The sequence below is a fragment of the Triturus cristatus genome, chromosome 2_1 (assembly GCF_964204655.1).
Source record: "Triturus cristatus chromosome 2_1, aTriCri1.1, whole genome shotgun sequence".
NCBI classification, from domain to species: Eukaryota; Metazoa; Chordata; class Amphibia; order Caudata; family Salamandridae; genus Triturus; species Triturus cristatus.
Window position 1 is genome coordinate 192578858 of NC_140581.1, and position 576716 is coordinate 193155573.

General features: G+C 44.9%; 1 protein-coding gene across 2 annotated transcripts; it reads left to right on the forward strand.

Moving 5' to 3' along the window:
* Positions 1–52721: 52721 nt before the first annotated feature.
* Positions 52722–476061, forward strand: MAPK4 (mitogen-activated protein kinase 4). Of its 2 annotated transcripts, XM_085629761.1 has the most exons (7): positions 52722–52886; positions 106088–106255; positions 161140–163145; positions 336599–336743; positions 404084–404245; positions 439367–439568; positions 468891–476061. In XM_085629761.1, the coding sequence occupies exons 3-7, from the start codon at positions 162513–162515 to the stop codon at positions 469573–469575; spliced, it is 1827 nt and encodes a 608-aa protein (XP_085485887.1). In that variant the 5' UTR covers positions 52722–52886; positions 106088–106255; positions 161140–162512; the 3' UTR covers positions 469576–476061. The 2 variants fall into 2 exon arrangements, with proteins under 2 accessions (XP_085485887.1, XP_085485879.1); XM_085629753.1 differs by lacking the exon at positions 106088–106255.
* The last annotated feature ends 100655 nt before the right edge of the window (positions 476062–576716 follow it).

A 576716-nucleotide genomic window follows, 5' to 3' on the forward strand; every position in this document is an offset into this window, starting at 1 on the left:
CCCCCAGTCACAAGGATCTGGGTTAAATCCATCATTCTTTTGCTCACCACACCACCCCAGTTTGGACCCAGCCATATGCAAATCAGATGGATCCTGTTCCTTGAGGGATCAGTCCTGTCCGAAATGCCAAGCAAGGTCCTCCCTGGTTCAGAAACAAGCATCTTGGGACCGGTTTCAGGGCATCACCCTTCATCAGCCAGGCTAGCTTGAATCCAGTAGTGTAGTGAACAGGACTCACGTCTGGGCATACCCTTCACACTTAGGGCGACATATGCAAAAGAAACAATTGATGAACGGAATGCTGGACAATGCAAACATTCACTCCCAGTCACAAGTATCTGGGTTAAATCCATCATTCTTTTGCTCATCACACCACCCCGTTTTGGACCCAGCCATATGCAAATCAGCCTTGATCCTGTTCCTTGTGGGAACAGTCCAGGCCGAACTGCCAAGACAGGTCCTCCCTGGACCGGAAACAAGCATCCTGGGACCGGTTTCAGGGCATCACCCTTCATCAGCCAGGCTAGCTTGAATCCAGTGGTGTAGTGAGCACGGGACCCACGTCTGGGCATACCCTTCCCACTTAGTGCGACATATGCAAAAGAAACAATTGATGGACGGAATGCTAGACAATGCAAACATTCACCCCCAGTCACAAGGATCTGGGTTAAATCCATCATTCATTTGTTCACCACACCACCACGTTTTGGACCCAGCCATATGCAAATCAGTCTTGACCCTGTTCCTTGTGGGAACAGTCCAGCCCGAACTGCCAAGCCAGGTCCTCCCTGGACCGGAAACAAGCATCCTGGGACCGGTTTCAGGGCATCACCCTTCATCAGCCAAGCTAGCTTGAATCCATTGGTGTAGCACGGATACCGCATGGGTCCATGGATTTAGGCCCGGATCTCTGTACTGGGGTGAATGTATGACATTGTTCTGCATTCGGTCTATCAATTTTTCTTTTTGCATTAGTCACCCCGAGTGTGACGTGTATTCCCCGACGTGGGTCCCGTGCTCTCCATGCCACTGGAGTCAAGCTATCCTGGCTGATGAGGGGTGAACACCCGAAACCGGTCCTAGGATGCTTGTTTCCAGTCCATGGAGGACCTGGCCTGGCAGTTCGGGCTGGACTGTTCCCATTGGGTGCAGGATCAAGAATGATTTGCATTTGGCTGGATCCAAACTGGAATGGCATGGTGAGCAAAAAAACAATGGATTTAGGCCCAGATCTCTGTACTGGGGTGAATGTACGACATTGTTCTGCATTCTTCCCATCAATTGTTCTTTTTGCATTAGTCATCCCGAGTGGGACTGGTATGCCCAGACGTGGGTGCCGTGCTCGGCATGCCACTGGAGTCAAGCTATCCTGGCTGATGAGGGGTGAAACCCCGAAACCGGTCCTAGGATGCTTGTTTCCAGTCCAGGGAGGACCTGGCCTGGCAGTTCAGGCTGGACTGTTCCCATTGGGTGCAGGGTCAAGACTGATTTGCATATGGCTGGATCCAAACTGGAATGGCATGGTGAGCAAAAAAACGATGGATTTAGGCCTAGATCTCTGTACTGGGGTGAATGTATGACATTGTTCTACATTCTCCCCATCAATTGTTCTTTTTACATTAGTCATCCCTAGTGGTACGGGTATACCCAGACGTGGGTCCCGTGCTCTCCATGCCACTGGAGTCAAGCTATCCTGGCTGATGAGGGATGAAACCCCAAAGCCGGTCCTAGGATGCTTGTTTCCAGTCCAGGGAGGACCTAGCCTGGCAGTTCGGGCTGGACTGTTCCCATTGGGTGCAGGGTCAAGACTGATTTGCATATGGCTGGGTCCAAACTGGAAGGGCATGGTGAGCAAAACAACGATGGATTTAGGCCCAGATCTCTGTACTGGGGTGAATGTATGGCATTGTTCTGCATTCTGTCCATCAATTGTTCTTTTTGCATTAGTCATCCCGGGTGGGACGGGTATGCCCAGTCGTGGGTCCCGTGCTCTCCAGTCAAGCTATCATGACTGATGAAGGGTGAAACCCCGAAACCGGTCCTAGGATGCTTGTTTGCAGTCAAGGGAGGACCTGGCCTGGCAGTTCAGGCTGGACTGTTCCCATAGGGCTGAGGGTCAAGACTGATTTGCATATGGCAGGGTCCAAACTGGAATGCATGGTGAGCAAAAAAACGATGGATTTAGGCCCAGATCTCTGTACTGGGGTGAATGTATGACATTGTTCTGCATTCTGATTTTCAATTTTTCTTTTTACTTTTAGAAAGATGGAATTTTCTTTTCCTAACCATTTGGTGCCTGCAGCCTCATCCTGGGTTACCTCACTTAGTTGTAGATAGCAGTTGTCCTTTGTATATTCCTCCTATACAGTATCACAACCGAGGTTCTGGGTTTTGGCAGGGAGGGCCATCTCTAACTTGAAAGGGGGACAGAGCTGTCACCTACCACACTTGCTCTTCAAAGGCACTTGCCCATCTCACATGCAAAAACTTCACATCACACTAGCCTATTGTGCCCCAGCCAGACTGGGACCAGGGCAGGGAGGCAGGAAATCCCAGACAAAACTGTAGAGGGGAATTCCAGAAGCTTCCCCCACTTCAAATCTGGCACCAAGTATAAATATTGGACACTGTAACTTAACTCTTCACTGCACTTCTGGACCTGTGAATACTGCAGAAGAAGGATGCCCTGCTGCTAGAGTCCTGCCCTTTGCCCTCCTTGCTGAAAAGAAAAACTTTACCAGCAACCTTCATCCCAGGCTGAAGTGACTTCAAGGTCAGTTGACTGACCTTGTGTTTTGAGCTATGGGGATACAACAAGCTCCAGAGGATTCCCTGCAACTGTCCAGCTGACTTGCTGCACTGGACCTGCCTGAGCCCTGCTGGCCTCTGCTGGAGTGAGTTCCTGATCCCCAAGAGGTGCCCCTTAGGTCTTGGATCCTTGGTGAGGCATATGTCGACCTCCTCCTTGAAGAAAAGGAGAAAACCTGACGTTCTGGGCTGTTCACAAACAGACCTGTCTACACCAAGATCTTGCTGTCTGTGCAGCCTGGCAAAACAAAGCTCTAGTGACCCTAACTAATCATGCTTTAGCGATCGCCAACGACGACCAGCAAAGCAAGAGTAGCACTACAGCTTCGTTAGCCCGCGGTGACCGCCAATGCGAATCTCCAGCAAGGACCAACAACAATGCCTGACAGGATCTTTTGCACCACAGCGACAACGGTCCACGACGCCTGGCCTGCTCTACTCATTACAGCGACAACGATCCACGACGATCTCCCTAGTCCTCGCTCTCCCTTCCATCATGAATGAAACTCTTTGTGCTGCTCTTTAGAAGGTAACTTTTTCACTAGGACTAACCTGGTCCCTGTATCAGGCCCATGCTCCATTACAGTTGGCCTGAGCTCTTGACTTTCATGGGTCTTTTGCGACCAGATAACCGTGAGTGGTGTTTTGTGCTTTTAGGTGCAGTAATTACATTAAATCCTTAAAAATGCAAATCTCCGGTTCTACTAGTTGGATTTTTGTTGTTTTTGTCTCGCATAATGTATTAAATTGTACTCTATTTCTCTAAATTGGTGTGGGATTTTTCTTGTGTTTTCACTTTATTACTGATTGTGTGGTGCATAAATACATTACACATTGACTCTAAGTTATTTTGTGCCAAGCTACCAGAGTGTTAAGTACAGAATAATTTAGCGCCTTTTCTTGGTTCATCCACATAAGAGAGACGGCTGTTGCGTGATTAGGGTTTCACTCCCTCAACAAACAACCCAATTTCTCACATTGGTGTTCAGTGGTGGGATTCAGTACTTGTGTTAGTGCAGCGCGATAAAGTCATTTTGTGTGACACTAAGATCCCATGTAAATTATTTGATACCATGGGAAACCTCTTTTTAAATACTCATTCATTTGTTCTTTTTTGCTTTTTTCAAAAATACTCTCATTCTGCCTGACTGTCTCCACCTGTGACCTTACCTGTAAGAGTATAATTTGAGCTCATCAAACTAGCGGGCTACACTGTGGCTGAGCTCAAGGAGCTCTGCAAGGGAAGGGGGCTTCCTGCAAAGCAGAGTACGGGGAAGCTGGAGCTCCAGAAGCCTCTGAGTGCGCGGGCAAAGGCTCATCAGTTGCTAGCCACAACAGAAAACTAGGATGTGGAGGAGAGTATGGAGGAACAATAGTAGGACCTGGGCACAGGCCCTGAGCTGCAGAACCTAGATGAGGAGAACAACTCGTCTCCAGGTATGAAGATCCCTGTCAGGACAGATAGCATTGTGCCCTCCCAAGGCCTGTCCCCTGAGGAGCTGGAGAACTGGGGGCTGAGAGGAAATGTCAGATGCCTAAACTTAAAATGGAGGAAAAGAAATGGGCCAAGGAGGCAGAGGAGAGAAAGATGGCTGATGAAAGGAGCCTTGGAAAACTAAATATCATGGCTCGGCTTGCAGAGTCCACCAACAATAGTGGCAGCGATACTGCAGTGTCTAATGGAGACAAAAGTGTCCACATCCCCAAACACCTGGTGCCTAGGTATGTGATGGGAGATGATATTGACAAGTGGTTTTCAGCCTATGAGGTAGCCCTAAGGATGCACAGAGTCTCAGAGGAATACTATGGGGCGCGTCTCTGGAAACACATGCCTACAGTGGGAAGGGGCACCCTGCTCACACTAGAGCTAGGAGACCAGATGAGGTATGCCACCATGAAAGTCATTCTTGTCACCAAACTTGGGCTCACCCCAGAAAAGTACCTCATGAGACTTAGGGACAGCAGGAAACTGCCAAATAGTCTTAGGTGGAATTTCTTGATTACTCCAGCAAGGCACTGTGTGGTTGGGTGAGGGGCAGCAAAGTTGATGATTTTACTGGGTTGTTAATCTGATATTGAGCAAGCACATGCTCAATATCTGTTTTACAGTGCTGCACCAACACCTGGTTGACTGTTCGCTCACTGATCCCAGTGAGCTTGCTAAGGGGGCAGACCTCTGAAGTGTCTAAGAGTGTACCTGGGAGTGGGCTTGATAGCTAGTCTCAGGGTACCACCCCTGGACTGGTGGGAAAGAGAATAGAAGTAGGGTGACTAACACCTGAGGCTGTTGCTCCCCACTCAGAGAAACCTTAAAGGTTAGAAAACCCTAGTAGGTCCGGGGCCTGGCTCTCGACTCTGACATCTGTCAGTGGCCTCTGCTGGTTACTGTCCTTATGGGCAGAGCTTTCCTTGGGTTACTGTAGAGAAGTCTGATCCAAGGCGTGGCATAGACCCCATCCCTTTGTTGGTCATGGCGGTGCTGTCTGCCTAGTGGGATGCATCTGTGAGTTGATAAAGGCTAGGAGCTGAACAGATGGGGTTTACAGATGAGGAGACGGGCTCCACATGGGTCAGTCCAGTGGTTCAGGAGAGTGTTGACAAGGAATCCAACTTAGTTCAGAAGTGTGTAGAACTGACAAGTGTCTCTACAGTAGAGGGTCTGAACCTCCATTTTAAATAGATATAGGTTGCACCCAAGAGAGGCCCAATACAGCCCATGGGTAGGATGCCTTGTATTTAAAAAGTTGGACATATACTTTTACGTTTTACATGTCCTGGTGGTGAAAAGTGCCTACAATAATTTTTCACTGCTGGGAGGCCTACCTCTCCCATTGGATAACTTTGGGTTAGCTTATTACATTTAATAAGTGGTAACTTTTAATTGGGAGAAAGTAGGAAAGCCATGTTTGGTGTCTCAGGAATTGTAATTTGAAACTCTCTTTAATCCTCTTATTTTAGAAAGTTGAGATTTTCTTGTACCAACCATTTGGTGCCTACAGCCTGTTCCCGGATCACCTGACTAGGTATAGTTAGCAGTTGGCCTTTGTGTATTTCTCTTAGACAGTATTACAAAGGAGGGTCTGGGTGTAAGCAGGATGGGCCATCTCTGACTTGATGGTGGGTGGAGCTGTCCCCTATCACACTTACACTTCAAAGGCACTGGCTGAGCTCACACACAAAGGACTTCACGCTAGCCTGTTGTGCCCCAGACAAACAGGGACCTGCGCAGGGAAGGAGGAAATTCCATAAACCTCTGAAGGAGGAAACTCCAGAAGCTTCTCCCACTTCACAGCTGGTACCAGGTATGTGTTTTGGACCCTCATACCCAACTCTTACACTTTTGGACCTGTGGTTACTACAGTAGATGGACACCCAGCTGCCCTGCTGCTGAGGCCTGCCCTACTTATTAAGAAGGAACACTGGGGCTGCACCGTTCATCACAGGCTGAAGTGACTTCAAGGTGAATCTGACTGACCTCCTGTTCTGAGCAACAGGGACATAACAAGCGCCATAGGACTCACTGCAACTGACCAGCTGACCAACTGACCTGCTGCACTGAACCTTTCTGAGCCCTGCCGGCCTCTGCTAGAGTGATTTCCTGATCCCCGAAAGGTTCCCCTTTGGTACTGGACCCTTGGTGCGGCATCAGTTGAACTCCTCCTTGAAGGAAAGGAGGAAACTTGACATTCTGAGCTGTTTAAGGCCACAAATTGGGCTGTCCACGCCAAGATCTTGCCGCCTGTGCCGACCGTCGATGCAAAGTTCCGGTGAACCAGACTCTTCGTGCTACAATGACTGGCAACGCAAGATAGCACTTCACGTTACAGCATCGACTGCCCGCGGTTACCGCCCACGTGAATCTCCAGCAATGACCGTCCACGATTCATGACAGGATCTTTGTGCCACAGCGATGACTTTCCACAGCGTCCGACCTGCTCTTTATGTTACTACCTTGTGCAATGACTATCTGCAATGCTGTCCCTGCTCCTTGCAGTTCCCTCCACCGCGAACAGAAGCCTTTGCGCTGCACTTTTGAAAAGTAACTTTTTCAGCAGTTCTTACCTGGTCCCTGTACCCAGCCTACACTCCATCGCGGCCAGCCTGAACTTGTGACTTTCATCTGGTCTCACCCAACCAGATAACTTCGAGTGGCGCTTTGTGCCTTTAGACGCTATACAAGCTATAAATCTTTAAAAATTGCATCTCTTCAGTACTATTGATTGGATTTTTGTCGCTTTGGTGTTAAATAATTTTTTACATTTTAATCTTTCTAAATTGGTACGGGATTTTTCTTGTGTTGTGTTTTCACTGTATTATTGTTTGTGTGCTGCATAAATACATTGCACATTGCCTCTAAGTTAAGCCTGACTGCTTCTGCTTGACCAAGCTGCTAGAGGGTTAAGCACAGGTTAATTAAGTGACTTTTTGTGGTTTACCCTGACAAGTATTGTAGCTTTTGCTAGAGTAGAGTTTCACCCATCACAACCAACAACCGAATTTTGCACAACTAGGAAACACACACAGCTCAACCAGTATGCTTCAATCTTGATCAGCGCTACCTCCAGCTATTTCAGGACTGGACCTACACACAAATCTGCCTGTTGTCCTTCTTTCTTAACCAGTAGTATCCCCTGGCATGCCTGACCTGAGACCCAGACACCAGGGCTCTTCAAATGCACACATATTCTATTTTGCAATACATCAGCTGTTGTAATATTTGTATATTCTTGCATTTTCCTTGGTGCACCTAACACCTAACATTCAGCATCCCTTCCTATATAAGTAGCCTAATAATAGTGCAGAGATCCACATAGCTCTGTGACTGTATTACAATACAACCCTCACCTGCCACACCCCTGCTTTTCAAGCACTGACAGCAAACAGCTTTAAAAAATGATGTGTTAGGGTGGAGGGCATCTTTGGGGTGATTTCTTCCAGTGTGTGCCTTATCTATTTTACTGGATTTAGAACTCAGCACACTTTCCACCTGCTAAACAGGAGTAAAGTGCCAGTGATTCCACTTTAAACATGATTAAATTGACTTACTCCTGAATGAAATGTTTAACTTGCCAGCCGTCCATGGTAAGTGGTGTAGAAAATACACCCAGGGCCTGGAAGTTACATGCCCCTGTGGACTGCAGCACACCCACAGAGTTGACCTGTAAAACACAGCTTTATGTCTACCATGAGCAGCCTGACTGCAGCAGCCTAAAAACCTGCAGTCAAACCTGTCAAAATAACCCTTTTTCATAGGCAGGAGACCCTGCTTTTAACTATTAATAAATGACCCCTACATACATTTTGTTACCCACCATGTAGGAAACTTAATATTTAAAAATGGAACATGTGCAAATTAAGTTTGCCATGTTCCTCTACTAGCCCCTAAAAGCTATTTTCACTGGCCGCCGGACTGTAGTAGGATAAGGGAAAATGCCACATTACAGATTATTAATTTTAATCTGTAACTTTTGACAGAAAACAGCTAGAGTAGTCATTCCCAGTCTATTTTTCATATTTATTAAAAATCCAATGTACTGGTGAAGACTAATTTTGTATTAAATGTGTGGGAAAAGTATGTTTTGAAAAGTTATACTCTTTCTGCTGAGCCCCAGTTAAGCCAGTTAGCATTAGCCTGGGATAGCTGGCCTGTGAAGTGATTCCTTAACAATGAGGTGTGAAACCTGCTGCCACAGCAGAGACAATGGCCAGGGCCTTTTTGCTCTAAATAGCCTGAGTGAGGAAAAGGTTTGTTCTTCCACTTGCAGGATGGACAGTTGAAGGAACGTCATTAACTTGAAAGGGACCTCAGGATGTAGGTATCCAACATAGTGGTCATTTACAGACTACTGTCTTGGCCCACTGTTTTAGATTATGCTTGCTGATGCTTTTTAATGCCATGTACAAGTTAGCATTCACTACGCAATTTTCCTTTAGACGCAATTTTCCTGCTGTTCGAAACTAATCCTGCTGGATTTCCAGAAATGCTCCTTGCTAAATTTTGTTTCTGCAACAAAGAACTGTTAGTGCCAGTGCATAACTTTCTCACTCGGTATAGGCCCTCTCCCACCTGTATGGCAGTTTAATCGCAGCACAGGGTGAAACGGCTTGAAAGTGTTCTGAGTTGTGTAAGATATGAGAGTAGAAGTTTTTTTTGTCTTTACACTGTTCATCCACATGTTTGGAAAATTCCACTGTGGGCGTGTTATTAGTTGACCATGCGATGCATATAATGTATCTTTAAGCTTACAGTTTTTCAGTTCCCTCTGTAACACTCGCTTGAGACTGTGCAGAAGGGGCCACGCTCTGAGCGTGTACAATAAATGATTATTGGTGTATATTCTCCACTGTTTTCTCTGACTCTTCATTTGGTATAGAAGGCTGAGAGATGGTCAGTGGTGACCTGGGTGGCCCCAGTTGGGTCACTTTCTTCAATTGGCGCCCAGACAGGGACTCCTTCGGGGCGTGACCTGTCCATTTTCCACTGACAGAAGGGAGGACAAGGACATCACCAGGTCGGACTGACGGCTCAGGGATCCCTGCACAAAGAGATACATTTCTCGCAGCTGCTGACTCTGTCCCCCCGGAGGTGCCTCGCCCAGCGGTCTTACCGACTGGAGTCCTGAACAGCGAACATCTGATCTGACTGTTTGGTCCGAAGAGTCGGCAGCGGAGAATAGGTTTATTGGTATGCCTGATACCAGGTGAGTCTCTTTCAGTTTACGTGGTACCACTGTAAATGGGTTTTGTTTCAGCATTAGGACAGTTTTGGTGAAAAGTGTTTGCAAATACTTTGCCAGGTAAATTAAGAATTTTGTTTCTCTTTTCTTTTTAATGCGTGGTTTCAGTAAGATTCAGAGTTTGTGCTGTAATTGTTGTTCTAAAGATGCAGGGTTGGAAGAATCCCAGCATGCACCTCCTGAGGGCAGTCCTAATGTTGATGTGTATGTGAAACATGGCCTTGGCCTATTATGTTTAGTACGTTATGGCAAAAATATACGAGGGACAACGCAGAGTTACAGTGGCCTTTGACAAGGCTCTTTTGACGAACAGAAGATAGGGTTTCTTCAGGAACAGTTGTTTAAAAGACGTAGTAGACAGTTTATGTTTGACTCGCTTCATACTTGGCAGAAGGAGGCCAAGCAGAGGCGATTAAAAATGGAGAAAGATACCAGAAAAAGAAATATGCAGACCATTACACAAAAGGATGTAGCTTATGATAAAGACAAGCAGGAGACAGGAATAGAACGCGAAGACAGAAGATTTGGGTTGCATATTGATAAGTCCTATATGGCACAGGAAGATGGTGATACTTTTATGGAGCCCTTATTGGATACCCGACCCCTGACACATATGCCCCAGAACGGATATATCCTGTTGTTCCCCTTCAGCAACAACAACCCGCACCCGGTGCATCAGTTTCTGAAGCCGCTACTCCTACCGCCCCAGTTAATGCTCCTCCCCTTCCATCCCAACATATGGCTGCAGAAATTCCCGTTACTCCCGTTACAGTCACTCATCCTTCATTAACACTAGATACTGACACACCAGTGTGCGGTCCGTAAGACAGAGATTTAACTGGATTCAGGGAATGGTTGGGTCCTTTAATGCGATATGGTTTGGGGGATGAAGAGAAAAGAGTAATAGCGGAACAGGCAATACGGTGTGCTCGCAACACAATTTATAGTCTTGAGGACATATGGCAATTAATGCAAGACTTCGACTCTTTTATACAGTAAAATACCCTTAAAAATATGTCCGCCACACTAATTAACCTTTGGCGCACGCACATTGAAACGGGAGAATTTGATATTAATGAAGGTGCTTATATAATTACCATGGAGCTGACCCAAGTGTTCAGGAATATTTCCACTCTAGATATACATAGAGGCAGACTACATGATAAGAGTCCCACTCACATAACTCAGTTCCCAATGTAAGAAGTTCACCACATTTACCGCCCGGAAATCCCTGCAGTGATGGATCAAAATGGGGTAAATACCAGACCGGCTGTGGCTGCCCGCTTTCAGGAACAATGTGTTTACACCATATGGAAAAGAAGTGATGTTCTGGCCCTGAAGGCTACCTTGCCCGATCCTAGGAAAAATCCTGCCTCTTCTAGTGTGATTACTCTTGCAGATATTGAAATGTTTTTTGGTCTACTAGTCCCAGTTGATATTTGGCAACAGGTACATACCCAAGACCATATTTCTGAGTTGGGTGGAACGTGGGACGCGATTAGCAGTTGGGACCGAGATAGGAAGCAAGGAGACAAACAAGGTGCTGAGTTACATGCCTTGCCCGGTCGCATAATCACACACATGCAAACACTCATCCCTCCTAAGAAAGTTAGTTGGGACAGACTGACTGCCTGAAGAAAGTGTTTCTGATTTCTTCACCAGGTTTGAAGAGACATTTTTGGATTATAGTGGGCAAGATATGTCTACAGAAGGGGGAGTTTGTTTATTTGTGAATCGGTTTGTCATTAATCTCCTTCGCGAAGTAATGTCTAGACTTCAAGCATCTGAAAGTACCTGGTACCTGTCTTCCCCCTCTGTGATTTTGAATATGGCCCAATATTATGAGCATAGGGACAATGAAGAAAAAGACAAAACAGATAAAAAGGAAATAAGGATCTGTAAACAAAGGTATTATTGCAGCAGGCATATTGAGGTAACACTAGAGGACGGGGACCCCAACGACAACCTCCACGCACTAGACAGCCGCCCATGACACCTTTGGCACAAAATCAGTGTGCTTACTGCAAGGAAGAAGGTCACTGGCGCAGCCAGTGGCCTGTACTTTCGCAAAATGTTTCGTCCACTAGAGGAAGGGATATTGGAAACAGGGGTCGTGGGACCAATAGACAACAACAAACTACTGCCTCTGTAGGCTGGTCCGACAATTATTTTGACGACAAAAGGGAACAACAGTAATACAATGACAATTATGACGTTGATGATGTGACAGGGATGTCTTTCAGCTAGGACAACCAAGAACAGGGTAAGGGACCAGTTCACATACCTGTAGATCAGCGTGGTCTGCAAGGATCTACTAAATAATTTTTGGTTGACACAGGTGCCACAAAGAGCTCTGTTTCTTACACATGGTCCCTGGGGCGGCTTGTCTGGCCATAATGATGTTTTGCTGGGTTTTTCAGGAGTACTCTGTTGTAAGCCCCATCGCACGCCCTCTTGCCCTGCTGTTGGCCCTTTTACTGTGGATTCCCCATTCTTTTTAACATCTAATTGTGGTGGAAATTTGATGGGCTTGGACTTATTAAAGAAGTTGCACGCTACTATATATTGTTCACCAGATGGTGTTTATATTACCATGGGGCCTGACGTGGGTACTCGACAATGTCTATCTAAAGATGTTTCCCTTCCACCTGAATTTAATCAAGTACCACCCACATTATGGGCCACTGATGACACTGATGTAGGCTTATTGCACATACCAATATAAATCCAAGAAATTGGTTACTGTTCCTATGGGGACACGATTAATGTACAGGGAGAAAGGATAAAGTGGAGAAAAGGAGAGTCTAGGTTCTGTACACACAAATAGAGACAATTACAGATTTTGTCTCTTGTTGCCCTCACACATCCCAAGGGATGTTATGCTTCATCATTGGGCATTGCTCCTCGTAGGGCCAGTGCTGCAATGCCCTACAGGTCCCCTGAAGGGTCTCTTTGGCGGAAATCTTTTTATTGCACTGTATGATGAGTGAGGGTGTGAGATTCTTTCAAAGAGGGGTTGTGAAAGGTGGGTGGGTGAGTGAGTATTTAAAACTGGCTAGTGGATACCTTAAAGATTTTTTAATGTGTTGGCGCCCCTGTCAGATTAAAAAACCTGTGGGTTATTGTTACTAATGCGATAATGATGTCGCCTAGTAAGTGTACGGTCAACATGTTTTGCGCCCCACAATGGTCAAAACGATCCTTGGCGCTTCATCAGAACCAAAAAGTTAACATTTTGTTGTGAAATTCAAACAAATTATAATAAATAACCCCTGTATTTGAGGTTGTAGAGTGGTCCTCCTTGTGTTGTGTATAGGGTGGCGCCAGCTCATTGTAACCACTCATGTTATGACCTATTGGTAACGTTCAATAGGCTCCATAGGCTATTGCATAGCCGCCTGCACCGTAACGGGTGTTTGTGCCTGGTGCGCTAGTCTGCAACACCTACCCTCGCATGCATGCCTGAATTATTGCACATCCCCCCAGTTTCTATCCTAGTGAAGGACAATGCCATACTACCATGCATTCCCCAGTATAAAACACCAAAGACAGGAGAACAAGCTCTCCTTGATATTGTTCAGGACCTCATACATAAGGGAGTTGTCGAGGAGACCACTGGTAACATATGCAATAGTCCTATTCTTCCGGTCCTAAAAAGGGCGCCTCAAGACTCTGCCAACAGTCCTGGGAATGTATATCGTTTTGTGTTTGAATTGCACGAGGTCAATAAAATAGTGGTCCCGCAATTTCCAGTGGTTCCTGATATCACCACACTTTTAACAATGATTCTATCTACCGCTAAGTTTTTCTCTGTCATTGATTTGAAAAACGCATTCTTTAGCAGTCCCATACACCAGGTAGACAGCAGGTACTTTTTGGGATTTTCAGTGGCTGGCAAAAGTTTCCGATTCTGCAGAGCTCCTCAAGGCTATACTGAAAGTCCTAGCATTTGTAGTCAGGCATTGAAAGGTCAGTTGGATTCACTCTCACTTTCTCCAGGCAATGCATTGGTATAGTATGTCGATGATTTGTTAATTGCTTCTCATACTGAACAAGGGTGCAAAGATAGTACGGTGAAATTATTGTTACACTTGGCACACCATGGTCACAAGGTATCTCTTTCGAAGGTTCAGTATTGTCGACAGGAGGTCAGCTATTTAGGTCACCTTCTGCCGAAGGAGGGTAGAAGGTTAACACCAGAACGCATCAGTACCATTAATAAAATGCCCTGTCTGCAAACTCAAAAAGATGTGCGTGCTTTTATAGGCATCACGTCCTACTGTCGACAGTGGATCCCTAATTATTCTTTACTAATCAAACTTCTGCTTGCATTAATAACGAAAGGCGTCCATGAGCCTTTACCTTTCCCGCCTGATTGTCAGCATTCTTTTGAAGAATTAAAAACTGCACTTTGCTCCGCTCCAGTACTAGGCTCGCCTGACTACAACAAGCCTTTCGTGTTATACATCCACGAGATGGCTGGTTGTGCTCTCTCAGTCTTGATAAAAAAATTTGGTTAAAGACAGAGACCTTGTGCTTATTTCTCTGCTTTGCTTGATCCTGTCGCAAGGGCCCTCCCGAGTTGTCTGTGAGTGGTCACGGCTCTGGCCACTTCCATCAGACAATCGGCTCGATACTGACCTCACAGTTATGGTGCGCCATGCTGTGGACACACTTATGAACAAAACAAGAACACAGCACCTCACCAGTGTACGTCTTACCGGCTATGAATTGACATTGTTTGCCAAACATATTACGATCAAAAGATGTGCTACTCTGAATCCAGCCACGTTACTACCCCTCCCTTCCAAGAAGGCTGCAGTTGACAAACGTGATTGTATTTTCCGAACAGAGGAAAGAGATGAAGGGACGGGTAGACTTTACTGATGTTCCCTTATCTGATCCCCAAGGAGAACTATATATCGATGTCTCTTGTTTTACATTTTCAGATGGCACCCATCACTGCAGTTCACGCTATCACTACATTGCGTACAGTCGAGAGACATCACAAGTTCCCTATCAATCTGTCCAGGCAGCAGAACTTGTTGCCATTATACGAGCTTGTGAATTGAGTGAAGGATTAGTTGTCAATATTTACACAGATAGCCAGTACGCATTTGGGGTTGCACACAATTTTGGGGGGGGAGAGAGGGTTCCTTACTTCGCATGGTACTGAGATACAACATGGACTATTGATATTACGATTACTATCTGCACTAGCACTTCCTAGGAAGATGGCTATTGTGAAGTGTAGTGCCCACAAGAAAGTGACAGATGACATAGACAGAGGGAATGTGTTCGCTGATCAGACAGCCAAAGAGACAGTTCAGAGTAGGATGAAAAGAATGTTTGATCCAGGCCCAGTTAGATGGGTTCCCAAGAACACTATGGTTGAAAACACAGTTGAGAGTGTGAAAGACATACAAAGCGAGGCCATGATAGAAGAATTAGCTGTGTGGCAAGAGAGTACAGCAAGTTTAGATGAAGAAGGGTGTTGGATTGATTTGTCAGGAAAACAGAAATGGATGCTACCTGATGCATATGTACTCCCTGTGGTTACTATGGCTCATGGCCCAGCTCATTTCAGTGCAAAAGATATTTGTAAACTATTGGCCCCAGTTTGGTGTAATGACAATATTTCCAAAATAGCTGCACACTTAGTGAAAAATTATATGATTTGTTTGATGCACAATCCTGGGATAGGTAACCCTACACCATTCTGTAACTTTGCACCATCTACATTCTCCTTTGAAGTCCTTCAAATGGATTTCATTGAGTTAGAACATTGTAATAATCTCAAGTATGTTCTAGTGGTCATATGTGCATTCAGTAAATGGCTGGAGGCTTACCCTACTAAAGACAATACGGCTATCGTAACAGCAAAGGTACTTATTAAAGAGTTTTTTCCTCGATTTGGAATGCCCAGAGTTATCTGGAGTGACAATGGCTCTTGTTTTAATGAGAAAGTGATAAAGCTAAAATGTGAAGGCTTGCACATTAACCAAAAATTCCATGCTGCCGATCACCTGCAGTCAGCGGGCCTCATTGAGAAGTATAATGGGACACTGAAACTGAAATTGGCAAAAATTCAAGAGACGACAGGGTTGCAATGGAGAGGTGCTCTTCCTTTGGCCCTATAGTCCACTAGAACTACTGCACATTCTAGAGTAGGCTTTTCTCCCTACGAGATAATTTTCGGCCACCCAGCAAATGTCTAGGGGGTCCCTAGGCCGGGAACATTCTCTGATGTTGCATATCCTGTATTGCTTGATTACCTTGGGCAATTGATTGGACGTTTGTGTTCTATTCACCAACAGGTGCAAGACTCCTTACCTCCTAAGCCTGAGGGCCCGGCCACAGTATCCAGCCTGGATATTTTGTACTTATTCTGAATTCTGAAGAAAAATTTGGAGCCCAGATGGAAAGGTCCTGAGCAAATCCTTCTGGCTACACAGACAGCCGTAAAGGTTGCTGGTCAAAAGAATTGAGGCCACATGACCCACTGCAAACAATTACCTTTGCTGTTGCCTTACGACCAGTGGGTCAAGGAGGGAATAGGAGATGTTGAATGTGAGCAGGTGTCCAGATTTGTGCCTTTCAGTGATGCAAAGTTGGTTTGGACCCAAACAGACAAGGAGAACGACGATGTTTTGAACAAGGCTGTCCCACCAGAAATACGAGCTATCCCGGAACATCTGTTCAGTGATCATACAGTGCCTGGAGCTACCAGGTACAACTTACGTCCTCGGCTGAGGACCACCGAGCCAAAGCAAAAGAAAGACTAGGGATGGACTGCACAAGGTATAAAAATGCTGAGTAGCAGTACCAACGAGGGAGTGGATAAATGAAAGTGTTGCCTCTGTTTTACTCTTGTTTGAACATTAGTTAGGAAAGTATACTTTGAAAAGTATACCACCTTTATCGATGTGCAATAGATTAGGAAAGATTTTAGGATGGAGCAAGCTCACCCGCCGGTGCTCAAGAGCGCCAACCTATGGACGATAGGAGCCTATACCAGTAAGGCTCTGATGGACACTGGGAGATCTTATATTTCTTATCATTTTTGTGCTTTTTTCTTTGTTCCGTTATGCATCCTTTAGGTAGGCAAATTAATGAGGAGGAGCAGCCAATTGCCCCTAGACAACGCAGTGTGATTTGGTCTATGCAAAGTAAGATTGTGCGTGTCACTGTTCTGGTAACTGGGGTAATACTAGTATGTGGGGTATCATGTTTCCTAGAAGATACACATAGTGCACGTACACTTAGCGTAAATGAACACCTCCCCATGAGACGCAACAGGAGGGCTGCCACGAATAATGTGTTTTTGAATACTCATAAGAGATTCTTTGGGAAGGGGACCGCTTGCTATCTTATCCGGTCTGTTACTAGCCTTTGGACTGCGTACCCATTGTCCCTTGTTAATTACACGAACAATCAGCCACCACAGTTTGTGGAGGTAAAAGGAACATACAGATTTGGTTACCCTTTCTATATCACCAAAAGCCAAAGAGTGAGAGTTACCCTGGCTGTAATAAAACACATTTTGTGATAATTTTTATATGGAAGAACAGAATATTACTCTTGTGGGTTGGCATTATGAAGGATTAACAGTACCTCGAGAAGCTGGTTATTATGCTGCCTGTTGTCCCACAGTAAATGTTACAGACGCATTTTTGTACATTAATTGTTCGGGGACAATATTGTTTAAAAAGACCATTTCCTTAGTAAATAAATCAGATCCAAATTCTTCTGGGATGAATACCTGATATGCTGCAGTGAATTATAAGGGGCCAATATATTCCCACCCAGGGTTTTTCTTTCTGTCCAAGGGGACTTATTCAAATGTCTACAATGGTATAGGCCTGGGTGGTGAACTTCGCTCCGTTCGCGGAGTTTGTGGAGTTTTCTGTACTCCGCACTCCGCGGAGATCGCGGAGTGCAGAAAACTACGCTTTGCGATGGGCAGCAGTGTTTTTTCCCCACTCGTGAACGCGAATGGTAAGTTCGCAATCGCGAACGGTAAGTTCGCGAGCGTGAGCTGCCGCTCGGGTAGAATTTCTATCCAAGCTGCAGGAATACCAGCACAAACTGCAGTTCGCACTGCACTCCGCCACTCACACAACTTCACAGAGTTTTTTTGTAACTTTGCGGAGTTCCGCGTAGCAAAACTCCGCGAACTGCGCCCCGGCCTACAATGGTACTGATGATTTGGCTCTCGGAATGGTACTGCCTTTAGGTGTACCATGTAAAAATGTCTGACCTAAATCAAGATTGGTAAAAACGACTCTGACAAAACAATTTTGTGAAGGGGTAACAGACTTGGAAGTGAATAGCTATAGCAACGGTATAACATTTGGATATATCCTCTCCTCCATATTTACCTTAGGTGGCACTGCTATGGCTAGGGGTGAGAAAGCTAGAGAGTATTTTGGATGTAAACTGCAGATTCTATCCAACACTACGGTGGCAGCCTTGATAGATATTACTACTCAGTTAGAAAGCATGCTGGTGTATTCGGAACAGACTTGATGTGCAGTGGATTTTATGTTGGCCAAGAGCGGTGGTGTTTGCGCGATAATTGGCGGCCAGTGTGTTCTGGGTATAGAGAACTTGGAAAAGAACATAACACAGCACATTAAATAAATCATTGATAATATCAAAGGCATGGAAAGTGGAAACTGGAGTTGGCCTTTCTTAGGTAATTGGGGTTGGATCCTATAGGACATAGTTTATTTCCTAGCAGTATTAATAATCTGTTGTGTTCTCATAAGATATCTGCCCCTGTTACGAATGCCGCCATGATGTTACAGAATGATATTGATGATCTTATGAATATAGATGAGGGGATATTCGAAGAGACATCCCACCTCGCTGTCCCACTATCAGATGACAATGATAAATAGTGCCCATAGCTCCACCTTGATCACATGTCTACTTATGATGCTGTATCAAATAATGATGATGTCATAGTTAACCTCTAAATATGGGCCTGTCTTATCTATTTTCCCAATAGAAAATGTTTTTAGCTCATGTTAAAAGGAGGGTTTGTTAGATTATGGTCGCTGATGCTTTTTAATGCCAAGTATAAGTTAGCATTCGCTACGCCATTTGCCTTTAGATGCCATTTTCCTGCTGTTCGAAACTAATCCTGCTGGATTCCGAGAAAATGCTCCTTGCTAAGTTTTGTTTCTGCAACAAAGAACTGTTAGTGCCAGTGCATAACTTTCTCACTCGCTAAAGGCCCTCTCTCACCTGTCTGGCAGTTTATTCGCAGCACAAGGTGGAACGGCCTTGAAAATGTTCTGAATTGTGTAAGATACGAGAGTAGCAGTTTTTTTTATCTTTACACTGTTCATCCACATCTGTTTGTAAAATTCCACTGTGGGCATGTTATTAGTTAACCTTGCAATGCATATAATGTATCTTTATGCTTACAGTTTCTCAGTTCCCTCTGTTACACTCTCTCAAGGCTGTGCAGACGGGGTCCCGCTCTGAGCATGTACAATAAATGAATATTGGTGTATATTCTCCACTGTTTTCTCTGGCTCCTCATGTGGCATAGAAAGCTGAGAGGTGGTCAGTGGTGACCCGGGTGGCCTAGTCGGGTCACTTCCTTCAACTGGACCTCCTTTTCAGAGTTTTAGTTGTAGCGATCCTGTCCGAAGACGGGTACTCCTCAGGATTCGCGCGATGCACTAAGGGGTCCACCCCTTGATCTCCCCAACTCCTACAATAACTGCACGGAGTATTGGAACGATCAAGTGAGGGAAGGAAAGGATGGGGACAGCCAGGATTAGAATCTGAAATACAAATAACACAACATGAATTACACAAATGCATGCAACACTACTCTCATAATGTCTCACTAGTATGACCAATTACCTTGGGTGAATTCCCACAAGCATACTCTGTCTTCCTTCAGACAACACAGTATTACCTTATACCGGAACTAGGAAAGACGAAATAAGTACGTCACCATTAGACCACCAGATGCACCTTTAACACAACCAAACCACCTCCACTGATGCCCCTACACACCTGCACAGAGGAATTATATGCGTAGACATAAACCAATAAGTAAGACACGCTTGGTAATCACAGAGCTCCTTTCCTTGAAAACAAAAATGTCCCGTAAGTTCTCAGCCCTACCTATAAGAGTTTCCTCTGTGGGGTTTAAGGTCACTGCTGGAATACTCAGGGAAACAATACCAGGTCCGTGAGCTGCCATGTGAAAGTCTATTGTCATAAGGAATCCTTTTTTTCCTTGGAACGCCCATTAGCCTGTGGGTTCAAATAAGAAATAAAAAGAAAAGCAGGAAATTCTTCTTGATACGTGAGTGTTTTTTAAATGCCATGGAAAGATAAACTTTATAACAAAGTATAAGGTTTCCAACGAGTTTACTAGCGACTAGATTCCAATGAACCTCTCTTCCAGGCAACAGGGAATGGTTGCAAGGCGGAGGTGAAGTAACGGCTCCTGGTCCGAGTGCGTTAACCTTGCGTTCAGAAAACAATCAGTGCGGCTCCTACCTGAGAGCTCTTCAGCAGGATGAGTGATGAACACTCCTTACTTGGACGGGGGGTTCCGGGACCAGGAGCGCCCTATGGGAGAAAGAAGGCAACGGCAGAAGGTGGAGGCTGGATTGGGATCTCCGCCTCTCTTCTCCGCTGCGGTGCTAGGAAAGGCCGGAAAGTGCGGAATACGGTTCCGAAGGAATCCTCAAGCACGAACCGCGGTCCACAGCCTTGGACGCCTCCACACACCCAGGGCCTCCGAGTTAGAGGCACAGGTGACGATGGACAGACAGGATTGAATCCGGAAATACGCATGACTCGACGTGCGAGTTGCTTCCCCTTATAGATGCGGCTCTACCTTCACTCCCTGGGCATTCTGGGAGTTGTAGGCCATGCAGGTGCAGCGTTTGTCGATCATCACAGTAGATCCTCCCGCCCAGCGCCTCCTAGACCCAGGCTTGTCGGGGTGTCGACGGTGGAAGGAGCGAACCGCCGCTGGGGCATGTATGTTCACGCTTGGCTCCCAGGAATCGTCTTCCGGTGTGTAGCCTCTCCATGATACGAGATACCAGAGCTTCCCTCTCCTGTATCGGGAGTCCCTGATGCTCTTGACCTTGTACTCCAGTCCAACTTCCGTAGCCACCGGAGGGGGCGCTCGTCGCTTAGCTCCTACCGCAGGCTTCAGGAAACTGCAGTGAAACACTGGATGTATCCGCAGAGAGCACGGCAAGTATAATTTGTAGGTAACTGGATTGATCTGCTTCACCACCGGGTAAGGGCCTATGAACCGAGGATAAAACACACTGGGATCCACAGAGAGCACAGCAAGCGTAATTTGTAGGCCACTGGATTGATCTGCTTCACCACCGGGTAAGGGCCTATGAACCGAGGATGAAACACACTGCGCAGTTTGAACCTGATGTTCTTAGCGGATAACCACACCAAGTCTCCCACTGCGTACTGTGGACCCTCGATACGATGACGATCTTCCCATCCTTTGTACACCTGCTTGGCCCTCAACAGCTGGCTCCTCACTTTCTGATGTCCCTCCCTCAGCTTCTTGATACAAATACGTACAGATGGCTGGTTTGCGAGGTCATCAGGCAGATCGATGGGCAAGACCCGGGCGTTGAAACCATAGTTCGCGACGAACGGAGAAACCCCTGTTGAGCTGTGAGGAGCATTGTTATAAGCCAACTCGGCCATCCATAGCAGGGTAACCCATGAGTCTTGAGTCTCTGCGGCGTAACATCTCAAGTATTTTTTCAATGTCTGGTTCAACCTCTCCGTTTGTCCATCCGTTTGGAGATGGAAGCTGGTGGAGACCGCTGACTTCACGTCCTCCAGAAACTTGCTATAAACTGAGGGCCCCTATCTGACACTATGACTTTGGGAGTGCCATGGAGCCTAACAATGTTCTGTAGTATCAATTGAGCGGTTTGGCTGGCTGTGGGCAAGTTCTTGCACGGAAAGAAGTGCCCCATTTTGGTAAGGCTATCCACCACCAAGAGAATGGCGGAAAATCCCTGATCCATTGGAAGCCCTGTGACAAAGTCCAAACTGATGTTTTGCCATGGCGAACGTGGTGTGGGCATGGGAATGACCTTTCCCCTCTTCTTTGAAGTGTCCGATTTACCTCTAGCACAGTTGTCACATCTAGAGACCCAGTCCTTTACGTCTTGAACCAATGTATCCCACCAGAAATACCTTTGCACCAAGAGCGTTGTTTATCTCATGCCAGGATGTCCCGCCAAAGGGGAGTCGTGACATCATGCAAAAGCATTTTTTCTTAAAGCCATCATGGGGAGAAACAGTAGATGGAGCTGAAAAGATAATCCCTGTCGAATGTACCTATCTGAATTGGTTTCAGCCCACTTGCTCCACGCTTCTGGGCTCCTGTTTCGTCGTAAGTCGTTCAAGTAGTTTTCAGCTTTGAGTGCACATATCACCTTGGAAGGGTTTTTAATGGCTTCTTCCGGGACCTCTGTTTTGTCGTTCTGCGTCCCCAGCGGGGCCAGGGAATCCGCTTTACGGTTGTCGGCTCCCGGCCGGAAGGTGATGATGAAATCATATTCCTCAAAGAAAAGCATCCACCTCATCTGTCTCGGAGAGAGGTGTCTAGCAGTTTTTAGGTATTGTAGATTCCGATGATCGGAGTATACTGTAATCGGGTACCGTGCTCCCAACAAGTATGGACGCCATTCCTGAAAGGCCTTCTTGATTGACAAGAGTTCCTTCTCAGCGATATTATAGTTCTTTTCGGCCGGGATGAGCTTTTTAGAGAGGTAGGCCACTGGATGTAACAGCCCGGTGTGTTTGTCCCTTTGTGACAGGATAGAACCTATCACCTCATCCGACGCATCCGCCTCCACTACGAAAGGGGTGTCCAATTGTGGATCTCGAAGCACTGGCGCCGAGGTGAAGACTTTTTTCAGGTATACAAATGCTGTCTCTGCTTCCTGGGTTCATCCAAAAGGCACTCCCTTCCTGAGAAGCCTGGTTATTGGTAGTGCTTTTTGTGATAATCCCTGTATGAATCTCCTGTAATAGTTGGCAAAGCTTAGGAAGCATTGCACTTCCCTAATGTTGTGTGGAACAGGCCAGTCCTGTACTGCCTGGATCTTTCGCTTAGCCATACCCAGACCTTCGGGACGGAGCATCACCCCCAAGAACTCCACCTCATGCACACCAAACTCGCACTTGCTCAGTTTGCAATACAAATGGTGCTTCCTTAACGTTCTTATGACCTGTCTAACATGTTTTGTGTGGTCGCTCTCTGACAATTAATATATCAAGATATCATCTATGTAAACTATGACTGAGCGGTCTACATAATCTTTCAGTACGTCATTCAGGAAGTATTGGAATGCTGCAGGGGCATTACATAGCCCGAACGGCATCACAGTATACTCATAAAGGCCATAGCGCGTTTTGAAGGCTGTCTTCCACTCATCCCCTTCTCGTACGCGTATCAGGTGATATGCCCCCCTAACATCTAGTCTTGTTTATATTCGCGCACCTGATCCAACAAGACGGGTATAAGGGGTAAAGGATATCGGTTGTGAACAGTGCTTTTTGTTAAGCATTCTATAATCACAACAAGCCCTCAATTCCCCATTGGCCTTGGCTATAAAAAAAGAGGGGATGCTGCTGGAAAACGGGAAGGCCTGATAAACCCGATGTCTAGGAAATGGTGCAAGTACTCCCTCAAATGTTTGGTCTCTGGCTCAGAGAGTGCGTAGAACTTACAATCGGGTATGGTTGCCCCATCCACCAAATCAATTTGGCAGTCGTATGGCCTGTGTGGTGGGAGCTTCTCCGCCTGGGATTTACTATAAACATCTGCATACTGAGCGTATTCTCTTGGCAAAACCACCTCCTTTTCGGCTGCGGTAGCCAGCAAAAACGGGTTGGCCAGTATTGCAGCACAGGATTCCGGCCCTGGAAACAAGTGTTCTTGACAAACCTTGGACAGGAACTGTACCGTCTTATCTCTCCAATTGATGGTAGGGTTATGAAGACTGAACCAAGGCATCCCTAAAATCACCTCATACTGAGGAGCTTTGATTATATTCAAAGCCAAGGTTTCCACATGATGCCTCCCTCCGGTCCTAACAGATAGCCGTACCTTCTCTGTCTGTTCTATGAGCAGTCCTGATGTAAGGGGTTTGCCATCTACCGCTAACACTTCCTCCGGGAGGTCTCGTGGTACCCTACTTATGGCTAACTGTTGCACTAAACCACTATCCATGAAGTTTCCCGTGGTCCCAGAGTCTAGCATGGCCATCACCTGAAACAAATGTTGACCAAATTCCAAACACATCGAAAGCACTATGTGGGATTCAGTGTCTTTCAATTGGGCGGTGGCCAATGAAGGGATCCTCCATTCCTTGTTCCCTGCCAACTCTGGCGTGACAGACGACACGCCACAGGGATCAGAGCTCATGGTGGAGGCTAGGGACTTTCTATTCCTGTATGTACCTCCTATTCTTTTGGGTCTTGCGGGGCATTCTCGGACGTTATGCCCTTTTTTCTCACAGTACATGCAAAGCCCTTGGGAGCGTCTGCTCTCTCTCAAGGCGTGATAGTGGTGCTTGAATCGCCCCCACCTCTAGGGGTTCAGAGATGGCTTCATTACCAGCCACTTCCTTCCTAAGATTTTTGTCAGGTCGGTAGCCTGACTTTTCCCCTCTAAACTTCTCTCCGCCTCTGTCAGCTATGCGTCCGTCTAGCCTCAACGCAAGGCTAATAAGATCCATACAAGAGCGGGGTTGGGGGTCTATTCTGGCTATGACGTCTTTTAGCTCATCGCATAGGCCTTGGTAAAAACGAGACATTCTCTTTTCTTCTGGCCAAGCTGCCTCAGCCACTAATCTGTTGAGGGAAGTTAAATAGGTAACTAGTTCATTCCTTCCTTGTCTTAACTCCAGAGGTTCCTTATCTGCACTGAAAGTCGTGGTTCTTCTGTCAAAAACCCCTTCCAAAGCTGCCCTGAATTCGTCCCAGTCTGACAAGATAGGGTCGTTGTTCCGCACCAGAGGCACCGCCCAATTGGCCGCATCCCCTACCAGATAGGAAATCGCAAAGGCCACCCGTGAATGGTTGCTCGGGAATGAAGACGGTTTGCAAGAAAAATGCATCAAGATTTGCGTCAAGAACACCTGGATCTTCTGTGGGTCCCCTGCATACCTCTTTGGGTTAGCTAATGGAATAGGAGGCGGTACTGTGACGTGTATAGGAGGATTACCGTGACTTATATTGAAGGGGTTTCTAGTTAACCTTTCTACTCTTTCCCATAATGATGCTGACTCTACTCTGGAGGCCGCCAGTTCCTGCTAAACTGCGACTAGTGCCTGAAGAACCTCTTCCATGGTGGACCCCCACTGCAGCCCACGAACTGGGAGGAGTAGTTTATTCGTGGGTGTGTAATTCTGTAACGATCCTGTCCGAAGACGGGTACTCCTTAGGATTCCCGCGATGCACTGAGGGGTCCACCCCTTGATCTCCCCAACTCCTACAATAACTGCACGGAGTATTGGAACGATCAAGTGAGGGAAGGAAAGGATGGGGACAGCCTGGAGTAGAATCTGAAATACAAATAACACAACATGAATTACACAAATGCATGCAACACTACTCTCATAATGTCTCACTAGTATGACCAATTACCTTGGGTGAATTCCCACAAGCAGACTCTGTCTTCCTTCAGACAACACGGTATTACCTCATACCGGAAATAGGAAAGAAGAAATAAGCACGTCGCCATTAGACCACCAGATGCATCTGTAACATAACCAAGCCACCTCCATTGATGCCCCTACACACCTGCACTGAGGAATTATATGCGTAGACATAAACCAATAAGTAAGACACGCTTGGTAATCACAGAACTCCTTTCCTTGAAAACAAAAATGTCCCGTAAGTTCTCAGCCCGGCCTATAAGAGTTTCCTCTTTGAGATTTAAGGTCACTGCTAGAATACTCCGGGAAACAATTCCGGGTCCGTGAGCTGCCCTGTGAAAGTCCAATGTCATAAGGAATCCTTTTTTTCCTTGGAACACCCACTATCCTGTGGGTTCAAATAAGAAATAAAAAGAAAAGCAGGAAATTCTCCCTGATACATGAGTGTTTTTTAAATGTCACGGAAAGATAAACTTTATAACAAAGTATAAGGTTCCCAACAAGTTTACTAGTGACTCTAGATTCCAATGAACCTCTCTTCCAGGCAACAGGGAATTGCTGCAAGGCGGAGGTGAGTTAACGGATCCTGGTCCGATCGCGTTAACCTTGCGTTCAGAAAACAATCAGTGCCTACCTGAGAGCTCTTCAGCAGGATGAGTGATGAACACTCCTTACTTGGACGGGGGTTCCGGGACCAGGAGCGCCCAATGGGAGAAAGAAGGCAACGGCAGAAGGTGGAGGCTGGATTGGGATCTCCGCCTCTCTTCTCCGCTGCGGTGCTTGGAAAAGCCGGAAAGTGCGGAATACGGTTCCAAAGGAATCCTCAAGCACGAACCGCGGTCCACAGCCTTGGACGCCTCCACACACCCAGGGCCTCCGAGGTAGAGGCACAGGTGACGATGGACAGACAGGATCGAATCCGGAATTACGTACGACCCAACGTGCGAGTTGCTTCCCCTTATAGACGCGGCTCCGCCTTCACTCCATGGACATTCTGGGAGCTGTAGGCCATGCAGGCGCAACGTTTGTCGATCCTCACATTAGTTGCAAGAAGAAATCCCTAACCAGACGGAGACTTTCTTCTCCATTTTGCAGTCTACTTTCAAAAGTAAAATTCTTGACTGGGCTGTCCCACTTGGTGTATCTGACCTCGAGATCCATCGCGGTCGGCCTCAAAGTGCATCTAGGTCCTGAACTACTGTGACCAAAGAGTATCATTGGCGCTTACTGCTTTTTGTGCTATTTTCACTTAAAACTTTAAAAACTAATCTCTCCCTTTCTCCTTATTGAATTTTTGCTATTTTGATGTCCTTCTGTGTTTTAAAATCAACTCTATTTTTCCAATTCTGTTTGGGATTTATATTGTTTGATTTTGTTTTCTGTTTGAACCTGCATAAATAATGTATTCATTGTCCTAAATCTGTCTGCTCTGTGCCCTAGCTACCATTGGGTTGAGCTCAGATTAATTCAGCGACTTCTGGAGTTCATCCTGACAAATTTGTGTTTTAAATCCTTGAGGTGGGCGGCCACACACCCCAAAAATGAATCCACTTTCTTACAGCGCCATGTTGCAATGAGTAGCAACCCCTGATATTCAGAGCAACGGGATCCTGACCTTCAAGGGACTCCGATATTCTAAAACTGGGACCAAAACCTGGAAATTCCAACGCACCTCAATTTGGAATAGATTTTCTTACGTTATATTATAATCCTAGAAAGTAATTATAACAAGTAACATTGTGAACTAAAAACAACTTGCCCACATGTCCCATGTTCATAATATCTATACTTCTTCCCACCAGCTCTTGCCTTTTTCTCATGCTATATTACAGCTGCTGCTTCAGTAATGTGTGCAGCAAGGAGTGGCATGTCCTTACTTTTTAATCCAGTGGAAAAAGTGTCCTACTGAAAATAAAAATAAAAGCAAAAGAGAGGGCTCTCAAATTGACTTCAATGGCATGAGCAACCTGCTCTACTCTTCCCTATTAAACTCCTATTACCGTTTGTCCTGAGTGGTGCCCCTGGGGAGAATACTGCTTTGGGTAACTTCAAGTTGTCTGGTGTTTCCAGATTTGTAATGGCCACATCTGAAAACAGCAAACCCAGTCTTACAGGATACGGACCTGAAGTCGGCAAAACCATGGATGCAGAGAGGCAGAGCATGTGGTAAATATTAATGTTAAACTCTTCAGAGTTAAGAAAAAACTTGGGCTATAGGACTGGGTAATGCCGGGTCAAGCAAGCTATTTTCCTTTCCAAGGAGCATTACTCATGATTCCAGTAAACTCACTGGGAGATCTGTTAATTCCAGACCCAGGATCTCCTTGTGGGATTAATAACTTGGAATGTGAGTCTTAAAGCTTAAACAACAAGAGATGGCAGAGTAGGCAAAAGTTGGCAATTCATTGCTGAGACAAGATGGAGTTCAGTAGGAAGAAAAATTAGGGCTGAGAGGAGGCATTGAAGTTAGTGAAGAATTTTTGAGTAGAGAGCTGGTAAGGAAGAGAACACCTATGATCTGACTGAAAGTTAATGAGAAGAGTGTCAGATAAATGATAGTTCAGGGGTACAGCGACAGTTGCACCAATAGTCGCTGTACCCCTGAAAGATGAAACAATGCAACATCGAAGAATATCTCTAGGTACAAGTGGGGTCTCTGTGACCCCCACTGCACTATATAAGGATATAGTATTGGCAGAACTGGTGGTCTGTCAATTGGAGCATCAAGAGTTAAACATTACAACTATGGTATGTGTGAGCACAGTGACAGCTCTGCAACATCATACACTATGTCAAGGATAAAAGTGAGTAACTGTGTAAGTGGGGTGTTCCCACGGCACCACCTAAGAATATCCAAAAGGCAGAGTTTATGGTCCATGTGAGCAGGGGCTCCATCAAGCTCTTTGCCAAGGATTAACATGGTAATCTCTGAGCACAGTGTCAGCACTGCAGCCTCAACCAATATGTCAAGGGCAGATGGGATATTTATGTGAGCTCTACTTCATCAAAAATGATGTCACGGACAGACGTGAAAGCCATTGTGAGGAATATATTCTCGTACACACCCCCTAAGAATATCGGAAGAACTTCTGTGAGTGAGCAGCTCCATCAATCGATTTAGTAAGGGTTAAAATGATGATCTATGTGAGTATAGTGTCAGCACTGCAGCATCAAATACTATACAGGGACAAAAGTGATGACCTGTGTGAGAACGATCTCCTAGGGATATAGAAAGGGCAAAACTGATGGTCTATGTCAACAAGGGGTTCCATAATTTGCTGTACCAAGGGTAAATGATGATCTATCGGAGGATGTTGTGAGCTGTACACCATCAAACAGTATTGTGGAAATGTGCCTTTTTAGGGGCACAGCGGTGCAGGGGTCACCCTTATCTTTGCCCACGGGTCCTTAGACCAACAAAGAAGAGATTGGCACTGAAGCTGAAATTCAAAATAACAAGTTTATTCACTCATGAGTGAGACCACGTCCATACAACACCCTCAAGTGTTCTAGGAGGTAGTGGCTTGAATACACAGACCATGGTGCTTTTATACAGAGTTTTCTACACTGGTAAGCATGTAGTTACAAATAGAAGGTACAGGCCTACACAGTAATAACTACTGACAAACATGGGCAAATGGAAAATCCCTTAGTCAGCAAAGTGGGAGGGGGAGCAGGAGTGCTTATGGCAGTACTAAGAGATTGACAGTTGAGTCTGAGACCAGCTAAAAGAGATTATCTGCGATTTCCACGGATTGCCCTTTTAGCATATGCTGAAGACATCTTCCTATACTTTTGAGGGAGTACGGAAAACATCATGCACATCTATCTGCATTAATTCAGTAATTTCTTGGTCCATTGCCAAGCGAGCATTTACATTTGTGACATTTCGTTTAGTCGGTATACATGAGGTACAAGTAGAAATACATAGGGAACAGAGGCAGCAAATGAAGAGAATAGCAAGAAATATACATAGGGCTGACAATAATTTCCAGCCCCATACACTAAACATAGTCCATAGCCATCCAGTCAAAGTCCATGTTCCTGAATCCTGATGGATTTCAGTGGCTATCTTGTGCAGTTTAGAAATTGCTTCAAGAACTGAAGTGGTGTGATCAGAGATGTAGACACAGCAGCTGCTCCCAATAATGCAGCATGCTCCACCACGATCAGCCTGGATGACGTCAAGGACCATCCTATTTTGAAGCGCCACAATTCTCGCAATTTGTAGTTCTTCCGTGATGTTTCCAAGTGCCATGGCTGTCTGATTGGTTACAGCCTCTACAACACGTGTCAAACGCCTTATCTTTCTGCTGTTTAAGGTCGCACAAACAGAGAAGAATAGTCCCAAATTAAAGTCAACGTACTGCTGTGGTGCAGTATCAGTTTGATCCACCTCATCATGATTTATTGTCCTCTTAGATTGACTCTTGGAGATGTCATTATACAGTTTATAGTCTTTGTGGTAGGATGTTGGTGCCAAGAACACAGGTGGTAGCAAAAAGGACACATAGCAGCTTCCAGACCACCCAATAGGTAGGTGGTAATAACCCTTACTTCCACAAATGAAATAGGTGTTATGTGAGGACAAAAAACTACTATTGTTTATTCCAGTGATGTTCAGCACTGTAGTACAGTCACTTTTTCCCACAGAGATACTGCCAATACTGCTCACACAAAGGTCTGCTCGAGCTCTAGTAACAGTTATAACAGGAGGCCCATTACACTTGACAGTTCAATTGTTAGGGAAAACATAGTGCATGGAGGAATTTCCTCAACGATACTCCTCCATTTCCCATACAGTTCCTTTAGCTTGTGGATCTCCTTCCTCATCAGGGTAACAGACTCTATTTAACTGACGGTTAAGTCTTCCTACATCAAAGTTGATAATATTACCAATATGAGAAGCCCACAATAGTGCAAACCAGGCTCTGCAGGAGCCATTGTGTGAAAACGGCAAAGGAATCAAAGGCCTTCCTCCCTTTTTCTGATGAGCTGGCATCATTCCACACACCCAACAGTTGTTAATGTTCGTAGCATTATTTGTGTGATGCAACATTTGTATGAAAGGGTTATTGAGATATGACATTCGGTGCTTCTTTTCATAATAGGGAAGAGTAAAATATCGGTGCTCAATGGGGACAGGAGTAGTAGCAGTCAGTAGTTGTCGAGCAGGGGCTACTCCCTCTACAACCCATGTTATTGTAGTGAACAGAACAATAATTGAAGTGAGTCTAATAATGAACATATTCGGTCACAAACTTTTGCAGCAGTTGATTTCCTCTCCACAGGCATGTTCATCTTGCCGTTGAACAATGAAACAGATGGTGCCCTAAGGTCCTGGGCAGACGTTGGTTTCTTCGCTGAGGTTGAGACGAGTAGCCACAAAAAGAGTATCCCCCTTTGTAACTCAGTCTTTCACTACCCAGGACAGTGCCTCAAACAGTATTTTTCAGCAACGAAGTGTCTCTCTTCCGGGGTCGCAACTGATATCGAGATGTACCAGGGATCGCGTGGTCTGGGAAGACTTCCTCAGGTCGTTCAGGTGATGTGGCTTGTCCTTTCTCTGTGTCCAGGATGTCGCGATGATCTGCCAACACAGCTGGGCTCACTAGGTCCTGCAACACTTTTCAACAGTGTGTCACGTGGACCCAGTTCTTCCAATTGGTCACTTGAACCGCAGTCCTGGTAGCCAAGAGCACCTGTTCAGGGCCTTGTCATCTGGGTGCTAGGGAGCTGGCTCTCTGGAAGGACTTTGTTAGCACCCGATCTCCAGGGTGCAAGCAGTAGCCCTCACCTTGCGACCTGTCTGGAAGAGTCTCTCGAACCTGTTGATAAATAGAAGACAAACTGTTAGTCAACTGAGACAAATAGTCGTTCATCAATACATAGGGTACATCATGTATAGGGCGTGGCTTAGGAATCCCCCAAATATTTATTGGCCTTCCAAAAACCACCTCATACGGTGTGAGGCCAGATCATGTATGTGGTACCGATCTAATGGATAGCAATGCTAGCGGCACTGCATCAGGCCACTTCAAAGATGTGGAAGCCTGTATTTTGGCCAATTTTAGTTTTAGGGTAGAATTGTAACGTTCCACTAGCCCTGCTGATTGTGGGTGAAAAGCATCATGAAACATCTGCTTGATTCCCAACCCTTTCATGAGGTAATCAACAACTTGCCCAATGAAATGGGGTCCGTTGTCACTCTACAAAATTCGACAAATGTCGAATCTGGGGAAAAACTCCTTTAGGAGCACCTTTGCTGTAGTAAGAGCTATATTATCTTTTGTAGCGTATGCCTCCACCCATTTACTGAAGGCACAAACCACTACCAGAACATACTTCAGATTATTACAGTGTTAAAGCTGGATATAATCCATTTGCAGGACTTCAAAAGGTGCAGTAGGTATGGCAAATCCTCCTGCTGGAGTTCATGTTCCCTTTCCAGGATTATATTGGAGACAAATCAGACAAGACTGGACTATCTTTTTAGCTGTGTCGGCAATATCTGGATGATCCCAAACTTGCATAAGTTGCTTTGGCATTGAGGACGCTCCAACATGTGCCGGCCCATGTGCCATGTGAATCATAGGATGTAAATAGGCTGTGGGTAACTTCCATTTTGTCATTTCTTTATTCCTCCAACAGCCCTCATCATCCAGTGTTCTCTCCTTAGACCATTGGTCTAATTCCTCAACAGAAGCAGATCGTTGCATGTCCAGCATCTCTTGTCTGACATCATGACAACGTTCAGCCTGTGACTTAACTACATACATAGATGTAGTACTTCGTTGCATTTCAGTCTCACGAGCTGTGTAGTCTGTAAAGGTATTTCCTTTTCCTATTTTATCAGTCACCTTCTTGTGTGCACTGCACTTAACAATTGCCACTTTCTTAGGATATGTCAAGGCAGTAAGAAGATTGTGTACTAATTCCCCATGCAATATTTGCATCCCATGTGAAGTAAGAAAGCCTCTTTCCTTCCAGAGTTGCCCAAAATCATGAGCAACTCCAAAAGCATATCGGCTATCGGTGTAGATGTTAACAAGTAGATCTGCACTAAGCTCACATGCTCTTGTCAATGCTATCAGCTCAGCTGCTTGAGTCGACTTCTATGGGATGCGAGCTGTCTCAACTAATGTCTGAAGTGTTGCAATTGCATAAGCAGCAGATATCGTGCCATCAGGCAACTTCAAGCAGGACCCATCAACCCACAGTTCCCCATCAAGACTAGAAAGGGGCGTTTCTTGTAGGTCAACATGACCCTCTGTTTGTTCTTCAGTAAGGGATATACAATCATGTAACTCCTGTGACTGAGACTGCGTGGCTGCAAATTGCAATAATGTAGCAGGATTCAGAGTCAAACATCTTTTCAGTGTGATATGAGGAGCCAAAAGTGTCAATTCATAGCCTGTCAAGGGGGCACTAGTCAAGTGTTGTGTTTACGTTTGATTTAGCAGAGCATCAACTGAGTGGGGTACTAGCACAAGCAATCTATGTGACAAAATTATTCCCTCACTGACGTATGGACACAGCCGTTGCCGCCACCGCTCGAAAATACCCTGGCAGTGTATCGGCCACTGGATCAAGAACAGGTGAGAAATATGCACAAGGATGCTGCTTATCACCGTGTGTCTGTACTAAAACTGAGAGAGCGCAACCGTCCCTCTCGTGTACATAGAGTGTAAAGTCCTTAGTGTAGTCTGGAGTTCCTAATACTGGTGCAGAACAAAGAGCTTGACGTAACTGTTGAAAAGCATTCTGGCATTCAGTAGTCCATGTGAGGAGCATTGGAGTATCTTTAGTCAAAAGGGCCAACAAGGGTTTTACAATGTGAGAAAAGCTAGGGATCCACTGCTTACAGAAAGAAGTAAGGCCAATCAGTGCACAAACATCCTTCTGAGTACGGGGCAGAGGCATGTCTAAAATAGCTTGAATGCGATCTGGTGTAAGTGCACATCCTTCCTTAGACAGGAGGTGACCTAAATAGGTAACCTGCTGTCTATAATATTGCAATTTCTTCCAAGAGACTTTTTGATGATGAGAAGCAAGGAATGAGAGCAATGACAGTGTACCTTCTTCACACTGTTCAGAGGTATCGGCAGCCAACAAGATGTCATTGACATATTGAATAAGAGCCACCCCTTTCGGTACAGGAAAGGAATCAACCTGTCTTTTCAATGCCTGGCTATAAATGCTAGGACTCTCTGTATACCCTTGTGGAGCACTACAGAATCTGAAGGATCGATTATTCAAGGTAAAGCCGAACAAATAGTGGCTGTCAGGATGAATAGGTATTGAGAAAAACGCATTTTTCAAATCAATTACACTAAATGTAGTTGCAGTAGGATTAACCATAGTAAGAAGTGTCGTGATGTCAGAAACTACCGGGTATTGGGGCACTACAATTTTATTGACTTCTCGTAAGTCAATGATGAATCTATAAATTTTAGTGTCAGTGTCTTTTTTCAAAATAGGAAGAATAGGGATATTAAAAATGTTATAAGGGACTTCTTCCACAACCCCCACTCTGATCAAATCCTGAACAATATGTATTAATGCTTCTTCGCCTTCCCGAGATATTTTATATTGGGGCAGTCGAGGCAACGAAGCACCCTCCTTCACTTGCATATGAACTGGTGGGATAACCATTTGTACTACATCAGTATCTGATGTAGCCCACAAAGCGCTAGGTAACGATGCCAGAGCAACATCCTCTTTAATGAGACAAGACCTCTCAACCATTGGATAGTTATCATTTAAAATAACATGCACACCTTCTGGGAACAACGTATTATAGCATGGAAATGTTTAAGCATATCGATACCACAATGTTATCCGGCGTGTTAGGGGAAAGCAAAAATGGACATGCTGCAGTGAATTTATTAAGACTAAATGCAAGTGGCTGTGACAGTGGGCTAAGTGTAGGTGTCCCATCGAATCCTATCGATGTTATCATTGCGCCAGACAGGGAAGCCCTAGGAACCAATTTTTTAGACGGAGCACTACGAGTAGCTCCTGTATCACTCAGAAACTGAAAAGTAGAGCCCAAAACATTTGCATCAACATAGGGACCCTTCTGATCTACTGGTACCTCAACCGGTTCCTTACCCCATCCTAGGCATTCCTATGTATAATCAGAATCCTTAGGACCATCAGCCGAATAATCAGACATTTGGTATTGGTTTCGCCTAACAAAGGTATTAAAAGAATTTGGGTTGTTTTCAAGTGCCTCAAATCTGGTACGATTATCCATGCCTCCCCTATTTCCCATGTTCGCTGGGCAGCCTTTCATGCTTCTTCTACCTTGTTGATACTGCTGACCTCGCAAAAGGGGGCACTCAGAGCGCCAATGTCCAATCTCTTTACAATAAGCACACTGATCGGAAGACAAAGTTGCTCGAGCGAAAGGGGGTACACCAGGGCGATACATCATACGTCCACCTCTTCCATTACCTCTAAATGGTGGATAAAAGACTTGAGACAACATAACTTTCGTTATTAAATCCTTAACCTTTTTATCTTCCAATTCCTGACGCTCATAATACTGGGCCATAGTCAAAAGGGAGACTGGGTAAGACGTAGTCCATGAACTCTCGCTGGCCTTTAGGCGACTAGCTATTTCTGGCAACATGTTAGCGACAAATTTGTTGACAAACAGATGCTTACCCGTGTCATCTGTCAATGACTGCCCACTAAATTCATGGAATGTCTCTTTAAGTCGTGTAAAGAAATCAGAAACTGACTCATACGCTTTCTGTTTACAAGCCGCTAACGTAGTCCAATCTCTTTTCTTGGGGGGTATAAGAGTTTTTAACTTAGTTGCAATAGCTTTGGGAAGATCTAATATCACCTGTATTGGTTTCTGCGCAGGCTCTCTCGCAGCATCTATTTCCTCTAAATGCACCCAAGTATCACCATAAGCTGCAATATCGTCTACCTTCCGAATTGTTCTCCACATATCAGGGGGCAAAATAAGTCCAAAAAACATATCGATATCTGGCAAAGTCATAGTACAGGAGCTAATAGCTCCTTCCACTTCTTCATAAAATGCGGCCAGATTTTTCCGTGGGTTGGGTAAAGCAGCTTTAAGAGCCATAACATCTGCTCTACTCCAAGGGGTATAAATCCAGTTATAAATAAAATATCCCTTTGCATCATCTGAAGTTTTATCGTCTTCTGTGCCCGCACCCTTCGGAGGAACATATAGAGGCGCAGCTTTGCGCATTGGTTTCACAGTAACTACAGTATCACTAGTGTCTTTATCTGTGCCTGCAGCTCCTTCTTGTCGCGCCGGGTGCTGTACTGTTGGTTCAGTTGTAGCTTTACCAGTTGCTTTTTTCTCCTCTCGCAGACGGAATGCGTCAGTTCGCAATTTAACCACTCACTTAATTAGATCAGGCACCTGTGAAGGAAGAAAGGTGCCATCACTTAATTGTTTATAATCAGAATTTATATCAGAGGGCTCTAGATCATCAGAATGTTTTCTAAAACTGAGTATTACTTCCCAAGTAAACGTCTCTACAAAATATAACTGCTCTAATTCTTTCCACTGCTGAACCATTGCTACGAGTTCTGGAGCAGAGGCACTTCCACAAGCTGTTTTACGAGCAGCGGATCGAAGAGTGGCCTTGCCTTCAGGAGTCAAAGTAGAGCGAGTCTTCCGCCCATCTTGCTTATCTTCTTCTTTTTCATCTGAAGACAAATGCTCCTCATCAGAACCCTCATTTTCAGGGGCACTAGGGAATCTATACGGGGTGGAGGTCTATCTTACAAGATGGAATCATCCTGAGGTTTATTAAGTATGGGATAAATGGAGCACCTAATAGGGTACTGGCCAGTTACCTCTAAACAACGCTCCCTTTCCTCTTTTTCTTGTATTTCCTTATTTTCCAATTCCAACACTTTTTTATATATAGTGTTTTGCTGTTCTTTTTCTGCTATAGCTTCTTCTTTCCTCACTCTCTCATGCACTTCTTTCTCCAACATTCGTACACAATCAAACATATCTTGTCGACTCTTTCTTTTAAACAGAAACTGCTCTACATACTGAATCTTTTTAAAGTCAAATGACCCATTAACAGGTCATCGTAAATCAGTATCCTTTTTCGTATATTTGTTCCACAGTGTGCTATACATTTTGGAAGAAATACCGTATTTAATATACATGTATCGATTAGGTGTCCCCTCTAGGGGAGCCGGCTGACTTCTTTCTAAATCCATTATGGTATCTCCAAGACAGCAACACCACCTACGAAGTGTGCTAAGAGCAGGCATGCTACCAAATTATAGTAAAATGTTACTATTCAAAAAATTTCTAAAGTAGAGAAAAATCTCCACATTACCTGCCTTTATTTATTGCAATAAATAAACAAACAAACAAAACCAAAATCTTGGCCAACCAAATCCAAAATCAAGAGTGCCGCTTCAGCGACCTTACCAAACAACAGTCTCAAACCTCCAACTGCCAATCTCTTGGTCACTGCGAAACTTGCGCCAAAGGAAATCTCAGTCGGTACCGGCCACCACCTGGAGGGTCAAATCGGGAAAACCGGATGTAGGAGAGTAGGGTCTGCTATCCTATGGTCATCCCAAATTTTTGCTTTTTGCTTCACTGGTTTTTGACATATTGAGGCTGTGGGCCTGCCAATCAGACCCCCAGCCTGCTGTTCTCTCTACTAAATTAAAACTATGCACCCTAGGTGCATAACCAATTGGAAGTGGATCACCCTGTCAGCCCCTGTACCAGTGTACACTAGGTACCCAGGGCATTGGTGTACCCAAGGCCTGCCAGGGGCTGAAGCATGTATTATGCCACCCCAGGCTTGGCCTAACAATTTGACACAACTGGCTGATCACTCAGCTGGGGTAAGTTGGTGTAACCACCTCTTACTTAGGTGTAGTATACCTATACCTAACCTTAAATGGGACACATGATAACCTATAAGTCACTCCTATGGCAGGCCTTAACAATCCTGAAGGCAGAGTGCTTGGTTCCATGTGAGATGGTGCTCTGGCATGAGCTGAGCCTGTCTGCAGTGGTCGGAACAACTTCCTTCTACTGTTTCCAGATATCGTCATACCATATACTCTTAAGTGCATTATGAACCTCGCGGTTAAATGCTATCTTTGGTTTGGCTTTATCAAAACATGTCGAGTAAGGTGTCATACGAATTGGAATACTAACCCCTCGCTAATTCTGGCGACGGGGTTAGCATTCCACCCTTCTAGAGGGACACGACATGTACAGTACCTGAAACCCGGGTAAAATCAGACATAGCCTCAGCTCCACAAGATGGATGCTGCCACCACAGACACAAGTCTGCCCTCCTGCTGCTGGGAGTCCTTCCAGCTTGGGAGGTGTGGACAAAGGGTTTCCTGCCAGGGGAGGTGCGTGCACCACCCCAGACAGGATTTTGTGTATTGGTCAGGTAGGGCTGAATAGAAACCAGACATGCCTGTGGCTCACAAGGAGCCTCGGTGCATATGCCAGTTCAAACCGGTCCTGGGGCACACCAGTCCCGGGCCTGGGGCGAGCTGGACAAAGGATTGGGGGTGTAACCACCCCCCTTCCTGGTCCCACCCTTAGGGAGGGACCTAGCAGGTAGTCCGGCCCCTAGAATCCGCTTAAAGGTAGGAGCTGTGTCCTAAGACTTCAGACATCCTGGAATCAACTTGAAACTAAGAAGAAGACGGGAACTTCGACATTCTGCTGCACAGAAGACTGAAGGAAATCTCCCCTGTGGTCAGGGAGTGACCACCTTGCTAACGCAAGCACCATCCAGCGAATCAACGTCTGCTTTGCCGCCGCCTCCCGCCGGAGCCCGAGCCCAGAGACTGACAAGACCTGGACCTCCAGACCTCTCACCGCCCGATCCACAGTCCCTGAAAAGAGGAGACCCGTGGAGGCACCGAGACACGTGGAGCCAGCCATCTTGAAACGACCATGACAAGCTGACAAGTGCAACAACCGAGGCTCCCTCCAAGTTGTGCTTTGAGATCTGAGAAGCCCAACCCTCGAGCAGCATCTGCACCAAAGGTGAGCCCTCCAGCATCTCCACGATCTGCGTGGGGCCCTTCTGCATTTTGCCACTCGACGCGCCTTACCGGTTGCTGGCCCGCTGGCTAGTAGCCATCTTGGCGACGAACTTTACGAAATACACCACTGGTCTGGTTGCTCCAGACTGGCCCTTGCTCCCCTCCAAAGGAGCAGTCCTTCTGACCTTGCTGGTCAGAACCATCAGCTTATTTCATCTCCTGCAACAATTGCTTTTGCCAAGGCTTGTTTGCTTCGATCAAGTCGCCGACACCGCCGACAGCGAGAGCCTGCGTGGGACAGCTCGTGAACCGACTCCTGGACGTCGTCAACTTCCAGGGACCACGTGGCTGCAGAGACAAGCTACACCTTTCTTCCTGTTTGCACCCGACATTGCCTGGTACCCACCTGGTGCCACGCTGGTCACTGGCTAGTGACTGTGAACACTGTCCCCTCTGCTTACAGGTCTTCAACATCTCCGATCCACTCTTGGATCCACTGCATCTCTCCCGGACCGACCGCCTGCAGCATCTTTGTCTTCAGGCTCCACGGAACAGATAGAAGAAACCCGACGCACTTCGAGGCCTATGCACCCGCTTCCTGTGGGTGAGGTAAAGCTGGCACTCCTGTGCCCAAGTGTAGTATTACATCTCTAGTGCCTGTGTTCCAAATCTTGAGTTCCTAGTCCATCCGGAAGATCCTCTTTGCAGTAACTTTGTACTTTTTACGCACCCATTGAAACCTATGGGAGCACGCGTGTGACTATTTGCTCTGCACACGCCACCCGTGGACCTCCTGGTCACTAACTGAAGTTAGCTCCTTGTAGGCCCAGCGATTCTAGAGGCCCTAGGCCTTTTCCCTTTTCTGTTCGTGGTACTTATACCACTATTTTAGTGTATGGTTTGAGCGGCCACCAGGGCCTATCCATATAAAGTGCAACTTCTGTGTATTCTACTGTAATCTTGTTTGACGATTTGTGCTCCTGTGCTCATAAAGAGACTAGGGGTTACTTTGAGAAATAAATACATATATATTTTGAATATATATCTGTGTGCTGTCCTTTCATTGGTATAAAAGGGGGTTGCATTTGGTAAAACAGCTGGCTTAACACGCTTCACGAGTTTAGCCTCAAAGACTGCTTAGCCTACGCTACCACTAGGGCAGCTAGTCCAAAAAGGTTGACTTACAACCACACCATAAGGGTTGCTTGGCATGGTACAAGGTGGTCACTTTAACTAGTGAACATCATATACCAGGCCAACTTCTCACATTGGTGAGCAGCGGTTGGATTTGAGCTTGCTGTGTTTTACCATTGTAATCTCTTGGTTACCAATTGAAAGATCACATAGGTACCTGTAGGTACATATAAAACAAGATTAGATATACATAAGTTCTACTGAACTTAGTTGTTGTAGAGCAAAGGGAGTAGCACACCCTGACTACAACTACTAGATAGGTTTAGTAGGTAAACCCAAGTGTAGGTAGATTGCAACACATCCACCCACACTTAAGAGCAATGGCTGGGGCAGAGGGGTCCACTGTACCCATCTCTGTTGAGAGTGACCCCCAGAGGGCACCATCCATCTTTGCTACCCTTAACCAGAATGAGCTCAGGCATTTGGCAACTCTTAGAGGCCTTAAACAGCCCAAGAACCCTACCTCTGCTGAGCTCAGAGAACTCTTGCAAAATGATGAAAATCAAAGAGAACTCGAGAAAGCTTCCCAGTTAGCCCCCTTAGGGACAGGAACAGGAGGCCCCCCTTCTGAAGATGCCACTGAGGTACCCCTTTCCAATAGCCATCCCTTAGATGAGCACCATACTACAGAGGAGGAAAGTGAGGGGGATACAGATGTGAGTGGGGATGAAGGGAGAACTAGCCCAGTGCCAAGTGTTATACTTGGCCCAGCTAAACTAAGGCTATTGGGGCCTGACAGTGGGTTTACCCCATTGGATCTCCCCAGTGGACTTAACACAGGGCTTGGGAGGCAAAGGAATCGCTCAGGTGAATCCAATGCTTCCCATGGCTCTAGAGGCTCTCAAGGTCACTCCAGGAGAAGGATGACCACCCCTCAGAGGAGGGAACATGAGGCCAGAATGCAGGAAGCCCAGCTAAGGATCAGGAAGCAGGAGCTAGAAGTAGCCCTGATGGAAGAAAAACTGAGTAAGGCTAGGCAACCTAGAGAGAGTGGGTCTATACCCACTGGTGGCAGCATTGTCCCTAAGGACAAAGATAGGGTCTTTGACAATAGGAACCTGTCCAAGGTTGTGCCCCCCTACAAAAGTGGGGATGACATCCACAAGTGGATAACTGCTCTTGAGAGAGCCTGCAAAGTACAGCAGGTTCCTGAGGACCAGTGGGCAGCAATCTTATGGCTCTCCTTTGAAGGTAGAGGCAGAGATAGACTCCTCACTGTTAGAGAGGAGGATGTCAGAAACTACAGAGTCCTGAAGAGTGTTCTGGTTGATGGGTTAGGCTTAACCACTGAACAGTACAGGTTAATGTTCAGAGACACCCAAAAGACACAGACTCAGGACTGGTCTGAATACATTGAATGTGCCACTAAGGCTTTGGAGGGTTGGTTGCTGGGAAGTAAGGTATCTGATTTTACAGGATTGTATAATTTGATGATGAGAGAACAGATTTTAAATAACTGTCAAAACCAGCAACTGCATCAACACTTGGTTGACTCTGATCTGACCTCTCCCCAAGAATTGGGAAAGAAGGCAGACAAATGGGTCAGAACCAGGGTTAAGCAAAAGAACCAGAACCAGGGCCAAGGGGGTGATCAGAAGAAAACAGACCAAAAGGGTGGAGATCAGAAACCTAAAGACCAGAAGTCTTCAACAGGGCCCCAAACTACTGCTAAGGAGGGTGGGTCCCAACAGTCCAAAAAGAAGAAAGAAGGTCAGAAGAAACCCTGGTGCAATCATTGCAAAAATACAACTCACTGGACTAGTGATTGCAAAAAGGGTGGAGCCCCCAACACTGTTGCCCCTAAGGCACCTGCTCCCAGTACTACTGTTAGCAGTGTTGGTCCCCAGACAAAGGGTGTAGTGGGAATCACTATGGGAACTGAAGGAGATTCTGACTTAGACAGAACCCTGACACAGGCAGTCTTGATCTGTGATGGGGACATTGATGTGTCCCTGACTGTGAGCCCCAGTAACCTGGGCAAGTACAGACAGACTCCTTTATTTAACGAAAAAGTGGCTCAAGCCTACAGGGACACATGTGCCAGTGTCACTATGGTGACACCAGGCTTTGTGGACCCTGGACAGTACATACCAGGTGAGAACTACCTGGTGACCAATGCCAGCAATGCCACTACTTCACATAGTGTGGCAGTTGTTAACTTCTCATGGGGAGGGGTAACTGGCCTCAAAAGGGTTGTGGTTAGTGCAGACCTCCCAGTAGAATGTTTGTTGGGCAATGACCTAGAGAGTTCTCTATGGTCAGAAGTGGAGAACAGGACTCATGCAGAGATGTTAGGTATATCATCACATGTCCTTGCTGTGACCAGGTCACAGGCCAAAAAGTGCCTCACTGAACCACAGGTCTTGGATCCTGGAACAATGGACCAAGCACCTACCAAGAAGAAGAACAGGAGGGTCAAGGCTGTGCCTTCCCCCCTGCCTCGGAGTGATGATCAGCCTTCCCAGGAAGCTGATCTAGAGGACCCTGAAGGAACTGTCCCTGAAGAGCTTGAACCTGATCAGGTTGAGTTTCTGGGGACAGGGGGACCTTCAAGGGCTGACTTGAGGCAGGCTCAGTTATCCTGTCCCTCTCTTGAACCCCTCAGACAGCTGGCTGCTGCTGAGGCTGCTGGGAATGCTCAAGGTACCCATAAAGTGTATTGGGATGAAGGGCTCCTTTATTCAGAGGCTAGAGACCCCAAGCCTGGTGCCACCAGGAGGTTGGTTATACCTCTGCAATTTAGGGGCTTCCTTCTTACCTTGGCCCATGATATTCCTTTAGCAGGACACTTAGGCCAGAATAAGATTTGGGACAGGCTTGTCCCTCACTTTCACTGGCCTCACATGAATGAAGATACAACGGAGTTTTGTTGCTCCTGTGTGACCTGCCAAGCCAGTGGCAAATCAGGTGGCACAACAAAGGCCCCCCTAATACCACTACCTGTGGTGGGGGTCCCCTTTGAAAGAGTGGGAATAGATATAGTGGGTCCCATGGATCCTCCCACTGCATCTGGGCACAGATTTATACTGGTGGTAGTGGATCATGCCACCAGGTATCCAGAGGCAATTCCCCTTAGGACCACTACAGCACCTGTTGTGGCCAGGGCCCTGCTGGGAGTATTCTCCAGAGTGGGGTTTCCTAAGGAGGTAGTATCTGACAGGGGTACCAACTTTATGTCAGGATACTTGACAGCTATGTGGAAGGAATGTGGTGTCAACTACAAGTTCACCACCCCTTATCACCCACAATGCAATGGGCTTGTTGAGAGATTCAACAAGACCCTAAAGGGTATGATCAAAGGATTACCTGAAAAGCTCAGGCGAAGATGGGACATCCTTCTACCCTGCCTTCTGTTTGCTTACAGAGAGGTCCCACAAAAGGGGGTTGGCTACAGCCCCTTTGAATTGTTATTTGGGCACCCTGTAAGAGGCCCACTGTGTTTGGTGAAGGAAGGATGGGAGTTACCTCTCAAAAAGCCTAAGAAAGACATAGTGGACTATGTACTTGGTCTCCGCTCCAGGATGGCTGAGTATATGGAGAAGGCATCCAAAAACCTTGAGGGAAGCCAGGCCTTACAGAAAGCTTGGCATGACCAAAAGGCTGTCTTGGTTGAGTATCAGCCAGGACAGAAGGTATGGGTGTTGGAGCCAGTGGCCCCAGCAGCACTCCAAGACAAATGGTCTGGACCCCATACAATCCTGGAAAAGAAGGGAGAGGTCACCTACTTGGTGGACCTAGGAACTCCCAGGAGTCCCCACAGGGAACTACATGTTAACAGGCTTAAAGCATATGTTGACAGGGCAGACATGGGCTTGCTCATGGCTACAGATGAGGAACAGGAGGAAGAGAGTGACCCTCTCCCAGACCTGTTGTCTCAGAACCCTGAAGATGGCTCAGTTGAAGGAGTGACCCTTGGAGGTAACCTCACTGCCCATCAGCAGACTGAATGTAGACAGGTTCTACAATCATTTTCACATATGTTTTCCTTGATACCTAGTCAAACTGACTGGTGTACCCATGTGGTGGACACTGGTGACAGTCTGCCTGTAAAGAACAAGCTTTACAGACAACCTGACCACGTCAGGGACTGTATAAAGGCTGAGGTACATAAAATGCTGGAATTAGGTGTCATTGAACCCTCAGAGAGCCCCTGGGCTAGCCCAGTGGTTCTGGTCCCCAAACCTCACACCAAAGATGGCAAGAGAGAGATGAGGTTCTGTGTGGACTACAGGGGTCTCAATGCTGTCACCAGGACAGATGCACACCCTATTCCAAGGGCAGATGAGCTCATAGACAAACTAGCTTCTGCAAAGTTTTTGAGCACATTTGACTTAACAGCTGGCTATTGGCAAATCAGATTAGCTGAGGAGTCTAAGGCCAAAACAGCATTCTCAACCCCAGGTGGGCACTACCAATTTGTGGTGATGCCCTTTGGTCTGAAGAATGCACCTGCCACCTTCCAAAGGCTGGTGAACCAAGTCCTTACTGGGTTGGATGACTTTTGCGCAGCATATCTTGATGACATTGCTGTCTTTAGTCCCACCTGGGAGGATCACCTGATCCACCTGAAGAAGGCTCTTGAGGCTCTGCAAAGGGCAGGCCTCACTATCAAGGCCACTAAGTGCCAGATAGGGCAGAGTAAGGTTGTGTATTTGGGCCACCTTGTAGGTGGAGGCCAAGTTCAACCACTGGAGAGCAAGATACAATCCATCAAGGACTGGTCTCCTCCAACCACCCAGACTCAAGTTCGAGCTTTCTTGGGCTTGACTGGGTACTACAGGAAGTTTGTTAAGAACTATGGGTCCATTGTGACTCCTCTTAATGATATGACATCCAAGAAGATGCCCAAAAAGGTTCAGTGGACAGTAAGCTGTCAAAAGGCATTTGATGACCTGAAGGAGGCCATGTGCTCTGCACCTATCCTGAAAAGTCCTGACTACTCCAAAGAGTTTATTGTCCAAACAGATGCTTCTGAGTTGGGTGTGGGAGCTGTGCTGTCACAACTTAATGTAGATGGTCAAGACCAACCCATTGCTTTTATTAGCAGAAGGTTGACCCCCAGAGAGAAGAATTGGTCAGCTATTGAGAGGGAGGCCTTTGCTGTGGTGTGGGCCCTGAAGAAGCTGAGGCCATACTTGTTTGGCACTCACTTCAAGATTCAGACCGACCATAAGCCCCTCTTGTGGCTAAATCAGATGAAGGGTGAAAACCCCAAACTGCTTAGGTGGTCCATTTCCCTACAGGGGATGGACTTTACAGTGGAGCACCGGCCAGGTACTGACCATGGGAATGCAGATGGTCTCTCCAGGTACTTCCACTTAGGACATGAAGACGAGACTGGTCAAGGCTAGTTTAATGTCCCAGCGTTTGGGGGGGGGGGGGTTGTGTAGGAGAGTAGGGTCTGCTATCCTATGGTCACCCCAAATTTTTGCTTTTTGCTTCACTGGTTTTTAACATATTGAGGCTGTGGGCCTGCCAATCAGACCCCCATCCTGCTGTTCTCTCTACTAAATTAAAACTATGCACCCTAGGTGCATAACCAATTGGAAGTGGATCACCCTGTCAGCCCCTGTACCAGTGTACACTAGGTACCCAGGGCATTGGTGTACCCAAGGCCTGCCAGGGGCTGAAGCATGTATTATGCCACCCCAGGCTTGGCCTAACAATTTGACACAACTGGCTGATCACTCAGCTGGGGTAAGTTGGTGTAACCACCTCTTACTTAGGTGTAGTATACCTATACCTAACCTTAAATGGGACACATGATAACCTATAAGTCACTCCTATGGCAGGCCTTAACAATCCTGAAGGCAGAGTGCTTGGTTCCATGTGAGATGGTGCTCTGGCATGAGCTGAGCCTGTCTGCAGTGGTCGGAACAACTTCCTTCTACTGTTTCCAGATATCGTCATACCATATACTCTTAAGTGCATTATGAACCTCGCGGTTAAATGCTATCTTTGGTTTGGCTTTATCAAAACATGTCGAGTAAGGTGTCATACGAATTGGAATACTAACCCCTCGCCAATTCTGGCGACGGGGTTAGCATTCCACCCTTCTAGAGGGACACGACATGTACAGTACCTGAAACCCGGGTAAAATCAGACATAGCCTCAGCTCCACAAGATGGATGCTGCCACCACAGACACAAGTCTGCCCTCCTGCTGCTGGGAGTCCTTCCAGCTTGGGAGGTGTGGACAAAGGGTTTCCTGCCAGGGGAGGTGCGTGCACCACCCCAGACAGGATTTTGTGTATTGGTCAGGTAGGGCTGAATAGAAACCAGACATGCCTGTGGCTCACAAGGAGCCTCGGTGCATATGCCAGTTCAAACCGGTCCTGGGGCACACCAGTCCCGGGCCTGGGGCGAGCTGGACAAAGGATTGGGGGTGTAACCACCCCCCTTCCTGGTCCCACCCTTAGGGAGGGACCTAGCAGGTAGTCCGGCCCCTAGAATCCGCTTAAAGGTAGGAGCTGTGTCCTAAGACTTCAGACATCCTGGAATCAACTTGAAACTAAGAAGAAGACGGGAACTTCGACATTCTGCTGCACAGAAGACTGAAGGAAATCTCCCCTGTGGTCAGGGAGTGACCACCTTGCTAACGCAAGCACCATCCAGCGAATCAACGTCTGCTTTGCCGCCGCCTCCCGCCGGAGCCCGAGCCCAGAGACTGACAAGACCTGGACCTCCAGACCTCTCACTGCCCGATCCACAGTCCCTGAAAAGAAGAGACCCGTGGAGGCACCGAGACACGTGGAGCCAGCCATCTTGAAACGACCACGACAAGCTGACAAGTGCAACAACCGAGGCTTCCTCCAAGTTGTGCTTTGGGATCTGAGAAGCCCAACCCTCGAGCAGCATCTGCATCAAAGGTGAGCCCTCCAGCATCTCCACGATCTGCGTGGGGCCCTTCTGCATTTTGCCACTCGACGCGCCTAACCGGTTGCTGGCCCGCTGGCTAGTAGCCATCTTGGCGACGAACTTTACGAAATACACCACTGGTCTGGTTGCTCCAGACTGGCCCTTGCTCCCCTCCAAAGGAGCAGTCCTTCTGACCTTGCTGGTCAGAACCATCAGCTTATTTCATCTCCTGCAACAATTGCTTTTGCCAAGGCTTGTTTGCTTCGATCAAGTCGCCGACACCGCCGACAGCGAGAGCCTGCGTGGGACAGCTCGTGAACCGACTCCTGGACATCGTCAACTTCCAGGGACCACGTGGCTGCAGAGACAAACTACACCTTTCTTCCTGTTTGCACCCGACATTGCCTGGTACCCACCTGGTGCCACGCTGGTCACTGGCTAGTGACTGTGAACACTGTCCCCTCTGCTTACAGGTCTTCAACATCTCCGATCCACTCTTGGATCCACTGCATCTCTCCCGGACCGACCGCCTGCAGCATCTTTGTCTTCAGGCTCCACGGAACAGATAGAAGAAACCCGACGCACTTCGAGGCCTATGCACCCGCTTCCTGTGGGTGAGGTAAAGCTGGCACTCCTGTGCCCAAGTGTAGTATTACATCTCTAGTGCCTGTGTTCCAAATCTTGAGTTCCTAGTCCATCCGGAAGATCCTCTTTGCAGTAACTTTGTACTTTTTACGCACCCATTGAAACCTATGGGAGCACGCGTGTGACTATTTGCTCTGCACACGCCACCCGTGGACCTCCTGGTCACTAACTGAAGTTAGCTCCTTGTAGGCCCAGCGATTCTAGAGGCCCTAGGCCTTTTCCCTTTTCTGTTCGTGGTACTTATACCACTATTTTAGTATATGGTTTGAGCGGCCACCAGGGCCTATCCATATAAAGTGCAACTTCTGTGTATTCTACTGTAATCTTGTTTGACGATTTGTGCTCCTGTGCTCATAAAGAGACTAGGGGTTACTTTGAGAAATAAATACATATATATTTTGAATATATATCTGTGTGGTGTCCTTTCATTGGTATAAAAGGGGGTTGCATTTGGTAAAACAGCTGGCTTAACACGCTTCACGAGTTTAGCCTCAAAGACTGCTTAGCCTACGCTACCACTAGGGCAGCTAGTCCAAAAAGGTTGACTTACAACCACACCATAAGGGTTGCTTGGCATGGTACAAGGTGGTCACTTTAACTAGTGAACATCATATACCAGGCCAACTTCTCACACCGGAAATGCACTTCAGTCTGCAAAGACAAGGGTCTCCTCGTGCAGGACGTCTCCTCAGCAAAATTCCAATCCTCCGTCAAGACCACTCCTTCGGGCGGCCGCGTCTCCGATGAGCCCCACGAGTCGGGCGCCAAAACTGTGGAAATGTGCCTTTTTAGGGGCACACCGGTGCAGGGGTCACCCTTATCTTTGTCCACGGGTCATTAGACCAACAAAAAAGAGATTGACACTGAAGCTGAAATTCAAAATAACAAGTTTATTCACTCATGCATGAGACCACGTCCATACAACACCCTCTAGTGTTCCAGAAAGTAGTGGCTTGAATACACACACCATGGTGCGTTTATACAGAGTTTTCTGCACTGTAAACATGTAGTTACAAATAGAAGGTACAGGCCTACGCAGGAATAACTACCAACAAACATGGGCAAATGGGAAATCCCTTAGTCACCAAAGTGGGAGAGCGTACAGGAGTGCTTATGGCAGCACTAAGAGATTGACAGTTGAGTCTGAGACCAGGTGTTCTGGCAGCTGCAAACTCTTTAGCATGCATATTGCTTTTAGCTGAGTCAGGAAGTTAACTAAAATAGAGGCAGCACTGCACCATCAACACTTTATCAAGGACGGACGTGATGGCTTGTGTGAGCAAGGTGTCCCCACTGCACCATCAGAGGGTATTGATAGGGCAGAGCTAATGGTTTATGGGAGAGGATCCATCAATTCATTATTTAACTATTTTTATTTTATTTATTTTATATAGCGTGAATTTGACTCAAAGGTATCAGGTATCAGAGCGCTTTACATAGCACGAGTTGCGTTACATGAGGACACATTCATTTTTTTTTTTGTTAGGCACGGAGAGATTAAGTGATTTGCCCAGAATCACAGGATGTTCAGCGTCAGTGCCGAGACTCGAACCCAGTTCCCCAGATTCGAGGTCAACTGCCCTAGCCGTTAGGCCAACTCCTCTCCCCTATGGTTAACATGATAATGTATGAACACAGTGTTGGTACTGAACCATCATATACTATGACAATGACAGACATGATGGCCTGTGTGAGCAGGGTGCCATCAATGCACCACCTAAGGACACTGGTAGGGCAGAGCTGTGGGTAGGGTTTCCATCAATTGATGCATTAATGGTTAATCTAATGGGCTATGTTAGCATGATGTGAGCTTTACAAAATTAAACACAATGCCAAGGATAGACGTAATGGTTAGAGAGAGTCCAGTGACAGCACAGCATCATCAAGCACATAATTGGTTCTAGTGCTGCACCATCAAGGTTGAAAAGATTATATGATATCCGAAAGAGTAGAGGGGCATTTCAGAGCAGAAATCCCAAAAACTGGTAATTACATCACAGAAAGGACTGGGTTTAAGGAAGTTTAAAGTAGTAGACCACGACATTTTTACGTCTGGCCTTAGCCAAGACCATCTGATTTTAAAAATAAAATGTTATGAATACTGTACTTTTTTAAAGGGGCTATCAGCCACCTTTCTTCATCCATTGGTCTGCTGGAGTGTCATTCACATTTTGTTTCCGCCCACTACAGCATCCACCTCTTTTTATACATTGGTCTGTTGTGTCATTCACATTTAATTTTCGGCCACTACTGCATAGAGCATGGGGCTATGGGTCAGTCTACTTCAGCCACTGGACTGGCTAACTTCACTTTGAGTGGCTGCATTTAGTCCTTTCACAAGGAGCACATCCACACACAAGATAGTTCCCTTCAGTGCCAGTGTTTTTTTAACTTTATTATTACATTAGTGTTGCCTTTGTTTGTAGAGCCTGGTGTGATAGCAGGACACTTTCCAACAGATGTGAGCACAGGGCACATTTCAGCTTTATCACTGCCTGTCTCCTGTCAATGCGGGTATAGATTCCTTTTGGAGTAGCCTTTGTTCATCTCACTGACGATTTTTCACACCATATGAGCAAATCACATGAACTCTGAATATAAGCTCATGAGGTTGCTCTATCTTTACACCCTTATCTGTCCTTCTTCCTTAAGTTCTTCTTTCTTCCCTTCTTTTCATTCGTTCTTCCATTTTTTCTTTATTTCTTTGTTTCTTTGTCTATTCTTTTATTCTTCCCTCTCTAATGTTCCTTCATTCATACCTCTTTCCTTCTTTCATCTTTATTTTCTTCCTTCATTTCTTTCCTTTTTCGTTCTTTCTTCCATTCCTCTTTCCTTCTTTCATTATTTCTTACCTTATTTCATTCTTTCATTCTCTCATTCCTTCTTCCCTTTTTGTTTTTGCCTTCCTCTTTCTTTCTTGTCTTCATCTTTCTTGCTTTCCTTCATCTTTTTTCTTTGTTGCCTTCCTCCATCTTTCTTGCCTTTAGCTCCCATTCTTTCTTGCTTGCTTTCCTTTTTAGGTCTCGCCTGACCCAGCGCATGCAGGGCTCCAAAAAGTGCTACCATGGCCAGCCTAGAGCTACAGTGCATGTGCGCTTGATTGCGATTACTTTCACTTTCCGCTTTGATGTTTGATCGCGATCACTATCGCGGCCGCTTTAATGTTCTCTGTAAGCCAATGCTGCACTCACGGCTTCAGCTATGTTGATGCCCTTTGATCTCATGCTAAAAACATGCCTCAGTTGCTACGGGAAGCGATGCTTGGCTTCAGGCTCTCTGAGTGCAGCAAACACTGGGCCCGGCCGCACAGGCTGCTTGTGCACAAGTCTTCGTTTTCTTTTCACCCCTGCCCTTCTTGTCTGTGTAACCATGAGTGACTGCATCATAACTTGAGCCCACGCAGTAATAAAGAGGTTATTACTGGAATCCAATGCTCAATATTAAAGGATTTCCTGTGTGTCCCCTCTTCTGTTTCAAAATGCACAATTAGTGAAATGTAGGGAAATGTTGCTCTTTCCTCCTTGTAGTACGACTGACAGTGCATGCCTTGAAAAACCTGCAAAACATAAGTAAATAATCACAGGTGTCGTTATTAACTAATAGTGCTCGTTTGAGGTTTCGTTTACAGTGATTGGAAAATCATAAAATTACCGAAATTATTATTTTGCTTGGTTCCCTCTGTTTGCCTGTACCGATGTTCACACACGCAGGGAAGCGTTTTTGTGAGCCAGGGGGTTGTTTTTGAGTTTTGTTCAAAACTGAGGCATGTCCATAAATGTCACATAAATTATATTTACTGTAAAATACTTGCTGAGTTTATTTAAATAATCTTTGCTGCTGACGCTTCTCATGGCACCGCATGTTCTTATGTATCCAAGTGCATTTTGTCTTCACCTCACAAGATGCTTGTTAACTGCCTAGCATGTCAGAACACCACCCAAAATAGTTTTTTTTGTAAATGTGCTAAGAAAAATATTCACATCTACAATGCCAGTAGTTCTAACTCTCATTTTCTAGATGATCACTCCACTGCAAACAAAATAACATAAGTAAACAAGCATTGACATAGCCAATAGGTCTCGCCTTTGGGACCTTTTAAGTGTTTAGCCATGCAACAATTGATGTTGTTGCACCAAGGATATTGTTCTGCATAACTAAATACTTATAAGGTCCCAAAAGCGAGACCTAGTGGCTATGCCAATGCTTGTTCTTTCTTGTTGTCTTTTTTTCTTTCTTTCTTTCTTCTTTCTTAAAGGCAAGAGATAGACAGCCAATGCCGGATCGATTGACTTTTTTAAGTCTGTGTTAGCCAAGACCTTTTGATTTCACTAAAATGATATCAATAAAGCTTGTACTTCGTTAGGACTTTTGGAAATGTGGGCAAACCCGGAGGAAACCTGCCCTGCGATATCAAGGAAGGAAATCCTTTCTTTGGTGTCCCTGGAAAACTCTTCTTCGTACCAGAGTTCTTCAATTATGGGTAGGCTGACCTCGGAATTCCTCATGGTTAAACAAGCCTCCAAACTTGAGGAATTCATGGACCAGATAGAACCTCCACTTGCCCGTAAACTGTACATTCAGCTAAGGTATGGTACTTTACCAGTTAGGTCTTTCACTTTTAATTTGGAAAGTTGTCCTGCTTGTAACTATAAATCATAGTCTGTTTCACATGCGCTGTTTTTTTGCCCCGCTTACTATTTAATTAGGAAAAGTTGGCTGATCCCTATCTGTAGGAATTTGGGTTTTCGTCACTATAAGCAGGCCTACAGGATTCTAGTTTATGATACCGATCCAAAAATTGTCTTTGCTGTATCCCGCTATCTCTACAGCATGTGGCGAAGGAGACACACGTTCTTAACCTAATTATTTTCATATTGATGGCTTCAAGTTTAATCTCTTTTTAAAAAAATATAGTTTTTTAACTTTGAAATGCTATTTATTGTCTTATTGTGTATAGGTAATTGAGGATGTATGTTTGTATGCTTTTATGGTCTTTTGACCGAAATAAAGTTATCAAATGAAAATGAAAATGATATGTATAATATAATTACTTTTAGGGGTTTTCAGCCAGGATTCACCCTTTAGACACTGGTTGTGTGCTTAACATTTTTCTTCCACCCACTTCAGCATGCATCATGGAACAATGCGGCAGCCTTCTTCAGCCACTGGCAGACTTCACTATGAGTTAGGGCCTGCTGCCATTTCACAAAGAGCACGTCCACACACACGTAATACCCTCAGTGCCAGCGAGTACTTTGGCAGTGTATGCTTTTTTGAGCCCAAAACAAAATGTTTGCCTTTGGTCAATACTTGTTTTAGATTGATTAGGGCCTGGCAGCTTCTGAACAATTAAGTTTTGCAAAAACCTTGCCAAAACAAAACAAGAATCTCCAACGCCAGACCTATTGACATTGCCAGTGCTTGTTCGGTGTGCTACCGCTCATGCTACGTGCCTCCAAACATGTATACCCTACATGCTGAGATGTATCTTTTTAGTTTCTTAGTACTATTTTCTCTATAGTAGTCTTTTCAGCAGCATGATAACAAATATGGTCCTGCTAAGGCTACGATAGAAAAGTTGCCGGCAACAGCAGCAGCTGCTGGGAGCCCAGCAGTCAGCTGCTCACGGCTGCAGGTGGCCGCTCAGCTGTGACTGACAGCTCAGTGGCCGTGACGCCAGCTGGTGGGCGGGGCCTGCAGGCCGTGCTTCTGATGAGGAGGAGGCAGCAGCCGCGCTACAGACATTGTTACCAGATGCATCACAACACAGGGTAGGCAGCCCTGGTATCCAATGCCAAAGAGGCAGCAGGAGGCGAGCCAGCCTCCGAAGCACACACCTTGGAAACAAACCCGGCAGGAGGCAGGGGCGGCCGCGGCTTCCCCTGAGACTGGCGCGGCGGCCCCCTCAGGTGAGTGCTTCTTCATAAGTGATGCTCTGACCCGCAGTTACCTGGCATGGTTAGGGCAGCTGGCTGGAACAGGACGTGCAAGCGTATCCTCGCAGCGCCCACAGAGACGTAGAACCGCATCCTGGTAACAAACCGCTCATTGCCAGCCCATGACACGGGCAGTGTCGGGCACAGCAGCACCCCGACCCCCCTGGCATAAACCACTCACGGAGGCGACCGGCATACTCCGTGCTGGGCTCAGTACGACAAGATACCCCTTTATTTATGCACGCGCCCCTGCTTCCGTTAGACACGTCAGATCTTGCACGATAAACCTGCAGTAGGGTCCCCCCACCTGGAACAAATTCTGCTTCACGCTCTGGCCTTTTTCGTTGACTGGCATTTAATTCATCTGCTCAATTTTTTTACTTTTGTTATTTTTTGACATAACGCAATTTGCAGATTGTAAATGTGCTTTCATTGTAAAACCATCAAAAACGTATAACCTGCATAATGGGGGAGGGGCTTACTGGACGACAACCTAGGTTCCAAATGAGTTAATTTCAATCTCTCATAATTTTTCACTTATTTGACATACACGCTGTTTCCTTGTGTAGTGCCGTGCTCCTTACAAGAACACAATGCCAAACATATTGTGTTTTTTTCCCCCTACTAAGTACATATTTGTTTTGTTGTCAAGATCTTTTCAGGGCATCGTGCACCTAGCCTCCTGTTTCTGGTACATAAACAAACAGACAACTGACAATACAATATGTTAGGAGTGTCATGGAAAACGGGGGGCTCTGGGCGCCTGTTCTCGGGTACGTGTACCTGAAAGCGCGCTCCTGCAAATACTGATTGCTGTGGAGATGGTGCATTGCACATCAAATTTCCTAGAACCCCTTTCCTAGAATCCCCTTACCTCATCCTCACGCAACGCATCATAACCAGGAGGCGTATCATGAACAGCTGGCGGGCTCAGAGAAGAGCTGAGTGCCTGTTTTTATGCGCCTCCACAATCATAAGTGCATTAATCTAAATGTATAGTTTCACGATTCTCGGACAGCACAGCAGCAGCTCGGAAAGAGGCGAACCCGGCGCCTTGTTTCCGAGCTGCTGCTCTGTCTGTCGCCTCTGTTGGGGCCAGCGCAGCTATTTATGATACGGCTCCAGAATTAAACTTCGTCCTAAACATAATACAACCAAGGGCGCATTGAAATGAAGCGCTGCATTGTCCAAGAGATACAAATCTGAAAAGATGAAAATGGTTATTTCGATGGTCACAATGGTGAGCGCCTATTGTTAAATAATACATTTAGAAACAGAGTTGCGGTGTTATAGAAAAGGCATGGTACTTTTTTTGTACAAAGGCATCAAGACTTCCTTCCACTATTTATTTAAAGAGTATTTCTTTTTACTGTTTGCGGTCCTAATCACTCAGTTCTCCCCTAGTTTCTGCTGCTTGGCTAGCTTTAGGTAATCACGTTTTATTATGAGATTATAGAATTTAGTCCTCTCACAGTGAAGGCTGCTTGAGTGAAGTTCGTAGTGTTTGCTTGAGTGAAGTTCCGTAGTGTTATATACATACATATGTGGGTGACTATATAGCAATATAGATATATTACACAGTGGTAGTCGCCACTGGGTAGTTGTAGTTAGGATCGTGTTTTCATAGGAAATGCACTGTTTGTGTTGCTAATAACCTTAGCCCCATTTAACAAAGCTCCACAAAACTTTCCTGGTGCCATCACCCAAACTTTTTGGCCAGGCTGAAACTCAACCAGAGTGGTATTCTGGTCATACCATCATTTCATCTCCTCCTTGCTGGCTTCCAGGTTCGCCTGAGCGAGTTTCCTGAAGCGTTGAGTCTGGTTCCTGAATGCCAGCATGTAGCTGAACACATCTTGGGGGGGCGGGGGTCTTACCAGGAGATTTCTCCCAGCCTTCCTCCCCCAGACTTGGAGGTCCTCTCACTGGGTGCCCAAACTGTAATTCAAAGGGACTGAACCCTGAGGATTTCTGTGGTACCTTCCTGTAGGCAAACAACACTCCAAAACCAGACAGTCAATCCACAAACAGGCAGAGGCACCGATAATGGTTAAACAAGAAAATACCTACTTTTTATAAGTTGTATTTTCAGACACACAATTTAAAAACCATCTTTACTAAAAATGTGTGTTATTAAATTCAGAGTTCGGAGAGCCTAAACCTTATTTCTCTATCTTGTCCCAATGGGAAGTTATACTTGTAAGATGTTACAAGTATCTCCCATGTTATCCTGTGGGGCAGATAGCCTTTCGAATAGAGAAATATGAAATGCACTGTATTTCACTATCAGGACATGTCACACACACCAGTACATGTCCTACCCCTGCCCATGGGGGTACCTTGGGCCTACCATAGGGATGCCTTACATGTGAGAAAAGGGAAGGTTAGGGCCTGGCAAGTGTGTGCACTTGCCAGGTCGACATGGCAGTTTAAAACTGCGCTCAGACACTGCAGTTGCAACTCTGAGATACCTTTTCGGGGCAACTCATTTGGGTGACACAATCAGTGCTGCAGGCCCACTAGTAGCATTTTATTTACAGGCCCTGGCACACTCAGTGCACTTTACAGGGGACTTACCAGTACATCAAATATACCAATCAGGGAGAACCAATTGTAACAACAATTTACACAGGGAGCACTTGCACTTCAACACTGATCAGCAGTGGCAAAGTGACCAAAGCATCCGAGCCAGCAAAAACGAAATCCAGCACAGCATCAAAAATACATGAGGGAGTGGCAAAAAGTCAGTGGAAACTACGCCAAAGATGCCATGTCTAACACTTACCATCACAAGATATTTGTCCTTGATAATCTTGATACAATATTTGGTCTAAACACCCCCCCCCCCCTGTGATACAAGACACAACCTCCAGCAGTAAAATCAAGTTAGTAGAAAAAAAATGAAAAGCAAAATTCTAGGATAAAGATAGCACCAGCCTTAGCTACATCACCTGTCATGGTTATGACCCTACCCTACCACACCACACCATACCATACAATGCTTTCCTGTAGATGGGAAACATTAGTAACATTGTTAGTGGCAGTACAAAATAATGTTTAAGTAATTCTAATCTAAATAAAGTATCTAAAAAATGAGCAGTAACTGGCACTGCAAACTGAAGACAACAACTATTGTGAATGTTGTGTAAAACAGACTCCTTTGGGCCGCTCTAATGTAGAAGTGAATAAAAGACTGGTTTGGACTAAGCTATTTAATTAAAGGCAGTTATACAGCACAAGCCAATCACTGCAAAGTCCTTTATTATTAATCCAGAATTCCTCAAGTGAAGTTTTAGTGGAGCAGCATAGTGTACTTCTTTAGCAGCACTTTCTGCCAGGATCCTGCATTTATTGCTACCTGCAACCACTGCTGAACTAATCCCAGCCTCCTCTAGTGTGACCAAGGGTTGTGAATGTGATGCCGTAAACACTACTGTTTACCTGTGGATTATTAGTGTTTATTTGTACGTACAGTTTTTTTATTCTCTTAACTATGAAACACGATCAAAAATATACAAGTATCCTAGCAAAAGCTTCCAAATAAAATCCCAAATGCTTTACATTTAGCTGGATCACTTTATTTAAGGCTATCTATCTATCTAACACACCCAGCAGCACGTGCTACTCTTGGCTTGCACTTTGATACTTGTGGACTGCTCATTGGATCTAGGATTATGAAGTTACAGCAGGAGCAAAACTCTGACCCCTCATAAATTTACATCATTTTGACTATGTGGCCTTTCCCAGCTCCTAGAGGCTGTTGAGGGACTAAGTATGGAAAAAGGGGTCATTACACTGATGATGGTTTGGGTCATAAAGCTGTTGAGTCTGGCACTATTTCCTTCCCACCCCCTCTTGTGGGAAGAGGGGTTTCCTTACGAGTTGGGCGATTTGAGATCCTAGCGTCCTTGGTCTTGATGCTCAGAGCATTAGAAAGATTTATTGTTTGTGGAATCTCCAGTGCATGGGCCACCAGAAGCATGCATTAGAGGGAGCGCTCTACCTGTCAATATGGTATCCAACACCTGCGGAGAGAAGTGAGGACACACATGTAGACGTACACTTGCTCTCAGGGATGGAATGGGAGCCAAAAGCAGCCTTGGCAAACAAATTCAAACCAGCCCTGCTCCCTCCCCACTCGCTCTTTTATCTCTCTCTCGTCTATCTCTTTTTCTGCTGGTTCTCTTCCTTGAAACCCACGGGCCAGCTGTAATTACCTGGGGAAGCTGGAGACATTGACAGAGGAGCCAGCAGCTGCCCCCTCCCACCAAAATCTTCAGGAAGATGCCTGTTGGAAAAAAGTGGGCACATGGGGCCCTCTCAGTCTTCAATTTATGGCACTTGCAATACCCAAGAACTACAGTTTAATCACTGTGTCTCTAAATGACTGTGCAATTACTGTGTTAGCTTTGATGAATATTAGTTTGCAGAACTATGCTTTTTCACAAATTTTCACCCAAGAAAACAGGTTAAAATACAGAACATTTGGACTCCTGAACAGATAGAGTTTGGATGGAACTCATTCATGTCTCCACCGACGCCATTCACCATTTCCCTTTCTCTAGCCTGCTCTGAGATGCACACACTTTCGTTCCATACCAATTTTAGGGATTGGTAATCCTTTAGTAAAAAGCTGAGGGGTTCTTGCTTTTGCACTAAAACGAGGATCAGAGACCTTAAATATTAGTTGATACGTGACCGTAGCTGTGAGTAATTACCCAAATACTGGTAAATGGGGGAACATGTTTATGTCTTTTACCCTAAGCTCACTTCATTTTTAAAGTGTCTCCACCTTGCCATGCACACTGCATCACTGGAACCAAGCTTTACCAATCTGATGAGCCATACGTAGGGCGAAACCGGTCCGGGGTTGCTTTCAAGTTTAAAGGGGACCTGCCTTGGCAGTTTGGGCTTGACTGTTCCTATTGGAGCAGGGTCAAGACTAATTTGCATATAACTGGGTCAAAACTGAGGTGGCATGGTGTGCAGAATAATGATGGATTGGAATGCGATTCAAGCGATTGCCAGTGGCTGAGATTATTTCAAGCATTCCATTCATCGCTGTTTAGTATACCTACTGTGTCGCCTAAGTGGGATGGGTGTGCCCAGACATGGGTCCCATGCACACTGTGTCACTGGAATCAATCTGTACCCAGCTGATGAGCCAATAACTAGAGCGAAACTGATCCTGGGTTGCTTGTGTTTCAGTTCAGGGAGGACCTGGCTTGGCACTTTGGGGTGGACTGTGCCTATTGGAGCAGGGTCAAGACTGATCTGCATATAGCTGGGTTAAAACTGAGGTGGCATGGTGTGCAGAATAACAATGGGTTTGGCTGTGGTCCAAGCAATTGACAGTCACTGAGATTAATGCAAGCATCAATTAATCAGGGTTTTGTAAATCGCGCTACTCACCCGTTAGGGTCTCAAGGAACTGGGGGGTGGGTGTGAGTAACTTCGTTGGGGTCATTCGAAGTGCCGGGTCTTGATGTCCTTCCTGAATTGGTGCAGTGTTGGGTTTTGCCAGAGGTGAAGGGCATGATCGTTCCAGGTCTTGGCTGGAAGGTAGGAGGAGGACCTTCCACGTGCTCTGGTCCAGTATAAGCGGGGATGGTGGCTAGGGAGAGGTCGGCTGAGCGGAGGTTTCTCTTGGGGGCATGGAAGTAGATACGGACCTTGAGGTACTGGGGTCCGGTGTTGTGGAGGGCCTTGTAGGCATGCATGAGCAGCTTGAAAGTTATTCTTCTTTTGACCGTTTTCCTGGAGTCGGGGGGGGAGGATCCACTTGAATGTCTTGGGTAGTATGTGGAAGGTGTTGAAGCATGCGAAGGAGACGGCGTTCATTTGGCGATTCATGGTGAGTGATGAGTCTATTATGATGCCGAGGTTACGTGAATGGTCCGTTGGGGTGGGTGGGTTTCCGAGGGTGGGGGGCCACCAGGTGTCATACCATGAAGAAGGGGTGGAGCAGAGGATGAGGTCTTCTGTTATCTCCGAGTTGAGTTTCAGGCAGTTGTTACTCACCAAGGTTGCGACATTCGTCATCGGTTCTTGGAAGTTGTGCCTGGTGATGTCAGGGTTTCTTGGTGAGGGAGATGAGTTGGGTGTCATGGGTGTAGGAGACGATGTTGAGCCCATGGTTTTTGACGATGTTTGTGAGGGGGGCCATGTAGATGTTGAATAGGGTAGGGCTGAGGGAGGATCCTTGGGGTACTCCGCATCTGATCTCTGTCGGTTCCAAGAGGAAGGTCGGGAGTCTTATTCTCTGTGTTCTGCCTGTGAGGAATGATCGTAACCAGTCTAGGGCCTTTCCTTGGATGCCAGTGTCGTGGAGTCTGGTGGCTAGTGTGTGGTGGGAGACGGTGTCGAAGGCTGCTGATAGGTCAAGGAAGAGGAGGGCTGCTGTTTGGGCTTGGTCGAGGAGGATGCGGATGTCGTCTGTGGCGGCAAGGAGGGCGGTCTTGGTGCGGTGGTTGCTGCAGAATTCAAATTGAGAGGTGTCTAGGATGTTGTTGGTTTCGATGAAGTGTGCCAGCTGGGTGTTGCTGGCCTGTTCGATGACCTTGGCTGCAAAAGGGAGCAGTGTGATGGGCCTGACGTTTTTGAGGTCGTTCGGGTCTGCGGAGGGCTTCTTTAGGAGGGGGTTGACTTCGGCGCGCTTCCAGTTGTCTGTGAATGTGGCTCTCTGTTGGGAGCAGTTGATGGTTCTACGTAGCTAAGGTGCGATGGCTGTGGCGACCATGTGGCAGATGTGCGGCGGGCAGGGTTCAGAAGATGCTCTGGAATGAATGCTCTTTATGGTCTATAGGGTGTCTTCTGTCGAGAGTAGGGTCCAGGTAAGAAGGGTCTGTTTGGTAGCGTTGCTGGGATTGGGGGTTTGGGTGGTGCAGAGGTCTTGGTCGTCAAAGTTGTCATAGAGCGTCTTGATCTTGAGGTGAAAGAAGGAGCTGAGTCTGTCGCAGAGGTCTTGGGAGTGAGGGACATCAGTTGTTTCACTGTTGGGTTTGGCAAATTCCTGTATGATGGCTAAGAGTTCCTTGGTGTTATGGGCGTTGGAGAGGATTCTGTCTTGGAGGAAGTTTTTCTTTTTGGATGTGATGAGTTGGTGGTGTGCCGTGGTGTCAGTTTTGTATGCTGAACATGCTTTTGGACTTATAGTGTTTTTCCATGTCTTTTTCATTCGTCTGCAGGGGCGCTTGGATTCTTGGAGTGCTGTTGTGAACCAGTTAGCATTCTTGTTGTGTCGTCTCGTGGTGTTCTGGAGGGAAGCCACTGTGTTGGTGCAGTTGGCGATCCATTGGTGGAGGTTGCTTGACGTGGTGTTGGCGTGTGTCAAAGTTGGGAGTGAAGTGCAGATGAGGGCAAAGGTGAGGTGTTCTTTGAAGAATTTGTGCCAGATTTTTTCGTGGAAGGCAGTGTGCGTGCATGTGTGCGTTGGGTTTAGTAAAGGAGAACTGGATGCAGTGGTGGTCAGTCCAAAGCTGTTCCATGGTGTGGCTGATGAAGATGTTGTTTACTCCTGTGAAGATGGAGTCGAGTGGGTGTCCCAATGTGTGAGTGGGGGCTGAGACAAGATGCTTCTGCCCTATGTTGGTGAGGTGCTCTAGGAGTGTGGTGGTGTTGGGGTCGCTGTGGTTGTCCAGGTGGAAGGTCAGGTCTCCGAGTAGTATGTAGTCTGTGGAGGCGAGGGCGTGGGGTGCAATGAGGTCGGCGATGATGTTGGTGAACAAGGTGTGGGAGCCAGGTGGTTTGTAGGGGAGTGTTCCACGGAGCATCATGCTGGGGTTGGTCTGGATCTGGAAGTGGATGTGTTCCATGGGGGGAGAGGTGTCGTACGAGTGGGTGGTTGTCAATGGGAGGGAGCTTTTGTGGATGATGGCGAGGCCTCCTCCTGGGTGGTTGGGACGGTCTTTTCTCAGGATCTTGTATTCTTCGGGGATATTGGATGTGATGTCGGGTGCGGAGTTGGCGTTGGTCCAGTTCTCTGTGAGGAAGGCGACGTCGGGGGTGCGAGTGTTGAGGAAGTCCCAGATTTCTCTCACGTGTCTGTTCAGGAAGTGTATGTTGAGGAGGATGCAGCTCAGTGGTTTGTGTGTGCTGGCATCTGGTGGGTTGGGGCTGCTGCTGGGATCTGGAGGTGGGTAAAGATGCAACAGCAATGTTAACAGGAGATCGGGCCTTGGGTGATGCTCGGCGTCGGGAGCTGGCAGTCATTGTTGTGTCTGGGGTTGAGTGCGTGGAGAGTGCTGGGGTCGTAGCAGCGGAAAGAGGCAAAAAAGAGGAAAAGGCAAAAAGATCACAGAACAGAGCGGAAAAGCAGAAGAGCAGGGTGCTCTTTCACTATCCCACCAGGGATGAGGCACAGGCAGGAGCTTGCGGGTGGAGGTGAACCTCAAACACCTACCTTGAAGGAGCTTTAATGGTGGAGCTGCATGGGGCCCAAACACCGACCAAGAAGGCCAGAGGTCTTGCTCTTCTTGCTGCGCAGTGGCCGCGATTAAGTAGGGGGTCAGGGGAGGGTGGTCAGCTGGGAGGCAGGAGGGAGATCGACACACTGGGGGGAAGGTGCCACGGGGAGGCAGCAGTGCGGAGCGTGGGGAGAGGAAGCGGGGAGGGCAAGAGGGAAAAGAGGCAATAAGAGAAAAGTCAAAGAGAAAGAGGCAAAAAGAGAAAAGGCAAAGAGAAAGAAGCAAAAAGAGAAAAGGCAAAGAGAAAGAGGCAAAAAGAGAAAAGGCAACGAGAAAGAGGCAAAGAAAAATGCAAGGAGAAAAAGACAATGAGAAGGAGGCAAAAAAGAGAAAAAGGCAAAAAGGACACAGAACAGAGCAGAATAGCAGAAGAGCAGGGTGCTCTTTGACTAGACCACCAGGGATGAGGCGCAGGCAGGAGCCTGCCGGTGGAGCTGCATGAGGGGAGAGCAGTGACACGGACCAAGAAGGTCAGAGGTCTTACTCCATCCATTCCATCCTTTGCTGTTTTGTGTACTTATTGTGCGCCCTAAGTAGGGCTGATATGCCCAAAAGTGGGTCCCGTGCACACTGTCACTGGTACCAAGCTGTACCCGGCTGATGAGCCCATAACTAGGATGAAAACGGTCCTGGGTTGCTTGTGTTCCAGTTCAGGGAGGACCTGGCTCGGTAGTTCGGGATGGACTGTTCTTACTGGAGCAGGGTTCAAACTGAGGTGGCATGGTGTGCAGAATAACAATGGATTGGGATGTGGCCCGAGCGATTCACAGTGGCTGAGATTAATTCAAGCATTCCATCCATCTATGTTGTGTATACTTATTGTGTTGCCCTAAGTAGGACAGGTATGTGAAACCGATCCTCGGTTGCTTGTTTTCATGTTCAGGGAGGACCTGGCTTGGCAGTTCAAGATGGACTGTTCCTATTAGAGCAGGGTCAAGACTGATTTGCATATAGCTGGGTCCAAACTGAGGTGGCATGGTGTGCAGAATACCAATGGGTTGTAATGTGGCCCAAGCGATTTACAGTGGCTAATATTAATTCAAGTATTCTATCCATCGCTGTTTTGTATACTTATTGCGTTGTCCTAATTAGGACGGGCATGCCCAAATGTGGGCCCGTGCAAACTGCGTCACTGGAACCAAGCTGTACCCAGATGATGAACCCATAACTAAGGCGATATTGGTCGTGGGCTGCTTGCGTTGCAAAATAGCGCAGGCCAGGCTTGGCAGTTTCGGCTGGACTGTTCCTATTGGAGCAAGGTCAAGAATGATTTGCATATAGCCAGATCCAAACTAAGGTGTCATGGTGTGCAGAATAACAATGGATTAGGATACAGCCCGATTCATTGCCAGTGGCAGAGATTATTTAAAGCATTCCATCATCACTGTTTTGTATACTTATTGTGTTGCCCTAAGTGGGACGTTGGTCCCGTGCACACTGTGTCACTGGAACCAAGCTGTACCCAATTGATGAGCCCATAACTATGGTGAAACTGGCCCTGGTTTGCTTGTGTTCCAAGTCAGAGAGGCCCTGGGTTGGCAGTTGTTGCTGAACTGCTCTTTTTGGAGCAGGATCAAGACGGATTTGCACATGTCCGGGTCCAAACTGAGGTGGCATTGTGTGAAGAATAATGATGGGCTGGGGTACGGCCCGAGCAATTGCCAGTGGCTGAGATGAATTCATTATTTCAAGCATTCTATCCATGGCTGTTTCATATACTTATTGTGTTCACTTTCTTATAGGATGCAAAAAAGGGAACGAGCAAGGTCACTCTTTAACTTTCCTTATGATAATATTCCCACATAATGTCTGCACATTTATGTTGGATCGTGCTATTTCATCTGGTTTTTAAAAATGTAAGCTTATTTAAAATCTGTCTCTAGCAAAAATTTACATTTATTTAAAATCTGCCACAGCTCTCTCTGGTGGGCGAGTTTAGTTAATCTGTTGTAAATTTACATTTTGGTGGTCAGCTCTGAAAGCTTTTCACTGAGGTTGCGAGAGGATGAAGTACTGTGTCTTCTCTATGCATGACGTTAAAGGCCATTACATCTTGGTGTCATTATACAATTAGAGGTGGGAGAAGACAGAGCAGGTAAAATGAATAAGTGAAAAGTTCTTTGCCCCAATGGGTCAGTCTTTTGATATTGATCCAAGGTAATCTGTGGATCCAAAGTCAAGACAGGTAGAGGTGTCTTTTTGGACTATTTTTATTTTGCTCCTAGATTTACTGATAAGCCAGAGTAAAAAACAAAGTTAGGACAGCCAACACGTGTTTCAACCCCTGTGGTGTGCAGGGCTGGTGCTTTTTCAAGGCGTAGAAGTATGATTCCGATCAGTATTGACTCGTGAGGGAGCAATGTTAGAGTCTTACAAGTTAAGCTTGTGCATGCCCTAAGAAGAAATGGGTGGGTGCGGAAATACTGAAGGGCTTTAATCTCTATAATCTAGTTATGCGAGATCTTCTTCGTGGTCACTGCTGTCCATCATGCAGTTAGCATAGAGGCTCCAATTTGTCAATAAATCTCCCGTAACCAGACTTTGCCAGTGGAAGCTTCCCAGTGCCTAATTTGTAAAAAAAAAACACAAAAAAAACATTAATTGCCAGGCACTAGGAATTTCTCACAAGAGCACTACAGCTTGCACCACCCATTGCCACTGCCTGTGGTTCCAAATGCCAGTACTAGTGCTATCCACTAACACTCACACTCCTACAAATGTGGCATTTTGGACTATCCAAGGTTTCCCAAAGCAGTAAAAATGGCCTGAATATGCTGGTATTACTTTTTTATGTATTTAAATATTAAGTACTCCGTTGATGTGCTCATTAAAAAAGTATTCAGACAAAATAGGAAATAATCAAAGAGCCAGTATTACGAAATATATGTTGGTGCTGAGCACTGGAAAACACCAGCACACATTAAGCACTGAGTCTGCTTCACCTGCTGTTAGTCCTGCTGCCATAGGTTCTATTTTGTCCACTCCTTTGTCCCTAAATAAGTAGCTGTTCTCAGGGAATATTAGCAGAATTAGGACATTCAGAACTTAATGCCACTAAGGGTATTCTATTCACTGTATCTTCACCTTCACCCATGTCACTTGTTTCAATCGGAGTTCAGAGAGAGTCTCAGCACCTAGATGGGAGTCTGATAATCACAGAGACAGCGAAACTGTGGTTTACTATGTCTTAGCCAGGCCCATCCTTCCATTTCCCACAGACTCTGGGAGAGGGGAGGGTCTACAACTTAGCTATTTCACCAAAAAGCATTGTCATCAATGTAGGTGCGGATCTTAAAAAAATTCTTCTTCTGTCCAGCTGCACTTCCTATGACAGACATTTTTCTGAGGACAATGGAGGTATTTCCTTCTGTGGGAAACCGAGTTGCATATCACACTAGATGAGAAAACCTTGCTCCTCAAATGGGGAAGGCCTTCTTCACGGACTTCTGGCATGACTGCATGCCTTGTCACAATCCGGGCTACCAAAACTCACACTAACCTCCCAGCTGTCTCTCAGTGGACTCCTTTTAAACCAGCCTGGACATTCCATGGTATACCGCAGGAGCTGTGACAGTGGCCCATGTGGCCACACTCACACTGCAGACACCTTCTCTCCGATGCAACAGACATAGTAAATGGACCTAGATCTGCCCAACCCATATATTAAAACAATTGACACCCAACTGGTGGTTAGACACACAACCTCCACTATCCCCCCAAAAATGAGTCAGTAGTCTTGTCTCATGTTGTGCTGGAGATGACTGGTGTTGAGCAGTAAGGTGTGGTGAAAGGGAAGATTTTGGATTCTAGCTTGTTGAACAGGGGCTGGGCTGGAGTATTGTTGATCAGACCCATATTTTTTTGGAGGCCCGGACAGATGCAATTTGCAGCCAGGCCACTCCTTCCCAAAAGTAAATGAGCTTCGGTACACCTGCTATGTTTTTTAATTTATCTCTCAATGATGGGTACAATAAATTATATATAAACAAAATAGCTGTTGCATCATTATGCTTGTGCGTAGACGTAGTCATGCATGAGTGCGCATGCATCGTGATGTTTTTGTACATATGTCGCCCTGAGTGGGAAGGGTATGCCCAGACGTGGGTCCCGTGCTCACTACACCACTGGATTCAAGCTAGCCTGGCTGATGAAGGGTGATGCCCAGAAACCGGTCCCGGGATGCTTGTTTCAGGTCCAAGGAGGACCTGGCTTGGCATTTCGGGCTGGACTGTTCCCACAAGGAACAGGGTCAAGACTGATTTGCATATGGCTGGGTCCAAACTGGGGTGGTGTGGTGAGCAAAAGAACGATGGATTTAACCCAGATCCTTGTAACTGGGGGTGAATGTTTGCATTGTCCAGCATTCCGTCTATCCGTTGTTTCTTTTGCACATGTTGGGACGACCGTAGCGTCATGGCACATACATTCCCATGTGTGATTATGTATGAGTGCATAGCTTCATTGCACTTTAAAAAAAATATATTTTTGCCTGTTCTGTTCAGCATTGGCAATATGGCCATAACCATTTTTTGCTAATGCTGAAAATCCTTGACAAATAGCATTGCCAAAAGGTAGACAGGGTGAGACGTACTGGCATTGCCAATGCTTGTTTCAGTTCATTTTTCTAATTTATTCCATACGCTAAGATCACATCCCCACTTACAACCTTCCGATGTTCATTATCACTAGTGTGACCTCAGACGCGGACCTTAATTTTCATGCGTCAGAGGGGGAACCCCAGTGAGACTATGGGAGGGGACTCATTTATGGTCTCCCCTATTTCATGGTAAACCATTATATTCCTATGAAGCACTATTTTATTTATTTATTAACAAGTTTTATGAAAAAGTACTGCATGTCTACGTTCACACCCTTTGTAACCCTTGTTTTTATTAAAAACACTGCATCAAAGGATATCAGTTAGATTTGTCATGCTCATACATTTACATCTCAACAACCATTTTTGAGCCAATGCATAGATTATATGACATTACTTTACTTCACCATCACTGAGTGTGAGATGTATTACTGTTTGCAGCAGTGCGTTTTGGGTTAGAATAATGATCACAATCATAAACAGTGAAGCGATCACACACTTTGGAGTGCTTCAGAGAGGGCTGAAACAGTACAACAGTCTGACATGGCGTGAGATTAGTCAATTGGATGGGTACGGGTGACTGATCTCTTCAGGTGGGTCCTGAATCTGGGAGATTGTTCTACATCAGAAGTTATTTGAAAAGATGAGTCAAAGTATTTTACCGTGTACAGAATTTGATCAAGCAAGGAGAATGCATTTCAACAAACATTCTAAGGATGGCAACGTTTAAAGCTTTGAGGTGCTTTTATCCTCTTAACCCCTTCCATGCTGCGCAGATTCCGCCGCTGTGCTGACGGAATCTTGCGCGGGCGTGGTCATGACGGAACGGTTCCGTCATGAGCACAGCTCAACCGTGGCTCATGACGGAACCGTTCCGTCATGAGCACCGAAGGGGTTAAACAAGTTGACAATATTGTTTACGTGCTGTGCTGCACTTTTAGCGCCTATGAGAGCTATTGGCTTTGTCAATGTTATGTAGCCATGTTGTACAGCAGCGCATCTGCCGGTCCACATGGCTAAAAGTAAGTTAAACTAGAAGCGCAAAAACGCAGTCATCGCTGCCCACATCCTACCATTTTCTTTTTAGGTCTTGGCTAGCGAAGGCTGCGCTTGCGCAGTCTCGCTTGGCGAGATTTAACGTTTTCTAGTATGGGGCTTGAACCCGCTCCTCTTCTCCATTGGCTGGGTTCCTAAACGGAGGCCAGCCATTGGAGGAGAGGGGCGTCTGTCCATTTAAGCCCCGTCTTTTTCGGATTCGGGGGCGTGTTTTTTAGTTTCTCTCTCTCTTCTGGAATGTAAACATTCCAGCCAATGGGAAGAGGAGAGAAAGAAAAACACGCCCCCGAATCCGAAAATGACGCTGCGTTTCTCCGAGGCATTTCTGCTTTACCTCGGAGAAAGATGGCGATGTAATCTGATTACTAAAACCCTTTGTGTTTTTCTAATTTGGGAGCCCCCAAAGTTGACTTCCCAGGGGGCGTGGCCAGGCCACCGACCACGATGGCCGCGCGGCACTGAAGCTCCGCCAAACGGGCCCAGAATAATCGGAATATCCCCCAAACACATTGCATCTGATGGCTGACCCAACGGGGAGTACGGCGATGCCTGGCGAGGTCCAGTGGAAGGAGCTGCACATCGCAATCCGACCCCGATTGGATAAAGGAGGCATCTGCCTGCGCCACGACCAGAGGAGCCCACCGGACCGCTCCTAGCAGCGGAGAACGTGACTCACTGCCTGGTTTCAACATCTCGTGCGGTGAGTGCATCGGGTGCGTATTCTTTGCGGCGCGTTCCCTCAGCCCCGTTCCCACCTATCCAGCAAGGCGTAGCCTCGGCCAGCACCGCCAGAGCTGCATCACCAGAGCTTGCTTCCATCTGCGGCCCCGCGGGGACAGGGCCCGTGGGTGAGCCGGGGGTGGGGGGGGGGCGGTCGATCGTGCTGGTGGGAGAGGTGAGATTCTCGCGCAGAATGGACCGTGCCTGATTGCCCCCGCCAACGCTGGCCTCCTCCTATCTTGCTATAGACACTACGACCCTTTATATGCCAGCATAGATCGGCGCTCATTTTCCTAGCGCTACCGGAGGACTGTCCCAGAGTAAGCCCCACTGCACACAGCACCAACTGGCAGGGTGCACACAGCGGCGCATTCGCTCTGAAACTGTTGGAGTACCCTATCCTTCTCCGCCTGTACTAATCTTGGAGCGATCTCCAACCTAGGCAGTTGCAGATCAGCTGCTGTAGAAAAACCTGTAGAGCCGGCTTCTTTACTCCTTCAGTTATGCCAAGAATGTCTCACTGATTCTTCTTTTCCAGCCCTACCTCTTTACTCGGGGGGGTGGGGGAGGGGAGTGCGAGGTGATGAGCCACAAGCCGTCCAGAGAATGGAGGCTGGGAGCCGCGGGTCAGATTACGCACATTGCAAGGGTCCAATTTCAAAGCGTTCTGGACAATTTTGCAGCGACATTTGCGCCTCTGACCAGGGCTAAAGCGACGTATTCCACGTCTCTGTAAATGCAACTTTCGGGTCAAAACCCAAACCGGTAAAAGAAATTACGGCGTCAGTGGCAAAACCTCCGCTAAGAGCCCCAGTGCATTCCTGACCTGGAGATGGGTGCACACTGGGAGGCAGGTTCCTTCTACCAGGGCAAACCCTAACTTTGTCTTTCATCCAAGTAATTCTCACTGAGTACTTGTTAAGAATGATTTCAGCTCCAAAGGTGGACAGCGCTATCACTGGCTTTCTGTGCAACTAGTCTAGTTAACTGGACTTAGTGGGCAGAAATCAATCAGTTACAGAGAGCTCTGTGGTGCTGTCACACCGTGTGTTTTCTTTGCATTATGGGAATTGTAGTTTTGATTTCCTTCTGCAGCGCTTGAAGTGCCAGAAAGAAATAAAGGACTGAATGAGATACTCCCACCAACACGAGAGAACTGGAGATCTAAGCCTGTATAAACAAGCATTTGCAATGCAATCAGTCTCGCATTTCAGCTACTTTGAGCTATGGCTCCTTCGGTGCTCCTGTGTCCGGCTGCTGCTCTGGTCTCCTCCCCCTGTTCTCTCTGGCTTGCGCTGTTCGCTCTCCTCCCCCTGGCGCTCGCTCCCTCTCCTCGGGCTAAAGATGGTGGTGTTCATGGCGGGCCGAAGCTACCCCATGACGTGACACGCAGCTCTGACGGATGGGCCTGCTCCGGGAGAATCTGCGGCCTGCCGCTTGGGTGATTTGTCCCCTTGCCCTCTCTCACCTCAGCGCTGCTGCATACTCTCGGCCCCTCCCTTCTCCTGGGCTCTCCCCCCCCCCCACCCTACTCTCCTGTCCGGGTTAAGTGAGACCCTCGGGGTCCCGGCGTCAATTTATTTTGGAGGATGCCCAGGTGAGTCAGCAACTAAATTCCTGATCTTTAGCAGCAACAATTTAGTTTGTGTTGAGAGCTCCGTAACGGAGCCAATAATAATTATTTAAATAATGCTGTATTAGAAATCGTAGCCGTCTTTCATTGAAGTGTGTGTGTGGGTGGCTCTGTGTGTGTGTGGGTGGCTCTGTGTGTGGGTGGGTGGCTCTGTGTGTGTGTGTGGGAGGCTCTGTGTGTGTGTGGGAGGCTCTGTGTGTGTGTGGGAGGCGCTGTGTGTGTGTGGGAGGCTCTGTGTGTGTGTGGGAGGCTCTGTGTGTGTGGGAGGCTCTGTGTGTGTGTGGGAGGCTATATTTGTGTGTGGGAGGCTCTATGTGTGTGTGGCTCTGTGGGTGGCTTTTTTTGTAGGTGGCTCTATGCGTGGTGGCTCTGTCTGTGTATGGGTAACTCTGTGTGTGTAGGTGGCTGTGTGGGTGGCTCTATTTGTGTGTGGGTTGCTCTATGTGAGTGGCTCTGTGTGGGTGGCTCTGTGTGTGTGGGTGGCTTTGTGTGGGTGGCTCTGTGTGTGGGTGCAAATGCAATAGGTCTCGCATTTGAGAGTGATTAAGCTATTGACATTGTAAATAACAATGCCGTTGCTTTACATTTTTTAAAAACATAAACAAAAATAATGTCATGAGCAATGCCAATGCTCTAACTTTAAGAATGCCGAGACCATTGCATTGTAAATGCTTGTTTTAAATTGCTGCCCTGAAGCAACACGGGGAGAGGGGTCGAGGCAAGGACGTGGGTATGTGGTTGGGGGGAGAAATAATTAAAGCCATCATCCTGCCAGAGCTGGCCATGTCATAGTGCTTTTTTTATTGTATTAAAGCAACATGGAGCGAGAGAGGGAGGTAACATGGAAGGAGGTGAGGCGGCATCACTAGGTGGAGAGGGAGGTTACACAGAGGGCTGGAGGCAAAAATTGGAGAGTACACAGAAAATGGAGGGTGGTTGAGGGGCTGGGAGCATGCAGAGGGACAATGGAGGGTCAGCGGGTCAGAGGGACTGGTGGGCGAGGCACATGGAGTGGGGAGAAGTATTCGAGGGAAACAGCTTTAAAACTCACACTCATAGAGTGCTTAAACAAAAATTAAAAAGTAGCACCTGAAAAGTGGAAGGACACAAGAAATACATCCATGCTCAAGGAGAGAGCTAAACACAGGAAGAGGAAAGGAGCAAACAGAAGCTGGCCAATAAGAAGTAAGCAAATGAGAGTGACAATTAAACCCACCTATGGTAGGCAATAGGTAGCCTCTAAGTCCAGTGTAAGGTAACAAAAGGTCTTGCAGCACATGCGCTGTTTTAGGCGAGATCTAAAAATACATCATATTCTATTAGTAGGGAATAGTTCATGGAACTTCTTCGAGACTGTGGCAAACTTGTATGGACAGTGTATTTTAGCAATTTATTTTCTTTTTATTTTCCTTCGTACCGAGTTTACAATTTTCCGTATATGCATGGCGAGTGCTCAGGTTTGTTAAACCAATATATGCTTTCGATATGAATGTAAACTTTAGTAAACTACATTAACAGAATCGTCTCATATCGCTTCGGATTGCACATCAGGAACTTTCAGCCCCAGGGACGCACGGGCGCAGAATTCTGGTACAGGGCTCAGGCAGCCCAAAAACCCACATCCCAGGGCAATATGTCTTGCCTCATCCGTGCTTTTCGGAGGTCTTTCCACGTGCTGGATGTGCTGATGCTGACGTTCTACTCTGCACGCTATGTTGGCTTCTTCCCAACAGCATTAACGCTGTATCTACGTCACCTGCATTTAGAGCGCATTCTGAGGGAGCCTGGCTCGCGCCGAGCACAGCATGTCTTTTGAGGGCTGCTAATCTCGTCTGGGCTGGTGATGTAATGAATGTCCCGGTGACTTTTGCATGTTAATCTCCGATAAACCCTGTCACGCCGACACGCGGGGACCCCACGTGGACACACTTCCGCTCTCTCTCTTTGTCTGGTAAGCCAGGAAGGGCACAGACTCGATGAACGTGTCATCCATCCATCAGTAGGCCGCCACTGAGCATGACATCTACTTAGTGTTTGATAATGCACGGGCTCTGCCTGCTTTAAACAATCGAATGCAGACCAGACACAGCAGCACGTTTGGTTGTGCAAGCAGCCATGTTCTGAGAAGTGAAGAATGTGTAGCTTGGCTGTAACAGAAGCAGGCATTTAAATATGGCGGCCACACCCGGATCTTCTTGCAGCTGCCCATCATTGGAGGCGATGGGTTTCCCCCTCAATTTTGAATCTAAAATGTCACCCTATAATAATTGATCAATGTTGATAATCTGTCACCACCCACTCTGTGAGCAAGGGATGGTGTCCCCTCCCGTAAGCGCCAACAGGTCGACACAATTTATTTATTTATTTATAAAGGTTTACATAGCGAAAACAAGATCCCGAAGGATATCAGAGCGCTTTACAAAAGGATGGAAGTAAGGACATAAATGCAATAACGACATCGAGTAAGAATAAGAAAACAGGAATAATCGCATAATTACAAGACAAATGAGTCAAGGAGAGTAATACAATAAACAGGTATATAGCGGGTTACGAAGGGGGCACACTATGCGGTAAAGAAGAGCAGCATCACAATGATGGTGCAATGCTTGTACGATCAATGGCTTCGACGAAGTGTGCCTAGTGTGCAAGTCGACGCATCAGCCCTTATGGCTTTGGAATGCGCCAAGTCTATTGGATACCGGGACCAGGATATCATGTCTCCGTGGGGTTGTTATTCATGGTGGTCTCCCTAGGCACCAGTAAAGACCCAACACATGAAAGAGTAAGAAACGTCTTTAGTAAGGATCCTGGTCAGCGTCCACCTGTCAGACAGGGAAGGGCCACCACCAGCTGTCAGAGTCCAAGCACTCATCACTGAGAACCATTCCTAGGGCCCGAGGCCTGTCACACACAGCAACTTCCAAGCGTGAGGAGTGTGGCGTGCATTACAATTTTTTTTATCTTTAAAACAGTAACAATTCTTGAGAAAGAACTAGGCAAAGGAGAACATTTAAGACTGAAACTACAAAGGAGAGCAAGAGGGGAAGGGGCTTATTCTAGGGACTTGATGTAAAGTACCTTATTTTTCTGGTGTATATGGGATAGGCAAATACTGTGTGTGGGAGGAGATGTGCCTCATTTGTTAACGAACGCGACGAGGAGACCAGGACTCAGAGTAATGAAGATTACCAACAATTAACTACCATGTACCCTTAATAGGACCTGTGTGGGATGACTTCCGTATGTCTCTGCAACGACAGTGAGAGTGCACTCCTGCGGCAGTGGCCCTCCCAGCCTTCCCTTGTAGGGGAGCATGGGAACTCCCAAAAGAAGACTCTCAGTGATCTCTGGAGCCCTCTGTGCCCCTTTCCAAAGGGCATCATAAGAGTAGCCCACTATGCGGTGCGTGTCAATCACAAGCCTCTTTGCCTGTTCGCTGGCACCTGTGACATTATAATCACCTGGCCATGTGCGCATGAGGATGAGAAAGCAACTGCTTTGGACTGCGCAGCCAAATGCTTATTAAGGAAGGAGCACTGCAAAAGCCCCTTCTGCAACACCAAAGGCCTCTGTCAGTGTAAATCCATGCTTGAGCTCATGAGTGCCTTTTCCAATAAGGCATAGGTGCTTTCCCCTTTACAGGTGGTAGTGAGATGCTAGTTTAATGGTGCATTTGCAGCAAAGCAAGACTTCAAACTCTCAGAGTGCACCTAATGTTGCTTTAATAAAAGCCTAGGACTGGAAAGAAAAGTGGTGCTTTTCTGACAATGAGAAGTCTTGCAACCAAGCACTGGGTTTCTGATTGTTAAATATTCTCTCTTCTCTTTAGACTTCTTTCTAGAATTATCTGTAGGTTTTTGTTTAATGTTATAGTTGTCAATGCACGTCCCTCATCATTTATTTATCCTGTGTAGTACCATGTCATGTAACCATATGAAATATTTACAGCATCTGTGCTACAATTATACTGAATGAATGAAGTTATACATTCATAATAAATACATACATGAATAAATACATACAGCGATAGATTGACTTGCATTTCTCATGAATAGTTTTATTTATATGACTCTGCTCATTGATCTGCTGACTTTCACAGTGACTAATAAATATGCAAATAGTCTCCAATGAAATTCGTTCACCGCTGAGAAGCCAAGAGCTACAAAAGGAATGGTATGACTAGAAGCGCCTTGAGACACTCAAGGGTGAGTAGTTGCGCTTTATACGACTCTGATTGATTAATTGAGGTGATGCTGCTTGAGAAGTATGCAGTAGAAGAATTCCTGATAATGAAATATGTATATCCTAGAGCTCTAAAGGCAAATGGACTGGACCTTTCACTGCTCCGAAGATCAGTGAAATCAGATTCTTAGTGGGCCTGGATACTGGCTGTGAACCCTGCAGGTTTGCGGCAGCCGGAGTAGCCAACAGACATGTGACTGTGTGGAGTATGATAATGTTATTGCCACTGGATATTTATCCATGGGTGTATAGTGGTACCTAGGTTGCCTTGTTGATTTGTCTCGGATAAGAATTCAGATTACACCGTGGTACTGCCCTGAAGAAAATCCCTTAACCAAAGCAGGGATTAGAAACGCCTCGACCCCTTCTTTAGTCCATGAGCGATACTAATTAAATTGGTATAGGTTTTGTTGAGGGAACCTGAACATTAATCCCCACAGGCCCTAAATACTTTGTCCCCATGGAGAGCATCTCTCAAAAAGAATTACAGTGATAGGGTTTGATGAGAGTGCTCGACAGTTCATTCTATGTATAAATTGTATACTGGTGTAATTCTACACAAGCTTTGATTGTTATGACATTGAAATAATTTTTGTATTGTCCAATGTTTATAATTTCCTTTTTTTTTTTGTATATATATTTTTTTTGCAAAGGAGACAATCACAAAGAATACAAACAGCAGATACCTTATTGTCTGCTTTTTCATATACATTTCGTTTTCGCGGGGGAAAATAATACAAAAGACAAAAAATTAATAAGACAAATTAGTAATAATAAGTAATAGGCAGTGAAAACAAGTAAAATAATATTTGATAAATTAATCCTGATTCATACCATGCCAAATAGCATTATATTTCTGTAGCGCCTTAAGACCTCTAACTTTGGCCAAAGCTTTTTCTCGTTCAAAGATTTCAATAAAGATGCTCCACCACTCCATTGCAGTGCATGGCTTTGGAGAGATCCATGCACGGGCGATAGCCAATCTAGCCGTGACTATCACAATAGCTATTAGTGCCCCCTTTACTCGATTAAGATTATCACTGTAACCCCTCATTATCTATCTGATGGCGAGGGCCACATCCAATCCGAGCCGCTTTCTTAAGACAGACATGATGTCCTGCTAGAAGGCCACTAACATATGGCACATAGCAAACATATGGACAATATTAACACCATATTCCCCACATTTAGGACAATTCGTCCTATTACTTAAATACTGAGTCGTTGTTTGTCCCCATCTAGCAACCTTATCAGATGTATAATACAGCATGCATATAGTTTTAAATTGTTGGAGTCTTAGATTGATTGACCATACTGCGTCTTTGATTTTAAAGAGTGCAGTCTCTAAAGTTGTAACAGATATTTCCTCAGCAAGAGTTACACTCCATTTCCCAGCTCAAAGAGCAAGAGGATCCGATTTTCCTGGTTAAATAGTCAGTACGCAGAGCAGATTAGTTTTCCCTGAAAAGGTTCATGGAAAAAAAGCCATTAATTGATGGGGTTCCAACATCTTGAGCCCTTGTGATCTTACAAAATAATCCCTAAATTGAAAATACTTATAGTAGTGTTGGCGTGGTATAAAAAAATAATCTTTCAGATCTTGGAAAGTCCGAAAGCCATCACCATCATAGAGATCAGCTAGTTTCTCTACCCCAAGACTGTTTAGCTATACTATCCTGGAATATATCCAGAAGTAATGGGTTAGCCCACAGCGGAAATTTAGTAAAATAAGTCGGTAGAGAATAGGTAATGACTGTTTCTCGCCAAACATTAGCTAGGCCCCTCCGTGTTTTGAAGCGTACCCTCTTAAAGTAGTTAGGATCATGTATTCGATAAATTAACCCCACAGCTGTCCTGGTTTAACAGAAGTTTGTGGCTAGATTCTTGATCCTTATTAGAAAGGAGGCTACGAAATATACTCACAAGAGAAGCCAAATAGTACAATATAAATTGGGTAGTGCGAGAACACCTTGGTTAAATGGATATTTTAAGAACTTGATAGCCCGAAGTGCACGCCTGTATCCCCAGATGAAGCTACCCGTCTAGTTTCTTAAAAAACAGATTGGCAGTTTCAAAGGAATAGACCTAAATAAATAAAGAAACTTAGGAAGAATTGTCATTTTAACGATGTTGCATCGTCCAATAACACTGATAGGGAGCTTATGCCAGTTCTTGAGTTTCTTGGCAGTCTCAGTCAACAATACTTCGTAATTTAATTTAATGATATTTTGAATCTGAGGGGTCATACAGACGCCAAGATATGTGGCTTCTGGGCAGCTTCCCATTATATGAATATCTGGTTTGTAATTCATTAAGATCTGAGATTTGTTGATATTCAACTTTTAACCAGAAAAAATACCAAATCTATCAGCCTCTTGAGTAATTAGTTCGAGAGACCGGGCTGGGTCCGTCGAAAAAATTGCGATATCATCCGCATAGGTGTTCAGTTTTAGTTTGTTGAGTTCATGGGATAATGGCTAAATGCATTGATTCAAAAAGAGTATTCGAATAAAAGGTTCTAAGTATAAAGCAAACAGCAGGGGAGACAGAGAGCACCCCTGTCGTGTACCCCTGTTAATCCGAAAAGCCCTAGACTGTAAACCCGCATTGCTCAGTATATCCTGAGGTAATAGATAAAGCGCCTTTTAGTCTCAGACATGATGAAGTTATCTAAAAGTTTCTCTAAAATTGGTAAATCATGGCGAAATGATTAAGCCTAGGTCCATGGATTTTAAATATTGGTCCTCAGTCTGCTAAAGTAATAAAACAGCGTCACAAAAACAGCGGCTAGGTTCTTCTTTTCAGTTATAAACACTTTTAGAAAGTTGGCATTTTCTTGTCCTGACCATTTGGTGCCTGTAGCCTGAATACTGGGTCACATGACCAGGTGTCACTGGCAGTTGGTCTTTCTGTATTGCTCTCAGACAGTGGGACAAAGGAGGAATAGGTGTTGTAGGATGGGCCATCTTTCACTCGATAGGGGGAGGAGGTTTCGTTTACCACTCTTGCACCTCACAAACTCTGCCTCATCACACTCACAAAGGGTTTCACACTAGTCTTTTGTGCCTCCAGACAAACTAGGGCCCGGACAGGGAGGAAGGAACTTCCAAACACCTTTGGGGTTGGAAACCTCTAGACTCTTCACCTTCTTCAAAGCTCATACCAAGTTTAAATGGTGGACCCTCAGACGCAACTTTCCATTTTACTCCTGGACCTATGGATACTACTGAAGAAGGACGCCCTGCTGCTCTGCTGCTTGTAGCCTGCCCTGTTTGCTGAGAAGGATGCCTGGACCTGGACCTTTCATGCCAGGCTGAAGTGACTCCCATGGTCAGCTGACTGACCTCCTGTTCTGAGACACAGGGACATAACAAGATCAAGAGGCCTCCCTGCATCTGCTCAACTGACCGGCTGCCTGGACCTACACATGGAACTGCCTGAGCCCTGCTGGCCTCTGCTGGAATGAGCTTCTCATCTCCAAGAGGTGCCCCTCTGGTCCTGGAACTTTGGTGTGGCATCATGGAAACTCCTCCTCAAAGAAAAGAAGAAATTAAGCAGTTTTTTTTTTTGAAAACATATTTTATTTGTCAAATGCATATATAGCGGAGCTCTGTAACCCAGAGGCTTCCGTAGCATCAATATACGGTATCATGACTTCGACATTTTTCTCATTGAATAAAAGAAAAGGAATAATGTAAGGACGTGCATATGAAATAAAACAGAAATAAACAAGAAACATATAACACTCCCCACCCCCCCTCCCCATCGCACTGTCAACCAAGCAAAAGCAACATGTATAATCGAAGCAGCAGTCCTACACTCACTATGATAAATGTCTGAGAAGACACTATACCACCCGGTATATGTATGGTACGGACCCCCCCCCCCAGTGAGGGGGAGGAGGGTACTACAACCCATGTGATTCCTGCGCTGGAACGGGCTCCAATTCCAATCCCCGATAATCTGCCCAGCGCTTCCAGATCTTGTAATGTTTACGCGGGCACCCCCTCGCTATAAAAACGGGGGCCTCTAGGCCCATGCAAAAATCCAGTCCTGCCTTCCATACCAAGACGGAGGGTGCAGCTGTCGCCTTCCAGGCTCTAACAATGTCGCGCTTGGCAAGGATAAAGCCCAGGAGCATAAGGTGACGTTTGTAGACGTTGCCGCCTATATCATCCATGACATGCAGGAGCACTAATTTAGGGGAATGAGGGAGATCCCAACCCAGAACCTCTGATAGGCATGTCAGTACACCCCGTCAAAACTTAGCTAGCGCAGAACAACCCCATACGGTATGCAGCAGAGTACCCTCCTCATGCAGGCAGCAAAGACATTCTGGGGAACCCAGCAAGCCAGCCCTGTACAGCCTGACTCTAGTAAAATAGACCCCATGGAGGTATTTAAACTGGATGAGCCAAAGGCTCATAGCTATAGCCGCCCCGCGAGGGGAGGCAAGGGCCTCCGTCCAGTCCTCCTCTTCCTCCTCGAGTGAGCCCACATCATCCTCCCATGCACCACGGAGACGCTGCAGGGATGGGGAATAGTGCCTAACCAGGGATTGGTAAATTTTAGATATTTTATGGTCTTGCAGGACCCCCATGAAAACTTTCTCCTCCACTGGGCTGAAGTCAGCCAACTCCTCCAGGCCCACCAAACTAGGGGAGAGAGCATGCCGAAGTTGCAAATATTTAAAAAATTGTTTACGCGGCATTTGAAAGTCCTTCTGCAAGCCCTGGAACGATTTCAAGACAGACCCCCGCATAACATCCCCTACAGTAGAGATCCCAATCGCATCCCAATCCAGGAATCGAGGCAAGGCCGCCAACTACGGCAGACGTCCATTTTGCCATAGCGGCGTCTCCCTGTAGTGTAGTTCCTATATCCCTGATAGGCTCTGCGCCTTGGAATAATATACACTATAGTTTTGACATAGGACTGAGGTCATTTTATCTCTATCGAGTACATTAAACTTAATTACTTGTGTGTGCCAGCTAACTCAGAGGTCACTAGAAACTTCTCGAATATACAAGAAGGGATTAGTTCCTGACAACCGCATAAACATGACAACTTTGTTTCCCTTAGAGTCGGAACAATCTCAGAACCGTGGAAACAATAGATAACAGTTTCACTCAGTCAATTGTGCATGCTTCGTTTCTACAGAGTTGCACAGAAATAGAGAGACGGGCGTTTCAATAAAAAGGCGTTCATTGAACAGTCTTATTTCTCATGCAAGAGATATGAACTGCTACAATCGTGAGATAGGATGCGACGTTCGATACGTACAGGGTTAGCAGTAAGACTGCAATAATACTGCAATAGAATGGTTTGTAGCTATGACATATATTCATAAAATACATACATAAATAACACAGGCTAAAATGTGAATACTCATCTGATGCTTCTAAATAGTTCTACCCCAGTGTACCTAACCTAAGTGTAGTATGAGGTAAGAAGTAGGTGCTGTTTTCTAAAGTATAGCTAGCTATAGTTTTAGTTTTGCCAAGAGTTGCCAAAAGTTTCTCTAAGTTCTAGTCTGCTCCATACCTTAGAATGTGTGAGGTTGGAATCTCTTTCCGGGTCTCGATATCTAACACCCCGCAAGGGGAGTCAGAAACACTGGAGCTGGATTCTCTACGAGGAGGAAGACAGCGTCTGGTCAGTGCATCAGGTGGGAACTCGATCTCCTTCCGAACTTGCCGTAGCGAACCACAAGTAGGCAGTCGAACTGGACCGTACCGGAACCGTGGTTTTCCAGGGCAAGTGCAGGTATATTTATACCTTGAAGGTGTTTAGGAATGCCTGTATTGACGTAAAAGTCGGGCATTGGAACGTCATGAATGAACCCCTAAGGAATAGATGTTCATGCATAATAAATGAGTTCTTGGAAAAATCAATATCCAAGCAAGGGAAATTCCTTAAGGCTTAAGAGTCTGGTTTTCCAAGAACTCATTGTGATGTGGATTGACTGTTGTGGGAGACCATGCCTGTATTTGGTTAGCATGGACAATGCGTAAATCAGGGCTGGATTTTCTATACCTGAATAAGGGCAATATGAATTGTACCTTCTATAAAGGGCATAAATATACGGAATCTAAATCTACACACAACATCCCGAGTCAGGCGGTTCCACCAACCCATCCTCCACAACGCCTGCCGCCATACCTGAAACACCAGCTGTGTCACACTTGGCAAAGAACGCCGCATGGGCGCAGAATATAGGAGCGTGTGTAGCGAGTGATCGCCCATCAATTGTCGCTCCACTACATACGCCGCATCCGCCCTATCCCCATACCACCATTCATTAAGGACCAACAAGTGTGAGGCCATATAGTACGAAAGAATGTCAGAAGTCGCAAGCCCCCCACAATATGTGGATTGGAAGCAAGTACGGAGAGCCACCCTGGCAACTCCCCTGCCCCATAAAAACTGGCCAAAGGCCGCATTGACCTGGCAGAACCATCACGAAGATATATGATATGGATGATTTTGTAGCTGGTATGACAGACGAGGAAGAGAGACCATTTTGAAGATGGGCGAGCAACCATGTATAGATATGGGCATGTGGACTAGATTTTAATATCTTCGCGCACCTTGTTCCGCACTGGCACTAGGTTTCTATCCCGGCTGTTGACCGCGAGTCCGAGAGGAACACAACCAAATATTTCAGCACCACCTGTACCGCGGAGGCCCAGGCACCAGGATCGTCCCCACCGCCCAAGACCCACAAAGTAGACTTCCACTCGTTCATATAGAGGCCAGTAGTCTCTCCGAACACTTGCATGATGCGCAGCAGCCGCGGGCCAGTCCTGTCCAGCTGAGTAAGAAAGAACAGCACATCGTCCACATATAAAGCTATGCGATCCGACAGTCCATCAGCCCATTCAAGACTGGCCACTTGCGCATCGATACGCACCCATGCGGCCAGAAGCTCCATCGCCAAGGCGAACAAATATGGTGATAGGGGGCTCCCCTGCCTGGTGCCTCGACCAATAGGGAAGACCGACGAGACAGAACCCGCCACGCGCACAGACGGCGTTATGTCCGTGTAGAGTAGAGTCAGATAAGACAGGAAGCGAGGTCCTAAATTCAATCTGCGCAGAAGTGCGAATAAATACTCCCAGCTCAATTAATCAAAGGCACGATCCATGTCTGCGAGCAATAAAGCCGCAAATACCCCCAAACTCCCGGCTGCCGCAATTGCTGTGTGTGCTCTGCGAATATTATGACGGGTCGCCCGCTGGGGCATAAACCTGGCTTGGTCCGGATGAACTATAGACGAGTTATGGGGACGGAGACAGTTAGCCAGTGCCTTGTCTAGAACCTTGGCCTCGACGTTGAGAAGGGAGATGGGACGGTAAGATGCATGGTGCTCGGGAGGCCTACCTGGTTAATGAAAGACCACCACCTCGGCGTGCTGCCAGTCCTTGGGCAGACGACCAAGCTCCCTGGCCTCTTCCACCACGTTGCGATAATGAGGACCAAGCTGCAGGAAGTACCGTTTAAAAAACTCATTTGGGAAGCCATTAGGACGCGGCGCCTTACCAGGCCACAACTCCTGGAGGGCAGAACCCAGTTCATCCTCCGAGAATGGATGGTCCAGTTCCGCACTAACCTCGTCAGTCAGAGCTCTAAGTGGAAGATCATCCAAAAACCGGCCAATAACCTCTGCTGGCAGACTTTCCCTAGGAGCATAGAGGTCTGCATAGTATGCCGCAAAACTTTCTGCGATGGCTGATGGGTCCGATATCGGTATCCTATCGGATCCTACAATACCCGGGAGGACCAGGGAGCCCGTCGCCCCTTGGCACAATCTATGTAAGAGTTTGCTCGACTTGTGCCCCCATTGGTATATCCTGCTTCGGGTTGCCAACCATGCCTGGCGGGCTTCATCTAGCAAGAGGGACGAGTAGTCTTGTTACGCTAGGGACAGTTGGCGGCGGACCAGCCGCCCCCCTTTGTCTCTACTGCGCGCTTCCAGATACAAAAGTTTAGCTTCCACCTGAAGAAGAGATTCCCTACGGACCCTACGCGCCGCCGCGCAGAAGGAGATGTCCACCCCGCGAAGGGTGGGCTTCATCGCCTCCCACAGAGACTCCACCGCAGGCACCGACCCAACATTGTGCAATAAATACCGATCGATGGCTTCCCCATATGTGCCCTATACTCCTCGTTTTGGAGATTCCATGTGGAGAGGCGCCACCAGAAAGGCCCACGTACCAGTCCAGCATGCAGAGTAATGGCCACTGGTGAATGATCAGAAAGCCCCCAAGAATATCTGCCTCCGCCACCCTGCCAGCCCCAGGACACAAAGATATAATCAATATGAGAGAAGGAGTTGTGGACTGCCGAGAGATAGGTGAACCTCTGCGTCCTGCCATGCAGCCTACGCCATAGGTCGTCCCAATCCTGGCCCACCACTAGGGAACAAAGCTTGGTGGGGTGGTGAACCACCGGGGCCCTGTCGGGCCTCCACCAATCAAGGACAACATCCAACACATCATTCCAATCCCCACCAACCACTGCCAGGCCCTCTGGAATATCCGTCCACACGGTCACCAGTTTCTCTACAAATCCCCAGGACAGCGGCGGTGGAGCATAAACGCTACCCAGTATCATGGACTCACCCCTAAACGTGCCCTGAAGAAAAAGATATCGCCCCACGTCCTAATGTGGATATAAGGGACTTGTCTGTGGATCAATACTGCAACTCCCCGGGATCCCCGCACAAAGCCTGCATGAAACACTTGTACATATCCGAAGCGCTGAAAACACAGGGCTTTTGTCCCCATAAGGTGCGTCTCTTGCAGCATTAAGATCTCGGCGCCGGCGCGCTTAGCCTGCTTAAGGATTGCTCCGCGCTTAATCTTATCCAGCGCGACTCTGACATTCCAGCTCAGTATGCGCAGGGACCCCAAGGAGTCTAATGGTCTACTCATAATGGAGGCCATGCACAGACATCATGAACATGGAGAACCCCGGTGGCCCAAGACATGTAGCATAGCCAGGCCCCGACATGCAATTGAACAGTGCAATTAAAAAACAACAACAACAACAATTCCCCTGAACAGCCCAACCAACTCCCCGCCCCACCATATACCTAAAAAACAGTGAAGTATCTGTCGTGGCAGGCATAGCAGGCAGACCCCAACAGGAGGTACCACCCCTCACCCGCCAATGGATCCCCAAACTACAGCCCATCGTCTTCTGGCCCCTATCCCAGTCTGGAAATATCCAACAGAAATACTGGCCCTCCTCGGACTCCTCCAGCCAATTCTAACCTCTCTGAGAATCTTAGATACAAAATCACAGAAATTAATCAGTCAGCTGTTGCAGCTTGACCCGAAGCAGATCCCACACGTGACGGGACATCGCTGGATTTGTACCGCCTTCTGGACCTGGAGCGTCTAGAACCCTTCCCCTTAACACCAGGCAAGTTTCGGAGCACTCCACTTGAGGACGAGTCTGAGTCTCTCCCAGGCGGTGAGTTGAAGAAATGTGTACGAGAATGATAGATGACCCGCAGCCGGGCCGGATAAAGCAATGCATATGGGAGCTTAAGTTCTCGCAGGCGGGCCTTACCTGCGAGGAATGATTGTTGTTGGACCAGTTTAGTATAGTCAGGGAATATCAGGATACAGGCATTATTATACAGCAATGGTTCTTTAGCCCTGGCCTGCTTCAGGATCACATCCCGACCGTGATAGTTAAGTAGTCTTGCAATCACTGACCTCGGACGAGCCCCCGGAATGGGCTTCTGCATCAGGGCCCTGTGGGCACGCTCAAACACAAAGCATTTAGACAAGGAGTCTGGGGGTAGCCAGCTCTCCAGCCACTGGGCAATAAACCTCTCCATGTCTCCAGACTCACACCCCTCTGGAAAACCAACAAAGCGGAGATTGTTGCGTCTCGCCCGGCCCTCTGCATCCTCCACCCTCGATGCCAAACCCCGCTGGGTACTCTCCAGAGATGCCACTCGTTGTTGCAGGGTCGTCACCACATCCTCCACCCCCGTGATCCGTGTCTCAGTCTCGGTGATACGTGCCACCGCATTCCGCAGATCCTGGCACAACAACATGACGTCGAACCCACCGCCCCAATTTTGGCATTAAGGGCGTCCCTGGATTGTGTAATTGCCACCAGGAGGGCAGCATTGTCTGGAACATCTCCCTGGGCCCCACCTGTTGCCACCGCGGGTCCCTCAGGGCCAGCAAATTTGTCCAGTGTACTTTGCTTGGAGGACAACCCACCGGTTTTGACCCGTGTCATGGTGGGTCGGGTATACATTCGTGACCCCCCTTCCAGATAATCAGGCGCTAGCAAAGTTCACCCCCGGACGGCAGGGCAGTGTATGTGACACAGGGGCGGCACTGCTGTCAAGCAGCGACCCACGCAGCCGATCCAGCTGCCGATGCAGATGCCGAGGAGCACTCGCTAATCTTCTTGAATCCCGGGGCGCCAAACGGCTCCGCTCCGCCCCACCCGACAGTGATCCCCAGGCAGGCGAATCTCAGTGCCCAGCAGTGCACCAGAGGGCGAGGGGTGGGGGTCCACTGGGACGTCAAAAGGAACAGCACGAGCCAAACACAGTAGGCCCTCAACGCCTGGGTCACAGATGGGAGGTGCACGACACGCCTCACCAGCCCCTCCAAGTCCACCAAGAAGCCCTACAATTCCACAAGGATGTGCCCCAGGGCCACCTAGGGGAACCTAGAACACTTAACGGGCTATGGTCTCCAGTTCGCACCCCCACGCGGTCCAATAGCACTGCCGAACCCCCACACAGACCTGGGGAAGAAGGAGGGGTGGGGGAGGTGGTAGACGCCCTGAGAGAAGCGCCCCAGCCGGACCCAGGTCCACAAGGAGAAAGCAGCCTGCCGACACAAGGCTTCCACACCACATCCCAGGGCCCAACGGGGGACACGACCACTCACCACGCATCTCACGAGTCCTTCCCGCGGCCCGATCTGGCCGCCGAACGAGGGGGAGCGGTCCCTGAGGAAGCTGGGAATCACCAGGAGTTCACGATGGATGGGCGAGATCCCGCCTGTGCCCACTGAAGGGCGGGCCAACCGCCACGGCCCCAAAATCCACCGAAATGCATCGGGGGGGGGGGCACACACAAGGCTGCGGTCCCCAGGCGCCAGCAGGCCCAGACAGCAAACCAGGCAAGGCCTCAGACAGGGCAGGCGCCCGAGAGAACAGCACCGCCAGCCCTTGCCGGATTCAGACGGTCTCAGGCTGGACACAAGTACCAGCAGGCCAGCCACAGGATCACCAGAGCGCTGGGAGCTCCACAGCCAGCCGTCTCAAAATGGCAGCAGCCATCGCAAGCGCCTCCCCAGTCGTATACACTCTACCCCTGTGGTCCGATAGACCGCCTGTCAATGGGGGGGCTTTTCCGCTCCACGGGGGACACCCGCACATGATCAGGGACGTGCCCCAGAGGGAGAAAGGTATCCCGCACTGCACCACCGGGGGGATTGAGCCAGCCTCAAGAGTTCCGCCACCTTCAGGATCTGCCGGCACGGCCGCACACGAGGCCGCGGTCTCAGCTCCACCCTCAGGCGTCAGGGTCGATCGCTGCCACACCGCCGCCACAGGATGCAGCTCAGGCCTGCAAGCACCGCCAGCAAGCATCGCCTTGTCTCCCAACCACCGGGCACATCAGGCAGGGGGTATCGTGGCCAGAGGAGCAAGATCAATGCAGGATAAATGAAGGGCTGGACGGAGCCGACTTAAAACACGTCCGCCATGCTGGCTTGCTACACCACGCCCCCGAAATTCAGCAGTTCTGGACTCTTCTCGACTGTGAACAGGACAGTTTGCACAAAGTTCCTGTCACCCTCACTGGCAACGCTAGACCTGCACTTCGCGCTACAGCCTCAACAGCACATGGTGACCGCCAAAACGAAACTCCAGAAAAAAACGTCTATGATGCCCGACAGGATCTTCTCACTACAACATCAACCATCCACGATGCATGGCCTGCACTTCGCCCTACAGCGACAATCATCTGTCACACACTCCCTGCTCCTCGCCGCCTCCTCCACCATGACCTGGACTTTTTGTGCTAGACTTTCAAAGGTAACTCTTGCAGTGGGATTAACATGGTCCCTGTATTCGGACAGCGCTCTATTGCGTTCGGCCTGAGCCCGTGATTTTTACCTGGCCTTCACGACCAGCTAACCGCAAGTGGTGCTTTGTGTTTTTAGGCACTATACTTATCATAAATCTGTATTATTGCCTTTAAGTTAAACCTTACTGCTTTTTTGCCAAGCTACCAGAGAGTTAAACACAAGTGAATTAAGGGTTTGCTTGTGTGTCACCCTGACAAGAATCATGTTTGCTACTTGACTAGAGTTTAAACCCCCCCAACTAGTAACCCAATTTCCTAAACAAACTAAGTGTGTGCATTGACTTGCAGAGCTGAATTAAAGTAATCTTAGGGATGTCATAGCAGGCGAAACACAACCAATTAAAACTACAAGCCCTGCTTCCACACTTTGTTTTATATTTGAAGCTACCTCTCAGGCAACCAGCCCATGTTACGGTGTGAATTCTTCCTTTTCTGCAAACACAATTACATCACTGTGAGGGGGCCGCCTCCATAGCCTCCCTGCCCCTCCTTTTTTCGCTATGGGTCACAGACGATTAACCAACAGTTTGCGAAGGCAGGGAGAGAAAGGGTTAATCTCTTTCACTGCCTCTTGCGTACAGGGAGGGATTCCCCAGAACGGAAACGGGAACCAATGGAAGGAAGGCGAAGCGGAGTTAACGCCATGTAGGGAGAACACGGAAGTTCCAGCCCGTCGTCACAGACCGTAGGAGCAAAGAGAGGAGTTCACAAGAGCGGAAGCCAGTAACGTGTGGAAGGAGTGCACCGAGGAAGAAGAACACGCGGAGAGGTGATTGCAAACGTCGACCCCACCGTCGTCCACGACACCAAAGAAGGAGCGGAAACCTGGTAGGAGGAGTGGTGGACGACCCCGGAGGATACCTACGAGCCGCCGCAACTCAGGAGAGTTGTGGCTGTTGCGGTACGTGAAGCGGGAGGGGAGAGTGAGTAAAGGGAGGGCATTGGGGAATGCACCGCGTCATAGGGCACTGTGGATGTTCTTGCACTCGTGTGTGTTTTCTGCACTGAATAGCCCCACACCCTACACACAAGCCCCTATTTTTTTTAGCACTCCTTACCTCTACTCGTGACCAGCGCTATCCTTTATACAAAGCAAAAACCAAAGGAAATGATGGGCGGAGTGTTGAATATTGCAAGCACTCACCCCCAGTCAACTGATCTGGGTTTAATCCATCACCGTTCTTTAGCCCACTCTGCCACCCCAGTTCAAACATGGCCATGTGCAAATCAGTCTGACCCTGTGCCTCATGGGAACAGTCCAGTCCGAACTGCCAAGCCATGTCTTCCCTGGACCGGAAACAAGCTTCCTAGGACCGGTTTCTGGCATTTCAGCCGTCTTCAGCCAGGCTTGCTTGAATCCAGTGGCAAAGTGAGCAAGGGACTCACGTCTGAGCATACCCTGCCAACTTATGGCGAACAAAGCAAAAACCAAAGGAAATGATGGACAGAGTGTTGAACATTGCAAGCACTCACCCCCAGTCAACTGATCTGGGTTTAATCCATCACCGTTCTTTAGCCCACTCTGCCACCCCAGTTCAGACATGGCCATATGCAAATCAGTCTGACCCTGTGCCTCATGGGAACAGTCCAGTCCGAACTGCCAAGCCATGTCTTTCCTGGACCGGAAACAAGCTTCCTAGGACCGGTTTCTGGCATTTCAGCCGTCTTCAGCCAGGCTTGCTTGAATCCAGTGGCAAAGTGAGCAAGGGACTCATGTCTGAGCATACCCTGCCAACTTATGGCGAACAAAGCAAAACCCAAAGGAAATGATGGACGGAGTGTTGAACATTGCAAGCACTCACCCCCAGTCAACTGATCTGGGTTTAATCCATCACCGTTCTTTAGCCCACTCTGCCACCCCAGTTCAGACATGGCCATATGCAAATCAGTCTGACCCTGTGCCTCATGGTAACAGTCCAGTCCGAACTGCCAAGCCATGTCTTCCCTGGACCGGAAACAAGCTTCCTAGGACCGGTTTCTGGCATTTCAGCCGTCTTCAGCCAGGCTTGCTTGAATCCAGTGGCAAAGTGAGCAAGGGACTCACGTCTGAGCATACCCTGCCAACTTATGGCGAACAAAGCAAAAACCAAAGGAAATGATGGACGGAGTGTTGAACATTGCAAGCACTCACCCCCAGTCAACTGATCTGGGTTTAATCCATCACCGTTCTTTAGCCCACTCTGCCACCCCAGTTCAGACATGGCCATATGCAAATCAGTCTGACCCTGTGCCTCATGGGAACAGTCCAGTCCGAACTGCCAAGCCATGTCTTCCCTGGACCGGAAACAAGCTTCCTAGGACCGGTTTCTGGCATTTCAGCCGTCTTCAGCCAGGCTTGCTTGAATCCAGTGGCAAAGTGAGCAAGGGACTCACGTCTGAGCATACCCTGCCAACTTATGGCGAACAAAGCAAAAACCAAAGGAAATGATGGACGGAGTGTTGAACATTGCAAGCACTCACCCCCAGTCAACTGATCTGGGTTTAATCCATCACCGTTCTTTAGCCCACTCTGCCACCCTAGTTCAGACATGGCCATATGCAAATCAGTCTGACCCTGTGCCTCATGGTAACAGTCCAGTCCGAACTGCCAAGCCATGTCTTCCCTGGACCGGAAACAAGCTTCCTAGGACCGGTTTCTGGCATTTCAGCCGTCTTCAGCCAGGCTTGCTTGAATCCAGTGGCAAAGTGAGCAAGGGACTCACGTCTGAGCATACCCTGCCAACTTATGGCGAACAAAGCAAAAACCAAAGGAAATGATGGACGGAGTGTTGAACATTGCAAGCACTCACCCCCAGTCAACTGATCTGGGTTTAATCCATCACCGTTCTTTAGCCCACTCTGCCACCCCAGTTCAGACATGGCCATATGCAAATCAGTCTGACCCTGTGCCTCATGGGAACAGTCCAGTCCGAACTGCCAAGCCATGTCTTCCCTGGACCGGAAACAAGCTTCCTAGGACCGGTTTCTGGCATTTCAGCCGTCTTCAGCCAGGCTTGCTTGAATACAGTGGCAAAGTGAGCAAGGGACTCACGTCTGAGCATACCCTGCCAACTTATGGCGAACAAAGCAAAAACCAAAGGAAATGATGGACGGAGTGTTGAACATTGCAAGCACTCACCCCCAGTCAACTGATCTGGGTTTAATCCATCACCGTTCTTTAGCCCACTCTGCCACCCCAGTTCAGACATTGCCATATGCAAATCAGTCTGACCCTGTGCCTCATGGGAATAGTCCAGTCTGAAATGCCAAGCCATGTCTTCCCTGGACCAGAAACAAGCTTCCTAGGACCGGTTTCTGGCATTTCAGCCGTCTTCAGCCAGGCTTGCTTGAATCCAGTGGCAAAGTGAGCACGGGACTCACGTCTGAGCATACCCTGCCAACTTATGGCGAACAAAGCAAAAACCAAAGGAAATGATGGACAGAGTATTGAACATTGCAAGCACTCACCCCCAGTCAACTGATCTGGGTTTAATCCATCACCGTTCTTTAGCCCACTCTGCCACCCCAGTTCAGACATGGCCATGTGCAAATCAGTCTGACCCTGTGCCTCATGGGAACAGTCCAGTCCGAACTGCAAAGCCATGTCTACCCTGGACCGGAAACAAGCTTCCTAGGACCGGTTTCTGGCATTTCAGCCGTCTTCAGCCAGGCTTGCTTGAATCCAGTGGCAAAGTGAGCAAGGGACTCATGTCTGAGCATACCCTGCCAACTTATGGCGAACAAAGCAAAAACCAAAGGAAATGATGGACGGAGTGTTGAACATTGCAAGCACTCACCCCCAGTCAACTGATCTGGGTTTAATCCATCACCGTTCTTTAGCCCCCTCTGCCACCCCAGTTCAGACATGGCCATATGCAAATCAGTCTGACCCTGTGCCTCATGGGAACAGTCCAGTCCGAACTGCCAAGCCATATCTTCCCTGGACCGGAAACAAGCTTCCTAGGACCGGTTTCTGGCATTTCAGCCGTCTTCAGCCAGGCTTGCTTGAATCCAGTGGCAAAGTGAGCAAGGGACTCATGTCTGAGCATACCCTGCCAACTTATGGCGAACAAAGCAAAAACCAAAGGAAATGATGGACGGAGTGTTGAACATTGCAAGCACTCACCCCCAGTCAACTGATCTGGGTTTAATCCATCACCGTTCTTTAGCCCACTCTGCCACCCCAGTTCAGACATGGCCATATGCAAATCAGTCTGACCCTGTGCCTCATGGTAACAGTCCAGTCCGAACTGCCAAGCCATGTCTTCCCTGGACCGGAAACAAGCTTCCTAGGACCGGTTTCTGGCATTTCAGCCGTCTTCAGCCAGGCTTGCTTGAATCCAGTGGCAAAGTGAGCAAGGGACTCACGTCTGAGCATACCCTGCCAACTTATGGCGAACAAAGCAAAAACCAAAGGAAATGATGGACGGAGTGTTGAACATTGCAAGCACTCACCCCCAGTCAACTGATCTGGGTTTAATCCATCACCGTTCTTTAGCCCACTCTGCCACCCCAGTTCAGACATGGCCATATGCAAATCAGTCTGACCCTGTGCCTCATGGGAACAGTCCAGTCCGAACTGCCAAGCCATGTCTTCCCTGGACCGGAAACAAGCTTCCTAGGACCGGTTTCTGGCATTTCAGCCGTCTTCAGCCAGGCTTGCTTGAATCCAGTGGCAAAGTGAGCAAGGGACTCACGTCTGAGCATACCCTGCCAACTTATGGCGAACAAAGCAAAAACCAAAGGAAATGATGGACGGAGTGTTGAACATTGCAAGCACTCACCCCCAGTCAACTGATCTGGGTTTAATCCATCACCGTTCTTTAGCCCACTCTGCCACCCCAGTTCAGACATGGCCATATGCAAATCAGTCTGACCCTGTGCCTCATGGTAACAGTCCAGTCCGAACTGCCAAGCCATGTCTTCCCTGGACCGGAAACAAGCTTCCTAGGACCGGTTTCTGGCATTTCAGCCGTCTTCAGCCAGGCTTGCTTGAATCCAGTGGCAAAGTGAGCAAGGGACTCACGTCTGAGCATACCCTGCCAACTTATGGCGAACAAAGCAAAAACCAAAGGAAATGATGGACGGAGTGTTGAACATTGCAAGCACTCACCCCCAGTCAACTGATCTGGGTTTAATCCATCACCGTTCTTTAGCCCACTCTGCCACCCCAGTTCAGACATGGCCATATGCAAATCAGTCTGACCCTGTGCCTCATGGGAACAGTCCAGTCCGAACTGCCAAGCCATGTCTTCCCTGGACCGGAAACAAGCTTCCTAGGACCGGTTTCTGGCATTTCAGCCGTCTTCAGCCAGGCTTGCTTGAATCCAGTGGCAAAGTGAGCAAGGGACTCACGTCTGAGCATACCCTGCCAACTTATGGCGAACAAAGCAAAAACCAAAGGAAATGATGGACGGAGTGTTGAACATTGCAAGCACTCACCCCCAGTCAACTGATCTGGGTTTAATCCATCACCGTTCTTTAGCCCACTCTGCCACCCCAGTTCAGACATTGCCATATGCAAATCAGTCTGACCCTGTGCCTCATGGGAATAGTCCAGTCTGAAATGCCAAGCCATGTCTTCCCTGGACCAGAAACAAGCTTCCTAGGACCGGTTTCTGGCATTTCAGCCGTCTTCAGCCAGGCTTGCTTGAATCCAGTGGCAAAGTGAGCACGGGACTCACGTCTGAGCATACCCTGCCAACTTATGGCGAACAAAGCAAAAACCAAAGGAAATGATGGACAGAGTATTGAACATTGCAAGCACTCACCCCCAGTCAACTGATCTGGGTTTAATCCATCACCGTTCTTTAGCCCACTCTGCCACCCCAGTTCAGACATGGCCATGTGCAAATCAGTCTGACCCTGTGCCTCATGGGAACAGTCCAGTCCGAACTGCAAAGCCATGTCTACCCTGGACCGGAAACAAGCTTCCTAGGACCGGTTTCTGGCATTTCAGCCGTCTTCAGCCAGGCTTGCTTGAATCCAGTGGCAAAGTGAGCAAGGGACTGATGTCTGAGCATACCCTGCCAACTTATGGCGAACAAAGCAAAAACCAAAGGAAATGATGGACGGAGTGTTGAACATTGCAAGCACTCACCCCCAGTCAACTGATCTGGGTTTAATCCATCACCGTTCTTTAGCCCCCTCTGCCACCCCAGTTCAGACATGGCCATATGCAAATCAGTCTGACCCTGTGCCTCATGGGAACAGTCCAGTCCGAACTGCCAAGCCATATCTTCCCTGGACCGGAAACAAGCTTCCTAGGACCGGTTTCTGGCATTTCAGCCGTCTTCAGCCAGGCTTGCTTGAATCCAGTGGCAAAGTGAGCAAGGGACTCATGTCTGAGCATACCCTGCCAACTTATGGCGAACAAAGCAAAAACCAAAGGAAATGATGGACGGAGTGTTGAACATTGCAAGCACTCACCCCCAGTCAACTGATCTGGGTTTAATCCATCACCGTTCTTTAGCCCCCTCTGCCACCCCAGTTCAGACATGGCCATATGCAAATCAGTCTGACCCTGTGCCTCATGGGAACAGTCCAGTCCGAACTGCGAAGCCATGTCTTCCCTGGACCAGAAACAAGCTTCCTACAGTCAGCACCCTGAAGCAAAGGCGACTGTGAGGAAGCAAAGTTTTTCACACCGCCCGTGGCTTTACACTGTTTTTCTTTTCCTTGGCGTGTTTCCAATATTGCGAGGCAGCCACATATACAAGCCTGTCTCTCGCCCTGTGCTACGGGGGTGCCCCGCTCTAAACGGTGGAGGATTCTGTCCTTGTACGCTTGTGACAACAGACCATCTTACCGCCCTTTCTCTACTTCTTTCTTGAGCCTCCTGTGGTGCCCTACTGAACTAAGAACCCCGAGCTGCGTAGAAGGAAGACCCCGACCACAACACCAGAGAGACAGAAAACTACCAATATATCTTGTTGAGCCGACACACAGATGGACTTTTTGGCTAGCTTAAATAAAACCCTGTTGAAATTGATCCCCGGATTCGTCCTCCTTGTTTTTCCTTCCGCCTGACCCTCTCACAATCACTTACTCGTTATCAAAAAATTCTGATTTATTAATTAAATTCTATTTCATTGTGTATCGCAAGCTTTCCAACCATTTCATTTTCAGAAAAAAATCTATGGTCAGGCTTGTTCACATACTGTATCTTTTCATGCACATTGCATAACATCTAACTAGAAAGCATGCTACTTTGGCTTATGCCCTTCAGATGCATCACATGTGAAACTATGGTAAAAGTCGAGTTAGCATTTTATGGGTCACCACCTAATTAAAGCCACTTCCTCAGAATGTTTTCCTAAAATCTGAATTTATGTAGAATTTTTTCAATATTAAAATGTGTGCCGCTGTATTTTGTGTATATGTCGGAAACCCCAAAGATGAAATTATTGGAACATCAAGGTTCACCCCTGAGATCGCTGCTCAAAACTATCACCACTGCACCTGTGAAGAATGTCAATATCTGACCACAAAGTAAAATGAATTTAGATACATATCACACTGTCAACGTAGTGCCAATGCCTTAAATATATTTTCACTGATCTGTATTTCTCCTCCCCTAATTTGCTGGGCTTTCTACATTGCCATTCTCCTTCATAGGACAGTTGTCTTGCCTTTCTCATATCCTATTGGGCATTTAGAAAGTAAAGAAAACTTTAGCAAAATGCTTCTTTATTTCAATATCTTTAAATACATGTAAATGCCACGCTTCCTTTCGAAGTTCTACCTGCTCACTCTTCCTTAAATTCCAAAATGCCTTGTTTTGCCCTATTAAGATTGACTATCAAATTATAGATACTCCTCTTAATTTCCATCATTGAATGGACCTTGCAGAGGCATACCTACTTTGGTGGATCTCTGGAATGGTGACAACCGGAAAACTTTTTCCAAACTGTGGGGCACATCAAGATACGGGTGAGACTGCCACCGACAGGTCAGTGGTGGCGGTCCCACTGACAGACAGCCCTTCGGCGCGACCGCTGCATTAGGATACAGCCAGTCAGACCCTTGTCTATAGGGGGATGGACCGCCGCCTCCACCAGCATCTACTGATCCCGACGGGGCGGTGGTTGGAATAGTGTTCCTGAATGGAGGCGGTATTTGCTCAGCCACCACCGTTAGGATCACGATGTCCATTTCATACAGCATTTTCATGGCGGTCCCACCTCCATGAAAAGGCTGTTGGAGAGGGATTTTGGGGCCCAATACAGGGCTCCATCCCATGTAGGCCACTGCTAAGTGGTAAGGGGGGCACATCTGGTGCCCCCAAACATGCAGCTTGTGCTGCAAACCTTTTCCGAGCCTTAGCATGAACCACAGTAGAAAAAGGTCGTTTCTTACCCCCTACACGGTGGTCTGATCAAAATATGGCAGGTGGGACCACCAACTCCTTGTCGGCTGCTCTAAATCCCGCTTTGATGGGGGTCAGATGCTTGTCCGACTGCCAGCGTAATGAGCCCCTGTGTTTTGAATATCAGATCACACATTTACAGCACTGGTGATCTAGACAGTAAATGCATTGTATCAAGAGTAGACTTGAAACCCATCTGCTTCGGCAGGATTCATTGTCCATTTACATGTGCATCATGAATCGTAGAACTTACAAGTGGGTAGTGACAGGCACCTACAACATCCTTTTACCCTGCCTTCCTATTGGTCAGAAATATGAAAACATTTCTACATTATGGATAGCTACACTCTTCAACCCTCAGTGAGGCTCTTACTGATATAGACGGACACTCTACAGTGACACCAATGCTTAGTCATTTCATGAGCAATTGCGAAAGTCTGTATTTTTGAGATGTTGGCGATCCAGGATGGCCACCTCGATTGCTGAATGGTTCCCCGAATTATACCACTTAGCCTCATTTGAATGTATTAAATAGAAAACTGGACTGTTCATCAGTATCAGGCCAGGTGTGGGGACCGCTACTAGTTCAGCATATATTTTAATATCCAAATCCAGAGAGTATTTGTGGTGATGGTCCTGCTGGGGTAGTTACTGTATTACTATATGTCTGCTATCTTTGACTGCCCGCCTGGTTCCAGCGCTGATATTTCTACCATGGCGCGCCTACACTCCATGAACTCACCCTCATTTGTTCTGCGCCCTTGGGCTGCAGAATTGTGTTTCTATTGAGAAACTTAAACTCCAAGTCCTTCTTTGCTTTACTGTTTGCCATCCTTGTTAATTTGTGATTATTTCGACTTTCCTGTTCAGATACTAGCCAGTGTCATTGATCTTTTAGGTGTCTGGAATGTGTGTACATCTGGACAGTTGTTTTCCGGTTTATTGATATGTGTAAGATGCATTATGATATGCATATTGCATACTTATGGTGTGAAAATATTCAACTTCACTTCATTTTGTAATGATTTATTACAGTTGAGTTGCAACATCACAGTGTCTGCTGCTGAGTGGGAAAGGCAGGTCAATGAGCACAATTCTATGCACCGTCTAAACAAGATGGAAACTTAGGGCCAGATGTATGACCATTCCAAATTGCGACTCACAAATACATGGCTAGAGACTTGCTATTAGGAAGGGAACGCCCCTTCCTATTAGCGAGTCCCAAAACAATATTTTGCGAAATGCAAAATAGTGTTTGTACATGGCCATGTAGGTTTTTGCATGTGCAAACAGGTCGCAAACCCGTTTGTGAGCGCAAAAACTGGTCGTACATCTGGCCCTTAGACTGCCAGCTCACTTTTCTCTGAAGTATTTCCGCCCACGTTTCAACGACAAAGGGGCATTTATAGTCCACCATTTATTCGTTGTACAGCTGCATGTGCAAGTTACCACACATTCTTGCCCAGAGTTCTGACCTACGTGGAATTTCTTCGAGTGTGTTTTTGCAACAAATTTAATGCACCATTAGAACATGTTTAGTTTCAAAATACAATAAAATATCCCAACTATGGGGTTATGTGACTTTATGAAAAGAACCTGGCATTTATCCTCATTCCAGTTTATGTTGATTGAAAGTAATTCTGTACGTGGGTAACTCTTTCCCGAATGTAGGTACATAGATGTCCAGATTGTAGCACAACAGACGCATACTCGTTTGCAGGATCAACAGCTTTTATGGAAGGAAGTGTACTAAAAGACAGGAAGGGAAATTAGTAGCTAGACTTTGATAATTTTCTAAGACTCAGTTTATTAACTCTGACAGTTTTAATAGTACGTCAATAAAAAAAATCAGCAGAGAAAAGTCCAGACATCACTTTACAGTTAATACGGCTGCAAAAAATAATAAACAATGAAGAAAACAAAGTACATTTAGAAAATTCTCCCTTGCACTTGGTAGAGCAGCAGAAAAAGATGATGTGTGAAAAGGATATATTGAATTACATCATGGTCTGGGATTTAATTATATGACCTCTAGAAGAACACAATTATTTTTTAGGTCGAGCCTGGGCAGCGCATGCGCTGCTCTGCGAGGCATGCTGTTCTCAGGTAGGGACTTGAAGCTCCGCCCACTCCCCACCCGTATTTTTCATTGGCTTGTATCATTGCTCACTGTAAACTATGGCTATTCATTGGTCAATAGGCTTAGTAGTCTCTTGTTTGTACCTCCTTGTCTCATTTAGTAACCTGACATGGCAACACCCCGTGTTCCGTGTGTTGTTACTCTTACAGCCTCCTAGCACTATTTTCTCAAATAGCTTTGTCCTACCTGCTGTTGCAGGCAGGACATGCTCTCTCCTAACGCTTTAAAAAAAAGGTTTTATAGCACAAACTCATTTGTAATGCAATAGGTCTCACATTTGCTAGAGTTTAAGCTATTGGCATTGCAAATGACAATGCCTTTTATTTATCTGTTTTAAAAACAAAACATTAATAAACGGCATTGTCATTTACAATGCCAATAGCTCAAACTCTAGTAAATGCACGACCCATTGCATTGCAAATGCTTACCTAATTTTTCTAATGTCTAACAATCTATACTAGATTTTCTGCAAAGATTGAACATTTTAACACAAGAAATCAATCTCCTATCCGGAAGGGCTTTTATTTCTTTGTAAATCGTTTCTCTCAGCCATTTTATCAATGACCATCACCCGAAACCCTCACCTGACAACAGGGCTCGTGCTGCCTCAGTCAGCTGACCTGTGCTCAGACTGCACTGTGCAGCACAGCGGCCGAGCCCCGGGAGGCCTGGTTGTGGTTAGAAGAACCCTGCTGTGTTTCAAAACCACTCTTGTAATTACTGCTGCAGTGATTTCTGTTCACGGCGGAAATATCTAATTCCGAAGCCAGAGACGCTGTGGTTGAGACATCCCTCCTGCTCCTGGCTGTCAGTGGGTGGGGGGCTGCTGCTCAGTTTTGCAGGTTTCTGTCTGTTTTTCAAGCTGGCACAGTCTAATAAACATTGCATTTTCTAGACGTGTCTACGACATAAGTTTGTAAATCCGGGGTTCCACCTATGTTACCTAGCTTCTTATAAAATGTTGCAGACTAATCAATGCTCATATTGCGTTAATATGCTGTTACATGGTCCAGGACTTCTTCGGGGCAGGCATGTGAGAAGGGTGACCAACTGGCATGGGTGCAAATTCAGGATGGTGAGTGTAAAAGTTCAGGACAAAGAGTCAAAATTCAGGACAAAACTTCGGGACAAAAGGTAAGTTTTACAGACACATCAGAGGAGGTAGTGCAATAGTATATAAGTAAGCCCATCCATATCCAAACATATTCAACCATTTGCAAACCTATCCATCATGTATCCTTCCATCCACCCTTTCACTCATCCATCCATCCATTATCAATCCATCCACCTTTTCAGCCTATCCATCCGTACACTCATCCATCCACTCTTTCACCCATCCAGCCATTTACTCTTTCACCCATCCAGCCATCCTTTTACTTACTGATCCATCCACCCAGTTACTCATCCTTCCACCCATTCACCCTTTCAGTCATCCATCAATCCACCCTCCCTTTCTCTCTCCATCAGCCCTTAGACTTAACCATCCTTCCATCCATCCATCCATCCATCCACTCATCCACTCATGAATCAATCCATTGACCCTATCACTCATCCATTCTTTCACTCATCCATACAGCCTTTATCTCATCCATCCACCCTTTCACTCCTTCACTCGTCTATCCATCCTTTTGTCCATCTACCCTCCCTTTCACTCTCTCATCCATCCTTACATCCTCCCTTTCACTAATCCGTCCACCCATTCACTCTTTCATTGATCAGTTCATCAATCAATCCAACATTTCACTCATCCATCCACCCATTCACTTGCCCATCATCCACCATTACACTCATCCATCCATCCTTTCACTCATCCATCCACCCCTTTACCCATCCAGCTACCCTTCCACCCAAACATCCATCTATTTACCTTTTCTCTCATCTATCCTTCCAATCACTCATCCATCCATCCATCCATCCATCCTTTCTCTCATTATTCATCCATCCACCCTTTCATTTATCCATATACCCTTTCACTAATCTATTCAGCCATCCCTTTACTTACTCACTCGCCCACCTTTTCATATTCATTATGAGCTGAGCCTTTGTCTGCAGAGTTGCAGACAGAAGAGGCCCATCAAGAAATTCACACTTGCTGTAGCTCCTAAAGGGGTGGGGTCGGGGTAGAGTTCACTATGCCCCTGCACATAGGCAATCTGAAAAAGTGGAAGTCATGAGTTATGCTTGATGCACAGTGCCAGGACGAGAGGTGACTGTGACATGGTGTTGTTTCTAGAGCTTTAAGTGGTATGAAAAAAATGGTGAGTCTCTCCAAAGGGGGTGTTCGATGTAATTAAGGGCGTGACTTAAAACACCTAAGCTAAAAATCTGTGCTTAGTATAGTGTACTGCCCGACTGGTATTTTGCCTCTTCTGTCATTGTATCCAGATATATCACACATCAAGTAATATTACATCTACAACAAGCCAGAACTATTGGCTTTGTCAATGGTTGTTAGTTGCCTAAAATAAAAAAGCAGCAACCATGGCTTCGTTGAATATAATATCGAAAATGCATCAGTTCTAAAATGATTAGACTGTGATAGAACTCTAACCCCTTCTTTTTAACTTCTTTCACCGCCTTCTTTTGATGAACTGGATTGTTCTGCCCTAGACCGAGGCAGGAGGAGGCCCTCCACATGCTTTAATAACCCAGACTGGCCCATTGTCATTCTGTATGTGGCAATCAGCCCCATACAGAATGACAATGGGCAGGGTGGGGCTGCTGTTGTGCTCTGAGGATGAGTGCATGGTGGCCCCATCAGGGAGTTGAGGCTTCATGCAGTGGAACAGTGCTGTTCCCTGCAATGCCCAAAATTACCGACAAAAGGCGTCCGTAAAAGGGATCATCACGGACAATTGACGTGAGATCCAAATTACGAACGGTCCATGATATTTGCAGATGGTTGGCCACCCTACATGTGAGATGCTTTTATGAGGGTGGGAGTCCAAACCATTTGCAGGACCTCTGTTTAGTTGCTGAACCAAAGAGCAGCTCATAAGTAAGAAGACATGAACGCTGGGGAAAGAGCAAACATAGTATTTGGCGCCACCTAGTGGTGTTGTTGCCTTTGAGCCATCAATAAGGAACCAGTCAGGTTATCTGTATTATTATTTAAAAATGGGTTGTACCAGGAGAGCAGGGCTTCAGAATGCGGGAGGCTTGAGGTGAAGAGCCATTGGGACCCTTGTGACAGTCACCCCTGTGGCACTCTCAGTGTGCATTGTTGTGGCTCGGTGCAGGCGGGGATGTTTATTTATGTTTTGTTTTTAAAACAGATAAATAAAAGGCATTGTCATTTACAATGCCAATAGCTTAAACTCTCGCAAATGTGAGACCTATTGCATTGCAAATGCATGCTATAAATTCTTTTAAAAGCGTTAGGAGAGAGCAGCAGCAGGCAGGACAAAGCTATTTGAGATAATAGTGCTTGGAGGCTGTAACTAAAGCCTACCAAGCAACAACACATGTAACAGGGGTGTCGCAATGGGAGGTTACAAAATGAGACAAGGTGGCACTAAGGAGGGACTACTAAGCCTTTTAACCAATGAACAGCCACAGTTTACCGTGGACAATGACACAAGCCAATGAAAGATGTGGGTGGAGAAGGGCTGAGCTTCAAGTACCTACCTCAATACAGCAAGCCTCACAGAGCAGCACATGCGCTGCTCGGGCTCGACCTAAAAGCCAGTCCTGTCCCTAATGCAAATGACAACTTGTTCCTGCACTGAGGACAGGGCACCATTGAAAAAGGAACTGGTGGTTTGGAACCCCTGACCTGGGGGTGATATGATTTCAGAGGAGCCTGTTGGGAGAATGGTGAATGACTGCAACCACTTTTGAGGGGGGCCAGGGGTTCCTTCAGACCCCTGTGCCCCTCTCGCAAGTAATGTTTAAGGCTCCATAACATCCATTCACAACACTCACTTCCAAATATTCATGCACGCACGCACCAAACATTAAAAATGATGCACCTCCTGTATGCCACGTGTGACCCAGATAATGATGTACAGGTTTAAGGAAAACTGCAGGATTGGTAGTTTTACCAAGTGCACTCATGCATTCATGGTCTAAAAAGCATCCTTTGACAATGGAGTGCAATAGTACTTTTATGTGTCCTCTTGTGGGCACCAGCTTGTGAGCCCTGACTCAGAGGTTGCTAGGAAGCACCAGGCCGAGAAAGTCAATATGGTTTTCTGTGGATCCCACCTTTTGCCTCTTTCCTAACCTGTTAGCAGCAAATATAGATATATGTTGGGACCAGGGCTGGGAATTTTCACCTGTGTCCCTCTGCTGCTCTCTCAGAAGCCTCCTATTTGTTACTGATGTGCTTGGCAATTGGGAAAGTACAGGGACCTTACATCTTTTTTCTACTTCAAATGGAGAGAAAGGGAAAAGTCTGCACATTGGTACAAGATACAGTGGCAGCCTGTTTTTTTTAGGAAGGAGGTGGGTGGGGGGCCATATGCACGCATACACAATCACTCACACTCATGCATGTGTACACGCACACACACACATCCATTCACAACACTCACTTCCAAATATTCATGTACACACGCACGCACGCACACACCAAACATTACAAATAAAATCATACTTATGTGCGCAGCTCTGCCTCCTAGATCCCAGACAAGTTGGGACTGCTGCCTTCCCTCATTGGTTGACCTTGGTTCAGCCAATGAGGGGAGGCAGCGGTCCCTCACTCATCACAGAGTGGGATGGGGTCAGTGAGCAGTGGAGGCTGGTGAAGTTTGAGAGTTTTGGGGCTGGGCTTGGCTCAGGGTGGGGGGAGGAGGACTCACGTTAGGGGTCTTGGCCTTTTTTGGGAAGCTAGTCGCCATTTCCTGTGCAAAGGTTATTTAACAAAAACAAGATAAAATGATGCAGCCTGTTAGAGCGTGCTGACACTATATTCTCGCCACATATACAACATGCACTGAAAACAAATTAGCAACATCGACATATATTCACACTATACTGTACAGACAATGTACACATAAACTGGGCAAACACAATGTGCATGCAGAGTGTGCCCCACAGACTGTACAAACCCTATACATTATACAGGCACAGCATCAAAATAACTGTACATTATTGATATGCACACATACTGTACTCATGCACAGGTCACGCACAAATATACGTACTCTGCATGTTTGTGTGTGTGATGTGCACAGACTAAATAAACCAATATTATTCTGAGCACAAATAGCATTATCAAAATATATACTCTAAAAAACCCTCTACATGCTAATACTGATCACAATATGCTGAACAAGTAGGGCAAGTAAACACACAGTAGGCTCCAAATCTGCAGGATACACACGGAGTGCAGTAAGACAATAGTGTACAGTGAAAGCATGCATGCCAACTGTTCAGCACTTAGAAAATGCAGCAAGCAGCCCTAAATAAAAACCAGCCCATTTTATTTGAATACGCAAGCAGAACTTACATCCACAGACTGGTGTGCGGCTCTGCCAACGCAGAAAGCGCACACGGCATAAAAAAAGGCGGTGGCAGGAGACTGCGGTACCCCAAGCTGCTCTCAGAGAAGACAAAAGTAAACTATTGTAAAAGTCAATAAAGAACATCAACTACTCAAATCAAAAGTCTTTATAGAAGCCTCATGATTATCCAACCATCCCCAGCTGGGAGAAAACAATGAAGTTTGTATTTCAATCGGATTTTAGTGCAAAGTCGAAGTCCGAGAGATTGAAAACACAATGGGAGAAACACTATTGCTCAAACGCAAACTAAAATCCCAAACTTTGCCTCGCCCAGGTACATGCCATCCACTGCACATATTCCTCAGACTCTGGAGGGCACAGCTTTTAGGCCATGAACGCAGATTGGCTGCAGTCTACAAGAAAATAGGTAAGAGACATTAACATCTGTCCACTTAAAATAGCGGCTGTTTTAAAAAACATTTCCAGTTTTTATACTATGTACAGAAATACCCAGAATATTAATGAAATGAAGGCCAGGACTGGCAAGTATACGTCAATAGGATGCATGAAGGTGTGACTTGAGTACTGGCCCACCGTGGGTACCTCAGGAATTCAGTACTACCTCTGCTGTGCTGTTTTTTTGCACGTGTGTTAAAACAGTGGCATTATTGCAGCAGCCCAACTGAGAGGCTAAAACTATTATTGAATCCCCGTTTTGTGCAGTGCGAGACCCTGGATCTGACTCCTCTGTCCCAGCAAAAGGGATTTCGTTGTCTAAGAAAGGAAAGGAAAGGTCCCCACATGTCTTTGGGCTGGGACTGCAGGGGCATTTGCTCCCAATAGTATGTCAATTGTCCCTGACAATAGGTGACATCACACAGCCACGCCTTGAGCGAAGCTCCCGGGTGACGCCCCCAGTGTATGCCACCCTCCTTTTGCTAGTAATAAGAGCATAGCAGTGAGGCGTCGGGACGAACCAGGAGTGTCTGCCACATACCCCAGGAGTCCCACCAGGGAGAGAGGAGCGGCACACGGCCAGTTATGGTGTGTGTATACCAAGGTAAAATGCTACTTTCGGACATAGCCATGCCAGGTGTAGATAAGTGGCCTGCTGGAAACCACAGCCCAGGCAATGGGGGTGGGGGACTAACCCCATCTTGAAAAGCTGAATGGAGTATGGTATAAACGGTGTAAAAACTTAGTGTATAAGCCTCAGCTTATAGTTTAGGCCGGGTGGGGGAGAGATGTTCAAGCTGGCCACAGCAAAAACCCCATTGTTAATCTGACAAGGAAATGCCCAGATCTGCGTCCCAAGCCTTGCACGCGGTTGGAGTAGTAATTGGACAGGCGAGTGATTAGTTTGCGTGGTGATGGGGAGGCGTGAATGAGCTCTAAAGCAGGGAGGGGGGGGGGGGAGGGAGATGGAAAGGTTTTGTGAAGAGCGCGGCAGGCAGCTCAAAGTTGATAGTAAAAAAGAGTGTCTAGAAAGGTTGGGGCTAGGTTGGATTATTTTGCTTACATATCGTGTCTTGATGCATAGCCGCTATAGGTACCCGCAGGTTAAAGCTTGAGCACGGTCTCCATGTGGAAAATGTGTACAATATGCGTGCCGCCCATTCTAACTCTTTGCTGATGAGAGAGTGCCCCAGTGCAACACATTATTCTGCTTTTTGGAGCATCACAAATAGTTATCCAAGTGATTCAAAGTCATTTATTCATGTCATCAGGCTCATTGACCTAATTTTTGTAGAGTTCAACATAGGAAACTTGTCTAGTGTCTCTGCAAACCCCACATTGATAGTCCAACACACATAGCCGCTGTCTTTAAAAACCCTCCAAACAGCATAAAGGGGGTCATAATTATCCAAGCAACGAAAGTGGCATCCGTTTTAACAGGCCTCTAATAATAGCAACGAACCAAAAGGCCCAGGGCGAGCTGGCATTTTTGTTACCTCACCTGGTGACATGGAGGGAAGCTTCAAGGCAGGCGATGCTGACTCCTTCACATAAACACACAAACCTCCAGTGCGCAACACCTTATGCTTCATTCCACCGTCCCCACGAATCTGCTCGCTGGCAGTAAATCTGAAGGCACACCGGAGCTCAGATGATGTCCAACTGCAGCGCGGAAATCAAACGCCTCGAGTCTGCGCAGTGTGTCTTCAAAGGTCCTGATGACAAACTCCGCAGACTCGATTTCTTGGCTTCCAGTCTGCAGCCTCTATCACATCCTTTACCAACGCGTCTGATTGGCGTGGACGCCTAGCGCCACATGGCTTGAGGCTTAAACGCCCAGGGCTAACTTTACCCCCACGTCATTAGGGATGCAGTGTCTTTGCCGAGCTGATGACCTCACAGGTGTTAAGGCTGTGAGATGGTCAGCCCGCAAATACTCTAGACTTTGGGTCTAGAGTATTTATAGTATATTTAGGGCAAGCGTCACATCACTGTGTTCACAGCAACAGCGAGCACGGGGAGTGGGAGTGTACAGCAGCTCACAGCATGATCATTCACTGCGTGTACAAGTTTAAAAAAGAAAAAAAGCAGTTTTAGAATTGCTTCAAAACTTTCGTTTTGATTATTAATGTAGAGGGTGAAGAGCCCCAACACCCACAAACAGAAACCGCCTCTGTCTGTGAGACTGCTAACCCGACCCCACTCTGTGACAAGGTGTCAATAATTGGCCCTCGGCCCTGGACTCTTCGGGGCTTAGAACTGAAGTGCCTAGGTCCGAGGCAATCAGGGATGCCCCCCTCATCACGAGGGGGAGGGTTTTCAGGTGCTTTGCCAAGCTGAAGATGTCACGATCACAGGAGATTTGACTTCTCAAGCTCGACAAAGGCGCATGCACAATTAGTGCGTGTCTAGCTCCTGGCTGCCTGACCTGAAAATAAATAGTGCCTGTCAGGCTGACCTTTGCTCACCCTGACAGACATTATTTATAGTAGCCAAAAGGTGAGGGGGTGTAGCCCCTCAGCCCATTAGGACAGACTGCGGCTGACAAGATAGAAGACAGTCAACCTCACTGACACAGTATCATCGACTCCTGCCTCTGGTCAAGGCTTGAGGCCTTTCAAGATACATCAAGGCACACTGCTTGTCTCCACTGTTTACTGATGGTAGAATGAGCCAGTGATGGTGCGAGGAGTAGCGAGGCCGCTATGCTTAGTTAATTATCTACATACCATGAAACCTCGGTTGACCTGGGATAGCCATCCTCTAGGGCCGGTGAGTAGAGCCGCTTGCTTGGGTACGGAGTGCGGATGGAAGGGGGCCGATTCCATCGCCCCTAGTACACCGCATGTTCATGGGTCACCCAGTGCTAAATCATTCATAGATGACCTGATTTTGCGCATTATTCACTTCATGAAGGTGCTCAGTGAGCTAGTGTCTGAACAAAGAAACAACGAAAGCAGAAAGAAAGAAAGAGAAACCACAGGGAGAAACACACTACTTCAAGTTTAAATGCTGGATGGAAGAAGGTCTCCACGTGATGCAGGATATTCTATAGTTAAGCCTGATTCGAGGAGTACAGATGTTTTGCAGGGCACATCCTTGAGATTGCTGGAACCATTTATACATTGAAAGGTCATTCTCTGTAGGATTTCGGCAACCAATTCTTTAGTAAATCTTAAGCAGTGCCTCGGGTGCTGGATGTCTGAGATACAGCACATGTTGATAAAATCTGTCCTCTGAAAACTGATGCATGCAGATCCCAAGTGCTGCACCTGATCCATCACTCCCTCTATAAATAAGTTGAACGTGTGACTGCAAGGATCTCCAACGAGATCTGACACAGGAGAAGGCTCTGCTTCCCATACAAACCTACTACCCCCTTTGCCCGTTAAAGCCCTGGAGATATACATCAGCCCCAAGATAACCTGCCACAGAAGTAGCCAAATCGACTCCCTGAATAGGCCGAAGCTGCCAGATTGTACGGGTGCCGCGGTGTTTAGGAATAAGTCAAAGGACTGCCACCACCAAAAATGAGGAAGTTGAAGCTTAGTAATGGGCATTTGAAAGAGCTCTTGTTACTTCTAACATCTCGTAAAGAAACATAGGATTTAAAATAGGCAGCGCAATAGGGGAAACTTGTGTCTGTTGTTGGCTCACAATTAACTATTGCCTTGTAAGCTAAAAGCCAACAAGCATTTGTAATGCAATAGATCTTCCATTTTCAAGAGTTAGAGCTATTGGCGTTGTAAATGACAATTACTTTTACCTATCCATAAAATGTCAGGTTTGGTTTGATTATGTGTTTTTAAAAATAACATATGTAAACTTGAGCGTATTATGTGAAATAAAAAGTTAATGCTAAATGAAGAAGGAGGCGTAAGGTATTTAACCATTAAGCACATCTAAGATAACGAAAACAATTTGATTTATTGCAGAGAACAGCTGGGGACCTATGCGCAGGAGCTTCCTGTGGCCTCGCAGCCCAAAGATTTCTGGGCCCCACTCACTATGTATTTACTGAGCCATCCTGACTTGTAGTGACCCTTTTTCGTACTATTATGGTCCATGCCAGGGATGGCTGGAATTGGGACTCCCTTTAAGAGGTACCACTCGTGTTGCTAAGATGCTTAGGATTCAACAACTGAATAAAGTAATATCATCTAAAGTGCCGGGTGGGGTGAGGGAGAGGGTTTTTTTCTATGTGGGCTTGTTCTTTGTTCTGTATTGTTTGTAGGATGAAACGATCGGAAACAAAAAATTGCTTGTAACATTACATGCTATGATGGTATTGCCTTGTTCTGGGGCTTCGTGTACTATTGCTGCAAGCTACTCAATAAACAAATAAAAAAATTAAATAGATAAGGAAAACAGACCAAAGGGAATATACTAGAAAATTTAGCAGATGATCCGTGCCAGTTACCTTGCTGTTGTCAACCTATCTTCTTGCTATAAGATAGCGTTTGTGACCGGGTGGCACTGCTGCTCCTGGTTTTCTGCTGCTGAGTAGTGCGGGCGGGGACGCAGCAGTGCTGGAAGGTATAGAGTGCGGAGGTTGCTAAATGGATTAGAGAGCAGCCGAAAGATGCGCCTCAGTGGAAACCTCAAATAACACGTTCGCCAGATAAAATAGAGGTTTTGAGCAGCATATTGCTCAATAACATATTGCAATTAAATAGGTATTCAAGTAAATGCCATTAGTACTACTCTCTCCAAATCAAAGGGCAGAGGGAGCACCTGTTCAAGAGGACCGGCTTCCCATGCTGTCAACTAAGAAGGCCTGTTGCACTGTAAAAGTTATCAAGCGCAGCCAGTACTATGAAAGTGAAAGCTCGAATGGCGTGCTGTTAAAAGGTAATAAATCAATGTTTGTAAAGTTGTTTTTGGTGAGAAAAAAACAAAAGCAGGGCCACCATTTTACATATTAAGCATGGTGTGCAAAAAAGCAAGGCGTGGGCGCTACTATGAAAGTGAAAGCGCGGCATTACATGCTGTCATGATGATAAATTTGATTTGGACGAGCCGCGCATAAGCAAACAAAAGCATGGCCACAATGTTAAAGATGAAGCACTGTGTGTAGTGCTGCAAAAAGAAAATATAAAACGTTTTAATCCGGGCACTGTTACTAAACAGTGTACTAAGAGGGAAGTCACAATGCAGTTAGACACGAGGGCAGGTTGCTGAAGCAGGAGAGCATGTCATGCCTCCTATGGCAACTACGAACAAAGCATAAATTAACTAAATAGTGCTCATTAACAGTTAATGAAACATATAGAGTAAGAACACATGTAAGAGGGGCTGTACTTATGGGAGGTTACAAGTGAAGAGAAGGATGCATTAAAGAGGGACAAGGCGGGACTAGAAAACAAATAAACCAATGAAATCAACAGAATTCTAAAAGTCACTAAAAGGAACCGATAAAATGCATGGGTGGAACATGTGCAGAGCTTAATGCCCATATCCTGAATACAGAGTGTCTCGAAGAGAACAGCGCAAGCGCTGTCTAGACGAGACCTAAGAAAGTCTTTCTGTGGCACAGAGGGTCTTTGAAGCCACTTATTTCATAACTCAATGGAAGTGCCAGGCCTTGAGCTTAAGAGGTTTTACTGTAATGTAAAACCAGGGAGATCATGGTGATAATCGTGATGACGCGTACAACGACAAAATCATGATTTTGACTAAATGTAGCCTGCCTCACAACCACCAGCTACCAATGATGCACTATATTGCCGGAGCTCTTCTTGTTTTTGGGAATGTGAATGGTGCATATCTATGGAATGGGATAGTCTCGGAGCTCTAATGTTAAAGCCAGTAATGATGTTTGTAGCTCACCCAGTGTTAAGATGGCATTGTATATAAACAGTGGTTTTAATGGGAAAGTGTACAGTGCAGATTGGCACAACTTGATGAACAGTATTATGCAGAATGAATTCTTACTTAAATATCCTTTGTTATATGAGGATTGCTCAATGGTGGTACTATATTGCACAATCATTTGTAGACACGCAAATATTTGTTTTTCCTTTAATGACTAGGGGTGATCATTAGATGTTTATCTGGTGGTTCACTAGGACATATGAATATTGCATGTGCCAGGTTGGGTACCACTAATGTATTGGTTTAATTGGAATGATCTGATCTTCTATTGAAGAGGATGGATGATACCTCTACCATGATCCTGAAGGTTGTTATTCCTGGCACCTGGGTTGGAAGATTCCATTCAACGAGGACATTTTAGATGTGTTTTCTTTGCCAGCTACCTCTGAAGTCGATTTGCAATATGCATCTGTTATTAAGCACCATGATGACCAAGTGAATGTGCACTTCATCAATACATATGTTCGACAGTGTTGTGTTATTTTATGTCATGGTTAGCGAGTGGAACATAAAGCAGCTATGCCATTAGGGGTGTTCAGCTTCAGGTTTCAATCCATGCGAAGAACTTTAGGATTTGTGTTGCTCTCACTAACTTTCCCAGAAGACTAGGCCATACATTTGGGGTTTTAATGTTGCGTGATGGGATGTACTTAATGAGGACAGGGAGCTCATAGGAAGATGGTGAGAGATTTCACCGTTTATTAGAGAGAGGTGTGGTGCAGCAGCCAGAGCAACTGACTCCATACGCAGAGCTCACGGTTCGATACCGGAGCTGGTGCAACCCTGCTCAGCATCATGTGACTCTGAGCAATAGCCCACTTAGGCTCCCCGACAGCCCTGAGTGCCTTGAAACCCTAAGGGGTGATATGTTCGCGCTTTGCAAATAGGAATTTTTATAATTATTTTCTGCTTGTATCCCACCCTTCAGTGTGAAGATAAGTGTGTATGGTGTAAGGCCCGGCTTTAGACCCAAAAAGATGTTGGCTACCCTACCCCACAAAGCATGCATTAATGACCATTATGATATGGCTGATCCTTGATGGACATGTGCAGTAACCGAGAAGAAGTAATTGGACTGTCCCTTCCTCTCACCTGTGTAGGACTAGAGGTGATGCCCGGCTGGCATGTGACGAATGCTGTCAAGGGTATAAAAGCAATGATTACTGTTTATAGGGTTCACCCTGTACTCGACGCATGGACTAGGTCGCTTCCTCAGCGCGACATTCTCTTCTATACATTTTCCACCATTTTTCATACAGAACCCATCTTGTCTCTGCAGGGTAGGAAGCCCATCTGCCTACTACTCTTCATCCGGGTGGGACAGGCCTTTTATTCCACCAGTCATTCCCCTGGTGGGTTAGAGCCCTGGAGGGCCGGTTCTAAGCGCCCTGGTCGCTCCTGGTGCCTCTGTCAGTTCCCCAGCTCACAGAGGTTAATTGCAGCAGACACTGGCTGGGGGGGAAGAGGCTTCACGAAAGCGAGAAAGGAAGAGAAGGGGCAGGGAGAAAGAAAACAATCATAGAGGCGAGAGAGGGAATGGATGAATGGATGAATAAATGGATGGATGAGAAGAGAAAATGTGCGCAAGGAGATGAAGAGAGCTAGGCGGGTTTGAATATTTTTACCAGGGTTGCTTTTGGTTCGCCAATAATAACCCTGCTCTCCACCCCCACGTCACTTCTGCTGATATTTGGGGAGAGCCTGAATTCGAGGATGACGCTGCACGACTGTGAGGCTGCAAGGCCTGTGGGACTGCGTACTCTCCAATCATTCATCTTATTTCAAAATATTACCTTAATACCGCCCCAGAAAGCTGCAGAGTTCATTTGCAGAATGTTGAAATTTGGCTGGCACCATCCGCCAGCATATTTGTAAATTAAGAAATTGGAGTCAAGCGCATGCAAAAGTAAACAAACACACGTTCAAGGCGCGAATTTTATCTGGTAGAGGGTCCTGATAGTGGCCCTGGGGAGGTAGCCATATTTCAAGGTGCAGGGTTGAATTTATGGAAGAAAATTAAACCCGGGCATGTATGTCCTATTACTTACCGGTAATCTTCATTACTCCGGGTCCCGTAGTCCTCGACACCGTCAGTGACAAATGAGATTTACTATCTCAATGACAGACAAAAGAACGAAGGAATGCTGGACCTACCCCTCCCCCTCCCACTGGGAGTACTTAAGGAGTACTGTCCCAGCATTCCACCTGAAATACCAAGCCCCAATGAAGGCCGGCAGACAGGGAGGGAGGGAGGGAAGTCATGACGGTGTCGAGGACTACGGGACCCGGAGTAATGAAGATTACCGGTAAGTAATAGGACATTACCCCCAGGTCCCTCCGTCCTCGACACCGTCAGTGACAAATGAGAAATACCAAAGCAAACACCGGCATTCATACCAGAAACACAACAAACCACCAGGATAGCAAACAAACCCAGAGATTTATTGGAAATAAACAGAAAAAAACATTTAGGAGCGAACAGAGCTCAACACCCCCAATGCAAAACCTCCATCATCCCCCAAAAGATTGAGGAGCCGATAATGCCTGATGAAAGTATTAGAAGAGGCCCACGTTGCAGCCCTGCAAATCTCAGAGAGAGGAACACCCCGAACCTCCGCCCAAGAAGCAGCCACCCCTCTCGTAGAACGACCCTGAACCCCCAAAGGAGGAGGAGAACCAGACAGAGAGTAGGCCAAGGAAATGGCTTGCTTCAGCCAACGGCCAATGGACACAGAAGAAGCCTTACACCCAAGGGAAGCCGCACCAAAGGAGACAAAAAGGGAGTCCGATTTGCGAAAAACCGCAGTACGGTCAAGATAAATGCGCAAAGCCCTGCACACATCCAACAAAGACCACTGAGGACCACCAGGAGATTCCAAGACAGAGCCCAGGGAGGGCAACACCAACTCCTGGCTCCTGTGAAATTGCGAAGAAACCTTCGGCACAAAGGAAGAATCCAGGCGGAGCACCACCCCACCCTCCGTGAAGGACAGAAAAGGAGCACGCGCCATCAAGGCCCCCAACTCCCCAAGACGACGAGCAGAGGTGACAGCCACCAGGAAAACCACCTTGAGGGTGAGAAACTTCAAATCCACCGCATCCAAAGGCTCAAAAGGAGGACCAATCAAAATCCGAAGGACCAAAGGCAAGTCCCACAGGGGAAAGGAAGGGCGAGGCACAGGCCGAGAAACAGTAAAACTGCGCAGAAGACGAGAGACCAAGTCATCAACATCAGAAAGATTTCCCCACGGGGAACGAAAAGCCCGAACAGCGGCCCACTGGGCACGCAGCGTAGAAACAGCCAAACCTTTCTCGAAACCCTCCCACAAAAACTGAAGGACAACCTGCAAGGAACAGAACAAAGGTGAGACGCCCAACGCAGAACACCAACGATCAAAATTACCCCAATGTCGATCATAAGCCTTAAGGGTAGAAGGCCGCCGGGAACGCTGAAGAGCCACCGCTAAATGTTCCGGGAAACCGCGCCGTCTCCAACCCTGCCTCTCAACCTCCACACCGACAACCGCAACCGGAGAAGAGACAGGCATGGGGAAGACCGCAGAGGAGACGGAGACAGGGGAAGAAACCAAGGCCCCTGCACCGCCAAAAGACGCACCGTCGGAAACCAAGACCTCCGAGGCCAAAACGGCAGGACCGCCACCACCTCCCGATCCTCCTGACACAAACGGGCCAGAAACCTCGGAACCAGAGCCAGGGGGGGAAAGGCATAGAGGAGACGCGACGGCCACGGCAGAGACAGCGCGTCCACCCCCCAGCAACCCTCCTGCAGAAACCGGGAGCAAAACCGAGGGAGCTGAGCATTGTGCCGGGAGGCAAAGAGGCCCAGAAAGGGACGCTCAAACCTCCCGCACACAAGCCGAAACGCAACCGGGGTGAGAGACAACTCCAGAGAATCCGGAAAGCACCGACTCAGGGCATCCGCCACAAAGTTGTCCACTCCCCGAAGATGAACCGCCGTCAGAGACAGCAGATGGCCCTCCGCCCAACAAAACAGGGGTACCACTATCGCATTTAAAGATGCCGAACGAATCCCCCCTTGATGATTCAGATAAGCCACCGTCACCATATTGTCGGACCGCACCAACACATTTCGACCGAGCAACAGTCCCCGAAACCCCATCACAGCCCGGGACACCGCCATGAGCTCTCTCCAATTGGAAGATCTGCGACTCTCCATGGCGGACCAACGACCCTGAAGGGAGCGAGACCCCAAGGTCGCACCCCAACCCAAGGTGCTGGCATCCGATGTCAAGACCAGAGAAGGAGAAGACTGCAGGGGCAGACCCAAAGACAGATGATCCCTCACAGACCACCAAAGAAGAACCGGGAGGACCACCGGAGACACAGGAACAAGAACCTCCAAATCGCGGGACAGGGGATCCCAGAGAGACAGGAGGTACACCCAAAGGGGGCGTAGATGAAAACGCGCCCATGCCACCGTAAAAACAGTCGCCGCCATCAGACCCATAAGACGCAACCAAAGGCGCACCGGAAAGGCACCCCCCACCCAGAAACGATGAGCAAGAGACACCAATGTCACCACCCGAGGCTCGGGGAGGAACACTCGGTTCAGATCCGAACGGAAGCGGGCCCCGATGAAAACCAAGTCCTGAGATGGCGTCAGCTGACACTTGGGCAAGTTGATCAGGAAACCATGGGCCCGCAACGCCGAGCACACCACCTCCCTGGCTTCCAACAACAGGACCCGAGACGGAGCATGGATCAACCAGTCGTCTAAGTAGGGGTAAACCATCACCCCTCGGAGATGAAGCCACGCGACCAAAGGCGCCACCACCTTCGTAAACACCCGTGGCGCCGACAGAAGACCGAAAGGCAACACCATAAACTGGTAATGACGCTCCTGAACACAAAATCGCAGAAACCTGCGGGACTGAGGATGGACCGGAACATGGTAATACGCATCCTGAAGATCGAGGGTACACATGAAGTGACCCGGCAGTACCAAAGGAATCACCCTTTGTAAAGTCTCCATGCGGAAAGGAATCCTGGCCACCCATTTGTTTATTACCCGCAGATCCAAAATCAAGCGGAACCCCCCCGTGTTTTTGGGGACCAGAAAGATCAGGGAATAAAAACCCAACCCCTTCTCCTCCGGAGGAACCTCCTGAATGGCACCCTTTCGAAGAAGGTCCAGAATCCCGCGAGAAAGATGAGACCTCTTCACACGACTCGAAGGCCAAGGAGTCGGCCGAACACCTGAGTCCGGAGGAGGAGCCGTAAACTCCAGAACATAACCCTGGCGAATGATTTCCAACACCCAGACGTCGGAACAAGACTGAACCCAGGCATCCAGGAAGAAGCGCAGCCGCCCTCCAACCAACAACCCGGGAACCACCGCCAAAGAGTCAGGAACGCGGTTTGGCAGGAGGAGGGGTTTTAGCCTTACGGTCCCGACCACGGCCCGAAGCAAACCTACCCTGGCCCCTCACAAACTGTCTACGAGAAGCAGGGCGAAAGAAAGATTTGGATTTAGAAGGGACAGGAGCAGCAGTAGAGACTTTAAAAGAAGAAGAATGCTTCTTCTCCTTAAACAACTTGTGTAATGTAGCCTCCAACTCCCCCCCAAACAACATCGTACCCTGAAAGGGCAACCGCAAAGCGCAAGCTTTCTGCGCAGAGTCAGTTTTCCAGTCCTTAAGGACAAGACTGCGACGTGCAGCCACACAAGCCCCTCCGGACAGAGCAGAAGCACGCACAACGTCAAAGGAGACATCAGACAGCAGCTCCACCTGACGCTCAATCTGCTCAAGTAAACCAGAACAGTCCGTGGCATTATCCATAGACTGATAGAGGGACTTCAGGTCAGACAACAGGGACTGCGACACATAAGTCCCGTAGATGCCCGCCCTCAAGGCCAGGTGGGAACCAGAATACACCTTACGGAGCGCCACATCCGCCTTCTTGTCAACCGGATCTTTCAGCACAGCGTCCCCAGCAAGGGAAGTACGCCCCACCAAACTCGCCACAAAAGAATCAATAGGAATAGAATTAGGCAGTTCAGTAGCCATATCCTGCAGAGGATAGAGTTTCGCCATGAATCACGGAATCAGGATGCGATCAGGATCAGCCCACTCGCGTTTCAAAACATCTTTGATGAAGGGATGGACAGGCACATCGACAGTGGCAGCACTCTGAAACTGTCGCAACAAAGGGCCCCTAGAGGTACTAGGTGCGTCCCCGTCAGGGAACCCCATGTTCTCTTTAACATGCTGCAAAATACTGGTCATAGCATCCTTGTCCACATATTTGCCCTTCAACTCTTCGTCCCCCAACCACGCAGACTCATCGCCACTGGAGTCCGAAGAAACAGGAGCAGGACACCTGCGACGGGATCCAGCATCACCCATCTCCGTCAAGGTTTCCCTGATCAAGCGCTTAATATGCGCATCAGCACCAGCATCACGGCGCCTGGACCTGGCAGGGGAGGGAGACCTGGAAGCACTAGAAGAAGAGGAAGACCTCTCCCTGTGATGACGCTTTCTGGAATGTTTCCCCATCGCCAACAACACACCAACCACCGTCAAAAGACAAGGAAATAACAACCGCTATGCGGTACTCACCCCCTCTGCTCGTTTTAACGAGCCTCCCCCAGCCGGGAACCTCGAGGTGCCTGACTTCCATCCTCAAAACCATAAACCGGAAGTCAGGCAAGACGAAAAACCGGAAGAGGAAGGAGCCACAACCAATCGGAGCAGCTCGGCCGCGCCCCCTAGCAAGCCCGGCAGGCCAGGAGGGGCGGCCATCGGGCAAGGATAAATCCAACGTGGTATTACACCGCCGCGTGGACCAGAGACATGAAGAAGCCCGCGCCACTCCCCCCAAGCCCGGCAGGGGGGGAGAGGTCATCCACGGAGGACCGCCGGTAGCTAAGAAACCCAGCAGCCCCCAAGTAAGTCCAGAAGAAGGCAGGAGCGTCCAGCACCTGCCGCGTCCACAGTGTCAGTAAGACAGAAAAAAGAACAGGTGGAATGCTGGGACAGTACTCCTTAAGTACTCCCAGTGGGAGGGGGAGGGGTAGGTCCAGCATTACTTTGTTCTTTTGTCTGTCATTGAGATAGTAAATCTCATTTGTCACTGACGGTGTCGAGGACGGAGGGACCTGGGGGTAATGGGCTCTTATGCAACATAGGAGGTATCTGCTTTCCATTTTCCCTCAAGGCTTTCTACAATTGATAACATTGCCTGGAATATTCTGTAAAACGATAAATCGCAGTCACGTCTCGCTTGTATGTAACCTGTGAAAGGATGCAACGTGTGACAACGCGAGAATGATGTCTGCACCAGAGAAATCGAGTAAATTAGGCAGGGACCTCATGCTCTAGTCTAGTGTCTCCTTGACATATGACTCTCGTTTAGGCTGCTTGATTCTATATAACTTCTGTCAGGCAGGTCCTACCCCAGGACAGCATTGGTTCTTCGCAGATGCCATGTTTCTTCGAATGGCGCGCGCCTCGAGCGATTTAATTTGCCCTTGAGCGCTTCACTTTGCTAATATGCTATTTTTACTTGCTCCATTCGTCACCGCATTACAGGTATTTTCCTTTCCCCTGCCTATCCCAAGAAGCCGGATTTACCGCTCTTTCTTGGAAACCATTTCCAATTACACTTAGTCAGATAGGACATTTTGAGAAGGCAGAGACGTGCTCTGTGGGTCTGTCGATACTGTTTCCCAGTGCGCGTGCAGTCACCGACCAATCCCCTCGAAGAACCTGCAGCAAACAACAACGCGATGCCTGTGTTGTCGTGCAAGGAAATGACCACATGCAAAGAAACCGAAGGCACTGCTGGGTTGGAGCAGGGCTAAAAAATAATCCCATCTATGTTTGGTTTTTGTCAGGGCCGGACTGGGAACCAAAACCGGCCCTGGCAAAGTGCTCGGCCGCCCCCTCGAGGCTTGGGGGTGCCGCCGAGCACTTTGCCAGGGCCGGTTTTCGGCCGATTTTGTTACAGAGCCGATTTTGCAGCTATGCTGCAAAAACGGCCCTGTAACAAAAACGGCCCCCAGGGTCCCAAAACTGGCCCCCACCCGTGCGGCGCACCGGGGGATTGCCCGCTACGGCCAGTCCGGCCCTGGCTTTTGTGCTCTAACAGTCGACTTACAACTTCTCCCTTCTTGAGGCACTGGAGGAAAGGTGGCAAGTCAGAGAACAACACTCTGCACATATGCAAAGCAGAAACAATCCTAGGTTTTCAGGCAAACTTAAAACAACCTTAAATTACAATTTCGGAGGGCCATAAGGAAATAAAGAACAGACTACTGCACCTCAGATAAGGGAGGCGAGCCACTCTCATATTCTGTTCTATAAAGCGAAAATTAAAGCAGAGAAAATGTCTTTCCTCTCTGAAAAGATTCATAATTCTACCAATATTTCGAAATAACTCTTCTTATGGCTGTACCCTTAAATCCTTTCAGCAATTACAAACCGAGTTTCATTCCCATCAATCACAGTTCCACAGGTATCTACAATTACGACATGCTTTAAACCCTCACATTTGCCAATTGGAAGCTTTACCTGAGTTCCACCCCCTCGAAGGCCGTTTATTAATGTCGGATATGGGGGCGCACAAGATTAAACAAGTTTATCAGATCTTGATCACCCACATAGGCAACACACTACACAAGACCAGAGCAGCTTGGGAGGTCGATGTGCCGACCATGACAGATGACGATTGGACTGAGGCCCTAGCTAGTCCCCGGCACGCGGCGGTCTCCTCGCGATACCGCCTCATACAATTTAAGTATCTTCATCTTGCATATTACACTCGATCCCAGTTGTGGAGGATGGGAGTCATCGAGTGCGTCCGTTGCATGGATGCCGAGGGCACCTTTCTACACACAGTGTGGAGTTGTGAAGCGATACAACCATTCTGGCAGAAAGTTACATCCTGCCTAGGTTGAGTCCTGGCTTGGACCATTCCACACGATCCCAGACTGCTGCTGCTCCACAGTACGGAAGAGATTGGAGAAAACCGCTATAGACAACACCTCCTGTTCCTGGGCCTAACTTTGGCCAAAAGGGACATAGCTCAGAAATGGAAGGCAACTTCTCCGCCGAGTTTAGGGTCATGGAAAAAAGCAATGGATAGGTGCATGGGCGCCGAAATTGTAGTCTTCCAAGCACGGGGCTGCCCACAGAAGCACAAAAAGATCTGGTCCAGCTGGCGACATATCGAGGCATCGATCTATCTCCCTCCCCCCCCACCGCATTCAGACTCTCTATAATTCTCCTAGGAACATGTGCGACACACCTCAGTACGTCATGGACAAGTAACTTTGATCCCTAAAATCGCACTTCTAAACACTTGCAGTTGCAAGCATTTAGTGGGGTTCGGTGTGGTTTATTAGTTGACAGGCCTGATGTTCCACAGGTTAAATTGTTATGGAACTCTAAAACTTGGTACTCCATGTCTTATTCGTTATATGTAATGTACTTGCCAGGCATTGCCCATTTGATACCTTTAAAAAGCGAATAAAATGTGTTGTGAAAAAAAAAATAACTTCTGTTTTGCCTTTGAACTTTAACTTCCGCCTGTCATAAAATACAAAATACCACCATCACAAGCCCTCTGTGACAATATTGAACTGTTTCCTCAGAGAACATTTCTACTCTCTGGGATTCTATCACTAAGCATCAAATGTATTTGCTTACTTCACCATTGAATCTATTTTGCAGACAGGGAGCCATCCAGACTCCAACACGCAAAGTACATAGGAGGAACTTCATAGCTTACAACTAACAGCTGCTCTTTGGGTTCCTCAAATGATCCTCTTCCAGCACAGTATCTAAAGCTTCCTCTTTTAGCTGCAGAGAACTTCCTCCTGACTGTCTTTAACAGGTCCTTAAAGCAGGGCATTTTTCCAGACCTCTGGAAGGCAGCCTGGTGAGACTCAGCGGAGTAGCCCGCCCTAGGAGTCAACGACATGAACAATCTTAGAGCCGTCTCATTGCTCCCTTACATGGACAAACTTCTGTAAAAAGTTTCAGGACTTGGCAGCATATAACGAACTGTTGGACTAGCAATAAGCAAGGTTTTGACCAGTGCTATCAGCCCCTGATGATTTTTGCCAACTCATTGATCAAGAAGAGGCATCCATGATAGTCCTCCTAGACTTATCGGACACATCTGATGCCATTGACCACAACACCATGCTTAAGACCCTGGAAGCAGTGGGTATCATCTGTACACTCCTGAAGCAAATAACATCTTTCATTTCTGGGAGATAATTAGTGGCCATTCTACCCCAGTACTCTTCGAAGGCATACAACAGTGACTGCAGGTTCCTGTGAGTGTCAATCCTTTTGTCTTTTCTGTTTAACATACATGTAGCTATGTAAATAATTAGGGGACCCCCTCTAAAATGTATTCTTTTTGAGGTCAGGGAGAAGAGGGGAAAACAACAAACCAATATAAACAAGCTCCCTCGTGACCTATATTTTCTTTCCTAAGATTCAAACATGAATTCTAACATGGGCTGTTCATAAAACAAACCTAAATAAGATTCATTAACATGTACACCTTGCTATTATTTTAACTTTGTTTTATTTTCCTGCTTTTCATCAAAATTCTTGTTTTCTCATCACTTTTTATTTAAACAGTTGAACATATCAAAGGTACATATTTACTATATACTCAAATATCTATACAATACAAAATTATTTCTTCATGTGACAGCATATTCAAGCCCAGATAGAGAACCAACACAAGCATACCAATCAAAACTCATACATTCAAGTCTTTTCTACTACATACATAACCCATTCACAACCACATATATCTGTACAAGCTGAGACATAATGTTGGTTTCAGTCTCTGTGACCGTTTTCAGGACAACTGCATATAGCAGGATTTCAATGGCCTTGGTCAACTCGTTTCGGTGGCATACGAAGAAGATAAACGCCACTTTCATCAGGACCCGCCAGATAACAAGCCAGTGTTCTCTACACCCTGGGATTCCTAATTTTTTATATATATATATATATATATATATATATATATATATATATATATATATATATATATATATATATATATATATATATATATATATATATATATATATATATATAAATACAGTCAATTCGCAGCCCATGATTTAAAAATACAATGACATCGATTGCACCAACTTATCTAACTGTGAAGTGTCACTACCATGGGATTAAATCCAACAGTGCCACATTGTCCCAAAAATAGTGCCTTCACCGAAAAATGTGTGCTAACCTTTGTGAAATCTCCGTGATTATTTCACCCCAACTTATTAAGGGCAAAATAAAAAACAGAGAGGCATACCCTTCATGTTACTACCAAAAATAGTTTTTGCACCTTCACCATATTATATACAATGTAAAAACACGTATTCCTCCATATTTACACAAGAATACACATCAGAATGTGTTACTCATTACTCTTAGGTTTGCGTCCACAAATTAGACCAGGGCTGTCCTTACAATTATAACCCCTATATAGGTATATGATATACCCCCGATAACTTATAGGAGAACACCCGCTTCCTCTCAAGGAGAAAGTAAAGCCATAGTTTATCATCAATTACGGTTATCCCTTCTCTCATATCTTTAATGGGCCCCTACTTGAATCAAGCATCTTACCCCAAAAATTCAATGCTGTGTATCAAGATGAATGTCGATACCAGTCTGTTGTCAATAAAATACTCCTACATAGGAAATATAAAAGAGTGTTTTTTTACCCAACAAAGTGACGTCAGAGAAAAATATAATCGTCAACTACCCTTGTTCAATATCGCACCAAACGTCCAGACACAGTACATTTGAAGTTTACTTTCAACTTGTCATGATGTCATTTTCTTCTCGTCAATTTAAAAAAGCCATCATGGCTCCATCTCAAAGTCGAGTAATCAAGCACGTTTCATCTAGCGTGTCCAAACAGAAACTGTAAGAAAGAGAAGGCATTCTGACAAACGGGACACTACAGTTCTGCCCACATACAAACATTATTCTCTGTAGTCGTTTTAATTAGGCAGGACGTCTATACATTAATCTGTCCCTTACTACAATTTCATACATTCCACTTTCCTCACTGTATCCGATATTGGCTTAAAGCTCGGCCGCAATTTGCGCAGAGTACCGGACATATTAAGCAAAGTCCCTTCTAACTGGCATCCAGAGCTGCTCATAATGTAACGCCTCCGGGTCGACACGGTAAAAAGCTTTGCTGCCGACAAATAGTTAGCTGCTCGTAATATAACGCCCCCCGGGTTGACACGATAAAAAAGATTTATTGCCAACAAATAGTTAGCTCAACTCCTCCAATGACGCACACGTCCCCACGAATAACTTCAGAGTGAAAGCGGTCTCCTCCACATACGAGCGGCAAATGACATCCCTTAAAGCTCGGTAATTTATACTCAAGGCTCCTGCTGTAAAGAGCACGCAAAGTTTCAATCTCGCTCACCTGGTGGGTCATTAACACTAACGGCGGACTATCCCACCGCAAAAGAGAGACACCATCTGAGGAAAGGTAGTAACTTTAGGAAAGATTTATCAAATCTCAGTGACGCTCACTGGTTAGGTCATAGACAGTGATGACAGACTAACCTACCGCAAAAGAAATCGCCATCTTGGATAATTGAAAATCTTGATCCACATATAAGTGACTCCAAGATATTGTGGTATTTATATCCAAAAAGCAGATATACGTTCCGGATACTGTATCCACAGGTAAAACTCGACCATAAATCTTTAAACATGCACTAAATATTCAAGTTGTTATCCCTTTAGAAAATTCAGCCATCTATTTAATCACTTCCTGGTTTTGTGGCTTATAAGTACACATACAAGTCTACACTAGGGATGCTATATATACAAGCAAATATGTAATCTGTCTTAAAACCTTCAATATATAGGCCTGTTAAGGACCGTTCCAGACTTAGTTAATTTAATGATTAGACAGCCGTCTATAGTTCACAGTCAAAAATACCATACTACAGTATAAAATTTTTATCCTACAATTCAGAAAGACTCAATCCCGTTTGGTGAGTTAGTCTGTCGTCACTCTCTATGACCTAACCAGTGAGCGTCACTGAGATTTGATAATTCTTTCCTAAAGTTACTACCTGTCCTAAGATGGCGTCTCTCTTTTGCGGTGGGATAGTCCGCCGTTAGTGTTAATGACCCATCAGGTGAGCGAGATTGAGACTTTGCGCGCTCTTTACAGCAGGAGCCTTGAGTATAAATTACCAAGCTTTAAAGGATGTCATTTGCCGCACGTATGTGGAGGAGACCGCTTTCACACTAAAGTTATTCATGGGGACGTGTGCGTCATTGGAGGAGTTGAGCTAACTATTTGTCAGCAATAAATCTTTTTTATCGTGTCGACCCGGGGGCGTTATATTACGAGCAGCTAACTATTTGTTGGCAAAAAGCTTTTTACTGTGTCGACCCGGAGCCGTTACATTATGAGCAGCTCTGGATGCCAGTTAGAAGGGACTTTGCTTAATATGTCTGGTACTCTGCGCAAATTGCGGCCGAGCTGTAAGCCAATATCGGATACAGTGAGGAAAGTGGGATGTATGAAATTGTAGTAAGGGACAGATTAATGTATAGACGTCCTGCCTAATTAAAACGACTATAGAGAATAATGTTTGTATGTGGGCAGAACTTAGTAGTGTCAGAAGGTCTTCTCCTCTTTCTTACAGTTTCTGTTTAAAACACACTAGATGAAACGTGCTTGATTACTCTACTTTGAGATGGAGCCATGATGGCTTTTTTAAATTGACGAGAAGAAAATGACATCATGACAAGTTGAAAGTAAACTTTAAAGGTACTGTGTCTGGACGTTTGGTGCTATATTGAACGAGGGTAGTTGACGGATATATTTTTCTCTGACGTCACTTTGTTGGGTAAAAACCCCCTCTTTTATATTTCCTATGTAGGAGCATTTTATTGACAACAGACTGGTATCGGCATTCATCTTGATACACAGCATTGAATTTTTTGGGTAAGATGCTTGATTCAAGTAGGGTCCCAGTAAAGATATACGAGAGAAGGGATAACCGTAATTGATGATAAACTATGGCTTTACTTTCTCCTTGACAGGAAGCGGGTGTCCTCCTATATGTTATCGGGGGTATATCATATACCTCAGGGTGGATAATTGTTAATAGTAAGTACCTATATAGGGGTTATAATTGTAAGGACAACTCTGGTCTAATTTGTGGACGCAAACCTAAGAGTAATGAGTAACACATTCTGATGTGTATTCTTGTGTAAATATGGAGGAATACGTGTTTTTACATTGGGTATAATATGGTGGAGGTGCAAAAACTATTCTTGGTAGTAACATGAAGGGTATGCCTCTCTGTTTTCTATTTTGCCCTTAATAAGTTGGGGTGAAATAATCATGGAGATTTCACAAAGGTTAGCACACATTTTTCGGTGAAGGCACTATTGTTGCGACAATTTGGCACTGTATTTAATCACATGGTAGTGACACTTCACAGTCAGATAAGTTGGTCCAATCGATGTCATTGTATTGTTAAATCATTGGCTGCGAATTGACTGTATTTATATATATATATATATATATATTCACTGAAAAAACCATAGGTTTCACACACGTTATAGTTAGGAATTAGCATTTAAAAAACCTTAGAAATTCAGTGAAAAAACCATAGGTTTCACACATGTTATAGTTAGCTGGACATTTTACTCGTAAAAAACCAATGAAATTGCCCCGTTATAGTTAGTTCAGCTAACTATAACTCGCGCGCCCGCAATGCACTGCTGATGACGTCACATATTACATCACTCATGACATGGTCAGTGACATCACTCATGACATCACTGATGACATCTCAAATGACATCACTGATGACATCATCCAGTGAATGTGTGTTTTTCAGAAAAATAAATATGTTTTATATATGTGTATCTCAAGGTCGATGGAAGAATAAATGGGTATATAAGTGTCTAAATGGATGATTTGTTTTTGAAAAATTGATTGTGTTACTGACTGATTAAGTGTATCTCTCACTTTGTGTATAAGTGGCTGCATGGGTTGGTGAGTAGCTACATGGGTGTCTATATAGGTTATTAGTTGTTTTTTTGAGTATCAGTCTGAGTGTCTGTATGGTACGGTGGGGGGTATTACGTAGTGCATAGATGCATGAATGAGTGACTCACTGTTTGTATGTGTTGAAGACAGCATGTGTGCAGGACTGTATGGGTGGATGAGTGTGTGTATGGGTGTGTTAGTGAGTGAATGACTGTCTCAATAGTGTCTTCAGGAGTAACTACATATGTTTTTAACTAGTATATGTGACTATTGGTGTATATATGTGAGTATATGTGAGAGGGAGAGATTGAAAGAGTTCCTGTATGAATAAGTATGTGTTTCTATAAGTGATTGTTTAAAAGACTAAGTATGTGTAAGTTTCCGTAGAAGTAAGTATGGTGGTGTGTGTATTACTGTATATGCAAGTAAATGTATGTTTTATTCTTTATTAGCATGAGTGACTATGTGTGTGAGTAACTCTATGGATGAGTGGCATTGTGTAACAGGATGTATAGATGTATGAGTACATATGATGAGTGAGTACATGTATGAGTGACTGTATAGGACTGTTGGTGAATGAGTGGATGTGTATGTGGATCTTAGAATTACTGAAGAGGTTGTTGTAACTGGTATTGGTATGTCCATTGTTTTGAAATTTTTAGTCTCTATTTTTGAATGTGTGTATCAAAGCTTATATTAAGGTGAGAGGAGGTCTGCCACTCTATCACAAGGATGATGTCATCAGTGATGTCATCAGTGATGTCATTTGAGATGTCATCAGTGATGTCATGAGTGATGTCACTGACCATGTCATGAGTGATGTAATATGTGACGTCATCAGCAGTGCATTGCGGGCGCGCGAGTTATAGTTAGCTGAACTAACTATAACGGGGCAATTTCATTGGTTTTTTACGAGTAAAATGTCCAGCTAACTATAACATGTGTGAAACCTATGGTTTTTTCACTGAATTTCTAAGGTTTTTTAAATGCTAATTCCTAACTATAACGTGTGTGAAACCTATGGTTTTTTCAGTGAATTTCTAAGGTTTTTTAAATGCTAATTCCTAACTATAACGTGTGTGAAACCCATGGTTTTTTCAGTGAATTTGCAAGGTTTTTTAAATGCTAATTCCTAAATATAACGTGTGTGAAACCCATGGTTTTTTCAGTGAATTTGCAAGGTTTTTTATATGCTATTTTTTTTTTTATTCTTCATTTTTTTCAAACATATTTTTAATTTAATTTTCTTATCTTTTATAAAGACTATGCTTAAATTTTTAAAATCCTTAAATATTTTTTTTATATATATTTTTTAAAATAAACATGTAAAATTTATTTCCAGTTTTTTTTTTTTTTTTATTATTTTTTTTTATAGTACGCGTACCGTAAGCTCACGGTAAGCGTACGGTTTACGCAACGCCCGTAATCTATCTACGCTGCTTGCGTATAGTTACGTACTTTGCGTAGCCGCGCGTACTGCGCGTGGGACGCGTGCGCGCTTACGCAACACGCGCACGTTACGCGGAAGTGCCGGGAAATGACTGTTATGCGCATGCGCGCAAGCGCGTGTCTTTTTTACGCGCACGCGTACTTTTTGCCGTAAGCGTACCGTAAGCGTACCGTAAGCGTACGGTAGGTCATGTGATCTTGAAACACAACTTTTGATTGGTTGAAACTACTTTCAGTTCTAGAACTCTCCTACACCACACCCATTCCCCTCATTTCTGCTTGTGATCCCTTGGGAGAAGGAGCTGGTTTGTCTTTGGGATACGATGGCAGAACAGCAGAGCTCTTCTGAGAGTGAGGCTAGCACCAGCAGCACTGTCTTGAGGCAGAGAGCGAGGAAAGTAAAGCCTTCTTACGTTTGGGAGTATTTTACTTTTCCAGAAGGCCAGCAAAAGGTGAATGCACCCTTAGTTACTTGCAAGCTGTGTAAGCGTGTACTTTCTAGAGGTAATCCTAACAGGAAGTATTCCTTTGGGAATCACACCATGAAGAGACACCTCCAGGAAGTACACAGAAGGACACATGGTCATCTTTTTGGAGGTAACTCTTCAGAAAGACGAGCCAGTACATCCACAGCAGCTCAGCCTGGACCATCATCTGCAGGGCAGACTCCTTCTTCTGCAGGTCAGGTGAGCCCTTCATCTGTGGGGGGAGAATCTCCTTTTGCTGGCCCTCTGGAAATTAACCCTCGGTTTGCGAGGGTTGAAGTACGGTGCGCCACTTGTCACGATCTAATTACTTATAGGGAGACCAGTGTTTCCCTGGTGAACAGTAAAATAGATCAGCACACTTGTCGTACCGTCTAATATTCCCAATCTTTCTTTCCTCTGTCCCTGCATGAACACAACGGTTCTTTTAAGAGCCAACCTTATCTTTCATCTTTTTTTTTCTTTTTTTTTAAAAACTTTTTTTTTTTTTTTTTACCGTACGCGTACGGTAAGCGTACCTTTTTTTTATTTTTAAAAAAAAAACACTAAAAATCATTTATCTCATTACAAAGTCCTTGAGAGACTACAATTTTTATTTTTAACTTACCATACTCACTCAAAAAAATATTTATTCATTTGTTTTTTTTAAAAATAGTTTTTAAAATGGTTGTAGTTTCCGAAAATTTTCTATATCGATCTGAAAATAAAGAAAAAAGTATTAATATTTTTTATCCATTTTATAATACAATACACATATTTACATTTTTTAAAAAATATTTTTGCCTTATTTTTGCTGTTTTCAGAATATATTGCATTTCACTATTAATTGTGAAAGCAATTGCATTCATCATTTTACAGCGGGCAAAAAAAATTAACAATCACAAAGATTGTAATAAAAAAGCCCAGAATCTCTTTTTACTTAAACTTAACATTAAAAATATCATCTAATACCAATAGTTATTTCTTTAAAATACCGTCTGATATGTTTGTTTCAGAAGTATAATCACAATATTATATCTCAAATAACTCCACAATACATCTGATTCCATTTCCTTTAGGGCAAATAGTATATTTTTTTTTTTCCTGGAATAAATTTCCAAGGGAAAACCATTAAAATTCTAAAGTTTAATCTGTCCAGATCTCACCAATTCTCTGTAACATTTTGGTTCACGAAAATTTTTTGAATAATTTATTTAGTCCACAATAGAATTGCTTACTTTTCCACATGGCCAAATAGTAATTTTTTAAATCATTTTTGAAAAAATTTCCAATGGCAGTCCAATAGCATTCCATAAATTAAAATGTGCAGAAGTTACCGATTATCTCTAAATTATTGGTTTTTGAAAATTGCATTAAAATTTAAAAAAGTCCACATTACAATTGGTTATCTTTCCTTTAGGCCAAATGATAATTTTAAAAATCTTTTTTCTACAAAATTGCAATGGTAATCCAGTAAAATGGTAAAATTATTTTGTCCAGATCTTGCCAAATCTCTCTAAAATTTAGGTTTCAGGAAGATTAGATAGGAATTTGCTAAATCAAAAGGCAAACGTTGTTTGAAAATCAATTTGGAATCATTACACAGTGTCCAGCCTTTTTCACATTTTAGATAAACTGTGTAATGTCCAGAAGTAACAGTAGGTCCATCATGGAAAATTATTGCAACAGTTACAAAAGTTTTTCCTGAAATTGATAATTGCTGTCCTGTAAACTTCTTTATTAAAGTATCCAATTTTGATCCATCAGCTCTACATCGTTGCATCATTAAAATTACATACTGTCCGTATTCCCTTAAAATTAATGTTGAAAACATGTCAGAATTACACTCACCACATTTCATGCTATGATTAGCATCTTTAACTAATTTTGCAAAAGTGACTGTTTTACTCTCTGGCAATGTCAAATAAATAAACCTTTCATTATCAACAATAGAGCCACATATATTATAACAATTATCACAACTATGTTCCCATTTATAAGAGAGACCAAAAAAAATGTCAATGGGAACTCCTTCTTCTTCCACTACCTGAAGAAAATACATCAAAAATTTGTGTGCATCTTGCTGTTCATTTTGAGAAAACTGTGTTCGTCCTGAACATACATCTAAAAGTTTTCTAATTTCAGTAGCACTTTCTATTTGAGTTTTATCTTTACTCAGCTTTTGAAAAAGGAGACTGAGCTCTGAACAGAATCTTTTTCCCTGATTTACTATTATCTGCTCTTGCAAACTTTCCAGATAAAATGCAACATTCAGCACTACATTAGCGTAGCAGTTGACACCAGAGCTATTTTCAAAATGACATCCTACAACCTGTTCTTCATTTTCCTTATTCTTTTTGCTTGCAATTACATCACTCCTCTTTTTTTTCCTCTTCTCTACATCTTCATTACAGATATTCTCATTTCTCCTTTTACGAGAAACTACACGTTTCTCCAACACAGGATACTGACCTAAATGAGGAGCATAGCTTCTTCTTAATCTATTATACTCCTTTACACAGTTTGTATCAGCACTAACTTTTGAGTCATCAAAGTCTATCATGAATAAACCTGATAATGTTTTGACTCGTGACAAAGCTACATATGCCATACCTTCTTTGAACACAGTTGAACCAATGTTCACAAATGCACAATCTACAGTCAATCCTTGAGACTTGTGGATAGTTACAGCATATGCTAGTGAAAACGGAAACTGCTTCCTACGTACATATAAGTCTTTCACAAGCATGAAACGAACTGAACAACGACAAATGTCTTTAACTTCCTCTATCTGATCAAATTTTATCTGTAAACATTCAATTCCTTCTTTTTTCTGATAATTAATAAAACCCACAACTCTTCCCATCGCTCCATTCACTAAGCCTTTCTCAACATCCAAATTTCTCCTTAAAAACACTCTACAGTTCATGCAAACATAAAGATTTTTTTCTAATCCTGCTGTTTTGGAGATGTTCTTCTCTAGTGAGTCCAATTTATTTTTCAGTTTGCCTGTTACTGTGACTGTAATTCTTCCATCCTCAATTTTGTCCACTGCTTCCAATTTCCTGATGTCTTCCTTTTCCAATTTCAAAAGCTCCTCATTAAATATTGAGCATTCACGTAGAGTTGGCATTAAGCAGATGACACTTTTGTTTTCTGCAATATTCTTGTATATTTTCTCTGCAACTATTTCTTCCTTTGGAAATAAATTATGTAGCAGCCGACTCTGTAATGCTTTTTTCCCAACATCTGTGAGTAGTCCAATCCTGATATCTTTCAGAATACTTCCATATTCTTCATCGTTTGCTTGCCTCATATTAGTTGTAAGTTCCTTGTACTCAAAGAAGGACCAAATATTTGTATTTCCAATGCTTCCCAATGACTTCTTCGTGTCTTCATGTGTCACAGTATTAAACACTGGTTGTCCTTTAACTGGAGTAAGTTGCAAAAGATCCCCAAAAACTATGACGTGTTTTCCACCAAATAACACGTCATAGTCTGTCTTCAAAATTTGCTGCATTCTTAAATGCACAAAGGCAAGCATTAAGTTTGATACCATGCTCACCTCATCAATAATGAGAACTTGCATCTTCTTCAATACTCGTGAAACTTCCAAGGATGCTTCTCCAGTTAGCTTGTTGAATTGTATTTTGTTCTCATGCTCCACTGGTAACATTAGCAAACGATGTAAGGTGATTCCTTTTATGTTATATGCTGCTAACCCAGTTGGAGCAGTAACCACACAAGACAAAGTAGAATCCGTTTTTTGCTTTAGGTAGCTTCTGATGACTTTAATTAGGAAACTTTTTCCAGTGCCAGCTTGTCCGCTTACATACATCCTGATTGGATGAAATGATGTGCATGAGCACTCTTTTTTGATATGTAGAAATCCGTGATCAATTTTGTTTCTGATCTCTTCATAAATTTGTTGCTGCTCTTGATTCAGTTGTCTTTCCAAATTTTCTAAGTCTATAAATTCTTCTTGAGCTAGATTCATAGCCGTTTCCACTTCATTCATGGCTATTGATGCTTCATTTTCAACGATTGGTTGTCCTAGGGGATCTTGACTGTGTGTTCCTGAACTTTGGCTGTCCTGAGAACTGTCTCTAGCTATTTCTGCTGCAATTGTAGTTTCCTGTTCAATTTCTTCATTTAACATTTGCAGATAAGTTGAGAATGTACTGCATTGTATGCTGTCTTTGCAAGCATTAAAAGAATCTTCATAGCTCTGGAATTCTCCCAGTAGTTCATCCTCTGTACGCCATGGTTTAAACAACTGTAAAAGAGCCAAGTAGTAAAATTCTTTCTTGTCGGTAGTGTCGCAACTCAGCTTCCGGTGATTTATCAAACTTCCTTTGGTTTGCTTCACCAAACATCCTTCTTCACCAACAACTTTATATTTTCCACTGTTGATGTCTTCTGCAGCTTTCCGTGAATAAATGTAGTTCTGCAGCACTTCATAGAGACACATGTTCTCCAGATGATGACTTCTCTTGGGATAATATGTGTCCAACATGTTTGTTTTCAATATGTCTGTACTTTCTGGGTCATTCTCGGCCAAATATTCAATTTCTCCAACAGATTTCAGTACCCGATTTCTCATTGCTGCAAGGCCTAAACTTGCCCAAATTATTCTTCTTGACTTCGAGTAGAGACTTGCAGAAGATAACCTATCTGAACATTCGTAGGATCCAATTTCTCGATGCGATAACATCTTCAAACTAAAACTGTACAGCTTCTTACTGACAGTCTTCTCGTGAGAAATCTCTTCCCACATTTCCTTCAATTCTGTTTTTTCTGATTTCGTAATGTAAGACGTTACATATCGAGCAACAGCAATGGAATTGTCAGCAACATACTGTATATCCATGTTAGCGTTCCACATGGATAAAATGACTGGGTTGTAGTCATTTATATTTTTTGATTCTTCTTTTCTTTTAAGGTTGTAGGTATTCTTAGGTGATTTTCTTGTGATAGTATGTCTCACAGCTGACATAAAACTGTTGACTCTTCCATTTGTAAGAACAGGTCTAGGAAATCCAAATCGACATTTAGTGTAGTATTTTTCTTTGCTCTTGTATTTCCGTCGACAGTATTTTCCACACCGATGACTTTGGAAACGTAGAACTTGCTCCTTTAACTTGTTCTCTTCTGTGTTTTTAGGTATAGCACATGTTGCATATTCTTCAATGTAAGATAACACTGCTTCATCAGTATCTGTTCCAAACTTTGGGGCATCCTTGATCCACAGCAGCATATGAATATGAGGAGCACCTCTTGCCTGGTACTCTTTTCTCCAAAAGAAATCCACTACTTCTCCAAGGGGTGGATTTTTTTTATTGCAGATGAAGGACATCATAGCCTCAAATCTATGATTGAAATATCTGCAAACATTAACCGGATCCAATGAGCACAGTTCTCCTGCTGTCTTGTATTCGATGTTTTCAATGTTTGAATTGGCCTCTCGTAGAAAATCCAGTAAATCATCCCAAGCGTACTCGGCGCAGCTTAGGGTAAGGAACCATGTTGGTGTTCCTAAGTTGCGTAACATGCATTTTAGTTCACCATGGCGTCGGTACCAATATTCATTTGTCCCACGCTGACAAGCCATCAGATTGATCAGTTGTGTTTCCAAATGATCATCTCGGTGCTGCACTTTCTCCATAAAATCCTTAGCAGACACATTTTGTAAATGTACTCCACTTTTTAAAATGTGATTTACTGCATAAGACAGTGCAGACAAGTCGCTTTCAAATAAAAGATGGAACAAATAAGGGATACTTTGTCGAAATCTGGGATCTTCAGCATATAGTCTTGTAGTCCGATACTCAGAAGCTGGAATCTGTTCCGGACGTTCATCGTATCGTCCTCCTTTTCCTTTAGGAAACAGCTGGGGAAAACATCGAGCTTCCAAGCTCTCCTCCCATACACTCACAGGATTTCCTTTTGCTTTCTTCATCTGAAAGAGATCAATATTGTCTCCCATAACTTCTTTCGAATGGAGAGGATGTATGCTAAAATGTTCATAAATTTCTTCTTCCTTTGACTTGTCCACTTTTTCAATTTGTCCAGTTGGTGTTTCTGTGTCTCCTTGTAAATCTTCTTCTTCTTCTTCTTCTTCTATATAAATTGATTCATACCATTTGTTATTTTTTTTCAAATACAAATTTGCTCTTTGTACTTTCCGCACATCTACCAGCTCCTGCCAAATCTTCTTATTCTTTGTAGGGACACCATTAACCAGAATAATTAATGGTTCAGTTTCCAAAGTATCTGCATCAATAGTTTCCATATTTTTTTTCAAATCCAAGGGCAAATACACCACTCTACCTTTTAAACCTTTCAGTAAATCTGAAGGAGGTAATTTACCAGTTTTGGGCTCCATACGTACTATGGTCTGGAACGGATGAACACATTGAATGAGTATAGACTCATATGTATTTAATTCAGAAAGTTCAGCAGGAATAGCATCCAATTCTAAATTATTATGTACAGCTCTGGTCGGCATTCTATTTTCCTCCAACTTGTTGTAGCAGTATTTGCAAATACGCTGATCTTCACCCAATTCAAAACAATTTTCAAGAAATATATATGTGGCAAAATCCATCCACTTATAATTATCTTCATTTTCACTCTTTCTGTAGAGATCAACATTCCTAGTTTGTTTTCTATAATGAGTTCTGCGGCAACAAATACAAGTAACATTTGGTCTTTCATTAGAGACTATTGCAAATTTTGTTATGTGATCATTAAATGTGTTACTTACAGAGGGTTCTACATTCTCTTCCACTTCTGCCTCATTTATTGTGTCCTTCTCTGCACTGTTTTGTTCAGGACCAAAGTAACAAAACTGAATTTCATCAACAACCTTCTCTACATCTGATACCGTTCCTCGGAACAGAGCCCTATTCAATTCATTTAACTTTATTGCTGGACTTTTGGCAAAATACAACCGTCTCACAAACTTTCTTATTTCAGTATGATGAACAGCCAGCATCCTAAAATGATGGAAAACACTATTGCACACTTTTCTAGATAGACAAGCAAGAGAATGACCCTGCAAACCAGTATTCTCTCTCACTCTGCATGGATCCAGACTTTGAAGCACCTTAATCTTTTGTTTTACACTTTTTTTACTATATTCTCTTAGAAACTCTCGAAATCTGTCAATAGATTCCTGACGCACAGTGCAAATACTACTACAATTCCAAGTGTACACTGGGGCTTTAGGACGTCTCCCCATTGCCTCGTCTGCCATCACTTGTACCTCATCTCTTGGAACCATTATCTCCTTCTCCATTATGCAACCGTTTTTTACTTCGTATGAACGACCTCTGGTGTCAACTGCATGCAGCAAACTATTGCTTTGAAAATAGCTTTCTTCATTAAAAAAAGGTTCACTACTTGAACTATGCATCCACTTTCCTAAAAACACTTTACAAAAGTTTGTTCTGTTTACTACTCTTTTGCTTTTGCTTTGTGATTTCAGTACATTAACCATTTTATCTAATGTACGCATCCTATTCAAAATTAATATGAATAGTTTCCTTTTTAATTCTAATGCTTTTGCTGCAATGGCTTCAATTTCTTTTTTTCTCTTATAATATTTAGCCTTCTGCTTATATTTCTTTATATCCTTTATCAAATTGGACATAACTCTTCTCTGAAACATTTTTCTACGTATCTCTTTAAATGCTGTTTTTCTGTTTATGTTAAACTTTTCAATTGCAGAAGGTATATTTGCATTAACTAAATCCTCAATTTTTTGCTGTTCTGTAGGTTTTGTTACATTTTTCCGAGAACAGACATTTTGTACATTTTTGTTTGTTTTCAATATTTTGTTTAGGAATTGTCTTTTTTGCTTACCAGAAGATTTTTTCTTTTTCCCAACATCAGCATCTTCTACTAACTTTGGTCCTCCAGTTGTCCTCAAATATAGTTTTTTTTTTAGAGTTTTTTGAACTCGAGATTTTGTAGGCATCTTAAATTTTGTTCACTGTTCTTCAGCAATACCTGAAAAAAACTAAAAAAAAAATCCTTTATTGTATTTAAATATATTACTACATTTCTTTTCACAATAGTCACAAAACGAAATTTCTTTGCCATTTTCAATGCACACAAACTGCTCTTTTTTTAAAATTTATTTAAATGCACATGTCCAAGCTTTTTTTTTTTTTCAGATCACCACCGTGTGTATTCTCTGTGACTGCCTACACTCCAGCAGGGGCCACCAGCCTTAGTGATGCTGAATGTATTTGCATTACAGACTTAAACCTGAAAACCCCACTCGCTTCTAATTACTGTGCATGACTATACATGGCAAGCACATGGGTGTGTGCTAAGCCTCTGCTTCTTCCCCCAAAAATTCGCTCCTCTTTTCCATCTACTGCAACTGTGAAATCACCAGAGCAAGACGCAATAAATTTCTGCCTATAATTCTTCTATGCACACAGAGTCATGTTTTCACATTAGTGCCAAAACGAAATTTCTTTGCCAATTTGAAAGCACACTTACTGCTCTTTTTTTTTCGGGCCAAGTGAAAATCTCTTTTTACACTTTGAAATCACTTTTACAGACTGACACATTCTGAAACCTTTTTTTTAAATTTATTTAAATGCACATGTCCAAGCTGTTTTTTTTTCAGACCACCACCGTGTGTATTCTCTGTGACTGCCTACACTCCAGCAGGAGCAACCAGCCTTAGTGATGCTGAATGTATTTGCATTACAGACTTAAACCTGAAAACCCCACTCGCTTCTAATTACTGTGCATGACTATACATGGCAAGCACATGGGTGTGTGCTAAGCCTCTGCTTCTTCCCCCAAAAATTCGCTCCTCTTTTCCATCTACTGCAACTGTGAAATCACCAGAGCAAGACGCAATACATTTCTGCCTATAATTCTTCTATGCACACAGAGTCATGTTTTCACATAAGTGCCAAAACGAAATTTCTATGCCAATTTGAAAGCACACTTACTGCTCTTTTTTTTTTGGGCCAAGTGAAAATCTCTTTTTACACTTTGAAATCACTTTTACAGACTGACACATTCTGAAACCTTTTTTTTTAAATTTATTTAAATGCACATGTCCAAGCTGTTTTTTTTTCAGACCACCACCGTGTGTATTCTCTGTGACTGCCTACACTCCAGCAGGGGCAACCAGCCTTAGTGATGCTGAATGTATTTGCATTACAGACTTAAACCTGAAAACCCCACTCGCTTCTAATTACTGTGCATGACTATACATGGCAAGCACATGGGTGTGTGCTAAGCCTCTGCTTCTTCCCCCAAAAATTCGCTCCTCTTTTCCATCTACTGCAACTGTGAAATCACCAGAGCAAGACGCAATACATTTCTGCCTATAATTCTTCTATGCACACAGAGTCATGTTTTCACATAAGTGCCAAAACGAAATTTCTTTGCCAATTTGAAAGCACACTTACTGCTCCTTTTTTTTTCGGGCCAAGTGAAAATCTCTTTTTACACTTTGAAATCACTTTTACAGACTGACACATTCTGAAACCTTTTTTTTTAAATTTATTTAAATGCACATGTCGAAGCTGTTTTTTTTTCAGACCACCACCGTGTGTATTCTCTGTGACTGCCTACACTCCAGCAGGGGCAACCAGCCTTAGTGATGCTGAATGTATTTGCATTACAGACTTAAACCTGAAAACCCCACTCGCTTCTAATTACTGTGCATGACTATACATGGCAAGCACATGGGTGTGTGCTAAGCCTCTGCTTCTTCCCCCAAAAATTCGCTCCTCTTTTCCATCTACTGCAACTGTGAAATCACCAGAGCAAGACGCAATACATTTCTGCCTATAATTCTTCTATGCACACAGAGTCATGTTTTCACATTAGTGCCAAAACGAAATTTCTTTGCCAAATTGAAAGCACACTTACTGCTCTTTTTTTTTTGGGCCAAGTAAAAATCTCTTTTTACACTTTGAAATCACTTTTACAGACTGACACATTCTGAAACCTTTTTTTTTAAATTTATTTAAATGCACATGTCCAAGCTGTTTTTTTTTCAGACCACCACCGTGTGTATTCTCTGTGACTGCCTACACTCCAGCAGGAGCAACCAGCCTTAGTGATGCTGAATGTATTTGCATTACAGACTTAAACCTGAAAACCCCACTCGCTTCTAATTACTGTGCATGACTATACATGGCAAGCACATGGGTGTGTGCTAAGCCTCTGCTTCTTCCCCCAAAAATTCGCTCCTCTTTTCCATCTACTGCAACTGTGAAATCACCAGAGCAAGACGCAATACATTTCTGCCTATAATTCTTCTATGGACACAGAGTCATGTTTTCACATTAGTGCCAAAACGAAATTTCTTTGCCAAATTGAAAGCACACTTACTGCTCCTTTTTTTTTCGGGCCAAGTGAAAATCTCTTTTTACACTTTGAAATCACTTTTACAGACTGACACATTCTGAAACCTTTTTTTTAAATTTATTTAAATGCACATGTCCAAGCTGTTTTTTTTTCAGACCACCACCGTGTGTATTCTCTGTGACTGCCTACACTCCAGCAGGGGCAACCAGCCTTAGTGATGCTGAATGTATTTGCATTACAGACTTAAACCTGAAAACCCCACTCGCTTCTAATTACTGTGCATGACTATACATGGCAAGCACATGGGTGTGTGCTAAGCCTCTGCTTCTTCCCCCAAAAATTCGCTCCTCTTTTCCATCTACTGCAACTGTGAAATCACCAGAGCAAGACGCAATAAATTTCTGCCTATAATTCTTCTATGCACACAGAGTCATGTTTTCACATAAGTGCCAAAACGAAATTTCTTTGCCAATTTGAAAGCACACTTACTGCTCCTTTTTTTTTCGGGCCAAGTGAAAATCTCTTTTTACACTTTGAAATCACTTTTACAGACTGACACATTCTGAAACCTTTTTTTTAAATTTATTTAAATGCACATGTCCAAGCTGTTTTTTTTTCAGACCACCACCGTGTGTATTCTCTGTGACTGCCTACACTCCAGCAGGGGCAACCAGCCTTAGTGATGCTGAATGTATTTGCATTACAGACTTAAACCTGAAAACCCCACCCGCTTCTAATTACTGTGCATGACTATACATGGCAAGCACATGGGTGTGTGCTAAGCCTCTGCTTCTTCCCCCAAAAATTCGCTCCTCTTTTCCATCTACTGCAACTGTGAAATCACCAGAGCAAGACGCAATAAATTTCTGCCTATAATTCTTCTATGCACACAGAGTCATGTTTTCACATAAGTGCCAAAACGAAATTTCTTTGCCAATTTGAAAGCACACTTACTGCTCCTTTTTTTTTCGGGCCAAGTGAAAATCTCTTTTTACACTTTGAAATCACTTTTACAGACTGACACATTCTGAAACCTTTTTTTTAAATTTATTTAAATGCACATGTCCAAGCTGTTTTTTTTTCAGACCACCACCGTGTGTATTCTCTGTGACTGCCTACACTCCAGCAGGGGCAACCAGCCTTAGTGATGCTGAATGTATTTGCATTACAGACTTAAACCTGAAAACCCCACCCGCTTCTAATTACTGTGCATGACTATACATGGCAAGCACATGGGTGTGTGCTAAGCCTCTGCTTCTTCCCCCAAAAATTCGCTCCTCTTTTCCATCTACTGCAACTGTGAAATCACCAGAGCAAGACGCAATACATTTCTGCCTATAATTCTTCTATGCACACAGAGTCATGTTTTCACATAAGTGCCAAAACGAAATTTCTTTGCCAATTTGAAAGCACACTTACTGCTCTTTTTTTTTCGGGCCAAGTGAAAATCTCTTTTACAGACTGACACATTATGAATCCACCATGTGTAACTACAACAAAAACAATTCCCATTTCTATTATTCATTTCTTAAGTTACCACATACATCCCCTCTCAAACTGTAAACTCACCTTTAAATTTAGTTAGTTGTGAAAGAAATGTGTCACTCAAACAGCAGATTATCAGAGCCAGGATCTCTGTTCTGTACACCTCTCTCCTCTCAGCAGAACCAGATAATGGCAAACTTTCCCTCTATTTTTCCACACATATACATGTAAGTTTCAAATCTCAGTGCTTCCCCCTTTTTTTCAAATGTAATGACACATTTCTATTGGTTGAAAACCAACCCTTTTCCAAAAGTACCCTGCCCCCAACTTGACTTCTGCCTAGTACCCTTCCCCCAACTTGACTTCTGCCTGCTACCATAGCAACAGCTCATGGAACACTGCTGTGTGCAGTTAGGTCAGAAGTTCGACACACAATGTTTCAATTCCACAGAGCAAGAGTGCTTGACTTTTCAAACCTAACTGCAAATCCATAGTACTGTTCTTTGGTTACACATTTTTTTGTACCAATACAAAACATGCTTCTATTAATTTTCACATACAGCCTATTTTTTATTCTAGAATGGTATGAAACAGCCAATCAGTTCTTTTTGTTTTGTAAAAAATATGTATGCCTCCATTTCCAAACTGTCTTTATTTTCATATTGCCATTCTACTGAAAGACACCTCCTGAGTGCATCCAGTTCTCCTTTGAAGATGTTCACAGTGTGGATTGTAGGGCACAGCTATGTCTTCTGGAGTGAAAAGTTTGCAGAGAAAACAGATATGGTGAGAGACCTTGCTTTGCCAAATGTAGACATTAAATGGATTGGTCAGAGAGGGTTAAAGTGGCACCAATTGATGCCATTGGTGAAATCCTTCATGCAAATCCAACACCCTGACCTCATAATAGTGCACTGTGGTGGCAATGACCTAGGCACTTTGACTGGGGTAGGTCTGGAAATGCTTATGAAGGACACCTTTGCACAACTGTTTACACTTTTCCCTAAAACTGCCTTTGTGTTTTCCAACATATGCCAAAGGCAAAAATGGAACTGGTCCAATCATTTCTGTCCACAGATTGACAAAGCAAGAAAGCACGTCAACAAATCTGTTTCTGCTTTCCTCCGTGACTATGGTATGGGTGCCATTTACCACAACAACTTGCGTTACGACATGCAAGACATTTATAGAGGAGATGGTGTGCACTTCAATGATGAAGGGAACAGAGTCTTCCTCTTGAACCTTAGACTCTGCATCGGTACTTACTTGTAAGTACCACTAAAAAAATGACTCCATAAACACAACAGCTCTTTTTAGAGCTCCCTAATTTCTAAACTCTTAAATCTGATTTTCATTTATTTATTTTTATTTTTTTTACCGTACGCTTACCGTGAGCTTACCGTACGCGTACCCCGTGATTTTTTTTAAAATCAATAAATGTTTTTTTTGTACTTTTCTGTCCTTCTTTGACCCCCTTACAATTGTTAGGGGGTCTGTAACTCTCCTCATTGCCCCCTTACTTTGTTTTCACTCTTTTTTTTCAGAGTGAAATACACAAAATGGCGGCCGCCGCTTCCTGGTTTCGGCCGATTCGAATGTTTACTAAGATCTAAGAGCCAATCAGAATCGCGCTCGCGCACGCCACCGTACGCTTACCGTAAGCGTACGGTAAGCGTACCGTAAGCGGGCTCAGCTATATATATTGATTTAAAGGCTATTTTCTCAGAATCTACTGAACAGATTTACACCAAACCTACAAAAGGCACTTCCTTGACCTGAGGACTACCTCTCTGCCAAATTTCTAGTAATTCTGTTCAGCCGCTCGGGCTGTAGCCCTGTCTAAAGGTCCTATGGAAAAATGCATGGGAAAAACGCGTTTTGGGACCCCCCTTTTATCTCAGCCCCCGCTTGACGGATCCCCCCGAGACTTTCAGGGTAGGAGCGGAGCGTAGCGCCCCACCTATTTTGAGAAATTCGCGAGGATTCGTCGACCGGCGCCAAAGTTATTCAAAATAGAATGTTGAGGTTTTCCTATGGAAACGTGGTCCTAACTATAACTACCTACTGGCGACCGCCAGTAGGTAATGTATATGTATATGTATATATATATATATATATATATATATATATATATATAATTTTTTTAGTAATCCCAGGGTGTAGAGAACACTGGCTTGTTATCTGGTGGGTCCTGATGAAGGTAGCGTTTATCTTCTTTGTATGCCACCGAAACGCGTTGACCAAGGCCATTTAAATCCTGCTATATGCAGTTGTCCTGAAAACGGTCACAGAGACTGAAACCAACATTCTGTCTCAGCTTGTACAGATATATGTGGTTGTGAATGGGTTATGTATGTAGTATATAAGACTTGAATGTATGAGTTTTGATTGGTATGCTTGTGTTGGTTCTCTATGTGGAGTTGAATATGCTGTCACATGAAAAAATAATTTTGTATTGTATAGATATTTGAGTATATTGTAAATATGTACCTTTGATATGTTCAAATGTTTAAAAAAAATGATGACAAAACAAGAATTTTGATGAAAAGCAGGAAAATAAAACAAAGTTAAACTAATAGCAAGGTTACATGGTAATGAATCTTATTTAGGTTTGTTTTATGAACAGCCCATGTTAGAATTCATGTTTGAATCTTAAGAAAGAAAATATAGGTCACGAGGGAGCTTGTTTATATTAACATACATGTAGTCCCTTGACCAATTGCTTCAGCAAAGAGGGGTACACTTTTACATGTATGCTGATGATACTCAGCTTTTCTTTAACCTATTCAGTAAGAGTTTTCCTCACCATAGACAAAGAATGAATGGGCAAAAACTTCCTCAAGATGAACCTGATCAGACCCGACATGGTAATTACCTTCATTGGTCGCAGAATGTGACACAAGCTTATGAGCAGCAACCAAGATCCCTCGACAGTGGTGCAGAATTTAGGAGTTCTGTTGGACAGCACCCTTTCCACAGTTGTCCAACCCATGAAAGTGGTCAGAACCAGTTTCATTCATTCATTTCACTTCTATAAAAGTTTTTCCCCTGCCTTGATCCCTCTTTGCACACGTCATGGTGAATACTATCATCTAATCACGTCTTTGCTATGCAAATTCAATCTTCCTTGAATTTCCAGGCAAGAACCTACGATGACTGCAAGATGCTTGGAAAGCTGCGGCTTGGGTGCATCCAGAAACTGCCAGAAGACCGCATATGTTGCCAGGATCTCTACACTGTCTACCCACTTGATTTTGGGTAGCCTATGAGGCCCTAACACTTGTCAATAAATCTCTACACCTGAGATCATCCACCTTTCTGGCTAGTATGTTTTTCTTCTATGAACTGTCACGCTTCCGCAGATCAACAAGGCAATGCTGGATTGATACCACTACAGTCAGAAAAGTCACTGTATATTTTTAGGGTCGAGGCTGCGAGAGCATGCGCTAGCGCATGCATCTCGCTTGCAAAACACTGTTGTTGACAATAAGGGCTTGGAGCCCACCCAGTTTTTACCATTTGTTGGCTTGCCTGGCACACTTCTTTACAGCCTCGTTATTCGTCAAGGCAGGCCTAACATCATTTCTGATGGCCGTCCACGGTTCCTGACGTGATTGAGGTACTATTTTGTTCTGTTAAACTTTTAGTGCCCTTCAAACAGAAGGCGTGTGACTGGCAAAAATGTGCCCAGCAGAACAAACCAAAATTACAAAGATTTATTTTCTATAGTTAACTTTCTTTTATTTTGCCAAGTCTTCTTTTCTCACTTTGCACTCATGTTTTCTTTTGTTTTTGCCTGGGTGTGCTGTCCTCAAATAAAGAAGATTATTTTATTGCAAAGTGACATTGTTTATTTCTTATGTGTAATTTCTGAAGCAATGCTTTAACACATAATCATTCAGTGCGCCCCAATCCACGCCAATCCACCCCACCCCACCTCACCCCACACCAATCCGCCCCACTCAATCCAATCCGCTCCAAACCAATCCAACCCATCCCACTCCAGTCCACTTAGTCCAATCCAATCTACTCCAATCCACCACACTCCAATCCTCTCAGCCCACCCCACCCCAATCTGCCCCAATCCAATCCAAAACAATCTGCTCCACTCCAAAACAATCTGCCCCACTCCAATCCAAAACAACCTGCCCCACTCCAATCTAAAACAATACGCCCCACTTCAGTCTGCCTCACTCCAACCTGCCACACTCCAATCCAAAACCGTCTGCCCGACTCCAATATCCCTCACCCCACTCCCTCCCCAATCCACTCTAATTCAATCCACCCTACCCCAATCCAATCTAAAAACATCTGCCCCACTACAAACTGCCCCACACCATTCTGCCTCAATCCAATCCAAACCAATATGCCCCACTCATTCCAAAACAATCTGCCCCACTCCAATAGAAAACAAACTGCCCCACCTCAATCCAAAACAACCTGCTCCATTCCAATCTGCCCCACTCAATCCAAAACAATATGCCCCAGTCCAATCTGCCTCACTCCAATAAAAAACAATCTGTCCCACTCCAGTCTGCCTCACTCTAATCCACACTACTCCAATCTGGCCCACTCCAATCCAAAACAGTCTGCCAATTTCAATCCACCCCAATCCAATCCCCAAAAATATGCCCCACTCTAATCCATCCAAATCCAATCTGCCCCACTTCAATCCAAAACAATACGCCTCCCCACTCCAATCTGCCCCATTCTAATCTGCCCCACTTCAATTCACCCCACTCCAGTTCAATCCACTTCACCCAATTCAATCCAACCCCCCCCATTCCCTCCCCAATCCAATCCAAAACAATCTGCTCCATTCAATCCAAAACAATCTGCCCCACTTCAGTCCAAAACAACCTGCCCCACTTCTATCCAAAACAATTTGCCCCACTTCAATACAAAAAAACCTCCCCCCACTCCAATTTGTCGCAATCCAATTCAAATCAATCTGTCCCACTCCAGTCCAAAACAATGAGCTCCACTCCAATTACCCCCACTCAAATCCAAAACAATCTGTCCCACTCCAAAGTGCAGTATTCTAATCAGCCCCACTCCAATCCAAAACAATCTGCTCCACTCAATCCAAAACAATCTGCCCCACCCCACTCCAATCCAATCTACCTCGCATCAATCCAATTTACCCCACCCCAATCCAATACACCCACTCCAAACCAGCCAAATCCAATCTACCCCACTCCAATACACCCCTCACCACCCCACTCCAATTCACCCATCCCCAATCCAATCCACCTCAGTCCAATCTACCCCATCCCAATCCAGTCCACCCCACTCCAATCCACCTCAATCCAATCCACCCCCCTACTCAATCCAATCCACCTCACTCCTTTCCAATCCACCCCACTGCAATCCCATCCACCCCACACCAATCTAATTTGCCACACTCTAGTACACCCCTCTCCAGTCCACCCCTTTCCAGTCCAATCCACCCCATTCCAATACATCCCACTCCAATTCACCCCACACCAGTCCACCCCACCCCAATCCAATCCACCCCACCCCACCCCATTTCAACCCATCCCACTCCAATCTGATCCACTCCATCTAATTCACCCCACTACAATCCACCCTCACCATTGCAGTCCAAATCCACCACTCCACTCCAATCCACTCCACTCTACCCCAATCCAATCCAATTCACCCAACTCCAGTTCAGTCCATCCGGCAACATCCAATTTATCCAGCCCACCACAAGGGAAGAGGTGTGGCGCAGCAGCCAGGACAGCTGACTCCAGAGCCCGGGGGCTCAATGTTCGATCTCTGGCGCCGGCGGCAGATCAGCCCAGCACCATGTGATTCTGTGCAATAGCTCGCTTAATCTTCATTACATTTTTACATTACACTCCAAACCACCCCACTCCAATCCAAGCCACCCCACTCCAATCCAATTCACCTCACACCAATCCACACCCCTCTAGTCCAGTCCATTCCACCCCCACCATTTCACTCTAATTCACCCCTCTCCAAATCACCGACTCTAATCCAATCCACCCCACCCCAATCCAATCTACCCACCCCCAAACCGTTCTAATCCACCTTACTCCAATCTACTCCAATGAAATCAACCTCACCCAATGTCAATCCAACCTACCCCACCCAATCAACCCCATCCAGTTCACCCACTCTAATCCACCCCACTTCACTCAATCCAACCCACTCTACCCCAGTTCAATCCACCACGATCTACTTCAATCCACCCCACTACCTCAATCGACTTCAACCCACTCTACCCTTTTCCACCCAACTCTATTCCACTCTACAACACTACACTCTGTGACACTGCACTCCATGACGCTCTCTGCCACTGAACCACTGAACACTACTCCCCTCTACTCAACTCTGACACTCTATTCCTCATACTCTACTCCAACAAATCCAGTCTACGACACTCCACTCCCCCACTTCACTCTAGTACACTCCACACCACTAACCTTTAGCCATGCTGAACAGCAGCCACACTGGTGGACAACATGGCAAAAACACATTGCCAAAGCCAAGAGCTCTTGTACAGGCAAGACCTATTGGCTTTGCCAATGCTTGTTTTTATAGCAGAAGAAAAACTGCAGAACTCTCTCCCTTAAATGCCAGTAGAATACCTGGCTTTTTAACAGCTAAGCATCTATTGGTCTTTTAAGGTTGCGCCTGCCTAAGTTGCCGTGAAGCATGGGTTTGTATTATGCCTGCAGATTCCTCTTTGCGCACCTCAGTTCAAAGTAGGTGCATCAAAAAAGCTCTGAGCCTGCTGTTACGTCATGTCGTATCCAGACCTGCTTGTTTCACTATTTATGAACACTTCTGATCCAGGGTGAAACCATAACCTTCCCAACACAATGGACCATAAAAGAACATCCCTGGGCCTTGGAAGGGCACAGGCGAGGACCACGCAGCAGCTCAATGCTGACGGCAGTGGCTTGGCGTCCACGGAGATGCATCACAGCTGATCCTAATGGGATAGCTTCTGGTGTGTAATGCCCTTGGTGGTGAATAATGGGGAATACATGAACAGAGTTTTGGCACCTGTTTTGCCTGTGCTAATAGGAGTTGCACATTGTTTTGCACGAGCAATTAACACCAGCTATCAATCACCCTGTCGTAAAAATAGAGCAAATGACATCTGCAGGGGCTTCTCTTTCTTATTAAGTTATTACAGAGTCCTTACAAACAGCAACTTTAAATCATAATCACATAAGCATAGCATACATATATACTCGCATCTCATCATACAAGTAAATCAATTTTTATGAACAATTCCAATACTAAGGGGAGTATGAAGGAAAAAGAGACAGGGAGATCAAATGAAAAACAACCAGGCCAAAATATGTCATTTAAGCTTTCTAGATAGAGAAGTACATTTTTGCATCCCGAATCCTACATCAATGGAACAGATTCTCCGTGGAAGCTATCTGAACGACGCGTTGAATCCAACATATATCTATTCTATTTTTTTGCGTTTCCAATGGCATAACATTGTTCTTCTATCAATCATTCGGGCTTTTGTCCTCCAGTTCTTTCCAGCTTGCACTGGGAGCAAATGCTGAAACTGGTGCAAATGATATCTGCATTCCTGTTAGCACTTACCGGGCATCTGTGACCCTATGAATGTCTTTTAATTGCACCTCACAGGGGCACAGCAATTTATGGCACGTGGTAAACATTTCAAGGACACCATATAAAACACTGATTGCATGAAACTTTCAAGAAAAATATTTTATAGAGAGTAGGGTGAACAGTGAGGGGAACAGCATTGAAGTTCATGTCATATAAACCTGTGTCATGATGACTATTTAGGAAAGTAAACTTTTTCATTTAATAAGACAGGAAGCGCTAGACCCCAAAAGGGATCATCTTTAAGTAAACACAGGCTGTGCTTATGTAGGCGCAGTAATGCTTATTCAGATGTGTTACATACAAAAAGCATAACACTTTGCTGTTCTACAATGTACCATGCAATGCATGTAACGCAGGAGTAGTGTCTGTGTATTTCTTAGTCTTTTAATAAATTAAGGGCAGATAAATTGCTCGTTGGCATTCAGACATAGGAAGAAAGAGGTTATTAATCTCTGGGCAGACCCTAAAAGCTGGTCTAGTCTGCTAGGGGCAGCGGTGGAAGTTGGGGAGCAGTGCTTCTTAACCTCAGGTCCACAACGCCTACTACGAGGGGGCGGAGAGGGCGGTGTGAGCAACGACTGCTTACACAATTAAATAATCATTGATTCATAAAGTATAAATACATGAAAAGCAAAATGTAAAATTAAATATATTAAAACGCTCCGTAAGTAAATGTGAAGGATTTTGAAATTGATGGCTACAAATTTAATGTGTATCCTTAGCATGATTTGCGGGAGCAGTGGAAGCATGAACAACTGCTGGCCTCAGTTGAAGGACTGGTATGCATGGCCAAGAAGAGAGCATGCATAATGCTCAAAACATACAGTGATGTGCAATAGCCTTTTATATCACTTTATCTTTCAGAAATAAAAACACATTTTAAAAACCTAAAACTAAAATTCCAATACATCTATTTTTTTTTTTGCTCATGATTTCAAAAAAATATTTCACAATTGATATTTGTACTTGTTTTTATATGTGTGTGTATTGTTTTGAGATTCAAATAGTAGACATTGCTTAGATGGGGTCTACTGCTTCAAGTAGTGATTGAGCAGGGGTCCCCAGAAGTCTAATGGTTAAGAACCGCTGTTCTAGAGTATTGATCCTTCAGTGTGAAACAATCTCACCCTAAAATACATTTGTTGTCTCCTGGGAAGGAGGCTGAATTTGCTTTGGGATACCACCCTTATCTGCTCAATTGGGAAGTTAGCAAAGGGTTTGCTAGAAAATCAGATGATCGGCCAACAAGGGTTGTATCGACAGAGGAGCAGAGGATTCTTGATTCAAGCCGCTTGGCATTATTTGGGAGTTAGTGTGATTAAAGCCTTTAGAGTACAGTACTATTTTAAGACTGCTGCAGCCAGATTTGCACACTAACACCTTATCTAACACACATGGTTTGACAGTTCACCTCAGTATGTACTGTAAACTTTAAATACCATTCTTAGAAAGAATGCTGAAATATTTTGCTTAGGGAAAAGGAGGCTAATCCACTTTGTATAAACAGTTTCAACAAGTTTAATATGGTAAGATAGATGGTTCTGACTTAAATATTAAGAAATTCTCTACACAAATCAAAATTTTCAATCAGGTGATAGAGCTAGCCCGGCTTCAAGATGGCTGCATTCTTCTGAACTCTGGCATCTGGCTTCTCCACTGCAGCCTCAATGCCTAAGCCGAGGCTCGGTGATGCTGCTGGTGGGACCGTTCATTACTGCAGGGACCCGTAGTTAGAACCTGACCGCAGCTGGTTCTTTTTGCCTTCTGCATACAACACAACTTCCTATGAAACACAGCTGTTGTGATGGTAGTAGGGAACTATTGAGCCAACACAAGCATTCAGGGCTCTGTAGTGCTGCAAACTGAGAACAGATATATCACTAGTTGTTAGAGATGGGGGTCTCTAGTTGGCAGAGTTGGGTACCTCTGACCAAATAGGGACCCTTGATTCTAGTCAGGAAAAGGAGGATACACACTTTAGATAACCCCTTTTCACCCCCTGGGTGGCAGACAGACTTATCCCAAAGGCAATGTGTGAAGTATTTGTACTGAAAACACACAGTAATACAGTAATAGCACCACAATTGGACACCACACCAGTTTAGAAAAATAAAGTATCTTTATCTAAACACAACAAGAGCAAAACGCCAAAAATCCAACTTACATGTAATATGAATATGACTTTAAAAAAGTTTCAAACAACTTGGCCCATAGAAAACTATGGATGTGTGATTTTTCTCAAAGTACCCGTAGTTCAAAATTCACAAGGCCAAACAGCTGCAGAGATGGGAAGCATCAAAAAACAAAGAGATGCGTCAGTTCCTGAGACAATGGGGAGGCGATGCAACAGTTCTGCTGCACACAGGAGAAGTGATGCGTCGAATCCGGTCTGTAGGGGGAAGTGATGCGTTGATTTCGAGATGGTTATGGTCCGCGGGTGGTGCGTCGGGAAAACTTGCCATACAGGAATGATGCGTGGAAATCCGGGACGCGTTGGCGATCAATGCGGCAGCATCAAGTGGCGCTGCGCCGGTTTCTTCAGCCGCGATCCCTCGATACATCGGTTCTTGCTGCGGCAACAGGCGCTGTGATGGTTTCGGCAGTGCTGCGGCGATGCTTGGAGATTTTTCTCGCACAGCGGTGCTGCATCGAGAAACCAGCCGCAAGAAGAGCGATGCGTCGATTTTCTTGTACTTGCGTTGCTTTTCCAGCTCCAACAGCAAGCATAACCTCCAGAGGCCCAACACAGTCACAGGCACCTCTTGGCAGGTCAGAACTCCCAGCAGGGAAGTTCAGGGGAGCTAGGGGTGAAGTCTTTGTGTCCCTGAGACTTCAGAACAGGAGGCAAGCTCTACTCAAGCCCTTGAAGATCTTCCTCAAGCAGGGAGACACAGCACACAGCAATGTCCTTCTCTTTTCTTTTGAAGAAACAGCTACTGCAGGCCAACCCCAGACAGAACACAGCAAAGGGGCAGTACTCCTCCTCCAGTTTCTCCAGCTCTATTCCTTGGCAAAGGTTCCTCTTGATTCCAGAAGTAGTCTAAAGTTCAGGGGTTTTAGCTCTAATACTTATACCCCAAGATGTATTTGTTCTCTTTGTGTAAGGGTCTCTGAGCCCAGTCCAAACCAGTTCTGTCCTCACTGGTGCAGCATGACCGCAGGGGGTGGAGACAGCATTGTGCAAGGGACACTCAACACTATTCAGGTGCAAGGAAATCTCCTCCTACTACTCTAAATTCATCCAGGGTCTATTCAGCCCAGCTCTGAGTCATCCAGGAAGGGCCAGACACACCTCACCCCCCCCCATTGGCTGTCTACAGTGAATGCACATTCCCAGCCCCTGTCACTCCGAAACCAGACAGTCAATACACAAACAGGCAGAGGTACACAGAATGGTGAAACAAGAAAATGCCTTCTTTCTAAAAGTGGCATTTTCTAACACACAATTTAAAAACCATATTTACTAAAAGTTGTGTTATTAAATTCTGAGGTGAGAGAGCCTAAACTTTATTTCTCCATCTTGTCCAAATGGGAAGTTATATTTATAAGATGTTATAAATAAACTCCCATTCTATCCTATGGGGCAAGATAGTCTTTCAATAGTGAGCAATGAAATTGGCAGTATTTCGCTATCAGGACATGTCACACACACCAGTACATGTCCTATCTTTCACATACACTTCACCCTGTCCAGAAGAGAACCTTGGGCCTACCATGGGGGTGCCTACATGTAGAAAAAAGGGAAGGTTAGGCCCTGGCAAGTGGGTGAACTTTCCAAGTCGACATAGCAGTTAACAACTGCGCACAGACACTGCAGTGGCAGGCCTGAGTTACCTTTTCAGAGCTACTCATGTGGGTGGCACAATCAGTGCTGCAGGCCCACTAGTAAAAGACACACAATTGATGGACGGAATGCAGAACAAATCGAAACATTTACCCCAGTCAAGAGATCTGGGTTAAATCCATCATTCTTTTGCTCACCATGCCACCCCAGTTTAGACCTGGCCATATGCAAATCAGTCTTGACCCTGTGCCTCATGGGAACAGTCCAGCCCGAACTGCCAAGCCAGGTCCTCCCTGGACCGGAAACAAGCATCCTAGGACCAGTTTTGGGGTTTCACCCCTCTTCAGCCAGGATAGCTTGATTCCAGTGGCACAGTGAGCCCAGCCCCCACATCCGGGCATACCTGGCGCACTTAGGGCGAGAAAGCAATAGACACACAATTGATGGGCAGAGTGCAGAACAAATCAAAACATTCACCCCAAGTCAAGAGATCTGGGTTAAATCCATCATTCTTTTGCTCACCATGCCACCCCAGTTTAGACCTGGCCATATGCAAATCAGTCTTGACCCTGTGCCTCATGGGAACAGTCCAGCCTGAACTGCCAAGCCAGGTCCTCCCTGCACCGGAAACAAGCATCCTAGGACCGGTTTCGGGGTTTCACCCCTCTTCAGCCAGGATAGCTTGATTCCAGTGGCACAGTGAGCCCAGGACCCACGTCTGGGCATACCTGGCGCACTTAGGGCGAGAAAGCAAAAGACACACAATTGATGGACGGAATGCAGAACAAATCAAAACATTCACCCCCAGTCAAGAGATCTGGGTTAAATCCATCATTCTGTTGCTCATCATGCCACCCCAGTTTAGGTATGCCCAGACGTGGGTCCCGTGCTCTCCATGCCACTGGAACAAGCTATCCTGGCTGAAGAGGGGTGAAACCCCGAAACCGGTCCTAGGATGCTTGTTTCCAATCCAGGGAGGACCTGGCTTGGCAGTTCGGGCTGGACTGTTCCCATGAGGCACAGGGTCAAGACTGATTTGCATATGGCTGGGTTCAAACTGGAACGGCATGGTGAGCAAAAAAACGATGGATTTAGGCCCAGATCTCTGTACTGGGGTGAATGTATGACATTGTTCTGCATTCTGTCCATCAACTGTTGTTTTTGCAGGCCCACTAGTAGCATTTGATTTACAGGCCCTGGCACACTTCAGTGCACTTTACTAGGGGCATACCAGTAAATCAAATATGGCAATCATTGAGAATCAATTGTAACAACAATTTACACAGGGAGCACTTGCACTTTGACACTGATCAGCAGTGGCAACGTGCCCAAAGCATCTAAGCCAGCAAAAACAAAATCCAGCACAGCATCAAAAATACAAGTGGTAGAGGCAAGACGTCAGGGGAAACCATGCCAAAGATGCCAAGTCTAACACTAGTGATCACAGCTTAACCAGGACTGTGACGGTGCTCGGGGGCTCTTAGGATGTCGATGGTGACAAGCCGAAGGCAGAGAAGAGATAAGGACGATAGTGGTAAGTGTGTTCTTTTTTTCCAGGGATGCACTGAGACAAAGGTGAATAATGCAAAGGAAAAACTAAAAAAAGGGTAGGGCAATCTCTTTTCCATAGCTCGAAATCTCTTTAGTTTGGACAACCTTCAAGAACCTTAGGGTGTTGAGATTTCAGAGAAGTGTTCTCTTTTCACCAGGAAAATATGTTTATAAAAACTCTCAAGTCTTTTTACTCCAGTAATAGCACCATGATGCATAGACTTGCATTGTCTAAAACAGCCAGTTGGGTGCCGTAGTCTCCTCTACTCCACTCCTCCGTGAGAGTATTCGTAGCTTCACACAGCTATAAATCTCTCTTTTGAATAGATTTGTCTAGTGCTTAATTTGTAAAAAAAAAAATACGTTCCTCTCGTCAGGAGGTCACTGCAGCTTGCACTACACATTACCCAGCCATGCTGCCAATGATAGTAAAAACACAAATATTAACCATCACACAACTACAAATGTGAGGATGCTGACTATTTAAAGCTCCCAAGCTATAAGAATGACTTGGTAAGAGTCATTTTCAATGTATATTGAATTACGAATTAACTGTTTTTGTGGTCATCTCTAAATTAGCCAGACAGCGCCACCTTGTGGCAGACTGTCACAAGCATTGGTGCTGACAATTAAGTGCCAGTGCCGAGCACCGGAAACCACTGGCTCAAATTAAGCACTATATTGGTCAAGTAAATGAATATGATGTAATGTAAATATGATGGCACTGCTGTATTTTTTTTGTATGCCATCTCATTTGTAGACTATGCCATTCAAACTGAACATGCTGTCAGAACTATGGCTATAGCTTCAGTGGTAGTACACTTAGTTTAATTCAGGCCATGCTTCTAATCATGATTGACTGCAGTGTACATACCAATAACTTACCTGATCAACGTTTACTAATGAGGGATGCCTGTAAATGAACTGGAGAAGAAACTGACAACATAACTCTTCTTTCTGAAACATAAAACATAAATTAATTTATTCCGTTTTTCAAAATAGTTGTAAAGCTGTGTTTCACATAACTTGTTACACCATTTTTAATGACAAAGCCCAGTACACCACAAGACACCAGAGTTTCAAATAAGGTGTGGCTCTATGCGGAACTACAGCCTTTAAAACACAGCAATTAAATAACCACTAACTGTGCAAATGCTTGTACTTTAAAAGAGAAAAAAATAGTTTGGTACAAAAGTAGGTCCTGTTTAATATACAGCCAGCACACCTTTTCCTGATCCACATACCACAGTTCCAAACGTAAAATAACGTGTTGGGTTAAGTCACTCACTGCAAAATCATGCCTGCAATATGCTGGTCACAAGTCTGAATTCTGGTAGTAGAGAGTAAACCTTTCACAAATCACCACTGAAATGAAAAAACCTCTAAAATAAGTAATATCGACATCAATCACAGAATTTCATTTAGTTTGTTGAGCGTGCTACCTAAATGTTCAATGATATTTAAAAATGTGTGTAGTGGAAGCTCACATCTCAGAAGTGACTGCGCTGTATAAGGTTAAGGCGCCAGTTTTAGCATCCTTGTCTCATCAGGAGCATAGGGCATGTTAAACTTTGTGAATCATACTATGACTAAGCATATCTTACTCCTGGAAATTCATGAGTAACCCCTAAGTCTGTCGTAAGACGCAGCTACTTACAGAAAATGCTTTCTGAAGCTTTCTTTGGCATTTTGACCTGCAGCAGTTCTTAAAGCATGCACCAAGTGTTTGCAAATTCTACTACACACATCTTACTCCTTTTAAAACTATCTCAGAGGGTAGTGATGGTTAGCGCCTTTGTACCTTTTCGCCTAGACTTGCAATCTTGTGCACTTAAGAAATTAGTACCATTGAGATGGGTAACAATAAACATTAATGATTCAGCGCCAAGATACCCATCTAGGTGAACGTGCGCTTTACAGATACACATGTTATGTTGAGCCTCCTTTCTAGGGACCGTATTCAGGAAGACATTTTGGAGTACTTATTGTAGTACTCCTGCAGAACTCCTTTACGTACTCTTATACACGTCAAAACATGTACAATGGGATGGGGTAGGGAGTAAGTATATACAATTAATAGAAATAGAAACGACTGTGTCCTCTCCGCACTTTTACTACTAGGGAGTTGGATGTTTCAGGACTGATTCGCAAAGCACTGCACATGTATGCAAAAGACTTACACCTGTCGGACAGTTCCTCACCTCGTCCATGCCTTTGTGAATTGTCCCTATAGTCTTAAGCAGACAACAGCATATCAAAAATGCTGCCGTCACTCATTAGGTCTCCCCTGACCCAGCGCATGCGCTGGTCTGGCGAGACTTATTGAGAGGGCTCCAAAAAGTGCTACCAGGCCAGCCTAGAGCTACAGCGCATGTGCGCGGGTGCGCGCGCCGCACTTTACCGCGATTACTTTCACTTTCGCAGCCGCAGGGCCGCTTTGATGTTTGATCGTGATCGCGATCGCTATCGCTATCACTTTCATCGTGGTAAAGCGCAGCGCGCGCACCCGCGCACATGCACTGTAGCTCTAGGCTGGCCTGGTAGCACTTTTTGGAGCCCTCTCAATAAGTCTCGCCAGACCAGCGCATGCGCTGGGTCAGGCGAGACCTAAAAACAAGCATTGGAATAGCCAATAGGTCTCGCCTTTGGGACCTTATAAGTGTTTAGCCATGCAACAGTTGCATAACTAAATACTTATAAGGTCCCAAAAGCGAGACCTATTGGCTATGCCAATGCTTGTTAGTATGAGGGAGTGAGTCTGAGTCGGCCTCTACCAAATCTGTAAATAGATGAAGTGGCTTATTGTTGGCAAACGGATCCTGGTTGAAGCAGCTTCACACACCAGAGTTTTACCATAATATGTCTACCTTTCCCAGTGCACAGGATTTGCTGTCTGCCAGGCTCACTCTATGATCGAATTATTCAATGCTGTTTTCTGTCTCTATATTTAGGCTCACTAGATGGGGAGGAAGATAATTGTGGTCCAGGGTTCCACACTGGACTCAAATACATATGACTCTGTTGGCATAGGGTTTGATGGCGGTAGACAGGATAGAGTAGAGTTACAGCATGTAAAACAAAAAAAGAATTCCTTTTATAGAATTCTGGCCGTTCGGAATGTAGTAATGGCGTCAAAAGTAATGACATTTATCGCTTTTTGGAAATAGAGGCTTTACTATGAACCTTGATACTGCAGAACCAAGGTTCATTCTATAGCATTAGCATAAGGTGCTATAGGTTTTTTTTTTTTAATGTGTAGGGTACAAAAGGGTCATTTTTATAATGTAAAATTGGCTTTAGATGTCATTACTTCTTCCCAACAGCCGAAACTGGCGGTCTGTCCAATTTGTATATATGAGCTCAGTGTATATGGCTGATTTTTTGATGGAGGTGAGCAATGCTGTACATTAATCTGCAGTTTACGATACATTAGCCCTGATAGATCCCTTCAAATAGACAAAGATGATTTTGGCAAAGGAAACTTTCTAATGGGCAAAAAGGAAGCTTTTCACTCAATCAAACAAGTTGACAAGAAGCGATTCTGCCTGTGTGCCCTAAAGAGTGGGAGAATCCACAGACATTAAAGGAACAGAGATACAGCGCCTCCAAAGGACACAGAACGCGGCTGTTCAGCTACTTTTCGGTCTACCCAGGACCTGTCCCACCTCGGAGTTCATCGGCAGACTCTATTGGCTCCCAATGGAGAAACGAATCCATTTTAAAAGTCTGTGTATCTCCCATTGAATTTTGAATGCCCAATCCCCTGATATCCTAGCGGATCCCCTCATACCCTACACCTCCACTCGCTTTCTGCGTTCGTTAAATCAGCACCTGGCGTTCGTCCCGCGGGTTCGGAGAGCAAGGGAGGTAAGACGCTCCTTCCGAGCCCTTGCCTCCAAACTCTGGAACTCCCTCCTGGGGAGCATCAGATTCATTCAAAACCATGTTGCATTCCGTAAGGCCATAAAAACCTATCTTTTCCTAAAATGATTTCCTGCTGCGCCTGTTTGATCCTGTCTGTCTGAGACTAGAGCTGAGACGCCCCTTGGCTGTGGCACCCATGCGCTCTATAAATATTATAACATAACATAACATTTGATAGATCATAAAACTGGCGTGTTGATCACTTATTTACCTAACAGTTGGAGGTGCAGTCACCTAATATAGTATTTTTCAAGTTGTGGCATAATATCTTTCGCACTTGAAAGACAAATCTCATTTACGGCTCTTTCGTAAACTTCCTACAGGTGGTTATTCAACAAATGTTAATGACACTGATCCTACTCAGCCGCCTTACTGGTTCTTTGTGTTGGTGCCAAGAAACCTCCATCCATATAGAAATGAAAGTGCAACTGTCCAAAAATGTATACAATGCTTCATGCACACATTTGGTTTGTTGAAAGTGCTTCTAATTTTCAAGGTTACAAAGAGGTCTGTCAGGTAACACAATTCTTAGCCAAGAATTGTGAGAGCATGTTGAACAATCAACACCAGCAAAGAAGGGTCACAAATGATCCCTTATATTTAATAGTTCTAATTTTAGGCAGATATGGGAACTGAAGCACAAGGATGTCAGGTTATTAATACATAGCACATTTTACCCACACACTTATCACCAGGTAAAATTAGGTAGCATTTATTGAAGAAAAATCCCTATCACGCCCCTTTTAGCATCTCAGAATGTGAGAAACTTGTATTGTTTCTGACCCGAATAGTTAGGTCTACGGGTATCCACACACCGATTTCAACTTGATTTAAAGTGCATCTTTTGAAAGAGTACTGGAGTACTTTTAAAAAATGCACTTGGAGGCAATGTGCTGTTTGTTTTTCCTGAGTTTCCTCTGTTGCAGTGTTGGACATTCCTAGCAGGTGTGGTACATGCTGCTTACATAGTTTTTGTCCAATGAATATGTGGGTAAATTAATATAAGTAGCTATAAGATCTCTCAGTGGCAGATCTCATTTAACTGAGCATTGTAAAATACAAGTATTTTTTTTTATTAAACTTGAAATCTAGAGATTACTTGTGTGAGATTACATTTTTACCAGAGGGAACTAATTCTGGCATTTCAAGTAGTGTAGGCCACGCGTTGCTGTGTTTGACTCCAGATTTAGGTGTGGTTTGCTCATGAAAGAACATGACTTCTTCCTTAAAGGCCAGGATAAATGTATGACGTTATTCCGCAGCCTTTTATCCTGCAGGGAATCACAACGCGGTCATTACAACTACCGTGTTGTGATTCCGCATACCATTAATCCACAAGTCGGGACAACGAGGAGGGGCGCTGGATGTTGGAATAATAAAATTTACCATTCCAACTCCAGTCTGTGCGGACACTAGGGAAGGTGTTGGATTTTAAATCCAACACCTCCCCCGCTCCGCAAGTCGTTGTTCCGACTTGCGGAGTAATGGTATGCGGAATCACAACGCGGTCGTTGTAACGACCGCGTTGTGTTTTCCTGCGTTTAAAAAGTTTCGGGGTAAACGTTGTTTACCGACCAGGATGGCCCAGTGCTTTGTTAAATGGCCACGAGGGGCATTTTCTGTCTGCACAAGAATAATGGTAGCCATGGTAACTCCTACCCAGGATGAGGGCCTCAGCTTTGTCCTGACTAATAAACTGCCCACCCTTTTAAGCAGTGGAGCCGGGAGAACCAGGATAACCAGAGCTCTTGCTTCTAAGCACATAACTCTGCTATTTTCCAATTAAAGTAACCACTTTCCGATTTGTGGCCTTCTTGAAGCAAACTCTCTGAGATTTCTTGAAAGGTTCTAACTTCTAGCTGTGATTGCCCACATTCACCCAGAGCTGGGATTTCCTTGGGCACTAGAGTTCAAAGAAAGTCCCAAGAGCCAGAGGACTAAGTCCTTTTTCTGAGATTTTGTTTTTCCCCGTAGATGGACTTTAGCTCTATCCAGGGGGTTTCTATGCACCAGGACAGTTCTCTGGTATCCTTGGGTGATTTGGCTATTTTATTTGCAACAACAGCAGCATGGCAATCCAACAAAGCGTCAACAGTGCCTCCGTGCTCAGCCATAGCCAGGAAGAGGTTGGCAGTCTGCAGCTCAACACTATGGGTACACATGCATCACAGGGTGCATGGAGGTCCAGGTCTTAAGGATCTTTTGTGAGACACATGGAATCTTCAGCTTACATTGCCATAGCTAAGCAGTTGGGTCAGTGCCCACGGGTCATCAGCCAATCAGGTTGAGGTAGAGTTTGCCTCTTCAGGGAGGCCTCTAGGACAGCACTCTCCCTAGCATCCTTAATGCAGCATCACTAGGGAGAAGAAGATGGCCATGAGCTTATTGTCTTTGTGCAGCACTCATCCTCCATCTTGAAAGCTTCATTCATACCTTATAGTAAAAATTCAGTTATGGGTAACCGTTACAGTAGGTGCAGCAGTAATGTTTGTGAACCCTTACTTCAACTAATTCAATGGAATATTTGCAAAGTGATGACTTCATATAATGTCCACAAACATTAAATTTAGTAAATAAACGTAAACACAAAGGAGCCGCAATCTGTTAGGTTTATACGGGGATGTCAGTAGGCTCTCCCCTTGGCTGCATTCACTCAGACCAAAACCTTCAGTCAAAAGATTCAGCTGTGATGAGCCAGGGTTCAAGCAGAAGGCCGCATGAGGGCTTCCAACCTAGAAAAAGATTAGGGGCAAACCGAACTCAGAAAAACTTTTTGGGAGTTTATGGGATGGATGTGAACTAGATTAAATCAGTTGGGGACAGGAGGGATGACAAGTTATTATGTTATCTTTTGGAATATTTCATATAGTGCTAAGCACGCCAATTTGCAGTACCTTCAGAGCGCTTCATGGCTGTTGGTGATAGCCGATAGACCTCACGTTAAGGATCCATTCACTTCTCACAACAAACATTTTTATCATGGGTGGTTCCCTATAGGAGCGGAAAGATGTCTGACTCTCCCATCAGTAGTGACGTCAGTGTGTTAATTTAGAGGAGCATCACGGTCAATGTGTAGTTAAAAGGGGGAGCAAGCCGCTGCTGGGGGCGACCAGTTGCTTATTTCATCGGTAACCTTTACATACATGAACATGATCTGCTCAGAATCTGCTCATAGCCAAAGCCGATCGCACCTCTGCGTTTCTGCTATGCTTTGGTTGTATTTCAACACAAAATAAAACCTAAATTCTATTCCAATGTTGAACACATCATCTTTATATATGAACAAATTATATACACTCAAACGGTCGGATGTCGGATAACAAATACAAGGAGAAAAACCCTGGACGTGTCTCAAAAGGGGTTGCACGCCCAGAGATAATACTGCTGCTCCTCTGAAAGCAGAGATGATCCGCGCTTCGCAATTGTCTTTTCTGACATCTTCAATTATTGAAACTGCATCCTGTGTTCTGGAGATGCTGAGATGGAAAATCTTAAGTCACTGTATCTCCTTCCGCATAAATGTTGTAGCAGAGTCTCTGTATATGCCACCCAGTGTGGGTCCTGTCAGTGGACTGCCTTGTGCAGCTAAAGGTATTTTGAATGAATGGTACAGGTAGGGTGAAAGAGCACACATATTACCATATTTCTTTTACCTGTGGAGTAGACATGCACAGATGTATGTCTGAGCAATCCTGTGCATGCGTTCTGTGTCTTGGATGTTTCTTATGTCTTAAGTCTCTGTTTGTAGAAGTGGTTGTGGGCAAACGATGTTGCAATTTTGTAGCACTATTGACGTCTGTGTAAAAGTGTCAATGTGTGTATGTTTTCTACTGATATCAGGAAACCTTTCTGAAAAGCTGAAGTGGATCTTGAAACAAGATTCAACTGGCCAGCTTGCCAACGGGGCAGCAATTGGCAAGATTCAACTGGCCAGCTCGCCAACGGGGCAGCAATTGGCAAGATTCAACCGGCCAGCTCGCCAACAGGGCAGCAATTGGCAAGATTCAACCGGCCAGCTCGCCAACGGGGCAGCAATTGGCAAGATTCAACCGGCCAATCTCCAAGTGCAGCAGCAGTTGGCACTAAAATAATTTTCTCATGACCATTATGGATGAATGGACCTCAGACGGCAATCTAGTTCCATACATGTCCAAAGCCCCACACATCTCCCTCCCATAACAACACATACTAACCAATAGGCTTAGTACATTCGAAAAAGGACTTTAGTGTTTGCAGACCATCTGATTTACTGTATCAGAGGGTTTGCGAATGCTAAACCCTTAGAACATGAGGCCCAGTGTCCACAGTGACCTGGGGGCAGGTCATCGCCGTAGTCATTGGATAGATTCCTAGGTCTGTAAACCACCATTTTGTGAGAATAATTGTCTCAAGGGAACTTTTGACTTAATGGACGGGGAGAAGTCCGAATAGGCGAGTGAATGAATACAAGAACATTTCGAAACTTTTCACCTTAAAGTAGCTTACCAATAAGGCAAACAATGGATGCCTAACTGGTATTAGATAATGGAGAAACTCTCCCAATGACAGCCATCCCTCATATTGCAGCTCCAAGCGGACGAGATAAAGAAGCTATAAGAACCCACCACCTTCGATCGGAATTGTAGCCCAATGATATAGTTACCAGTGGCGTAGTGAATGCCTCACATAGCACAAACAGCGGGGTGGCGTTCTTTATGGGCCTCTTATGTCTGCAACTTGACGGATAAAAGCTCATATTTAACAATAAAGAAAGATGGTCTGGTAGAAAAAGGAAATACATTGGAAGGATTGTGGAAGGGTGGATGGGTAAAAGAATGTGTAGGTGAAAGGATGGGTGAAAGAATGCATGGGTGGGTGAAAGGATGCGTGGGTGGGTGAAAGGATGCATGGGTGGGTGAAAGGATCCATGGGGGTGAAAGGATGTGTGGGTGAAAGAATGCATGGGTGGAAGAATGCGTGGGTGGGTGAAAGGATGAGTGGGTGGGTGAAAGGATGCATGGCAGGGTGAAAGGATGTGTGGGTGAAAGGATGGGGAAAAGGGGGAATTAGTGAAAGGTTGAGTGATGGATGAATGGATGGGCGGGATGTAAACGACTGAATTATGGATGAAGGAATGAATAGATGGCAGATTGTAAAGGTGAAATTGTGGATATTAGCAGGTGGCTGGAAGGGTGAAATGATGAATGGATAGATGGTTGGACAAAATACACAAGGGAGCTTTTGTGGAGAGGGTCGGGCGGACGTGCTTCGCTTGCTTGGGCCATCAGATATGTGGGTCAATGTGGGGGTGCTTTAATTTTCTGCCTGCTTCCTTGATAAGTTACAATCCTACATCAATAGTCGGAGCCAGAATAAAGTATCCCCACATGAGCCAATGGATGCAACTATGTAATATCAATTAAAAACCTTACCCTCATTGGAAACTGTGTTTCTTTGCCCATAGATGTGCACCCTCCAAGACCCTGCGTATGAATCCCGAGGAAGCACCCTTATTGTCCAAGCACTGAATATACTCTGATAGAAAGTGCATGAACGACAAATATAAATGCACATGATGGCTCTCTACTAACCTCTCAGTACACCCATCAGAAACTATGTTTATTGATCTATTAATGTACACCCTGCGTGGCCCTGCATGTGAATCCTTCTTACATGTACAGTTCAGTATGCGCCCTGCTGGAATAAGTATGCACACAAGTCTGCATGTTCGCACTTTACTAAAATCTCAGTAACTATCAGTTCTCATGATATTCATCTGATTACAACAACAGAGCCCTCTCTGCTTAGACCAGGTGTGCTAATGTTGCTCTACAGCAGAACGGCCTCTAACACACAGAGCAACAGGTGTATCTGTTTGACACCATACCCAAACTAGACTGTGAGCTTCTTTGCAACCACTACATGACAGTTCTACTAACAATACACAGTATCTCATTAACAACCATATGCATATACTATCAGTCTATTGGCAATCAGCACTAACATATATAATATGCATTTAGCGCCAGGACGACTAAAATCTAGATCACATGAGCTAACTAAACCATTTATAATGGACTTCACAGAGTAGCGTACCACCCACCCGCAAAGCGTTTCAACACGTCTTCAGGGGTAGTAAGCACTATACAGATCACAGTGCAAAACAGAAAGTATCTAGAAAGGGTCGTGGTGTGAGTTCCTTAACTGCTCGGTCCCATGGGCAGTCTGTAGCATATGCCACCCTCCAGAAGGCTATCTTTTCTTTAGTGTAATGCCACTGTGGATAACCATGTACATACCATGGCACCTGCTGTTCTTTCTCTTACCCCATGGCTGATGCAAATATCTTGTTTCACACTGGCTGCCACTGACTCCGAGGCTGCTCCTCCTACCAGAAGAGAGGAACATATGCACTTGGGGCAGGGGCAATACATGTCCAAGATGCCCTGAAGAAGCTGGCACTCCCCCTTCACCTGTGTCCTACCCTCTTCCACCTCTGGCCATCTTGGTCTGCATTTTCGTCAATAGAAAACACATTGCAAGATTGCTGGCCAGCTGTCTGTGCGCGCGCATCTTAACGCATGTAATTGCATACAAATAGCAATGGCAAAAAAAAGTATTAAGAAGTCCCATTGCATTTGCCAGTGCTTAATTGCGTGTGGATTTAAAATTCAAATGTACAACTCAAAAAATATATACAAACATAAAGGAATGAGTGCAATGTTTACACCTTCAGCTGTTGTTGTAAGATTGAAGCCAGCCACTGTCTGAGCAGGCATAATAAACTGTGAAATGCCCCAATAGCACACATACAATATAGTATTGGAAAAGAGTTTATACAGAAAAGAACCCTGAAAATTGGTAATGCTACAGAAACCAGAGGGAGCCATTGTGGCAGCGGTAACCTTCACTGCTGTGCCCAGGGCAGAGAAATATTGAGCAAGCTCGCCCCACAGATTTGTACCCTCAAAATGCCAACATGCAAATGAGGTTTATGTCTTTCCCGGTGGCCTCTTTTTTAAGGGAGTTAATCATTTTATTTCCTAAATGGTCCAGTACACGAACATTGAAATATCTACCGGGACAGTCACCTTTCGCTTGCAGGTGCATCAGGTAATAGCAGTCTGTCAATAAGCATTCATATAAAATGTTGCAAGATGCCATGCCGACAGTGATATAAGACAGCCCCGTAAACCTTTAATGTGTGGAAAATTATACTAAACTGACGTATCTTCCTATAAAAGGAGGAATGTTCTAGAACAGCGCTCGCATTTATATAACCAGCCTCGCGCGCGCTGCGCTGCTGGCACAGAACGGTCGCTCCCAGGCCTCCGCGAGCCCCACTCGGCTTAACCTTGAGGAATTTGCATAGCGCGCGCGCGTGTAATAATCTTATCAGCTCACTCAATCTTTCTTTCATTTCTAGGAAAGCCGGAGGGCCGAAGGGATCACCCCCGCCTTCCGTGAACAATGCGGGGAATTCGTCGAGCCATAGCAATCTCCAGCGGCTGCAGAGATCAAGGGGCAACCGGCTGGCTGCAGGAATGCCAGTGGAAAAGGACTGAGCTAGGAAATGTGCCCAGCTGAGCACCGGGGGCTGGAGGCAGGTGGAAAAGTACTGTACTGCCCCCCCAACCCCCTTTCTTTAGTATGGTCACCCGCAGAAGGCAGGGCACAGAGAAGGAGTCTTGAGTCCAACCAGGAAGGAACATGAGGTCTTCCTAAGCCTGGTCGTCGAGGTGTTGCTGCTCGACACCCTCTGACGTTGAGTGCGAGATCTTGGACCCGACCAAGGATGAAGGCGAAGCTGTTGTAAAAGCAGACATCTGGATTTTGTGCAACAGGGGGCTCTCAGGTTGGGTGCAAAGTCTTCATGTTGAAGAAGGTGGAAGGTAAGACCTCCTTATAAGTGATCGCTGAAGTGTCATTGCGTGGCCAACTCTCAACGTTGAGTGCACGTTCTTGAAGTGCAAACAAGGAGGAATGTGACACCTCTGTCGCTGCAAGGAGCACTCTAAGAGTAGGTGCCAGTTCTTGAAATCCATGCTGTTGTGTAGTTGCAACAGTGATTTTGGGATTTCTGCTGCCCTATATGCAGATTTAACGTTGATGGGGTCTCAGTTTGCTCTGATATTGAGAGACCCATGGGCACTGCATCCAGCGATATGAAACTACGCCACAATATTCCATGAGCAAGAGGAAAGTTGGTGTGAGCACGATGGCATCATTGAAGTGAAGAAAAGCGGCACACGGACAGGTGCAGAGACTTTGGGAAGGTTGCACAGTGTTACCATCATATTGTATTCTCAGGAACGTGTGCCAGCATCGACCACACCTCCTCCAGCATTGTTGAGACATTAAACATTGAAATCTATGAGGATTACTCAGGCATCAGCAGTGCCCAAGGACACTCGTGGGATGGTCACAGAGCCGTCAGCGGCCATTGACTCGCTCCTGCTTCCTATAAATGCATGTCATGGTGTATGCAACACACCTTAGAAAGGAATGTAGAGGAAAGGTGGAGGGTGGCCGTACAGCAAAGCCTGCACTCACTGGAAAGCAGCCTGTAAGACAACAGTGTCATGAAAGCTTTCATGGAAGCTCCATTCCCAAGAATTTACTTTTAGTGAGTACCTGCTCTAGGTGCTACGGTGTGTTGAGGGGAGTGCCAGATTTTATCTTCTTTTTATACACTCTTTTTATTAAATAGGGTGATGTTTCTATGTAATTACTGGAAATATTCACATTTCCCAAATTTCTTACTGAAAAGAGGATTTTTTTAATGCAGAATTACATTTCATGAAAACTGTATACATATTCTCTATTTCCTTGAGTTTTTGTCTGCAGTTTTTTTTTCTCTTTGGCGCACAAGTAGCTGCACTGACAATGGCAGGGAACTGTGACTGCCTTGCCAGCATGTATGGCTATGACCTAGGATGTAGGTTCATTGACTTGAAGCCTCTGGGCTTTGGTGCCAATGGGCTGGTCCTCTCTGCCATTGACAGCCTCACCTGCCGGAAAGTGGCTATCAAGAAGCTCGCCATCAATGACGCGCGCAGTATGAAGCATGGCCTGCGCGAGATCAAGATCATCCGCCGGTTGAACCACGACAACATTGTGAAACTGCATGAGGTGCTGGGCCAGAAAGGGACCGAGATCCAGGGCGACTTCTTCAAGATGAACGTGTTCTACATAGTGCAGGAATTCATGGAAACCGACCTAGCGCGTCTGCTAGAACAGGGAGCGCTCACTGAGGAACACGCCAAGCTCTTTATGTATCAGTTGCTTCGAGGGCTGAAGTACATTCACTCTGCCAACGTGCTCCACCGAGACCTGAAGCCTGCCAACATCTTCATAAGCACAGAGGACCTTGTGCTGAAGATCGGCGACTTTGGACTGGCGCGCATAGTGGATCAACACTATTCCCATAAGGTATGTGAGTATGCATGAGCACTTTAATGGCTAATGGCATTGATGTTACTGTTTTTCCTGTTTCCCTGGCATTGTTGAGTTTGTGCCTCAGTTTATATCACTCAGCTCGCTTTGGTCCAACTGGACACCATGCTCTCATTTATGCCAACATCATATGGCTTTTTTTATGACCACTTAAACAATTCCAAGCAATCTTTTCCAAATTCGTGGTTTTACGTTTGAACTCCAAAGCATTGTGCTGGACACAAACTGATGCACTGATCCACTTCCCTTTTATGCACAACCTTTTGTAACTTTCCTTCAAAATCACACCTGATTGAAGTCGGCTTTCCAAACCATTTTTAATAAATGGTATTTCATTCCACGCAGAGCAGGTTGAATGAACAGTAGGGCGATATGTTTTTACTGTAGCAGGAACATCTCAAGCATAAAGTGCTGCACATAGAAAAGTGTGTCAGGATGAGACTGGATTCCGGAGTCAAGCTTGTGATTGGGCGAGTAGACCGCTCCATTAGATTTGCAGTACTGGCTGGCTGCTTGCTGTTGGCTAGGACATGCATTGGGAAGTAAGGCAGGGTACATCTGAGGAGAGCAAGAAGCAGAAGGTCTGTATCCCTGCAACGTTTGTGAATGAGAAGTGTGTTTACCTACCCTCTAGGCGGTCTGATGCATTCTATAATTCAGTCTGATCCCAGGCGCGGAGAATGCTCTCACAGTGTACTGATGTCCTAAAAGTACCGCCAGAGCTTTTAAGTTCAAAGATTGTATCTTTTTTTATGTTTGTCATATCAAAGCGTCCTTGTGTCTGAAAAAACACATTAGTAACAAAAAAGCGGAGGTACTCAAAGTAATATTATGTGCTGAAGAGTTTATTACCTTCCAGACAGTCCTTTAAGGACACAATACGTTTTCTATTCTGTTCTCTGTTTCTGTTCTGTCTTCATCTCAGTACCTGCTGTGTGTGCCTCGCAGCTGCAAATAGAGGTCTGTTTTCTGTTGCATTGAGCAGAGATTATTGCTTCCTTGCCAGGGGGCGTATGTGCTTAGATGAAAATATGGAGGTGATAAACACACGGCAGCTTTCACCCGACAGAAGTGTGTACGGCAGAGGTGATCTAATATGCAAACTCCAGTAACCAGTCAGAGCCTTCACGAATACCAGAATAAAAAAGTGAAATAGTTCGAGAATTCAAGAATCCAGATATTAAAAAAAAAAGTATGGTAACGCCCAAATGTTGGCTGTCTTGCTAAACAATGTGGTCTACATATCATAACATATAGTGATGCTTTTTTTGTTCGTTTCCTTTAGTATCCCATGCTGAAAAGTTTCATATATATATATATTCACTGAAAAAACCATAGGTTTCACACATGTTATAGTTAGCTGGACATTTCTCTCATAAAAAACCATTGAAATTCCCCCGTTATAGTTAGTTCAGGTAACTATAACTCGTGCGACCGCAATCCACTGCTGATGACGTCACATATTACATCACTGTATTCACTAAGATACTGTTAATAAGTCAGTTATACAATTAATTTTACAAAAAAAAAATCCATTTAGACACTTATTTACCCGTTTATTCTTCCATTAACCTTTAGATATACATATATAAAAAATATTCATTTTACAGAAAGACACACATTCACTGGATGATGTCATCAGTGATGTAATACGTGACGTCATCAGCAGTGGATTGCGGTCGCGCGAGTTATAGTTACCTGAACTAAGTATAACGGGGGAATTTCAATGGTTTTTTACGAGTGAAATGTCCAGCTAACTACAACATGTGTGAAACCTATGGTTTTTTCAGTGAATTTGCAAGGTTTTTCAAATGCTAATTCCTAACTATAACGTGTGTGAAACCTATGGTTTTTTAAGTGAATTTGCAAGGTTTTTTAAATGCTAATTTCTAACTATAACGTGTGTGAAACCTATGTTTTTTTTTGTGAATTTGTAAGGTTTTTTAAATGCTAATTAATGTATGTATTATTATATTTTTTATATATTTATTTTACGATAAACTACCTATGTATATAGTTATAGATTGACTGTATCCTGTAATATGGAATGGCTCAGCTTTTGTTTTTTGAATTTGGATAAAGTTGAACAGCATAGTTAATATCCTCTATAAACTTATAAACAGTTTAAAATGTTTTTTTTTTTTTAAGGGTTTTTCACCGTGCGCGCACCCCGCGATTTTTTAAAAAAAAATAAAACTTTTTTTCACCCTTCAGGTTCCTTCAGGGACCCCCTGACAAAGGCTAGGGGGTCAGGAACTCTCTACCCTGCCCCCTTTTCACGTTCTCCACCTTTCTTTTTCACTGCCACACACAAAATGGCGTCCGACACTTCCTGATTTCGACCGATTCGAATGTTGACTGACATCTAACCACCAATCAGAATTACGCTCGCGCACGGCACCGTGTGCGCACGGTGCGCGCATATAGATATTTATGTACTTTTAACTGCAATTTTCTCAGGAACTACTGAACGGATTGACACCATATATGCAAAAGGCACATGCCTGACCTGAGGACTACCTCTTTGCCAAATTTCAAGTAATTCTGTTCAGCCGTTCGGGCTGTACCTTCGACTAAAGATCCTATGGGAAAATGCATGGGGAAAACGTGTTTTCGGACCCCCCTTTTTTCTCAGCCCCCGCTTGACGAATCACCCCGAGACTTTTAGGGTGGGAGCTGAGCGGAGCGCCCCATTAGTTTTGAAAATTTCGCGAGGATTCGTCAACCGACGCCAAAGTTATTCAAAATAGAATTTTCAGATTTCCTATGGGAACTCGGTCCTAACTATAACTATCTACTGGCGACCGCCAATAGATATATAAATATATATATTCACTGAAAAAACCATAGGTTTCACACATGTTATAGTTAGCGGAAATTTTACTGATAAAAAACCAATGAAATTCCCCCGTTATAGTTAGTGCAGGCAACTATAACTCACGCGACCGCAATCCTCTGCTGATGCTAATACTGTATTTAGACACTTATTTGCCCATGTCTTCTTTCATACATTTTAGCTATACATATATTACAAATATTTTTTTTTCATAAAGACACATATGTCATCAGCAGAAGATTGCGGTCGCGTGAGTTATAGTTGCCTGCACTAACTATAACGGGGGAATTTCATTGGTTTTTTATCAGTAAAATTTCCGCTAACTATAACATGTGTGAAACCTATGGTTTTTTCAGTGAATTTGCAAGGTTTTTTAAATGCTAATTCCTAACTATAACGTGTGTGAAACCTATGGTTTTTTCAGTGAATTTGTACGGTTTTTTAAATGCTAAGTTACTTTACGCCATTCGTGGCGTGCACGCCCACTTAACGCAGTTCGTTCCGTGCGCGCACGGTGCGCTTCGCGCACCGTGCGCGCACAGTGAGCACGCGGTACGCTTCGGGCACCGCGCGCCCACTTTACGCAGTTAGTGCCGTACACGCAAGGTGGGCACGCGGTGCGCGTAGCGCACCGTGCGCACATGGAGGACATATTATGCGCTTCCTTGTGATAGGTAATCTGTTAAATTTAATTTGTAAGTGATGACAATAATACGCCATGCACAGAGAGTGTTTTTTGTTTTTTTTTATTAAAAATTTTAGCGTAAGCGCACCGTACGCGTACGGTAAGCGTAATCGGCGAAATTTTCAAAAAATAAAAATTTACCGTTTTTGGCCTTAGGGGATCTTTGAGGACTCAACTAACATGGCTATGTGCATGGGCGCTGTCTAAACAGCCCCTTTATATGTTTTTTGCCTTTGTTTACAGCCCCCCCCTCAGAGTGCGAGAGAGAAAATGGTGGCCGCCGCTTCCTGGTTTCGACCGATTCGAATGTAACAGCCAATCAGAATCGCGCTCGCGCACGCCACCGTACGCGTACGGTAAGCTTACGGTAAGCGTACCGTAAGCTGGCTCAGATATATATATATTGATTTAAAGGCTATTTTCTCAGAATCTACTGAACAGATTTACACCAAACCTACAAAAGGCACTTCCTTGACCTGAGGACTACCTCTCTGCCAAATTTCTAGTAATTCTGTTCAGCCGCTCGGGCTGTAGCCCTGTCTAAAGGTCCTATGGAAAAATGCATGGGAAAAACGCGTTTTGGGACCCCCCTTTTATCTCAGCCCCCGCTTGACGAATCCCCCCGAGACTTTCAGGGTAGGAGCGGAGCGTAGCGCCCCACCTATTTTGAGAAATTCGCGAGGATTCGTCGACCGGCGCCAAAGTTATTCAAAATAGAATGTTGCGGATTTCCTATGGAAACAGGGTCCTAACTATAACTACCTACTGGCGACCGCCAGTAGGTAATATATATATATATATATATATATATATATATATATATATACCTCAAAGGTTGCCTTTTCCGTAAGGAGCACTCGCTGGCCGATTCTGCTGTTAGGACACAAGCGCCGCTGCACGAGACAACATACTCGCCCTCACGTTGCCGACGCGTTTCGGGCTGACCGCCCTTCTTCTTAGGCATTGAACACAAAAATGGCTTGCAAAACCACCAGTAGATTCCCTGATTTTATTGGATCATATCAATTTCGACAATTCAACTCAGGTGAGTAAGTTTGTGTAGCCTTCTGGGACTGGTAGTTCATTCATTATAATGCCCCAGTGGGTTGCTGCCAAAAAAGTCAATTTTAAAAAAGTTCCGCTTTTGAGGTGAGTCAAATGTCTCGTTCTGTCGCTTGCCTTTCATCGGCTTTGAAGTTTGAATTTAGTGTCCCGGCCTGGGCCACGAGTGAGCACCACTACAATATCCTTGTGGGTCGGCGTCTTGTTCACTGGAGCAGCAATGCCTGAGCAGGTCGGAGCTGATGAAAGGCAAGCGGCAGAACGAGACATAATAATATGACATCATCCAGTGAATGTGTGTTTTTCTGAAAATTAAATATGTTTTATATATGTATATCTCAAGGTCGATGGAAGAATAAATGGGTATATAAGTGTCTAAATGGATGATTTGTTTTTGAAAAATTGATTGTGTAACTGACTGATTAAGTGTATCATAGTGAATACATGGCTTAGTGAGTAATGTTTAAATATGTAAATATCTGTAGCAGTCTCTCACTTTGTGTATAAGTGGCTGCATGGGTTGGTGAGTAGCTACATGGGTGTCTATATAGGTTATTAGTTGGTTTTTTGAGTATCAGTCTGAGTGTCTGCATGGTTCGGTGGGGGGTATTACGTAGTGCATAGTTGCATGAATGAGTGACTCACTGTTTGTATGTGTTGAAGACAGCATGTGTGCAGGACTGTATGGGTGGATGAGTGTGTGTATTGGTGTGTTAGTGAGTGAATGACTGTCTCAATAGTGTCTTTATGAGTAACTACATATGTTTTAAACTAGTATATGTGACTATTGGTGTATATAAGTGAGTATATGTGAGAGTGAGAGATTGAAAGAGTTCCTGTATGAATAAGTATGTGTTTCTATAAGTGATTGTTTAAAAGACTAAGTATGTGTAAGTTTCCGTAGAAGTAAGTGTGGTGGTGTGTGTATAACTGTATATGCAAGTAAATGTATGTTTGATTCTTTATTAGCATGAGTGACTATGTGTGTGAGTAACTCTATGGATGAGTGGCATTGTGTAACAGGATGTATAGGTGTATGAGTACATATGATGAGTGAGGCACATGTATGAGTGACTGTATAGGACTGTTGGTGAATGAGTGGATGTGGATGTGGATCTTAGAATTACTGAAGAGGTTGTTGTAACTGGTATTGGTATGTCCATTGTTTTGAAAATTGTAGTCTCTATTTTTGAATGTGTGTATCAAAGGTTATATTAGGGTGAGAGGAGGCCTGCCACTCTATCACAAGGATGATGTCATCAGTGATGTCATCAGTGATGTCATTTGAGATGTCATCAGTGATGTCATGAGTGATGTCACTGACCATGTCATGAGTGATGTAATATGTGACGTCATCAGCAGTGCATTGCGGGCGCGCGAGTTATAGTTAACTGAACTAACTATAACGGGGGAATTTCAATGGTTTTGTACAAGTGAAAAGTCCAGCTAACTATAACACCCCTGAAACCTATGGTTTTTTCAGTGAATTTCTGAGGTTTTTTAAATGCTAATTCCTAACTATAACGTGCCTGAAACCTATGGTTTTTTCTGTGAATTTCAAAGGTTTTTTAAATGCTAATTTCTAACTATGCCTACAGAGATAGGACATGTGAAGAAAGAAGAAAAAATGCACAGAAAGAAAAAAAAAGAAGTGCAGAAAGAAGCAACAGAAGTCCTCAAAGGCGAAGAAAAGTGCAGGAAGAAGGATAACGTGCAGAAAGAACAAAAAGAAGAGCAGAAAGAAGCCTTGTTGCAAAATCATCCTGTACCCTCAACTTTTTCAGACGGATACTGGTGGTAACTGAGTATGACTAACCAGTCCTAGAGCCAGTGCTATGTTAAAAGACACTTAGAATACACCTACATACACTAGGGAACATTATGCGTTGGGGTCCCCCTGTGATTAGCATGACCTCCTCTGTAAGCCCCTAGTATACAATAGGGCAGGGGGATTAAAACAACCTCTTAAAACAGGCCACAGGGCGTTTTTGCACACGTTAACTCAGGCCCCGTCCCCTCCCTTCACCACTGTGTAAACGCGCCCTGTGTCCGTTTTTAGTTGGGAGATTAAGTTCATTTGAATCCTGAGGGTCCCTAGGGTCCAACTAGCCCACTAGGTACCTCCAGTAAGTGCCACAGAGCTGCGTTGCAGAGAGGTGTAAAAAGTGGCACGGCCTGGACCACCTCTCTGCAATGCAGCTCAGTGGCGCTTACTGGAAGCACTTGGTGGGCTAGTTAGCCCCCAGGGGCCCTCAGTATTGAAGGGAAATTATATCCCCAATTTAAAACGTGCCATAGTGCGTGTTTGCACAGGCCCCGTCCCCTCCCTTCACCACTGTGTAAACGCGCCCTGTGGCTGTTCTAAGTTGAGAGATTAAGTCCCCTTGAATCCTAAGGGTCCCTAGGGTCAAACTAGACCACTAGGTACCTCCAGTAAGCGCCACAGAGCTGCGTTGCAGAGAGGTGTAAAAAGGGGCTTGGCCTCAGAACACCTGTCTGCAGCGCAGCTCCCTGGCGCATACTGGAGATGCCTGTTGGGCTAGTTGGCCCTCAGGGACCCTCAGTATTGAAGAGGAATTAATTCCCCAACTTACAACTCGCCAGGGGGCGCGTTTGCAGAGTGCTGCAAGGAGGGGGCGTCGCCTCCGGCACGATGCCAGTCTTTTATTTATTTTAATTTTTTAAGAAGGGGGGCTGTGTGGTTCCCCTTCTTATTCTAATTTATTGGCCCTGATGACCCCATCCCCCAGTGCCTGTCTCCTAATTATATTTTTTTTACCCCAATCCCCAGGGCCGGCCACTGTTTTTTATTATTTAAAAAAAAAATATATTTATAGACACACCTAGGACATGCTGGACAAACCGTACGTACCTATCACCATGACTATTTGCGTGATATTCATTAAAAGGCGACTATGCATACAATGAATCCACGTGGAATGTATTTACACCACTAGTGAAGCTCTGACATGTCTGATGCCCTACCGTGCCTAATCCCGGTAGACACCCTTGTCGTTTATTTATACAAACATGGGTAGCTATTGATGGGCACATTTAATACACATGCACACCAAGCCATTCAAAGGGGATTCGACAAAAATTCGACCAAAACTATGCAAGAAACCCCCCTCACGATTAATAAAACACACATCCACTGCCGGATGTGTAATACTTTTTATTTTACTCTCTGGAAAGGGGACGAACATCACTTGAGAGTCACAGCGCGCTCCTGGCAGAGCCCAATGCTGTGTTACACCCACCATTGCCTGCTGAGTGCCACACACCTCTGTGTTGTATTCCACTAGCTAGTGCATATGCTATGACACTCTCTAGCCCATGTGCACTGTAACACCACCCCGTGAATATGTCATGCCACACTTGTCTTCGCACGGGTTATATTGCCCCATCTAACGTGCCTTCCTCGATGCCTATGTTATAACGCACAGTGCTATGCCATACATATTACAATCTGGGATCCATATCTTTGTCACAGTGCATATGCAACGTTACACTTCCCAGCACATATTTTATATTACAACTTTAGAGACTAGTTAGGTTACACAACACTGCCCGGTGCATATTACACTCCAAGGCGCATATCGCATAGCACGCGCTAGTGCCTGTGCTATGTCGCGCTCTCCAATGAATCTGTCATTGCGCACAATGTATTGCATATTATATTTCACGCCCGGTTCATCTTATATCACACTTTTTGGTGCATAGTTTATACCTTACACTATATCTAGTTTTCATTTTCAATCGTGCTCTCAGGACTATGTTCTATATAACACTGTATTCACCTACCCTTTTCACGGGCATTACATTTTGCGATAGGGGGTGGAGGGTCAGGGGGTGTTTCTGCGAAGTGAGCCCGGAGTCACAGTCACAAACTTCCTCTTCTTCCTGAATAAAAGTGAGATTATGCTGCATACTTGTTCATATTTTAAGTAGTTCGCACAGACACACGTTTTAAAAACAATAAAGTTCCTAATACCCGCCTTCTTTGAACAGTTAGCTTGCTGCCCCATCCCCCTACTCCCTATCCTCTGTTTTGTGAATCCATGGACTAGCCTCCTCCCTCCTGCCATGCATGGTCTGATGTGCTGCCACTGCCCTCAATTTAGTATGATGTACCAGTCCACTCCTCCTGCCCTCCATTGCCCAATTCTATGGCCCATCATTGACCTCCTGCTTAAACTCTGTGCTTAGCTTGCTGCAGCTATTCTCCTTCCCCCTGCCCTCCGATGTCATTGTGCATGCCCCTGCTCCATCCTTTTTGCCCACCATGTTCCATGGACCTGCCACTCCTATCTACTCTGAGTGTTCTGTTGAGCTGCCACTCCCCTCCCACCTGCCTAGCATTGTCAGATGACTGTAACCTGTCCCTGCCACCTCCACCCTGCCTGTCCACATGCCATGCCCCTATCCTCTTCCTCCTGTCCACATGGTCCATTGTACTGCCACACCCTTCTGCCCTCCCTGGTCTGTTGTGCTGCAACTGCTCCTCCTGCCTGCCCCGTGCGGTCTGTTGTGAGGCCCCTCCCCCTGAACTTTCTTGTCTGTGCACAGGTCCTGACGCTCCCTTCTATCCTCCATCGTCCTTTGTGCATGCCCCTGCATCCTCCTTCTTGCCCATCATAGCCATTGTGCTGCCACTAACCCTCCCACTTGCCATGCATGGTCTTCTGTGCTGCCATGGCCCCTCCCACCTTCCCTGTGTGGTCAGTTAGCTGCCCCTGACCCCTCCCACCTTCCCTCCATGGTCTGTGTGTATGCCATCACAGTCTCACTGTTGCTCTTCATGGTGTGTCTTGCTTCTAGTGCCCATCCTGCCTGACCTCCATGGCTATCTTGCTGCTCCTGCCGTGCCCCCTTGCCCCCAGCCCTCTGTTTACATGTGCAGACCCCTACTCCCTCCCTCCTGGCTTGTCTGTTCCATTGTAATGCCCCTGATCCGTCCCTCCTGCCCTATATGATCTGTTATGCTGCAGCTTTCTCTCCTGTCTGTCCATTATGGTCAGCTAGCTACCATTGCCTCTTGCCCCTCTGTTCTCTGTTGTCCATGTGCATGGTCCTGTCCCCTCCCTCTTGCTTTCTATGGATTGTTGTGCTGCACTCCCGTCCCGCATGCCCTGTGTGGTGTATTGTGCTGCTGCAAACCCTGATGCCTGCCCTGCAGGGTCAGTTTGGTGCACGTCTCCATGTCCCTTCTGTCCTCTGTTATCCAAGTCCATGTCCCTACCCCATTTCCTTCCATGATCCAATGTACCATACTTGCGAACATTTTGAACTTGGTAAGAGGGAGATTTTGAAAAAAAACTGGGGTATTGATTTTCCCCTTTGAGTTACATTGAGAAAGAGGAGATTGTAGACAGGAGACAGATCAAATAAAGCCCATTTGAGCTTAAAAACATTGGACGTTTCCTGGCTGAATCGGGTCTGTTGGCATGTATGGTTGTACTACCATTGCCTCTTCCTTCTGCCCACAATGGTCTATTACATTGCCACAGCATCTCTTGCAAGTCCTGTATTGTTGGTTTGTTGCCCCTGCCCCCCTTTCCACTGCCCTCCATAGTCTGTTGTGCTGCCACGGCCCTTCCTGCCTGCACAGTGTGGTTAAATTGTTGCCTTTGCACCCTCCTACCTGCCTTCAATTTTCAGAGTCCGTGCCCCTGGCCTCTGCCTCTCAACAGTATCCTAATGAACAACTAGATTGCTAACATTCTATATTTATTACAAAAGTGTGGAACGCCTGACGTCATCTTGATGTAATCAAAACTGTAATACCTAGAGCATTTCCTTTAGAAATTACATATATGAGAGGGTCTTATTGGCATCAAAAGTATGGTTAGTGCTCTAAAAGACTAAAATAAGGACATATTTTCTGAGTTTTCAAATAGCGACAAAGCACTTTTAAGTTATTTGTTATCTTTATGTTTTTTTATCCAGTTGACCACTTGATTAAATGTTGCACTTAGGGGAGAGGATGTGGTGTTACTTCCAGAACTGCAGACTTTGCAACTGGGGACCAGGTTGGAGTTTCTGCTTCAGCTCGACATTCTGTGATTCTGGTCAAATCACTTAGTCTCCCCATGTCTACAACCAAAATGAATTTGTTCTTGTGTGATGTAACCAATGCTCATGTAAAGCACTCCAATACCTGACAAGTCTGCACTATATAACACTGCAAAAACACAAAATAATAAGTGTTTTGCACACTTCTGTCATTGGGCTATATTTGGGCTACATCTGGGTGATTTTGGGCTACATTTGGGCTCTTTTGTCTCCGATGGCCATTTTGGTAGATTTATTTGTTGTGAAGTTTCCTAATTTCCTCATGTACTGCAGTCTCCTCAGTAGGAAATGCTTTCAGTTTTTTACTTTGATTCCATCATGAAGGTATTCAGATATGTCACACATTTGCCATAAATTCTGAATGTTAGCACTCTATTTGCTCATTAGATCACTGTAGTAAAACTACTGTTCACCATGAAAGTCTGCTCCTGGTATTAAAAGTGCATGTTTCAGTCTGCATGTCAGAATTTTTTAATGAAATAGAAGAGGATTTGAGAAGTCACTCAAAATGTGCCCTCATTTTCTTTCTTCAGCATTAATCATAATTTCTATGGCAAAATGAACCCCCTCATTGTGTTCCTTTTTAAATTAAATGTTTTAAGTGTTACCAGTTTATTCCAATCAAGATGGCTTCAGGTTTGCCATACTTTTGTCATAATGAAGACAGTAAGCGCTCTAGTTGTTTTTAAGAGTACTCTGGGACATTCTGTCATTGGGCTATACTTGGGCTACATCTGGGTGATATTTGGGCTACATTTGGGCTCTTTTGTCTCTGGTGGCCATCTTGGGAGACTTATTTGTTATGAAGTTTCCTAATTTCCTCATTTACTGCAGTCTCCTCAGTAGGAAATACTTTCAGTTTTTTACTTTGATTCCATCAAGAAGGCATTCAGATGTGTCACACATTTGCCATAAATTCAGAATGTTAACACTCTTTTTGCTCATTAGATCACTGTAGTAAAGCTACTGCTCACCAGGGAAAACTGCTGCTGGTATTGAAAGTGCATGTTTCAGTCTGCATGTCAGAATTGTTTAATGAAATAGAAGAGGATTTGAGAAGTCACTCAAAATGTGCCCTAATTTTTCTTTCTGCAGCACTAATCATACCTTTTATGGAAAAATGAACCCCCTCATTTTGTTCCTTTTTAAATTAAATGTTTTAAGAGTTACCACTTTAATCCAAGCAAGATGGCTTCAGGTGTGCCATACGTTTATCATAAGTAGGACTGTTAGTGCTCTAGTTGTTCTTTGGGACACTCTGGGAAGCTGCAGTAGAACACAAAGGAATCAACTGACAGTCTCTGCCCTTGTTGGATGTACATGTTTTACTGAGAATCTCAGACTTCATTCTCACATGACTGAGAAAGATAATGTGAATTTACAGAAAATATGCTCTCAGTTTAGCTTATAGATCACCTTCCAAACCTCTGTGGGAAAAGCATGAGAAAATATTTTTCTCTCAATCATGATATCCCAGCTGACGGCTTTTTCACATGGTGAAATCACCTTAGAACATACCACAATTCCTAAAATGAGTATGGTACCATCAACAAATGATTTATAATGTAACTAAAGTCTTGAAACCTTCTATTAACTGCAATGCTTTTTAATGAGGTGCTATCATGTATCTTGGTCCCAAGATGGCTGCCAACACTTCTTGGATTAAGTGCTGACAGCCAATCAGATCTCAGGATGAGATGTGTGGTTAGGCTCCGCCCACATATATATATGATTTTACTTTTGATTTTCTCAGGAACTACTAAACAGATTGACACCAGACCTGCAAAAGGCACTTCCCTGACCTGAGGACTACCTCTCTGCCAAATTTCAAGTAATTCTGTTCAGCCGTTCGGGCTGTACCTTGGACTAAAGGTCCCTATGGAAAAATGCATGGGGAAAACGTGTTTTGGGACCCCCCTTTTTTCTCGGCCCCCGCTTGACGAATCACCCCGAGACTTTCAGGGTAGGAGCGGAGCGGAGCGGAGCGCCCCACCTATTTTGAAAATTTTGCGAGGATTCGTCAACCGGCGCCAAAGTTATTCCAAATAGAATGTTGCGGATTTCCTATGGAAACACGGTCCTAACTATAACTATCTACTGGCGACCACCAGTAGATAATATATAATATATAATATATAATATATATATATATATATATATATATATATATATATATATATATATATATATTACCTACTGGCGGTCGCCAGTAGGTAGTTATAGTTAGGACCACGTTTCCATAGGAAAACCTCAACATTCTATTTTGAATAACTTTGGCGCCGGTCGACGAATCCTCGCGAATTTCTCAAAATAGGTGGGGCGCTACGCTCCGCTCCTACCCTGAAAGTCTCGGGGGGATCCGTCAAGCGGGGGCTGAGATAAAAGGGGGGTCCCAAAACGCGTTTTTCCCATGCATTTTTCCATAGGACCTTTAGAACGAGCTACAGCCCGAACGGCTGAACAGAATTACTCAAAATTTGGCAGAGAGGTAGTCCCTAGGTCAAGGAAGTGCCTTTTGTAGGTTTGGTGTAAATCTGTTCAGTAGATTTTGAGAAAATAGCCTTTAAATCAATATATATATCTGAGCCCGCTTACGGTACGCTTACCGTACGCTTACGGTAAGCGTACGGTGGCGTGCGCGAGCGCGATTCTGATTGGCTCTTAGATCTTAGTAAACATTCGAATCGGTCGAAACCAGGAAGCGGCGGCCGCCATTTTGTGTATTTCACTCTGAAAAAAAAGAGTGAAAACAAGGAAAGGGGGCAATGAGGAGAGTTACAGACCCCCTAACATTTGTAAGGGGGTCAAAGAAGGACAGAAAAGTACAAAGAAAACATTTATTGATTTTAAAAAAAATCACGGGGTACGCGTACGGTAAGCTTACGGTAAGCGTACAGTAGAAAAAAAAAAAAAAAAAATGAAAATCAGATTTAAGTGTTTAGATATTAGGGGGCTCTAAAAAGAGCCGTTGTGTTTATGAAATGATTTTTTAGTGGTACCTACAAGTAAGTACCGATGCAGAGTCTAAGGTTCAAGAGGAAGACTCTGTTCCCTTCATCATTGAAGTGCACACCATCTCCTCTATAAATGTCTTGCATGTCATAACGCAAGTTGTTGTGGTAAATGGCACCCATACCATAGTCACGGAGGAAAGCAGAAACAGATTTGTTGACGTGCTTTCTTGCTTTGTCATCGCACCGCGTGCCCACCGTGCGTGCACGGCACTAACTGCGTAAAGTGGGCGCGCGGTGCGCGAAGCGCACCGCGCGCGCACGGAACGAACTGCGTTAAGTGGGCGCGCACGCCACGAATGGCGTAAAGTAACTTAGCATTTTAAAAACCGTACAAATTCACTGAAAAAACCATAGGTTTCACACACGTTATAGTTAGGAATTAGCATTTAAAAAACCTTGCAAATTCACTGAAAAAACCATAGGTTTCACACATGTTATAGTTAGCGGAAATTTTACTGATAAAAAACCAATGAAATTCCCCCGTTATAGTTAGTGCAGGCAACTATAACTCACGCGACCGCAATCTTCTGCTGATGACATATGTGTCTTTATGAAAAAAAAATATTTGTAATATATGTATAGCTAAAAATGTATGGAAGAAGACATGGGCAAATAAGTGTCTAAATACAGTATTAGCATCAGCAGAGGATTGCGGTCGCGTGAGTTATAGTTGCCTGCACTAACTATAACGGGGGAATTTCATTGGTTTTTTATCAGTAAAATTTCCGCTAACTATAACATGTGTGAAACCTATGGTTTTTTCAGTGAATATATATATATATATGTATGTTTCCAAGAGTTTTCCCAGCTTTAAGGACGCACTCCACAGCAGGTAGGTTTCACACCCTTTATTTGCAAATGAAAGTGAAGTTGCATTCCGACCTTTTAAATCCTCCTGCCTGACGCGTTTCAAAGCTCTTCTGCTTCTTTATCAAAGGCATCCGTGATTACACAACAATGTTCCTTGAACACAGTATTCTGCGTGCTCTTTCATTTATAGGCTTCCGGTGTGCCTTCCTTAATGTGTTGGGTTTGCTGTTGCACGCTGGTACTTGTGGTCATATTTTAACAATTAATCATACCTTCCAGTAGGTTCTGTGTATTTCACGTTACTTCAAAGGACAAATTAAGCCCTCCAGTGGGCCTCGGAATAAAATTTCACCTTCCCAAATCATTGCGCTGCTGAGTCTGCATCGGAAAGGAAGATTCCCCTCCTGCAGCCCCTCGTAAGTTCCATGGGCGGTGCAGTCCTCCACGGCAGGAAGGGCCGTGTATCTTTGTTTCCAAGAGTTTTCCCAGCTTTAAGGACGCACTCCACAGCAGGTAGGTTTCACACCCTTTATTTGCAAATCATTTATAGGCTTCCAATGATTTGGGAAGGTGAAATTTTATTCCGAGGCCCACTGGAGGGCTTAATTTGTCCTTTGAAGTAACGTGAAATACACAGAACCTACTGGAAGGTATGATTAATTGTTAAAATATGACCACAATTACCAGCGTGCAACAGCAAACCCAACCCATTAAGGAAGGCACACCGGAAGCCTATAAATGAAAGAGCACGCAGAATACTGTGTTCAAGGAACATTGTTGTGTAATCACGGATGCCTTTGATAAAGAAGCAGAAGAGCTTTGAAACGCGTCAGGCAGGAGGATTTAAAAGGTCGGAATGCAACTTCACTTTCATTTGCAAATAAAGGGTGTGAAACCTACCTGCTGTGGAGTGCGTCCTTAAAGCTGGGAAAACTCTTGGAAACATATATATATATATATATATATATATATATATATATATATATATATATATATATATATATATATTCACTGAAAAAACCATAGGTTTCACACATGTTATAGTTAGCTGGACATTTTACTCATAAAAAACCAATGAAATTCCCCCGTTATAGTTAGTGCAGGCAACTATAACTCACGCAACCGCAATCCTCTGCTGATGCTAATACTGTATTTAGACACTTATTTGCCCATGTCTTCTTCCATTAAATTTTAGCTATACATATATTACAAATATTTTTTTTTCATAAAGACACATATGTCATCAGCTGAGGATTGCGGTCGCGTGAGTTATAGTTGCCTGCACTAACTATAACGGGGGAATTTCATTGGTTTTTTATGAGTAAAATGTCCAGCTAACTATAACATGTGTGAAACCTATGGTTTTTTCAGTGAATTTGCAAGGTTTTTTAAATGCTAATTCCTAACTATAACGTGTGTGAAACCTATGGTTTTTTCAGTGAATTTGTACGGTTTTTTAAATGCTAAGTTACTTTACGCCGTTCGTGGCGTGCGCGCCCACTTAACGCAGTTCGTTCCGGGCGCGCACGGTGCGCTTCGCGCACCGTGCGCGCACAGTGAGCACGCGGTGCGCTTCGCGCACCGCGCGCCCACTTTACGCAGTTAGTGCCGCGTGCCCACGTTACGCTGGATGGGCCATGTACGCACGATGTGCTTCGCGCACCGTCCGCACACGGAGGACATATTATGCGCTTCGTTGTGAAAGGTAATCTATTAAATGTTCCATTAACTGATAAGCCATGCACAAATGGTTCCCTGCGGGCACCTTTTGCACACGGGGGTGGGAAAGTGTGGGTAATTTTTTTTTTATCCGTGCACGCACAGTGAGCACGCGGTGCGCTTCGCGCACCGCGCGCCCACTTTACGCAGTTAATGCCGTGCACGCACGGTGGGCACGCGGTGCGCTACGCGCACCGCGTGCCTGCGTTACGCTGGATGGGCCATGTACACACGATGCGCTTCGCGCACCGTCCGCACACGGAGGACATATTATGCACTTCGTTGTGAAAGGTAATCTATTAAATGTTCCATTAACTGATATAGTTGGGAAAGTGTGGATAATTTTTTTTTTTATAATTATTTTTTACCGTACGCGTACGGTAAGCGTAATCGGCGTTTTTTCGCAAAAAAAAAAAAATTGAATTTTTTGCCTTGGGGGTTCTTTTGGGACACCTGAATCAATGCTAGGTGGTTGGGAGCTGTCTAACCTGCCCCTTTACATGTTTTCAACCTTTGTTTTTCCTCCCTCCCTCAGAGTGCGAGAGAGAAAATGGCGGCCGCCGCTTCCTGGTTTCGACCGATTCGAATGTTTACTAAGATCTAACAGCCAATCAGAATCGCGCTCGCGCACGGCACCGTACGCGTACGGTAAGCTTACCGTAAGCGCACGGTAAGCGCACCGTAAGCTGCCACAGATATATATATTGATTTAAATGCTATTTTCTCAGGAACTACTGAACAGATTTACACCAGACCTACAAAAGGCACTTCCTTGACCTGTAGACTACCTCTCTGCCAAATTTCAAGTAACTCTGTTCAGCCGTTCGGGCTGTAGCTGTGTCTAAAGGTCCTATGGAAAAATGCATGGGAAAAACGCGTTTTGGGACCCCCCTTTTTTCTCAGCCCCCGCTTGACGAATCCCCCCGAGACTTTCAGGGTAGGAGCGTAGCGTAGCGCCCCATTAGTTCTGAAAATTTCGTGAGGATTCGTCGACCGGCGCCAAAGTTATTCCAAATAGAATGTTGCGGTTTTCCTATGGAAACAGGGTCCTAACTATGACTACCTACTGGCGACCGCCAGTAGGTAATATACATATATATATATATATATATATATATATATATATATATATATATATATATATATATATATATATATATATATATATATATATATATATATATATATATATATATATATATTCACTGAAAAAACCATAGGTTTCACACATGTTATAGTTAGTGGAAATTTTACTGATAAAAAACCAATGAAATTGCCCCGTTATAGTTAGCGCAGGCAACTATAACTCACGCGACCGCAATCCTCTGCTGATGCTAATACTGTATTTAGACACTTATTTACCCATGTCTTCTTCCATACATTTTTAGCTATACATATATTACAAATATTTTTTTTTCATAAAGACACATATGTCATCAGCAGAGGATTGCGGTCGCGTGAGTTATAGTTGCCTGCGCTAACTATAACGGGGCAATTTCATTGGTTTTTTATCAGTAAAATTTCCACTAACTATAACATGTGTGAAACCTATGGTTTTTTCAGTGAATTTGCAAGGTTTTTTAAATGCTAATTCCTAACTATAACGTGTGTGAAACCTATGGTTTTTTCAGTGAATTAGTACGGTTTTTTAAATGCTAAGTTTTTTTCCCTTATAATAAGCCCTGTACATTTGGTGGCCTACGGCCACCAAAAGCACAGGGGGTGGGGTAAGTGTGGATAGTGTTTTTTTCCATTGTAATAAGCCCAGCACATTTGGTGGCCTTCGGCCACCAAAAGCACAGGGGGTGGGGTAAGTGTGTATAGTGTTTTTTTTATTTTTATTTTTTTACCGTACGCTTACCGTAAGCGTACGGTAAGCGTACCCCGCGAAATTGCCGAAAAAAAAATAAAACCGTTTTTGCACTTGGGGGATGTTTGGGGACTCCCTCCACATGACTATGTGGGAGGGAGTTGTCAAAACAGCCCCTTTACATGTTTTTGGGCTTCCGATTTTAAAAATCTCTCTCAGTGCGAGAGACAAAATGGCGGCCGCCGCTTCCTGGTTTCGGCCGATTCGAATGTTTACTAAGATCTAAGAGCCAATCAGAATCGCGCTCGCGCACGCCACCGTACGCTTACCGTAAGCGTACGGTAAGCGTACCGTAAGCTGGCTCAGATATATATATTGATTTAAAGGCTATTTTCTCAGAATCTACTGAACAGATTTACACCAAACCTACAAAAGGCACTTCCTTGACCTAGGGACTACCTCTCTGCCAAATTTTGAGTAATTCTGTTCAGCCATTCGGGCTGTAGCTCGTTCTAAAGGTCCTATGGAAAAATGCATGGGAAAAACGCGTTTTGGGACCCCCCTTTTATCTCAGCCCCCGCTTGACGAATCCCCCCGAGACTTTCAGGGTAGGAGCGGAGCGTAGCGCCCCACCTATTTTGAGAAATTCGCGAGGATTCGTCGACCGGCGCCAAAGTTATTCAAAATAGAATGTTGAGGTTTTCCTATGGAAACGTGGTCCTAACTATAACTACCTACTGGCTATCGCCAGTAGGTAATATATATATATATATATATATATATTTTTTTTTTTTTCTTTTTCCATAGCCTGCAGCAGGCATGGCAAGAGAGCTTGCAAAGCTGGAACATAAAATACAATAACTAGTTGTGGCAGGACCTTATTGGTATTTGTGCACTCTTTCCTACCCCTTTGCAAAGCCCAAAGCATTTTCTAGCAAATATGTTGTGCTTCATACACCTGTCATCATGGGTATGAAGTGCTTTCATTTGCCTTGTGTTGGTGGGGCCCTTTGGAAAGCACGATTGAAAAGGTTTCGGCTGTAGATTGCTTACATATTGGGTGGTGTGCGTGAGGTTTGAAAAAATCATATAAGCAAGGTGCAGCCGCCATTTCTGCGCATAAACATGAGGTCATGCATAAAGTGTGCAAATAGACGCAGTCATAAAGGCAGGCGCTTACCTTCTTATCATGAGTAGAAACCACCATTGATGTGCAACAGAGGGGTTCACCGGGGTATAGACAATAAGGAGTCCACCACCCAGGACTGGTAGATTTCCAACCCTCTGGAGGCCAAGTTATGCACTGAGGAGAACCAAATGGAGTCTTTCTAGGGGTGCTGGACCTGTTCCTACTACAGGCACTGTTAAACCTCCATGCACTATTGTAAAGATTGTACCCAGGAGCAGTAGAGCCCCCTATCCACGAGAAGCATTGGAAACCCACCCAGGGGGTTCTATATAAACTCCGCCAAGAAGCGACAGAGTTTCAGCTCGCTGGTAAGCCACTAAGGGAGGGCAACCCATTTAGGCACAGGTAAGCCACCACAGGAGTACGGTATGGAGTCTGCCTTGGAGCGGAAGATGCCAATTCCACTTGGGGGTGCTAATAAGCCGCAAAGGGAGTACTAAATGGGGCCCATCCCGGAGCGACAGAGGCCAGACCCATTGGAGCACTGGTAAACCACCAAGGAAGTACTATACAAACGTCACTCAAGAGTGACAATGGCCCACCCTACTAGAGGCACTGGTAAGTCACCAGAGGAGTACTATACAAAGCTCACCCAGAAATGACTGTGGCCCACCCCAAAAGCGGCACGGGTAAGCCACCAAGGAGTACTGTAAGAAATGTGGTTATTAGTTGAGAGGTGTGGGGGACCCACTCAAATAATAGTAAGGATTATACAGTAGCTCGAAGGAAACTTATACATTTTCTAAATACTACAACAAAATACCTGTTGTTGCTTGATACAGCGAAAATCAACATTCTTTTAAGGTTTCAGCCATCACAATGGTATTTATTGATCTTCGTTGGAAGTAACTAAAAATAATGAAACCGTCAGCTGTGCACCCCAAGTGATTTACCATAACCAAATAAGAAACTTGATTCAGTGAACAAGGTCCATGGTATATTGGTTTACCAAATGACCATGTAATACATTCTTTATGGGTAATACAATGGCACTATTGTGAAATCGCGTAGTGCTGTAGGTCATCAATGGTTTATTTGTGAAAATATTGACTGCATTTCTACCCTTTGAGAAAATAGAGGGTCTCTTCAGGACAGGGAATAACCTGGGGAAACTTGCCCCTAAGGATACTGGGAGTAAAAACTGAAGAGAGCAAACTCCCTTTCTGAAAGTGAAAATTGACACTGTATGCGCTCACCAACAATATTCAAATGTACTTACGGGACAATGGGCATAATTGATATAGAATACACACTGCTGTGACTATTAACAAGTGACTCTGCAATGGGAGCGCAAATAAAAATGATGTGGCCCGATAGAATGTCAATGTCCTCCAGGGAGTTGCTGAGTGTGTTTCGGAAAGGGACTTTGCTCCCTTCGGTTTTTGGTCCCTGCATCCTCCTAAAGGACAAGTTTCCCCAGCTTATTCTCTGCCCTGAAGAGGTCTGCGTTGCTCGGTGTTGGATCTGGTGAGGGTTTCAGCTGCACTACGAGGCTCTGCGGGTCTTTACATTCGAGTCAGATCTGGAGGACCTTCAGTTAAGAGTGGCGTGGCTCTGCAAGGCTTTGCGCCTCTTCACGTTGACTCCGGTGAAGCGTTCTGTCAGGATCTAAGTGGCACTGCTCTGCAGGACTTTGCATCACTTTGAGATAGATCCGATGGAGTTTTCAAAGAATACACAGCACACCACAGGAGAGCCATCACAGTCATGTGACCCTTTACACAGGCAGAAAGGAACATTTGGTTAAGGCAGAACAATTCAAATTTTCTAAAAGTAAACACAAGAAGATGATGGACATAGCGCTGAAACTTTTCAGACACTCACCCCCAGCCACAGATCTGGGTTGAATTCATCATCATTCTTAAGCTCACTTCGCCACCTCAGTTCAGACCCAGCTAAATGCCAACTCAGTCTTGACCCTGTGCCTCATGGGAACAGTCCAGCCCGAACTGTCAAGCCAGGTCTTCCCTGAACCGGAAATAAGCATCCTGGGACCGGTTTCTGGGTAACATCCTTCATCAGCCAGGCTAGCTTGAATCCAGTGGCAAAGTGAGCAAGCAAGGGAGCCACGTCTGGCCATACCCTGCCAACTTAGAGTGAACAAAGCAAACACAAGGAGAATGTATGACATTGTTCTAAATTCTGTCCATCAATTGTTCTTTTTGCATTTGTCACCCTGAGTGGGACGGGTATGCCCAGACGTAGGTCCCATGCTCTCCATGCCACTGGAGTCAAGCTATCCTGGCTGACGAGGGGTGAAACCCCAAAACCAGTTCTAGGATGCTTGTTTCCAGTCCAGGGAGGACCTGGCCTGGCAGTTTGGGCGGGAATGTTCCCATTGGGCACAGGGTCAAGACTGATTTGATTATGGCTTGGTCCAAACTGGAATGGCATGGTGAGCAAAAAAAACGATGGATTTAATCCCAGATCGCTGTATTGGGGTGAATGTATGACATTGTTCTGCATTCTGTCCATCAATTGTTCTTTTTGTATTTGTCACCCCGAGTGGGACGGGTGTGCTCAGACGTGGGTCCAGTGCTCTCCATGCCACTGGAGTCAAGCTATCCTGGCTGATGAGGGGTGAAACCCCGAAACCGGTTAGTCCAGGGAGGACCTGGCCTGGCAGTTTGTGCTGGACTGTTCCCATTGGGCACAGGGTCAAGACTGATTTGCATGTGGCTTGGTCCAAACTGGAATGGCATGGTGAGCAAAAAAACAATGGATTTATGCCCAGATCGCTGTACTGGGGTGAATGTATGATATTGTTCTGCATTCTGTCCATCAATTGTTCTTTTTCAATTTTCTAAAAGTGTCATTTTCGGACTAGTGATTTAAAATGAAACCTTACCATCAAAGATGATTTTAAATACAATTCAAATGAGATGAAGACGTATTTCTCTTTCTGCTCCAATACTGAAGTTGTCACTTATTACGTGTAATAAGGTAAGCCAGTGTTAGACTATGGGAGAGCTAGCCTTGCTACAGTGGGACCTTTGTGAGTAGGCATTTGGGAGTTTTTCACTGCCAAGACATGTGAAACGCAAGCCTATATGTCCTACCTTTTAAAATACCATACACTCTGCCCTATAAGCCTTCAGGGCCAACCTTAGGGGTGACTTTTAAGTCTTAAAAAGGAACGTATAGACTTTATGGGTCATTTTACCTGGTCGAAATGGCATTTTAAAATTGCACCACAGGCTGCAGTGGCAGGACTGAGGCATTTTTTACAGTACTACTTCAGTGGGTTGGACAATGAGTGTTGCAGCCCACTAGTAGCATTGAATTTACAGGCCCTGGGTGCATGTAGTACCATTTACTAGGAACTCATAAGTACATCAAATGCACCAATCTGGTGTATACCAGTTTTAACTTGCTTAAGAGAGAGAGCCCAAGCACTTTACCACTGATTAGCCGCAGTAAAGTGCGCAGAATCCTAAAAGTCAATGAAAACAGGTTCAGCACAGGAAGGTACAATTCTGGTGTGACCATGCAGAAAGGGCCAGGTCCAGTAAGTAGTATATAGGGTCCACCCAGGAGTGACAGTGGCCCAGCCCACTGGATGCACAGAAAATCCAGCAAAGAAGTGCATATGGAGTCTACCTAGTGCAACAGAGGTCCAATCCACCTGAGGCACTAGTAGGCCACTAAAGGGGAACTATATGGAGCCTGCCCAAGAGTGACAGTGGCCCGGCCCACTGGTGTCACTGGTAAGCTACCAAAGGAGTGCTCACACAGGAGCTACAGAAACTCAACCCATTGTAGGCACTGGTAATCCAACAATGGAGTACTTTATGGCGTGTACTGAGGAATGACTGGTTGAACATACTGGAAGCATTGTTAAGCCACTAGGGAGTACTATATCGCGGGACCCAGGAGCAGCAGAGGCTTTAATGCCCTGGGTGCCCATATATGATTACTATACTCAGGTCTAGAGTTTATGTGCCAACATTAAAAATGCAACCCCATATATTAAAAGACACTGCTCTCTATGGAATCCTTCAGCTGTGGATTTCATGCACTCAATAGGACTGGATGTTGCCAGTGAACTGTCTTTAAACAACATAAATTGGTGGTCCTGTGGGTTGAATGTTGATTACATTTCTAAAGAGAATAAGAAGGATGGGAGGTTCGGGGAGGATGATAAAGGGGGATAATAGAAGAGGTGTTTGCCCATTCCCAGCTTGCATAAACAGGGGAAAACACCACCGAAAGACTCCCTTGACCCCTTTGCCATATACCTGGAACCTTGGCAGTATGTCTGGGAGGAGACATACTTCTTCAGAAGGTGGGTAGAATTGTCTGAAAGGATGGGTGGAGTAGTGACATGATGCTGGCAACACATGGGAAGGCCCAATCTCTGCACATGCTACACTAGTTGAATCCTGCAACGAAGGCACTCTCACTGTATGTGTAATCTGGATCCCAATTTGTGGTGAACAGGTCTCTGGCCTTGGTGGAGGATTCTGCTGCTTAGGGATGTCTTCTGTCCTGCACATCCGGCATTGTAGATGGCAGGCAGAAGAGGTGGATAGTGGGTTGGCAGGGCTAAGAAGGGAAGTAAGGTTCTCGTGCCGATGCTAGCTACAAATAGAAAAGCCCAAGCCCTGAATCTGTGGTGGGAGGCAGAAAGGTCTAACTGGGGATAGAAACAGGGAAGCAAACACATGAACACAGGTAAAAACTGAAAATGAAAACAAGGAGCAAAATACTGCGTAAACGGGCCTAAAAAGCACTGATTCCTCTGAATTGTGCTACCCTATGAGTGACAATAGCCCAGCCCGTTGAAGGCACTGGCTAGACACCTAACCAGTGCTTTGAGGAGTATCAAGGAGTGAATAAGTCTAAGCCACTGGAGGTACTGGTAAGTCACCAAGGAAGTATATAAAGTCCACACAAAAGTGACAGAGACCCAAGCCACTGGAAGCAGGGGTAACTCACCAAGGGGGCATCATACATAGTCTACCTAGGCAAGGCCCAGCCCTCTAGAGACACTGGTAAGGGGAGATAGAGGAAGTGAAGAGTAGATAATTGGTGTTTACCATGATATGTCCCTTTGCGGTACGTTCCAAGCAAGTATCAAGCCCGCACTTACTGTACCTCAGTGACATGCAAGATCATGGCAGGGGGCCTCTTGGGCTCTGTTGCTGATTGTCTAAATCAATCCTGGGGCTGTGATGTGATTACATTCATAGTTCTGTATCTGTAAAAGTCGAGCATTAGGAACAGCTAAAGAGTGTGAATTAATTTCTTTCTCTCATTGGTGCCTGGACTTGCCTTGCATTCCCATCCGAGGCTGAATGATTTTGAGTTCATGGACAATATTTATTTATTTATTTACTTATTAAAGTTATTTTTTTTGTAATGCTGATCTAGACACATGGGCAGTGGTGCGCTTCACCAGTGCTCTGGAGAGGTCTGTGCCTTCACATAATAGATGGAAATTTGAGCCTGTATATTAAATCTGTAGACAAGTTAATGATGCCCTGAGAATGTGTTCTTGTTTACCATAAATATGAGCTCAAAGAATGTCAAAAATGAGGTTAGAAATTATTTTACAGATCATCTTCTTGGCATCAGATGACAAGCTTTGCAAGCCACTTTTAGGGCCAGATGAATCACAGGGTATTACCCGTTTTGTTTCTATGAGACAATGTTTTAGTAACAATTGGGCTTAGTTCTTACCACAGGATCCTTTTTCTGAAACCCAGCTAATGCTAACAGACACATAATGTGCTGTTTTGCACTACAGTGGGTATTCTTTTGCTGGAGTCTGATCAATTTCTGCATTAACATTTAGACTTGTTTAAAAAAAAAGGGGGGTATGAACTCAAAGTCTTTTTCTATGACTAGAAGCGCTTGTTAGTTAATGTGACTTCTGAGGCTTCAGACTGATATAATATGGTGTATACACACTTCAGGGAGAATGGGGGGACAAGGAGCGGATGAGTAGGAAAGGGAAAAGGTCCTGTACCGATGCTCCTAAAGTTAAACCACATGCAAAATAAGGTAACAGTTCCTGAAGAAATATATAGGCCAGTATGGTCTACTATGCGTAAGGAAGGGGAAAGGAGGGGATGACAAAGGGTCTCAGACCAGGTTCGAAAATGATAGTGTGATGGAGACTAGAGACTCCTGGATGGTACTAGAAGTGCCCTCACACACCCTTGCGGGTGCAAAGCATCATCATCGGGCTGTGCTCCTCGTGGGGGTGGCGCTGCAGTCCCTCACGGGCCCTAGAAGGGCTCTCTATCGGAGATCTTTTGGTGGAGTCGCCGTAGTTGTGCGTGTGGGTGTGTGGGGAGGGGGGTGGTGGTGAGGCTAAAAAGACCTAATGGTGCCCTAACTGTTTATTGGTGGGCCCAGGAGGTCTGCTAAAAATAACGGGGGGTAATGTTATATAAACATTCTGGGTGGGGGACAAAAGCTGTAAATACGTCCCGCTGCTCTCGACCCGTAAGAGTGAGGGTTTAGAGTGAGAGAGAGGGAGTGTAAGTGATGGTCAACATGTTTCGCGCTGTTGCCGGTCCCTAATGGATCCTAGCGCTTCGTCAGGACCAAGGTGGTGATTGAAAAGAAAAGAAAGGGGTGGGATTCAGAAACAAGGGGGAGAGTATACTGTAATCCCAGAAACACAACAAAGTTGTGAGAGGGACACGGATTATTCGTGTCCTTGACGTCGAACCTGTGATAGAGAGGGAGAGAATAAAACATATAAAAATATATTGTGGGGCTTCCTACGAGAAAGGGCTCGAAAAAACATGCACCAGAGAGAAGAGTATTCCAGCCATAGTCGTGCTAGGAACAGGTGCTCGTGCCCTGTGTAACGTCTACGGAAGCATCAAGCACTGGGGATTAAAACAAGACAAACACAAACAGCAAGTGAGGTTATTCAGATTGCCCTTGTTAAGTCCCTTCTAAGATGACCAGGCTAGATGTGATGGTGGGGTTTAAGAGACTCAGTGACAGCGCTATATGTAGGGACAGGAGTTGACTCACATCAGTGGGCGATTGGCTGACTCGTCTCCAGGTAAAGTTGGAGGTGGTCAGAGAGTTTAAATGGCTCCCTAGTAGTATTTAAATAAAAATAGCCCAGACGTGATAAGGTGATTCGATATGAGTGTGGCATGGACGTGGAAGGATCGTACCATAGCTTGCAAGTGCTGTGTACGTGATAGTACAGGTGACGAGTGTAGACGTAACAAGGATAAATACATGCTTATAGACAGTGGTTGAACAAATAGTCCTACCCGCTAGAAGTCCGGGTCCACGCGGTGCCGGGTCTTGACAAGCTGGGGCGGGGGCTTCAGCTGTAAAGGTAATGGGTTAAGGATAGAAACCATGCAGCGTAAGTATGGAGGGGGTTGTTGTTGTGCCATGGCTCTCACACGGGGCTAAGAAGTGTAGTCACGCCGTCTATCGCAACCAGCACAGAGATTGTATAGAGGTCGCTGAGGACCGTAGGACGTACTTACATCTGCCCCGGTACGTTGCCACGACAACCTAAGGTGCCTCCAGAGTCGCCGGTGCTGCTAATCCGCGGCGCAGCGTCTTAAATGTGCGCTCAAATGGTCAGATTGGTAGGGTGGAAACTAAGAAGAGACTCAGCTACGTCTCGAATGGTGGCAGCCATCTTGGAACGGCAAAAAGTCCGAACACGTTCCTTTAGTTTACATGTAGGGGCTGATATCGTAAGTGGTGGGGTAAGACAGAGTGTGGGTATAAATATCCCGCATAGCCATATGCAGAGATATGGGAATGCGTATGACTATGTATCCAGTATTGTTATATGTTGGATGCATTTACGTCTACAGGAGAGTAGCGGCGGCCATCTTGGAACGGTAAAGTGTCCGAACCTATGTCTATTGCTGTGTGGCCGGTGCTAGTATCATAGGTGGTGGAGTAAGGGGAAAGTGTACATATAGGTGTCCCATATAACCATATGTAATAGCTGTAGACTGCATATGGTTCGATGATCCAGAATCGTTATGTTAGGGCCATAGGAGTGTGTGTCACAAGTGTCAGAATGTCACAACACATAGAGGGCCAGTGTTATGCTCGTAAATGGGAAAAGTCTACAAGTTCCCCAAGGAGGCTGGTGCTAGGAGGTTGGTTGGCAAAAGTATATGTTGGGAGTTCAGTATACCACGGGGGGATATAGGGTGCCACCATCTAAGGATGCTCATTCATGATGGTATGGCAGATGGAAGGTGTACTACATTTTCTAAAAGGTAAAGAATTAGGCGTGGAGTGTGGTCCACGGAATGTCGTCATTGAGGCCAGACACATTGGACTTGAGTCTAAAGACCCATCGCTGTTCGGTTTTGAAGAGGGTCCCAGTTGACCAGGAAGGGTTGTGATCAATGACAACCCAACGTAAGCTCTCAGGGGGCTCTGAGGAGGCTACAAATTAAAACAGCCCTACATGGTACAATTATGACCGAGTACCTTAGAGCCAATATTGCTCCCAATGGTTTACTTGTCACGCTCTCGCCACGTATATTCCTTGAGGACATCATTTTTCGACGGGAATGGTCCCGCATTGCATGGAAGTGCACGAGGGATTGGCTGGTGTTAATCATCAACACAGCCAAAAGACTATCGGACGAACTCCTAATACAAATTACAATGTCCGAGAATAGACTTAAGACAGGCATCTCCATTACTACCTTCAAGTCACGCCTGTCTGAGATCAATCAGGAGATGAACGATCATAAGGAATACCTGACTAAACAAAAGATTCACCAACTCCAGAAGGATGTGAAAAGATTTGATAAAGAGAAAATCTTTCCATACACGAAAGAAGACTATGTTAGTCAAACTCCTGAGACTTCGGATGATGCTAGCAGCAACCACTCGTCAGGCTCCAATAATAGCAACTCTAGCTATGATAATAGACAACCAAGGTACCGAGGAGGATACAGACAACCACCACCACCTCCTCCCTTGTTTCAAGGCTTCCCGGGCCTCCCGTACCAACCACCTATGTATCAAGGACCATGGATGGGCCCCCAACCTCTCTGGAACTACCCACCTGGACCCCACCAGCCCATACCTCAGTACAACCAATTTCCGAACCCCCCTTTTCTAAACAGAGGGAGGGGCAGAGGAAGAGGCAGGAGAAGAACAGGAGGAAAAAATGTCCAGTGGCAAGACCAGGACAGGATGACTCTCAGGAGCAAGTCAACGAAACCCTAGTAGTGAATCTATCATCTAGATCACTCACCCCGGACGAACAACAACTCCTGGAGAAAGGCCTTGGTTTTGTTCCAACTCCCAGAGAGGATGATTTTAGACTCCATCAGGAACTTCACCTCTTCTTTAGGAAAATTCGCCTCAAGGCATTTTTTGATGGTAAACCTGCTCCCCCCACAGTAGGGACTGGTTTGAAGAATAAATCCAGGTTCACCCCTACATCAGCCATGACAGCTAACGAAGTCCTCACTTTCGAACAGGCAGTCCTTAAAGAAGTCACCGAGACCAGAGTCACTGGCCATCACTATGACAACCTATCCAAGGCAGAACGAAGTATCCTGTCAAGTCTTGCGGATGACCAGACGATCATCCTCAAACCGGCTGATAAGGGCGGCGCGATTGTCATCCTTGACAAAGGGATTTATGAAGCGGAATGTGAAAGACAACTTTCAGATACCAAATACTACCAACTCATTGAAACGGACCCTACGCCACGCCTCGTGAACATGATACAGAGCCTGACCACAGAAGGTGAGGCTGAGGATTGGATCTCGCATGATGAGGCCCTTTTCCTAAACCAAACCAACCCACGGACACCGTTTTTCTACTGCCTTCCAAAAATTCACAAAGGCATGAATCCACCGCCAGGACGCCCCATAGTCTCGGGTATTGATTCCTTACTTGAACCTCTGAGTAAGTTCTGCGACTTCTTCTTACGACCTCTAGTCAGCAAGACACCCACTTACCTGAGAGACACTATGGAGGTACTCAATTTGATACAACTTTTTGACTCTCCAGAGACGATTGACTTGCTCGTAACTATGGACGTTGAGGCACTATACACGAACATCCCGCAGGATGCCACCTTGACAGTCCTTGAACGTGCCCTACAGAATGTGGACCCATGGCCATACATCACTCCGATACCTTTCATCTGCAATTGTGCTCATCTTGCACTTAAAGAAAATTTCTTCGCATTCAACAATAAACTTTATCACCAAATCCAAGGTACATGCATGGGCAGCACCTTTGCGCCGAGCCTGGCATGCCTCTATATGGCCGACTTGGAGGAAGTAAAAATTAGAACACCCTCCAACCCATTCCATAACAACATCCTCCTCTGGCGCCGATACATCGACGACATCCTCATCTTTTGGAGAGGTAGTGTTGAGGAATGTATCTCCTTTTTCACCTGGATGAATACCATTGACCCGTTCCTCAGATTCACAGGAACCCACTCCCCCGAATCCATACCATTTCTGGACCTCCTTATAACACTCAAAGAGGGTGGGCTTTACACAACCAACTACAAAAAACCCACGGACAGAAATAGCCTCCTACTTTATCAGAGCCACCACCCTAAGTCACTTAGGGACAACCTCCCTGTGGGCCAGTTCCTCCGCCTAAGAAGAAATTGTAACACCCTCAATGAGTTCGAGACACAGGCAACCATACTGAGTAAAAACCTCACTGCTAGAAACTACCCGACCAATATCATCAAAATAGCTCATAAGAGGGCAAGAAATAACCATCGGGAGTCTTTGTTGGAAACAAGAACAAGACCAGAGAACTCTGCACTCACCTGCGTGACCTCGTTCACCCCTCGTTCCAACACTATCCAAAAAATAGTGAAAAGACACTGGCGAATACTAAGTACTGGGACGTTTGATCCGGGACCTCCCCCCCTGTTTGCCTTCAAACGCACTCAAAACCTGAGGGACATCCTTGTACATACACGCCCCAGAACCATTCCTAAACCGTCTCCAACCCTCTGGCACTTACCTCCCATTTCGGGCCATTTCCCCTGTGGGTCGTGTTCGTGCTGTTCCCAAACTAGATCTACCAAGGAGGTTGATCTAGGCATGCCTAGACCATGGCAATTAAAACGCCATACAAACTGCAACTCCAAGAACTGCATCTATTTACTGACATGTCCATGCGGACTCCACTACATCGGGATGACGTCAAGACCTGTCAAGACACGCATTGGGGAACACAAAAGCACAATACGATGCAAACGAACCCAAACGAGGTTGCAGAACCATTTTCTCGAACTCAACCACCCCCCTGAGAGCTTACGTTGGGTTGTCATTGATCACAACCCTTCCTGGTCAACTGGGACCCTCTTCAAAACCGAACAGCGATGGGTCTTTAGACTCAAGTCCAATGTGTCTGGCCTCAATGACGACATTCCGTGGACCACACTCCACGCCTAATTCTTTACCTTTTAGAAAATGTAGTACACCTTCCATCTGCCATACCATCATGAATGAGCATCCTTAGATGGTGGCACCCTATATCCCCCCGTGGTATACTGAACTCCCAACATATACTTTTGCCAACCAACCTCCTAGCACCAGCCTCCTTGGGGAACTTGTAGACTTTTCCCATTTACGAGCATAACACTGGCCCTCTATGTGTTGTGACATTCTGACACTTGTGACACACACTCCTATGGCCCTAACATAACGATTCTGGATCATCGAACCATATGCAGTCTACAGCTATTACATATGGTTATATGGGACACCTATATGTACACTTTCCCCTTACTCCACCACCTATGATACTAGCACCGGCCACACAGCAATAGACATAGGTTCGGACACTTTACCGTTCCAAGATGGCCGCCGCTACTCTCCTGTAGACGTAAATGCATCCAACATATAACAATACTGGATACATAGTCATACGCATTCCCATATCTCTGCATATGGCTATGCGGGATATTTATACCCACACTCTGTCTTACCCCACCACTTACGATATCAGCCCCTACATGTAAACTAAAGGAACGTGTTCGGACTTTTTGCCGTTCCAAGATGGCTGCCACCATTCGAGACGTAGCTGAGTCTCTTCTTAGTTTCCACCCTACCAATCTGACCATTTGAGCGCACATTTAAGACGCTGCGCCGCGGATTAGCAGCACCGGCGACTCTGGAGGCACCTTAGGTTGTCGTGGCAACGTACCGGGGCAGATGTAAGTACGTCCTACGGTCCTCAGCGACCTCTATACAATCTCTGTGCTGGTTGCGATAGACGGCGTGACTACACTTCTTAGCCCCGTGTGAGAGCCATGGCACAACAACAACCCCCTCCATACTTACGCTGCATGGTTTCTATCCTTAACCCATTACCTTTACAGCTGAAGCCCCCGCCCCAGCTTGTCAAGACCCGGCACCGCGTGGACCCGGACTTCTAGCGGGTAGGACTATTTGTTCAACCACTGTCTATAAGCATGTATTTATCCTTGTTACGTCTACACTCGTCACCTGTACTATCACGTACACAGCACTTGCAAGCTATGGTACGATCCTTCCACGTCCATGCCACACTCATATCGAATCACCTTATCACGTCTGGGCTATTTTTATTTAAATACTACTAGGGAGCCATTTAAACTCTCTGACCACCTCCAACTTTACCTGGAGACGAGTCAGCCAATCGCCCACTGATGTGAGTCAACTCCTGTCCCTACATATAGCGCTGTCACTGAGTCTCTTAAACCCCACCATCACATCTAGCCTGGTCATCTTAGAAGGGACTTAACAAGGGCAATCTGAATAACCTCACTTGCTGTTTGTGTTTGTCTTGTTTTAATCCCCAGTGCTTGATGCTTCCGTAGACGTTACACAGGGCACGAGCACCTGTTCCTAGCACGACTATGGCTGGAATACTCTTCTCTCTGGTGCATGTTTTTTCGAGCCCTTTCTCGTAGGAAGCCCCACTATATATTTTTATGTGTTTTATTCTCTCCCTCTCTATCACAGGTTCGACGTCAAGGACACGAATAATCCGTGTCCCTCTCACAACTTTGTTGTGTTTCTGGGATTACAGTATACTCTCCCCCTTGTTTCTGAATCCCACCCCTTTCTTTTCTTTTTAATCACCACCTTGGTCCTGACGAAGCGCTAGGATCCATTAGGGACCGGCAACAGCGCGAAACATGTTGAACATCACTTACACTCCCTCTCTCTCACTCTAAACCCTCACTCTTACGGGTCGAGAGCAGCGGGACGTATTTACAGCTTTTGTCCCCCACCCAGAATGTTTATATAACATTACCCCCCGTTATTTTTAGCAGACCTCCTGGGCCCACCAATAAACAGTTAGGGCACCATTAGGTCTTTTTAGCCTCACCACCACCCCCCTCCCCACACACCCACACGCACAACTACGGCGACTCCACCAAAAGATCTCCGATAGAGAGCCCTTCTAGGGCCCGTGAGGGACTGCAGCGCCACCCCCACGAGGAGCACAGCCCGATGATGATGCTTTGCACCCGCAAGGGTGTGTGAGGGCACTTCTAGTACCATCCAGGAGTCTCTAGTCTCCATCACACTATCATTTTCGAACCTGGTCTGAGACCCTTTGTCATCCCCTCCTTTCCCCTTCCTTACGCATAGTAGACCATACTGGCCTATATATTTCTTCAGGAACTGTTACCTTATTTTGCATGTGATATAATATGGTATCATGCCATTTGTATGCTTACATGTATGTATGTATGTGGAAGAGGGCTGTGCAGGGTCCAAGGCAGAGATACTGCCAGAGAGTGAATCTAGGCAGGTTGTGCTGGGTTCCGAGAGGGAAGGGGGACTGCTCACTGAGTCCTGATGTAGCATTCTTTAACTGTGTGTCTTCAGTTCATTCCAAAATTAAATAGGTTTATGGAAGCCCCTGATGGATACAGGAATGTTGTTCCATAACCCCGGTGCATAGATGGAGAAGGCTTGTCTATTTGTTTTTCTTTCTTGCACTTCTTCACACACAGTCTGATGGTGTCTTCACTGCGGTGTGCTAAGAGCCACCAGACATGGTGAGCTTTTCAAACAAATAGGCAGTGATGCTACTCACTATGGCTTTAAAGATGATGCCTTGAAGGTGGTGCATGGGGAGATGAATTAGGGGCTGGGATGATAAAGTCATGTTTGTTTAGACCCTTGCTTTGTGATGTTTCCTACATTGATATACTAAAAATGTTGCCCATAAATGTTTTTTATGGTAGAGTATTTGTTACTTGCAGTAAACATGAAACTCCCATCTGATTCTCTAGTAACACCTTCTTTTACAGCAGATAATAGATGTGGTCCAATTGATTTCATTCTTGCCACCAATAATCACTGGGCTGCTATTCTAAACTCTTAGGCTCACGGTCGGCATGAGATTCGTGTAATTTGTTTTTACTTAGTTACTTGAAATTAACAAAAATTCCGCCCAATTACGCTAGATGGAAAACCAGTCTTTGCCTCTATTTTTGAGCTCAATATGCATCTGGACGCAAGGACGAATTTGTGCTAAAAAAAAGTGCAAATAACACAACTGCAGCGAACAACAGGCATGCGTATTCTGCTTGTTCATTTTGTTCCTGTGCTCTTGTGCAAAAACTTTGCAGTAAACACAGTATAAATAAGTTGAACCAAAGAAATGGAGTGGTGCACCACCCGTTTGTGTAGCAAGAGTTTTGTTCAATAAGTCTTAAAGTCTTTGTTAAGTTGTCTTAAACAGTCATTTATTGCAAAAAAAAATCCAAATAAAGGAAATTGTCAGCCAACGCATTTCGTTACCGGACGGAGCAGACGGCTGCAGTCATTCACTGAACAGATCTGCCGCTTGCTAGCCCTTATCACGGAGGCCGAAGCAGCCGCACTGTACAAGTATAAGCTTACTCATATTTTGACACAACTTTACTTTATGCCCTGAAGAAGTTCATTGTTATGAACGAAACGCGTTGGCTGACAATTTCCTTTATTTGGATTTTTTTTTGCAATAAATGACTGTTTAAGACAACTTAACAAAGACTTTAAGACTTATTGAACAAAACTCTTGCTACACAAACGGGTGGTGCACCACTCCATTTCTTTGGTTCAGCATCTCTCTGCTTGGCAGTTAGCACCAAACAACGGCAGATGCTGGAGTAGCTTATGCACACCCAACCTGAATGACTGTTGAAAATCTTCACATAAAGGGAACACAGCAGGGAAGTGCGGTCATTGTGTCCGCCGTTGTCCGTACCTGTACTCCACTACAGTGTAAATAAGCCACGTGGCATTATTACAGCTGCTTGTCACTGTGGCTCTGGGTCTCAGGGTGAAGAATGCTGCACCAACAGTGGCCTGAAGGAGTACATGCATCCTCCTTAACCTTCCTATAGTACAAGCAGGAACTTGTATTTTTACCTATTTTATGAGCTATTGATAAGATCAATCACAGAAAATATAGATATTATGGAATGTAAAATTCAAGAGGTTACTTTTTGCTTCATTAGCTACAGTTGAAAGCTTTGGCGTGTTTGGAGATAAATTAAATAAATCTACAAAACAGAAAAAGTTTAACTAACCCTCAAATGTGGACAAATGTCTTGTTTGGTAATGATTGGAGACTGACAAAAATGACTTGTTCAAAGCAACCAAGATCCTTCATTATCAATAACAAACCCTAATTCTATTGTTGCGCCAATTATATGCAAATTCTTGAAGCCAACATTTTACCCTAATGTTTAACTATAAATACTCTTTAAGTTGTAGAAGACTAAGTTTGGACACATTTACATTTGTTGAAAACAAATTATTTTTGAAATGCAGGTGATTGGCTTACCGCTGTCAACTCAGACATGAGAAGACCCTACAGCTGCTGAGTTTTGCAAGCATACATGAAGCATCTACCTAGAAATAACATAAAATATGAAAACCTATTTTAGCCAGTTATATGCTCACCTCATTATTGGGATAGCGATAGCTTTTCCCTAAGATTGTAGTTACTCATGTTCAGATTGTTTGGCGGATCATCAGATTTTGTCACCAGCACAAGACAAGACATTATTTCTCCCATGTCCCTGTGCAAGACTTTGATCCACTCTAAGGTTTATACTGCCCTATCTTGGCTTCCTGAGCCACATCCTTCCCATACATCATATTCTTGATCTTCCACCATGGTGGGCTCCACCACTGTACATATATAGGGTGTAAAATGTACTCGGGGACAGTGTACTGGCTTTCTTGACACTGTACCTCGCTTCGGATATTTTCAGGGACAGTGCATTGTTGGCACCTTCTGGCTGATGACCCCTGGTTTTTGAGGCTTCATTACTCAGAGCTAGCTACCCTTGAACCTTCGGGCATCTTATATTATGTACCAACCTCCTGTATATTTTAGATTGGAAAGGTGAGGGCAGAGTTGAGGGTGTTGGTTTGATTATTTCATTTCTGGCAAGAAACTCACCTAAAAAACAGATCTGATCCCTTGCACCCACCCCTCCTCTCAGTGCTTAATTTGAGCCGGTGCCTTTCCGGTGCTCAGCACCGGCACTTAATTGGTTTCCGGTGCTCGGCACTGGCACCTAATTGTCAGCACCATACGTAGAACAGTCCACCACATGGTGGTGTTGCTCATCTAATTTAGAGATGAGCAGAACAACGGATGTTTAGGAATACAATATACATTAAAATAGTGCTCATACCTGCCTCCCCAGCCATTCCTTTAGCTTTGGGGACCTGGAAAAATCTGATCTGTCGCATTTACATGCGAGAGAGATGGTTAGTAGTTGTTTTGGCGGCGATGACAAGGGCGATGGGTGGTGCAAGCTGCAGTGGCCTCCTGGTCAGAGCCCTGGCACTTAATATTGTACAAATTAAGCACTGCCTCCTCTTGACCTCTACTCCCTCCTGACTGGCTGAATTTGCTCTGTTTATCTATTCTTGCCCCCTTCCATTGCCTGCCCATTCTTTTTTGCTCCTAAATTGATTATAACATTTCTTAAACACAATGAGCCCTATTCACAAAGGTAAATTGGGTCATAAACATAGGTTTATGACTGAATTTACAGTTTCTTATGCCTTCTAGGAATTCACAAAGGTATTCCTAGCGGCCTTTATGTCATTTATGTGTGTAGAGATTTCTATTACAAATCTCACTCATGAGGTGAAAAAGTCCGCATTCCAAGACTTGTTTAGCCTTGGAAGTTGTGAACTCCCACAAACAATTCTGTTTGTCCGCATTCTAAAACTCTTCTTGTTCCCCATTTCACAATGGAAACAGTGGCCGCTCTCCCTCATGGGCATTTGGGCTCTGCCCTTCTGGTTTCTGCCTCTTTATTATACCAGTAGTGAATAATAGTTTATTATTTACAACTTGTAATATAAAGAAAATACACACTCTCATTGTGGCCTGAGGCAGTAAATCTGTCTGATGGCTGGTCCAGGCTGTGAACTGCCTGAATCAGCCATCAGACTTTTTGTCAAATGTTGGCAAAGCCCCTGCTCTGCCCTTATGGACCTGTCTCTCCTCAGGGCCTCCCCATTTGTAACGCGATGTAGTATCACTGGTATAGGTAGCCGGGAATGCTTCAGACAATGTAAATGTAAAATGTAAATCCAGTATTTGTAAAGCGCAAACAGCTACCCGAAGGCATCCCGGCGCTGGGGGCCGTCGGGAAGATTAAGCAAGCTATTGACCAGAATCACATGGTGCTGGGCTGACCTGCCGCCGGTGCCGGAGATCGAACCGTGATCCCCAGATTCCAGTGTCAGTCGCCCTGGCCGCGGCGCCACACCTCTTCCCAATACCCAGCAATGCCTGGGCTTACCCATCAATCATTTTGCCACCTCACCCTCTCCCATCTCGTCACAGGGATCAAGAGCCTCTCTGACCCAACTACACCTTGTAATGAGTAGATGTGAAAATTATGTGTCTCACTTACTGTGGAAGAATATTATAAATGTTTTCTTTCCACACAGTGGAATCAGGGCTAATCCACTCTTTCATAGGCAGAAAAAAATTAAAAAGCACAATTGCTTCTAGAAGCACTCTTAGGGGCTAGGAATATATTTTTACCTTCATACTAAGTGCATTACGGAAAATACATTGTCTGGAGCTCTAACAGTGCACTTCAAAGCAACTTCTCGAGCAGGGAAATCTGATTGCAAACCCTTCCAGCGGGATTCTCCTGGTAGACAGGCGCCACTCAAAATCTCCTCTGCTGGGCAAGTTGCTTTGAAGAGCACTGTCCGGGGCTGTCTATTGTAATTAAGTTCTTGTAATTGCAAAAAATGTTTAAGACAATAACTGCCCCCTGCCGGTGCATGATGGCAGAAGTATTCCTCATTTCATGCATTCCTCAGTGTGTGGAAAGAGGAATTCTTGTTTTGTGGGCCATTTTGCCTGCATTCCTCCCTTTTTCCGTTCTGGGACAGGCAGATGCAGTATGTTAGGTTACGTAGAATTGTAGAGCGCACCTCACCCATGAGGATATCCTGGTGCTGAGCAGGTGTGAGTCTAGTCACATCTAGGGCTGAGTGGGACTACTCGAAAAGCCAAGTCTTCCATTTCTTGCAGAATTCAAGAAGTGAGGAGGAGGCTCTTATGTGTAGTGGCAGGTCATTCCAGAGGCGTAGCTAGAGCTTGTGGCGCCCGGGGCTATCCCTCAGAGTGCCGCCCCTGGGGAGGAGGGGTTGCTGGAGAAAAAGGACCGCGAGCACTTGAAAGAGGTCCGAGAGACACGTAGTATCGCCGCTAATAGTTACCTCGATCATGCAAGTTACATGCACATACATGAAACGGTCCAAGGCTACACAGTTGAGTACACCAGTGACAGGCAGTACAAAAGAGAACACACAGACTGCATGATCTATCTGGGGACTCAGAAAAACCGCATGTGACATCCATCAGAGAGCTGCGTGAATAATTACCTGGTAATCCCCTCAGCACAATGCAAACATGCACATACATGACACTGTTCAGGGATCCATCATCTACAGCTGACATTAAATGACCATTCATCATGGTCCCCCCATTACAGCAGTGCACTTTGTGATCTGCATGGTACATGTTCTTTGCAGCAGGCACATTAACCCTCTGTGCTACCTTTCCAGGAGTCAATCCTTCCACTAGACAAAACTCCGATCTCTCTCTAGGAAGAACATTAATCACTATAGTTATCATGACATTTTAATTGTTTCTGAAAACTGCTGGAGGCCAGGAAGGAGGCAGCAAGTTTTTTTAAAACCATAATATACTTGCAAACACTACGCACCCACCCGAAATAGGTACCCAGTGCGGTCACACCGTTCGCATCGCCCTACCCTGCTCAAGGTTCATGTGACCTCAGTGACAGAGTCACAGCGACTAGATCACTGTTGCTCTAGGGTGTGCTGCTTTGTAGGCCTGCCCGCAAGACTGGAGATTAACTTCAGTATGGATTGTGGTGGACAGGCCTTCAAGGTTAACCCACAATTGACACCACTAGGGTACACCTGCTTGTGCTAAGACATCAAGCCTTCTAAGGTCTAGTGGGGCTTTCTAAGGTCTAGCATGGGAATGTGCTCCCTCAGTAGAGTGGTCTGGTGGACTGGTCATGAAGGCTGAACCCAGTTCCCCAGTTCCAAATTCAACAGCTCTGGCCATAGTGCCACATCCTCTCCCCCACTGAACACCCAACTTCCCCACTGAGAGAAACTGCCTTCAGCTATAACCTAATTGTGCCCGCTATAAACACTTGGATGTGGCTCAATTCAAATTATGCACTTGATAAGAGTAATATGCTGCCTAAAAAAAAAAAAAAGTAAAAGCAACCACTCATAGGAAATGCAAAATTAAGTAAAGCATGAGAAATGTAAGCAGAAACAACATGGTTACCTTAACGATCTCTCACTCACTATTCACAAATCAGTGAGTGGTTTTACCTGAAAAGTTAAGGACATGACTAGAGGGCCCTGAAGGGAACCGTTTCAATGTCCATTGCTTATATCCTTCCAAAACGTAAGCAGTATGGTTTAAAAAGACCACATCCATAAACACAGAGCCATGGTACACATTTTGTTTTCCAATCCACCCATCAACCAGGTGTTGCAGTACCTCCAGGAATGGTACACTTTCCCACCTGAAAACAAAATTAGCGCTTCACTGGCAAACTCTGTAAAGTGATGCTGATGTATTTGGATGTAAATAAAACCAATCTGGCCACTTTGCAACCACTCTATCTTACTTTATTTAGTTATGTATTTATTTTTCATATTTAAAACCTCCTATTTCTCTCCATCCCGCTGCACTTTGGAATAGAAAAATGTCAGAAAAAGGGCATTTCTCGCAAGAGTGTTTTTCTTTTTTGGATCCATTTCACAGGGAAGCAATTAAATGAAAGAAGTAAAGACAGGTTGTGCACCGTTTCTTCAAGTCACGGTTCTCAGTAAGTGAGGAGCAAGACAGAAAGAGAGGGAATAATAGGAAGAGAGGGGGGACAGCTGCCAGCACAAAAAAGAAGAGGACATTGCCCGAGTCCTATTCCTTCTCTGCCCGTCCCTGAACGTCCACGAAAGCAAGCCGAGCCTTATCTGAATGCCTTTGTCCTCCCCCAAAATAGTGCCACCTGGGGCGGACCGCCCCACCCTAGCTACGCCTTTAGTAGCAATGTAGGTAAAAGGCGTGAGATGTGTGCAAGTAGAAGTCCGGATAAGCGGAGTTGTCTGGAAGGGTTGCGAAAGCAGATGCAATAATTGAGGTATACTGGCCATCCACTTACCAAGGATTGAAAAAGTAGAATGTTGGCTATGAGTTGGGAGATAGTGAGGTAAAAAACCAAGAACTGAAAACTGAAACCTGTGTTTTAGTGTGAAGATTCCAAATTGAAGTTTCCCGCTTCAGAGCTCGAGGAGGAAGGGAGCTAGCTGTATGTATTCCTGCCCCCTGGGTCTATCCAGCACCAGCAGCTGAAGCGAAACTGTACAGGTAGCTGAAGGTAAGTAAAAACAATTTCTCAGATCTTGTCTACATGCATTTTTACGTGTGTGTGTGTAAGAGAGAAAGAGGGTGTGTATGTGTGAGCATGCTTACATATGAGAGTGAGTGATGAGAGAGAGCAAGAGTGAGTGACAGTGTTTCAGTGAGTGACAATGAGTGAGTCACAGTGAGTGAGACTATTCGAGACTAAGAATGAAGGAGTTAGAGTAAAAGTAAGGGCAAGTGAGTTTAAGTGAGAGTGCCTGAGTGAGAATGAATGAGTGGAATGTGAGACAGTGATTGAAAATGTGACAGGGAGTGAATGTAAGTAAGCACAAGTGATTTTGATTATGTGAAAGAGAGATCATGTGCATATGTGTGTGAATGAAATTGAGTGAGAGTAAGTGATGGGGAATGAGTGAGAATAGGTCGGAGTGAGTGTGATTATGTGTGGAAAGAAGAGATTCAAAATAAGCATGACTAACTGATAATAAGAGAGTGAGACTGTGATAGTGAGTGGGAGTGAAAGTGAGAGTGAGTGAGACTATGCATGAGAGTGTGAAAGAATTTCAAGGAGTGAGAGTGAGGGTGTGTGAGGGAGTGAGAATGAGTGAGTGCGGGTGAGCGTGAGTTGGAGAGAAGGTGTGTCATAATGTGTTACGCTGTCAAACTGGCCCTGGAATATTTGTTGTTTTACAGACGCACCAATGTCACAATGCTGGCATATTGGGGTAATTCTTGGCATAAGGGATAGTCATGGAAAAAAAGCTGTGGTTGGCACACTGGCGGTAATTAGTGTCATATGGGTCACCCGTGGAAAATGCTGGCACAAGCATACTGGATTTAATTCTTGCCATTTGAGGCATCAATGTCAAAATGCTGGTGCTGGCATATTGGAGGTAATTCCTAGCATATGGGATGCCCATGGCAAAATGCTATTGCTGCCACACTAAAAGTAATTTTTGACATTGGAGTTGGTTGCAATCCCTGAAATAAATGTTCCGAAGAACGGAACGTTCGTTCATGAAATAGATCTCCCCATGTAGTAACGTGTAGACATTTGCATAAGTTTTTAAACCCCTTTTCCTGCAGCAGGGACACCCCGGGATGGTAAGTAAGCGGCAATCGCGATGAATATAAGAATGATTTAGATAGGATATCAGCTATACGATGCCAAGCATCAACTGTACTAGTAACTGTAGAGGGCGGCGTTGCTCTTGTGCAACTGGGGTCATGGATTATGCCATTTAGCGGGATCAGCTCTGCAAGCCAGTCTTCGGTAGCTATCTGTGGCATGTAACGGGGTATAGATCCAATAATATGCATAATGGGCTTGTGCGCTTAAATAATAGACTTCAAAATCTGGAATATCAAACCCACCATGCTTGTATGGCCTAGTGAGAAAGGTCCATCTAAGCATGGGCTGTTTCACTCCCCAGAGGAGCCTGCTAAGTTCAGCACGCAGGGTTTCAAAAAAGAAAGGCCCAGGATTATATGGAATATTTAAAAAGAGATATAAGAATTGTAGAAGCACGATCATTTTTATAAGGGAGGCCCGTCCTGCCCTAGACAGAGGCAATGAGATCCAGGGCGTAACATTGTTTTGAAGCTTTGTGATAGCTGTACCATAGTTGAGCCGGAACGTCTCCTCCCTCTCCCTGGTCACCTGTATACCCAGATATCTAAGGTACGTGTCACACCACTCCAACGGAAAGTCAAGTGGGAATTCGGAGACCGCTGGTGTGAGAGGAAAAACTTGGGAATTCCCCCAATTAATGTTGATACCAGACAATTGACCGGACACTATAAATTCCCTCAGCATCGGGTTTATATTATGTTGGGGGTCCCTAATATATAATGTTATATCATCTGCATATAAGGAGATTAAAATTGGCCGTAGGCAGCATCGGAATGCCTTATCCTGGTGGCGCTGCCGTAACCTAGAGGCCAGCGGTTCGACTGCTATGGCAAATAAGAGGGGAGATAATGGACATCCCTGACGGGTGCCCCTCGAGATGGGAAGCGTCGGAGACATATGCCCATTGATCAATATTTTAGCTGTAGGCTGATGGTATAATAATTGGATCCAGGATATGAATAGCGGTGTGAATCCCATACGCCGCAGCACTCCAAAGAGGTATTCCCATTCCACGGAATCAAACGCCTTAGTGGCGTCCAAAAAAACGCGGCCGCCGGAAAATCCGGCGCCACTGTCTGAAGCAGGGAGAATAGGGTGCGGAGGTTATGGGAGGTGGCTCTACCAGGAAGAAATCCTGATTGGTCAGGGAGTATAAGCTTGTCCATGAGAAGAGTGAGGCGGTTAGCTAGTACCTTGGCCAATATTTTGGTGTCACAATTAATTAGTGAAAACGGGCGATATGAGTCACAGGAGTTGGGGGGTTTTCCGGGTTTTAATAGGGATGTAACCAGCGCCTCCTTCATCGTGGGGGGAGTATCCCGACTTCTAGGGACTCCTCATATATCTCTTTGAGGACCAAAGCCATTATGTCTATATAGCTCTTGTAGAATTCAGCGGGAATCCCCGTCAGACCCCGGCACCTTCCCATTTTTGAGCTGCATAATAGCTTCTCTAATTTCATCGAGTTCGAAAGGCAAACAGAGAAACCCTTGTTGCGTATCACTTAGCCAACCGAGCGTCACATCCCCTAGGAAGTCATCAAGCTCTACAACGCCATGTCGTTGTGACGTATATAGCGCCTTATAATGTGCCGTGAATGCTTCAAGTATGTCAGGCGTGTCGCGATAGGCAAGCTCCCCCGGCCCATCTATCTCCAGTATGTGAGTCTGAAATCTGGGACATCTCGTTACCTCTGCCAACACTTTCCCCGGTCGTTCCCCCTCGCCATATTTATGAGCCACCCAGTATCGTCCTTTGAATTTCACTTCTCTCAACGCAGCCACTTCATATTCCGAGAGCTTTTCTCTAAACTCCTTCTGTGCCTGCCCTGATCCAGCTCCCTCCATCCTCCTCTCAATTGCCTTCAATTCTCGGTCTAATTTATAGATCGTTCTCTGTATGTCCCGGAGGACTCCTAAGCTCTTGGATATACAGTACCTCATGATGGTAACCTTTAACGCCTCCCATATTACCTCAATCCTTTCCACAGACCCTTTATTTCTAATGAAGAAATCTTTTATTTCTTCCCCCAATTCATTCTGGAAGGCTGCATCCAGCAAAGCATGCTGCTGCAATCTCCAACATGGGCGAGGCCAAGCATATCCGGGCATTGCCAGCGTTAGCTTCATGGGACAATGATCTGAGAGCGTCATGGCAGGATGAATAACACTACGGATAGTGTGGCCCAGACCTCGTGACAACAGGCAGTAGTCGATACGCGCCCATGCTCCTGTGTGTGACGTAAAGTGTGTTCCTTCTTTCCCCTGTGGGTGATGGTAGCGCCAACTGTCTATCAGTCCTCCCTCCTCTATGATGCCCTGCATCAACCCCTGAGAGTGATTATAATGGTGCGGTGCAGGGTTAGATCGGTCACAGGTCGGGTGCAGGGCCACATTAAAGTCACCTCCCCATATTATATGAGTGTATCCGACATTGAGTTTTTTCCCCCATACCATGGTGAAGAACTCAGGCGTATCTACATTGGGGCAATAGCAATTTGCCAAGGTGACCGACTCCCTACCTAGCCGCCCCCATGCTATTACATATCGGCCTTTGGGGTCCTCTATTACCCCAGCCAGCGAAAACGGGACCTTCTTTTTTATCAGTATAGCAACACCCCGGGCATATGTGGAATAGGAAGCAAACAATCTCGTATCCGTCCATTCGTTCGCAAACATGGTAGAGGTTCTCGGGTTAAGTTGTGTTTCCTGCAAAAACACTACTTGTATCTGCTGCCGATCCAAGTACGCCAATACTTGCCTGCGCTTTTTCGAATCTCCTAAGCCCCTGATATTCCAAGACAATATCTTCAGTGTGCTTTCATCTCCCGTAGCCATCCCGCCACCACCCACTTCGGTATATATGCCATACAAGTGCGACAACATTCCACAACGGATATGTGAACCATCCATTGTGCCTGAGCATGATGTACCTGCCATAGAGAACACAACTTGCAACTTTCTCCCCCTCACCGCCCCCGCCCATGAAGCATCGCAATTATGCCAGGTTCATCCGACCTACCCCCCTCCCCAACACCCCAAAATCCTGCTAGTACAATACAAGCCTCCATCTGAACCCAAAGGAGCCCTACGAGGGAGAAAACAAAATACAAAATTAAACATTTCAAAGGAAACATAGTGGGGTACACCCTTTTGGGGATTTGTCGCCAGGTGGCCCACGTAGACCTCTCGCCTCACCAGGTGACCGATGTCACTGACCAGTGTCCCAGGGAAGCTTCGAGGGTGTCCGGCTTAAACACATAGTATGTCTTAATTAGACGTAGCTGAACTTGAAGCATAGCATGTCCCTGAGAGACCAGGACTTGGTATTGAGATCTCCTACTGCAGTAGTTTGCTGCCGCATATGGTACCCAGTGAAGATGCACACCCACACTCCATCAGCTTTTCTTGGGAGAACTCATTCCACATCTGATATCGGCGTGCCCAAAGCATCATCCGATGCGGGAGGCACATGCTTGTGTTTTTAATACTTTTTAAGAAAGTCTTCCGCTTGCTGAGGTGTAATGTAGATCGTGTGGGTTCCCTGATGGGTGATGCGAAGACGCGCCGGGTAGAGTAATGCATAGTCCAGATTGACTTGTCTCAATTTTTGTTTTACTGAGAGAAATTTCCGCCGTTCCTCTTGCACATGCAGTGTGAAGTCCGGGTACATGGTGAAGGACACTCCCTCATGGTGTAATTGTTTTTTCTCTCTAGCCACCCTTAAGGCGGTATCTCTGTCTCTATAATTTAAGAGGCGTGCGATGATAGGTCTGGGCGTGCTCCCCGGGGGCGGCCGAGGCCCGAGCGAGCATTGTGCCCGCTCCACAATAAAATGCGCAGACAGGAGTTCTGTGCCCACTGCCACTCTAATGAGCTTTTCAACATACTCCTCGAACTTGCCTGTGTTCGTACTCTCCGGTATTCCTAAAATGGGGATGTTGTTTCTCCTGCTGCGCGCCTCTATGTCCTCATTCTTGGCTGCAATGATTTTTAACAGCTTATCCATTTGCGTGACTGTGGTTTGCATTCGAGCTGTAGTATCTTCTGTCTCGGATATTCACTGTTCGGCATCTTTTATGCAAGTGTCATGCCCCTCAATTTTGCTAGCAATGGCGTCTATGCAAGTTGTCAGCGTGACCATCTTGTCTGCGATAGTTGCAAATCCTTGTCGGACCTCCGTCAGCAGCGATTTCAAATCCGCACCCGATTCCGTAGGGTGATCAGGCTGTATCCCTTCTGCCACGCTGTCATCATCCAACGAGTGCTGTCGGGCGCTCTTTTTAGCCTCAAACTTGAGTCGCGGTTGGCGTGCGTCTGTTTTCCCCATTATGACACCCTACCACGGAACAACCAGCCAGTGGCACTGCGTAGGAGTAGGGGAAACAGGACAGATGCTCTGTGCAGGCCACCCTTATTGTTGTCTGCGCAATTCTATTATGGCGAAAGAGCCCGTTCAGCCTGTTAGGTCCGATGCATACGAAGCAGCCACTATGTCTGGGCCCACGCTCGATCACTGCTCAGCCGCCACCAGAACCTTCCACCTCTTGACCCGTCTCGCCGACACCCAAATGTGTCCCGGTGGTCACTACTGGCTCCGTGGGGAGAGACGTGCCTCTGTCTGGTGTCTGCCTGCAACTTGTCGCAGTTTCGCTCTTCATCACATCAATGGCGCTCTGATCCTCCCCGGTGGGCTATATTAAGCAAGCGATGCACCCCCACCGCTGAAGCTCCCACTGTCCTGCGTTGATTTGGGCAGTAAGCGTCGTAGTATGTAGCAGTAGCCAGCCCAAGCAGCCGGTCGCCGCCTCAATCTGCCCATAAGACTGCAAAAGTGCGCGTTTCAGTCCATACCCACACAATAGTGTGCAAGTCATCCATGAAAGCACATATAACCATCTCCCATTCCAGGTGCACATGCAGGGGAAGGTCACGGCCTCAACCGAGTATCGCTACAGCTTCACATGGAGAGTACATAAAGGGCGCCTTGTCTGCCAAGCCTGTCCGCCACCGGGACAAGCAGAGTATATCCCCTGGGCGCCACCCCCTGCGCTTACCGTCTCAGTGCCGGGGTTCTCCACGTCTCCAAAGGTGCTCCGGGGTGCGCGTCAGGGATGAGCCACCGTCCCTACCGACTTTGATGTATCCAAATCACTGTCGCAACTCCGCCATTACAGAAGAGCAGCCCAGCCGCCGCATGGACGCCCCGTACCTGGCGTACACTCCTCACCGCTCCAGACAGGCCGGGAGCGCTGCCCAGACACAAATCACCGCAGAGGAACATCGCCAGCACCGCTCCGCTCAGCTACACCTTCTCCATAGTAGTTCCGCTGCTGCCCCTTGTTAGTCCCTGGGCATAATTAAGTGATTGGACCAGGAAAAATGAAGGATTTCGGCCGGACTGCGGGAGCCTCACTGAATGGCGGCCATTCCGCTCGTGCGCCACCTAGCGCCCCCGAGAAGAATTCAAACTTGATGAAGGACTGTTTTGTATAGCAAAATAACCTTGGATGGATGCCATTTGTCTGCCTCTAAACTCTAATAAAGCTGAGATACCACAGGTAGCAGAAAAATGTTTGATTGCCGGCGTAGTCTGAATAAATAAAGCATAAAGAATTTAGAACTGATGAGATTACGATCCTCTGGGTGCCATTACATATCACTTTCAATTGTGTTTAACTGTGGAGACTACATATATATATATATATATATATATATATATATATATATAAAATTCACTGAAAAAACCATAGGTTTCACACATGTTATAGTTAGCTGGACATTTTACTGATAAAAAACCAATGAAATTCCCCCGTTATAGTTACTGCAGGCAACTATAACTCACGCGACCGCAATCCTCTGCTGATGCTAATACTGTATTTAGACACTTATTTGCCCATGTCTTCTTCCATTAAATTTTAGCTTTACATATATTACAAATATTTTTTTTTCATAAAGACACATATGTCATCAGCAGAAGATTGCGGTCGCGTGAGTTATAGTTGCCTGCAGTAACTATAACGGGGGAAATTCATTGGTTTTTTATCAGTAAAATGTCCAGCTAACTATAACATGTGTGAAACCTATGGTTTTTTCAGTAATTTTGCAAGGTTTTTTAAATGCTAAGTTACTTTACGCCATTCGTGGCGTGCGCGCCCAGTTAACGCAGTTCGTTCCGTGCGAGCACGGTGTGCTTTGCGCACCGTGCGCGCACAGTGAGCACGCGGTGTGCTTCGCGCACCGCGCGCCCACTTTACGCAGTTAGTGCCGTGCACGCACAGTGGTCACGCGGTGCGCTGCGCGCACCGCGTGCCCACGTTAAGCGAGATGGGCCATGTACGCACGATGCGCTTCGCGCACCGTGCGCACATGGGGGACATATTTTGCGCATCTTTGTGAAATGTATTCTTTGTTAACTTCTTACATGTTTTATGCCATACACACCATTTGCACACGGGGTGGGGAGAATGTGGATAATTTTTTTTTTTTTACAATTTTTTACCGTACGCGTACGGTAAGCGTAATCGGCGATTTTCCGAAAAAAAATTTTTTTTTTGTTTGGGCTTGGGGGTGGTTTGGGGACCCCTGTATCAATGCTGGGTGGTTAGGATCTCATGAAACTGCCTCTTTACACATTTTTGGGGTTCGTTTTTGCTGCCCAACTCAGGAAGCGAGAGAGAAAATGGCGGCCGCCGCTTCCTGGTTTCGGCCGATTTGAATGTTTACTAAGATCTAAGAGCCAATCAGAATCGCGCTCGCGCACGCCACCGTACGCGTACGGTAAGCTTACGGTAAGCGCACGGTAAGCGCACCGTAAGCTGCCACAGATATATATATTGATTTAAAGGCTATTTTCTCAGAATCTACTGAACAGATTTACACCAAACCTACAAAAGGCACTTCCTTGACCTGGGGACTACCTCTCTGCCAAATTTCATTAAATTCTGTTCAGCCGTTCGGGCTGTAGCCCTGTCTAAAGGTCCTATGGAAAAATGCATGGGAAAAACGCGTTTTGGGACCCCCCTTTTATCTCAGCCCCCGCTTGACGAATCCCCCCGAGACTTTCAGGGTAGGAGCGGAGCGTAGCGCCCCACCTATTTTGAAAAATGGATTCGTCCACCGGCGCCAAAGTTATTCAAAATAGAATGTTGCGGATTTCCTATGGAAACGTGGTCCTAACTATAACTACCTACTGGCGACCGCCAGTAGGTAATATATATATATATATATATATATATATATATATATATATATATATATATATATATAATATATATAAATATATATATATATATATATGTGTGCGTGTGTGTGTGTGTGTGTGTGTATATATATTTCTCACCCACTATCGCAGTCTCACTCTCTCATTATCACTTAGTCATACTTATATTCAATCACTTAGTTTCACACTTAATCACACTCACTCTGACTTATTCTCACTCATTACCCGTCACTTACTCTTACTCAATTATATTCACATACATATGCACATTCCATCTGGAAGAGGGCATAGATTTTGCCTCTTTTGAAAAAATTAAATCTCGATTAAGCTGATCCTAATAATTACAGGCCCATTTCACATCTCCCAGATCCAGCCAAACTCGTGGAAAAAGTTATGAATAATCAACTGCAAAAACAACAATTGATGGACAGAATGCAGAACAATGTCATACATTCACCCCAGTACAGAGATCTGGGCCTAAATCCATGTTTTGTTTTGCTCACCATGCCTTTCCAGTTTAAACCCAGCCATCTGCAAATCAGTCTTGTCCCTGTGCCTCATGGGAACAGTCCAGCCCGAACTGCCAAGCCAGGTCCTTCCTGGACTGGAAACAAGCATCCTAGGACCGCTTTCGGGGTTTCACCCCTCTTCAGCCAGGATAGCTTGTTTCCAGTGGCATGTAGAGCACGGGACCCACGTCTGGGCATACCCTTCCCACTCGGGGTGAAAAATGCAAAAACAACAATTGATGGACAGAATGCAGAACAATGTCATACATTCACCCCAGTACAGAGATCTGGGCCTAAATCCATCGTTTTTTTGTTCACCATGCCTTTCCAGTTTGAACCCAGCCATATGCAAATCAGTCTTGACCCTGTGCCTCATGGGAACAGTCCAGCCCGAACTGCCAAGCCAGGTCCTTCCTGGACTGGAAACAAGCATCCTAGGACCTGTTTTGGCGTTTCACCCCTCTTCAGCCAGGATAGCTTGTTTCCAGTGGCATGGAGAGCACGGGACTCACGTCTGGGCATACCCTTCCCACTCGGGGTGAAAAATGCAAAAACAACAATTGATGGACAGAATGCAGAACAATGTCATACATTCACCCCAGTACAGAGATCTGGGCCTAAATCCATCGTTTTTTTGCTCACCATGCCTTTCCAGTTGGAACCCAGCCATATGCAAATCAGTCTTGACCCTGTGCCTCATGGGAACAGTCCAGCCTGAACTGCCAAGCCAGGTCCTTCCTGGACTGGAAACAAGCAACCTAGGACCGGTTTCGGGGTTTCACCACTCTTCAGCCAGGATAGCTTGTTTCCAGTGGCATGGAGAGCACGGGACTCACGTCTGGGCATACCCTTCCCACTCGGGGTGAAAAATGCAAAAACAACAATTGATGGACAGAATGCAGAACAATGTCATACATTCACCCCAGTACAGAGATCTGGGCCTAAATCCATCGTTTTTTTGCTCACCATGCCTTTCCAGTTTGAACCCAGCCATATGCAAATCAGTCTTGACCCTGTGCCTCATGGGAACAGTCCAGCCCGAACTGCCAAGCCAGGTCCTTCCTGGACTGGAAACAAGCAACCTAGGACCGGTTTCGGGGTTTCACCACTCTTCAGCCAGGATAGCTTGTTTCCAGTGGCATGGAGAGCACGGGACCCACGTCTGGGCATACCCTTCCCACTCGGGGTGAAAAATGCAAAAACAACAATTGATGGACAGAATGCAGAACAATGTCATACATTCACCCCAGTACAGAGATCTGGGCCTAAATCCATCGTTTTTTGCTCACCATGCCTTTCCAGTTTGAACCCAGCCATATGCAAATCAGTCTTGACCCTGTGCCTCATGGGAACAGTCCAGCCCGAACTGCCAAGCCAGGTCCTTCCTGGACTGGAAACAAGCATCCTAGGACCGGTTTCGGGGTTTCACCCCTCTTCAGCCAGGATAGCTTGTTTCCAGTGGCATGGAGAGCACGGGACCCACGTCTGGGCATACCCTTCCCACTCGGGGTGAAAAATGCAAAAACAACAATTTATGGACAGAATGCAGAACAATGTCATACATTCACCCCAGTACAGAGATCTGGGCCTAAATCCATCGTTTTTTGCTCACCATGCCTTTCCAGTTTGAACCCAGCCATATGCAAATCAGTCTTGACCCTGTGCCTCATGGGAACAGTCCAGCCCGAACTGCCAAGGCAGGTCCTTCCTGGACTGGAAACAAGCATCCTAGGACCGGTTTCGGGGTTTCACCCCTCTTCAGCCAGGATAGCTTCTTTCCAGTGGCATGGAGAGCACGGGACCCACGTCTGGGCATACCCTTCCCACTCGGGATGAAAAATGCAAAAACAACAATTGATGGACAGAATGCAGAACATTGTCATACATTCACCCCAGTACAGAGATCTGGGCCTAAATCCATCGTTTTTTTGCTCACCATGCCTTTCCAGTTTGAACCCAGCCATATGCAAATCAGTCTTGACCCTGTGCCTCATGGGAACAGTCCAGCCCGAACTGCCAAGCCAGGTCCTTCCTGGACTGGAAACAAGCATCCTAGGACCGGTTTCGGGGTTTCACCCCTCTTCAGCCAGGATAGCTTGTTTCCAGTGGCATGGAGAGCACGAGACCCACGTCTGGGCATACCCTTCCCACTCGGGGTGAAAAATGCAAAAACAACAATTGATGGACAGAATGCAGAACAATGTCATCCATTCACCCCAGTACAGAGATCTGGACCTAAATCCATCGTTTTTTTGCTCACCATGGCTTTCCAGTTTGAACCCAGCCATATGCAAATCAGTCTTGACCCTGTGCCTCATGGGAACAGTCCAGCCCGAACTGCCAAGCCAGGTCCTTCCTGGACTGGAAACAAGCATCCTAGGACCGGTTTTGGTGTTTCACCCCTCTTCAGCCAGGATAGCTTGTTTCCAGTGGCATGGAGAGCACGGGACCCACGTCTGGGCATACCCTTCCCACTCGGGGTGAAAAATGCAAAAACAACAATTGATGGACAGAATGCAGAACAATGTCATACATTCACCCTAGTACAGAGATCTGGGCCTAACTCCATCGTTTTTTTGCTCACCATGCCTTTCCAGTTTGAACCCAGCTATATGCAAATCAGTCTTGACCCTGTGCCTCATGGGAACAGTCCAGCCCGAACTGCCAAGCCAGCTCCTTCCAGGACTGGAAACAAGCATCCTAGGACCGGTTTCGGGGTTTCACCCCTCTTCAGCCAGGATAGCTTGTTTCCAGTGGCATGGAGAGCACGGGACCCACGTCTGCGCATACCCTTCCCACTCGGGGTGAAAAATGCAAAAACAACAATTGATGGACAGAATGCAGAACATTGTCATACATTCACCCCAGTACAGAGATCTGGGCCTAAATCCATCGTTTTTTTGCTCACCATGCCTTTCCAGTTTGAACCCAGCAATATGCAAATCAGTCTTGACCCTGTGCCTCATGGGAACAGTCCAGCCCGAAATGCCAAGCCAGGCCCTTCCTGGACTGAAACAAGCATCCTAGGACTGGTTTCGGGGTTTCACCCCTCTTCAGCCAGGATAGCTTGTTTCCAGTGGCATGTAGAGCACGGGACCCACGTCTGGGCATACCCTTCCCACTCGGGGTGAAAAATGCAAAAACAACAATTGATGGACAGAATGCAGAACAATGTCATACATTCACCCCAGTACAGAGATCTGGGCCTAAATCCATCGTTTTTTTGTTCACCATGCCTTTCCAGTTTGAACCCAGCCATATGCAAATCAGTCTTGACCCTGTGCCTCATGGGAACAGTCCAGCCCGAACTGCCAAGCCAGGTCCTTCCTGGACTGGAAACAAGCCTCCTAGGACCGGTTTTGGGGTTTCACCACTCTTCAGCCAGGATAGCTTGTTTCCAGTGGCATGGAGAGCACGGGACCCACGTCTGGGCATACCCTTCCCACTCGGGGTGAAAAATGCAAAAACAACAATTGATGGACAGAATGCAGAACAATGTCATACATTCACCCCAGTACAGAGATCTGGGCCTAAATCCATCGTTTTTTTGCTCACCATGCCTTTCCAGTTTGAACCCAGCCATATGCAAATTAGTCTTGACCCTGTGCCTCATGGGAACAGTCCAGCCCGAACTGCCAAGCCAGGTCCTTCCTGGACTGGAAACAAGCATCCTAGGACCGGTTTTGGGGTTTCACCCCTCTTGAGCCAGGATAGCTTGTTTCCAGTGGCATGGAGAGCACGGGACCCACGTCTGGGCATACCCTTCCCACTCGGGGTGAAAAATGCAAACACAACAATTGATGGACAGAATGCAGAACAATGTCATACATTCACCCCAGTACAGAGATCTGGGCCTAAATCCATCGTTTTTTTGCTCACCATGCCTTTCCAGTTTGAACCGAGCCATATGCAAATCAGTCTTGACCCTGTGCCTCATGGGAACAGTCCAGCCCGAACTGCCAAGGCAGGTCCTTCCTGGACTGGAAACAAGCATCCTAGGACCGGTTTCGGGGTTTCACCCCTCTTCAGCCAGGATAGCTTGTTTCCAGTGGCATGGAGAGCACGGGACCCACGTCTGGCCATACCCTTCCCACTCGGGGTGAAAAATGCAAAAACAACAATTGATGGACAGAATGCAGAACATTGTCATACATTCACCCCAGTACAGAGATCTGGGCCTAAATCCATCGTTTTTTTGCTCACCATGCCTTTCCAGTTTGAACCCAGCCATATGCAAATCAGTCTTGACCCTGTGCCTCATGGGAACAGTCCAGCCCGAACTGCCAAGCCAGGTCCTTCCTGGACTGAAAACAAGCATCCTAGGACCGGTTTCGGGGTTTCACCCCTCTTCAGCCAGGATAGCTTGTTTCCAGTGGCATGGAGAGCACGAGACCCACGTCTGGGCATACCCTTCCCACTCGGGGTGAAAAATGCAAAAACAACAATTGATGGACAGAATGCAGAACAATGTCATCCATTCACCCCAGTACAGAGATCTGGGCCTAAATCCATCGTTTTTTTGCTCACCATGCCTTTCCAGTTTGAACCCAGCCATATGCAAATCAGTCTTGACCCTGTGCCTCATGGGAACAGTCCAGCCCGAACTGCCAAGCCAGGTCCTTCCTGGACTGGAAACAAGCATCCTAGGACCGGTTTTGGGGTTTCACCCCTCTTCAGCCAGGATAGCTTGTTTCCAGTGGCATGGAGAGCACGGGACCCACGTCTGGGCATACCCTTCCCACTCGGGGTGAAAAATGCAAAAACAACAATTGATGGACAGAATGCAGAACAATGTCATACATTCACCCTAGTACAGAGATCTGGGCCTAAATTCATCGTTTTTTTGCTCACCATGCCTTTCCAGTTTGAACCCAGCTATATGCAAATCAGTCTTGACCCTGTGCCTCATGGGAACAGTCCAGCCCGAACTGCCAAGCCAGGTCCTTCCAGGACTGGAAACAAGCATCCTAGGACCGGTTTCGGGGTTTCACCCCTCTTCAGCCAGGATAGCTTGTTTCCAGTGGCATGGAGAGCACGGGACCCACGTCTGGGCATACCCTTCCCACTCGGGGTGAAAAATGCAAAAACAACAATTGATGGACAGATTGTAGAACAATGTCATACATTCACCCCAGTACAGAGATCTGGGCCTAAATCCATCGTTTTTTTGCTCACCATGCCTTTCCAGTTTGAACCCAGCCATATGGAAATCAGTCTTGACCCTGTGCCTCATGGGAACAGTCCAGCCCGAAATGCCAAGCCAGGCCCTTCCTGGACTGAAACAAGCATCCTAGGACCGGTTTCGGGGTTTCACCCCTCTTCAGCCAGGATAGCTTGTTTCCAGTGGCATGGAGAGCACGGGACCCACGTCTGGGCATACCCTTCCCACTCGGGGTGAAAAATGCAAAAACAACAATTGATGGACAAAATGCAGAACAATGTCATCCATTCACCCCAGTACAGAGATCTGGGCCTAAATCCATCGTTTTTTTGCTCACCATGCCTTTCCAGTTTGAACCCAGCTATATGCAAATCAGTCTTGACCCTGTGCCTCATGGGAACAGTCCAGCCCGAACTGCCAAGCCAGGTCCTTCCAGGAGTGGAAACAAGCATCCTAGGACCGGTTTCGGGGTTTCCCCCCTCTTCAGCCAGGATAGCTTGTTTCCAGTGGCATGGAGAGCACGGGACCCACGTCTGGGCATACCCTTCCCACTCGGGGTGAAAAATGCAAAAACAACAATTGATGGACAGAATGTAGAACAATGTCATACATTCACCCCAGTACAGAGATCTGGGCCTAAATCCATCGTTTTTTTGCTCACCATGCCTTTCCAGTTTGAACCCAGCCATATGGAAATCAGTCTTGACCCTGTGCCTCATGGGAACAGTCCAGCCCGAAATGCCAAGCCAGGCCCTTCCTGGACTGAAACAAGCATCCTAGGACCGGTTTCGGGGTTTCACCCCTCTTCAGCCAGGATAGCTTGTTTCCAGTGGCATGGAGAGGACGGGACCCACGTCTGGGCATACCCTTCCCACTCGGGGTGAAAAATGCAAAAACAACAATTGATGGACAAAATGCAGAGCAATGTCATACATTCACCCCAGTACAGAGATCTGGGCCTAAATCCATCGTTTTTTTGCTCACCATGCCTTTCCAGTTTGAACCCAGCCATATGCAAATCAGTCTTGACCCTGTGCCTCATGGGAACAGTCCAGCCCGAACTGCCAAGCCAGGTCCTTCCTGGACTGGAAACAAGCATCCTAGGACCGGTTTCGGGGTTTCACCCCTCTTCAGCCAGGATAGCTTGTTTCCAGTGGCATGGAGAGCACGGGACCCACGTCATTTCCTTTGGTTTTGCATTGTTCGCCATAAGTTGGCAGGGTATGCTCAGACGTGAGTCCCTTGCTCACTTTGCCACTGGATTCAAGCAAGCCTGGCTGAAGACGGCTGAAATGCCAGAAACCGGTCCTAGGAAGCTTGTTTCCGGTCCAGGGAAGACATGGCTTGGCAGTTCGGGCTGGACTGTTCCCATGAGGCACAGAATCAGACTGATTTGCATATGGCCATGTCTGAACTGGGGTGGCAGAGTGGGCTAAAGAACGGTGATGGATTAAACCCAGATCAGTTGACTGGGGGTGAGTGCTTGCAATGTTCAACACTCCGTCCATCATTTCCTTTGGTTTTGCTTTGTTCGCCATAAGTTGGCAGGGTACGCTCAGACGTGAGTCCCGTGCTCAGTTTGGCACTGGATTCAAGCAAGCCTGGCTGAAGACGGCTGAAATGCCAGAAACCGGTCCTAGGAAGCTTGTTTCCGGTCCAGGGAAGACATGGCTTGGCAGTTCGGGCTGGACTGTTCCCATGAGGCACAGGGCCAGACTGATTTGCATATGGCCATGTCTGAACTGGGGTGGCAGAGTGGGCTAAAGAACGGTGATGGATTAAACCCAGATCAGTTGACTGGGAGTGAGTGCTTGCAATGTTCAACACTCCGTCCATCATTTCCTTTGGTTTTGCTATGAATAATCCACTCACACGACATTTACATGAATACAACTTTTTGGATGAATCCCAATTCGGTTTCAGGGCAGAGCACAGCACCGAGACTGTCCTGATAAAAGCCACTGATGAAATCAGAGCAGTCTTAGATGCAGGTGGTGCTGTAGCCCTAATTCTGCTCGACCTGTCGGCAGCGTTCGACACTGTCGACCATAAACTGTTACTTACCCGTCTAAACTCATTGGACATTACGGATAACGCGTTAGCTTTGATCTCCTCTTTTCTATCCGACAGGATACAATCAGTTGCCTTGGGCAATTCTGATTCCCCGTCTTTCACTCTTCCATGTGGGGTCCCTCAGGGCTCTTCAATGAGCCCTATACTTTTCAATGTATATGTGTCTGAACTGGCCGCATTAATCAGATCCTTCGGGATGGCTTTAACATCTTACGCGGATGACACTCAAATTGTCTTGTTCATCTGTAAAAATGTCATGCCGTGGGTAAAAAGATTTAGAGATTGCATGCTGGCAGTCAACTCATGGACAAGTACCCACTGCCTCAAGCTTAATTCAGGAAAAACTGAGGTTATCCTGTTCGGGAATTACTCCCCTAGCTAGTCACATATTTGGTAGCTGGACAAATTGGGAACAGTACCCATCCCGGTCACCAAAGCAAAAAATCTGGGAGTGATTATAGATGAGAAACTAAACTTTGAAGCTCAAGTCAAAGCAGTCTTATCAGCTAGTTTTTTTTCTACTCAAGGTGATCAAGAAAATTCTACCTTTGATCCCTGTAGACAGCATGAAAATAGTGGGTACTTCCTTAGTCATGGCTAAACTGGACTATTGCAATGGGCTCTATCTCGGAATGCCCGAGAAGCAGTTACATAGATTGCAGATGATCCAGAATGCTGCTGCAAGGCTCCTGCTGGAGATCTCCAAGTTTCAATCAGTGGGTAAGCATCTTCGGAGACTGCATTGGCTTCCAGCCAAGTGTCGCATTAAGTTTAAGGCCTTATGTGTCACATATAAGGCACTTCATGGTACCGGTCCTCGGTTTTTGAGACGATCATTAAATTGGTACTCCCCAAATAGATGTCTTAGGTCTGAAGGGGCAAAACTAATAGTCTCTCATCGTCTTTGGCATCTTTGGACTATCTTGCAACATTGTTTCCAGCAGGATTCTTCTTTGTTGTTCCTCGCTCACGCCGAGCCTTCGCTGTCGGCGCTAGCAGTTGCTGTTGGGAAGGGAGGAAGACTACATCACCCAGGCGCCCTCAGTTGTCTCCACCTGTGGCTAGGGCCGCCCACCCGATCCTCCCTCCCACTGGTTGTATATCTATCCATCATCGCTTCCGCAGCGCGGAACGCACGCGGGAACGAGCCCGGGCGAAGCCCGGGCAAAGGGCGGGCCGTCTACGGCCGTCCAAGGCCGGCAGAGGCTGGGCTGGGCCACGTCCCTGAGGCCTACATCCCCCTGGTAAGAACCCCTTGACTTTTCTGCTTTTGTACGTAATCATGTCACTTACAACGGATAACGAGGGGAAACGCCGCCTTACACCGGCCACAGCCGGCGGAAGACCCACCGGCACTCTTGATGACTTTTTTCTGAGAGCAGCGGATGTTGTAGGTAGGGAGATTGCCCGGACTGAAAAGCGTTTGTCTATGGAACTTTTGAGCGCCAGACGCTCCTCTCTAGGAGATTTAAGTCATGTGGTGTCACCAGCAAGGGCAGATTCGACTTCCTTATGCCCACGCAGTTCAACGTACTCTGACTACACTTTTGTAGAGGATTCTGTGTCTAAAAGTAATAACTCCTTTAGTAGTCTTGACTCATCCGAGGGTTTCTATCCGATTGAGCCCAGGAAAAGCTTACAGCCAGAAGATCATGTAGCCCTTGAAGCCAAAATAGTAGCGGCTCCACCTAGTTTGGATAGGAAAGGGAAAGGGAAAAGGAAAAGGGGCGGGAGCAGTCAAACAGGCAGGAAATCTAAAGTTCTAAAGCTATCTGGTACACATAGTGTAATTTGTCCTAAGAATGCTATTAAAAAACCCAAGAAGAACTCTCTAGTACTGATAGATCCTGTTCTGTTGTCTCCTGCTTTAAATAATAGAGCCATATTTAGCGGAAGGGTCGAGGACACAGTAGTATCACTCTCAAATATAACTCATCTTCTGCGTTCCTTTACCCTTCCAATAATTGAGAGACTGAAAAATATTAATGGTAAGCTAGACGCCTTGGGTGAGCTTGTCAATATCAATATGCGTAGGCTCGAAAACATAACACCGCCCAAGTCGAGCACCTGTACTGAAATAACATCTAGCATTAACTCAGCCCCTCAAGGTCTAAATACCCAGGTAGCTACAACCCTTTCTGGCGATAACTGTACCACTACTCTACCTTTGATGCCCCCTCTAACTAAAAGTGTTAATACTGCCGAATCCACCCCACCTACTACTACATCTTTACAAACTAGTGATAAATGTTTGAGGGAGAAAGTACGGGTTGATCAGGCTGAACGGGTTCCTTTACCAGTTATTAATCTTCCACCAGTGTGCTCACCTTTAGTAGTAGTGCTCGCAAATGTCCCTGCATTGAATAAGGGCGTTAGTGAGGACTTTGGTCAATTAAAAAATAAGGTGCTCCACTGGTTTACTAAGAACACCATGGCGGGTAACAACATTTGGAATGATTTAATAATGGTACGTAGAGTGTCCTGGATTGGTAGAACCAAGAAGACCAAAGCTGGAGACTGCATTATACTCAATTTTAATAACTCCTTTTTGGTTAGACGAATTATTGATGAATCGCTATTTAATGCAAAGCCACAGTCGAAGGGTATCCAGATCCTCTCACTTGATTATTTTTACAGGGAGCTGAATAGACCAAACACCAGTATGATCTCCGAGCTTGGGGGTAGGAAGAGCTACCGCACCCCATTTCATTTAGGTTGGGAATACCCTAGGAAAACGTTTACTAATCAGATGTGGAGTGGGAACGACGGTCACCACCGTAGTTTTGAAGGGGTTAATCGCTTCTCAGTTTTGAGCGGACTTGAAGGAGTGGACTGACGCCCAACTACGGAGGTTGCTGTTATTTCTGCCACGACTGATTTGTTTGTACCAATCGCGATACCCTGTGTGAGTGACGTGCAGAAGGTAATCCTACCATCGGACCAACTAGAGGATGTTAAAAATAAAGGAACCAGGATTGCCTTCTGGAATGTAGCTGGTCTCCGTTCCAAGATCGATAATCCTATATGGATTGACTATATTAAGGACATAGACATATTATGTCTGCAAGAGACTTGGTCCCTGGAAGCCATCCATATCACCGGCTACAGAACCTTTCATCAACCTGCTAGTCCCTCTACTTCAGGGAGAAATAAAGGGGGTCTGGTCATCTATTTATCTAACCTGATGGAGACCTTGTCAGTAAAAATGGTGGGCCAATGTAACTACTATCAGATAATTCTAATCCGGGTGACTCCCAAGGTGGAGATGCTCATCATTAACTTATATAATAGTATTGAGAAAGGTCTAGTTAACGGTATGATAAATACTCTCATTAAGGATTTAGGAGCTTTGCTAGCCTCATCCCCAAGGGATTCCATTATTATTTGGGGAGGTGATTTTAACCACCTCCTCTGTAAACATTATTTGAGTGGCTGCGGTGACCAGGAAAAATATAAATCAGAATATCAACCACATTTCGATCATAATAGCGGGGGTGATTCACTCAATGAAATGATGGCATCATTTGATCTTGGTTTTGTTAATTTGCTTTGTAGACCCCCGGTGGAGTTTAGCTCGACGTTTGTGGGGAGAGGGTCTAGTACGTTGATTGACTTCGTTACCGTTACCAACTCCCATTCCAGCTGGTTAACCGATTTTGCCACACATACTCTTGGGGTGAGTGACCATCTCCCACTGAGTTTTAGAATACAGCTCCCTTGTAAATCAGTCCGTTCTCCGGTGGAGAAACTGGCCTGGACTACCGACTGCACTCTAAATAGAACGAATGGGTTTGCCCTTAGATGATCAAAGTGCAATCAAGAGGTGATGAACAGGAATATTATTAAACAAGCTTTAACATCCATCAATGTGTGCCTTCAGGACGAAGTATCTCATTCAGATATTCTGGAATCTTTTGCTATAATTACAAAGATTATTAAAGATGACCTACAACGTCCCCTTAAAGAGGGGAAAGTAGCTAGAAAAGGGTGGTTTGATTCAGCTTGCACTAAGGCCCATACTGCTTTAAAGATAGCCTTAGGGAAAACCCCGAGGAATCAAACTGAAATTATTTACCTTAGACGTGGGTACAACCAGGCCAGGAAGGCTCGGAAAAGCACGATTAAGAACGATGCGTGGGAATGTCTATATAATGCGTCCTTGGAAAAGGATTGCTCTGCCTTCTGGCTGGCGGTCAGGGCTCCTTTCCTTATTACAGGGGAAACCGATAGAATGGAAGTGGCCATCACTGAAGATTTGTGGGTTGACTTTTTCGCTGAGGTTTATAATCCGGGAGGGAAAGACAAACTGGTAGTTAAGAAGCTTACTACCCAGGGTCTAATGGCGGACGATTTCGTTCCGATTAACTTAGATGTTACCGTTGATGAAATCCTTGTCGCAATCAACCAGAGCAAAGGTAATAAAGCGCCAGGCGCTGATGGCGTCCCAATTGATCTATTCAAAATCCAGCCGGGGCTCTGGTCGCCTCTACTTATGCGTGTCCTAGAGGCTAGCTGTGCGCGGGGCTTTATTGATACCTGGGCAGACTCTATAATCATACCAATATTTAAAAAAGGGGACCGGGATAAACCCTCTTGTTATCGTCCCATATCCCTTCTGGATTCTTTTTTGAAAGTCACCGGGCGAGTTATCCTGAATCGTTTACAACTATGGGCCGCTGAGTCCAACATCTTATCGCCGGTTCAATACGGCTTTCGCAAGGGCTGCGGTACTGTGGAACAGGTTCTTAATTTTACGTCATTAGTCGGCAAATATACCCAGGCCAAAGAGGGTAAATTCTTTGTCGTGTTCGTTGACCTAAGTGCTGCCTTCGATTGTGTCATTCATAACAGATTGTGGCAGATCTTGAGCGACATGAAGGTCGACGAAGTACTTATTTCCTTTCTAAGACAGTTGTATGCCGGCGCCAGGGCGAAGGTTAGATATGGTCTAAATGGTGAATGCACGAAGCCTTTTTATGTAAAAAGGGGCGTGAGACAAGGGTGCGTACTCGCCCCACTGCTGTTTAACCTGTATACTAACGACCTAGAAAATGTTTTAGTTGCCGCAGTACGCGACTCCCCTCAGGCCAATCAGCACCAAATCGCGTCCCTCCTATACGCTGACGATGCAGTGATTATGTCCCGGACGCAAAGAGGTCTCCAAACTGCTCTGGATACTTACATAGATTTTATGGACAACAGGGGGTTAAAACTCAATGTTTCCAAATCATTTGTAATGTCCTGTGGTAGTAGTAAGAAAAGAGTGTGTCGCTTGTTTGCGGGGAAGGAGGAACTTGCCCCATCTAAAATATTTTCTTACCTGGGCATAGTCCTCGAGGAAAAGGGGTCATGGGGGCCAGCCATCAGAAATAGGACATTGTCTTTCAAGAAAGCCACTGCTGCACTTATGACTTTCTCGAAAAAGTTGGGGAAGAGACCACCTGCAATACTGTTAAAAATCTATCAAGCCTAGTGCATCAGTATAGCCATATATGGGGCAGGTATTTGGGGGATCAATAATAATTTTTCCTCTATACAAAAGGTAGAGAATGCATTCTTAAGATTTATCCTGGCAACCCCTGCTAGTTCCCCTGTTTTTAACTGCCATGCAGAGTTAGGTATGCGGTATGTGAGTGATCTGATTAGCATACAACCAGTCCTGCTTTGGTATAGGGTATGGACTTCGCCAGACCTAACGTTAAATAGAGATATTCTCAAGGATTGCATGGGATTGGATAGGGCACTTAGGATACCCTGGTTGAAGTATATCTGTCAATTCACAAGGGATCTTGGTAGACCCTAGCTTTACTTGCAACCAGAGTCCATGTGTGGTTTAACAAGAAAGGATTTGAAGGAGCTATGTTGGTCTCATGTTGAATCACTTAGACTAGGCGTTGAATTTAATAAGAAACATGTATTGCAACATCAACGTATACTGGTCTCTTATAACATTCAGCCTTATTTAACATGGTGTCAGGTGGGCTTTGACCGTTTTTTGCTAACCAGGCTAAGGTTCGACGTTTTCTTCCGTTTAGTATCCTTCCCCGCAGTTAATGATTGGGCAAGAAAACTTTGTAATTGCCCGTGTGACAATCTGTCTACCCAATCAACTTTGCACGTAATCTGTTTTTGTAAATTTTATTCGATGGAAAGATCTAGATGGATTAAGCCATTTTTAAAAAAACATGGTTCATGGAGACACTGCCGGCCCGCTTTATTGTTTTTAGTATCTTTACAGGATGAATACTGTGTGACAATAATGCTGGGCTTTTTAAAAAGTATTTTAAGAAAAAGGAAAAGTTTAATCAATTTTTAGGTAATTTATTTATGTTCTGCTTAACAACATTTTTACTGTGGTTTACTTTTGTCTATGTATGAACATGTTACTTTTATGATTTCATGAATCTTGAACTCGAATAAAGTATTATTATTATTATTAGTCTCTCAGAGATTCTGCAAGGCTAACTGGGGCCACAGAAGCTTCACTGTGGGTGCTATGAAACTCTGGAAAACCCTCCCTTTCTCCATCAGAAATCTTCCATCCTTTACATCCTTTCGTATAGCCCTTAAGACCTGGCTATTTAACGAATAGCTTGCACTAGCTTGCTTCCGGACTGTTAGCGCCAAACACCGTTTGGTATTCGTGCGCTGTAATAAATTTTAATAACATAACATGATCTCTCTTTCATGTATGTATGCGTAGCCATATGTGAATATATATATATATACATACACACATATATATATATATATATATATATATATATATATCTACTGGCAGTCGAAAAAAAACATTTCAAGTGTTTATAAGTTTATAGAAGATATTAACTATGCTGTTCAACTTTATCCAAATTAAAAAAAAAAAGAGCTGAGCCATTCCATATTACAGGATAAAGTCAATCTATAACTATTTACATAGGTAGCTTATTGTAAAATAAATATTCAAAAAATATAATAATACATTCATAAATTAGCATTTAAAAAACCTTGCAAATTCACTTAAAAAACCATAGGTTTCACACACGTTATAGTTACGAATTAGCATTTAAAAAACCTTGCAAATTCACAGAAAAAACCATAGGTTTCACACACGTTATAGTTAGGAATTAGCATTTAAAAAACCTTGCAAATTCACTGAAAAAACCATAGGGTTCACACACGTTATAGTTAGGAATTAGCATTTAAAAAACCTTGCAAATTCACTGAAAAAAACATAGGTTTCACACATGTTATAGTTAGCTGGACATTTCACTCATAAAAAACCAATGAAATTCCCCCGTTATAGTTAGTTCAGCTAACTATAACTCGCGCGCCCGCAATCCACTGCTGATGACGTCACATATTACATCACTCATGACATGGTCAGTGACATCACTCATGACATCACTGATGACATCTCAAATGACATCACTGATGACATCACTGATGACGTCATCCATGTGATAAATTACCACATCTTCTCACACCCTAATATAACATTTGATACACCGACTCAAAATTTCAGAGTTCCATTCCCAAAACCATACATACTGCAATACCAATAACTACATACCCACTTATTAACTCTTAGGTCTACATACACCTCCACTCATTCACCTGTACAGTCACTCATACTTACAGTCACTCCATACAACACTATCATATGCAGTTATACACCTATATAGACACTCACACACCACCAATCATCCATAGAGGTACTCTCACACCTAGTCAGTCATGCAAATAATCACACTCCCATTTACTCACCTATGCGGTTATACACACTCAAGTTCACTTACTCATAAAAATAGTACCACATTCTTACGCTCTTATAGAATCATTTATACAAGCACACACTCATCCATACAGTCACTCTCACAATCACACACTCTCACATCTACCCACTTATATACTCTTACACGCATATATACTGCCTTTCACATATGTAGTTAGTCACAAATGTACCACTGAGATATACATTCAATCCCTAACACACCCATACATACACTCACTCAACCATACAGTCCATCACATGCACTCTTAAAACCATGCACCCATAGAATCACTCACTCACACACCTATGCATAGAGTCACACACACCCTACCCAAACAAACACTCAGGAACCCATACAGATATTGAGACAAGCAATCAATAACTCATATAGACACTCATATAGCTATTCACAAAACCATGCAGCCACTTATACACCAACACACAGACACATACAGATAATTACACAGTTTAGTCACTAGTCTGCAGTAAGATACATTTAATGACTCACTTATAGAGTCAGTTACGCACCACAGAAAATCATCCATTTACACACTTGTACACCCACTCATTCTTCAACAGGCCTTTCCCTATATATATTAAACATATTAAAATTGTTCAGAAACACATACTCAATGGATGATGTCATCAGTGATGTCATTTGAGATGTCATCAGTGATGTCATTTGAGATGTCATCAGTGATGTCATGAGTGATGTCACTGACCATGTCATGAGTGATGTAATATGTGACGTCATCAGCAGTGGATTGCGGGCGCGCGAGTTATAGTTAGCTGAACTAACTATAACGGGGGAATTTCATTGTTTTTTTACGAGTGAAATGTCCAGCTAACTATAACATGTGTGAAACCTATGGTTTTTTCAGTGAATTTGCAAGGTTTTTTAAATGCTAATTCCTAACTATAACGTGTGTGAAACTTATGGTTTTTTCAGTGAATATATAGATATATATAGATATAGATATATAGATATAGATGTGTATATATATATATGTGTGTGTGAAAGAAAGATCATGTGCATATGTGTGTGAATATAATTGAATAAATGTAAGTGATGGGTAATGAGTGAGGATAAGTCAGAGCGAGTGTGATTTTGTGCGAAAATAAGGGATTGAGAATAAGTACAACTAAGTGATAATGAGAGGGAGATTATGACAGTGAGTGAGAGTAACAGTAAAATATATATATATATATAGGATAAACCACCCCATATTGTACATTATGAGGCTATTGTAAGTCACTCAGGATATGACCATATAGAGGAATAAGGCCAAATGTTAAATTCCTTTGTAAGGTCATGGAACTCCGAGGTGACTTGGGGTATCCTTATAAATATGGCACAGGGTACTTCATTTCTTAAAAAACATGGTCTTACCATGACCCTTTCCACAAACTGTGTAAATCCTTGGTGTCTTGCTCTTTCATGTTCATTACAGGCAAGAATAATGAAAGCACTAACTGTACTGTGATTATAACACACCAAAAAGCAATTAATAATTGTTTGCATAAACAATATTTGAATCTGTTTAATGTAAGTCAAGTTAAGAATGTTATGGCTCAGATTGTGTACAAAAATGCACGTTCTATCTTTCCTGCAATGACCTAGCATGGAAAACATAAACATGTTGCCCTAAATATCTGCTTTCTATTGATCACTTTTACAATACATCAGAAGATGTAAAAGGCAGTTCAAGTTTTCCTTGAAAATGCGGCTGTAATTATGCTCTTTAACCTGCTTTTCACCTTGGCTGGTAGCTCTGGCATTAGACGTGAAGTTAGAATTTATTACAGACGTCACAAGACACATATAATAAGGAAATTAGAGGGAGGCTTTTATACAGGGATAGTAGGCACCCATGTTTTATTACATAATTACACAAATGATTTTTATTGCATTTCTAAAAAGACTGGCACAGGCATACTCAAAAAGAGCTAAATGACAAAAAGAATTTGGCACCAACTTTTCTTAAACACCAACACAATCTATATCTAAATAAAGCTAAATCTAAAAAACACTTAGAATATTATATGAAAATGTGAAACAATTCAGTTGCCTCCTCCTGCTCCCTCCAGAGAGAATATCCAACATTATAAAGAAAGGTCTGATGAGTTCTCTGCACTCTTTGTTGAGATGGAGAAAAGGTTAGAAATCTCCATCATACACCCTTGTCAAGTTCAGGACAGTAGTGACACAATCCTGAAATGAAAGGTCACATGGTCTTCCTACAGAGTTGTCACTCAGTTGGAATTACATAAAGGCATTGCAAAAAAACTTACATCTTAATTTGTCAAAACCCAGCGACGATTGTCAAAGAAATCTGTACCTTTGAGCCTCCTGGATAAACTTGATCATCACCTCTCTTGTCACGATAAGCAGCCCAAGGCTACCAATAAATAAGCCAGGCCTCAGTACTGCTAAAAAGCATGGGGCATACAAAGTCTTCCACAGCCCTGTGGAGGCCAAGCTTAAATTCTCCCTAAAGGAAAACGACCTCCTTGATGAGTCACTATCATGCTTCAGGCAAGGATGCAGCTCAGAGACTGCAATAATATAAAAATATTAGATGAGGATTCACTTCGTATTCTAAACAAAGGTGACTTCTGTCTCCTAATTGTTCTAGGCCCGCTAGCGGCCATTGTCATGATGGTCTACTCATTCTGATGAACATCCCACAGGAGAAAATGGGTCTGAATGGTCCAGTTATGTGCTGCTTCTCGTCATACCTGGTAGATCTTTATTCTCATAGGAAAGTTGCCAGATTTCTCTCCAGCTGATTTGTGCTACAACATGATGTTCTCAATTGCCAGGTTCTCTCTGGCTCTCTTCATCCTGCCCATGGAACCCCCTCTCCTCATCCTAAACCATTCTAGCCTCTTGCATCACTTCTCTGCTGACAAAACCCAGTTTAACAGGACAATGTCATCTGTCACGTATGTAGCATTTCACAGGGCGTTCAATATGGAGTCACTGCAGCCCTACAGACTGCAAGGAGAGACAGAGACACTCTGTAATAGAGCCTATGGGACTGAGTTTTGTCTGGAAAACCTCAGTCCAAAGCAGAGCCCAAATATCCAGAGTTTCAAATCCTAAAGCACAGAGGGTAAGCACACAAAAGAAGATGGATTACCTCAAATTCTGTGTACCCCCTGATTTGTCCTTTTTTCAAAAGAAGAGTAACAAGACCAGGAAGGAAGGACATGACAAAGAACATTACTAGAGTAAGAGTAAAGCATTGCAAACAATGGTAAAGTGCAACCAAAGGATAAAGTGAAAAAAACATGAGCCAGAGAGAGTGATGGAGGAGGCTATTTGTGTCTTAATTCACAAGGCTTTGTCCATGTGGCACAGACAAATACGCTGTCTTGCAAAGCTGGTAATATGCATGCATTACGTTTTACAATTGGGGTCGACAAGAACACATCATCATTATATTAATACTGTAGCACACGCAATGGTATGCATAGCCCAGGAAAATATAAATCCAGTTATCAAGGTATCATGGATTTAGGGTTAAGAATAGTCATTGATTGATCATCCCCAGTTACTAAATTTTGTTTGTTTATTTGGACACATTCATGCTTGTCTTTTTATTCCAATGAACGAGTGAGATCGTGAGAGAAAGGGCACGAATCTTCACTTTTCCAATGACGACATTATCAGGAATGGACAGGCCTGCCTCTGCATACTTTATAAGGAAGGGTACTTTCCATGATGACGATGTGTGATTACTTAGGAAAGATGCTACAGTGTAGAAACTACTTGTTGCAGTAACATTGTTCTACCTTGCTCCTGATTTTATCATTTCTGCCAGACTCGGAAGGCTTGCTTGCTCCCGGGACCCAAGTGTAGGGTCCCATGCGGGGTATTTCATAGTGATTGAGTGTGTTACACCCCCACCCCCCCAGCCCCCCAGACTACTTCATTCTTCTCAGGATGAGTGTTCACACCGTCTACGGTTACTTTTACCACGTGAAACTGCTCTTCGTTTGACCAGGCCACAATACGACTGGTGGTTGGTAGTAGCTGATTATGGGCTGTAACCCTGTCAAAGAGGATTATTGGTTTGTAAAATCTTCCTAGTTTGTCATAAAAAGGAAATATTCACAGTTCCCCAGTATGAGGTGTGCCTTTTATTCATATTCTATTTCATGTAAGGATTGGGATGTACTTCTGCAACACTCAAATAGTACCACCAGATGCTCCGTGTCACAGCCCAGACACTTCCCTTTCTACATGATGGGCTTTTTAAATAGCAGGGCAGCGCGTCCATACTGCGGGCATGCCGCTGGCTCACCAAAGGCAATCCCGTCTTCACCAGTCCGTGCCTGGACTGTGCCTTGCACCCGAACCCCTGGACCCTTCTTACCCTTACAAGGACCTCATATTACTCATAAGTGAGAGGAGATGCTCTATCATAGGGTAAGGTGCTTGGGACATTTATGCCCCCTTTCGGACTTGAGACCCTAGCCGCGTGATACGTTGTGATGGATGTTATTACTCCCTATGCCCTTACCTGTTTTCTGCTGAGACCCCCCAAGTTACTGATGCTGAGATCTCTTGCACATTGCCTATTAAACATGGTACTAAACAGCTATCAATATATTCCCTCTCATAATCCGGACTGTCTTCTTGTTACAGGGACTTAGGTGCGTGATGATTCTGATCCAGATATTGCAGACACAATTCCTTATGGATACTGCATTTCACATCTAGATCGTAAACAGAAGCAGGGCGGTAGACTAGTTGTTGTTTTTCACAACATATATTGGTGCTCTACCTCCCCCCTTTCTTCCCCTACATGCTAGGTTCGTCTGTATAACTTGAAAGTTCTTGATACCTTTACACTATCAAACCTACTTATTTACCACCCACCTGGCCCTAGGGTGGATTATGTCTCCTCTCTGGGCACAGTGGTGGAACCTTTTGTTCGCAAACTGAATTTTACTATTTTGGGAGATTTTAATTTCCATCTTGAAATGAAGACCTGTGTTCCCTCTAGATCTCTGATTGATAGTTTGTCCAGCTTTGGGTATTTTCAAATTATAAATTCTCTAACTCACGCAGCCAAACATACCCTGGATGGAATTTTTACTAACAACCCCTCGTTTAAGGTTGCTACATCACTTCCTTTTTCTTGGCCTGACCATAATGCTATTGGTTTTTCTGTCAATTTGCAGGTCTGAAAAACATTAGTATTACTCCCTCAGTTAAAGTTCAGTTCTGTGGTTGGAAACAGCTACATATTGATAGGCTTAACTATGTTTGGAAATTGACTTGGTTCAAGATCCACTCTGACCCTGAGCTGGCTGCTGTCCAATATCAGAACTGGCTAGTGGATTGCAGTGAAATTGTTGCTCCACTCAAAACTGAAACCTTCTGCCCCTTGGTATTCTGAGCGACTTAAATTATCGAGACACAGGTGTCGTAGGGAAGAGTGCAAATGGCGCTTAACATACATCTTCAGGTCTTTAATTCATGAGTGGTAATGGGCCGTTTTCATGAAAAAGTCTCAATTCTGCTAATTCAAAATTATGAATGCTCAAAATCCCACTAAAGAATTGTTTAAAGTAGTTAATCTGCTCTCATATTCAAAAGCACCAGTTACTACAGAATGATCGCTATCTTTTCGCGATGATCTAGCTATTTTTTTCTGTACCAAAATCTGCAATATCCTTTTGGGGATTTCTAACTCCTTGAATTGCCCTTCATCAACTGTAACTCATTCCTACACTGAGTGGTGAATGGGAATTTTTCCTCCTATACTCCATCTTTACCTATTTCACAATAACCAGTTTAGGTGATGATGCAACCTATGAATCTAATGCACAGCTATGCTATCCTCCTTCTCTCTCTGTCTCTTTGTCTCTCAAGTGGTGGCTCTAATGTAAAAAATTAGGTCAGGATCCCTTTTTGACCCATGTCAATCAAAAATCTTACACTCAATTGTGAAGGCAGTTGCTTTATTCCTCTTCTTAATGCCACAGTTACTTCCTGTTGCTTCCCCAAAGTGTGGAAGGAAGCTGTGAATTGACAATCTTCATATGAAAGAGCTAAGAACTATCGTCCGGTCTCACTTTTCCATTTCCTGATGAAAGTTCTTGCAAAATATCTGAACCAAGAACTTATAGTTGACCATCATGACCTTTTAGGTCAGTCACAAATGGTTTCAGGAGAGGACACAGCACTGAATCTGTATTAGTGGCAGTGGTCTACACCATCAGAATCATTGTGGACACCAGAGAGGCCACAGTACTCATTATGTTAGATCTGTCCACAGCTTTTGATACAGTGTCCCCCTGAATACTTATTTCCCGTCTCTCTCAAACAGGGATAAATAGGTGTGCAACAACTTTGATTAGCTCTTTGTTTTTTAAAGAACTCAGAGGGTTAGATGTGGACAATTCACCTCTGAGACTTTTTGATTACTGTGTAGGGTGCCTCTGGGCTCATCCCTTAGCCCTACTTTATTCAATCCGTATGTCACCCCCCCAGGCTAAACTCATTCAATCTTTTGGACCTAAGGTTCTATCCTATGCCGTTGACACACAGATCATTGTCACGGTTTTGGATGACACAATCTCGGTAGCTCAGAATGTATACTGGCTATCAGTTTGTGGAGGAAGGACAACTCATTGCAACTCAATGCTGACGAAACAGAGATCTTTTTTATGGTTATCGTTCCGCAGTCTGGTCTTACAACTGGCTTCTCCCAGCCTTAGGATCTCCCCGGGTATTACAAAGGTAGCCAAAAACTTGGGAAGTTGTTTGATACTCACGTAACCGTACGATCTGTTCTTGTTTTAACAACATATGGCCTCTGAAGAACATTTCTAGTTTCATTCTGGAGTCCGTGCAGAAAATTGTCATTGTTGCCTTCATCTTTTCCAAGTTGGATTATTGCAATGTTCTATTTCTCAACATTAAGTAGCGATCCCTAGTTGAACTACAAACTGTACAAAATGCTGTTGCTCACCTCCTCTTGGACATCCCTTAATTTAAAGGAAATTTTTAGGAGCCTAAAAAATTACACTGGCTACCTGTTAAGCAACATATTACTTTTAAAGCTCTTTGTATTGTTCATCGCGCTCTACATGGACATGAACCTTACCCATTTGGGTCCAATTCTCAATGGTACCATCTATCCAGGGCTCTTTGTTCTTCTCAGCGGAAACAGCTGATCATCCCTAGGTTTCACAAAGCTAGATGGATAGGGAGGTTGTTCACTCTTCACTCAGATCACCTTTGGAATTCGCTTCCTTCCTTTATGTCATACACAGACAACCATTTATTATTTTAGGAGAACCTTTAAACCTGGCTTTTCTTTCACTAATTTCTGATATTCCTTATCTTCAACATGCATCTCGGTCCCCGGGACAACTTAGTCTGGGTCTCTAGCGCCTTGACGCCTTAGGGTATTTGAGCGCTTTACAAATTTCATTTCATTTCATAATCTGAACACACAACACAAGAAAAATTACAAAACAATATAGATAAAAAGAGAGTATTTTAATAAATAAACAACACAAATCCATTAAGTAGAATTGGCGATATGAATTTTTAACGTTTGAAATAAAATACCACAAAAAAGCACAAAGCGCCAACCGTAGTTATCTTGGTGTGCTAGACCAGTTCAAAGACAAATGTTAAGGCTGACAGCGAATGAGCATGGGTCCGACACAGACCAGGTTCGTCCCAGTAGATAGTTTACCTTCTCACTTAGAAACGCTTCTAGAGAAAAAGTAGTCCTCGACAAGACATTGGCGGGGAAAGCTGGATACAAAGGGGGGGACTCAAGCCTGGAAAGCTCTGAGCAGGCAAACTCCAAAGTCTGTGCCCAGGAAGTCTTTGACATCAATTGGATGATGCTGGGCATCGATCCCGATGAAGCAATCTACTTCAGACTTAGAACGTTTTCTTGAAGACGGATCTCATTCAGTGGAACAAATGGGCAAGTCGAGGCCGACCAGCGCTTCAACCATCGATGGTTGTTTCTTCAATGGTGATCCGGTCTCTGTTGGTTCTCTATGGAAGAAAGTTGTCAAAATGTTTCTAAGTCCCACTTCTTGCAGTTTGGGGACCGGAGGAATACACTCTAACACAATCCAATGGTCCAGAACCTGAGTGGCACAACTTGGGAGTTAGGACTCACTCCAACAGAGGCCAGCAGCAGGGTCCAGGGCAGGTCCAGTTAGAACTGGTCAGCTGGGCAGTTGCAGGAAGAGAAGGCTCTGGAAGCTTCTAGCGCATCTTTTTCTCAGACAGGAAGTCAGCCAACTAAGCCTTGGAGTCACTTCTGGGGTTCAAGGCAAGCAACTCCAGTTTTCATTCAGATTCTTAGACAGCAGGGCAGTCCTTCGTCTGATTCTTCACAGGTCCAGAAGTGTTCTGAGAATAGGTGTGTGGGGTCCACAATTATGCCCAGTGCCAGCCTGTGGGTAGAGGTCAAACCTTTCTTTGTCCATCCCCTAAACCAGTTTTCGTCAGTTCCCACCCTCACACAAGGTTTGGAGGCAGCCTGACTAGAGAGACAAAAGGGAGGCAGGCCTAGATGTGAGCTTCATCTGCTAGTGTCATGGTGGGCCTTCCTGTCAGGGATGGAGTCCCTTTTCCCACACCCAGAGCCTTTTGTCCAGTGTCTGGGATCAATTCGCATCTCACTACAGGGAGGCTTTCAGGGGCCAGGTGACAGCTGGACATTGGCAGGCAAGTCTTTTGGTTTTAGGCTGGAAAATGACAATTTCCTAAAAATTTAATTTCCAAAATAGTAATATAAAATCCGACTTGACCATTAAGTTGGATTTAAAGTTACTATTAAAATGAGTCCTTTATCAAATTTTCTAGATCCTCCCAAACGCAATTTAGCACTTGTTAAATGCAATAGCGTAAATCAGTGTTAACATTTGAGGGAGACAGCCTTGTCACTGTGAAAAACGACTTTGGGTGTCTTTTACTGCCAGGACATTTAAAACATTAAATATACATACTTTTTAAATACCATGTGCCATGCCCTATTGGCTTTTAAGGCCTACATTAGGGGTGACTTATAAGTATTAAAAAGGAAGGATTAGGCTTGCTAAAAGGTGCAATTTACAAGTTGAAAATGGCATTTAAAACTACACACCTAGGATGAAGTGGCAGGCTTGGTGACAAGTTCTTTTGTGCTACTGTAGTGAGTGGCACAATGAGTGCTGCAGCCCATGGATAGCATTTAATGTACAGGTCCTGGGTACATGTAGTACCATATACTAGGGACTTACACATTAATTAAATGGGCTAATCAGGTGTATATAACTTTAACATGTTTAACAGGGAGAGCAGAAGCACTTTACCGCTGATTAGCAGTTCTACAACCAGCAAAATAGGGTTCAATAAAAAGGCAAAAAATGAATTGAAGTTACCTGTATCATTGGCATTTATACATACCCTGTATTTAGGTGGCCCTTATCATATTTTACACCTTCAGCCGGCCCTGACATTTTAGTAAACAGCAATTTGCGGATTTTTTAAATCAATACGTACAATGTTAGAATGAAAACTACGAGTCCTAGAAGGCAAGATGCTACTTTGTCAGATGATGGTTGCATGCATGAGTGTTAGATTGCTTGTACCTGCGCATGGCAGTGGAGCCCAGGGTATTCTAAGGTCTGGGATACAACTATGCCCAGTATATGTTTTTCAATGCAAGTAAAAAAAAAAAATTGATACAGAGTTGAGTTTATGAAGTTTGCTATGCTCTAATAACATAAAATACCATTCCTCCCTTGTAGCCTACACCCCAGTGATTCCAAGCATTAGTAAAGCCATACTTGAGATGGGAAAGGCAAAAGTACACGTTCTAAAAAATACGTATTCAAGATCACTTAAACCTGCTTGTGCGATTGCTTGGGTTAAACATTCGAGGAGTGGCTCCAAGGGGGAGAGGCAAATGAAGAATTTCAGGTGGCTGGAGGTGGGCTTCTCTGCGCAAACAGCCAAGTGACAGGAAACACGTATGCTAAGGCGTGGTCTTCCACATCCTGACACAAAACATTTAAACCATGACATACTGGAATAGTGTACAAAATACATGATTACCTTCAACTGCATTGAGCCACTTTATGTAGTGTATAATCATGCATATTTCTAAAAGTCAAAACATTTATCAGAAATTTGGTAGGAAATCGGAAACACAATCGGTACATGTTGTAAACAAAATATGTTATTTTCAGCAAACAATCCATTACAGCAAGAAGATTAAAATATGCAGATTATGTCTGTAGTTGAATCACTCCGACTTTTTAAACAGATCAAAAATAGACAGTTTGTAGGTAAACGTGAGAAAAATATTGATAATATGTGGAAGAAAAATATTATGCAGTGGTAAATTTCAGTTGGCATGAGTGATTAGTAGGAAGGATCAATTCATTAAATACAGCCGTGAATAAATATTTAAAATATTTATTGAAGTGCATCAGTAATAGTATCAACATCATTTTTTTTTTTTTAACTCTTTGTTTTTTAAGCAGTCGCTTGGTACACCAAAACCATTTGAGACCAACACAGAGGTATAAAACGTTAATACAGTATCAACGTCATTATACTTGTAATTAAAAAAAATCCTTCACGTTTGCCAATGAAAGGCGATGTTATGTCCTATAATAATATAAAATACAAATAAATCCTCAATCAACAGAACTACTGCCGCCATATTGCAGTATATAAACAGAAACAGTGGTCTAGTACTGTTAATACTGGTACTATAAGCACAATCGCAATAGAAAAGGGTTACGACGATATTCAAAGGAGAAGAAACAATATACCACTCAATGATTGGTAATAACAGTAGTTATTTATATATAAAACAATGAACATATTGCAGTATGGCATTGGTAATACAGCCCGCAATAATACATCCACATTTGCCAGGTATTAGCAGAGGTTGTAAGCCAGTATATCATATACAGAAATATCGTCTGACATAAATATTGTGCCCTGAATATATCCCTATTGCTTGTAGATCTACTAATATTAATTCCAGTGGGGAAGATTTTTGTAAACAATTTTTAGGACACAATATTTATGTCAGACAAGATTCTGGTACCATCTCATCAGTAGTGAGTACATTAGAGTAATTTAAATCGGGCCCAAAGTTTTACAATGAAAGTTTAAAAAAGTAATCTATGTGGAAATGTTAAACATAAGAAAGTTTTGTATACTCATAAGCAACTCCCCATCCACTGCCAGGCTCCATCAACAGCTACTTATTCTCCAGGACAGGCTAGGCATAGAATGTCCTTAAAGAATTGGCCCAGTAATCATTCTATCTTAACCATCTACTGTGTCACACATTCACCCTTTAATACAATTAACAAAAAATAAAATTAACTAAACACCACAACCGTTATTAGAAAATGAAGAAATAAACCAAGATATATACCCAAGAAGAGGTAACACTTGTGGCCTCCTTTTAGAATATAATGCTTTAATAGGCAGGTTTAAATAGGTATTTTCTTGGCCTATATATATCCAAAGAGTTTCTGTGAACTATTCCTTCCTGAAGATCCTTTATATCTAGCCTCTCAGGGTTTTATTGCTCTGGGAACCTCCATCCCCAAACTCTGAGTCACTCTTACACCTAATTACTGGGTTTGAAATCCAGATGTGATAATCGTCTATCTTCAATTCATCCCAGGCCATCATAGGTCTCAAATATTTAGACCACTCTTTCTGAGAAGTCGCTTAATCATCTCCAAATCTGCCATCATAATCCTATTTATCCCATCACTTTCCTTGCATCGTACTTCTCTTTTCTGTCTTTCTCCTTGATCAGCTCTTTGTTTCTGTATTCACTTCTCAATTCATACTGACAATTCCTTTGTTCAATCTCAGTAACCTTGAAATACTTTTTTAACTATTTGCAAGCAGCTTTTACCTTCATGGCATGAGGTGTGACTAAATGCCATTACTATCTCTTGTACATCCTCCCTCCCTTTTCCCCTACAACTCCTTATCCTTTGAATGCCCTCTTTGATAGTCTTGTTAAATCTTTAAGAGTGGTAAAATTTATGTTTCTTATTGACACTGGCTCCTAAGGTGAATTGAACACCCAATGGAAGCAAGAAAGCCTTCTAATTTAAAAACCTGATAATGCTCATAATATGGGTTTCATTTTCATAAGCAGTTCCAGGCCATCTAGAAAATAAACCAAGAAAATCAAAATGCACTGCATGATGTTCTTTCCTTCTATGAGACCAAATGTGAGAATAACAACTTCTTCTCAAGGTGCAGAGGGTAAAAACCTACAAATCGTGTGTGGAGTCCTCTTCGCACATATGTTGTCACTATTTGAACACTCCACACAACCAGGAACCAGTCTTACAACATGTAAAAAAGAATTGATCCACCAAAAACTGCACTTTATTTAGTACTTTACCTTATTAACGCCCAGATGTCCCACACAAGCCAACCCTAACATTTTACCTTCGACACTAATAAGAAGTACTAGATGTTTTCCTCTTACATACCACCCACATTGGACACCTCCTTCCTAACTGTTCGAAACAGTCCATCTCATCCTTTGCTACTTCCTCCTTCCATTCTACCTCTAGATCTGCTCTCTCTGTGGCCAGACATAGTTTATGTAATTCCTGGGGGTCAATAAATGTCTCTTCTTGTAGGTTTATCATCTACTTATATGCACTACTTTTCTTTGTAACCAATTTCCTTGAATGCTTTTTAATAGGTCTGTGCATACCACAGCTAGTGTTTGCCTTTCAATGACAGAATGCTTTTTTTTCATGTTCCTCAGTGCTCTTGAGGAAAATGCTCTCCATCATTCTTCTCTGGACTAATCCCACACCTAAGCCTGTATTAGTTGCTTTTATAGTGAAAGATCTTTCACGTTCAGCATCAAAACTGTGAATTAAGTGTATTTTACAATCATCTCCCATTCCCTTAAGTTGCTCGTTTCATCCATCACTATTTAGTTGTTTCCTCAAAAGATTTCTCAAATTAATTAATCTGTGCCATTGGAGTATTATACAGTCATTGGTCCATATGCAGGAAGTTCTGACCAATACTGAATCGATCAGAGTACGAAAATGATAAGGCCATTTGAAATGGTTGAACACCTTTTCAGCATCCAGGGAGAGAATCACTTTGTCATTTGGTTTGCTAAAGGATGTAGGCCGGTGTTCTCATATGGAAGATCGGTGCGGATCAAAACCCACTTGATTATCATTCACTAGGAAGAAGATCACTTTGCCCAGTTTGGTAGCAAGTATGTTTGCTAAATTCTTCACATCACATTTCAAGAGTAAATGGTATGGTAACTGGTAAAAGAAAGAGCATCCTTATTTGGCTCAGTTGAATTCTAGATGTAAGAGTTCAGTGGACATAGGTTCCCAAAAAATGGAAGCAACTACTGTGGGCTATGTGGCTCTGTAAAATTCGAGAGGGAAGCCGTCTTCCGCCGGGCCTTTCCCTATTGCCATGGACTTAATGGCCTCTAAGGCTTCTTCCTCTGAAATTTCTTCTTCCAGCTCATCCTGAAATTGTACAGGAAGGGTGGGTAAGCGGATTCATGTCTATGAATATTCCCCACTAGTCATATCTGCCGGAAACTCAAATGTGCAGAACAGAAGGAGGCAAATTCACAGACTATAGTGACAGGATGGGTAAGGATCTCCCTTGTGGTGTTGCGAACAGACGGTATGGCACATTGGGCTTCCCTCTGCTTCACTTGGAATGCTATCAGTCTGCTTGCCTTCTCGCTGTGTTCTTTGTTTGTCCGCTTGATACGTGTTAGGGCTTTTTCTACAACCAAAGTATAGAGGCAGTTGAGTTTGAATGTTTTCACTGTTAAGGACCTGAAGCGTTCCTGGATGACTCCAAATATTTGGTCTCTAATGACTTCACTTCTGCTTCCAGAGACGGTGTCTTACTCTCTGCTGCAGATCTCATGACGCAGAATTCTCCCTTACTCATCCACCATACATAGGCCTCACCTGCCGCCTTGAGCAGTTTTTGGAGTCAGTGGTGGGTTCATTGAGCGCTAGGCAGTCATTAAAAAGGGACAAAAGTCTCTTCTTTTCCTCCAGCAGTTTAAATTTTAGGGTATTAACCACCCAAGTACGGGCTTTCAGTGCCACCATCTGGAATACACTGTGAGTAGAACTGGTGCAGGATCAGAAATGGCACTAACCCCTATTTCATACTTCTACATCTTTGCAGGAATAGTCATATTTGTTCAAAAGAAGTTGAGTCTAGATTCCGAGCTGTGTGCTGGTGATAAGTAGACATATTACACGTTGGATGGGTGCAACAGGCGCCAGATGTTGTCGAGGGAGTGATTCAGCATATATCATTGTCATTATCACATCGAGTGTCGGGTTGGCTTGTTTAGTCCAGAATAGGGTTGATGTCTATGTTCCAGTCACCGCCAGATATCACTGAATGAGACCCAGATTCAGTCAGTAAACGGTTGAGAGTAGAGAGCGAGGCTCTCTAATGTCCTGTTGGGTCATAGATGGAGACAAGGATTAATGTCTGACCCAATATTTTGATGCAGGCAAAGACCTCATCCTACACCATGTTTTTTGTTTTTGCATTCGCACCGACAGTTGTTTATCAGTAGTATAGCTACATGACTCTTCCTGGAAGAATGCACAGTTGTTGACGTTCGAACAGGCGAGTCATCAAAGCCTGAGGAAACAATAGCTCTACCCACACAGTCTTGTTTGAGTTTGGCTGATTCAACAGCATTAAGGTGAGTCTCCTGTATCAAGATGACGTCGGTTTATTTAGAACACAGGAAGGTCAGAGTCTTTTTACATTTAATGAAGTGGGTCATACTGTTCATGTTAAGGTACCAGATCCACAGATCAGCAGGCAGTATTGGGCCAAGTCTCTGCAGCGTCAGCATGCAGGACTCCGGGATGGGTAGCGGGGGTGGGAACCAGAAATTATAATAAAATTGAAAAGTATGTACTGAGTCGCCGAGAACTGTTTGGTGAGCACTTCCAGCACCCAAGGTAGGTGGGACAGATAATGTTTTGTTTGTGTAGTATCGGTAGCTGACAGGGGTCATATATCCAACATTGGAGTTGTGTTACAAGAATCCAACCAAGTCGTTGAAGAGTCAAATGAAGGGATAACCTCTGGAATGAGAGTTGTAAAGTAGGCAAAAGAGCTTACTCGGTGGAACTTTCTGTTTTGAAGTGAAGAACCAGAACCTTTTGGACCTGGCGGCGCAGGGTACGCCCTCTGTCTTCGGAGTTCACCTGCTTCGCTACACAGAGACACGGGACACTCTGTCGGCGTTAGAAGATTGGATTTATTCAGCTGCAGCTAGTACAGTTGTCCTAGAAGTACACAAAGTAGGTTCTCAGGAGACGGCCACTTCACTCTGTGGCGCATCAGATTAAATAGCATACAATACATAATTATTAACAAGACATACGCCCCAAGCATAGAAGAAAAGAGCCAATAGGGTAAGTGGAAAACAAAGCGCAGCCAGTAAGAAAGGTTCGAAAATAGAAATATCAGATGACTCGAAGAGACCTCTCCTCCAACTGTGTTTGTCATCCCACCCCGAACTAATTCATTAACAGATTACAACTAACTTGCAGGTGGTGAGATACGTTTGTGTGTATTGGAGGACAGTCATGACTCAAGAGAATGCTTGCTGGAGACAGTGAAGGCCACTCGATAAGATATGATCGGGAAAGAATAGTGTGAGCCTACACTATTATACTATATAAACAGGGATTAGGAAAGCCAGACAAGGATTAGTGTACTCGGCTAGTCCAAACACCAGCTTCACAAATAAAGGCCGAGGACGTATTTCGACACCAAGCTAGGGGAAAAGCAGGATAGACTTAGTTCGCCGTGCTGCCTGAGTGATGGCAACACAAAATGGCGGCGGGTCACAAAATGGCGGGTCGATTCGATCGTGATCGAAAATCGAAGTTCCTCAGACCCTCCTTTTGCCAGAACTCAGGCAAGATAGACTCACGTTAATCTGAGTCCACATCAATAGCCATGAGATCATCGAGCTGTTGCTGTAACATCATCTTTATGTTTTCTGTTACTTGAGTTTTGGGTTTTGGGATGCACATAGTAGCACAAAGATCACAGATAGCAGGACCACAGTGCATACAAAGGCAACAAGAAAATACAATAGTCAAGATTATTCCAAGGAATGTCAATGCTTTCCAACCCCATTTGGACAGTAGTCCCCAAAACCATTCCGTTAAAGACCAATCTCCTTCGTCCTGATGAATAGACTCGGAGATTATGTGCAACTTGGAGATAGCTTGGTATACTGTCGGAACGTCATTAGGAATGAAAATACAACAGCTTGACCCGATCAATTTACATACTCCACCACGATCGGCAAGAATAAAGTCTAAGACAACTCGATTTTGCAAGGTCATAAGACGATCCGCCTGTAGTTCCGCCATGATATTACTTAAGGCTCCTACAGTGATGTCTATTGTAATCTCTACGACACGGACCAATTGCCTTATATTTCTGCTGTTGGCCATTGGACCCCAGAAGGGAAGAAAACCTTTAAGGAAATCTCCTCCCTCTTTTGAGTCAATGATTCCTCGGCTGAGACGGGTTCGGTGATAATTGGCAGAAGCAGTGTAAGTAGGAGGAGGAAGGAAAGCTATGTAGCAAGTACCAGAGAAACCTGTTGGTAACCAAGTATAAGCTCTATCATAGCGAATGAAATAGGTGCCTTGAGACGGTACTAGAGGAGGCGAGTTTTGAGAGGAATAAATGTACATGTAGGAGCAATTACTCTTTGGTGCAGTGTCAGAAGAGCGATCGTTTATTTTTGAACAGAAGTTACCTTGATGCGGTATAGTCCAGATTGGTGAGGATTTCTCCTTTCCCATTTTATTATTAAGACTCGACATATATTGGGTGACGTTCCAATTGGTGTATGCTTTCCTTTCGTCGATGGAAATCTTGCTGTTCTCCATGATTTTAGCCATAACTACCATACCCTTAATCAAGGAACTATGACTAAAATCCGGATAATTAATTTGTGAAGCAACGGACCGTCTAAATTTGCCTTGATATGCATTGGAGAAAATGACAAAGAATGCCCAAGCAGAACCCTCATAAGAGAAAGGAAGAACTAGATATGGTATTCCTTTCTCAGTAGCATGTGGCATAAGACCACATACCCAACAATCAGTTGTGTTAACCACTAATTGATGCTGGTGCAATAGTTGGACAAAGGAATTGTTGTAATACTCGGTTCTTCTGACAAGTTCATGTGAAGGAAAAGTATGAAAGAGGTGTGGAGAGATAGTAGAAGAAGGCAAAGAGGAAGAAGGAGAGGTATTTCTTGGCTGCAACGCATAAATTATCCAACCAATAATCGCCAAAGCAATACATAATGATATAAAAACACATAGAGTTATACTATAACGACTGTACATTATTTTAAAAGATGCTTTCTTCATTTCATTTCTTCTCTCTTTATTACTTGGTGTAGTTTCCATTTTCACTAGTGGATGCTCACGGCAATCTTCCTCAATCACTGAAGTCACGATGCTCTACCGTCCTATGACACTGAGGATCCTGCAGACCTATTGTCACTACTCAGGTCGTGACCTAGACTCCTACCGTGACCATGCAACCTAAACAGAACACTACACAAGGGAGAAGAAAGTTTTAATTGTTCTTTTGTCTGGGCCTGAGGTGATAACGTTCCTTCCCTAGAACACTCTGGTCTCGAAACAATGTTCTTGGTTCAGTCGTATTCAAGCGACGATGCGATGGAATTGCTTCCTGTAAAATGTCGTCGTCCTCTTTCTCAGACAATGTCCCATTCAGGTGTGCATCGCTAAAGGGTACAAATCGTGGAACTGTTTCGCCTTCACAGTCACCAACCCCTCTACGAACCCACTGATCAAAAGGCAAAGGTACTTTCTTGCAATGCACACCGTGAATCCAATTTTTCTTTCCTTCAACTTTAACTGCTGTCCTTGTCGTTAGTAGGACCATTCGGGGCTCCCGCCATCTGGGGTCCAAATTCTTCTTCTTCTGAAAGTTTCGGGTGCAGACCCAGTCACCTGGTCGGATGGAATGACCTGGATCTGTGGAAGCCTCCGGCAAAGCACTCTGAACCTGTCGATGAAGGACATGCAATTTAGTTGTAAGGTCATGCAGATAGTCAATCAACATTGGATAGGGCAAGTCTGAAAACTTTTTAGGAAGCCTCTTTCTGTATCGCTTTCACGCTTTCCACTGTATTCTCACACATTCCTCTCTCCCTGACCCAATTCGCAGGACCTGCCATATACATTCGACTCGTTGAATCTCTCGCTGTTTTCTTTGCTGTTTCATCAGCAAATGCATTTTCCCGTCCAACATCATCCGTAATCTTCTTGTGTGCACTACACTTCACTATCGCTATTTGGATGGGTAAAGCAAGTGACTCAAGGAGATCAGTCACTAACTGGCCATGCTGTATCTTAGTGCCATGTGAAGTTAGGAAACCCCTCTCCTTCCAGAGAAGCCCAAAATTGAACGCGACACCAAAGGCATATTGACTGTCAGTGTACACGTTCACTCTTTTCCCTTTTGATAATACACAAGCTCTCGTCAGTGCTATCAACTGTGCTGCTTGCGCTGAATTGTGTCTAATGCGTGCAGTTTCCACAATCGTATGTAAGGTAGTTACAGCATAAGCTGAAACCGTATCTCCATTAGGCATCTTGAAACAAGAACCATCTACCCATAGAGTCCCATCCGGATTTTCTAACGGTGTGTCTCTCAGGTCAATTCTCCCTTTTGTTTCTTCCTCAGTACGGAAGAAACAATCATGCTGATCCTTAACTCTCTCCTCATTTGGAAGGGGCAACAAAGTAGCTGGATTCAAGGTATTACATCGTTTGATGTGTACGTGACTAGCCAACAGCGTCAACTCGTAACCAGTTAGACGTACACTCGTAAGATGCTGTGTCTTCGTTCTGTTTAGCAAAGTATCCACTGCATGTGGCAACATGACAATGAGAGTGTTATCTAACACCATTCCAGCAGACTGTCGGATAGAAATTGCTGCGGCTGCTGTGGCTTTGAGACAACTGGGCAATGCTTTAGCTACGGGATCTAATGTAGCTGAAAAATAGGCACATGGCCGCTGTCTATCTCCAAATTGCTGTGTCAAGACTGATAATGCACAACCTTCTCTCTCGTGAACATACAGCGTAAAAGGCTTAGTGTAATCTGGGGTACCCAGTACAGGAGCAGAACACAGAGCAGTGCGTAAATCAGTGAAACTCCTTTGGCACTCATCAGTCCAAGGAAGGGGCTGAGGCGTATCTTTTAAAGTGAGTGCCAACAAAGGTTTGGCAATCAAAGAGAAGTTAGGGATCCACTGTCTACAATAAGAGGTGATACCCAGAAAGGCACGTACTTCCCTTTGTGTGGATGGTACAGACATTCGTGCAATCGCCTGAATTCGTTCTGGTGTCAATCGTCGTCCCTCCTTTGATAGGAGATGACCCAAGTAGGTAACCTCTCGACAAACATATTGCAGTTTGGAGGGTGAAACCTTGTGATTCAGCTTAAACAAGTGACGTAACAGTGCAACAGTGACATCTTTGCAGATATCTTCTGAGTCAGCGGCGACTAACAAGTCGTCCATATATTGGATAAGAGCAGCACCAGACGGCAAGTGAAAAGTATCCAAATGACATTTCAAAGCTTGGCTGTAAATGGAGGGACTTTCACAGTACCCTTGGGGTGCGCGCTTAAACCGGAAGCTTCGGCCTACAAGGGAGAAACCAAAAATGTCCCTACTCTCTTCTGCAATGGGAATACTGAAGAAGGCATTCTTTAGATCAATAACAGAAAACCAAGTCGCTGTGGAAGGTATCATAGTCAGCAAGGCAGTGATATCTGGAACAACAGGAAATTGTGGAATCACAATTTTGTTTACTTCTCGCAGATCAATCACAAACCGGTACACAGGAGGCTGAGAAGGATCAGTACGTTTAAGAACAGGAAGAATAAGACTATTGCATGTGTTACCTCTCGTTTCTTCAACCACACCCTTCCGAATTAAGTCATGAATGATTTCCAAAAGCGCTTTTTCACCTTCAACAGAGATTCTATATTGTGGGATACGTGGTAGTTCAACATTGGGCTTCAGAGTGACAACATAAGGCGGTATCTCAAGACAACCCACATCGTTCGGACCCGTGGCCCAAAAGTGCTGTTGGAAGAGAAAGCAACTCAGAAGGAAACTGATCTTCAGACAGATACATTGGGGAGATCAACTTCTGACCTAGTGTAAGATGTACGCCTGAAGGAGAACAATATTTTGTAGCATGCATTCTTTTCAATAGGTCTAGACCCAACAGATTCTCACCACAACCATTTGTCAACAGAAGTGGAGCTTCCAAATCATAAGGACCAACTGAAATAGGCAAAGGACAAGAAACCGGATTGCGAACAGGGGCGCCAGAAAATCCTACAGAAACATTCGTTAAGCCAGACAAAGGTGCCCCAGGGAGTTTAGAATGAATAATAGATCTTCTCATTGCTCCAGTATCTAGAAGAAATGGCTCTGATACACACATTGTAGTGACGTTGACATAAGGACCATTTTGATCTACTGGGATTGGCACAACTCCCTTACTTTGTCCATGGCTGTCCTAGTTAGCATGAAGACTCTCATTCTCGCCTTCAACATAATGGTCTTCATTATAATACTGAGTAGATCTCACATTCTGCTGATCAAAGTAGTTCATGGAATTGGGAGAAGGAAGGGCACGCTGTTCTTGAGTTAACATACCTCGACCTCTACCTCTGTTTGCTGACTGGAGGCCAGCACGACCTCGTGGAGCAGATAACGCTCCATTGTGCTGCAATAAAACCGGACAACTGCTCTTAAAATGACCTTCCTCCCTACAATAGGCACATTGATTAGGACCTAACAAAGGTCGCGGAATGTATGGCTCAGGTTTCTGATACAATCTCTGAAACTGCGGTGGCTGCTGAGTCTGAGGCTGAACATAACGTGGAGGATAGGCTTGCTGCAAGAGAACCTTCGTTTTTAAATCTTTCGTCTTTTTCTCTTGCTTTTCTTTTTCTTCTTTTTCCCTATTCTCGTAATATTGTGCAGTAGCCAATATCTGGGCAGAAGAAGAAACAGCCCAAGAACTTTCTGAATCTTTTAATTTGTGTGACAGCTCGGGAAGCAAATTGAATACAAATTTGGCCACGAATAATCGCTGTCCACCCTCGGTAGCCATGTCCTGACCACTGTGATCGATAAATGTCTCTTCGAAACGAGTAAAGAAATCAGAGACACTTTCATCTTTCTTTTGTTTGCATGCTGCTAGCTTATCCCAATTCACTCTTAATGCAGGCATCATAGTTTTCATTAATGTAATGATTCTACCAGGAAGCTCCGAGATCAAAGCGTCAGGCTTTGCGCCACCCACTTGGTCTCTATCTGTATCAGCTATAACATCCCAAGTAGCACCCAGTTCCTGTGCGTGATCCTCTCTACGAATCTTAATCCATATTGTCTGTGGGACTACATTACCCATTAGCATATCAATATCTGCTAGATTCATAATACAAGCATCGATTGTCTGCGATAATTCTTTGTAATAACCTGCAGGGTTCTTACGAGGATCTGGTAGAGTCTGCTTTAGGGCCAAATCTTCAGATCTCTTCCATGGCACATGTACCCATATGCGTTGAAAATTAGCTGGAATAGGTGGATTAGCACCTACAGCCGCAACTTCCTCCTTCCATACTGGAGGAACCTCTCTCATAGGATAATTTTTCGACATCAGTTTAACCGACGGATCAGAATCAAGAAAAATCTGAGAGAACAATAGGGTTCTATAAGAGATGAGTGTCCTTACAGCTTCCTCGACTTTAGAACCTACAATAAGTCCTTTTTCAAAATCGGCTTGAACATCTAACAAATCTTGTGAGAGCGGACTCGAACTCACATCTTCCCATTCTTTAATGAGAATATTGCACATTACATTAAAAACATACCTTTGCGTAGGCGCATTCCATTGCAAAAAGGTAGGCATAATATCAGACACACTATATTGTGGACCCTTCTTGATCCATCTTCGTGCAAGAGAATCTATCTTCTCTCGTTCCTCAAAATCTGGAAACTGACTGCGAGATTGTCTTCGAGAAAAAGCCGGAGACACATTAAAAGCTCCAAAGAAAGGAGATAGAATACTAGTGACAGAATCTGTGAGACGCTTACGCACAGACGGTGAATTGGACATTAGAACTGGAGACAGAGTATTAGGAGAACTAACAGGAGAAGAACTAGAAATTACAGGAGGAGCAGAAAGCAAAGGAGAGCTAAGATCAGGAGATGAAGGCAAAGAAGTTGAGACTAATGGTAAAACCGGCAAGGGCGGTAATACTGGAGGAGGCAAATGCTGAAGAGCCGGAACCGGCGGAGGTACCACTAGCAGCTGAGCAGGCTGTAACGGCTGAGGTACATTGGCATTTTGCGCATAGGGTGGAGGCAACCTCAATAAATGGGACATTAGGGGATCTTCTTCTATATCTTTCTTATTATCAGAAGGAGAAACAGGCAACACCGGACAGCATTTAGCTATCGTCATACGTTGTTGTCTTTCTGAAATTTCAGTCGTATTGTCAATTTCATCATTCTTGAACTGTTGGGCAGCCTGTATAATTGTCATACCCTGTGCTATCCTATCTCGTTTTGCTTGTTTAATTTCTTTCTGTTTGGCTTCCTTACGCCAAAGGCGGAAAGAGTCAAACATTGCCGGCCGGGCTTTTCTTTTGAACAGAACTGCTTCCAAATTATCTAGCACATTAGGGTCAAAACTACCGTTTTCTGGCCATTTGAGAACACCATCTTTCTTCGTATATCGAGTCCATGTCTCGTTAAAGGCAATGGGGCCGATACCATGTTTCGAATAGAGCTCATATGTGGGAGTTCCAACCGAAGGAATCGGACAAGAGTCCTCAAGTCGGGAGTCCCTATTACAACCAAGACAACAAATTCTTCCAAACTGAGTCAGACCAGGCATTTCGCAATGTCTCTGGACTGTTCACAAACTTCAAGGGAGTAAAACTCAGTTTACGCAGCACAAATGCACTTACCCTCGGCTTTAGTCTTTGCAATGACTAAATCTAAGACACCTAAGGACATCAAACAAAGAACCAAAATTGTGGGCGCGACCCACGAAAATACTTAACTTAACTAAGGACGTATTCTTCCACCAACAGAGGTCCGTCTATCGTCTCGCTTTACCATACATCACCAAAGGAATGGGCCAAAGCAGGGCGGCAGTCAGGGCAGCGGTCGCCAGTAGCCGTCAGGAAGGAGTAACCGCGCAGCAAAAGACCTTCGGAGCACTTTCAACATACAGGGGTCGCTTAGTGTGGCTCGCGAACCCTCCGGAATTTTCTTGCGAGGTTCCTCACGACCTTCGAGCAGAACCAGTACCACTGAAGCCGCCCCACGTTGGGCGCCAATTGAAGAACCAGAACCTTTTGGACCTGGCGGCGCAGGGTACGCCCTCTGTCTTCGGAGTTCACCTGCTTCGCTACACAGAGACACGGGACACTCTGTCGGCGTTAGTAGATTGGATTTATTCAGCTGCAGCTAGTACAGTTGTCCTAGAAGTACACAAAGTAGGTTCTCAGGAGACTGCCACTTCACTCTGTGGCGCATCAGATTAAATAGCATACAACACATAATTATTAACAAGATATACACCCCAAGCATAGAAGAAAAGAGCCAATAGGGTAAGTGGAAAACAAAGCGGAGCCAGTAAGAAAGGTTCGAAAATAGAAATATCAGATGACTCGAAGATAACTCTCCTCCAACTGTGTTTGTCATCCCACCCCCGAACTAATTCATTAACAGATTACAACTAACTTGCAGGTGGTGAGATACGTTTATGTGTATTGCAGGACATCATGACACAAGAGAATGCTAGCAGGAGACAGTGAAGGCCAGTCGATAAGATATGATCGGGAAAGAATAGTGTGAGCCTACAGATAGTTGAAACAGGGATTAGGAAAGCCAGACAAGGATTAGTGTACTCGGCTAGTCCAAACACCAGCTTCACAAATAAAGGCCGAGGACGTATTTCGACACCAAGCTACGGGAAAAGCAGAATAGACTTCGTTCACCGTGCTGCCTGAGTGATGGCAACACAAAATGGCGGCGGGTCACAAAATGGCGGGTCGATTCGATCGTGATCGAAAATCGAAGTTCCTCAGAAGGAAGAGCGATATTTTATCCTGGTCTATGGGATGGCATTCCTGTCTGCCATCTTGGAAGCGTTCCTTCTGCTTCCGAGTGTATCATATCAAAAGCAGGGGTTATTTCCAGGCCAGCGAAGGTTGGGAGGTACCATAGCCGAGTGTTAGTTCTCATTACCTACTAGCCAAAGCTCCTGGTGTGCCGGATTGCAAAATTCTTTAGTTTTGTCGCTGACAGTGACAATCATAATCACTTGTTCCAAGAGCCCAAATTTGAGATCTAATTTTCTACATGTGGGAGGTTGGGCCTGGAACTTCTTTTGAAGTACATGGGTTTCATAAGAGAAATCAAAATAACCTATTGTCTTTTTGAAGAGTTAGGGACTGTGTTTTCTGACCTTGGAAAGGATCGACCTTGCCTGTGGAAACCGAAGGAGGCTGGCAATGATGATGAAATATAGTGTGACGTGCCATGGTCCTGTGGGCACATTGGAATTCCAAGTGCAGATCCATAACCATTGTTATGAAAGAAATGTGGAACTTCCAGGTGCTCCTCTTTATTAAAGATGACAACAATCTGTATACTGTTCCCACAGCTACAATCTTCCAGTTCTGTAAGTCACTTATGGGTGTTCCACAGTTCAGCACGCCAGGCCACAGGCACTTGTACTTTCAGGTTGAGTTTGTCCACCCCACGGTCTGCCCTGCCCATCTAATCCCCCATCAGGGCCAGTTTATCCTTTAAGACCTTAAGTTCCCTATTTGTTTTTGTAGTGGACCTCTCCACTGTAGCTATTGTGGTTTGAATGTTTTTAAACAATTCTGCCATGATAGAATCAAAAGTCACATCCGATAATGCCCTGGCGGAGGCAGTTTGTGAAGCTGGCTTGTGCTGTGTGGTCTGTAAAAGTTTGTTTCTGGGAGATTTTGTTGCCAGGCATATGGTCGAAAATCTAGACTAAGGTTCCGAGGTCCTTTACCAGCACCTGTCCTGGGTAGCGCAAGTGACTAAGCGCTCATAGGTGAACCGTTTGGTAGAGCAGGGTGCGTCTAGAAAGGCAACATTGTGAGTTACTAATATAGTGGCATGAAGCGAGGGACACCTGTTGCATAGCGGCATGAGAAGAAAAAGTGAGGGAGGTCTTGGCTGCCAATCACGAAGCAGTCCAATCCAGGATGGCATTGAGTTCACTCTAGGAGATCCGTAGAGCCGTCTACTACTGCACAAAAGCAGGCCAGGTGAACGAACCATGAAGCTCAGGTCTCTGGAGGACTGTCTGCCAGACTATGCACTGCTGTTCCGTCAATGAGTCAATCTCATGAAGCAGAAAATGGGCGGACTTGGGAGGAGGCTGGCCACCAATGTTGTGGATGGCAGCACCTGCACCTCTCGGGATTCAGGTAAAGAGCTGTGAGCAAAGGAGGGGGTACACTCGGATTGTGTAGCCCTCTGTCAGTATGTCTTCTGCACAGCTGGGTGCACCGCAGACCATGCGTTCAGGCTCAGGGTATAAGTCTCAGAGCATTGCATGGCAGTGTAATGAGATCTTGGAGTCTAATTTATTCGTCTGCTGAGGTTGGTCGTAATTACGTAGACCCCTCGGTGGACACCATCCGTATAGGTAGCTGCAACATAGCTATGGGTCAGGATTCCTCCATCTGGAGGATGTATCGGGTGAGACGCTGTGGAGCTACTTAGGAGCAGCCATCACCATTGCAGTGTAGCTTTGCCCCCCCACCCCTCCTTCCATGCTTTTCAAAATGCCCTTATTCACTGCAGGTGTATCACAGTAGTCAAAAACACAACTTGTTTTTCAGTGATTTGATGTAATCCTGGGGCTGAAGTCTGCCTCCTTCATTCCATGTAAAAATAAAATGCTACAATTCCAAAACCCTGTTCACAAGTGTGGAACAATTTCGAACCCATCTACATTATAAAATTGTTGATCGATGACTGTGAACGAAAGTGATCTTTCTCTCCTTGAAGTTCCTGGTGACCTTGTAGTCAACTCAAGCTTCTTTCCCATCTATATGCCACTCAGAACTCTTTGGTGAAAATCACCCTTGTTATCCAGTTACCCTCTATAATCTAGATACTCTGAAAAGTAGCACCCATCCACTGCCACTCTGATTCTCTGCACAGAATGAACATAACAAATCTTCACAGCCAACATTCTATTTTAGCTATTGATTATGTCAGAAAGTTCCAGCACAAACGTAAATACATGCAGCAAAAATAGTTCTTGCAGCAGTACCAATGTATATTTAATTATTATGTTTCAGGGAAAGCAGACACTGCTGGTGCAGGCATCACAATGCTGTAAAGTAGGTAATAATGTGGCTAGATCATAACAAGTGTGCATCAGGAAGAAGATTCATGCATGAGAAAAATATTGCCTTGGTACATTTATATTCAGATGCATATGTAGATTAAGCATGTTTCTTCAGTAAGTTTGGTTTGGATACAGCAAATACCTCTGATACAATTTGTACAGCATCAGAACTATGCTTACTGTACTTAAAGTGCACTTAAAGAGGCCCATATTGTCACAAGGTTATTGTTACATCTGACACCCTTGGCATGTTATTCCCCGAGACCTTTTACCTTTATTCCCCTGTTTTGCTGAACTTGTATTTGTTGGCAATGGGACTCTGTGGTAAAGTGCTCATGGTCTCTCCCTAAAATATGGTAAAATTGCCCTGCAGCTAATTGGCCCCCTTAAATTTTATCATAGGACGCTAGTAAATTGTACTACATGTACTCTAGGCTTGTAAAGTAAATGATGCTCGTGAGCTGCAGTGCTCATTGTCCCTACCGTTAAAAGTAGACCTTTTAAAAGGGCTGTAGTGCAGTTTTAAACTGTCATTTTGATCTGGCAAAACAACCTTTTTACAGTCCTAAACCTTCCTTTTTAGGTCGAGCCGAGCGGCAGCGTGCATGCGCTGCTCACTCTGCGAGACTGCTGTGGTAGAGTATGGGGGAGAAGCCTCTCCCACTCTCCTCCCATATTTTTCATTGGCTTGTGTCATTGTCTTTCGTAAATGCTCTCTTCGGATTCGTTAATAGGCTTTCTAGTCCCTCCTTAGTACAGCCTTGTCTTCATTTGTACCCTCCCATGGCAACTGTTTTTTTCACGGGACCTGTTTTTTAGTCTGTAAGCACCATTTACTTTATGATTTTCTCTTACTGCAGGCCGGACATGCTCTGCACCAGCTGAAACCGCTTGTGTTTTTTTAAGCAGCACGGCTGCCCCCGTAACACAGGCCCCTGCTTTCAATCACTTTAACCCGGCATTATCTCGTTTCTGTTTCAACCCCCTGAAGTAAAATGGATTTAGAATTAATTAGCGAATTAAGTCATGTGAATTCCAGGTAGCACATAATCTTGTGCTAATGGGCTGAAGCTGACAACAGCACATCTGTGTTACATGTCATCTGTACTAAAGCCACTTGGCGGGTTGTTTTCAAAAGCCTGTATTATTAACAACACTACCACCACCAATACCACCACCATCAATACCACCACCTCCACCACCACCACCAATACCACCACCACCAATCCCACCACCAGTAGTACCACCACCACTGCCAATACCACCACCACCAATACCACCACGAATACCACCACCACCAATAAAACCACCACTACCACTACCACCACCAACAATACCACCGCCACCACCAATAGCACCACCACCACCAATTCCACCACCACCATCATCAATACCCCCACCTCCACCACCACCAATACCACCAATACCACCACCCCAATACCACCACCACCAATCCAATACCACCACCACCACCAATACCACCGCCAATACCAATACCACCACCAATACCAACAATACCACCACCAGCAAGACCACCACCACCGATACCAATACCACCACCACAATACTACCAATACCACCACCACCACTAATAGGCTGCTGTTTCTCCCCGGCTGCCCGTGCCCCTGAGGCTCTCTTCTGCTTGGTGGGAGGGCATGCTCCACAGCCCCTCTACAACCAGCAATCAGAACACCCTCCGTGCCACACTATGCAGGCCCCCTGGCCTGCTGTTTGTCTTGCAGGACACCTGTGTAATCAGTGGAGTCAAGTGTCAGTCCATAGTCCATCCAGGGTCCTCCAGCAGGTCCATACCTCCATAACCCTCCTTCAGGGTCATATGGGGGCCAGCACCAATGGCTGTGGAGAGACCCTTCCTTATCCTGGGGTCAGCTGGAGTCAAAATCCCACAGTTCATCCTTGCAGGGCATCAGATGACTTCAGCTTCTCACTGGACATTCTTTCACCATTGTCACGCCAACGTTGAGCGTCTTATCTGTCTCTCCCATTTACATGGTTTTTAAATGGGGGTGGAAATAACAAGAAGGCATGTACTCCTGGCCAGTTCTAGTTTGCCTTTACCCTTGTCGAAACCCTCCTGCACAACATTGTGGGACAATCCGATATGGGGATTTCAAGTTGTCTGTGGAAAGGGCTTCCCTGAGAGTCTTGACTTCAACCATAGCTTCCTTATCCTTATCCACCAAAACTTCAAAGGCGAGCTGCTCTTCTGTTGCCTCCAGAATTCTGGTCCTCCTCTTTTGTAGCCCAGGGACAGTGTGACAAGCTAAATAATCAGATCCACATTTCCTCCCTACCTCTTCCTTTCCAAGGAACTGGGTCAAGCGTTGCTAATTGCTCCGTTGTATGGGGAGGCCTATGTTCATCTACAGTGGAGCAGAGTAATTAACTTGGCCCAGTAGAGTGGACAAGTCCTAGAATCAAATTACGAGCTGAATCAGGAAAATATGACAAATCTTAAAGCCCTATACCTGCAGTATAATGTTAGGGACTGTAAATATACGCTTGGTGTGCATGTTTACCCCTAGATTGATACCTCTCACGGCCTTGTAGATCTAAGTGGGATCCCATAGGTTTAAGAGTAGGTCTAAGTGGAGCAAAACTTTGGTTCACTTTACTGTAGTGCAGCTTTGGCCTATCAATCAATCAGGCTTTGTAGAGCGCTACTAATCACCCGCAAGGGTATCCAGGTGTTTGCTTCTTGCTGGGCTTAGTCGAAAAGCCAGGTCTTGAGTACCTTCTGAATTTCGGGAGCAGGGATGATTCTCGGAGGTGGGTGGGAAGGTCATTCCAGGTCTTAATGAAGAGGTAGGAGAAGGAGCGTCCTCCACCGTGGCATCAAGGGATTCAGGGAGTGTGTGCAAGGGTGAGGGAGGCGGCATGCTGGTGTCTGGAGGGTTGGTGGAACTTCAGGCGGTGGTTGATGTATGATGGTCCTTGGTTCTGGAGGGCCATAAAGGCATGTGTCAGCATCTTGAATTGGCATATTTTCTGGATGGGGAGCCAGTGAGGTTCCTGAGGTGAAGGATGATGTGGGCTCATTTGGGGAGGTTGAGGATGAGTCTGGCAGCTGAGTACTGTATTGTCTAGAGTCCCTTCAGGAGTTGGGTGGTGATTCCTGCATAGAGAGTGTTGCTGTACTCCAGCCTGCTTGTGACTAGGGCGTGAGTGACAGTTCTCCTGGTGTTGATGCCATCTGAAGATCTTTCAAAGCATGCAGAAGGTGTGGAAGCAGGCAGAGGAGTCTGGGTTGATCTGGCATTTCATGGTGAGTTTGCTTTCCAGGATGATACTGAGGTTGCTAGCATGATCTGTTGGTTTTGGTGTGGGTCCGAGTTTGGAGGACCACCAGGTGTCATTCCACAGAGAGGTGTTGTTCCCAAAAATCAGCACCTCCGTCTTGTCTGTGTTGAGCTTCAGACAGTTGGTCTTCATCCAGTTAACCACATTCTTCATGCAGTTGTGGAAGTTTGTCCTGGTGGTGGAGGGGTCTTCTTAGAGCGAGAAGATGACCTAGGTGTTGTCTGCATACGAAACGAGGTTGCCGTGGGTTCTGATGATATTGGCCAGGGGTGTCATGTACGTGTTGAACAGGGTGGGACTGAGGGATGAACCTCGAGGTAGGCTGCAAACGATTCTCTTGGGTTCTAAGGTGATGGGTGGTAGGTGGAATCTCTGGGTTCCCCCTGTGACGAAGGACGCGATCCATGTGATCCCTGGATCCCAATGTAGTGGAGTCTCTTGATGAGGGTGTGGTAGGATACGGTGTTGAACACTGCTGAGAGGTCGAGGAGGATCAAGACTGCTGTTTATCACCGGCTAAGAAGGGTTCTGATGTTGTCTGTGGCAGCGATCAGTGCAAGCAGAGTGCTGTTGTTGCTGCAGAACCCTGATTGGGAGGTATCCTGCAGGTTGTTTCTCTTCAGGTGTTTGGTGAGTTGGTCGTTGACCATCTTCTCTATGACTTTGGTCGGTAAGGGGAGCAGTCAGATGGGGTGGTAGTTCTTGAGTTCGCTGGGGTCGGCAGAGGGTTTCTTGAGGAGTGGTCTGACCTATGCATGTTTCCATCCATCTGGGAAGGCGACTGTCATGATGGACACATTGATAATGGAGGTGGCTTTGCAGCTGATTTCCTTGCTCCCGAGGTTGAAGAGGTTGTGCGGGCTATAATGTGTAATACAATCTGACCACCAAAGACCTTTAGTAAGTACTACGACCTACACTATGAATGCCAACTCACATAATAAAGCCTACCCCCAGGTAAGTATCAATCCATGAAGAGTCCCCTCTGTAACAGGCTACCTATGTGCAGATATTGGGCTGTACAAGATTGTAGTCTCGCTCGCACAGCCAGCACACGTGCACATAAGCCTTTGCTCCCTTGTTAACGGATAACCAGCACAGAGCCTCTTGCCCTAGATAAGTATTAACAGCCGTATTTTAAAAGGAGGACTTTGGTGCTTAGCACTTTCAGTCCAAAAACTGTTAATTTACTGTGAGTAAAAGTTTTGAAAAAAACGGTAGTCAAATGCAAAAAATCCATGGGAACTAAATGGGTGGAACCCATTTGCCACACTTTTATATTTGATTACCAAACCACAATAAGTGGCAATTACTTTAAGAACATGGCTTGCATGATCAGCACTGGGCATAGGATATGATTTGTTAGTTTCTCTCATACCATTAGTGTAGAACTTCATCGTTTTTCTAATTGTTTATGTTACAGTATCTGTGAAAATATGGTGGACTACGGAGGGTGAGGATGGTGGGTGGGGCTTCACAGGAGAATCATTAAAAGTAAGGCCACCTGCTGAGCTCATGTCATCAGGGACACTACATCCATGACCTGGGCCGTCATTTAAGAAAGCAATATATTTTGGGTGTAGTGGTCCTGGATCACCTCAATTGAACCAGTTGTATTAAAGTGCTAGACTACGATTGTTTGTACACTATAGATTCCCATATCTTAAAGTAACACTTTGTCCTTATGTAATCTCTCAGTTTCAGGGCTTCTTCTGAAAATTGGCCACTTGTCCCACTTTTTCCCACTTTCTACCTCGCAACATCGCCTCAGCTTCACCCACCCCTTCTTCCTCCCATTACCTCAGATTAGTATTATTCAGCTCTCACTATTTTACACCTTTTTGTACAGCGCTTGACTGCTATGGGTGGGCACTCTAAGTACCACGCATGCATGGCGTCACTTACGTCATGGGTCCATCAGGCAAGCGTATTCAAATGTCCCAGCATCATCGCTATCATTAGACCTACAGATGCTGTGAAAAGGTAGCCCAAGAGTGAGTGGCCTGCTGCACCCCAATTCTGGCAGTTTTACTTTCTAACTAGGGATTAGGGAGGGACATTTTCCTTACTTGCAGTGTCGAAAAGCAAATGCTTACTGTTTGGGCTTACTGCTCACTCTAAAATCTCAAGTATATTCTTTATTGCTTTTTATTTTTCTCTGCAGAAGCCTGGCTGATGCTGCAAATATAATTATAAACAGGAACCATGTTCTCCTCATAACGATAACACAATCAAATACATGAGTATAATAAATCATTTTAGGAGACAGAGTTCCTTACCCGAATATTGTACGTACTCTTTCAAGAAAAATAGTTTTAGTGTCTTTGTAAGAACTTGTGTTATTAATTGAGAGGAGTGAAAGCCACACTCAAATTCTAAACACAATTGTTGTCTGTGTGAACCACAAAAGTCACTAAATAAACCTGTGCTTAACCCTTAAGTAGTTTGGCAAAAAAGCAGTCAAGCTTAACTTCAGAGGCAATGGGTAAAGTATTTATGAAACACCACTCAAACTGTAATAAAGTGAAAACAAAACACAAGAAGAACCCCAAACCAACTTAGAAAAATAGAGAACTATGTAAAAAAGTGACATTAAAGTGGCAAAAATACAATGAGTAGAAGAGGAGTTATGAGGTTTTTAAAGTTTCAGGTGAAAATAGCACCAAAAGGCTCAAACCGCCACTCACAGGTACCTGGTTAGGCTGGACCAGGTCAAAGTCACAAATTCAGGCTAACAGCAATGAAGTGTGTGCCGGATACAGGGAACAGGTTCATCCAGGTGAAGAGTTTATCTTCTCAATGTCCAAGTTGCGCGAGGTTAGAGTTGGCGCTATGTGTTACTGAGGACACGAGGAGGTTGTTTTCAGTGCGATGAGCAATCATTGCTAGAAGTTCTCATTGGCGGTTGCTGTTTGGTGTGAAGAGCAGGTCGGCATTGGAACTTCACATTGGTAGGAGATGCAATGACCAATGCCAGCCTTTGTGTGGAGGCAATCTTTGGCCTACTCCCCAACTGGTTCTGGTCAGTCCTTTCCTTTCCCCTCAGTTTGGCTCCAAACTGTCTGTGGTGGCAAAGGAAAGGTCAGGCCTGGTGCCAGGTTCCTCTGTGTGTGCCAAAGGCAATGGTCCTTTGAAGTGATGTAATCAGGGCAGTGCACGACTCCTCCCCAACCATCCTGTCAGGAAGGTGTGCTCCTTCTACCACTAGTCCCCTTTTGCCCCCTTGTCTGGAAGGAATACACAACACCACAGGAGAGCCATTATACAGTACTACTTTAGTGGGTGGCAAAATGAGTGCTGCAGCCCATTGTAGTATTTAATTAACAGGTCCTGGGTACATGTGGAGCCATTTACAGAGTATTATAGTAAATTAAATGTGCCAATTAGTTGTATGTCAATTTTTAATTGGGGAAAAACAAGCACATTGCCACTGGTTAGTAAGGCCAACAAACGCAAGTTAATCAAAAATATCGGCGTGAAGGCAAATTGTGGGGGAGGGGGCTATCACGCCAAAAATGTCAGATCAAAAAGCCTTCCAATCACCTAACATGAAATTAGAAAGTTTAATCACATTTGAAATGTTAATGATAAAAAAATGAATGAAAAGTAAATGGGTAGTTTGTTGGGAAAAAAAAGGAACACAGAAACCATCTGCCTGCCTAGTACTAAATACTAAGGTACTCTTCCCCGTTAAGTGTGAGCTAAATTCGAAAACTCAGCCTTAAGGTAAAATCCTGTTGTATCCACAGGGTCATCTTTCTTTATATTTTCCAACATTCTTCTAATGTAGCATGAGCTGCGCACGACTCTCTGAAAATTGCCCCTGGCAGTAGGCGGACACTACTCGCACAATTGGAAACTCATAAGATGAAAAATGTGCTGCTAGGTCTGCTGGGATCTCACATCCAGCATGAAATATATTAGCAGAGCTTCACGCTTCAAAATGAGTAAACCAGATATCTTTCGCGGCACCCAAAGCAGCCACTGACTGCTTCTTAATACAGAACATCCATTTTGCAGACAGTTCGCTTCACATTGCGTATTTTTAATCTCTCCAGATGGTTTTGCTTTTAGCGATGGTTCTTTGCTCACATATAGTAAGGACCGCGATGACTGTAGCCTGTGCTGAAGTCGTGGAAAGATGGGCGCTGGTGGTCCTTGCAAATGCAGAACTTTTTGATAAAATGTGTTTGTGTTATAATGCATGATGAATGTCATTAGTGTCGAATTACTGCTAACGACTTAACTCAGATAAGCTTGAGTTTCCAAACTGCTGCTTTGTAAGGTGTTGTTTGGGGTGAGGAGGGTTAAGAGTTGCAAAGTGTGTGATGCGCCACCTCTGCTTGAAAGGCGGAGAGGTGGTTATATGCGCTACTTTGATGGTAAATTTGAATTTCTGCAACTCTCTTTATAGAGGTCTTTCAGGATGTCTGTTGTAATGGGTTTTGCTGGAGTTAGGTAGGGTACAGGGACAGTTCATGGAGTTTGTTGTGGTTAGGTGGGGTAGTAGTATGATCTCTGTTCATGGGCCAGTTGGGTTTAGGGAGAGGAAAGGTTATGGCAGCTGTTTATGGAGTTTGTTGTGGTTAGGTGGGGTAGTAGTATGGGCTCTGTTCATGGAGTTTGTTGTGGTTAGGTGGGGTAGTAGTATGGGCTCTGTTCATGGAGTTTGTTGTGGTTAGGTGGGGTAGTAGTATGGGCTCTGTTCATGGAGTTTGTTGTGGTTAGGTGGGGTAGTAGTATTGGTTCTGTTCATGGGCCAGTTGGGTTTAGGGAGAGGAAAGGTGATGGCAGCTGTTTATGGAGTTTGTTGTGGTTAGGTGGGGGTAGTAGTATGGGCTCTGTTCATGGAGTTTGTTGTGGTTAGGTGGGGTAGTAGTATGGGCTCTGTTCATGGAGTTTGTTGTGGTTAGGTGGGGTAGTAGTATGGGCCCTGTTCATGGAGTTTGTTGTGGTTAGGTGGGTTAGTAGTATTGGTTCTGTTCATGAAGTTTGTTGTGGTTAGGTGTGGTAGTAGTATGGGCCTGGTTCATTGGTCCATTGGGCTTAGTGAGAGGAAAGGAGATGACAATTGTTCATTTGTAGCAATGTGGGGTACTAGTTTGGGCTCTATTCATGGATTGTGTTGGGTTTAGGGAGAGGAAAGTTGGTGGTGACTGTTCATGGCATTCGTTAGGGTTAGATGGGGTAGTATTATTGACTCTGTTCATGGGCATGTTGGGTTTACGGAGAGGAAAGGTGGTGGCAACTGTTTATGGAGTGTGCTGGGGTTAGGCAGTGGTAGTATCCTGTGAAATTTTCTGTGGCTTTACTAGAGTTTGTATGAAATTGTGATGTGACAAAGGTGGTTGTTCTTGGGGTGGGGTTGCGGTGATGGAGGTTGTCAAACAAGGTTGCTCTAGCTGGTAAGGAGTTATGATGATGTGTATGAAGTATAGATTGTTAAACAATTTACAAAATGATATCTTCATGTTTGACTTGCTCTTTGACCTTGTAACGTCCAGCTGTGAAGGTGAGCTGATGGAGACGGTTGGTGTCAGGATTATCTTATTCTTGATCAACGATGGGTACAAACCACCTGATGCCTAGCTTGGGCAGCATGCACACACCACCTCTCTTTTAAACATCTTCTCACTAGAAAACATGAGCACATCACCACTGATGTGGGTTTACCAGAATCTAGATTTCGATAGCCGAGTAGGTGAGTTTGTATTGCATGAGTGAATGTCTAGATTATTGTATCGTCCCTTATATTGTTGCATGGTGACACTTGGTAGCTGGTATACAGACCTACACTGTGTATCTAGAACCACCTGTAAGAACAAAACAAGGATTCACTCACCTTCCACACAACCTGTATGAGACAGCCTTACATTTTTTTTAATCTATATGTTTTATTGGTTTTTTGATAGTCATACAGAAAACCAGTAACAAAATGACAGTGCAGTACAAACATTAGTCAATATGGCCATATCAAGATTACACATCATATATCTTAAAGTATATAGACAGGGAATTTGTAGGGAACAACAAATATTTGTAACAAGACCAAAACCATCTGTTAACATGAGAGTAAGAAACTAAAGTATAACGTGAGAGCCTTGTTAATAAGTAGGAAGGCTGAGAGTGTTGTGTGGAAGTATCACAGTTCAAATATAAGGGAGTGAAGGGAAGAGATGGAAAAAAGAGAGGGGGAGCATTGGGATACTGAAGCCACAGTAAAAGACAAGGATTAGAGACAACTGGACTGTCAGAGAATGGATTGTGTTATATTCAAATCTAGAGCAATGTATTTGTCCAATGAGTGTCAAATCACCATGGAATTTATTTTTTGGGGGGGGGAGGGGACAGACGTGTTGATTGGGAGCTGTGTTATGTTATATCTACTTTTATAGCGCAACAACTCACACGGGGGCATCTCGGCGCTTACCTAGTGATCAAGAGGTAGGTCAGACCAGAGCCGTGAGAATTCAAAATAAAAAAGTTTTTAATTGTTTCCTAAAAGCAGTATATGAGGGACATTCACGCAGTGCAATGGGAAGTTGTTTCCAGTACCATGGAGCAAGGTACGAGAAAGCCTTACCTCCAGTACGATTGAGACGTATTCGAGGGACTTTTAAGAGAGCTAAGGAATTGGATCTAAGGTTACGACCAGATACCTGTTTAGAAAAATTTCTTTTGAAGGTAAAGGGGACCTTTGCCATTTAATGCATTAAATGTGAGGCAGCAGATTTTAAAGTAGGATCGCTTATTCACAGGTAACCAGTGTAGCTCTCTCAACAACGGGCCTGAGGGAGAGCCTGGGGGACAATTTAAGATCATTCTTGCTGCGGTATTTTGAATCACCTGCAGGTTAGCAAGCAACGTCTCACCAACTTCAGCTAGCAATGCATTCCCATAGTCCAGGCTGCTGATTACCATCGCCTGGACCAGGGTTCTGCGATGTTTAATGGGCAGATAAGGCAGTATCCTACGTAGAAGACGTAAGCTGTAGTAGCAGGAGCTGGTGGTGGCAGAGATGTGATCTTTCATAGACAGTTTCTGGTCCAGTTTTAGACCAAGGTTTTTCACAGATTGAGTGGGAGTAGGGGCAGCTCACAATTGTGTGCACTCCTGAGGAAAGAAACCCACGCCCACCAGGTATGGTGGGAGAGTTGATGAAAGGATTTCCACTCTGAGAGAATAGCTTTCACTGCAATCGTCAGTAAAAGATTAAGTAGAGCCATACCATTGGGAGTTTAGGTTTAAAGTGTGTGTGAAGGTCCAGGGACCTAGAACTACCATGGGGAAGTCAAGGACAATGGGTATCCTAAAAATATCAGAGAGTTACTTCTGAATCTGGCCTCAATAAGGGACCAAGAGTGAGTACTGGAAGAATATGTGCTGATGTGAACTAGTCCTCTGATTACAGTCCCAACAGATGCCGTTATCTAGCAGAGTTAGCTTATGAAGTCTGGCTGGAGACAGCCTTGCATTTTAACGGGAGGCCCCATGGCCACGAGTTCTTGACATGGGAGCCTGTCATTGAAACTGAACTCCAGCCCAGTCTTCTCCAGTCCTCCAAATTATAAAAGTGCTCAGCCCTGACAAATGTTTTCTACAGTAATATTGGCTAGATGCCTACCTTGTGTTTGTATGGACAGATGTGTGCCCATAGGTGGAGGTCAAACGAGCCCAACACATATCACAGTTGTTGTTCTTTTACCTGTAACCTATCTTAGTCATTTCATATTGTAAGCTCTTATAGATGAACATTCACTGGTCCATTGCATAATGAACAAATTAGCAAAGGTAATGCATTTCTTATTGAACAATGTCTGCCTAGCACAGGGCACGCCCTAGAGGTCTTTAGTGCTCTTTGGACTTAAGTGACCACATCCTCCAGGCCCCGTTGATCCTGTAGATTATGAAGATTGTAAAGAATGTGCAAGGCTGCGTGTCATCGGAAGAGTTATGTGTTGAGGTCACACACTATTAGGGTCACTAGTGATAGTTTCATGCTTGTATGTGAATCAGTTTGGTCATCTCAAACAGGCTTCCAGTTTGTATGACTGGCAACCATTTGCCTCTCCCATGTGTGAAACCACCATCAACAACATTGATTTCTTTGGCTTTGGTTACTCGGGTGAGGAGTATTGGTGTAGGGTGGAATGAACCATTATCCTTGTAAGAGGGTCTGTTTATTCTAGGGTCCCCGAAAAGGAGACCAGAATGAACCGTGTGTGGAAGATGCCATTGTCATTGTCAACATATCTATAGCGATGCCGTGGCCACAGCCTAGGGCCCACTGATGTGTTCACAAAAAATAATTTCACACACCATCACTTCCTGAACAAAGCAAATGCATTCTGTTTTCCTCTTCATTTCAAAAAATCCATTTTAGTGGTATTGACATTTCTGCATTCATAAAGAGGAGACTCTTTGCGGTTGGACAAATTTAGTAAAGGATTTTAAAGTGCATGAGTCAGACAAGGGTCGTAATGGAAGCGTCAAAGCAAAGAAAAGGGAGACCTGGCCCTTATTTAGAGTTATCAACCTTTTCCTAAAATCATAGTACTGCCTGAAATATCGGATGCTCACATTTTAAGGTTTGTGTCAGCAACTCATGCCATGTTTGTACAGTCACAAATTCTTTTGTGTTCAAATATCGTTATTGCATTTTAAAGAAGAGATACATTAGTAATACATTAACAATACACCAATACAAAGTGAGATCTAAATAACCTAGTTCAGGAAAATTTGAGAGTAAAAAGCATTCATAAGAAAATTCATTAGACTGGGATAAAAAGGGTGGGAAACATATCATCAATTTAAAAAAGGTAAGTAAATAGGTATAATGGCATGTAATAAAATACAGTCACAAATTCTTCATGCATAAGTACTAATTGGACTGCTTCTCATTTGTCCCTGGAACTACAGAAACCACAACTGCAAGGCACTGAATAGCCAAGTCCCTGCTTTTAAGGTCGCGGCTGCGACCGCACATGTGCTCTCATTTGCCAGATGTATCGTTTTCAATAAATGGCTTAGAGCCCACTAATTGCTTATCATTTGTTGCCTCCATTTTCACTCCTCTTTGCTACCTCCTAATTGGCCAGCGCATGCCAAGTGCCACTTCCATTAGTTTCTGTAGCAAATGGATGTAGCACAGATTGAGTCAACTTAATTAATGCCCATTGCTGCAGCGCTGTGATGAAGTACTAATTCTTCTTCCTCCCTCCTACTCCAACTTGTGTGTACTGCTTCTTTCCTCTCCGACAACTCCTTTTCCTTGTTGCTGCCTTCCATATGGTGTTCCCTCCTTCCTCCCCCCCCCCTTGAATGTCTTGCTCCCCCGCCCTTTCTTTTTTTTACATTTTGCATAGCAGCCTGCTTCATAGCGCGCCCAGGTTGCAACCATACTCCATGTGGGGGGTCACAGCATGCCAAGAGGAAGGGGGACGCTACACAAGAAAAGACTGCAGCATGACGGAATCTCACGTTGTCTGCATCTGCTGCCAGAGAAAACAAACACATAGAGAAAAAAAACATACATAGAATGTGTTTTTTTAATTACTTCCAGTTCTGTATTCAGACATTTTTTCTCAGGTCTCGGGCCCTCACACAAACAGCACTTGTGCTGAGAGGCGAAGGCCCCCTTGAACTTGCTCGGGAAGACGGGGGTGGGGCGCAAAGATCGTTTTGCTCTCGCTGCGCGGAGCTTCACGCGTAAGGAGTGAGGATGCTGGTCTACCCTACCCCTATGTACTTAGCACTCGTGATACCCACCGGTCACATGAGGGGCAACGAGAGGCCCACACGTGGCAGTCTGATAACACTGTGCATATGGAGGCAGTGAATTCCACATTGTGCAGCCTACATATCTACTATACTTGTTTTCTATGCTGTGAACATTTACTGTTGTGAAGCACGCTGACTCAGATGCTCTGTATAGACTTGTTATCTTTGATGTGAACATTTACTGTTGTAAAGCGCTCTGATACCTTTGAGTCTAGCTAGCGCTATATAAAACTCTCAAATAAAAACATTAATACAGATGTTAGCATCAAGATGCAGTAGTCAAAATCCACAATTTGAGGTGTAGCTTTAAAGCAGTTATACCCTACAACTACTAATTACCAGAGCCCAGTCATTAGTTGTGTCATGGCCTGAACATATGGACAATTTTCACTCTTGTTAAAAGTAGTGCCACCTAAAGGGCACGCCTACAATCCAATAAAGTCTAGAATTCTGATGAGGAGCAACACAAAAATCATGTACCTTGCAGGGGACTCGTGACGTGGACCACCAGTGCAGATACAAATTTCAGGTCTATCAGAAGGTTGAAATATAGAGCAGAAAAGCACATGGCTTCTCACTAGGGACACCCCCCCCCCCCGCCCACCAGAATGTGAAATAACACATACACTGTTACATGGCGATGGTAGGTCACAATCTACACCTGCAATAGACACATTTAGACCTAAAAGTCTCCTGAACCCTGTGCTAATCCCCGGTTCAGTCTTGTGACATGCAGATAAAGCCTCTAAACTCATAAAGCACTATATAATGGGAATGTTATTTTCATATTGCTGAAATGTGGGAACATCATTGTTAAGGTGTGTTTATCGTTGGTCCCCAAAGACCACAGCTATGCAAAAACAGTCAGCATAGCCATGTGATATTATTGTGCGTAAAACTAATCTAAACTTTTATAATTTATTTACTCAGCTGATATCCTGAAAATGTGACATGGCTCCAATTCCCCAGACCTAATTTAGGAGTTCCTGTTCTAATTAATCTCGTGTGACCACGTGAGGAATGTCAACATGCCAGAACATTGCATGTGCGATTGCCGCAGCGGCGTATGTAGGATGATTTGTGGTTGCCAACTTGCACCTGATATACTGAAAATTAGCAGCTTACATACCAGGTACCGAATAATATTCAAATACCCATCCAACAGCAAGAGGAGGAGGATGCACAGCAATAAAGGGCCATAATACAAAGAAGGGGGAACCAAGGTCAACTAGACATGGTTTACTCTTGTGAGTATGTTATTCAATCATATACCTAGATGTATACTGCTTATATACAATACATACCAGGCGTTATTAAGATTACTGTGCACCAGGCTCATTCCAAAATGGGTTTGCCTTGTCAAGTCAGAGGGATTTATTAAGCACACATATCACCATGAGGTCTCACGGCCCTAGCGTAAACTCCATGCAGACTGGTAGTTCAGACATACGGGCATTATAGATGGTCAATAACCAGGTTTTTAATTCCCTGCGGAATAGCTTATGGTCAGGGATGGAGAGGATATGTGATGGAAGCTTATTCCAGAAAGCGGGTGCAAGGAAGGAGAAAGATCTACCGCCGTTTCTGGCGGTGCAGATTCTGCGAGGGGTAAGGAGACATTTAGTACTCGACCTAAGTGACCTGCTCCGCTAATGGGATGTCCAAAGTTGCTCCAAATGCTGGCCCGAGCTGTGGTAAGGCAGTTATCTATTGAAGGATTTTAAATGTGTGTTGGGCAAGCGAAGGGATGGTACTGCAGTGGGTACCAGGATTCTGATGTGCTGCTTCCTGGAAACTTATGGTGCCCATTTACAGACTTATCTACACATGCACAGTTTGAACACATGCATTAAAACCAAATATCTATAGATGGGTTGAATTTGCCTGGCACATCTGAACTCCTGCAATTTTACCTCTAGTCAGAAATGGGTGGGGGTAAAACTTGAGCTTCTTCAATGAAAGAGGGCCTAGGGTTGCTGCAGCTTTCAGGGAAATTAGAAGAATACGCACACTCTGTGGTTCTTGCCTGTCCAAATGTGTCTTTAATAATAAAAGGTGGTGCATGGTAGGCAGTGGTGTGGCTGTGAATAGTGCAGCAGGTGCAGTTACACTGGCGCCCACTGGTCTAAAGGGTCCGCCTCACCCTAATTCTAGTTGTGTTTTTTACTACCGAACCAGGGGAAGATATGCTCATTTGCCTTGCTTGCATTAGAGCCCTGGGTACCCCTGCAAAGCCACTGGTGATAGAGAATTCAAGTGGAGGCAGGGAGGAGTCAAGGAAGCAGCTTTCATTGAGTCTTTCAACAGGAGAGCAGCTCTGCTGTGGTGGAGAGAAGCTAAGAGCACTAGTGAGTGTGTTCCCTTTCACATGTAAATATCACGAGGCATACCTACCATGTAGGTTTAAGTGTGCCTTGCGAAGGTGGTGCTTCCACACTGAATGTGACTGGGCATGATGAACACACATTAAGAGTTTGGCCAAAGGGCACCCCCTGAGTTTGGTTACTTAAGGAGAGCGCCTGCTTGCGATTCTTGAGAATGATGATGTCAGGTTTCACGGCTCTCTTGCCTGCTGTTCCACGAACAAATGCATGCGGAACGACATCCTCACTTCCGGATGGGGCTGTAGCGGTCTAGTCGTTCCGGAGTGCAACGGAACGTCACCAGCGCTTCCGGGGGAATCCGCTTATCAGCGGAGGCCTTTCCCCCGGCCGGCGCTTCGGATTAAGGAACTTGCCCCCGATACCTTCGAGACTCCATTGCCTGTGAACTTCCAGACCCTCGGAAGAAACCTTTGCCGTGCGCCGTCTTCACGGCGAGTACTTAGCTGGCCCGCGACGCTGCAGCCCTGTTGGAGCTTCGTCGTCGCGCTGAAGCGCCTACACCCTTGAATCCGTGCTGAAGCGCCTTGCCACATCCTTGCCACGCTGAAGCGCCTACACCCTTGAATCCGCGCTGAAGCGCCTTGCCACATCCTTGCCGCGCTGAAGCGCCTGCACCTCTGAACCCGTGCTGAAGCGCCTGCACCTTTGAACCCGCGCTGAAGCGCCTTGCCACATCCTTGCCGCGCTGAAGCGCCTGCACCATTGAACCCGCGCTGAAGCGCCTACATCCATTGAAGTCGCGCTGAAGCGCCTTGCCACATCTTTGCCGCGCTGAAGCGCCTTGCCACATCTTTACCGCGCTGCAGCGCCGGCAACCATTTGAAACCGCGCTGAAGCGCCTACAACCATTGCCATCGCGCTGAAGCGCCTGTAATCCGTGTATCGCGCTGAAGCGCATTTGCCATTGAGTATCGCGCTAAACGCGCGTTGGATACTTTGTTGCTACGCAGGAGCGCACCCTTCATTTCTTACCGTGCTGACGCACATTTAGACAACACTCCAGACCGGTTGCATCACTGTCGATCAGGAACTCTTGGTCATTGTGGTGTGGATTGGTGCCTTCCATTTTTTCCTTCGTTACATAGCACGGACGTGCTTCTATTCCTCCACCGCCACAAGTGCGGCAAGTTGGAGGAGTCCTTGTTTCGTTTGATCAATAGCGCAGAAGCGCTTACTGACCCCGCAGATGCAGCCTGGTATGAATGGACCCGGTCTGATATGTGGTAGTAACCATTTGCTTGTCTTCCTCTACAGTTGGGGTTCCCTGTCCACCCACACAGAGGGACATTCACCATTCCTCGTGACCCCGCATCCATATTACTGGCTACCATCCCGGCTCCCATCCTTGTCCTAGTTTGTAACACAGCCAGAGTGGGATAGGGTGGGAGTGGGGGCGTTAGCTCCTGCCGTCTCTGCGAGATATCTCCACTTGTAACAGGTAACTTGTGGGGAACCTGACAGATGAAAGGCGGGACAGTCTCTTACCAGAAAACATCTTGTGTGAGTGAATAATTTACCTTGAGTTTCATCTCTGAATCCCTTTCTGCTAAACATCTGCGATGGCACTAGAGCTCAGCACACTGGGGTCTGGGGTATATGTTGAAGGGTGGTACAAGAGAGAAAGTGAAGCTGTAAAGTCATCTAGGCAGGTGGGGCCTTGCAGGAGTTAATGAAGCTGGTTGAGTCTTGAATTTCCCCCTGTTTATTAGAGGGCACTCATGCTTCTAGTTTTTGGGGGATTCTCCACCAGCCATGTAAATTTTCCGGCCAAATTCCCAGATTAATCTTTTCCCTATATATAATATATGCCAGGTAACCGCCCTTTTGGGTTCTGTCAAACTAGAGTGAAAAGCAGCAGGGCTCTCTCAGAGGTACCAATGGCATCACCACGTGTAGTTGGCCACGTGCCTTGGTGACCACTCTTTAATCAGCCTGGGATCATGGTAATTTTTGTCCACTTTCTGCCTCCGCCAGATCCTTTTTCTAGTATATTGTATCAAATTATGATCTTTTTTAGCCGCTGTGGTCAAGGCCAAGAGTTTTCCCCCAACCACTGCTTTCACTGCATCCCATAGTAATTGGCAAGGGATAACTGAGTCATTGTTTTTCTCTATGTAGTCCCCTATGGCTTTAGGGACTTCAGCTTGCAATATTCTGCAGCAAATGTCTTCACAGTATCACATCCGGTGTCTGGGTACCAGATGTATAAACCCTGACGGTAACTATCACTGGGGAGCGGGCTGAGACTGTTACGGAGCCAATACACAAATTGGCCTGTCATTGATCCCTTGTGATCATCAAACAGAAATTGATTTCTGTCCTAGTATATGTGCAGTGCACGGCTGAATGAAACGTGTAACCCCTTTCGTTTGGGTGTAGTTTCCTCCACATATAGGTTACGCCCGGATCCTTCAGGGCCTCTAACAAGTCCACTGATTATACCTAAGAGGATCCCTTACTGAGGGCAGACCTGTCACATTCCTGGGGCATGAGAAGGGTCAGGTCACCCTTAGGTTTCAGCAGAACCCTAAAACCACATTGTTTTTCTTAGAACTGGTCTTGATTCCACAACAGTGAAATGTTGTGTGTCCACCACGCCAATCACCAGCACAAACCTCTCCTTCCTATCCATGATGGACTTCATGATTATTTACTTGAGGACTGTAGGCCTCATTTATGAGGAATTGGTGTAAGGCAGGGCTGCAAGTCTCCTTGGCGCACTACCCAACGCCAATGTGAAAGGGCAGGAATGCACCATATTTATGAAATACAGTGCATTCCTTTCCTTTCCCCCCGTGCTGCGCACAAGTTTCTGCCTAGCTCCAACTTAGGTGGTGCACCATGGTGCAAGGGTGCCTCTGTTGCAGGGAGAGTTGTTTTTGTGCAGAAAGGGTCACCTTCTGGCACAAAAACAATCTTGAGAAGCGTTTTCCTCTTTCCATGTGTGCTGCAGAATACAGCACACATGGAAAGAGGAAAAAACGAAGAGAAATCAAACTCTATTTCTCCTCGTTACACCTCCAGGCATAAGGTTTTGGTGCAGCCCCAGGTTTATGTAATTAAGTAAATCTAGGGCAGTGTCAAAATCCATAGGTGTTGCATGGGAATACCCACCACAACGCCCATGGAACGCCCTCCTGATGCAGAGTAAGGCTAGGCAGCAACTTGCGCTGCTTTGCCTTACTTCATATCTATGAGGCCATGCAAAGCCACGCAGGGTGACTTTGCGTCGCCTCATAGATAAGATTGAGAGGCTTGCACCGCCAGAGCGTCATAAAGTGTCGCTCCGGTGGTGCAAGACTCTCAAAAATAAACCCCAAAGAGTGTGGAAGAAAATTCTGACTTCAGGTTATAGTTGCTCCTGAAAGAGTATTAAAAATGTCTGTGAATCACTGTGTCACAAAGCCAGCAGTGGTGGCTCTTCCGCTAAAGCGGAGGCGCGTCGCCCACTACTTTTAGAGCAGTGAAAAGGGGGAAAAAGTCTAGGTTAGGGCGGGCGGAGCTGGTGGCTCAGTGAGGAGGAGTGATTTGAGCACACTAAAGTGCGCATGACTGCTTGCCTGGCCGTCTTGTCCTGGCCAAACATTCATGCGCACTTTGCATCTTCCCCACCAGTTTGTAATGCACAGCCTGGTGGGGAATATGCACAGGCTCCCTGTCCCCATCTGAGCGCTGATCCATGGCGCTCATACCAATCACAACGTTGCATTGCAGCATTGTGATTGGCTCAGGGGAGCCTGTGTACCCGAGTGCTTCCTGCAGCTTCTTCTGGACTGGAGTCCGGAAGAGACCCAAAGTGGAGAGGAGGAGCAGCGGCGGAAAAGGTAAGTGCGTTTTAATTTTATATTTTTCAGTCCTCTCCCTCCGTCTGTCCCCCCGCTACCTCTGTTCCCTACCAGGTGCCACGGAAAGCCAGGGGATCCTCATAGCGTGAATGGTTGAGCCAGGTTGAACATTCATTCATAGCTTAATAAAGAGGCTTCTGGTATCGATCACGTACCCGCTGAATTTTACTATCATACATTCAGATGCATGGGTAGGCTCATGAGAGCGGAGGACAATTACCTTCAGAAAGTATCAACATCAGAACATATTTCTCAATAAAAAGCAGATCTGAAGAACTGAAGGGACATTGTTGACCTGTGTGTAGTGCAATGTTAGTAATCTACTGAAGTGTTCATCAGACAGAGGTAACTCCTTACCAATCCAGGTGCACGTGTCAGGATGAACAGCACAGTAATTACCCTTCCTGCGCCTCCAAGTGAGGTTCCCATACCTGTGGCTGGAGAGTCACTTGAGGACCACTGAGGATAACGCGTGCTGTGAAGAAAGCACGTGCTGTGAAGTTGACACTCTGCCCTGCATCTATGTGGTCCTCTCCAAAGCACCGGAGAGCGCTCCTAATGAACTGCAGAGAGGAGGCATGATGGATTGTTACCTGCTAGAAGACTGGGTAATAATTAAAGCAGGGCGATGCAAGACCCCTCACGGATGCAAATGAAGCGTTCTTCACTTGAAGCCGTTCATCAGTCAGCAAAGGTTGTCCTCAGGCACTTACTGCCAGTAATGAGGTTTACGTTGAACTAATTACAAAGTTCTGTCCTAACATTCTCGAGCGAGCTCATTCATTTTTAAGTGCATTATAAACCTCCTCGTCTCTGTGCTTGCCCAATCAGTCTTGGAAGACCTGCGGTCTACAAGATATTATTGTGCACCTGAGTGAATGTCGACTGCACATCAGGGTCTTAGGTATACGTTACTCAGCTCGCATGAGGCATGTCTGTTTCATTGTGTATATATTGATATTTGGAGGTTGGGACTGCCAAAGAAATCGGTAGTCCGGTTTGCTGAATGCAGCAGGTCCTCGTGGAGGGGGTGTGTGAAGCGGAGCCAGCCACTCTAGAAATTGCATCAAACGATGAAACAATTCCTACGTGGGCATATTGGAACGCCGAATTGAACACAGTCCACGAATGCTTTTTCATTTTTCACGCTGTTTATTCAAGTTGATGAGCCGCGGCTACGCGTTTCAGTCACAGCCGCGACCTTAACACGTAACGGTGACTCAGCAACCCGAATAAACAGCGTAAAAAAGCATTTGTGGTCTGTGTTCAATTTGGCGTTCTAATACGCCCGCGTAAGGATTGTTTTTTATATATATATATATTTATATATATATATATATATATATTCACTGAAAAAACCATAGGTTTCACACATGTTATAGTTAGCGGAAATTTTACTGATAAAAAACCAATGAAATTCCCCCGTTATAGTTAGTGCAGGCAACTATAACTCACGCGACCGCAATCCTCTGCTGATGCTAATACTGTATTTAGACACTTATTTGCCCATGTCTTCTTCCATACATTTTTAGCTATACATATATTACAAATATTTTTTTTTCATAAAGACACATATGTCATCAGCAGAAGATTGCGGTCGCGTGAGTTATAGTTGCCTGCACTAACTATAACGGGGGAATTTCATTGGTTTTTTATCAGTAAAATTTCCGCTAACTATAACATGTGTGAAACCTATGGTTTTTTCAGTGAATTTGCAAGGTTTTTTAAATGCTAATTCCTAACTATAACGTGTGTGAAACCTATGGGTTTTTCAGTGAATTTGTACGGTTTTTTAAATGCTAAGTTACTTTACGCCATTCGTGGCGTGCGCGCCCACTTAACGCAGTTCGTTCCGTGCGCGCACGGTGCGCTTCGCGCACCGTGCGCGCACAGTGAGCACGCGGTGCGCTTCGCGCACCGCGCGCCCACTTTACGCAGTTAGTGCCGTGCACGCACGGTGGGCACGCGGTGCGATGACAAAGCAAGAAAGCACGTCAACAAATCTGTTTCTGCTTTCCTCCGTGACTATGGTATGGGTGCCATTTACCACAACAACTTGCGTTATGACATGCAAGACATTTATAGAGGAGATGGTGTGCACTTCAATGATGAAGGGAACAGAGTCTTCCTCTTGAACCTTAGACTCTGCATCGGTACTTACTTGTAGGTACCACTAAAAAATCATTTCATAAACACAACGGCTCTTTTTAGAGCCCCCTAATATCTAAACACTTAAATCTGATTTTCATTTTTTTTTTTTTTTTTTCCTACCGTACGCTTACCGTAAGCTTACCGTACGCGTACCCCGTGATTTTTTTTAAAATCAATAAATGTTTTCTTTGTACTTTTCTGTCCTTCTTTGACCCCCTTACAAATGTTAGGGGGTCTGTAACTCTCCTCAATGCCCCCTTTCCTTGTTTTCACTCTTTTTTTTCAGAGTGAAATACACAAAATGGCGGCCGCCGCTTCCTGGTTTCGGCCGATTCGAATGTTTACTAAGATCTAACAGCCAATCAGAATCGCGCTCGCGCACGCCACCGTACGCTTACCGTAAGCGTACGGTAAGCGTACCGTAAGCGGGCTCAGATATATATATTGATTTAAAGGCTATTTTCTCAGAATCTACTGAACAGATTTACACCAAACCTACAAAAGGCACTTCCTTGACCTAGGGACTACCTCTCTGCCAAATTTTGAGTAATTCTGTTCAGCCGTTCGGGCTGTAGCTCGTTCTAAAGGTCCTATGGAAAAATGCATGGGAAAAACGCGTTTTGGGACCCCCCTTTTATCTCAGCCCCCGCTTGACGGATCCCCCCGAGACTTTCAGGGTAGGAGCGGAGCGTAGCGCCCCACCTATTTTGAGAAATTCGCGAGGATTCGTCGACCGGCGCCAAAGTTATTCAAAATAGAATGTTGAGGTTTTCCTATGGAAACGTGGTCCTAACTATAACTACCTACTGGCGACCGCCAGTAGGTAATATATATATATATATATATATATAAAACATTTTTTGACCCCCACTTCATCTTGATCTTGGCCCCTGCTTGACAGATCACCCCAAAACTTTCCATGCGCAACAAGAATCACTGGCACACTTTTTTTTGGGAACATTTCGTGAAGATTCGTCAAACGACGTCAAAGATATAGGGAAGTCAAAAAACGCTTTTACGATGGAAACTAGGTCCTAACTATAGCTACCTACTGGTGACCCCTAGTAGGTAATATATATATACATATGTATATCACCAATGCTGATTCACTTGTGAACATACCTAAAGATTCTAGTGGGCAGGCGGGGAGCCAGAACAAGACTTGAGACAGGACCAGTGACATCATCACGTCGGAAAATTGGGGGGCTCGGTACGTCAATACAGTCTGTATTCGGTAAAGGGAGAGGGCTTGTAGACGAGGTGCTGGAAGATGAGATGGTGAGGGATAGAACAGTGCCTGGATAGATGGAGTTGCCCGGGGAGGGGACAAAGATCAGATGAGGGAAGCAAGGGGAAGAGATGGTCAGACGGAGGTGCACATAGGGTTCTGGTGGCAGATGTTGACAGGAGCATGCTGAAAAGGACAAGCACCCAGACCAGACATAGCAATGGAGCACTGAGGTGGGGATCCAGCAGGGAAGGGGTTAGAGATTTGCGGAAGGTCTAGAGGTGATGAGTGTCACAGTGAGACGGCGACCATGAAGTGGGAAAAAAGACCCAGAGTGAGAGAGCAGGTGAGAAGAGCCAAATGCTACGCAGAAGTGGAGGACAGAAGGGCGAAGGGACTGAGAGCAGGGACAACAGGTAGGAAGAATGCAAGCAATAGGATAGTGGATGGACAAGATGACTCCCTGGACCCCTTCTTCATGAAAATATGTGCTTCTATAAATGAGGCCTGCACTTAATGTGCAAATTTGGAACCTACTAGTCACACCGCTACTTACGTCCCGCCAAAGGAAAAACATCCCCACCCATAACAGAAGACAATTGTTGCAGCAAAGTGCAAATAGACTGTTTAATTGGTGAGCGTGTGCCAAACAAAAAACAAGTAACATAACTTGGCAATATCTTGTTGCAGGAGCAGTAGTGGGGTGGTCAATCCAGTTTACCCACAGTGATAAGCCCCTGGAAGGCCCGAAAGCCCCATGGACATGTGCAGTGTTTCATTTCTATTTATTTGACACCTGCTTCCTCTGAAAATAGCTAGGGCCATTGGAATTATGCGACTTTGCTTATGCAAGGCTTTGGCATTTGTGCATAATTATGAATTTGCCTTATAATACATCACCTGCTGCATAAGTTGCAGATTTTAACAAAGAAATTTGTTTCTAGCTCTGACAGATCAAAAGTTCCTAAAAATGTGGTGAAAGATGTTGCCGTGTAGTGAAGGGCTGGTCACAAAGTTTGACTGATCGTCTTTCAGTTGCTTATTGTGTATTTGTAAGTTAAACTGTAACTAATTAGCTGGAACCTGTGCCCAGAGAGAATTAACATGTGCAAAAATTGCAAAAGAATGATTTAACTCTATCATAAAATGAGTTGAATTACACTGCATGATTTCCTTTTTCTTACAGCATAATTTAGTGAACCCTGCCACATAATTTGGTCCTCCCCAGCCGCATAATTTCAGTGGCCTTGACTATAGCTAATGGTACTACGCATTCTGAAGAGATGTTTTCCCAAGTGTCATGAATATGGGATTAAAGTGAACCTGGTGCTCTGTTGCGGAGGACATCCACTTTCGAGAAGAGCTTTTAAACAATAATGGCAAAAGAATATAAAGAAACTCAGATATTACTGTCCAAAATTACCGCATCGTTTGGGTTCTGGAGGGCACTTCAAGAAGTTGTAGCAACTGGCACCTTTGTAAAAGTAAAGTCATTTTTACTGTAGGGCACATTATTCAGGGAGAGGAAGGACTGTGTGTGCCCTTGTGAGGTTTCTACGTGTTTTTGCTAAAACATTTACATATTGCGGTTTTCTAGATTTTATAGCTCTTTATAAATTAAAGTGTTATCGTGACTAGTGTGAATGTCTACATGCTAGAATAAACCACAATGCAAATAAAGTATGTCCATAAATAAGTGGCAGCCTAGGTGAAAAAATGAACGGCAGGGGATCCTTTAGGTTCAACTTTCGCAATCAATTTACCAAGATTTCGGCTTTTTAAAAAGTCAAGGGGGCATATCTACAAGGACGGCGATAAATAAACGCAAAGCGCGCTTAGCCCTTTGTTATTTGTCGCCGTCTATCTCTGGAATTTCTCGCCCTGGTAACGCGTTATTAACAACGCGTTATTTCAGCGCGATAAAAATTCCAGAGATAGCGGGGAAATCGCCGTTTTGCAGGGAACATCACTGGTTTTCCAGCGATGTTCCCTGCAAAACGGCGATAACCCAGGGTCGTATCAGCATAATCCACCCCAATGTCAGGGACAGGTAAGTCTGCATTTTAGCAGACGTTAGTTTATATAGAAAACAGCGGTTTTCTCCAAAAACTAACATGTGCTAAAATCCTGTGGGCTGCCTTGTAAATATTGCGATGTGAACATCAGCGATATTTGCAAGGTAGTCCAACCGGGGTACGCCCAGTGATGCCCACTTTGCTTCTCATTAGAGATGCAAAAGGAGGCGTTGGGAAAAAGGGTGCTAACATGCGATTAGGCATGTTAGCACCCTCTTGTATATAGGGTGATAGTTTTACATCCGCTTATTTGGCTTTTTAAGCCAAAAAAGCCGAGATAAATCCCTTGTATATGCCCCAATGTCTCTACCATTGAACAGGGAGGGCACTCTCCAAGGGGTGGCAGAGCGCCCCAAAACTTCAAAAAATTAAGAATGTGCAAATTCTGTTAAACTGGAAACATCTCGACTTGATCCACATCAGAGACAGATTATAAATGAAACCAAAATGGAAGCGGTTAGCTTGGTTGCAAGATCAACTGTAGAGTGAAACCTGGTCATCGGTGCTTGTTATTATCTTGCACTCTAAACCTTGATGCAGGGGTTTAATGCTTTGCATCTGATATATTATGATGGTACCATGCAAGACACTGGTAATGGCAGCAAAAGGGGCCGCGTGGCGTGTCCTGGCCCATGTGTATGCGTGCGACGCTTCAGCGATGACAAGTGAGCAACGCTTCAATGGCGACAGGCACACAATACACTTTAATGACAACAGGCGCATAATGTTCCAACAGTGACATGCGTGCAGCGATCCAGTGCTGACGAGCACAGTACAGACTGTCCTCTGAGGGCTCTTGTGCTTCTGTCATTTGGAGCACTGTGCTGCTCAGCGTCCAACATGGCCTCCCTGACTGACTATATGTCTGCATATTGTAACACTGAAGACCTGCTATACAGTGCTTGAAATGGAAAAATAGAAGTGCAGGTACTCTGTACCAGAGTACCTGCTTGTTTCTGAGAAGTGCCGGTACTCTCCAATTAAAAGTACAGCATTTTTCTTGAGAAGTGCCGGTACTCTCCCTCCCAAAATAAAAAAGTGCTGGTACTCCGTACCGGACAGTACCAACCCATTTAAAACACAGCTGCTATATCTTTAGCCCAATCTTTTGTTCTAGCACTACTTTTAGTTCTGAATGTTAACATGGGCATTTTTAGGTCTGGTTGACAGCGCAGCGATCTGTTTACTTACTATTACCAGTTCTTTAAAATGCCCACAGGGCAGGCTTTGGCTCCCCCTAGATGACTATTCCCCTCTCACCTCGGGCTATTGGCTGTTTGGAGTGTCATTCTGCCTTCTAGCAAGGTCTTCTATTCAAAGGTAGGTGGGACAGATTTAAATTTGAAAAGTACACTCAGTCATCACAGTGTTTGTGTTTTACAGTCTTTTAACTCCAATATGAATTCTGTACCAAAGGTGATTCTGGTTTGCTACTTTTTGCCTCACGTTCCCAAACCCAAGAGCCTTACATTGCCAACCCCAAGATCCTCGCGCACGCCTACAAAGCCCTCCATGAACTAGGACTTCCCTAAATCAACCAATGACTGAACTTCCACCAACCCGCCAGACACCTGTGCTCCTCTTCACTGGCGTCCACCCTCCAGCATCCATTGCAGCAGCAGTGGCCGCTCCTTCTCCTAAATCGCTGCCAAGACCTGGAACAACCTACCCCTCCAGCTCCGGACAGCCCCCTGTTGGGCAGACTTCAGAAAGAGACTCAAGACCTGGCTCTTCGACTGACACACAGCGCCCAGCTATCCCTTGGGGTGCCAGTGTTGAGCTCTACAAATGTTGTTTGATTGATTGATAGAAACCCAGGAGCCTGATTTAATCTGATAAACAGCATTTGTGTATGCAACAAATATAAAACAGCATTTCTGACTGCATTTGTTTCTATTCATTAGCCCATTAAAGCCAAACCAGTGTACTGCCTCTGACAATGTTTTTTGTACTGTCCCTATCTCCATGAGTTTCTGTGCATTTACAGTGCTTATGTGATGGAAAATTTCCAATGCACAAAGCAAATCCCCTTTTCCCACCCACATCTCTGACAAGAAAATGTATATTCCTGGGACCGGAGTCCATTAAAACTAAGACCCACCATGGCGAGAGTCGCAAGACCCTAATTCTGGCTATGTCTGGCATGGCCCCACAGGCACAGTTTGTAGTCGGGGGATGGAGGGGCGAGGATGTAAGTTGGTGGGGAGCACAGGGATGAACCTGCCCATCCGCATGCCACATCTTCAGTACTATGGCCGCCTGTGCAGCCGTCAACGTGTCTGTGTGTGACCTCACTCTACAGGTACTAATCGGTGGCAGCGCTCATAATGACAATGCGTTATCTAAACCTATGCCATAAGGCAGGCGTGCCTAAAGTAGATCCAGGAAGGCCAGATCCAGGCCCTATTTTCACAATATCCTTTTAAGATGACTTTACAAAGAATGTATCTAACTCAACTTCATGGTCATAGTCGGTGGCTATCCTCTAAACCTGACTTGGTTCCAGGACTCCTGGACCTGCCTTGGGCGTCGCTGCATTAATGTGATCTCAAGCGATCGCGCAGACTGCATTTTAAATGCATCTGGCTAGAGCCTGGCTTAAGGTTTAGCGGTGTTATTGTCACAAGGGGGTGAATGATGTGATTGCGACCTCGACCTGTTTCCGGCTGGCATGATTGAACCTGATGCAAGGTGCTCTGAGCACGTGCCTTGTGACGTGAGTGGAAGTGAAAGTTGATTGGCACGAGGCAAACAGCGTAGTGGACAATTAGTGGATGTAGCACCCACATAACTGGGTGGAATGATGCCCACTCTTTAGACAATATTAGCCACGCCCACAGAACACTTGGGGCTTTGGCACACCTGCCTTTGCCGCACTGGAGCGTTATTCTCTGCTCATCCAACACCTTGGCAAGGTTGTTGCTCTCAGAGTAGTTTGTCAGGGACGTGTGTAGCGCAGACCCCTGACTCTCCTGTGTCACAGAGCGCCCCCAGCACTTCAGTGGCCTCCAAACCCGGAAGAGGGGAACTATTTTGCCCAAGGCCAAACAATAAATTCCTGTGAGATATCTTGGGAGACTTACGGCCCCCTCCTCACAATCTTCAGAGACCCTCCCCAATCATTTTACGTCACGCCTCTGGCGCTAACAATAAACAACGAGCCGTTGAAAAATTAAACAGCACCTACTTCCACTCAAGGGTCATTAGAAAAAAAAAATTCCTATCCTCGGGCATCAAAACTCTGCTGCCTGCCCCCACTTCCCCTCCGCCATCAGACTTACTTCCTAATATACTGACGCACAAGATCACACGCTGCATTGATCACGTGCAGCGTCGCTGTTCGCAGGCAGCAGGAGCAGCCTCAGGGCACTGTGCGGCAGATGGTAGACATAGGCTGTGAAGTTAACTGTATAATGGCCAGTGTCACACAAAATGCACAGAACAGGTTGCATTGAGGAACCCTGAGGAGCGAGGAAGGACGCGGAATATACTCAACGTGTATAAATGCCAGTTAAACAAAGAGTGCCATCTGCAGTCACAATTTCGAATTCCAGCAGCACCAACGCAGCCCTTTCCTTTCTTTCTGCAGTAGGGAAAGTGCCACTGATTTTCAGGTGATAATTCCACATTCCCACAGTTATAACATAAGGGGCCCTGGCAGGGCTTTAAATGGGATGAAAAAACTGGGGGGGGGGTCAAAAATGGAGAGCCCGATAGGAACCCTTCTCAGCACCTGCTTTTTAGAGCTGCTGGTTCTGCGCACCGCCAGGTCCTGGCCCACTTAAAGCACTGGGTCCTGGTAACTTCGAGGATGCCAAATTACTATGTGTTACAGATACATCCTGAGTTTCCCCTGAGAAATGAGGCATTTACTGGAGAAGCTGTAATTCTGGGTCTAATTTCCTCACTCATTCCACACCCCCGCAGTAAGTTCCATGGCAAAATTTTGGTTGCTTTCAGCTGACTGGGGAACTTTTAACGGGCCACAAAATGTGTACCATTAAGTTGGGTAATGGTTTCACCTGTTGTTGAGCACTTACGCGTTAGAGAAATGCAACATTAAACTCCAACATAAAGAGGGAGAGGTGTGGCGTAGTGGCCAGAGTGGCTGACTCCAAAGCACGGGGCTCATGGTTCAGGCATCTGCGGCTGTTCAGCTCAGCATCATGTGACTCAGGGCAATAGCTCACTTAATCTCCCCAACGGCCCTCAGCGCCTTGAAACCTTAAGGGATGGTATGTTCGCAGTTTACAAATTTGGATTTTTTGTAAACAAGTAACGGCAAAGCCAATATGTCAGTTCTAAAATGATGAGCATTTGACTCTGCCATTGCTTTTTAGGTCTCGCCTGACCCAGCGCATGCGCTGGTCTGGCGAGACTTATTGAGAGGGCTCCAAAAAGTGCTACCAGGCCAGCCTAGAGCTACAGTGCATGTGCGCGGGCGCGCGCACCGCGCTTTACCGCGATAACTTTCACTTTCGCGGCCGCACGGCCGCTTTGATGTTTGATTGTGATCGCGATCACTTTCACTTTCGCGACCTCAGGGCCGCTTTGCATAGCCAATAGGTCTCGCTTTTGGGCCCTTATAAGTATTTAGTTATGCAACTGTTGCATGGCGAAACACTTATAAGGTCCCAAAGGCGAGACCTATTAGCTATGGCATTGCTTGTTTTCATCTGCATGTATGTACATGCATCAAGACACTTGCACAGCTGGCGTACATTCTTTGAGTGGGTTTTCTATTAAAAAACTCCTAGATGGCCTCTGATGAGCAGGAGGGCACCGTGATTCATGTGTCATGATGCTTATGTCATGATTAAGGTTCCCTGTTTTCCATTTTTACAGATTTTTACAGATAAATATTGACAGAAAACATTTGGTTTCCTATCTGTATTTATTTTTAAATGTGGATAAAAACGTAAATTAAGTTTCAGTGATTCTAAATGCTGTCAATCATGGCAGTCAGGCCAATAGCTGTGCAGATTGCAGGGGCGGCTCCTCCACTAAGGCGGATAGGCGTCGCGCCACTGCCTTTCAGCACAGCAAAAAAAGGAAAAATAAAATGATAATAACACAATGCTATAATCATTTTTTTTTCTGTGCTGGGCCAATTTTTGGGGAAGACTAGGCTGTGCCAGGGGGAGGAGTGGTGGCACCCTCCAAAGTGTGCATGAATGTTTTCCCGGCCCTTTGGGGGTTAGCCAAACATACATGCACACTTTGCATGTTCTCCACCCAGGCTGCATTACAGCCTGGGTGGAGAACATGCCCATGCTCCCATTCCCCATCTGAGCGCTGAACTACGGCACTCAGACCAATCACAATGCTGCATTGCAGCTTTTTGATTGGCTTAGGGGAGCCTATCTTGCTTCCTTTTTGAACAGAAGCCAGGAAGAGGACGGAAGAGAGGTGGCTGCTGGCCAGCCTGCCGGCCAGCAAGTATGGAATCTTTTATTATTATTTTTTTCTTCCCCCTCCTGTTACCCCCTTGTCCCTCTCCCTGCCCCACTACTGCATTGCGGGAGCAGCCGCGACTGGCATATTGACTAGTAAAGGGGTTAAAAAATGTTTTTGTAATGAGGCTTAAACAGCAGTTGGTGTGCATATGGATGACACTAAAATGTGCTTGTTTTCATATTGATGTATTGCTTTATCTTCTATGTTTGTTCATATCATTGAAACCTGTTAAGTATTCAACTAAGAATATACATTTATCAATTAAATAAATGTGGAACTATACTAGCTTCAGCTTCATTAATTCACAAAACCCAAAATAAAGACGGATAAATACTGATAATAATAGTGAAGAAATAAATATGGAAAAATACAGATGGAAATGGCAAAAAAATAAATACCATAACACCGGGAGTCCTAGTCATGATGCACTTGTGTGCATACGTCATGACTCAGGTGGCCATTTTTTATTAAATGTTTAAATGGTGGATAATCATGTCTGACCAGTTAAGTACATTTAAAAAAGGTAAAAAAAGGTAAAACAAGTCACACAAAGCATGAAAAAGCGAGGCAGCCAGTTGTCAGGCCTTGGAAACAAAATACATATAAAAAAGATTTGAACGTAGGATGTTGAGTGGTCTGGCAGCATCAGAGTTGGGGTAGAAAAAAGGAATGAAAGAGAGAGGGGTCCAGAAGCACTTTGCTGCTGCCAAGCCCTTGTAATCATTGAAACAATAGAATGACTATTGATAAACAGGATGGGTAACAGACAGGGCAGGGAGCAGAAGGGTGTGAAGTGAGAGTACACTGGGGATAGCAAAAAAAGGGGGAGAGCAAGGAAACACATATACTCCCATGGAGTGCTTAAGCCAAAATGAAAAAAGAGTGCCCTCAGGTATGCAGTGAAAGGATACAACTCCTCAATCAGAACACTGTGAGATCGAAATGCCCGGGGCAGGATAAGAACAAGAATAGGAAAGCTGTTGAATCGGGAGCAGACTACAGCGATAGACAATAAAGGCATCCAGTTATAAGCAAGGGGCTGACCCAATCCCACTCTGAGTTTGGTAATGTACCAGAAACAATAGGTCTTGCTAGAAGACAGCAGTATTGCACATCTTTATTCTGCTGCATGTAACTGTGAACCCAAAATTCTAAAACAAGCTTTCATGGCATTGCACTATGCAGCCTACGTCACAGCTTTACGGGGTCTGTTAGGTACCAAAAGGGGTTCTGTCACAAAATATTGTAATACACTACATCTCCCGCTCTGTTAAATAATCTTTTTAAATTAAAAAAAAATATATATATATATATATATATATATTCACTGAAAAAACCATAGGTTTCACACACGTTATAGTTAGGAATTAGCATTTAAAAAACCTTGCAAATTCACTGAAAAAACCATAGGTTTCACACATGTTATAGTTAGCGGAAATTTTACTGATAAAAAACCAATGAAATTCCCCCGTTATAGTTAGTGCAGGCAACTATAACTCACGCGACCGCAATCTTCTGCTGATGACATATGTGTCTTTATGAAAAAAAAATATTTGTAATATATGTATAGCTAAAAATGTATGGAAGAAGACATGGGCAAATAAGTGTCTAAATACAGTATTAGCATCAGCAGAGGATTGCAGTCACGTGAGTTATAGTTGCCTGCACTAACTATAACGGGGGAATTTCATTGGTTTTTTATCAGTAAAATTTCCGCTAACTATAACATGTGTGAAACCTATGGTTTTTTCAGTGAATTTGCAAGGTTTTTTAAATGCTAATTTCTAACTATAACGTGTGTGAAACCTATGGTTTTTTCAGTGAATATATATATATATATATATATATATATATATATATATATATATATATTCACTGAAAAAACCATAGGTTTCACACATGTTATAGTTAGCGGAAATTTTACTGATAAAAAACCAGTGAAATTGCCCCGTTATAGTTAGTGCTGGCAACTATAACTCACGCGACCGCAATCCTCTGCTGATGCTAATACTGTATTTAGACACTTATTTGCCCATGTCTTCTTCCATACATTTTTAGCTATACATATATTACAAATATTTTTTTTTCATAAAGACACATATGTCATCAGCAGAAGATTGCGGTCGCGTGAGTTATAGTTGCCAGCACTAACTATAACGGGGCAATTTCACTGGTTTTTTATCAGTAAAATTTCCGCTAACTATAACATGTGTGAAACCTATGGTTTTTTCAGTGAATTTGCAAGGTTTTTTAAATGCTAATTCCTAACTATAACATGTGTGAAACCTATGGTTTTTTCAGTGAATTTGTACGGTTTTTTAAATGCTAAGTTACTTTACGCCATTCGAGGCGTGCGCGCCCACTTAACGCAGTTCGTTCCGTGCACGGTTTTTATCAACTTTAATAAGCCCTGTACATTTGGTGGCCTTCGGCCACCAAAAGCACAGGGGGTGGGGTCAATGTGGATAGTGTTTTTTTTATTTCGATTTTATAATTTCATGTTGCCAAAATTTAGTTTTTTTTACCTATTAATAAGCCCTGTACATTTGGTGGCCTACGGCCACCAAAAGCACAGGGGGTGGGGTAAGTGTGGATAGTGTTTTTTTTTTTTTTTTTTTTTTTACCGTACGCTTACGGTAAGCGTACGGTAAGCGTACTCGGCGAAATTGCCGAAAAAAAAATAAAACCGTTTTTGCTCTTGGGGGATGTTTGGGGACTCCCTCAACATGACTATGTGGGAGGGAGTTGTCAAAACAGCCCGTAACATGTTTTTGGCCATCTTGTTTGATAAACAACACTCAGTGCGAGAGACAAAATGGCGGCCGCCGCTTCCTGGTTTCGGCCGATTCGAATGTTTACTAAGATCTAAGAGCCAATCAGAATCGCGCTCGCGCACGCCACCGTACGCTTACGGTAAGCGTACGGTAAGCGTACCGTAAGCGGGTTCAGATATATATATTGATTTAAAGGCTATTTTCTCAGAATCTACTGAACAGATTTACATCAAACCTACAAAAGGCACTTCCTTGACCTAGGGACTACCTCTCTGCCAAATTTCTAGTAATTCTGTTCAGCCGTTCGGGCTGTAGCTCGTTCTTAAGGTCCTATGGAAAAATGCATGGGAAAAACACGTTTTGGGTACAAGGAACTCACTACCAATATGAGACAAGCAAACGATGAAGAATATGGAAGTATTCTGAAAGATATCAGAATTGGACTACTCACTGAAGCTGGCACAAAAGCATTACAGAGTCGGTTGCTACATAATTTATTTCCAAAGGAAGAAATAGTTGCAGAGAAGATATACAAGAACATTGCAGAAAAGAAAAGTGTCATCTGCTTAATGCCAACTCTACGTGAATGCTCAATATTCAATGAGGAGCTTTTGAAATTGGAAAAGGAAGATATCAGGAAATTGGAAGCAGTGGACAAAATTGAGGATGGAAGAATTACTATCACATTAACAAGCACACTGAAAAATAAATTGGATTCACTAGAGAAGAACATTTCCAAAACAGCTGGATTAGAAAAAAATCTATATGTTTGCATGAACTGTAGAGTATTTTTAAGGAGAAATTTGGATGTTGAAAAAGGTTTAGTTAATGGAGCTATGGGAAGAGTTGTGGGTTTTATTAATTATCAGAAAAAAGATGGAATTGAATGTTTAAAAATAAAATTTGATCAGATAGAAGAAGTTAAAGATATTTGTCGTTGTTCAGTTCGTTTCATGCTTGTGAAAGACTTATATGTACGTAGGAAGCAGTTTCCGTTTTCTCTAGCATATGCTGTAACTATTCACAAGTCTCAAGGATTGACTGTAGATTGTGCATTTGTGAACATTGGTTCAACTGTGTTCAAAGAAGGTATGGCATATGTTGCTTTGTCACAAGTGAAAACATTATCAGGTTTATTCATGATAGACTTTGATGACTCAAAAGTTAGTGCTGATACAAATTGTGTAAAGGAGTATAATAGATTAAGAAGAAGCTATGCTCCTCATTTAGGTCAGTATCCTGTGTTGGAGAAACGTGTAGTTTCTCGTAAAAGGAGAAATGAGAATATCTGTAATGAAGATGTAGAGAGGAGGAAAAAAAAGAGGAGTGATGTAATTGCAAGCAAAAAGAAAAAGGAAAATGAAGAACAGGTTGTAGGATGTCATTTTGAAAATAGCTCTGGTGTCAACTGCTACGCTAATGCAGTGCTGAATGTTGCATTTTATCTGGAAAGTGTGCAAGAGCAGATAATAGTAAATCAGGGAAAAAGATTCTGTTCTGAGTTGAGTCTCCTTTTTCAAAAGCTGAGTAATGATAAAACTCAAATAGAAAGTGCTACTGAAATTAGAAAACTTTTAGATGTATGTTCAGGACGAACACAGTTTTCTCAAAATGTACAGCAAGACGCACAGGAATTCTTGATGTTTTTTCTTCAGGTACTGGAAGAAGAAGGGGTTCCCATTGAAAATGTATTTGGTCTCTCTTATAAATGGGAACATAGTTGTGAAAACTGTTATAATATATGTGGCTCTAATGTTGATTCTGAAAGGTTTATTTATTTAACATTGCCAGAAAGTAAAACAGTCACTTTTGCTAAGTTAGTTAAAGATGCTAATCATAGCATGGAATGCAGTGAGTGTCAATCTGACATGTTTTCAACGTTAATTTTAAAAGAATACGGACAGTATGTAATTTTAATGATGCAACGCTGTAAAGCTGATGGTTCAAAATTAGATACTTTAATAAAGAAGTTTACAGGACAGCAATTATCAATTTCAGGAAAAACTTTTGTAACAGTTGCAATAATTTTCCATGAAGGACCTACTGTTACTTCTGGACATTACACAGTTTATCTTAAATGTGAAAAAGGCTAAGTTACTTTACGCCATTCGAGGCGTGCGCGCCCACTTAACGCAGTTCGTTCCGTGCACGGTTTTTATCAACTTTAATAAGCCCTGTACATTTGGTGGCCTTCGGCCACCAAAAGCACAGGGGGTGGGGTCAATGTGGATAGTGTTTTTTTTATTTCGATTTTATAATTTCATGTTGCCAAAATTTAGTTTATTTTACCTATTAATAAGCCCTGTACATTTGGTGGCCTACGGCCACCAAAAGCACAGGGGGTGGGGTAAGTGTGGATAGTGTTTTTTTTTTTTTTTTTTTTTTTACCGTACGCTTACGGTAAGCGTACGGTAAGCGTACTCGGCGAAATTGCCGAAAAAAAAATAAAACCGTTTTTGCTCTTGGGGGATGTTTGGGGACTCCCTCAACATGACTATGTGGGAGGGAGTTGTCAAAACAGCCCCGTAACATGTTTTTGGCCATCTTGTTTGATAAACAACACTCAGTGCGAGAGACAAAATGGCGGCCGCCGCTTCCTTGTTTTGGCCGATTCGAATGTTTACTAAGATCTAAGAGCCAATCAGAATCGCGCTCGCGCACGCCACCGTACGCTTACGGTAAGCGTACGGTAAGCGTACGGTAAGCGTACCGTAAGCGGGTTCAGATATATATATTGATTTAAAGGCTATTTTCTCAGAATCTACTGAACAGATTTACACCAAACCTACAAAAGGCACTTCCTTGACCTAGGGACTACCTCTCTGCCAAATTTCTAGTAATTCTGTTCAGCCGTTCGGGCTGTAGCTCGTTCTAAAGGTCCTATGGAAAAATGCATGGGAAAAACGCGTTTTGGGACCCCCCTTTTATCTCAGCCCCCGCTTGACGAATCCCGCCGAGACTTTCAGGGTAGGAGCGGAGCGTAGCGCCCCACCTATTTTGAGAAATTCGCGAGGATTCATCGACGGGCGCCAAAGTTATTCAAAATAGAATGTTGAGGTTTTCCTATGGAAAAGGGGTCCTAACTATAACTACCTACTGGCGACCGCCAGTAGGTAATATATGGCAGATTTGCTTGGCACGAAATAAATTGGAATTTGCACTGACTTTTGGTGGTCCGCTTTCGTCCTTTGGTCCGTGGGAGACCGGTGATGGTGGCGATTTTTGTTCATATATATATATATATATATATATATATATATATATATATATATATATATATATATATATATATATATATATATATTACCTACTGGCGGTCGCCAGTAGGTAGTTATAGTTAGGACCACGTTTCCATACAGCCCGAACGGCTGAACAGAATTACTCAAAATTTGGCAGAGAGGTAGTCCCTAGGTCAAGGAAGTGCCTTTTGTAGGTTTGGTGTAAATCTGTTCAGTAGATTCTGAGAAAATAGCCTTTAAATCAATATATATATCTGAGCCCGCTTACGGTACGCTTACCGTACGCTTACGGTAAGCGTACGGTGGCGTGCGCGAGCGCGATTCTGATTGGCTCTTAGATCTTAGTAAACATTCGAATCGGCCGAAACCAGGAAGCGGCGGCCGCCATTTTGTGTATTTCACTCTGAAAAAAAAAGAGTGAAAACAAGGAAAGGGGGCAATGAGGAGAGTTACAGACCCCCATTTGTAAGGGGGTCAAAGAAGGACAGAAAAGTACAAAAAAAACATTTATTGATTTTTAAAAAAATCACGGGGTACACGTACGGTAAGCTTACGGTAAGCGTACGGCAAAAAGTACGCATGCGCGTAAAAAAGACACGCGCTTGCGCGCATGCGCATAACAGTCACTACCCGACACTTCCGCGTAACGTGCGCGTGTGGCGTGAGCGCGCACGCGTCCCACGCGCAGTACGCGCGGCTACGCAAAGTGCGTAACTATACGCAAGCAGCGTAGATAGATTACGGACGTTGCGTAAACCGTACGCTTACCGTGAGCTTACGGTACGCGTACTAAAAAAATATTTTTTTTTTTAAAAAAGTACTGCAAATAAATTTTACATGTTTATTTTAAAAAATATATTTAAAAAAACATATTAAAGAATTTTAAAAATTTAATCATAGTCTTTATAAAAGGTAAGATAATTAAATTAAAAATATGTTAGAAAAAATAGAAGAAAAAAAAAAAATTAGCATTTAAAAAACCTTGCAAATTCACTGAAAAAACCATGGGTTTCACACACGTTATAGTTAGGAATTAGCATTTAAAAAACCTTAGAAATTCAGTGAAAAAACCATAGGTTTCACACACGTTATAGTTAGGAATGAGCATTTAAAAAACCTTAGAAATTCAGTGAAAAAAACATAGGTTTCACACATGTTATAGTTAGCTGGACATTTTACTCGTAAAAAACCAATGAAATTGCCCCGTTATAGTTAGTTCAGCTAACTATAACTCGCGCGCCCGCAATGCACTGCTGATGACGTCACATATTACATCACTCATGACATGGTCAGTGACATCACTCATGACATCACTGATGACATCTCAAATGACATCACTGATGACATCACTGATGACATCATCCTTGTGATAGAGTGGCAGACCTCCTCTCACCCTAATATAACCTTTGACACACACATTCAAAAATAGAGACTAAAATTTTCAAAAACAATGGACATACCAATAACAGTTACAACAACCTCTTCAGTAATTCTAAGATCCACATACACATCCACTCATTCACCAACAGTCCAATACAGTCACTCATACATGTACTCACTCATCATATGTACTCATACACCTATACATCCTGTTACACAATGCCACTCATCCATAGAGTTACTCACACACATAGTCACTCGTGCTAATAAAGAATCAAACATACATTTACTTGCATATACAGTTATACACACACCACCATACTTACTTCTACGGAAACTTACACATACTTAGTCTTTTAAACAATCACTTATAGAAACACATACTTATTCATACAGGAACTCTTCCAATCTCTCACCCTTGCATATACTCACATATATACACCAATAGTCACATATACTAGTTTTAAACATATGTAGTTACTCATAAAGACACTATTGAGACAGTCATTCACTCACTAACACACCCATACACACACTCATCCACCCATGCAGTCCTGCACACATGGTCTGTTCAACACATACAAACAGTGAGTCACTCATTCATGCACCTATGCACTACGTAATACCCCCCACCGAACCATGCAGACACTCAGACTGATACTCAAAAAACCAACTAATAACCTATATAGACACCCATGTAGCTACTCACCAACCCATGCAGCCACTTATACACAAAGTGAGAGACTGATACAGATATATACATATTTAAACATTACTCACTAAAACATGTATTCACTATGATACACTTAATCAGTCAGTTAAACAATCAATTTTTCAAAAACAAATTATCCATTTAGACACTTATATACCCATTTATTCTTCCATCGACCTTGAGATATACATATATAAAACATATTTAATTTTCAGAAAAACCCACATTCACTGGATGATGTCATCAGTGATGTCATCAGTGATGTCATTTGAGATGTCATGAGTGATGTCATGAGTGATGTCACTGACCATGTCATGAGTGATGTAATATGTGACGTCATCAGCAGTGCATTGCGGGCGCGCGAGTTATAGTTAGCTGAACTAACTATAACGGGGCAATTTCATTGGTTTTTTACGAGTAAAATGTCCAGCTAACTATAACATGTGTGAAACCTATGGTTTTTTCACTGAATTTCTAAGGTTTTTTAAATGCTCATTCCTAACTATAACGTGTGTGAAACCTATGGTTTTTTCACTGATTTTTCTAAGGTTTTTTAAATGCTAATTCCTAACTATAACGTGTGTGAAACCCATGGTTTTTTCAGTGAATATATATATATATATATATATATATATATATATATATATATATATATATATATTCCAAGATCCATCCTACTCCAACCAAGAAGAGGCATGTACACATGGCAGGTAGGAATAAGGCCAATTTATTGTATTCAGGTCTCCCACGACCCCGCAACCAAGGAGAGACGCGTTTCGCCTGCGCAGCAGGCTTTATCAATCTGTTTGGCACCATATGAGTTGATCATTATATAGCCCTCCCTTCACATATAGGCATCAATAGATATAGAGAACAGACTACACATATAATATCGTGACTGGCTAAAACAGAAAAAACTGAAACAATATATATATATATAAAAGTGCATGATGCAACGAATACATAAATATTATTATTAGCAGCGCAATGCACAGCCATCCAATTTAGCCAAAACTGTCAACATTACAGAGGATATTTATAAATATATAAGTGTGCTCTCTGCCCAGAGGATGAGCAAATCGAAATAACGATCTCACATGCTTGAGATGGCAATCTGAATAATGGCGCCAAAACTCCCTGAAGTAAATAGCCCACCCAATCTTCAATTAATAAAACATATTTTAAATATATATAATCTTCTTCACTGATAACATAGAGACAGTACAATCGTTTGTAACGGTGTGGGAAGCATTTAAAGTGTGCATTAGAGGGGTGGTGATCTCCACACATGCATGGTACTGCGCTCCATTTGTAGTGGATTAGAGATACTGGAACGGGAAATAGGTCACCTGGAGCAGAACATGACAGGGGCTGGGACCGCTCAAGTTACCACAGACCTCAAACAGAAATTGGCTGAGTTCACCACAGAAGCTAATGACGAAGTTAAACACATGGGGAAATATGCAATGGCACGCTGCTATGGAGAACAGGAACAACCTGGCGCTACTTTGGCAGGGATATTGCGACCCAAGAGGGAGCTAGATAAAATGGTGGGCATGATTGACGAGAGCGGGAACCCATTACGTACCCCAAAGGCATAGCTGCCCATTTTTGATCTTATTATCAAAAATTGTACACTTCCCGAATCCCTACAGACAAGTCCGCACTAGAAGAGTACTTATCATATATTAAAATGCCGTGGCTAGTGACTGAACATAGGAGACACCTGATGGCACCCCTAACATCTGATAAGATACGAGATACATTGCGGGGAATGGCAACTGGGAAGGCCCCGGGGGCAGACGGTCTCTCGGTAGCCTTTTATAAGGAATTTGAAGACCTATTGATTCCCTATCTTAAAATGCTATAGGAGGAGATGACGGAGTCTGGTATCATGCCACCCTGTATGCGCAAAGCGATAATTGTCACCCTGCTGAAACCGGGAAAATCAACTAGTACCTGCTCCTCATACAGGCCCTTATCTCTGCTCAATGTTGATGCCAAGCTCTACGCCAACATTTTGGCTAATAGACTGGCACTCCTGTTGCCAGGTATTGTTCGGCCGGAACAGGCGGGGTTTGTCCCTAGTTGTAACCTGTCTCAAAATCTGAGAACTTTGTTTGTTACTGTACAGAGCTTGAATCCTGACATCAAGGCAGCGGCAGTCTTTCTCGATGCCGAGAAGGCATTCGACTCCGTGGAGTGGAGTTTTATGTTCACGGTACTACAAAAGATAGGAGTCAGAGATATATTCCTCTGTTTAGTGTCAGTCTTATACACATCACCCAAAGCTAGGGTGAGGATTGGAGCTGAGGTTTCCCAATCATTTAAAATTACCAAGGGAACACACCAGGACTTCCCCCGTCCCATTTATTGTATGTGATAGTTGCCGAACCATTGGCTTGTGCCATCCGTGAATATCACACACACAGGGGGCTGAGATTCCCCGAGTACACGTTAAATATTTTGGCCTACGCAGACAACACCTTACTATACTTTTACAATCCAGGGTTGAATCTGTCCCCAATACTGCGAGAGGTGGTTCAATTTGGTAGTAACTCTGGGCTGCGAATAAATTGGGATAAATCCATCATTTTCCCTCTTACTCCCAACACCACAAAGCCAACTATGGAGTTTCCACTACGCTGGACCACAGATGCGGTTCAGTACTTGGGCATCCAATTTCTCACAGACCCTGCAATAGTGATGCAGGAAAAGGATGGCAGGGCTACTCAACGGCTAACTGAAAATATAAATAAGTAGGTTAAGCTTCCACTCTCATTAATGGGGAGAATTTCTCTAATGAAAATGGTGATCCTGCGACGATTCCTCTTTCTATTCCAAAACATACCTATTCCTCTGCCGAAACACCTATTCAAATGCTGGCGTACACAGCTGATACGGCTCCCCTGGGCTGGCAAACAGCCTCGCATTCGGTGGGACTCACTCACTTTGCCGTACGAATTAGGTGGGTTGGGTGCTCCTGATTTGGAGAAGTATTATAGAGCAGCGAAAAGTATATTCGCCAACTACTGGATACATGGCCCACAAGACACACCCTTTTTATACCTGGAAAGAAACACAGTGGCGCCTCTCTCTCTACCCCAAGTGCTTACCTGGCCAGCCCCTTCGAAGACTGCAAGTCTTTGATTCTATAGCTGTTACTACACAAGCCTGGCAAACATTATTATATAGGCAGGCAGGGGCTTTCTTATATGGTCCGGAAATGCCCCTCCAGTGGTGTTTGTTGTTCCCGCTAGGCCAAGATGTGGGGGCGAGACAGGAGCTGCAAACTATAGGTATTAACACAATGGGTGATTTCTTCAGAGATAGCGTGTTGGCGACCTGGGAAGCTTTACAACAACAAGACAGGCAGCCAGGGGGCAGCAATATTCCATTTTTTCAGAGCTAGGCACACTTGGCGCGCTGTTATAGGCAACGATCTACAGGAGCCGCAAACTATGGGGGCACTCACTACCCTTATTAAGGTTGAGGAACCTCTTAAACTAATCACTAAATTCTATACTAGCTTGCAAGACACATGCAGGTCCGAAGTTCTGAGAGTTAGGTTGGATTGGCAACGTGATCTCAGTGCTCCTCTCAGTTACAAGGAATGGCAGTATTGCTGCGCCCGTACACGATCAGTCTCTCTTAATGGGAGACACAGACTTATCCACTTTAAATTCTTGCACAGAGCTTACTACACCCCTGAGCGGCAGTTGCAGTATGGATTGGCAGAAAATTCCAGCTGCCACAGATGCAGAGTGGAAGGCGCGGGGTTCTGGCATTTAGCTTGGCAATGGCCAGGGATTTATGAATACTGGGATAAAGTGTTTAAGGAATTGGAAACCATTATCAGCGCAGATTTGGAACCAGACCCCAATATGGTGCTTCTCGGGTGGGATCTTTCTGTAGATAAGCAGGTACGTCCGTTGCTGGCTATTGTACTCTTACTGGCTAAGCGCCGGGTAGCGCTCCACTGGATGAGAGGCCCACTTCCACGAATTAAAGAATGGCACGAAAACATGCTGTACTGCAATACACAGTCCGACACGTATAACGAACTGCTCCCTCACAGAAGCCATCCCAGGAATTACTGGGAGCCCTACACAACATATCTCTTAAGTAGATCTGATGACGCAATCTCAGATCCGCAGACTAAAGCCATTGAAGCTTTGTCACAGGAGGCAGGAACTTAGTCAGATGAGGGGCTTACGGGAGGAGGTTGGACCAAACCAGCGAGGTCAATGAGTAGAAAGTAGACCTAACATGGGGCGTTAGTCTGTAGAATGACATGATAAAACCACGTGGGATGCCATACTAACCAAAGAAGCAATTGTATTATTGGAACTCCCTGAATGGCTAATTTATGTTTTCGAGAATTATTGATCTTTTGTACTGTTGTGATCTGTTGTACTGATACACCTATGTACAATGCAACTGTGTTCTACGATATATGTACATTTGTTTTTGTTGATAAAATTAAGCAAAAATAAAAAAAATAATAATATGAGAGGCAGTTACATAGATGACAAGCTTTGAGTTCCTTTTCAACCCTCTCATCTAAATATGGAAACCAAACGTGATCTCAGAGATCCCTCTTAGTGACATCAATACTATGATGTCCTTTGTGAGCCACTTCAATTATTTTCTGGCAGTATAACTCCTTCCTGAGTTATGGACAGTTCATCTATAACGTTTTTGTACTTTTGATATTCACAATCACTTATGAGAGGTTGAGGTGGATGGTTCCACGACTTATGTGTAATTATATATTTTAACTTCAGCATGTCACTATCATGGCATGTGGCAGTGATGATCTGGGCTACCAATATAGAAGCTGGCGTATTTGACTTTATGATGAAATTAATGTAGGCTTCATGCGTCTTGGATGGAGTACCTTGGCCTTGTATAGGCTCTCTGGATAGGTAGACGGCAAGTTTTTGATCTTTCCATGGACGATGTATAATGGTGTAATCATACTTCTGTAATCAGAGTCCCCACTGTTCAATGCGAGGAGGCATCTTCACTTTTGGGTTGTCAAGGATACTCAATAAAGCTTGATGATTAGTTACCAGCATAAAAGTAATTCCATGCATGGGAATGTTCACAAGCCCATACCACGGGCAAACTTTCTTTCTCGAGTTGAGAGTAAGCACGTTCTGTTTGGGACAAACTTCTATTGGCATATGCCACAATATGCCTTCATGCATGGGGGTTTCTGCTGTAATGTGGCAGGATAGCACCCAACCCAAAGGGGCTAGCATCAACAACATCCTCGGTATGAAGCCTTAGATTGAAATAGGCCATTTCAGTAGCAGTTTCAATAGCTTTTTTTTTTTTTAACCTCATGCATTCTTGTGACCACTTAAATTAAATATTGTAAGGGAGCACTTATGATCGCAAAGTCTTGTATGTATCTTGAACAGTAACTGGCCATGCCGAGAAATGAACGTATCATAGAAACACCTTGTGGGGGATCAGCATTTGACAGCGCTTGTACTTTAGCAGGATAGGGTGTCATACCCGCATCAGAAAAGATATGGCCAAGGAATTTTAACTTGGTCTTGTTAAACTCACACTTGTCTGCATTCAAAGTTAGGTCTGCATCAGTCAGTAAGCAACATACTTGGGTGAGAGCCTTATCATGCTCCTTTTGTGTAGCTCCAAAAATCAATATATCATCGCTATAATTGAATGCATTCATAATTAGCTGTATGGCATGTCAAATGATGACACACCAAAATGGAGTCTTTTATATCGAAACAGAGTGACGTGTGTAGAAAAAGTTGCGATATACCTGTAATCTTCTTTGAGTTCCAACTGACAATAACCTTTATTTATATCAAGGCAAGAGAAAACCTTTGCACCATTTAATTGCGTTATCATTTCAACAATATGTGGACCTGGATATCGTTCTCATTTAATTGCCTGGTTTGCTTGGCGCATATGAACGCATATGTGTACAGCTCTGTCAGTGTGCTTTTTAGTCACTACCACTATGGAAGAAACCCATGGCGTCGGACCAGTTGAACACTCAATAATGTCATTCTTAAGTTATAATTCAAGTTCTTTTTCAACAGCTTCTTGTAAATTAAAAGTAACTCGTCTATGTCTCTGAGCAACAGGATGTGTTACATCAATGTGTAACTTTACTTTCATAGTCTTTAGTTTTCCCAAACCATGAAACAATGAAGGCAACTGACTTACTATTTTTTGGTGGGCATTCAGGTTATAATTCGCAGAAATCAGTCCCATATCAGCAGCGGTACTAAAACTGAGCAGACAGGTACTTGCTGCTGTCCCTTAAAGCACTTGGATGGGTGCTTGCACCTTCGTTTTCTTGTATTTCAATGTCACTGCTAATAAACCTTGACTTTTTATGGGTGGCGATGCAGCTTTGTTTTTCGATGGCGTAAGTCAAGGCAATATAGACAATCCATGGTATTTCTCTTCAGTCAATATGTTTATCGATACACCACTGTCGATGATGAAAGGTATCACACAGTCATTTATTTTTAATGTAATTTTCAGACAATGTTTGTATGACTTTGGTGCTTTAGCATGTCGACTTTTCTTTGACTGAGTTTTTCCCTTGCATGCTGCCAGTCCAACATGCGCATGTTTCTCTGAGGTAAACATTGACATGGCGCAACTGTCTTCCTCACTTTCACTGGATACTGAGCCGGACAAACTGTTTGATGAAAATTTAGATGACAATTAACTTTGTTAAGTGTCAATTTGCCTCAATTGATGTCATCACTTGGCCTTGTTGGGGTGCATCGAACGTGCCACTGGAATATTGTGATAGCCATTTTGTCTTTGCGCCACAAAATGATTCTCTTTCTCACAGCCTTTACACATCTGTCCAATGGCAAGACACTTACCTTCATGTGGAAACGAAAATCCACATCTAAAACATAACTTCATTTTAATCGTAGACAGCACTTAGTATCCTTCAGTCTTTTGCTTTGGCTTACTTTTTATAATCATGACTGATTTACTTTGTGTGCCTCCAACCTACATGTCAGCGGCTTGTTGTTCAGCACACTCCTCCGCTCTGGCAGCCATCAACCCTTGCTCCAGACTAAGGGATTCTCTCAGCATTCATCATCCAAATGAATCTGACAAGCATCCATCAATAACTCATTCATAGCTTCCTCATCATTAAATTTATTGAACTTACAATGTTTGATGAGCGTAAGTCTCTCCACAAATTTATCAATGGTTTCACCAATGTTTTTACGATCTTGACTGAAAATATATCTTTCGTAATCAACGTTCGATACTGGATTGAACTTTAGATTCACTGTGTATTTAATCTGACAATACATAATTTCTTTGTCAGTTCGCAGCATTTTCTTTATGACTTCTTTTACACCATCACCGACAAGATTTTTGAGATACTTGATAATCTTTTTGGTATCAGTCTCTTCAAGTGCATCAATGAAATCATCAAATGATTCTCTCCATGCAGACCATCTATCACAAATATTTAGTTTTTTGGTGACAACGATAGGTGGCAGTCATTTTAGGAACACAGCAGTGTTGTAGACCAGTGTGAAACGTACTGACACCCCAGGTGGTTCCTTGTGACTTGGTGTTTGCAATTCATCTGTGAGACCTTGCGACATGCTGGTGTTTGACTCATCTTTAACGAGGGATGGAAACATGACTTGATTTATAGCCATTGAAAAATTTCACTATTTCGAGAGTCTTTCTTGGCTCTTTGTTCTTCGAAGACCTGTGAAGTTGATCTGAGCCCCACTTGGCAACTTTGTGAATGACCCTCTTCTCCTTGAGCCACCTCACCAAGTGCTGTGGTATGATGACTGTCGTTAGTGTACTCAGTAAGTCATTTATTTTTTTTCTAAACATCAATTTGCATTTTCTAACACCTGCTTGATCTCCACCTTGTAGTGTTTATCTGCAAGATATGATTATCCATGGCTGTGCTGCATACTCAAGGTTGACTCTGCCTTCAGCGTTAGCACTCTGTACAATTTACTAACTTTATCTTGGTTGGCAACGCAGTACCTTTTTATATGGCCTGACCAGCAGGTTCTCGATTATCACTTTGTAAATTCTTTGCTACGCTTCCATTGTCTGCATTTGCTTTACAGCGGCTGGAGTTGCACTTTGAGTCCACATGCATAAAGTCTTGATTACGTTCTTCGACAGCAACACAAATGGCATGCTCGAACAGTTTGCTTGGACCACGGTAGTCTCTTTGGAAGAGCAGGTCATTCTCCGGGTTACTAATCCCTTATCTCGTCGCCATTTGTAGCACCTTCCCAGCCTGGGTACCCTCCAATGACCACACACAGCTTAGTATTACACATCTTTATTCTGCTGCGTGTAACTGTGAACCCAACATTCTAAAACGAGCTTTCATGGTTTTGCCCTCTGACACCTACATCTCAGCTCTACAGAGTCCATTAGGGGCCAAAAGGGTTCCACCATAAAATATCGCAAGACGATACACTCCATATCCATTTGTCTGTTCTTGTATCATTCACATTTGCCTTTCGACCACTACAACATGCAGCATAGGACAATTGGTCAGCCCACTTCAGCCACTAGCTAGTTTCACTTTGAGTGACTGCATTTAGCCCTTTCACAGGGAGTTCATCTGCACAAAAGATATTTTTTGTTTTAAGTTTATCATTACTTTTTTTTTTACAGAGTTTTATATAGCGTCAACTTGACCCGAATCAGGTATCAGATCACTTTAAATAGCACCAGTTGCATTACATGAGGACACATTCATTGTTGTTGGGCACGGGGACATTAAGTGATTTGCCCAGAATCCCAGGATGTTCAGCGTCATTGCCGAGACTCGAACCCAGTTCCCCAGATTCGTGCCCGAGATTTAGGCCAACTCCTCTCACCCAAAATTCTCACTTTAGTGTTGCTTTTGTTTGTAGAGCCTGATCTGATAGCAGGATGAGAGAGCACAGGGCGCATTCCAGCTCTATCAGTTGCTCTTTCCTGCTAATGCCGTTCTAAATTCCTTTTGAAGTAGCCTTTGTTTATCTGACAGCAGCTCACATGAGCTCTGAATGTAAGCTCATGAGGATGCTCCATTTTTGTAAACACTGTTGTTCCTTCTTTCTGACCTTCCTTCCTTCTTTCCTTTCTTTGCTCCTTTTTTCTTTGTTTCTTTCTTTGTTTCCTTCTTTCTTTCCATTCTTTCTTACGTCCATTTTTCTTTGTTTGTTTGTTTGTTTGTTTGTTTGTTTGTTTCTTTCTTTCTTTCTTTCTTTCTTGCCTTTCTTTCTTTCTTGCCTTTCTTTCTTTCTTTCTTTCTTTCTTTCTTTCTTTCTTTCTTTCTTTCTTTCTTTCTTTTCTTTCTTTCCTTTCTTTCTTTCCTTTCTCTCTTTTTCTTTCTCTTTTTTCCTTTCTGGGCAATAAATGCCAGACTGATTGACTTTTTTCAAGTCTGTGTTAGCCCGGACCTTTTAATCTTACTAAAATGATGTGTATGACCTTGTTACCTATAGGGGTTGTCAGCCAGACTATGTCCATTAGTCTGTGGTTCTGTCATTCACATTTTTGTTCCACCCACTCCAGCATACATCAAGTGGCAGTGTATCAGCCCACTTCAGCCATTGGCTGACTTCGCTATGAGTTTTGGTTTGCTGACCTGTCTGAAAGAGCATCTCAACATACAAAGTAGTTATCTTCATTGCCAGGGGATACTATGGCAATGTGTGCTCTTATGAGACCAAGACAGCATTTTTGCCTTTAGCAAATGTTTTTGTTTAGATTGATGAGGGTTCGCAACTTCCAGAACAATAACGTTTTAGAAAAACCAGTACAAAACAAAACAGAATTTTTCAAAAGGCTGGAACACAACGCTAGACCTCTTGGCTTTACCTCTGCTTGTTATGTGTTTGTGTACGCTCTCTAAAGCCAGCGCCAGGACATCTTTCCCAATATTTGATTTGCTTTACAAAACTTACTATTCAATCCTTTGATCGCATGTCCTGTGACATCATTCCTTGTGACTGATGTCACTTCCTGTGACACAGTTTATTGCAATGTTATCCAGAGGTCAGTCAGATGATGTCTCTTTTGCGCCTCTAAGAATTTTGGTGAATGGAAGCAGATGTCTCAATGTTTTAGTTACCCAGGTACAATTAGGGGACTGATCTTTGATTTTCCAGAAATGTGCGGGAAGAGGAAATATTTGAACTCGACTTAAAAGATCTTGCACATTCAGCTTTGGTTCAGCTGTTGTAATATTTAGGCGCCTCTTTCTATTCCTAAAAAGTGTTGCGCAAACTTTTAAGCACAGAGTGCCTCTTGCACGTCGTTAGGAGAATAATCAGGGTGACTTAAAATACTACATTATTACTGAATTCCAACCTGCTGCATTGTAAATACGAAGATACTGGCTAGAACGTGCGTTTTAACTAACATCACGACTTTCCAATTTTCTTGAGAAAGAAGTAAAGTTTTAGTGTCGCTCACTCTAGGGATTGCTTGATAATGGCAGCGAGTTAGGCCTATCTGTCCCAGTTCCTCGCTTTCCTAATTCCCAGGGGACCAATCAAGACAGAAGAGAGGGGGGCTTTAAAAATGGAAGCAATTGCGCGTGCTGCAGCAATTGTTAAACTGCTGTGCTGTGAAAGCCTGAGCTCATTAGAGGCTCGTAAGAGTGTGAGGCAAGGAAACATGGGCACTGCATTATTAATAATTGTACTCTCTGGCTTGGGCGCTTACCTCATGCTGGTTAATATTCCAAAGATGTCTGCTGATGGAATGTATTCAGTGTTGATGCGCCCAACCGCGCTGAACAATCTCTGCAGAGCAAACAGCAACGAGATGGCTCCTGTTTGGTGTCTCAGTAGCTAGGGAGGCGCTGTCCTAAAATGCATGTTCCAAATGTGCACCCCGCTAGCGCGCAAGAGTATTCTTAACCCCTTCCCTGCTCATGATGGAGCCGCTCCGTCATGAGCCACGGTTGCCGTGTGCTCATGACGGAACGGTTCCGTCATGTTACGGCCGTTGGCGGCCGCTCCGCCTACGCGGCGCTGTTTCCCCGCCTGTGCGGGGGGACAACGCAAATGGGCGGAGTCATGACGGAACCGTTCCGTCATGAGCACAGCTCAACCGTGGCTCATGACGGAGCGGCTCCTTCATGAGCACAGCGCCACCGCGCTGCCCCCCCCCACCCCCCAGCACCGCGGCGGAATTCCCGCCGCGGTGAAAGGGTTAAGGCAGAAACCCCTTTATTTACGCCACCACCTACACTGAACAAACGGGGATATTTTGCTTCAAAATGGTGGAAATAGGTTTTTTAAATGTAGCTGGTTCATCATATCCTGCCGTGGTTGCAGGTCAGTGCTTTAAATAGGCCGGTACTGTCCGGTACGGAGTACCGGCACTTTTTAGGTCAAGCCTGGGCTGCGCATGCGCTGCTCTGCGAGGCATGCTGTATTGAGGTAGGGACTTGAAGCTCGCTCCGCCCACATTTTTCATTGGCTTGTGTCATTGTCCACTGTAAACTGTGGCTGTTCATTGGTTAACAGGCTTAGTAGTCCCTCCTTATTACCGTCTTGTCTCATTTTGTAACCTCTCATGGTGACACCCCTGTTACGTGTGTTGTTGCTCGGTTGGCTTTAATTACAGCCTCCGAGCACAATAGGACATGCTCTCTCCTCACGCTTTTCTTTATATTTATAGCACGCATTTGCAATGCAATAGGTCTCACATTTGCAAGAGTTTAAGATATTGGCCTTGTATATATATTTTTCTGTTTTAAAAACAACACATAAATTAAAGGCATTTGTCATTTACAATGCCAATAGCTCAAACTCTCAAAAATGGGAGACCTTTTGCATTGGAAATGCTTGCTTTAGTTTGAGAGGGAAAGTATCTGCCCTTCTCAAAATTGATGTAATACTTTAATTGAAAAGTACCGGCACTTCTCAGAAAGAAGCAGGTACTCTGGTACAGGGTACCTGCACTTCTATTTTTCAATTTCAAGCACTGGATGTCCTCACTAACCCTATGCGCTAGTGCTGTTCTGTGCCTAGTCTTGAGATCTTGTAATGCTGAGCTTCCCAGCATTGTCCAACCTTGTTCCATTTTACTGTCCCTTCCCCTCCCCAGCCTCTCTGCCCTCCTCTTGTTTCTTGGTGTTCCTTGACATACTCATGTAAACTGTTTGGCTCTATGTAAAGCGCCTTAATACCTTTGCAGTGACATGGCACTATATTTTCGACTTACACAAAATTAACTGCTCTGATGTGTACATTGCCTTTCTAGAGTTACTCTTATCTATTTTATCTATTGTAGTGTTACATCTGGTGTTGATGGCAATTTGCTGTGTCTGTCTCATTGTTCCTTCTTCCGCTTACACCTGACCAGCACAGATACGATGAAATTCTTGAGATTTTTAATTTCTTCCTTGCAATTTCCATGCTGTTTGATTTTGTGGCAAATTTCAGCATTTTGAGACTCCTCAAACAGAAGATCTTGTGGTGCTTGGGGCACCATGGATGAGATCTGACAAAGGTGAGAATCTCCACTCATCTCTCTCCTTTGTCGTCTCAAGGGATTCAGACCCTCTGCCCCAGCCTGGCTGACAGCACCTATTATCATTTTTGGGGTGCCTAGGTGCATCCAGGGGAGTGGACCATTGGCCTCCCAGTGGAAATTGAATTCCAGAGGTCTAAGGGAGAAAGAGGTTCCTTTTTTAATAAGAAATAAATGTTCTGTCCATTAATAATATGCACAGTCATCGTTGGTGGGTATGATTTCAGAATATCAAAGTCTATCGCCTAACATAAATATTGTGACCTAAATATTATTTATAAAAATATCACCTCATTGGAGTTAATATTAGAAAATCTACACACAGTGGGACAATATTTCTGTAAATTATATTTCATACATGCCAATAAACCTGATTCAGGAGGGAAAATACCAATGTTTTAAGTGAAAAATGGCTTCATTTTAGCTGTCTCCCGCCTAAAATTGCTTCTGCCCCAGTAGAAGTCAATGGGAAAAAATACATTCAGAATCTTTTTTCAAAATTCCCCACTTCTCTGTTAAAAAAATGTTGGCATGTACGATATTTAGGGAAATGGTGTTTATGTCAGACAGCATTTCCGTATGCTAATATATATATATATACATATAATATAAAAAAAACTTAACCGCAATGGTGGCTCAGACTAAAATATGATGGGTTACCACACAAACGAAAAACCCGCACGACTATTAGGTTGTAGTTGCAAATATTTTGTTAATAATGTATGGTGAAAAACTACATATACCAGAATTCCATGTTTTGAGGAAGGTGTGACATCAACACCCACATGACTAACAACAAATGTTCTTATTGGGTAAATGTAATGTACAATGCTAACCGTGACCAAGCCATCGGTGGATGGTGAAACGCGTTGGTTGATTTTGAGACTGGAGACCTACTAAAGGAAAATAAATAACTTGGGATAATTTAACAGACTGTGAGTGCGTGCTAACTGATTTACTGCGAAGTGAATCCTTTGGATGATACAATACGGCATGGCTCGACCACAGCACTGCACCGGATAAAGACGCGCCAGGGGTCCTACGAACGGAGCTGGTTTGGGTTGATATATATATATATAGAGAGAGAGAGAGAGAGAGAGAGAGATATGGAGAGAGAGATATGGAGAGAGAGAAACATATATGTATGTATATATATATATATATATATATCCAACAACAAAGTTACCCCATTTAGAAGAGCCACTCGCAGGTAGGTGAAATCTCCGTTTATTATGCAGTTTGTCAGCTCAGTGGAGGGAAGCAAAGTCCAAAAGCATTGATGAGCCTGACGCGTTTCATGCTTCTCGAGCATTTCTTCAGAGGCTTTTGCGAACATCTCGTGGAGCACTGGTTAATTAAATCCTGAACACCTGCCCCAGTGGGCGTTGGCTCTCCCAGAGCCTGCTGGTGTTTGTAGTCATTCGTTTTGCTTCAGTGAGCTGCTCTCTTGAAATGTAAATGTTCAAAAATAAAACCACAGTGGGTCTGGAAATCGTTCCTCTGGCTCTGGGCTGCATATTTTTAATTTTGGGGGTGCCATGCTATTTCTTGCTCCCACCAACCCATGGTGAGGCAGGCATATCCGGGACTAAAGGAAAACCCCATTGCACATCCTTTAATTTGTAAAAAGATTTCTTCTCCAAAAAGGAAAGTGTTCTGAGTGAGACACATATGGATCATGTCCATTAACATCTGGTTGTGCTGTTTAAGTTTTATGTCGCGCTCTTTGAGAAAATAACTGCATGCTAGTAATCCAATGTCATGTTCGATGTTTGTATAAAGTGACGTGACGTCCATTGTGATTAGCATGTAGGATGGTTGCCATGGTAGTTCTTGTAGGTGTCTCAGTAGGTCAGTGGTGTCTTTCAAATATGAGCTTAGGTTGAAAACAAAAGGCATCAAAAAATGGTCGATGTAATTCGCTACTGGTTCCATAAGTGAGCCTTTGGCAGACACTATTGGTCTGCCTGGTGGTTTCAATGGGTTCTTATGTACTTTTGGCAGGAAATAAATTGTCGCCATTATGGGGTGTTCAGTGCTCAGGAATTTTCTTTCGTCGTCATCAATTAAATTCAGTTGTTGCCAACTTTGTATTTCTTTGTCTAGATGTTCCTTGAAGACTCGTGTTGGATTCCTATCTAGTTTTTTGTAGTATTCTTGATTCTTAAGTTGTAAATGTGCCTCTGCCACATAGTCTGGGGTATCCATTATAACGATGTTTCCACCCTTATCTGCCATTTTAATGATTATCGATTTGTCTTCCATTAATCCTTTGAGGGCCAGTCTCTCTGCTTTTTTCAGGTTGTCTCGAAATTTTGTCCCTCTTATTTTGTACATCTCCTGTACAACTGCTTCCTGGAAAATGTCGATTTTGTTGCCAGGGGGTAGTTGCGGATAGAAACGTGAAGGAGGTTTTTTTCCACTTAGGCCTGCTCCTATCTGTGGGCATGCTGTGGATTCTTCAATGATGTCTGCTTTCTCCATTATATCCAGGTTAACCAAGGTTAGAAGAGCCGTCATGTCCGTCGTTTTTAGGATTGGTTCTTCTATCTTAGATGGTGTTTTTGTTTTCCGTGTTACAGTGTGTTTCATCAGATCTTGATTTTCTTTGAAGAGTTTTGCAAGTTTGATTTTCCTTATGTATTTGTATATATCAATACGTGTTTGTGCTAAATCCATCGATTGAGTTGGGCAGAAATTAATCCCATGTTTTAGTAAAGATGTTTCATTGTTGGATAGAGAGCGTTTTGATAGATACATAATGACTAACTCCTCTTTATCATCTGATTCGTCTGTCCAGTTTATTTTGATGTCTTCTGACGCATACTTCTGGTTTTTGTCCCCATTTCTTCTGAACCAGTTTTTCCTTTTGCCTCTTCTTGTTGGTTTCTTGGTGTTGATACCGGTGTTCGTGGGGTCCATCTGCGTCCTCTTCCCCTTCCGCGTGCGGTTCGGAACTGATTTTGGTTTTGTTCCCACGATCTCTGTTGGAGAACTAATCTCATGTCTTCTAAAAAACTGCTTGTCGTTTGTTCTTCAGTTTGTTCCCCATCGTTGTCACTCGCGCCTGTTGAGGTTAATGACGTAAGACTTGAGGAGCTTGGTGCCCCCGTTGATGTTCTACCCTGATTTTTAAATATGTCGAATTTTTTCGCATATGTGAATATGCGTCCTTGCGCATAATCTTCTTTATCCCTTTGGAATTTCGACTGTTTTCTCATTTTTACCACCTCCTCGTGTTTTTCTACATATTTTTCCAGGTCTTCTTTTAGTTTAATCATTTCAGTGTTCATTTCTTCGGACGCTAGATCTTTTTCCAGTTGTAATAGTTCCTCTTTGATTTTTAGTAGCGCAACTTCAATGTGTTTGATCAAAATGGTGATGAGGCCTAGTGATGAATTCAACACAAACTCTCCCCATTCCTGTAACAATTCATTACTTGCGTCTTGTTGGCTGGGCATTAGTGATATTCTAAGTCCTCTTGGGACCCTCTGTACTTCCAGGTATTTTTTTAAGGTTGTCAACTCCCACCATTTATTGATCTCCTTTTTGCTCAACCTTTCCCACATTTTTAGTTTACTCCGTATATCCATTTTTTTGGGGTCATCATTTATTTCCCTAGAGTTCCGACCCTGTGATGTTGTTTCCTGCTCAAAAAAGGAAGCCAGGTTTTCATTCCGTTTTGCATTTCGTTTTTCCATGATTCTTCGTTAGATGACTGGAGATAATCTTAATTGATGTTTAGTTCTGCTTTAAGGGATTATATAGACTGTCCCTGTAGAGAGCAACTCTGATTAACTACTGATTATTTTTCTCGCTGTTTCCCTTTGGATGTTAGTATTGCGATTTTTATACCAGTGTCAATCTCAACTCTCAAACGGGAAATAACCAGCTTGGCGTCCAAAACACGTCCTTGGATTCACGTGGTTTGCTCAGCCGAATGCCTAATGCGGTGGAAAAAAGCTTACCTTCACCCTCCGATGTCAGCTTGCAATCTTCCCCACTTCGGCGTCACAGGCTGTTCCGCAAATCCACTTCAGGACAGATAGCTGGCGTGCGCCGGGTCCGACTTTCTGATATCAACCCAAACCAGCTCCGTTCGTAGGACCCCTGGCGCGTCTTTATCCGGTGCAGTGCTGTGGCCGAGCCATGCCGTATTGTATCATCCAAAGGATTCACTTCGCAGTAAATCAGTTAGCACGCACTCACAGTCTGTTAAATTATCCCAAGTTCTTTATTTTTCTTTAGTAGGTCTCCAGTCTCAAAATCAACCAACGCGTTTCGCCATCCACCGATGGCTTGGTCACGGTTAGCATTGTACATTACATTTACCCAATAAGAACATTTGTTGTTAGTCATGTGGGTGTTGATGTCACACCTTCCTCAAAACATGGAATTCTGGTATATGTAGTTTTTCACCATACATTATTAACAAAATATTTGCAACTACAACCTAATAGTCGTGCGGGTTTTTCGTTTGTGTGGTAACCCATCATATTTTAGTCTGAGCCACCATTGCGGTTAAGTTTTTTATATATTATATGTATATATATATATTATATGTGAATTATCCAGTGCGTATTTTGTTGATCCGTGTTTTGTTGGCATATGTGTAAGTCACTTGTTCCATTTGGTTGTGAGAACCGGTTCTCTGTTACAAATAAAATATAATAGCGGCAAGGGACCTAATAAATTTTATGTGAATTAACTCCGAGTGACTAATACCAATGGTACCTATGCACAACCAAATGGAACAAGTGACTTACACATATGCCAACAAAACACGGATCAACAAAATACGCACTGGATAATTCACATATAATATATATATATACATATAATATAAAAAAAACTTAACCGCAATGGTGGCTCTGACTAAAATATGATGGGTTACCACACAAACGAAAAACCCGCACGACTATTAGGTTGTAGTTGCAAATATTTTGTTAATAATGTATGGTGAAAAACTACATATACCAGAATTCCATGTTTTGAGGAAGGTGTGACATCAACACCCACATGACTAACAACAAATGTTCTTATTGGGTAAATGTAATGTACAATGCTAACCGTGACCAAGCCATCGGTGGATGGCGAAACGCGTTGGTTGATTTTGAGACTGGAGACCTACTAAAGGAAAATAAAGAACTTGGGATAATTTAACAGACTGTGAGTGCGTGCTAACTGATTTACTGCGAAGTGAATCCTTTGGATGATACAATACGGCATGGCTCGGCCACAGCACTGCACCGGATAAAGACGCGCCAGGGGTCCTACGAACGGAGCTGGTTTGGGTTGATATATATATATATAGAGAGAGAGAGAGAGAGAGAGAGAGAGAGATATGGAGAGAGAGATATGGAGAGAGAGAAACATATATGTATGTATATATATATATATATATATCCAACAACAAAGTTACCCCATTTAGAAGAGCCACTCGCAGGTAGGTGAAATCTCCGTTTATTATGCAGTTTGTCAGCTCAGTGGAGGGAAGCAAAGTCCAAAAGCATTGATGAGCCTGACGCGTTTCATGCTTCTCGAGCATTTCTTCAGAGGCTTTTGCGAACATCTCGTGGAGCACTGGTTAATTAAATCCTGAACACCTGCCCCAGTGGGCGTTGGCTCTCCCAGAGCCTGCTGGTGTTTGTAGTCATTCGTTTTGCTTCAGTGAGCTGCTCTCTTGAAATGTAAATGTTCAAAAATAAAACCACAGTGGGTCTGGAAATCGTTCCTCTGGCTCTGGGCTGCATATTTAAAAACTTGCACCACGGCCTCCCTGCCCTTAACACTGCTTGCCAGGTGACTGCAGCTCGGTCCACTTATATGTGGCAGGGCTCTTCCCCGAAAATGGCATCAGTTTTTCTTACGCGACTATTTAAAATTGATAAGGATGAAATTTACCTGTAATTCGTCCTTAAAATATGCACTGAATTAACGGCCCACTAGGGCTCAATTTTAAATAGTCGCGTAAGAAAAACTGATGCCATTTTTTGCTATATCAGCACTCAAAGGAACATACTCTCTTCCACATAAATAAGCAGGCAACCTTTTGAGAACTGGTGGTTGCTATGTGTGTCGAATTTTAGCGTAGTACTGACTCGCTTTCCGACGTATTTCTTCTATTCAAATGAGTCTTGGAAGAAATATTTTTCACAACTAATGACATTATACTTTCTTAATTATGCATTGATCATGTATTAAGAAGTGAGCATTTATTTGTTAACCTAAACTGATATCTAATCCTATGTGACTATCGTATATTGAGTGCATGTATGTTATGATGAAAAAACTACGAGTCTTTCTTTTAATACACTCTGTGAGTAGTCTTAGTCATGTGACACGATGTGAACACTTTATTTAAAATGGCCAAAGAAACGGGCAAGTCGTTGGTGAACAAGCCTGCTAGTCAGGCGAAACGCGTCCTACCAGCCGATTGCAATAAAAGTTCTTTATTGACCAGAACACGGCGTCGTCATCCTTGTGCTGCGAGGTACTTTCGAAATATATATATATATATATATATATATTACCTACTGGCGGTCGCCAGTAGGTAGTTATAGTTAGGACCACGTTTCCATAGGAAATCCGCAACATTCTATTTTGAATAACTTTGGCGCCGGTCGACGAATCCTCGCGAATTTTTCAAAATAGGTGGGGCGCTACGCTCCGCTCCTACCCTGAAAGTCTCGGGGGGATTCGTCAAGCGGGGGCTGAGATAAAAGGGGGGTCCCAAAACGCGTTTTTCCCATGCATTTTTCCATAGGACCTTTAGACAGGGCTACAGCCCGAACGACTGAACAGAATTTAATGAAATTTGGCAGAGAGGTAGTCCCCAGGTCAAGGAAGTGCCTTTTGTAGGTTTGGTGTAAATCTGTTCAGTAGATTCTGAGAAAATAGCCTTTAAATCAATATATATATCTGAGCCAGCTTACGGTGCGCTTACGGTGCGCTTACCGTACGCGTACGGTGGCGTGCGCGAGCGCGATTCTGATTGGCCCTTAGATCTTAGTAAACATTCGAATCGGTCGAAACCAGGAAGCGGCGGCCGCCATTTTCTCTCTCGCACTCTGACAGGGGGTTTGATCAACCAAGTCCAAAAACACGTAAGGGGGCTGTTTACAAAGCTCCCAAGCACCTTGCCATGTCGAGGGAGTCCCCAACGACCCCCCAAGTGAAAAAATGCAATTTTAATTTTTTCGAAAATTTCGCCGATTACGCTTACCGTACGCGTACGGTAAGAAATTATAAAAAAAAACAAAAAAATATCCCCATTCTCCCCACCCCTTGTGCAAAAGGTGCCCGAAGTGCACCTTTTGTGCATGGCTTACTAAAGCTAAACAAAACATATATTTTACCTCTCACAACGATGCTCATCATATGTCCTCCATGTGCGCACGGTGCGCGAAGCGCATCGTGCGTTCATAGCCCATCTAGCGTAATGTGGGCACGCGGTGCGTGAAGCGCACCGCGTGCTCACTGTGCGCGCACGGTGCGCGAACGAACTGCGTTAAGTGGGCGCGCACGCCACAAATGGCGTAAAGTAACTTAGCATTTAAAAAACCGTACAAATTCACTGAAAAAACCATAGGTTTCACACATGTTATAGTTAGCTGGACATTTTACTGATAAAAAACCAATGAAATTCCCCCGTTATAGTTACTGTAGGCAACTATAACTCACGCGACCGTAATCCTCTGCTGATGACATATGTGTCTTTATGAAAAAAAAATATTTGTAATATATGTATAGCTAAAATTTAATGGAAGAAGACATGGGCAAATAAGTGTCTAAATACAGTATTAGCATCAGCAGAGGATTGCGGTCGCGTGAGTTATAGTTGCCTACAGTAACTATAACGGGGGAATTTCATTGGTTTTTTATCAGTAAAATGTCCAGCTAACTATAACATGTGTGAAACCTATGGTTTTTTCAGTGAATATATATATATATATATATATATATATATATATATATATATATATTCCAATCGAGAAGCACCCAACATTGAGGAAACCACACGCGGCGTGCATTTTCATCTTTATATGGAATATGTTGCGGCCCGCCCTGGTCGCGAGGACAACCCCCCTGCGGACGAGCGGGTCCAGAGCTGCCACGAAAGCAGCCAAGATGGAACGACGTGCCATGTTTGCAAGGAAAAGGCAAAACAAACAACCCCCAGGTACACAAGAGTTGGTACCACTATGGCTTTTAACTTACCAAGGAGAACAAGTGGCAGTATGCACTATGGCTGACAATGAACAAACTACAGATACCATCATGCACGTAGCAGCTACGCCCATGGGGCGGGACTTACAAATATCGCTGGTGCAAGACCTTTTCTGCCGCCACACTCCAGTTGCCATTCCATGAGAAAGGGCGAGAGGATGCCCGAAACGCGTCGGAACATTATGGCAAGATTTGAACACTGAGTCCTATGTCCAGAGAGATGTTTGAATGCCGCCTTGCAAATAAAGATGAAAATGCATGCCGCGTGTGGTTTCCTCAATGTTGGGTGCTTCTCGATTGGAATATGTTGCGGCCCGCCCTGGTCGTGAGGACAACCCCCCTGCGGACGAGCGGGTCCGGAGCTGCCACGAAAGCACCCAAGATGCAACGACGTTCCATGTTTGCAAGGAAAAGGCAAGACAAACAACCCCCAGGTACACAAGAGTTGGTGCCACTATGGCTTTAAACTTACCAAGGAGAACAAGTGGCAGTATCCACTATGGCTGACAATGAACAAACTACAGATACCATCATGCACGTAGCAGCTACGCCCATGGGGCGGGACTTACAAATATCGCTGGTGCAAGACCTTTTCTGCCGCCACACTCCAGTTGCCATTCCATGAGAAAGGGCGAAAGGATGCCCGAAACGCGTCGGAACATTATGGCAAGATTTGAACACTGAGTGTCAAGAATTCCTGTCATGCGAGGGGAGGGAAACGGTAACCAGCGAAAACGGACTACATCTCCCAGGATGCTTAGCGGTTGAGAGGTTATGTAAACAGGAGAGCTGTTACATAACTCAAGGAAAACACGCCCTTATGTAAACAGGAGAGCTGTTACATAACTCAAGGAAAACACGCCCTTATGTAAACAGGAGAGCTGTTACATAACTCAAGGAAAACACGCCCTATAAAGGGAGGAACCGGGAGGTACAACGCTGTCGGATATTGTGTTTACACCGACGTACCTGCTTAGTGAAGAGCAGTGTTTCGGAGTGGTGCTCCAGTAAGGCAAGAACGGAGGTAGGTTGAGTCGTTACTCCCTGGGCCGTGTCTTGCCCCATCGTCACCTGTGAAGGACCCGGAAGCTCTACCGGATAACCATTGAGCTTCGCTTTTTGACTCGGCTGAGTCAAAGCGCAGTGGCGCTTTTGCTGGTTGGAGTCGTAGCTCCCAGCCCGACCAGAGATACAGGGACTGCCAGCTGTAACGCACACCAGGAGGTGTTTGCCGCATTACAGACTCTGAAGTCCACAGGATTGATCGAGCGGCTGCTCTCGGTTCAGTCTTCTTTGCTTGTGATTGGGGTATCGGTGACGCATCACCAGGAGGTGACTCCGCGTCTCGGTGCAGTCTGAGGAAGAGGTTGAGCGGCTGCTTCCTTCAGGTAGAGACCCTGGCTGAGTGTTTCCCTGACTCCTCGATTCTCCCCAACACTCTTCGTGCCCCTCACAGCCTACCGATTGGCATTGTCGGCCATTTCATTTCTGCCCTCTGTTGGCATACGCCGGGATCGGCGTATATGCAGAGGACGGTTAGGACCATCCGTGCTGTGGGCTGGTAACGTACTTAGCCTGGAGGATTCCAGTGACTATAACCTTTGTTTATTCCTTGTATTATTTTTGCCTTCAGTAAAATAACTAAACCTTCACAAGTGGTTGCGTTCTCATTATCGTGTCTGTTAAACGATCCTGAGACGTTCAGGGCGTTACAAAATATCCGACCTTAATAACACTAACTGTCTCCCGGTCGATAACAGACATGGCAACTCTTGATGATGTGCTGGCTGCTTTAGCGACCGTGCAAATTGAATTGGCTGCCTCCAGGCAAGAAACAGCCGATGTAAAAGCCAGACTGGATGCTATCCAATTGGACCCGCTCACGCCCAGCACCTCCCTCACGAACCAGACCCCTGCGGTAGTAGTGGAAATGCCGGTAGCCGTCCCCTTGGCAACACCAGAGAGGTACAGTGGGGATCCTAACACAGTGCAGGTATTCCTCACACAAGTGGCGCTACATTTATCGTGCAAACCAAGGGCGTTCCCCACGAGTCAGGCTCGTGTGGCTTTCCTTATATCCTATTTGGCTGGAAACGCGGCACAATGGGCCGTACCTCTGGTGAGCAGGGACGACTCCATCTTATGTGATTGGGGTGCTTTTCGCGAGGAATTCCTGAAGGCCTTCGACAGAAGGGCTGACTCGTACACGGCGGACCGTGAAATGCTTGAGTTGAGACAGGGATCCAACGACCTGGTGAAGTATCTCAACGCGTTCCGAAGGCTGGTTGCGGAAACCAAGTGGCCTGTTGCTAAACAGACGGCGCTCTTCCATCACGGGCTGTGCGATGAGCTCAAGGACGCCGTGGCTCATATTGACCCACAACCCAAGACATGTGAGGGCCTTATCAACCTGGTATTACGGCTGGAACATAGGCTAAGTGAAAGAAAGGGGGATCATGGGAGAAAAGGAAAATCCCTTCCATCCTATGTGACAGTGGGAAGTCCTGAAACTTCCACCGCATCCAAGGGAGAACCCATGGACATCGGCGCAATACGAGCGAGCCTCACAGCCACGGAGAAAGAGTCACGCCGTAAACAAGGATTGTGCCTATATTGTGGCAAAAAAGGCCACTCGTACGTGAATGCCCTGCCAAACCGAAGACGTCACGTTATCGGGCCAAACGGTCGGTAACAGCCGTGGTGGACGTACCGGCGGAAAACTAGAGGACTCCCAGACCAAAGAAGGGGCATCTCGGAGTCACTCATCCATCCCTTCACTTTCCAACTCGGTCACTAAGGGACAACGACACCTGTTTCTCACGGTGCACGTGGGAGTGCATGACCAGTGGATACCCGTTGTGGCCATGGTGGATTCAGGGGCCACTGGCATGTTTATGGACCACAACGAGGCATGCAGGCTAGGGCTAGTGCTTCTTCCCAAAGCTGTACCCGAAGACGTCTATGCTGTAGACGGAAGGCGATTGGTGACGGGGCCCATCGGGCAGCACACGGGGGTCCTTCCGATGAGATGTGGGAGGAACCATTTGGAACAAATCGATTTTAACATCATCCGAGCGCCCCAATATGGCGTCATATTGGGATTGCCGTGGCTACAGAAACACAACCCCTCTGTGGATTGGCCAACACATCGCATCGAACTGACGTCACCGTATTGCATCCTGCATTGTGGAATAAGAACGGAATCCCTTGACGCAGATGAGAGCGGGAGTCAGACGGTGGCTACAGCGGCAGAAAAAGATGTGGCTCTCCCCCAGGCTTATCACAGTTTTGAGGATGTATTTGATGAGGTGAAGGCGGAAGTGCTACCACCACATAGACAGTTTGACTGCCAGATCGACCTGGTGCCAGGGGCCAGCGTTCCCAGCGGCAGGCTGTATGCCCTGACGGAGCCTGAAAACGTGCATCTCCGGGGGTACCTGGATAAACTCCTCAAGCTAGGATTCATCCGCCCGTCCAAGTCTCCGGCCGCCTCGCCACTCTTCTTCATCCCGAAGGCTAATGGGGAGCTGAGAGCCTGTGTGGACTTTAGGGCATTGAATGCGATAACTGTAAAGAATCGGTACCTCTTGCCTCTCATCAGTGTACTTCTGGAACAGGTCAAGAAAGCTCGTATCTACACCAAGTTGGATTTGAAAGGGGCATACCATCTGGTGCGCATGAGGGACGGAGACGAGTGGAAGACCGCCTTTAAGACCAGGTTCGGCCTTTTTGAGTACCTCGTAATGCCGTTCGGTCTGTGCAACGCCCCGGCAGCCTTTCAGTACTTTTTGAATGAGGTATTCAGAGAGGAGTTGGATATCTACGTGGTCGTATATATCCACGACATCCTCATCTATTCGTCCAGTGTGGAGGAGCACGTACACCACGTCAAAGCTGTGCTCCAAAAGCTGAGGGAAAACATGCTGTTTTGTAAACTCAGCAAGTGTGACTTCCACGTCACATCCGTGGAATTCCTCGGAGTGATGCTGAGTCCAGAGGGACAGGAGATGGCAGAACGAAAGATCAAGGCGGTGAAAGAATGGCCGGTGCCCCAAAGCGTGAAGGACGTCCAAAGTTTCATTGGCTTCGCCAACTTTTACAGGCGGTTTATAGATGGATTTTCAGGATTGGTGGCCCCAATCACACAGCTACTGAGGAAGTCCAAGGAGTTTGTCTGGTCCCCTGAAGCGAACAAAGCCTTTGAGGCCCTGAAAAGCGCCTTTGGTAAGGCGCCGGTGTTGGCTCACCCCGATCCGGATCTCCCCTACGTGGTGGAAGCGGACGCATCGGATGTGGCGCTGGGGGCTATCTTGTCCCAACGCAACCACGACACCGGGGTGCTTCATCCCGTTGCGTACATGTCCCGCAAACTCAACGACGCCGAACGCAACTACCATATTGCGGAGAAGGAGCTTCTCGCAATCAAGGACGCCTTCACCGAATGGAGGCATTGGTTGATGGGGGCAAGACATGTGGTAACGGTGTACACGGACCATCGGAACCTACAGTTCATGACGGCCACAAGACACCTTTCTCCCAGACAGCTGCGGTGGATGATCTTCTTTGCGGGGTTCAACTTCCGCATCACATATCGGCCGGGGACGGAAAACCGGAAGGCGGACGCCCTGTCCCGTCAATCTGCAGTTAAGGAACCATTGCCTGCGACCGAGCATTCCATCATTTCCCCGAGGATGGTATTGGGGGTTATCCAACCGGATACTTTCCTGAGGGGAATAAAGAGAGGGATCAGGTCATTCGCATGGCGGAGGTGGCTCCTCAGTCACAGAGAATGGCAGCTGAAGGACGGGATACCCCTGAAGGGCAGGTGCCTATTGATACCCACGCCTAGGCTAAGGAAACAAGCATTCATCTGGTGCCATGACTCTCCATGCGCAGGTCATTTGGGCTTTGAAAAAACGGTGGCTAGCATGGGACGGCATTTCTGGTGGCCAACCATGAGAGTGGATGTCAGGAGGTGGGGACAGGAGTGTCCTACGTGTGCTACCATGAAGGCCGACCATGGCCGAACCCAAGGGCTCTTACATCCACTTCCGACCCCGGATAGACCATGGGATAGCATATCACTGGACTTCGTGGTGGGCCTACCGGTAGACCAGGGGATGACGGCAATACTGGTGGTGGTGGATTACTTGACGAAAATGGGGCACTTCATCCCCTGCAAGAGAGTCCCTACGGCCGGGGAATTGGCGTCACTACTCCTCAAGAATGTGGTACGACTGCATGGATTACCTGGGGTGATCGTGTCGGACCGGGGGTCGCAGTTTACTGCGCAATTCTGGAAGACTTGGTGCACTGCGCTGCATGTTAAGACCGCCCTGTCCACCAGCTACCACCCTCAAACGGACGGCCAAACCGAGCGCCTGAACCAAACGCTCAAACAGTATCTGCGATGTTTTGTGGACCAGGGCAGGGAAGAATGGGTCGACTTGCTATGGGTTGCAGAGATAGCCTATAACAACGCCACTCATAGCTCCACACAGTCATCTCCGTTCTATAGCAACTATGGCCAACATCCCAGGTTCTTGCCATTTCTACTTCCGTTCAGAGAGGACAGGATTCCCGCCACAGCGGACAGGGTGGCACACATAAAAGACACGTTGATGCGCTCAAGGGCTGTCCTAATAGAGGCCAAGAGAAGATACAAGGCTGCGGCAGACAGGAAGAGAAGGCCCGGGCCACTGTACCGCACTGGAGACTACGTCTGGATATCCACAAGAAACATGAGGTTTCGAAAGAACAGTGTGTTCCATCCCAAGTACATGGGCCCCTATCGAATTACCAAGTGTATGGGTCCCGTGAACATGAACGTGTGCTTGCCCCAGTCATTGCGGATACACCCTGTCTTTCATGTATCATTGCTCAAACCAGCACCCTCCAAGCCGTCTGGGACACCTAGGCCGGTATGCGTGGAGTCGGAGGTGGAGTATGAAGTGTCGGGCATACGGGCGTCCAAATGGCGCAGGGGGAAGCTGTGGTACCTGGTTGCGTGGAAAGGCTATGGCCCGGAGGAGCAGTCATGGGAACCGGCTGAAGGGGTTCATGCTCCGCGCTTGGTCTCCTTGTTCCATCGGCGTTTTCCTGCCAGCGCTGGACCCGTGGGGAGCCGCTGAGAGGGAGGATGTACTGTCAAGAATTCCTGTCATGCGAGGGGAGGAAAACGGTAACCAGCGAAAACGGACTACATCTCCCAGGATGCTTAGCGGTTGAGAGGTTATGTAAACAGGAGAGCTGTTACATAACTCAAGGAAAACACGCCCTTATGTAAACAGGAGAGCTGTTACATAACTCAAGGAAAACACGCCCTTATGTAAACAGGAGAGCTGTTACATAACTCAAGGAAAACACGCCCTATAAAGGGAGGAACCGGGAGGTACAACGCTGTCGGATATTGTGTTTACACCGACGTACCTGCTTAGTGAAGAGCAGTGTTTCGGAGTGGTGCTCCAGTAAGGCAAGAACGGAGGTAGGTTGAGTCGTTACTCCCCATCGTCACCTGTGAAGGACCCGGAAGCTCTACCGGATAACCATTGAGCTTCGCTTTTTGACTCGGCTGAGTCAAAGCGCAGTGGCGCTTTTGCTGGTTGGAGTCGTAACTCCCAGCCCGACCAGAGATACAGGGACTGCCAGCTGTAACGCACACCAGGAGGTGTTTGCCGCGTTACAGACTCTGAAGTCCACAGGATCGATCGAGCGGCTGCTCACGGTTCAGTCTTCTTTGCTTGTGATTGGGGTATCGGTGACGCATCACCAGGAGGTGACTCCGCGTCCCGGTGCAGTCTGAGGAAGAGGTTGAGCGGCTGCTCCCTTCAGGTAGAGACCCCGGCTGGGTGTTTCCCTGACTCCTCGATTCTCCCCAACACTCTTCGTGCCCCTCACAGCCTACCGATTGGCATTACACTTTTAGAACTGTACAGGACACACACAGACCCAAAGAAACAGAACTGAATTCGAGTTACTTGATAGAATGATATTAATTATTGCAATGAAAACACCAAAGTATTTACAGGGTAAACCAACCAAAATACACATACAAAATGAAACAAATTGTGAAACAGTGATTATTTGCACATAAAAAATCACATATAACGAATATGTACAATAGACAATACATAGAAATAATAAACAAACAGATCCGGCTTGAAGTACATAGGCCACTATGGGTTATGATTTCCTTGTTCTATATGTGGATTTGCACGGACGCATAGGACAGGTAACGTCGACGTTTCGACCCAATGTAATTGTGCCAATTAGTATGCATCAAAGGGGGTCTTCATCAGGACAAGAAAGGTTGGGGACCTGTAAGCGCAAAGAGTTTGGTGTCAGGGCAATGTGTGCGTCACATGTAAAGGAAATAATTAATTTCCCAAATGCGGCAATGAAGCTCACCTGGGAACGCGATTTAATTGATTGGAAATAGATTCCTCGTGTCTCTTATGCAGGGGGCCAACATCAACTTTGAGAAAAAACTTTTCGAATTCTGCAAAAAATTAAAGAGGAGGGGCTGTTGTATCAACTAAACAGGCTACGTGTCAACATAATTGAAATATACCCGGTTTAAAAGACAACCACGTACCTGTAGGACGGTAATTTTGATTTGGAAAGAAGAGTGGTGCTGTCTCAACAATCGCCACGTGCTGCGGACACAAAAGGTGAGGGCACTATGATATAGGTAGCCCGGAAAGTTAAATTAAATGGGGTAATCATCGCATAGCGAGATATCAAAGGACATATGTACAAATCAACTAATGCAAGGAACAATGTAACTCAAGTTATTTTCTAATAGAAGACTATCAAAACCCCATTGTTGTCATTTAGAGATGGGGGCCATACCGGAGGCATATTGCATGATCGTTAAACAAAATTACTAAGTTATAGGAATGCCGAGCGCCGGAGGGCAACGTAAGTTAAATGATTAAAGTATTACCGCATATGGGTATCACACTATCTTAGTGAAGCTAAACGAAAGGACCATTACGTTAGCGAAACAAACTTAAAAAAAGTTAATTATGCCGAACGCCAGGAAGCGATTACGGCTCTGATGGTTCACTCCCTCGTAGGGAAACTGACGTTAGAGAGCAGACTTACTTCAAGTCCGCGAATTGGACATCTTGATCCGTCAAAGGCTCAGCTGCAACTGACAGCGAGCTCTCGCTAGAACCGGCTATATGACGTAGTCGCAGGAGCCGTATACGTGCGAGGGCCAGGACTGGTCAGTGAGTCGGGAAAACCCGAGACGGATTAGTCGGAGAAACGACTCATACGGAGTGATTTGCAACAGAATGTACTGGTGTAATTTGAGGTACAACGAAAGCGGAGGGCCATTTTTTCAAAAGAGAGCAAACCATGCATCTACAAATGTAGTACATTGTAAACAAAAATAGCGAATGAGAGCCAATCATGTGTTTTCAAAAGTAATAAATATACATTTACCAATGAAGTTTCATAGCTCGTGATACTGGATTCCCTCACATAGTCAATATGAATGAGCTTTTTAACATAGTCAAACTACTATATTACAATTGTACGAAAATACGGATGTTTCCATTTTAAAATTCATAACAACATCATAAGCTGCAAACTGGATAATCACACAGTATGCATGACAATATCATAAAAGATTGGACTACATTCAAATCGCATGACAATGATGGTGGCATATGACATATTAAAACATATCTATATGTTATGCTACAAAAGTTCAAAATCATACACAAGTCAGGATTACAAGAGGGAAAGGAACCCAGTAATATGTCTTACTTGAAGCAGTGGGAGAAATCAGGAATGAGATTAGAGCTTGCTCATTTGCAAATAAGTCTCCTCATGCTCATTCAGACCAGAGTTGGTAGCATCAAGGAGATGGATCCAACGACATTCCTTATAATTAAGAGAAGTGCCCATGTTACCACCCCTTCTATGTAGTGTGACTTTTTCTAACACCCACCACTCCAGTTCCTGGTATGTGTGTCTTGTGTTTGTATAATGTTCAACAAGTGGAGCTCCTAGTGATTTACACTTGATCCTACTCTGATGTTGTTGGATCCTATTTTTGACTTTTTGTGTAGTTTGACCTACATATATCATTTTACACGGACATCTGATGGCGTAAATCACATTTTGGCTATTGCAGTTGGTAAAGTGATTGAGAGAATAGGTCTTTCCCAAGTGATTAAAGTTGATTCCGATCATGGTGTATACACAGACCTTGCAATGACCACATTTATGATGTCCTAGGATCTGTGGTAGTTGGAGCAGAGATCTTATGTTCGGTGTGGGTGGTGGTTCTAGATACGAGGATACAACAAAGTCCTTGATGTTTTTTGCACGCTTAAAAGCAAACAGGGGGGCTTCAGTATAGCCAATGTCTGGTCCAACCAAATTCCAATATTTCTTGATAACTTTATTTATCTCGTTACTTCTAGTATTGAATGTAGTAACACAAATGAGTTTCTCCATTTCTCGGTTTTTGGGTTGTACTTCCAGAAGCGTTTCTCTAGGCCTGTACCAGGCCCTTTTGCGTGATCTATTGAGAAGTCCCTTAGGGTATCCTCTCTCTCTCAATTTGCCAATAAGTATATCCGTTTCCTTGAAGTAGTCTTTTCTTCTCGAACAGTTGCGTCGTAATCTTAAAAATTGTCCGTACGGTAGATTGTCCCTTAAGTTTCTCGGGTGATGAGAATTATATTGTAGCAAGGTGTTACGATCTGTGGGCTTCTTGTATAGAGACATCAGAATGCTCCCCTCTTCCGCTTGCAATGTAAGATCTAGAAAAGGGATAGATTCATTGTTGTGTGTCATAGTAAATTGAATGTTTAAATTTCGGGAATTCAACCATGCAACAAATGACATCAGTTGGGCTTCTGACCCTGTCCATAACATAAGGACGTCGTCAATATACCTCTTCCACGCTGTGATGTTGTCAATGAAGGGATTCAGAGCAGAGTAGATGGTAGTGTCCTCAAAATGATCCATATACAGATTCGCTAGACTCGGCGCGAATCCGGCCCCCATAGCTACTCCTCTACACTGGAAATAGAACATGTTATGGAAGATAAAGTAATTTTTCTCCATTGCGATTTGTAATAGTTGGACAAGAAAGTCTGTGGGAACCCATTGTGGTTTTGGACGAGAATCTAATACGCTCCTAATGACTTCTATGGCTTCATTTTGTGGTATGCTGGTGTAAAAGGAACATACATCCAGAGTTGCAAACAATTGCAAAGAGCTGTCAAACGGTTGGCCTTCAAAAATTTGGATAGTGTGCATAGTATCCCTAATGAATGATCTTGTTTCCAAAACAAAAGGTTGTAAAAAGCTGTCGAGATATTGATTCAAGGGTTCCAAGATGGAGCCACAGCCAGATACTATTGGTCTTCCGGGAGGTTTATGTAGGTTTTTGTGGACTTTAGGGATAGTATAGATGGTAGGAATCCTTGGGTTGGTTTTGTTAAGGAATTTACTTTCAGATTCTGAAAGGAATCCCTGTTCCATTTGTAGATGCATGGTTTGCTCTCTTTTGAAAAAATGGCCCTCCGCTTTCGTTGTACCTCAAATTACACCAGTACATTCTGTTGCAAATCACTCCGTATGAGTCGTTTCTCCGACTAATCCGTCTCGGGTTTTCCCGACTCACTGACCAGTCCTGGCCCTCGCACGTATACGGCTCCTGCGACTACGTCATATAGCCGGTTCTAGCGAGAGCTCGCTGTCAGTTGCAGCTGAGCCTTTGACGGATCAAGATGTCCAATTCGCGGACTTGAAGTAAGTCTGCTCTCTAACGTCAGTTTCCCTACGAGGGAGTGAACCATCAGAGCCGTAATCGCTTCCTGGCGTTCGGCATAATTAACTTTTTTTAAGTTTGTTTCGCTAACGTAATGGTCCTTTCGTTTAGCTTCACTAAGATAGTGTGATACCCATATGCGGTAATACTTTAATCATTTAACTTACGTTGCCCTCCGGCGCAAGGCATTCCTATAACTTAGTAATTTTGTTTAACGATCATGCAATATGCCTCCGGTATGGCCCCCATCTCTAAATGACAACAATGGGGTTTTGATAGTCTTATATTAGAAAATAACTTGAGTTACATTGTTCCTTGCATTAGTTGATTTGTACATATGTCCTTTGATATCTCGCTATGTGATGATTACCCCATTTAATTTAACTTTCCGGGCTACCTATATCATAGTGCCCTCACCTTTTGTGTCCGCAGCACGTGGCGATTGTTGAGACAGCACCACTCTTCTTTCCAAATCAAAATTACCGTCCTACAGGTACGTGGTTGTCTTTTAAACCGGGTATATTTCAATTATGTTGACACGTAGCCTGTTTAGTTGATACAACAGCCCCTCCTCTTTAATTTTTTGCAGAATTCGAAAAGTTTTTTCTCAAAGTTGATGTTGGCCCCCTGCATAAGAGACACGAGGAATCTATTTCCAATCAATTAAATCGCGTTCCCAGGTGAGCTTCATTGCCGCATTTGGGAAATTAATTATTTCCTTTACATGTGACGCACACATTGCCCTGACACCAAACTCTTTGCGCTTACAGGTCCCCAACCTTTCTTGTCCTGATGAAGACCCCCTTTGATGCATACTAATTGGCACAATTACATTGGGTCGAAACGTCGACGTTACCTGTCCTATGCGTCCGTGCAAATCCACATATAGAACAAGGAAATCATAACCCATAGTGGCCTATGTACTTCAAGCCGGATCTGTTTGTTTATTATTTCTATGTATTGTCTATTGTACATATTCGTTATATGTGATTTTTTATGTGCAAATAATCACTGTTTCACAATTTGTTTCATTTTGTATGTGTATTTTGGTTGGTTTACCCTGTAAATACTTTGGTGTTTTCATTGCAATAATTAATATCATTCTATCAAGTAACTCGAATTCAGTTCTGTTTCTTTGGGTCTGTGTGTGTCCTGTACAGTTCTAAAAGTGTATTCAGTACAAGTTTAAGTTATTTTGTTCACTTCCCGACAGAACCACTGTTCTTCGCTTTTACTATTACGCCCAGGTTCTGAGGGTTACTGGGTTGCCCCATTATCCTTAATGGTTACCGATTGGCATTGTCGGCCATTTCATTTCTGCCCTCTGTTGGCATACGCCGGGATCGGCGTATATGCAGAGGACGGTTAGGACCATCCGTGCTGTGGGCTGGTAACGTACTTAGCCTGGAGGATTCCAGTGACTATAACCTTTGTTTATTCCTTGTATTATTTTTGCCTTCAGTAAAATAACTAAACCTTCACAAGTGGTTGCGTTCTCATTATCGTGTCTGTTAAACGATCCTGAGACGTTCAGGGCGTTACACTGAGTCCTATGTCCAGAGAGATGTTTGAATGCCGCCTTGCAAATAAAGATGAAAATGCACGCCGCATGTGGTTTCCTCAATGTTGGGTGCTTCTCGATTGGAATATGTTGCGGCCCGCCCTGGTCGCGAGGACAACCCCCCTGCGGACGAGCGGGTCCGGAGCTGCCACGAAAGCAGCCAAGATGGAACGACGTGCCATGTTTGCAAGGAAAAGGCAAAACAAACAACCCCCAGGTACACAAGAGTTGGTACCACTATGGCTTTTAACTTACCAAGGAGAACAAGTGGCAGTATCCACTATGGCTGACAATGAACAAACTACAGATACCATCATGCACGTAGCAGCTACGCCCATGGGGCGGGACTTACAAATATCGCTGGTGCAAGACCTTTTCTGCCGCCACACTCCAGTTGCCATTCCATGAGAAAGGGCGAAAGGATGCCCGAAAGGCGTCGGAACATTATGGCAAGATTTGAACACTGAGTCCTATGTCCAGAGAGATGTTTGAATGCCGCCTTGCAAATAAAGATGAAAATGCACGCCGCGTGTGGTTTCCTCAATGTTGGGTGCTTCTCGATTGGAATATATATATATATATATATATATATATATATATATATATATATATATATATATATATATATATATATATATATATATATATATATATATATATATATATATATATATATATATATATATATACACGAGGAAAAACTCCGACATGGAACCGGCTGCTCTCCTAACGGGGTCGGTGCGAGCTCCGGGTGTCGGATCCTGGCTGAATTTGTATGAAATATCCCGTTCTCCACAATATGACAGGAATAAAGACTCGCATTCCAGGGTCAATGTATCCAAGGAAGTTTACTGGCAACGCATTTCGATCAAGCGATCTTCTTCACAAAGCCAAAGTTCCACCACTAGGAATCACCACTATAAAGTGGTGATACCAAACATAAAAGAAGGACCATCATGACGTATAAACATGGAAAAAATACTATCATTGCAATTCTTATTCTTTTTGTGTAGAGGACAGACTATGTGTTATATTTATAAAAACACACACACACCTTTGCATATTGTTAATTCATAAATAACATAGAACATGACGATATAATTAATTTCATTATGCGTCGCCCTGTTTTTCTCTGGCCAGGTGGCCTGTTAGAGTGCTGGGTGATTATGAGTTCGATTTGTACATCTTTACTGAAAACTTAAATTCAGTCCAGACCATTTAAAGAAAACAAAAGGATTGCACAATCAAGGCCATGTGGCCCATTCAAGTTTTGGGGCAACCTACAAGCCATGTTGCCACCGAGTTATCACACCATATCATAATTACGATCCCAATGATTATGTACAAAAAAAAAGAAAAACGAAATAAGGCATCCCTGTTTCACTCACAGGGACCATCGTGTGTCCCAAACCAATGTCTCTTGTTGCCAAAAAAAAGACTGTGTACTAAAGTGACATGAAGGGGTACCCGTTTCGGGGGGGGGGGGGCAAGGAATATTGTCAGCAAGTGCCTGACGTGTGGGGAATGGTGTAAATGAGTGGATTACAAAATAACAAAAAATTAAAATAAAAGGAAAAAGGATTAAAAGTGCAGGCTGGACAGACCGCCAACTAATGTCATCATTACATGAGGTGAATCACTAGGGACCACAGCAAGACTATGGAGAAATGAACAGTCCATGTCCCCCGAGGTGGAGGGGACATAGCAGGCTAGGCTTCCTGTGAAGTTTTCCAAACTGCTAACACTGTGTCTCGGTGGAGAGCCCTCCCCGAGCCGCAGTGCACACAGAGAAATCATGTATCATCATGGAAGCAGAGAAAGGAAAGTTAACTGGTAGTGTACTCATCCTATGTGGACAAAAAGTTCCTCATCTTCGTTCAGACCGAAGGGGTTCTTAGTGTCGAGGAGTATGATGTACTTCGACTCCAGTATTTGCAGTTGTTTCTCGCGATCGCCCCCTCTGGGACTCGTAGCCATCCTGTCAACACCAAAGAAAGACAGACTGTTAGTGTTTTTATCATGGTATTTCAGCCTGTGTTTAGCAGTGGAATAGCTCAAATCACTGTTTCTGATAGCTCTGATGTGCTCAAGAATTATTTTCTTCACAGGGAAGATGGTACTCCCTATGTACATCTTATTGCAGGGACATACTATAGCATATACACAGTAGTCAGTGTTCTAATTCATGAATTTGGTTATGTTCCCAGTTTTCCCAGTTGGTAATGGGTAGGTTTTCCTATTCTTGCTAGTGCTACAGGCCTTGCATTTCCCGCACTTAAAGAAGCCCTTTTGCTTCTGAATTCAACTTTGTTGTTTGCTGGTCCCCATGTAGCTACTGACCAGCATGTCTTTGAGGGAACTTGCCTTCCTGTATGTGACCATCGGATATTCACTGACTTTTGCTCCTATCACTGGATCATTTTTAACAATGTGCCAGTGTTTCTTTAGGGTCTCTCGTACAGTGTTTGACTCAACGTTGAACTTGGTTATCATTCTTATATAGTTGGTCTCACTCTTGGATTTAGGTCTTTTCACCAGTAAGGCTGCTCTATTCTGTGAAGCTGCTCTCTCAATAGCTGTGCTGAGAACTTTATCTGGATAACCTCTCTTCTTGAATCTGTGTACCATGGTGTTTCTCTCTTTCTCATAGCTGGAGTTGGTGTTACAGTTACGTCTGGCTCTTTTCAGCTCTCCATATGGAATACTTCATTTAAGCTTGGTGGGGTGGTGACTTTTAGCATGCAGGAGACTGTTCCCTCCGGTAGCCTTTCTATGCAGAGTAGTAAACATGGCCCCCTCCCTTATTTGTATACAAATATCAAGAATATCCATTTTTTCCTGGTCACAGTTGTGTGTAAAGCGGAGATTAACTTCATTCTCCCCTAGTACCTTTAGGAATTTGTCCAAGTCTAGTTTACTGCCACCCCATATCATGCAGATGTCATCAATATATCGGGTCCTGAAAACAATGTGTCTAGTCAGGTATTCATTCACATCACTCCACACCACTTGTTCCTCCCACCATCCCATTAGCATACAGGCATAGCTCGGCGCAAAGCAACTTCCCATAGCGGTACCGATCTTTTGTTTGTACCACCTATCTTCAAAAAGGAAAAATTTGTTGTTAAGGCAGAGGGTCAACATTTCAATAAGCATACTAGTTTGTTCATACATGAAGACTGATCTGTCTCTGAAAAAATGCCTACAGGCATTAATGCCATCTTCATGTTTTATACATGTGTACAAAGACACAACGTCTATTGTCACCATCCAAAATTCTTCTTGCCATGCAATCCCATCTATCTTATTGATGAAGTCAGTGCTATCTCTACAGTATGAGGGGAGGCTAAGGACATATGGGAAGAGGAAAGAGTCTAGAAAAATAGATGTGTTCTCTAGTAGGCTCCCAATGGCAGATACTATAGGTCTTCCAGGTGGGTTGATTTTGTCTTTGTGTATTTTTAGGCAGCATGTAAAAACATGCTGCCGTGGGATGTTTTTTGTAAAGAAATTCGTACTCTTGCTCCCCAAGTGTTCCCTGCTGTCTCCAGTGGTCGATTTTGCTATAAAAGGAGATGGTGGCTTCGTCATATGCAGTTTTACTAGATCTCTCATAGTTACCTGAGAGAATGAGTTGCCTCATAGCCTCTTTCCTGTATAGATCGACATCCCACAGGACTACATTCCCCCCCTTGTCCGATGGTTTAATGACAAAGCTGGGGTCACTATTTAGTGTTCCCAGGGCTATTCGCTATTCTGGGGTCAGGTTGTGTGCGTGTTCATTTTTGGTCTTACTCCAAATTCTCATGAGGTCTTGTGTTACTACCTCGTGGAATGTGTCCAGGTTGTCGTGTGGTAGATTAGGGTTAAAAGTCGATTTGGGCCTAAAAGTGGTTGGTGCTTTACACCTGGTTTCCAAACCCATCTGGTCTAGGAGATCCCGTTCATCTGACCACTCACTCAGTTCTCCTCCCAACTCTGCCAAGCATGCCAGACCATCGATATCCTTTAAACATAGAAGTTCTGATATTTGTTCATCTCCCTTTGTGACTCCAACCCCACCACCAGAGGCCCGTTTCTCTTTGTTTAAAAACATTTTCATCAACTTAAGTTTACATACATATAAAAACATGTCAATTCTTGTTTTGCTATAGTCAAAATTGTCCGTAGGGCAGAAAGTGAGGCCAAATTCAAGTAATGTTTTTTCTGCCAATGTTAGTTTATGCGAGGACAAATTGACCACTGTTAGGTTCTGCTCACCCTTCATTTCCGTTTCATATGTCTCATTGTTCTGCCATACGGCATTGTGTCCTTTGTGTTTTCTTCCTCCCCTCCTAGTCGGTTTCCTCACAATAAAATTAATTAAATCCAAGTGGGTAGCGTCGCACAGTTCCGTTGTACACCCACACTCGTGTAAATTCAGCAATGGCATATCCTGGCCTTGCGCTGCAGCTTCGGTTGGCGCTGTAGCAGGACTGCACACAGGTGCTGCTGGGCTCCTTCCGCGGCTCAGGCGGTGCCGCTTAACATCCAACAAAAGCCCATGAAGAAGTGCATTCCGCACGAAACACGTCGGGCTGAACTGAAATGCCTGCGCATTGTTGTTCTCCCACCACTTTCAGCATTAAAGAGAAAGCTATACTTACCGTCCTGTGTGGGCCCTTTCATTGCAGGCAACTTTTGTTGGATATATATATATATGTGTATAATATATATATAAACCGCTTAAATGGAAGATCAGGTAGATGTGCACAGAGCTCAAGTGATCACACAATGAGAAATGCAAACAGTGAAAACAGTGTGCATTCAAAAGGTAGAGGCACTAGGTCAAGAAATATTATTTGCAAAGGAGCAGATTGAGTCTTGGCCCACCACAAGTGACCTTTCTGTTAGGATCAATTGTTAGCGTTCTTACTTCCTTTTTTATTTTTTTCAGTTTTCTATACCACAAACTCGACTAGAGCAAATTGGAGCACTTTACAGGGACACCAATTACATTACACGAGATCACGTTAATTAATTAGGCACAGGAAAATTAAGTGATTTGCCCAGAATTACAGGATGTTGAGCTGACGCCAAGACTCGAAACTGGTTCCCTTGTTCCTAAGTTGGCGGGTCTGGCCGTAATGACACATACTCTCTGGTATCAATGGTGTGTCGACCCCCTCATGAAATTTGTTGGATTATTATCAGGATAAGAGGTGTGTTAAGCCCAGGCACCTGCACCTATAAAGGAAAGGTACAAAATATTTGTACATGTTTAAAGTTAAGAGAGCATAGGAAAAAAGTATATGATGATGTTAACAACACAAACTTATACTTCCATCCAGAGCTAAAGCTACTGTGTTTACTCTGTGGCTAAAGCAGCCAGTTGTGGATGCAATCTCCTATCCCTTTTTTGTTCTCCATATCCACTCCCTGGTTTCTGTGTGGGCTACCAACTCACTGAGAGATACACTTCGGGCAAACATGCTTGTTGCTGCTCTGGAGGGCACATGAAATGAGGGCAGTGCAGGCCGGCATCGTCAGGGCCTTGGTTCTCCATTTGTTTTGCCACCCGAAGTGATCTTGCTGTACCTTGTGTTCCCTCATTCGGTCCACGTCAGGTTTACTCTTCCATCTTTCTGCTCTCCAGTTGTGTCCTTGTATATATTTAATGTGTACAGAAGGAGCAAACAATTATTTCTCCACAAATAGTTATTGAAGTCCATAAATAATCCAAGTTCCAATGCAAGCTTCCTTGTTCACTTGTCTTTATTGACACTTATTCATCTCAGTTGACACTTGTTTTCTTTGGAAAGCTATGATCTCATAGTTTTTCTTGTATTTATCCAACTCTAAAATGGTTGGCTTGCCACGAGAGATTCCACCAGTTTACAGTGAAATTTACATTTTTCTATTTTTTCCTGATTTGGAAACTAATTTTGTATATGTAGAAATCTTTTCCCCTACATTAGCAGAAAATATCTCAGTACTTTCACATCTAATTTGCACACTTAACCAGTGCTTAATTTGTGCCAGTGACTGCAGGTGGTGACATTGGCACTCATTATTTTGGTGACCTGAACTTCTATTTCATCATCAGACTTTTATCCAGAGCGAAAGAGTAAAAGGCTTAAAAGAAAGAAAGAAACAGAAAAAAAAGATAGGAAAGATAGGAAACTGTGGCAGAGGGAGGAAGCAGGGTTGGAAAATAAGACATGGGAGTGTGATAAAGAGTCAGAAAATATAGGCCAGATGTGCATAAACTAGGGCTAGCGATTTCCAAATAGCGATTCGATCCTAATCGCTATTTGGAAATCGCTATTTTGTTTCATACTTGCAATTTGTAATGGGTCGCAATTCGACCTATCTCATGAATTTTAATGAGGAAGGTCACAGTTTGCAGCCCATTAGGAATCCCAGCCATCACAGGTATGGTGGCTCGCTGAGGTCAGCAGACAACAATGTCTGTGATTGCGTTTTAATAAAGATCTTTTTTGTTTGTTGAAATGCAACTCGTTTTCCTTAAAGGAAAATGGGATGCATTTCAACAATAAAAAATGAAAAGTTTTCTTCAATTTTTTTAGGAGGAGGCAGTGGTCCTGGGACCACTGTCAGCTCTTAATTTTTTTACTTCCCAACATTCACAAAGGGGAAGGGGTCTCATGAGGACCCCTTCCAATTTTGAGTTGGTGGTGAAGTGCTAATGTTTTGCGACTGTATTTCGGTCACAAAACATTCGACATTCTATTACAATTCGGTATTTGGAAGTGATGCCCTGAACAGACCCCTTCCAAATACCCAATTGCAAAACCCAAATTGCGAATCGGTAACAAGTTACTGATTCGCAATTTGGGCTTTGTACAATCCCAAAATATTTTTCTGCTCGCAAACGGACTGTTTCTGCGATTCGGCCCATTTGCGACGAGAAAATTGCTCTGTATTTATGGCCCATAGACTGGTGGAAAAAAGAGGTATGGGGTGAAATCAAGATTAGACTTTTTGGTATTCGGCAATCCCGGAATTCAGCATCAGTGGTGTCTCATAAAAAAACCCAGTAAGCAGCACTGGTGCACCAACATTTTCAACTCTAAAGATCTATGTGTAAATTGGGAGTGAAACCCACTGGGAATTTTTGTGAACACCCACAAAGTTACGAACATTTGTGTGTTCAACATCTCTGATGACCACCCCCCTTGCACTCCCTACCCCTATGCCTCTACTTACAGATTTCCACGATCAGTGGCCGGGAGAGTTTGAAAATCCATTAAATCTTGATTCACCAAGCCTCGATGTGATATCGCGATTCTCAGGAGCAGATTGCGAGTCGAAGCTCCACTGCCAACCCCTCCCACACCATCTGAGGTGCCGCCACCAAGGGTATTGGCGATTCTACTGGGGTAATAAATTACTCGTAGAACGAGTCCATCCTTCAGTGTCCCCTCAAACATGAGGAATTATTGGGGGAGTTGGTAATCCTGCTCCAGATTCCGTTAATCATTCCTAATTTCCCTCTGATATTCATCCAGGGCTTTTTGCAAGCAAAGTCCCTGGGTGAAGAATCACAGATCTGTGGATTTACTGCAAATCCTAGAGTCCCACTGGAGCCGGTCACCTTCATAAACAGCCCCACTGGTGTTATCCATTCACTTATAATTAGCACGTTAATCTAATTTATGGCGGTCATATTTCTAATTTACAAAAGTAAAATGTCTTAACGTGAATAAGGCCATTGAATGAACTGTAGTTTTTAAAGCTCATGCTAACAACCGCAAATGTGCTACGAAAGGGTGAAATTGTGAAATATGCTTTTTCATCAGAATTCTTGAGAACACCCCTGCTTCTCTTGCTTCCAGATGGATTATCAAGCTGGCATGTATGTGTTCTACCAACTTCCTCCCATAAATGGCAGAATCACCTTGTCCACAGGCTTCCTCTTGTCCTTGCCTTTAGATCGACTTTGGGCTTTATAGGATACAGAATAAAACGCATTTTCCTCTTGAGTGCTTTGGCAGGCGGCCAGTCACACTTTACCAATTGCTTTTCATCACTTCCAAGGTAACGGCAGAGTGACACTCTCTCCTCTGAGCCACACAACAAAAGGATACACCTTGATTTAGTCTGAAACGAGGAAGGCTTCCAAGGGAATAGCCTCACATCACCACCTGTTGCAATATAAATGCAGGTGGGGTTAAATGTGATGATGCAAAACCTTTCATGCTTAAGCCTCGATCATGACTATCCCGTAATTAAATAAAAAATGCTTTGTAGGTAGGGCTGGCTTTAGTGCTGGTGGCGCCCAGTGTTGTTGGCGCCCCCCAGTGACCACCTCAGACATGGATTCCCTCACCACCACCCTTTAACAGTGCCCCTCTAGTCTCCATAACCACTCTTGCATTATAGCGCCGCTCATACCAGTGTAGGGTGCCAGGGTACCTTACATCACACACACTACACAGAGACAATAATCATATGTGTGTACATCAGTGTATAGGAAATGTTATGTAAAACAGAACACTGCAAGGTGTAGGAGTCACATGTTCTGCATACCGGTAGACAGTATAGTTTAAGAGTGCACATACTCAGAATTTTAAACATAACACTGTGGTTGGGGTTTTAAATACTCAGAATTGATTTCTAACCAAATTAACCCTTTATCCAACATTAGGATAATTAAAGACTGGGGAAAAAATCATAACGCTCTAATCTATGTTAGGATTTTAACTTATAAACTGCAAGTAACAAAAGGATCTCTCTGACAAAAGCAGTAGCCCACTGACCTATTTGCATTATGTACAGGTTGTGATCTGCATGTACACGTTCTTTGCAGCAGGCATATTAACCCCCTGCGCTACCTTACCATGAGTCAAAACTTCCCCTAGACAGACCTCCAACCTCTCTCTAGGAAATACATTACTCACCGGAGTTATCTTGACATTTTTATTGTTGCCTAAAAAATGCTGGAAGCCAGGAACGCAGCAGCAGGAGCTTTTCAAACCACAATATATTTACAAACATGACGCCCCCACCCTAAATTAGCTCCTGGTGAGGCCTCACTGGTCCCACCGCCCTAGAGCCCTGTTTGTATGGGTCATAGTTACAAGTAGGTCAGAGTTAACTGCACTAGGCAATTACTGGGTGCAACAAGTGCAGCATTCTCTGGATACATTTGGGCAAATCACACCCGATGTTATTTACTGGCAGAAAAGCCTGGCAAACACCAGACATACGGAATTTGGCGCTGAAAGCCCCACAAATTTGTGTTCTATGCCCTATTTTTGAGGGGTAATCTTTTAACAGGTGATATTTATTGCATTTATAAAATTCCAAACAACAGGGCATCACATTTTAATGGGTGCAATAAATATTGTATTCTGCAATGGAGCACCCATAAAGGTACTCAAAGACCAATGAACGGCAATTTACAGTTGTAGCGCCATGTTTAGGGTTACTGAGTGAATGCAGCCAGTGCGCAACCTTTAGTAGAGAGGTTGAAAGACGCCTTCATTATTTTTTCAAACGGAGCCCAAACATTGCATTTTTAAATGTACGTATGCTCGGGGTGCACTCATTCGGTAATCAAATGTGGCGGCAGTGCTTCAGTTTTCAGGGACTCTCACACCTTCTGCAGGGCAGACATCACTAACCCAGTGATGAGCATGTACGCGTCCAGTCACTCTAATTACATAGGTGCAGTATATATTTCACCCCAGGCTATTGGACAGTCACCTATATGCCGGATTTTTCCCATATACATTCCTGCTTTATTAGCCATAATGCCTCATTTAAGAGGCTTTGAAAGGTCTGGGAGAAATTTTCAGCAGCTACTCATTCAATGTTCTTATGTGTTAATTAAAAATTGCGCGTCATTAATGTTTTTGAGATATAGGCATGGTAGTTAGCTCATTCCTAAACAAGTATTGACGTAGTAAAGCACAACTCATTCAAAACTTAAAGATGACATGACAAGTAACACTTTAATTTACAGAAATATCAAATCTAGGTAAAGTAACGTTGGCAAAATAACTTACTTATTTGTTCCGAACATTTTGTTCCTAAAGAATGCACGACAGGTCTGACGAAATTTAACAGAAAATATCTAACATCGATTCTTAGGACATTAATGATATCCAAACGTATTTCAAAAGATGGAAGTCCAGAAAATCTATGATTGTTATGATCTATCATGCGTGTTATAATTGCATTGCATTTTATGTTGGCCTTCCTAGGGTAAAACTAATCTCTCATCTTGCAGTGCACAGAATGATTGTGAATATCCTTATTAGGTTTGAGCCACCTTTTATGTTATCCTTCACAACGTAACACTGAAAAGAACACAACTGTCCTCTTGGAGAGCGTCTGCCCTGCAGAAAACCTCAAATAATAATAAAAGAAAAAGTAAGATCGCCTCCTTTCATCAGGATGTGGTACTTACATGATTAGGTATGAAAGGTTTGTGGTTTGGCCAGTATTTTATTACACTTAACATTATGTAATCAACTGACGACTTTTCTTAGGGCATTTTGATTTGTTATTTACATTTGAGGTCGTCGTTTTTTTTTTCTCGTTTTATACAGCCCAAACTCGGCCCCAGGGCTCTGGAGCGGTTTACATGAGCACCAGATTACGTTACACGAGGTCACATTATGTTTTTTAAGGTACAAAGGGATTAAGTGATTTGCCCAGAATCACACAATGTTGAGCTGATGCCGGGAGTCGACCCTGGTTCCACGGCCCAAAGTCAGCAGCTCTGGCCATTAGATTACATCTTCTTCCAGTTGTATGTGACTTTTTTTTTCCCTTAATATATTTTTATTATCAATTTAACAGTGTGCAGAATCACAGTATTACACCAGTCTATACAGATTGAAAATGAACAATGAAATGCACAATGTCGCAATTACACATTACGGTTGCATGTCCCTTCGCTTGGACAATTCTAGTTCTGCCATTGGTGAGATGCACAGTTCTCCCCGATATGCATTCCAGGCACCCCATTTTTTATCCCACTTTCTCGGACAGTCTCTGGATTTATAAACCTCCTTCTCGACCACCATGCTTCTGTACATTTCTGCCACCCACCCTATTGTCAGTGGGCGATCAACTGCCCCCCATTTCATAGCAATGGCTCTTTTGTCGATTGTTACTTTGTGTTGTTCCAGAGCATGTGCAGTTTGAATCTACACAACCTACAAAAGCTCCTCAGCCTCATTGTACTAGCTTCGCTGCATTGTGTCCTGAGTTATGCCGAGTTTCATATTGCAATCACAATCAGCATTTATCATGGAGGTGACCACCGTCCGTGAAGTAACAGGGAGACATTCTAGAGTAGAGATGGTCACAGGCAGCCCAACCATTGTTCCTACTGAGAGGATGACCGGCATAGCAAGACTTACTCACATACATGTTTATTTCTATCTTCCAGGGATATCTTTCTGAAGGACTAGTCACCAAATGGTATCGATCACCACGTCTTCTTCTCTCGCCCAACAACTACACCAAAGCTATAGATATGTGGGCCACGGGATGCATCTTGGCAGAAATGCTCACTGGAAGGATGCTCTTTGCTGGTAGGTGAAGGTGTTGTCCTCATATAATATCAAAAGAGCATTGAATTGTGAAGTATATGTAGGCTGCTCAGTGTCTGGATTCTCACAAAGCATCAGTTTTATGTTTGCAAAACCTCTGCTTTAGGAGATGTGTGAAAGCTCTGCTAGCTACTTTGGAATGTACGAATGTACTAACAAGCACACGCAATTCTTACTGGGGTAAGTCATGCAGCACGCCTGTACACCAGTGGATTACATTTATAATTTATGAGGTGTACAGGGCATTGGAAGATATCAGCATCTCAGTAGCGGTCCTGTGAGGGCACATGGTGAAACTTGAGGGTGGCAGCTCAAGTGTAGGCACACAACTGAGGTTTGGAAATCCACAGTAGTGCCACACTCATGCTACCATGAATTCAAGTCTAGGGTGCTGTGAACCAATGGGATCCCCAATCCGCAGGTATCCCTTGGAGTTTCCTCCCTGAAGTGGTATGTCATCCCCGCCGTAGCCAAAAATTGGGGATTCCCCTAGAACCAGTGATCAGGATTCAAGTGGGCATCCAAGGGGTTTTAATCAAGGCATTGCTTCGCCCCCCTGGGCTCAGAGGAATACATATTTCAGGTAACACATTTGTGTTACATGAGAGGGGTGGAGGGTTACATATAAAGGGCTACTGTCAGCACCACTCTGCCACATCTTAGCGTTCGAATCGGACAGCAAGAGCCATAGTCAAGTCCTAATTAAGCCTTGTGCTGGCTGTGCCGGAGGTGGAGCAGAGGTGAAGATCCCAGGCTTGGTGGGACTTCTGCCTCCACAGCATCTCTAAAGAGGAAGGCAGCCACAGGAATGATATTCTTGGTGGAAGAAGACAGTAGACTTCTACCACCAAGGTCTATATCAATGTATAACTTCTCTACCCTGCCTAATAAAATGGAAGCAGCCAACTGGAAAATGAAACCCTTTTAAGAACCAACATCACCTTCTCTATTGAAAAGGATGGCATGGCGGAGATCTGGAGAATGGATTTGTTTTGAAACAACTTTGCATATCTCTTGAATTATTTGTGGTACTGTTACTATCACTGTTGATAACTTATATTAGTTGCTTGTTCTCACTCGGACACTCATACATTCCCAAATGTCTATGCTTACTTATAATTTGTTCTGTGTTCGTGGTAGAAATCAGTTTACAGTCAGTAAAAATGTTTAGAGAGAAGATAGAATAGAGACCAGCAGACCAAATAAATATATGAAAGACAGATAAATACAGAGAGAGACGAAAGAGAACCACAGCATATGGGAGAATAATAATTTGCTGCCCTTTTGTTCACTGGCGTTTCACCCATCTCAGTGAACTATTCATATTGTGATCCAATAGAAATATTCATTGATAATATATTTTGGGATTTACTTAAGTAATAGGTGTATGCAATGATTACATGTTGGAATATCGATATATTGAAATATATTGAATGTAAGTATATAGGCAAGTGTAAATGTACTAATCCTTTCTTGGTTGAATATATTTCATAATTGTTTATAATTTTCACAGAAACAAGAATAAAGTACTTATAAAAAATTAAGCATTCTCAAGCTTTTCTGACATTCAGTTTTAGCACCATGTTTTCTAGATGTATTTTTCTGTGCTTCAGACCCACATACTTTGACTATATACATACATATATAAATATGCACTCACACACACGCACACACACACAGATTTTTTTCACTGAAAAAAGCCAAAAGTTAACGTAAAGGTAAAGGCAGGTGAATATGTCAGTGACAACAATAACGTTTTGAACTAAAGAAAACACAGAAATTGACCAGTTATTTTTAGCACAGCTAACTATGACTTGCACTCCCGCCACTCACTGCTTCTGACCTCACATGATACATCACTCATGGCATGTTCCATGACATAATTTATGACATCACTGATGACTTATTAGGCCCCGGCAAGTCTGACTCTCAAGGGAGCTAGATGGCCCAAGGAAAAGAAAGCTTCCTGGGCTAATCAGAACTCTATTTTTAAAATTGAGCATCTGTGCGCCTCTCGTGAGCCTCTTGCAGAGCCAACCATCCAGATATACAAATATTATTAAACCTTGATTTCTCAAAGACTACTGAACAGATTTACACCACATCACACAGCATGCTTTCTGGACCAAGATCTATCTTCCTGCCAAATTTGGGGGAATTCTGTTCTGCAGTTTTTGCAGTAGCACTGTCTAAAAAAGTCTATGGAAAATGCATGATGATTTTGTGTTTTGGGACCCTCTTTTTTCACGGGCGCTATTTGATGGATCACCCCGAAGCGTTCCATGCACAAACTAGGCAACAAAGAGCACTTTTCAGGGATATCTTCCGGAAGAATCTGTCACCAAATGGTATAGATCACCACGTCTTCTTCTCCCACCCAACAACTACACCAAAGCTATAGATATGTGGGCCACAGGATGCATTGTGCCCGAAATGCTCCCCAGAAGGATGCACTTTGCTGGTAGGTGAAGGTGTTGTCCTCCTATAATTCCAAGAAAGCATTGAATTATGAAGTTTATGTAGACTGCCCAGTGTCTGGATTTCCCCACTGCATCAGTTTTATGTCTTCAAAACCTCTGCTTTAGGAGATGTGTAAAAGCTCTGTTAGCTGCTTCGGAATGTACGGATATACTAACGAATTTTGTGGAGATTCGTCAAATTGTGCCAAAGTTATTAGCAACACAAAAAACGAATTTCCTCTGAAAACACTGACCTAACAATAACTACCCAGTGACAACCGCCACATATACGTGTGTGTGTAGGTGTATGTGTTTGTGTGTGTGTGTGTGTGTATATATATATATATATATATATATAATGAACTGCTGTGGTTCGCGCCGTCACGTGCTGCCAAACCGCCCCATGAGGAAGAAGCAGTGGCTTTGAAACGCGTTGGGGAATGTGTTTTAAAACCGGACACTAATTGCAGTCTCAGAAATAAATTGGGTTGTTACCCATCGGAGTGGCGTCTTCGTGTTCAGAGGCACTTTGTTGTTTATATATATATATATATATATATATATATATATTTAAAAAAAATATATATATATATGTGTGTGTGCGTGTTTGCAAATATGTGAAGTCAAGTATAGCTCACCTATACATACTTATCGTAACAATATTTTGGTGGTTGATATTTTGTTCACAAATATTTTTGTATGACTGTTTTTCATCCATGGTATTCCGATAATATACTGTATATCACAATGTTAGATTGCATATTAGTCATGATAGGAGAGAGGTTTTATTTTTGGTCTTAACCCTAGATTTGTTAGGTGGTGTTGCAGAAATAAATATTCTAGACTGCAAAAAGATCTGCTGCTTCAATTTGAAATAACCACACATGCAAGAAAATATGTTTGCAGTTATTGCTGATAAGAATAAAATAGTTGAGGAGGGATGGATTTAAAGCAATCACACCAGATAAAGGGCTTTACAATACAATTCTAACTAGAAATACAATTTGTTAAAAGCTGGTGATTTTTTGAAAGGATTGAGCTAGAAAGCAAATTATTATGTGCTAGTCTTAATAGATAGTGGCAAATTACAATAGCCAAAGATCCCTTTATTCAGGAATCTGATTGTCCACAACGTATATGGTTACAGATTGACAGTACATTTTATATCTGATATTATGTCAGAATCCATCTCTGGAAATAATGCGTTAACAAAATATTCAACTTCAGTGTCTTTAAAACAATATTCTTGCTTCTCAAAATATTTTCCACCCAGGGGGCCTGATAAAAAAGTCATTTTCATATGTGACTTAATCATCCAAGTGAAAATCTCAGAAGTTGTGATTACATTTGGCATTTTGGATTCACAAAACGTAAATCACACATAATATTTCCACAATATGATCCCAAGGGGTGTGCACTGGGCACCTAGGGGGGATGCACTGCACTGCAGTGGTTTATAAAGAGGGATGCAAAGAGGGAGCAGTCCCTCTATGTTTAAAAGCCACTGTAGATTAAACTTTAATCTGCAGTGATTTTTAAACATAGAGGGACTGCTCCGTCTGCCAGGCCTCTTTAGAAACTTAATTTTATTGCAGATTAATTCTGCCGGCGGAATGGCAGAATGTATAAGCAATTCTGTGTTACAAGAGTAACGTGGCATTACCAAATTCCTCCGATTCCGCCATTGGAATTAAATATTCTGCTCAGGCCTAGTTTTCTTCTGGTCCTTGACACAAAATGGCTTAGGTATATGGCACATGCGCTCCGAGCACTTATAACAAAGGCCCTTTTAAGTATGTGTTCTCCTTGTCACTAATTACTTCTTGTTTGCTGCCTTGTGCACCTCTTGGTAATCTAACCCCTCCCCAGGACATGAACTATGTGGATGAGAAACGCTGCCGGACTCCTAATTCCTGGACTAGGATGAGCTTGGTGTGTGCAATGCCTCACAGACAGCACGTTGCACAAGTGCTCTTTCAATAGTTTTGAGCCAGTGAAAAGGCTGTACCCCTAAGTTCTGGACCGATTCTAGAACCACAATCCGATGGTTCTTTATAGCAGCATGTAAGCTTAAAGGGGAGAAAGTCATTAATGATGCCAATCAATTCAACTGGAACTTCTCTGGAACTGTACACCTCAAAACGAGAGTGTAGAAATACTTTGGAATCAGCATAAAGCCAAATCTGCGAATCAATTTGAGGCGATACAACATGCACAAAACAATTAACTCAAGGAATAGGATGCAGAGGATCAGAAAGCACGATTCCAAATTTCCCTGCATCAAGGGTTGATGAAAGTAAAGCATCAATCTATCCCTACACCAGCGCTAAAATGACATCCTTACTTAAGCATCTTTAGGAAAATTGGAAAAAAAGGTGTCAGCATGTGGAGTCTTCCTAAGAAGTCCCTTCACCATGGATGGGTCGAAGAGCATAAAGCTATCGAGGCATAGCTCATGCTAAGATGCTCTCTCTCCAAAGGCAGAAGGAGAAGTGGGGCCCTTTTCCCTACTTGCATTGTCCCATTATTACAGGTTTCTTCCCAAGAGTCCTTTTGGGTCACGCCATCTGCTCTGGACATCATCCTAAAGGTAATTTTCCATGGGACCGCGATGTTCTTCTCACCACTTCTGTCCTTGGTTCCCAAGCCTTCTCCTGTGTGAAGAACAATGGCTTCCCTTATCGATTCAGAAGGGAAGATGTAACTTTTTCTCTCCTTGTCTGGCTAGTAAAACAAAGACATTATTCTAGCTAACAAGAGAGCTTATTTCACCTGCAACACAAAACGTGAGAAAGAACAAATTCCACAGCACACATGAAATTCAGCTACTAATTCTAAAACGAGAGCATCCAGGGAAAAATACATTTCAGACCTACAAAATTCAGCTAACATAAGAAAATGGCATGCAAGCTTTGCAAAATTACATAAGAAACTAAGACATGGTCAGTTAATATTTCTCCCTACATATAAACAACAAACTAATGAACATATTTTATAAATGAATGATTGTCCGTTACACAACACGAATTCTTCACATTAATGTGTTCTGCTAGTTACATTCACTTTCTATGTTAATTCTTCATGTTACTATTCAATGGCCTAAATACATCACATCTCACATCATTACATTTCAAGATTCTAACACTTAGGGGGCAATTCCAATCTCGCTCGGAATAGCTCCGAACGCGATCCGGCCGGGAAAAGTACGACCCGGATGCATGTTTTCCGACCAACTCGTACAACTGTATGAGCGAGCAAGTACGATGCGGGAAACGTGAAATCGCCGACCGAAACATTTCCGGACCACTCCGTTCACGTTGGCCGTAAGCAAACCGTGCCATGCAATAGAGGCGATTTCCGACCGAGCCAGTACGATGCATGATTCGAACAGCCGGATCAAGACGGAGTTTCCTGCTCTTAAAAGCTCCGGGAAGCAGACTTCGGGGGTCCACGCCGGATCCCCCTTCACCCGTACCCTTACGAGTCGGTCACAGGGGAGAACCCGAGGGTCCCCCTGACACATGCATGTATGGTGTGGGTGGCACAGACGCTACAGGGGGGCCCTTTTGCGCAACGTACCTTTTTCGTCAATGGGAGCCTATGTACGCGTCGTACAACAGGCTCCTATTGACTTCAATGGGGCTCCGAGTGACCCGTGTCCGTAAGCGCGTGTTCGCATCGTACTCGAGCGTTCGGAGCCCCGGAGTGCGAGTCGGTCGGAAAGCACTCTGGATCTGACTCGGATGGAGGGCTTTCCTAAAAAGATCGGAATCGGCCCCTTAATGTTAATTTGACAAAGGATTATATACGGGTGCGTGCTACACATGTGATTATAAAGCAACTCTACAAATAAAATACGGTTTCTGCTAAATCACCAGGGAATGGTTACACCCATGCTAGGTGTAAACCCATATAAAGACACGTTTTTAAACTGTGCACACAAGTGAAGTAAGAGCGCTCGTGAAGAAAATTATTTTTTAATCCAGTACAGCTTTAAACCTGATGTTGTACTTGTGGTTTTCAAAGGTATTTCTCAAGCTGCCCATTTCACACCATATGTTTTCACTAAGCTCGTATTTAATTACAGCCGGAGAACCATCTCAGTAATATCTTTTAAAAAAAATAAGTACTAAGGTCTCTGGCTTCTTGCTTGTCTGCAGTGTTGGGTTGAATGGCACACAGCTCTGCTATCAGTATGAACTTCCCGTATGTTTGCGCTCACTGTCTAAAGGAAGGGAGCCCCGGTAGAAGAAAATTAAAAAACACAAGGCCAGCCATTGAGCGCTTTAAAATAAACCTGCACCATAATTGGCTGTGTTCTGTGCGCTTCCTGTCCTTGCGTTGTCTGGCTCTCCTGTGACCGAGCCTAAAGGTTGCTTTTTGCCAAAGTGTCAATGCCGACGTAGCTCTAAGGATTTTTATTATATTAACTAGCATGAGAGCTGCGCCATGATTGGATGGACAAGGCAACACAGCGTCCTGTTGAAGACATAGAGGAATCCGTTAGCTGGCCCAGAGTGGCAGAGTGGATTTGGACTGAGAAGCCTGAAGTACGCATGTCAGGTTGGCCGAGTCCAGAGACTGGTCAGTCTGTCATGCTCTCTTTAATTACACAGCACTCAATCACTCAATCACTCCATGGCAACATCCACGCCTCTTTCCTCCCTGTTGGCATGTGGCGTCAATTAAAGTAAAGGCAACCCTGGCCCAGGTACGGAACGAAGATTCACCAAATATGAATTGAAACAAATAACAGATAATAAAATAGAGAATTCAAATGGCTTTATTTTCAAGGAGGTGGGGTGGCTCAAAGTAGTGGGGCGATGCTCTTTCGCCTCATAGAGGAGCCACCACTGCCCAGGACAATCAAGTAATAAGTCTCCAGCCATTTTCCATCATGTGTAATGTATTTATAAGTTGGTTGGTGACATGCTCTGAATCTTTCACCGCCCACATGGTGTGGAGGATGTGGCGTAATAGACCATATTTGAGAAACTGACCCTCATGGAGGGATGCAAAGGACATGAGCTGACTGTTCTGTAAGGGATGTCCTATAGTGGTTATTCTGGCTAGGTACCACAACAGTAACTCTCATTTCAGTGAGTGCCCTTGTCTTTCGGGGATGCCTGGTGAGTTATTGTGGGAGTGTTGGGGGGGAGAGAGCGGGTGACCCATAGCCCTCTAGCTAGTTACTGCAGAGCCACTTGTAGGAGGTGGGGGAGACTGTGCGAGGACAGACTCCTGTGGCTGACAGGACAACAATATCACCCAGTTGAGAGGGGGCAAGGGTGGTTGTGTACTCGTGAAACTGTGCAGAGAGCCACTGGGTTAGTAATTGTAATTGGGCCGCAAAGTTTGCACCTAGGAACCCCTGATCAGGAGGGAGCTGCACTTTAGATTGGGTCACTCGATAGCAGCAGCTGTGCCAGGCAAGCTTGCATAGCAATTCGATGAGGTCTCAAAAGAACATCCTAGAGATTACAGTCTAGAGGTTGGCAAAATGGTATAGAAGACATTGAAGCATCACCATCTTCGAGATTACGATGCGGCACAGAGTTGATAAATGGAGTGACTGCCAGAAGATAGCCTGGAGAGATGTCACCACAGCATTAAGATGGCCGTCAATATGCCATCCGAGCTTAAGAACGGTTTGTACAAATTGATTAGTTTCGGTGCGGTGGACATTGCTGAGGTTTCATAAAATTCTGCTGGGAGGCCATGCATCCCGGGGAGGCTTTCCCATGGCCAATTCAGTAATCTCCTTTTTAATGTCTTAGATAGTAGTAGGCCCCTCCATTTCCTCTAGTTCCTCTTGGGATAACCTGGGAAGGGGAATGCTAGGATATCCATTTGCGGAACCTTAGGGAGAGGATGAAATGAAATGAAATAGGTGTTTTTATAGAGCGTGTGTCTTAGCGCTTACTGCCCTTGATTTTTGCAGTGGAGGAATAAAAGCGGCTATGGTTTAGGGACGATTAGCCATGTTTTCAGGTCCTTTCTGAACTGAAGGATGATATAGAGTCCTGATATAGAGTCCTGTAAAAAGTACCAGAGGGTTCGTGGATCTCTTATTGCAAATAAAGCATGGTATTATCTGGGTGCGAAATATCATTACTGGGGGGTTCTTGAACTCTCTTTTAACTAACCTCGAGAGAAGAGGGCCGGACTTCTCGCCTTCTGAATGTGCTCGGGCTACGTATGATGCTTAGTCAAGGCAACACAATTGTTCCACCAACATGGCCTCCTCCTTGTGCAGCTGAATTAGGCAGGGTCGGAGCATTGAATATTCAACAGCTTTTCTCTCAGTCTCAGCCTTTCTCTTGAGATAGGTTTTTTCAAACGTATCCAGTTCCAGAGTGAGGGTCGTCCGTTCACCTAGGGTGGTGTGGATGCATGCCTTTCTGATAACTATTTTAAAGGCCTACCATTCCACAGCTGGGTATTAGATTGACCTGTCGTTGTGCTAACAATATTCAGAAATTTGATCTGTTAGAGTTCCCCTAAAGGCCGGGTACTGAGGCCCTGCAGTGATACAGATTGCATCACTGATAATGCAAAGTTAAAACGTGCAGTTTGAAAACCCAGATTACAAATTCTTAAGGCCTTCAGTGATGGGCCCATGAACAAAGCGCTAGTGATTGATCTAAACACAGTGCAGCTTTCTGCCATTTTGTCAGCTGCCATGATAGAATAGATATATACTTACTGGCAAGAAATGAACCCTAAAGACCTGGAAATGTGCTCAGCATTCCAAGGGACAATTACATCACAACAATTTATTCATGAGGCTGTGGCATTGGCCAGTTGTCAGACCATCCTTCGGCGATGCATGGATAAGATATCATACATTATGCATTGAATTGTAAGGTGACTGCTCTTTTCAGTGCTGTGAAAATGTTCCATCTCAGTCTGTCCAGAACGCTTTCCTCCAGAGCTCCTCAGTTGAGGGATGTCTCTGACCTGTCATTGGCAAGAAATCACGCATTTTAGTAAATAGGTACTCACACTCCTCAGTATCTTAAAGCTTTTTTCGAAGGACTTTTGTATCTTTGTGTTATTTGGTCGGTTCATCTTCAGTTCTTCTTTAGTTCTCTTTTTGGTTACTTGCCAAAGACTGGTCAGTAATATTGTTCCTCGCCAGTGTGTACATGGTTGTGTTAGGTGGTGTAATTGGCAGTATTGCAGCACTCATTACCATTGGTATAGGAAACAGCATTTACCACAAAGTCTTTACAACGCTGTGCCTTTACAACGACCCGTATTTACCACTGCATTCCTTTACCACTCAAGTCTTTACAATGACTTGCCATTGGGGAGACGGTGTTGGACTCCAAAAGTCCAATGCTTTTCCTACTGTTGTGCAGACTGGAGTTGGACTAATACATCGAAAGCTTTGTGCGTTGTAAAGATTTGAGCGGTAAGGGAATGCAGAGTTAGAGACGGTTTGTTGTAAAGACCGCGTTGTAAAGCCATGCGTTGTAAAGCCATGCGTTGCAATGGCTTGCATGGTCCTGTCATACCTCCATTGCTCTAGCAATGCTGGGCATTCTCAATCTGGGGGCTCTTGCATTCAGATCTGGAAGCACCATCAATCAATTAAAGTCTGTTCTTGGTTGATATGTTGTTGTATAAAATTAGTAGAGAGTTTTCGTCAATATTTAGTTAAGAATTGTCTGTCTAGTTAGTTTTGAAGACATCTGTAGTGTTTGATGTGTACGGATGGGTGTTTCCCTATTTTCATCGAATTTGGAGGACAAGTGTAGATTATTCAACTAGAGAAAAGTGCTCGCGTGAGCGTTCTGTCGAGCCTGTGCTGCCTGAGGATGACTAATTGTTCGCTGTGAAGGAGAGAGTTTATGGTTTCTTCTTGGCTTATATCAGTACATGTAGCAATGTTAATAAAAAAAAACAACTTTTACGTTGTATTCAAAACATCATGAGCACGTGCAGTCCAGGCTCATCGCTGTATATATCAGATATTCTTTTTTTTATATATTATGTGTGGCATTTGCCTTACAATAGTAAATCCAACCCCCCACTAGATGCATTTTCCACAGTGTGTGTGTGAAGTGGAGTAAGAGGAGTTAATATAAGGCCCCTCCTCCAGCACCTCCCATTTATACACTTTTCTCATTCTTTATGGTATTGTTTTACTTGATTCAAATGTATTTGTTTAGTTTTGTAAAGCACTTTATTGCCTGTGGGCATCTTGGTGCTGAAGAAACAGACAAAGGATCTCAAGTAAAACCCGAACCACCAAGAGTCAAGATTGAACCAACAGAAAGGTTTTCAGGGCTGTTCTAAGAAGAAGTGAGGGGTTTTCCCTAATGGTGGCAGGCAAGGTATTCCACAGTTTAGAGGCTGAGACTGAGAATGCCCGGCCACCAAATGTCACCAGGAGAAATTTGGGTATAGTCAATTACAAAGCGTTCGCTTATCTTAGATTTCGGGTTGGCAAGCAGCGCATGAACTTTGTGCTAGGTTTTTTTCTGAGATGAGCGTAACGCCTTGTATGGAAGCCCAAACCAGCTGAAGTCTTTTAATCTCCTGGCTGGTAAATCAAGATATAAGGAGTTATATTTGTACAGGTCTGAGCCAACAAATGAACAGTCAGTCTGCATTTTTTTGGAGAGAATAAGAGGAAATAAATGGTTTTGCGTAGCAGATCCTCGCACTTCTTTAATTTGTTCCTGTTTGGCGAGCTTGGCATCAAATTTGACTCGGAGGTTTTCTACACATTGTGCTTGAATTGTCTAGGGGCAATGTCATGGTGGCCAAAAAGGTAACTCATTCGGAGAAGAGGACTTCAATAGTAGCCAGATTTCTGTTTTGATTTGTTTTACTTTGTTTTTCCTCATCCAAGTGCAGATAAGCAGCTGTCCCTGATGGAGGCGTCTGTCGAGGCAGGGGGTCGGTCAGTGGCCTGCACTTCTCTCAGTTCTGTGAAGGCTCCAAATATTGCTTTAGAAGTGTTGGGGTCGGAAAATAACCTATTTGCATAAAAAGCAGATTTTGCCACTTTAAGTTAATAAAATATATATATTTAAGATTAGCAGTTTGCCATTCTTGTGTGGCCTCTTGCATGAAATCACACCACCAAGCTCTTTTTGTGTCATGAAGCAACATTTTCATTATTGTAAGCTCTGAAGTGTAAAAATGTTTATGCTTTTTGTTGGAATTCATTCATTTAACTAGTTGCGGTGCCATTTCATTAGCAACCACTAAAAGGCATTCGTTGAAATTCACTAACAAATCATTTACATCATTAGAGCTAGCTGGGGCCAGTTGTCAAGTCTGGTTATAGCTGAATCTATTTTCTGATTTTTCCAATTTCGTACCTGCTTCATCGCTGTAGCAGGGGGTTTGTATGGCATTTGCCTTGCAACAGTCAACGAAAAGGTAACAAGTAGTGACTTGACCATGAACAGCGGTAGGGGCTGAACTGCACAGCCATCTTGGTCACTACAAGTGATGTTAAGGCACTATCCTGTCGAATGTGTTGGGGTTGTGGCAAACAAATTAAAATCCAGTATGATCAACAACTCTATGTAATGCCATTGAATGCCAATATTCATGACATCACACTGCATATTGAAATCACCTAAAATGATGTTCCCCACCTTCACAGAGTCATACTTAGTTAAGTGGGAAAGCAACAGTTCAAATACAGGGGGTTGCTCAAGGGACGTCGGAAGCACAGTAACAGGCTCCAGATACATTTAGATTGGTCTGTTACAGTCAATCTTGGTCTCCAAATCAGGGGGCATACCAACAAACAGGGGGCATATTTACAATGCCCCTGCAGCACTTTTACTCCACCGGAGCATCACTTTTGTGATGCTCCAGAGGCATAGTCAAAGCGCGGCTTTCATGGCCTTGTAAATATGGAGTAAGGCAATGCCTTACTCTGTATGGAAAAGACACACAATTGTGTGGAAGAGGAATTCCATGGGAGTTACTATGGGTGTTCCCACACAACACTCATGATTTTTGACACTGCCCCAGATTTACAACTTAGCATAAATCTGGGCAGCGCCAATACTAACACCTTCTCAAAGCAGGCGTAACGAGGGGAAATGTTTACATTTCCTCTTTCCACCTGTGCTGCATTCTGCAGCACACATAGAATGAGAAAAACGCCTCCTTTGATTGATTTTGTGCAGGAAGGGAAACAATCCTGCCAACAGCACAGACACCATTGCACCATGGTGCAAAAGGTGCTCGCACTGACACTCGGCTGTAGTTTGTGCGCCGGCAGAAAGGACAGCAATGCGCCGTATCTAGGAGATATGGCACATTCCTGCCCTTTTCTTTTGTTGTAGGGCAGCGCAGCTTGAAGGCTGGTGGGGCTGCTCTACACTAAAATATTGTAAATATGCCCCAGGGTTTCATATATTAGTGTTTTCTTAAAAATTATCGATATTCCCCCTCCATGCCCTATTGGTCTAAAAGCTGAATGGATGGCATAGCATTGAGCACCTAATTCATTGTATACCGCACTATAGTCCTCTTGCAGACATGTTTCTGTTAAACAGAGGATAGCAATGTTCTGATCATTAATCATGTCATGTATTTCATGTGGATGTTTTTGTGGCCGACCTAATGTTTGCCAACAAATCTTTAAAGGAGGCGGGTGACCCAGTCCTCCCCTCAAGGTCCCTTAGCTCTAGTGGCCTAGTTCTATTTACCCTAGACTGCATAGCATGGGTGGAAGCGTGACTGATATATTTGGTATCCAGGTTTAAAAAATGCAAATGACTCATACTTTCCATATTGAGCCTAAACTGTGGACTGGGTAATGCATATCACACAATGTTCAGGCTGAGTAAAGTATGCAGGATCACTTACAGCAGGAACATTATCCTGGCAGAATTTCATAGCTGACGACCACAGTCTGGTTGTGGAAGGGCACAGAAGAGCTTGCCTGCTGCACGGGGGTGTGGCAACCGTACTTTTATCCCTATATGGCAACCAACCCGGCAACGCAGAAGCATTTAACTGAGTAAGAAAAGTACATCTCCTGAGTGAGAAAAACCCAATATAAAGTGCATTGGTGCTCTAGTTTTGGTTCATGACCCAGCAGAAGTCTTTGCTAAGGCTGAACAGATGCGCAACAGCCCTATTTGTACCCTCCCGATCCAAAACCGAACCACTGGTCAAAATGGCAGGCAACCTGGAAATGTTTAACTGAGTGAGAAGACTACCACCTCCTGAGTGGGAAAAAGCCCAATATAAAATTCATCAGTGCTGTAGTATGGGGAAAATAAGACGACCCAAAAATGCCAAGGAATTAACTCGCCAGACAGGAATCGAGACCACCTGTATCTCCGTGACAGCATATACAGAAACATAGTTAAAAACAAGGAACAAGTGTTACTAAAATGATTTTTCACCTATTATAAAAAGCCACACAGCATAAAGATATAGAACACAGAATAAAACAACCATTGTCCATGTGCTCCGCCAGCACCTCCCGCCCACCCTCTGTTGTCCATGTGCTTCCCCTTTGCCCTCTCACCTGTCCTCTCCCCCCAGCCACGCCCTTCTCTCCTACCCTTTCTTGTTGTGTGTTGCCTCATCTCAACCCACACCCTGTGGGTTGGTGACCAGGCAACATGGACAGAGAAGGATGCAGGTAGGGAGCACATGTGTAAATGTAATTAAAAAGCACCTGTGCGCTTTCTTTAACAAAAACAAGATTGCATTAGCACTGGCTGTCGTTGCATTTTTTAAAAAAAAAATGTTTTAGCCACGCTGCCGTACAGCATGGATACAAATCATTGGCACAGCCAATATCTCTCATAGGTGAGACCTACTGACCTTTCCAATGTATACATTAATCTGATGATGGCTCCTTCCAGGTACTGTCTCCAATGTGTGAAGGCTTCCTCTACTGTCAAGAGTTCTCAATTGTAGATGGAGTCGTTTTTCTGCTTCAGAGAGAGTATGTGAAAAATATGCCAATCGGCACAGGGTTTGGGTCTTAGAATCACCTTGAGAGACCACTGCTGCGATTGCCCAGGAAGATGCATCGGATTTGACTACGAAGAGTATATACATAATGTGTTATAATAAGGGTGCCAAAGTGTATGCGGTCTTTAATTTGTGAAAAGCCTGATTTTGTTTGCTTTTCAGTAGAAAGCTGAGACTTTCTTGGTAAGTTGAATGATAGAGGAAAACTCTTGGATGAAATGCCGATAGAAATTGGCAAATCCAATTATCGTTGTATCACTTTCTCCTTTTGGGAAACAAGCTATTCCAATATTGCTTTGACTTTGGTGGAATGTGTACTAATGCCTTGTCTGGAGGCTTCAAAGCCCAGGAATGATACTCTGTATGCCTTGATTTTGGCAAATGATGAATGAAGGTCGTTGCAAATCAAAAGAGGATAATGAATGAATCCTGTCCTTGGGTAGAGCTTCAAAGCAATGCTCCAACCAGTATGTTGCGGAAACATCACGGACAGGCTTTTCATGTCTTTGTGAGGGTTATGATGTAAGCGTCAAGTCATTCTGAGGAGGATGAGGAAGGCTGGAGCATTCATTTGAGTTGTAATAAACAACAGTTTTGTTTCAGTGCAAACAGCTCAGAAGGACAGTGGAGGTCCGTAGGTGCCTTGAATATCCTCTCGAGGGCCTTTGTTAACAGAAGTCTGCATTTCTGCCTGGAAGCTGTGATCTGTGAAGCATCCTGGACCTCTTGAGCTACTTACACCATGACTGGACTTCCAGGGATTGTCAACAAGACTTTGTTGAAAAAAAATGAGGCTTATGTACCAAACAATTGCTCATCTCTAAAAGATGAGCCGATTAATTTCATGACAATTGCGGCTAAGACTGACAAAATGGCCTAATTTTTACACTAGAGGCAGAGATCTGCTTGAGACAGTGTCAACCGTGTCTTGGCTCAGCCAGTGGACTATTCGTCTCTCACCGAATACTATTGGCTGTTTAGGTGTATCCTTCCACCCACCCCCCCCCGAAGTGCTTGTTTTAAACTGCATGAGTAACTACTTTACAACCACAGCCATCACTGTCTTTTCCTGATGACTGCCTTATGGAATGTCTTGCTGCAATGTGCTAACTTTGAATGCGTTAGCACATTAAACCCCAACCTATGGACTTTGCCAGTGCTAATTGTGAATTCATTTACAGCCTGATTGTTATTCCCAAACAACTTCACAATTTACATACTGGCTTCAGCAGGTTCGGAAATGTGTATTGACACTGACTTGTAGTACCCTTTCACGTCAATTATAGGAAGCGCTTTATTCAGAACAGTATGAGGAAGACGTAAGACTGTAACATATACGTTAAAGTTGGTGATATTTTAGAGACTAGTCATGTATCAGATCTATCATAAACCTGAAATGCAACATCAGCGCTGCTCACGCCTTCATCTTTTCTGCATCTTTTGTAGTGCTCTGTTTTGTGCCTAGTTGAGATGAATTGCAGAACTGATAATTCAGGCATCGATTATAAATGGAATTAAACCACCGGCCTAGTGCTGCAAAGCTTTCAATCCTACCGTACATCTCTAATACCATTAAATCTGTTTCTTGAAATATATTTCTTTGCATCAGGGAATCCTTATGCTAATTAGATGCCGCCGGACTCAAACAAATGGGAATGAGGGGTTGCTAAACCAGGCCGCAAAAGCATTTCGCTGATTCGGAAAAATTAACCCGCACTTCTTGTATAAATATGTTGCTTTGCATTTTTGGACATGTATCAGAATCTAATAAAATACAGAACACATTTAAGTGTAAAAACAAATCACTGGAAATCAATAATGGAGCTAGCTTGGCTGCCGCGAGGCTTTTCTCCTTTTCCCAGCCTGTGTTCCATTCAATTCAGTAAGGCAGTAAGACCCGCATTCAGTTTCAGCCCTGAGGTACATCGATTACCGTGAAGTAAAGGCGAGGCGGGCTGTTTCCAATCCAGTGTGGTCTTGTAAGGAGGTCTTCTATTCTCACGTACATAGGGCCTTCATTAGTTTACAGCTGTGTATCTTTTGTTTTACTTTAGACTTCTCTGTTTTCTAGAAACTTTTTCATGACTACTAAACACGCATGAAATCAAGAGCACACAACTAATGCACAAGAACTCCCCCCCCCCCACCCTCCCAAACATTTTTACTAACTACTAATCTTGGGTGCTGGAGTAGCGTGCTACTCGCTAGAAAAGCGCTTCGAAGCCTCGTCAAGGGTTGTAAGCTCTACATAAATACATTTACAATCACAATGCGTCTTTTGTTCTTAAATAGAAGGTTTTTAGTACCATACTATGAAGACCGACATGCTCACTTGTTACCTTTCTTCGTTGACCCCTCTACACTTTGGAAGTCCCTGAATCTTCTGAGTTAAGGGGGACTTATGCGAGGACCACAGAATTCTTAAGGCTCAGCTCTTTGGCCCAGATACATATTAGAGTGGGACTCGCCTCCTCCCCTGAGTCATATGACACTGTCATAGGCCGTAAACCAATCCGCGCCCTGGCAACGATCTTCCGTGAGCAATGAACGACCTTCCCCAGCAACCGAATAACGGCCTCGTTCAGAGCACCGTTTTAAGCTTGACATGGGGCTCAACTGTGTTTGCGCACTTAGCACACATCAGGGACTTTGCACTAATTACGCTAAGTCCCAGAGTATTTTCTCTCAACATTTCAGGTCCTACCTGAAGGTTATTGCTCTTACAAAACACTTTATTTTCCCCCACTGCAGGGCACAAAAGTTGGAATGGGGCAAAAGAGCACCCTAATGCAGCACTTTATTAGTATTTATGTCATTGACTCAGTTCAAACGTGGCTAAGTGACATAAACCTGGATGGATTTGAATCCCAACTTTTGGGCAGCGTTACTTCCCTTGAATATACTTTGAATACGGGCCTCACACATCACTAAGGAAACCAAGACAGCCCTGTATCAGCTCTCTCAAACAAAGAAAGTGAAAATGATATTCCCAGGAAACAACTTCAGAGCTGCTTGTCATGTGCTTGTACTATGGTATTTGGAGAGCGGCATCACCGTGCCTACGACCTTCCTGACTCCACATTGACGTCTCTTAAAGGTATCCTACATGCCACAGCATGTCTCACCAAAGGTCTAAAGAAATAGAACCATATTACCCTCCCCACGATGAACCTCTACTGGCTCTGTTTTCTGTCTTGAACCATCTTCAAAACCAGCTGCGTCATCCACAAAGTTCCCAACTTTGTGGCTAACAAGCTCCCTATCACCAGTGCCTCTAGGCACACCCGTGGCCAGCATATCATGAAAATGAAGAAGAAGCAGTGCAAAAAAAATAAAACAAAGCAACAGGACCTATCCCTATATGAATCCAAGATATTGATCAACATCTCTCCATCCACCACAACGTCCCAAACCCTGCTCCAATTTAGAAACAAGCTAATTATGCATCTATAGATATGAACACTACGTCAAGGTACATTAACAGACTGGGACATGCAAGGCTGCCAACCAAGATTGTTGCATAATTGCAAAGTTGTATCCCCACGGCCAATAATCCTTTATAATCCCGCTCTACCTGTTGACATCCGTAGCTTCATCACCCTTCGGCACACCCCATGTACCCCACTTTCTTGCTAAATGTGAACAATGGGAATCTGCTGAGCACACTGAGGTGAGACTACTCACAGCAGGCTGAGTGGCAGGTGCCCAATGTTAAAGCAAACTTCTCATTTTAAATAAAGCACTGACCAACACAGTGTTAGCAGTCAGGAAGGAAGGTCGAGCAATAGCAAATAAACCTTTCTTCCTGACTGCTAACACTGTGTTGGTCAGTGCTTTATTTAAAATGAGAAGTTTGCTTTAACATTGGGCACCTGCCACTCAGCCTGCTGTGAGTAGTCTCACCTCAGTGTGCTCAGCAGATTCCCATTGTTCACATTTAGCAAGAAAGTGGGGTACATGGGGTGTGCCGAAGGGTGATGAAGCTACGGATGTCAACAGGTAGAGCGGGATTATAAAGGATTATTGGCCTTGGGGATACAATTTTGCAATTATGCAACAATCTTGGTTGGCAGCCTTGCATGTCCCAGTCTGTTAATGTAGCTTGACGTAGTGTTCATATCTATAGATGCATAATTAGCTTGTTTCTAAATTGGAGCAGGGTTTGGGACGTTGTGGTGGATGGAGAGATGTTGATCAATATCTTGGATTCATATAGGGATAGGTCCTGTTGCTTTGTTTTATTTTTTTTTGCTCTGCTTCTTCTTCAGTTTCATGATATGCTGGCTACGGGTGTGCCTAGAGCCACTGGTGATAGTGAGCTTGTTAGCCACTCAGTGGCAGGGCTTTATCGCACATAACGCACAATGGAGTTACTGTCTGTTTTACATTATCTTGGAGCACGATTGTTCCTTATCCTTTTGTTGTTGCAACACCTGGGCATGGTGCTCACATTCATCTATTTGATCCAATTTCTTGTCTTACCAATTTAGTAAGCTTTGATAGATAGGATGTCTGGGCCGAGAAGGTAAATGAGTATCTTTTAAACATTCCTCAGTGTCTTTAGCATGTTGGAGTGGGGATAATTGAGGATAGTACTGACTTGGGGTGGGGGGGGGGAGCAGGTTAAGAAATAAACCAATCCTTGGACATAGGTGCTTCATCCTAAAGTTAAAATCGGTGCAGAAACTATTACCATAGGCCTTTGAACTCTCTTTAATTAAGGCGTTATACTTGTGTTCTACCTTTTTCCTGTTTTTCTTTGGTTATCTAAGTATCTGAACTAAGTCCTCCTGTTTCATCGTCATCCCCTTCTACCTCCAATAATCGTTGATCAGTGGGTGCAGCTTCTAGGTTCAGGCAATATGAGAAGGATGGTTTTTTTGGTGCTGCACTGGTCCTGCAGGGGTATAAGCAGGAGGTCAGAGACTATTAGTTAGTATATGTTCTATCAGGGGTCCTTGGCACCGCTGGGTGCTGAGGGGGCAGCTGGATATTCTATGGGTTTATGTACCAAAGCTATGAGCTGACATTTTTCCATCTCGTCCTATCTCTGCCAGTTTTTCTTAGTTATTTTTCTTTTCGTAGGCTCGAGGTTTTCCCCTTTCTTTTCCCTCTCAAGGAACCCCGTAGTTACTGGCCCGTGCATATTCATCCCAACAATGTAAGGCCTTATACTTCAATAATCGAATCTTTCCATGTCTTTCCCTAGCCATTAAACATTGTCGTAAATAATCCAAATTTGCTGTGTCACAGGATCCTATTTCTGGCTATTGTAACTCTGAATTGTCTTTAGTATAATCGTGCCACTGTTTTAGAAATAGGCCTGCCTGGAGACCCTTTTCCTTCATTACATACCACGCCGGACTCCAATGTCTTTGGATACAAAACCGCAGCAAAACAGACAGCATAGGGATGTTTCCTTGCTTGAAGTATGCCATATGTTTGTCTTGAAGAGAGTCATAGTAAATCATCCAGATACTGGGATGAAAATCAGGTTACATGACTGTAACACATGACACATCCAATAGTGTGTATGCAATGTCATATCCATGAAAATACATTTTTGTTGGAATGTGATGTTATGTTACAACGAGGTCCTAAAGCTCATGTAGGGAGTTGTGCCTCTTATATGTGGTGGAAGAGAATTCCATATATTTGGGGCAGTGACAGCAAAACTTGTGCAACCCATCTCTTTTGTTAAACTTGGGGGCCTCTAGCAAATTTTGATGAGCTTATCTAAGGTTCCTTTTGGGGGTATAGTTCTGGATCCTGGAGGTCATAAAGGTAGGATTTTTGCCATAGCGGGATCTGAAAATGATACACCCAATTTTAAACAAGTTCCTCTGGGAAAGTGGCAGCCAGTGTAACTTTGCCATGAGAGGTTTAGTGTGGCAGTGTCTAGGCTGGCACCAGGTGGACCTGGCAGCCTGGTTTTAAACCAGCTACAACCTCTGAATCAGTCCCTTTGCAGGTCCCAGATAGAGTGAGTTTGCATAGCCTATCCGGGGTATGGCCAAGGAGATTATGATCTGAATGATGGGCTGAAGAGTAAAATATTTCTGGATTTTTTTGGCTTTTCTGAAGCTGGAAAAAGCAACATGAGGTTACTGAGCCTTTCTGAGTCATCATAGATCTTCTTCAATGATGACCGCAAGGCTCTTGACCTCTTTTTTTAGGGAAGGAGGAGCACCGATCTCCACTGGCCAAATGGAAGTGTTCTAGCTATGCAGTTTGTTTTTAGTCATCACAATTTCAGTCTTATCCAATTTCCACTTTAACTGTTGAAATTCATCCAGTCATAACATGGTGCTTCGGAAGGTCTCTGTATATTGTGTTCTGTCATCGATGTTGATGAGCAACTGCATGTCATTGGCGTAGTTGTATATCTTCACCCCCATCTCTGTAAGGTGTGGACTAATGGGCAGATCTAGAGGTTAAAAAGATGGGGGGACAAAGAAGACACCTGTGGTACTCCGTAGCTGAGTCCTACCTTTGGCAAAGGAAAAAGGGATGTGAAAGGCCAGAGAGGAAGGACTTCATCCAGTCTAATGCAGATGCCTGCAAACCTGCGGCCTTGACACACTCGATTAAGATGTCATGATCTACTGTGTCAAGGGCTGCAAATAGATCTAACAGGACCAGTGTCTTTGTCTGCTTCGTCTCTCATGTCGTCAATTACAGAACGAATAACAGTTTCCGTAGATTGGGAAGGGTGAAAACCCTCCTGTTGGGGATCAAGAAATAAGGAGTACACTAAGAATGTGTATAGGAGTTGGGCAATGTGTGCCTCTAGTATCTTAGGGAGGAGTGAGATAGAGCTGTAGTTTTTCAAGCTGGAGGGATCTTCCCCAGCTTTCTTTTGGAGAGGGATGACTACCGTCTCCTTAAAAGTGTGAGAGACAATACCCTGACTTAAAGATGAGTTAAGCAGATCACTGGATCAGGGAAGTGTGAAAAGATTATGTTTAGGATCCGTGGGGGACAGATGCCCTCCGTGATTCGGATTTGACCTTGGCCATCATTTTTGGCAGATAATCTTTATTAGAACATTGGAATGTTGGTAGCTCCATTGAAAACAATGGAGTGCTCCGTGCTTATAATGGCTGGTATAAGCCTGGAGCTCCAACATTCCAATGTTTCTTTATTCACAGCTCTGGCTGTGAACAAAGGCTTCAGGGAGCCCGAGGGGATTTCAATCCCCTCGCGCTACCTGAAGGCTTTGTTTTATTTGTTTTATTTGTTAGAACATTCTGCCCTCTAGTGGCAGAATGTTCTAATAGCCTTATAGCCCTTCGTATCAGGGCTATACCGGCAATTAAAGTCCCGCTGCTTTGTTAACTGCAGCAGGCCTCTAATAGCCGGTATAGCCCGCTAATGCGGGCTATAAGGCTATAGTAACTGCCGGAAAAGCTAAGAGTTTTATAGAATTCACATGTTCCGAGAAAGTAGTGCTAGTTAAGGGGCTGGAGGGATGCAGTCTTTAATCGTCTGTATTTTATTGATGAAAAAGGAGCTCAAATCATCACAAAGTTTTCGAGTGGGAACTATCGGCATACTTGAGCGATCAGGGTAGGAGAGTTCTGTAACAGTATCAAATATGTATTTGGTTTTATTTCCAGGATTTTGTTTGCGAAATAGGTGGATTTGGCTTCCCAAGTTGATTTCTTGTATGCCTTTAGTCGCAAAATGAAGATGTCCTTATTCTCCAGAGTGTATGTTTTCCGAATGATAGAAAGGCAAGTAAAAGTAATTTGGTACAAACAATGATCTGACATCAAATATAAAATCATCAATTAAGATTTGTTATCAAGTCACTCTCTAGAGGCAGCTCTAGAGGCTGAGACAGTGTACACATTCAAAATGAATCAAGGTAGACAGAATATCCGGACAACTTGCCTCACTGGTCTCACTAAAGAACAAAACTGAATGTTTTTTCTTTAGGGTTACTTAGCTACACATTTTTGATGCCTACATGGTCTAACACGGGTATGGGAAAATAAAAATGAAAGACAAACTTGACAAATATTGCAAATATGTTTGGGGTAAAACAATATGCCAGTAGAATGAGATCTCAAAAAACAAAAAATAAATGGGAATTTTGAAATATAAACACATTAGCAATATCAGGATAAGAAAACTTGAAAATGAAATGAAACCATGGAAAAATTGATTATTAAATCGAAAAAAAGACTGGGTCTGTGAATGGAATACCTACCTTAAGAGGAAGACACTTTTTTCACAGATGCCAATCTTGCATGCATACAACCTGGAAAAAAGCAAGAAAAGAACCCAGGGGCCAGAAGGTATGCGTGTGACATGGAGGATGAGGAGGGACACAGAGGAAATACTGGACACATGCCAGAAGAGGAATAGGAAAACACAGTGCTTGAGAAGAGAGAGAGGCCATCTGCGAATCGGAGAATGAGAATTGACCTGTTTGGAGAGAGGCCAAAGAAAGAAGACACACATGAACCTATGAAGAAGGCGGAACATGGAGGCTCAGATAGCAGGGACCCAACCTGCAATCCTTTGCTTCCCAAGGAGTCAGTAGGATGCCAGATCCCACTATGTGGTCTGGGGAGGAACCGTGCCAGGTGCGTGACACAAGGAAGCTTGGTGGGGGGACTTGAGGAATGAAAGAGGGAATTGTGTATGAAGGCCGATGTTTGGGGCATAAAAGGCCATTTATTGTTTTCACCATATAGAAGTTAAAAGACAAAGTTGATATAGAGAAATCTTAACAAGGGATAAGCCGAGGAAGAAAGAAAAAAAGCAAATACTGAGACCAGACCATATTATTTTTCCCTTAACCATTATTATTTTAGAGGGACAGATAGATTATATGACAAGAAGAAGAAAAGTATAGAAATAAATGAGAGATAGAAGGAGGAAAGTTCAATACATTAATTATTCAAAAGACATACCTGTTTTTTGTGTGTTGTTCTCTCGAGGAGCAAGACCACTCTGGATGCCTGGGAAATGGCAAACACAGTTTGGTCTCTGTCACCAGGAAATCTGCAAGAGAATAGAAAAGGTTATTTTTGGAAACTGAACTATAACTATAAGAAAACTTTGTGAACTCTAGTATAAATAAATTGATTCACACCAGATAAAATGTGAAGGAGCCCTCTATACACTCACATGACCATTGAAAAACAATGAAAATAGTTACTAAATGTGTTAAGCTGCAATCCCGTATGTGCAAGACTCCAAGAGATAACAGGATACAAGAATTCCATTAGAGGAGCCACAAATCCTACTGAGAAAAAGAGCAGATTGTTATGCCCAGGACTCTGACAACTAACAAACTAGAACAAGGGGTGAATTCTGGGCACAAATCGGGTTTCAGTTTGGGGCAGTGGCACTTCAGGTAAAAGCAAAATGGGCCATTACTCTACCATAAAATGCCCTGTGACCATCACTATTCAATTCCTACATGGTCCCCTTTGACAGACTCCTACAAAATGTGATGTCACATGAATGAAGATGGCAAACAGTTCCATCTCAAGCTAGAAGATGAGCCTTTCCAACATTCTCCACTTAAATCACTGCCTTTGACAAAATCATTTGTGAACGTAGAAGAATTTTGTTCTGCCTAAATGGTAAAAAGGCCATGTCAATACATCGCCTTAGTTCTACATTTGCCAGAAGAACTGGACCCTCCTGCAGCCCCTAGCAAAAAGCCTACAATTAGTAATGCACTTTGATAGTAAATGACCATTTGTTCGCCACCAAATCAACCTTGACTTCAAAACATGATTCCACCATCCGTGTCTGCAAAAGGAGGTTCTGCTGCTGCTCCAGTCAGAAAATTGCGTCAATTCTCCCTGTGGTCATATCTTGCTTGAATTAATACACCAGCACACTTCATCCTCTTCCTAGTATATCGGTCTGAAATTTCCAGAGTATTCAAAACAATACAGTCACATCACCCCAGCCATGAAATCCCTCCCTGCAAAAAAGAGTGACCTGGCATTCCATTGATTGCCACCACAGTATCTTATCAAACTGTTTGTCCCTTTATTGACTAGAAACCTCAGGTCTGCTCACCAGCACCAACTTGTTGACCAGGCCATTTAGATACAAGAGATATGGTGGTCAGTTGCTCCAGTCTCACTGTTCCTCCCCGTGGAATGCTCCGTCTCTAGAATTGAGACTGAAAAATGGCTACCTCAAATCCAGAGATCCTTAAAGACCCACTTCCTGACCCTGTCATTTGGATAACCATATCCTCTTTTCAGCAATCCTCTCCAGTTGGATCCTTAAGCCATGCCTATTCAGATGCCCAAAAAATAACTCTGCCTTCTTCTCTCTGGCTCTCTGGGCTCTTGCTCTTCTTCGACAAGACATATTTAATGGCAGATTACTCCAGACACTGTCCATCCATGCCAAATATTGACCATTTCTCCTTCATCAGGTTCTTGCAAATGCAAATTGTTACTCCCTCTAATACGTACCCTACTATCGAAGGGTGGTTATTTGTGCTTTACAAAAATCCCAGATAAAATTAATTCATTATTAAAAATGCACTTCTGAATTTCTGCCTTTTGTAGGTTTTAAATAATTCTCTTGTAATTACTTTTTTTCTAGATTTAACAAGGTGAGATGCAATTGAAACTGATTGGCATGTGTTGGATATTACCCTTTTTGCAGGGTTACCCCAAACATTTTCCCTTCCTCCTCCTCTGACCTTGTTTTTGCTGGCTGTAGGACTCTGTGCACTTTTTTCACTGCTAAGCAGTCCTAAAGTGCATGTGCTCTGTACTCTAATCATGGTAACGTTGGCTTATTCACAATTGGCATATTTGATTTACTTATAAGTCCCTAGTAAAGTGCACTATAAGTGCCCGGGGCCTGTAAATTACATGCTATTAGTGGGCCTGCAGCACTGATGGTGCCACTCACTCAGTAGCCCTTTAAACATGGTTTAAGCCTGCCATTGCAGAGTCTGTGTGTGCAGTTGTCAACTACCATTTTGACCTGGCAAGTTAACCTACTTGCCAGACCCACACCTTCCTTTTTATTACATGTAAGTCACCCCTAAGGTATGCCTTATGTAGCCCTATGGGCAGGGTGCATTGTATTTAAAAAGTAGGACATGAACATTTAAGTTTTACATGTGCTGGTAGTGAAATACTCTTATATTCACTTTTTACTAATGCAAGGCCTATCTCTCCCATGTGTTAACTTTGGGATTGCCTTAGCCATCTTTTAAGTGTAATTTACAGTTGCGAGCTGATAGAAATTTGGTGTTTGGTTTCTCTGGGCTCGTAATTTAAAATCACAACTTATACTGAAGTCGGATTTTAATTTGTAAGTCTGAAAATGCCACTTTTCCAAAGTTGGCATGTTCTTACTTTAACCATACTGTGCCTCTGTTTGTCTTTGAATACACGTCAGGATTGGGTGACAGCTGGGCTTTGTGCATTACCTCTAGACAGTCATACAAAGGGAGCTGGAGTGTGACATTTGTATCCTAATGGTCCATCACCAGGCTGATGGGCCTTTCTAAGGTGAGGTGGGAGGGAGGAACTGACACCTGCACCTGAATAGGGATGTGCCTGTCCCCACACAAAGAGCTGCATACTCACCTGTAGTGCGTCTGGAGCCAGGGAAGGAAGGGCAGGGACCTTGTGAGGTTCAAAGATCTCTTTTAAGTTTGCCTACTTTACAGACTAAAATGGATATAAGTACTGGACATCAGACACCATGTACTCAGTTCACTTTTGGGTCCTTAGGAGACTCTACCAAGAAGAGGAGCCGTGCTACAGGAGGGTCTGCCACTTTGCTAACTGCTTTGTTGTGTTGGCCTGCTGCCTGCTGGGCTACATGAGGGACTGCCACTTCACTACCTGCTCTGCGGTGTTAGCCTGCTGCTTCTGACCTGGGAGATGAGAATACTGGACCTGTTCTCTACAACCTTTTGTAACCTAAGTAACTCCAAGGACTTGTTGCCTTGCCCCCTGTTCAGGAAATCTCAGGGTCATCAAAGATTTCATTCGCACAAAGAACCACTGCTACTAGGCTGTGATAATCCGTAGTCTGACTCTGCCTGACTTGCCCTCAACCAGTCTTGGGCCTTCGCAGAGTGTCTGCAACCACTTATGGGTATCCACATGCATCAGCGCAGTGCACCGATTAAGAACCGTCATATCTGCCTGGTCGAGCGCAGACCGTCATGTTTTTCGACTTCATAGAAGCAGCAGCACCCAAAGGCAGTCCAGCGCGACCGCGCACTCTGCACATATCAATGAAAGATAGGCGTCTGCCCTCCGTGACTCCAGTCACCTATCGTATCCAGCAAGGGGAGACTCCAGCAACGCGGGTCCCGATCCTGAGGCAATCCCACGAGAAAGGTACTGTGCACTTCAGGACCCTACTGCCCACCAGCGCCCACATGGGTGGCTTCGAACGGAACGAATAGATCAGTCTCCCACAAACTTGACATTGCAATTTAACTGTAATAACTTTGGAAGTATTGCTTTGTGCTGACCTGGGGAGAAAGTCTGTTCCCGATCCACAGCGTGGATCGCTGTCATTTTCCCAGTGTACCTGTAAAGAACCTACTGAAAGAGCAAGGGCTGTTTCAGCATTGTACATTCTTGAAGTATTCGTAACATGAGATGCTTTAATTAGATTCTTGTAGTTTTTATCTGTTTTAAAGATTAAAAGAGGTACTATTTTCATACCTCATTGTGGAGTCTTTTTTGTGGTGTTCATGTGTTACTGTATCCATGTATGCACAACTGCTTTACACATTCATTGCCCTTTTGTTAAGCCTGACCAGAGAGTGAGAACATGCTGATTTAAGTGTGTGACTGACTTACAGTGACTAGAATTGCGGTCCCTACGAGCACAGGGTGCATACCTCTGACAACTAGAGACCTGATTTCTAACAGTATGTTTTAACTAGTTACATGATGGAATTTAGATGAAGCACAAGGTGATATGAGGACACAGACAGATGGGTTTGACTTTTTATTTTTAATTTCTGTACTTGAGGCACACACATTTTCTGTTGGTTTTTATTAGGTTCATTATTTTATGGCTATATGATTTAATAATGTAGACTTGTAAGCAGTTTTAGGCAATTATCAATAAATTGACTCACAGTTATTGTTTACCTTGATAACAGTCACTTTTTCATCTTACTGAACACCGCCCTCCATTCCCCCTAGCAGTCAGGACTTCGATTGACGACTCGTACCTTTTTTTAGGTTTCGTCTGCACAGAGCTTTGCGCTTGCTTGAGAAATCGATTGTTTATAATATAAACTTAAAAGGGATTTACATCCCACCTCCTCTCTTTCCTGGCTTCTTATTGTTTTCTGTGCGTGCCACTTACCTCTCCTCAATTTCTATTAGCTGTAGCATATTTTCCTGCATTTACCAATGCTTTCAGCGTCTGCTTCTCTTATCAGTTACCGCCACCGAAATACTGTTAACATCCACTTTGGTGGAACTATATTTTCATAAAGTTTTACCTTTCACTCGTGCAGCATATTTATATAACAATTTATCACCCAGAGAGATTATGTGATTTGCATAGAATCACAGGATGTTGCGTGGCACTGCCGAGATTCAAACCGGGATTCCCAGCTCTCGAATCAGCAGCTCTAGCCACTGTGCCACATCCTCTCCACTCCTGTGTTGTCTGTCAGGGAGCTCTTTCCTTCTCCCACAGGATGAGTGATGAAAACAGCTCTTTAATCATTACAAAGGCGAAACCAATACATTACCAATGCTTGTTTGTTCTTCAAGTTAATCTGAATTAAGGTTGGATCTAGTGATTTCCTTGTTCACTGTATCACTTACTACCTTCTTAGTTGCTTTTCGTCCCTCTCCTTCCCATCCACCACCACCCATGCATGCTTCATCCCACCTATATTTTTTTTAAACTTGTGTTCATTTTTTTCTTTTTAGTTACCAATCAAACTAGGATTGAGAACACAAAAGATAAAAAATAAAGTGGCTGAGTCATTCTGTAGGCATATGCATGAGTGATGCACACACCTACAAAACAACTTGGGCCGTTTTTTAAAAACTGTTTTAATTATTTTTTAGCCATGCTGCCTAGCTAACACCATTGGCAAAGCCAGTATATCCGAAATGCACAGCCTATTGGCTTTGACAATGCTTGGTAGAATTTTCCGTACCTTCCCATCACCCTTGACACTTTCAAAGTTAACATTCCTGCAACTCTACCGTGTCAAAATGTTGTAGGGCAGTTCCAAACATTGGAGGCTCTTTTAGCAGTCTCTAGACATTCATTCAAATCTTACAGAGCCAGTTGTGGTACTTCTATGACTAGCCTTTTACAGTGTTTTCTGGTTGCAATTTTTTCTACAAAAAGCAGTGTTAATCATCATTAGAAATCATTTTCATGTACAAAATATATCTATTTTAATATGTATAAAAATATTCTAAAGTGTATACCATATATGGTCCTAAAATATTTTGATGCTACAGTGAAGTGGAATATTGTTAGTACAGAACCTCTGAACTACAGGCCTCAAAATAGTTTGTGGCTATAGCCAGGTCTACAGACTACAACTAAATGTCCCACAGTTGTACTGATGAGACTTGACAAGACAGACGGGCTCTCAGATATGAAATAATGGTGGACCAGTGGAATATTAGAACATAAAAGCCTGCGTACCACATTAGCAGTTCAGTTTACTCTCGATGGATAAGAATTAAAGAATTAGTTTGCATAATCACAAAATGGTCCAATAGTTCATTAGTGTAACTATAGACAGTGTTACTCGGCGTCACTTTTGGAGCACGCTGGTGATGCCATGAGTTGCGGATTTTGAAGGAGACATGCATGTCTGATTGAAGGTTGGTTAGGATTCCTGGCGGTGGGACTGAATGAAGATGCTGAGTACCTATTAATCAAAGACTTTAGGGACACTTCAGAGCAGGTTCAAATATAAAATTGGACAAATATGATAAAGTAGATTTTTTGACAAGACTAGTCTGCGTGTGTCTACCAAGGTGGCCCATATGGCCAGATACGTTAGATGGCAAAAAATTCCCCATCGATTGGTCTTACTTGCAGAAGTGGAATAACTCTACTTATATCTCAGTGGTGGGTGATGCCTGTCCGTGATGGATAATGCACACTGGTGGTTGGTGTGCACTGGTTAGGAGGACCTAAGTAGAGCCCAGTGTTTAAAGCAGAGGGAGAGGGAAATGCTTTGCTGTGTCCTCAAGGAATTCCATTTTACGTGTACATCCCTCTGACTGTCGTTGAGTTGAAGCGCAGTGGGCAGAGGAGAGTCTTGTCAGACCTGGTCCACTCCAATGATGCTGTTGCTCTCCTGCATGCGGTCTTGCCTTTAAACATGCAGCCGGCGAAGCCCTGACTCTCAACTGCCTGCCCAGCTGACCACAAATATGTGGAGAGGGCAGGAACTCTTGATGCAATCTGCTGTGAATTATCTCAGTTGAGCTCCCATCTCCTCTGGCAAGGATACCCAGCTGCTTGACAATCGTTGTTGTGTCACACAGTCACCTGATATCTGGGAACCAATCAATACCATGCATTCCATCCTTCATTTCATTCTGTGGTTAGACCCAAATCAAGCCTGCATTTCCTGGATTCTATGCAAGAGAGAGAATCATAATGGAACTTTTAACTGACTGACTGAGGAACCGCCTATCATCTAGGTGTCACCTCGGGTCAGAGCGCACCGGAGCACAAGGACTCCGACCAAGTTTGTAAAAAGAATGTATGCCTCCTAAATCTATGATTGAGAATGTCCACACCACTCTCAAGCCTCCACCTTTCTTGCCCTGCTTTCTCCCACAGTGGAGTCCAGACACTGCCTTATCCCCAGCTGCCAGATAAGAATGGTTCTGATTGGTCTGCATTAAGACACCCTTGAACCTCTCTCTTGAAACCAAGTGTTGCCTCTGAAGCTGGTGGGGGGGCCTGTTTTTGAATATGAAAATAGGACATCGTGCATAGAAACCACGCCAACATTACGCTGACATCCGTTCCAAGTTTAACAGAACTCATCATCCAGAGGTTGTTCATACTGCCCCTCATCAGAGTGCTGACTTCCTCTACAGCAGGTATTGACATATTTTAGGGCTAGAAGTTTCACAAGTGACGTCTAGGTCACCAGACCTAAGCAGCTCTGGGGCTTCTGAGGTTGCCACTGTAAGTCGGCAATCTAAGTTCTGCCTGTTGAGACGTGACATGACTGGGTTGTATTCCGTGTGTTAAAAAGGGATGTTGAAGTGTCTTGGCATACATGTACGCGTGGGATGAGAGGGCAGGCTGTGGAATGTGGTGTGTGGGTGCTAAGAGAATGTGATGATGCATGGGTTGTTGGACTCTTGGTGCTAAGGCTAGCCTGGCAGGTAGTCAGAGTTGGAGGCAGGAGGTGTTTGAAGGCCCAGTTAAAGGTGGGGAGATCACCATTATTCCATTGCAGAGCATCCGCTGACTCTGCCGTCTGAAACCTTTCTCAAGATGCCGCCAGGTGTAGGACCACCGGGTCTCACTGGGGGAAGAGTGACAGTGCTGGATGCTGCCCACTATTTATTGTCACTCTTCCCCCAAATTGCCACTGGACTCCAGCAAGAAAATACATCATGGCTATACGAGACCTATTGGTATTGTCAATGTTTTTTATGTGTTGCACAGCAGCACGGGCGGGGCTGCTGTGCAATGTGATTTAAAGTCAAATAAAACAAAGCGCTATGGCGTGGCCGGCGTTCGTTACAGCCCTTTTTGTTTATTTTAAGCCATGCTGCCCCAGCTGTCCTCACCCCTCTGCTTACAGTAATGACAAGATCCATGACCATGCTGGTGTTTCCTGCTGGAAGAAAGTTGGGGAAAGTGTAAACCCTATTATAACAAAATACTTCTGTGTAGTTGCCAAGTTCTTTAAAAAAAACAAGTAAAGCAGCGCCTCTGCATCCTTTCGAAGGTGTGACTGGTATTCTATTGCTTAAACATCAGAGCCTTTAAAGTTCCGTCAAGCACCCGGGCATCCCGTTTGTGGCGGAGAAATATTTTGTCTGTGTCTCACCATGAACGAGCTTGTGAGCCCTTTGTGATACGACGCTGTGATGTAGGGTGCGGTTTCTTCCATCAAGCTTTAGTGTCGCTGGTGAGGCGAGGAGCACTCTAAGACCATCTGATCCCGCTCAAACTCAGTGTTGGCTGGCAGACTGACTTGAGTGTGGTTTAATTGTAGCGCAGGACAGGTTCTGTAGGTAAAGCTGGGCGCCCTGTGCCCATGGGGTTTAATTTGATCTTGTCCGCTGGGAGTCAGTGCGATGTTTTGGGCGCTCTGAATGTTTGCCTGCTGGAATCTAGACGGGTGCCTGACCTTGTTGATATGTTATTTGGGTAGACTTGTATAGGTATAGGTCGAAGTGGGATGGAACTCATATGATTGACGTTCCTATACTTTTTTTTTCCTTTAGACTAGTGCAACTTCATTACTTTACCAATTGGGGGGAAAAGGTGTTCCCGAATAGCCGCAGGCTTCTGCAGCCCGTGCATTTCTGAATGGCCAGCATGTGCTCAGCTTGGAGAAGATGCGCCAGTACAGAGGGTCATGTGTTTTTTTAGGCATTCAGATGCTTCTAGCATTGTATGAGGGGTGAGGTTGCAGGGAGTTCTTATCCTGGGGCCCCGAGCTGCTCGCTGCTCTCATTGTGCTGTGCAATAGGGCTGGATAGCAAGCCTCGTTGATCCAGAGCGGTGTAAATAATTGGGGTTTAACCTTTTAATGCACACATCTGCGCTTGAAAGGCGATCTCTCACCTATCGCACATCTCTTCACTACTCGCCATCCCCCTTGACCGCCTCCTAGAATGTGGTCGCTCCATTTTGAAAAACATGTAAAACCAACGTAAACTGCAGAAGCCGCCCATGCTACTTATAGCACCTACTCACGCAACAGGCTGCTTTGGCTTCTGGTCAGCATTTCATACAATAACCAACCTCCGTGTCTGTACCACGCGAGTCTCAATGTATACTAATGTGCTATAACAGCCATGTTTTCCAACAGTCAATCACGGGCAGAACTGGCTGGAGATGCATTCAAGGAGTGGGGGACATTTGAGTTATGAACTGCCCAACTCAACAGGGGAAGACAATGCATGTGGGTGGTAGAAACCAAGCAAGAATTGGAGGGGGTGCGCAGGGTGGCGCGGGGCAAGCAGCAACAGGGGATGGGGGCTGGAGGGAAGAAAAACAGGCAAGCAAGGATGGGACAATGAACAAAAGGGCAGGGGGCAGCAAAACAATGAGGGTGAGAAGGGGGCGTGACAAACGATGCTGAGAGGGGAGACGCACTGCATAAAAATGCACTTATATGGAGTGCTAGGAAGAAAGTTAAAAAAAGTACTTCTCCATGCCCGGCTAGTGCATGGAGATTGGCTGAAGACCAGAAGCTGTACTCGGACCATGCTCCACGGCATTGGAACAACACACTACAGAAAGTGAACCAGAAGGTGCCTGTGTGGCATTGACCAATCATGAGAGGCAAGGAAATGAGACGGACGTTACAGGCAACAAATGGTAAGTAATGGTGGGCTGTAAGTCCCTTTTAAGATTTTTTTTTAACTAAAGATTTTGCAAGCACAGCGCCAGTGACCGAGCATCAGAATGTGTGGCCCTGGTATTGATTTATGTTCCTCACAAGCACTTAAAGACCATTGGTGATTTTGGCGCTATACAAATGGCAATTAACATAACATAACATGGGTGCTGTGCAGGCAACACCTAAAAATGCCTGACTTCCTCTACTTTAAGGATGTTTACTTTTTTTCTGTCTCAGAACCAAACCCTCATTTTGAGGCCTTGCTGAGAAAACGAATGCCATATGGGTCGCATCAACATGGCAGCCCTCTTGGCATACAGGTGTTCCAAAACTACATCTACTGCAACAGTAGAGGCTCTTTCGGCACAGAGATGCCAGACAGACGGAGGTCTGTAAATAAGGCTGGGCGGACAGGTGAGGGCTTTTGCCCACCTCCTGCCAGTCTCCAAATTAGTCTGTTTGTCTTTTAACTCACAGGCTTAGGAGACAGTGGGCTGCCCCTTAACTCTACACATGCCCATTAATTATTTCCGTTTTTATTGTGTTTCTTTAAAATACAATAACACACTTATACTTTGCCACACTACATTGCTGAAGTGGAATTTTTAAAATTAGATTAAGTTGAGACTTCTCTTTTGAAACACGGGGCGGCTTTGGAGGGCACAGAGTCTCTCACTTGGACCCACTGGCTGGAGAAGGAGGAGGTAGAGCTTTGGTACCTTCAGCAGGTGGCACACTGAGTAGGTGTGAACAAAAAGACAGTAAAAGTCAAGACTGTAGAGGGGATCATAACTGGCGCCTGCTAGTAGATATGAGACCGTCTTTTAGCCTGCTAGTAAATATGAGAGTGACTTTTAGCCTTCCAGTAGAAATGAGAGTGACCTTCAGCCTGCTAGTAGATTCGAGAATGACTTTCAGCCTGCTAGTAGATATGATAGGGACATTCAGCCAGTCCTAGTTTTCACCGCCCGCCTAATTCTTGGCTTGTGAGCCAGTACTTATAATGGGAGCAGCAAAATACAAGTTCCTTGTCTTAAAATCACTCCTCTTATAGGCCCCATTAGACAGCTATGGCGAAGGAGTCGAACGAAGCACTCGGAGGTGATGAAGGTATGGGCAAAACATTTTGAAACTAATTTGCATCAGTCACATTTAGAAGTCTGGGCTTCAGTTACACATCCGCAGCAGCACAATCAGCCACTGAGTTATCCACGGTTGTGTTTGATCATACACTGTAATTATTTTTCGGCTGTGTACTTCGTGCTAGCAAGGGTTCAGTGGGGAATGGATCCGGCTTTTGTCGAAGTGCAGTCACGCAGAAATAACCGAGGTGGCCAATATGCCAATGTGACCTTCAGAAGGGCAGAGGCGCTTTCGAAATAGCATTTCAGGCTAAACAAGATGGAGCGGGTCCAGAGCTCCACCGTGGCATTATAATTCGCGGCGTGGACACAAGTAAACACCCAGGCACACCGGCCATTCATACAGAGAGCTACAATTTAACAAGCATTTGCAATGCAATAGGTCTCGCATTTATAAGAGTTTGAGCTATTGGCATTGTAAAATTACAATGCCTTTTATTTATGTTTTGGTTTTAAAACAAATAAAAGGCATTGTCATTTACAATGTCAGTAGCATAAACTCGCATAAAAGCAGTGTGTGGAGTGCAGCAGTGTGCGGCGTGCAGCAGTGTGCGGCGTGCAGCAGTGTGTGGTGTGCAGCAGTGTGCTGCGTGCAGCAGTGTCGTGCAGCATGCAGCAGTGAGTAATGCAGCAGTGTGCAGCAGTGTGCGGCGTGCAGCAGTGTGCGGCGTGCAGCAGTGTGCGGCGTGCAGCATTGTGCGGCGTGCAGCACTGTGCAGCAGTGTGAGGCGTGCAGCAGTGTGTGGCGTGCAGCAGTGTGTGGCGTGCAGCAGTGTGTGGCGTGCAGCAGTGTGAGGCGTGCAGCAGTGTGAGGCGTGCAGCAGTGTTTCGTGTAGCAGTGTGCGGCGTGCAGCAGTGTGCGGCGTGCAGCAGTGTGTAATGCAGCAGTGTGTAATGCAGCAGTGTGCGGCATGCAGTAGTGTGCGGCGTGCAGCAGTGTGCGGCATGCAGCAGTGTGTGGCGTGCAGCAGTGTGTGGCGTGGTTTGTAAACAACAAGAAAAGCGGACATCAAAGGAAGGGTGGGAGGGAACGAGCATATGGGGTGTGAGTTATAAAGAAAGTTAATTGTTGTAAGAGGGGATGCAGGAAGTGAGGCCGAGCGCGCACTGGCAAAAGCAGTCTGCTGCTTTCAAGTCCGATGCCAGATGCCAGCTTCGCGCTTGAATGCCTCACATGCACTGACCATAAACCGCATTCCTAAGGTCTTGTGTCCTTTACTAAATCTCTCTGAATGCGTGAGGCGGCACACGCGCAGGAAGTAGCTGGTGGCAAATGGAATGCGCGTGGTTGTGCGCGTAACCGCCACCCGATCCGCCTGGGAAGCCTTTGAGAGCATTTTCTGAAGCCCCTACATAAGTCAGCAGTGTGCGGCGTGCATCAGTGTGTGGCGTGCATCAGTGTGTGGAGTGCAGCAGTGTGAGGCGTGCAGCAGTGTGTGGCGTGCAGCAGTGTGTGGCGTGCAGCAGTGTGTGGCGTGCAGCAGTGTGTGGCATGCAGCAGTGTTTCGTGCAGCAGTGTGTGCCGTGCAGCGGTGTGTGCCATGCAGCAGTGTGTGCCGTGCAGCAGTGTTTCGTGTAGCAGTGTGCGGCGTGCAGCAGTGTGTGGCGTGCAGTGGCATGCAGCAGTGTGTGGCGTGCAGCAGTGTGTGGCGTGCAGCAGTGTGTGGCGTGCAGCAGTGTGCGGCCGTGTGAGACCGGCCTCGTGGCGTGTGCCCTCCCGACCAGCAAGTTACACTACAACCGCGCCGAACCTCGTGGGCACGGCCTCCCGGCTTCCGTGGACCAACATCCCGAGGGCCGACCAGATCCCCAACACGCATGCCCGGCCGAGGGAGAACGAAACCCCCCCCAAACCAGACCGAGAGGCGCCGACCCTGTCACACCTCTGGTCTTTCCCCGAGGGAGGTTTCGATCGACCACCAGGCCCCCGGTGAGCGGGCGCCTATCCTGCTGGGCGTCTGGAGTCCCTCCCGGACACGCCTGAACAGATCAAGGGGCCGAGCGACAGGAAACCCCGACACACCGCCCCCCAGGCACCAGACCCCTCCCCGCGAGGACTCCGGACTTCAAAGAGGAGGGGGAGTATAACAAGGGGTGCTGCGGGGACGAGAGGCAGAGAAGACCTGGACTGACGAGAGCCTGCGGACTTGGTCGCGGCTCGATCGCTCCCCGAACAGAAGAACGCTACCCGAACTCTGAACCACCTGAGCCCTGCGGACGCTGTCGCGGCTCCCCGAACTCTGAACCATCTGAGCCCTGCTGACGCTGTCGCGGCTCCCTGAACTCCGAACCATCTGAGCCCTGCTGACGTGGTCGCGGCTCGAGCGCTCCCCGAACAGAAGAACGCTACCCGAACTCCGAACCATCTGAGCCCTGCTGACGCTGTCGCGGCTCCCCGAACTCCGAACCATCTGAGCCCTGCTGACGCGGTCGCGGCTCCCCGAACTCTGAACCATCTGAGCCCTGCTGACGCCGTCGCGGCTCCCTGAACTAAGACCCTCCGGTGCCTGCTGAGTGACTCGCGGCCCGCTCCTCCAAGAGAATCGGTAGAGATCGCCGAGAGAAGCAACCTCCCCTCAGCTCGAGGATTGAGAGCTGGGCACCGGATACCTCGCAGAGACACTGATTGAAAGACTGTCCCGCTACCCCTTTTCCCTCCATCATAAGATCGCTGCCGCTGGTGGCATTAATTCTGCACCTGCCTGCCGGATCATAAAGATCCCTGATAACCACCGATAAAAGCTTATTATCTTACAACGATTTACTGTGTGGTGTCCCTCTATCCGAAGAAGAGAGAAGCGTAGCGTGTGCGATCCTAGGTGCGAGACCCTTCCAGGAAGGGCCTCCCTGCTCTTGCTCGGCCTAACTCTGGGAAAGGTGGGCCTCAGGGTGGTCAGGAACACATTCCGTAGCCTCCCTGGGGAACGCCTTCCAACATTTGGTGGCAGGTGAAGGGGGATCCGAGCCAACACCTAGAGATCGTGCAGTAGACGACGTACGCACTACCAAGAAGAATGGAAGGAGAAACTTCCCTAGGTGCCGCAGGCACCAACCCGAGCACTGCATTCCAAAAAGACCAGTTAGAATCGTATACACACCGAGAACTGAAACAATTTTGCAAAGACTTTGGAATCGCTACCACCGGACTAAGCACGAAAGAGGACTTCCAGGGGGCATTAAAAACCTGGATCGAGGCAGAAACTCCCCGGACACAAACAGAAGGAGAACCTCCCAACGAACCACGAAGCAACCTGGGGAGGAACGGCGCCCCCGAGAGGGGCCTATCCCCAGAGGAACTAGCGGACCGAGAAAGAGATCGCAACCACGAACTAGAACTAGCAAAATTAAAAATCGAAGGAGAGCTAAAGCTGGCTGAGAAAAAACTGGCGGTGGAACAGTTACGCCTACAAGGAGAACTAGAGGAAAAGAAACGACAGAGAGAACACGACGAGAAAAAACTCCAACTAGAGCACGAACGTAGCCTAAAAGAAATCGAGCTCAAGGCTAAGAAGGCGGAGGCCCGACCCTCGGAAACCCAACCCATCGCCTCCACCGTGGAACCAAAGGTCCACATCCCCAAGGATGTGGTGAAAGAATACTATAAGAACGACGATATTCAGCAATGGTTCAAGGCCTACGAAGTCGCCATGACCTCCCACCGAGTCCCGCAGAAGGACTGGGGGGCCGGGCTGTGGGGCCGGTTCCTGAGCGAGGGGAGAGATACCCTGCTGGACCTGCCCTCCACCGTGATGAACTCCTACAGTCACATGAAAGAGGCTCTAGTAGCCAGATATGGGCTCACCCCTGAAATGTACCGGCAACGGTTTAGAGACTGCAAAAAGATTCCCGGGACCACCTGGGTGGAGTACGTGAACTTCTACAGCCGGGCCTTGGACGGATGGATCAAGGGCAGCAAGGTCTCCACCTTCGAGGAGCTGTTCGACCTAATCGCATGGGAACACTTGTCCGCGAATTGCTTCGTAGAGCTGCGCCAGCACCTCCTGGACAGCAAACTCACAGACCCTCGAAAACTGGCCGTCGAGGCTGACCGATGGGTGAACACCCGGGCCTCCCGGGGCCCCGTGGGGGACTACGGTCGCCACAGTCAGGGACCCCCCGCCAGAGGGGCGGGGGGAATCAAGGCCGGCAAAGGGAGCTTCCGGGGGGATCCCCGCTCAGCCCTCCCAGAGGACAATCTCTGCCCTTTCCAGCTCCCCCTCCGGCCAGCACCGGGCCACCAGGGAGGCCGGGGCCCGAGTGAGGATCACCTGCTTCCGCTGCCAACAGGTCGGACACTATGCCAGCGACCCCCAGTGTCCCCTGTACCAGCGGTCCCCCACAACAACCCCGCCGACTCGACAGATGGCCTCCGTAGCCCTGGGGGAAGAGATAGAAGACTCCGAAGAATGGCAACCAGCCGCCATGGCCTTGGTCTCCCTAGGGGATCGAGAGATGGTCCCCGGAACTTCCCTGCCCGCCAACACGAAGAAGTACCGACAGCAGGTGACGGTCAACGGTCACCGCATCGAGGGCCTCCGGGACACGGGGGCGAGTGTCACGGCGGTTCATTGTCACCTGATCTCCGAGGATCAGATCCTGCCTGGCGCCTTTTGCCCCGTCATCTCCTCAGACAATTCCGAGAGCCTCTGTCGGATGGCCCTAGTCCCCTTCGAATGGGGGGGAGTCACCGGCAAGTTAAAGGTGGCGGTCCGAACCTCCCAGCCCGTGGACTGCCTCCTGGGCAACGACCTTGAGAACTCCCCGTGGGGACAAGTGGAACGAAGAGCCCACCTCGAGGTGATGGGCCTCCCCGAGTGGGTATGCGCCGCCACGCGCTCAATGACTCTCCGGGCGCCTCCCTCCGAGGGGGAAGAGCCCATGCCGCTAGACACCGCCACCACCCCCGAGATCCAGAATACACCACCAGAGGCCAACGACCCCCTTCTGGACGAGCCGACCGCTCCCGACGAAGGGTCAGTGCCTTCCGACCCCGAAACCCTGACCCATCTCGAGGACCTGCCAGAACTGTCCCCGTGGCCCTGCGAAGGGGGCCCCTCCCGTGAAGAATTCTGCCAAGAACAATCCACCTGCCCGTCCCTCATCGGACCCCGACAACAGGCCGAGGCCCAAGCAGCCGGCGACCAGACTGGCACCCACTGGGTATACTGGGAGGACGGCCTCCTGTACAGCGAACAGAAGTCGGCCGAGTTGGGATCGGCCCGGGTACTAGTGGTACCCCTACGCTTCCGAAGTCTCCTCCTGGGCCTGGCCCATGATGTACCCCTGGCCGGACACTTAGGCCAAGATAAGACCTACCAACGGCTCGTCACCCACTTCTATTGGCCCAAGATGCGAGCAAATGTGGAGGCCCACTGCAAGTCCTGCCCCACGTGCCAGGCCAGCGGAAAGAGTGGGGGCAAGCGCAAGGCTCCGCTACAGCCCTTCCCCGTCGTCAGTACCCCTTTTGAGCGGGTAGGGATCGACATTGTGGGACCACTGGACCCCAAGACCGCCCAGGGCCACCGGTTCATCCTCGTCCTAGTGGATCATGCCACCCGTTACCCCGAGGCCGTCCCTCTCCGCACCGTGACGGCCCCCGTGGTGGGCCGGGCCTTGATGGGGATCTTCTCCCGCATGGGGTTCCCCCGCAAAGTCGTGAGTGACCGGGGTACGAACTTTATCTCCCGTTATATGAAATCCCTCTGGCAGCAGTGTGGAGTATCGTACAAATTCACCACCCCGTACCACCCCCAAGGAAACGGACTAGTCGAGCGCTTTAACAAAACGCTGAAAGGAATGATCATGGGCCTCGAGGAACCCCTACGCCGGAGGTGGGACGTCCTCCTCCCATGTCTCCTGTTCGCCTACCGGGAGGTTCCCCAAAAATCCCTGGGATTCAGCCCATTCGAACTATTATATGGACACCCCGTCCGAGGACCCTTGAGCCTGGTCAAGGAGGGGTGGGAAACAACCCCCCGGGGGACCCCTCCGGACGTGTTCCGATACATCTTGGCGCTCCGCAACCAGACTCGAAAATTCAGGGAACTCGCAGAAGCAAACCTCGAGGCCAGTCAAGAAGAAATGAAGCGCTGGTATGACCAGAATGCTACGCTGGTCGAGTTTCAGCCTGGCCAAAAAGTCTGGGTCATGGCTCCGGTGAGACCCTGCGCTCTCCAAGATAAATGGACTGGGCCCTTCTATGTGGTCGAGCGGAAGAGCCAAGTCACATATCTCATCGATGTGCAGTCCCCGCGGAACCTCCAAGATAAATGGACTGGGCCCTTCAAGGTGGTCGAGCGGAAGAGCCAAGTCACATATCTCATCGATGTGCAGTCCCCGCGGAACCCCCTCCGGGTTCTCCACGTGAACCGCCTCAAGCCCCACTTTGTACGGACCGAATTAAGTCTACTCCTGGCCACCGACGATGGGGCAGAAGAAGACACCGAGCCCCTTCCAGACCCCCTGGGGGCGAAGGAAACCGATGGATCCGTGGAGGGAGTGAGACTGTCGACCGCCCTCACAGCCCAACAGACCGACGACTGCCGCCAGCTACTAGGGCAGTTCGCGGATCTCTTCTCCCTGACCCCCGGGGTCACCAGCTGGTGTGTCCACGACGTGGACACCGGAGACAGCCCGCGAGTGAGACATCGGGCCTACTGGGTCCCTGATCGGGTCCGGACCTGCATCCAGACCGAGGTGACAAAGATGTTAGACCTCGGGGTGATTGAACCCTCCAACAGCCCCTGGGCCAGCCCGGTAGTCCTGGTTCCGAAAGCGACTACCCCGGGTGTTGCCCCGGAGCTGAGGTTTTGCGTGGACTACCGAGGCCTCAATGTGGTCACCCGAGCAGACGCTCACCCTATCCCCCGTGCCGACGAACTCATTGACCGCCTTGGGGCCGCCCGCTACCTCAGCACATTCGACCTGACCAGTGGGTACTGGCAGATTGCCCTCACCGAGGGAGCCAAGGAGCGCTCCGCCTTCTCCACCCCGGATGGGCACTACCGCTTTAGGGTGATGCCGTTCGGAATGAAAAATGCCCCGGCCACCTTCCAGCGGCTGGTGAACAGGGTCCTGTCCGGACTAGAGGGGTTCAGCGCAGCATACCTCGACGACATAGCGGTCTTCAGCTCCCAATGGACCGAGCACCTCCAGCACCTCCGTCAAGTCCTGCTGGCTCTGCGCCGAGCCGGCCTCACCGTCAAAGCTAGCAAATGTCAAATTGGGCACGGCTCCGTAACCTATCTGGGGCACCAGGTGCGGAGTGGGCAGGTCGCCCCCCTCCAGCCGAAGATCGACACCATCTTGTCCTGGGAACCCCCTGCAACCCAAACGGAAGTCCGAGCTTTCCTGGGCCTCACCGGCTACTACCGAAGGTTTATTAAAAACTATGGCAGCATCGCAGGCCCTCTCACAGAACTAACCTCCAAAAAACACCCCAAGAAAATACACTGGACTCCCTCCTGCCAGAAGGCGTTCGACACCCTAAAGGCCGCAATGTGCGCTGCTCCAGTGCTCAAAGCACCCGACTATGCCCAGGAGTTTGTGGTCCAGACGGACGCCTCGGAACACGGCATCGGGGCAGTCCTCTCACAGTACGACGACAAAGGCATAGATCAGCCCATAGCCTTCATCAGCCGAAGGTTACTGCCCCGGGAACAGCGGTGGAGCACAATTGAACGAGAGACGTTCGCAGTAGTCTGGGCCCTCAAAAAGCTACGGCCCTACCTGTTCGGAACACACTTCCGAGTACAAACAGATCATCGACCTCTGCGGTGGTTGATGCAGATGCGAGGGGAAAACCCCAAGCTGCTACGCTGGTCCATCTCTCTCCAGGGGATGGATTTCACTGTGGAACATCGCCCTGGGACTGACCACGCCAACGCGGACGGCCTGTCCCGATTCTTCCGCTTCAGCGAGGAGAACTCCCAAGTGGATGGGTAGTTCTCCCCGCCTTTCAGCTGGGGGGGGGCACGTGTGAGACCGGCCTCATGGCGTGGGCCCTCCCGACCAGCAAGTTACACTACAACCACGCCGAACCTCGTGGGCACGGCCTCCCGGCTTCCGTGGACCAACATCCCGAGGGCCGACCAGATCCCCAACACGCATGCCCGGCCGAGGGAGAACGAAACCCCCCCCAAACAAGACCGAGAGGCACCGACCCTGTCACACCTCTGGTCTCTTCCCCGAGGGAGGTTTCGATCGACCACCAGGCCCCCGGTGAGCGGGCGCCTCTCCTGCTGGGCGTCTGGAGTCCCTCCCGGACACGCCTGAACAGATCAAGGGGCCGAGCGACAGGAAACCCCGACACACCGCCCCCCAGGCACCAGACCCCTCCCCGCGAGGACTCCGGACTTCAAAGAGGAGGGGGAGTATAACAAGGGGTGCTGCGGGGACGAGAGGCAGAGAAGACCTGGACTGACGAGAGCCTGCGGACTTGGTCGCGGCTCGATCGCTCCCTGAACAGAAGAACGCTACCCGAACTCCGAACCACCTGAGCCCTGCGGACGCTGTCGCGGCTCCCCGAACTCTGAACCATCTGAGCCCTGCTGACGCTGTCGCGGCTCCCCGAACTCCGAACCATCTGAGCCCTGCTGACGTGGTCGCGGCTCGAGCGCTCCCCGAACAGAAGAACGCTACCCGAACTCCGAACCATCTGAGCCCTGCTGACGCTGTCGCGGCTCCCCGAACTCCGAACCATCTGAGCCCTGCTGATGCGGTCGCGGCTCCCCGAACTCTGAACCATCTGAGCCCTGCTGACGCCGTCGCGGCTCCCTGAACTAAGACCCTCCGGTGCCTGCTGAGTGACTCGCGGCCCGCTCCTCCAAGAGAATCGGTAGAGATCGCCGAGAGAAGCAACCTCCCCTCAGCTCGAGGATTGAGAGCTGGGCGCCGGATACCTCGCAGAGACACTGATTGAAAGACTGTCCCGCTACCCCTTTTCCCTCCATCATAAGATCGCTGCCGCTGGTGGCATTAATTCTGCACCTGCCTGCCGGATCATAAAGATCCCTGATAACCACCGATAAAAGCTTATTATCTTACAACGATTTACTGTGTGGTGTCCCTCTATCCGAAGAAGAGAGAAGTGTAGCGTGTGCGATCCTAGGTGCGAGACCCTTCCAGGAAGGGCCTCCCTGCTCTTGCTCGGCCTAACTCTGGGAAAGGTGGGCCTCAGGGTGGTCAGGAACACATTCCCTAGCCTCCCCGGGGAACGCCTTCCAACAGGCGTGCAGCAGTGTGCGGCGTGCAGCAGTGTGCGGCGTGCAGCAGTGTGAGGCGTGCAGCAGTGTGCGGCGTGCAGCAGTGTGTGGCGTGCAGCAGTGTGTGGCGTGCAGCAGTGTGAGCCGTGCAGCAGTGTTTCGTGTAGCAGTGTGAGGTGTGCAGCAGTGTGCGCGCGTGCAGCAGTGTGCGGCGTGCAGCAGTGTGTAATGCAGCAGTGTGTAATGCAGCAGTGTGTAATGCAGCAGTGTGTGGCGTGCGGTAGTGTGTGGCGTGCAGCAGTGTGCAGCGTGCAGCAGTGTGTGGCGTGCAGCAGTGTGCGGCGTGCAGCAGTTTGCGGCGTGCAGCAGTGTTTCGTGTAGCAGTGTGAGGCATGCAGCATTGTGTGGCATGCAGCAGTGTGCGGCGTGCAGCAGTGTGAGGCGTGCAGCAGTGTGCGGCGTGCAGCAGTGTGCGGCGTGCAGCAGTGTAAGGCGTGCAGCAGTGTGAGGCGTGCAGCAGTGTTTCATGTAGCAGTGTGAGGCGTGCAGCAGTGTGTGGTGTACAGCAGTGTGCAGCGTGCAGCAGTGTGTAATGCAGCAGTGTGTAATGCAGCAGTGTGCGCAGCAGTGTGAGGCGTGCGGTAGTGTGCGGCGTGCAGCAGTGAGCGGCGTGCAGCAGTGTGTGGCGTGCAGCAGTGTGTGGCGTGCAGCAGTGTGCGGCGTGCAGCAGTGTGTGGCGTGCAGCAGTGTGCGGCGTGCAGCAGTGTGTGGCGTGCAGCAGTGTTTCGTGTAGCAGTGTGAGGCATGCAGCAGTGTGCGGCGTGCAGCAGTGTGCTGCGTGCAGCAGTGTCGTGCAGCATGCAGCAGTGAGTAATGCAGCAGTGTGCAGAAGTGTGTGGCGTGCAGCAGTGTGCGGCGTGCAGCAGTGTGTGCCGTGCAGCAGTGTGTGGCGTGCAGCAGTGTTTCGTGTAGCAGTGTGCGGCGTGCTGCAGTGTGTGGCGTGCAGCGGCATACAGCAGTGTGCGGCGTGCAGCAGTGTGCGGCGTGCAGCAGTTTGCGGCGTGCAGCAGTGTGAGGCGTGCAGCAGTGTGAGGCATGCAGCAGTGTGCGGCGTGCAGCAGTGTGTGGCGTGCAGCAGTGTGTGGCGTGCAGCAGTGTGAGGCGTGCAGCAGTGTTTCGTGTAGCAGTGTGAGGCATGCAGCAGTGTGCGGCGTGCAGCAGTGTGCGGCGTGCAGCAGTGTGTAATGCAGCAGTGTGTAATGCAGCAGTGTTCGCAGCAGTGTGTGGCGTGCGGTAGTGTGCGGTGTGCGGCAGTGTGCGGCGTGCAGCAGTGTGTGGCGTGCAGCAGTGTGTGGCGTGGTTTGTAAACAACAAGAAAAGCGGACATCAAAGGAAGGGTGGGAGGGAACGAGCATATGGGGTGTGAGTTATAAAGAAAGTTAATTGTTGTAAGAGGGGATGCAGGATGTGAGGCCGAGCGCGCGCTGGCAAAAGCAGTCTGCTGCTTTCAAGTCCGATGCCAGATGCCAGCTTCGCGCTTGAATGCCTCACATGCACTGACCATAAACCGCATTCCTAAGGTCTTGTGTCCTTTACTAAATCTCTCTGAATGCGTGAGGCGGCGCACGCGCAGGAAGTAGCTGGTGGCAAATGGAATGCGCGTGGTTGTGCGCGTAACCACCACCCGATCCGCCTGGGAAGCCTTTGGGAGCATTTTCTGAAGCCCCTACATAAGTCAGCAGTGTGCGGCGTGCATCAGTGTGTGGCGTGCAGCAGTGTGTGGCGTGCAGCAGTGTGTGGCGTGCAGCAGTGTGTGGCGTGCAGCAGTGTGAGGCGTGCAGCAGTGTGTGGCGTGCAGCAGTGTGTGGCGTGCAGCAGTGTGTGGCATGCAGCAGTGTCGTGCAGCATGCAGCAGTGAGTAATGCAGCAGTGTGCAGCAGTGTGTTGCGTGCAGCAGTGTGTGGCGTGCAGCAGTGTGAGGCGTGCAGCAGTGTGTGGCATGCAGCAGTGTCGTGCAGCATGCAGCAGTGAGTAATGCAGCAGTGTGCAGCAGTGTGTTGCGTGCAGCAGTGTGTGGCGTGCAGCAGTGTGTGGCGTGCAGCAGTGTTTCGTGTAGCAGTGTGCGGCGTGCAGCAGTGTGTGGCATGCAGCGGCATGCAGCAGTGTGTGGCATGCAGCAGTGTGTGGCATGCAGCAGTGTGCGGCGTGCAGCAGTGTGCGGCGTGCAGCAGTGTGCGGCGTGCAGCAGTGTGAGGCGTGCAGCAGTGTGTGGTGTGCAGCAGTGTGTGGCGTGCAGCAGTGTGAGGCGTGCAGCAGTGTTTCATGTAGCAGTGTGCGCGCGTGCAGCAGTGTGCGCGCGTGCAGCAGTGTGCGGCGTGCAGCAGTGTGTAATGCAGCAGTGTGTAATGCAGCAGTGTGCGCAGCAGTGTGTGGCGTGCGGTAGTGTGCGGCGTGCAGCAGTGTGCGGCGTGCAGTAGTGTGTGGCATGCAGCAGTGTGCGGCGTGCAGCAGTGTGCGGCGTGCAGCAGTGTGTGGCGTGCAGCAGTGTTTCGTGTAGCAGTGTGAGGCATGCAGCATTGTGTGGCGTGCAGCAGTGTGCGGCGTGCAGCAGTGTGCGGCGTGCAGCAGTGTGTGGCATGCAGCAGTGTGAGGCTTGCAGCAGTGTAAGGCGTGCAGCAGTGTTTCGTGTAGCAGTGTGAGGCGTGCAGCAGTGTGTGGCGTGCAGCAGTGTGCGGCGTGCAGCAGTGTGTGGCATGCAGCAGTGTGAGGCTTGCAGCAGTGTAAGGCGTGCAGCAGTGTTTCGTGTAGCAGTGTGAGGCGTGCAGCAGTGTGCGCGCGTGCAGCAGTGTGCGGCGTGCAGCAGTGTGTAATGCAGCAGTGTGTAATGCAGCAGTGTGCGCAGCAGTGTGTGGCGTGCGGTAGTGTGCGGCGTGCAGCAGTGTGCGGCGTGCAGCAGTGTGTGGCATGCAGCAGTGTGCGGCGTGCAGCAGTGTGCGGCGTGCAGCAGTGTGTGGCGTGCAGCAGTGTTTCGTGTAGCAGTGTGAGGCATGCAGCATTGTGTGGCGTGCAGCAGTGTGCGGCGTGCAGCAGTGTGCGGCGTGCAGCAGTGTGTGGCATGCAGCAGTGTGAGGCTTGCAGCAGTGTAAGGTGTGCAGCAGTGTTTCGTGTAGCAGTGTGAGGCGTGCAGCAGTGTGTGGCGTACAGCAGTGTGCGGCGTGCAGCAGTGTGTAATGCAGCAGTGTGTAATGCAGCAGTGTGCGCAGCAGTGTGTGGCGTGCGGTAGTGTGCGGCGTGCAGCAGTGTGTGGCGTGCAGCAGTGTGTGGCGTGCAGCAGTGTGTGGCATGCAGCAGTGTGCGGCGTGCAGCAGTGTGTGGCGTGCAGCAGTGTGCTGCGTGCAGCAGTGTGTGGCGTGCAGCAGTGTTTCGTGTAGCAGTGTGAGGCATGCAGCACTGTGTGGAATGCAGCAGTGTGCGGCGTGCAGCAGTGTGCTGCGTGCAGCAGTGTGCTGCGTGCAGCAGTGTCGTGCAGCATGCAGCAGTGAGTAATGCAGCAGTGTGCAGAAGTGTGTGGCGTGCAGCAGTGTGCGGCGTGCAGCAGTGTGTGCCGTGCAGCAGTGTTTCGTGTAGCAGTGTGCGGCGTGCTGCAGTGTGTGGCGTGCAGCAGCATGCAGCAGTGTGCGGCGTGCAGCAGTGTGCGGCGTGCAGCAGTGTGTGCCGTACAGCAGTGTTTCGTGTAGCAGTGTGCGGCGTGCTGCAGTGTGTGGCGTGCAGCGGCATGCAGCAGTGTGCGGCGTGCAGCAGTGTGCGGCGTGCAGCAGTGTGCGGCATGCAGCAGTGTGAGGCGTGCAGCAGTGTGTGGCGTGCAGCAGTGTGTGGCATGCAGCAGTGTGTGGCGTGCAGCAGTGTGTGGCGTGCAGCAGTGTTTCGTGTAGCAGTGTGAGGCGTGCAGCAGTGTGCGGCGTGCAGCAGTGTGCGGCGTGCAGCAGTGTGTAATGCAGCAGTGTGTAATGCACGCAGCAGTGTGTGGCGTGCAGTAGTGTGCGGCGTGCAGCAGTGTGCGGCGTGCGGCAGTGTGTGGCGTGCAGCAGTGTGTGGCGTGCAGCAGTGTGTGGCGTGGTTTGTAAACACCAAGAAAACGGACATCAAAGGAAGGGTACGAGGAAACGAGCATATGGGGTGTGAGTTATAACGAAAGTTAATTGTTGTAAGAGGGGATGCAGGAAGTGAGGCCGAGCGCGCTCTGGCGAAAGCAGTCTGCTGCTTTCAAGTCCGATGCCAGATGCCAGCTTCGCGCTTGAATGCCTCACATGCACTGGCCATAAACCGCATTCCTAAGGTCTTGTCCCCCTTACTAAATCTCTCTGAATGCGTGAGGCGGCGCACGCGTAGGAAGTAGCTGGTGGCAAATGGAATGCACGTGGTTGTGCGCGTAACCGCCACCCAATCTGCCTGGGAAGCCTTTGAGAGCATTTTCTGAAGCCCCTACATAAGTCTCGCTGCGCGATCGCTTATGCGATAGCCAGGCGAGACCTAAAAACTAACCGCTGTAGATATTGTTCTGCTCTCAGAGTCTAACACTTCTATTGCCATGACAGCGGATCCATTTCAGACAACGTACCACAAACAGTTAATGAGTGCCCTATTTGTCCTTCACTTCCTCATTCCAATGTTCCAGAACACAGGAGTGTCGAACAACCAATCACCGCGCCCCCTTGGCTCAAAGGAAGGATGTGCCCAAAGTAGTTCTACAAATGAATGCCCTTTCCTTAAAGTAAACCACAGTCACACAGTGCCTCATTTATAGCTACTCGACACAGCAGAGCTCTCCACGTCAGGTTTCAGTTGCTATTCGAATCCTGGTTTTATTCTTTGATACTTGTAGTTATGGTTTTCTATTATAAATGCAGGAAACTAAGGCTCAGAAAATGGACCAGTGTAAGCAATACCCGGATTACCAGTAACTCCAGGAGTGCGAAAAGGCCGGCCCATTATCGGTTGGACCGTGAGGGCTATACAGGGCATTAAAGGCCGGCTCCAGCGTTCAGCTCAGGCCTTTAACAAGGGAGTGGGTTTTTAATGGCCGGTATAGCCCGCTATGGATGGCTATAAGGCTATTAGAACATTCCCCCACTGAGGGCAGAATGTTTGAACAAATAAAACAGGCCTCATGGAGCCCAAAGGAGTTGAAAATCCCAGCGTTCTAATAAGCATTGAAGAATTACAGGGAGACATGGTAAATCCAGCTTAGTTTCTCCTAGAAATTTCAATTTTTTTGCAAGCTTCACTTCATTTTTCAGCAGCTGAATTCTCTGTGTGAAAATAAAGAGATCTGTGGTGTTCCTGTAGATCTCATAAATCCAGTGTGTCCAGTAACAAAGTTACAATCCATATCACGATTAAGAGTCCTCTCATAATGAAGGTCTAAATCTCAAAGAATGAAAAGAAAAAATGGAGGGTCAGAGCAAGATGGCTGCCGACTGGACATTGAATTACTTCAGGAATTGGGAAAGAAAGAACACAGATCTATAAGGCTTAGGGCCAGCATGGTGAGCGGCGTGGTCTTGCAGTTGTAGATGAATCAGAGATCCCTGGTTGATCTAAGTGATCCTGCCACCGTAGGACTGACTGGTGGCGAAATGGAGTGCCATCTGTGGGTACACACCCTTATATTTCCAAAACCCTAAGCCTTTTTATGATTAACCCTAACCCAAACTCCAGTATGGAATCTGACAAAGCCCTTTAGGGCTTATTTATGAGAGGCTTGCGCCGCAGGAGCATCAATGTTTTTGATGCTCCGGTGGCGCAAGCCTTCAATCACATCTATGAAGCAACGCAATATCACTCTGCGTGGCTTTTTACATGTCCTCATAGATATGGAGTAAAACAAAGCATCGCAAGTTGCTGCCTTGCCTTACTCTGCTCAAGGAGGGATTCCATGGGCGTTGCAGTGTTTTTTCCTATGCAACACCCATGGGTTTTGACTCTGTCTTGGATTTACTTAATCATGTAACCCTGGGGCCGTGCCAAAATCTTACACCTCCCCAGAGCAGGCGTAACGAGAACTATTTTTATTTCTCCTTGTTCTTTCCTCTATTTATGTGTGTTGTATGCTGCAGCACACATAGAAAAACGAAAACGCCTCTCTGGATTGTTTTTGTGCATAGAGGTGCCCCTGCACAAAAACAATCCTGGCTGCAACAGAGGCACCCTTGCACCATGGTGCAAGGGTGCCTATGTTGGCACTAGACAACAAATTGTGTGCCAGCGCTGGGGGAAAGGACAGGAATGCAGTGCATTACTGCCATTTCACATTGGTGCAGGGCTGCGCAGCAAGAAGACTTGTGGTGTTGCCCTACACCAATTCCTCGTAGATAAGGCTCTCAGTCTTTTGCTTTCAGTTGCGCCTTCAGGGCAGCATCAGGCTTTGTGGGTTCCTTGAAGATAAATTTACAAGCCAAACTCTAGCCTTAGAATGTCTGTGGTAAATTCAAAAATAATAGATAGACATTTTCTAATCTAACTTCAGTCCTCAAACCTTTTGAGAAGGTTAACATTTCCCCATGTTTTTTTAAAAAGGGTTGAAAAGTTGTCCTTCTGTATACTGTAATTGCGGCTGCTAAGGCAAAATATTAGAAATACCCATGTGCTGTCAGTGTTCTGTTTAGTTTTGCGGTGATCCTGGTGATCTTAGACAACTGCAAGTCAGCAACTCTCTTAACAATATTATGGGGCTGAGTTGGAGGTTTGCGTAGAGGGTACTCCTTCTAGCCTTTGGTCCGCTCACCTGATTTAGAGGTGGGCAGACAACTGGATTAACGCTGACAGAGGAAAATTTAATCGGTCTGTATACACCTTCCTCTGTCTGCCCTATTTAGAGTGGATTGTCAGGTGCCTTATTTTTTACTGTCTGCCAGTGAGGGCCAGTAAAAAAAGTAAAATTACGCACACACAATGGGAGGAGACTCCCTTGGTGTGGGGGGTCATTAGTTTCAAAAACAAACCCCACTTTTTTTTAAATATCTAAATCCTTGTTGAGAAAAGTTTGATGGCCAGCCATCATGTTTGACAGAGCCATCTGTCAGACTTTTCCTACAGTGACAGGAACTGCTATGATGGTGGTTCCTGCCAATGTATAGAGATTTCTACAGGGCCGGCAGACATCTATAAATTTGGCAGGAGGACTAAAGTCAGGGTGGCGATGTAAAGTTCTTAGTCATCCTGTTAACCTTTACAGGAATTCTTTTTGGGTTGGGTTGAGCTTCAGGTAGGCTTGTCTGCCAGCTCTGGCTGATGTATAGGCAGTGTTTGAGGCTTTGGATGCCAGAAGCAGACAAGACTTTCAAGTGGAGTTGCATATCAGCAGCATATTGGCGAATCTCGATGCTGTTATCTGTGAGAGGTAGAGCACCAAGTTGCTCAATGAAGATTTGAAGAAGATAGGAGACAGTATGAAATCCTGAGGGTACTCTGCTGATGATACAGATTTTTGATTGCCTCGATGCTCCCATGTAAACAAACTGGTGTCGAAAGTAAGGGCAGGAGGCGAACTAGTAAAGTATATTGCCAGTGAGACCCATTTGATACTCCGGGGTGTCTATGAGGGATGGTCGACTGTGTCGATAGCCGCCAAGACGTCCAGCAGGATTAGGTGGCAGGTGTCATCTTCATCTGTGGTTGGGAGGGCATCCCTGTGATGCACAACATAGCAATCTTCATGCAGCTGCATGATCTGAAGCCAGACTCATAGTCATGCAGGAGATGGCTAGCATTAATGTGATTTTGGGGTTGAGCATAGACTTTTTCAATGGTCTTGCCCATGAATGATCGGTGAATGATGGGCTGGTAGTTGGCGAGGTCACCAGGGTCTAGGATAGGTGTTCATAGGAATGGGTGGATCTGGCCTATCTTGAGAGCTTTAGTGAAGATTCCTTAAGTGAGGGAGGCTTTGACAATAGGCAGTAGATGTAAGCGAGTGTCCAGAGAGAGAGTTTTGATGAAAGGTGAGTGTAAGACATAATCTTCGTAAGAAGTGGCTTTGTGGAAGTGGAATATGCTGTTAAAATCTCAAAGAAATAGGACTTTGAAGGATGACCTTTTTGGGATTCTAAAGGAAGGGCTGGGTGTAAGATAAGAATCAGGAATAGTATGCATAGAGGGGCGTTCAGTCATCTCTCTACATCCATTGGTCTATTCAAGTGACATTCACTTTATGCTTCCACCCACCACAGCCTACAGCATTGGACAAAGATTCAGCCCATTCTCTTTACTGTGAATGAGGGCATCTGTATCTTGCACACATACACATCCACCTAAAAAATCGTCTACTACGGTGGCAGGGCTGTTTTCATTTCATGTTTTGTTTTTATTATTTTTTCTCTGAGTAATTCTTTGATCACTTTTTATTTTTGTAAACACATGCACGCCAGATCTAAAAAGTGGTATTTTTACTTTTTGTTACTTTTGCCAATTTAATGTCTAATGCAGATGTTTGCAAAAAAAAGAAACACATAAAAATGCATTCTTGAGACGGATACAGATATTACCCTTTGCCAATGCTTCTTTTAAGTCAGTATATACTCAGTGTTTATCTAACTAGATATAAAGAGCTGATAGAAATGACAGGATTAGACAGATCCATATCTTTAACTCTTAATCATTTCCACTAAAAAAGCACCTTTGTTTCTAAACTTTATGACTCACAGAATTCCAGGTGGCCCACCCCACCAACAAAGCTATTTACCACTGATGTTCCTTCAGCAAGTTATAGATAGTGACAGTAAAGAATATCAAAGACTAAGTTGTCTGTAAGTGAGAAGGAAACCCCAGTGGAACCCGTTCCTTTGATATAATCACTCACAGAACCGAGGGAACACGCCATCTGATGGCTTAAAAGATGTGAGGCATAATAACTTGGAGTACCTGGAATAAAATCAGGGAGTGCTCCATGTATGAACAAGCATGGGCATAGACAATAGGTCTCGCCTTTGGGGCCTTATAAGTGTTTAGCCAGAGCTATTGACTTTGCCAATGTCTTTAAGCTGTGCTGTAGAGAAGAGTGGCTGCTGTGCAGCTTGCTGAAAAGTTTTAATAAAAAAGTGTCAGAAGCATTTTTGTTACCTTATATATGACCAAGAAGGCATTATGTACAACTGAACGACCATATTAAAAAAAAGTATTTACAATAAAAAATGTCCTCAGTTTGGCTTTTGTTCTTGCAATGCTGGCAACTTGTTTCTGCCAATTCCAATGGTTGTTTGTCAAAGCTTTTTTTTGAGGGGGCATAAACAATCGGAGGGTGAAGGTTGGGAACTAGTACCTGTATTATAACACTAGCAGTGGCCAGACGCTAGGGTAAAATCAACAGATGCCAGATTCGGAGAGCAGGCTGAGGTGGTAGTGGTGGTGGTGGTGGTGACTGGTGCGGAGACGATGCTGAGGTGATGCTGAATGATACTCGGGTCTTGCTGAGTGATGATGATGTGGTGATGTACTAGTGCAAAGGCGATGCTGAGTGATACTGATGTGGTGCTGAGTGATGCTTTGGTGGTGCTGAGTGAAGCTGTGGTGGCGCTGAGTGATGCTGTGGTGGTGCTGAGTGATGCTGTGGTGGCACTGAGTGATGTTGTGGTGGTGCTGAGTGAAATTGTTGTGGCGCTGAGTGATGCTGTGGTGGCCCTGAGTGATGATCTGGTGGCCTTGAGTGATGCTGTGGTGGTGCGGAGTGATGCTGTGGTGGTGCTGAGTGATGCTGTGGTGGTGCTGAGTGATGCTGTGGTGGTGCTGAGTGATGCTGTGGTGGTGCTGATTGATGCTGTGGTGGTGCTGAGTAATGCTGTGGTGGCCCTGAGTGATGCTGTGGTGGTGCTGAGTGATGCTGTGGTGGTGCTGAGTGATGCTGTGGTGGTGCTGAGTGATGCTGTGGTGGTGCTGAGTAATGCTGTGGTGGCCCTGAGTGTTGCTGTGGTGGCCCTGAGTGTTGCTGTGGTGGTGCTGAGTGATGCTGTGGTGGTGCTGAGTGAGGCTGTGGTGGTGCTGAGTGATGCTGTGGTGGCGCTGAGTTCGTTACACTGTGCTTAAAAACTGTTCAAGTTTGCGCTATAATTATGCGGGACAGGCAAGCAGGTGTGGCCTAATGTAATGTAATCGGACAGCATCAGGTGAAAGCACTACGTATTCACAGCTCAGGGAGTGCTTCTTCGTTTGACAAATCTTCCAATATCACACCCATTGCGGCTAGGGCTGCGGATGTCAGAACTGGGTAACTAGGTTAGAATCTCGGCTCAGGCGCAGCATCTTGTGATTCCGTGCAAATCGCTTTGTTACACTGTGCTTAAAAACCGTTGTGTAAGGGGAGCTGATTTCCATGTGAAGCGCTATAATGCCCTTGATTCAAGTTTGCGCCATAATTATGTGGGACAGGCAAGCGGGTGTGGCCTAATGTAATGTAATCAGACAATATCAGGTGAAAGCACTACGTATTCACAGCTCAGGGAGTGCATCTTCTTATGACAAATCTCCTAATATCACACCCGTTGCGACTAGGGCTGCGGATGTTAGAACTGGGTAACTAGGTTAGAATCTGGGCTCAGGCGCAGCATCTTGTGATTCTGTGCAAATCACTTTGTTACACTGTGCTTAAAAACTGTTGTGTAAGGGGAGTTGATTTCTGTGTGAAGCGCTATAATGTCCATGGTTCAAGTTTGCCCTATAATTATGCGGGACAGGCAAGCGGGTGTGGCCTAATGTAATGTAATCGGACAATATCAGGTGAAAGCACTACGTATTCACAGCTCAGGGAGTGCTTCTTCTTATGACAAATCTCCTAATATCACATCTGTTGTGGCTAGGGCTGCAGATGTTAGAACTGGGTAAGTAGGTTAGAATCTCGGCTCAGGCGCAGCATCTTGTGATTCCGTGCAAATCGCTTAGTTACACTGTGCTTAAAAACTGTTGTGTAAGGGGAGCTGATTTCCGTGTGAAGCGCTATAATGCCCTTGGTTCAAGTTTGTGCTATAATTATGCGGGACGGGCAAGAGGGTGTGGCCTAATGTAATGTTATCGGACAATATCAGGTGAAAGCACTAAACCCGGGAGTTGTGTGCGCGCGCACTAAAAGGAAATTTAAAAAAAACATGCGAGTTGTGCGCGCGCGCAGAGGGAAAAGTGGAAGCAGCTGCAGCGTCCCGCGAGTGTAAGGGTGCCCGCGAGCGAGAGAGGAAAGCCGCATGGCGCAGCCAGATGGCGGCTGTGCATGTGTCCGTGCGCGTAACCGTAAGCTTTAGGCCACAAGCAAAAGCTTGTGGTCGGATTTCTGAAACCCACTCACTAAATGTCTCGCCAAGCCAGCGCATGCGCTAGCTCAGGCGAGACCTAAAAAGGAACTTTAATCAGTTTGAATAAAGGGTAGGATTGATGTCTGTGAAGCAAGAAATGTGCACCTATCAGCTTAAGAATTGAAGAAGATACAATACACAAGAGCTGTACTCACGTACCAAGGGTCCAGAAATGGACTGAAGGCTGTCTGCTTGACAGTGGCGTAGCTAGGGGGGGGGGGGGGGGTGGGCGGTGGGGGCGGTCCGCCCCAGGCGTCACTATTTTGGGGGCGGCGGCCTTTGTAGTTTACTTGGGGACACTCACTGACACTACTGTCAGTCAGTCTAGCTACGCCTCTGGCTTTACTGCAGCTAAACAGGAAATTAATTTGAAATAATAATGAAGGAATGCGGATTAATACATTATTTTCCATCCATGCCTTCCTGCCTCCCCGAGCGCCTGACAATATTGAAAAGACAGGAACCTCAGCGATGCGGCGGTCTCTCGGGCGCGCAGGAGGCAGCAACGCTTTTATGCAGCAGCAAGCTACACCGCAGTGGAGGCTGGGGAAAAGGCCTGCGCGGGAAAGTGCAGAGGGAGCGGTATTAAGTGCAGGAAGGTGGACTTTATTTTACTCTGTGCATACTGTAAATGGCGGCAGGAGCGGCATTCGGAAGCATAGCGGTGCCACGCGGCTTTAAGACGCACCACCACACTGAGACTGACTAGGGGGCCTGGGATTAAATCCGGATGTGACCGCCGTAGTGCCTCGTCAAGACCTGAAGGAAGAGGAAGTGAGGTAGGTCAAATTCGGCGGGGAACTTAAATCTGAGTCTGAGTCAACTCAAGTGACAGTCCTCAGTGCGCTGCTGACTGTCTGCACAATAGAATACATTTATGAAAACCCCCGGAGCTGCCAGAAGGGCGACCAGATCAAGACCACTGGTCTAGACCAGTGTCAGTGACTGATTCATTTCTGTCACAGAGACACTCACGGCCGCCACGCATCAGTGGCATCAACATCGTGGTGATGATGATCGCGGGCACAAAGTGGTGCGGCCGGGTGGGGGATGAGTCAGTGACTCAGTCTGGGGAGAAAACTGGCGAGTGGCGAGTGCATCATGCAGCCACTATTCGAAGCCCTGTGCAGCATGCCACGGCCGCCGGACGGACCAGAAGGAACCAGCAGATAGTCTGAACAGTTCATTAAGTGTGTGTTACTTTGGCCAATGCGTGCAGAGCCGTTACTGACTTTGCTGTACACAGTTTATTGTAACTTGTGTCAGCGCCGCCGCGAGGGGCACGCACAGTGTCTGATCTAATAACATTGGGCTGGTGCTAGTAACTCGCTTCATGTCTCTTATTTATATGCCATTCTTTGCGGTTTTTATTATATGTTTCACAGACGCATGTTTTAAACATGCTAATTATGTGATTGGCAAATGTCAACCACATGTTCCAGAGACTAGTAACGACATACATAATATATACACAAAAAGCAAGCCCTGCACATGCTAGTGACATACTGAACAGTGCTGGTGCCATCAGCATATTGCACTGATGCTAGTGAAGTATTGTGCACTACATGCGTTAGTGATGTGCTCTCCAGACACTAGTGCTGTACTGCACTCGGCAGATACCAGCAGGGTGCTGTGGGGTGTCAGTAACAATTTTAGCTCATTCTAGTTATATACCTTATGGATGCTAGTGACGAACCGGGCCTGGCTTGATTTCACACACACTACATTGGGCTGGCTGGACTGAGCTCTGCACCAGACACCAACGTTGCAGGCTATCAGCAGTCTGTGCTGCGCACTCTGACGCCTCTGCCCCAGGGTCAAGAGAGCCTCTCCCTGTAGCACCACTGAGGCCACTAACTTGGGAAAAACTTTTTTTTTTTTTTTTTTTTTTTTTTGAAAACCTTTATTTCGAAATTCAGGACACAGCTATTCAGCCGACAGCCCGAAGGTTCGGCAGCATTGCAAGTTAGATACAGTAATGCGTCCCGGATACAGTACGAAGAGTAATGCAAAGGTCCAATTTTAAACAAACACAGAAAAAACACACAACAAACCCCAGCAAGGCAGAACATTGAAATCCCATGGCGAAAGCCCCCAGGGGAGGCAGGACCCCACTCATCTACTAAGTATAAGACTGTGTGCGGAGGAAGAAGGGGAACAGCAGAGGCCCAGAACGGGTACCAAAACCAAACTGTGCTGGAAGGTAGGTCAGGGGGAAAGCTGTTCCTCGGGAGGTTCCAGATCCGGGGCAAGACATATTCCCCCCCTGTATTGGTTCCACCGCCCCCAGATGGCATGCCACTTCCGGGGACGACCTCTAGAGCAGTAGACCGTCTTCTCCCTAAACATGCTCCAATCCATGTTCTCCTTCCACGCGGTCAGTGTAGGGGGACCCGAGGAGCCCCATAATCGCGCGATATCCCTTTTAGCTACCATGTTACCCAGAGTCACCCATTGGGTCTGTGCCTCATCGAGATCAGTGGGCCCCCAAACGTTCAGGAGGCAACACCGCGCCTCCGGCTGTACCACAATGCCCGTCACCTCCCCCATAACTGCATGGACTCTCCTCCAGAACTCCACAATGACACCACATTCCCAAATGATGTGCAGGAAAGTACCCACCATACCACATCCCCTTCTGCACAGGCCATCCTCCGAGAATCCCATGTGGACCAGCCTTGGCCCCGTAACATACACCCGGTGCAGTATTTTAAGCTGCACCAGCCTCAGACGCGACGGGATCGCAACCTCCTTAGGCGAAGAAACCGCTGACTGCCAGTCCTCATTATCCAACTCGAGGCCATCCCTGGTCCACTGTTCTCTCAGCCCCAATAGCAAGTCTGCCCGGACGTTTATCAACTTCTTATATATGAGCGAAATCGTGCTCTCGGGCATATGACCATCAAGGACTCGGTCCTCAAGGGGAGAGGACTCCGGCACCTTCTCACCCTCCACTAGGACTGATCGGAGGGCGTGACGCAGCTGGATATACCTAAAATACTCCGAAGGCCCTAGCTCAAACTCAGTCTGCAACTCCTCGAAAGACTTCACCCTCCCCTTATGCAGCACATCCCCCACCTTGGATATACCTATCAGATCCCACTTATCAAAGCCCTTCGTATGCCAGAGTCTTCCCAACCTTTCCGATTCAAACAATGGGGTAGCGAGGGTTAGCCTGTCCTTCCAGCCCAGCGAGTCGGTCGCCATCTTCCATACGCGCACCGCCACACCTGTGGGCCCCGTGAGGGACGAGTCTAGGGACCGCGAGTACAACGCCCTGTAGTAGTTGCCGCCGCGCAGCAGCCACCTATCCATGGCATACCCAGGGCTGAGGGCAGGGCCGTAAAACCCATGGTTGATCGCACTCAACTGCGTGGCCCAGTAGTACCGTCGGATGTCTGGGAGCGCAATGCCCCCATCGTACCATGGGAGCGTCAACTTTGAAATAGCTATTCGCGGCCGCCCATCCCACAGCAACGTCCTTTGGAGGCCTTCGACCTCCCGAAAGTATTTGGCCGGTACCCAGTCCAAGGTGTTCTGGAGGGCGTAGAGGAAGCGGGGAAGAGACATCATTTTGAACAGGGCCGCACGCCCAACCAGGGAGAGCGGCAGCCTCCGCCAACCTTCAACATCTCGCCTCAAGCGTGCCAAGGGGGGGAGCAGGTTCCTCTCATAGCGCACAACAGGATCCATGGATATAAAAATCCCCAAATACACAAAACCTTGCTGGGCAACCTGTATCGAACATGTTCTAGGGATCGGTGGGACCTCGCCACTAAGAACGTACAAGTACGATTTGCCCCAATTAATCATAAGCCCCGAGTTCCTACCGAACGATGCGAGTACGTCACAGACCACTATAAGTGACTTCTTTGGTGAGGCAAGATACAACAGGATATCGTCGGCATAAAGCGAAATACGGTCCTCGTGATCAGGCGACCACCGAAGGCCCCGTATATCCGGGTGCCAACGTATCCACGCAGCCAACGGTTCAAGGGCGAGGGCGAACAACAGAGGCGACAGGGGGCAGCCCTGCCGAGTACCCCTTCCAAGCTGAAACGGAGCAGATGCCCGACCATTCACCACAACATTCGCTAGTGGCACCTCGTACAGCAACCGGACCCAACTCACAAACCCGCGACCGAAACCAAACTTGGCCAGCACGGCCCATAAATATGCCCACTCCACCGTGTCAAAGGCCATCGTGGCATCGAGAGATGCCACAACAGCCGGTTCACGCAGCGTGCCCGCCCTGGCGATGACGCCATGAAGACGCCTAAGGTTCAATGCTGTGTTTCGGTGCGGGATAAAGCCAGATTGATCCGGGTGGACCAGATCGCCAAGTACCCTAATCAGACGGGTAGCCAGGAGTTTGGCCAGAATTTTCGGCTCAGCGTTGAGGAGTGAAATGGGCCGATAAGAGGCGCATCTATCTCGGGGTTTACCCTCTTTGTGTATGACCACGATCGACGCCAGCCGCTGATCCAACGGAAGGATCCCATCTCCCCGCGCCTCCAAAAACATGGCGCGCAGGTGAGGGGCGACCCTATCCGGGAACAGTTTGTATAGATCGATCGGCAGTCCGTTCGGTCCAGAGGCCTTACCCGAATTCAACGCGCGAATCGCCCCCGCCACCTCGTCAACCGTGATGTCGCCATCCAAATCGTCCCTATCTATGTCAGAGAGGCAGGGCAACTCGATATCACGGAGGAGATCAGACGAGTCTTCGGGCGGCCTGTCCGACACAGAGGAATAAACCCTATGAAAATACTCCGCGAGACACTCCACAATCCCTTCAGGTTCCACAATCGCCTCTCCCCCCTCTCCAATCAACTCTGGCACCACTCTATTGACCCGTTCCTTCCTGTCCAGCCACGCCAGGAGTTTCCCTGCCTTATCTCCAACATCATACAGACGGCCCTGTTGTTCCCTGCTGAGGGTCTTGGCGGCGTCCGTCACCAGGTCCCTATACTCCGCCTGCTTCAAGCAAAGCTCATGCAATGAGGACTCTGTGACCTCCTCCTCCATATCCCCCTCAAGGGCCGCAATCTCCTCCTCCACTTGCCGCACTTCGCAATCCCTCCGATTCTTGGCAGTCACCACCAGGGAGAGAGCCTCCCCCCGAAGCACGGTCTTAAAAGCTTCCCACAGCGAGATCGCCGAGTCCACGGATCCCAGATTGTCCTTAAAGTAATTATCTACCTTCTTTACCAGGGCGCTGCGCATCTTGGGGTCTCGGAAATACCAAGGGTTAATGGGGGCCACCCTCCCTCCTCCCACCCGACCGAGATCCAGCCGGATCCACACTGGCGAGTGATCAGAGATACCACGTGCCATGTGCCTCGCCTCGGATATCAACGAGGCATGTGCGGCCAGAGTGAGCAGGTAGTCAATCCTGGAGAGGCTACCATGCGCCCCGGAGTGAAACGTGTATTGACTCTGTGTGGGGTGCCGAAGCCTCCAGCAGTCTATCAGGCCAAACGTGTCTAGGAGGTCTGGAAGCCATTTCTGAGCCCCCCCTGTGTCCCTGGGCGGGTATCTATCCAGCAGTCCGGAACCCACCGCGTTGAAATCCCCTCCCACTACCAGCATGCCCCCCGGGAGAGTCAGCAAAGCCCTGCCCAATTCAGCAAATGTGGCGGCCTGCAGGGCCGGCGGGACATAGACAGAAACCAAAACCAAAGTCCTTCCTTCCCACCGCCCCGCCACCGCCACAAACCTCCCCCTATCGTCAACAATGGTGGAGTCCACCTCAAAAGGCAGCGACGCTCTAATGAGGATGCCCACACCCCTGGACCCAGAAGAGAATCCCGAGTGTGCAATGAATTTATACCCCTTCCTATTCAGGGCATAGCACGTATTGCCTATGAGGTGCGTCGCCTGCAGCAGTACAACGTCTGGCATGGAGCGTTTCAGAAATTGCAGAACAATCCCCCTCTTAATGCGATCCCCCAAACCATTAACATTCCAGCTTATAACACTTAGGCCTCTACCCCCCATCCTCAAACGGAAAGAGGCCCACCCCACACCCGAGGCGCCACCATGGAACAGCCCTGAGGATAATCATCATGCCTTGCAGAAATAAACCCCCCAGCAACAAACTCAAACTCCCCATAACTCCCCCCACCCTGCACCCCTGCTGCAGCTTAAAAAGCCCCCCCAACTTGCAGTGTGCCTGTCGCCCTACAAAAAGGAAAAATCTACAAAAAGTACCCTAAGGGAGGAAAAGAGCACCCCTCGTCCTCCCGCAACCCTCCACAGTTACTGCACTCTGTTCAATCTTCAAATATGGTCAAATCAAGTCAGGCCGGCTTTGAGTTATCAGCCCAGTCCATCCCGGCCGCTGTCTCCATGCTCAGCTGTGTCGTCCCCGGTCCGTCGCCGGGGCAAAGCGTCCAGCCATTCGTCGGCCATAACAGGAGAGTCAAAAAAGAATGTCCGATCTTCATGCACCACCCGTAGTCTGGCGGGGAAAAGCATGGCATACTTTAGGTCCCGCTCCCGAAGCCTTCGCTTCACCCCCAGGAAGCTCTGTCGCTGTCTCTGCACCTGCTGGGTAAAGTCCGGATAAAAATTCACCGACGCATTCTGGAAGGGGACTGGGCCCGTCACCCTCGAAGCTTGCAGGATAGCGTCCCGATCTCGAAAATGAAAGAGCCGGGCGACAATCGGCCGCGGCGGAGCACCCGCCTTGGGCCGTCCGCCCGGCACCCTATGGGCCCTTTCCACCACAAAAAAGTTTCCAAGTCCCTTAGGCTTCAGATGATTAAGGACCAAATCTTCCACAAGCAGGTCCGCCGAAGCCTCATCCGAGGACTCCGGGACCCCGATTACGCGCACGTTGTTGCGCCTGGACCGGCTCTCGAAGTCCTCCAGCCGGCGGGCGGCGAGGTCACTCTCGGCCCTCAGCTTCCGGACCTCGTTCTGCAGGTCCGCAACCTCATCAGTGAGGCCCGTGGTCTTGTGGTCCAGGTCCTTAACGCGTTCGTTTGTCTTGCCCAGGTCCGAGCGGATCAAGTTGACATCCACCAGGATGGCGTCCACCTTATGCGCCAGGGCCTCGAATTGCCTCCCCATCGAGGTCTGCATCCCATCAAACTTGGGAAAAACTTGACTAATGTCTGCCTTGCGGCTGGTCGCCTTGCGACTGCCTTGTGCCCCGAGAGAGAGCCACTTCCGGTGCCCCTGCCTTGCTATGGACGCCAGCAGCACTAAATTGAGACCACACAGAGAGCAGCACTGGAGCCATTCTGGCTCATTCAGCGTTTCCCACTCTCTGGTAAGGTTGCTAAATACTGCCATACTGGTCATTTGTTCATGTTGATTTAAAGCTTAAACATGACAAAATTATAAAAAAAAACATTGTCTTCATAAAGTTTATACATTTTACAATGGGCTTTGTCTTTATTTACTTTAATTATGAGACAGTTATCTTTAACATCGCAGCTTCAGAACACTGCAAAGTATGCACTGATGAGGTAAAAAATCTCGGCTTTTTGTATGACCCCGAGCCAGGACAATACAATACTGATCATGCCAGTAAAAGCAACAGATTAGTGGTAACCCTATAGTGACTGGTACAGTAGGACCTTCCTGGGATCTACTGTAGTAACAGCGAGCAATAGTGAAGGCAATAATCTAAACAGGCCAGTCCAACCCTGGTCAGGCTCAGGTTCTTCTTAATGGCGGGAGGGTGAATGTGCACACTGAGCAGCATTTGCTGCTGCTTTTGGGCCAGTTCAAGCCTGGTTGGAGCTTCTTATTATTGTGGTGGGAAGAAGGCTTTAAATTACATTTTTGTCAGAGGGTGTCTCTGAGTGTCACTTAACACCAAGTACGATAATGTGGCCCATCCATAGCTGCTTCCTGTTGTGTGTTTCATGTGAATTGTAACACTGTGAAACCTGACTTGTTAATCCCAGACACTTTGTATGCTGAGATTAATAGTTTTCTCTTTTCCTATCAGAATGAATGCACATACAATATCCACAGTACAAAATGCACCTAGTTATGAAAAGCAGATGTGCTGTGATCAATAGGAAGTGAAAATGTAAAATAAAAATGTGATACTTGTATAGAGCACTACTCACCCGCAAGGGTCTCAAGGCGCTTGTACGAATACCGCTGTGGAACCCATCCTGGCTTTCCCTGTGAGGCGTCCACTCCTGGGCTCCCCCAAGGTGGAGGCCAGGTATCCTTAGCGTTGTGGGGGCCGTTGTGGAGATTAAGCAAGCTATTGCCCAGAGTTGCAGAGTGGGACTCCATGATTGGAAGAGGCACTGAGGCGAGAATTATCAGGTCCGTGGAATTTTTGAGCCCAAGACCCGCCGAGGCAGGGAATTGAACCCTGGTCCCGGGCTAGACCTCTGCATCAGGGTCTGCCGCTCTAATCATTGAGCCACACTTCTCCACTTCATTGAGCTACACTTCTCCACTGTGCAAGTGCAGTGCAGCAGTTTAAAGATCTTTTTCGAGTTTTTCACAGCTCAAAAGGGTATAATTTGTAATGTTTATTCATTTCCATGGACTTCATTGCTAGGTTTTGCTCACGAGAAATTGTCACTCATAGTGGTTGAAATGTCACTCATAATTGCACTGCAATTTAAAAAATGTCACACATAGCAATCTGAAACCTTAGCTGTGGAACCTAAAACTCTGTGTTAGAAGTTTTACGTAGGGCCCTGTGCAGTAGACTCGAAATGATCAAAACTTTTTGGCGCTTCCTTTCAGGATTCAAATTCCAAAGAACCTTAAATGTAGGATTCTGGATATGCAGACCCTTGTCAGTGCTTAATGATCATCACTTGTAGCATGTCTTTTTCATTGCTTTGATTTAATGTCATGAGACAGACTGTGTTCCCTCTATTGTAGAATGTAAAACCATACAAACAATTGTCTTTAGATTTCACTTCTTAAAGTCATTACATTGTAAGGCAACCTTTCTCTTTGCTTTAACTGATCTGATTAGATTTATTTACAGGCCCTGTCTTTAGGTTCCACAACATACAGCTTACAGTTAGTCGATTAGAGAATTGTGATAGGGATCCTTGAAACAATTACAGAAAATTGGCTTTTTCCTTCCAACGTTGGCAGATTTTTGTCCCCATCACTAATCCCAGGTCGGTCAACCAGGGGTTCTGGCAAGGCCCTACATATTCATTTTAAAAAAAACATTTTAGTATCCGATCATTCATCCAATTGTACACCTTGCGCGTCACTATGGCGGTAATTAGGGTAGATACTGGTAGCCTACACATTATCTTTTTTCAGGGACACCCAAACAATTAATTAGCGCAATCTGGTTTTAAAATAGTGAATACCTGTACAGTCATTTTATGGTGCTCTTTTTTTATTTAATAAATAGAATACTTTTTTGTCTCAAACAATGTAATATTGACCTAAACACTGAGCCATTGTCAGATTTAGTTAATTATGGGTTAATTTCACATGCCAGACAATGCCCATGTTTCCCCCATTACGCCTGATAAACCACAGTTTTCTCTTTAACGTTCAATAATGCCTGCCTCAGAAGGTTGTCACCCAGCTATACCCTCTCCTATCATTCAGTGGTAAATCTGTATAAATCTGATACACACCCCTATACGAATTAAATGAGCTTCATCTCAAATAATGGATTCAAATTAAAGACGCTTTCTTACTCAAAGAGATTTGAGGGAAACATAACTTTTATTTCCAATAATATTTGTACATCCTGTGCTTAACAAAACTTCTAATTTTATTAAATGGATGCTTCTTGGTGTTTTCAGTACCCCGTCTTCAGGATTGATAGAGCGCTTACAGCACTCTAAATTATATGGGTGCACTATACTCTTGGTTCAAACGCACTCACATGTATTTTCATTGTTTGCAGTGTTTTACGATTATTAAGATACATTTAATCAACGTTATCTTCACATTGAAATGTAGGGTGCGTATTCAAGTAGGATTTTACATGTATTAGAAACATTCATAATTCCTGTATATGTAATGTGCAGGATGAAATTATATTCGTGCAATGTAACCATGTTTAGTTTAAATTGCCTGAATCGTAGGCCCAATTTGTAAAGTTGTTGACAGTTTCGATTCTCCTTGGCCGCTCAAAACATTAATTAAATGAATCTCTTTTGTACTCGAAAATAGCGTGTTCTCATCCTACTGCAGAAGCAGGAATTCAGCCTTGTTATTCTTAGATTTAACGAGATACCCAGAATGTCTTTGATGAAGACTGGAAGGCAAGAAGGGAGGACTCCTTTCGTGCCTGGCCTGACAGGGAACCAAGGCCACTGGAAGACGAAGAAGAATTAATTAAAGCTACTTGAAAGTTACTGAAATGATACAATAGAGAGGTTTACCACATGGTTCCTTGGGGGCTGAACTTTGTCTGTTTTAATATGATGCACAGGGGCAGAGACTGGGGACTTCTGCTGATTCTCGGAGGAGAAGGAGCATCTTAGAGCGCGCTCCATAGACTTAAGCTAGGAAACCCATTTGACGTGAGTACTTCTTAGGAAGTCAATACGTGCTGACACCTTTGGGAAATGATATAAGAGAAATAGGTAGGACCCTCATTTAGAGAGCAGTGTAGGGAAAGATATTTTTCTTTGTTTTGTTTTCCTCCCAGATGAAAAGAGAACTCAACTCAGCCTCTATTCTTTGCTGTGTATTGATTTTGGAGTTCATCATATTATGCCTTTTATGCTGCATGAACTATATTCGTAAAATTGGCTCTGTATTGATTTTCATGTATCTGTATACTCTTATACTCAGATGTGTTTATATACAATTATTTTTGGCCTTATAATAAATCCACAAAATTGGAATTTGGAGTCTGTGGTCCTTTAGAGTATGACTAAATTTAAAAGTATAACCATGACTTGTTTTACTCCCCTCCACCACTTTTAGCAAGCAAATAAAAGACCATCAGTCGTAACTTAGTAGAATAATTAGGGAAGACCAATTTGGAGTAATCAGGATCTAAAATGCTTCTAGCAACTCTGTACATATAAAGTAGCAAAGAAAATATATTTTAGCATCCAAATTTTGATTTCTTCGTTCTGAGCAAAACATCCATCCAAAGGATAAAGGCTTTACAAACCAAAGAGTGATCTGGAGGTGGTTGGCAGCACAAGCAGTTTCATGGGCTTATTGCCACCTCTCCCAGGTCACATGTCTTTGGATTCACTGTCATTGATAGTGCTTCAGTCCTTCTTTGCTCCATTGAGTTTTCACACACTGTAGTTCATCCGGTTGACTCCCTCTTGTGGAACTTCCTACAGAGTTAAACTTGCAATGTCAAGAATTTGGTGCATTCATGATTAAGGAGAAATGCTTTGAAGCAGGTTCACAAAGACGAGAGGCGTGGTGAGCTAAAACCACTAAATACAAATGCTGACTAGTATAAGGGGCCTTCTTTGACTTATAGTTTGGTGAAATCCCTCATGATTTCTAAAGCCCATGTGCAGCCATTCCACTTATAGATGCTTATACGAGACCCAGTTGGACAGCACGTCCAAGTGTCTACAAGCAGGACCATGGTATGTGGTCTGCAGCCTTGCCAGACTGCATAGGGCCTGCATTACCAATTTGATAGGTGCCTATTTCAGCATATGTTTGTATGGCCATGGCGCAATTGAGCAGATCCAGCGAAATCACACTCCCCTCTGATACTGCTGATGTCTAGTCCTGCTCTGAACTCTTCATCACTTCGTTTATAGATAATGCTTCGTGTTTTGCCCACTGCAGTATGTTTATTTATCGTTACATTAGCTTGCAACCAAGTATTAAAATGTAGAACACCATATGTGCTTGTTTCTTTACAATTATTGGTGCCAAAATATGTAACTTGGCAACATTAATAAGTCATGAATTAAACACAGGAAGTAAAAGCGAAGCAAAAACTAATTTTGTCATGTTGACGAAAATCCAATTGCACAAAACCCATGATGCACCTAATAGAATAATAAACCTGGTAGACAGTCTAGTTTATTAGTTTCAAAAGGTTTCTGCGGATCCAGCTGCTGAGATATGGGTTTTGGAGACAAAGTGAATTACTATGGAGAGCAACTTCTCTTGTAACTTGGAAACTACTTGATATTTTATTTTCCTGCTTGTATAGAGTCAAGTGTCCAAAACTATCCAAAACACACTGTGTCACAATGTGATCCACTGAAAAACATTTTGAACTGGTTAAGCGAGATCTATTTAAATGTTTACAGATGCTTCAATTTTTCATTTTATTTCTTTATTGGCCATGCAGTGTAGCAGGAATTTCTTGCAGCAATCCTCGGTCAACATTGCCAGAAATCTCCATATTATCAGACACACCAAGTTCCAAAGCCTGTGCATGTATATTATCTCTGATGGTATGGAGTGATCTTGTGACCTTAATGAAAGTACTGGGGAATGCACGGGTGACAATATTCAAAGTGCTTCATGGAAAGGTATCATGTGATCCACTTGCATAGAGGGAATGAGAACATGGTAGTTAAGTGGCATCAAAGTCATTTGCTTTAGATGCCCTGAATGTGTTTCTTAGAAGCTGGTGTTCATGGGGATTGTTTCTTTTATTCTGCATAGGAAATACCAGATTCACAAGGCACTAATATAACTATGACATCTCTAATTAGTTGTGCTTTCTTCCATAGGCGGTCATGAGCTGGAACAAATGCAGTTGATTTTAGAGACGATCCCTGTTGTCCGTCAAGAGGACAAAGAAGAACTTTGCAAAGTCATGCCAGCTTTCATCAGCACATCATGGGCAGTGAAGAAGCCTTTGAGGAAATTGCTTCCCGAAGTAAATGGAGAAGGTACATGAGCATTCAGTATCATGATATTGGAGGATGACATACTTCTACCCCTTGGCAAGGTGTTTTGTGCCCCAACACAATACACGCTGAAGTGTCTTAGCTGTTTGGTTTTAGAAGAGAAATAAAACATGCATGCATACATGTATGTGTGTGGCATTTGCGTAGTGCAAACCTAGCAGAAAGGCAACAGAGCACTATACAAGGGTGAATATATAGTTTAAAAGCGACTGGAGAGTTAGCTGGCTCTGGAAGGTGAAGTAGACTGTTACTGCATCATGATTTAGTTAACTTTCAACAGGTGTATCTTCAACTCTTTCTGAAATTGAGGCACACAGTTACTCAAAGTGGTATGGTGCTAATTAACTCAGAAGAAAGAAGAATATGGATGGGGATTTCTCACGTCTTTAAATCTTGTTTAATATTAAGAGGGTTCTCTATCGGATAGAATTAAAGTGGCATTTGCATTCAAGTTATAATAACGATGTATAAGAAAAATGGGCAGCCCTTATGTACCTGTTTTATCCAAGGTAGTTTCAATTAGTATTGCTTAACTCATTGCAGCTGGAGATTAATTAGTGATGATTAAGTCTCATTCTCAGGATTTTACATCCTTCCTAACAACACTACGAGCTACTCACATAGCCTTGAACTGAATTCTGCACTTCACTGGAAACCAGTAAGTTTGTCAGAGAAGTGTACCTATTTCAGAAAGTTGCAATCAAAAACCAGTAAAGAATTTGATGGCAAAGTTCTTGTTGAAGGAACGTATCTGTGTGGCTTTTAATGCAGGCTTACACATTGAAATCTTGGTTAGGCAATATTTACATTTGTGGCTGTGGTCATTTGTCTACTAATTATTATGTGAATTTTTTTGTTTGTTCTAAACATTAATCAATAAATTAAAATAGAGTTTATGGCAGTAATAGGTATTTGGTATATCCAAAGATTGCCTGTTTAACTTGATCCTGCAAAGGATCTTCTCTGCTGCTAAGAATAGCTCCCCTCCATCTCTGTGCACAATGTGAGGATCACTAGGTGACATGGTGATGCTTACAGCTAAGAATAGCTATGTTAGCGATGCCTATGGATCCATCGTTCTAGGTCTCGACGTAGATCTTTGATTGTTTCTACCTCCTCTAACATCCAGGATCCTAAGACTAAATGTATTCTTTATCATTCAATGTGCCAATTGCTAACATGTGTACTGGCTCCCCTTATGGCATATAGCACTCAAGCTAAACTAAACTAAAATAAACCTTGTTTTTACACAATAAGAGGAGCACGAACAGGATTATGTTTCCCCATTACTTAAATCTAAGTGTGCCATTCTAACCCAAAAAACATGTTTTCAATATTCAGTATTTCCAAAGTGGAATACAAAAAATAGAAAGATACAGGGGCATATTTACATGAGCTTATCGCCACCAGAACATCACTTTTTGTAACGTTCTGGTGGCGATAAGCCCTTTGCCTTATTTACAAGGCGGCATTAGCTACTTAATGTCGCTTAGCGCCGCCTTGTGAATAAGGACCCCTTTCATGCAGCACTTAGCGTGAAAGGGACGGGCAATGGGTGTTGCGGTGGACGTTCCGCCGCAACACCCATTGTTTTTTGACGCTGCCCCTTATTTACAAGGGTGGCGTAAATATGGAGCAGCGCCAAAACTACGACCAGGGAAAACCTGGTCTTAACCTGGCGAAACAAGGAGAAATGTTTAATTTCTCTTCGTTTTTGCTGTTTCTATGTGTGCTGCATTCTGCAGCACACGTAGAAACAGCAAATTGTCGCTAGTGATTGTTCATGTGTAGTAAGGTGTCCCTTCCTGCACATAAACAATCACTGACAAATGACGAGTTGCAACTTCATTAACTGCGTAAAGCAGCACACATTGAAGTTACAAATTGCCATTAAGGATTGTTTATGTGCTGAAAGGGACACCTTCCTACACATGAACAATCATTCCCTGCAATGCAGGCACCCCCGTACTATTGTGCGAGGGTGCCTGCATTAGCACCAGGAAGCTACATTTTGCACCAGCACTATGGGAAAATAGGGTATGCGCCGCATTCTTGGAAATACAGTGCATCCCCCTCATTAGATAACAGTTGGAGCGTGGAATAAGCAATCTTGGCTTAACGCCACGCTCCAACAGTTTCCTTGTAAATATGCCCCACAGTGTTTGATCCTGATCCTAATCAGAGTGGCAGTGTGTGCGAAATCCATCTGTTTAAAGATACACAATGCACAATGAAATACAGAGTTTCAAAGATTGCTGTGTTTATGCTTTCAGATTGTTGTTAACCCCTCAAAAACTGGAGTGTTTTTAAAAAAAGACTCCAGTCAGAAGCCTATTAGTTAAAAAATTACTCCTTTATTTTTTTGTCTCTACAAGATCCTTTCAAATAGAATGAAATTTGCAGTGTGTTACTTGTGATATGAGAAAATGCAGAACGTTGATTGTGTGAGGAAATCTTTTGAGGATTAATTCTCCCTATATTTAATCTGCATATGAGAGGAGAAACCACTACCATGGAGCCAAACGCTGTCTTCTAGAACTGCATCCTGCTATTGAAGTTAAAGTAAAGGAAAGTTTCAGAACTTGCAGTTTATAAACATGATGGGGATCTATGATTTCCCTTGGATGTTACATGTTTTGCTTTTTTGTGCATGATTCAGCATCAAGTGTCCTCCAGGTAGATTTTCAACTTAGACAATCTGTTAAACAAAATTGAACATCTGGTTTTCACTAGACCTCATCTAAGGACTACAGTGAACATTTTACAATAGCACAGTCCAGTTTCAACCTTATTTAACATTTTGGCTGCATGAGGTTTTGTGCAAAAGATACATATAAATCCTTAAACACAGAAAGGAACATGAAATAAACATTTGGCAAAGAAAGGCAGCCAAAGAACAAACAGAAGCAAGAGAATACATAAGCTGGTGGTGGTTTATACATTTTAATGAACAGTATGCGTGTCTTTTGGAAGGGTTGCAGTACAAGATGAGATGGATGGAACATGTGTTTGAAATAAATAGAATTTAGAATCATACATCCATATAAGATATCATTCAAACATAGAGGAGAGAATCAAAAAGGAAAGTAGAAGGCATGTCCTGCTCTTAGGTCCTTCTTTATTTGTGACTGCAAGGACACTGGTCATACAGTAGGAACAGGTCATATTGTGGTCACTCAGGTCATGTATGACTCTCAGACAGTGGGTATCTGCATTGTTTTATTAAAGTAAAGTTGCAGAGTTCAAGTGAGTATGATACGGAATAAGGGGATGGGGAAAGGAAAAAGAGTACTCTCAGCTGGGTCTTTAACAGTGTGTTTAGCAGGGTCAGTTTCCGCACTGGGCCCTTCCAGGAGAACTCCTTTCTCTCAGGCTCCTGGTTCCCGGTGTCCTGGTTCTTTGCCGTCCCAGAAGAAGAAGAGCGGTGGTTTAAGTCCCTCAAAATAAACAGACAGAGAAAAGGTCAGGTGCCTGTATGGCTAGCGTAATCTAAGGGTCAACCGTCACCTTCACCCAGGGTGCTTTCACTTCAGTGTTGCAGACTCTTTACCACGAGTAGCAATCACTTACTTTAGTGCCTTGTTTCGCCCACACCTCCGTAGTGCTTTGTGTCCATGCACATGCATAACAAGTGCCCTCAAAACCCTAGTGGTGCCCTTTCCTCCACCTTCGTAGGGAAAAGAGGTTAAGAAACGGAGGGCCGAGGCTGGGGGAGTCCCGCCACCCTGCTCTCCTTCTGGCCGTTTTTGACTTGAGCGTAGTGCCTCCGGGCGCTGTCCTGCTGCTCTCCGCTGACCTGCTCTCCTCGCAGCTCCTGCTCTGGTCCTCGCAGCCTCCTGTGTCCTCTGGTCTTGACTGTAGCCGTTCCTCCGTATTCTTTCTCGTTCCTGCCTCCTCGTGGTCCTCGGCGTCTTCCTCCTTTTCTCCTCTCTCCCGGCTGTGTCTTTCCGCCCTTCCACACCGCGTTACTTCTGTTGTTGAAGCTGGAACGCTGACCCCCTCTTCCAGATGTCCTACTCCCGCCGCCATATTGGAAATCCCGCCGGCGGACACCGCGGAATTACACTGCCTTCCCCCTGTGTATGGACGATCGGGCCATACAGACACTGGGCATCGAGACAAAAAGTCCACATTTCCTTGGGCCTTTCCGGGTGCATGGATAGTCTGAAAAGAAAAAGATTGTAGAGAGAGGAACCAGCGAAGCACCTTTGGATTTGTGTCTTTATGAGTGGCAAGCCAAGTCATTGGAGCATGGTCTGTTATGAGGAAAAAGGTCTGTCCTAACAAATAGTATTGCAAAGCTTCCATAGCCCATTTAATGGCCAAACATTCTTTTTCCATGGTCGCATAGTGTACCTCCAGAGGGAACAGTTTTCGACTAAGGTACAGGACTGGTCGAAGATCTCCTTGTGTGTCTGGTTGTGGCAACACGGCCCCTAATCCACGATCAGAGGCGTCGGTTTGTAACACAAAAGGTTTCCCAAAGTCTGGAAAAGTCAAGACGGGAGCCTTACACAACACGGATTTCAATTCCTGGAAGCTCACTTCTTGGGTATCTGTCCACGTTACTTTCTGACTAGGTTGCTTGTTGGTTAGTAAATCGGTAAGAGGACATGCTATCTCTGAAAATCGGGCAATGAATCATCGATAGTAACCCACTAGACCCAGGAATGCTTGTACATCCTTCTTAGTTATGGGTCGGGGTATTCCCTGAATGGCTTCTAGCTTGTTATGTTGAGGATGAAGTGTTCCTGCCTGTATGGAGTATCCTAAATATTCTATATGATCCGTGCCTAGGGTTGTTTTCTTGGGATTCATAGTTAAATTGGCCTGGTGAAGGGAGGAGAAGATATTCTGTAAATGTTGTTTGTGTGTTTACCAGTCCGTGCTATATACAACTATGTCATCAAGATAGGCTACCGCATATTGTTGATGAGGTCGTAATATCACATCCATCAACCTTTGAAAGGTAGCTGGGGCACCATGTAGCCCAAATGGCATTACTTTAAAATGATACAACCCCGAGGGTGTGGTAAAGGCGGTTTCTCCCTATCTACCGGGTTAAGAGGTATCTGCCAATATCCCTTCGTGAGATGAATGGTGGACATTACCACTGCTCCCGCCAGTCTCTCAATTAACTTGTCCACTCTGGGCATGGGATAATTGTAAAATTTCGAATGGGCATTTAATTGGTGAAAGTCAATACAGAATCTAAGGCTTCCATCCGGTTTGGGTACTAACACTACTGGGGAGCACCAATTGCTTTGGGAGGACTCAATAATCCCAGCTTGTAACATTGCGTCTACTTCCTGCTCTACAGCTTGTCTTCTGGCTGCTGGAATACGATAGGGTCTCAACTTGATCACCTTTCCAGGTTCTGTCTTAATAGTTTGCGTGACCAGAGAAGTTTTTCCAGGGGTGCTAGAACTTAGCCCTAGGATTCGGTCTAGTAGGTCATACAATTGACCTTTTTGGTCTGAGGTGAGAACATTTCCCATGTGGGGTCTTTCTCCTGTGGTCTCTCGAAAAGGTTGAATTGGGATCTCCATGCGCTTGTTGAGGGTAACATGATTAATACACACCGGTGCGTCTCCCTTCTGTGTAGCTGAATCTTCCCATCTCTTTAGGAGATTGATATGGAATATTTGTCCCCTAGACCCTGTTCGTGGAACTGCTATCCTGTATGTGACCGGTGTAACTTTCTCCAACACCTGATAAGGACCTTGCCAGGTTGCTAATAACTTCTTATCTGAGGATGGGAGAAATATCAATACTTTGTCCTTGTCTGTCAGTTCCCTCAAACTGGTACCTTTGTCATAAAAGGCTTCCTGTTTTTGCTGGGCCTTTTCCAAGTTCTGATGGACTTCCTCCCACAGGTTATGTAGGATAGTTTTTAGGGAAGTAGTGTACCCTAACAACGGTTTCCCTGCATCCTCCTCCTCAGTCCACTGCTCAGCTGCCATATCTGAAAGTGTACGAGGTCGTCGTCCAAATAGTAACTCGAAAGACTGAACCCCGTAGACTTTTGTTCAAGGGTCCTGATCGCAAACAACACCAGGGGAAGCTTACGGTCCCAGTCTTTTCCTGCATCATTTATAGATTTCCTCAAGGTGGTTTTTATGTCCCGGTTGTATCTCTCTACCAAACCGTCGGTTTGTGGATGATAAACCGCAGTTCAGATTTGTCATACCCCTAGCAGAGTGCAGATTTCCTTCATTAATGTGGACATGAAAGGGGTCTCCTAATCAGTCAGTATTTCTGTTGGGAAACCAACTTTTGAGAAAAAAGAGTTCATTGCTTGAGCTTCTGAGGCCGTGGTCATACTTGTCAGAGGTATTGCTTCAGGGTAGCGCGTAGAATAGTCTACTAGTACCAGTATATATTGATGTAATGGTCCTACCATATCCATCCCTACTTGTTTGAAGGGAACATCAATTATAGGTAACAGGTGTAAGGGAGCTCTTCTTTCTGTGGAGGGATTTACCAACTGACATCTAGGACATCTAGGACAAGGTGCACAAAACTTAGCTACCTCATTATATATACCGGGCCAGTAGAATCTTTCTAACAAATACTTGAGAGTATGTTCCTGTCCTTAGTGACCACCCCCAGCTTGACTTTGTGCTATGTGCAATGCCTGTTCTCGAAAAAGCTGGAGGTATCAAAAGCTGTTCGACCCGGTGGCGGGATATGCCACTGAATCTGTACAGAAGACCTTTCCGTACACAAAAGTATGGTCCTACCTAATCTGGGTCTTCCTCCTGGGCTTGAGTCCATGCCTGGGCCAACGTGCTGTCGTCCCTCCGTGAGTTTCTAGAATTCCTCGTCGGGTCTGGTAGTCGTCTGGGGAAGAAAGGAGACAGGTAACAGGCAACAGACCTGTGGCTCTATACTCTGCTCTGTCTTTTCTTTTCTCTGCTCGGGTTTTAGGAACTTTCGTCTCCACCCTTAATATGCCTAAAGTGGCGAAGGAGGCTTCCTGCAACCATTCGGTGTCCTTATATCTTTTGGTTATGTTGAGTAAGTACTCATCAAAACGAGGTAAATAGGTGCCCAAGAGAACTTTCTCTGCAAATGCTGACACCACTCCCACTTTTCGGACCTGAGGATCTCCTTCTATGTCAAGCACAACTGCAGCCAGAGGATACACTCATGTGTCTCCATGTACACAGGAGACTTGGATTTGTGCCTCATCTGAAACCTGATTGAGAGGTATTCATTCTTGGGACACAATTGTGTGGCAACATCCTGTGTCCAATAGTGCATCCACAGACCTACCATTAAGCTGGTTGGTGTTTTTGTATTGCCCTGGGGTTTCTCCTGTGGCTAACACCCGACCTCTGGACCATCCCACCTCCATGGGTTCTACTCCGTCTCCCTTGATTGGGCAATTCCTGGCAATGTGTCCCCACTCTGAACACCTGAAACACTGAGGACCCATTTGGGTTGGCATGGGATATAAAGGTGGTTTACTTGCACTCCTATTGTCACCTGGATTTTTCTGTTCCACTGTCTTAGGGTAGGTTCTCAGGGTAGGCAAGGAGTTTTTCAGGGGTGGTACTCTGAATTCTGGGATCTATGATAGGCGCATGCTAACTCAACGGCTGTTTGTATTGTTAAGTTGGGATGCTGTTTTATCCAGGACCTTGTATTACTAGGTAAGGCATCTAATTATTGTTCCAGGTAGACCTTGCCAATGACCTCTTCCATGGGAGCTGTACTAGGTAGTAACCACCTTTCACCTAAATTCCTGATGCGATAATAGAAAGCCCTAGGATTGTCCCCTGCAGCCCATTTCTCTTTCCAAAACTTAGCTCTGTAATATTCTGTATCATGTCCCAGTCTTTCCAGGATTGTCTTCTTGATTTCAGGATATGGAGTGATTCCTGCGGGGTTGGCAGCTTGGTACACTGCCTGTAGTTCGCCTGACAGGAGAGGTGCTATATATTGGCCCCATCTTTCCGGAGGCCAAGTAGCAGTTGTCGCTACTCTTTCAAAATTTACAAAAAAATAGTGAGGGTCATCTCCTTCCTGAAACTTCTGTAACACTGAGCTAGGAACATCAGGATGTACCCTGGCGGTTGAGATAGCGTCCGTCAACCGCAAAATGGTGGTGTCCTGCACTTGTTGATTGGTTGTCAGCAGGGTGGCTTGTTCTTTAAGAGCGGACTGAAAAGCCTCTCTCTCTTTCTGGGCTTTCTGGTTCTGCTGTTCTAGAACTAGCTGTATATGCCTTTGGCCTTCTGCCAACTGGGTGACCATAGCCTCCATGGTAATGGGTTGAGTCATGATGATTTTTAATGACCGGTGATCCCACTTCTGACACCACTTGTGGTCAATCAGGTCATTTATGACTCTCAGACAATGGGTATCTGCATTGTTTTATTAAAGTAAATTAAAGTAGCAGAGTTCAAGTGAGTACGCTACGGAATAAGGGGAAGGGGAAAGGAAAAAGAGTACTCTCAGCTGGGTCTTTAACAGTGTCTTTAGCAGGGTCAGTTTCCTCACTGGGCCCTTCCAGGAGAACTCCTTTCTCTCAGGCTCCTGGTTCCCGGTGTCCTGGTTCTTGGCCGTAAAGAGGAGATGTGGTTTAAGTCCCTCAAAATGAACAGACAGGGAAAAGGTCAGGTGCCTGTATGGCTAGCGTAATCTAAGGGTCAACAGTCAACTTCACCCAGGGTGCTTTCACTTCAGTGTTGCAGACTCTTTACCACGAGTAGCAATTACTTACTTTAGTACCTTGTTTCACCCACACCTCCATAGTGCTCTGTGTCCATGCACATGCATAAAAAGTGCCCTAAAAACCCTAGTGATGCCCTTTCCTCCACCTTCCTAGGGAAAAGAGGTTAAGAAACGGTACTTGGGAGGAGCCTAGCGTCGGACCATGATGGCCGCCTAGACACCGAGCTCCGTGATCGCCACCCCGGGGACCAGCCATCCTGCTATTAATCCTGCACCTGTTGTCCGTGAAAGCAAGTCGCGTGGAAAGCGACGCCCGTTCCCGCAGCTGCGGTCCCGCTGCCCCCCGGACGGACCGAGTTAGGGGCGCCGTCTTTCGGGGCCCGTGGCTTACTCCGAGCCGGGAGCTTGCGTGGGACGGAGGCGGCCCGGAAGTGAGAGCGGGACGGCGGCGCGGCCTGTGAGCGCCGGCCGGAAGAGGGACTCCCCCCCCCGAATTGACCCTGGTACGCCGCACTCTGAGCGCACGAGCAGCGGGTTTTACAAACGCAACTACACAGTGAACCCATGAGCGGTGGCTTTCAAGGTTATGCGGTATTCCAAGCCTGCGAGCCGCGATTTCATACTGCTCTAGCTCGATTACTCAGCGCTCTCAGCCTGCAAGCTGTGGCTTCACGACTCGCCAACCCTCATCGGGAGCACTATAATTCAGCCAGCCGGGAATATACACAGAAGAGAGGTGCCGTCTTGCTGGGCCTGTGACGTGCTCCGAGCCGGGAGCTGGCGTGGGACACGGGCGGCCCGGAAGCGGGGGCGCGTCGGCGGCGCTGCTGCGAGTGCCGGCCGGAGGGGAGACTTCCCCCGCGTCGGCCCTCAGTGCCCTGGTGTGTTTGTGGCCGAGACGCCTCCTTCTGGTGACGGGCGATTGTGGAGCGGCGGTGGGCCCGGGCGCGGCCGCAGCGAGGTGAGCGGGGGATCCCGGAGAGGGGGCAGTGGCTGATGCTGCAATGGGGAGAGTGCTGGCAGGCAGAGCACGAAGAGCAAGTGCTGCTACCCGGCTGGTTCTTGATCGGCTGCCCCAATAGCTGTGTGAGTATCGCTGGAAGCAAAGTACAGGGGGCCGCCTGCAGATGGTGGAAGGGTGCCCTCAGCGAAGTCTTGGCCTCCCACCTGACAATCGTGTCTCCCCTCGGGCTGTGGCTTGACTCCCCTGGCGGTGCCCAGAGCGCTTCTCAGCACGTGGAGACTTCCGGGGGTGAGGATGCACACCGCCATTGGCAAAGTGATCCGGCAAACCTGCGGAAAGAGTATAGACAACTGAATCAGTGCCTGCACTGCCCCGCCGTGTGCACTGGCGGCGGCTGGCGTACCAGCTGCGGTCTGTGAGCCGAGTGTGATGACGGGGAGGAATGAAGCGGACAGGGCCTCGGCCAGAGGTCCCGGATCATCTAAACTGACCCAGTCCAACAAGCTTGATAGGTACACGCTACCTAACGGCTCACCTTCCGACACCAGCGGCGCACCTAAGCCCGCGAAGGACCTCGAGAGTGCAACCCCGGAACTGACTCTGCAGGATGTCATGGCCGCCATTACTGGAGTCAAAGAGTCCTTGGTACGCAAAATGGACACCATCTCAATAGACGTTAACCTAATCCGGGCTGATCTCATGAAAATGAGGGAACAAGTCAAGAATCTCGACGTTGAGTCGGCCGCAACGAGAGCCCAGAGGGAGGGCATCGGCTGTTGGCTTTCACCTGTTGCGGCGCAGACCTATTGGGGATTGCCTCCTGTTCACGACCCCCCCCCTGCCCACGGTAGCGTCCAGCGGTACAGCATGGCGCTGGCTGCCTGCTCGCTGCTGGGGGGGGATGTTTCTGTCTCGCCCGCTGCCCGCTTCGCCCTCCCTCTGCCAACCTCCAGCTCCCCGGTGCCGTCCCGGACTGCTGCCACTGTGGGGGCGCAGCCTCCGCTGACATACGGCTCCGTCCTGGCTGCCCTGCGGGACTTTCGGCTGCGATTGTGTGCCGGCTTGCAAACGCTCAGTGAGCGGTTCGATACCATATTGCCTGCTGCGGGTCGTGAGCGCCCTGCTTGTGATCAACGAGATGTGAGTCTGCCAGTGCTCTGGTCCTCCTGCGGGGAAGCGGCGACCGGGTATAACAGTGCTACATTAGAGTCCGCACTTGGCTTTCCCGGTACCCAGGATCGCACGCCCTCCTGTTCGATGGCGGATACTTTGTTTCCCCGGTCGTTGCTCCCTGCTTTGATGTTGCCTGTCTCACCGCGCCCGCAGGAGCTGCCGGCGGAGCCACAGCTGACGCCCACGAGGAACCGTGCACGGTGGTCTACGGCTCCTTTTATACGGAACTTATGTACTTTACAAGCCAGGTTTGGATTTCATGTGGTGTGCAAGGGGACTTTGTTGGATGATCGGTGGCCATTTTGTGACTTTGCTTCTCCTTCTTCTTCCGTGCGGCCATATTGTCTCTGTTTGTTTGGGATGCGGGGCCTTCACGAGGGGGCGGGCCTACTCGTAAGCCCGCGAACGGGCCAGGGCTAGATTGTTCGATGTCATCATGGTTTCACGGACGGGCTGGACCGGGACTGGAATTGTTGCACATGTTGTACGCGCTTGTCGTGATCGGTTTGCCTTCATTTCCTTATTATCGAATGCTCTCTTCACACGGCCGTCTTTGGGTGTAGCGGGGTTTCAGTGTGTGGAGGCTTGGTTGGCCGGTGGTGTCGGGTGCTCAGTGGTTGCGTGGGCTCCCCCCCGCCTTTTTCTTTCTTTCTTCCCCTAGTTTCTTCACTCTATTCCTACTTTCTCTCTCGTCTATATTTCGGGTTCATTGGGCGACAGGCACTATGCTGGGGGGGGGTAGGCCGTAGCCTCCGCATTGGTGTAGGGTGGGGGGGTAAATTACTGTTTTCTCTTAGTTCTATGGGCCTCTTTCTTCATCTCTCTGCGCTATACTTGTTTCGATTCCGGGTCCGGGTGTGGGGTGGATTGTGAAGGGGCGGCGCTTAGGGGGTGTGCATGCACTAATGCTATGATCCTGTTCTCTAGTTACATCGCCTTACTGTATGTGATTTCTATGGCTGTCTTACCGATGCTGCTGCTCTCCAGTGTATGAAGATATCTCGCGGACTCGAATCTCCTTGTTCCTTTCTTTTACTGATTCTGTCTCGATAAAATTATTTTCAAAAACCTTAAAATTAACCTTCACTTCTCCTGCCCCAGTGTTACGGATCCCTCCAGTGTAACCCTGAATCGTTGCTTGCCTTGACCGTTGATGCCTAGGGGGTGTACCGTTTGTTTCTGTGCTCAACGTATTGTGGCCGGCCTGATGGTTGTAGGCCCGTATTTGTTCCTCTACTATGCACAAATAAAGGTTTTAAAAAAAAAAAAAAAAAAAAAAAAAAAAAAAAGAAACGGTACTTGCCTTAAACCATGGCCCTCCTGGGTCATGGCTGGGGAAGTCATGCCGCCCTGCTCTCCTTCTGGCCGGTTTGAGTCGGACGTGGTGCCTCCGGGCGCTATCCTGCTGCTCTCCACTGACCTGCTCTCCTCGCAGCTCCTGCTCTGGTCCTCGCAGCCTCCTGTGTCCTCTGGTCTTGACTGTAGCCGTTCCTCCGTATTCTTCCTCGTTCCTGCCTCCTCGTGGTCCTCGGCGTCTTCCTCCTTTTCTCCTCTCTCCCAGCTGTGTGTTTCCACCCTTCCACACCGCGTTGCTTCCGTTGTTGAAGCTGGAACGCTGACCCCCTCTTCCGGGTTTCCTGCCGCCGCCATGTTGGAAATCCCACTGGCGGACGCCGCGGGATTACACATATGATGTGTTTCAACATGGCGGGCATTTTTTGCTAGTTTTAATTCTTCATAAATATTCAGGTAAGGACTTTATTTCAAGGGTACTGCCAAGTGTCTTGGCCAGCCGCAACCCGTGTAGGTAAGAGCGGTGGGGTGGTGAGGCCGGGTGGATATTTCGACAGATGACAACGAGGGAACATTATTTATTTAATTTTCCCTCATAGTTGTCAGTCGCATCCCCCCCAACACGGCCCACCGCTCTTACCTGCACAGGCCGCGGCTGGTCTTTGCCTCAGTATTTGGGATTAATGGTGATAGTAATATTCAGTTTGCCATTTATTAGGGTCATAATGTTTCAATCTGCTGATATTGACATATTACGATTCATCTGTATGAAGCTTCTAAAGGCTGTCAGATAGGAGGGTAAGGTGGCTGTATTACGCATTCTTTCCCTTACCTCCAAACTTTCAGCATTCCACTGACAGACGTATGTGTGGCACACAGTTCTGAAATATCACTGTCTGAAGTAGAATAACAAAAAATGTAGGCCCTGTTTAATTCTTGGTGGTCAGGCTGTTTCCGCCAGAACAACGGAGTAAAATAATTCTTTGCCCTGGCGTCAGGCCGACGGATATTTCCAGTATTCACATGAACCAACATCAAGGCCGTCCAAAGTTTTTATTATTTCCAAATACAAAAAACCAGGGTTTGTTTTTTACACTCCTTACCACCAGTGATGGGCAGTACAAAACGGCCATCCTATTTGGGCAAACAGACATATTGCCAATTCTACGATGGCTCTTAATCCATCGTGCCTACTAAGAAGTTTGGCCACATCGGAGTCGAATTAGCCTTCTGTGGTAAAACTATTGTCCCCCTGTGAATTCAAGGAGAGATTTGTATACCTATGTAGGTTGGTAGGAAGACGATCTACTACCTAATTTGGCCAGCAGACAATCTTGCCGATGTAACAGAGTATGCTTACCGTCAACATTTAAATTGGGCTCTTAATCTGCACAGAGAATACATTGGAAGAGTATTTCTGATTTCTATTGCAGACCGAATCGGTAGATGTCTTAGCTCTGTACTTTTTAGTGGTAACAATTGATGAAGGAGTGTCTGGGTTCTACAAATACCCCAACTTCTCATATCTCTTGTTGCCCACCAAGATCTTGATACTTCCCTTCATGGGTTTCTACCAACACTTGCCATATCTTCAAATGTCAATACACCTAGAGAACTGTGGTGGCTAGGATTATTGACTATCTCATGGATAAAGGGCTATAGTGTCACCTAGTGGGCAAACTGACCACTCCTACTGCCAACTGAATTTCTCTCTATGTCTCCAACTGGGAAGGCTTGAAGTTAACGGAATGCCTGTTGGACCTGCAGTACTAATATCACATTTCTATATCACTTGAGTGTCACTCAGTTGCTGCACTTCTTCACCTTCTGTACCATACCGAAGATGGTTGATGGGGATGAACGCTATGAAATTCATGTTTGTCCTTTCTTGCCCTGGCCCGCTTCTTTTCCTTTTCGATGCCCAGCCTCCTTCTCCTCCTTTGGCTTCTCTCAAAGATTGACAGAACTGGCTGTGGACTCTCACCTTCCAGTGGTGTGGAAGCTTCATGTAACCCACTGTTCTTTGCATTTGGCTCTCTGTTCAAGTGGGACAGGGACAGTGCTTATTTTCCGAATCATACATGTGCTCTTCTGGTTTCATGGTGTGTTGCATTATTTATCTAAAGCATGAAATTTCTGCATATGTAATTATACTTCAAGTTCAATTGTAATACAGGTGTAAATCTTTCGCATGGAGGTAATTGAGAATTTAAGCCGGGGCAAAATTTCCTTTATGCCAGTGTAATTTTATTTACCGATGTGACCCATAATGCCCAACATATCAACCTCTGTTTGTTTTCTCCACAAGTCCAAACAGATACTTGATTTATCTTTATTTGTTTTAGTGTAATTTGTTGGTTTGTTGTTTGTTCCAAAAACTCCTTTCCTTGGGGTCATTGATTGGTTGCTATTAACTCCACTCAGTGATTATCAGGTGTCTACAGAGGACTGTTGGGTTCCATGAGAGAAGAGCGCATACCAATGCAGAAGTTTCATACATAAGTGGCCATCGTGTCTTTTTTCTCCAAGCCTTATGCCTTACCAAGCCATGTGCTTATCCATCATTCTGTGAAACCAATATGTGTGTCAGTTCATTGATTATTAAACTCTTTTATGCTACTTTCAAGATCCTTCTGCAGTGAGCATTGCATGTTTTATGGTCCTTCAGGAGCCTACCAATATGTTTGGTTATTTGTTTCCTTTTTTCATGTATATTTCCCGTTATTGCATCATGCGTGTTACTGATTGTAGTAGTTTGTAGTCCATGGTCATTAATATTTGTAATTAATTTAATTGATTCTTGTCAAACTCCACCTGGTTTCTTTAGAGGTTTCATGGGCTCTGGAGGGCCACCATGTATTTTGTCCCATAATTTGGAAAATAAATTCTGCATGTGGTACCACATGGATGTGCGGGACTTATGATGTGACTTTGCTTTCTGCATTTCAGCTTGCGTTTCACGTTGAAGATGATGATGGTGAAGGCTCATAAAGGAGCGCACCACACATTAAACTTGCAGAAAAAAGTTGTACTCACCAGCTTTACGCATCTCACAAGCCCCACTGTTTCCACTCATGACTGAACGCTCAGTGCAACAGACTTTGGAGAAGGCGAGCACAACTGAGATAGGTCATTTATATACAGGAGGGCAGTTCCGCATGCTGGAGCAATTTTAGAGCCGGGGAGATTTCACGAACTTGGACGTGCACCCATAACACACTATGAAAGATGAAATACCGGGATTCCCTATAGGGCCTGTGAAATGTGTCCCTAAGACTAAACATATCCGTTTGCCAGGCTCCACTAGATAGGTATCCAGATTGTACTTGTTGATTTCACAACAGAGAGTGGGAAGCTTGGAGCACACACATAGGTCGTGGGGCGCCGATCTGGGATTGGCACTTACCATTGTAGCACGCAATCCAAACTCACCTCTATGAATTATAGTTATCAATTACTCCATTTCAGATTTCTTCATACGGCATACTTCACCCCAGCCCACCCAGCATAGAGTAGACTCAACACTATCCCGTGTGCGCGTGTTGTGGCACGGATTACGCAGGTTTTTTGACTAAGCATGGAATTGTCTGTTTATTTTCAGATTTTGGCATACAATCATAGAAAAGGTTTCTGAGATGACTGTCCACAGAATTGAGCTGCGGCCATTGATTGTACTTTTGTGGTTCTTGAAGAGAATGCCCCCCACTCCTCACCAGTGTATGAGGAGCCTTTTTGCTCGCTAAGCGCAGAAATGCCATCAACTGGGGATGGCGTACAATACCCACTGTTGAGGAGTGGCTTAGAGATATGATGGTATGTAATGACTGCATGGAAACCTACATTATCCTCATACTACCTACAGCGCAACCCAAGGACACCTGGGGATCCCTAAGGCGGCATTTGCTACGACATTCCGAGATGCAGGATTCAGCAATGGTAGACAAATATCGCCATGACATCCTATCCCAGTACTTTCCACCATGTACAAAAGATGACTTGAGTGATTCCCTTAATGTACAATGCAAGTTAGGAATGTACTGTTCTCATAGTTAGGCGCCAGGGTCAACGCTGCTAGCATTTTGAATATTGTACGTGGTACCAATGCTCTGCAAAGTGATTATATTGCAATAGAAAAATAAAAATAAAAAGCTTGCAAAAAAATATAATCCGACAAAAGTCTTAAATCACGGCAGCAGCTGTGGCTTCTAGCAGTAACTACATAGAGGCGACTTGTGACAACGCATTGAAGCTTTGGCCCTCCTGATATAGAGACTCTTGGATCACTGCAGGACAATTCTGAGCTCCACCACATTGACATTTGCCTCTCCAAATAATCAACTCCACAGTACAAGCTCAACGTCTAAACTGCAGCCAACGAAGTAACAGCTGAGTAACTGATGCGGTAGACAACAGGACCAAGAGGATGTACGTAAAGGCTCAGATCATGTCAGTTGCTCATCGCCAGTGAAAAGATGCTATACTCTGCTTATGCTACGTAATTGGCTTCAGAGAGCATCTATGAACACAACAGCCACACTTATTGAGCAACCACATTCCCTATTCTAATACATCATGAACTGTATTCCATTCCATAAGAGAATGCTACATGAACAAACACTCACTGATAATTTTAATACATTTAATCAATCTTTTCCCAGCCTACTCAGGCTCCCACAAGGAGCTCAAAGGCTCTTTAGGAACTCCATGTATTTCTATCCACTTTTTAAAAAATGTATTCGGCATGTTCTTCCACATGGATGGGCCTATCTGGGTCATTGTTATTAACATTTTTCATTTAATTGTTTTTTGCCAATCCCCAGACTCACCGCTCCCCCAAGGGGTCCCACGGGCTCTGGAGGGTATTTATTATGTATGTAGCTATTCACTGATTTTTGTCCAAATAGTGCCCTATGTTACAAAACAGCTAGTTTACACATTGGTATATTTTTATTATCATAACTTTTTTACTTCTAACTTCTTATTGGTGGATGAGACCGAGACTGAGATTGAAATACGTCAGTGAATTGGCTGACACCAGAGCACAGGGACCTCTCTGCTTAATGCTACTGCCCATGCTGGCCAATAAGAATTGAAGAAGATGGCACCTAAGAATTAGGCTCCTGCCAAAAAAACGACCTTTGAGGAGAAGTCTGTTGCCACCACCGGTACCAAACCCTCTTCCTTTTTCCACCAAAGTGCGCAATGCGACATAGCGGCTGTATCCTCTTCTGGACAGGAAGACACTGGGAAGATCTCCCGTAAATCAACAACAGTACCACCACCACCTAAACCAAGGCAGATGTCTTTCATTGCTGCACTGACTGCAGTCATGGCTGAAGCCAGTAATCCCATGTTAAATTGTACCAGCAAACTCAGTCTTCACAGTAAACTCAACAGGAACAGAACAGTCTGCTACACCTGATCCTCCTGAGGTAGAAGCAAAGCAGAGCAGGAAGTTTAGCTTGTTTTATAGCAGTATTTTGTAACTGCTTTTGTATCAGACACATCACCTTTATCATCTTTGCGGAAAAGAAAGGCCACAGCCTTATCTTATACAAGCTCTTCACATGAAGGTGACCTGGAGTGGACCAACAACTGCCTTACAAGACAAGGACAAAGGAAGCTCCCAGGAAGCCTCATTGGCAGTGAAGATGATGAACCATTGATTTCTCTTGTCAAGAGTGGCACTGAAGAAGTGCAAATCACATTAATTCAGCCTGCTCCTGTACTACCTACTCCTGTCCATTTTCTCCAAAATCAAAAAACCAGCACCAACAACCCTTGCCACAGTTGCATCTCGCCCTCGGGATAAGCAAACTCAGCCTAACTCCACTAAAACACTTGCCTTTGGCTGTATAATGAAGCTCTGCTCCCTGCTTTGGGACTTCTTTAAACTTAAGCCAAATGAGACCCACATTGCAGACTGCACAGTTTGCTGCAGACCACTGTGTTGTGGGAAGCCAGGTAAACATACGGTACTGGGGCCACGTGTCTAATATGAAAAACCACCAACCAGTCCTCTTGAAACACCACCTAAAAAGATGGCTTTGATGAGAGGGAAGAATGTGAACCATTCTGAGCAAGATGCTTTCACGAGAAGCAGTCCTGTCGCTCATAATGTGACCAGCAGCATTGCCAGCAGCCACCGTAGTTTGGCACTAGGAAAAGAGGGATATCATGGTCACTCCAAAGCATCTAAGCATCCTACCTCCACAGTGTCAGGTGAGGTGAAAGATTCATCACAAAAGCACACACAACCCACTATCAAGGCTATGTTCAGCAAGGATACAATGTACCACTGAAAACCATTAGCTGGTACATTTATACAGTAGGAAACTGGCCAAATGTTGGCCATTTTTTCTGTGGCAGAAGGAGAGGGATTTCTAGAATTTTTGACAGCCTCTGCCCCAAAATGTAAGGTTCTAATCCAGACCTTTTTTTCAAATGTCAGTGTGCCACAGCCACACCATCAAATGTAACCGTGGGCATTCAACTCCACTCCACGGACGGAGTTTGCGGCTTTTTCGCGACACCGCTCAGAGTGCAGAGTTCAGCAAAAAACTCCGGCTCCGTGGCAAAGTGGAGTTTGCCCTGACACAGTGCCACCCGCTCCAAGGGCCGCCGCAGGCTTAGCTGGTCACGGTGCTTCCGTGCCCTGTCCTGCCCTGGCTGTCCTCCTCCTCCTGGCTGTCTTCTCTCCACTCCAGGCTCGCTCCCAGACAAAACGAAACCCCTACGTCACTCTTGGAACAACTGCGCATGTGCGCACGTGAGCATGCATAGTTCTCCCAAGAAGTAGAAGATAAGAGTTTTGTTTTGCCTGGGAACGAGCCTGGAATGGAGACACCCAGGAGGAGGAGGACTGCTGGGGCAGGGCACGGAAGCGGAGAAGCGCCGTGACCAGGTAAGCCTGCGGAAGCCTCGGGGTGGGTCAGGTCAGGTGGCAGGGGGCGGAGCGGAATTCCACTGAGTATTTAGCCAACTCCGTGGAATTCCACAGAGTGGCACTCCGCCAACTCCACCCACCCTTAATCAAATGCCCAAATGGATTGCTGATGCACTGAAGGAGAGTGCTTTGCAGTTCATTCGTTTCACTATAAGCATGTGAACCATTTGTCATGCTGCAACTACATGTGCATTACTGCACACTACAGGCTTGATTCAGAAACCTCACTTTTGAGTAGGTTTACACTTCTAAGTACATTTTACTACTTTTTTGTATTCACAAACTACACTTTTGTAGAAACATACACTTTTGTATTAACTTACAGTTACAATAGGAATCTTGCAAAGTCTCAGAATGGATAATGAAGAAATAGAGCTCATCAAATGCTTCCTTTTTTTAGGATTTGCAGCCAAGCTCAGGTGGCAATTGCAGGCATGAAGTCATAAACCACTACTGGGAAAGAAAATCAATGGCGTGCCTAGATAAAGTGACAAAGGGCAAAGACATCTTGCTGACAACAATGATGCTAACCGTCAAAGCAATGGTCTTTCCTGTGAGAAAGCATGGATGTGAAAGCTGGACGTCTAATAAAAATGATCGTCGAAAAATTGACTCTCTCAAACTATGGTGTTGGCAAAGACTTTTGCGTATCTCATAGACTGCTAGAAGCATGAATCAACCAATTCTTGAACAGATCAAGCCGAAACTTTCACTAGAATCATTTATGATAGAAATTAGGCTCTAATATTCGGCAACATAATGAGAAGAGAAGACTATTTGTAAAAAAAACATAATGTTGGGAATGATGAAAGGAAAATGGAAAAAAAGGAAGAAAAGGATCACGGTGGTTAGACACAGTCAAGAACAATACAAACGAGTTCCTACAGGACCTAAAGAATTCTATTATCGACCGAAACAATTGGACGAATTTTAGTCATCAAATCACCAAGAGTTGGACACGACTGAATGGATAAAACAACAACACCGCTTTTGTAGTAATTTCTGGACTACAGATGGCCAACCAGTGGTACTATAACACCCTCTTACAGAAAATAATGGAGGTAGGGACTTAAAATAAAACCCCTCAGGAAATAATGCTAAATTAAATTAAATTATTTAACATTGTTACAAATATAAATAAACATAAATTAATGTTGAAAATTTATTAAAATGGTGTATATACATGTATTTTTTGTTATAAAATATTACTATTTTAAAATATTTGAAATAGTTAAAAATATGAATAAATGTTCATGTAAACAAAATTATAAAAATAGTACATATTTATTAATTATTTTTAAAATATGTAAATTTTATAATTAGTCCCCATTGACTCTGTTGATGGAAAGCTTCCTCCAATGGCCTGACGGAGTTCGGTCTGTTTGCGTAAGGACTTTATACCACCAGCTCTGCAGCTCTGTTTCTTGTGGACAGCGGAATGTCTTTTTGTTACCTGTCCGTCACCACCAGGTAAGCAGTGAGGGACAGAAAAAAATAATGATCTTCACATCCGGGGAGAAAATTCCAGCTTTGGGAGTTTGTTTCTGCAAAACAAGTTTTTTTTTTTTTTTTAAGTTTGATGAATGACCTTCGAAACCTAAGGCAGCCGCTCGCCAACTTTTTTTTACTTTGAAAGTGGTTTCTTTCAACATACCAAGATGACTGCTGGGCCGGTGGTCATCTAAATATTTGATGAACAGGAGCCTATTGTGGTAAATATTCTTTGTTACCTAATACTGAATTTCATACGGAATCTTAAGTAAAGTAAAATAGCTCAAAATAACAAGAGGCAGAATCCGTGGTATAAGAGGTTTTCTAAATGGGCTTTATTCCATCAAAAATGGCCGACTCGAGTCGCGGCCTTCAGGTTCCGTCACCACGAGGGTTCAGGAAGTGAAGTACAATACTTTATTGACAGACATGTATTTTTATAATAAGTACATTACAATGAAACGAATGTAGAAGGCGTGACATTTGATAAGAAAAGTGACATAACAGGTACGTAATCGAAACTAGGCGTAATAAGGAGCGAAAAGAAACATGATTGGCTCTGGTTATCTTACATAGGTGGATCTATACGATAATACTTAACATAGATGCGTGCGCAGCAGTATGACGTGTGATTGACGTGCAACTAGGGGGTGAAGGGGACTTGACGTTTAGCTCTACATGTGGAGACGAGAAGTCTGGGGGTCAAGTCAACCTAATCCCAAATCATATCTAACATCCTATGTTTAGAGAACTATGTTATCCACAAGAAGAGACTCTCGGACAGAATCTATTCTATACTGACTGTGTGCGTGTACAAGCGTCTAAGTGTCTATATGAGATGCGAGGGGCAGAAAACTCTCCATGGAAACAGGGCTATGAATCACTTGCAGGAGGACGGAAAGGCTGAGTCCTTTGCTTGGTAGCTGGAAGAATGTTTACTTAAACTACTAGACAGGAATGCATCGGCTGAGGAGCAAAATAGATAATTCGAAGGTGAAATACAGCTTCTTGGCAGGCAGTCGAAAACTGGCCGAGGCAGGCACCGTTAGCTGCACAGGGAGTAGGACAAAGTTCATGGATACAGATGCGAGCTCAAGCTGAAGCTGTCAGAGACAGAGAGCAGGGAAGGCTTTGAGGACAGAATCGGGCCTACTTGCCTGAACTGTAAAAATAGAGTAACTTAGCCATATAAAGTCGGTGGCCTTTCATACTTAGGAATGGAATATCCGGCCCATTGATGGCGGATCTGACAGAGAACAGGTTGACGGTGGACGCACATATGTTTGCGTTTTGGAAACTGGAATTGGAGAGAGCATACATGTACTTGTGACATGCACATAGAACCGTTGGGGTCCAAGATAGGGGACATAACTGACCAGGAAAATCCACATTTCCACATTCCCTCCTTGTCCCCTTCTTGCCCTTCACGAGATATCAATCTTCATCAATCCATTGATCTGTTCATATAGCATCATTTGTTCTTCTTTCTTCTTCCGGGATCTTGAACGAGAACTTTGATATGGAATGCATGATGTGGCACACAGACCACAAATCGCTGGTCCACATTGCAGGCATAAACAACAACTGAAAAGCATAAGAAGGCCAATACCTAGGAAGGATAGAACTCTCCATCCCCAGGCTGATACCACACTCCAAAACCACCCGGACCACGTCCAAGTGCCTGGATTCTCGTGTATCTGGCTTACAATCTTATGAAGGCGTGTTATAGCTTTATATACAGATGGCGAATTTTCTGGTATGAATATGCAGCAGCTGGATCCGATGACCCTGCAAGCTCCGCCCCTATCGGCCAGGATGACGTCAAGGACAAGTCGATTCTGGAGAACAACAATTCTCATCACTGATTGTTCCTCTGTCAGATTGCCTAGGGCGGCTATAGTCTCGTTTACTACAGCTTCAAGAGTCTTGGTGAGTCTGCGTATCAGCTTACTATTTGATACAGTACCTATATAGGGAAAGATACCTTTATTGAAATCTACATACTTGTCCCATGCCGTCTCAGTATAATCGACAACTGGGAGATCTCTACGCTCTCTTTTGTGTACTAAATGAACATTTCGATGATAATCAGGGGGAGCTAGGAAAACAGGTGGTAAAAGGAATGCTATGTAACAGGTACCATCCCAATCTAGAGGCAGAAGCATATATGCCGTCTGACCACATATAAAGTAAGAATGGCGAGAAGCTCTAAATGACGATTTACCTTGATCACTATATTCTATTGTAGTAACGCATTGGCTATGGCCCATATGTATGGAACCAACTTTTCTCACACATAATTCACCCTTAACTGGAAATACTGACATAGTGGGCAGAATTAGTTCAACTTCGGATTTGACATTCAAAATCATAAGATTAGGTGTAAAATTACCTAATTTATACACTTCATTTTCTAGATCAGTTCCTGTTCTACTGGGGCGACCCTCCTTATTAGGATGACAGACTTTGAATAAAACTAGATTCAGATTTCCCCATATCCAATGTTGCTGATAAACTGCTGTGTCTGGGTCTATGGAATTTAATAAACTAAACCATGCTCCACAGGAGCCATTGTGTGTGAACGGATGTGGAAAGAAAGGCAGAACTCCTTTGTTATTCTGATAGGGAGGGAGTCGGCCACACACCCAACAATTGGTGGCATTACTAGTCTGATGGGAATGATGTAACATGCTAATGAAGGTGTTATTGCGCAGCGCAAGTCTATAAGATAATTCATGTGGCGGTAGGTCACTAAAAGAATGTTCTGCAGCAACATTATAAACATGTCTAGAGATAGGATGATATATGTGCAAAATCACACTCGTAATAATTACTAAAACACTCAATAAAAACAAAATTAATAATGTCCTCATACAGTAGCTACGCAGTGATTTACAATATGCCTGTCGTTTCAACATTTCTCGGGTATTTTCTCTACTCAGGTCCAAGGGATACATGTCGGAGACAATTCAACCGCTTCACCTTGGAGAGGACTTAAACAATCAAATTGCTCGACTGTTTGGGCCTAAGCTTTAATTTATAGCACTGAGAGTCATTCGGTTCAACAAAAGGAAGTTTTGAATCAGTCTGTGAGGGAGTGCAGGGCACAGTGTCTATATCTGAAGGTAGTCCATGAAATTTTTTTATGTGACTTGAATGAATCCAACCTTTGCGTCCCTCGATCTTCACGGCTGTTCTTGTGGTCAACAGGACCAACTTGGGTGCTTTCCACCTGGGCTCCAGTTGATTTTTCCTGTCGAAATTTCTCACAAAGACAAGATTACCCGGAACAACGTCATGGGGTTTCGCCTCAGTGTTGTCGGGAAAGGCTGCAGCTACCTGTGAACGAGAAGATTGTAGTGCAGACATCAAGGAAGCCAAGTAATCTGTCAGCATATTACAGTCAATATCAGTTATTTTGCGTGGTATAGGCGTCCCCCACATATTCGGCGGTCTACCGAAGATCACCTCATACGGGGATAGCCCTGTTCTAGAGTGTGCTACCATTCTCATGTAAAAGAGTGCAACTGGTAATGCTACTATCCAGTCGACACCTTTCTCTCTACATATTTTGGACAGTCTGATTTTCAGTGTCTGGTTATGTCTTTCTACGAGACCTGCTGCCTCGGGATGTCGGACACAGTGGAATTTCCACTGATAACCTAACAGAAGTGAAACGTGTTTCATTAATTCGGATGAGAAAGGCTGGCCGTTATCTGAATATACAACACGTGGTAGCCCGTACCGTGGGAAGAATTCTCGAACTAACTGTTTGGCAGTAGTCGAGGCCGTGTAATCTGATACGGGGTACGCCTCTGTCCAACGGGAGAGAGCGCAGACAACTACGAGAACATATTTGAATCCTCGACATCGTTCCATCTGGATATAATCCATTTGGAGCACTTCAAAAGGATGGTCAGGAGGCTGAAATCCACCCTGCTCTACGGGAACACCTTTTCCTGGGTTGAACTGACAACATATCATACAGGTACGGACTTTTTGTTTAGCTGCTGCTCGTAAATGTTTGTTGAACCAAATGTGCTGAATGCTATCTAGCATAGCTTTCTCTCCTAAATGCGCTGGGCTGTGAATTGTAGCTATAATGGCTTGAACCATGGAATCAGGAAGAAACCATACAGATTTCTCCTTCGTCATCCATCCCTGATCTGTCTGGATCCCTCCTAGTTCAGTCCATTTCTTTAATTCTTCTGCAGTAGCATGTGTCTGTATGTCAATCACGTCAAGTGCGGGATCCTTAATTGTCATACACTGTGTTGGTGTCTGAACTATTGGCTTTGTCATGTCTAATGTGCGATTCTGAGCAGTCTGTTTAGCTGTTCTGTCAGCTAAATCATTGCCTTGAGAAATGATATCAGTAACCTTCGTGTGTGCTTTACATTTCATAATCGATATGGCAGTTGGTAGATGTATTGCGTCTAACAAGGCATGAATGAGGGTTCCGTGCTGAATGTGGGCACCATGGGAGGTTAAATAACCTCTCTCTCGCCACAGCACGCCGAAGTCGTGTACAACTCCGAATGCATAACGTGAATCAGTGTATATGTTGACTTTTTTATTCGTGGCTTGAATACAGGCTTGTGTTAGAGCAATAAGTTCTGCTGCTTGGGCTGACAAAGTATCTATACAATCTGTCTCAATAACTTCAGTGTCTGTTGTGACTGCATACGCGGCCACTAAGTCTCCTGTACTTGCTCTCATGCATGATCCATCTACATACAACGTCAGGTCTGGATCTAACAATGGAACGTCTGTCAAATCTTGTCTAGGTTTCGTCTTTATTTCAATAATTTCAACACAATTATGAGCTAGTGGGTCTGTTCCAATTACAGGTAATAGTGTAGCAGGATTCAATGTATTACACCGTCGGATCTCTATGTGTGGTTGAAACAATGTCAGTTCATAACCGGTAAGTCTTGCTATGGTCAAGTGTTGTGTTTGTGTCCGGTTCACAAGAACCTCTACTGCATGTGGTACTTGTACTGTCAATGGATGTCCTAACACTATGGCATCGCTTTGTCTGATTGCTAAAGCTGTTGCTGCCACTGATTTCAGGCACGCGGGCAAAGCCTGAGCTACGGGATCTAATGTACTGGAAAAATAAGCACATGGCTTGCGTGATCCTGCTTGATCCTGAGTGAGTACTGACAAAGCAGTACCTTCGCGTTCTGTGACAAAGAGTGTAAAATGTTTGCTATAACATGGTGTTGCTAAAACAGGTGCTTGGCATAAAGCTTCCTTTAGACTTTCAAAAGCTTGTGTATGTTCCTGAGTCCAAGGGAGAACAGTCGATGTGGCTGCCTCCTGTGTGGTCAACTGAATGAGAGGTTTTGCTAGAAATGCGTACTGAGGGATCCACTGCCTACAATATGAAGTGAGGCCTATGAAAGCCCGCACCTCCTTTTGTGTCTGGGGTATTGACATGTTAGCAATTAACTGGATGCGATCTGGTGTAAGCTGCCTTCCCTCCTTGGACAGCGAGTGACCAAGATAAATAACTCGCTGGACACAGAATTGCAGCTTAGAAGGAGACACTTTGTGCCCCTTGTCGGCTAGAAAATGTAAAACTGTCAGAGAAGCCTTTTCACATTCAGGTTCGCTTCTCGCGGTGATCAGCAGATCATCGACATATTGAAACAGTGCAGTGTTGACTGGCATGTGAATACTGTCAAGTTCTCGTTTCAGTGCTTGGCTGTAGATGCTGGGGCTTTCTGTAAATCCTTGGGGAGCGCGTGAGAATTTAAAACTGCGCCCATTTAAACTGAATCCGAACAAATATTGGCTTTCCGGATCTATTGGGACGCTGAAGAAGGCATTCTTGAGATCAATTACAGTAAAGAATGTTGCTTCGGAATCAATTGCTGTCAACAATGATGATATATCAGGAACCACAGGAAATTGTGGCACAATGCACTTGTTTAGTTCACGCAAATCAATAACCAATCGGTATACTGGCGGAGCAGTAGGGTCAGTTCGTTTAAGAATCGGAATTATCGGCGAATTACATACATTGGAGTCTGTTTCTACAACTACTCCTTGGGCAATTAGCTCATCAATGATTTTCAACAAAGCCCCTACAGCATCTTGCGGTAACTTGTATTGTCGCATTCGTGGTAATACCACTCCTGCCTTGAGTGTAACTCGGTATGGTGTAATGTTCATGCAACCAACATCAGTAGGGCCTTGTGCCCATAGATGTGCTGGTAAAGTCTGTAGTCGGGGATCCATGTCTCTAGATACATAGTGACCTTTAAAATCACGTAAAAACAATCTTACTCCTTCCGGAGAACAACATATTATGGCTCCTAGGGCTTTCAGAGTTTTAATTCCTAACAGATTTTCTGGGCATGATTTAGTAAGCAATAAATCTGTGGTTCGTGTCAAAGGTCCTATCGTAAGTGGAAGAGGCTGTGATACTTCATTAACAATAGGTTTTCCTGAAAAACCAAGGGAAACATTTTGAGAGCCTGAGAGGGGTGCCCCTGGAACTTCACTACGTTTTATAGTTGTTCGACTTGCCCCTGTATCGAGTAAGAATTTTCTATCCTGACCTAATAATTCACTATGTACATAAGGTCCTTCTTGATCTACAGGAATCTCGATAAGCGGTAAGTCAACTTCCCTCTCTAGGCTGGTTCATGCGTAACGCTGATACTCAGGATATTCATACTGTGCAGTCTGATACATTTGTCGTGTTGTGGTTTGTGTGGCAGTAGCAGGCAATGGTGGGGCAGCTGGCACAAACTGTATTGGCTGTTGTGCGGCTGGCATGGCCTGGGAATGCGGCATAGCTCCTTGTTCATTCTGATCTTGTCTATGTGGCCGTGATCTTTCTTGTGTTTTACCTATGGCGATATTATGTTTTAGAACTGGACAATCGTGTACGTAATGACCTGGCTTTTTGCAATAATTGCATGTTCCTTTTACCGGTCCTGCTGAATCGGACTGTGTCGTACCCTTTCTATGTCCTTCAGCCGGTACTGTCTGAGACACTAGCATTTTCATTTTTGTATCTTTCATGCGTCTTTGTTCGTGTTCTTGTTCATCTCTAATTCTATTGTGATGATACTGTAACATTTGTAGCATTTGTGACGGAGTGTTACTTTGCCAGGTACTCTCGAATTTCAATATTCTATTCTTCACTGGGGGCAATGCATTTTCCACTAATTTTGTCACAAATAAATGTGGATACGACTCACTACTTGTTTTTATACCGCTATTTATTCCAAAACATTTTTCAAATCGGGCATAATAGTCACTTGTGTCTTCATCGTGCTTTTGTTTACAGGCCGTGATTGCGCCCCAATCTTCCTTTTTCGTAGTTAATAAACGTGGCAGTACTTGTACTAGTAAACCTGGTAATGCTTTGACTTTATCCCCGAGCCCTGAACCTGCAGCTCGGGCCTTTTCTTCCTCTGCTAATGCTGTCCAATCTATCTTTTGGTCTCCCACTTCCCACTCTTTTTCTTTCAGTTTTTCATAAATGCCAGCAGGTAGGAGCACCTTTAATATCGTCATAATATCAGGATAGGTATACTCTCCCATCAGCAACATGTCCTTAATTTCTCGGTGGAAACCCGCTGGGTCTTTGTCATGACTTGGTACTACTTTCTTCATTTCTAACAATTCAATTTTTGATATGGGTGTGTATACAAATACACGGTGAAACTCGTTGTCTTCGCCTTTTATTGGGTGCACTTCTCGTAAGGGATTTTGTCTATCCATATAATACGGCGTTCTTTCTCTGCGGGGCAGCGAGAAAGAATCCGGACTTACAAAAAGGACATACTGTTTACGTGACACTAATATTTCTTTAATTAACTTGTTACTAGAACCTCTCCATCTGTTCGTGAGTAGTTCCGTTAATATATCAGGTAAAGGACCAGGGTCAGCATGTTGGCTCTTATATAGTATAAGAAGCTGCTGAATCATATAGATTCCAGCTAAACGTTGTTCATCTGTACTAAGGTTAAAAAACGTGTGTGCTACGGTCTCATCACCGTATTTTTCAGGACTGCCAATCCAGTGAACAGCTGATCTGGCTAATTCTTGCTCATCCAGGGAGTCGAGGAGGTGGTAACCCCTTCGTTCTCGTAGTATTTTATCTGCGGCTTGAAACGAATGTTCAGGAGACTTCAGATTTATTACAGGCGTCGGATACGTTCTGCTATTATTTGGACATACAGAGTGTATGGGATCAGAAAAACATCTAGTATTTTCACAGGATCTTACTCTGCCTACATAGGCTATGGTTTCTGACTGTCTTGCGGAATTCCCTGATTCGGACACTTCATCTTGCTCGAACTCGTCTGTTCCCAATCTCTCTTCATGAATACGCTCTATTTCTTTACGGATTTTTCGGCACATGGCTATTATACAATTTTTCTTATCGTGTCTCCCTTCTGATATATTCTGACTCCATTTTGTAAGAATAAGCATTGCATTCGGGTCTACCCCCGGACGGTCTTGATTTCTGATCACACAGTTTATGAGGAAACGTAGCAGTTCCCCCTGTATCTCTACTTTCTGGAATTCCATAGCTCTGTTAATACATTCTGGGTCTCGCCCTGTTTGGACAAAATGATATATTTTATCTAGATGCGTAATCATTCCTGGTAACCTCGCTAAATACTCTGCGGCTCGCCTGATACGTAATGATGCCAGGACCATTTCATCCTCTTTACCAACCACCGGGTCATATCTACAATTTACAAGGAGTTCTTTAAGCGTACGTTCACTTACGAACTTGGGTGTGCGTGAATGTGCTGATTCTTGAAAAAACAAGTTTATTTATTCTGGGCGGTGTAAAGGTACTGCTAGCACCTCCCGTGGCCCCATCTGGGGCGTCGGGTGTGAATGGGTTCGTCGAACGTGACACAGCAACTATGGGCGTCGATACCACTGTAGAATCGATTGCGGAGACAGATGCGGAAACAGATGTGCTTGCCGAAGCTTGCGTCGGAACTTGCTGTTGCACGGGGACAGATACCTGATCCTGACGTTGAACCCCTCCGCCAGACGGTCTATGTGGTGTAGGGTTAGCATACTCAGGAGCTGCGTCGTCTAGATATGAGGAAAGAAAAACATCTTCTGCGGTTCTGGGATGCCCCTTTGGATGTACCTTAATTGGAAATAATGGGGGTGGCAAGTCTTTTGGCATCTCCGTAACAGCCTTAGGTAGTCCTTCGGCTAGAAGGGGGTACATACCATTCATAAGGGCGTTCCTTTGTCTATTTACTTGTTCTGATTTCACTCGGATACCTTCCTCAATTAATAGATTTTCTTGAACTTTATTTGAACTTTCTTTACTCCTCTCTTCTTGTCTACGTGCTTTTTCTGTACGTCTATGAGATTCTTTACGCCATAATTCAACGGCGTCTTTCTGTGACTGTCTGACCTTTCTTTTCCATAACTCTTCTTCCACTTTCATGATGCACTCTGCATCCCAGGTTCCCGCTGCGGGCCACCTTTGACTTTCCGGCAATCCCTTGGTATAATCTACCCATAGATCAAGAAACAATATGGCATCTAAGCCATGTTTATGGTACATAAAATGCCCTGGGGTGTCCCTAGGAGGAATAGGAACTGCTTCTTCGAGCACCCCTTTTCTGGTAGTAATCTGTCTTAACTTCGAGAAGAGCGGCATTTCGACAACTGATCTGATACTTACTCTTGAATTCACTTAATACGGAAAACACAATAATAAACAGTGAACAATGAACAATCATTCATACCACAATATGCAAGACATTTGAACACTTTAAACATTAAACATTAAACATTTTTAAAATGACCGATGATGATGACAGTCTGCATAACTAATCACCAAGCTGAATTCTTGACAAAAACTGAATACTTCGGAATACTTGATATACTGCTAAACAGTACATATACACTGCTAAACAGTGCAGACCGGATTTGTGTACCCAAATCCGTCTTGACCGGCACAACCTATGTGCGCGTCAACACGCCTCCCCGGCGATGGTACTCACCGAGTAGCTCCTTGAAACGGAAGGCCTCAGAGAATGAACGGGACTCGATGACTGCGGACAGCGGACCTTTTGGACATCGGGACTTCGAAAACCTGGTGGGCCTCTGTATACCTCGGATCTTGCTCTCTCAGCTAGGCTCTGGTCGGGATACTTCGCACTTCTCACCGCCTCGTCTGGGTTGATCGCAGCCTCAGTCGCCCCCGCTTGACCGGAGGGAGCTTACAGGAAATCCTGCTGGTACGCGTTTATGGTCCGTCCAGCTGTGGCAGGAGACCGGGCCTGCAACGCACCGCCGGCGCGTGAGATGAGAAAGTGTCCCTGTTCGGGCGCCATTATGTGGTAAATATTCTTTGTTACCTAATACTGAATTTCATACGGAATCTTAAGTAAAGTAAAATAGCTCAAAATAACAAGAGGCAGAATCCGTGGTATAAGAGGTTTTCTAAATGGGCTTTATTCCATCAAAAATGGCCGACTCGAGTCGCGGCCTTCAGGTTCCGTCACCACGAGGGTTCAGGAAGTGAAGTACAATACTTTATTGACAGACATGTATTTTTATAATAAGTACATTACAATGAAACGAATGCAGAAGGCGTGACATTTGATAAGAAAAGTGACATAACAGGTACGTAATCGAAACTAGGCGTAATAAGGAGCGAAAAGAAACATGATTGGCTCTGGTTATCTTACATAGGTGGATCTATACGATAATACTTAACATAGATGCGTGCGCAGCAGTATGACGTGTGATTGACGTGCAACTAGGGGGTGAAGGGGACTTGACGTTTAGCTCTACATGTGGAGACGAGAAGTCTGGGGGTCAAGTCAACCTAATCCCAAATCATATCTAACATCCTATGTTTAGAGAACTATGTTATCCACAAGAAGAGACTCTCGGACAGAATCTATTCTATACTGACTGTGTGCGTGTACAAGCGTCTAAGTGTCTATATGAGATGCGAGGGGCAGAAAACTCTCCATGGAAACAGGGCTATGAATCACTTGCAGGAGGACGGAAAGGCTGAGTCCTTTGCTTGGTAGCTGGAAGAATGTTTACTTAAACTACTAGACAGGAATGCATCGGCTGAGGAGCAAAATAGATAATTCGAAGGTGAAATACAGCTTCTTGGCAGGCAGTCGAAAACTGGCCGAGGCAGGCACCGTTAGCTGCACAGGGAGTAGGACAAAGTTCATGGATACAGATGCGAGCTCAAGCTGAAGCTGTCAGAGACAGAGAGCAGGGAAGGCTTTGAGGACAGAATCGGGCCTACTTGCCTGAACTGTAAAAATAGAGTAACTTAGCCATATAAAGTCGGTGGCCTTTCATACTTAGGAATGGAATATCCGGCCCATTGATGGCGGATCTGACAGAGAACAGGTTGACGGTGGACGCACATATGTTTGCGTTTTGGAAACTGGAATTGGAGAGAGCATACATGTACTTGTGACATGCACATAGAACCGTTGGGGTCCAAGATAGGGGACATAACTGACCAGGAAAATCCACATTTCCACACTATAAGGAAGCCTAGGTAATGTCCTTCACCACCTGTATCCAGTACCATCTGCCAAACCATACATCTACTGTGTTGATTTATGTCAACCTCTGTTTTGGGGTTACTGCTGACTCTCTCATCTTTCGTGTTGCAGCATCATTTTTGCATGTTCACCTACTCACTCGAAATAAGAGGCCTCATTGACTGTAGCGTATTCCCCGTTTAGGCCATTTATGGTTGTCAGCAGTTAGGCCAATGGGCAAAACGCCTGCATGAATAACTCCTCACATGGGAGTTGAGTTGATTGCCATCCATACTGATGAAGAAGGAAAGGTTTGGGTTCAGTGGCATGGTCGTAATGTGGCATGTCTTCTATGCTTCCAAAAGACAAGGCTACATCCATTACTAATGGAAGGGGGCTCAAACATACATCAAGTTACAAATAGGGGAAATGACAATGGTCACGTTTTTAACACTGTTTGCAGGAAGGGATAGGCCCGTATTGGGCGTTGCCTTCATGAAGAAAGTTAGGGGACAATGAATTGTCTTTGTTCTTTATGATAGACCTGGTTTCATCCTCTGTCAATAAATAGTTAGGTGGACCCTCCCTGGTTTACATTGGATAATACCATATTCAACAGACCGTTCAAACCCCAGATAACAACACACAATCCTACCCCTTCCTTAACAGACCCACCTTCACCTTCACCTTCACCCTAACCCACAAACAACACAACATTATACTACCCTCTCCCCAGCTCATCTCACTCAAAGCACCCACAACATTCACACTCCTTCCCTAATGTCCATACCGCTCTATAATGCCCAAAGATTTTTTATTTCTTCATGTGCCCTCCTAATGTCCTCCTGGAAGCCTTTCGCCTCCCACAATCTCTAGACCCATCGAAGACCTTGTGGAGAGAAGACCTTGTGGAAAGTAGGGAATTTTAGCCACTGCGACTAGTCAAAATGTTGCAGATTCTCTAGGGGCACTGCAAGTTCACATTATGTGATTCTGCATTGCTTGTACTTTTTATACACATTATTACTATGTTCAGTACTTGCCATTAATTTATTCACAACCATTTGCATAAGTATTAATAAAAAAAGTTTGTTTTTTGCTCAGACTGATGGAAAGAATTTAGAAAAGTGACCACAGCAAAGTTAAACAACAACAGAAAAATGTGGCATATTAATTTAAGGAGCACAATTTATTGGACATTTTATGCAACCTAATTAAGTAAGTTAATAAGGCTGCATGGTTTCTGGACTACTATTTGTACATAATAAAAGCAAAGTGATGGTATAAAAGAAGAAACTTTGTATGAAAGTGTGGGAGAAATAAGGGTCTTGCCAGGACAGGACGGGCACGAGACAGTAGGTTGTAGGTATCGATAGGCAGTACAGCTCTCTTTAGAGTGGATATGGATCTTTACGCAGGCATCACAGCTTTAACTTTAATGAACCGCTATGTCTCAATGCTCTAGTCTAACCAGATGCAAGGCCCAGAACCAAACATAAGTTTGATTGACAACACAAGCTCAAATGAGACTCTGGGCTGTTAGTCACATTGCATGTGTGACTGGGGGGTCTTGCAATGCAATTGCAATGGTTGTGGGGTTTAGGAGCTGAGTGCCTGGTAATCCATGGGCTCAGCTTCAGCATCTGAGGAGAACCTGAAGGGGGGCACTCTCAACCTGCAAGGTTGACATGTAATATGGTGTGTGTGTGTGTATTTGTGTGTGTGCGTATGCATGTGTGCGTGTAAGAGTGAGAGAAAGACAGACTGAGGAAGTGAGTGACTTATAAGGTGAGAGGGTGAATAAATGACAGAGCTAATGTGTCACTGTGAGAGTGAGTTCCTGGGAGAATGAGTGACAGAGTTGCTATTTGAGTGCGTGTCTATGACAGTGAGAAGGTGAGTGAGTGAGTGAGTGACTGGGAGTAAGTAAGAAAGAATGAGTGGGCATGAGAGTGCATGCCTGTGAAAGGCTAAAATTGAGTGAGAGTGAATGAGATAGAGGGTGAGTAAAAATGAGTGGCAGAGAATGTCTGAGAAAATGTGTAACAGAGTAGTGAATTTGAGAGTGAGTGACCAAAAGTGAGTGAATGAGAGTGTGAGAATGACTAAGACTAACAGAGTTGAGTGACTGAGAGAATGAGTGACAAAGTGAGTGACGGAGCGTGAGTGAACAAGAACGAATGACAGTGAGACTGAAAGAGGGACTGAGAAGGTGAGAGTGTGAGTAAGAGTGAATTGGTAAGATAGAGTGAGTAGTAGAGGGTGACTGAAAGATTGTGTGACTGAAAATGAGTGAGTGAGAATGAGTTACAGAGGGTAACTGTGAAAGTGAGTGGCTGAGCGAATGAGAGTCAGAGTCTGAGTGTGAAAGTATGCAAGAGTGAGTGATTGAGAATGAGTGAGTGAGATTAGCTAAATGAGAGTGAGTGACTGAGTTTGTAAAAGTGAGTGACAGAGAGTGAGCGAAAGGGTGTGTGACTTTCTGAAAGTGAGCGACTGTGCCAGTGTGAGTGAGTTAGAAAGCTGAGTGACAGTGAGACTGAGTGACTTGAAGTGAGAGAGTGAGTGACTGACTGACTGACAGTCTGATTGATTGATTTTCTCAGGCGAACAACATCCTGACCCTTTTCTAGCCAATTTAGCTCACTCACTTCGCTCGCTCATTGAAATTTGTGGAAAAGGTCTATGATCCACCACTTTTAAAGATCACCAGGTGCCACTTGGTAACATTATCTTTATAACTTTTATTTTCTGTCCTTAAGTGTACATTCAACTTTTTACATGTTCAAACTACTGCTAGAGACATGTTTTGAAAAATTCTTGCATATTTCCATCACCCTTATAATACACCTTTCCTGTATTTTGGTTTATTTTGGGGAAGGGAGCAGGATGCAGTATTTGTCTGAGTGTGTTATCTGTATGTTAACAACAGCAATTTATAAGCTGATAAAAATGATTAATCAAAGCAGCATCTTTATGTGTATTGGAATAAAACTATTTCTTGATTCTGGAATTATTATACACAGCTATTGATTTCCTGGAAAGAATTTTGACGTTTAACCCCATGGATCGTCTAACAGCAGAAGAAGCTCTGAAGCATCCCTACATGACCCCTTACTCCTGCCCTGAGGACGAACCAACCTCTCAGCATCCATTTCGGATAGAAGACGAGATTGATGACATTTTGCTGATGGAGGCTAACCAAAGCCAGATTTCAAACTGGGACAGGTAAAGATACAATTTGAAATCTTTTTCTATATAATATTATCAATGTTGCAACTTAGCATTTAGAAACGCACGACAATTGTCATTTCAAGTTCTTATAATTTTGGATGAATACTTCTAACTGTAGGTTCCTCACCTTGTGAATCCCCTCAGGCACCATACTGTATCTGGTAACTCTTGAAATAGCTCCTGCATATCAGTAAGTGGTGCCATTGTCCTCCGCCATGACTTCAACCCAGCTATGGGCATGAAGACAAGGAGCTGTATATAGGCTAATCCAGGTACTTTTTGGTCCCCAAGAAGGACTGGGCATGAGACCATCTTGGCGCTCTCTGTTTTAAACTCATTGCTCAATAAGGAGAATTCAAAATGATGATACACACTCAGGGTCTGTTGGCCTTTGACCCCGAGGACTGGAGAGTGCTCCTAGATCTGCAAGACTCCTAGGTTCATGTGCCAAACCAGCAGGCCCATAACATGTAATTTCCACTTTGTGAGGCTGGACCACTCCCAATGCATCACTCTACCCTTTGGCCTGAAATCAGCCCTCTTTATGAAGGTGACTTTGGTGGTGCAGCCCAACTTTGCATGTCGGGGATCCACATATTTCTGTACCTCAGTGACTGGCTGTTGAAGGCTTACTCCCCTCAGATAGTCTTGGACTATCTTTAGGCAATGATATCAGTACTGTCTACTCTGGGATTTTCCATCAACAAGTCCGTGTCCTACTTTTGACCTTCTCAGAGGCTTCCATTTATTGGGCCATTCTGGATACGGTTGCCATGAGGACACTTCCAATACTGCATAGAATCCAGGACGTTCTAGGTGTGATCCCCATGTTTCAGGTGAGAGCTACTGTCCCAGTCTTAATGGTTTTGAGGATGCCTGGTCGTGTGGCTTCTTGCATCCTCTTGTTGCCTCATGCTTGCTGTCACATGCGGGCCCTTCAATGGAATATTCATCTTCAGTTGGCCCAACATTGGGAATGTTTTAATGACAGGATTTGGCTCTCCAATGAGGCAGCCCAGGATCCTCAGTGTCGGATGGCAATCTGACATGTGACAAGTTGTTCTCCTTACCTTCTCCATAGGTATTGGTGGTGATGGATGCATCCACATTCGGTTGCGGTGGTCAATTGGAAGACGTGGATATCAGAAGTTTCTGGTCACACATTTTGCAGGGCCAGGACAACAGTCTTTTGGAGCAGCTCAATATCCGCCTTTCCATCTCTTATGGGCACACTGAGCCAGGTACTGATAAACAATACTACCGCCAAGTGATAATGCAACAAGAAAGTCGGAGTGGGTTCTTATGTCAAGAACTCCCTGACAGGGGCTCATTTAATGGAATCCCTCAACTTCATTGTGGAAGAGTTCAGGAGGTGTCATCTTGATGATTCACGAGAGGCATCAGCACTTGGATTTGGCACGGGGTATATTCGCCTGGTGGGGTGTGCAATTTTTAGACCTTTTTGATGCCTATAAAATTTTAGGGCCGAGATTTACCTAGATTTAGCTAAATCCGTTTTTGGCAATTACTAAGCTACACAAAGTAATTTGAGTGGTTTAGTAAATACAAAGTAATTACATTACTTTGCAACAGGAAGGCATTACATGGGTGGAGATTTACAAAGACTTGTAAACCTGGGTTTGCTCCAAAATGGTGCGCTTACCCAGCTGAGGCGTAACAAGGAGAAATATAATCATTTTTACTCCGTACTTCCTTCCTCTTTCCATGTGTGCTGCATTCTGCAGCACACATGGAAAGAAGAATGTGCCTCTACGGATTGTTTTTGTGCAGAAAGGTGTCCCTCCCTGCATAAAACCAATACTGCCCGTAACGCAGGCTCCCTTGCCTGTGCTGGCGCGAGGCAGCACATATTGCACTAGTGCTGGGAGAGCACCCTATCTTAGCATATATCGCACATTTCTGTTCTTTGTTTCTCACGCAATGCAGAACAGCACGTTGCCTTGCTGCTTTGCGTTGGGTAAAAGACAAGTAAATCTGGCCCTAAATGTTCTACCTTTTGTGGTCTAGAATTCCCTCCTTGAAGGTCTCTGGGAGACAAGTTGCTTTTTCAATGGGATTCAGGCCTCTGATGTGCATTTCTGCATCTGTCACTGATACCGCCGGCCCTGTAGAAAGTCAGACAGGGCAGAGCGCGGCTGACTCTGCTGGTTACAGATTGTGCCACAACTGTCTGGTACTCAGAATTACTAATGCTGAGCATCTACCCTCCTCTTTGGCTTTGTCCTAAGAAGTATCTGCCGTCTCAACAACATGACCTGGTGTTATACTCAAACCTCTAAAATCTACACCTCAGTGTGTGGAGATTGAGTGGAACCAGCTGAGAGGTTTTGATCTTCTATCTGAGTGGACGGATTTCATTTTGGCTGCTAGGCGCCCTTCTACAAAAATTGATTTACTCAGGCTCTTGTCTACGTTTAGCCCAGATTTGTGGAGATGATTCTGTTCAAGTTAAGTTGTCTGGTGTCCTTTTGTGTTGTCTTTGGCCTGGCAAGCTTTTGTTGTGGACACTGTTAAAGGTAACTTGTCAATTCTTTTGTCCTTTTTTTCATTTGCCTCATCACAGTTGCCTCATCATTCCTCTTTACTTAACTCACACATTGTGAAGCGTTTCTTAAAAGGACTTTCACACGTTTCCCCCTATCCCCTTCATTTTGCCACAGTGGGTACACAATTTAGTTTTGGCATCCATGATGCCTGCTCATTTCGAGCCTCTTCATTGGTGTACTCCATGGCTTCTAACTCTGAAGATTGTGTTTCTCATGGGAATCACTTTGGTTCATTGCATCAGTACGCTGCAAGCATAGTCAGTCTAGCCTCCATGCACTACTTTTTTCTCTGGCAAACTGGTTTTTAGGACTTGTGCATCTTTTTTTCTAAAACTAGTGTCACCCTTTCATGTGCACTTCCTGCATTCTTCTCTCCACCACATCCTTCTAAGGAGTAGGAGAGGCTAAACCGGTTGGATGCACTGCGGTCCCTTAAGTTTTACACTGTCAGGACTGTGGATTACTGGGTAGTTGACTAGTTCTTTCTTGTACAGCGGCGGTGCCTCCGCTAAGGCAGAGGAGTCTCGCTCCACAGGAAAAATAAAATGATAATAACAATACTAATATCATTCAATTTTTCACTATTGGCTCTGTGAAGGTGCAGGTCGGGCATGCGGAGCTGTGCTGCCCACAGAGCAGGGGGAGGAGTGGTGGGCACTCTCTTAAGTGCGCATGACGGTTTAGCCGGCCGTCTTGGGCCAGCCAAACTGGCATGTACACTTTGCATGTTCTCCACCGGCTGTATGGCACAGCCTGGGTGGAGAACATACACAGCCTCCTAGACCCTGTCTGAGTGCCGAACCACGGCGCTCAGACCAATCACAATGCTGCTGTAATGCAGGGTTGTGATTGGCTAGGTGAACCTGGGTGCTTCCTGCTTCGTCGACCGTAGAGGACGGAGGAGAGGCATCCGCCGAGAGGTAAGTGAAAAAAAAACAATCTTTTGTTTTCCCTTTTATTTTTTGATTTTTTTTAAAACCCCTCCCTCACCACTACTGCTATGTAGCAGCCACTACTGTCCTTGTATTCACTGGTTGGAAGTAACAAAAGGTGGTTAAAAAATAGACTGTATTACGATGGTTTGTCCTTTGCCAAAAAGGATCTTCCTGAGGCCCTCCGGTCTCATTGGACTGGGGCAAAGACAGAGATCACAGCCCTGGCTTAAGTTCTTTCTGTTCTTGATATTTGCAGGTACCCACATGGGCATCCGTGGGCATACACCTTTACTACCATATTGATTCTGAAGTCCACAGGGAGGGTCTTTTTGCTCACTTGGTCAGGACGTGCTGGTGTAAAGTCCACTCATCGGACACATCTTGGAGGGACATTGCCGTAGTATTGATTCATAAGTTGAGGAATCTGAGGTTAGAAGTATCCACCAGATGAATCAGCTACTTACCTTTGGTAACATTCTTTCTGGTGGATGTTTTATGAAACCGCAGATTCCTCACTGTCCGCCCTCCTTCACATTCTATACTGTGAATGTGTAGGAGTTAATAAGGTACCAAGTCGATTTTGCGCACTGCCCATGTCTGTCAGTGACGCTCCATGTCTGGGGGCACTGTGAAGATCAATGAATAAACAGACATCAGTGCATAGGGGTGACGTTTGTATGCAGGTCTGTGCTGTGCTGTCTGAGGTGGTACAGAGTCATGATAGAGGCCAATGCTGCCATCTGCTGGCCAGGAGGAGCTTTTGCAAGAGTTTCTGTATCTAGTCTGGTGCCTGGGGAGATTTACAAAGTGAGAACTTGGAAATTAGAAAGCGTGTTCCCAAAAGTAAGTAACTTATCACATTCATTTAAGCATTTATCTGATTTAGTTTTTTTATTACAACACTTACTAATCATTATTTGTGACATTTTATCACATTTACCAAACATCCGAATACATTCAAGGAACATTTAATATCTTTATTGTCATATGTGTGCTGTTAGAAAATAAAAATTTTAAAAATATTTTCTGTGAAGTGCATGTTGTGCATTAAAAAATGAGTATACATGTCTAGCTGGTCCTAATACCTTGGGTTTGCACGATACATATATACTTTTCTATTTGTAATCGGCCATTATGGCTTTTGCTTTTCAGAGACCGTGTTTTGAATACTGGCCCTGTCAGATATTTTATATTTTTACTTTGTTTTAAATGCTTTTTTTTAAACCTGTGCCATCTCCCGCTGAAGATCTGACGGCGTGTGACCCTGTTTTAAACCGCTGGAAGTCACGAGCTACCCCAGTTACAAGCCATTATGGCCAGGGGCTCTTTCTACCTCACTTTCTCCTTCAACGATTGCAAAATACTGGACACTCCTGATAAAACCGACTTCTAACATGATGCAATCACTGTAGAAAGGGTTGGTTGGGTCAACACAATCGTTCGCAGACATACCTTTCGCGATCACTACACTATCACAATCAGACTGCAGTAAATTGAAAGGTCGCAGTGCTCGCACCGAACTCTTCTTATCTTGTAACAGGTGCCCACATCTTTATAACCCGTCATCTTAGGTGTGACTAACTCTGAATACTGGTAAACCAAGAGCGATACAATGGCACGCGGTTAGATAGTAGTAGAGTTGATTTATTTTTATTTTTTCAATTTTATATAGCGCAGACATGGCCCGAAGGCATCAGAGCACTTTACTGCAGTAGCGTAATATAAGGGTACAGCAAGTTACAGTTACAATAATTAAATTCAGACATTTGCATCAGTGGCTGCGACTAGGACAAATGCAGCCATTGGACAAGGGTCGTACACGGTTCAGCCAACTATTGAAGTGGTGGGTGATGCAATGAAGGTAGTTCGTATCCTGGGGATAGGGACTTACAGGCCCTTAAAATCTGAGTGCTGTAATTCCTGGCCGGTGGTACTGATTCCACACTCAAGGAGGGTGACCCTCCATGATGAAGGGTGGCAAAAAGCTGCCGCAGCCACTGAGCAAAGGGTGTGCGCCCAGGTACATCTTGGGCTTTTGTTGAGCTAGAAAGCACACAGGCTAACTAGATGCGAAACCTCAGCACAAATGGTAGCATCAAATATCAAGAAAACAATTTAGAGTGGTGCGTGAAGGGAGTGGGGCAGCCAGAAGGAGCCCAAACTCAACCCACCGGCATTTCCTGACGTTAATTATTGATTCAGCCATCCTCTGGTCTTTCACACAAGCAAGTCGTTGGTGGTATTTCAAGTTAGCTGGTTCTCTTGCTGAAAACTTGGTTATTTTATATGATCTAATTGTCTCATTTTAAGGCTCCTCAGTCCTATATACCTCAATCAGCGCCAAGACGCCACGGCATTCGAGGGCTTAACAAACAACAAATCAAAATATAGCTTGTTACTAGTCACCAGCACTGAGCTCCACGTCATAGAAGCGCCACGGCATGGTCCATGTCGCTGCTCTACCTTGGCCTGGAGTGGAGTGGACCGTCAGTCTACATGTCCAGTGAAGTCCTTGCAGTGTGTCAGCAGCATCTGCCACAGTTAATGCATCCTTCCAGTTTGAGAAGTTAAGCGGCCACGCGGGGATCGAGATTCCCTCCTCGGAAAGTTCCCTGTGAAGGACACTTCATGTTGTTTTCCCAGGATACATTGTGGTAACTTATACATATATTCAACTGACCAATGACTATTATCGGGGGCTTGTTCTAGCAAGAAACCTTCTGGCATTTCCCTCTGACGTGTCCTGGAGACACAGGAAGCAAGGGAAGAAGAGTGTAGGGATGAGGCTGTGCTTGTTGTTTCTGCGTGAGCAGCAGCCATCCTGTGTTTCCACTCACATGTTCATGAGCGGTGGAGCTAATGGGGGAGCAAACAGGGCCAGGGACATGCTTGCTTCCTTGTTCCCGGTGCGTACCCCTGTTTCGACAGTGGAAAACAGAATAAAGTTGTCTGCATTCACAACTGAAATGCAAGTAATTCATTTGCACCAAGCGGGGAGAGTCCAGTACTGGCTGCCTCAATCTTGCAAATGAATTGCTTGCATTCACATGTGAGTGTTTCGGAGTTCATTTGGTTAGTGGTCTCCCCCATGCCTGCAGCCTTCTCTAATGGCCCCCACACTGCATTCAACACATTACTAGTTTTTTATTTGTTTTTCCTCATGTGAGCCAGTAAGTCTTCTTTCAGAAACAGCATTCTTCCCAGGTTGGGGTCATGCTCCCGGTACCTCAGCGGAAGCATGTGCTGCGCTTTCTGTTTGTTTCTTATTACAGTCAGAAGGGTTTTTGCAGCCTTCACTCCTCCAGTGACTGATAGGAGCTGAGCTGTTATACTGTGCTCACCCCTAAGGTTAGATGTGCCATAGATGATCATTTGCGGCTCCTCCCTCAAGGCGGATGAGCGTCGCCCTATCGCTCTGCAGCAGGAAACATAAAATTGTTTCCTTCTGCTGCTGCGGCAGCTTTCTGGGCGGGCAAGGCGGGCTGCTCCGAGGACAGAGGAGCAGGGGAGGAGTGGTTTGCCCACTGTTAAGTGCATATGACTATTTGGTCAGCCCTCTCGGGCTGCCCAATACAGTCATGCGCACTTCCCATGTTCTCCATGCAGGCTGCATTACAGCCTGCATGGAGAACATGCCCAGGCCCCCATTCCCTGGCTGAGCGCCGATCCACGGCGTTTCGACCAATCACAACACTGCATTGCTGTGTTGTGATTTGCTATTGGGAGCCTGGGAGCCGGGTGCCTCCTGCTACTTTCTGTATCCTGCTGCAGGACCGGAGCAGGAAGAAGAGGATGGAGGAGAGGCAGCGGCCAGACGGCCGTCACAGGTAAGTGATTTTTTAAAAATGTTTTATCGCCCCCCCCTTACCTCCGGCTCACCACCCGAGTCCGTTAGCAGCCTCTACTGTAGATGACTAATCTCTCTCTCGCTCTCTCTCTCCCACACACTCTCTCTCTTTCTCTCTTGCTCTCTCTCTCTCTTTCTTTCTCTCCCTCTCTCTCTCTCGTCTCTCTCTCTCTCTCTCTCTCTCCCTCTCTCTTTCACGCTCCTGGATCCCATGGGTCTCATTTACAAGCCCCTTGTGCCGCCACTGAGTCACTTTTATTTACGCAGCGGCGGCACAGTCAGTGCACAACACTGCAACATTTCTGAAAACTGATGCATTGGATCCAGTGCTTCAGTTTGTAGAGGCCTGCCTCACAGTATGCCTGCACCAGGTATAATGTATGCAGGGTAGGCGTTCCCACACAGAATGCCACGTGAAACTGGTGCAGCAAAATTTACGACATTTCCCTGCATCACTCTACGACTTCACTGTTTCAAAATCCTTACGTCGGCTCGGACGAGGCGTAAGGAATGACGTAGGGATTTCACAATGGGACTCGCCTCTGTGCTCTGATGCATTGCTGGAGTTGCTTCAGTTTTACTAACTCCTGCAATGCATCACTTTTGCTCCAACAGTTGTGTCCAAATATCTGACGCATCTGTTAGCCCTTCCGCCATGGAGCCCCGTATTGTAAATACAGAGCATCCATGGTGTTGCAAGGACATTTGGCGCAGGTGCAAGGAAACTGACGCATCAATGCCGATGTGTCGGTTTCTTGTAAATGAGGAACCGTGTGTGGAGGAGGGCGTCTACTGCCCACCACGAATCATAGCAGGCTACTCCCAGGCACCTTAGTAACAGGTCTTGTCCTTTTCTATTAACAATATCTTCATCCGGCAATGATCCCTTACCAGAGACGCAGCCTTCACACCAGCATACTGTTCTCTAATAGCCTCAGCTCTCCGTAGCCTCACCCAATGAAATCAGCCCGTCCGTCCAATGCCACCACTTGCCAAATTGGACTTACCCTAAAAATTGGTGTTTATTTCAGGCTCATATAGAGACAAAATAACCCGGCAAACTCAAATTTCCCATTAAAGTTCATACAGACATAATATCTGTATGTCAGTATATGGCCCAGAGAGTTCGAAACATTTCTTGCATATATCTGTTTATTATAAATCAATATATACATTGAATTTCCAGCATCCTGTCATTCCTCTTATCCAAAGAGGCAATATGTCCTGGGCATCAACATTGCAGGTCATTAAAAACAATGCAATTTCAATCTAAAACATCATTCACATGTACAGACATACCAGATCTCGCATTCACTCATCGCCCTTCCAGGCATTCATGCAGATAATGAAACAGTGTTTATATAACAATGCAATCTCCAATTCGGAATGAGAAAAATACGCAAGACCGAGCTGGGGATTGACATTTCTGCAGACATACATTTGCGAACAGCTGGGTCCCCACTTAGAGATCCTCGTACCAGTCATAGCAGGGCCACCACTGCCTTACTTTCAACCCCTAATCCTATTACTGCAAATTACCACTATAGAGTAGTACCATCATTGCATTACTTCAACCCGTAATCCTATTACTGCAGTTTAAGGTTTCTGACTGACACATTTAAAGATGCCGAGTTCACAATCTTCTTACTAGGACTGACAGACATCTATGGAAGTGGTTTGATTACATTTTCATTGCCTAAAACAACTTTAATATGACTGTCCACCCTCCCAACAAACTCTAATCGAGGGTCCATAACTTTGTTACTAAACATCGGGCGTCATTTCAGTCTGTCTCACGGATTCTCGCACCCCACCGAGGCATGTTTTTCATAGTTCAAACACAGTTAACCACCATATTAGACTATGTAATAAAAACACATTATTTACAAAGCGCTTCAAACTTTCCAAGCAAAATATATTACAAGTTTTATTACCGCCCAACGTTGTGGCATTGCCCTTGCAGGGTCAAAATGCGCACTTTCCTTTGCTGGGATAGTATCTTGTGACCTGCAGCTACCAATAGATGGCAGCAGAGAACTTCCTTCCATTCAATGAGCCATCTCGCCTGCTAATATAGCAGTTTAATAAATATGTATGATTGAGAGGTATTTATAGATGTTCGTTCAAGAGCCTTGGTGATAAGGAGCAAATCGGTGACTGGGTATAACTTGATGTATGTTTTGGGAATGCCTAATAGTGCCCTACGTTTTGAGAATATAATTTGAATTTGTCATATATTTTTTATCTGGTATATATATATATATATACGCTATATAGACGGCCTCTTCATTGTCTGGAAAGGTACCAAAGCAGAGGCTGAAGAGTATAATGAGGTTTTGAATAATAACACACTGAACCTATCAGTGAAACAGAAGAACCTTTTCTGGACCTAATGGTATACGTAGCAGAGGATAGGATCTGTACTAAATTTATACAGGAAACCAACTGCAGGGAATACAGTCTTGCATTACAAGAGTCAACATCCACGCAGTCTAATTAATAGTATTCCATATGGGGAGTTGTTGCGGCTAAAGAGCAATTGCACGCGCCCAGAGGATTACACAATAGCTGCGAGTGAATCTCTGGGTAGATTCCGGCATAGAGGTTCTCAGAACCGCTTACTTCATGATACCGCAATGAAGGTACAGACCACTGATAGGCAATCATTACTTACCTACAGAGCAGCCAAAAACCCCGAAACGGACAGTGACATGGAACCTACAAGATTGATTCTAGGGTTCTCCACAGAGTCCCGCCAAATCAGAGATTTAATACATAAAAACTGGAATGTTTTGTTGACAGATAACCCGATGGGAAAACTATTGCCCAATAGACCAGATGTGACATATCGTAAAGGTGCATCATTTAAGGATATGTTGGTGCATAGTCACTTTACAGAGGCAACACGTACACCTGTAGTAGGCTTTTTTCCATGTACCGCGTGTAAAGCTTGCAAGACCAGTACAAAAGTGAAGGAATATAGTGTCCCTGGTAAAATAGCAAAATGCCCTATTGAGAAATTGTTAAACTGCAATACCAGCTTTGTGGTGTGCTGTTTGCCCATGTAGTCTCCAATATATTGGAAGCACTATCCACCCAGCTAAAAAGCACACACGGGCAATCACAAATAACAATAGTGCATATCCAGTCGCCAGGCACTTTGCGGAGATTCACAATTCACGCAGTGACAAATTACGATATTTTTGTCTCGACCAGGTTCCAGTAAAAGAAAAGGGAGGAGACAGGGTAAAGCTATTACGACAGTTAGAAGCAAGATATATTGTTGAGCTTAGGACCCGCACCCCTTGGGGCCTCAATAGTGAAGAAGAACTTTGGTCATTTGTGGGATGAAATTGGGTATGAGAATTGCCCATTAAGGGCCTAATTTCAATATTAGGGGTTCACCAAATTTCCAGATAAACTGTGAGAACTGTATAAACAGTAGGAAACTTGTGAGAGAAGAAAGGTCTGGTTAATGATTTTATTGAGAATGTGGAGAGTCAATGCTATTGTAAGATATCTCTATAGTAGTTGGGAATTAGTCTTCTACCCTGGATAAATATGAATTATTTTGCGGATGTACAGCACTATTCAGTATAAAAAAGTCTTGCCATCTAATGCATGGATTGGGTGCCCAGGGTCCGTTTGTCCATTACGGGCACAATTAGAATTGAATGTGTAACACAATATCGTCACAATGAGATTTGTGATATGCTCATTTCAGGGCATAATTGGAAAAACGTGAGGTTGTATGGAGGAGGAAACAGGCATAACAAAAATGTCTTGTGAAGGGAATCGCATCCATACAAAACCGCCAAAGCACATCTTTAGGACCTGATTGGTTTATTGTAATTACATTGTTAATGTGGAAAGGGACATAAATAATAAGCACCGCAAAGATGGCAGCCACGAAAATTCATTGTAGCGAGTTGAATGTCCTTTGCAAAGATGGCCGCCATGAAAATCTATCATAGTGAGTCGAATGTCCTTTGTTTGTTTCTATGACCCCCCCCCCATTTTTCAAATGACATAGCAAATGTTTTCTTATTCAAAGGTGATTAATGTGTATGATAACTAACACTGACAAAGGCCAGGAGGCCGGAACGCGTGTGTTAGCTCTTTAATCTGTGGAGCGAGTTAGAATAAAAAGATTGTTTATGCATCAAGCCCGAGTACGCAGCTTTTTGTTGTCTGTAGACATTGGTGCATGGAAAATATATATATATATATATATATATATATATATATATATATATATATATATTACCTACTGGCGGTCGCCAGTAGGTAGTTATAGTTAGGACCCCTTTTCCATAGGAAATCCGCAACATTCTATTTTGAATAACTTTGGCGCCGGTCGACGAATCCTCGCGAATTTCTCAAAATAGGTGGGGCGCTACGCTCCGCTCCTACCCTGAAAGTCTCGGGGGGATTCGTCAAGCGGGGGCTGAGATAAAAGGGGGGTCCCAAAACGCGTTTTTCCCATGCATTTTTCCATAGGACCTTTAGAATGAGCTACAGCCCGAACGGCTGAACAGAATTACTTGAAATTTGGCAGAGAGGTAGTCCCTAGGTCAAGGAAGTGCCTTTTGTAGGTTTGGTGTAAATCTGTTCAGTAGATTCTGAGAAAATAGCCTTTAAACCAATATATATATCTGAGCCCGCTTACGGTACGCTTACCGTACGCTTACGGTACGCGTACGGTGGCGTGCGCGAGCGCGATTCTGATTGGCTGTTAGATCTTAGTAAACATTCGAATCGGCCGAAATCAGGAAGCGGCGTCCGCCATTTTGTCTCTCGCACTGAGTGTTATTTATCAAACATGATGCCCAAAAACATGTTACGGGGCTGTTTTGACAACTCCCTCCCACATAGTCATGTTGAGGGAGTCCCCAAACATCCCCCAAGAGCAAAACCGGTTTTATATTTTTTTCGGCAATTTCGCCGATTACGCTTACCGTACGCTTACCGTACGCGTACGGTAAATAATTATAAAAAAAAAAAATCCACACGTTCTCCACCCCGTGTGCAAATGGTGGCCGAAGGCCACCATTTGTGCATGGTTTATTAGAGCACAGCATTTCCCCAAAAAATTTCAACAGATTACCTATCACAAGGAAGCGCATAATATGTCCTCCATGTGCGCACGGTGCGCGAAGCGCATCGTGCGTACATGGCCCATCTAGCGTAACGTGGGCACGGCACTAACTGCGTAAAGTGGGTGCGCGGTGCGCGAAGCGCACCGCGTGCTCACTGTGCGCGCACGGTGCGCGAAGCGCACCGTGCGCGCACGGAACGAACTGCGTTAAGTGGGCGCGCACGCCACGAATGGCGTAAAGTAACTTAGCATTTAAAAAACCGTACAAATTCACTGAAAAAACCATAGGTTTCACACACGTTATAGTTAGGAATTAGCATTTAAAAAACCTTGCAAATTCACTGAAAAAACCATAGGTTTCACACATGTTATAGTTAGCGGAAATTTTACTGATAAAAAACCAATGAAATTGCCCCGTTATAGTTAGTGCTGGCAACTATAACTCACGCGACCGCAATCTTCTGCTGATGACATATGTGTCTTTATGAAAAAAAAATATTTGTAATATATGTATAGCTAAAAATGTATGGAAGAAGACATGGGTAAATAAGTGTCTAAATACAGTATTAGCATCAGCAGAGGATTGCGGTCGCGTGAGTTATAGTTGCCAGCACTAACTATAACGGGGCAATTTCATTGGTTTTTTATCAGTAAAATTTCCGCTAACTATAACATGTGTGAAACCTATGGTTTTTTCAGTGAATATATTTATATATATATATATATATATATATATATATATATATAATCTACTGGCAGTCGCCAGTAGATAGTTATAGTTAGGACCGTGTTTCCAGAGGAAATCCGCAACATTCTATTTGGAATAACTTTGGCGCCGATTGACGAATCCTCGCGAATTTTTCAAAATAGGTGGGGCGCTCCGCTCCTACCCTGAAAGTCTCGGGGGGGATTCGTAAAGCGGGGGCTGAGAAAAAAGGGGGGTCCCAAAACGCGTTTTTCCCATGCAATTTTCCATAGGGACCTTTAGTCCAAGGTACAGCCCAAACGGCTGAACAGAATTACTTGAAATTTGGCAGAGAGGTAGTCCTCAGGTCAGGGATGTGCCTTTTGGATATCTGGAGTCAATCTGTTCAGTAGTTCCTGAGAAAATTGCAGTTAAAAGTACATATATATCTATAAGCGTGCACCGTGCGCGTACGGTAAGCATACCGTACACGCACGGTGACGTGCGCGAGCGCAATTCTGATTGGTTGTTAGATGTCAGTAAACATTCGAATCGGTCGAAATCAGGAAGTGTCGGCCGCCATTTTGTCTCTCGCAGTCTGAGGCAGTGAAAAACAAAGGTGGAAAACGTGAAAAGGGGGCAGGATGGACAGTTCCTGACCCCCTAGCCATTGTCAGGGGGTCACTGCAGGACCCCCAAGGGTAAAAAAAAAATATTTTTTTTTTTTGAAAAATCGTGGGGTGCGCGCACCGTACGCGCACGGCACGCACAACGCATCGTGGGCGCTTGGTGCCCACAGAGCGCGCACGGTGCGCGCACGGTGAAAAACCTGAAAAAAATTTTATTAATAAATACATAACTTAGCATTTAAAAAAACGTACAAATTCACTTAAAAAACCATAGGTTTGACACACGTTATAGTTAGGAATTAGCATTTAAAAAACCTTGCAAATTCACCTAAAAAAACCATAGGTTTCACACATGTTATAGTTAGCTGGACATTTCCCTCGTAAAAAACCATTGAAATTCCCCCGTTATAGTTAGTGCAGGCAACTACGCTGGATGGGCCATGTACGCACCGTGCGCGCATGGAGGACATATTATGCGCTTCGTTGTGAAAGGTATTGTTTGATTTTTTGTTGTGCTATGGAAATGCTGATATGCCATGCACAAATGGTGCCCTTCGGGCACAATTTGCGCACGGGGTGTGGAGAATATGGATATTTTTTTTTTTTGCAGTTTTTTTACCGTACACGTACGGTAAGCGTAATCGGCGATTTTTCGAAAAAAATTAAAATTGCATTTTTGCCCTTGGGGGTTCTTTGAGGACACCTCCATCAAGGCTAGGTGGTTGGGAGCAGTCTAAACAGCCCCTTTATATGTTTTTTACATTTGTTTTTCTTCCACCCCCTCAGAGTGCGAGATAGAAAATGGCGGCCGCCGCTTCCTGGTTTCGACCGATTTGAATGTTTACTAAGATCTAACAGCCAATCAGAATCGCGCTCGCGCACGTCACCGTACGCGTACGGTAAGCGCACGGTAAGCGCACCGTAAGCTGGCTCAGATATATATATTGATTTAAATGCTATTTTCTCAGGAACTACTGAACAGATTTACACCAGACCTACAAAAGGCACTTCCTTGACCTGAGGACTACCTCTCTGCCAAAGTAACTCTGTTCAGCCGTTCGGGCTGTAGCTGTGTCTAAAGGTCCTATGGAAAAATGCATGGGAAAAACGCGTTTTGGGACCCCCCTTTTTTCTCAGCCCCCGCTTGACGAATCCCCCCGAGACTTTCAGGGTAGGAGTGGAGCGTAGCGCCTCACCTATTTTGAAAATATCGCGAGGATTCGTCGACCGGCGCCAAAGTTATTCCAAATAGAATGTTGCGGATTTCCTATGGAAACGTGGTCCTAACTAAAACTATCTACTGGCGACCGCCAGTAGATAATATATACATATATAAACATATAAATATAATCTGCATATCTATATAAATATAAATCCATGCAAACATATACATATACATATATGCATACATATGCATGGTATGTATATGAAAGTTTGAAAAACTCTAATACAAGCAAAGCTAAAAAGCCACCTAATTACAAACAGAATTGCTTTAACTTAAACGAAGGCGAGACCTATTGCATTTTCAATGCTTGTTTACTTTGATTCCATCAAGAAGGCATTCAGATGTGTCACACATTTTCCATAAATTCTGAATGGTAGCACTCTAGTTGCTCATTAGATCACTGTAGTAAAGCTACTGCTCACCAGGGAAGTCTGCTGCTGGTATTGAAAGTGCATGTTTCAGTCTGCATGGCAGAATTTTTTAATGAAATAGAAGAGGATTTGAGAAGTCACTCAAAATGTGCCCTAATTTTTCTTTTTTCCTCACTAATCATAATTGCTATGGCAAAATGAACCTCCTCATTGTGTTCCTTTTAAATTAAACTACTCACTCTCGACTACTCACTCGCTACTACTTTCTACTACTCACTCTCTACTACTCACTTTCTACTACTCTCTAGTACTCTACTACTCTCTACTACTACTCTCTACTACTCACTCTCTACTACTCACTCTCTACTACTCTCTACCACTCACTCTCTACTACTCTACTACTCACTCTCTACTACTCTCTACTACTCTCTCTCTCTACTACTCCCTCTCTACTACTCACTCTCTACTACTCTCTACTACTCACTCTCTACTACTCACTCTCTACTACTCTACTACTCTCTACTACTCTCTACTACTCACTCTCTACTACTCACTCTCAACTACTCACTCTTAACTGCTCACTCTACTACTCTCTCTACTACTCACTCTCTACTACTCACACTCTACTACTCTCTACCACTCACTCTCTATCACTACTCTCTCTCTCTACTACTCACTCTCTACTACTCACTCTACTACTCTCTACTACTCTCTGCTACTCACGCTCTACTACTCTTTACTACTCACTCTCTACTACTCACTCTCTACTACTCTACTACTCTACTACTCTCTACACTACTCACTCTCTACTACTCACTCTCTACTACTCTCTCTCTACTACACACTCTCTACTACTTGCTCTCTACTACTCACTCTACTACTCACTCTCTACTACTCCCTACTACTCACTCTAATACTCACTCTCTACTACTCTCTACTACTCACTCTCTACTACTCCACTACTCTCTACTAATCACTCTCTACTACTCACTCTGTACTACTCTCTACTACTCACTCTCTACTACTCTCTCTCTACTACTCACTCTCTACTACTCACTCTCTACTACTCACTCTCTACTACTCTCTACTACTCTATACTACTCACTCTCTACTACTCTCTATTACTCACTCTCTACTACTCTCCCTACTACTCTCTACTACTCACTCTACTACTCATTCTCTACTACACATTCTCTACTACTCTCTCTCTGCTACTCAGTCTCCACTACTCTCTACTACTCACTCTCTAATACTCACTCTCTACTACTCACTCTCTACTACTCTCTACTACTCCCTCTACTACTCACTCTCTACTACTCTCTACTACTCTCTACTTCTCACTCTCTACTACTCTCTACTACTCACTCTCTGCTACTCACTCTACTACTCTCTCCTACTCACTCTCTGCTACTCTCTCTACTACTCTCTACTACTCTCTCTCTACTCTCTATTACTCATCCTCTACTCTCTACCTCTCTACCTTTCTCTGCCTCTCTCTCTACTACTCTCTACCTCTCTACCTCTACCTCTACGTCTCTACCTCTACGTCTCTACCTCTACGTCCCTACCTCTACACCTCTACCTCTCTACCTCTCTCTACACGCACACATATGCACATATATGCATATGCATTTATATTTATGTATGTGTATATATATATATATATATATATATATATATATATATATAAACATATATATAATCTGCATATCTATATAAATACAAATATAAATGCATGCATACATATACATATATGCATGTTATGTACATGAAATTTTGAAAAACACTAATAAAAGCAAAGCTAAAAAGCCACCTAATTACAAACAGAATTGCTTTAACTTAAACGAGGGCGAGACCTATTGCATTTTCAATGTTTACTTTGGTTCCATCAAGAAGGCATTCAGATGCGACACATTTGCCATAAATTCTGAATGGTAGCACTCTAGTTCCTCATTAGATCACTGTAGCAAAGCTACTGCTCACCAGGGAAGTCTGCTGCTGGTATTCAAAGTGCATGTTTCAGTCTGCATGTCAGAACTTTTTAATGAAATAAAAGAGGATTTGAGAAGTCAAAATGTGCCCTGTTTTCTTTCTGCAGCACTAATCATAATTTCTATGGCAAAATGAACCCCCTCATTTTGTTCCTTTGCAAATTAAATGTTTTAAATGTTACCACTTTATTCCAATCAAGATGGCTTCAGGTGTGCCATACCTTTGTCATAAGTAAGACTGTTAGCGCTCTAGTTATTCTTTAAAACACTCTGGGATTTCTGTCATTGGGCTATACTTGGGCTACATCTCGGTGATATTTGTGCTACATTTGGGCTCTTTTGTCTCTGGTGGCCATCTTGGGAGACTTGTTATGAAGTTCCCTAATTTCCTCATTTACTGCAGTATCCTCAGTAGGCATACTGTCAGTTTTTTACTTTGATTCAATGAAGAAGGCATTCAGATGTGTCACACATTTGCCATAAATTCAGAATGTTAGCACTCTAGTTGCTCATAAGATCACTGTAGTAAAGTTACTGCTCACCAGGGAAGTCTGCTGCTGGTATTGAAAGTGCATGTTTCAGTCTGCATGTCAGAATTCTTTAATGAAATAGAAGAGGATTTGAGAAGTCACTCAAAATGTGCCCTAATTTTTCTTTCTGCAGCACTAATCATACATTCTATGGCACAATGAACCCTCTCATTTTATTCCTTTTTAAATTAAATGTTTTAAATGTTACCACTTTATTCCAATCAAGATGGCTTCAGGTGTGCCATACCTTTGTCATAAGTAAGACTGTTAGCGCTCTAGCTGTTCTTTGGAACACTCTGGGAAGCTGCAGTAGAACACAAAGGAATCAACTGACAGTCTCTGCCCTTGTTGGATGTACATGTTTTACTGAGAATGTCAGACTTCATTCTCACATGACTGAGAAAGATAATGTGAATTTACAGAAAATATGCTCTCAGTTTAGCTTATAGATCACCTTCCAAACCTCTGTGGGAAAAGCATGTGAAAATAGTTTTCTCTCAAAGATGATTCATGATATCCCAGCAGATGGCTTTTTCACATGGTAAAATCACCTTAGAACTTACCACAGTTCCTAAAATGAGTATGGTACCATCAACAAATGATTTATAATGTAACTAAAGTCTTAAAACCTTCTATTAACTGCAATGCTTTTTAATGAGGTGCTATCATGTATATTGGTCCCAAGATGGCTGCCAACACTTCTTGGATGAAGTGCTGACAGCCAATCAGATCTCACAATGAGATGTGTGGTTAGGCTCCGCCCAGATATGTATATGATTTAACTTTTGATTTTCTCAGGAACTACTGAACGGATTTACACCATATATGCAAAAGGCACATGCCTGACCTGAGGACTACCTCTTTGCCAAATTTCAAGTGATTCTGTTCAGCCGTTCGGGCTGTACCTTCAACTAAAGGTCCTATGGGAAAATGCATGGGGAAAACGCGTTTTGGGACCCCCCCTTTTTTCTCAGCCCCCGCTTGACGAATCACCCCGAGACTTTCAGGGTAGGAGCTGAGCGGAGCGCCCCATTAGTTTTGAAAATTTCACGAACATAAGTCAACCAGCGCCAAAGTTATTCAAAATATAATTTTCAGATTTCCTATGGGAACTCGGTCCTAACTATAACTATCTACTGGCGACCGCCAGTAGATAATATATATATATATATATATATATATATATATAAGCCGATGAAAACACTGTGTTGGAACACTTGTTCATAATGCAAATGTGTTAAAATGTGTAAATAGTACCGCAAGGTAACACATTCCAAAATGGCGGAAGCTTTTTTATCTTTCTTCCAACATGTTGACAAAATAATTTGTTAGTCCCTCATCTATGTCGTGTACGTCAAATGTCTGTATAAAAAAATGAAACAAATGACTTTGCACTATCGTGAACAAGGTGGCAAGAGGCCATCGAAACGCGTTGATGTGAACTCAAGAATAAAAGCTGAATGAAATTTTCCCCTGGGAGTGCAGTATGGTTATTTTCGAAGCTAACGATAACCCTATGCTGAATATATATATTACCTACTGGCGGTCGCCAGTAGGTAGTTATAGTTAGGACCACGTTTCCATAGGAAATCCGCAACATTCTATTTTGAATAACTTTGGCGCCGGTCGACGAATCCTTGCGAATTTTTCAAAATAGGTGGGGCGCTACGCTCCGCTCCTACCCTGAAAGTCTCGGGGGGATTCGTGAAGCGGGGGCTGAGATAAAAGGGGGGTCCCAAAACGCGTTTTTCCCATGCATTTTTCCATAGGACCTTTAGACACAGCTACAGCCCGAACGGCTGAACAGAATTACTTGAAATTTGGCAGAGAGGTAGTCCTCAGGTCAAGGAAGTGCCTTTTGTAGGTTTGGTGTAAATCTGTTCAGTAGATTCTGAGAAAATAGCCTTTAAATCAATATATATATCTGAGCCAGCTTACGGTGCGCTTACGGTGCGCTTACCGTACGCGTACGGTGGCGTGCGCGAGCGCGATTTTGATTGGCTCTTAGCTCTTAGTAAACATTCGAATCGGTCGAAACCAGGAAGCGGCGGCCGCCATTTTCTCTCTCGCTCCATGAGTTGGGCAGCAAAAACGAACCCCAAAAATGTGTAAAGAGGCAGTTTCATGAGATCCTAACCACCCAGCATTGATACTGGGGTCCCCAAACCACCCCCAAGCCCAAAAAAAAAATTTTTTTTTTTTGGAAAATCGCCGATTATGCTTACCGTACGCGTACGGTAAAAATTTATAAAAAAAAAAATTATCCACATTCTCCCCACCCCGTGTGCAAAAGGTGCCCGAAGGGCACCATTTGTGCATGGCATATTACAGCTATGAAATTAACAAAGAATACATTTCACAAAGATGCGCATAATATGTCCCACATGTGCGCACGGTGCGCGAAGCGCATCGTGCGTACATGGCCCATCCCGCTTAACGTGGGCACGCGGTGCGCTGCGCGCACCGCGTGCCCACGTTAAGCGGGATGGACCATGTACGCCGTGCGTGCACGGCACTAACTGCGTAAAGTGGGCGCGCGGTGCGCGAAGCGCACCGCGTGCTCACTGTGCGCGCACGGTGCACGAAGCGCACCGTGCGCGCACGGAATGAACTGCGTTAACTGGGCGCGCACACCACGAATGGCGTAAAGTAACTTAGCATTTAAAAAAACGTACAAATTCACTGAAAAAACCATAGGTTTCACACAAGTTATAGTTAGGAATTAGCATTAAAAAAACCTTGCAAATTCACTGAAAAAAACATAGGTTTCACACATGTTATAGTTAGCTGTACATTTCACTCGTAAAAAACCAATGAAACGCGTTATAGTTAGTGCAGGCAACTATAACTCACGCGACCGCAATCTTCTGCTGATGACATATGTGTCTTTATGAAAAAAAAATATTTGTAATATATGTATAGCTAAAATTTAATGGAAGAAGACATGGGCAAATAAGTGTCGAAATACAGTATTAGCATCAGCAGAGGATTGCGGTCGCGTGAGTTATAGTTGCCTGCACTAACTATAACGCGGGAATTTCATTGGTTTTTTACGAGTGAAATGTACAGCTAACTATAACATGTGTGAAACCTATGGTTTTTTCAGTGAATATATATATATATATATGTGTCTTGCCACAAACGTCCTGCCACGGAAGGAGCACTTTCACAGCCAGTGCTCGCGTCGGGATCAGGACAGCGATCCCGTAGTCAATATCAGTCTCAAAAATGAAAGAATGACGCGGCACTCCTCTCGGCAAAAAGATGTTACTTTAATTCCAAATCGTAATCCTCCCTACGCTTTTCGAACCGTAGTTCCTGGTCACGGTAGATTATTACATTGGTCCTACTTTCATTTTTAACTTTTATAATCATACATGAAGGTGCCATTGTAATGCATTATGGGTATGGTAGTTCAACCATTTACAGAAACAAAGAATTTCATTCATTCTTATTCTGGGGTGTCATACTTTTAGCATACTGCCATAATCGTGTGATCTGGTGATGTTACACATGCCTTTGCTGGCGCGCTAGTCATTAAAAGAACGACAAAGAGACATTATATGCACAATAATGAGACATGCGCTTGTCATTAACTAATGAAAATAAGGCAACGCATTCATAACATTTAAACGAAAGACAATGTGTGAAGTAGTTTCTGCACTGACTCGTTTCAAAGTACAATTTAAGACTTAGTGTCAATAAACGTTTTGTGGCTGAGTGCCCATTGTCCCATCTCACACCAAGGAGTATGCTGAAGTGATTCAAATTAACATGCACTGTTTGTTTCAGATATATATGTGTTTGTGTAGATTTGGGCCAGCTGTTGCAAAGTTTGATGGAGTTACAGTAGACATTTAGATCCTAATGGTGGTGGAGAAAGCCATATTCTGCTGGTTATTAACGATAAACCAAGGGTATGCTTTTGTTCATTGTTTAGGTACATTGGGTACCTATAGATGGACATAAAGCTCCTCATCCCCATTCAAACCTAGAGGATGTTTGATTTTGAACCTCATTATCATGCGTGATTCCAGCCTACGTAGTTTCTGGATACGGTTGCCTCCTCGCTCACTTGGAGGTACTGTCACAAGCCCTGAGTATTTTATATCAAGCCAGGATTTTCCTGTGTGAGAAGACATATGTTTTGCGATTGCATAGGTGCTGTCCAAATTTTGGATGGCACGCGTGTGTTCCAATATGCGTTTCTTTAAGGGGCATATCGTGCTGCCTATGTATTGTTTCCCACAGAAACATTGGAGTATGTAGACCACAAAGGTTGAGTCGCATGTTATGGTTTCTCTTATTTCAAAGGTCTTGCCAGTTGGATCTTTGAGATTCTTTAAATTTTTTCCAATCTTACATGCTTTGCAAGACATACATTTCGAAAATCCTTTGGATCTGGACTGTAACCAGGATTCAGTTTTTGTGGCTTCAAAGTGGCTTCTCACTAGGTGGTCCGAGAGATTTGGTGCTCTTTTATAAGACATCAGTGGATGGTCTCCTGTGTTTGTACCTATATCAGGATCTTTTTGCAATACATTCCAGTATTTATTCAGTATCTTTCTAATCTTGAAGGTTTCCTTACTGTAGGGAAGTATTAGTCGAGGCTGATTCTCATCAGTTCCTTCGCTTGCATTATTTTCCTTACTCTTGGTGATCAATGTTTCTGCTCTGCTTTTTTCCTTCATTTTTAATTCTCCTCGCTTGATGTCAGCGGGTTTGTATCCACATTGTAGGAAGCGTACCTTGGTTTCTTCACATTGTTTCTGCATTTCTTGTTCTTCTGAACAGTTTCTCTTCATACGCAATAATTCGCCGTATGGTATGCTCTTTTTTAACGATCGAGGATGAAAGCTCTCCCCATGTAGGAGACTATTGGTTGCTGTGTTTTTTCTGTGCAGTGTTGTATGTATGCGCTCATCCTTTATGTAGACCTTGGTGTCCAGGAAATCAATTTCTTTGGAGCTTAAATTGTACGTGAAACTAAGTCCCACATCATTGTTGTTCAGTTCCATGAAGAAAAGCTCAAATCCTTTCTCGGTTCCTCTCCATAGCAGAAATAAGTCATCTATGAACCGAAGCCAAAGGGCTACGTTCACCATGTGATGGTTGTTTTGCTTCTCTCCAAGCCACGCTCCTCTCCCACCACCCCATCATGAGATTCGCGTAGCTTGGAGAGAAGGAAACTCCCATCGCAGTACCACAGTGCTGCACATACATTTTCTTGTTGAATAGAAATATATTGTTATTCAGGCACATGGAGATCATTTCAATTAACATCTCAGAGTGCGCTAGTTCGCTGATTGGTCTCTGTTTCAAAAAGTATTGGATGGCATGCAAGCTATTGTCGTGGTCAATTGAGGTGTACAATGACACTGCATCGATTGTTATGAAAAGATAATTTGGTTGCCATTGGGTCTCCATTATAATACGCAAAAAGTCCCCAATATCCTTTATGTAAGAGCTTAGTGCTGGAACAATAGGCGCCAGGAAGTGGTCCACATATAGAGACATATTTTCATATAAGCTTCCACAACTGGAAATGATCGGGCGTCCTGGTGGTTTATTCAGTGTCTTATGTACTTTCGGAAGAAAATAGATTGTAGGTATTATTGGATTCTCCACCATTAGAAATATTTTCTCATCTTCCGTTAGCAATCCCTTGCCTTGCCATTCATTTAACTTCTCACTCAGTTTCAGCTTTAGATCATTAATGGGATTCTTTTCCAGTCACTCGTAGTTCTTTCTCTTCTGCAATTGGCGCATTGCCTCTTCTATATATTGCTGTTTATCTAGAATTACAATGTTCCCACCTTTGTCAGCTGGTTTGATTTCAATTGTATTGTTATTCTTGAGTGTTTGTAGGGCGCAGCGCTCTTTTGTAGTTAAATTTTCTCAACTGTTATTGTGGGGGACATTGCACATTACTTCCAGATCTCCTAGGACCAGTTCGTAGAATGTGTCAATCTTGTTGCCAGGGTGTAGGGCTGGACAGAACCTTGATTTTTTCTTGAAGTGTGTTGGTACTCGTTTATCTGTTTGAATGTCCATTTCCTTCAGGATTTGATTGTCTGAAAATTCTTTGTTTCGGTAAATAGTTAAATAGTTGAACTACCATACCCATAATGCATTACAATGGCACCTTCATGTATGAGTATAAAAGTTAAAAATGAAAGTAGGACCAATGTAATAATCTACCGTGACCAGGAACTACGGTTCGAAACGCATAGGGAGGATTACGATTTGGAATTAAATTAACATCTTTTTGCCGAGAGGAGTGCCGCGTCATTCTTTCATTTTTGAGACTGATATATATATGTGTGTGTATATACATGTATATAATATATATAATATATATGATCTCTTAAAAATATTTGTAGGGGTTTTATTAAAGACGTTTTCATTAAAGGATAAAAGAAAGGCGTTTTTTTATTTTGGATGTACTTGTATCTGATGCTTATAATTTAATATACGGCCTACTAGGAATTATTGAATGGGGTTTCCTGTTGCCTATATTGTACTTTTCCTATTGATTTGTACATTGAGGCAACATGGTCAAATTGTCCTGCTCCATAAGAAGAAAAAAAGTGAAATCCCTCTTTCCGTGACAGACTGCTAACTTTATTTGTAGTCACTTTCAGTATTTATGTGAAAAAAAAGAATATGTGCGCGTTTTGTATATAAAGAAACGTATTTTGCTCCATGTTGACCACTTTTGAAATTCTCACAAAATGATTAAGTAAAAGAAATATTTTTGTGTCAGTAAATCTACTCAGAGGTACGCAGAATGGGTGGGTCGTGAATGTTCCAGTGATGGAATGGCGGTGCACACCCCCAACACCCACACATGTACACATTGGTGGGTATTCAGAAACATTCCCACCCTTTTAAATGGCAGAAATGTATTTGTTTAAGAATATTTTTATTGTTTTTTGCTTTCTTTCGGCACTCAACAATGCACACACCGTCAGCACTTGAGGATACAAATGTTGCCGTTGCGAATCTCTCCGCCCACCCCATTTGTTCCTTTTTGGTTATCCCATGTAGTGCGGGTGCCTCAGTCTCTCTTCCCACTAGGCCCGGCTCCTGGATATTTTCTCTGGGTGGGCCATAGAGAAGTATGGGTGGGCCATGAAGATGATTGAGTACCAGTACGTATTTCAGAAATTTGATATTTTAGGGGTTGGCATCTGTTATCTTTAGACATTGTTAACACAATAACCACCACCCAAAGAGCTACCTTGGGAAAGGGGAAGGACGTTGCTAAATAAGGAGGGACCTTGCTTGTCAGAACTTTAACGAGCAGATGCAGAACATTAAGACTGAAGAATGCTCCTGGTCATGTGCAGCAACAGAAACCTTTCTGCTGCCACACAGGGCTACTTTACAGCTGTACATTAAAAAAAAAAAAGCTTTAGCAGCTTTTTGGGGAGTTTAAAATACGATACAATAAGCCCAGAATCATAACAAGAGGAGAGAGAGAAAGAGAGAGAGAGAGAGAGAGAGAACAAACTCTGCAAATTTGGCACATTGTGGCAAATCCAATAAATCTTAAATATGTGGTAAACGCTGCAGCCAGATGATTGCCTAAACCCACTGACCATCACCATTGTTGTTTCTGTAGTTTTTTTTTATTAACCATTTATTCAAGAAATGTGGAATAAAACTAAACATTCTAATTCCCTTCGGTGTCAATGTTAGCTGCACTTAGAAGTAAACAGCTCTTTCAAGCTAACTACACAAAAAAAGTAATATAAACAATAAATAGCGGTACCAGATTTAATATGGTCCAGTATTGACATCCTATGGTTCTTATGACATTTACAACCCACTCAGTCTTCGGTTCGTGGTTTATGATGTCACCAGAAAACACAATGGCTGAATGGACCATATTACATAGTTACCTAATATGTATCCTATGTAGATATTATATAAAATCTATTTTGGGCCAGACATTTTTAATGTTTTAATAAAGTTTACCAAATTTCGGCTACCATCCAGGTATGTAAATTTGGTTCCAAACATAAAGGTAGTTGAACATTAATTAAGGATTTCATAATTTATAGGATGAAGACAGTTTTCTAAATATATATATTTATATAAACATTGTATTGAGTTTTTATTTTATTTTTATGTTCATTCAAACAATTGGAGACCTTTTCATGACATTACAAAAGGAAATATGCTGTCTCTGCAAGATGTCCATATTGCAGTAATGATCAAATACGGAAATAATGCAGGGAAAATGGCACAATCATCCATATGTACAGTTTTAAGCGGTTTCATCTGTGAAATATTACTTGCAGGATAAAATCTTTAGTTCTCGAAAAGACTAAGTATTTAGCTAACAGCACTATGGTACATAACTTCCACTTCACTTGACGTGCTCTTTTCACTTAGTCAACTCCATTATATTCCTCCCATAGGCCCCAAGATTGTTTTTAAATTTCTTCGGACATCCTCTACCTTTATACGCCACCCTGGCCTTTGCCATACACCAGTCCATATTGTGAAGTACATTTCCTAATGTCTAGTGGTGGTGGGCTGCCCATCATTGTGCTATCTCTCTCTTTGCTAGTGGAACTCCCAGCTTCTTTTCAACTTACACTCAGTATTTCTCTATAATCAAGCACCTCCTCAGTGTGTGGGCAAAAGTACCCACCCAGTCACAGCTTCATGGACACATTTTGTTTTCAGTTCACCCAACTTTGTACAGCTGAACCCTTGTGTAGTGCACTCTGAAAAGTGTTCATTTGGACCTAGGGAAACCAGATCTTGCTGGTAACTCTCTGGGTTGTAGGTAAATGCTTCCTCCTGTAATGCATTTTGATTGGGCCTCACTTCCTCTTATTTGTCTTTGAGTCTGTCTGTGTCTTTTTGTCTGAGATGTTGCTTCTTTTGGCTATTCCATCCTCTGGTAGCCTTAGTGATCACTTCTAGCAATCCAATCACCACCTTAATATGTAGTTGTTTGGGTGTTTTGTAACCTGTATTTGGCATGCACTTGTGTAAATGGTGCTTAGCATGTACCAAGTGAACTGACTATAAAAGGAGCTTTATTCATTCAGGAAAACAATACTGATGTGCCTATTACTAAACAAACGTAGATAGCATATATGCTCAGACTAGACAACACTATACTGTGCACTACGTGGCTCTGCTAAGACACCAATTCAATCTAAAGTTTTCAGCACGAGTTAAGGACCCAATGGGTACACACTATGAACCTTAAAACTCATAGCTCAAATGTACTGAAATACATTAGATAAGGTACTTTGAAAAAACATAATAGTGCTAAAGAAATGCTAAACTAATTCTGAATGTTTATCAGTGTTACACAATACAAGTTACTGTATAGTTACTAATAACTGATGTATTAATGTTAGTAGTATAATGCTTTTTCTTTTTTTTTAAACACTTCAACTATGTTTCAGTACTGGTTGGATTTTGTTCCCCAAATTTCAGTTTTTCCTTATGTGCTGTAGCCTGTAGCAGTTAAAACTTTAAAGTCTGTTGAAAGCCACTTGCTTTTTGTGTGCAATCTGCTACCTCATACTTTGCCACAAGTTTTCCTATTAAACGACCCTGAAACACCCATTTTATCAGCCTCATAAGAATAAACTCCTGAGATGACCATGCTGAGAATCATATAAAGCGTTTTACAGATTACACACAGGCAGGGCCACTAAAATTATGCAGCAGGGGAGGGCTAAATTATGGGTCAGGGTTGACTAAATTATGCAGCAAGAAAAGGCAAAATATGTGGCGTGATGTGGCACATCTTGTGATAGTATCTTATTTTTACTCTTGTTAACATTGTCTGGGCATAGAATGCACCTCACTGGTATCGGTTTAACACCTAAATATAGCAATAAGCAACAGAAAGGTGACCAGTGAACCTTTGGAAAGGACCTTCCACTGTGCATCAACACATGTTACTGTCTTTTTAGTAGCGTTTGAGCTAGAAACCTTTTTTTTTAATCTGCAGATTATGCAGAAAATAATGGATTATGTGGCAAATCCATAAATATGAGAAAAACACAGCATCCGCACAATCACATAATCAATTTGCTTTATGGGCATTAATTTCTCAGTCAACGTCAGGTTTTGGTTTGGGTACCATGAGATAACTCTTCTAAATAGTTCTACATAGGAACTAGAGGTGGGTGAGCCACTAAAAGCTCGAGTCAGGCTTAAATCAGAAGCATGGCTCTGTCTAAACTCGAGGTCCTCTTGGAACCATGAGCCCAAAACGAGCTGAGCTTTCACAATAGGCAAAGTGACCAGGCCTGACTACTGGCCTTTGCTCAGCAGCATGTGAATCCTGGCAAATCTCTCTGTGCCAAAAAAAGGTGTAACGTAGAGTGTGTCTTATGTCCCTGGGCAAGATCGGTGCTATGTAAAACTGCCAAAGAAACAATGTGGACTCTGCGTGTCACTCCCACTCAAATTTTAAGAATTAAGAATTAAAGACCAAGCACTAATCTTTGATGTCAGGAAGAGATACGTATGTAGTTGCTGAATTACACAGAGTTAAACTGGAATAGTGGGATCAATCCCGGCTTCCCTGCTTGACCAGATTGTGTGATCCTATGCAACTAGCTAATTTCACCAAGCCTCTTTATTATTCATATGAGAACGCCCTCAAATATGTGATTGCAGGATGTGCGTGGTTCAAAAACTTCTCTTGTATTTGATTTTGAATTTGCCTATAATATTACTCCATCTATAACAAGAATCCAGGCCACATATAGAGTAGAAATGACAACTGACTTGCCACTTAGTTCAATATCCTAATTGTGATCAGGGTTTCTTTAAAAACTCTCATTTTTAATAAATGTTTATCAATATAATCTGATGTGCTAAAGTGAAATATTTCCATGTGTCGAAGAAATGTAATTTTTGCGAATCTTGAAGACACATTACCATATTCTAACATGATGTTTTTTGCACAATTTACATGCCAAGTATTTGTGTGCACAGGCTCTTAGAACCAGAGCCTACCCTTTGCTCAGCTCTCCCTATTAATTTGTTGATTCGCCCACTTCTAATAAGAACCTTTCTCAAGTTTTCTTTTGTTGTTTGGTTCGGGCTAGGTACCGTTTGCTAGCTTTTTTCATTGTCTTTTAACAAAATAATGCTTCAGTTTCTCTTTCACTGTATGGTTTGTGGTTCTGTGCCATGTGATCACCTTTTTTGTCGCAGTCTTTTAAATATACCATGTTTCAGTATTGTTTTTTGTATTTCAGATGATTATTCTTCCATGTTTTCTCTTTTTGGAGTTATGATTCAGTTTTTCTGAGAGTGTTTGGTTTGTGCCTGGGTGATGAATAATCACTGTTCCGCACTGTATATTACAGCAATTGTGCTACAGTTTCAATGCTTGCTTTCTGGCTGTATGTCAGATGATAACTCTTCTGTGCTGTCTTTTATAGGTATCAAGTCAGTCTTTCTTCTGATTTGGAGTGGCGACAAGACGCCCACCTTGGGGCAAGCGAAGTGCAGCGAGACCCTCGAGCAGACTCCGAGTCCATTGCTGAAGAAGCGCAGGTCGATCCGCGCAAGTATTCCCAGAGCAGCTCTGAAAGGTACTTGGAGCAATCCCATTCTTCCATGGACCGGATGTTTGAAACCGATTGCGGGAGATCATGCGACTACAAAGTGGGGTCACCGTCCTACCTGGACAAGCTGCTTTGGAGGGACAATAAACCCCATCACTACTCGGAGCCCAAACTTATTTTAGACTTATCCCACTGGAAACAGTCCGCTATTGAACCAGCTGGTAAGATCTCTCTGGACGAGGAGCCGTCCAATCTTTTCATTGAGATTGCTCAGTGGGTTAAAAACACTCAACCCATGCTGGAGTGTCTCCCCGGCTCTCTTCCTCATGGCCAAGAGCACAACCAGCCATCTCCGCCTCATCCAGTTGAACCCGAGGACATCAACAGTGGATCTAAGTCTCAGTTTGACTTGGATGTCTTCATCACTAGAGCCCTGAAACTCTGCTCAAATCCCGAAGACATAGCAGAGAGCAAACTTCATGATATGAACGGGGCGTGTATTAACGAGCACCCCAATGAGACTGCGCAGATAGAGGTGTATCAGAAAGAGAGGTGGTGAGGATCATTTCCTGGAAATGATAGATGCCTCCACAGCCTACTAACAATTACACAGCCGTCAGCAATGTATCACTATTGTAAACCTGAAAGTGTGGTGGATGCAGCCATATGTGGGACTGGTCACCTAGTTTTACACTGGAGCATTGTCTTTATAGGGCAAGCACAATTCCAGCTTCCCCTTTTTATGCCTTAATGCAATTAAGGGTTGAGAATGAAAGTGAACCTACTTTGCTGCCTTAATATCCTATCCTTCCGCTTCTGGCATCTCTCATAACCTTGAGCTTCATGTGTAGCATCTACAAAGCAAAGGCATTTTGTATATACATATTTCAGAATTATGGCATGACTTTCTTAGGAGGACCTCAGATGTTCACGTTCAACAACACACTGGTGGCTGGATGTCTAAGCGCATCCATAGAGGTTCTTCAGCAAAGACTCAGATTATCAATTGCCCTTGGCATTGTTTTTGTAAAACATTTCTATAACACAAGCCAATACTATTTTAACTATCGTCAAACATGAATAAAGTTTTGAGGATTTATTCATATTTTCTCAGTTAAAGAGGCACACTCCAGGGCTTATATGTACTTAGTGAATAAGCCAACATAGTGGTGTGATTGTATTCTAGAGTTCATGGACACCACACCCGGTGCTAAGAAATAAACACACATGATGTGGTTTGAACTGGGATAAAAGGCTCCTGGTGCTAACATATAATACAGCATAGCAGGCATGTCCAATTATGTATCTCTTTTGTGAGACAATGAGTTAGTTTGGTGAAAAATGCTACTCACCAAGCCAGGGTGCTCTTTTTTCCACTTCAGTTATTTTGTCTTGGCAGAGAGGGACATCATCTGCTGGGGCAGGTGAAAACATGGGCCCTTCGAGTCGTGTTTCCACCTCTGCAGGTGCACTGTTGTTTGGTTCGGGTCCGGTGTGGATCCTCCTGCAGGTTTGGAGTTAAACATGATCATGATGGCAGAGGCTTTATGCCATCAACCCCCAACATGAACGATGGTCCTCTGGGAGTCTGGTCAGTTCACCTAGGCAGCACCAATCACAATGGGACCCGCAGATTGCACTGCTGTCGGAGACCATCAGCAGACCTCAGTTGATGTGGACATGCCCCCATTAAAATGAAACCTGTGTGCAACAAACAATACTGCACCAGTGTGGCAGGGTGGCAGGAGTAGGAACACCTAACACAAGCTGCCAGTCTCCTCATGTCCTTCCACGGCGTGTGGCCCTGTTCTGCAGGTGGAAGCCTTTCACTTCCTCCTTTGGGGCTACACCACACTTTATGTAACAGTGGCCCATATGTTTTAACTTTCTTGGACTAAACAGATGTCTTTTCCCCAATAAAAAATATGCAAAATTAAATGCCCCTCCGCATGCTGCAACCTGAGAGACACACAGTTATGGCATGCCCAACTTCTTAACTAAAGCCTCAGCAAAAAGCCTTTCATTCTCAGTGGCCCACCTCATAGATGTGCCTTACAGCACCAGAAATGTGCCCTAAGTTTTGAAGACACCTGGGCTACCACATCTAATATAAAGTTCCTTAATACCTTTACACTGGACAGATACTGCTCCATCGCCGAGATGTTGCGTTCTCTTATGGATATTTTTAAAGTGCAATGTATGTCTAAGCTTATCGGTGCTAGACAACTTAACAACTAAAAGTTGGAAAACAAGGGGGATACTCAGGAGCAGACAGAATATGACAAAACCCCATCTTTAACAGACGTATGAAATGGAGAAGGTCAGGTGCCAAGCGTGAAGCTGGTGGGAGCCAATCCCACTGCTTCGCAGCAGCAACAGAGAAAGCACAGTCCCCGGAGAAGGAAGCGGGCACTTTAGCAACGGCGAGACACAGAGATTGACAGGCCCCACATTTCTCATTGGTGGTGTAGCGGAAACGTTTTGGGGAAAAAGGGGACGAACCAGAAAAAAGAAAATGGTAATGGCTTTGCAAATGATCCTAGCTCGAACTGTCGGTCAATGCAGAGAGCTTAACACAGGCTTATGTGGCGCTTCCAGAGATATTAGGGATCAAATGCACCGCTGCACCCCGAAGAAGCTGCAGGCAGTTTAGCATCTTCTCAGAGACTGCCAGGAAGATAGCGTTCGCAAAGTCCAATCTGAACTGCACCAGAGCATTTACGACCAGGATGTGAAGGGTAACAGCAATGAGGTGTAAAATCCCTTTTAGAATTTGCTACTGAAGAGAGCCATCTGCTTAAATACCTAGATGGCGAACAACTTTAGGAAAATCAGGTGGGAATTGCAAAAATTGTTGGGGTCAAGAGACACACTTTTTTTTAAACAGATTTTACAATTGCTGGCTTCCAACTGAGAGAAAAATAGCCTCTGCAAGGGAACAGTTAAAAAGCCCCAGAAATAGCACAGTCCAAGAGCAGAGGTTTTCGATATTCAGCAGATGTGGTGTACAACAACTAACCTGACAGACATTTTGATCACAGACCCTTGCTGTTCTTGGTTAATAAAAGAGAATGACTCATCAAAGCAGTACCTCCCAGGCCGAGGCTACTCCAGAATAGACAGATTGAGTACAGAGGTATCTCCCATATAAATAAACTCCCGCAATTTACGTAATTTTTGTAATAGGAAAATCTCCCATGGTTTTCCAAGTTTAGGGGGAAGGCTTACTTATATGGCTTATCGCATCTGGAGGATGCACCTCTATAACTATATGATATTGTTATTTTGATAGGTTGGAGGCTGATTAATGGTGCGCTGAATAGGAGGCACATTTAGTTTCTTTGATTTTCTCTTTATAAATTACGAAGGATCTTCTTTTAATTCAGGATTTTAATCTTTGCAGCACTGTCTTTCAACTCCGTGGCTTCCAATTTGAGATCTATAAGTTGGGCAGAGAAGCAAGGGGTGCGTACATTTTTGGGAGTCAAGTGTCTTAGTTTCTGGAGTGGGGGGATTTTAGCTAAGACCAGTGTACATACTGAGTTTATCTTGGATAGCAATCCATTAGGGTCAGTAGATGAGGACGGCAGGTGAGTGGAAGAAAGATGATTGAGAATCACACAATCAACTTGTCTGAATTGAACGTTTCCCGCTTCACGTTGACAATTAAGAAGGTTTTTTTGCATTGAAATATTTGTACGGAGAACGATATGACCGTGTGGTCTCATCAGGGTAGCAGAAAATATTAGGTCTAAGAGATGACACGCTGTGTGACTGGAACCTGAGCGCTGTAATTTATATTAGCAAGGCAAGGTCTTTGACCAGAGTCTAGAAGGAGCAAGAAGGCTCTTCTATTTGTAAATTTAAATCTCCTCATAGCAAAATCTTCTCTTTCTGACAAGCAAATGAAGTAACTTCTTCCGTGTAGGGGAAATAAAACTGAGAGGAGAGTCTGGGAGTCTGTAAATTAAGATAAAGAAATTATCAATTAATGTACTTTTACGGAGCCCATATTGGGGCTAATTGGGTGAACTTGAATGAAACCTCTTATCCCCTTCCTATGCAGCTTATCCCAGTGGAAGACTGTGAAGCCATCAGGAACAAGCTCCTTGATGTAAGGTCTCCTCTTCTGGGATAACCAAATCTCAGTAAAAATAATAAGTGGCGATTGAGGTGAGATTCTGCAATCTTGAATAAGTGTTTTGGAGCAAACCGAGCATTACAAGCTTCGCAATTTGAATGTCCCCCTTGCCCTGATTGGCATCTTGATTGACTGACGCAATGGAGTTGCTATTGTGCTAAAATGCCTTCTCAGATTAAGCAACGAGATGGAAGTGGGTCTTTGTGCTTTCTCCCAAATAGGTGCAGTGAGAATGTGAGCATTCTTCCAGATAGGACGACTCCGAATGGGCTTCCTGCCCTTCTGCTCTGAAATCTCCTACACCATAGTAAGCCTAGCATTAGGTGACACCAGACCTCCTATGACCCAACCATATTAACAAAGAGACTGCCCGCCATAAGTCTAGCATGTGTCTTCCAGGGTCATCACTGACATACATCTATGAGTAAATCAGTGTACGGTGCATATAGAGACCTCTAGTGGTGTCACATATACTGTCTAATGCAGATCATAATTATTAACTTTTTGTATAGATATCTATTAAGATAAATGTCCTTACTTCAGCAAAATTATCTTTCCCTACAGACCTCTTTTAATCAACTTTCCTAAAGTAGATGGGTATGTTCTCCAAATATGCAGGAATAGGTATTAGGGGGTCTCTCCCCTGACTCGAGCCACTCTGTACAAACCTGCCATATAACTTAAGAAACTTGACTAAACTAGTCTTTAGACGGTCCTCCAAAATTTCGACTTGATAAGATTAAATTGTAAAACAAGAAGAAAATGCTAATCTGAAATTCCAAATAATATCACCACACTTTATTATGAATATAATGACGATTTATATAATATGCACACAAGGTCAAAAGATGCTCAAATAATAGCTGCTGTTATTGCCTTCCTCAGTTGTTTTCTTTTTTGCAATCGCCGAAGTGCCCCACCAGATTTCAAACTCGCGACCTGGATTGTGTAAGTCTTCCGAGACCCTACTGGCACTTGCTAGCATGTTCCTTGTGTGTATACCAACTCTAGCAACTGGGAATTGCATATGCATGAAACTACATCAATGGCACACTTGTTTGAAAAAGTTTTAAACAGATCTGCCCTCTCACCTGTTAAATGCTCTCCATCTTCAAGGTGAGGATAGGGGTGTTACATTAAATTTACACTTTTAGAGGTATGGTCCGAAGTACAGTTCCGCCCTATTGACATGGCCGGACAGATGGCCAGGCTCTGAGGACCAGAGCATGCTTCACTGGCCAAGCCAGCCCTATGGGGACACCAAGGCCCTAATACCAGTTCCACAGTACTTGGAGGAGATCGGGGATTTACCACACAGTAAATTTGCATGCAAATTTACCATTACTGTCTGGTAAACCAGACCCACTACTGTGCAATTGTAAGTTAAACCCCATGGAAGGGGGAATATAAGCAGGTGGTAAATGTATATGGAGATTGCAAGGGAGTGTGGAAGGTGATGGAGGCGGGTGGGGGGAGGAGGCAAGGCAAGGGGAAAGTGTTTTGCTCCCCATCCCATCAGACAAAACAGGGAATGAGGCCTGGCTGCAAGTGCAGCCGAAGGCTCATGCAATTTTACTGTTCGGAATTAGTGCTTGGTGAAGTAGGGTCAGGTTCTCCCTCACCTGTAAAAACCGGATAGAGCAGAATTCTAGGAGGTAATTCCACTCTCTCTCATGAAGGCCTTAGAGGGACTCCACTATCGAAGGAAAACTTATATAAACAAATAAAGAGATAATTTCATAAGCAAAATACAATTAGCTAATATATTAAAAGTATCATTTAAATCAAAGCTATAATGTACAAAAAAATCACACATGTTACTGGCAAGTAACATGATTTTTAAAAAAATAGTTTCCGGAATAAGTTTAATAAACATTTGTAAAATATATGAAAGCATATTTATATAAAAAAAGAATCAAACAGGTGTTCAGTATGCTTTTAATATAATAAAAGGTCACTTCGGACTGGAGAGAACTACACCACACTTTACAACTTCTGTTGTGCTCTGATCAAAAACATCACCAAAACGGTTTGAAGTCCAGCTCGAAGACCGGAAGCGCTCAAGCGATTGGGAAAGCAAGAGGACACCCCGCCTATATTCACGACGAGTACATATAGTGATTGAAGGAACTAGCCCAGTTGGTCTCTGGGAAGATTTTGACATACATAGATTAAACCAAATACGTTTTTGTGCGCCACGTTTTCCAGTGGCTGTTGACTTAGCGCGGCCTAGCACCCGCCCCATTTGTACTCAAGACCAGAATCCATCTAGAGCTACTTCAATGGTGCCCGCTCTGGTTTGTACAAAGGAACAACTATGGTGCAAATTTAAATTGTTGTATTTTTGTCCTTTAAAGCATTACATTGAGTACTGTACTTTCCATCGTTGATTGTACGCTATTGCGACTCTTAAGCCGCATCTAACTTTCTTTCTTCCCATATCTCAGGTCAGGAGAAGCCTACTGGGACCATTTAAATATATGTGAGTGATGGGTCTCCTGAGACCTTTGAAGACACCTGTGGTGAAAATGTCATTAAATGTGCACATTGTCAGTTGAGTAGTCTTTTCTGATTCATCCTTCATCAACAAAACTTTGTAAACTCTTTTCCCAAAATAAATCCACATTTGGTCTCCTAATTTGGATCATAAACATCTTAATTTGAATTTTCTCTGATATAGGAATTCTGACCAGCAGTTCATCAGACTCCCCACCTGAAGTTGCGTAATCACCCCCAGAGTTGAAATATAATCCATTAGGTCTCGTACTTTTGTTAAAAGCGAACAATCTTCCGTGTTACTTTTCAGGGAGAAAAAAAATCAAAAATGAGCTGGTCGTTAAATGGGAGTGCTTTCATGTGTTTAGTTTCCCCACTTGATTGTATATTACTTTAATAAAGAGACACTGAAATTCATTTTTTTGTCCTTTAGAGTTTTTATGTTTTGGATTGTGTCTGTACTGCCGCAGGTGAACTGAACATGCATTCGGATGGCCTCTCCACCTCGCTTCTGCTTCTAGACTGACATTGGGCAGCTGTGCCCTAGATGATTACCAGGTCTCACTAGTAAGCTATATGTGGATGCTTTGGCTGTGGTAACTCCAAGTCCATCTGCCAACTAGAAGTTAAGGTGCCACATTTACAAATAAGCAGTGTAAAAAAAAATAGGTCTCACTTATGAGACCTATTCACTTAGCCAGTTTTTTAGTGATGCTGTACAGTATCGCAACTGCTGTGAAGCATAGCTAAAAACAAAACAAAAATGCAATGACGTGGCCAATGCATCACTTTGTAGGTACATGTATGCATTCAACGCATATGTGTGCACCTATAAAAGGACATGGTATTTTTTTTCTTTTTATTTACCCATCCGAGATGGATCAGTACATTTTTTACAAGTTGCGTGAAAGCACTTTTCAGAAATGGAGTGAGATGGCAGGTTGCGGGAAAGGGTGGGGGAAGGAGTGGGGGTTTAAATCAACATGTCAGGCAGGGGAGAAGCAAGACAGCAGAAGGTAGAAAGCCACAAGAGAGAGAGAACATGGGGGTAAAGGGAGAACACACGGGTCATAGAGAGCAATGTGGAGAGCAGGGGTGGTGAAGCACATAGGTGAGAAAGAAAAACATGAGAATGGATGGGGATACAAACACATGGGTGAGAGAGAGCAACATGGACGGGAAGAAAAGCACACAAGAGAGACAGGTGGAAAACACATGCAATCTCATGGAGTGCTTAAAAAAAAAGATGAAAGTAGTTCCCTAAAAGCGACCAGAGGAAGCATAGATACCAGCCAATCAAAGAGACTGTTAAGAGGCTATGCTCCATGGGAGGGACAACTTCAATAGCTGAATAAGGAAAGCCATCCAATAGAAAGTAAGTAAATAAGAGGGACAGTAAAGCCAGCCAATGGTAAGCAAATGGGGTATGTTCCGGGTAAGCCCCCACCTCTCTTTCGCAATCAGACAGCTTGCTCTGTCTGGTAGATTTGACCTAAAAAGTAGTGCAGTGCAGCACAGCAATCAAAGATGCTGCTCTGTGTTGCGCTAGGGGAAGATAACAGAACAGAGCCATATCTACTAAAACATGGTACTGCTGCTTTGGCATTTCTTAAGGCTACCTAGCCCCACACACGCACTCACACCTTTCTGCAAACTACAATCGTGTGTGCATGACGTCTGGAAAATGTTTTTCAGTGGGAGGTTACATTTGAAGAACAAAATACTATGCCTAGATTAATTTAAAATCTTTTCACATAGTGGATGTGTGATGTACAGTGCAGTACACATGCAATGTTTAAAAAGGTAGGAGAAAACTAAATTCTCCATGTTACTATCTGCTGGTGCAAAGCCTTGTGTACCAATTTAAGTAGATAAGGCTTTGCATCAAAAACCCTGGGGAGTAGCATGGACCACCTATAGGGCATCCCTTTGTTGCATGTAATGCAAAGTAAACCACACAAAACAGTATTTGTGTTATGTTTAGTGCTATTTTCTAGTGCAAATAAAGATTTTCACTGGAAAGTAGATACATTATCAACTGAGTGTTGATAAATCTACCCGAATACGCGTTGGGAGTATGACAGGGCTGTCTTCTTGCTTCCTCTCTCTTCACCCTACGTCAGTGCCACATGGAGGGAGAGTTTGCCAATGCTTCATTTTTCCAAAGGTTTGGGTCAAAACATTTAACATACCTTATTTTTGTAAAACGTTAATCAACAGCATCAACTTCAAAGAGCCTGGAATGTTCTGGAGCAATGTGTGGTGGGTAAAACAAATAGTTCATCAACACAGAGAAGATCCAAAAAATGACTTAATGACCTTTGGGTAAGCTAAATATGAAAGGCATTTGGTGGCTACTGAAATCACTTCTACAAATTCATACAACATCAGTCTATAATAAAAAAAACAAAATCCTGGTCACAACTGTAAGAGGCTAAAGAAAAAGTAGGTTCAATTGCCATCAAATGTTCTATCAAAAAGTATGAGGTTATTTGGGACCATGCGACCTCATCACTAACAAAAGTTTAGATGGTTTAAGTCATTCCAAATTTGACAAATGATGCCTCTGCATGAAAGCCCCTAATTGAGAGTTCAACATATAGTCTCTGGGCATGCACGTGAAGAAAAAGTTCTTAGGGATATCAAGCTGCACCCCATACAAATTGATCAGATTGGAGTAGGGATTGCCACATTTCAAATCAACGATCTAATTTTAGCATTAAGATGGTGTTTACATTGTCAAGGGTCTGACATGTTTGGTACTGATGAATTAGTAACTGGTGACTGAAAATCATATTTACTTTTTTGAGTTATGATTAAGGCTTTAAATCTCTAGAGTCCTTTTTATAACTGAACACGTTCAACAAACAAAATTATGTAGTCTATCACTGGAGTAGTGAGCAGGGAGAATTTTGTTTCATTATTGAAAAATCATTTTATGTTAGGTTTATTTTTGGTAGGTTTCACTGCTGTGTAGAAACACTGAAAAATGGAAAAAAGTAAAGAATTTTAGGATTGATAATTCTATTACATTGTGGGTGACCAGAACATATAAGGATATTCCTATGTCCTTTGGAGTTGGTACATTTTGCCATAAAACCTTGAAGGCTACTATGTCTGGTTTACCTTAATGCATGGAATTACATCCAGTTAAAAAAAACACTCTAATCCAGCATTTAAAAATATGTATCGATTATTAATTAAATCAAATGGCTTGAATATCATTAATTCAATTGTGATACTTTATAACATATTGAATTTAACGTTTAGAGTGTTGTACAAATTGTGTACATTCGAATAATAATTTTGTATATGTTTATGCTAAAATGGAAAATAAACCTAAATGAAGATAATTCAATAAATAAAGTACCCAGACAACCTGAGTGGTGAAGGATTAGGTGATGCTATCTCTCTAATGAAGGGCTGATGGCAAAAAAGAAGTGTTTGACCCCGACATTATTATCTTAACCCATCACTTCAATGGAGTTGTGAACTGGAATGAACTGCTGTGAGTAAGATAAGTATTATGGTGTATGGAGGGGTCTTTTGTTCCCCTTCTGAAATTTTAAGGGCTCCTGCAATTTACTGCAGCCACTCACTGCATGAAAAAATCTATCAGGTGATAATTCTCATCTAAATGTATTCCACTGTCTGTACACAAGACAATTTGCATTAAAGTGCCAGGAGGCAATGGACATAAGCAATCCACATCTCAGCTTAGGAAGAGGTGTCTGTTGAGGTTCATTCTTCCTTCAAATACACATAATGCTCAGGATCAGAAGGAGCAGTAAACGTCAAGAGAATAAGGTCTTTTAAATGTAGACACTGTTTAAATAGCTACATCCAATTCCAAGTGACTAACAATTGAGGTCACGTGTTTACTAAATCTTAAAGCACAGTAGACCTGTCACTTGCATCGTCTGGATCATCCATATCCATTGCCAATTTCAGCAGTTGGAGAGTTTTCAGAATATTGAAGAAACACTGAAGGTACAGAGAGTAGGTGCTAGGTCTAGGTTGATCGTGTGGCTTTTTTTCGTCCTAGCCGAGTGCCTGCACAACTATTAAAGTCCACACTTGCCGCATTTACTGAGGCTGAACTCCATGATGGAGTGAGGCAGCATTATAAAGGTTTTGTTTAATGAAAGTTAAAATAGCTCCATTCCTATATTGAAGTTTGATGTTAGGGAGCTATGGTTTGAATGCCTGGACGTGGAATCCTATACTTGAGTTATATTAAAATTAGCAACTTGAACTTCAGCTTCTCTAACCTCTTCCTTTAGATTCCAGAGGCAAACTACTTTTAATGTATCCCTAAAGACTAGATTGTCCACTTGAGGTAACATCAATGCCATTGCAGATTATACTATTGCACGCTTGTATTTCTTGTGCTTGTGTTGAACCAGATTTCTGTCTGGTGGATAGACCACTTATGTTTGGGAGACATGGTTTTTCTTTAGTTCATCTACTATTTCTTGGTCTTCTTATCCTTGCTAATAACTTACTTCAGTTTACACTGTATGCTTGATTCATTCCACTTTTCAGGGGAGAAGTGTTTATTGTTTCATTTTTGAGTCATTATAATTATAATTTCACTCAAAAAGGCACTTGCATGTATGGCTATGTTAATTTGCACATAGAACAAGAAAGGTTAAGATTGTTCTAGTTATACACTTGCATTTATATGTGTGTTGGCTCATTGGCGTTGCAAAATTTTTGTTTGAGCCTTATTATTTGTATGTTTGGATGCCTAGTGGGCTTAGACTTAGTTAACATATTAATCTGTGCTCCTGCTGTGCCTTATTTGTTGAAGCTATATTTCTCCCACAGGTCTCCCTCTCAGGCATACCTTCCCTCCATCCCCTTCCACATTTGGCCTCTCTGCAACTCTGGTGACATGACTGAACCAGAGATTCAGAAAGGTGGGCCTCTGTGGGTACTGTTCCTGAGGACCTTACACCTGATCGAATAGCGGGCCCAAGAGATATAGATCTTCCTGGACAGTATCAATCAGAATGGCCTCAATAGATGATCTGTGTGCTTTGTTGGCCGAGTTAAAAGGAAAGGTGTCAGCCTCTAGGGCTGAGAATTCTGTCCTGGCCACAAGAGTGAACCAATTACAGGTGAGACTAGAAGCTACCCACAGTGTACCTACTTCATCCGATAGAATAAGAGAGTCAGGCAGCACTATACCACTTATGGTGGTGGTTACTGTCCCATCACCAGTACCGTTGGCTTCACTAGAGCTTTTCTATGGGGCCCCTGAGAAGGTACAAACCTTTTTGACCCAGGTGCAATAGACACATTTTATGTTTCGGCCACAGTCGTATCCGGATGCACAATCCCAGGTAGCTTTCTTAATTTTGGACCTAGGTAGCGATGCCGTGGTTTGGCCCACACCATTGGTGAACACTGCCAATACCTTGTTGTATCATTGGGCAAGGTTGAAAACAGAATTTGAGCAGGTTTTTGATTGGAATACTATTGCCAGGTCTGCACCGTGAATTATTAGAGTTGCATCAAGGCAACAAAGATTTTGGGGCAGATTTGCAAGAAACGGATGCATCTGTAGAGATGCGTCAGTTTCCCTGTGCCATCCTGCGATACACTTGCGCCACCATGGACTGTTCTGACAGCAGCGCATTAGAGAAATAGCACTCGATCTTGTGTATGATGCTCACAGGCATAAGTGACCGCGGTCGCGCTCATTTTCTCCCACAGACGCCGACTGTATTCACAGCGGACTGTCAGAGGAGTTGCGCTTTATTTTGAATTTGCTTGAAATAGTTTTTCATCAGCTCCTTCTCTGTACAATTAACCAAGACGATTTTACCTACATAACAGATTCAGTCATGTTTAGACATTCCCCTAGGATTGTTCAAAAGGGTCATACAACAGTTCAATTGATCGTCCTGAAGATGGTCTAACTGATGCAAACACCAACAAGACCAACATGTCGACAACTGCATCTATTTCCTTGTTGATTGGTTTTCTTTAGAAAGTGTTTTCTGTTTTGTTCAGACTCATTGTTCCATTGATGTATTTAAGTTTGGAATAGATGTTCGCATCAATGGCTCTGAGGTGTTAACAGTACAGAATCCTTTTGTAACTCTCGGTCATTTTTGTGCTGTTCTAATTATTTGTACCCTTATAAATTACATCACATAAATTTGTTTTTTAAAGAGTTTACACCCGTTTCATTAGTATCTTTTACAGATCTCTTAGGAAGTAATCAAAAATTGAAATGTAGATTGTTTAACTGCAGGTTACCGGTTGGAACCTTGATATATTATATATGAACTGTCTAACTAAGTACGCCTAATCAAATCCCTTGTAGGCACATTTACCTGTTAATAGTTACTTTCCCAAGCCTCCAAGGGTTAATTGGGTTCCCAACTTTCCTTTGCAGTTTTTATAATATGGCACACCATGGCGCAATTATTGACAGATGCATAAGAAATTCTGACGCATCTATAGGCCCAAAAGTCACGCATTGCTGGAGTCGTGTTGCAAGCACGACGCGACTCCAGCAATGCATGTTGAGGCCTATACTTATTGTACTGCGTCACAGTTTTGACTCTGTGGCATCCTAGAAGTAGCGCAGTGAAATCTTGTAGATTTCACTGCATCACTTTTACGAGGTTTTCCTGCATACATTATACCTGCCGCATGTATAGTATGACGCAGGGCTTTACAACGTGGCACATCTTCCTAGATGCATCACGTTGTAAATTGGCTGCATTGTTTACACCGCCGCTGCGTCACAAAAGTGGTGCTGGGGCTTGGAAATCTGCCCCATCGTCTCCTATCTCACACAGTGCAATAAACTTGTGGCATAAACCGGATGGCCTGAAGAGAAAAGAGCAGCTTTATACCATAGAGGGCTTCAAGAAGAGCTGAAGGATATTATAGCACAAATAGAACCACAACCTGTTACTTGCCCTGAGTTGGGTAACCTGTCCCTGAGATTAGACAACAGACTCTCAGAAAAGAAAGGCGAAAGAAGACAGGTGGAAGCAAAGACCTTTTGTTGGTCTCATTCTACTCCTTCCACAGACTCAGCAGAACGTATGGACATAGGCAGGGTGAGGGGTCCTCTGACCAAAGAAGAGCGAGATAATCGTCGGAAGAATGGGTTGTGTCTGTATTTCAGAAAATGGGGCCATTTTATCAAGGAATGTACTACCTGTCCAAAATCTAGCAAAAACCAGTGGGGCAGAAAACTAGTTCTCCTGTTACAAAAGGCAGAAGGGTGTAGCAGGAGTATTGGGTGAAGCTTCTTAGAAGAGTGTAGCAAATACACTACAAAGTGCAGTTCCCCACCTTATTTTGAATGCAGTTATAGAAACACATACCCATAAACAACATCCTGTGAAAGCTATGCTGGATTCCGGTCACTGGTAACTTTACTGATGGTAAATATCTCTTATAACTCGCCATTGACACCTACAATAAAACACAACCAGCAATGATTTTTGCAGTGGATGGCACCATGTTATCATCAGGCCCTATTACACTACACACAGCTTTAGTGACACCAGCATCATGAAAAGAAAATTCAAGTTTGATGTTATTGATTTCCCTCAATTTAGACTCATATTGGGAATGCCATAGCTTATGCGGCATAACCCCACTATAGATTGGGATCGTAGAAGTCTTGAGCTTAAATCCACATTTTGTATGAAAGCTTGTGTGCAACATACTCAGAATATTCCAGTCCAAACGCATCTTCAGCACATAGTTGCAACAGCTGCCAAAAAGAACATCATCCTTTCTAGCCGATATGAAGAATTCCAAGATGTGTTTAGCCAAGCATGTGCAGACTTTACCTCCTCATCAGTCTTACTACTGTCAAATCAATCTAAGTCCAGGGGCTAAAATACCCTGCAGTCGCATCTATGTCTTAACTGAAAAAGAAAATGAACACCTCAAAGAATATCTTGACCAGTATTTAGCTAAGGGTTTTATTCGCCCTTCAAAATCCCCAGCGGCGTCACCCCTATTTTTCATACCCAACGCAAATGGCGAGTTGCGCCTCTGTATTGATTACCGAGCCTTGACTGCCATTGCCATTAAAAATCGGTAACCGCTTCCGCTCATCTTGGTACTCTTGAATAAGGTGTGGTCTGCTACTATCTACACCCATCTGGATCTAAGACAGGCCTATCACTTGGTACACATTCAGGAAGGGGATGAGTAGAAAATGGCATTCCAAACCTGATATGGTTTGCATGAATATTGTGTGATGCCGTCTGGCCTTTGTAGCACCCCTGCGTTCCAATTTTTTCAGAACGAGGTGTTGCACCCTTATCTAGACCAATTCGTCTAGATACACTTGTCCTATTTTTCAAATACCATGCACCTTGCCCTATTAGTGGCTAGGGCCTACCTTAGGGTTGACCAATAAGACCTAAAAAGGAAGGTTTAGACCTGGCAAAAGGTTTATTTGGCTAGTTCGAAATGGTAGTTTAAAACTGCACTACAGGCTGCGGTGGCAGGCCTGAGACATTTCTTCCACGCTCCTTTAGCGGTCGGCACAATGGTTGCTGCTGCCCACTTGTAGCATTTGGGGCCAGATTTATCATAGTGTTGCGTCGCCCTTGCACAATGCAATGGGGCGAAAAGGCGACACAACACTACAGTCAGATTTATCAAGCCTCGCAAGGTCACCTTGCGTGGCTGGATAAATCTGGAGTAACACAAGGCAGTGCAAATCACTGCCTTGCATTACTCTGCCCCGGTTAGACATTCCATGTGTGGAACGTGGGTGTTCTCACAAATCAACCAATGGATTTTGGCTCAATCCCAGATTTACCACTAGTGCTCACCTCCCTAGGGGAGGCATAACAAGGAGACATATTTATTTTTCATTTTTTTCTATTCTATGTGTGTGGAAAATACCTCTCTGGATTGTTTTTGTGCAGGAAGGTGCGCCTTCCTCCACAAAAACAATCCTGCTTACAACGCATGCACCCTTTCACCATGGTGCAAGGCAGCCAAAAGTATGCCAGCACAAGGAAATGACAGGAATGTGCCGCATGATGTTAAATATTGGGGAGAGGAGTTGGCCTAACTCCTAATCTGGGTAACCGGGTTCGAGTCTCGGCAATGACGCTGAACATCTTGTGATTCAGGGCAAATCACTTAATCTCCCAGTGCCTAACAAAAAAATGAATGTGTCCTCATGTAGCGCAACCGGTGCTATTTAAAGCGCTCTGATACCCGATACCCGGTCAAGTTCGCGCTATATAAAACTCAGTAAAAAAAAATAATAATATAGCGCATTCCTGCCCTTTCATGCAGCACAGCAAGGTGGCTTTCTGCATAAAAGTATGATAAATATGCCCCTTAATTTACAGGCCCTGGGTACATGTAACACCATTCTACTACGAACCTATAAGTAAATTACATGTGCCAAATAGGTGTAGGGCAATTTTACCATGTTTTAGGAGCGAGCACACGCACTTCACCACTGGTTAGCAAGAATAAAGTGCACAGAGTCGTAATGCCAACAAAAACAAGTCTGGCAAAACAGGGGAGTGAAGAAAAAGTTTGGACTAATATCACGCAAAGGAAGTCAGGTTTAACGTGAAGTATCAAATGCTGGAGAGACAAGTGCACTGTTACCACTGGAGTTCAACACTCTACAGAAAATACCACAACAGCTCAGCAGCATGGCCATACCACCTGAGAGACCCAAGAGGAGCTCCTGTTTCAAAGATGGTCGCAGAGTATTTTGTAGAAAAAGTCAAGTGAACTGGAGGTAAACAGTGGAAACCATACCAGGCTTTCGAGAGTGCAGCTCAGCTTTCACCTCAGCACAGAGAAACTGCAAATGCACTATGATTGTGCCATTGTGCTGGGCCGAAACATATTGCTACGAAAAAGTGGAAAGTAGAAAATAATCTTTATTGTGTCACAGCAGTAGAAGGATTAAACCAATTAGGAAAAGCAGGAACTTTCGGTTAGCCTGTAGAGTTCTTGCCTGCAACTTTTGACAACAATTACCTCTGGGTTGAATATTTGTTACCTTACTTATTATTTATTTATTTATTAATAAGTTTTATATAGCGCTTGCTAGTGCCAAAGGTATCAGAGTGCTTTATAAAATCATGCCCAGAAAATACAGTAAAACAGATATGAGAACACAAACGAGGAATAGAAAATAGTAAATAGCCAAGAAATAAAAGCAGTACCAAAAACAAGAGAAGCAATTCGAGAGTATCTAATAGACAGCATAAAACAGAAGAACAGCCTATGGTCGTCGGGATTTGATCAGGACATGCAAAAATTAATCTAGGTCAATAATCTAGGAGTTAAAGTATTTGTTGAGGAGAAGTTGTTTCAGGTTTCTTTTGAAGTTAGGGAAGGAGGAGTTGCATCGAAGGTCACAAGGTAAAGATGTTTGGAGCATTTCCGGAAAAAGCGCGAGACTTGGTTGTTGATTTTTTTAGATTTGGAGGTTCTCAAATATCTGGTAGATCCAGCTTTCATTAGCTTGTTTTCAAGGTAGTTGGGAGTGTGTGAGTGAAGTGCTTTGTGGATGATGCAGGCAGACTTGTAAGTACATCTTCCTTTGATGGGAAGCCAGTTTAGGCTCTTGAGGGCAGGAGTGATGTTTTAAAAAACGTCTGACGTGTGAAATGAGCCAGGCTATTAAAATAGAGAAACTTCTCTTGTTGATTATGGCCCTTTAAGATTCATAACATGATATTCCGTCCCTTCTCAAGCTCCCTGTAAAGAATATTAAGTCAATATTAATTATCAGCATTATATTATTCATTTGTTTGCTTTTATGCTAAACCCTCCAAAGTGTCAAATTGTTTTTGCCCTTCTCCAGTCTGACTCAGGGTTTTTCAGTACTTTTTTCTTCAAATTTTGATTAGTAACCCAAGCAGTAAATTGTCAGCAATGCTCCATGAATTAGAACCATCACTGTGTTTTTCATGTGCCCCTGCAGTGCATGATAGCACTACATTTGCCTTTCCCCTCATATCTCATCAGCTCTCCACGATTACACCCCGACAGCAAGATAATTATCAATTACTGCATGTGACACAAGCCAAGGACAAATCTAGGCGGAGATTGGGAGGGACTTCTATGCCATACTCCAATGCAGCATGGCTCGCAGATCAAGGCATGCACTGCCTAGGCTCGACCTAAAAATGACAAGTTAAAACTGAAACACCTTTGCTCCAATTTTTATTCATCTCGCTTGCAGCTTTTAAAGTTTAAAAAGAATTTTCCAATCCACTGGCCACTCGAAATTGCTGATTATTTTGTATCCAAGAATTAAAGAATTGCTTATCTTTTTCTTCTATAGACAGACTTTCTAAGCATTTTTTTCAGAGGGCTTTTTGAGGGTCAGCTTGCTAATTCTGAATTGGCCAGTTCTGACCTGATTACTAAAGTGATGCTAGTAATTACGTCGGGAACGCTTAAGGACCCTTGTCCAGCCCGTATTTTCCATCTTGTTGCTCCTTTCCTAAGCCCTACAATTTAATTATCATTTCTTTCCAATTAGTAGAGCATCTGTCTGTTGAAAAAGGTACACTGGACACACTTGCACTGAACAGATATAATCCCATTGTACTGCTGCCTTTTTGGACAAAAATTGATGAGAGGCTAGTTCACAGTGTTTTATTAACACCCTTCTTTGAGTGATGATTGGTACCACTGGGATACTCTATATAGCATAATGTACAAACATTGTTGTCTATGGTTCCTTTGACTTTTCCCAGAGAGTCTAGTGAGTGGAGAAGAAGATGGATAAAAGGATACATTGATGGATTAATAAAGGAGAGGAGGAAAGATGGATAATAACTAGAAGGATGTGAAAGTGAAGGGAGGAAAGATGGATGGATGAATGGATAGAAGAAGGATGGAATAGTGGATGAAGAGATCATTGGATGGACAGATAAAGAAAGGAGGGGAAGAAAGAGACAGTTGATGGGTCGAAGGATAGGTAGATGGTTGGAAGAAAAAATACATAAAAGGGATAGAGAGGAGGTATTGGCTGTAAACAGTGTAGAATACACCATTTGGTGAGATTATTTTCAGAATTCCCTCGGGCAGCAACCATCCAAAAGCTTGCCTTACTTCCTCGCCCAGTGTCATTTGAAATATGGATCAAAGTGTGGGTTATTTTATTTTTCTGGCTACTCCCCTGCTAGTTAACACAAGACTGATTGAATATATTACATCAGACTCAATTCTAAATTCACTCCATGCGGGCTTTTGTCCTTATCACAGCATTGGTTGTAGTACTGAATGAGTTAAGAATGATTCTGGATCAAAGAGGCACTGCCACCTTCATCATCTTGGACCTATCTGCAGCTTTTTTAACACTGTGTGCCATAAGAAGCCACTATCTAAACTCGCTGGACTGGGTATTGCTAAGAGCAGACTTTTCCCTGGCTGCAGTCCTTTTCACCATATCATAGTCAATCAATATTATTGTATCCTTTCTATTCTTCATCACATCAAATTCATTGTGGAGCTCCTCAAGGTTCCTCGCTAAGGCCGGCTCTATTTAATCTTGAGTCAAATCTGTTATTATAAGGGAAAAATTGAAGACCTGCCCAGATAGGCTAGTTAGACAATAAGTTAGTCTGCCTCTATCTTTAACTGGTAGCAGTGTGTTTTTTGACATCGGGTCTGTATTAGCATCAGGATGCCATTTCGGCAATTTCTAGGGGCATATGTATCAAACGATTTTGTATTCGCAAACGCTGCGATTCGCTAAAAAACAGCGTTTGCGAATACAATATCGCAAAACGCGATGTATGAGCCATTTTCACATCTCATTATTAAGGAATCGCTAATTTTGCGATTCCTTAATTTTGCGTAAGCATTTAAGGAATCGCAAATTGCGATTCCTTAAATGCTATGTAACAAGCACCCAAGTTATGCGATTTCTCCTTAAGAAATCGCAAATTACTACCAACTTCAAGTTGTTGGTAATTTGCGATTTCTTTGAAAAATGCACTTATGCCCTTATGGCATGTATGTGCGCCATATGCGCACACATGCTCATTTCAGGGGTGCATCAGGGTGTCATCATGACACCCTTGCACCTTTGAAATTATTCTCAATTTGCGATTAGCAAATTGCGAATCGCATTTGGAGAATGACTTCCCATCCATTCCTATGGGCCACCTGGCCCATAGGAATGAATGGGAAGGTATTCCTTAATTGCGATTTCGCAATTTGCTAATTGCAATTAAGGAATATTAAGAATTCGCAAAATATGTGCGAATTTTTAAATACATCCCGTTTTGCAATTCTCAAATAGCAATTCTCAAAAAATCGCTATTTGAGAATCGCAAATACGGTTTTTGATACATATGCCCCCTAGCTCTATAAAACTTCTGAATGAATAAATAAAAGCACTAGGCAGAATTGCCCACTCTCTCCATGTTATTTGCAATGTCATTTAGCCACTGATTATCATTTGAGCCTGATACTCAAATGTTGTATTACAGATAGACTTGTAAAGATGCCCTTGAAATATAGATAATGCCACCCTGTGCACTACAGAAAAATCTATTGATTAAGCTTTAATAATTATATTTCAGTTACAAATTTAATTTAGGAAAAAAAAAACTCTTTTATTGGCATTCCCCTTTAGCATTTGTCTATGACCACATTTGATGGATATTTTGACACCAAACCAATACGTCAGTATTTAGGTAAACAACAACAACAATGACTTGTTTCAGCTTAACTATGGTCCACATGAAAAGGAGATTGTAACCCATGTATGGGCCTGTGGTGCTATTCCATTATCTTTACTACACAAACTAAATGTATGAAGATTAATATCAAGTAATTCCCTGCACATTAACTCATTCTTTTTTAGAGATTTTTTTAAAGGGGAGTGAAGTATGCTTTAGCAAAATTTACAGTTCCTTACTGGTTGTATGTCAAAATATTGGCAACAAAGATTTTGTGCTATCAAAATAACGAGAAGTTAAATGCATATAGGTAAGCATAGATTTACTATTTTTAACTCCATATTTATGTACCTTGAAGATATATTTATCATAAAGGTACATTTATGTGGTGTTAAGTAATGTAAACCTATGCTCTTATATTATTTTGTCTCTCAATGTTTTTGCCATGATATTCTGGTAGCACGAGATTCTGGAGTCGATATTAGGATGGAATAACTTCCTTAATAGTGGGCGCTAGATGATTCAAACTTCTAGTAGACCAATGTATTTACTTGACTACAGTTTTTTGGCAGCTTAAGTGTCTCATTGTTCCCAGCTAGGGACTGTTTTTGATGTGCCAATTCTTGAATTAGTAGTTGTATCCCGTCTTTTGAAAACGTTTGTTTTTAAATCCCCCAATTTTTTATAATCTTGCTATAAAGTTTTGTGGAAAATCTAAAAATGCCACAGTTTAATTCAAACCTTCATAATAGAGCCCGAAATTTGTTTAACTATGAGGGATATGATTGCGTTCCTATGCCCTCATTACAATGGTGAAGAGATAAGTAGTATCAGAGCAAAAGAAACCTTCTCAACTCACTGATAGGCTGGTTGTCATAACTCCTCAAAGAGGCCAGCTTCCTGCATAAAACAACATTATTCTATTGGGGTTTGGGGTGACTATGCATCAATGAGCACCTGTTTCTTTCACTCCACAGACTGAGTTCGGATTTACATTATTTCTTCCTGAAGGCCCCACTTTAAAGTCTTGAAAAATCTCAGCATCATCCCAGAAATGGCGTGATCTCCCAGGCCGGCATACCGTTCTTTACTTTGTTCCTGGTAATGCATCCAACTACACACCGGTGACTTTGCCAGGTGGATTAACTCTCCAACCTGTCTTGCGTGGTCACATTATGGTCCTGTATTACTCTCATCTTCCTCGTATTCTGCCTGCTTGGTTGTGTTTGGTCCTTATTTTCTCTTACCTCCTTGCTGCTATGTAATCTTCTGAGTATCCTGCAAAACATTTTTGAATCCATCCAGTCTTAACTCTTTCCATCACCAGCCCCCTCGTTTGACAGTTCTCACAGTCTTGCTCAGCTCACTCATCAAACCTAGCGAAGAGGTCTTTCACATGACTTCGGGTGAATATCCCAACAACCTTTGAGAACACCCTTTTTATCAACATGGCCGGCACACCCAACAAAAAAACTACTAAGAATCCCAAACTGGTGCACAAATCAGCACTGCGTGGAAATAAAGCTCCTCTATATGTCAGAATATAGAGCGAGTAGGGAAGGCGACACCCAGATATTCACTCAAGTTAAGTCCTGTCTCCTTACTTGCGACATTTATTCCTTGGTCTTCCATTTGCACTTGGGCTACATTGTCCTGGACATCATCTTGGGAAAGTTGATTTATGGTGCTTTATTTAGGCAAACAGGGGAAGAAGAGCAGTCTTTTCAGCCTCTTAACTATCTAAACCATATTGAAAGTTCCCAGAGATCTCTTCATGAAACAAGCTCAGCAATCCACTGGTTGCCCTCATTGGTTTCAGCAGGAAACTCAGAGGCAACAGAGAAACGCCAAAGACTACCAAAGTGATGTATTGTGCATCCCTTGCAGAGCTTTGCAAGATTAAGTTCTATATTGGTGTCATGACTCCTCTCCAGTTGTTCATCTGGTTTACCGAATGTTGCAAGAACCAGTTAGTTGTCAGTTTTGACGGCTAGTTTTGAATCAGACAGTCATGAAAAGTCTACAACAGTGCTCAAGCTAAGGCACCTCACAAAAGACCAAAAGGACAACCACTGCCTACACCACAACTCCGGCCAAACATTTTAATGGATTTTATTGTCAAATTACCAAACTCTCAAGGGTTTTCTACTTTTTTGGCTGTCATAGATTGTTTTATAAACTGGCATGTTCTGTTCTTCTAGAGAAGCTCCACGCAGTAGTAGAATTAGCTCATCTTTTAATTGATCATGTTTCAACTTCATGGCCTTCAAGATTCCATTGTTAGTGACAGAGAATCTCAAATTCACAGAGCAATTGTGAACTGAGGAAATGAAGAAGATAGGTACTGTCCATTTTAATTTTGAACAGCAGCACAGTTTTGATGGCTATTGCTTGCAGGATTCGGTTACAAAAACACATTGTGCTGCTTTTACATTGTGTTGCTTTAGGAAAATCCCCTTTTTACCGCCCTTAGGTGTTTATTCATATATGTTGCCTCTCTCCGTTTCTGCTTCCACGGTACCCTAAGTCTCATATTTATTGCACCAGGTTAAGCTAAGCCCCCAATATGAACAGAAGCACTTTTTGAAAGTCAAATATACCCAACATTATGCTGATTTCCAGCGTCAGGCTACTTTTTGCCCTGGGGGATAAAAAGTAGCTATCCACTGAATTACTTTTTAAACATAGGTCATCTCCAAATTTACATCCAGATCCGTAGACCACTTTAAGATAACGATTTTTTTGGACAACTGCGTTTGCATTTTGGTAACCAAAAAAGTTACCCATACCCAAAGTACAGGAATGGTATAGTACTGAATGTAGAAGGTCTCGTGTAGCTTTAGGGGATGCTATAAAGCAAGGGGACCCCGCATCGGTACGAATAGCAAGGGCCGTGTACCAGGAGGTGAAAAAAATGGCAAAAAAGGAATGGGACAGTAAAAGGTGGGACAAACTGAAGGAGGCCTGTGTTAATAGGAACCCAAAACAATTCTGGAATGTCCACAAATGGAATAGAGGAGGGCAGGCCTCCTAGCCCCATAATCACGTCTCACAACACAAGTGGGTAAACCACTTTAAACCACAAAACGCTGCAAGTGAGCATGAAATAGATTGCAGCATTGCTAAACAGTTTTTTAAGGGGGCAGTTTTTAGCATGGCAGATGTTGAGGTGGCCCTGAAATCTAATATGGCAGAAAAAGCTCCGGGTATAGATGGATGGGATGTATTCCTCTCTAACAAAGCGAGATGGAGTTCATATATCCTCTTACTGTCAAATGCTATAGCCCAGGGTGCGCCGATTCCAGATTCCTGGAAAGGTGCAGAGATCATTCCTGTTTTAAAAAAAGGAGATAAATTGTGCCCAGGGAATTACAGGCCCATTAGTCTTATTGAATCGTTACAAAAGGTAATGGGCAGGTTGGTGCTCAATAGAGTGCAAGATTGGATTGATGAATTTGGTATCTTATCGCCCCTCCAAGCAGGATTCCGTGCTTTTACAAGCACAATAGACCAAGTGTTCAGGTTCACTCTTTTACACTGGAAGACAGTAATCCTGGGTAAGGGCAGTTTGTATGCCGTCTTTGTTGAACTTAGGTCAGCATTTGATCTTGTGCCACGTGGAAAACTCTGGAAGACATTACAAGATATGGGGTTACCACCCGACTTGCTGACACTTATCATTAGAAGGCATGAGGACGATGGGGCAAACAGGGTGAAGTCACAGAATTCTTCCCAGCGGAGAAGGGAGTTCGACAGGTATGTGTACTGGCCCGACCCTATTTTTGTTATACATAAATGGGATAGTGAACTGTATGAGATTAACCACCACCGATGCACCGTCACTGGCAGGCAAAAAAGTCCCTATATTAATGTTTGCGGACGACACATTGATCCTTTCTAAAACACCGAATGGGCTCCAGAAAGCCCTATCAATCTTCGAAGGGTTTTGTGCTCGACGGGGATTGGAGGTCAATGTGTCTAAAACAAAACTGATGGCCTTTAATCCACACAGGGATGTATGACGTTACAACGCACACTATTACAACGCATGCACTTACAACGCATTTTTTACAACGCATAATCCATTACAACGCAATCCATTACAACGCATGACATTACAACGCATGACACTACAACGCATTTTTAAAAAATACCTTTACAACGCACTACCATTACAACGCATACTACCTTTACAACGCATACCATTACAACGCATAATATTAAATTACATTTAAGGTAAGTATTAGATAGTATAGGGGTAAAAATTACTATTCTAACTCCAGGGGGTGCAACAGTAGGGTAAGTGTTGGATAGTGTAGGGGTAAAAATTACTATTCTAACTCCAGGGGGTGCAACAGTAGGGTAAGTGTTGGATAGTGTAGGGGTAAAAATTACTATTCTACCTCCAGGGGGTGCAACAGTAGGGTAAGTGTTGGATAGTGTAGGGGTAAAAATTACTATTCTAACTCCAGGGGGTGCAACAGTAGGATAAGTGTTGGATAGTGTAGGGGTAAAAATTACTATTCTAACTCCAGGGGGTGCAACAGTAGGGAAAGTGTTGGATAGTATAGGGGTAAAAATTACTATTCTAACTCCAGGGGGTGCATCAGTAGGGTAAGTGTTGGATAGTATAGGGGTAAAAATTACTATTCTAACTCCAGGGGGTGCATCAGTAGGGTAAGTGTTGGATAGTATAGGGGTAAAAATTACTATTCTAACTCCAGGGGGTGCATCAGTAGGGTAAGTGTTGGATAGTATAGGGGTAAAAATTACTATTCTAACTCCAGGGGGTGCATCAGTAGTGTAAGTGTTGGATAGTATAGGGGTAAAAATTACTATTCTAACTCCAGGGGGTGCATCAATAGTGTAAGTGTTGGATAGTATAGGGGTAAAAATTACTATTCTAACTCCAGGGGGTGCATCAGTAGGGTAAGTGTTGGATAGTATAATGTAATATTATGCGTTGTAATGGTAGTATGCGTTGTAATGGAACGCGTTGTAAAGGTAGTTTTTAAAAATGCGTTGTAGTATCCTGCGTTGTAATATCATGCGTTGTAATGGATTATGCGTTGTAAAAAATGCGTTGTAATGGTAGTGCGTTGTAAAAGTTGCGTTGTAAAGGTTGTTCCCCATCCACACAGGGCCTTTAAGGGAGGCATCAGGCTGAATAATGCCGTGTTAGATCAGGTTAAGGAGTTCAACATTCAGGAGGGGCTAAAGTGGTCACACCAAGTCGATCTAGCATCACTAAAACATCGACAATTGGCAGGGGTGCTGCAAAAAGAATACAATACTTCCTTCACCAAGACAATTAGCTATGTTATGGAGATATATAACATGAAAGTAATTAGCTCTGCCTTATATGGTGCAGAACTCTGGGGTGATGAGAACTTAGCCAAACTTACTATCTCGGAAAATAAGTTTCTCAGAAATATTACCAGTTTGCCCCAGAGTACCCCGATACGCCCATCACTGATTGATCTTGGGAGGAAGCCCCCTTTTTTACTGGCTACCCCAGAACTTGCAGAGTATGCAGCTGGCTTCCTAGATGTAATAAGGGCGGACACATTACATCAAATAAGATGGCTAAGACAGCTTAGAGTCACCCTATTGAATATGGGTATGAGTTCTCTATGGGAGGATCCCAAAAATACAATCTTTCCTTCAAAACAGATCTTGAAGGCCAAATATTGGGAAATGGCCCAGAACGATTAAGTGAGAAACTGTGAGCCCTCTTCCCTTACAGGGCGTTTCCTGAGTTGTAAATCCATACCTGAGCTAGAGCAATATTGGGACATTATTACTAAGCCCTTTGAGCGGAAATTATATTTCCAATTCAGGGCTGGCACACTGCCATTACAAACTTTTACTAGCAAATGGTCCACACCTACTAACGATTTGTGTCCGGTGTGCCAGATCGGGAACGAATCATTGGCCCATGTGTTGTTCGAATGCGGTGGTTATAAAGCTCCGCGGCGCACCTGGTTGTCCCCAGTATGCATGCTTTTGGGAACAAAAAGGGCGCAAGAGGCTTAAAGAATTCTCAGAAGTGACACAACTGATGCGATTTTTGTAGCCATGGCAAAATTCCTGGGGTGGGTGTGGGCAATTAGAGCAAGGTCCCATAAAGAGATAATGGTTCATTAACATAGATGCCTGGCTGTAATGCATTTCGGTGTAATCAACTGCTCTTTAGTCTGACTGTATATAAAGGTAGTTTGTATAGAAGTACACTTATAAAGTTTTTAGCTAACTAATCTTTATATAAAACATTTTTTTTAACTTGTACATAGAGTTTTTATGATACTCATATCTTTCCATCCTAGAGAGCATGCATTGATTCTGCAAAGACTTTCCATGAATTGTTTGTAGAAGTTTTGTGTATTGTTTTGATATGTAAGTTTTGTGCTTTTATGACCTAATACATCGAATAAAGCTTTTTGGATTGGATTGGTAATAATCTGAAGTATGTTCTGGTAGTGGTTTGTGCCTTCAGTAAATGGGTGGAGGCATACACTCCGAAATATAATACAGCTCTTACTACAGCAAAGGTGCTCCTAAAGGTGTTCTTTCCCCGATTTGGCATTTGCCGAGTTTTGTGAAGTGACAACGGACCCCATTTTATTGGGCAAGTTGTTGAGTATCTCATGAAAGGGTTGGGAATTAAGCAGAAGTTTCATGCTGCTTTTCACCCACAATCAGCAGGACTTGTGGAACGTTACAATTCTAACCTGAAATTAAAATTGGCCAAGATACAGGCTTCCACATCTTTGAAATGGCCTGATGCACTGCCTTTAGCATTGCAATCCATTAGAACAATAACACATACACGATCTGGCCTCACACCGTATGAGGTGGTCTTCGGAAGGCCAATGAATATTTGGGGGATTCCTAAGCCACGCCCTATACATGATGTACTCTATGTATTGATGAATTACTATTTGTCTCAGTTGACTGACAGTTTGTCTAATATTTATCAACAGGTTCGGGAGACTCTTCCAGACAGGTCGTAAGGTGAGGGCCACTACTTGCGCCCTGGTGCCTTTGTGATCGTAAAGTCATTCCAGAGGACCAGCTCCCTAGCACCGAGATGGCGAGGCCCTGAGCAGGTGCTGCTGGCTACCAGGACTGCAGTTCGAGTGACGAACCGAAAGAACTGGGTCCATGCGACACACTGTCGAAAAGTGTTGCAAGACCTAGTGAGCCCAACTGCGTTGGCAGATCACCGCGATATCCTGGTCACCGAGAAAGGACAAGCCACGTCACCTGAAGGATCTGAGGAAGTCTACCTGGACCACACGATTCCTGGTACATCTGGATATCAGCTGCGACCCAGGAAGAAAGGCACTTCGTTGTTGAAAAAGACTGTTTGAGCCACTGTCCTGGGTGGTTAAAGACTGACTACAAAGGGGGTTAGTCTATTAGTGACTACTCGTCTCAACGTTAGTGAAGAAACCAACGCCTGCCATCTGTTTTGTTGATTGTCGATGAAATGAATATGCCTAAGGAGAAGAAACCAACTGCTGCAAGAGTTTGTAGCAAAAGAACAATGATTGCTACTGGACTTACCGTGACTGTTGTTACTGTTGCTATAATAACAGGGATTGTAGAGGAAGCAGCTCCTGTTCTAAATCTACTGACTGCTACTACTCCTGTCCCCATTGAAAATCATTACTTTACTCTTCCTTATCATGAGCAGATGCACAAAATAGCCACTTAAATCCACCAGGATTCAGGGACTTGGACTTTGACTGGATGTCTATGGAACATGTTTACTGAATGGGGTTGGAAACTATTGTCAGCTCTATGTATAATTTTTGCTATTCTTTTTACTTGTTGACTATGTAATCAATGTGGCCAAATGCTCTGTTCCCTATGTATTTCTACTTGTACCTCGTGTATACCGACTAAACGAAATGTCACAAATATAAATGCTCGCTTGGTAATGGACCAAGAAATTACTGAATTTATGCAGATAGATGTGCACGATGTTTTCCGTACTCCCTCAAAAGCATAGGAAGATGTCTTCAACATATGCTAAAAGGGTCGTCTGTGGAAATCTGAAATAATTTCTGTTAGCATAAGCTGAAACCATCTTGGTTATGGCATCCATTTTGTTGGCTTTGTAATTCTCCCATCCTTTGCTGCTCGTCGTTTTCCCTGCCTGTGCTGTCTATTTTAGTTGACTTCCTGAATCAGCTAAAAGCCATATGCATGCTAAAGAGTTTGCAGTTGCCAGAACACCTGGTTTCAGACTCAACTGTCAATCTCTTAGTGCTGCCATAAGCACTCCTGCTCTCCCTCCCACTTTGCTGACTAAGTGATTTCCCATCTGCCCATGTTTGTCTGTAACTATTCCTGTGCAGGCCTGTACCTTCTAGTTGTATACACATGCTTACCAGTGCAGAAAAAGCTGTATATAAGGCCTGTGTTCTGTGACTTCAATGTACTACCTCAGGCAGCACTTGAGAGTGCTGTGTGGACGTAGTCCCACTCATGAGTGATTAATAAACTTGTTATTTGAATTCTAGCTTCAGTGCCAATCTCTATTTTGTTGGTCTAAGGACCCGTGGACAGAGAAGGGTGACCCTTGCATTGGTGTGCTCATTGAAAAGCACATTTCCACAACATTGTGATACAATAATGGGTTACCAAATTGCAGTTTTGGTTTTGTTAATACAAAAACTTAACTTTGTGGTCACAAAGGCTCCGATTTTATGAATTGTAGACTTTTCAAACGCAAAAATGGTTTTGTACATGAGGGCCTAGGCATGCTGTTCATATTCCCAAAAATTCCCTTGAGATACATCAACACATTGCTAATATCAGAGAAAAACTTAAGGAATTGCACACCACTGATGATAACTTAAAGTGGTGGGATCTCTGGGATTGATTAAAGAGTGTGGGATTTAAAATAAAAAGGCCTTAAAATTAACTTAAATTAAAATGGTGTAACCTCTGGCTGCATTAAAGAGAGAGGATTGGGAAATAAAAATACCGATTGTTATTTTCAGAACTGTTGTTCTATTTCTCCCCTTCTTTATTTTCTATTCTAAAGAATAAAGATTTGTACACAAGGCAAGAGAACGACCACTAATTTCCCCTTAGCACTTCTTGATAGTAATGATAATGAACACAACTTGTTATGTTATGTTATAGTGTTTGTAAAGCGCATTGCTGCTCAAACTGAGCTTTCCAACGCTGGACCTAGAGGATTGTTGTTCTGCATCAGCTAGCTGACAAAGGGAAGAAGAATGAAAAGATACCAGATAGAAAAAACCTAAGTCTTCTGAGGTTTCCTAAAATGCAGGTGGTTCTAAGTGTTCCTGATGGAAAGGAGTAACAAGTTCTAGAGAACAGGGGCCTGGGCCATCTGTATACTTCTTCTAACTAACTTGTTGGTTTCCAGATTGAGGATATTACAGGAGTCTGACCAGGATAGAACTACTGCTTGAATGATGGTTTGTCTGGTGCTAGGGTCGAAGAGCCGAGGATGGGTTTGAGGCTTTTCAAAAGCCCGAAACAGGTGTCAGCAACCAAGTTGGCTTGAGCCTCAAAGGCGCGGGTGCTGTCCATGAGGACATCTAGATTTTTGATGGAGGATTTCGGTATAGCAAGCGACTCGACGGAGGAGGTCCACCAGTTGTCACTCCCAAAGTGGGTATCTTTACCAGTTAACAATCCTCTTTGGAAGTTAACCTGGTCAAGCATGGGATTATCTGTGAAGAAGAGCAGAAGAGAAAAGTGTCACTGGCATAAGATACCAGCATAATCCCTGTAGATTTGATAACCTGTGCCAATGGTTGAATATAAATATTGAACAATGTGGGGAACGCTGTGGTGTGAAGTGTGGGGTTGCGAACTGTAGGAGGGCGAAATGGCCTGGAAGGAGCGATCATCTAAAAAGGATCCGAACCAGGATAGTGCTACCCCTCCAATGCCAATACCTGTAATCGCTGCAGTAAATTTTTATGTGACACCATATCAGATGCAGCGCTCAGATCAAGCAGAATCAGTGTTGAAGGTCAACCTTTGTTCCGAGCACTACAAAATCGCTCAGGAACCACAAGGAGCGAAAATTCCGTGCTGTGTTTTGGCCAGAAGCTGTTTTCGGAAATATCCGAGATGTGGTTGCCATCCAAGAACTTGGTCAGAATGCCATTAACATGTCTCTGTTACCTTTCCAAGAAAAGGTGAAAGGGAGATAGGGCAGATAATTTTAGGTTTGGAGGCATCCAAAGACGGCTTCTTCAGGAGGGGATACCCTTGGCATGTTTCCAAAGACTGGGTACATGGGATGAAGACAAGGAAAGATTGACCAATTCCAAGCAAGGCAGGAGGAGGGGGTCAATAAGCTTAGGAAACAGATCTGGTTTGAGTGGATGTGCAAGTGAATTGGATTTAACTTGACCAGAGGGCCAACCAAACAGTCAGGACCTGCAGCATTGGGCAAACCACTCCTCCCCGACCCGCACAACCCCCCACCGCTGACCAGGCATACCGTTCTGCTTTCTCGCAGCAGAAACATAAAATGTTCTTTTAAATACCATTTTATGTTTCTGCTTCTTGCACTGCGAGAAAGCAGTGGTGCAACGCTCCTCCGCCCTAATGGAGGAGCCGCCCCTGCACTGACTAGTTTTCACTTTGATTGGTTATCATTGGGCATGTCTGACCCTTCAAGCAGTGATCCAAGCTGGAGAGGTAAAGCCAGAAAGGGGACATAAACAGTGATACCTCTTCCTAGTGGATTGCTGCTTGGGTAGCAGCACAGGACTGTGATCCTCAAGCAGGATTCCAAGAACTTGACACCGTGAAGAGGGGGAGACAGTAATCCCCTAGGCATGGGCAAATGCTCCCCATTACAAAAAAAGTCTTTCTGCCCCACTACCGGGGTGATTGGGTAGTTTACTCCCAATCACCTCCATCCAGAGGGGCAGAGAGGCCATTAGGCACCAGTAAATATTTAAAAACCAGACGAAGGGATTGGTCAGTGCACCCTGCCATCAGGTCATGTCCCATTTCAAAATGGACCAAGTGATTTCTCTGTCTCCACCAATGGCCTCCACCAATGGCAGATTGGGGGTTTACCCAAATCTACAAACCAGAGTCAGAAAGCTCACTAGACCACCGACATATTATTTTTTAAAGAAGGGTTTGGGGGCAGTCCAACCAAGGATTGGATCATGCCCCTACCCCATAACAGGCCCTTCAGGGATTTAACCACCCCTGGGGATATATTGGGGGGAGTTTACCCTGAATATCCCCATGCAGAGAAGTGCTAAAAGCCCACGAGACACAGAGGAAAAATTGTTACAAAATGGGTGGGGATTGTGGCCAAGATGGCAACCTGAGCAGTCACAGGGCTCTGAGGCTCCCCGCTGCAGGCCCCCTTATCCAGCCAAACTCTTAAGTAAAATCCCCCGTTGTGCACCGCAGACAGTGGTATGACGAACGGGAGTGAGGCTGCTGGAGCTGAGTTTTCTATTGAAAATTTATTGAGATTTAAACTCCAGCTTATGTTTATATGTCATAATAAAAATTACTGATAATTAATCATTAAAAATTAATCTTGTTGAAGTTTTTGATTAACCAACTTTACTAATGAAAGAGTTACACGCGGGAATGCATTTATGTTGCTTTATTAACACGTGAACTAAATTGGTGAGCGAATTAATTAAATATGTGTGGCTAAAGTGCTATTTGTAATGTGTTTGCGCTTTAAAATAACGTGCTTTTAATGCTTCTTTGTGTTGCAGATGGCTAGGTAATTACATACACATAAGGGTGTTAGTGGGAATTAACACTGTTTAATCATTATGATGTAGTAACGTTGTTTTGTGTTTCTTATAATTAAGATGGTCCGTTTTGGCCTAAACAAAGATGGCCGCTATTTCCAGCCTGCATTTGAGTGAATAGAATACGACGAGAGGCCTTGCTGAACATGGTTGGAAACCACCTGATCTCAGCCTCTGACTGTATTAAAAGTTTCCCTGAGGACAGCAGCTCCAGGCTTGCTGCCAGCTGCCCTTGGAGAAGAATAAAAGCCACAATGAACTCTGATAAACTTGCGCTGGCTTCACTAAGATTCCGAGGAAGAGCATTCATGGATGTAACTTTTTTTAGTTTGAGCTTCCTTCTTCCGTGTTTTTATTTTTGAGATTTTCGAGAGTGGAGGTTTTCTAAATGTTGCAAGTCAACATCCTTTCCTGCTCGCTCTGCTCAATGGCTCAACGGACGTTTAGAGTTTGTTTATTACTTTCAATTTGTACGTTTCAGTATAAATATTGTTAGACTAGAGAGGGTCTAAGGCCACTTCTTCCCGAACCTATGCCCGAGAGGATTAACGCTGATTGAGAGGACGGCGACTCGGGAGACTTTACTGAGAGACCTGTCCTGACCCATTTAGCTAGAATAGGTAACTATGAGAGTAATGATTTTGCTATTGATTGACTTTCATTTGAACTAATTTAGATAAACAACCATTTTGTTTGAATCACAGTGTCGGGTGGTTATTTCTTTGTCGTTTATTGAGTATTCAAATGTATTTCCGATGTTTAAAATCATGACTCAAGACAAGATCTTTTAGGTCGCATTGACCTCGCCTTAGATGCAGATTGTTTAGGATTTCTCTCGTATATTCAGTGCGGATAGAGTAATAGAATGAATGTCAGTGTGACGGGCCCTAGCGTATGATGAGTGTATGTGCGTGGGACTGTGGAATTACTCTGTCCGTGGAAGTAGGGACAATTTATATGCTCCGATCTGCAGCAGTTTCCTGGTAGCAGTATGATGGTTAGATTATTGTCTTGATCTGATAGATTGCTTGTAAATAGGCTTTTGGATTCAATGGTTTATTGATTAATGTTGATATATGTACTAATACTATATGTTGAAGTCGTCGTATTGAGTTATATGTAGTGTGTACGGCTTCTGGAACGTGGGGAGCTGGTGACGGTTCCGTAGTAGGGCAGAGGGAAGTGAGTGCTGCTCTCGGGAAAAACGGAATTGTTGGCCCTGTACGTATGCAGGAAAAACGTGTGACAATTGAAGTTGCGCGTCGCATTGTCTGGGTTCGGAATCAGTGACATCGTCGTGTGTTACTACTAGAGACATATTTTCAGTATAAAAGGAGTGTGTATGGTAGCGAAGGTTATCTGTGAAACTCTGGTCTTAAGTCCCAGGGATCCGTAAGGTTTGCCGTTAAAGCTTACTGCTGGAGAAGTAATAGGTATTCTCTGAGCTTATTTGAAGGACTGGGCAGAGGTAAGCACTGCTTGGTTAACATGTGTTATAATTCTGTAGTGGGACAGACTGTTCGCTGTTCTCGGGAAAGGCAGGATTCTGTGTGGATGTACTACATTTTCTGGTGTGAAAGTGCGTGAATGTATGAGCATTTAGTTGATTGTGAGACTCTTTGGAGCATTCCTGGAGGAAACAGTTAATGGATGCATGATAGAAGGGCAGAGTAGAGGGATGTGCTACTGTGTCAACGAAAGTAATAATTCCGTAGTGGAGCAGAGGTAAGCGCTGTTCTAGAGAGAAGCGGGATTCTTGTGAGAAAGACTTTCCTTTACTATTCTGTGGTTAGCGAAGCAGACAATGGAGATGTTTATATGTTGTAACTAATAGATTTTGTAGAATCTGAAACGAAGTCTACTGAGAAGGCTTTGTAAAGGAGGGGTAGACGAGTGACAGAAGACAGAGTAGAAGGGACTGCAGCGACTACTGACGTCAGAGAGTCAGAGACAGACCGCGCTGTGATTGATTGGACAGTGGATTAGAACAGTGCTCGCGCTGGGATTGGTGCGTTGGTGTGAGCCGCGCATGGATTGGAAGGAGTACAGGGTGACGTAGACGCTCCAGGATTGGTGCGTTAGTGTGAGTCGCGCTGTTATTGGACAAAAGATCGTACAGTTGCGGAAGGGACTAGAGAATAGTGGTAAACGCGAAAATGTATTATCAGACGGAGGAAAAAAAGAAGAAATCCTTGTTCGGTAAAATTAAAAGATGGTTCGACAAGGATAAGAACATAATAACTAGAGAAGGTGAATTGCTACCTCCGACAAGAACTCCTGCATCCTTCATGGTTGCGAAATATGGGTATCATACCTGTATATGGTTAGACAATTGGGCTAAGTACACTAAAGACGATGGTGTTTTAGCGTTCCCGGAACATGGTTCATTTAATTTGGCCGTGTTGAGAAATTTACGGGAAAAAATGATGTGTCTAGAGCCTAGACCAAGGCCGACACAGTTTGAGGCGTTGGTGGAATGGGAAGATGAGGTGCATGAGCGAGAAAAGCAGAGGAGTGGAGGCAATTATAGGTATATTTTTGGGAGGAAATATGATCGTGAGACTCATCATGATCGAATGAGGAGATGGCGAGATGCTAGTATGTCAGAGGGATTATATCTTATGAGAACTGTTGAAGAAACGGAAGGGAGGAAGGTTACGGAAAAGGTACCTGATGCAGAAGTGAGAAGGTATGGGGCTAATGATTATGAGGATGAGGTCTTGGATGACATGATCTATAAGAGACCGCCACCATATAGACCAGAACCAGAAGAGAGAACACCAGTTGCTACTCCCATAAGAGATATTTTGCGAATTGTTAAAACTGAGATTGTGACACCTGATCTGAAAAGTGGTAGCTCTTTCACGGAAAGGGAGAGAGAGAGGGAGCGAGAGAGAGAGAATCAGATCAGTGATGAGAAAACAAAAGAATTAGCCAGAACCACATCTGAGTTGACTGAGAAAATTAGAGAGCTGACGAAAAATCTAGAAGCTGTTACAGTGCCTGTAACCATAGGTCCAGTTGTGCCTATTTTTGATAAACAAAGAATGGGTGAAAATGGTTTGACAGTTCCCTATGTAGGAAATGGTTTGATTGGTTCTTGTTCTTTGGAGGAATCAGGAATGAGGACGGGAGAAAATAATTTGAGACAGCTGAGACATGACACATGTAGTGGAGGATCAGATGTACAGCCTAATTCAGGATTGAATGCTGGTTGTTTGGGAGGATCAATATTGGAACCACAGAGGATGGCAGAACAAGTGGGTGCAGTGAAAAGATCTACAGAAATAACAGTTGAGGATTTGAATGATTGGTTGAAAGTTCTTCAAAAGAAGGATAAAGATTCACAGGCAATTGATGTGGCCAGGTTGCGCATAGAATTGGAAGAGCTTATTGCAGGAACAATTCCTACAGAAATGTTGAAAAATCATCATGATGGAGAGTTGTTATACATGTGTAAGAGTATCACCTGGAGGGCTAAGAGTACACATGACAGATTAAAGAGTATTGCGAGTGAAATGGGAGTTGACATGGATAAGGTGAAAGCTTTGCAGAAGCCTTACAGAGTGGACTTCTCGGATAAGGACATTGAAAATCTAAATGGTGTTGGCAGAACAGGGCAGATTAAGGAAATGATTGCCTTATTGCGAAAATGGGGTGATGTGGAAAAATGGAAGGATAGGTGGTACAAGAAAAGGGAAGATTCAGTGGACAGGACTTATTCAGCTTTTCCTATGAGAGAAAAAGAAAAAACAGTGGATGCTTATCCTATGAGAGAGATTCCTGGAGGAGGATATGTACATGTCCCATGGACTAGACAGGATATTTTTTCATTTACGAATGATTTCCCTCGATTGAGAGAAAAGCCCGTTGAGTGGTATAGGCAGGTAGATAGGTTTGTGAAATTGTTAAAAGTGCTGTGGATTGATCTGAATAGTCTGTTTGATATAATTGTTCCAGCAGACTTGTGGGCAGAGTGTAAAATAGTTGTAGATTGGCCTGCTAAGGAATACCCAAGAGATCAGAAGACAGGAGCTCCAGACCCGGAGGTCATGAGGAAATATGAACAGGTTATTGTGTTCCTGAAGAATAAGGTACCCCCGAAAGAGACAGACTGGGTTAAGATAGATCGAACACATCAGGAAGCGAAAGAATCAGTTCATGCTTTTTATGAAAGGCTGATACTGGCTTTTAAACAGTTCAGTGGAGATGAACACTTGGGTGATAAGGATTTGAGTCATTTTGTATATAGGTTTGTATATGGCTTGAAACCTGAAATCAGTGAAATGATACGTGAGCACACAGTTGATTGGCAGAGTAAAAAGATTGATGAAATCTTGAGACATGCAAAATACTTCAGTGATGAGATTGAGGCAAAACAGAGAAAGCTGAAAGAAAAAGCAATGTGGGCACAGGTGAAAGTTGCAGAAAGACAAGAAGCACAGCTGGTGGAACAAGCAAATAATCCAGGAAATAGGCCCAGATATGGCACAGGAAAGGGAAAGGGAAATCTAGAAGAAGCAAAGAAGAAGTTCCCATGTCACAACTGTGGACAATTGGGGCATTGGAGATCCAAGTGTACCAATCCACCATTAGTGAGTAATGAGAATAAATCATTGAATCAACAGGTGCAGAACGAGGGGTGTAATCATCAGCAGCAACAGCAGAAGGTTGTCAGACAGCAGAGTCAAGAGCCAAACCCGCCCTTGCCGCAGAATAGAGGGTCCCAAAAGTATAACCAGGATTCGGGATTCTACAATGATGAGCAGGTAAACAAACCGAGACGTTCAAACCCGGTACAACAGTACTGGTTAAAGAATGAGGGGAGTGAGTTTGAAGGGGACTATTGACGGTGCCGAAGAGAGGAGGAAGAGTGCATACTTGGTGCAACTCTAGAAATAGACCATGCAGGACCATTTGTAGATGGGAAAATAAATGGGGAAAGTGTTACTTTTTTGGTAGACACAGGAGCGACGAGATCAACTGTCAGGTCAGCAGATATAAGAAATCTTCCTCTCTCGGACGAAGCAATCCAAGTGGTTGGTGTAGCTAATACACAGATTAAGACTCGTCTAACTGAACCAGTAAGGGTAAGAATAGGGAAATTTTCAGATATGCACAGATTTGTGGTCTGTGACACCAGTCCAGTGAACTTGTTAGGTAGGGACTTCTTGTGTAAGATGAATTGCACAATTTTCTGTACTCCGGATGGAATAGCTTTTGAGACACCAGATGAGGATGTTTTGTACAGGATGACTCTAGATAATAGAGAGAGTGAGATTGTTGGTACATATGCTGTGTTTAATCCAGATGATTTGCCTCAAGAGTTGAGACACACAGTAAAAACAGCAGTTTGGGATTTTACTGGAGAAGATGTGGGATTGATGAATAATGTAGATCCAGTGAAGATTTCAGTGAAAGAAGGAATCGTTTATCCTAATATCCCACAGTATAGATTGACACCAGAGATAATTGAGGGAATAACCCCTATAATTGATAAGATGATTCAACAGGGTGTTTTGAGAGAGTTACTGAGTAGCCCGTGTAATTCACCGATAATGGGGCTAGTTCAGGATTGTACAAGATTTGAGAAAAGTTAACAAAATTTGGTGGCATGTTGTCCCATTGTGCCAAATCCATTGGTGATTTTGTATCAGATTCCACATGATGCTGAGTGGTATACGGTAATTGATTTGTGTCATGCTTTCTTATCAATTCCATTGCATCATGACAGCCAGCCGATTTTTGCATTTCGGTTTGGACACCGTATTTTAGCATGGTGTCGTATCCCACAGGGGTATACAGAGAGTCCTTCGATATTCAATCAGTTACTGAAAAAGTCATTGGAGAGTTTGATCATGCCTGAAAGCTCAGTACTAGTGCAGTACATCGATGACCTACTTGTGGCATCGAAAACACGTGAAGCTTGTGAAGTAGATACCATAGCTTTATTGAATCATCTGGCAGATGGAGGGTTAAAGGTATCTCCAGCCAAATTGCAATTTTGCAAGAAAGAAGTGCATTATCTTGGACACAATATTGAAAAAGGTCTGAGAAAGGTGACTGATGACAGTATGAAAATTATCAGAGGAATGAGAGCCCCAATGACCCAGAGAAAAGTGAGGATGTTTCTGGGGATGGTGGGTTATTGTCGTCAGTGGATAAGTAATTTTTCCCTGATAGCAAAGCCACTGATTAAATTGACTAAAAGTGAGGTGAGAGACCCATTGGAACTGAATGCAGATCAAATGGCGGCATTTGAAGAGTTGAAGAGCAGAATGTGCGAAGCTCCTGCTTTGGGAATGCCAGACTATGAGAAGGAGTTTGAGTTGTACTGCAGTGAGAGAAATGTATGTGCACTTTCAGTGTTAATTCAGAAACATGGACGACTGAGAAGGCCAATTGCGTACTTCTCATCAACACTTGACCCCGTAGCTGTGGGTTTGCCAGGTTGCCTGAAAGCAGTAGCTGCTACATGCAGAAGCTTGGAACAGAGTGAGGGTATAATAATGGGATATCCTGTAAGGGTGTTCGTACCTCATGATGTGGCAATTCTTTTGACAAGAAGCAGAACTCAATATATGTCACATAGTCGGCTGACTAAATTTGAGAAAATCATTCTCGGAGCATCAAATGTGACTCTTGAGAGGTGTGTGAATGTGAATCCAGCAACTCTGTTGCCAGATGCTGAAAATGTGAATGTGGGAGATGATGTTGATCATGATTGTTTGGATGTGCTTGATTACTGCACAAAACCTAGACCAGACATAAGAGATCTGCCACTACCTGAAAGTGATCATGTGCTGTTTGTGGATGGATCATGTCTGAGAACTGATGATGGTGTGCTAAGTGCAGCATATGCGGTGTGCAAGGTTTCAGAAGTTATGGAAGCTTCGCCTTTGAAGGGAGTTAGATCTGCTCAAGTGGCTGAATTGGTGGCATTGACGAAAGCTTGTAAGATTGGGAAGAATTTGAGAGTGACTGTGATGACTGATAGTCAGTATGGATTTGGAGTGGTTCATGATTTTGGCCAACTTTGGCTGCAGAGAGGTTTCTTGACGTCGAGTGGGACTCCTATAAAGAATGCTGAAGTGATTGGGAAATTGCTTGAGGCGATACAGCTGCCTAAAGAACTAGCAGTTGTAAAATGTACTGCTCATGGACAAGGAGATGATTTTGTAACCCTTGGTAATCGTTTTGCTAATGACATAGCACAGTATTGTGCAAAGAACAATCATTCGATTAACAGGGGACGAGAGAGGGAAATGTCTTTTTGTTCTGTGATGTTTACTAATGTTCTGGAAACGTGGGATGAAGTGAAACAGTTGCAGGATGAAGCAGGAGATGAGGAAATGAGAGATTGGATCAAGGCAGGTTGTGCCCCTAGAGAGACAGATCATGTTTGGATCTATAGAGATGGAAGACCAGTCATGCCTAACTCGATGCTATCAACAATGGCAAGAATGTATCATGGCCAGGGACATCTGGAGAGGGACGCGATGATTAGGTCCTTTAAGCAAACCTGGTACAATGCAAAGTTCAGGCTGATTGCAGAGAGCATCTGTCAAAGATGTTTGATTTGTCAGCAGTTCAATACTGGAAAAAAGACAGTGGTGAGCTTAGGAACAATAGGCAGAGAAGGAGGTCCTTTTACCAGAATGCAAATAGATTTAATTGAAATGCCCCAAGTGAACAGATTGAGGTATGTTCTAGTGGTAGTCTGTTTGTTTTCAAGGTGGGTGGAGGCCTATCCGACTAGGAGAAATGATGGAATAACAGTGGCGAAGTTACTGTTAAGAGAGTTGATTCCTAGGTACGGGTTCCCAGTGACAATTGAGTCAGACAGAGGTGGACACTTCTACAATGAGCTCATGGGTTTAATTTGTGAAGCATTGAGCATACAGCAGAAGCTACATTGTGCATACAGACCAGAGGCTTCTAGTGTTGTTGAACAGATGAATGGCACAATCAAAAACAGAATTGGTAAGATGTGTTTAGCCACTGGAATGAAATGGCCTGATGTCTTGCCTCTAGTGCTGATGACTATTAGGTCTACTCCAGATAGAACTACAGGGCTGAGTCCACATGAAATATTGATGGGACGTGCGATAAGACATGCTTTCGTGCCTGTCAACAAATTGATGACAATAACTGATGACATGATTTTGGATTACTGTAAAGGCCTGGCTGACGCAGTTCATTCTGTGTTTCACCAGGTTGGAGGAGATGCCACCACACTTGAAAAGAAGCAAGCCCATGATCTGAGTCCAGGGGACTGGGTGAGGATAAAAGTGCACAGAAGAAGAAATTGCTTGGTTCCAAGGTGGGGAAGGCCAAGACAAGTTATTCTGACTACAACAACTGCAGTAAAGTGTGCTGGTGTGAAAAACTGGGTTCATGCAAGTCATACTCTGAGTGTTCCGAATCCAAAGGATGGGACTGGTAAAGAGTATTTTGAAGAGTCAGATTCCAGTGATGATGCAGACACTGAACCAGTGAGAAGAAAAAAGAATCCTGAAAGGGGTGAAGGAGAAAGAGTCAGGTGATTCTTTTTCCTTCCCGAGAGAGACTTCAAGAGAAACATTGGGAGTCTCAGAGGAGAGATCGGATTCTGTAAGAGTGCCTGAAGTTCCAACAACAAGTGGTGAAGAAAGAGGGGAAAGGAGCAATTCCACAGAGATTACACCTGAGTCAGATGAAGAAATTGAGAATCCACTTGAGATTAATCCTGAAGAAGCAGGGTCAGAAGAAGATAGAGAGGGACAGATTGCGGAAGACCCCCGAGGAGGTGTAGGGAACATTCCTGATAAGCTAGGTGAAGGGACAAGTAGACAGCAAGAAGATTGCGTGTCGGAGACCCGAGGAGGGACAGAAGTAGGGAAATCTCAATTGGTGGAGAAGAAGTCTGTGGAAAAAGAGAAAATCGTTGATGAACAAGAGGCAGATGAAACAGGATCATATGAGAGTGAGAATGAGAAACCGGAGGGTCGAGTTCTGAGAAAGAGAACTTGGATCGGAGAAAGGAATAATAAAGAAGTGAGACCAAAGAGGAGTGTAAGAGGAGATCTTTGGCCTAACAGGATAAAGAGACTAAGGTACAGACTGACACGAGCAAATTCATCGAAAGCTGAACAGGTGAATAAGGTGTCCAGTCAGAATCAAGCAAAGGGTGAAAAACAAAAGGAATCAAAAGAACCAGAGGAGATCAAGAGAATAAGAAAACCTAACCAGAAGTATAGGTCACCGGAATGGACGTATGTGGCACTGTCTGAAGAAGAAGAGGCAGAAAGTCAAGGAAATCCAGAGGGGACTGTAACGCCCTGAACGTCTCAGGATCGTTTAACAGACACGATAATGAGAACGCAACCACTTGTGAAGGTTTAGTTATTTTAATGAAGGCAAAAATAATACAAGGAATAAACAAAGGTTATAGTCACTGGAATCCTCCAGGCTAAGTACGTTACCAGCCTACAGCACGGATGGTCCTAACCGTCCTCTGCATATACGCCGATCCCGGCGTATGCCAACAGAGGGCAGAAATGAAATGTCCGACAATGCCAATCGGTAGGCTGTGAGGGGCACGAAGAGTGTTGGGGAGAATCGAGGAGTCAGGGAAACACCCAGCCGGGGTCTCTACCTGAAGGGAGCAGCCGCTCAACCTCTTCCTCAGACTGCACCGGGACGCGGAGTCACCTCCTGGTGATGCGTCACCGATACCCCAATCACAAGCAAAGAAGACTGAACCGAGAGCAGCCGCTCGATCGATCCTGTGGACTTCCGAGTCTGTAACGCGGCAAACACCTCCTGGTGTGTGTTACAGCTGGCAGTCCCTGTATCTCTGGTCGGGCTGGGAGTTACGACTCCAACCAGCAAAAGCGCCACTGCGCTTTGACTCAGCCGAGTCAAAAAGCGAAGCTCAATGGTTATCCGGTAGAGCTTCCGGGTCCTTCACAGGTGACGATGGGGCAAGACACGGCCCAGGGAGTAAGGACTCGACCTACCTCCGTTCTTGCCTTACTGGAGCACCACTCCGGAACACTGCTTCTTCACTAAGCAGGTACGTCGGTGTAAACACAATATCCGACAGCGTTGTACCTCCCGGTTCCTCCCTTTATAGGGCGTGTTTTCCTTGAGTTATGTAACAGCTCTCCTGTTTACATAAGGGCGTGTTTTCCTTGAGTTATGTAACAGCTCTCCTGTTTACATAAGGGCGTGTTTTCCCTGAGTTATGTAACAGCTCTCCTGTTTACATAACCTCTCAACCGCTAAGCATCCTGGGAGATGTAGTCCGTTTTCGCTGGTTACCGTTTTCCTCCCCTCGCATGACAGGAATTCTTGACAGTACATCCTCCCTCTCAGCGGCTCCCCACGGGTCCAGCGCTGGCAGGAAAACGCCGATGGAACAAGGAGACCAAGCGCGGAGCATGAACCCCTTCAGCCGGTTCCCATGACTGCTCCTCCGGGCCATAGCCTTTCCACGCAACCAGGTACCACAGCTTCCCCCTGCGCCATTTGGACGCCCGTATGCCCGACACTTCATACTCCACCTCCGACTCCACGCATACCGGCCTAGGTGTCCCAGACGGCTTGGAGGGTGCTGGTTTGAGCAATGATACATGAAAGACAGGGTGTATCCGCAATGACTGGGGCAAGCACACCTTCACGTTCACGGGACCCATACACTTGGTAATTCGATAGGGGCCCATGTACTTGGGATGGAACACACTGTTCTTTCGAAACCTCATGTTTCTTGTGGATATCCAGACGTAGTCTCCAGTGCGGTACAGTGGCCCGGGCCTTCTCTTCCTGTCTGCCGCAGCCTTGTATCTTCTCTTGGCCTCTATTAGGACAGCCCTTGAGCGCATCAACGTGTCTTTTATGTGCGCCACCCTGTCCGCTGTGGCGGGAATCCTGTCCTCTCTGAACGGATGTAGAAATGGCAAGAACCTGGGATGTTGGCCATAGTTGCTATAGAACAGAGATGACTGTGTGGAGCTGTGAGTGGCGTTGTTATAGGCTATCTCTGCAACCCATAGCAAGTCGACCCATTCTTCCCTGCCCTGGTCCACAAAACATCGCAGATACTGTTTGAGCGTTTGGTTCAGGCGCTCGGTTTGGCCGTCCGTTTGAGGGTGGTAGCTGGTGGACAGGGCGGTCTTAACATGCAGCGCAGTGCACCAAGTCTTCCAGAATTGCGCAGTAAACTGCGACCCCCGGTCCGACACGATCACCCCAGGTAATCCATGCAGTCGTACCACATTCTTTAGGAGTAGTGACGCCAATTCCCCGGCCGTAGGGACTCTCTTGCAGGGGATGAAGTGCCCCATTTTCGTCAAGTAATCCACCACCACCAGTATTGCCGTCATCCCCTGGTCTACCGGTAGGCCCACCACGAAGTCCAGTGATATGCTATCCCATGGTCTATCCGGGGTCGGAAGTGGATGTAAGAGCCCTTGGGTTCGGCCATGGTCGGCCTTCATGGTAGCACACGTAGGACACTCCTGTCCCCACCTCCTGACATCCACTCTCATGGTTGGCCACCAGAAATGCCGTCCCATGCTAGCCACCGTTTTTTCAAAGCCCAAATGACCTGCGCATGGAGAGTCATGGCACCAGATGAATGCTTGTTTCCTTAGCCTAGGCGTGGGTATCAATAGGCACCTGCCCTTCAGGGGTATCCCGTCCTTCAGCTGCCATTCTCTGTGACTGAGGAGCCACCTCCGCCATGCGAATGACCTGATCCCTCTCTTTATTCCCCTCAGGAAAGTATCCGGTTGGATAACCCCCAATACCATCCTCGGGGAAATGATGGAATGCTCGGTCGCAGGCAATGGTTCCTTAACTGCAGATTGACGGGACAGGGCGTCCGCCTTCCGGTTTTCCGTCCCCGGCCGATATGTGATGCGGAAGTTGAACTCCGCAAAGAAGATCATCCACCGCAGCTGTCTGGGAGAAAGGTGTCTTGTGGCCGTCATGAACTGTAGGTTCCGATGGTCCGTGTACACCGATACCACATGTCTTGCCCCCATCAACCAATGCCTCCATTCGGTGAAGGCGTCCTTGATAGCGAGAAGCTCCTTCTCCGCAATATGGTAGTTGCGTTCGGCGTCGTTGAGTTTGCGGGACATGTACGCAACGGGATGAAGCACCCCTGTGTCGTGGTTGCGTTGGGACAAGATAGCCCCCAGCGCCACATCCGATGCGTCCGCTTCCACCACGTAGGGGAGATCCGGATCGGGGTGAGCCAACACCGGCGCCTTACCAAAGGCGCTTTTCAGGGCCTCAAAGGCTTTGTTCGCTTCAGGGGACCAGACAAACTCCTTGGACTTACTCAGTAGCTGTGTGATTGGGGCCACCAATCCTGAAAATCCATCTATAAACCGCCTGTAAAAGTTGGCGAAGCCAATGAAACTTTGGACGTCCTTCACGCTTTGGGGCACCGGCCATTCTTTCACCGCCTTGATCTTTCGTTCTGCCATCTCCTGTCCCTCTGGACTCAGCATCACTCCGAGGAATTCCACGGATGTGACGTGGAAGTCACACTTGCTGAGTTTACAAAACAGCATGTTTTCCCTCAGCTTTTGGAGCACAGCTTTGACGTGGTGTACGTGCTCCTCCACACTGGACGAATAGATGAGGATGTCGTCGATATATACGACCACGTAGATATCCAACTCCTCTCTGAATACCTCATTCAAAAAGTACTGAAAGGCTGCCGGGGCGTTGCAGACCGAACGGCATGACGAGGTACTCAAAAAGGCCGAACCTGGTCTTAAAGGCGGTCTTCCACTCGTCTCCGTCCCTCATGCGCACCAGATGGTATGCCCCTTTCAAATCCAACTTGGTGTAGATACGAGCTTTCTTGACCTGTTCCAGAAGTACACTGATGAGAGGCAAGGGGTACCGATTCTTTACGGTTATCGCATTCAATGCCCTAAAGTCCACACAGGCTCTCAGCTCCCCATTAGCCTTCGGTATGAAGAAGAGTGGCGAGGCGGCCGGAGACTTGGACGGGCGGATGAATCCTAGCTTGAGGAGTTTATCCAGGTACCCCCGGAGATGCACGTTTTCAGGCTCCGTCAGGGCATACAGCCTGCCGCTGGGAACGCTGGCCCCTGGCACCAGGTCGATCTGGCAGTCAAACTGTCTATGTGGTGGTAGCACTTCCGCCTTCACCTCATCAAATACATCCTCAAAACTGTGATAAGCCTGGGGGAGAGCCACATCTTTTTCTGCCGCTGTAGCCACCGTCTGACTCCCGCTCTCATCTGCGTCAAGGGATTCCGTTCTTATTCCACAATGCAGGATGCAATACGGTGATGTCAGTTCGATGCGATGTGTTGGCCAATCCACAGAGGGGTTGTGTTTCTGTAGCCACGGCAATCCCAATATGACGCCATATTGGGGCGCTCGGATGATGTTAAAATCGATTTGTTCCAAATGGTTCCTCCCACATCTCATCGGAAGGACCCCCGTGTGCTGCCCGATGGGCCCCGTCACCAATCGCCTTCCGTCTACAGCATAGACGTCTTCGGGTACAGCTTTGGGAAGAAGCACTAGCCCTAGCCTGCATGCCTCGTTGTGGTCCATAAACATGCCAGTGGCCCCTGAATCCACCATGGCCACAACGGGTATCCACTGGTCATGCACTCCCACGTGCACCGTGAGAAACAGGTGTCGTTGTCCCTTAGTGACCGAGTTGGAAAGTGAAGGGATGGATGAGTGACTCCGAGATGCCCCTTCTTTGGTCTGGGAGTCCTCTAGTTTTCCGCCGGTACGTCCACCACGGCTGTTACCGACCGGTTGGCCCGATAACGTGACGTCCTCGGTTTGGCAGGGCATTCACGTACGTAGTGGCCTTTTTTGCCACAATATAGGCACAATCCTTGTTTACGGCGTGACTCTTTCTCCGTGGCTGTGAGGCTCGCTCGTATTGCGCCGATGTCCATGGGTTCTCCCTTGGATGCGGTGGAAGTTTCAGGACTTCCCACTGTCACATAGGATGGAAGGGGTTTTCCTTTTCTCCCATGATCCCCCTTTCTTTCACTTAGCCTATGTTCCAGCCGTAATACCAGGTTGATAAGGCCCTCACATGTCTTGGGTTGTGGGTCAATATGAGCCACGGCGTCCTTGAGCTCATCGCACAGCCCGTGATGGAAGAGCGCCGTCTGTTTAGCAACAGGCCACTTGGTTTCCGCAACCAGCCTTCGGAACGCGTTGAGATACTGCACCAGGTCGTTGGATCCCTGTCTCAACTCAAGCATTTCACGGTCCGCCGTGTACGAGTCAGCCCTTCTGTCGAAGACTTTCAGGAATTCCTCGCGAAAAGCACCCCAATCACATAAGATGGGGTCGTCCCTGCTCACCAGAGGTACGGCCCATTGTGCCGCGTTTCCAGCCAAATAGGATATAAGGAAAGCCACACGAGCCTGACTCGTGGGGAACGCCCTTGGTTTGCACGATAAATGTAGCGCCACTTGTGTGAGGAATACCTGCACTGTGTTAGGATCCCCACTGTACCTCTCTGGTGTTGCCAAGGGGACGGCTACCGGCATTTCCACTACTACCGCAGGGGTCTGGTTCGTGAGGGAGGTGCTGGGCGTGAGCGGGTCCAATTGGATAGCATCCAGTCTGGCTTTTACATCGGCTGTTTCTTGCCTGGAGGCAGCCAATTCAATTTGCACGGTCGCTAAAGCAGCCAGCACATCATCAAGTGTTGCCATGTCTGTTATCGACCGGGAGACAGTTAGTGTTATTAAGGTCGGATATTTTGTAACGCCCTGAACGTCTCAGAATCGTTTAACAGACACGATAATGAGAACGCAACCACTTGTGAAGGTTTAGTTATTTTAATGAAGGCAAAAATAATACAAGGAATAAACAAAGGTTATAGTCACTGGAATCCTCCAGGCTAAGTACGTTACCAGCCTACAGCACGGATGGTCCTAACCGTCCTCTGCATATACGCCGATCCCGGCGTATGCCAACAGAGGGCAGAAATTAAATGGCCGACAATGCCAATCGGTAGGCTGTGAGGGGCACGAAGAGTGTTGGGGAGAATCGAGGAGTCAGGGAAACACCCAGCCGGGGTCTCTACCTGAAGGGAGCAGCCGCTCAACCTCTTCCTCAGACTGCACCGGGACGCGGAGTCACCTCCTGGTGATGCGTCACCGATACCCCAATCACAAGCAAAGAAGACTGAACCGAGAGCAGCCGCTCGATCGATCCTGTGGACTTCTGAGTCTGTAACGCGGCAAACACCTCCTGGTGTGCGTTACAGCTGGCAGTCCCTGTATCTCTGGTCGGGCTGGGAGTTACGACTCCAACCAGCAAAAGCGCCACTGCGCTTTGACTCAGCCGAGGCAAAAAGCGAAGCTCAATGGTTATCCGGTAGAGCTTCCGGGTCCTTCACAGGTGACGATGGGGCAAGACACGGCCCAGGGAGTAACGACTCGACCTACCTCCGTTCTTGCCTTACTGGAGCACCACTCTGGAACACTGCTTCTTCACTAAGCAGGTACGTCGGTGTAAACACAATATCCGACAGCGTTGTACATCCCGGTTCCTCCCTTTATAGGGCGTGTTTTCCTTGAGTTATGTAACAGCTCTCCTGTTTACATAAGGGCGTGTTTTCCTTGAGTTATGTAACAGCTCTCCTGTTTACATAAGGGCGTGTTTTCCCTGAGTTATGTAACAGCTCTCCTGTTTACATAACCTCTCAACCGCTAAGCATCCTGGGAGATGTAGTCCGTTTTCGCTGGTTACCGTTTTCCTCCCCTCGCATGACAGGAATTCTTGACAGGGACCTTACGAGAAGTGGTTAAGGAGGAGAAAACTGTTAGAATCCTGAAAGTTATCTTGACTGACATTGGAGAAGAGTCAGATGCTCAGGATGTTGAAGATCTGATACAGTTTGATGTTGCTGAAGAAGAAGTGAAAGTGACGAAAATCCAAATTGAGTAAACTGAAGGAGTCACTTGGAAAGAGTGAAAAGAAGAAAATCTAAAATTAGCTAGTGTTCTAGAAATTCAGTAGTGGAGTAGTAGAGGCTAAGTCAAAAGACACTGCCAGAGTAATAAAATGGCTAACACAGAAAATAATCAAAGTAGATGTGCCTTCTTGAAAAGATGGTGTAGAATGTGCTGCTGCTGTACAGGATTATTAATGCTACTATGGAGTGTACTTGCTTTACTAGTTACAATAGACACTTTTGGAATACATACTGAGAATGTGACTAACATAGAGAAGAGTTCACAGAGAGTAGTTCCAACTAGAATTAGTAACATTTACATACATAAAGATAGATCAATTAATGATTTTTCAAGCAATGTTTTTTCAAAGTTGTTGTATGAATACGTAAAGACAATGGAAGTGAGGGATTGCTACGTTTGTATGCAATTGCCTGCATCCGTTTCAGAGGGAGTTACTTATCACCATCTTCCGGCTACGTATGGGATTTCATGTAGTGTGTTAAGTAGTGTTTTCTATTTGTTAGGGAAAATAGATTATGAGATGTCTAATAAAGATAACATTTTTGGGCAATTGCCTATGGATAAGAAACTGAACCCTGCTAAAGAAGCTAACATTTTTGGTGAGATTTTTATTGAAACAGAAGAATTAACTTTAGATTACATTTTTAGAAACAATTTAACTTGCAGTTTGAAAGAAGAAGAAAAGGCTTTCCTAGACATGGTAGAGAAAAGGAGAGTGAGCATGCATGAAAAGGCAGGGGAATATAAAATGAGTGAGACAATCTGGGACATTGAGATGGGAAAGGAGTTGAAGAAAGGGGCCAGTCCAACTTTGGCTTTAGATACACCACAGAAGGGTAAACTATGCATTACCAGGAGGAAATCCCAATATGATAGCTATTTTGTTGGGACTAGTGAGTGCCATGATACATACTTTATTGCAACAGGATGGGGATTCAAGGGAGGAGAAGATCCAGTTTTCCCGGGAGTGTATTATATTTGTGGGAATAAGGCTTATTACAGGTTGCCTGACCATTGGTATGGCACGTGTTATGTTGGCCTGGTCTTTCCAAAGATTTTCCATATAGATAAAATAGAAGATGCAGAACAAATTAATCTACTAACACGTTTTAAGAGAGAATCTTGGTCAGAAATTGTAGGAGATATTTTTGGAGCTTTAATTCCAGCAGTGGGAATTTCATTAAATGCGTATGGAATTCGGAAACTGTCAACAGTGGTGGATCTCTTATCGACAAGCACCGCTGGAGGGTTTCTTTTGGTAAATACGGAGATGGTTGCCGTACGCGCCATGTCAATGCAAAACCGACTTGCCCTTGATATTCTATTGGCCAAAGAGGGTGGAGTTTGTGGAATGCTGAAAGTTCAACATTGTTGCACTTACATTCCTGATGAAAGTAAAGATCTAAAGGTCTATATCAAAAATATTACTGATTTGCATGAAGAATTAGTACCACTGGAAGCTGAAAGTATCTGGACTAAAATAGCTAATAAGATAGTTGCTGTTAAGAGTTTTATTGCTAAGATAGGTAGTACTATTATTGGTAAGATATTGTTTCCTTTGACATGTGTGATTGTTGCTTTATTGTTACTTAGATTAGGGTGTTTGTGTTGTAAAAACAGGGGAGGGAAAAAGAAAATAATAAGACCGAATGCTGAAAAGAAACGAAAGAGGTCAAAGAGAGACCCACAAGAAATAGAATTAGAAGAATTGAGGGAGAGTGTTTACTTGGAGTCGAAGAGGGATGATGAAAGAGAGTCTGGTGTGTAGTGTCATAAAAAGACATTTCAATTTCTCCTAAAAAAATGGGGAATACATTTTTTTTTTTTTTTGGTTTTGTGGTGATAATATATCACCAAAGGGGGGATTGCTGGAGCAGAGTTTTCTATTGAAAATTTATTGAGATTTAAATTCCAGTTTATGTTTATATGTCATAATTAAAATTACTGATAATTAATCATTAAAAATTAATCTTGTTGAAGTTTTTGATTAACCAACTTTACTAATGAAAGAGTTACACGCGGGAATGCATTTATGTTGCTTTATTAACACGTGAACTAAATTGGTGAGCGAATTAATTAAATATGTGTGGCTAAAGTGCTATTTGTTTGCGCTTTAAAATAACGTGCTTTTAATGCTTCTTTGTGTTGCAGATGGCTAGGTGATTACATACACATAAGGGTGTTAGTGGGAATTAACACTGTTTAATCATTATGATGTAGTAACGTTGTTTTGTGTTTCTTTTAATTAAGATGGTCCGTTTTGGCCTAAACAAAGATGGCCGCTATTTACAGCCTGCATTTGAGTGAATAGAATACGACGAGAGGCCTTGCTGAACATGGTTGGAAACCACCTGATCTCAGCCTCTGACTGTATTAAAAGTTTCCGTGAGGACAGCAGCTCCAGGCTTGCTGCCAGCTGCCCTTGGAGAAGAATAAAAGCCACAATCAACTCTGATAAACTTGCGCTGGCTTCACTATGATTCCGAGGAAGAGCATTCATGGATGTAACTTTTTTTAGTTTGAGCTTTCTTCTTCCGTGTTTTTATTTTTGAGATTTTCGAGAGTGGAGGTTTTCTAAATGTTGCAAGTCAACATCCTTTCCTGCTCGCTCTGCTCAATGGCTCAACGGACGTTTAGAGTTTGTTTGTTACTTTCAATTTGTAAGTTTCAGTATAAATATTGTTAGACTAGAGAGGGTCTAAGGCCACTTCTTCCCGAACCTATGCTCGAGAGGATCGACGCTGATTGAGAGGACGGCGACTCGGGAGACTTTACTGAGAGACCTGTCCTGACCCATTTAGCTAGAATAGGTAACTATGAGAGTAATGATTTTGCTATTGATTGACTTTCATTTGAACTAATTTAGATAAACAACCATTTTGTTTGAATCACAGTGTCGGGTGGTTATTTCTTTGTCGTTTATTGAGTATTCAAATGTATTTCCGATGTTTAAAATCATGACTCAAGACAAGATCTTTTAGGTCGCATTGACCTCGCCTTAGATGCAGATTGTTTAGGATTTCTCTTGTATATTCAGTGCGGATAGAGTAATAGAATGAATGTCAGTGTGACGGGCCCTAGCGTATGATGAGTGTATGTGCGTGTGACTGTGGAATTACTCTGTCCGTGGAAGTAGGGAGAATTTATATGCTCCGATCTGCAGCAGTTTCTTGGTAGCAGTATGATGGTTAGATTATTGTCTTGATCTGATAGATTGCTTGTAAATAGGCTTTTGGATTCAATGGTTTATTGATTAATGTTGATATATGTACTAATACTATATGTTGAAGTCGTCGTATTGAGTTATATGTAGTGTGTACGGCTTCTGGAACGTGGGGAGCTGGTGACGGTTCCGTAGTAGGGCAGAGGGAAGTGAGTGCTGCTCTCGGGAAAAACGGAATTGTTGGCCCTGTACGTATGCAGGAAAAACGTGTGACAATTGAAATTGCGCGTCGCATTGTCTGGGTTCGGAATCAGTGACATCGTCGTGTGTTACTACTAGAGACATATTTTCAGTATAAAAGGAGTGTGTATGGTAGCGAAGGTTATCTGTGAAACTCTGGTCTTAAGTCCCAGGGATCCGTAAGGTTTGCCGTTAAAGCTTACTGCTGGAGAAGTAATAGGTATTCTCTGAGCTTATTTGAAGGACTGGGCAGAGGTAAGCGCTGCTTGGTTAACGTGTGTTATAATTCTGTAGTGGGACAGACTGTTCGCTGTTCTCGGGAAAGGCAGGATTCTGTGTGGATGTACTACATTTTCTGGTGTGAAAGTGCGTGAATGTATGAGCATTTAGTTGATTGTGTGACTCTTTGGAGCATTCCTGGAGGAAACAGTTAATGGATGCATGATAGAAGGGCAGAGTAGAGGGATGTGCTACTGTGTCAACGAAAGTAATAATTCCGTAGTGGAGCAGAGGTAAGCGCTGTTCTAGAGAGAAGCGGGATTCTTGTGAAGACAGTGAACAAACCAAAAGCGAGGAGATGGAGCAACTACAGCAGGAACTCATAAGCCTAAAAGACATCCCCAAGAGCAAATACTGGCAAGGTGCGCTTCCGGTCGGCACTCTCCACGGTCTGGCAGTTAGCAGGCGGAAATGACACCCAGGCTGGGAGCCCCGTAGAGCGGCGGAACGGGGGGGGAAAGACACGGCATTGACTGACCTAACAGCGGCGAATCAAAGTAGCGCCCTGTGAAGCTGTGCGTGAGTGCCCGCGGTGAAGGAGGTGGAAACGCGGCAGCAGGGATTGGAGCAGAGGGGAGACAGTGGGCCTCGCCTGGGCAGCAGCGTGCAATCGAGGGCGCGGCTTGCAGGCCTTCTTGGGCATGAGTCCAACGCCTGTGGCAAGAAGCAGAGAAGAAGCGGCGCATAGTGCCCTCATTCAGGAGGCATAGGAGGAGCAGCGATCAGCTTCGGGGGGGGCCTGCTGCCATTGGCAAACAGTCACCTCATAAGCCCCCAGACCCTGGGCCGCGTAGGCGGTGAACACCAAGGCCACAAACTAAGGGGAGCGACTGGCGGCAATGGTGGCCTGTGAGCCCCCCCATTGAACACAGCCACAGCCTTAGTGCTAACAAGTCAAGTAGACTCACCGTGGGGCCCGGGGAGCGCACGCTATCAGTGGGCACACACAGGACACAGCCCACATGCCCGGTCTGGCAGCGACAGGAAAGGCGCCAAGACGGAGCGGGGTAGGGCGGCGAAGCACTCGTGAGCGGCCGCATCCCTTATCAGCAGAGGTAGCAGCGGACCTGGGGGTCGTCTGGCCCACTAAAGAGCAACCACCTGCGAAGGCCACAGCAGACCAGAGACAGCTGGGAGCGGCCCCCACTCGGGCAGCAGTGGACTTTAAGGGCGAGGATCAAAGACCGACCTGGGCGTGCCCAGGCCCCTATGCGGAGAAGCGACGGACAATCCTACCCATCTGAGGATCATAAGTGGGATATGGTAGGGGCCCACCACTACCTATACAGGGTTACCCTATGAGCCACCAAGGACCGTGCAACAAGCACTGGAAGCTGGGCTACAGCCGACACAAGAGAAAGGACCCCGGCGACAAGAGTGAGACAGGCCCGGGGGCTCGCCTGCTAAATGTCTCCACAACCCAGCGGCGAGGCATGCCAGCAGTACCAGGTGGGCATACACGAGGAAAGGTAGCATAGCCAGCAAATTACGCATCCCTCTGAGCCCTGAGACACGAAGTGACCCGAAACACAGTAGCGGGAGACCTCAGAGAACTCCTAGTAGCAGCTAAGCACTCAACAAGGTCTGGAAGGGAGGAAGAATCCTGTAGAAATACATTGAAGTGGGTCAAGCATCCGTTTGCCCCAAATCACACTCAGAGGTGTACCCTTGTGGCGCACGTGCAGATCAGGAGCAAAGACTCACAACCGGCAGACGGAGGGCCCCACAATGTCCACAGTGAGGAAGAAGGGGGAGAGATTGCTAAAAGAGATGCTTACTAAAGGCTCCATGACGGGGCAAATAGGAGGTCATACCTCCCCGGCCCCTAAATCACAATCAGAACAAGGCGATGGGGAAGTGCCAATAACTCGGGCATTTCTCGAAACGCTCTTTAACACTCTACGGGAGGATTTTCAAATGCTCAAACATGAAGTGGCAGGAGATGTGAGAGAGATACGCCGCGATGTCGATGAGATCGGGGAGAGAGTGGCCGCCATAGAAGACAGTGAACAAACCAAAAGCGAGGAGATGGAGCAACTACAGCAGGAACTCATAAGCCTAAAAGACCAGCAGGGGGACTTGCAGGCTCAAGCGGAAGACCTTGAAAATCGGTCAAGGCAAAACAACATCTGCATTAGGGGGGTTCCACCGAAAGAAGAGGGGGCGGACGTCGCCCGATACCTACAGGGCATGTTTCGGGAGATCCTGGGAGAGGCCTCTGACTTCGACATTCGCATTGACCGAGCGCACCAGGTGGGCATAGCGAGACGGGCGACAGCCCCTCCACCAGACATCTGGCCTTCCTACCAGACTTTCCACTCAAGGGGCGTATACTATGCGAAGCAAGGTTGAAGCAACCCCTCCAGTATCAAGGCCATTCTATAGGGCTCTATCAGGACTTGGCCTCCATTACCTTGCAAAAGAGGAAAGCATTCAGGGAGGTGACAACATTCTTGAAAGAAAAGGGAGTGCCACATTCTTGGGGTCACCCCTTCCGATTGATCTTCAAATGGAACGACAAACTGCACCAGATGCGATCTCTCCAGGAAGCACATGCGCTCCTTGGCCTAGAACAACGGAGCGTGGACGTGTTACCTGGCCACACACAACGATCTTCAGGGGGAGGATGGCAGAGAGTGGGCCGCAGGCGTTCGCCTCAGGTGGAATCACGACCGGATCTCGCAACCATGGCGCAAGAAAGGACAGCAAGCCCTAGAAGCAGTGTCACAGGATACCACATGGCCGGATAGACTGTAATTGGCACAGGGACACACAAATTTACCGAACTAACGCTGGCTGGGGGTAATGGGGCACGGGGGGCCGGGTTGACTGGTTCACACGTTCACCCTACTATTTCATTCCCACATGCCCGTGTTCGTGGCTGAAGGACATTGGACTATAGTAAAACATTGGGGTTCTTTAGCTGGGGTTAGGGAGGGGGCGGGAGGGACTCGGGGGTTAGGGCGGAGTGGGCAACACACATGTTGTTGGGGCTCGGGTGGAGGGGACGAGGGGAAACCTGTGTGCTGATGGGGATGGGGCATGGAAGAGGGCCTGAATCAATACGGGACAGTACCACAGCACGGGGATACAGACACACAAACAGAAAGGGCAGACCTCCAAAGACACAGCAGGCATTACTCATGTACGCAATATGTCGCAACATACCCTTCAGGTGCTCACACTTAATGTGTAGGGGTTAAATAACCCCGTAAAAAAGGCGAGCTATTTTGTCTTATCTAGAGAATTCCGGGGCTTTTGTTTGCCTTCTACAAGAAAAACATCTCCTCTCCAGAGATTGGCACAGAATGAGGTCCCGCGCTTTCCCCCAACAATTTTACACCTCTACAACAGACAAGAAGGCGGGGGTAGCCATATTGTTTGCCAGTCACTTCCAGGGCTAAGTGGGAGATAAAGTGGCAGGGATCAAGGGTGGTTACTGGCATACAAGATATGGGTGGGTGGGACTTCCATGGTGGTGGGGTCCCTCTATGCCCCAAACTCAAGTCAAGAGAACTTCCTCAAAGGAGCCATGTCAGAGATTCTTAGCCCCCAAGAAAGGCAGATACTAGTGGGAGGTTTACCTCAATCTGGTCATGGACCCAGAGAAAGATAGATTGGGTCAACGCAATGGACAAATGGGGCCCTATTGACAGATGGGAGGGAATGGCTGGGACACAGGGGGTTGGTAGACATTTGGCGGGAGTCTCACCCCCAGAGCACACAGTTCTCTTTTTACTGCCATGCACATCGCACATATGCCAGACTAGACCACTTTATTGTGTCATCAGAGTTAAACGCACTAGTAAATTCAGTGGAAATTACCCCAGTGGCGCTTTCTGACCATGACGCGGTGATGGTGACACTCGACGTTCCCCCGACTCACAGACCGAAGGGGAGGTGGCGACTACGGGAGAATCTGCTTCAATGCGAAGAGGTATCCAAACAGATACACAAATGCATCACTGACTATCTCGAGACAAATGACAACCCGGTCACGTCTATGGCAGCAATATGGGGGCCCTCAAGTTGGTGGTGAGGGGCGAACTAATAGCTATTTCCGCTGCTGGGGCTCAAGAACAGAAAGAAAAGAGAGACTTACTCATGGCAAATGTAGTGGAACTAGATAGACTGCACAGTCAAACGGGCGCCCCTAGGGTATGGTACTGTTGCCGATGCCACTAACCTTAAGTCCAGCGAGGCTCAATCCACGGGAGCGACGATAAATTCCCCACTCTCCCCAAACCAAAGTACGTCAGAGGGCCATTAGACCGCCTCAACACACACATACATTGCTTCTGAGAGATGTGGGGATTTAGAACTCTGGTGATGTCACTTCTAAATCCCCCAGCCGGTTGTAAACATAGGGCTCGTGATTCAGGAAACAACAACAACCTATAGAGAAAAGAATATCAATGAGCAAAGGTATTCTATCCTTGAGATGCTCTAAGTATACAGCTATTCACAACAATACAATGTGTTTGCTCTGTAGAAACAAAACCATGCTCACCGGCTGGACATCTCGGAAAATCCAAATTAAAGAAGACCAATGCGGGGGGTGCTTCTCCACTTGCAGGTGAGCTTAACAGGCAGCAGGCTCAAAACGTATGCAAAATAAAAGAGCAGTAAGTGTAAAGAAGAGAAAGATATCAAGCGGTATCCACCCTTCCTATCTACATGGAAGCTATAGGGAAATATGCTAAACGCCTGCTCAGTAACCAACACTGGAGTAAAAAAAAAACAGCTCACCAACTCATTGTCAATTATCACTACAATGTATCTCAAGGGAGAATTTTACAACCCACTCTGGCATAGAAGTCTAACAAAACGCGACCGCGTCTTAACATTCAGAACGCGATCCTTTCAAAACACAAATGTTGTGCAATGCACCACTTGGAGGCAAGCTTTTACTACAAATGAAAATCAGCATTCAGGACTATATGCCCCCAGAACCCCTTACCTCCGGGACCGCACAACGTGCTACGGCGGGATTTCTAGTGGCACACGGGGAAGCAAAACACAAGCCTCGGGAAGACAACCATGCTCAAAGGTGGTTAGGCACCGGGGGGAAGTAATACACGAACTCGTACTTCCTGAAGGCAAAGGCTGGGAAATGACGACACCAATCCACAGTGACTGCACAAACCAGCAGCGACGATATCAACCAACAACAGGATAAGGGGAAGCAGGGAAACTGGAGAGTATCACGGGGAAAATGGAATCGGGAGCAGAGAAAGGTCAAAGAAGCAGGGAGCACGGGAACTCGACAGGAAACAAAAGCCAAGCAACGGTCTTTCCAGCTGGGGAGGTTTTGAAGATGAGGGAGCGTCAACAAATCCCTCCCCTGATCAGAGACCAGGGATCGTCTCAAAAGTAGGCAACGTTTCTGTAGAGCAAACACCTACACTGCTCTCACGCTACAGGGAAGCAGACAGGAGGCATGAGATCTAACAGTTCTCCCACCCAAAGGTCGTCTCACCGGACGGGGCTTGGTGGGATGGAGGGCATGAAATCTACGTACCAAAACTGGGTCATGAACATTTTCCACTGGTTCCCATGACCTATCTTCAGGACCGTATCCCACCCAATCAATTAAATATTGGAGCTTTCCTCTGTATCTGCGGGAATCTACGATCTGCCTAACTTCATGTTCCAGTTCGCCATTCACTTGAATAGGAGGGGGTGGTGTTTCGGGATCAATGGGAGTGACGTACTTCTTGAGTAGAGCAGTATGAAACACTGGATGAATCTGCATTTCCTTAGGCATGTCCAATTTCATGGTAACAGGAGTGATAACTTTATTGATTGTGTAAGGTCCTAGAAAACGTGGTTGTAACTTGCGAGGACCTTTTAAGTGTAGATTCTTAGTGGATAACCATACTTTATCCCCTATCTTATAGTCAGGGGCTGGAAGACGATGCTTGTCAGCTTGTTGCTTCATGGACTCCTTTGCTTTGTGTAATTCACTCTTAGCGTTGTCCCAGACCTTCAAAAGAGTAGCATGATGGGTGTGGACAGCAGGGATGTTCACTAATGAGAGAGGTAGAGGGAAGGGCAGAATTCTGGGATGATGAGCATTAGCAAAGTAAAAGGGAGTGGGAGAATGTGAGGTGTTATTGTATGCGAATTCCGCTAAAGGCAATGCCTGTACCCAATCAGAAGTGATTGTGGATAATAGACAACGAAGGTATTGTTCTAATGTTTGATTTGTTCTTTCCGTTTGCCCATCTGTTTGAGGATGATACGCAGTGGACAATCGGTGATCAATACCTAGACTATTACATAGTCCTTGCCAAAAACGGGAAATTAATTGGGTTCCCCTGTCTGTGATTATCACCGAGGGCAAACCATGCAATCGGACAATATTAGTGATGAATACATGTCCCAACTCTTGAGAAGAAGGTAATTTCTTCATAGGTATGAAGTGAGCCATTTTGGTGAACATATCTATCACCACTAGGATGATTGAATAACCCTGGGTTTGAGGAAGGTTTGTGATAAAATCCATACTAACTGAATGCCATGGAACTGAAGGAATAGGGGTAGGCTGTAGTAACCCAGCTGGAGCCAGATGTAAGGATTTCTGCCTTGCACAAACTGGACATGCTGCAACATAGGCCATAATGTCCTTATTGAGGCCTTTCCACCAAAACCATCTTTTACAAGTCTGTATAGTCTTTTCCCCACCTGGATGAGCTGTTAAGGAGGTGTTGTGACACCATCTAATGACTTGTTGCTGTAAATCCACTAAGGGTACATATAGTCTCTCTTGATGGTAATACAATCCATCTCGTATAGTATGATGGGGTTCTGTCAACCATTCAGTGGAAGGTATATTGCCACACGCATTGGTTAGCTGATTTAGAAAAGAAGAAGGAGTCTTCTCTACTTCGTTTACTCCGATGATTTTCTGACAAGGAATGAGGGGTGCGTCTTCTTGCACTGGAACTTTATTTTCTGACCCCAGTCTGGATAATGCATCAGCCTTACCCTGTTGAGATCCAGGTCTGTAGGTAATAACAAAGTCATATTCGCTGAAAAATAAAACCCATCTCATTTGTCGTGGTGTCAATGCTTTAGCTGACCTAAAAAATTGTAAGTTCCTATGATCCGTATAAATGGTAATGGTGTGTGGTGAACCAAGGAGATAGTGCCTCCACTCCAGAAAAGCCAATTTAATGGCCAAAAGCTCTCTTTCCCCAATTGTGTAGTTTTGTTCCGAAGACAACAAAGTCTTGGAAAAATAAGCAACAGGATGCAAACAACCATTAGCAGGGTTGCGTTGTGACAATACTCCTCCTACAGCATATTGAGAGGCATCTGCCTCCACAAAATATGGTTGAGTGTTATCTGGATGGCGAATAATGGGGGCAGAGGTGAATCTGTCTTTGAGTTGTACAAAGGCCTGTTCAGCTTCATCTGACCATACAAAAACAGCACCCTTTCTGAGTAACCTGGTGATGGGTGTTATTTGCTCAGAAAAATGATCGATGAAACGCCTATAAAAATTGGCGAATCCAAGAAATGACTGGACTTCTTCAACATTCTGAGGACTGGGCCATTTTACCAAGGCATCGATCTTTTTGGGGTCCATGTGAATACCATCGGGGGTAATTACAAATACCAAAAAGTCTACTTTAGTAGCATGAAAATTACTTTTATCCAGTTTGGCAAAGAGTTGGTTATCCTGTAATTTTTTCAAAATCTTTCGAACATGCTCAACATGTTCCTGTTCCGTTTGAGAGAATATCAAAATATCGTCAATGTATACAGTAACGAATATGTCAAGATATTCACGCAATACCTCATTGATAAAAAATTGGAAAGCCGCAGGGGCATTACCCCCAGGTCCCTCCGTCCTCGACACCGTCATGGACAAGTGAGATCTACTATCTCTTTTTTATTTTTTTTTATTTTTATTTTTATTGAAGTACTTTAGTTACAATAAGGATTACTGGTCAAACATATACAGTATCAAATACCATAAAAAACAGCTTCAACATAAAGGATTCTCACATAATAAAGTTAAACATCATCCACTAAATAACCATCAGTCCGAATCAAAAAAAGAACCCCAAATTTTATCAAATTTTCTCCCACCTCCCACCCGCAGAGCATAAATTTGTTCACTCTTTCTTACTCTCCTCATTTTCTGTATCCACTCTAATTTACTTGGAATCTGTTTTGTCCGCCAGTTTTGCAGTAGTAAAGATCTTGCAACTACCGTTACTATATACAATAGTTTAGTCAATTGGGCGGATATTTTAAGATCTGAATCAAAACCATATAGTATCAGTTTTTCATTAAAAGGGAGCGTAATTTTGAAATTAATCTGGCAGAACACAAAAATATCGTCCCAAAATTCCCTTATATTGGTACAGTGAGCCATTACGTGAGACCAGTTGGCGGAAATGTGCTGAGTACATCTGAAACAGTTTGAAGGATAGTTTGAATACATTTTGGAAATGGCAGCAGGAGTACGATATAATAACCATTTCCCCAAAAATAACATTCTTCGCCAATTAGCTCCCCGAAGTATATTAAAATTAAAATGGTTAATGGTCTTCCAAGTATTCATAGATAATACATGGTTTTCTTGTTCCTTCCATTTTTTAATTACTTTTTGACTTAAATCCGTTTCCCTACTATATGCTAAGCAACGTTTCCATTCCCCTGGTCTCTTTATACACTCATTTATCAAGAGATCTTTAACCAATTGCGTTGGTTGATTAAGCTGTTCAATATCAAGTTGGCCCAAAAATTTAAAAATAGTATTATATGACAAAACCAACAAAAAATTTGTCTGAACAAGACTTGCCATCTCTCTAGGAGTTATTCAGCCTCCATTTTTTTAAAAAATCAGCTACTTTACTAAATCCTACTCTGGCCCAATTGTCCACTATATCCGATCTACCTTTAATACCCATCAGTGGAAAAATACTGGACAGTGGAGTTGTTGCATTAACTAGTGGGAGTGAATATCTATTAAACATAACAGTACGTTTTTTAAGAAACCATAAGAGAATCTTATAGCGAACTAATTTGGGGGATTTAAAAATCTGCGGGGGAGGGGGTAGCTCATTTTCAAAACAAATTAGATCGAAGAAACAATTAATAAACAAATTTTGACCTAGAGTTTGATTCCTGAATCTCGACAGATACTGTATAAAATAGGCATTATAATAATCTCTAATATTTGGCAGAGAAAGTCCTCCTTGATCTAAATCAGCATAGAGAGTATTGATTGCTATACGAGGAGGCTTCTTTGCCCATACGAATGCAGAGAACATAGATTCAATCTTGGAAAAATACGTTCCTGATAAAAAACAAGGAATAGTAGAAAACAAAAAATTAAATAATGGAAGAATGGACATTTTTATCAGGGCAACCCGACCCAGGATTGATAGTGGCAGGGAGTTCCAGCGTGTAAACATTAAGCGGATTTTAGAAAGAAGGGGATCGAAGTTAAGCATATATAAGTCCGTAACTGACTGTGAGAAATAGACCCCGAGATATCTTTTGGGTTTAGTATTAATGCAACACTTTAGATCGGGATGTATTTCTGGATCTCTGTTCCCACAAATCAGAATCTCTGTTTTCTTTTTGTTTATCCGGTAACCCCCTAAGGCTTCGAACTCTTCGAAGATCTGAAGCATCTTAACTTGCGAATGAAGCTCAGGTTTAATTAATAACATAATATCATCCGCATAAAGTTTGATCTTACTTATTGAAGGAATAGGGGGAGAGATATTAACACAGTTCCTTATTGCAGCCGCAAGGGGCTCAATAAAGAACGCAAACAAGACTGGGGATAAGGGACATCCCTGTCTCGTACCTCTCTTAACGAAAACAGTACCGACCATTACCGTATTTATAATAATATTTGCTTTGGCCATAGTATACAGATTTCGAATTAAATTTACAATTTTATGGGGAATACCAAAGTGCCTTAAAATAATAAAAAGTGTCTCCCAAACCACCAAATCAAACGCTTTTTCTGCATCTAATAACAAAATCAATGCTGGGATCCCTCGTGTCTCAAAATAATCTAAGGCATCAACTAAATAATGTGTGTTTGTAAACAGTTGCCTTCCTGGAATAAAACCGTTCTGATCCGGGTGGATCAATTCTGTTGAGATTTGATTCATGCGCATTGATATTAATTTAGTAACGATTTTATAATCTGTGTTTAGTAAGGTAATTGGTCGGTACGAGTTTGGGTCTTTAGCATCCTTCCCCTTCTTCAGAAAACTCACCACCGTTCCTTCTCTAAAAGAGTCCGGGATCGAGCCTCCTTCCAACATCGAATTTAATAATAACAAAAAAATATTTGAAAAAGTGCAAAAAAACATTTTAAAAAATTCCGCTGGAAATCCGTCTGGGCCAGAAGCCTTCCCATTTGGTAGGTTTTTGACCACCAATTCTACCTCTTCCACTGAGAAAGGGCATAACAATGCTTCCTGATCGGTTTGAGAAAGGCAGGGCAATGCACAATTTTCTAAAAAATCCGATAGTTTTATTTGATCAATACTATGTTGCTGACTATAGATTTTATTATAGTGAGTGACCATTATCTTCCCTACCCCAATCGAGTCTATTGTATCTATTTGAGTCGCTGGGCATCTTAATTCTCTGATCAAATTAGCCGTTGCTTGTTCTCTCACCTGCCAAGCTAGGAACTTCCCAGTAAAATTACTGTCTTCATATATTTTTTGAGAATGTCTGCGAAAAATCTCCTCGCTTTGAGCATAATAATGTGCGCTTAATGCCCTTTTGGCTTCATCTAATTGATGTGAGATCGTATTGGATGAGTTCGCCTGTCTTAATTTGTTTAAAGCTTGTATTCTTTGTTCCAGCGCCTCTTTTTTACTTTTAATTGCTTTAAATACTGCTGCATCTTTACTTATAATTATACCACGGATAAAGGCTTTCATAGCATCCCAGATAATATTAATCGGGGCCGAGTTGACATTGCGAAATACAAAATCATTGATCTCTGTTTTCAAAGACGTTACCCACATTTCATCATTCAAGTATGTTTTGTTGAATACCCAACGCTTAGGAGTCTTTGAGTTTGGATCCAGAGCAAAATTAATAACCAACATTGCATGATCTGAGAACCCATTATGAATAGGCCTTTGATTCAACATATTAAGCTGTCTAGAGGCTAGAAAAAAGTCAATCCGTGAAAAAGACTTAAACCTGCCTGACCAACATGTGTATTCTTTTTTTGACGGGTATTGAGTGCGCCATGGATCACAAAGGTCCAAAGTTTTTTATAGTTAAGAATAACTTTCAATGATTTAGGTTTGACTTGTTTCCTAGATTGCGTGGTCTTATCCAGCCGTAAGTTCATAATTAGATTGAAATCTCCTCCAATAATAATATCTCCTGCCACCATCAGTAAAGATTGAAATAGATCCTCATATCCTGTAATTTTTTCAAAATCTTTCGAACATGCTCAACATGTTCCTGTTCCGTTTGAGAGAATATCAAAATATCGTCAATGTATACAATAACGAATATGTCAAGATATTCACGCAATACCTCATTGATAAAAAATTGGAAAGCCGCAGGGGCATTACCCCCAGGTCCCTCCGTCTTCGACACCGTCATGGACAAGTGAGATCTACTATCTCACTGACAGAAAAAAGAACGAAGGAATGCTGGACCTACCCTCCCCCTCCCACTGGGAGTACTTAAGGAGTACCATCCCAGCATTCCTCCTGTTCTTTTTTCTGTCATCCTGACAGTGTGAGGACGCGGCAGGAGCGTGGGCGCTCCTGCCTTCTTTCTGGATGTAGCGTTGTGGCTGCTGGGTCTTACCTGGTGCCGGCGGCCCTTCGCTGTTGGCCTCTCCCTCCCTGCTGGGCTTGGGGGGAGTGGCGCGGGCCTCTTCGTTTTCCGGACCTCGCGGCGGTGTAATACCGCGTTGGTTCTCTCCTGGCCCGATGGCCGCCTCTCCCGGCCTGCTGGGCTTGCTGGGGGGCGCGGCCGCGCTGCTCCTCTGGATTGGTTGGAGCTGATTCCCCGGCCGGATGTGGTCATGCCTGACTTCCGGTTTTTGAGCGTGGGGACGGAAGTCAGGCGCCTCGAGGTTGCCGGCTTTGGGGAAACTCGTTTAAAAACGAGCGTTTGGGGTGAGTACCGCATAGCGGTTGTTATCTCTGGTGATTTTGCTGTTGTTGGTGTGTTCTTATGATGGGAAAGCATTCCAGGAAAAGACATCACCGGGAGAGGTCTTCCTCTTCCTCCAGTGCTTCCAGGTCTCCCTCTCCTGCCAGGTCCAGGCGCCGTGATACTGGTGCTGATGCGCATATTAAGCGCTTGATCAGGGAGACTTTGACTGAGATGGGTGATGCTGGATCCCGTCGCAGGTGTCCTGCTCCTGTTTCTTCGGACTCTAGTGGCGATGAGTCTGCGGGTTTGGGAGATGAGGAGTTAAAAGGCAAATATGTGGACAAGGAGACTATGTCCGCGATTGTGCAGCATGTTAAAGAGAACATGGGGTTCCCTGACGGAGACGCGCCTAGTACCTCTAGGGGCCCTTTGTTGCGACAATTTCAGAGTGCTGCCACTGTCGATGTACCTGTCCATCCCTTCATCAGGGATGTTTTGAAGCGCGAGTGGGCTGATCCAGATCGCATCCTGATTCCGCGATTCATGACTAAACTCTATCCTCTGCAGGATATGGCTACTGAACTGCCTGATTCGATTCCTATTGACTCGTTTGTGGCTAGTTTGGTGGGGCGTACTTCCCTTGCTGAGGATGCTGTACTGAAGGATCCGGTTGACAAGAAGGCGGATGTGGCGCTCCGTAAAGTGTATTCTGGTTCCCACCTGGCCTTACGGGCAGGCATCTACGGGACTTATGTGTCGCAGTCACTGTTGTCTGACCTGAAGTCCCTCTATCAGTCTATGGATAGTGCCACGGACTGTTCTGGTTTGCTGGAGCAGATTGAGCGTCAGGTGGAACTACTATCTGATGTCTCCTTTGACGTTGTGCGTGCTTCGGCTCTTTCCGGGGGAGCTTGTGTGGCTGCACGTCGCAGTCTTGTCCTTAAGGACTGGAAGACTGACTCTGCGCAGAAAGCATGCGCTTTGAGGTTGCTCTTTCAGGGTACTATGTTGTTTGGGGGGGGAGTTGGAGGCGAAGTTACACAAATTGTTTAAGGAAAAGAAGCATTCCTCTTCCTTTAAGGTCTCTACTACTGCTCCTGTCCCTTCTAAACCCAAATCTTTCTTTCGCCCTGCTTCTCGTAGACAGTTTGTGAGAGGCCAGGGTAGGTTTGCTTCTGGCCGTGGTCGGGACCGTAAGGCTAAATCCCCTCCTCCTGCCAAGCCGCGTTCCTGACTCTTTGGCGGTGGTTCCCGGGTTGTTGGTTGGAGGGCGGCTGCGCTTCTTCCTGGCTGCCTGGGTTCAGTCTTGTTCCGACGTCTGGGTGTTGGACATCATTCGCCAGGGTTATGTTCTGGAGTTTACGACTCCGCCTCCGGACTCGGGTGTTCGGCCGACTCCTTGGCCTTCGAGTCGCGTAAAGCGGTCTCATCTCTCTCTCGGGATTCTGGACCTTCTTCGAAAAGGTGTCATTCAGGAGGTTCCCCCGTTGGAGACGGGGTTGGGTTTCTATTCCCTGGTCTTTCTAGTTCCAAAGAACACAGGGGGTTTCCGCTTAATTTTGGATCTGCGGGTTATGAACAAATGGGTGGCCAGAATTCCTTTCCGCATGGAGACTTTACAAAGGATAATTCCGTTGGTTCTGCCGGGGCACTTCATGTGTACCCTCGACCTTCAGGATGCGTACTACCATGTCTCGATCCATCCTCGGTCCCGCAGGTTTCTGAGGTTTTGTGTTCAGGGACGTCATTTCCAGTTCATGGTCTTGCCGTTCGGTCTCCGGTCGGCGCCACGGGTGTTTACAAAGGTGGTGGCGCCTTTGGTCGCGTGGCTTCATCTCCAAGGGGTGATGGTTTACCCCTATTTAGACGACTGGTTGATCCATGCTCCATCTCGGGTCCTGTTGCTGGAGGCCAGGGAGGTGGTGTGCTCGGCATTGCGGGCCCATGGTTTCCTGATCAACTTGCCCAAGTGTCAACTGACTCCGTCTCAGGACATGGTTTTTATTGGGGCCCGATTCCGTTCGGATCTGAACCGTGTGTTCCTCCCCGAACCTCGGGTGACGACGTTGGTGTCCCTTGCTCATCGTTTCTGGTTGGGGGGAGCCTTTCCGGTGCGCCTTTGGTTGCGTCTTATGGGTCTGATGGCGGCGACTGTTTTTACAGTTGCATGGGCGCGGTTTCATCTGCGCCCCCTTTGGGTGTACCTTCTGTCTCTTTGGGATCCCCGGTCCCTCGCTTTGGAGATTCTCATTCCTGTGTCTCCAGTGGTCCTCCCGGTTCTTCTTTGGTGGTCTGTGAGGGATCATCTGTCTTTAGGTCTGCCCCTGCAGTCTTCTCCTTCTCTGGTCTTGACTTCGGATGCCAGCGCCTTGGGTTGGGGGGCGACCTTGGGGTCTCGCTCCCTTCAAGGTCGTTGGTCCCTCCTGGAGAGCCGCCGGTCATCCAACTGGAGAGAGCTCACGGCGGTGTCCCGGGCTGTGATGGGTTTCCGAGCTCTGTTGCTCGATCGGAACGTGTTGGTGCGGTCCGACAATATGGTGACGGTGGCCTATCTGAATCATCAAGGGGGGATTCGTTCGGCGTCTTTGAATGCGGTAGTGGTGCCCCTGTTTTGTTGGGCGGAGGGCCATCTGCTGTCTCTGACGGCGGTTCATCTTCGGGGAGTGGACAACTTTGTGGCGGATGCCCTGAGTCGGTGCTTTCCGGATTCTCTGGAGTTGTCTCTCACCCCGGTTGCGTTTCGGCTTGTGTGCGGGAGGTTTGGGCGTCCCTTTCTGGACCTCTTTGCCTCCCGGCACAATGCTCAGCTCCCTCGGTTTTGCTCCCGGTTTCTGCAGGAGGGTTGCTGGGGGGTGGACGCTCTGTCTCTCCCGTGGCCGTCGCGTCTCCTCTATGCCTTCCCCCCCCTGGCGCTGGTTCCCAGGTTTCTGGCCCGGTTGTGTCAGGAGGATCGGGAGGTGGTGGCGGTGCTACCGTTTTGGCCTCGGAGGTCTTGGTTTCCGACGGTGCGGCTGTTGGCGGTGCAGGGTCCTTGGTTTCTTCCCCTGTCTCCGTCTCCTCTGCGGTTTTCCCCGTGCCTGTCTCTTCTCCGGTTGTGGTTGTCGGTATGGAGGTTGAAAGGCAGGGTTGGCGAAGGCGCGGTTTTCCGGAACATTTAGCGATGGCTCTTCAGCGTTCCCGACGGCCTTCTACCCTTAAGGCTTATGATCGGCATTGGGGTAATTTTGATCGCTGGTGTTCTGCGTTGGGTGTCTCCCCTTTGTTCTGTTCCGTGCCGGTTGTCCTTCAATTTTTGTGGGAAGGTTTCGAGAAGGGTTTGGCTGTTTCTACGCTGCGTGCCCAGTGGGCCGCTGTTCGGGCTTTTCGTCCCCCCTGGGGGAATCTTTCGGATGTTGAAGATTTGGTTTCTCGTCTTCTTCGCAGTTTTACTGTTTCCCGGCCTGTGCCTCGCCCTTCTTTTCCCCTGTGGGACTTGCCTTTGGTCCTGCGGGTTTTGGTCGGTCCTCCTTTTGAGCCCTTGGATACGGTGGATTTAAAGTTTCTCACCCTCAAGGTGGTTTTCCTGGTGGCTGTCACCTCTGCTCGACGTCTTGGGGAGTTGGGGGCCTTGATGGCACGTGCTCCCTTTCTGTCTTTCACGGAGGGTGGGGTAGTCCTCCGCCTGGATTCTTCCTTTGTGCCGAAGGTTTCTTCGCAATTTCACAGGTGCCAGGAGTTGGTGTTGCCCTCCCTGGGCTCTGTCTTGGATTCTCCCGGTGGTCCCCGGTGGTCTTTGTTGGATGTGTGCAGGGCTCTGCGCATTTATCTTGACCGCACTGCGGGATTTCGCAAGTCGGACTCCCTTTTTGTCTCCTTTGGTGCGACTTCTCTGGGGTGTAAGGCTTCTTCTGTGTCCATCGGCCGTTGGCTGAAGCAAGCCATTTCCTTGGCCTACTCTCTGTCTGGTTCTCCTCCTCCTTTGGGGGTTCAGGGTCGTTCTACGAGAGGGGTGGCTGCTTCTTGGGCGGAGGTTCGGGGTGTTCCTCTCTCTGAGATTTGCAGGGCTGCCACGTGGGCCTCTTCTAATACCTTCATCAGGCATTATCGACTCCTCAATCTTTTGGGGGATGATGGAGGTTTTGCATTGGGGGTGTTGAGCTCTGTTCGCTCCTAAATGTTTTTTTCTGCTTTATTTCCAATAAATCTCTGGGTTTGTTTGCTATCCTAGTGGTTTGTTGTGTTTTCTGGTATGAATGCCGGTGTTTGCTTTGGTATTTCTCACTTGTCCATGACGGTGTCGAGGACGGAGGGACCTGGGGGTAATGTCCTATTACTTACCGGTAATCTTCATTACTCCGGGTCCCGTAGTCCTCGACACCGTCATGACTTCCCTCCCTCCCTCCCTGTCTGCCGGCCTTCATTGGTGCTTGGTATTTCAGGAGGAATGCTGGGACGGTACTCCTTAAGTACTCCCAGTGGGAGGGGGAGGGTAGGTCCAGCATTCCTTTGTTCTTTTTTCTGTCAGTTAGATAGTAGATCTCACTTGTCCATGACGGTGTCGAGGACTACGGGACCCGGAGTAATGAAGATTACCGGTAAGTAATAGGACATTGCACAAACCGAATGGCATGACACAATATTCGTATAAGCCGAATTTGGTTCGAAAGGCTGTCTTCCATTCATCACCTTCCTTGATTCTAATAAGGTGGTATGCCCCGCGAAGATCCAATTTTGTGAATATTTTTGCTCCTCTCACTTGATCAAGAAGGACTGATATAAGCGGAAGAGGGTATTTGTTCTTAATGGTGACCTTATTTAATGCACGGTAGTCCAGGCAAGCTCTCAACCCTCCTTCACGCTTGGGAATGAAGAAAATGGGAGAAGACACGGGAGAGGTGGAATGTCTGATGAATCCTTTTTTTAACATGTCTGTAATATACTGTTGTAAATAGTCAGTTTCAGGTTCCGTCAACGCATAGATGCGACTCACAGGTAATTCTGCCCCAGGGACAAGATCTATGCGACAATCATAACTCCTATGTGGTGGTAGACCGGTGGCTTTCACCTCATCAAATACTTCTTTATACTCTTTGTACTGGAGCGGAAGATCTTCTTGCTTATGCTCCAAAGCGCAGCATAAAGAAGTTCCCCAATCTCTGGCTTCTCTATAACAATGGGACAAGCAGTATGCTGATTTCAACGTGACCTGACGACCATTCCAATCAATATGGGGGTTGTGTACCTGCAACCAGGGGATTCCCAATATGGCGCCAAAATTGGGTGTGTCAATCAGATCAAAGACTATGGATTCCATATGTCCATTGCTACACACCACGGTCAAGGCAGGAGTATGATGGGTTATCAACCCTGAGGATAATTCTGTTCCATCTACGGCCCTGATTGGTTCAGGTTTTGTTTTAGGCACGAAAAGAATACCCAAGGAGTGGGCCAACTGAATGTCTAAAAAATTACCTGTAGCCCCAGAATCTAGAAGAATGGACAATGCTTTTCTGCGTTGAGCAGACACTATTATTGTAACTTCTAACGTGAAATGTCGAGCTACAGGAGCGATGATACTGGCCACTTTATGTGAGACCGTGAGAGTCATAGAACTTGAAGAAGAGGTCTCAATCGTCTCCAAGTTATCTATTTTTCCGAAGAGGTAATGCATTCATGTGTGGCTGCAGCTGTTTTTGAACCAGAGTTGGTTTTAACAGGACATGCCCTGGCATAATGCCCTCCTTTCCCACAATACAGACAAAGATTGTTCTTTCTCCTTCGTTCTTTTTCATCCATCGTTAATGGAGATCTCATTCCTCCTATCTGCATAGGTTCACAAGGCTCTTTGAGTTCTTTCTTTTCACTTTTAACCACAAGGAAACGTGCCAGGTTTCCACGTGATTTCTCTCCCTTTCTTTCACTCAATCGATGATTTAATTTTACAACCAAGTCTATAAAGGCTGGACAGTCCTCCAGGGGATCCACTATTTGAGAAAGGAGATCTTTGAGATCGTCATTTAATCCTCTGTAAAACAAGGATGTTCTCTTGTCCTCGGGCCACTGGGTTTCTACAATTAATCTATTGAATTCAGTGAGGTAAGTCAAAAGATCCTTAGTGCCTTGTTTTAAATTCAAGAGCTCAGCATCACTGGCTTGTAAATACGTGTGTCTGGCAAATAAACTTCGTAACTTGTCTTTAAATAACTGGAAATTATACAGAAGAGGGTCATTGTTTTCTACCAAAGGAACGGCCCACCTGGCCGCATTACCTCCCAGATAGGAAATCACAAATGCCACTTTGGCGGCGTCATCAGGAAAAGAAGATGCTTTACATAAAAAATGTAAATGACATTGATTTATGAAGACATTATATTTTGTACTGTCCCCATGGAATCTTTCAGGGACCGCCAAAGGAACAGGAGTAGGTGTGTGTACTGATACCTGGACAGTTTGCGGATTATCAGGGTTGGGGGGCATTATGTGACCTACAGAGGAGGGAGTGGATGAAGGCAGGGTGAAATGTGCAGGTTGAATATAGCTACGTGTACTCTTGGGTCTTGTATCATTCTCTCTACCTCTAGGGGTCGGCTGCATTCGTACTTGCACGAGTTCATGATGTAATCTTTGATTTTCTACTCTGAGGCGCCCCACTTCTCCTTGTAACTCTAATAATGCTGTGGCTAGTTCCTCAACTGAGGGACTATGGACAGGAGTCTCTGATATGGCGCAAGCCCCTTCGGGATTCATCGTCGCCCGGGTGGACTTGATTCGTGGGCTTGGCTTTCTGTTGCCGATGCCACTAACCTTAAGTCCAGCGAGGCTCAATCCACGGGAGCGACGATAAATTCCCCACTCTCCCCAAACCAAAGTATGTCAGAGGGCCATTAGACCGCCTCAACACACACATACATTGATTCTGAGAGATGTGGGGATTTAGAACTCTGGTGATGTCACTTCTAAATCCCCCAGCCGGTTGTAAACATAGGGCTCGTGATTCAGGAAACAACAACAACCTATAGAGAAAAGAATATCAATGAGCAAAGGTATTCTATCCTTGAGATGCTCTAAGTATACAGCTATTCACAACAATACAATGTGTTTGCTCTGTAGAAACAAAACCATGCTCACCGGCTAGACATCTCGGAAAATCCAAATTAAAGAAGACCAATGCGGGGGGTGCTTCTCCATTTGCAGGTGAGCTTAAAAGGCAGCAGGCTCAAAACGTATGCAAAATAAAAGAGCAGTAAGTGTAAAGAAGAGAAAGATATCAAGCGGTATCCACCCTTCCTATCTACATGGAAGCTATAGGGAAATATGCTAAACGCCTGCTCAGTAACCAACACTGGAGTAAAAAAAAAAACAGCTCACCAACTCATTGTCAATTATCACTACAATGTATCTCAAGGGAGAATTTTACAACCCACTCTGGCATAGAAGTCTAACAAAACGCGACCGCGTCTTAACATTCAGAACGCGATCCTTTCAAAACACAAATGTTGTGCAATGCACCACTTGGAGGCAAGCTTTTACTACAAATGAAAATCAGCATTCAGGACTATATGCCCCCAGAACCCCTTACCTCCGGGACCGCACAACATGCTACGGCGGGATTTCTAGTGGCACACGGGGAAGCAAAACACAAGCCTCGGGAAGACAACCATGCTCAAAGGTGGTTAGGCACCGGGGGGAAGTAATACACAAACTCGTACTTCCTGAAGGCAAAGGCTGGGAAACGACGACCCCAATCCACAGTGACTGCACAAACCAGCAGCGACGATATCAACCAACAACAGGATAAGGGGAAGCAGGGAAACTGGAGAGTATCACGGGGAAAATGGAATCGGGAGCAGAGAAAGGTCAAAGAAGCAGGGAGCACGGGAACTCGACAGGAAACAAAAGCCAAGCAACGGTCTTTCCAGCTGGGGAGGTTTTGAAGATGAGGGAGCGTCAACAAATCCCTCCCCTGATCAGAGACCAGGGATCGTCTCAAAAGTAGGCAACGTTTCTGTAGAGCAAACACCTACACTGCTCTCACGCTACAGGGAAGCAGACAGGAGGCATGAGATCTAACAGGTGCCAATTGTAGGTGGCCAGAGCGCAATTGGCAAGCCTGGACCTAGACAGAGATGAATACGCGGTCCTGCGGTTCAAACATACATATCACATAGGGGGAGATAAAACAGGGTGCTTCCTAATGAGTAAACTTAGAGCCCGCACCCAGCGTTCTAAAAACGTGGCCCTTCATACTACCAAGGGAGAGAGGGTGAAACACAATACCCAGATAGCTGAAGCCCTCAGGGATTTCTATGCCTCTTTATATAGTAAAGACCCGCAACTGGATGCTGATGGTGGGGCATATCTTCAACGAGCTGTGGCTCTGAGCACGGCAGGGGCAGAAGCATTGGACGCACCGATTAGGATTGATGAAGTGGTAGGTGCAATTTCCCGTCTTAAGCCTCTGAAATCACCAGGGCCAGATGGCTTTTCGGACGGATTTTATAAAATGTTCTGCTCACTCCTTGCCCGATCCTCACTCGCCTTTTTAATTCCTTTCAGGGCCCTGGATCTATCCCCCCAGATATGCTCGCGGCAGATATAATCGTTCTTCCCAAACCTGGGAAACAGGTAACCCAATGCGCCTCCTACCGGCCGATTTCCCTACTCAATCTGGACCTGAAGTTACTTACATGGGATCTTGTGGCCAGACTCGGTCCACGTATGCCCCGTATTATCAAATCAGACCAGTCTGGCTTTATCCCAAATAGACAGAGCAGGGACAACACCAAACGCATCCTGCACTTCATTGATAAAGCCCATTGCACCAAGATGGATGCCCTGCTGCTGTCGATAGACGCCGAAAAGGCATTTGACAGGGTAGACTGGGGCTTCCTGGACAAAACGTTGGCAGACTTCAGTATTGGAGATCGGTTCAGGGCATGGGTAGCTAGCTGCTATGATAAGCCCAAAGCCACAATACGGGTTAATGGGACAATCTCGCAGCCCTTCGACATCCAATGGGGCACGAGGCAGGGATGTCCACTGTCGCCACTCCTTTTCGCACTATACGTGGAGCCCCTAGCACAAAGGATACGAGATAACCCTGATATCCTTGGCATTCCCTTCGGAGGAGAAAGGCACACAATCAGTCTGTATGCAAACAATATCTTGACGACCCTTGAAACACCCAAGCACTCGGTGCCAGCCTTCCTTCGGGCATTGACTACATTTGGCAACGTGTCCGGTTTTAAAATACACATGGGAAAATCGATGATCCTACCTCTAGGGCGAAATGAGGACCTAACCGGAAGAGCAAATAGGGAATATGGAGAGCTCCAACCCTAAGCCACGATCCCATACCTGGGGATAGTCCTGGCCCCTTCGCTCTGGGCAAACGGTCGCAACAAACTATGCTAACCTCCTCTCACAAATACAGGGGGATCTTCTACAGTGGCAGAAGCAACCTCTGTCACTCCATGGCCGCATCGCTGCTGTAAAAATGTCCATATTGCCTAAAGTGCTGTATATCTTCCAGACCATCCCGGTTGGGCCGCCCACGGGAACCATTCATAAGCTGCAAGGGGCAGTGCAACAGTTTATATTGGCTGGGAAACGGCCACGGATGCGTAGAAATGTATCCTTCCTTCCCCCAGATGAAGGAGGGTTAGGGGTTCCAAACTTTTTTAAATACTTTCGGCGACACAACTCAGATACTTGGTCGAATGGAGAAGACCAGAGTCTGAGAAGAGGTGGCTGCTTCAAGACAGGGCGCAGCTATCCCTCTGGAAATTGCCCTTTCTAAAATGGTCTGATAGACCACCGAATCTAGAAGGCTCCCCAATTACACGCACAGTGTTGCGGGTGTGGGACACCGTAGTGGTCAAACGTGGACTCACCTCCTTTCCCTCACCATTAACGCCCCTGTTCGACAATCCGGAATTTGTGCCAGGGCTAGAAGAATGAGCGTTCCCGCAGTGGAGGGCCTCGGAGTGCAAGTCAGCAGGACATTTATTTGACCTAGAAGGGTTCCTCAAGTTCTCCGATATGTCACACATACATGATATTAAGGAACCGAAACGTTTCCAATACTTCCAAATTCGTCACTGGCTCCTGCACCTGGATGTGCGCCCAATGGTCGGTAGAAAACTAAAAACCTTCAAGAAATGGATCATAACCAAAACCTCAGACCAAAAGATGATCTCTGAACTATATAGGATGCTATGCCCTCCAGCTTCTCCAGGGCCTTCGGCCGGGCAGAGACGAGGGGCAAAGGAATTGGGGAGAGACCTTTCGGAGAAGGAGTGGCATGATGTTTATTTCAGGGCGAACCACACGGCCAGAAACACAGCAAGTAGAGAAGCAGCGGTCAAGGTGGCAACCTACTGGTACTTGACACCTACCAGACTGCATAGATGAAATCCTGATCGCAGCCTGACATGCTGGAGGGGGTGTGACGAGGAGGGTATGCTGACTCATTTACTCTGGGACTGTAAAGAATTGACAGGATACTGGACTACTGTTCTAGACAACATTGATAAACAATTCGAGACCGAAATACCTCGCTTTCCTGCCTACACTTTGCTGGGGCTTCCCAACTCGCTTACTTTTCCACTGAAGTCAGTTAGGGGGAAACAAATGGGCCTGGCAATGGGAGCGGCAGTCCAACACACTCTTTCTCTATGGGGCACACGGACTCGACCAAAACACACGGGATGGCTACACAAGCTATGGTACATCATCGGAATGGAGAGAATACAAGCCAACCTTACACACTCAACAGACTCATTCAATACTATATGGCGCTCTCTACTATCCCTGCTAGCGTTGGAATTCAATGAAATAACATGCCTGAAATATCTTCGCCTTCTTCGTCTCACTGACGCTCAGTAAGCAATTGCGGCCTCCTAAGGCACGACATGAATTAGGCCTCTCACGCAACAACCTAACAAGGTATAGATACAGCACACCGGTTCAGGGGGGGATTGGACACGAGGAAGGGGTTGTTGGGGGTTTTGGTTATGTTGGGCCTTGCGTACTGCCTATCTTGATGGGGCCCATACCCTACTCTGCCAGCTCTGGTAGGTACTTTCTTTACAGAACTACACATTGGTCCTCAAAGCTGTGGGGTGGCGGGGCTGACTCAGGGGATGGGGGGACCCAGTTGCTGAAAAGTGGAATAATTTGCTGTATGTAATGTGCCTATTCCGTTGCCTGAAATTCAATAAAACAAAGTTAAACCTAAAAAATGGGTGGGGCGGTCAACTCATACATTGGGCGACGTTTCTACCCCATAATGGCTTCAAAAGTCTTTCTGCCCCCTTCCCCTCGGAAGGGGCAGTTTGGAGGGTTTAACCAAATCTGTCCTCCCAGGTAGGCAGAAAGCCAACTACACCCACAAATCGGGCCATGCCACCCACCTCAAAAACCCTAACAGTCATTTTACAATTTCACGGGGGAAAATTGGAGAATGTACCCCACTGTACCCCCTGGAGAGCGAACAGCCTGCTGGATGCCAGGAATATTTAAATTCAGGCCACACCACCACCACTAAAGCCCCAACAGTCTTTCTGCCCCCTGCGGACTACAGCATCTCCATCCCAAAGGCAAGTGAGAGAAATGTGAATTCTTTTGGGCATAGTTTCAACATGTGGGCCGGTAGAGTAGGTGTAAATCACATATTTCCCTCATATTTCTGTGAGAGGAAGTGCCAGGATCTTTGAGAAGCCAAACATATTCTACTAACCAGCATCCCCCCTTTCTCCTGAAGAAAACGGTACCCTACTTTTGTGGCTAAGCTGATTACAAGAGACAAGAAAAGACCAGACCAGGGACTATGTGAAGACTACATTGACTTACTATGGCCACTGTTTTCATCCATTCCTGGTGTGGACATGTTAGCATTTTAAAAAATGTCTACCATCAAAATAATTTCACCCACTCGCTAGTGACAGCTGGTTGACATCAAAAGTACTTGTGGCTTAAATATCATTCGCTTTTTGCATATTCCAGAACATCTATTGTGTTCATTGTGTGATAAAGGAATACCATATTTTTACATGCATAAATTTAACAAGTATTTGCAATGCAATAGGTTTCGCATTTGCGAGAGTTTGAGCTATTGGCATTGTAAATTACAATGCCTTGTATTTATGTGTTTTGACGATGGCAAACACAAGAGCCTACTTATTACTTGCATCAGGGAGAAATAAAGAGTGGACCAGAGCCGGACAAACCATTAAGTAACTGTGGCTTTTTCCTGGTAGGATGCAAGCTACTTTCAGAGCAGGATGGGCTGCAATGACCGACCACGATGCCCAGCCCCATTTTTTGCTGCAGCCCTTGCAACGTGAGACTGGAGTGGACATTTTTACTCGACCAGGGCTGATTTTGGTTTCTATTTTCGTAGTGAAAGGACCAGAGCAGTAGCTGCGGGGGGGCCTGTTAAAGGCGGGGAAGCTTTCATGGTGATGGTAGGTCAGACTGATGTTCATAAACAACTGCACAAGCATGCACTATTTAATAAACAAATCTTGAAACACAAACAAAATTATACTTCATGCTGGATTAATAAAGCTGCCCATGCAGAGCCAGTGTCATCATGATATTGAAATGGGGACCTAAAGAGAGTATCAAGGTAATGTTACCTGCATATGCAATGTAGGCCCATTTGCACTATAAGCTCTATTTCCATATGCCATTTGCAGTTGAATGTTTGAATGTTCGGCCTGCGGTCCACACAGCTCATTTCAGAGACATTCAAGAAATGTTTCCTCCTACGAGCTTCATACTTTTCCACATTTTGGAGGAGCTGCAAAAATCTACAGGTCTATGCCTAGAAATCTACATAAATCCGATCTCTGTGCATATCCCTTCTCCAGTACGCTTACCCTTGTGAGCATGGGGGGGAGCACAGATGTAAGTATTGCTGGATTAAACATCACATTTAATGTGCCTATGTGAAGATATCACATAACTGAAAGCCAAAATCTAAACTATGTTTGCACACTTACTCTAACTTTATTTAAAAGTGCCTTTATGTGTGCAGGAATACGCAGAAATGAGCCCATTTGGAAACACAGCTACCTGCAGCCACATACACAGATAGATGCAACCACACAAGCATACATACAAACACATACTCATGCACACATACGCATTCAGGCACGAGCACATACAAACTGACACATACGCACATAAACATGAAAATAAGCAAGCATGCACATACTTTTACAACATTACCAAGAGAAGATACATTTACACACTCACACATGCATGCACATATACAAGCATAGACACATAGGCATGCTTAAATACCGAGGCATATGTCCACACTCAGACACACATGCTTGCAGATATACATGTGCACATAAACTAATTGGTGCATTGCAATTATATTGACGCAGTTCTCTGGTAGGAGTTCCCGCCCTTGTAGAAGGACTCTCACGTATCATTCCACGCACACACAGTACGATTAACAGCACATGCAAACACACACAAACAAGATACACACCACTCCCAGCACAAATGCAAGTGCTGTCAGGCATCACACGAAGATGTGCGCATGAACACACAGAGGTGCACTCACATAAGTAAAAAATACACACTGACTGAAGGAAATAAAACACGCGCTCATACAGAGAAGGCCATAAATGCGTACATACAAAGAGATGAACACACACTGATTGTTTTGCAAAGGTGAGAAAGGCATGCAAACAGAGGGGTGGAGAGGAAGTGGCAAAAGACGCCCTGGGAAGCCAGCCCATTGTATACTTTAGAAGCTATAATATTTACGTGAGCATTGCAAGAGTGATTCCAGGAAGAATGTCACAATGTGAGGGAAGCAGGGGGGTAGCAGGTGAGCGGATGAGGAGGGGGCGGGAGCGAGCGGAGGAGGAGGTATGGCTAGCTGAGTAATAAAGATCAAACGTTGGGACCCATAACCTAATCTAAGAAATTCCTACTAAAATAGAAACTTAGAAAGCCTATTAGGAACCTCTGTGCTTTCAGAGACTTCTAATCCTTTCTCGTTTACCTTTTGGTGCCCTACAAGCCGCGGAGCACACATTGCAGCCGCGGCCTCTGCAATCCCCTAAGCTAAGGAGGAAGCATCGTGGCAGGTCCCATCTCGGAGGCGTGCCGCTGATTACTGAAACGGAGAAGGGCAAATAAAGGCCAGCAACCGCCATTGCCTGGTACTCAGGTAAAAAGGAAGGCGAAATAGGCACGCAGCCGCTATAGTTAAAGCGTGCCGCGCTGCCAAAAAAAAAGAAAGGATGGTGTGTGGCTGCTATAGTGAATGCGTGCCGCACTGCCAAAAATAAATGTAAATGTTCATTAAAAGATGCAGGTAGGGCGAGCCGCACATTTGTAACATATCAGGCATGGCTGCCATTACTAATGAAAAATATGAAACCGGCTGCTGTGCCAAAACCTAAAGCACGGCGCAAATGAGCAGACAGTCAGCAGAGGAAAAGCGGGCACCACTGTAGGAAAGCTTGTTATATCTGCAATAGTAGAAAGTCATTCAACAAAATAGTGCTCACAGACTGTAAATAAAACAAACGGAGTAACAACACAAGTAAAAGGGACAGTCCTCATGGGATGTTACAAAAGTAAAAAAGGTGGTACTAAGGAGGGACTACTAAGCCTAGTGACAAATCAAAAGCAACCATTTGGAAAGGACAGTAACAGGAGCCAATTGAGAAGATGGGCAGAAAATGGGCGGAGCTTCATGTCCATACCTGAATACAGCATGTCTCGAAGAGATAGTGCAAGCGCTGCCTAGGCAAACCTAAAAAAGAGCATGAGGTCAAGGCTTGACAGTGATTTACTCCTTTTTCACGAAAGCTACAGCCTTCAAACACAATAGGCAATCATGTTGCCCACTGTGTGGGAATGGCGCTTCACCAGGAGACTGCATTATCACGGGGGATGGCTGCGGAGAACCACGCCTCCGTGCAGCCGTAGGTGACACTGCTCTGCCCTCACGCAATGGTAGTTCAGCGTTTTTATCGTCTTTTAGTGTTGCACATCCCACACGTCATGCTGAAGTGTTAAAGTGTTGCGGCCGTTATGAAGCTCTGACCACGAAGCATAACGCATCCTTTCCTAAGCGCTGATCTGATGAGGCGCCGGCAGCGCTGACAGAGATCCGGGATCTGCTGATTGCCGGGTGTGCTACGAGCGTCCTGGGGAAGGACGGGCCGGTGACTGGAGGCTTTGGTACGTGGCGCTGTGAATCCTGCCTGACTTTTCCAGCCAGCGCTTGTTACGGTGACTGGCGCTGCCTTTTTTGGGTTAATAGAGACTTATGGGGTCACACGGCTCACGTGAAAAGCGCGCTTGAGCTGGGATCAAGCTTTTTGCCTTGATGCGGAGATTGGGCCCTCCTGACTGTGTGGTGTTGTATTTATTGGGCAGTTATGAGACGCAGCGGTGTGTGAATGGCCTGGACAGTGCATTGGTGGAGTTTGCAGGTCTGCAATCATATTTAATATACCGGAGCAGACTGGGTGGAGCTTCTTGACGCCGTGTGATTCAGAAAAATTGTTTGTTGGACTGGCCTGTCCTGACCTAAGAATAACGCATAAGGGAAGAGGCTCTAGAAGTGTCAAAACATCATAAGATCCTACAAAGCAACGTAGCCCAGCCTGAGTCCTATGACCTCTTCTGATGTGCCTTACCAACGCTCTTCCCCAACTGTAAGACTAGCTCTTTGAGTGATACACTGGACTTATAGGACTTCTGGGTCCTTCTAGACCAAGAGCAGTCTGATATAGGCAGGCAGGAGGTGCTGAGGCTTAGCCTAGTAAACAGAGGGGGAGATGGGGAAGCATCTGAAGCAGTCGAATGCGGTAGCCAAGGTTGACTCCGCAGCCGGGCTAAAAGCTATAAGCCGGTCCTAGGAAGCTTGTTTCCGGTCCAGGGAAGGCATGGCTTGGCAGTTTGGGCTGGACTGTTCCCATGAGGCACAGGGTCAGACTGATTTGCATATGGCCATGTCTGAACTGGGGTGGCAGAGTGGGCTAAAGAACGGTGATGGATCAAACCCAGATCTGTTGACTGGGTGTAAGTGTTTGATTGGTTCTGATGGTCCGTCCATCACCACCCCCTTTTGTATCGCTTTGTTCGCCATAAGTTGGCAGGGTATGCTCAGACGTGAGTCCCTTGCTCACTTTGCCACTGGATTCAAGCAAGCCTGGCTGAAGACGGCTGAAATGCCAGAAACCGGTCCTAGGAAGCTTGTTTCCGGTACAGGGAAGGCATGGCTTGGCAGTTTGGGCTGGACTGTTCCCATGAGGCACAGGGTCAGACTGATTTGCATATGGCCATGTCTGAACTGGGGTGGCAGAGTGGGCTAAAGAACGGTGATGGATCAAACCCAGATCTGTTGCCTGGGTGTGAGTGTTTGATTGGTTCTGATGCTCCGTCCATCACCACCCCCTTTTGTATCGCTTTGTTCGCCATAAGTTGGCAGGGCATGCTCAGACGTGAGTCCCTTGCTCACTTTGCCACTGGATTCAAGCAAGCCTGGCTGAAGACGGCTGAAATGCCAGAAACCGGTCCTAGGAAGCTTGTTTCCGGTCCAGGGAAGGCATGGCTTGGTAGTTTGGGCTGGACTGTTCCCATGAGGCACAGGGTCAGACTGATTTGCAAATGGTCATGTCTGAACTGGGGTGGCAGAGTGGGCTAAAGAACGGTGATGGATCAAACCCAGATCTGTTGACTGGGTGTGAGTGTTTGATTGGTTCTGATGCTCCGTCCATCACCACCCCCTTTTGTATTGAGTAGCCAGAACTGAGCACGGCACAAATCTCCCCGGTCTGAACTCTAGTTTTGAAAGTTCAGAAGAAGAACAACATTTATCTCTGATTCAAGTAAATGGTGGTCCAATTGAGGTTCAAAAATCCATGGAAAACACACCTGCGTCAATAAAGGATCAGCAAGGTGCTAAGGATTTTCCACTTTACATAAAGTTCCTTGTTTGCTCCCCTTAACCTTTCAACAAAGTCTCAAGAAACATCGGGAGAATTATTAAAAGCTGTGTCTCAGGCCTTGCTGTCTCCACCACAAGCTCAAATGTTAGAGTAAGTTTCAGCTGCTTCTTCAAAAGGAGGTACGCCAACACCAGGCCAGGGTAACGCTCCGAATGGTTCAGCAGCATTGCCAGCAGCATCACCAGCATTACCAGCCTTAATAACCTGCATGACGCAGAATCATACTCAGCCAGTGCTCCTTATGCCTGAAGACAAAAATGTATCATCAGTAGAGGTTCAAAAACAATCACAGGCTCTACTCCTGCCTCAAATACAGAGCGAACTGCCAGGTGACAGTGGCCCGGAGGTAGAGGACTCACTAACCGGAAATCGAAAGTCTAATGGAAACGCCTCTCGGGTTCGCTGTAATCCCCTGACAGAAGGGAGCTTTCCACAGCAGATGGAGATAAAGGATATGCTGAATCTTATCCTGGAGGAGATCAGGGAGATGAAAAAAACATACGAATTTGAGATTGCCTCCCTCCACCAGAGGCTCTGTAAAATTGAGGAGGCTGTGGCTTGCTTTCCAGCCAGATGCAGGAGGCGGAAACAAGAATCGCATTGCTAGAAGATCAGATGAGCGACATGTGTTTGAAGACAAGTGAAGCGGTGAAAAGTAAACATTTTTAGAGAATAAACTTGAGGAACTCGAGAACCACTCTAGAAGATCTAACCTTCTAAAGAATTGAGGGGGCTCAGACTCTTCAATGGGCCGACACGTTCATTAAACAACAAGTCCTTCCAGAATTTAATGGAGATTTACCAATTACAAGGGCGCATCGAGTTCCGCCTCACTCTCTGCCAAATTCAGATACCACAAACAATTGTATTGAATTGCGCTGACTTTCGTGTTATAGAGAAAAATTTAAAGCGAAGGCTATACAGCAAAGACAATTTCTCATAAATGAGTCTGTTAAATGTCGCATTTTGTCTGACATGTCAGCTGCCGCAGCACGTAGGTGAAAGGAATTCGTAAAGATGCTATATTTGTTTAAAGCTCAGGGTGCCCAGGCCTCAATAGCGCAACAATCTAAGCTCCGTGTTTTGGTGAAAGGGAAGTTTCATCTCTTCTCTAACTTAGAAGATGCCCAGGGCTTACTGGAAGAAATCTCCTCTAGAAAATGAAAATGATTCATGGGTGGAAGTTAACATTTTGGCATTGCTAGGGGGGGATAAGGAGTGGCAAAGTCACCAAGGGTGTAATGACATGACACCCAACAGGTGTGTAGGGTGGGCTGAAATGTGGCTAGCGTGGCCAGAGTCGTTTTCCACATTTCTGGGGGAGGGTGCACAGGGTGGTGGGGGTTGGGAATATAGCAGTAAAATTGAGCAGGAGAAAAATGAATTGTATCAGTCTAGTATACAAGTTATGAAGAGACTGTATAGAGAGGCGAGGCTTATTGAAGGAAATTTCAGAGTAAGCAAAGTAGGGATAGGTTAATGGGGATGGATCAAATGTCGAAAGATATAAAAATGATAACATGTAATGTCAATGGATTACTGAATCCACGTAAAAGTTCCGCCTTTTTAAATTGGCTAGCATCCCTTTCTCCAGAAATAATATTTTTGGAAGAGGCGCATTTTAGGACAGACACTCCGAAAATAACACTACCTAAGAAATATTCTTTGGGGTATTTCTTGTCAGCTAATTTAGCGGTACGTGGGGTGGGAATTCTCCTATCAAATACATTAGATTGGCAGGTTGAGGAGGTTTTGCCGATGGAAAAGGGAGATGGTTATGGCTGAAGGTTAAACTAGACGGGATTGGGCTAAATTTAGTCAACTATTTGGCCCCATAGATGATGATACTGTGGCACTTGAGCATATTTATCAACTTGCAGTACCCGCGGAAGGCATAATGATTTGGGGGGGTTTAATTAAATAAATAATCTAGCATTAGATACCCCAAATAAGCTCAAACGACAGTTTAAAACTAAGACTGCCAAGCTAATAAAAAGACTGTTAAAGGATTTTGTATTAACGGACCCGTGGAGGCAGGGACACCCTAGTGTTGCTCAATTTACATGCTATTCCTCGAGGTATAGAACTGCTTCTCACTTGGATTTTTTTCTTGTTGATAAACTGTTGGCTAACGGCAAGTCAGAGATAGTGATTAACTCCTTTTCTGATCATTCCGTAGTTTCCTTCATACTAAAACTGAGGATGAAACCAAAAGAGAGAGCAAGACAGCAGTTTGACAAATCCTTACTGGAAGACAACAATTGGGTGGCCGAGACAAAAAACAATTATTCAGGAGTTTTTTCAGTTGAATATAAACACTGCCCCAATATTTGTGGTTAGGGAGGCATTCAAAACCACCTTCAGAGGACAGTCGATAGCCTAGAAGCTCAGGTTAAATAATCAACGCAGACAAAAGATCTCGGAATTACAGCGTGCAGTAGAGGGGGTGAGACAAAACCTAGATTCAATAGGGATTCCAGAACATACGTTCAAAATATTACAGCAAGAATTGATAAAAGCAAAAGATCACTTTAAAGATTTTTTTTGTTAGAAGAGATCACAGGCAGCAAGGCCTATCAACAAAAGGTCTATGAGGAGAGTCAGCAAATTGGCAGATTCCTGGCTTGGTCTACGAAAAGTACTATCAGCCAGGTTAAAAATCCTTTTACTAACCTGCTAGAAAAGGATAAACAGGAAATATCTGGGGTATTCTTGCCCATTTTAAACAAATCTATGCAGTCACATTAGTAGTAGAGGATTCAGAATTACAGTCCTATCTAGAATTACTGGAGTTACCCCAGATATCCCAGTAGCACACCAAGAGGCTGAATAAGACAATAGAAAAAAAGGAAATTTGTGAAGTATTAGGTAGTATGTCCAACGTAAAGGCTAGTGGATCAGATGGGATGCCAGTTGAAGTGTTTAAGGCCTTCCAAGAAGAACTCATCTCTTTTTTGATTAAAATGTTTAATCAAATTAAGGATGGGATGGAGACCCCTAATAGTTTTAAGGAGTCAGTTCTCGTAATTTTTCTTAAAAAGGATAAAGATCCTTGCGATCCAATTTCCTATCGCCCAATCAGTCTGCTAAATACAGACTACAAACTGTTTATGAAGATTTGGGCTAGAAGGATTGCTCCATGCGCCCAACAAATAGTTCACTCGGACCAAAATGGCTTTCTTCCGAGACGGCTAATGGCCACTAAGACATACCTTCTCATGCAAGCAGTTGATTTTTTTTCAGTTAATAAAACTAAAGCGGCTATCTTAATGATGGACGCGGAAAAGGCTTTTGATTTGGTGGATTGGTGTGCTCTATTTGCGATTTTAAATAAGTTTGGTTTTTCTGCCCAGCTGATACAAATGTAAAAAAATCTATATAGCCAGGTGGAAGCAAAAATTGTCATCAATGGTGCTGAGGCCAGGAAAATTAGTATTAAACGAGGCACGCGCCAGGGGTGTCCTTTATCCCCGCTTTTGTTTTCTCTGTTTTTAGAACCCCTTGCGGTAAAAATCCAAAATAATTTGTTGATTGTGCCCCCTATTGAAAATATGCCCAAAATTAAGTTGTATGTAGACGATATAATTTTATATTTTAAAGCTGAAGAGTCCTGCATACAGAATGCAATGGAGGAAATCCAGAAATGTACACGGGTAAGTGGGTATAAAATCAATCCGTCAAAAACAGAGGTACTTACATTTAATTCAGCTCTGTCTGATCTTCCCGCATCAATATATACTCGAAGGCCACACCCTATTAGATACTTAGGCATTTATGTCACAAACAACTATGACAAACTCTTTTCCTTGAATTATACCACCATTTTAGGAAAAGTTAAAAAATTATTGGGAAAGTGGACTTTACTGAATTTATCTCTGATAGGCCAAGTGCCTATGGTCAAGATGTCAGTGCTCCCACTATTTCAGTTTCTTTTTAGTAAGCTTCCTATGAAAATTCCAAGTACCTATTTCAAAGAATTGAACGCAATGATTAGGACATTTGTATGGAACTATAAACACCCCAGAGTCAAGTTGTCCATATTACAGCTGGATGTAGCATCCGGGGGATTAGCGCTGCCACATTTTCCAATTTATTATCAGGCTTCCCTGCTTAACTTACTTTCACTATTAGGAAAAGAGAATTCGTTTTTGATAATTACTTTCTAATACAAATGGTGAAAGAAAGAACTATAAAACTCCCAATGAAACAGTGCTTCCAATAATCAAGTAAATATCAAACAAGGTCACGGGTGTGGGAGTTTGGTATTGGCTTCTACATCAGCAAGTTCATAATGAAGAAATTATTGTGAAGGAACTTCTGAAAATTCACTTAGAGACAGGCTGTAAATTCAATATTAAAGAATGGCAACAATTAAGCAAATTCTCAAATAAAGCATTGCGGGTAGCAAATTATAAAAGAAAGAATTTTCTATCAAGATGGCTAGCATACTACACTCCGCAGAGGCTGCATAAAATGTTTCCTACCTGCTCAAATCAATTTTTTAGATGTAATGAATGGGATGAAGGAGGATCGGTTCATACATTTTATGGATGTAGTAAATTGCAGCAATTTTGAAAGGATGTTTTTGCTATGATATCTCAGTCTTTGTCATCAACTATTGTTCCATCACCAAGGCTGGTTTTATTCGGTATCTCACCAGAGATGCAATGCTTCACTAAATATTAACAGTATTTTGTAATAATTTCTATAGCTGTTGCCAGGTCATTGGTGCTGTCAGGATTAATCAATGGATCGGTAAAATGTGTAGGGCCTTTAGATTCGAGGAGGCCTACGCAAAACATAAAAGAGCTACAGTAAGATTTAGAGCTGTCTGGCAGAAATTTTGTATAGCGGAGTTGGAGTAGGATTGAGAAATATTTAGTCAAATTAATGTTGACTGTTGCACCTGCCCTTTATAGAGTTCCTTGACATTTGTACTGGCTACCAGTTAATCCTAGCTGCACATGCACTTTAAAAAATGCTGGATGTCTGAATTGCCTATTTTTCGGTATTTCTGAAATAGTTTTTTCTTAGTTGCACAGGCACTTTAAAAACTAGGTGGATGTATCATGCAGAAATAAGGTACCAATGAATATAAGCTGCTATAGAATTCTGTTTTAACGTATCCTTCTAAAAGGTTTTTTCTTAACCTCTCAATGTTAATCCCAAATATTATTGTTATTGTATGCATTATGGTATAATGGACAGTGTTTTTCATACTGCTCTTAATAAAAATAAAAAAATTAATTAAAAAAAAGAGACTGCATTACCAGAACTAATATATGGTGTAACCGTGACAACATGTAGTTGGCAGGTCTCAGCAGAGGGTTGCTTTCCAGCATGTACATATACCTCCATCAATGGGTTGCTTTACCCTTCCTCTCTACTCCACTCCTAAAGCAGCAGTCATCTTCGCTATTAATAGTAGGTTTCAAATCTATCTTAAACTCACATAAATGTTATTGTAAAAACCCTAATTTAGGAGATGTACGTGTTGGACTAAGGTATGTAGCCAGGACACACCTTAAAAGGTTGAAAGAGGTGGTGGAGACCTCCAAACCCCATTTCTAAAATGATCTCATGCCATTTTTGACTGATTAAATTGATTCATTTTGCTTTGTTTTGCACTATTGCGCACTATTTGCACACATTTCCAAAGGGGTTGATCCCCATCTACCTTGTAACGTGAACTACGAACCCGGTTTTGACCAAAGTTATTGAGCTGTTTTGCTTAGAAATGCACCGGTGTTCCAAAACTTCAATCGTGCGAACAACCTTGCACATTATCCATGGCACGACAAGGCATATATGGTGATGTTCGAATATCACCATTATCGTTTACTTGAAAATCTGAGACATTAGGCAATATTGTATAATATAAAGATAGGCAACACGATCTCTCACTACTCAACTCTACTCTCAACTCCATTCACAACTGGATGTTAGCTCACCAACTCATTCTAAATCCCGCCAAAACTGAATTCCTCCTCCTCTCTACCTCTCTCTCACCTCCTCCCGTACAATCGTGGATGGATCAGATGAACTTACTCAACAACAAACCCATCATTGTCGACAACGCTAAATCCCTAGGTGTCATTCTTGACAAAAGACTCAACCTAATCTCTCACATCAACTCTATTGCCAAGAATGCACGGTACCAGTTGTGCCTTCTATGGGGGATCCGTCGGTTCTTCCCGGAGAAAGACTTAAAAACCTTGGTACAATCGCTGGTTCTCTCAAGACTGGATTATTGCAATTCTCTTCTGACTGGCCTACCCAAATCCCACCTCTCCCCTCTCCAATCCATCCTCCATTCAGCAGCTCGCTTCATTTGTTATGTTATGTTGAATTTATAAAGCGCACGGCTACTTAAAGTGTCCCGGCGCTTACACCCGAAAAGTAAACTGCATACCAATCAAAACTAGAAAAGTAATGTTTTGAGTTTTTTCCTAAAAAGCAGTGGACCCTGAATGCCCCGGAGTGCCAACGGAAGCATATTCTGTGCCAGGCCGGCTTTACGGACAAAAGAGCACCCACCATGCCTTTGACGCTTGAACCTAGGAATCTGTATCAGAAGCTGGTCGGAAGAGCGAAGCTGTCTGCCAGGTATATAAAAAGCAAATCTTTTTTGAAGATAAATAGTACCTAAAGCATAAAGGGCCCGATGTGCAATAGACAGTATCTTAAATTTCAGCTGAGATTCAACAGGAAGCCAGTGCAGGCTACGCAAATGGATCCGAACACTATGTGTAGAGGAGAATCCCAATAGCAGTCTAGCTGCTGAATTTTGGACTACTTGCAATTTCCTTGTCAAGTAGCCTGGACTGCCAAACAAAAGAGCGTTGGCATAGTCCAAACGGGATAAGATCAAAGCCCGGACCACGGTTTCCTTAGCACTAACAGGCAGCAGAGGGAGAAACTTCCTCAAGATTTTCAAAGTGCCAAAACAGGTCCCTACCAGTTTCATCACTTGTGTTGAAAAGGTCAAGTTTTCATCAAACCAGACACCGAGGTTTTTTGCAGTGCCCTTGCCCATAGTAGGTCGAGGAAAATCCGGGGGCCATAGCCTTTCCCTGAAATCCACTGGGAACGAGCCATACAAGAGCACTTCAGATTTTTCTTCATTGCACTTCAATTGTGCACTCACCAGCCAATGGAAGACAGAAGACAAACAGTGCTGCACCGCCCCAACAGAGTCGTCACCCTTCTTCCAGAAAAACAGAAGCTGAGTGTCATCTGCGTAGGCCATCACCTTAGCCCCTAGTGACTCGCCAAGATAAACCAGTGGAGCCACATAGATGTTGAAAAGAAGAGGACTAAGAGATGACCCCTGCGGTACACCAGTTATCAGCTGCATAGCCATGGAGGCGCAAGGTGGAAGCCAAACCTGCTGCAACCTATTTCCCAGGAAGGAACTGATCCAGCACAGCACCGATCCAGAAATACCAATTTCCTCTAGGGGATCAAGGAGCAGAGAATGCGGCACCGTATCGAATGCCGCCGAGAGATCAAGCATAACCAAGGCTGCTCTCCCGCCGTCATCCAAACACTCCCGGATCGCTTCAGTCACCTCCAGCAATGCTGACTCCATACTATACGAGGCGCGGAAACCAGATTGTGCAGGATGAAGCAAACCAGACACCTCTACATAGTTGGTAAGCTGAGACGTAACAACCTTCTCGCATACTTTGGCCAAACTTGGCAAGAGCGAGATAGGACGATAGTTCTCAGGGAGCAGAGGGTCAAGTGATGGCTTCTTGAGGAGGGGGAGAATCAGCGCCTGCTTCCAAGATAATGGAACACAAGCCTCGCGAAGTGACTTGTTAACCATAAGGTTAACTTCAAAATTAATTGTGTCTACCACTTCTGAAGCATCGCTGCACATGGATCCTTAGGTGATCCAGATTTGAGTGCCACAAGAATTCTAAGGGTACAAGATAAATGAAGAGGTTTAAATGCAGAGAAGATGGAAGTAGTTTCTATCATCTGCTTCCCCAGCGAGGCAAGAGTAAAATTCTTGGATGCGGTAGAAAAAGAATCCTGTATGCTGACTATTTTGTCCCTGAAAAATGTTGCCAAGGTATTACACCAGGTATTCGAGGAGGGTACCGCCAAGACCTGAGCACTGGGATCCACGAAACTCTTCACAATAGAAAATATTTCTTTAGAATTGTTATTAGCCCGATCAATGCGATCGGAAAAGTGCCGGCCTTCGGCCATTCCAATTGCCGCATAGTAGAGTAGAGCAAAGGAAGAGGTGTGGCGCCGCGGCCAGGGCGACTGACTCCGGAATCTGGGGATCACGGTTCGATCCCCGGCGCCGGAGGCAGGTTAGCCCAACACCATGTGACTCTGGGCAATAGCTTGCTTAATCTTCCCGATGGCCCCCAGCGCCTAGAGACCCTTACGGGTGATTGCTCGCGCTTTACAAATGTGGATTATTATTATTATATTGGCTCTAAGTGAAAGTTTGGCTGTAAGGCCATAGCCGCTGGAACGCCATGCTCTCTCCAATACCTTGCAACCATGTTTCAGCGTCCTCAGCTCAGAAGTATACCAAGGCTTGGAGGTGGACTCAACGAAGTGACCACGTCACTCCTATCCTGTCCTCTCTTCGATGGCTTCCGATCGAGGCAAGATCTATTTACAAAACTGCCTGCATCACACACAAAGCCGTGCACACGTCCTCCCCTCGTTACCTGGCAAATAAATTGGAATTGTCCGGAGGCTCTCGACCCTCTCGCAATGAGGAAATGTTTCTGCTTGAGCCCCCCCGTCTTCAAAAGGGAAAGATCGATGGCGCAATCCTTCTCAGGCAATCCGGGGAGAATCTGGAACTCACTGCCCCCATTGCTCCGTGCCACCTCCTCTACCCGGATCTTCAAAGCTGATCTCAAAACTCTTCTCTTCCAAAGACACTTTCAGAACTAATACTTTCATTCTCATGCCCCTCTTGGAAGTTCGCTCTTCATTGTAAAAAATTTTTTGTTCCTGTACATTCCTCACCCCTGTGTGCTGTGTTGGATTTTGTGTTTGTGTACCCTTCATTAGGTCTCGCCTGAGCCAGCGCTTTAGCGCTGCTCAGGCGAGAGCTTTTGTAAACGGGGGATTTGAAAGTGCAAACTAGTGCTTTCAGGCAGCCAACTACAGTGTATGTGCGCCGGGCGCGCGCACCATTTGGCAGCCTGCGTGATCATTTTGCGGCCGCTTTGATGTTCTCAGTGAGCCGCGTGGCCTCTGAGAACATCAAAGCGGCCGCGAAAGTGCACACCATTTCTCACCCCCTCCCTTATCCCACTTCCTGCTTGTTTCACAATGGCGACAGCTTGTTTACGTACCCCATGCGCGGTGCCGCGTCCTCCTATCGCCATCGCCCTCAGGCGCTGCCGGGGCCGTCCAACGTGTCGATAACGCAACTAGTGCTCATATAAGCACACAGATACCTTCAGATGTAGTTTGCGCTATATAAAACTAGTTTCTCGCTTACCCGCTGTTGCTCATTCCCTTTATAAATATCATTAATGTGCTCCGTGCGCGAGCAGTACCCGTCCGTCTTACCTTTGCTCCTGCCCCCTCCCCCGTCCCTCCTCTCTCCTTCGTCCCTCCTCTCTCCCTTTTCTGGGCACATGATAAATTTTCAATCAAAAATGCACCAGCATCCAAGCTGATCTCCTATTTCCACAATGCGTCTCCTATCTTCACACTATAAGGACAGCATCTGCCTGAGGTCTCTCGCGCTCCTCCTCTCAGCAAGCTGTCGAAGCCTTATTTCCTCCAGCAGGCCCACTTGGCTTTTCTTCAATCGCTGCACGGGCTGGTCATTCTTCCTTCTGGCATATTTAATACTTCCTCCCTCTGCCTTTCAGTTTCGTTCTTACTCTCCATTTTTTCTTAATTTAACTCCATACATATTGAATTATGAAAAAAAATCCTTCCTGTCCTGTTTTTTCAGTGCCGGGGGCTCCAGTGTTGTGTTAATTTTACATTTCGCAGTTTTTTTTTTCCGTTCCACCCTCTGTGCTTGATTTATCTCGGCAATTCAAGGCCAGCCTTCGCAGTTCCCAAGGGGAAAAAAAAATCAGCTCAACTGCAGAGCGACATTCCTGCTTTGAAGTCGGCTCTCAGGGTGAAACAGTAAATCAGCCCAAAGGCACTGCAGTCAGAGACATTGCATTAACATCAGGGCTTTAAGTGGGATGAAAAAACTGGCGGGTCTCTCAGAGGGGCGTGGCCGATATAATTCAGGGCGGGTTTAACAAGCATTTGCAATACAATAGGTCTCGCATTTACGCGAGTTTGGCATTATGAATGACAATGCCTTTTATTTATGTTTTAAAAACCAAAACATAAATAAAACGCATTGTCATTTAAAATGGTAATAGCTCAAATGCGCATAAATGTGAGACCTATTGCATTGCAAATGCTTGTTTTCAGTCCAGCTGCGGCCCGTGGAGGGAGTTCCGTGGGGCAGAGAGTCGGGGCGGGGGAGGGGCAGGGTGGGGGTTACTAAAAACTGGAATATGGATAATTGGAGGTAAGTAAACAATTAAATAAATAAAACGAATTTCGTAGCGCGCGCTACATTGCATTTTGCAATGCAGCGCGTGCTACGAAATTCGTTTTATTTATTTAATTGTTTACTTACCTCCAAATATCCATATTCCGGTTTTTAGTACCCCCCACCCTGCTCCTCCCTGCCCCGCCTTTCCGCCTCACGAACTCCCTCCACGGGCCGCGGCTGTTTTAGTGTCCTGTTTGAGAGGGCTCCAAAAAGTGCTACCAGGCCAGCCTAGACCTACAGTGCATGTGAGCGGGCGCGCGCGCCACGCTTGACCGCAATTACTTTCAGTTTGATGTTTGATCACGATCGCGATCACTTTCGCGGCCGCTTGTTTTAGTTGTTTTCTTGTAATTTGATGCCACTTACTGGGTGCCAACACCCACAATTCAAATACTGTTCCCTTGTTTTAGTTGGTTTTATACAGCGAGCTGATGCCATTTAACGTAATGCGGTCCCCGTAATGTGTTAAATCTGATTATCAAGGTTAGACACACATTTTCAAATGAGGTGACAATATGTAACATTATCACTTTGCCCAATGACAAGAAATTATAAACCCGAGCTGAAACTTAAAGGAGAACGCAACGCGCAAGCCTCGCTGTGGCTCTTACTACTGCAAACACTGCTGCTGCTGCACAAGGTGGTTTTTTGTGACCCATTATACAGAGGACAGCCGACAGATAAAAATCCCAGACGATGCTCGGCACTTCTTCTAAACACAAGTGCCTGTTATGGGATCACACCACTTGCTGGCGCTGTGTGTCCATTGTTCAGCTGAATTTATCAACGCAGTGTTTATTTAAAAATGGTAACTCTGGCACATAGGGAATGCTAGCACAGGCATTCGGCAGCAGTGACAGCGCTGTTAGTGTCTTGGGCCCCGGCACTTCATTTTTTTTTTTCTCACAAATTAAGCAGTGATCCACCAGAATGCAACACAAACCTCGCTCTGGCTCTCTTACTGCCACAGGCTACACAACCAGGTTTATTCTCGTCCATTATACATAGGACAGGGAAAGATAACACCCCACCAGAATGGCAAAGCACAGCACACAAAATGCAAACTCCTGTATCTCCAGTTCTGAAGGAGGTCAGCAGAGAAAATCCTGCAAACCACAATTGTAAAGGACCTAATCTTGGCTTGATAGGCATCTGCATGTGCATTCCAGAACTTTTCATTTCACTGTTAACATTGTAAGTATAGCGTAAACAATCACAGCGTGCAAAGTGCTTTTGGCTTTAGAAATATGTCCGGACTGGCTGAAAGTGTTGAATGTGGACTGTTGCCACTCGGCAAGAACCATCATGCCCCCAAGCACTTATTTTGCATGTGTTCGTTTTTAAACAGACCAACAGATGTTTGACTTAAATCAAAAACGGTCATATAATCACTAGATTATAAAGCTCTTATATACGTACCAATAAAGGGAAATAATCGAATAAAATGTGGGGAATTAAATTCTCTGTAAAGTTGCATAGGACTGGAGGAAGTTTTAAGAGGGAGAAAGGTTAGATTGAACAATGGATAGGCTCCCTACTAGATGGAGATTGTTGTCACATGTGATGAGCACTGAAGTCAGCACCAGGAAAAAAAGATGTATAATTAATCATGGAAATAAAAGATAAATGGTTGCACTGGAAATGTTTTAAATTGTACATCTAAATTGAAATATACCACTAATTTTAAGATTCACTCTCTTTGACCCCAATGAAATATTGTTTTGTTAAAACATTAAATTACACATTATTTAACAAACTTATGAATTTGTGTATATAATGGAGAACCGCAAACTTATCTCGGAAGTAGCTGTGGAGCTTCTGGGCGCAAGGCTCCCACTTACAACTCTGTGTGGCAACTGAAAGTGCCCAGGCTTTAACAGAGCCCAGCCCACAGATGCATTTTAAGCAACATTTGTGTTTTTTGACTCATTTCTTGCGGGCTTCCCCAGGAGAAAGGAAAGCTTACTGTTTTTTTAACCTCTTGTTGCCTTTTAGAATGTGGAAATTAATCACAGACATAGGGCCATCACAGGCTCCAAACCTGTGGAAAAGTGATCTGGCTGTCGACCCTTGTAACTGCTTTCTTCGGACACCCCAGCTGATCCTTAAACTGCGAGTCTGCACTAAGGAAGTGTGAAGGGCAGTGACTGCTTAGTCATCTTATCCTCAAGGGTCCTTTGCTATCAGACACACTTTTCTGTTCCTCCAACCTTCCATGGCACTTAGCCTTCCGGGAGTGTTGAAGTACATAGCAAACAGAAGGAGATGATGGACGGAGCGCTGAAACTTTTCAGACACTCACCCCCATCTGGGTTGAATCCATCAGACACTCACCCCCATCTGGGTTGAATCCATCAGACACTCACCCCTCATCTGGGTTGAATCCATCATAGTTCTTTAGCTCACTTAGCCACCTCAGTTCAGACCCAGCCATAAGCAAATCAGTCTGACCCTGTGCCTCATGTGAACAGTCCAGATCGAACCTGCAAGCCATGTCTTCCCTGGACTGCAATCAGGCATCCTAGGACCGGTTTCGGGGTAACCGCCCTCATCAGCCAGGCTAGTTTGAATCCAGTGGCACAGTGAGCAAGGGACCCACGTCTGGGCATACCCTGCCAACTTAGGTCAAACTAGGCAGTGTTGAACGAAAATGCCAGCTGTCTCTGAGCCTACTGGATATCCCTTAACCATGCCCAGGAGCATGGGGTCTCCAAAGCCTTTTCTGTAACAAGCGCTAATTATGTGCAATGCAAAATATCCCGAGCTACTAGTATGAGCGCTGTAATATTGACCACATCAGACAAGATTACAGTAGTGAGTCCACAGTGCAAGATTGCCAGGAGCTTAAAATTCCCTCATAAACAAGAATTCACCTATTGGTCGGGAAGACATAGATCCTCCTCTCGTATTGATTTTTTTTTGGCCTCCAGTTTACTAAAATTTTCATATCAGAAATTTTTGCATAATGGCTTTTCAGATCACGCAATGCTGGTAATCGAGTTTAAAGTAGGGGAAGAAATTAGGCCCCCCAAGAGATGGATATTTAATAAAATGCACCTACAAGATAGTAATTGGGTTTCCTTTTTAAAATCGGAAATTGTTGATTTCATTGCTCGTAATTTACACACGGCACCACTACATATCATTTGGGTTTCACTAAAAGCCTTTATTCGTGGTATTATCATCGGTAAAGACGCAGAAGATTGGCGTACTATTAAACAAACTAGGACCTTACTCTATCAAAGAATTTGCTCACTAACTCGGCTTCGACAATCTAATTTTTCTAGTCTCGCGCAAAAAAAATTAAACGAGGCCAAACGCGAACTTAGCACGCTTTTTGCTACACAGAGTGAACAGCAATTTCTTATACAATCTCAAAGGAGTTATGAGGAGAGTAATTTTTCCGGCAAACTCCTGGCGTGGCAGGCTAAGGAGCAAGCTGCTGCAAATTCAATTCGTACTTTGACGTCTCCTACTACCTTGATAGACACATCACAGCCTGATGTCATTGGCACTATAATGCTTTCTCACTATAAACAGATATATAGTCATCATCAGGAAATAGACCATTCTAGGCTCTTTAATTTTTTAGCAAGATATGATATGCCTTCTCTATCTCAGGCAGATAGTGGAGCAATGATGCGCTTATTTTCAAAGTCAGAGCTGGAATTAGTGGTAAAGAACCTCCCAATTGGTAAGGCTTGTGGCCCGGATGGCTTCCCCGCCGAATTTTTTAAGGTTTTCTTCTGCGCCTTTGCTGATTTATTATTACAATTAGTTAATTATATGTTAATGGGTGGGCAAGTTCCAGATTCTTTCGGGGAGGGTACAGTTGTTAGCTTTCTCAAAAAAGCAAAGATCCCAAAGATCCCAACTCATGTACGCCTATCACATTACTTAATACTGATTATAAGATCCTTACCAAATTATTATCAATACGTTTCAATCACATTGCCAAGGATCTTATTCACCCAGATCAGAATGGCTTTGTGGCAGGCCGGCAATTAGTTACTAATACACATTTTCTTACTGAGGCTTTAGATTATTTTCAGACAAACAAAATTTCCGCTTTAATTCTATTATTAGACGCGGAAAAAGCTTTTGATTTGGTGGTATGGACAACTTTATTTGTTATTTTAAAGCACTTTGGAATTCCTCCACAGATCATTAGTTTAATTCAGAATTTGTACACGGGTGCCAAAGCCAATATAATTATTAATTCAGTTATGGTTGGTAAAGTATCGGTTCAACGGGGCACCAGGCAAGGTTGCCCCTTGTCCCCTATTCTTTTTGCATTCTTTATTGAAACATTAGCCACAGCTATTCGTCAATCCGTAAATATCTCTCCTCCTATCCCTTCTATGGCAAAAATCAAACTATATGCCGAAGATATTTTGCTACTGATTAAGTCGGATATTCAATCTCAAACTGTCGCTCTTCAGCTTTTCGAAGAATTCGAACTTCTGGGTGGTTACCGAATTAATAAAAAAAAAACTGAAATATTAGTTTGTGGTGGGGGCGAGGTTGAGCTGCATACTGACTTACTCGGCTGTATCAATTCAAGACCGAAGAGGTATTTAGGCGTTATGTATTCTGTTTCGGTTTCCGATTTAGTTATAATGAATTTTGATCCTCTTCTACGTAAGGTACAATCCTTATTTAGTAGATGGGACTCGTTGCCATTTTCCATCCTGGGGCGGGTGGCACTTATAAAAATGTCTATTCTTCCGTTATTTAATTTTTTATTTTCTGCCATTCCCTGTTTTTTGCCCAGTGGTTTCTTCCTAAAAGTGCAATCACTATTCTCAGGTTTTATATGGGCAAAAAAAAGTCCCAGGAAAGCAATGCGGATTCTCTACGCCGATACGGAATTGGGAGGTCTAGCTGTACCCAATGTTAAAGATTACAATAGCGCATATTTTGCCCAATATTTAGAGCGGTTTAAATCTGGAATGCAGACTCCAACTGTGTTTATTAATTTTCTTTTTGACAAAATTTGTCATGAGGTTCAGATCCCTTCTCCGCTTCATATTTCCAAATTACCGAAACTTACTCGATACAAGACGATGTTTTGGTTCTTTAAGCGTCGTGATGTCTTTCTTAAAAGATATTCTCTCCCGCAATATAATATTAGAACCCCCTTAAGAAATGCTCTCCTTTTTTTGGGAATGAAAATTGGAGTCGACATTGCACTACAATGGGCGCGTCTGGGATTTCATTCCTTGACAGATTTCTTAAGGGAGGGGAGATGGCTGTTACCTCGAGAGATGCAACTTATTATTCCAGGGAATTTTATGTTACTCGGCTCGTATGTTTCAATCTTTAAAACGTTGGTACAAGTGGAGCCAGTAAGCATTGGTTCCTCCAATCAGTTATGGGACGACCTGTTTACGACTTGTAGGACGAGGAAGCCAGGGGTATGGAAACGTTTTTTAGTACAATATACTGAGGACGTTCTTAGCCAAAAAGCAATTAAAAAATGGCAAGAACAGGAGAATCACGTACTTACTATTAATACTTGGAAAACTATAAATAAACTGAATTTTAGTGTTCTTCGAGGATCTAATTGGAGAAGAATGCTATTCTTCAGTAAATGGCTCCTGTATCGTACTCCTGCTGCTATTGCTAAAATGTTCGCTAATACTTCCGCCACCTATTTTAGATGCCAGCAATATACTCCCGCAAACTGGTCCCACACTATAGCTTACTGTGTTAAAATTACGCCTTTTTGGAATGAGATATTCGAATATTTGCAAAAGTATTGTGGGATTCTGATTACTTATAATGTTAAATTAATATTGTATGGATACGATTCTGATCTTGGCTTAACAGAACAGATGGTCAAACTATTATTCATTGCAATGGCAGTTGCAAGGTCATTGGTGCTGCAGAACTGGAAGTCAACTCAAGTTCCTCTTTTTAATGCCTGGCTCCAAAAAATTAGGAATGTTAGAAAGACTGAAATGCGATATGCACAGCGAATAGGTGGGATTATGAAGTTCAATAGAATTTGGAGTCTTTACTTTGAGTAATGGTCAAATTCTGCATTTCGTAAATTATTTTCTTCATGTTGCTCTGTATTTTTATTTTTCTGCTCGCCAATTTATGTAAATTATTTTCTTTATGCCATTTTTATCTTTATTCTCTGTTCGCCAACTTATGTTATTGTTAAATTGTAACTCTGACACAAGAATTTCAATAAAAAAAAAATAATAATAAAAAAAAGATTGCCAGGAGTAATCACCTCGGCGCATCAGGCAAGGTTGCCTGTATTAATGTAAAAAAGGCTTTGTCAATTTGAAATTCCACTTCTTATGTGATACATAAAGAGCGTAGCTGCATTCTCGTGGCACAAAGGAAATAATATTGGTAATTAGCCTTTCCAATGACACATGATTTATCATTAAAATATTAGCTTTAGCAATATTTTGGAAATTCACACATTTTTCTCCAAACATGATCATATGAGTTTTGACAATACACACCTTTTTATCTCTGAGACACACTTTTCAATTTTGGTTTCAATATATTCAGCAAGTAACAGCGTCTAATTCAGCAGGCTTGGCTGCAGACAGGAAGGCTACTCACGGCTATCTGGAGAGTTACCATAGCTCACAAACTACTGTTTGGCGAAGCCTGCCTTAGAGACAATCTTTGTCTACCTTCAGACACCACAGTCCAGCAACCTCCAGCCACACCTGAGACAACCTTGGCCACTCATAATAGTTACAACTTAGCATCATTGGTGATATGAGTCAGGCGGCTGTCCATATAACATAAAAACAAAATCAACCCTCCTCCCTACCCTGCCCTCGCTCTCGTGCAGCCAGCTGCTTCTTATTTCCAAAATTATAACTCTTCATTTAATGATCTCATCACATACAAACAAATCACTATAAACGAGCGGTAAACACCTTGAACATGTTGCATTCACTAGCTCAAATATTTGGCTTCAGTTGTGGCAGCGTGAAGGCGTTTGAGGATTATTTAAGGTAAGCTTTTCTCAGACAAAACATTGTGGGAACTATGAGAATATGATCACTGCAGAGTGTTTGTTGAGTAAGGACATCGAATTGTAGAATTATTGAGGGGTTAATGTTTGTGTCTAATAATCAGGCACTGCAGTGTTACCTTGAACCTCAGAAGCGTGGTGACCTTGCATGTAAGCACTCTGTTCTATGCCTTTAGGACATTATAAGTGTTTAGTTATCCAGCACAACATCCTTGATTAAACAACATCATGTGTTGCATGGCTAAACACTTATACGGTCCCAAAAGCGAGACCTCTTGGCTATGCCAATGCTTGTTTTCTTTGTAATGTTCTTTTTTGTACCACTTTTCTCTTGTAACGTAACTAGCTCTATTGTACAGCGCTCTGACACCTTCGGGTAATGTCCACGCTTTATAAAAATGCACTAAATTAAAAATAAACAAGCAATTGCAATGCAATAGGTCTCGCTTTTATTGGAGTTGGAGCTATTGGTATTGTAAATAACAAATGCTTTCTATTTAAGTATTCAAAAAGTAATCCCAAAAAAAATGCATTGTTATGTGCAATGCCAATATCTCAAACTCGTGTCAATGCGAGATCTAGTGCATTGCAAATGCCTGTTTTTAAATGCGAGACCTATTGCAGTGTAAATGCTTGTTTCAGTACTGCGTGCTTTTTAAAAGTTGTAGTCAATACTCAAAATGGAATCCATGTTATCAGCGTTCCCAGTGCTCCTTTATGTTTAATGGCCTAAATGAATCACAATGTTTAAAGCAGATTGCTAAATAGGATCTCCAGCCCCGAGGACAATGTCTCACTTCATGGTGGACAGTGTGTACCCTGTTTTCATGCAGTGCCAAGACGGGGTTAACTAATGCAGAGAGTGAGGTCTGTTAGCCTCCGAGGATCAAAGCATTCCTTGCAACAGTGCGCTGTGGCACGGTGTTGCCATGTGTACAGCACACACTTTGCAACAGCAAGATGGTTTGAAAGTTGGGGGTGACTTTCTAAATTTTCCAGAGTGTTCATCGGGTTTGTTGACAGCGTATTTATGCTGTCAGCCCAAAAATTGTTTGTGGTTGTGTGTAGTTGTGTGTGTGATGGTGTGTGTGTGTGTGGTTGAGTGTGTGTGTGTGTGTGGTTGAGTGTGTGTGCGTGTGGTTGAGTGTGTGTGTGGTTGAGTGTGTGTGTGTGTTTGTGTGTGTTTGTAGGTGTGTGTTTGTAGGTGTGTGGTTGTATGTGTGTGGTTGTATGTGTGGTTGTGTGTTCGGTTGTGTGTGTGTGTGTGGTTGTGTGTGTGTGGTTGAGTGTGTGTGGTTGAGTGTGTGTGGTTGAGTGTGTGTGTGTTTGGTTGTGTGTGTGTCTGTTTGTGTGTGGTTTTTTGTTCTGTTAGTGTGTGTGGTTGAGTGTGTGTGTGGTTGAGTGTGTGTGGTTGTCGTTGTACTAAAACACTCACATGAATGGATCGGTTTGGCAGCGTGAAACCTATACAGCGTTTGTCAATAGCCACCTTGGGCAGTGCCTGTGTATACCCATGGCGCGCTGTAATGAGCACCGGCACAGAACTGAAAGTGCGCTGTGTGCGCGTTGTACTGAAACACTCACATGAATGGATCGGTTTTGCAGCGTGAAACCTATACAGCGTTTGTCAATAGCCACCTTGGGCAGTGCTTGTGTATACCCATGGCGCGCTGTAATGAGCACCGGCACAGATTTGAAAGCGCGCTGTGTGCGCGTTGTACTAAAATACTCCCATGAATGGATGTGTTTGGCAGCGTGAAACCTATGCAGCGTTTGTTAATAGCCACCTTGGGCAGTGCCTGTGTATACCCATGGCGCGCTGTAATGAGCACCGGCACAGAACTGAAAGTGCGCTGTGTGCGCGTTGTACTAAAACACTCACATAAATGGACCGGTTTGGCAGCGTGAAACCTATGCAGCGTTTGTCAATAGCCACCTTGGGCAGTGCTTGTGTATACCCATGGCGCGCTCTAATGAGTACCGGCACAGATCTGAATGCGCGCTGTGTGCGCGTTGTACTAAAACACTCACATGAATGGATGTGTTTGGCAGCATGAAACCTATACAGCGTTTGTTAATAGCCACCTTGGCCAGTGCCTGTGTATACCCATGGCGCGCTGTAATGAGCACCGGCACAGAACTGAAAGTGCGCTGTGTGCGCGTTGTACTAAAACACTCACATGAATGGATCGGTTTGGCAGCGTGAAACCTATACAGCGTTTGTCAATAGCCACCTTGGGCAGTGCCTGTGTATACCCATGGCGCGCTGTAATCAGCACCGGCACAGAACTGAAAGTGCGCTGTGTACGCGTTGTACTCAAACACTCACATGAATGTATCGGTTTGGCAGCGGCTGAGGGGGGGGCTTGCTTAATGAGACAGTGTGAGGAGCCATAGCCAGAAATACGATGTTGGTGCCATTCCGATAATAAACGGAGCCCTTTAAAGTTTTAAACTTGTGCCTTTCCATTTTTTGGGAGGGTGGGGGGGGATGGGGGAGTTTGTTCTGAACATGCGAGTCCGACTTTGTATTCTCCACAGTTCACGGGGCCCACAGGCTAGAGTGCAATGGGCTGTAAGTCTGTAAGCAATAGAATGTGTAAATTTCTGTGTTAGAACTGTGGCTACACGCAAAACTGTGCGCGTGCTCTGTATATCAATGTATTGTTTTTTGGGTAGCGGCTTGAAACCCATTCAGTGTTTGTCAATAGCCACCTTGGGCAACGTCTGTGTATACCCATGGCGCGCTGTAATTCGCACCGGCACAGAACTGAAAGCGCGCTGTGTGCGCGTTGTACTAAAACACTCACATGAATGGATCGGTTTTGCAGCGTGAAACCTAAACAGCGTTTGTCAATAGCCACCTTGGGCAGTGCTTGTGTATACCCATGGTGCGCTGTACTGAGCACCGGCACAGATCTAAAAGCGCGCTGTGTGCGCGTTGTACTAAAACACTCACATGAATGGATCGGTTTGGCAGCGTGAAACCTATACAGCGTTTGTCAATAGCCACCTTGGGCCGTGCTTGTGTATACCCATGGCGCGCTGTAATGAGCACCGGCACAGATCTGAAAGCGCGCTGTGTGCGCGTTGTACTAAAACACTCACATGAATGGATGTGTTTGGCAGCGTCAAACCTATACAGCGTTTGTTAATAGCCATGTTGGGCAGCGTCTCTGTATACCTATGGCGCGCTGTAATCAGCACCGGCACAGAACTGAAAGCGTGCTGTGTGCGCGTTGTACTAAAACACTCACATGAATGGATCGGTTTTGCTGCGTGAAGCCTATACAGCGTTTGTCAATAGCCACCTTGGGCAGTGGCTGTGTATACCTATGGCGCGCTGTAATGAGCACCGGCACAGAACTGAAAGTGCGCTGTGTGCGCGTTGTACTGAAACACTCACATGAATGGATCGGTTTTGCAGCGTGAAACCTATACAGCGTTTGTCAATAGCCACATTCGGCAGTGATTGTGTATACCCATGGCGCGCTGTAATGAGCACCGGCACAGATCTGAAAGAGCGCTGTGTGCGCGTTGTACTAAAACACTCCCATGAATGGATGTGTTTGGCAGCGTGAAACCTATACAGCGTTTGTTAATAGCCACCTTGGGCAGTGCCTGTGTATACCCATGACGTGCTGTAATGAGCACCGGCACAGAACTGAAAGTGCGCTGTGTGCGCGTTGTACTAAAACACTCACATGAATGGATCGGTTTAGCATGCGTGAAACCTATACAGCGTTTGTCAATAGCCACCTTGGGCAGTGCTTGTGTATACCCATGGCGCGCTGTAATGAGCACCGGCACAGATCTGAAAGCGCGCTGTGTGCGCGTTGTACTAAAACACTCACATGAATGGATGTGTTTGGCAGCGTGAAACCTATACAGCGTTTGTTAATAGCCACCTTGGGCAGTGCCTGTGTATACCCATGGCGCGCTGTAATGAGCACCGGCACAGAACTGAAAGTGCGCTGTGTGCGCGTTGTACTAAAACACTCACATGAATGGATCGGTTTGGCAGCATGAAACCTATACAGCGTTTGTCAATAGCCACCTTGGGCAGTGCCTGTGTATACCCATGGCGCGCTGTAATGAGCACCGGCACAGAACTGAAAGTGCGCTGTGTGCGCGTTGTACTGAAACACTCACATGAATGGATCAGTTTTGCAGCGTGAAACCTATACAGCGTTTGTCAATAGCCACCTTGGGCAGTGCCTGTGTATACCCATGGCGCGCTGTAATGAGCACTGGCACAGATCTGAAAGCGCGCTGTGTGCGCGTTGTACTAAAACACTCCCATGAATGGATGTGTTTGGCAGCGTGAAACCTATACAGCGTTTGTTAATAGCCACCTTGGGCATTGCCTGTGTATACCCATGGCGCGCTGTAATGAGCACCGGCACAGAACTGAAAGTGCGCTGTGTGCGTGTTGTACTAAAACACTCACATGAATGGATCGGTTTGGCAGCGTGAAACCTATACAGCGTTTGTCAATAGCCACCTTGGGCAGTGCTTGTGTATACCCATGGCGCGCTGTAATGAGCACCGGCACAGATCTGAAAGCGCGCTGTGTGCACGTTGTACTAAAACACTCACATGAATGGATGTGTTTGGCAGCGTGAAACCTATACAGCGTTTGTCAATAGCCACCTTGGGCAGTGCCTGTGTATACCCATGGCGCGCTGTAATGAGCACCAGCACAGAACTGAAAGTGCGCTGTGTGCGCGTTGTACTGAAACACTCACATGAATGGATCGGTTTTGCAGCGTGAAACCTATACAGCGTTTGTTAATAGCCACCTTGGGCAGTGCCTGTGTATACCCATGGCGCGCTGTAATGAGCACCGGCACAGAACTGCAAGCGCGCTGTGTGCACGTTGTACTAAAACACTCACATGAATGGATCGGTTTGGCAGCGTGAAACCTATACAGCGTTTGTCAATAGCCACCTTGGGCAGTGCTTGTGTATACCCATGGCGCGCTGTAATGAGCACCAGCACAGATCTGAAAGCGCGCTGTGTGCGCGTTGTACTAAAACACTCACATGAATGGATGTGTTTGGCAGCGTGAAACCTATACAGCGTTTGTTAATAGCCACCTTGGGCAGTGCCTGTGTATACCCATGGCGCGCTGTAATGAGCACCGGCACAGAACTGAAAGTGCGCTGTGTGCGCGTTGTACTAAAACACTCACATGAATGGATCGGTTTGGCAGCGTGAAACCTATACAGCGTTTGTCAATAGCCACCTTGGGCAGTGCCTGTGTATACCCATGGCGCGCTGTAATGAGCACCGACACAGAACTGAAAGTGCGCTTTGTGCGCCTTGTACTGAAACACTCACATGAATGGATCGCTTTTGCAGCGTGAAACCTATACAGCGTTTGTCAATAGCCACCTTGGGCAGAGCTTGTGTATACCCATGGCGCGCTGTAATGAGCACCGGCACAGATCTGAAAGCGCGCTGTGTGCGCGTTGTACTGAAACACTCACATGAATGGATGTGTTTGGCAGCGTGAAACCTATACAGCGTTTGTTAATAGCCACCTTGGGCAGTGCCTGTGTATACCTATGGCGCGCTGTAATGAGCACCGGCACAGAACTGAAATTGCGCTGTGTGCGCGTTGTACTAAAACACTCACATGAATGGATCGATTTGGCAGCGTGAAACCTATACAGCGTTTGTCAATAGCAACCTTGGGCAGTGCCGGTGTATACCCATGGCGCGCTGTAATCAGCACCGGCACAGAACTGAAAGTGCGCTGTGTACGCGTTGTACTCAAACACTCACATGAATGTATCGGTTTGGCAGCGGCTGAGGGGGGGGCTTGCTTAATGAGACAGTTTGAGGAGCCATAGCCAGAAATACGATGTTGGTGCCATTCCGATACTAAACGGAGCCCTTTAAAGTTTTAAACTTGTGCCTTTCCATTTTTTGGGACGGTGGAGGAGGATGGGGGAGTTTGTGCTGAACATGCGAGTCCGACTTTGTATTCTCCACAGTTCACGGGGCCCACAGGCTAGAGTGCAATGGGCTGTAAGTCTGTAAGCAATAGAATGTGTACATTTCTGTGTTAGAACTGTGGCTACACGCAAAACTGTGCACGTGCTCTGTATATCAATGTATTGTTTTTTGGGTAGCGTCTTGAGACCCATTCAGTGTTTGTCAATAGCCACCTTGGGCAAAGTCTGTGTATACCCATGGCGCGCTGTAATTCGCACCGGCACAGAACTGAAAGTGCGCTGTGTGCGCGTTGTACTAAAACACTCCCATGAATGGATGTGTTTGGCAGCGTGAAACCTATACAGCGTTTGTTATTAGCCACCTTGGGCAGTGCCTGTGTATACCCATGGCGAGCTGTAATGAGCACCTGCACAGAACTGAAAGTGCGCTGCGTGCGCGTTGTACTAAAACACTCACATGAATGGATCGGTTTGGCAGCGTGAAACCTATACAGCGTTTGTCAATAGCCACCTTTGGCAGTGCTTGTGTATACCCATGGCGCTCTAATGAGCACCGGCACAGATCTGAAAGCGCACTGTGTGCGCGTTGTACTAAAACACTCACATGAATGGATGTGTTTGGCAGCGTGAAACCTATACAGCGTTTGTTAATAGCCACCTTGGGCAGTGCCTGTGTATACCCATGGCGCGCTGTAATGAGCACCGGCACAGAACTGAAAGTGCGCTGTGTGCGCGTTGTACTAAAACACTCCCATGAATGGATGTGTTTGGCAGCGTGAAACCTATACAGCGTTTGTTAATAGCCACCTTGGGCAGTGCCTGTGTATACCCATGGCGCGCTGTAATGAGCACCGGCACAGAACTGAAAGTGCGCTGTGTGCGCGTTGTACTAAAACACTCACATAAATGGATCCGTTTGGCAGCGTGAAACCTATACAGCGTTTGTCAATAGCCACCTTGGGCAGTGCTTGTGTATACCCATGGCGCGCTGTAATGAGCACCGGCACAGATCTGAAAGCGCGCTGTGTGCGCGTTGTACTAAAACACTCACATGAATGGATGTGTTTGGCAGCGTGAAACCTATACAGCGTTTGTTAATAGCCACCTTGGGCAGTGCCTGTGTATACCCATGGCGCGCTGTAATGAGCACCGGCACAGAACTGAAAGTGCGCTGTGTGCGCGTTGTACTAAAACACTCACATGAATGGATCGGTTTGGCAGCGTGAAACCTATACAGCATTTGTCAATAGCCACCTTGGGCAGTGCCTGTGTATACCCATGGCGCGCTGTAATGAGCACCGGCACAGAACTGAAAGTGCGCTGTGTGCGCGTTGTACTGAAACACTCACATGAATGAATCGGTTTTGCAGCGTGAAACCTATACAGCGTTTGTCAATAGCCACCTTGGGCAGTGCCTGTGTATACCCATGGCGCGCTGTAATGAGCACCGGCACAGATCTGAAAGCGCGCTGTGTGCGCATTGTACTAAAACACTCACATGAATGGGTGTTTGGGAGCGTGAAACCTATACAGCGTTTGTTAATAGCCACCTTGGGCAGTGTCTGTGTATACCCATGGCGCGCTGTAATGAGCACCGGCACAGAACTGAAAGTGCGCTGTATGCGCGTTGTACTAAAACACTCACATGAATGGATCGGTTTGGCAGCGTGAAACCTATACAGTGTTTGTCAATAGCCACCTTGGGCAGTGCTTGTGTATACCCATGGCGCGCTGTAATGAGCACTGGCACAGATCTGAAAGCGCGCTGTGTGCGCGTTGTACTAAAACACTCACATGAATGGATGTGTTTGGCAGCGTGAAACCTATACAGCGTTTGTTAATAGCCACCTTGGGCAGTGCCTGTGTATACACATGGCGCGCTGTAATCCGCACCGGCACAGAACTGAAAGCGCGCTGTGTGCGCGTTGTACTGAAACACTCACATGAATGGATGTGTTTGGCAGCGTGAAACCTATACAGCGTTTGTTAATAGCCACCTTGGGCAGTGCCTGTGTATACCCATGGCGCGCTGTAATGAGCACCGGCACAGAACTGAAAGTGCGCTGTGTGCGCGTTGTACTCAAACACTCACATGAATGTATCGGTTTGGCAGCGGCTGAGGGGGGGCTTGCTTAATGAGACAGTGTGAGGAGCCATAGCCAGAAATACGATGTTGGTGCCATTCCGATAATAAACGGAGCCCTTTAAAGTTTTAAACTTGTGCCTTTCCATTTTTTGGGAGGGTGGGGGAAGATGGGGGAGTTTGTGCTGAACATGCGAATCCGACTTTCTATTCTCCACAGTTCACGGGGCCCACAGGCTAGAGTGCAATGGGCTGTAAGTCTGTAAGCAATAGAATGTGTACATTTCTGTGTTAGAACTGTGGCTACACGCAAAACTGTGCGCGTGCTCTGTATATCAATGTATTGTTTTTTGGGTAGCGGCTTGAAACCCATTCAGTGTTTGTCAATAGCCACCTTGGGCAACGTCTGTGTATACCCATGGCGCGCTGTAATTTGCACCGGCACAGAACTGAAAGTGCGCTGTGTGCGCGTTGTACTAAAACACTCCCATGAATGGATGTGTTTGGCAGCGTGAAACCTATACAGCGTTTGTCAATAGCCACCTTGGGCAGTGCTTGTGTATACCCATGGCGCGCTGTAATGAGCACCGGCACAGATCTGAAAGCGCGCTGTGTGCGCGTTGTACTAAAACACTCACATGAATGGATGTGTTTGGCAGCGTGAAACCTATACAGCGTTTGTTAATAGCCACCTTGGGCAGTGCCTGTGTATACCCATGGCGCGCTGTAATGAGCACCGGCACAGAACTGAAAGTGCGCTGTGTGCGCGTTGTACTAAAACACTCACATGAATGGATCGGTTTGGCAGCGTGAAACCTATACAGCATTTGTCAATAGCCACCTTGGGCAGTGCCTGTGTATACCCATGGCGCGCTGTAATGAGCACCGGCACAGAACTGAAAGTGCGCTGTGTGCGCGTTGTACTGAAACACTCACATGAATGGATCGGTTTTGCAGCGTGAAACCTATACAGCGTTTGTCAATAGCCACCTTGGGTAGTGCCTGTATATACCCATGGCGCGCTGTAATGAGCACCGGCACAGATCTGAAAGCGCGCTGTGTGCGCATTGTACTAAAACACTCACATGAATGGGTGTTTGGCAGCATGAAACCTATACAGCGTTTGTTAATAGCCACCTTGGGCAGTGCCTGTGTATACCCATGGCGCGCTGTAATGAGCACCGGCACAGAACTGAAAGTGCGCT

Coding starts and splice junctions, on each gene's coding strand:
- MAPK4 (XM_085629761.1), top strand. CDS start 162,513: ATGAAAACTGTATACATATTCTCTATTTCCTTGAGTTTTTGTCTGCAG. Junction 404,246..439,366: donor TCCCGAAGTAAATGGAGAAG/GTACATGAGCAT, acceptor TATTATACACAG/CTATTGATTTCCTGGAAAGA. Junction 439,569..468,890: donor CAGATTTCAAACTGGGACAG/GTAAAGATACAA, acceptor TGTCTTTTATAG/GTATCAAGTCAGTCTTTCTT.